Genomic DNA, 576716 nt, shown 5'->3' on the forward strand with positions numbered 1-576716 from the left:
CACACCCCACAAGCCACATGAACAGCTGGAATTTTAATGAAACACCTAAAACATATGAAGTACAGGACTAGGTCCTGGGGAGGAGGCATCGTGGGGGAAGGTATTCAGAAATAAGTAAGTTCCTCTGGGTCCACAATCTAGTGGGCAAGACGGAATACAAACAACTTAATATTTTTAATTCTAACGCAGATAACTGTTTACCATTGCACTCATGCGAGACCTCAGATTTTTGTGCATACCACATTTTTCATCACGAAAATAGACCAGAGAACAGGTGCAGCTTCCAGTTCTACTCATCCAGCTGAGAGCATCTTCAAAAAGGAAAAGCAGGAATTGTGTGTTGAAGAGAGAGAGAAGGAGGACTAGGGGACAATATTTACTCATTATCTGTCAGGCCAAGGGCACAGGCCCCTCATCCTGACGTCTCCATGGAACAGGCTGACCCTGGGGATTGGGGTTTGCCTGAAGCTGTGGGACTGTCGTGCCTGGTATTCCTTGAAGCAAAGAGTATTTTCACCTGGGGCCACAATCCTTTTGTTTTAACTGCCTCTGTCTCTTACAGGTAAAGAGGCTCTTTCAGGGCGTGGTATCTCTGAGTATGCCACTAACAAACCCCAGGCTACCTATCACAGCAGAAGCAAATAGTAAAATGGCAGGACTCTTCTTCCTTCCAAATGGGAGACGTGCAACAACCCAAAAGCCAGTCTCTGACACCCCTAAAAGAAAGCAAAAGAGAGCAAGGTTTATTAAAATTTAAGAAACTAATCCCCAGAGGTCGGGGACCCTCTCTTAGCATAGTGCTTTCACTTGGGCTTTTACGCCAAAGAAGTATCACATCGTGATAGTAGATTTTCAATAAGTACATATGTATTTATTATAATAAAATACATACGTATTTCATTATGGTAAATATACATAACACTATTTTAAACATTTTTTAAGAATATAATTCAGTGGCATTTAGTACATTTGCAGTAATGTGCAACCATCACCGTTATCCATATCCAGAACTTTCTCAGCATCCTAAACAGATACTCTGTATGCATGAAACAACTCCCCATTTTCCCTCCTCCAGGACCTGGTACCCTCTCTTCTATTTTCTGCCTCCATGAATTTGCCGATTCTAGCTTCCTCATGTAAATGGAATCATACAGATTTGGGGTTTTGCGGGTTAAAAAAAAAGTGGGTATCTCTCAGACAGACAGACAGGAAGAAAAGAAATGGAGACAAGCCAAATGCAGCTTCCCTTGGCTCTTCCACTCCCTGGCGCGTGTCCTGGCTTCCCTCCCACACAGGATGGTCCCTCCTTCCCTGCACGTCTGCATGGTGACCATACCATTAGGCGCCTTCTTTTTTTTAAATTTATTTATTTATTTATTTATTTTTGGCTGTGTTGGGTCTTCGTTTCTGTGCGAGGGCTTTCTCTAGTTGTGGCAAGCGGGGGCCACTCTTCATCGCGGTGCGCGGGCCTCTCACTATCGCGGCCTCTCTTGTTGCGGAGCACAGGCTCCAGACGCGCAGGCTCAGTAGTTGTGGCTCACGGGCCCAGCTGCTCCGCGGCATGTGGGATCTTCCCAGACCAGGGCTCGAACCCGTGTCCCCTGCATTGGCAGGCAGATTCTCAACCACTGCGCCACCAGGGAAGCCCTAGGCGCCTTCTTGAAGCTCCTTCTGCCGTTCATCTCAGCTCAGTTCCTTCCTGTTCTGCACAGAAGCTGATTTCCCCTTTGCTGGCTCTGTCAGCTGAGCTCAAAAGCAGGGTCGCATCTCTGCTCCTGGCACAAATAACTTTTTGTGCAGCCTGGCTGGGTTTGGACGGGCAGCTGCCAGGCTTGTAGTCTCCTACAAGGCCGTCCCGGTCACAAAGGAGCTTTGTGTGTGACCAGCGGGTGCTGGGCGGGAGCCCCGCTGGCTGAAGCGCTAAGTTCTTCCTGGTACTTGCTCTCACTGCCCTTGAGACCTGGGGCCTGGAGGGCACTGTGACCTGGCAGATGACCTTCCCCATGAAAAAATAAAACTTGCCTCTGCTTCTCCCGCATGGTTCTTGGTTTGTAATTATCTGTGACTTTTTCAGGACTGACCAATCAATAAGGCAGTCTTGGAAAGCCTATCCCTCAGCATTTAGTGACTGGAAGATTCTACTTCCAGATCCCTGAGGGGTCAGGACAGATTTCCAGTGAGTATTCCTAATTTGAAAAATCTGTCCTCGAATTTTCTTAATTCTAGAGATACTCCTCCAGAATGTGGGCTTCCTTTATCTGTGATTAGATGTGGAATGTGTACATTCAAGTTTATAGGATGCCCCACACGACAGTGCATAGGCCAGGCTATTTACCTCTTTACCTGTTAGTAAAGCTGATTTCAAAGTGGCTTCAGAGGGAACTGACCAAACCTTACCGTCTTGGTCCAAAATCTCCTAGTCTCCCTACAAGAATGCTTTTCTTGCCTGAGACTCTCCAGTCTAGCACCTACTCAGTTTTTGTTGTTGTTGTTGTTTTTTGTTTGTTTGTTTTTGACTAGTAGACTCTCTGATTTACTTTGCATGACATTTGCCTTTGTTTTAAGATTCTTTCTCTCAGCTTCCTCCTGATTCCTCCTTTAAATATTCCTTAAAAAGCCTCTGGGTTGGCCCCTTCTGTGTCATTTCACTCTTCCTCTGTGTCTTGCTAGTGGCACGGTGGCAATTGGACATAGGGTTTTGTGTTAGATACATCTGCTTTCAAAGCCTGACTGTGCTACTCCCTGGCTGTGGACCTTGGGCAAGTAACTTAACCTCTCTAAGCCACAGATCTCTCCTCTGTGAAATGGGAATAAATGGTTTGTTATTCTCGGGGATGTTGATACGACTGCTGAAAATAATCAGGAAAAGTACCTGCCACGTAGCAGAGACTCGGCAAACGTTAGCACACATCCCATGCCCTTTTCTTTCTTGATCTAGTTTAGTGTAAGCCCTTCCCAGTCGGCCTTCAGCAGACTTGAATTCCTGAGACAGAACCCCAAATGTCCAGAGCTCTTTCAGGTCTAAGCCAGTCTGGGCTCCACACCGGCTGTCCTCAGGGAAGCGGGTGATTGACACCTAGCGTTCACCCGGCCTGTGATCCTGGCTCTCACTTAGGTCTCCATCTGAAGAAGCAGCGTCTACGCGCCGCCGCCCCTTAACTAACTCCACGCCAGGCTGCGCCAAGGAGGTATGTTTCAGAGAGACCCCCGGCAAATAAAGCCAAAAATACCTCTGACATGGTTCCACAACCTGGAAGTGACAAAGGACAAAGCCAAGGAACCAAAAGGATTGCGGTGCGGGTTTGGTTTTACCGAGCAGAAAGGCCAGGACTGGCTCTCACCTGCGTGTTGTTACCGGGGCAGGTAACTGGGAGAGTCTTTCCCCTAGAGCCGTTAGTTAGGGCGCTGCTGGAGCGCGCTGAAGCTCCCTAGGGGCCGGGGGACGTCGTGCACTCAGCCGTACTGTCAGGGCTTAGGTTTCTATTTGTGAAAACTTTCCGTATTGGTTGGCTTGGCTGCTTCTCGCCAGCCTCCACCGCGATCTGCGTGCTCTGCGCGGCACAGCTGTGACGGGTTTCCAAACCCTCGCTGCAAGCGGACAAGGACGATTAGGTGGGACGAACGCTGGCGGTGGCGTCCTCGGAGTGGGCTTCCGCGGGGAGCAGCCCGCTGAGGTCAGAAAGACGCGGCTCGCGCTCCGGGTAAGTTGCAGGTCCCCGCTGGGCCCATTGATTGCAGTGCAGACTTGAATCCAAATTACTAAGGAAGATCATCATTTCAGGCAATTGCACTGACGCTAAAGACCAATGCTTTGAGCTTTGGGGTTGGACATTTAAGTCCGCCAGGTGTGTGATTATCTCGTTGCGACCCCGGAAAGCGCGGTTCCATCTGGGCCCCCAGCGAGGGGTAGGGTGGGATTTCCGGAGGGAACCGAGGGAGAAGGGAGCACAGCTGCTCCGGCGGTCCCCAGCCCGCATCACCCAGGGCCCGGTGTCGGGGGGAGCGCAGGGGGCCCGAGTGGCTTCCAGCTCGCCTCTTTGGCGTCTCCCCGCGGGCAGCAGGCCGGGGAGTGGCGCTTCGCTTCCCTGGGGAGCTTCTCGGATCGCTGCCGGAGCCCCGGATTTTTTGGTTGGCGCGGGGAGATGGGGGTGGCGGCGTCAGGGCGCCGCTTCCCCCCTCCTCGCTCCCTCTCTCGGCCGCTGGGGGGCGCAGTGACCGCGCCACGCGGCTCGGAGCCGCGCCAGAGAGGAGACGCCGCGCGGCGCCCACATGGTTTTCCGCCGCTTGGTTGAGCCCGGCGGCGCCGGGGACGCGAGAGCTGCGGGAGGCGGGGGGAGAGGGGGAGGCAGCTGGAGGGGGGCGGGGAGGGACGCCAGATAGGCGAGCGCAGAGCGGAGACTCAGGGGACCCCAAGGTAGGTCAGGGCAGTGCCGAGTCCCGCCCGCCCCCGGGAGAAGGTAGGAGGGGGCATCTGGGTAAGGGTGGCGGATTTTTGTGGAGTTGCCTTGCAGGGGGTGAGGGTGGGGACCACCCTGTGCTCGGCTTGGGGCCGGAGGGGCGCAGGAGCCGGATCACCAGGCACTTTTGCGCAGGGCGACTCTCAGTAAGCGCGAATCCTGCGCCCTGCGTGGTCCCGGACGCTGGGCTCCGGACTCGGTGGCTTCTCCCGGTTCCACAAAAAGCGCCCACCCGGCAGGCGAAGGCCCCCCGCCTAACACGCCCAAACCTGGTGGCAAGCAACTTTTGGCTGCTTTAACTGAACTAGGTTAGAGCGCGAAAGCGCCGCGCAAGGTTTCGTCCGGGCGCCAGGTGTGACATCCACCTGCTGAGATTGCAGCGGGGAAAGCGGATGCTGCGTGTCACCCTCACCCCGCCTGCCCGTGGCCGCGCGGGAGGTTTGCTACCGACCTACTGCGAAATTGATACTGCCGGCTTGGAGGAGGTAGAGGACCTTCAGAAGAGGGGTCCTTTAGCCTTAATGGGCACGAAGACTCAAAGGAAAGGGGATATTCGAGAGCTGCCCTGTGTTATGCCAGTGCAATTTGGAAGGATCTTTAAACTGAAGATGTGCAGGCAAAGTGCAAAGGACTGAGGGTGGGCAGACTTGGGTTTCTTGGACCCTGTCCTGAGGCCGAAAAGCAGTGAGGTCTCAGCAAGTCAGGAAACCTCGATGAACTTCAGTTTGCTTGTGTGAGAAGCGTGGGGATGGTTCCTGCCCCACCTCACCGGGTGGTTTGGAAGAGAATTGGAGGCAGGGTGGTATTTTGAAAAGTATAAAGTGTGGTTTGTACAAATTAAGCATTGCTGCCCACGCCTTTTTCCTGGCCACCAACGGAACCTTGCTCATAGCCGAGTTAAGGCAGGAACTTCGCGGCAGTGCGGGCGTTTTCCTGGTTACCTGTCAGAGGGGCGAGATGTGTGTTTCTCAATCTCTTGTTGCAGTTCCTCTTCACGGCACAGCCATCGTGAAACTGCCCAGCACAGTGTGACATCAGGGGACAGGAACTTTGCCTTGTTCATCAGCTTCTTTAGGGCGGGTACAAAGCGGGGGAGGTGCTCGGAGAGTGCACGAAAGTTGAAAGTCTTTGTTGGAGCGGCTGGGGGGTTAGATTTGATTGGACATGTTCTTCGGGAGGTCAGGTTTAGCTCTGAAAGCATTGCTGGCTTTCTGAAGTTGGAGTTCTTGTTTTCTGACGCGGGGAAAATTCTGTCAGAGCCAAGGATAGACATCCAAGAATAAGCATTTTAATTCGAATGCCTTTAGAGGAAGCTAAGTAAAGAGCTCCGGAAATGTTTCCCACACAAATCATAACACATAATAGCAAGGACAAGTTAGGATAGTTTCTCATTACTAAATTTAGATTCATATATCTAATACTGAAAGGAGAGATTCGCATAGTTGGTTGTGTTACTGTTAAAATTTAAGCAGTCCATTTGAGATAAGCATGTCCAGCCTTCCAGAGGCTATAAACGTGAGCAATACTAGAGCCTGTATGTCATATTGTATCTTTTCATGATACCAAACAAGACCTCTGACTGGCTTTTCCATTTTAACTGAAAGGAGTTGAAAGATGACTCATTTAAGAGATTGGGAAATAAAACTAGATTGTCTAATACAGAACTGTAAATCTTTATCAAATAACACAAAGGGTGATAATAAAGCTAACTTTTATAGACTATTGTGTGCCAGACTCCAATATGCATGTTACAATCCATTTAGTTCTTACAAAAGTCTGTAAAGAAACTGAAGCACAGAGACGTTGAGTGCCTTGCCCAAGGTCACACAGCTAGTAGTGAGGAATTTCTCTCAGATTGGCATAACAACTACATTTGATTGGTACTCTTGTGTTTGTTTCTTAACTTCTGCGCTGGGTTTTCTCCCACACATACAGGCAGTCAGGAGTGAGACTAAGGGCTCTGGAGCAGGGATCCAGGACCCTGAGCTTGCTGCCAAGTTGCTGTGTGGTCTTTACTTCCTTTTTCTGAGCCTCGGTTTTCTCATCCACAAAATAGTGATAATAATCCCAAATTGAGTGAACGCTTTATTTCTCATCTGAACATGGAGTGTGAACTGTGAAAGAAATAATTCTCAGCATGTAAAGGGAAGTTTCAGAGTCAAAGTGTTTTTGTCATCAGTTAACAGTAGGCTGGCAGGTGGCAAATGAGTAAAAGCTGGAGGAGACTACACACAGTGTGATTTACCCAACAATTATGTTTGAAAATTGTTTTAAAGAATTCTTTAGTTCTGTTCTTGGATCCTTAGCATTACATTTATTAAAAGAGATAAATGCAAATTAGACCTCAAAGTTTTTCTGGCAAGTAACATTGAATAACACTCACAGCCAGCGCATGCTTTTCTCTGGTTGAGTTCAGGTGATGAAAATTGGAGGGTGGAGGGTTTTTTTTGTTTGTTTGTTTTTTAATCCTTACATTCTACATCCTTTTATTCCAACAAGCTATAGTGGGTCAGAGAACAACCGAGTCCTGAAAATATATGTAAGTTACTTCCCTATCCTCTCTTTCTTTGTTTGGATATTGTTCTTAGAAGACAGCTTTTGGGACAGCCAGTTTAAATCTGGTAGGTGAGGGAACTTGAACTTCTGTATATGCTTATATTAAGGCTATTTTATACAATACGGTTCAGTTGTCAAATCATTTGAACTGTCCTGTGACCTATGTAAAATCTTTTTTGGGGGGGGGGGTGTTCTCACTCTTAATTTAGACTGTGGTCTTGATGGAGATTTGGGCTGAGGGAGGGAACCGTGTCAGTGTTACTGATGTGGCCAAGGTCACAGCAGCCAGTCCGCGCTTGGTGAATTTTGATGATCTGGAGTGATGTTTGGATCTGTGCTATTTAAAGGTCTTCCCTTCACCCCTGTGCTGTTGTAGGTAAGAATGTGGACTTGGCGCGAGACTGCCTGGGCGGGAAACTGGCTCCACTGACTAACTGTGCCTCAGTTTCTCATCTGTAAAATAAAGACAGTGTTGTCATATCTACCTCATAGGTTGTTAGGAGGATCAGGTGTGTGTGTGTGTGTGTGTGTGTGTGTAGAAAGCTTAGAACAGTGTCAGGCACATAGTAAATGCCATCTAAGTGTTAGTAATGAACCGATGATGATGAATGCTCTCAGAGGATGAGTGCTATGGAAAAAGAAACAGGACAGGTACTTCCCTGGTGGTCCAGTGGTTAAGACTCCACGCTTCCACTGCAGGGAGCACGGGTTCAATCCCTGGTCAGGGAACTAAGATCCCACATGCTGTGCAGTGTGGCAAAAAAAAAAAAGGCAGTAAATGGGGATAGTGTATACTTGTAGGGATGCAGTTTTTAACAGGGTGATAGGGAAATTCTCAACCCAAAGGTAAATTTGAGTAAGACGGGGGTTAGAAGGGTGTAGGGGTGTGGAGGGGTATAGCGGTGTAGGGTTGCAGAGGTATAGAGGTGTAGGGGTACAGAGGTAGATAAGGAGGTCAGAGAGGTAACTTAGGGACACACGGACAGATATAGCACATGTTGAAGGTCTTTCTTTAACTTGGGAATTTTCTTATGGAAAATTTCAACCATTAAGTAGAGAGAACGGTCCATGTGCCCTTCTCCCACCTTCAACAATGATCAACGTGGCCAATTGTGTTTCATCCATATCCCCCCACTGGCACTGTTTTATTTTAAAGCAAATTCAAGAAATTCTATCAATTATTTCTAAATCCTTCTGTATATATGTCTAAAAGATAGGCACTTAACCAAACATGACCATGATACTTAATCTCTTTGACTTTGTTTTCCCATCTCTAAATTGGGACCAGCAGAACCTCCCCTGCAGTGCTTGTGTAAAGATAAGGGTGGACGCTTGGAGCCCTCAGTGTAGACAATCAGTGCCCCATTATTCAGCCATCATGCCGATGGTATTGTCCTTACTCTCCCTTGGTTTTTTTTTTTTTTTTCTACATAGTTCAGTCATGGCATTTTCACTTCTACTTACTCTCTCCCTTCTCCATGCCTACTTTAGGCACATTTATTCCGTACTCCCTGTATCTACTCTCTTTTTCCCCTTTTAGCTTTCAGTGCTTTTGTTCTCAGCCTGACTTACAGCTTGTGCTCCTTTGATCCCTGTGGCCCACGAAATACCAGTGCTCTGTAGTCTTTCCAGACCTTTTTGAAGGGAGATGGGTACTTGGCCCATTTCATTTTTTCAATAGCATTATTGAGATTGAGATAGAATTGACGTAACATAGAATTCACCCAATTAAAGTGTACAATCCAGTGGTTTTAGTGTCTTCACAGGAATGTGCCAGAATTCCCACAGCTGGTTTGAGAACATTTAGAACCTCAAAAAGATACCTTTTACCTGTTACCCCCTATCTTCCCATCCCCCAAAGCAACTGCTAATCTACTTTCTGTCCTATGGATTTGCCTATTCTGGACATTTCATTCATTCATAAATAAACAAATACATAAGAAATATTTTTGTCACTGGCTTCTTTCACTTAGTAGGGTGTTTTCAGGGCTCATTCATGTTGTAGCATGCATTAGTACTTCCCTTCTTATTATGGCTGAATAATATTACATTATATGGCTGTAGTGTACTTTGTTTATCCATTTTTCAATCGATGAACATTTGGGTTGTTTCCACGTTTTAGCTATTATGAATAATACTGCCATTAACATTCATGTAGGTAAAGAAACATCAAATCACTGTTTTGTAACAGGAACTAACATAGTGTTGTAGGTCAATTATACTTCAAAAACAAACAAATTTATAGAGAAAGAGATCAGACTTGTGGTTGTCAGTGATGAGATTGGAGGGGGAGGGGAGGGGGATTGGATGAAGACAGTCAAAAGGTACAAACTTCCAGCTATAACACAAATAAGTGCTAGCAATGTAATGTACAACATGATTAATATAATTAACACTTCTGTATGTTATATATGAAAATTGTAAATTCTAAGAGTTCTCATCAGAAGAAAAAAAGTTTTTTCTATTTCTTTAATTTTGTACCTATGTGAGAGGATGGAAGTTCACTAAACATACTGTGAAAATTGCTTCACAGTGTATGTAAATCAAATCATTATGCTGTAAACCTTAAACTTATACAGGGCTGTATGTCAATTACATCTCAATTTTTAAAATTCATGTATAAGTTTTTGTGGTAACATATACTTTCGTTTCTCTTGGGTATATAGCCAGGAGTGGAATTGCTTGTTCAAATGGTAACTGGATGTTGAACCATCTGAGGAACTGTCAGACCGTTTTCTATCAATAATATGGCTCCCCGTTTTATTTTGCCCAAATATGGGAATCTAGCTATCTTTCAAGTGCAGGTGCCCACCCTTACTTTGGGTAAATTTTGGTATTAATATTTTCTAAGTCTTATTTAGTTATCTAATTATATTCATGTATAAGTCTTTTTTGTTATTGATGTTTTTTGTTGTTTCTTTTTTAAAAATTATATTTTGGCTGCATTGGGTCTTCGCTGCTATGCGCGGGCTTTCTCTAGTTGCGGCGAGAGGGGGCTACTCTTCGTTGCAGTGCGTGGGCTTCTCACTGCGGTGGCTTCTCTTGTTGCAGAGCACGGGCTCTAGGTGCGCAGGCTTCAGTAGTTGTGGCGCGCGGGCTTCAGTAGTTGTGGTGCACGGGCTCAGTAGTTGTGGCTTGTGGGCTCTAGAGCACAGGCTCAGTAGTTGTGGTGCATGGGCTTAGTTGCTCCATGGCACATGAGATCTTCCTGCACCAGGGCTTGTACGTGTGTCCCCTGCATTGGCAGGCGGATTCTTAACCACTGTGCCACCAGCAAAGTCCCTGTTATTGATTTTTGAATTAAGCATTACTTGAGCAGTGATCCCCAAAGTGGAAGTTATGTACCTCTAGGGTACAAGATGATTCATTGGAAAACAAGAACAAAATGCTATGTTCTTGCATCTTTTCAATGATGCTTTATAATTATACAATGCATTAGAATATCTGTGTATATGTAAGGTTTATAAGTAAATAGTCCTATATTGGAGATGTAAATGCAAAGATTTTTTTTTTTTACAAGTAGGAAGTCATATAAAATTCTGGGGACAACTGTTCTAAAGGCATGGGATCAAATATATGTAGCTGTGTGGTTATTAATCTCATGCTTTGTGACAATTCTGATGGGGAAATTCTTAAAATTACTTTGCTAAAGAAATTGAAAATATCCTGCTAATTTCAGCCCAAATGGAACATGTAAATACCAGTGGAAGGAACTTTGGATCAGGTGTTGGACTTTTATTTTTATTCTACTTCTGCTGATTACTAATGGTGAGACTTTGGGCAAGTCCCCTAAAGGTCTGCATTTCAGTTCCCAAATTGGCCTAATAACACCCGAAATATCATAAATTTTCATTGTGCAGAACGAGAGTGGTAAGTGTGACATATGCAGTGAACACAGAAAGTTAGTCATTTGTGCATCTTGTGCAACCCTGCAGTTTTCTTAGGCAAATACCTGGGTTTCCTTGACCTTTTTCCTGGCTAGGTCTTCCCCTTCCCACCCCACCCTGCTTTCTGTCCTTCCTCTGTGTTCTTCTGACAACAGACCTTCAAAATGAAGGGTCATTGCCAAAGGTTGAGTTGGACGGAGAGGAGTCGTGGGGTGCCACCAGCCACCATTGCGGTATGGCACTCTTTCCTTCCTGGTGCTTTTCGTATGAGAACACAGCATTCAGCACATGTGCAGTGAAGGTGCAGCTGTCTCAGAACTGCAGTTTACTCTGATTCCTGGCCACTGTCATAGAAGCTATGGAGTTGCATTATTGGGCATCTTAAAGGTTTCTGTGTGATCTGTGATCGCTTGAGTCTGTAGACATCCTTGGGGGGACATTAGCCTTTGCTTAAAGTCAAAGCATGAAGGGAAGTAGATACAGAAAGATGGGAAGAGGTTCTGGGGTCTGTGTTAACCAAAGAGCTCACATGCTGTGGTTAAAGATCATTTCATTCTCTGCTTGCTTTTGTCTCTTACCTGGCATGCTCAGTAAGACACCATAAAACTGAGAGAAATGAATTTGACCTTTCACCCTCAACTCTTGTTTGTGATTTCTCTTCTCTAACACCCTTTATTCTAAGGAAATGGTTGGTAGATATTTTAGGTCGTGATCTCCAGTTTCTTCTACAGGGTGACATCTGTTCTTGGCTTCCTTTCTTGGGCAACGGAAATAACTAATATAACCATGCTTAGGTACTGTTGGTTAGTTTGTTCATTCTTTTATTCATATACTCAATATATTTATTGAGTACCTATGATATGCCCCTGTTCTAGATACTAGGGACAGATCAGTGAAGAAAATTAAAAGTTTTTAAAATGCCCTTAAAGATTTTACATTCTAGTGGGTGTTAGTCACTGAGGTTAAATGAAATGAGGATTAGTGCTGAGGAGTAAGGAGAGAAAAATCGTTGCGAAGGGGGAGAGGAACTACGGGGGAGGGGCAGTTGCCATTATTTATAGGGTGACCAGGGAGGCCTCACGGAGAAGGTAACATTTAAGATGAGTCTTTGATGCTCCCAGTTATGTATTCAGGTACTAGTGCTGAGGCAGAGGAAATCCTAAATCCTAAACCTGACATGCTTGCTCCTAGCCCTGGAGTATCTTTAAGATTGTTAGGGGTATTAGGAGCTAAAGCCGTCTCGCTACCATCAAAATGCTGGCTGCTTATGGTCTGCAAGACTTTTGTCTTGCAGGTCTCTATAGAGGTTCACGGTGAGTCACCCGCCCCTCTTGCAAAGGTTACATCTTTGCAGCGGACACTGTATCTCAGCAGTGGCCCTAGTAATGCAGTCATTCTCAATGGGACCAATGACTCCAGTGCTCAGGGACCTTCCAGAATGACTTGGGGTGTTGCGGGTCGAGTCCTGGAGTCTTTCCTTTGTCTAGGGCCTTTGCTGCTGCACATGTGTTAACTAGTAATCTGGCCTGTGTTTACCTTCAGTAGGAAAATCTCAATAGAAATGACAGTAAGCTTTGCAACTGGCTTTCTCTTCCTTTAAAGTGTGTTTGGAAATTGATTTTATCTTTGCAACTAAGCATCTCTGATTCAAGGGAGCTCATTTGTGACAGTGGGAAGGACTTTGAGAAGATGCCAGGCATTCCTTAGACCCATGTTACCTGCTGCCAGTCAGTGCCTGAAATTTATGAATGTGTTTAGTCCCTGTCTCCCCTCCACCAGAATGTAAGCTACTGGAGGGCAGGAAACTTACTTTAGTCACCACTGTTACCCCAGTGCTACCAGAACAAAAACACTGCCAGTCATGTAGTAGACGCTCAATAAATATTGGTTTAATTGAATAACAGACTACAAGCAATGTGGCAATAAGCAACACAACCAGCAACCATATCTTGGTATCTCCTGAATTATCTGTTGCCCCAAAGGTCAAGAAATGGAGATGATCTGTCATCACCAGGGTCTGGACTTTATTTCCAATCATTGCTCTCTCCTCTGTGTCAGTCTGCATGTCAGAGAAACTCATGCTCCTTAATGAGTGTCCAACCTGGCTTGTCATCCTTTCTCTGCCACTACCCAGCTGTGACCTTAGATATGGCTTTGAATTTCTGTGGGCCTATTCCAGCTCTAAAATGTTCTTATTCTATAACCTGGCAAAGCCAGCAGCTGCTGGCTATTTGTGTGAAGCAAGAACACCTTTCTAGAAAGAAGTAGAACAAGCACCTGCTTCTGAAAATTACTTTTTATAAGGAAGTCTGTTTTTGCCCAGTGCAGTTGATTCCATATCTGGGAGGCTCATAAATAACGTCACTCTCTTTGAATTATTAACTTTAAACTGTTTATAAAAACACAGGTATCACTACTGCTTACCATTTGTTTGAGGTTATGTGTTTTTCATATGATTTCATATCTGTAATCATCTCTCACACACAAAACCAGATACGATGTGCAGAAAATTGAGAATAAAACATGACTGACATAGCTTCATTCTCTTGGAAATAGTGAGATTATCATGGGCTATGGACTCAGAACTAAAATTGGCACTAGTGAAAGAAAAGATCTAGTAAAAGAAAGTCAATCAAAAGCAACATGAATGAAGATGTTCGTTGCTGTATATTTTATAATTGTGAAAAACTGAAAAGTTTCATCAGTAGGAGTCTGGCTAAGAACTTATGGTACATTTGTACCATAAAAAGTGGTAAAATAGTTAAGGTAAAGAATATACACCCTCAACGGGACTTCCCTGGTGGTGCAGTGGTTAAGAATCCACCTGCCAATGCAGGGGACACGGGTTCGAGTCCTGGTCAGGGAAGATCCCACATGCCACGGAGCAACTAAGCCCATGCGCCACAATTACTGAGCCTGAGCTCTAGAGCCCGTGAGCCACAACTACTGAGCCCGTGTGCTGCAACTACTGAAGCCTGCGTGCCTAGAGCCCATGCTCAGCAACAAGAGGAGCTACCTCCCGCACACCGCAACAAAGAGTAGCCTCCGCTTGCTGCAAATAGAGAAAGCCCTGACGCAGCAACGAAGACCCAACACAGCCATAAATAAATAAATAAATAAATAAGTAAATAAATAAATATTAAAAAAAAAAGAATATTTACCTCAAGACATGTTGCTGAGAGAAAAAGAAGGTATGTTTAGAGTATGTTTACTATGATCTCATGTGTATATAAAAAAGAAAATAAGACATATCTTCTGATCTGACATATGTATGTTAATTCACAGAAAAAGGTCTGGATGGAATAAAATGGTTGACGGTGTTATTTCTGGGAAAGAAGTAGGATTGGTGGGGGCTTGGTGCAGTGACACTGCTTCACTTTTTACTCCAGGCTTCTGTGTTTTTGGCATTTTATAAAACCATAGTCATGAGTGGGTTTTTTGGTAATTATAACACTTGAAATTACTGGAGAGGAAAAGATGTGTGACAAAGAGAAATTGGGGCACAAAGTGAGATTTGAGGTCGGGAGAAGGAAGATGAAACACTTCAGGTAGTGAGTGCTGGCCGTTATCACCAAATCCTGTGATATTTTGTGACTGGTGATTTGGAGCTTGTGCCGTGTTCTCAGGATGATAGATATATATATATATAGATGTCCTACATCACTCCAGAAACTATGATCTACAATGGAGGACCCACAAATCAAGAAAACCCAGTTTCCACATTACCTTCTTTTGGTCTATTTGCAAGCATTGGGTGAGAAAAATTTTGTATCTTTAGGAAACATTGATTCATTTCCATCCCTGGATGAGTAAGTCTGCTACCATAATAGAGCAGTTGTATCGACCACAGAAGTCTTTCCTCTACCCGTGACTTTATTTCCACTTTGTTGGATTTATTCACTCAGTCTGTAACTTTCACTGAGCCCCCATCTGCCACTCTTGGACAAGGGCCCTGCTCTCCTGGAGCTTCTAGTCAGGGGGGTAGACAGAGATGACCGTATCAGGAAGTGAGAACTACTGTGATGAAAATTAAGCGAAGTGATGTGAGAAGGCGTAACCAGGGAACTACGTTAAGAGAGGTAGTTAGGAAAGACTTCTTTGAGGAAGTCATTCATAAACCCAGGCACGCATAACACAGGAAGGAGCCAGATGTGTGATCATTTGAGGGAAGAGTGGTCCAAGCAGAGAGATTACGACGGGGCACAGAGAGGGGGCAAGAGCGTGTGGGACCCAAGAGTTTGCTGCGTGGTTGGGACTTCCGGAGGTTGGACAGGCGAGAGAGGTCTGCAGGACAGGATCATGTCATGCCTGGAGGACAAGGTAAGGATTTTGGATTTTATTCCAGATTTGATGGGAAGCTATGGGGGCGGGGGTCGATTAGGGGAATGATTTAGGTTTATAAAAGATGTCTCTGAATAACTTGATTATAAATAGGTTGAGAGTGGAAGCACGGAGACCATTAGGAAGATGGCAGGAGGTCCAGTGGGAGAAGATGCTGACTTACACTAGGGTGGTAGCTGTAGATATAAGCTTGCTGGTAGGTTAAAGATGGAGAGCCTGGGAAGGTAGGGTCAGTACTGACTCCTACATATGGGGCTTCAGCAACTAGGGGGTTGCTGAGATGGGGAAGACCAGGCAGGAGCAGATTTGGGGGGGAAAAATCAGTGTCTATTTTGGATATATCAGGTTGTGATGCCCTCTGGACAAACGTCAAATAAGCAGTAAGATACGCTAGCCCAGAGTTAGGGGAGGTCAGGAATAGAGATCCATGTGGGAGCCGCCTATATATAATGATGGTGTTTAAAGCCCTGGAACTTTATGAGGACCAAAGTCTCAGGCTCACTGCAGTGTGCCCATGGATTTCACCCTTCCTTTAGGGTCAGTGCCCAAGCAGACACCTCCATCTCTAAACCTTCCCCCTGCCAACCTTGCTTTGGCTGTTGAAGGCTGTTTGGAGCTTTACAACGTGAAGGACAGTGGGAGAACGTTAGGAAGACACATGTGCTGGGCCTGTAATTAGTGATGAGAGCGCGTTCCATTTGTGTGGCTCTCAACATTGTAATCACTACCTAATTTACTACAGCTACAAACGGAGCTGAAAAGTGAGCAGACCATTTTAAAGACAGAGTCTAGGTTTGTAGTGTGGTCTTTAGATATTGTAAGCTAATCATAAATTCGTATTGCTGTTATAATCTGAGTAAGTATTACAAACTCATGTAAAGTTATACAGAAGAAAGTTTTCAGTGCTATTGGTTGTTCTCAGTTTCACATGCCACTTGCCTACTTTGTTGAAATACAAACACAAACTAAATAAAAATAAGAAACTATGAAAATGTGTCTTTACTTCCAGATGGCATTCCCATTTTGAGTTTATTTAATTTTATTGGAATACTGCATGTATGTATTACATTTTTACCTGTTTTTTTATCAGCAGTATCCTTATACGACTTTATCCTGGTATAAAAATAATATTTTTATGCTTTGAAATCCCTTTCCTATCCCAATGTCATATCCCTTACATTTGCTTCTAGTTTTACGGCCGATTCATTTATTAATTTTTTCCTTTTAAATCCAAGCGGAATTTACTGTGTTGTATAGGGCGAAGTACAAACTTTATTTCTTGTTTCTTTGCTTCCTTAAAAGAATTTGGAGTTAAAAATATGATCGAGCCCTTGTTTATCGTGAATGATTCTTGCTCATTGCAGATAAGCTCCCCAGCCCTCTAGCTGACCAGGTGGTGAGTTCAAGGTCCTAATCCAACAGCACAAGGGAATTCACACCAGCCCTGAGCCTCGAAGATGGTGTCACAGTCTGCGGGCCGGCAGGACTCTCCTGTGGACCCCTGGGAAGGAATCAGCAATGACCCTGATGACACTGATGGCTCGCCCGGCCTCCTGGACACGGACCACCCCTCTTGCGCATCAAACATCAGGTTTACGAGGCACAGAGCTGCCTGGATTAACCCCCAGTGTGTGCAGCAACAGGTGCAGGACTCGCCCCCCCAGGTGCCAGCAGTGGGGAGCAGAGAGAGCCATACTGCTCGGGACGCTGCCTCTCCCTTGGGCCCTTCACCGTTACCTCTTGGGGACTCCGTGGCGGAGACGTCATTGTCGAAGGGCACTGTGGACTCCATGGGCACCTCCCCTGCCCGGGGCTCAGCTGAAAAAGGCAGTGCCTCCTCTCTTACCTCAAAGGAAGAACGGGCAGTGCTCCCAGGACGCTGTCCTTGGACGGCTCTGTTCACAAGCTCCAAGATTGATTTGGCTGCTCGCCCGTGTCGTGAGGCTGACAATGCTTTTTTCAAGCCTTCCCAGCTGACAGCTTCCACTGATGCAGGTAACTCTGGTGGGGACTGCCCTCCTTCCTGTCTGTTCTCACACCAGCTCTGCCCGGGGCTGAGGCCAGGTGTTCCTTGCGAGGGAAAAGCTCCTGGGTTTCCACTTTGCCCACGATCCAGGGCAAGGGCTCAGTTCATGCTGTCTTTGGCCCAGCGCAATGGGTCACGATGGGCAGAGTCAAGAATTCCCCTTCTCCTTAGACTGCAGGGAAATGTCATCTTAGCTCAACTTAGTTGATAATCAGTGTCACCTGCCATCTTGGAGCAGGTGTGTGCCCTGCAGGAGAGCACCAGAAGGGCTCTGCATTCAGTGTGGTGATGGAAGGTGTTCCAGACAGAGTGGACTCCAGTTCACACCAGTGCTGAGGTAGGAGAGGAACTCGCCTCCCCTGTTAGATTTACCTGGACAGAGTGTGGCTAGAAAAAAAAGTAAGACTTAAAAACAGTAACCACAATTCCTCCAAACTGGACAAAACCTTTTTCTGTTAAAACCAGGGCTATGAGGTCACACACATATTCCTAAAATACTGAAATTCCTAAAATCAGATAATCTATACCAAACGCCACTCAAGAGTCAATAAATTAGCAATTCTTGTTAGAATTGGTGGCACGCTTAGTTTATTTTTAAATATTCATTATGCTATATTCACACTTTGCATTAACGTGTATTTCTGTTGGAATCCTAGTTCAAATAGTCAATGAAGTTTTTTCTTTCAAAACAGTTTTAAAAGCTGCCTGCCTTTGTGTATATGTGTGTGTGTGTGTGTGTGTGTGTGTGTGTGTGTATTTATTTCTTACTAGCAGGAACCAGTCCTCCCCCTTTCCTAAAATACGGGGTTTATTTGTTCTATTGAAACTTCTGAAAAGTCAAAGATGGTGACAATCTTTAACATATTATTTTTTTTTTTAACATATTATTAATAGTTTAAGAAGAGCAGATTTTGGACAGTGTTTCAGTGGGCTAACTTTGAGTTAAGAACCAAATTTGAGCAAAATGGCACAGTCTGATTATAGGCCTTTTTTCTCTTTTCACTCACCTGGCTGGATAGTTCTCAGGAAAAGAGTGACTTGTAAATTCACGGGATGAAAAGTGAGAAATTAGTTTCCTACTAGGTTGTCTCAGGGGAGAGTGAGGAGAAAACAGAGAAGATTGAAAGCCCTCTCTCCCACAGGCCACCACCACGACAACTTATAGATTGACGGAAGATGACCTGTAGGGCCTGGTGTACCCCTGCCCCAAATCATTTTTCGTATTCCTCTACAGGAAGTGGTTCTGCAATTTCAAAGTATCCTTTCTCCAAGAAAGAAAACAGGCACCCCAGCCGCTTTGTCCAAAAACAGTGACTCCCAGCAATCTCTCTAAGTACCTTTAAAAACCACTCTGTCTTTTGAGAGTATCTCTTAAACTTGGTAAGGGGATTCATTCCATGGGCTTAAGAAAAAGAAGTCCCGAGTGAGATGGTTCTTTCTTTCTTTGATATGGGGGCAGCAGTGGGGCGAGCTGGCATTTGCCACAAGGCCTGGAATTTTCCTGGATCTGCTGCCTCTCAAACGGCAGCAGCAGGGCTTTCCTTTCTTAGATTATTTGGGAGGAAAAGACACCTGAGCCTGTCAGCATTTCCTGGGGCTGTAAGAAACAATTCCTCTTGTCTGCATAGGATCTACACGTTTACAAAGTGGTTTCACGTTCCTTATCTCCTGCAGTTTCCCAATAAGGTAAGCATCCCAATAATGATAATTATCCCAATTCCAGGGATGAGGAAATTTTACTGCAGAGGCACAGCTGGTGAACGGAGGGCTGGAACTGGAATCCACTGTCTGATTTTTCTCTGTGCTTTTTCCTCTATCCTCAGGGTCCCCAAACTATGACCTGTAGCCAAACCCCGCCAGACTCCTGATTTTACAAATACAGTTGTGTTTGTTTTGTCTATAGCTGCTTTCTCAGGACAGTGGCAGAACTGAGCAGTAATTGCAACGGATGCTGTGTGGCCCTCAGATCCTACAATATTTACTACCTAGTCCTTTTCAGAAAAAGTTTGCCCACCCCAGATGGCTTCTGAAGCAAAGAGGTCCAAAGTTTTCCATGCAACGGTGGAGTTCTTGAGGACGAGGCAGAGGGGTTGGAGGGGTCCTGCTTGCCTCTCTGTTTGCCACCCCGAGAGCTTTAAAGCCTTCAAAACATCTGTAGCATTTTGTTCTGATTCACCAGGTTGGGACAACAGCGCTTATGGCTCTCACACAAATGTTTTGCCGTACATGCTGCAATAAGATGTCCCATGACAGGCCTCATTTTTGTCTTGGTCGTGTTCATTGCCAGTAATGGAGTGGCTTAATAAGGTTGCAGAATGGATGAGTCAGCCGAATATATCCTCTGCAGCTTCTTCTTGTTTTTGACTGGAGGAAGAACGTTTTAGAGAAGCAGTGCTGACCTTTTTCAGATAGATTTTGTTTCTGTAAACAGGAAGTTTTAAGTCAAATGCAGTGAGTTGGAGGAATGATCCCACAGTTCTTAAGGCCCTGCTTCTAGACTGTTCCTTCTCACCCTCCATCTCCTGTAGGTAGATTCCATGATCCTCTTCTCTTTCTACCCTCTTTCCTCATTGGTCTCCTCCATTCCCATGGCTCTCTGGGAATCCTTCTCTGAGGATTCCTCCCAAGTTACTCCGGAGGCTTCTTGCAGAAATGATGACCCTCTGCCATCCGCAGGGTCTACCGTCAGAAGGGTCTTTCTTCTTCTGTCGTCCTAATTTATTCTAGAATTGTGCTGATTTTTATTTTTTATATTTATTTATTTTATTTTTTATTTTATTTCTTTATTTGGCTGCGTCGGGTCTTAGTTGCGGCATGCAGGATCTTTCCTTGCGGTGCACAGGCTCTTTGTTGCACCGTGAGGGCTTCTCTCTAGTTGTGGCGTGTGGGTTTTCTCTCTCTAGTTGTGGCACGTGGCGCACGGGCTCCAGAGCGTGTGGGCTCCGTAGTTTGTGGCATACGGGCTCTCTCGTTGAAGCGCGCGAGGTCAGTAGTTGTGGTACTCGGGCTTAGTTGCCCCGCGGCATGTGGGATCTTAGTTCCCTGACCAGGGATCGAACCTGCGTCCCCTGCATTGCAAGGTGGATTCTTTACCACTGGACCACCAGGGAAGACCCTGTGCTGCTTTTTAAAACAGCATTTACAAGCCACTCCCTAGAATTGTTCTTAGATAATCTTTGAACTTCTTTTTCTCTATTTTTAATAACTTGCTGTATTAGCAGGTGCTATTCAAGTCGGCGGAAGAACCGTTTCTTCAAATTCCTTCTCACCAGAGGCATTCGTGCTCCCTGTGGATGTAGAAAAGGTGAACATAGCTTATTTTTTCTTTTTAAAACCACCAAGAGTGTTAATCCCTTAGAATGTGCTGTTCTGATTTCAATCTGGAAACTTCACTGGATGAGGCATGGCAAATAAGTTTCATTTCAGCATTTGATTGGTAGTGTGTGCACTCAGCTGGGAAGTTTTCCATGATTGATGAATGATGTCTCCCACTGAGGCGCCACCAGTCTAGGGTTTCCTATCACAAGAAATTCAACTTGGGTCATCTTTTGGTTGCAGTGGGCTAAATCTTCTGTCTCTGGAAGATGTGGGCTGTACTTGATGTAATGACCTATGATAACGCAGTTAAGTAAACATTTATATGTCTACGCATTAACTCCACTTAAATACAGCTTCTTGATTTTTCAATCTAATACACCCTCAGTGGAAAAAAAAGTTGATTATTCTTGTGAGAATTTTAACTGATCATCTTTTCTTCTGCAGGAAAATGCTCACTTTTACATTGCAGATATGATTATATCAGTCATGGAGAATATGAAGTGTAGTATTCTGAGTCAACAGCACACAGAGACCTGGAGTCCAGGAGAGGCCAGCGGGTTGCTTGGGAACGAGCAGGCAGACTCGGAAGTGACGTTTTATAGCCACATAAAGCAGGAATCTGGCTCTTCCACTTCGTCGGACAGTGGCTCTGAAGGCAAGTGGGGCAAATATGCGAAAGCTTCCGCTGTATTTGCCACGTGCATCCCCTCTGTCAAACCCTCTGTCTAAAGCTTCTGGAGTAACCTGTACAATGCCCACCATTTCTGCCGCTTGGCTTGGAATTGGTCACTGTGCTCCATTCAGTTATGAAATCGATGTGCTTTTTTCTTGGGCGCCATCCTACTTTCTCTCTTCCTCTGTCTTGTCACTCAGCATCCCTCTTCTTACATAGGCTTCCTTCCCCCCTGTAGTCCTCTTTCATTCATTACGATAACAAGGAGCCCATGATGCGCTGGGTGCTGGTGCTTAAGCACAGGTTAAATATACTTAACTTTATCAGTTAAGTATATTTCTGTGCCTGTACTAGGTTGCTATGTAAATTGTATGTTACTGCTGATCGTAATCGAAAGAGTGTGAGAAACACAGAGGTGGGTGACATTGCCCGCATTTAACCCATGAGGAAACCAAGCTGAGAAGTTGATTGTCCCCCAGCTAGAATGGTTTTTCAATGATCACATTTTTCAGTGAGGGTATTTCTTGAGGTAATAGCATGATTTGCAAAATCATTTCCCAATTATTTGGCATTTAGGTAGCTTTCAATATTTTAACACTTTAAAAGGACTGCAGATAGCTCCTTTGTGATCAAAACCTTCCCCTTTCACTTTTTTTTCTCTGTTTAATGACATTCTTAGGATAATTCCCCAAACTGGTATTAGGGATAGAAAAGCATAAACATATTTGTATTAGTTTCCTGGGGCTCCTGTAGCAAAATATGACAAACTGGGTGACGTAAGACAACAGAAATTTATCCTCTCACAGTCGTGGAGGCCAGAGGTCAGCCATGAAGTTGTTGGAAAGGTTGGTTCCTTCCAGAGGCTCTGGTCCACGCCTGTCTCCTGGCTTCTGGCAGTTGCCCGGGATCCTTGATGTTCCTTGATGTGTAGACGCATCCCTCCAGACTCTGCCTCCGTCTTCACAGGATGTTCTTTCTCCGAATATCTGTGTCTGTGTCCAAATCTCCCTCTTTTTATGACACCAGTCGTATTGGATCTAGGGCTCGCCCTGATCCAGTATGACCTCAGCTTAACTTGATTACAATGCAATGACCCTATTTCCAAATCAGGTCACATTCACAGGTTCTGGGTAGACATGATTTTGGGGGACATGTTCAACCCAGTACAATGTTTGTCACCTATACTCTTTGCCTCACTGTGAAAAAGAAAAGTGTTTTTCCCCCTCTTTCATTTTGTAAAACTTTGTATTATGGAAATTTTCAAGCTTACATAAAAGCAGGCAGAATACTCCTATGGACCCCAATAGACTCAGCAGTCTGTTTCACTTAATCATGTGAATATAAGAACAACACAAAAAGAGCTCCCTGTACTTTTTAATTCTTACAGCTGAATTTTAAAATTTTTAAAAAATCAACTAGCCCTTTCATTCCCCAATTTCGATTTAGCTGGGTGTTGCAGGTTGGGCAGTCCTTTTTCTTCTTGTTGGTGAAAACTCCTTCCTTCTTCTTCTAGGTTGTGCTGTGTTACAGGTCAGCCCAGTGGTGGAAACACCTACTCACTGTGATGTGATGAAAGAGGACTGCAGATGTGACTCGGATGAATTTGTTATCGTCGGTAAGATTAGGAAACTCATGATCTGTGACTAGATACCCTCCTCCCCACATACATACTGACACTCATCACACACAGTACCGCATTACGTGGCATTCAGAGAAGCTCCTCCCAAGATCAGACAATGTCCCTGATATAAAAAATAAGATGTCTCGATATTAATCTCTCATCTCATTTGTAGATGTGAATGCAAAAGCAGGTGCTCGTTATGGTCCGATATCTGTTTGGCGCCTCAATTATATTTTGATGAAATTTCACATGGGCATATTTGGAAATCCCATCTTTGGTCATTAGCTGTAGTCTCATAGTAGAAACGCAAAAGAATGTGAAGTATGGAGATGCTGAATAATTGGTCCTTTCTGAGATGCAGGCAGCTATTTCTGTGTTCTCATAAACTTGACTACGATTAAGTGAAACAGATTAAAAGACCTCACTACCCTTTCTTTGATTTTCCCACAGAACTTGGAGATTTCAGCAATGCCACAGAGACCTGTGGATGTTCCTGCAGCTCCTCTAAGAGGTATCATCTGCACACAGGCCCCCGGGCCATCACCTCTGAGGCACTGTGGACCCCAGGCCTCTGACATCTTGGGCCAAATTCAGCCAGTTCCAATAACAAGGATTACTGCTTAGAAATGAAACAATCACTACTAAAGTTCCTACAGCGTTTTTAGAGTGTTTAAAAGACTTTTGTACACATTCTTATTAATCCTCATGGGTGGGATGGGCGGGTTTTCTTATACCCATTTCTTAAACCCATCCATTTTATGGATGCAGAAACTGAGGTTCGGACGAGATGTGCCTCAGGACGCCGTGCTGTTAAATAGCAGAGGTTGGACTTGAACTCAGGTCTTCTGACTCTACATCTGGTGCTCTTTTCACCACCCCTCCCCACCTTGGTACCCTCAACAAATACAAGCTGCCCTGTTGAGCGTGGAGGAATTGAGTCGAGTAAGATAACCGGCGGTGGGCAGTTGACGCACGGTCTGCTGTACGACACCTCCTCTGGTTTTTGGAGAGGGAAGGATAGTTGAAAACCTGAAGCACAAGACCCTTAACACACTTCTCATGAATATAGTGTTCCATTTCTGCATCTCTTACATTTTAGTGTCATTTATGAGCCAAACTTCAATTCGGCTGAGCTAATAGCCAAAGAGTTATACCACCTCTTCAAGAAGTGCTGGATGTCAGAAGTTAATTATCAGCTGGCAGGCTTCCTGAATGCAGCTGGCTCCACAGTAAGTATCAGCAGAAGTTGACCTTGAATCAAAAGTTCCTAAATTCTCATTTTGCCTGCTGTTCACATCAGATGTTTCTGTCTTTCTTTGTTGCTGGGTGCTGATGAATCTGATATTTATTGAGCGCCTGTGATGCACCAGGGCCTGTGCTCAGCAATTCATGTTTTTTTTTTTTTTAAATTAATTAATCAATTAATTATTTATGGCTGTGTTGGGTCTTCGTTTCTGTGCGAGGGCTTTCTCTAGTTGCAGCAAGCGGGGGCCACTCTTCATCACGGTGCACGGGCCTCTCACCGTCGCGGCCTCTCTTGTTGCGGAGCACAGGCTCCAGACGCGCAGGCTCAGTAGTTGTGGCTCACGGGCCTAGTCGCTCCGTGGCATGTGGGATCTTCCCGGACCAGGGCTCGAACCCGTGTCCCCTGCATTGGCAGGCAGATTCTCAACCACTGCGCCACCGGGGAAGCCCAGCAATTCATGTTTTAATCCTCACAAGTCTCCTATTAGGTAGATGCTATTGTTATTTTAATTTTCAAGTGTTAGTTCCAGACCCTCAGTGGGGCTGGTCAGTGGTAGAGCGGCGGGAGTCGAGCCCCAGGCCGCCTCATTTGAAAGCCCAGGCTGGTTCCCTTCCACACTGCCCGCCGAGCAGGCCACCCACCGGGGCAGAGGACTGTGTGGCAGAGGCTAAAGTCGGGGTGGGAGGAAAGCACTCTGGAAGTTCAGGGAAGGCAGTGTTCCGTTTCATCAGGGGAACTTGGGAAGGCTGATAGGCGATCTCAGAAGTCAAGGTAAGCGTCAGGCCCGGCAGGACTGTAGCAGGTAGGGGCACGTGAAGGGCACTCTTGGCAAAGGGCAGCTGGAGCAAAAGTCAGGGAGGTGTGGGGTGTGTTTCCCTTTTTTTTTTTGGCCATGCCACAGGGCATGCGAGATCTTAGTTCCCCGACCAGGGATCAAACCCGTGCCCCCTGCAGTGGAAGCGCAGAGTCTTAACCACTGGACCGACAGGGAAGTCCCTGTGGTGTGTTTCTTTTTTTCTCTTAATATTTTTTAAAATTAATTAATTAATTTATCTTTGGCTGCACTGGGTCTTCGTTTCTTCTGGCGGGCTTTTCTCTAGTTGTGGCGAGCGGGGGCTACTCTTTGTTGCGGTGCATGGGCTTCTCATTGTGGTGGCTTCTCTTGTTGCAGAGCACGGGCTCTAGGCGCGCGGGCTTCAGTAGTTGTGACACGTGGGCTCAGTAGTTGTGGCTCGCGGGCTCTAGAGCGCAGGCTCAGTAGTTGTGGCGCACGGGCTTGGTTGCTCTGCGGCATGTGGGGTCTTCCCAGACCAGGCATTGAACCCGTGTCCCCCTGCATTGGCAGGCGGATTCTTTTTTTTTTTTTTTTTTTTTTTAAATATATTTATTTATTTATTTTTGGTTGTGTTGGGTCTTCGTTTCTGTGCGAGGGCTTTCTCTAGTTGTGGCAAGTGGGGGCCACTCTTCATCGCGGTGCGCGGGCCTGTCACTGTCGCGGCCTCTCTTGTTGTGGAGCACAGGCTCCAGACGCGCAGGCTCAGTAGTTGTGGCTCACGGGCCCAGTTGCTCCGCGGCATGTGGGATCTTCCCAGACCAGGGCTCGAACCCGTGTCCCCTGCATTGGCAGGCAGATTCTCATCCACTGCGCCACCAGGGAAGCCCTGGCAGGCGGATTCTTAACCACTGCACCACCAGGGAAGTCCACATGGCGTGTTTCTTGAGCAGAGTGATTCGGTGTGGTTGGAAAACGTGTGTTTGTGTGTAGCTGGGTGTGTTTTGGGGACAGTTAATCTTAATCTTCCTTGGAAATTAAGCTCAAAAGCGACCAAACTATGGAGGGCATAGATGCTAAGTTCAGGAGTTTGGATTTTAGATGCTAAGAGGAAAGTATAATGGTTGGGAGAGGGGCCTCTGCACCTGTGTAAGCCGGGAAGTGTCTGCAGAGAGCTGCTTCTGGAAAAGTCTGACTGCGACAGGGGATTCTGATCCGCAGCATTTGTCAGCCTATTGACTAAGCAGGGTAAGGTTCTGCTGTGCACGAAAGCATTCCAGGTCACACTGACCTACTTACAGCAATTCGAAGTCTGGAAACAAAAGAACTAACTGAAAATACCAAGCAAAGTGATCTCAGCTGCGTGGTGTCTTAAGCAATTCTCCTGCAGAGGGTTTTAGACCAGGGCTCTCTGCCCAGGTCCTTTAGTTCAGATGAAAGCAGTTTTCATTTCTCAAGGTAAATTTGAATGTTGGGAACACGTTTGAATGTTCTTTTATTTCAGTTCCTGAAATATGCTTGCTGCTCCTAAATCCTCTTCTGGGTTATTTATGCAGGTTGTAAATGAAGAATGTGTCCAGAAAGACTTTGAATCCAGCACGGATGTAGTACAGGAAATTAAATTGAAGTCGAGGATCAGAGAGACTGGAGACTGGGCGCCCCCTAGGTTTCAAATCATATTTAATGTTCATCCACCACTCAAGTAAGTCTGGGTTGCTGCTTGGACCCTCCAGTCACGTTAAAACAAGTGGTGATGGGTCCCACCTGACTCGTTCTGAAAATAGGTGAAGGCAAAAAATAATACACCAAGGGACAAAGAAAAATTTGTTTTAGGAAGAGTAAAGTTGGGCATATTTTTTCTGAGTTAGCTTTCTTGGTACCCTGTTTATCATGGGCTTTTGGGTTCTGTAAGTTTTGACAACTTGAGAATTTAACTATGTGTCCTTAATTATGAACATTACATCACAATTGAAAAGTAAATAGGCTCATATTAAGTGGCTAATAGTGAGCCTTCAGAATTACATACAATAATTTTAAGACTAGACCACTCTATTTTCCAGTGCAATGTGAAGTAAAAATCAATAAATTACTTTTTTTAAAGGAAAATTTAATCTTGAAAAGCGCACCTATAGTTAAACAGAATGCAAATAAAAATATCTTTGTTCTCTATGAAGTAACAAAATCCTAAAAGACAAAAAAACTAAGATGGTGCAAAAAAAAAAGAAAATAAATACATTGTATATAAATATATATAATAATTTAAAGTAGTGTTTATTCTGAGAGTAGATGACATTGTAGACAAAGGGACGTGTAACGAAATACAGTTTTTTTCATTTCTCTTGGTTGGTATTTAATACAGTGTACAAACTGCAGAGTTATGAAGGGACTGGTAAGGGTCATTGCCTTCCCTGTGGAGGTGCCTTATAGACTGTTTATTTTTTTCTTTCGAGAGAATGCCAGGAAGTTCTCTGGGGCTGCTTGGGCAGAAGAGCCCCCTCTCCAAGCCTTGTTGAGGGGTCATTTCCCTTGGTGTGGGATGTCTTTCCTCTGGGATTTCCCTGGGTCCTCTCAAAGGCACATGAGTAGGGCTCCACATATTTTTACCGTGGGCACTTTTGCTGACCCTAAACTGTATTAAAATTTTACAACTTTCTCCGTATTTCCAAATCCCATGTGGAACTGTGACACTAACAGTTCAATAGCAAACACTTCAATAGACTATCTTTCAGCAAAAATGTTTGATAGCATTGTCTTATATTACCTCTTATTCATCTAAATGTCTTTGGATCCATCTGTAAACCGCCCAAGTGCATCATCTCTTGGTGTCTCATCCCCCTGAACTTTCTCCCACGTATTACGTGCCTCTAGTTCTCCGTGGAGAGAGAATTCTGTGTATGCCCAGTGAGAAGTCTCTAAAGACCCCTTGGTGGAATAGTTACTTGTGATACTGACTTCTGCTTTGGTGGCAGCAGGGGCTTTTAAAAGACCTAGAGATTTCAACTAGAAAACTCTATTGCATAATTCTATTTCTTTCCCAAATGAAAAATGATCAAATTAAGCCCCCATGCCAAGAAAAGTATGATGATGTCAATTTCTCTTCCAATCAGTGAAAAATGCCCCCTTGGCCTTTTCTGAAATGTAACTCTTATCGTTTTCTGCCCTCAGGAGGGATCTCATGGTAGCAGCCCAAAATTTTTTCTGTGCTGGCTGTGGAACTCCAATAGAACCTAGTAAGTATGGATAATGGGTTGCCTGCTTATTAGGTGATAACATTTTTTTCTTAAAACGTAAGTATGGGTATATTTTTCTCTCAAATGCATACAAGCAATAATTACACAGCAACAAATCTTTTGTTCAACAATGATTTGATTCATAAGCATGTGAATGAAATTTACATAATTTCATATCCATACCCTTGCATTTTTAAATACCGTAAGTTAAAAAGCACCCCCAAATAACCAATTCTTACATTTCCTGTTTATCCCTCTATACATCCAAAGTTGGGCGGTGCATCGTTTTTGTCAGACATGCCTTTGATGAGAAGTTATAGGCGCTTCACGATGCTGCCCTCTCTTTCGTGAAGGGGCCACCGTGACCTACAAGGCTCTGTGACTGCCCATTACCTCTCCGACTCTTCTCTCCTAGCTTTCTCCCCACTCGGCATTGAGCTCCAGCCACACGGTCTCCCTGTTGGTCCTAGAAGGCGGCAGGCTGTCTCCTGACTCAAGGATTTGCATTTGTGCTTTTCTCTCCCTGGAATGCCCTCCCTACAACGTCCCCCTGACTGGTTCCCTTCCTTCCTTCCCCTCTTCATTCACAGATCTTCCCTGGCTACCCTATCGAAACTGTCCACCTCACCACCCTCCTGGCCACAAACACACACATATACACTTTATATTCCCCTTCCTTTCTATTTTTTATTCAACCACTTATCTCCCTAAAATATTCTTTCCTATTTTACTGATTTTTCTTACTATTGTCTGTCTCCCTCAGAAGACTCTAAGTTCCATGAGGACAGATATGTGGTCTGTTTTATCCATTGCTTTATCTGTTGCTCCTACAAGCGTGCCTGGCACACAGTTGAGACTCAAAAGATATTCGTTGAATGATTGAATGGCTTACACAGGAGCTAGCCAGACTCCTCTGAGAGGGTTTGAGGGAGTGGCCCCAGGGCCTAGAAAATTAGGTTTCACCCCGTCAGAAAGGCGAGTTGCTCACTTGAGACTGGGAATCACTTGTTTTGCTGTGAAGGCATCCATAGGTCTAACCTGAGAAGGCTGGGAAGAGGAGCTTTGTGGGAAAGGGTTCCTTTGATCGGCAGTCTTGGAAGGAAAAAGACTTTGAGCATCTCCACCTCAAGAAATAAAAATAGAAAGCGGAAATCTATCTGAACTTCCTTCTGCCATGTTGAATGATAATGCCTGCCATGCGTCACAGCTGTAACTAATTCTCTTTGAATGACCCTCTTCCCCGCTAGTCTAGTGGGGACCATGTCTTAACCACTGTATCCTGGTGCCTCAGTAAATATTGAATGCGTGACTCAGAAACTGTGAATGCGTGACTATGATTCCACCAACTTTTAAAGTACTTCCCAGAGCTTGTTCACATGTGGAGACGTAGGCCTGCACTACTGATAATAGCATGGTCCTTCCCTCATGGGGCTTGCTGACAGGAAGTCATCAGCCAAGTAAATAACAGGGTGATGCCTGCGACGAAAGAGAAAGGCAAGAGTGCTATGAGATTTACAGCCAGGGAACTTAATCTGGGCTCAGGGGGCTGGGAGTGAAAGGTTTCATAAGGAAGTGATTGTCCCCAAAGGAGAGAGAGAGAGAAAGAGTGTGTGTGTGTGTGTGTGTGTGTGTGTGTGTGTGTGTGTACGGGTTGGGGGGGGGTCACCATATGTAAAGGGCCCAAGGCTACTGCAAAGAAGTCCTGTATGACTGGAGAGTAGGAACAAGAGCAGACAACATGCTGCAGAGGTAGGCAGAGCACAGAGGGCCGGAGCATTAGCAACCGTGGAAATCATTTTGGACTTTTCCCGTGAACTTCCTATAGTTCTTAGGATAATTTTAACTTTTCATTTCGAGATATTTTTAGACCTACAGAGGAGTTGCAAAAGTAGTACAAGCACATCCCATATACCCTTCACCCACCCTTCACCTTGTAATAATCATAGTATAATTATTCAAACTGATACATTAGTATTGATACAATCCTAGTAACTAACCTACAGGGTTTATTTGGGTTTCACTAATGACCGCTATCCGTTCCAGGGTCCAATCCAGAATTCCACATTGAATTTAGTTGTCGTGTCTTCTTACTCTCCTCCAATCTCACACAAACGGAATCATTTGAAACGTAAGCAGCAGAAAGGATGGTATTTTACCCTTTAGCAGGTCCTAAAAACAAGGATGATGAACAGTTATCCCACCAAAGAAAATTCATAACGATTCTCTAATATTGTCTAATACTAGTCCAGATTCATTCGCGGTCCTCAAGCTGACGTTTATAGCTAATTTGTCCACCCAGTTTCCAACCAAGTTTCATACATTGCATTTCGTCATTATTTCTCTTTAGTCAGCTTTATTCTAGAACTGCGCTGTCCAGTGTGGTAGCCACTAGCCCCTGTGGCTACTGAAAATTAAAATTAATTAAAATGAAAAATCCAGTTCCTTAAGCACACGGGTCACATTTCAAGTGCCCAGCAGCTACCTCTGGCCAGTAGTGACTGTATCGGACAGCACAGATCAAGAACCTTTCTGTCCCCACAGAAAGCTCTGTTGGACAGCGCTGTTCTAGAATTTTTCCCTCTTATTTTTTTTCTATGACACTGACTTTTCCTGAGATGAGAATAGCTGTGGTTCAGAGCAGAGTTTCTCAACCTCAGTGCCGTTGACTTTGTTATGTGTGGGGGATGGGGTGGAAGAGACTATGCTGTGCATTGCTGGGAAGGGGCACGGGGGAGACTACCCCGTGAGTTGTAGGAAGTTGGGCGGCATCACTAGATGCCTCTAGCAGCTCCCCAGTTGTGACAACCAAAATTGTCTCTAGACATTTCCAAATGTCCCTTAGGGGGAAAATCACTCCTGGTCGAGAACCACCCAGGTTTAGGGTGCTTTGTTTTGTTCTGTTTTAATTCAAGGACTGAGGAAACCAGAAGAGATGGACGTAATTCATTCTGTATTGACAGTATAATGCTTAGTATCTATTCAATGAAATTTGGTGAATGAGTGGCGGGATGTTGAAACGTTAGGATTTTAGATGTTAGGGAAAGATGCATTCTAACAGGAAAATGCATTGGCCCCTTCTGTCCGCCTCTGTCTTCACATCTTGCTAAGTTTGATCAGAAAAATAGAGTTTAGGGGCCAGGATATCCCTGTGTTTTTCCCGTTTAATAGAAAATGTGTTGAGGCCCTATCATACGCAAAATAATACTCATTATTCTTCATATCAGAGATCTTAATCCAAGGTGGGAAATAGACACAGTACAATAGACTTTTCAAAGTTTCAAATTTGAGAGCTCAGACATAAATCATTAAGCACTTAAGTTCTTCACAAATAATTTGTCAACCCTAGAGAAGTGTCATATGTTAATTTAGAGTTTGACAATAGCGTATGTACCTATGTACTTACTGTTGACCCTCATCATTCATGAATTCCGTATTTGCAAATTTGCCTACTCCCTAAAATTTACTTGTGACTCCAAAATCAGTACTCACGGTGTTTTCACAGGCATTCACAGGTATGTGCAAAGCACCGAAAAATTTATCGCCTGAAATGTGAGTTGCCCGATGCACTTGCTCCCAGCTGAAATTGAACAAGGCAGCTCTGCCTTCGGTTTCAGCTCTCATGCTGTAAACAGGTCCTTTTCACAGTTTATTTAGTGCCATGTGTTTTTACATTTTTGCATTTTGGGGTGGTTTCAGCTGTTTAAAATGGCCCCCAAGCATAGTGCTGAAGTGCTGTCCAGTGTTCCTAAGCACAGGAAGGCTGTGATGTGCCTTAAGGAGAAAATCAGCTTCCTTCATGAATGACAAATGTCAGCCTCGGCTCATCTTAGACCCTAGGTGTGAGGGAGGAGCACACAGGAGGCTGAACTGAACTGCCATTTTCTTTCTTAAGCCGGGTGGTGGGCACCCACGTATTGGTTGCATTAATTTCTGTGCCTTTTGTTTGTCAATATGTTTTATTAACAATATTTCCAAAAGCAATGCATGTTCATTTTAGCAAATTAAAAAGTGCAAAGAGCAAAACTCCTTTCTTTCCCCCACCCTCTAGAAGTATTCAGTGCTGGCTTTCTGGTGGGCACTTTTTTGGACTATGTGTGGTTATTTTTAAAAACAAAATACATATCACATTATACACACCTATACCTGGACGTCCACTGCCCACACTCTTCCCTGTATTTCATAGGCCCTCGGGCACCTCACTGTTGAGTGCGTCATGCTTATTCAACCAGTTGCTTCTTAATGGATATTTAGATCGCCCCCCCCCCCATCTATTATAAATGTGCTGTAATGAATACTTTTCTCTATTGCCACACGTGCAAGTTAGCATTTCTGTCTAATGCTGCAGAATTAAGATTACTGCCTCACATTTAAGAATTGAACTATATCACGGAAATGTCCTACAAGGTAGCCTCTCCTGTCAGCCCTGAGAGTGAGTGCCCACTACTCTACACTTCACCAGCTCTGGATCTTTTAAATGTGTGACAGTCTGAGGCAAAGCCAAGTATTTCACTCATTTTATATGCATGTCTTTGTTACTGAGACTGAGTGTTTTTTACATCTTTACTGGTTGTGTTTCCTCTTCCTATGTATTCCCATCCTTTGTGCATGTTTTTATTTTTTTCCTCGCTGATTTATTCAGGAACTCTTTGGGGTGCTACTTCCTAACAGTCTACATAGAGTGCGTTATCATTTCCAAAGCATCTTTCATATGTGTGATATCACAGAATCCAGTTCTGAGTTGTTTTTGTGGCTTCAGGACAGTTAGCCTGAAGAGATTCGGGTTTGTAAGAGTCTTCCTGCCAGTAAGGCGTTGAGTCCGGACTCCCACCAAATCCCCAGACCCTGAATCACATATTCTTTTGGCCACACGTCAGTTTAAAAGGCCCATCTTCCAAATCCAAGAGTGTTTCGGGAGGGTTCTATTTCCCAACATCTGTTACACGAAAGCAAAGCTCATGAATGGCCATGACTCAAGGCCTCCGGTGTCTGCCAGAGCTTCCCCAGCGCGGCTTCAGCGTCGTGAAAACAGCGATCTGAGTCTTGCCCTTGGGTGGGACTTGGAGGTGGGGGACAGGCAAGGGTGGGTTTCCAGCGTCACGTGATCAGCGCTTATCCTCCTGTGTGTCCCGCAGAGTTTGTGAAGCGGCTCCGGTACTGCGAATACCTGGGCAAGTATTTCTGTGACTGCTGCCACTCGTACGCGGAGTCGTGCATCCCTGCCCGGATCCTCAGGATGTGGGACTTCAGGAGGTACTATGTCAGCAATTTCTCCAAACGGCTGCTGGACAGCATATGGCACCAGCCCATCTTCAATTTGCTGCACGTCGGCCATGGCCTGTATACGAAGGCCAAGGAGCTGGACAGAGTGAGGGTGAGTAGTAGCTGCCTTTCCGGGGAAGGGAGTCCAGCGGCTGAAAGGGTCCTGTGGCCGTAAATGGACATCTCCCCCAGCTCAGGGCATCCAGACAGACCCTCTAAGGGGCGGATTTACCATCCAGCGGATGGAGCTTATGCTTCAGAGACCCTCGTCTGCTTGGGCTCTTTCCATGGTCCCAAACCGAATTTCACATTTCTGCGTAGTTTTCATTTATACCTAGCTTTTGAATTTTATTATCTTTTGAATAAAAATTGTATGTGTTTAAGGTGTACAACACGACGATTTGGTATACGTATACATGGTGAAATGATTGCTAGTCAAGCTAATTAACCTATCCATCCCCCCACACAGTTACCTGTTGGGTGTGTGTGGTAAGAACACCTGAAATTTACTCTCTCAGCAGATTTCCAGTATTTAATATAGTCTTGTGAGCTGTAGTCATCATACTGTACATGAGGTCTCTAGACTTTTCCTACATAATTGCAACTCTGTACCCTGGACCAGCATCTCCCCATTTCCCTCACTTCTTCCCCGCTAGGAACCACCCTTCTAGTCTCTGCTTTTATGTACTTGACTTTTTTAGATTCCACATATAAGTGAGATCATGCAGTCTTCGTCTTTCTGTGTCTGGCTTATCTCACTTAGCATCATGTCCTCCAGGTTCATCCATGGTGTCTCAAATCACAGGACCGCCTCCTTTTGTACATAGTTTGGTGTTTTTCTTAAAGAAGGCCCCCAACATTGTATAAGCTTCAGGTTCCCCAAGACCTGGGTCCCTCCTGGACCCTCTGTAGATCTCTGGACTCAGTAATGAACCCCTGCCATAAAGACTGTGTATTTCAAAGGCTTATTTTCTAGAGTTGTAGCATTTCAAGGTTAGAAATGACATTTAATTTTGACTTATACATTTCCGGCGTTATTTTTTTTTTTAACATCTTTATTGGAGTATCATTGCTTTACAATGGTGTGTTAGTTTCTGCTGTATCACAAAGTGAATCAGCTATACATATACATCTATCCTCCAGTGTTCTTTTATCACATTTACTTTTCCCCCTGTTTGGTTCCTCACATCAGGAAATCCAGGAGCAGCTATTTCATATCGGGAAGCTGTTGAAGACCTGCAGGTTTGCTGAAAGGTGCTACCGCTGGCTGGGACTGGCGGGCGGGCCTGTGAATGGGAGGTCTGATAACCCCACGCACTTGCTGATGCTTTGTGCCTCCAGGCCCAGCTCCTCCAGTACATAGCCGTCACCTTGTGACTCTCCTTGGGGATGCGGACACCCTCTTGAATGTTGCTAAGCCTTCTAACTCACTAGCAGGGAATTTAACATGTTAAGAAGAATGGACCAGTATAAGGATGAAAGAACTCTAGCCAGTGGGCTATTATTATTCTTATCATTATTTTAAATTGTGATAAAATACACATAACATAAAATGTACCATCCTAACCCTTTGTAAGTGTCCAGTTAAGGGGTTAAGCACGTTCACATTGCTGGCCAACCATCACCACCATCCATCCACAGAACTCTTTTCATCTTGTAAAACGGAAACTCTGTACCCATTCAACACCATCTCCCCAGCCTCCATTCCCCCAGCCCGTGGGAACCACCCTTCCCTTTTCTGTCTCTATGATTTTGACTATTCCAAGTACCTCATATGAGTGGAATCAAACAGTATTTGTCATTTTGTGACTGGCTTATTTCATGTAGTATCATGTCTTTAAGCGTCACCCCGCGCTGTGGCCTGTGTCAGGATTTCCTTCCTTTGTAAGGCTGAATGACGTTGCATTGTATGTATATTCCACCTTTTGTGGATCCATCCATCCTTCCTGGGTTGCTTTCTTTTGCTTATTGTGACTAGTGTTGCTATACTGATACAGAGGCATGTCAACTTTTACTGGCTGTGTAACAGTCTGTACTATGATGTGGTATTAAGTATTGTCCTATTACTGAACGCCTCATACATTTTAAATATCTTTTGTTATTAAAAAAAAAGGCACTAAGCTTTAGCTGAATCTCTGTCCACATACCATGAGGTATGGCCTGAGGATGAACTTCTGAAGACCATGGCCATAAAGGCACAGTCATGAATTCATTTAGCAGAGATATTTTTAAGTGGAGGAAGAGTAGGTTACTCAAGGAGTTAAGATTATTTGTTATAATAGTTGGGATCATAGGTTTTAAAAAATTGTTGTTCTGTTTTAAAGCTGCTTTCCGTTTCTGATCTTTATTTGATGACGCTGCATTGCTTTTGAATTACATTTCTCCTGGAGGAACTTGTTTTCTGTAGTGGTTTGTCCTTGAGCTCCACCTCATGGCATTGGGGTGAGAGGTTCATTTCTTCTCAGGACCTCAATTTTCTCTGTAACATGTAACAACATTCACAGTCTTGTCATCTACGAAAATTTCTTGAATATCCACACTGTGCTTCAGATAAACAAGCAACAGTACACATGTTAAGGGAGAGTCTGGGGAGAAAGTCGGCACAGAGACATTTGTGCCAGAATGTGTGTCCGTCACTGTGCACGTGCCCTGAGAGTGCTGGGGGCGGGCAGCATGTAGTTCATCTGGGGCGAGGTGGGGAAGCGAGCAGACAAGGCTTTCTGGAGACAAAGCCTGAGCTTGAAGAGCAATTCAGAGCGAAGATGAGAGGTCAGGGATCCTTTGGCCAACGAAGTAGTGTGAGCGAGGACCCTGGGCTGGTCAGAGAATTAAACATGATCTGGCATCCCTAGAATGTCAAGTCCATTGTAGGCAGTGGCTGGCTTGGGAATGCAGTGCTGCCAACAGTTTTAGGGAATTCCAGAGCAGATCAGGAGGGCTCGGAGAAGATTATGTTCAGTTTTGAATGCCCTTGGGACATCCAAGTGCCTTTGACCAGCCTACAGTTGGATGCCTGAATCTTAATCTCAGCGCTGGACCAGTGGTTTGGGAGTCATAGTAACTCTCCTGAGGCATCACTCAGTGATGCTGATGGACTTGAAATTTAGTGGAAATGAATCAAGTGGTAACTTTTATCTCAGTACACGTTTTCAGGACTGGAGACACAAAATTTCAGTTTTCTTTTGCTCAACGTGCACATGGGCAGGCTGCCAGAGACACTTTTCTTGTTCAGCTTTTTGAAATTCGGCGTTTATGGAATTTTAACTTCCTGGCTTCCGAGCAGATTTGCAAAATGTAAAGCGGGGAGTAAAGTTAACTTGTTCCTGGGGCTATTTTTTAAAAAGTTGCGTTCAAAATATTCAGTGTGAGTGCCAGGAAAAAACACCCCCCTGTTTCTGCCCTGGCCTGTGTCGGGGGTGGGGTTTGATTTTCCCTTGGTTTCCTTTCCGGCAGCACATTAAAGGAGTTTGAACAGGTGCCAGGACACTTGACTGATGAGCTTCACCTGTTCTCCCTGGAGGACCTGGTCCGGGTCAAGAAAGGGCTGCTGGCGCCCTTGCTCAAGGACATTCTGAAAGTTTCCCTCGCGCACGTGGCCAGCTGTGAGGTGAGGTTTGTCTGCCCTGGTGGGTGCATCCCTGAACTGTCCCTTCTGTGGCCAGGCCTGGGCAGGGTGTTCTGCACTTGGCTCGTTTAACCCTCACAAACTCTGAGGAAAGTGCCAGCAACACTATTTGCAGATAAGAAAAATGAGGTTCAGAGCTGTTAAGTACCAGACCAAGAGCATCCTACTGGGATGCAAGCCTGGGCCAAGCGACTGGTAGTCTGGGCGCCCAGCGCTGCGTGGGACCTCCCTCGACTCCCATCTGCCCTGACGTGCCAAGTGCAGCCATGTAGACTCAGGATCCGGTGGATCAGGAGCTCTGTGTCTTCACAGACTGACGAATTACAGGGGAGCTATCAGAAACAAAATGAGATCCTTTAAGAACACATGTTTAAAATCGTGATCATTCTCTGGTGCCTCAAACTGCCCTGATGTGCAATTTCTCCAGACAAAACAAATGCACATTTATTGTTCTGATTCTTCCATTGTGGCAGGATATAGCATCCCGTTCCTTCTAGAGGCTAGAATCATAGACATTTAAAAACTGGTGTTTACAGAACTCTGTCTCATTAGAACTCTTGTATAGTTAAGAGTAATTTACAGTCTTGGCTTATAGAATACCAAACTGAAATCTTTACATCATCTGCCGTAGACAAGCTTTTTAATTGTTACGTATATCCATGACATTCAGTGGCCTTGTGCAAATATGATATGTTGCTTAGGCATATCTTTTGTCCCATGCAGAATGTTTCATTTGACTTCTATGAAAATTGCAATTCACGAATTTATATAAACGTTTTAAATGCAGAAACTTGTTACTTCCACAGTCAACCTGGGGGATGCTAGAATAAAAGATTTCAATACCTGAGGGAAAAACTGGTGTTTATAAAGTTCTGTGAAAGTTGTAACTCAGCTTCTGCGTCAGGAGAAACATTACCAATGAGGACTCTCACTTTTTGACTCCTATTCTTACAGCTGTGTCAAGGAAAGGGCTTCATTTGTGAATTTTGCCGGAGTACAGCTGTCATCTTCCCATTTCAGACCGCAACGTGTAGAAGATGTTCAGGTATCATAATGCGATAATACCTTAAGCTTTATAGTAGCTTAATAACTTAAGCGCAAAGTTAAGTTTGATGACTTAAGCACAAAATTAACTTAAAACATCTTAATAACTAAAGCACTGTGTTATTTCTTTAAAGTATAATAATGCTGGTGTGTGCTTCTATGTTGAATTGGAGCCAATAAAGTTTTGGGTGCATAGGGAGGAGTATTTGAGTGGGGCAGAGGTAACGGATGATGTCTTATGGAACAGGGTTTGGAGAGAGGCGGTGGTCCCTGTTTGGCCTGTCCCCCCAATTCTTCCACATCAGGGCAAGTTACAGCTGCCCCTGTTTTGTAATCGAATCACAGTCAATCCCAAGTTCACCAGGGCACTTCTCAGGTTCAACACCTGCGAGAGTATGAAGGCAGCAGGGTTGGGCAGAGGGAGAAGTTGAACTGCGGTGGGGGTGCCATGAAGACTCAGTGCATCTCAGGGGGAGCTGGGATGGTGTTGCGGCATTTTCCCAAACTGGAGACAGAGAGCCAGCCAGGCCTTTAAACCTCACATTGACCAGTCACTAGATGCGGGCTGGGGCCAGCAAGGGGGCATGACCTTGATCAAGCCAGCTCTCTTTAGTCAGGGCCATTTCCAGAGAAGGGATGCCTCCTCCTGAGCCATCAGCCACTGACACTCTTAGCAGCCTGGGGGGTGGTCTTTGGACGGATCTGGGACACACTGAAGCATCCACTACATCAAGCTCTCTGAGCCTCATGTTCTACTGGCCCTCATGACCTACTGGGGACTTTATTAGTCCCTCTGAGTTTCAACCTGCCTGATTTCTCTTTGGAAGACTCTGGTTTCTGGGTTCAGATCCCCTCTCTCCCCAGGATGGGGATGAGCGTCTGTACATATTTGAGAAAACCAGCTACCTGTTTGCTGACGGTTGTCCTCCTTGCTTGCAGCATGCAGGGCTTGCTTTCACAAGCAGTGCTTCCGGCCCTCCGAGTGCCCCCGGTGTGCGAGGATCACAGCAAGGAGAAGACTTTTGGAAAGTTTGCCCTCTGTGGCGACGTCGTGCCCTTGACTATCGTGAGAAAGACTGTGAAACACTTGTTATGATCACGTCTCCTATTGATAAGACTGTTTTATTATTGACTATTGTCTATAAAGAAAAAAGATGGCCAATATTCTCTTTATTATATATATTTAATATTTTACAAGAATGCAGATTCTTTGTTTTGAAGCGTAGGGTTGTTACTGGTGATTTTGTTTACAAATGTTCAATGTTTTTGCTGCTACTGGTTTTTTAAGGTTTTTTTTCTTTTGATACTTCTTACATTGTATTTGAATAGTTGTATTTAGCTAATGGTGGAGCCTATTTTTTATGAATTGTAACTGACAAGACAAATTACTCAGTTCCTCTTCCCGTAAAGCTTGTTTTGTGAAAGGGATTGGTACTTTCAAGGAACAAAAAGGCAACCAAAAATCTGTTTGCTCAGGCTTTTTTTACCAACTTAAATTCCATTTTGTAATTGTATCAGTCTTACAGATTTACTTATTCCAGGGTTTGTACAGAGGGTACGTATTACTTCTGCAGTTACATCTGTGTCAAGATGGGTTTGAGATGCTTAGCGGGGCATGCAGGTGCCGTTTGAAGTAGTTGCCTCTAGATAGCGCTCTTTCAGGTGGCACAACCTGTACTTGTCACCTCTGTTCCACAAAGTCAAAGGACGCATGGGTGGGTAGAACTTTATCCCTGCCCTTCAGGGTTTTGTCTCATAGATATAAAATTGACCATAAGATATTTGAAGACTTAAATACGCTGTGGGGAAATGCTGTTAATGAACAATGTGATTCTAGTAATAACTTTAAAAACCTTTATGAATTTCTTTTTCCTAATATTTCTTACATTTACATGCTTTTCTTCCACCTCCTATATACTTTCTCCTGCCTGAGAAAGGGCCCTGGGGCTGAGTCCCTTCTCGGCACATCTTTAGTCTGGAATGTGGTGTCATGTCCCCAGGATTCTCACACCCTAAGTAAACCTACTCAGAATGAACTTGTCAAACAGCACAGGCAAGCAATAAAGTGGGACAGGTCGTTCCCTCACCCCATCCAGTCGTGTGTGTGTGTGTGTATGTGTGTGTGTTTCATTCAGTGGGATGATATTGAGTACTTGCAAGAAATGAGTGTCTACTCTAAATCTGGTGTCTTCTCATCCTATCAATTGTTTTCCTGTCCCAGATGCCTCTGCTGGAGCTGTGCCCCCATTCATTATTTAAGCTAGGTCTCTTTTATTTTTTATTTTTTTAAGTTTAAAAAAAAATCTCAGTGTGTTTTAATTAATTAATTAATTAATTTGGCTGTGCTGGGTCTTGCAGCATGCGGGATCTTTGTTGCCACGTGTGGGATCTTTAGTTGTGGCATGCGAACTCTTAGTTGTGGCATGTATGCGGGATCTAGTTCCCTGACCAGGGATCAAACCTGGCCCCCCTTGCATTGGGAGCGGGGAGTCTTAACCACTGGGTACCGGGGAAGTCCACGCTAGGTCTCTTTTAAATAGAAATTCAGGCACATAGGATAAGATAAATGAGATGAAATTTAAGACACTTTCATTTTTACCCATAGCTTATATTCTGTCTTAGGAATCTAGGATCCGAGGGGCATGTTGATATTCCTTATAACAGTCCTGCGAGGTTCATGTCAATATCTCCATTTTACAGGTAAGGGCACTGAGGCTTAGAGAAGAGAAATAACTTACCTAGGTTCCCACAAGTTATGCATGCTGCCTGCCTCCAAAGACCATGTTCCAACCCCCCCCCTTCTTCCGTGGTACCTTTTTTAGATTATACAAAAAAAACACTTTAACTTCTAAGTGCTGGTCAAACCTCAGTTGGTGGCATTGGCTGAGTACTTTCTCACATTCTTCCCTTGCGTTGATTTGAGGGAGTTGCTGTGGCTTATGCATTGCTTGAAGGGCTTTGTGTTCAGGCTGCCAGGTCTGTAAGGCACTGGTGAGTGTGTGTGTGTGTGTGTGTGTGTGTGTGTGCATGTGCGTATGGGTGTGAGACACATTTTTGATGTTGAGGAAGAGTGCACAGGAGCTACCAGGAAGTGATGCTTTTGGGTTTTTATTTTGAGGAAGAATGAGGCCATTTAAATAACCAGTCTACAGCTTTGACTGGGCTGTGGTTCCTCCCTGTCCTGGTAACAGAGGCTCCTTCCCAGTAAGGTACCTGTTGGAACAGAGAAGTGGCCTCAGCCCACCCTGGAGGGACGAAATTAGTTGTCACATATATTGCTCTTTTTTTTTTTTTTAATTTTTAAAAAATTTTTATTTATTTATTTATTTATTTTTGGCTGTGTTGGGTCTTCGTTTCTCTGTGAGGGCTTTCTCTAGTTGTGGCAAGCAGGGGCCACTCTTCATCGCGGTGCGCGGGCCTCTCACTATTGCGGCCTCTCTTGTTGCGGAGCACAGGCTCCAGTCGCGCAGGCTCAGTAGTTGTGGCTCACGGGCCTAGTTGCTCCGTGGCATGTGGGATCTTCCCAGACCAGGGCTCGAACCCGTGTTCCCTGCATTGGCAGGCAGATTCTCAACCACTGCGCCACCAGGGAAGCCCCATATATTGCTCTTTAATGGGATTTACTCCTTGCCTGGTTCTCCCATGGCTGCTGGAAGGTAGATGAAGACCTAATGTTTCTCATCAGACCATCGCCCACCGTGAGGCACCGAGGTTCAGTCCCAGGATCTCAGGGATTGATTTTCTGCCTTTATACTCTTTACTTGGAAAATCGCAATAACATGTCCTTTACGGTTGTGATTCTCAGCTGCAAGTAGGGAGTTATCCCAGGGGACATGGGGCGAGGAGGCTGAGCCATCCCCAAGTCGTTCTGGTGTGATGACTTGGGTAAGAATCTTTGGCCAGAACTATGGACCGAATCCCAGATCTGCCACTTCCTACATGTGTGACTTTGACCACGCTACTTAAATTATCAGCACCTGAGCTTCTGTTTGAAAACTGGGGGATAATAACGAAAGGTAGTGGATATGAGGATTTGACATGAAAATGAAGCACCCAACAGAGGCAGGAGCATGGAGGCAGGCACGCAGCAGGATGAAGGTCAGGAGCAGCCCTGGGAGGAGAGGTGCCTCGAGGTGCAGGCAGGGGCCTGACAAAGTGCAGAGAGAAGCACAGGATTTGCCTCAACTCTGGGGTTAATCCCTCAGATCCTTAGTCCTCTCGGCCAGGAGAGCTGGCCCTATGTGTGTGAGGAAGCGGAGAAGCGTGTTTTCTCGGTTTTAGGCTGAGGTTTTCCAGTTGTGTTTGCAGTCTGCCATCTGTGACATCACTCGTGAAAGCACTATTTTAGTTTCTGGTGAAGTGAAAAAGAGAACTCTGATTCCTCTTTCCAAACCAGTTGGGGAATTATTTAAAGACAGAGATCCTTAAATGTTTGTTTTGGGGAAGCACCTTATAAAGGATGTTGACAATGAGACAGTGAGATTCTCTCCCACATCCCCCTTTGGAAATGACCTTGAGAAGTCCCGTGACGGAGGCTTCCCGTACGTGATATCTGGTTGGCGTGAAACCGCTGAGCCGTGGCGGCAGGGACTGAGGTTCCCAACTCCTCGCTGACGTGTCTACACTGTTCCTTTCGGCGAGAAGAGGAAGGCGGCTGCAGGGAGGCCGCCGGGATGCGTTAGGTCACCAGTCCTGGCGTCCAGAGCCGTGAGCCTGCAAAGCGGCCTTCCACCCACGGAGCCCTCCTGCCACACCCAGGCAGAGGCAGAGAAGCTTCTACTTGCTCATTTGGGAAGTGTCCCCTTCTGCCACCGCCCTATCCCCACTCTGTCGTTCTTGCCCTCGGTCCCATTCACTTTAAACAAGTTGCAACATTAAAAACAAATTAACGAAGCTATTCCATAGGCCATTTGTTGAGGGGGGTGCTTTCGCCAGGCACATAAAGGTGCCCTTGGGAAAGGGTTAGACTCCAGACTCTAGTTACCTGGATCTGAACTCCTTGCCCTGAACTCTTCTCATTATGGACCCCACAAGTGGCAAACAAGAGCACCGTGCCTTCCCACTGAAGGGGGGAGGGCTCTGGGGACAGCTTCTCTATTAACATTGAACAGAAGATGGCTTATCAGTAGCTGGTGGGCAACCTTTATATCAAGTTAATGGACAGTGGTTCCCATGAACCATGAACCTATGAGAAAAACCAGGGAGGGGCTTCCCTGGTGGCGCATTGGTTGAGAATCTGCCTGCTAATGCAGGGGACGCGGGTTCGAGCCCTGGTCTGGGAAGATCCCACATGCCGCGGACCAACTGGGCCCGTGAGCCACAATTGCTGAACCTGCGCGTCTGGAGCCTGTGCTCTGCAACGAGAGAGGCCGCGATAGTGAGAGGCCCGCGCACCGCGATGAAGAGTGGCCCCCGCTCGCCGCAACTGGAGAAAGCTCTCGCACAGAAACGAAGACCCAACACAGCCAAAAATAAATAAATAAATAAATAAATAATTTTAAAAAAACAAAAAACCAGGAAGAAAGATGTGTTTACAGCTTGCAGCACGTCCACCAATATTGCTCCTCTCTTCCTGGGCACGTGGTCCTAGCCCCATGCATCTGGCTCAGCCAATGTAGCAAAAGAGGGACCGGTGAAATTCAAGTGGAGTTGATGCCCATTACTTCCGGTCTGGCCTTGAAATATCCTCTTTCCTTCCACTCTCTCATTTCTCTCTGCCCCAAGACCCCTCTCTGATGTTCAGCCTGAGAGGAGAGACCTAACCTGGAGGTGTTTGTTTTTATAAATGGGGATTGGTGGTAGCAGTGGGGGACCCAGGGTGTGGGTAACTGTAAGGGAGAACAGGCAGGTGTGTAGGGGGAGGATGGCTGTGGACGCCGGCCTTCCCTTAGTTTAGTCCAGTTCCTTTAACGAGGTCCTCTGGTGCTCCAACTAGACCTCCCTGTTCTGAGGACCTCAGCCTCACATTGACACAAGCCAAACTCACCTTATTATGACTATCCCCTCAGCCTTCCCAGCTATACTAACTTAGGCTAACAGGTTATTGTGTTCTCCCAGTTTTGTACCAACTTCAGAGCTGGGGGCAGGTAAGGACTTCAAATGATAATTCTTTCGCCCCCAGCTTTGTCTGTGTTAACAGCACCAGAGCCTGGGATGTCTGGAAAAAGGGAGAAAATGAATACTTACTGTGCATCTATTATGTGGTAGAGACTGAGGTTTTCTATTCTAAAAATAAATGGCCAGAGAAATTCTCTCTGGGGAAATGACGTTGATTCTGAGCCTTAAATAACAAAGAGCAGAAAGACATGCAAAGATCTGTGGCCTGAGCATTCTTTGACAGGAAGAATGGCAAAGGCTAAAGACCCAAAGTACCAAGGAGCCTGCTGTGTCCAAAAACCAGAAGATCAGGGCTAGAGCAACCCAGGCAGCGATCAGAGAGCAGGCAGGAGCTAGATCACGTGAGGCTGCCGAGGCCACGGGAAGGAGTCTGGATTTTGTTCTGTGTGAAGCAGAAGCCCACTGGAGGATTACGTGATTATTATGCTCTGCTCTACATTTAAAAGTGATCATCAATGTTATGTGGCAGCCCGGATGGGAGAGGAGTTTGGGGGAGAATGGGTACATGTACATGTATGGCTGAGTCCCTTTGCTTTGCTCCTGAAACTATCACAACATTGTTAATCGGCTACACTCCAATATAAAATAAAAAGTTAAATAAATAAATAAAGTGATCACCCCGGAGAAGGGCATGTTTAGGGGAAGAGATGGCGGCTGGGTGATCAGCTGGAGGCAACCCAAGTCCAGGCAAGAGCTAATGGTGCCGAAAACTGCAATGGCAGCAGTGGAGTTGAGAGAAGTTGATGGTCTGTTGTCCAGGCATCAATGTTGTGATTAAGACCTCGAAGTATACTTATGCTCAATTGTGAGAAGAAATGCAGTAACAGAATTACATCTTTGGCCATGACCGCAGCTAGGCACCCACTCAGCACTTGGGGAGATTGGTTGAGACTGATAATCTCCTCTCTCCCTCCTTTGTTTCTATGACTGTTAACATTGTTGAGGAAAGAGAAAAAAAGAAAAAAAAAATATCATCCATCTCAACAGCAGGTGGCAGCATTGCTTTGAGTTTGAGCCCAAGCAATGCAGCGTGCACACCAAGGCTACCACAATCAACAGCATTTCAAGCTCACTTTGGTGTCTCCACAGGCAAAGAAGCAGCGAATCAATCATTATCATCATCTAGAAAATCACCCTTTAGGAAGGTGGTCGATCAGTTTGTAATTTAAACATGTCATTTTCCCCTAAGGACAACATATCACCTTTTTATAAGGAAGAGCTGGTTTATCCTATCTTTCCAGCCATTACAAAGCACCACACTGCACCAGGAGTGATTTCCTGGTAAATCTACAGTATCTTTACCTCTTTAAAGGTGGAACTCCCAGGGCTGTTCTTAGACCTGGGGCTGGGGTTGGGGGGGTGGAGCAGGGGTGATGGGCAGAACAAAGCTTAAGAGCCTCAGGATCCAGACCACTTGAGTTTCAAGTGTCTCTTGTACTTACTAGTACTGTCCTAGTCTCTCATACTTACTAGTTCTATGACCTTGTGCAAGTTATGTAATGCTTGTGTCTCAGTTTCCTCACCTGTAAAATGTACATAGCAGCAGCGTCGGCCATGTGGGGTTGTTGTGAAGATTAAATGGGTTGTAAGTGTTAAGCATCAGAGCAGTACTGGCTGCATTGGGAAGCACGATACAAGTGATGGTGGATATTGTCGCTACTGCGTGTGCGCATTTCAAGGGTGAGAACGGCTTTGCAGAGCACCAAGCACTCATCACCCCAAGCCAGGAGCAACTGGCCACAGAATACCTCCTTATTTTCCCAAGGGTAGAATCCAGGTGGTTGAAACCCCAAGTTGGAGTGGACAGAGAGGCATAAGGTGTGGCCCTGCTTCTAGAATGGGCTACACGTCAAGCCCATGGAGAGGCAGATTGGAACCTAAATTTGCACCTGGTCCAACCTCCCGCTCCTGTGGCGTCCTGGCCTCAGAAGGCACGGTGTGTGCTCTCCCAAAGTCAACTGACCCCGTCATTTACACCCTGATCTTAATTCCACATTCAAATCAGCCACAATAAATGGAAATCTGCCCCCATTCCAAAGGTTCTTGAGGGAAAGAAGGTGTGAGATGCCAACTTTGGCCCCAACACTACCACTGTTAGGAAATCCACAAGGAAAAGTGACTACTGGAGAATTCAGTAAGGAAAAGGGACTCTTTCTGAACTTGGCCTTTTTCTTCCTTTTGGTTGAAAAACAGAAATTCATTACAGTAGGACCACAGGGTCAGCCACGAGCTGGTCTGTCCTTCAGTGAGTGTCTAAGTGCCCTGGGTCCATGAGCTGCATCAATAAGAGAGAAAAAAAAAAAAAAAAAAAATGTGTACAGTATTTGAATATCTGTGAAGCAGCACCAGTGACAAAGATAGGGCTTCACAGAGCTGAGTGAGGGCCGTCTCCCGATCCCGCCCCCAGCCCACATTGTCAGTGTCACCTAAGAGAGGCTAGGATGGGCCTGAAGCCCAAAGGGCCAGGGTTGATTTGGAAACATAGGTCTTACATGCATCACTTAAGTTATACGACTGACATAAACAAGTCACCTCACCTCTCTGGGCCTTCATCTCCTTTGCCTTTAAACGGAGCAGAAATGAACTAGATCAGCGTTTCCAGCAGTGAGCTCCCTGGAACATTAGTCCCTTGAGTTGCTCCATGAAGAAAAGAGGTCTGTGGTCTAAAGCAGTCGCTCCAATCTTGCCCCTCAGGGGACATCGGACCACGTGTGGAGACATTTTTTGATGGTCACAGCTTAGGAAAGGGGGGCTGCCCTGGCTTCTAGTGGGTGGAAGCCAGGGGTGCTGCTATCTACCCTACAATGCATAGGACAGCCCCCAAGACAAAGAATGACCCCTCCCAGAGCGTTATAAGGTTGAGGAACTAAGATATAATGAGAAACCCTGGTCTAATGAGCTTGAGATTTACGGAGCGTATCCCATCACTCTCTTTCTCCACACACATTAGCATGATGAAGACAGAAGCATCACCACTCGTGCTCTTTGACCCAGAGTTTCTCAGCCTCGTTTGATCATGGGACACTCTGCCTCCCTGTCCCCACCATCACAGACCCATAACTTTATTTTCCTCGTGCAGAACGACCTCCAGACAGTGGGCCCTTTGGGGAGATGCTGGCAAGATGATCTCCAAAGTGGTTTTTCCATTTTAAAAAACATTTAAAGGCATTTCCCTCTGATGAGGCAGCATAATGTCGAGTTCTGACATATAGCTTGGAATCCTGCTTCTTGAGTGGGATTGCTCTGTGAGCTGTGACTTTGGATGTGGTGGATAGGTCTCTTCAGCCTGGGGTCCCTAAGTTTCATCTAAAGTGGAAGTAGTAGCATCGCCACCAGGCAGGGCTGCCACAGGGTTAACGGAGATAACGGCCAGCAGCCACAGTTACTAAGCCCTCAATTCAACGTTAACCATTATCATCTAAGTGTTTTGTTGGTGCTCTGATTTTGTGATTTCCTCAAGGCTCTGTGGCTGTTCGAGGTGTCAGATGTGCCCACAAGAGGGCGCCAGCCACACAGTTTTGCCTCCAAGCATTTTCAAATCCGGTTGGAAAGCCCTGCAGGCAGTTTTGCCCGCGTCCTGCGTCGGATTTCTCCGGAGCTGCTGAACCACAGACGTGAGAACCGATAGAGACCCTGCAGATGACGGAATCCGACCACCGGATTTTGCAGTTATAGCCACAGGAGGCTAACTGTGGAGCTGGTGAGCATGACCTACAAAACCAACATAGTGGCAGGAAATCTACTCCAGGAACATTCTCTGTGGAGTAGGATGGCAGGACAGAAACAATCTTTCTGGAAGGAAGAACGGCATCAAGTGGGTTAACAGCAGTGCCGAGCTGAGAGGAAGCTGCTGGTGTGTCTGTGTGTGTGCGTGTGTGTGTGTGTGTGTGTGTGTGTGTGTGTGTGTAAGAGAGAGAGAGATGGAAAAAAAAAAAAAAAAAGGGAAACACCGGATTCTGTACTGTTCCCTTCCTCCGGACGAGCTCGGAGGACTGACGTATTCAAGATGGCATTTGACAGGCTGAGCCTGAGAGCATTTTTCACACCCAGGGCCCCTTTAAGGGAACCTGCTCCACCCACAGTCCCTGGGGCTCGTTCACCCATATTTTGTCCTCCTCCCTCCTCTCCAGTCACACCTGAGCCCAGGGTGTCCGGTCCTTCAACTGGCTGGACCTGTGGCTCCTGGCCCGGTGCGGTGGATGAGCTGGGTCCCCTGTTCCCTGAGATCTAAGTTATCAAAAGACAGAGGTGATGAGCCGTGGGAGCTCAGCTGACAAGTCATGAGCAGAAAGGGGCAGGGGTGGCCTGAGTGACCACACCAAGCCGGCAGGGGAGGGGACGGGGCTGAGGTGTCACAGAGGAGTACACGCACCACAAGAGGCGCGAGGGCCGTGGGCGGGACGAGACCGTGTGCCAGGGAAGGGCTAAAGGAGATGGGGGGCTTCTGCAGCAGCCTGTCCCCCACTTTTTTTCAAAGCAATTTGTTTGGGTCTCTAGTTTCCTACAACTAAACTCCTTAATGAAGATAAAGTTTTGAAGGCGGTGTCAGACTACAAACCTCATGGCAAAGGCAGCATTGACGGTGTGTGTTTATGGAGTGGAATCATGTTGCAGGAGAGCCTGTGGGTATGTATGTGCTCAGAGGGAATAATCCTCCTCCCTCTCCTCCTCCCCCTCCACCCTCCCCCTCCCCCCTCCTCCTCCCCCTCCTCCCTCTCCCCCTCCTTCTCCTCCTCCTTCCTCCTCCCCCTCCTCCCTCTCCCAGTCCTTCCTCTTCCCCCACCTTCCTCTCCCCCTCCTTCTCCTCCTCCTTCCTCCTCCCCCTCCTCCCTCTCCCAGTCCTTCCTCTTCCCCCACCTCCCTCTCCCCCTCCTTCTCCTCCTCCTTCCTCCTCCCCTCCTCCTCCTTCACCTTCCTCCTCTTCCCCCTCCTCCTCCTTCCCCTTCCTTCTCCTCCCCTCCTCCTCCTCCCCCTCCTCCTCCTTCCCCTTCCTCCTCCTCCCCTCCTCCTCCTCCCCCTCCTCCTCCTTCCCCTTCCTCCTCTTCCCCTTCCTCTTCCCCTTCCTCCTCCTCCCCCTCCTCCTCCCTCCCCTTCCTCCTCTTCCCCCTCCTCCTCCTCCCCCTCCTCCTCCTTCCCCTTCCTCCTCCTCCCCCTCCTCCTTCTCCCCCTCCTCCTTCTCCTCCAAGGTCTCCTCCTCTTCCTCCTTCACTTTCTCTTTCTCTCCCTACTTCTCTTTCTCTTCCTTAGCTCTAATACCTTAATTTTTTAAACGTTTTTGAGATAGTTTCCAAATTACAAAAAGTTGCATTTTGCTGATCACCTGCCCTGATAGCTACAGGGCTGGTTCCCTTTGGTCATTAAAATTTGAGCTTAAACATCACCACTTTGAGACACCTGTCACTCTTAACTACTTCACCTTATTTTAATTCTTACTATCTGATATTTTCCTTTCTTACTTAAAAAAAAATACGTTTATGGTCTATTTTATTCCTTCCTATACAGGGCTTGTACATAGTAGCTGCTCAATAGAGATTTAATGAATGTTTGTTAAGTGAATGAGTGTGCTGACTTCAATTCTGTTCAGATCAGTATTTGCTGGTTAATGGTTCTAGCTTTCTTCTTGTTTGGTGTGTGTCTTGTCTTTCATATTGCTTTCAGTTTTCTCTTACATATTCTCCACTGTCTTTCTCTCCATTACTGTCCACTTATCTCTTTGTTCTCATTCTTACTAACTTCTTTCTTCTTGATGGGGTCTCTCTCTTGCTTCCATGCTTGTTGCCAGTCTTCAACCTTCAGGAGACCTTACTCATATCTTTCAAAGCCAACTTTTCAATGAATAACCCCTGTACTCAGCCCCCTCCCACCCTGTTTGACATCCCCTTGGGCCATGGTCAGTCAGAAGCAGTGTGGATTCTAGAAGACAAAGAAGAGCAGACAAAATCATCATTCATTCAAGTCATCTGCCAAGAACCCGAAGAAAGAGCCCTGCGGGTCCGTGTCTCTCGTTAGAGGTAATTTAACTCCAGAGACAAAAGGTACCTACTGTCTGGAGCTCATTTAAACTTAGCCCTCCTCACATATCCTGGCAAATTTCACAACACTGATAATGCAATAGCAGCAAAGGGGGGTAAATATACGTGGAAGATAGAGCTGTATATCACCCAACAAAGTTTTAAAGGCAAATGAGGAAAAAATATTACTTCTGTTCTGAAGCTGTGGAAGGAATCTTCATCTTTTTTTGTAATACCTTGTCTGAACTAAACTCCCATGTTACATCTATATTGAAAATGCACTCAGAAAAATTTGGTTTTCATCGTATATTTCAAATATTGTTTTAAAAAAAATGACTGTTGTGTGCTGCATAAGCATGGCAGATTAACTACATGCTCCTTCCCACCCTCCCTCCTAGAATCTTATTAAAGTGACTGTAAAGGTAGTAAAAAAAAAAAATACAAAAATCCAAGAGGACAAAGTGAATTGGATAGGAAACAACATCAGATGAGAGAGATTTCAACACAATTTTGGGTGATGGAGGATTTGCAAAGAAGGGGGCAGTATGGGAAGCCAAGGGTTCCTCTTCGGACCCACAGAAAGGCTTCCCAAGGTATGCAGTCCCACGAGGCAACACGCTGAGAACGGGGATTTTCTGGAAGTCTGTCTATGGAGCAGTTCGCCATCCTTCCCATCCTCGTGAAGTCTGGCAACTGCCCTCCCCACCCCTCAGAGTCTGGAGGCTTATTCTCTACAGAAACTGACCTTAAGAAACTCGGGAGAATCATAGTGAAGTGGGGTGGGGAGAGATGGGATACAAGCTGAAAACAAGGGAATTAAGTGAAAATCTGCCCATTGAATAGTAGGCTCTCATCCTCCACCCTACACTCCGAGGATTCTTCTCTGAAGCCTGTGAATAAACCAAGAAAAAAGATCCCAGGCACCAACACCGGAGGACCTCCCTCCCCCCAAATGAAAACGGGAACTTGCCAATTGATCTGCCTGTGGTTGACGCCCCACAAATACTCACAAATGAACTTGCAATTACTTCGTGTTTAAATGTGAAAGAATAGGCAAGATCACCAGACATTTTGTGGGTAGCTACAAAATGGAAGAGAGAGAGACAGAAAGAGAAAGAAAAAGGAAGGAAGGAAGAAAGGGAGGGAGGGAGGGAGGAAGGAAAGAACAAACATGGAGGAAACAGATCATGCTGAAAACAGAAAAAAATAAATTAACATTCTATGGTGGAGGAGGGAAGGTAAGATTATAAAGGGATAGCACAGGCTGATCTTGGTGGTGATGTATCTTATGTGATAAAATAACAGAATTATACACACACATTGTACCAATGTCAGTTTCCTGGTTTTGATATTGTATTACAAGTACCTAAGATATAACCATTTGGGGAAACTGGGTAAAGGGTACTTGGGACCTCCTGGTGTTACATCTTCATACATCTTTGCAACTTCCCAACCATCTATAATTATTTCAAAATAGAAAGTTAAAAAACGAATATCCTCAGTGTGTTGAGAAGGTAGTGCATCCCAAACAAGAATGAGATACTATAAAAATAATCAAAGGAAGACAAATTTCTTTGAGGTTAAAAATGATACAGTTCCAAAAAATTAAAGGGCTGAAAAATAATACTGAAAAAGTGTCACATAAAACAGAAGTGAAGGTAAAGCAATGAGAAAAGTTAAAGAGAAAAAGAAAAGAAAAGAAAAAAAAAAACTCTTGGCCATAGGACAAGAATAAAGGGACCCACAGAGTATAGATAAGTCGTATTAAAACCAGACCCCAAGAGTGAAGGAATGCCACATCTGCTACTCAGACCCCTAGGGTGCCTGTGGATCCAGAAACCCTCTCCAGATCCAGTCCCTGTAAGAGCACGTGCTTTCAAGTTTGAAAGACAGCCCACCGTCCCTATTACTTTATTCGTATCCTTATATGAAGTCCCTTTACTTGAGTTAGCTTTAAGTCTTGTGTTGCTTGCAACCAAATGAGTCTCACCATAAGAAACATGAAATACGCTGCTGAGACTTCGTCGTTTCGATGTTCACAAAAGAAAGTTTTGTCATGAGTTTCATACAACTGCAAGAGGAGAGTAAACACAAATGCATATGCAATAACTATGCTGGTACAAAGAACGCATTGTACTAAAAGTACTCGCTTTCCCGGACAAGTGATCAGTACACGGTACGTGTTCTCCTTCTGTGTTGCTGATCTCGCGCGAGCTGGAGGGGCTTTGTGCGCAGCCGCCGCCCCGCCTCTGCAAGGCAAGCCGGCAGAGCCATGACAATGCGCATGCGCTGCGCCAGGCTCTGCGCGCCCTCAGTCTCCAGCGAGAAGCGAGGGCTAATGCCTCGTGCAGTTTTAACTCCTGTGGTTTCTCTCTGCCTGGAAACCTACTGGGAAGGAGATACTGGAAGATGCTGTTTAGCTTAGCCAAGTTGACACCTAGAACCACCATAGGTATGCCACTATTATTTTAAGTTTCCCCAGGGATTTTCTAAAGTAGCAAACTAAGATGGCGAATTTTGAGTTTGGAAAATGTTTGGTTTTAACAAAATCTCAGAACTGTGAAGGGAGTGGCTGGAGGATGCCAACGCCAATGATGAAGCTCAGGGGATGAGAAGTTTCCAAACCCCAAGCAGAGTTGAAGCTGGATTTTGCCTAAGACACGGAAAGGGCGGGGTTCGGGGGGGGCATAGTTGGCCGACGGAGTCGGGGGTGATCCAATATGTTACCTGAGTCGTAGGGACCCTCTTCCGGGCCCTAGCCCCACAGAGGCCCTCTGTCTCTGCAGGGGAGGGTTCTTTTTCCACTTGGGTTCAGTAGGTGAATAAGGAAACCGAAACTGAGATAGCAGCACAGCACAAGCTTTATTCAGTGGCCAAAGAACGGAGAAGCGGGAACTAAGTTCACAGATCAGCTTCTCACCTACCTGGGGAGAGTGGTTTAAATTTTTTTTTTTTTTAACATCTTTATTGGAGTATAATTGCTTTACAATGGTGTGTTAGTTTCTGCTTTATAACAAAGTGAATCAGTTATGCATATACACATGTTCCCATATCTCTTCCCTCTTGCATCTCCCTCCCTCCCACCCTCCCTATCCCACCCCTCTAGGTGGTCACAAAGCAATTTTAAACACTAAAGGCAAAGGGAGGAGGAGCGAGGGGAGGCATATGGGGAGGCATGTGCATTAGTCCGCTGGAGAAGGGGCAGCAGGGCTTTTTCTGAGGGAGAGGGGTGCTACCCGCTTTTTATCCTTTTTGGGTCCTTATTCTTAGGTTTTGGTTGCAGGTGGGTGTGTTATTTTATGTGCTAATATAGTAAAATCAGCGTATAATGAGACTCAGGGTCTGTTGGAGGTCAGATTCCTCAGCATCTTGGTCCCAGCTGGTTCCGTCTGGTTTTGTTTGTAGCTTCCTTTCTTAAAGCTGGACCCTTTAACTTAAAGGTTTATGGTATACTCTAATAAAGATGTTAAAAAATACAGAAAGAAAGAAAGAAAGAAAAAAACAAGAAAAAAAGTGTAACTCCCACATCAATGATACATTATTAATAATAATCAATAAAAATTAATAAAATTAAAAAAAAGATTTATGGTAACTACTGCTAAAGCTTAGGGAGTTGGCAGGTTTGGAGCAAGGACACTCCTGCTAAAAGTGGAGGTTGGAGGGTTGTGAGCAAAGCCCTGGAGCAGTTCTGGCAATAAATACAATATTAGAAAAATGTTGGCCACTTGCTTGAGGAAGTAGTGAGAAAATTAATCATATCTCTGGGCACATGGGGGAAAAAGTCACCCATAAAAGATAAAAACTCTGGGCATTCACCACAAACAGGCATGACTTATCAATGTGTCCTGCTTGTATGGATTGTGAAACTCAAGCCAAGAAGTGAACGTGCAAAATGATCCAGAGGCATCGAAAGCTCTAGAGTCATGGCCAAAACAAATGCAAGATTGTCTGAACCCAAGGCTCACTGGGACTCCCAGTGAAAAATTAACTCCTAGTAAAGATGAGTACAATTCAAAAAAAAAAATTCTACTCAAAGAGGAAATCAGCTGTCATGAAAGAGAGTTAGCATATATAATAAACAAGAGATTAACATGCTGAGAATTTTAAATAACAGGATAATCTGAAAGAAACTATAAAATAAACATATTTATAGTGATCAAATTTTTAATAAGCTTAGAAATCATAATAACAGCATAGGCTCTATGAAAGAGGGAGTTAAGAAAGAATCAAATAGAGTTTCTAGAAATAAGTCATTGAAAAGAAAAACTTGTATGAATTAAACAGCATATTAGGAACAGCTGAAATACTGGAAGATAAATTTGAAGAAATCATCTTGAATGCAGTACACCAAAATAAAGAGATGGAAGTATACATGAGAAAAGTTCAAAGACATGGGGAACTAAATAAGAGATTTAAAAAAATTACATCTAGAAGGAAAGCATAGAGGGAAGGAGGGAGAGGCCAATGAAGAGCCAATGGCTAAGAATTTTCTAGAGAGGAACAGTATACAGTCTCAATTTGAAGAAGCATTCTGAATTCCCAAGCATAAAAAATAAAACCAAGTCCACACTAAATATGTTAGGGTCAAACTTCAGAATATCAAAGACAGCAAGGAAATACTAAACACAATGAGAGGATCCATAGGTTACCTACAAAAGAGTAGTAGTCATGCAGAGAACAGACTTGTTATCAACAATAGATGCAAAAGATAAATGTCACAGTGCTGAAGTGAAATAGTCATCAGCCTAGAACTCTGTACTCACCTAAATTATTATATGAGAGTGAAGTGAAATAAAGGCGTTTTGTACATCAGTGCCTACCATGTAACAGAAAGTCTTCCTGTAGAAATTCTTCCTGTATTTAAAATATATATTTGTTTCTAAAAATTAGTGTTTCTCGTAATACACTTTATAAATGGTACTACTGTTGATTCAATTCCCTGGGCGGAACAAAAAAGCAGAGGAAGAAAAGCCAACTTTCCCAAGTTTACCAAACAAGTTAAAGACAAAAATCCTTGATCTTGGACTTGCAGCTCCAGAACTGTGAATAATAAACTTCTGTTGTTTACAAGCTATCCAGTCGGTGTTGTGTTGTTGTAGCAGCCTGAACGGACTACCAGATAGGTAACAAATAGTCTGTGGACTGACAGGGGTCCACAAAACATGCATTATGTAGCACCATCCTGCAACACAGTGGTTTCACCCAGAGGATTCTTCGATTTTAGAATTTTAGAGCTGGAAGGAATGCTAGACCCCATCCAGGTCAAATCCTTGGTTTTACAGTTGAGGATACTGAGAACCTGAAAGTTTTAGTAAATTGCCCAGAGTCACACAGTGGGTGCAATTCAATATGAAGTCAAGGCCAAGTGTCCTAAGTCTTTCTCCTCACCAGCACTCCCTGAAATTCCCAAAGGAAGATGAATTTCCTTGGAGGTTCCTGCTGAATAGTCTTCAGGCTCCATCTGACATGGGATTTAGTAGAAGGGCCAGGGTTGCCTCCTGGATGGGGGCATGATGTGGAGGCTGAGAATGTGCTTTCAAAACAGACAGAAAGGGGTCATGTTCCAGCTGTCTCTTACTAGAAGAATATCTTTGGGAAAATTACTTAAATTCTCAAAACCTCAGTTTCTTATATTGTAAACGTCCCACCTTGACGTTTACTGTGTGGATTAGAGATACGAAACTAAAGTCTCTGGTGTTCCCTCTTGTGGTAGGCAGAATAATGGTCCCCCAAAGATGTCTCGGTCCTAATCCTTGGAACCTGTGACTATGTCATGTCACATGGCAATGGGAGAATTTAGGTTGGCAGATGGAGTTAAGGTGTGCTAATCAGCTGATCTTGAGATGGAGAGATTATCCTGGATCATCTGGGTGGGACCATTGTAAAGAGGCTAAGAATCCTCAAAAGACGGAGAAAGAAGAGGAAAAATTAGAGACGACAGGGAGAGACAGAATCATCGCTGGCTTTGAAGATAGAAGGGTGTCATGAGCCAAGGAATGAAGGCAGTCTCTAGAAGCTGGAAAAGGCAAGAAAATGGATTCTCCCCTAGAGCCTCCAGGAGAAACACAGCCTTGCCGACACCGTGACTTAAACCCTAAACCCAGTGAGACCCATTTCAGACATAAATCCTTCAGAACTGTACAATAATGAAATTGTGTTGTTTTAAGCCACTGATTTGTGGTAATTTGTTACAGTAGCTGTAGGAAACGAATATACCTTTCTTCTGAGCATTATTCCTGCTTTCCTAGAGCAGCCTTTACTTACCTTTTGGAAGACATAGCTGTTTGGAGGACATATCTCATAGTGGTATTTGGGGGCAGAATATGCTCTAACAAAGCCAGCCAGAGCAGAAAGCCAGCTTCTTTTGAGGGTGCAGCTTCTCTCCTGCTGTTTCTCAGTTGCTTTTAGCTATTTGGGTTAGAAACAGTGGTTTCATTTGGGAGTCATCACACTTGGGAATTCAAATGTACTCTAAAATAGCTAATAATCTGATATTGTTTTTCTCTTGCCTGATCGTACATTTTAGTTAGAGCTGCCCTCTTGCTATGTGTCAGGCGCTGTTTGCCAGGAAAGGGTTAAGGGAGCAGCAACAGTGAGGTTCCGTGGTGCCTGGCAGTGGTGGCAGCAGGCGGTTTGTGGTCTCTGCCCCTTGCAACACCCACCATCCTGTTTGATGCAACCCTTTGATGCAGTGTGAAAGGCAGCGACTTGCTCTGTTTGACCCACTTCCTTATACTCGAGCACAGGTATTGGGATTTGCACATTTCGTAACCGGGTATTCATTACATTGCATAAAATTCTCAGCATGTGGAGACACCATAATATGACCATTGCCAGTGATGAGTTTATATAAAAAAAGGAGAAAATGCAGCGTGAGGCTCAACCTAGTTTTGACAGATACTTGGCCGCTTGCTTCCAATCACATGGGTGTGTCGCCTTCAGCTTCTCTGGTGATACTGATGTTGGCGGGGACCCGCGCTGGCTGTTGAGAAGAGGAACAAACTTTTTTGTGGTTCCTCAGAGTAAAGAAGCTGTTTCTGTTTCTGAAACAGGCTGTAGAAGTGTGGGATACTTTTAGCTTCCGCCTTTTCTAATTTTTTTAGAATAAAATAGCTAAGTCTGGCACCAGGTAAAATAGTGAAGCATTCAATCCATTTCCTTAAGATTTATGGCAATCAAATTTATTTAATTTTATTACAAAATGAAACTAGTAGAAAATAGGAAATTTTAAACAGACAATTAAAATAACCACAATAAGATACCAGTTTCCCCTATCAAATGATTAAATATTTTAAATGACAATCCTCAGTGTTTTGGTGAACGTGTGGTGGAAAAGGTGACGTAGATTGCTGGTGTGTATATGAGTGAGCACACAAATTTTCCAGAAAGCAAACTGGCTTTCTGTGTCTCGAGCCTTCAGCATGTTTATATATGTAACCCTGAAATGATACTGTTCAGAATTCATCTTTTTTAAACTCATCCTTTCAGTTTCCTTATCTCTAAAATAGAGATATTAATAGAGACTATTTCATAGGGTGATTTGAGAATTAAATAATGGAAAACTGGCACACAATGTGTGCTAGACAAATGTTAGGCATAATTATTGATGAAAAAAATAAGAATCTTTCCAGATAAAAATTATTACAACATGGTGGCATAGGACTTTCAGATATTGGTACCCTGTGTGCTTGAACAAACCTAAAAAAATATTTTAGGAAGAGAGCTTTGGTCCACCCACTGCTCATTCAGCTCTGGAAACAGAACTCTTAAGATGTCTCAAAGTTACGTAAACTGGAGCTTTCGATTTAATTCAGACATATTGTCATAAAAAGGGTTAAGGACTTCTTTGATGTAAGAAAACTACACATATAATTTCTATGGATTGCTTTTAGGGTAAACTTTGTTTTCTTTTTTTTTTTAAGATTTTTTTGATGTGAACCATTTTTAAAGTCTTTATTGCGTTTGTTACAATATTGCTTCTGTTTTATGTTTTGGTTTCTTCGCCATGAGGCATGTGGGATCTTAGCTTCCCAACCAGGGATCGAACCAACATCCCCTGCATTGGAAGGTGAAGTCCTAACCACTGGACTGCCAGGGAAGTCCCTAAACTTTGTTTTCTAAGGGAACATTCTAGTGAGCACTCAGTGCCTGGAATTGTGTGTTTCATGTGGGCTGATTGAACTTTATCAGCAGCAGGTTTGTAGGATTAGGATCTGGGTCTATTTGAAGGTTTTCAAAGGTCTTTGATGACGAGCCTTCCTGGCCCCTAAGGAACGGGAATTCAGACTGGTTTGGCTGGTAATGATTGGGCTGTAGTTTGGGTGAGCAAATCAAAGTCTGCTGGGAAAGAAAAGAGGAGAATTCGGCTGTTTGGGAAGACAATAAAGGGAGCGTGCAACAGGAACTCACAGAAAATAGAGAAGAGAGCGCTGCAAGTAGTGTTTATGGGCTGGAGAGCTAGTTACCTGGGACTTTAGAGGGGATGGTCAGAATGGGGAGGAGCTGCCCGGGGAGGGAGAGGGGGAATTGGGGAGGGGAGTAGACTGATAGGCCTGTCCTGGGTCCTTCTCATGCAGTTGGAGCCGCCTTGAATGGTGTCTCCATCACTGACCCACAAGCGTTCACACATATAGAGACCTCCGTCCCCTCCGCCACTGAGCTGCATATGGGGTAAACCTGGGCTCCACCTGCCCTGTGCTTTGTCAGCTGAAAGATAGACCCTCAGGCTGGGACAGTGCTTAATGGCATCCCCATTACCATTATAAGGTAATATTGTTTTCCTATTTTTTAAAAACCTGTTTGTCTTTTACACAGGACGTGCTATCTGCTTGTGTCCATTGTGAACTATAAATAGTTGTAATTCCATTTGCTCTGTAAAAAGGGGGTCAAGGAGATAGATCCAGTAGTCATGATAACAAACACCCTCTGTTATCATAATGGAATGAAAACAGCTGCAATCTAAATTCAGGGACGTTTGGGGGTTCTTTGAGAAATCACCAAAAGGAATACTGTACATCATTCTGGGTCTCTTTCTTGGTGTATTGCCAAGTGGACAGGGAAAATGGAATTGGAAAGTTCCAGTTAAGGCAGTTCTTTCTATGACACATGATGTTACAGAAAAGTGCCCTTTCCTGGATGCTGTTTCAAGGACTGTCTACTATCGTGCTTTCTGGGCCAAGAGAATCTTCAGTTAAGGTCAATTGGAAATCTGGTGGCTGAGCAGATTTTTCCCAAACAGATAATGACTTTTTGTAATTGTCTCTGTATCTGTCCTAGGCCCTGTGGAGACTATTGATCTGTGTGCTGAGCCAAGTTTTGCATTACTGTAAATTACTGGGGTAATTCTTACTTTTTAGTGCCTCGCTCCTTAAATTAAAAGTGTATGACCAAAGCAAGAGTGACTCAGGGGTCAAAAAATGCAATTAGTGTGCATCTCTTTTTAGTACAGAAAACACCATTTAAAAGCTATGTGAAATTGAGCTAAAAAAAAGTAAAGGAAGAAAATCAAGCTGACTGTTATTTGTACAGTTTCAAGTAAGCCCATAGTTCTCACTGAACTTTTTAAACTTACGGTAAGTGGCTTAGCTGAGTTGCCAAGGAATATGCCACTTGTCCTCATAAAGTTTCAGCTCTGGCTTCTGCAGAATTTTCTAACATCAAATTTCTGTATTTGAAACCCAGTGGAAATTTCATTGGTTCAGGTTTTCCCAGTGATCAAACATACTCAGCAAATTGCTGTGGAAATGTTGTTAAGGCGGGTCAGACAGCGTTTCAGAACTGACACTTTGAGGAGACTGATACTTATTCTTCTCACGCTCCAGGAAACATCCTTTCCAATTTTCAGAAGCAGCCGGGGTGGAAATTCTCTCAAAAGGGACAGGTGGTCCCAGTGTCCTGCACTCGTGCATTGTCCTTGGGCCACGAGGGCCCGATGGCGAGGGGGCTGCAGCTGCCTTTTTGAGCGAGTGGGGCCCAGTGAGGGCGGAGGCCGTTGTCGGGAAGGGGGCGGCACCGAGTAACTTGACCCTTTCTCTGCACAGCCCTTTATATCCACGTCCAAGGGCTGGTTCTTTCCCTGCCCCTGCATGGAATTTCTGCTGGATCCCAAAGTCCTCCTGCCCTCTGTGTCCTAAGCAGTATCATTTCAGTACCAAAGCAGCCAGTCCAGTAAGGTAATCACACTCTGAACTCTTCAGCAAGTGAGAACATACAGGGTCAGGCCTGGAGCCCATGGAGGGGAGGGGCTGTGACCCACTGCATCTGGCACCCCTCGCCACCCTCCCCCACCTTGCTCTCCGATTGCTTAGCTACAGTTCCTGACCTTTCAGAGAGGTGCCGGGGCGGAGAGGGGATTAGGAGAAAAGGACACAGTCTCGTGTCGCTGCCATGATCTGGCATTGTGCCATGTGGGCTTGATGGATGCTCGAAGCCCGCTCTTTCTGGCAGTTTTGTGGGTTTCTTGGAGAGTCCGCCACGCCCAGGAATCCCCCATTGCGGCTCCCGCTATTCAGGCAATGCTTCCTTCAGTTGCCGCTTCCATCTCCCTCAAGCCGTGCCCCTCCAGCAGTAGATCCCCCTGCAGAATCATTTGGCTCCACACCCCGGTAAAGCTCCCAGAGAGAGAACCCTTTCACAATGACCCCAGGCCTGATGCTCCCCCTGGTCACGTGACTCAAAGGGAAACTCCTGCATCCCTGCCCCTGGGTGTGGTCCTGCCACTCGTGCCCAGGCTGTCCTGTCTCTTTTATCTTTGCTTGGCCACCTCAGGCCTGTAGCCACAGTCTCTTCCCTTTAGAATTCTCTGTGCGTGTCCTTCACCAGTGCCTTGTGTTCGTGAAGTTCCAGTGAACATAAAACTCATCAAGCAGGCCCTAGAAACCTCTCCCAGTTGCCTGCAGGCCAGGGCGACGCTACCTCCACGCTTTCTTTTGGGTAGCTGGAGGATACCTGTCTGTCTGCTTGTCCGTGACTATCACAAATCTAGTTTTGTCCACCTTATTTCCAAGCTCTATATAACGTTTTGACTTGAAATGTTACGTATAACACCTCAATTTGGAAACTTATTTTAAGCATTCGGCCCCCCGCAAAACAGAAACACCAAGAGTCCCACTTTAGCATCCTGTTACAGTTGCTAACCAGTATCAAACCATAGCTTAGAACCCAAGAAGTGATATCAAATGCATTTATAAGGTGCTAACATGTAAGCAAAGAAAAGCTTAGTCTGGCAAGTTATACTGACAAGGATTCAGAGGCAGGTCAGGAGCTAGCAGGTGTGAGTGTTAGGATTGATTAGTAATGTCTGCAGGGAGCTGGGGAATATGATGATGCGGGGCTAGGTGTCTGCCGTCCCAGAAGATGTTGGGGGCTCAGTAACAAAGCAGATCTTACGTGCTGTTCCCAGCCTATCTTGGTTTGCTGTTTAGAAGATTTTTTTTCTTTGAAGAGGTGTACAGAGGTACAAAAAGGAAAGTAATTGGACCAAGAGTGGTTGCTTTCTTCGTTGCCAGTAAGCCAGATAGACCAGTGTCTGGTGAGGTGAAAGACACGGGTCCCCTGCCCTACCCCACAAGTGGGATCACAGCAAATCAGTTTGCTTAACCTTGTTCCCAGCCTAACATATAAACCTAAGTGATATCAGGTTTAAAAGAGCAGCTTCAAGGGAAAAATAAGTGAGCTCAAGACAGATGACTTTAGCAGGGGGAATATTACTCTTTGCTAGTATCGTTGATTGGAGTCACACAACAAGCTATATTTGTTAGGGTTAGGTTTGCCTGGAGATAACAGCAAATGCAAAATATCAGTGGCTAAACCAAGCTAGAAATTAATTTCTCTCTCATATACAAGATATGCAGTACCAGGTCTGATATTGTGGTGTATGGTGTCATCAGATACCTGGGATCCTTCTTTCTATTCTCAAGGTCGATCACCTCATGGCCCAAAATGGCTCCAGTTGTCTCGTTTTCATCCTAGGCTGGAGGAAAGAGGAAAGGGCAGAAAGGGTCTTCTCTTGGATCAATCTGGTCCCTTTAAACACTTCCTGGAGCCCTGTGGAAACTTTCATGTCTCATTGGCCATAATTTCGTCATCAAATCTAGCCTCAAGGGAGCCTGGGAAATTCAGCATCTTATACTGGGAGGCAATGTGCCTAGCTAAAAATCAAGACTCTGGTCCTAATGAGGAAAAGGAGAAAGGAAATGCTGTGGGTTATCAGTCTTCTGTGGTACACAGGTAATACTAGAAAAGCAATGGCTTTAAAATCCCTCCATTATTTTGGTATATGAAAATGCTTTGCAAATTATAAAATATTTAGGCAATGTAATCTGGTTTCTAATGGGTTGTAAGAGTTTGAAGTGATGCAAAGACAGGGCACTATTTGGTGAGAGATTAAATGAGCAAATTAGGAGTATTCAAATCATAGTGTCTTTTTCTCCTGATAAATAACTTAAACATTGTGACCATATATCTGAATTTTTTTTTTTTTAAATGAGAGTGTATAGTCTGGCATCTCATCTGAGTCTGGCAATAGATCAGAATATTGTGAAGTCATTTTGCAATATGTTATTAGACTCACTTTCTGTTCTGTTGAGAAATTATTCAATTGAATTAAAACGTAGAAGGTGCCTGCTATGTGTAAGGCATTGTCGTAGAAAATACCTGAAAAACTAGCAGAAGGGAAAATGGCATACCCTATTTTTAAAAAGGCCAGTCCATTAGAATGTAAATTTCATGAGGACAGGAACTTTTGTCACTTTCATTCACTGCTATAACTGAAGGGTCTAGGACAGTGTCTGGCATACAGTAGGAGCCCAATAAATATTTGTTAATTGAATGAATGACTGAATGCATCCTAGAAAATATTGACCTGTCTCCTACTCTAAAAAAACAAAACATAAATCAACTTGAAAGTATATATATGTATGTTTTTCTTTTTTTTTTTTAGGCCACGTCATGCGGCATGCGGGAACCAGGGATCGAACCCATGCCCTCTGCACTGGGAGCACGAAGTCTTAACCACTGGACTGCCAGGGAAGTCCTTATATATGTATGGTTTTATAAAATACATATGTTTCTGAGGAGTGGTATATTAAATCATACTTAGAGCTAATAATTTAAAGATGCCATATAAAGATTTTCAAAGAATGCTTTTATAAAGAGAATAATCACCCTTATTTTGTTTGTTTGACAAATCTAGATTTTTTTAATATGTGACACTTGCATAAAGTGGCCTCAACTCCACTTCAGTGCCCAGAAGAGAAAAGAATATGACTTAAAACTAACGTAGTTTTAAAGTATCATATCAGTTCTATAAAACTAATTTTTTCCTATGACAAAGTTATAGGCTTGGTGAATTAATGAATGAAATAAAGATTTTTTTCATACTTCTTCCTCCTATGAAGTATAAATCAAGGGAATCATTCTAGAGACTTCCCTCCCTCCATCATGTTCAACATCTACTAATTTTATATTTTTAAAATATTTCTATATATTTTATTTTATTTTATATTTATGTATTTATTTACATTAATATTGATTTATATTTTATTTATATTTTATTTATATTTTATGTTTTTATTTTTTATATTTTGTATTCTAAATATTTCTTGAAAATTCTCCTCTCTGCTATTACTCTTGTGGCTAGGTAGAAACCTTAGCACCTTCTCTGGATTTTTTAATCTATTTCCATATTTGATCATGTTATTCTTCTGTTAAAATCTTTCAGTGACTGTTCAGCAGTCAGCAACCCTCCTTAGCATGGCATGGGAGTCTTATGACCCCACTCTGTTTATTTCTCTAGCCTTATCTCCCATAATGCTCTGCTATACACTTTACAACAGTAACCCCTTTCATTTGGTTCAACTAATGTGTCCTCAGGAAGTCTTCCTTGAATCCCCAGAATTGGCCTTGTGTGACCTCACTGTGCTCCTGTGGCATACGGGACACACCTCTGTCATAGTACATGCCACATTACACTTTATCCAAAGGACATATACTTCATGGTACCCATCATCTAGTAGGTACTCAATAAATCACTGGTGAATTGAACTCAGCTGGAAAAAATTTGATCTCCAGAAAACATTAGTTTGAAAGTTTTATTTAAATAATAGTTAATGTGATTATTATTTATTTTCTTCTCCCATTACAAAACTACTAATCTTCAGGTCTCACCAGAAGTATGCAGCAGGACACTCTGAACCCTTTGGCCTCCCACAAATAATATGTTCCCCAACAACTATTTTCTGGTGAAACATATAACATTTCTTATTGGTGAAAAATAGGACTTCCTAACATGTTAGAGAAAGTGGTTAGATAGTCAAAATGGTTTGGCACTCCTGATTTGTGGAGGTATGGATTTCTGAGATTAATTGCATTGGGAACATTTGTATTGCTGGCCTAGCCAAAGGAATCCTATTCAAAGATTAGAAGTGCTTAACTAAGTGCAACTTGGAGAAAATGGAAAGAAGAATCAATTTTTTGTCATTAATCTCTACATCATCCCCCCCCCCCCAAATGTAATGAAAACAACAAATAAGAATAATCAGAGGGGCTTCCCTGTTGGCGCAGTGGTTAAGAGTCTGCCTGCCAATGCAGTGGACACGAGTTCGAGCCCTGGTCCGGGTGGATCCCACATGCCGCAGAGCAAATAAGCCTGCGCGCCACAACTACTGAGCCTGCACTCTAGAGCCCGTGAGTCACAACTACTGAAGCCCACATGCCGCAACTACTAAAGCCCGCGTGCCTAGAGCCTGTGTTCCGCAACAAGAGAAGCCGCAGCAATAAGAAGCCCGTGCACCACAACGAAGAGTAGCCCCTGCTACTCTTCACTAGTGGCCCCGCTCGCCACAACTAGAGAAAGACTGTGCCTAGCAATGAAGACCCAACACAGCCAAAAATAAAAATAAAAAAAATAATAATAAAAAGAATAATCAGAGATCCTCAATTGACATTCAATCAACTGGAAACGTCATTGTGTCAAGAATTTAAAAAAAGAAGAAATTGGAGAAATGTGTGTTTAAGATCCATTAAAAAAACAAACAAACCATAACGCCCTTGAAGGCAGCCATCATGGTACAGGAGGAGGGAGAACTGGGCTGGGCCTGAGGAGACACATTCTGATGTTAAAAATAAGAGCTACCCTTTTCTGAGCCCCTACTCTGTGCCAGGTCCTGTACTAGGTCCCTTATCAGTACCGTACTGAGCCGAGAAGCCTTGGGCCTCTCAACTTTTCTTGGCCTTATTGGAAGTAAGGACTCTGAATCTGGGCTTTGGGAAGGAATCAACTCCCATCCCCGCACATCCTGCCCACGTGGCAGGGGCTGCTGACGAGAACAACTCCACACACATATGCCACCCTCACTGCAGCCTTCCAACTGGGTGTCAACCCCCACTGCTGGGAAGTGGGAGGAGAGAGAAGTTTGGGAGGGATGGAGTATTAGCTGTGGAGGGTGGTTGGGCTGTAGAAAGCCTATTCGCTACAGGACACTTGTCTGCCCTTCGTGAGCAAGTCAGGAAGGACCTGGCCTCCCGAGCCTGCAGGAAGCAGAGGCCCTGGGTGGTACCACCTGGAACGCTCACCGCAGCTGCATCAACTTGGGCTGGAGGAGGCCCCGGGGAAGCCGTGGTGGAGGACTGGTGCTTCCCCGTGCTTCCCCATGCCTCCCTCTGCGATCTCTGGCAGACAGTGATACCATAGAGTATCTTCAAATTGTCGCTCATGGGGTGTTGTAGGAAAGGCAGTTTATGGGAGTCAGATTATCAAGAGTCCAGACTCAGGATGTATGATGGCAGGTATATGAAACTAAAGCTCTGCCTCCATGTGCAGGTTATGGTTAAAGAGTGACACCAGTGAGTGACCTCTGAGCGTCCGCTGCCCAGGAGATGTTACATGCTTCTACCTCCTTAGATTCTGAGCAGGAAATGACAATGTCCAGTAAAGGGGGCTTAGAAGGCCCTACTTGCCTATCCCCACCCCCTGCCTTTCGCCATAGCTGGCGAAAGCAGACTGATTCCACTTGTGGCTGAGAGAACAAAGCAGAGGGCAAGCAGAGCTGGCATCCAGTTTTTCAGAGCAAGGTATAGTATTCCTTGGAGCTATATTGATCAAAACGCTGAGCTTGAAAATAATATTTTTTGAATAAGTGCATAAGCACTTATATCTATGATTAGCTCCCAAATAAGATGCAGACATTTTATCATAAACAGTATGGGTCACACAGAAACAAATGCCCCAATAACTGAATTATTACGCTTATTATTACATGAATGAAGTCACAGTGTATGTTTCTGAATGGGGGAGACTCTGTATTGTGTGGATATCAGTTTTCTTCAAATTCGAACTGAAATCCAAAATTGTTTCTTTGGTGAGGGGGAGAAGAAATAAAACAAAATAATTTTTAAAATTATAATAATTTTAAAAAATATAATTATACAAAGCAAAATAATTTTAAAAATTATAATACTTTTCAAAAATATAATAGTTATTATACCTTTGTGTAAAAACAAAGGTATAAGAATAACTAAAAAGTATTGAATAAGGATAACGAGTGGGAACTTGATAAATGAAATATTAAGATGTGGTTTCAGTTAAAACAACTAAAGCAGTATGGTGCTGGCATCACAGAAGCAAATGAATGGAACAGAATAGAAGGTACAAAAAAAGTGGGCCTAACTATGTAAGAATTTAATATATCACAAAGACAGCATTTCATATTGATTGGGTAAAGATTCAGTAGGTAATGAAAGAGAACACAACTTTGCAGCATTCTAGAAAGACTTGAATTTTGGAACCATACCCCAGTTAATGATTCTAAAGTAATTTCGAGATGGATCAAAGATTAAAATGTAAAATATGTAAAATATAGATCAATATTTATGTAAATTTGGGAATAAGGAAGGACTTGTTAAGTTTAGCAATAAAAAGTAAAAACATAAAAGAATAGATTGATTTGGACCAACATCTCCCTGTTTTCCCAACCCTTTCCTCCCACACCCCCGCCATCCCTGGTAAATACCATTCTACTCTGCTTCTATGAATTCAGTTTTTTTAGATTCCACATATATGTGAGATCATACAGTGTTTTTCTTTCTGTGACCAGCTCATTTCACTTAACATAATGTCCTCCAGGTTCATCCATGGTTTTACAACCTAAAATATAAAAATCTTCACATCAAAAAAAAAAAAAAAAAAACACTTCATATAAAAATAAAAGGCAGGCAGTAAGCTAAAAAAATATTTTCATCATACAGGACAGAGGGTTAATGTTCTCAATACATATAAACCTTTATAAATCAGTAAACTAGACATACCAATAGAAACATCAGAAAAAGATGTAAATGGAAAGTCAGAAAAGATGATAAAATCATGACTATTTAACATGGACCCAAAATCAACTTTATGAGTAGTAAAAGAAAGTAAACGAATCATGTATACTTTTTGTCTAATTGGCAAATGAATATACTAGTTAATTAATTCACTAAAATCAGTGATGTTGTGGGTTTGAGGAAAAGGGCATTTCATAAACTGGTGAAAAGGTAAACTGGTATGAAGGAGCACACTTTCATTCTAAGAATAAAGACTTAAACTTATGCAGATGTCTGCAGTTTTTAAGTCAGAAAATTATATTAAAACCATATAAAAGCAAGTATAACTTATGGAAAATATTTAGCTTTATAAATGTTTATTGTTGCTTATAATTGATAAAAACTGAAGACTATTTATTTAACAAGAGAATATTAGACAAGTTAGGGCACTTCCATGATTTATCAATATTGGATATACTAACAGAAAAATGTTTATGTATATGTTTATATATATATGATATATATATGATATGTATATATGATTGAGGGGAGAAAGACCCACAAAATGTCACTATTAGTAGATCCCATGAACGGGGCTACTCTTCGTTGCGGTGCACGGGCTTCTCACTGCGGTGGCTTCTCTTGTTTCAGAGCGCTGGCTGTAGGTGCGTGGTCTTCAGTAGTTGTGGCTCGCAAGCTCTAGAGCACAGGCTCAGTAGTTGTGGTGCACGGGCTTAGTTGCTCCGAGGCATGAGGGATATTCCCAGCCCAGGGCTCGAACCCGTGTCCCCTGCAGTGGCAGGCAGATTCTTAACCACTGTGCCACTAGGGAAGCCCCTATACTGATTGATTTTTGAAGATTAAATCAGTCCTGCATTCCTGGGATGATTTTTATAGATGGGATCTCAAGGATGACAGTGTATGGCTGAGATGGAATGAGAAGACAATAAAGTATTCTACACCAAAATCTGCATCTCTTATTTAATCAGCATCTGTCTGTGAGCCTTCTGGCCTCTGGAGACCAGTGATTACCCGCTTCAGTGAGCCTTCGAACAACCTGGAGAGATAGTAGTTATGAAGATTCCTGGATACCATCCCCAGAGATTCTGATCTAGTAGGTTTGGGGTGGATCTGAGAATCTACACTTCCAAGAAGCTTACAAATGATGCTAATATAGAATATAATGCAAAAAAATGTTTTTTAAGCCTACTGGAATAAGGGAGGTTCTCCTATATACAAATGCATGCTTATATGTGCTTATAATTTCTCTGGAGCTGGTAGCATTGTTTGCCTCTGAAAACTGGCTTCTGAAAAAAATTCATATGAGGCACACTTACTTTTCACTCTCACCTAAATCTTTTTTGAACTGGGTATTATATGCTACTATTATTCATTCAAAAGTAAGTAAAACAAATATATATTCCCCCCAATTCCCTACTAAATATAAATGCACATACCTTTTGAACCAGCACTTTCACTTCTAGGGATATATCCCACAGCTATAGCTAAACGTGCAAATGACAAGGTTATTCACTGCAACATTTTTTTTTCATAGCAAGAGTTTACAAAAATTTGAAAGTTCACTGCTAAAGTGAACTGGTAAACTATATACAGTGCTCAGCAGAATAATATGCAATCATTAAAAATAATATAAGCTAATAATATGCTGATGTGAAACTATCTCTGTGACATAATATTAAATGGAAGGGAGCAGAAAGGAGCACGTATTATTTTAATATTTTATAAATAGTAGGAAATATATATATTTATTAGCTTACATGTACATAAAATATCCTGGAAGAATATAAAAGGCTTGATATCGTTGGTTGTCTCTGAGAAGGGAAATGAAGGACAGGGCACTGGGGTTAAAGAATTTTTAAGATATACTCTTTTGTATCTTTTAAGTTTTGAGTTACGTGATTTTAATACCTGGTAAATATTTCTCTAACAATACTTGGTAGATATCTTTCCATGTCAGGCAAAACAAAGCTATCTAATTTTTTAAGTGGCTGAATGATATTACCTTGTTGGATTTACCATATTTAACCAATTCTCCACTGATGAAAACTTAGAATGTTTCTAATTTTTCACTATTGTAAATATCATTGCAGTGAATGTCTTTTGATATATTTTTGTACACATGTACAAGTTTTCTTTTTTTAATTATTTTTTAATTTTTGGCTGTGTTGGGTCTTCGTTGCTGGGCATGGGCTTTCTCTAGTCGCGATGAGCAGGGCCTACTCTTCATTGCGGTGCGCGGGCTTCTCATTGTGGTGGCTTCTCCTGTTGCGGAGCACGGACTCTAGAGCGCAGGCTCAGTAGTTGTGGCACACGCACGGGCTTAGTTGCTCCACGGCATGTGGGATCTTCCCGGACCGGAGCTCGAACCCGTGTCTCCTGCATTGGCAGGTGGATTCTTAACCACTGCGTCACTAGGGGAGTCCTGTGCAAGTATTTTTGAGCAATAACTTCTTACAGTTATTAGGATAAAAAATGCACATATTAAATTTTGATTGTTATAGCTATTTAAATATTTAGTTCATCTTTTTGTTGTTATTTGTAAAAAGTCTCTGATAGCTCTCTAGATTTTAGCTGCCCAAAACATTTTTCCTTTCCCCAATTTTCAGTTCCAGAACTCTTCTTCCTTGTAAAGAATCTATTTCATGTGTTTGGGGAGGGGCTAATTTCCCTTTTCCCAGTTACAAAAATGGGCATGTGACTCAGCCAATCAGAGTATTCCATTCATGCACCTAGAATGATTTGTTCACATATGGACATGTGAGAACCATGTTGAACCAGTGAAAATCATCCCTAATATGTTTTACAGTAACAGTGGAGATAGATAGTACCCTTTTCTCTGAGGTTCCTGACATTCCAGTACACGAACCTGGAATCATCAGTGGTCATCCTTGCTGCCTAGAAATGAGACAGACTTACAGAAAGGTGTTGCTAAGAGGTAGATGATAGATAGATAGATAGATAGATAGATAGATAGATAGATAGATAGAAAAATAGGTAATGCCTTGATGACACAGTTTGAACTGAATTTGCTGTGCCTGAAGACTCATGCACAAATGACTACTAATACATTTCCTTTTGTTGCTTCCACTGGTTCTAGTGGGTTTCTGTCATTTACAATCAAGATTCCTGGGTGAATAGTCTAGTTCTCTGTCGGTCGTATGTATTACAGATGTTTTCTCCAGTATGCTGCCTTGTCTTTTGACTTTATTTGTGGTGGTTTTGGCTATACAGGAATTTTAAAAAATTTTACACAGTGAATCTGTTCATCTTTTCTCTTGGGTTTCATTTCCTACTTAAAAAGATCCTTCTCATTCTGATTTTTTATTAAGACCCTATTTATCTCTTTATATTTTCAATTTTGACCTTTAGGAATCTGGAAATTAATTGTTGTGTGTGGTGTGAGGCAGATACATAATCCCGTTTTTTTAAGTAGAGTAATGCATTATTTCAGTGTGTACATATACACGTAAACCTGTCAAAATGATTATCTCTTTTTCATTGGGTGTTGACATTACAACAGAGATTTTATTTTCCTCTTAGGTTTAGTTTTATTTTCAAATATTTCTATAATGTATGCCTTTTTAAAAAATTTATTTATTTTTGGCTGCATTGGATCTTCGTTGCTGCACGCGAGCTTCCTCTAGTTGCAGCGAGCGGGGGCTACTCTTGTTGCGGAGCACGTGCTCCAGGGCGCACGGGCTTCAGTAGTTCTGGCGCGCGGGCTCAGTAGTTGTGGCTTGCAGGCTCTAGAACGCAGGCTCAGTAGTTGTGGCGCATGGGCTTAGTTGCTCCGCAGCATGTGGGATCTTCCCGGACCAGGGCTCGAACCCATGCCCCCTGCATTGGCAGGTGGATTCTTAACCACTGTGCCACCAGGGAAGCCCCTCTATAATGTATGTCTTACTTTCATATTTAAAAAACACACTGTAAGTTATTTTTTTAAAGATCTATAAGAGATCACTTAGATTCTAGGTTTGTACTAACCATGAAGAAATAGCGAGATTGAGCTCTAAGTATGTTTCATGTTTGTCCAAATGTCTAGGTATATTTGTGTCTCTGCAGTGTCTCTAAGATATTGTAATTTCCCATGAACCCTATTCTTTCCTGTTTATTCTTATTCCAGTATGACACCACCCAACCAAGAAACAACATTTTTTTAAATAAAAAATAAATATACTTTTCCTCCAAGAAATATTTCAGGGACAAGTGTAAACATGAGTAGGCTATATGCCACTAGGATTTAGTGAATTAGGATTTGTTTTTTTAAATCTTGTTTCATAATTATGGGCATATTACATTTTTAATGAATTTATTATCGTGCTATAAATATCCCCTTCTGGATTACATGTGTGATATGATAGTTACTTCTCCTACATTAATAATTTTATTCTTTTGCTGGAGAATACCCTGTATACTTCTCAGGCAAGGTTTTCCTATTTCTGCTTAAAATTGAATTAATTCTCAAGGAGAAGAATACAGGCATCCCAATTTATTGAATTCATTAGTCAGAAAAATTATTTCGCCTGGCTTATTTTTTTTATTTAAATGATATTACTACATGATATGCACAAACTGACATAGAATGTATTTTCTGACATTCTCTAATGATACGATAGCTGTATAAATTTAAGTCGTTTCATTTCATCAGGTTTCATTAGCAACGACATTTTAGATTTAAGTTAACTGCACATAAAAGATATGCCATAAGTGAAACAATTCTATGCCTTTCTAAAATTGTTTGTTATCTCAAAATGCTCTTTTACCTTCCTCTTACCAAATACTAATTCTTAAAGCCTCAAGTTCTACTGTATCCATATGTTGCTTTGCAATGTAATTTTGTACGTTTTACTTTATTTTCTTGCCAAGCTATCACTGAAAGCCTACTGAACGCTGGCACTAGCCTATGGCACTAGCTTTATGAGATGGTGGTGAAGATAACTGAAAGATTGTACCAGTTTTCTTAGAGCCTGGGTAATGAATTCAAAGAACTAAATATAGTACTGGAATTAATCTTTTATTCCCCAAAGCAATCCACAGTTGAGATGGTTGGCACTGGACAAATTTCCACAGAAATGCACAAATATTGAGTACTTGGGTACATGACTTTGAATCCATATGAGGCCCAAACGCCACTGATGACTTTGATTACTATCTTATCCCTGAGAATGGATGCATAAAAAGGCCAAGTGTAAGATAAATACTTTTTGCAAAGGATTCTAACATTTTTCTTTTTATAGTAAACATGCTCTGAAAGAAAATTTCTAGATCTTCTTTGAAATCCCCGAAGACTTTTTACTAATCATTCTTAAGTAAATATTCTGCAAAGATTCCCTAACAATCGCAGACTTTCATTAGGAGCTAGGATTACAAAGAGGATTCACATGAGAAGACGCTTATCTTCCCCACAGAACCTGTGCTCTCAGAGACATGAATGATTATATACGTAAACTTTAATGGCTTTTAAAGTGGGACTCATAAATCACTGTATGATTCATCAACTCGGAATTTAGAGATATTCTTTTACCAGGAACATTATCGAAAACAAAATTGCTTTCCTTTACTTTTCTGTAGCAGGAAAAGGAACAGACATAAAATATAACAGGAAACTGTGTTACTCCAAAAATATTGCAGGATCGGATGATGCGAAAACCTTCACCGAACATTGGACCACGACACCATTCACATTGGGATGTGCTGCAATGAAGGAAACATCAAATCTACTAAAGGAAAGACATTTTGTTTGATGCTATGTAAGACTCAAAGTAGTATAAAATATGGCCTTTCTCATTATCAATCTTACCATCTCATTGAGGAGCTAAGACATACGCAAGTGAAAAACTAAATGCTAAAAAATAAATATATGTGTATAAAATAATCCTAGTTCTCTAAAACAAAAAAAGTATAGATTCATAGTAGGAAAACACCCTAAGGACAAATCCCAAATGGAAGACAGTAATTATCTTTGGACCTATTCTCCTGTGTGATCACAGGGAATTTTAAATTTCTTCATAATGTTTTTCTGTATTTCCCAAATTTTCTATAATAAATACATATTATTTTTATAACTCAAAATAAATATATCATTTTAAAAATAAAGGGACTGTTGTAACCTAGTGTAGGATTAGTGTCCATGTATATTTTTAAATGCTCACAAATCAGTTAAAAAAAGACATCAGCCCATTAGTATATTAAGAGTAGCACATGAGTGGACTATTCACAGAAGAAGAAACTTGAACATCCAGAGAACATTGAAAAGTAAAGCTTCTTAATTTCATTAGTAATCAGGGAATACAAAACAAAATAACAAAAGAATACCATTTCATAAATCATCAGGCAAAATGTAAAAGTCTGATAGTGCAAAGTTTGGTGAGGATACATATAAATTGGTGGAGTATAAATTGGTGTAATCACTTTGGAACAATTTGGCAATTTCTACTTAGGTTGAAGATGAACATACTCATAGAAAGAGTAGAGTGATGGTTGCCAGGGGCTGGGGGAAGAGGGAAATGGAGACGTGTAGGTCAAAGGGTACAAACTTTCAGTTATAAGATGAATACATTCTAAGGATCTAATGTACAACATGGTGACTATAGTTAATGTACTATATACTTGAAATTTGTTAAAAGTAAACCTTGAATATTCTCACCTCATGAAACAAGAGTTAACTATATGAGGCAATGGATGTGTTAATTAACATTATCTTTGTAATCATTTCAGGATGTGTATGTATATCAAATAATCCTATTGTACAATTTAAATATATACAGTTTTGTAAAAAAAAAAAAAAAAAAAAAAGACAAAGACAAGAAACAAGCCTCCTCTGGCTGGGAATTGTAAGGGAGGAAAAATATCTTTTCCTCTACACATCTTAGGTTCATTGGCTGGGGCTCTGGAAATAAAATTTGTCAGTTTAAACTTGTCAAACAGATTAGCAAGAGAAAAAAACAGTTTAATTATGTACACGTACATGGGACTTTCTCACAGAAATGAGACTCAAAGAAGCAGCCGAATGATTGAGGCCTATATACCATCTTAGGCTAAACAAAGGAAAAGGGGATTTGGGCTTCTGGGCTGAGAAGCCTAGTTATGGGAAGGTAAAGGGTGGAAATATATGGTAAATAAGGGTTGTCTTGTTATACAGCTAAGAATCTCTCAGGTGATAAGATTCGTCTCCTGAAGTAGTTCTCTTCCTGGTGTGAAAACATTTTACAAATGGAAATTTCCAAAAGGGGAAATTTATATTCTATTTTAAGGTAGTTACTGGGAGGTAAAGAGCTTTTCCTGCATCTGCTAGATCTCAGTTGCCTTAAGCTCAAAATAATACCTATGTCAAAGAAGCATATTTTGTGCAGGAAAAAAAAAAAAAAAGAAGCATATTTTGGGGTGGCATATTCTGGTAGCCGTAAGAAAGTGGAAGAATTCAGAAGGTCCAATATTTGCTATAGTCCCAGAGAGAGCACAGAAAAATAGAAGATAGAATTTTCAAAGTAATAGTATAAGAAAATTTCTCAGAATTAAAATACATGACTTTCCAGATTGAAAGGATACATCGAGTGCTGAACACATTGAATTAAAAAAAAAAAAATCTCACAAAGGCACATCATCATGAAAATTTTAAACAACTAGCAAAAAAAAGAGAAGATTCAAAAAGCTTCCCCTTCCAAAAAAATGGTATCGGTTATATATAAAAGATAAGGAATAAGAAAGCTGTAGATCTCAAATAAAAAATAGAAAAGTAGAAGATGATGAAGCAATGTCTCCAAAATCCTGAAGAAAATGATTGAACCCAGAGTTTTATACCCAGCCAAATTATCAATCAAGTCTGAGTGCAGAATAAAGGCATACTCAAATATGCATGGTCTTAAATTTTTACTTCCATGCATTCTTTTGCAGGGGGACACTGGAGGGCTGGCTTCACCAAAATGTGGAGGTAAACAAAGAACAAGGTATCCAATGTGACTATAGTAAAGGAAATTCCAAGATAATAGTGAAGGGAAGTCTTGGAATAACAGTTGTGCACCAGATCTAGACAGCAACATTTCTAGATTAGGGCAGAAAGACACAGGGCTCCAGGATGATGTATTAAAAAAAATTAATAGGACTGATAGCCATATCTGATACATTCATACTGATAAAGATTTAAATAACTCTATTAGAATTTTCATGGCAGAATTAATGATAAACACATAAAGCAAAGTAAATGAATAAAAGTCAATTACTCTTTCTAGGAAAAACAAAAAGTTGTACAGTAAAAGAAATATATCCATAGTACACTGTGTAGCCTAACTATGCATTACTTAGATTTTATAATTAAATAATAATTATTGATTTAACTTAAAATCATTATTTTACTCGAGAAGTATTAATCATTTATTATGTCGCCAGAACTATCCTAGGTACTGGAGATAACATTAATGAACAAAACTATCATGTATTCTTCTTTTCATGGAGTTTACATACTAGAGGACCAGCCTGATATTAAATAAAATAATTAGATAAAATATAAAATGAGGTGATGGTAAGTGCTACAGAGAAAAATTAAAGCAAGGAAGGGGGAGGAATAAGGAATGCCAGTAATGTGAGGCATAGGATGCTTGAAATTTTAAACATTTTGTAAATAACTATACTGTGAGGTTGGAGGAAGAAGACAGGTATATATAAGGGCTGATAAGAGTCCTAATACCTATCTTGCTTAGTAGGAAATTTAGAGATAATAGCTAAAATTGAAAACACAAGAAGAATGACTCAAGGATGCTATTTAAAAATATAGAGGCAACTCCAAAATAAATCCTCATATATATGGTCAAATGATTTTCAGTAAGGGTGCCAAGACAATTCAGTGGGGAAAGGACAGTCTTTTCAACAAATGGTCCTGGGAAAACTGAATATCCACACATAAAAAAAATGAAGTTGGACCCTCACACCATATCCAAAAATTTTCTCAAACTGGATCAAAAACCTAACTGTAAGAGCTAAAACTATGAAACTCTTAGAAAACAATATAGGGGAGGGACTTCCAGGTGGGGCAGTGGTTAAGAATCTGCCTGCCAATGCAGGGGACACAGGTTTGAGCCCTGGTCCGGGAGGATCCCACATGCCGTGGAGCAGCTAAGCCCATGCGCCACAACTACTGAGCCTGCACTCTAGAGCCCGCCAGCCACAACTACTGAAGCCCACACGTCTAGAGCCCCGTGCTCTGCAACAAGAGAAGCCACCGTAATGAGAAGCCTGCGCACTGCAGCAAAGAACCAAAGCAGCCAAAAATAAATTAATTTAAAAAAAAAAATATATATATATATGGGGAAAAGCTTCATGACATTAGATTTGGTAATAATTTCTTGTAAATGACACCAAAAGCACAGGAAACAAAAGAAAAAATAGATTAAGTTGTACTTCAGCAAAATTAAAAACTTCTGTTCATTAAAGGACACCATCAACAGTGTGAAAAGGCAACTGACTGAATGGGGGAAAATATTTGTAAATTGTATTTTAAAAGGGGTTAATATCCAAAATATATAAGCAACTACAACTTGACAAGAGAAAACACAAAAAATCCAATTTAAAAATAGGCAAAGGACCTGAATAGACATTTCTTCAAAGAAGATACACAGATGGCCAAAAAGCACATGAAAGGATACTCAACATCACTAATAATTAGAGGAGTGCAATGAGAACCACAGTGAGATACCACCTCTCACCCATTAGGATGGCCAATATAAACAAAAACAGAAGCAAAACAGAACATAAGTGTTGGAGAGGATGTGAAGAAATTGGAACCCTGTGCACTGCTGGTGGGAATGTAGAATGGTGCAGCCTCTATAAAAAGCAGTGTTGCTGTTCTCAGAAAACTAAAAATTCAATTCCCATTTAATGCAGCAATTTCTCTTCTGGAAACAGAAGAAAAATGGAAAGCAGGTATTTGTACAACCATGTTCATAGCAGTATTCACAACAGCCAAAAGGTGGCAGCAATGCAAATGTCCTTCAGCAGATGAATGGATAAACAAAATGTGGTGTATCCATACAATGGAATATTATTCAACTTTTAAAAGGAAGGAAATTCTGACACATGCTACAGCGTGGATGAACCTTGAGGACATCATGTTAAGTGAAATAAGCTCATCACAAAAACAGACTAATATCGCATGATTCCACTTCTATGGGGGGTTTCTGGAGTCGTCAAACTCATAGAGACAGAAAGTAGAAGGCTGTTTTCCACGGGCTAGGGAGAGGGGGAAGTGGGGAGTTGTTCTCTTATGGGTATAAAGACCGATTCCAGTTTTGCAAGTTGAAAAGACTTCTGGAGATTGGATGCGCAGAAATAAAAATGTGCTGATTGCTAAACAGTACACTTTAAAGTGATCAAGATGGTAAATTCTGTGTTATGTGTATTTTACCACAATTGAAAATAAAATTTAAAAAATATGAGAGCAAACACCCAGAGGAGAACTGCAAAAAGAGTTTGGCAATAGGTGACTCTGGAGGTAAAGAGTGAAGGGGGATAGAGATGCGGGCAGGGGTGATTTTCATGATAAGCCCCGTAGTAAACATTTGATCTTTTAAACTAAATACTTGTGTTGATAAAAGATAAAATTATTTTAAAGAGAAGAAAATTTGGTTGAGCAAGTCACCTAAACTCTTGAGGAATGTCATCTTCAGAATAAGGGAGTTTAGTGGCCTGAGTTGTTATTTCCTTATTTCCTCTAACTAAATAGTTCTATTACTGTCCCCAAGTAAGTGATATATACTTGAGAAAATACGCTGGTACTAATAAAATCACATGGAAAATTAAAATTGCAATACTTAATATAATGATTTTATCAAAAAATTCAAAGACTTTTGCACAATAATGAAAAATGGAAGGCTATAAAGATGTTAAAAAAATACTGAGTTATCTCTAGTAAAGATGACTTCCAAGTATTAAGTATGATCAAGGCTTTACAGTTTAGTGGAACTGAATACTACTTCTGAAACTTTAGTCTATATCTCTAAGTAAACATTTCTATCATTCTCGTGCGCAAGGAAGTTAAGGTAAAATCCTATGGAACGTGAGTCTTCTGACCCAACTCTCAACAAAGGCAGATTCTCTGTCTGATTGAGGTGATAGAATGCAGGTAGAGACACAGGGAGGCAAAGTGCAAAGAGAAGTTGTAGGGGTCAAAAAAGAAGCTCACAGCTGCTAATGGGTAGGGCCCAAGTCGCTGGGGTGGCGGCAGAAGCTGGGCTTGGGGCAGCCTAGGTGCAGGCGTTGTACAGAGCCCAGAGCTGAGTCACCATCCAGACTCAGCAAACGCAGTACTTGGGACGGAGGTTGGAAATTAAGAATCAAAGCCAAGAGTAGACATTAGAGGATGAGGGTGGGGTTGGGTGACAAACGCCTCCTTCGTTGTTTCTATCTTTATTAATATCATGACAGTTGTCCTTGATGAGATTGAACCCCTCATCGTTTTTACTCCTCCCTCTCTTACTTGCCTCACATACTCAGGCAGCAGTTGAGTTCATTTTACCTTCATAATTTGTCTTGTGTCATTTCCTACCCACTTACTCCTATGCCTATTACTTTGGTTTAATCGCCCCTTACCAGTTACAAGAGCGCTTTGAGTGAGCTCCACCCAGCCTTCCGCTACTCTAGTCCATCTTTGACACTACTGCCAGGTCTGCTGCTGTCACCTGCAATGGCTCCCATGGCCTAAAGAAGAAACCCCATCAGTGGTCTTCATAAGCTAGCTCCAGCCTTCCTTTTTAAACTGACTTTTTGCTACTCTTCGTAGATGTTTTGTTCTGGCTGGACATTCACTTTTCTCTTTGCCCACGTTCCTATCTTTACTCAACTTTGGTTCATTTCCCCATTCAGTTCCCTCTTCCTGGAATGTCTCTTCAATACAACACATATTTCCAAATATATAAATTTTACCTGTTCTTCGAAGACTCTTTTCAAACACCATTTCATTCCTAAATCTTTTCCCTATTTTCCCAGCTGTAGTTGTAATCTTTCCTTCTGTAGCCCCTTTTGTTTGTAATCCACTTGTCACTTTTTATTTACATGAAAACCCATCCTTGTAAAATTTCCAAAAAATATAGAAGCATACAGGAAAAAAAGCACAGAATTTCCCCTTTATTCCTCCCTTAAATCACTCTAACTCCCCTTTGCAGAATAACTAAAGCTCATGTTTGGTGGTGTTCCCTCTAGCTCCCAGACACATGACTATTTTCTACATAAATGGAATCTCTACTGTGTATGTGTTCCCTCTGTATGTATGTGTCTGTACATACAGCTTGCTTTTCTGATTTAACAAAATGCTTTGGACAGCTTTCTATGTCAATACATTTTGTTTTACTTCATTCTTATTAACAGCACCATAATGTTCCAAAATATGGATACACCATTTTATCTTACCACTTTTTTATTGATGCACACTTAGTCTGCAGTTTTCATCCCTCTGCCTAACTGTGTGTTCACATATAACTATTTCTATAAGACGTATTACTAAAATTTAAATTTCTGCTTTAGGGAATATGTAAGATACTGTCAAATTACCTTCCACAAAACTTTCACCAACTGGACAGTGCCACCAATGGTGCATGCTAATCCTGTTTCTGGGCATGCAAGGGCAACACTTAATATCCATCTTTTTAATTTTGATAAAACAGGTAGGTAAAAAACCCTATTGTTGCTATTTTACATTGCCGTTCCTTGGTTACTAGAGAGATTTAACATTCTTTATGTTTATCATCTATCTATATATCGTCTTCCATGAATTGCATATTCCTATCATTTAACCACTTTCCTATGGGTTATATCTTATTGATATGTGGGAGATATATGTTTAAACAGTTATAAGCATTGCAATATCTTCTTTCAGTTAATAGCTTGCCTCTTAATATTATTGATGGTTATAATATTATGTAGAAACATCTTTTGTCAAATTTATGAAACTTTGCTTTACTGTTTATATTTTTCAGGTTTGTTTAAGGTATCTTTCTCTACCTTGAAGTCATACAGATAGTCTCCTATACTTGCTTGTTAAGGCTTAAAAATTTTGCTTTTCATATTTAAGTCATTAATCCAATTGGAAATGATTTTGTAAATGATGGTAACATATACACAGCAGAAACATAGTTATATACTTCTTACTTATAGATGATCAGATGTTTCAGTGTCATTTATTGAAAAGTCTGTCCTTTCCCTACTGATCCACAGTGCTATTTTTGTCCAACGTCAAGTCTCACATGTACATGAGAACAAAACTGGGCTATGTATTCTTCATTGGTTAGATTGTCTTTCCTTGCGTGTAATATCAACTGTATTTCTCTACTTTTATAAGTCTTTATATCTGATAGGCAAGTCCCTAATATTAGGCTCCTTTTTCAGGCTTGCTTTGGCTATTTTGGAGTCTCTGCTTTTCCATACACATTTTAAAATCAGCTTATCCAGTTTCTCAGAAAATTCTGTTCAGATTTTGACCAGAATTGCATTGAATCTATAGTTCTATTTGGGGAGAACTGATATATTTTTGGTATTAAATCTTATTATACCTGAGTGTGTGTATCCCTCCCATTTAATTCAGCCTTCTTTACCTTTTTGTAAAGTTTTAATCTTTTTCTCCATAAATATCTTGGACATACTTCACTTGATATATTCCTAGGTACATTATGTTTTTTATTGCTATCATAAAGGGTATCTTTTTAAAATCACATTTCTAACTGTTTGATGTCTGATTTTAGTTACATCTTCTTTTTAACACCACACCATAAACTTTGTTGTTACTATTACTTTATAGATCGTAGAGATCAATTTGTTTCCCTCATATTTTCTAATTTCTTTTCCCTCCATCCCTTCTTACATCTCAGGCATACTTCTGGAGTTATCTTCCTTCTTTCTGATGCACATTCTTTGCAAGTTTCATTTCACTAAAGTGAAAATCTGGGGGGAATAAATTCTCTGTTTTATTATCTGAAAATCCATTTTTCTCCCTTGTTCTTGAAAGTTAGTTTTGCTGGGCTAAATAACATTTCTTCAGTTATTGTTCCACTGTTGCTAGCAGTTTATTTGTTGTTCTTTGTAAGTGACTTTTTTTCCAGCTGATTTCCAAGTCTTTGTCTTTGGTGTTCTTCACTTTCACCACAAGGTGTTTTACTTGGCTTGTGTAGAGTGTTCAATATCTGTGAACTCACTCCTTTCATCACTTCTGAGAATATACAGACACTACCTCATTGAACAATGACTCCCAACATTCTCTGGGACTCTAAGGATATGTTAAATTTTCTCCTTTTACTGTCCATGTCTCTTTGCCTCCTGTCCACATATACACAATAATTTCTCCAGATTTCTCTTCATATGTGGATAATTGTCTGTTAAACCCACGCACCAATTTCAACTATTACACTTTTAGTCTCTAGAATTTAATTGCGTTTAAAATTTCTTTCTCATATTTGCCTGGTCATATTTATGGTCTTTTATTCCTTAGCCATTTTAAAAATTATATCTTACTTTAAACTCTTAAAGTAGGTAATTCATATTCTGTCAACAATTCTAATATCTTAGATCCTTGGAGATTCATATCTGTTGATTGTGCTAACTTTTACTCTTGGTGGTTTATTTCCTCATGTATTTGAAAATTTTAATTTTGAGATAATATTCATTTGAAATTAATTTTCTGGAATCTTTAATGTCTAAATTGAGGATGTTTCTCTCAAAAACATTTGTTCTGCTGAAAGAGAAGTATTCAGTGCTCTGGGGCCACCAGCCACTTTGGCGGTACAGATTTCACTCAGGAATACCATGTTCAGCTTCCCTACTTTGTGGCGAATTCAAATCTCTTGGTCCCATATATGTTTACAGTCACTAGTTAGGTTTTCTTTTTAAATGTTTTTGTCCTTGGTGATTTTCTTACTTTCTCATGTGCATTCAAATCTCATGAACATTGACATAATGCATTAAAATCGAAAACTTTGGCACCTGGTTCCTTTTTTTATTGATAGATTTTTAATTACTTTTTCAGTTTCTCCAATGGTTACTAGTCTGTTCAGGTTTTCTGTCTTTTATTCAATCAATATTGGTGATTAATATACTCCTGGAAAACCATTTTACTTAGGCATACAACAAATATTTTTTATATCAGGGAATTCCCTGGTGGTCCAGTGGTTAGGACTCAGCACTCTCACTGCTGTGGCCTGGGTTCAATCCCTGGTCAGGGAACTAAGATCCCACAAGCCATGCAGCACGGCCAAAAAAAAAAAAAAAAAAAAAAGTTATATCAGTAATACAAGCACTGATGATCTGTAGTGCAGTAAAAAATAGTTTTACACCATCTAAAAGGAAATAAGAGGTGAGCCTGAGTGGACTCATAGTGTGTGGGCTTTAAGAATCCTAGTCCTGAGATAGGCAATAATTCCCACACTGGCTGTCGACCCCTGAGGAAGAGAAGTTGCCCTGTGTGTGTCTGCTCTATTCCTGGTCTCTATGAAGTTAGAGTAGAATAAAGCATTTCCCTTCATAGTGTGCCTGGCACTAAAGAATCTTTTTTTGGAAGAATCCCCTTTGTCCTTAGTGGTTCATAGAAAAGACTTATACTACAACCGTATAGATATTGCCAGCTACACCTCAGCAATCTGTACCTCACATTGGATTTAAGTAATAACTTGAGAAGGTGGGCTGAATTCAGACTACAAAATTATGCCTGAAGAGCCAGAAGGAGCAATCTGAAAGATTGCGTATGTTTTGGTGTGTGGTGGGGTGTGTGTGTGTGTGTGTGTGTGTGTGTGTACAGTAAAACTATCATCTGGCCCTGTAATAAAGAATATTTTAAATATTCATTTAAATGCTTAAAAGTGTGTTTTGGTAAAAAGAGCTTCAGTGTTTGCTCACCGTTTTAGTAACTTTTGAATTTCCACTGGGATCACATTATAATATTTATGTAGATTATTCTTTAAAAAGAACAAAGAAGTAAGTTGAGTAAGACGTTGTGGACTATTCATAGAATTCTCTTTCCAAAAACTAGGATGAGTGAAATTATTCTCAAATAGGATTTTTTTCAGATTAAGCTTCAAAATTGCATGTGGAAAACTAGTCAGTTCATTTCCATCAACGATCAGTTTTTCAAGTGATCTGCAAATAAAGGAAACCATATTTTAAAAGATAGAAGAAGAAATCTGTCCCAATGTTCCCAAAAAATGGTATAACACTTAGTAGTAATAAAATATGTGTTAAGTATTTCCTTAAAATCAAGAGAATTAACTAAAAAGCAACCAAACCAATATATTATCATGGAAATAAGTGCATTTGTGTAAATAGTAGAGTTAAAGCACATATTTTGGGTCTTTGCAACAAGTCATCACTATGGAAAAAGAAATAATCACAAACAGAAGAATGAATGTTATACTACATAAAATATAATATAGTATAGTGATATAAAGAAAATTTATTTTCATAGACAAATTAAACATTAACACGTACTTTTTTTCATTCAGGTAAAGGTCTCAACTATTGGTGGAAGGCAGCAGTGGGGAAACAGACCATCATGCTGGGGGAAGCTTTTATCTTGCTTTTATAAAATATTAAAGAAAAATGTGTTTATGAATTTTGGGGAAGGAAAGATAGCCTGTAATAGACTCAGAAAGTTCAATGGAGTTCCAAAATTAACAAGGGAGAAAAAAAAGAGAACAGATAGAATCCTGAAAAAAAATCTCCCCCCCACCAAAAAAGAAATATGAAAAGGAGAAAGTGAATAAATAGTAAATACAAAGTAAAACAGAAGGTAAAAAATTAAATATATCATAACAAATGTGAAAAGGCTGAATTCTATTAAAATACAAAGATTATTACACAGGAAATTAAATAATTGGTATAAATATTAGAAAAGCAGAAACAAAATGATCTCATTTTACTGAAGATAAGATAATGCTCCTAGAAACCAAATAAAATCTAGTAAAACTCAATCAGAACTAAGGTAATTTTTTACATAGTTTGATTTTAAAATGTAAAGAAGTAAATAGTTCTTCTCTATTCTGTTGTACTCTTTATTTCTCTATTCTGACTGGCGATAGTCAACTAGAAATAGGAATTACAGAAAATATTACATTCATAGTAGCAACACAATTGTATGTTTTTGGGGGGAGGAGGGGCTTATAATGATACTAAATGATCTTAAAGATCATACTCTAAAGAGACTAGTTGAGACTATTATTGAAAAACAAATCTCCATACTAGTTATTAAAATTATTCTAAAGTCATAATCAAAATAGTATGGTACTGACCTAGAAGGTCAGAGATCAACTTCAGAGACTTTTTAGACATTAGTACAAGAAAAAAATCAGAGCTTAGTATTAAAGCACTGTGTATTACTAGCATTTTGTGTATATGTATTTCCTTACAAAAAAATCAACTGATAAGAATTACAGGTGCACACACGGATAAATGGACAAAAGCAGCTTGTCATTCTGTTAAGGTGGTCATCAATATTAGCTTTTAAATAATTACTGAAAATGTTATGTCTTAAAAATACTAAACAGTCATTCAATTTACATTATGGTAAACCTTATGCTTCACATATTATGTTTTATGGCTATTGAATAAATGAAAGGACTCAATTTTATCCATCACAATCATCACCTAATATATCCTTAAGGGGCATATGTCTTATGGGTACTTATTACTTCCAAAATACCTGAGTTTCTGGATTTCATTTGGAATAAAAGCAATACTATTGTAGGAAATATCAAGTTCCTCAAGATTAAACAAGCAAAATAACCTTAAATAGAAAGAGAAAATGATTATATGTTTACCATTACTGGGCATTAATAAAGAATTTAATTCTTCAGTAAATAGAAGCATAGAGAAACTGTATTTTTCTAAGATTTTTCAACTTATAGACTTTTTAAAATTATAGAGGGTATAATTACAATGAAATTTCCTAAAAATGATTCATCTATCCCTGAAGACTGGTTTGAAATGTTTAGAGATGGTAAAACCCCATCTAGAAAAAACCACCTCTATTAGTTCCCTAGGGCTGACATAACAATTACCACAAACTGGGTGGCTTAAAGCAACAGAAATTTATTCTCTCACAGTACAGGAGGCCAGAAGTCTGAAACAAAGGGGTCGGCAGAGTTGGTTCCTCTGGAGGCTCTGAGGGAGAGACTGTCCCTTGCCCCTCTCCTAGCTTCTGGTGGTTGCCAGCCATCCTTGGTGTTCCTTGGTTTGTGGCAGCATAACTCCAATCTCTACCTTTGTCTTCACATGGCCTTCTTGTAAGGACACCATTTATTGGTTTTGGAACCCACCCGTATCCCACCCTAATCCAGTATGACCTCATGTTAACTAGTTACAACTGCAAAGATCCTATTTCCAAATAAGGTCACATTCTAAGGTTCTGCATGGACATCAATTTTTGAAGGGCACCATTCAACCCAGTGCAGTTGCATTAAGATTTTCCTGGTGAAATATCTTTGGTCTTTCTTTCCATTAAACAAAGTACTTAAAAGTAAGAACCAAAGAACACAAAGGCTAACGCAGAGAGTCCTGTCTCCTGGGGGGTGGGAGTGGGAGTTGCTTCTTGGAGACTGGAATTGAAATATGACATTTACCAAAATCCCTAGTAAATATTCCCCTCTTTGTGAATGCTCTTCTCAAATACCTTCCTGTTTTCCTTAAAGGATGAAAAATTACTTGCATGATTATTAACTAAAGCATCATGAGCACAATATTTCATTAACTTCCTACTATTTTAGTGTGGATTATAATGGTCCTCATGATCTGTCCCCAGACTACTCATCCAACTCACCTCTCACACTACCCCGCATTCACCTCAGGCCCAGAATTTATTTGCTGAATTTCCCTGAATTAGCCCAGTTCTCACATATCTCCACTTCCCCCAAATTTGACTCTTTGATCAGTGTCTTCCATTTTTTAAGTCTTGGCTTAGATGTCACCTCTTCCAAGGAACTCTTCCTTCATCTTTCAGAATGGCTGAGCTGCCTCTTCTGTACTTCTCTGCTTACCACTATCATAGAATTTATCACACTGTGTAATAAATGTCTGTCTTCTAAACTATGACATTCTGGAGGCCAAGGATTCTATTTTACATTTCTGTATATCCAGTGCTTTGGCCAGTGCCTAGCACATCAAAAGTGCTTACGAAATCACAATTGAATAAAAGGTATGGTGACCCCAGTTAATGTAAAATCATTTGCTCTGAGAAATTAATGAGATTGAATAGAAAAGCAAAAAAAAAAAAAAAAACTTTTCATTTCAGTGTTCATCTCAGACTTTTTTTCCACCTCTGTAAAGAAAATGTTAATACCATCTGTTCCATTTTTTTAATTCAAAATTATGTTATTTCATTTTCTTGCCTCAGGCAGTTTCTAGAGTCATTTTGTCTTCCCTTATTACTTCAGTACAAGCAAACTAGTCTGGTTCTAGGCTTTCACTGTTGATGATAAATTCCTGTTGATTGTGATGTTTAATTGGGCTTGTAGACAGCACTGAGAAAGCTAATTAAGAAATTTCATAGGCTCTAGAGTTGAAATTTATCTCATCTATATATGATTTTAGAGAGCAAATCTGTTTAGACAGCCTCAGTTTGGTTTGATACTCTATACCCCACTAGCAACAAATCTATCACAATTTTCAGGGTGTATAGAATGTTTTACATTTATTTCATTGTTTTATTTATCAGCACATCATTGAGCAATGAGATGCTTAAACTAGAGCCTTGCTGTTGGCTTGGAAGATTGTGCTAGCATTAATATTTGCATGTCATAACATTAATCACCACCACAGCAACATAAATATTATTTATTGAGAGCCTACTATGTGTTTGTGGCAGTTTAGAGTGGTCTTTCACTGGATCACAGCAATATTGTTAATATTATTTACAGATTTAAAAAATGGAAGCTACCTTGATTCCTTGCAATGGTAAATGGGAGTGTTCAAAAAGAATAAAATACCTAGGAATAAACCTACCTAAGGAGGGAAAAGATCTGTATGCAGAAAACTGTAAGACACTGATGAAAGAAATCAAAGATGATACAAACAGATGGAAAGATATATACCATGTCCTTGGATTGGAAGAATCAACACTGTGAAAATGACTATACTACCCAAAGCAATCTACAGATTCAGTGCAATCCCTGTCAAATTGCCAATGGCATTTTTCACAGAACTAGAACAAAGAATTTTACAGTTTGTATGGAAACACAAAAGACCCCAACTAGCCAAAGCAAACTTGAGAAAGAAAAACAGAGCTGGAGGAATCAGGCTCCCCGACTTCAGACTATACTACAAAGCTACAGTAATCAAGACAGTATGGTACTGGCACAAAAACAGAAATATAGATCAATGGAACAGGATAGAAAGCCCAGAGATAAACCCACACACATACAGTCACCTTGTCTTTGACAAAGGAGGCAAGAATATACAATGGGGAAAAGATAGCCTCTTCAATAAGTGGAGCTGGGAAAACTGGACAGCTACATGTAAGAGAATGAAATTAGAACACTTCCTAACACCATACACAAAAATAAACTCAAAATGGATTAAAGACCTAAATATAAGGCCAGACACTATAAAACTCTTAGAGGAAAACATAGGCAGAACACTCTTTGACATAAATCACAGCAAGATCTTTTTTGACCCACCTCCTAGAGTAATGGAAATAAAATAAAAAATAAACAAATGGGACCTAATGAAATTTCAAAGCTTTTGCACAGCAAAGGAACCCATAAACAAGATGAAAATACACCCTCAGAATGGGAGAAAATATTTGCAAATGAAGCAACTGACAAAGGATTAACCTCCAAAATATACAAATAGCACATGCAGCTCAATAACAAAAAAACAAACAACCCAATCCAAAAACGGGTGGAAGACCTAAATAGACATTTCTCCAAAGACATACAGATTGCCAACAAACACATGAGAAGATGCTCAACATCACTAATTATTAGAGAAATGCAAATCAAAACCACAATGAAGTATCACCTCACACCAGTCAGAATGGCCATCATCAAAAAATCTAGAAACAATAAATGCTGGAGAGGATGTGGAGAAAAGGGAACCCTCTTGCACTGTTGGTGGGAATGTAAATTGGTGCAGCCACTATGGAGAACAGTATGGAGGTTCCTTAAAAAACTAAAAATAGAACTACCATATGACCCAGCAGTTCCACTACTGGGCATATACCCTGAGAAAACCATAATTCAAAAAGAGACATGTGCCACAATGTTCATTGCAGCACTATTTACCATAGCCAGGACATGGAAGCAACCTAAGTGTCCATTGACAGATGAATGGATAAAGAAGATGTGGCACACATATTAATGGAATATTACTCAGCCATAAAAAGGAACGAAATTGAGTTATTTGTAGTGAGGTGGATGGACCTAGAGTCTGTCATACAGAGTGAAGTAAGTCAGAAAGAGAGAAACAAATACTGTATGCTAACACACGTGTATGGAATCTAAAAAAACGGTACTGATGAACCTAGTGACAGGGCAGGGATAAAGACACAGTCGTAGAAAATGGGGGGGGGGGGGCGGGGGGAAGGGGAAGCTGGGACAAAGTGAGAGAGTAGCATTGACATATATACACAACCAAATGTAGAATGGACGGCTAGTGGGAAGCTGCTGCATAGCACAGGGAGATCAGCTCCATGCTTTGTGATGACCTAGAGGGGTGGGATAGGGAGGATGGGAGGGAGGCTCAAGAGGGAAGGGCTATGGGAATATATGTATACTTATAGCTGATTCACTTTGTTGTACAACAGAAACTAACACAACATTGTAAAGCAATTATACTCCAATAAAGATATATTTAAAAAAAGAACTGTAAAAAAAAAAGAAAAAATGGAAGCTATAAGAAGTTAAGTGGTTTATCCAAGTCAGTATGAAATCAAATTAGTACTCCCCGTTCTTCAGGTATATGGATACAAAGTAATTGAATCCCTATCTTTAATCAATAGCAATATGGGAAAATAAATTTGTGCATTTCCAGAATCAGCTCTTACTTCAGGGTTCACAAGTATGTTCTTAGGTTCTTTATTCCAAACAGCTTCTCTTTGCCAAAGAACATGCTGGCTAATTAAATCAAACTGAACCAAAACAAGGCAAAACTTTGATTCTGTTAGTTAAAAGTAGTAATTTTCTATGTCATTTTCCTCCTGGTATCCACTGAGAAAAAGATAAGAACTTTTTTTTTTTTAACTTTTGTTACAGTTATGGCTTCATAACTTCAGGGAGTGAGGTGTGTGTACATATATGTATGTGTGTGTGTGTATACACAGAAACAATTATAGATATGTGTGTACACACAGATTAGTATACATACATAAGTTACCTATCTCTGTCCACTGAGAGTGTCTAGAAGCAATATCATCCCAATAGCAGTGGGAATATCCAGCACCCAGATCTTGTTTTTTAAATACCATCCTCCAATAGAAAGGAACTAGGGTTTCCTAAGAGAAATGGCTGATTCTAGTGTCAAGGCAGGGAATCAAGACACTACAGTTTATGTTACTGTGGAAAGATAGATGAGTCAAACAAAAATAAAACTCATAATGCAATATCTTTACTTCCTTAGTATTTATTCTTTCCTTTTAAATACATTTTATGTGTAATGTGTGATGTGTATATAAGCGTTTTTACACAGAAATGATATAATTTTTATATACTTTTTAATTTTTCAAAATGAATAGTTTTACAGTGTATTAATGTAGATCTTGGATTGTTAATTACAAACAATGCTGGATGAACAGTTTTATAAATGAATTTTGATGCACTTTCTTAATTAATATAAGAACCTTCTTTTGCAAAATGTTATTCAACTATTTAAGAGTCCCTGTGCTCTTTTAACTTTTTGCCCTTAACCTACATTGAATTTGTTAAAATCTAACTGGAAGAGATATCTTGTTTTGGCATTTGGTTAAGGTTTTGGTTCAAAACTTTCATTAAGACTTAAATAATTACCAGTCCATATGTGGGGAAAAAAATCTATCTCTTTTATACCTGGGTATCAACATTCCTATTAGAGTTTAAAGGATCTTAGACATCATACAGGTAATTTATTAGTTCATAGATTAGGAAATTGAGGCCTAGAATGGTTGTGTCTTTCTTCAGATCAAATAGATAATTCTCAACTTTGGTGTTAAAAGTCTAGAATTCTTTTTTTTTTCTCGATCTTTTTTTTAAAAATAAATTTATTTATTTATTTATTTATTTATTTATTTTTGGCTGCATTGGGTCTTCACTGCTGCTGCGTGCAGGCTTTCACTAGTTGTGTTAAGCAGGGGCTACTCTTTGTTGTGGTGCGTGGGCTTCTCATTGCAGTGGCTTCTCTTGTTGCGGAGCACGGGCTCTAGGCACACGTGCTTCAGTAGTTGTGGCTCGCGGGCTCTAGAGCGCAGGCTCAGTAGTTGTGGCGCACGGGCTTAGTTGCTCCACGGCATGTGGGATCTTCCCAGACCAGGGCCCAAACCCATGTCCCCTGCATTGGCAGGCGGATTCTTAACCACTGCGCCATCAGGGAAGTCCCAAGGCTAGAATTCTTAATTCCAGGTTCAGAGTTCTTTCGATATCCAAAAAGGCTACCAAGGGATAGGTGTAAGTTTCTCACCTGAGCTTCTTTATATGATTTAATCCATACTCAGATAATGGATGCTAGATATGTATTTACTAGCCCCAGATTAAGTGCCATCTATGTAGCTGGTAGGTTTTCTTTTTTTTTTTTTAACACAATAATTAGAAGCAAATCAGCTAAGTGGAACTGAATAAAAATTATCAAATGGCTAAAAAGTAGCTAGCTGCTTTCAGAAGGGAAATTGATCCTTTTCTAAATTATATGCTCTTTATTTTCTGTGTTTATAATCTCAGACTATCAACCTTACCCAGGTGGAAGCGTAGTAATCAAATTAAAGGCGATGTTGAAAGTTCTAAGGAACTTAAGTTGTCGAATTGTAGAAGGGATTTTTTTGATAGGATTATTTCTCAGATTCAGTATTTGTAAATTTTTAAGACAAAATATCTGAAGAATGGAAAAGAGAAATAAGCATGAGTAGAATACTAAAGTATGCGAATCCTTATTTTTTACATTTTATAAACCCTTTGAACTAATGCAGTCAAATCAGTATGGTAACACTAATTGGCTGTGTCATATATCTCAATAAATACCTTTGGTAAGCCTTGAAAGTAACTAACCAGCATTCATATGTATGATATGGTAAGATAGTGCAACTACTGTACTCATATACCCTTGACTCAAGAATGTTCCTTTTCTAAATGGGAAAATCATCCTGTTTGATCAAGCTCACGGTTTCATAAGAGGCAACCATGTCAAGAATGAGGAATGTAGGAGATACCTGCAGAATCAAGAAAATAAGTGGAATTAACCTTAGCAATCAGTGGGGTGTCTGATATCATAGCCAGCTTGATTCACTCTGATATCACAGAAATTTGTAAATACTGATTTTTCATATGAAATTTAAAAATAGAGTATGCCATTTAAATCCACAATCTTTGCTTGATTTATATATTTCTCGCTCTCTAATGAATCTTAACAAGCTTTTACATTAGCTCTCTTTAACATTAAATTAAAACTTTTTATATCATGAAGATTTAAAATTGGTGGAGTAGAGCATGCTTATTCTTGCCATTAGAAAGGTTAAGTCCTCCAAGTTTGTTTTTTCTTTTCAAGATTGTTTTGGCTATTTGGAATCCCTTGCAATTCCATATGAACTTTAGGATCAGCCTGTCAAATTCTGAAAAAAAGGCAAGTTGTAATTTTCAGAGAGTGCAGTGAATCTGTAGATCAATTTGCAAGTATTGCCATCTTAACAACGTTAAATTTTCAGATCCATGAACATGGGATGTCTTGTCATATAATTATGTCTTCTTTAATTTCTTTTAACAATGCTCTGTAGTTTTCACAGTATAAGTTTTGTGCTTTTGTTAAACTTACTCCTAAGCATTTTCTTCTTTTTTGTGTAAGTAGATTTGCTTTATTAATTTTATTGTCAGAATTGTTTGTTGCTAGTATGTAGAAATACAATAGATTTTTGTATATTGATCTTGTACACTGCACCCTTGATTAACTCACTCATTAGTTCTAATAGTTTTTAGTGAATGCCTTAGGATTTCTATATATAAGACCATATCAGCTACAACAAAAGATAGTTTAAACTCCTTCCTTTTTAATGCGAATGCCTTTTACTTCTTTTTCTTATCTAATTATCTTGGCTAGAAACTCCAGTACAATACACAGTGACAAGAGTAGACATCTTCATCTTGTTCCTGATCTTAGGAAGAAAATTTTCAGTTTTTCACCATTAAGTATGGTATTGGCTGTGGGTTTTTTGTAGACGCCCTTTGTCAAGTTGAGGATGCCCCCCTTCTATTCATAGATGTTGAATTTTTTGTCATGAAAGGATGTTGGATTTTGTAAAATGATTTTTCTGTCTCTGTTGATATAATTGTATAGTTTTTTTAAACCCTTCACTATATTAATGTAGAATCACATTGATTGATTTTTGTATGTTTAACCAACCTTGCATTCCTGGAACAGATCTCACTTGGTTATGGTGGAAAATCCTCTTTGTATGTTGCTGAATTTGGTTTACTAGCATTTTGTTGAGGATTATTGCATCTATATTCATGAGCTATTGTTCTGTAGTTTGCTTTTCTTTCCATATCTTTGTCTAGTTTTGGTATCAGGGTATTACTCGTTTAATAGTTTGAATGAGAACGTTTTCTCCGATTTTTCGTAAGAGTTTGTAAAGGATTGGTGTTAATTCTTTTTAAGACATCTGGCAGAATTCGCCAATGGAGCTATCTGATCCTGGACTTTCCTTTGAGGAAAGTTTTAAAATTACTACTGAAACTCTTTCTTTTTTTATAGAACCATTCAGGTTTTCTATTTATTCTTGACTCCATTCTTGTGTCTTCCTAAATATGTGTCCACTTCATCTACATTATCTAGTTGGCTGGTATACAGTTATTTGTAGTATTCTCTTAAAATCTTTTAAAAAAATTTCTGTAAGGTTGGTATGATATCCCATCCTTCACTCCTAATATTAGTAACTTGAATCTTCATTTTTTCTTGGTCAGTTTATGTCAGGTTAGTCAATTTTGTTGATCCTTTCAAAGTAACAGTTTTAGGTTTTGCTGATTTTTCTTCATTGTTTTTCTATTCCCTGTTTCACTAATTTTTATTATGTCCTTCCTTATTCTTTCTTTAGATTTATATAGCTCTTTTTCTCTTGTGGCTTAAGATGGAATGTTAAGTTTCGATTTTTTCCTTTTTAATATAGTAAATGATAGCTATAAATTTCCCTCTGAATACTGATGTAGATGCATCCCATAAGTTTTGGATTGTTGTGTTTTGCTTTTTATTTATTTCAAAGTAATTTTTAATTTCCCTTTTGATTTCTTCATTGACTCATTGGTTATTTAAGAGTGTGTTGCTTAATTTCCATTTATTTCCAAATTTCTTTCAGCTACTGATTTCTAATTACATTTCATTGTGGCCCAAAAATATACTTTCTGTGACTTTCAATTTTTTAAAATTTATTTATTTTAAATTTTTTGTAGACTAACCTATGGTCTCTTCTGGAAAATGTTCCACATGAATTTGAGAATTATGTATTCTGCTACTTTTGGTTGGAGTGTCCCATAAATGTCTGTTAGGTCTTATTGGTCTGTAATGTTGTTCATGTCTTCCATTTCACTTTTCATTTTCTGTCTAGTTGATCTGTGTGTTATTGAAAGTGGGGTATTGAAGTGTCCAACTATTATTTTTGAATTCTCTATTTCTTCCCTCAGTTCTTTCAGTTTTTGCTTCATGTACTCTGAGGCTCTGTTGTTAAGTACCTCAATGTTTACAGTTGTTACAGCATCCTGAAAGATTGACAAAATGTCCCTCTTTATCTCTAGTGACATTTTTTGTTTTAAAATTTATTTTGTCTGATATTGGTATAGTCACTCCAGCTTTCTTATGATTGCTATTTGCATGATATATCTTTTCCTATACTTTTACTTTTAACCTCTTTGTATCTTTCACTCTTAAGTGTATCTCCTTTAGACAGACTATCACTGAGGCTGACAAACTGTATTTTTTTATTGGATTGTTTCATGTATTAACATTTAATGTTATTATTGACATGGTTGGATTTACATCACAATTTTACTTATAGTTTTCTAAATGTTATGTCATTTTTGTTCCTCCTTTATTGGCTTCTTTTGCATCAACTGGATATTTTCTAGTATAACATTTTAATTACTTTAATGATTTTTTTCCCACTGTATTCTCTTCAGTTATTTTCTTAGTGATTGCTTTAGGGGTTGTAATATACACCTTGACTTACCAGAATCTACTTCAGATTTACACTAACTTAATTCCAGTGAGATATGGAGATGTTGTTCCTAGATAGCTCTATTCCCTCTTCCTTTTTTGTACTATAATTGTTATACATATTACATCTGTATATGTTTCAAACCTAACAATACATTATTATAATTAATTACTATTGTACATGATTTTGTGTCTTTTAAAGAAGCTAAGAGAAGAAAGGAGACCAAGTATATATTTATATGGTTTGTTATATTTACCATTTCTGCTTCTACCTTTTCCTGTCCTAAACTATTTCAGTAGGCTCTGTCTCTGCCAGAGTCTACCATCTTGAATTTTCCATGAAACTTGTCCAATCACCACATGTATGCCAGCCTCTAGTCTTCTATTCATTTCACTTACACTATGCTAATAACTTGGCATCATTTGCCTACCCCTAGTATGGCCCTTCCAAGCCTGGATATTGCCATTTTCATTGGAACATTTTATCTATAGCTGTACAACACTGATCTGCATTTTAATGGCAAGTTCTGCTTATTTCTATCACTTTAAAAATGAGCGCTTTATATTTTACACCTGAAAATCTCCCATATGGTTATACATTCTGCTTGAGTGGTTAGAGTATTCTTTGGCAGATGCACAAGTCTCATGTATGACTGTTTATAAGAAAGGTTAAAATTAATGTGAAGAACTAAGATCCCTATAGTCCTTGGGAATTCTTGTCAATTTGTCTTAGTCAAATTAATAAAACTAGTGTGATATACTAGAAAAGAACAAATAACTCTTCTAGTGAAAATAAAAACACAATATTATAGAAATTATGGAAAATATATGTTTCTAATACTACATGTTTGAAATAGAAAGCAAGTCAATTTGCTAGAAATCAATTCTCTAAAAGTTAATACTCTGGAAATCAATTCACAAAACAACAAAACACCCCGTGACCAATGAAACAATGACTAAAGACACTGAAAACATAATCTGTCCTAATTACTTATAATGACTTGTTTATATAATGACATTGAATCATCTCATCCCATATCTGATTATCCTTGGTATGCTTTATTAAGCTTTATTTATTATCCTTGGTATGCTTTATATCTGATTATCCTTGGTATGCTTTATTAAGCTTTATTTATTATCCTTGGTATGCTTTATTGGTATGCTTTATTAAGCAGCATATATCCTTGGTATGCTTTATTAATATTTATTAATCCTATTTCAGCCTATTGTAATTAAAACTTGTTACAACATCATATTACCTTGTCACTAAACATTGCCTTTAAAGCGTCCAATTAACGTGGATAAAGTATATCTTACGTTTTATTCAGAATCAGAAAAATAAAAAATCTTATATACATTGTACAATTATGAGAACATATTTGAGAGCCTGATCATAACACAGTCTTTGAGGATTGTGTCATGGGACTTGCTAAGAAAAATGTACTATACTTTTGGTACTTCTAAAAATAAGCCTTTTAGGATGCAATCCAAAATATATTTATTTATAGTAACTCCAGGGTATCATAAGTGTCTATTTTTAAATTATAATTATTATTATTAATAATAAGAAATTATGACAATATATACAATAATAAAAATGGACTCACTTCTGTGGGAAAGTAACAGATGTTATTATATGATAAATTAAGATATATCAATTGGAAAGCCAAAGGTGTTAGGTCTGGACAATTCAGGAGAAAAAAGCCCTAAAAGAAAGTGACAAGAGATAAGAATTAATTATTTACCATGCACAAAATATTTTATACAAGTGTTTAAAAAAAGAGCACATAATCTAAATGACAATGTTTGACCTAATAACAAGCCTATAATAATCTTCCATTCATTTATTTTAGTCTTTCATGATAATAATTTCTTAAATATGTAAAGAAACAAAATAGAAAAACTAAGTATTTACATATGTAATAAATATAGTGTTACATGTGTGAAAGGCATTATTTCAGTTAATAACAAGCAAACATTTATTGACTGTCCACTACATGCTGAAATAAGTAATTAAATATATTTTATATTTATACCCCCTCTTTTTTTCATGTCTCTACTTCTATTTCTCTGTTATCTTTCTATTAATCTAACATCTTCTTAAAATTTCTTGCTTAAATATGCCAATTTCTGATTGAGGAAAACATATGCCTTTGTTATGGACTAAATGTTCGTGTTCCTCCAAAATTCATTTGTTGAAGCTCTAATCCCCAACATGATGGCATTTAGAAGTGAAGTCTTTGGGAAGTAATTTGGGTTAGATGAAGTCTTAAGGATGGAGCCCTCATGATGGAATCGGTGTCCTTATAAGAAGAACAGTGGACCAGAGACTCTTTCTCTCCGCATGTGAGGATACAGCAAAAAGTCAGCTGTGAAAAAGCGCTCACCAGGAACCAAATTGGCTGACACCTCAGTCTCAGACTTCCCAGCCACCAGAACTGTGACAAATAAATGTCCGTTGTTTAAGCCACTCTATGGCATTTTGTCATAGCAGCCCAAATTGACCAAGACATGCTTAGTGCCCCCAGTATCTTTAATGCTCCAGGAAAGTTGGTACATTTGTTTCTTAAGGATCATAGAATCAGTAGTGTTCAACTGAATGAACCAAGGAACTCTAATGCTGAAGGATCAAACCTCAGCTTATAGGGAAGGGAGGCATTGCTACCAATGCATTAGGTTATGGCATGCACTGTATGAGAGAGATAAGGTTCATGGCTAAAGAATCTTAGCATTGACAGTACTGGTTTCAAGACTGACCTCTTATTAAAGTATCAATATTTGTAAATGTCTAGATGTTGGTAGACATAAACACCTATAGAAGAGTAGGTGTTCTTTCTTCCTGTCACTAAACATTCATCTCTTCTCGGCATAACTAGTAGTACACTAAATTATGTAGCAGGAAAGTGTCTGTCACAGTCTGTAATCATTCCACTAAGTGTGCTCAGATAACTAGCGCCTTTACATTTTCTTCTGCCTGGAAAGCTCTTCCCCCATCTATTCCCATGAAGTATCTTCTCACTTCACTCACAGCTTGCTTATAGGCAGCTGTCTGCTCATAAGTCATCACATCCTATCACAAATAGCAACCTCTCAAACCAATGCCCCATTGATGGCTCTCTGTCCCCTCCACTTGCTTTATTTTTCTTCATAACTCTTATCACCAGAGGACAGACTATATATAAATGTATGTATGTATGCATGTATGATCTCATCCCACTAAAGTATAAGCTGCATGAAATAGGTTTTTTTTTTCTGTTTTGCACACTGATACATAATGAGATACATAGTTTACCACTGGGTACATAGTGGGTTATTAATAAATATTGGCTGAATGAGTGACTATCCAGGGCCTTCTTATTGCCTCATGGAATCCCAGGGACCTTCACTGTGGATATACTATGAGGTCTTCCCAGCATAGGTACGCTGGATCTCTCTTTTACCATCCCATCATAGAACCTGTTTGCTGCAGTTACCATGATAAGGATGTGAAGAATTAGACAACACCAAGAAAGTGGAGGCTTTCTCAATCTCTTGAATTGCTCTAGCAACCTTTAAGCATTGATGCACTGAGTCTGTATTAAATTAATCAGTATATTTGTTTTGTGTAAATTCTATTCATGTAAAATCTGTTTCCTTAATAAGTCCATGAGATAGATTAGAAATTATGACTTTTAATTCTTTTATATCACCCCCACAGAGCTCAGGATTCTACTCTGGAGTCAAATATTCTTTTAAAATAATATTGATGACTGTGTAAGTAGATGTTTCTCTTGACTAGCTCCATTTAACTCTTTAGAAGATATACTCTTCCTCGATTTAAAGCAGGAATCAGTGAGCTACAGTCTGCCACCTGTTTCTCTAAATAAAGTTTTATTGGAACACAGCCACGCTCTAAGTTTGGGTGTTGTAATATGGCTGTTCTTGTACTACACAACAGAGTTGAGTAGTTGTGACAGAGACCATGTAGACCTCAAAGTCTAAAATTTTACTTATCTGTCCCTTTACAGAAAAACCTTGCCAACCTCTGATTTAAAGTAATTCACTTTGGGACTCAACACTATTTTTCTCCAAAAGTCATTTGCCTAATCCAAAGCTGTGGTGGTGAACCATAGCCAGTCTCACAGGGCTAGGGAGACAAAAATTGGAATTCAGGGCTTCCCAAGGAGAAGGGACTTCAGACTTGATATGAGGTGGCTAAAAGGCTACAGCCTTAGGAAAGAAGTTTAACAGGAAATCTCTACAAAAATTGAAGTCCAGCACTAAACCAGCTGATTTTGATTAGATTAAGATGAACATCCCCTAGCCTCTTTGCCTGTCAGAAGCAACAATAAAACATTTTTGGAAGAAGATAACATTATCTAGGGCCTCAAATTATTTCTACACAACATCTATCATGCAATCAAAAATAAAAAGACATGCAAAAAGATAATACTTGGACAAAAATCAAGACAAATGATAGACAATAGAAATAGGCCCACGGAAGGTCCATATTTTGGATACATCAGATGTGTTTAAAAAAAAAAGTTAACTGTGATTAATAGGCTCGAAAAATCAAATTATAAGATAAAGAATTTAAAGTTCAAAGAAATTAGATTATAAAATAAAACAACCAAAATTAAGGACTTGATAAAGGGTTTAATAGCAGATTTCACAAAGCTGAAAAGAGAATGAATGAACCAGAATTTAGGTAAGAAGAAAATGCTCAGAATAAAGCACAGAGAGTAAAGAGGATACAGGAAGAGAGTAAGGGATATATGGGACAGGATGAAAAGGCCTAAGATACATGCAGCTGGAGACTGATAAGAAGAGGACAAAAGGAATGAGACAGGAGCAATATCTGAAGAGACAGTAGGAGAGTTACACAAGCATCAAAAAATGAGTTAGCAAGTGTTCTTCCTCGTCTGATTTCTGAAGGAGTTAGCCTAAACTGATATTATTTCCTTCTTCATTGTTTGATAGAATCACCAGTGAGGCTGTTTGTGCCTGGAGCTTTCTCTGTGGGAAGGCTCTTAATTAAAATTTCAATTAGGTTTTTACAGGTGCAGGACTATTCTGATGTTCTAGTCCTTGTTGTGCCTGTTTCAGCAAGTTGTGTTTTTCAAAAAATTTTTCCATTTCATCACAGTTGTTGCATTTATTGGGAAAATGTTGTTCTTATTATTTCATTATTTTCTATTTTAATGTCTGTAGGAAATGTGATTTCCCCTTTTTAAATTTTGAATTTGGTATTTAGAGTTTCTTTTTTTCTTAATCATATCATGGATTTAGCAATTTTATTAATTAATTAACAAAGGATATTGATCTGGAGTTTTCTTGTGGTGTCTTTATTTTCCCTTGATATCTGGGTTATACTGATAGCATAAAATGTGTTATATGTTGTTGATATTTTTACTTGTTAAAAAATATATTTGGTCATCTGAATGACCAAAATATATTTCTCATATATAGTTGGACTTTATCCATGGTTCCTCACTACCAGCTCCCAAAACCCTTGGAATTTCCAGAACAATAAGAGCAATGGGAGCATCTTTTGTCATAATACTTATTCTCTTATCTTCAGTTCCTGAAATTGCTTCAGAACCATAAAGGCGAAATGGGTGTCTTGTTATTCATAACAAACCCCTTTCCACCACAACTGGATTTGTGTTGGTGAGGTGACTTTTGAAAAAGCTCCTTAGAATGGGGGCCGGATGTCAGAAGAACCAACCATGTGATTAGAAGGTTGGAACTTTCAATCCCCTCACCTCTGAAGAGGGAAAGGGATTGAAGACTGAGCTCAGTCAGCAGTGGCCAATGATTTAATCAATTATTCTATTAATGAAACCTCCATAAAAACCAGAAGGACAGGATTTGGAGAGCTTCCATGTTGGTGAACACGTGGAGATTTGGGGAGAGTAGCACCTGGAGAGGGTGTGGGATCTCTACACCCTTTCCTCATACCATGTCCTATGTTTTTCTTCATCTAACTGTTGATTCACATCCCTTAATATCCTTTGTAATAAACCAGTAATCAAGTAAGTAAATAGCTTTCCTGAGTGCTGTGAGTCACTCTAGCGAATTAATCAGGAGGGGGTCGTGGGAATTTCTGATTTATAGCCAGTCGATCAGAAGTATAGGTAACAACTTGTGATTGGCATCCTGAGTTGGAGGGGTCCTTGGTACCTCCATTCTGTAGCTGGTTGGTCAGAATCACAGGTAACCACCTGGGCTTGTGATTGGCGTCTGAAGTGTAGAGCAGGCTTATGGGACTGAGCACTTTACCTGTGGAATCTGATGTTATCTCTGGGTAGATAGTGTCAGAATTGAGTTGAATTGTAGAACACCCAGCTGGTGTCCAAGAACTGTTGGGTGATGTGGGATTCCACCCCCCCCCCTCCACCAGCACAACAGTGGAATTGGGTGGTGTTCCTTCCTCTTTTATTTTCTGGAAGATTTAGAGAAGTATATATGTTCCTTTTTCTTTAAACGATTAGCAGAACTCACCCATGAAGCTATCTGGTCCTGCACTGTTCTTTGTTGGGAGGTTTTGATTATTTATTCAATCTCTTTACTTTTTATAGGTCTGCTCAAATTTCTATTTGTTGTTGAGTCAGTTTTGGTAATTTATGTATTTCTAGAAAATGTTTCATTTCATCTAGGATATTTAATTTGCAGGCATGCAATTGTTCATAGTATTCCCTTATAATTCTTTCTGCTTCTGTGAAGCCAGTAGTAATGTTTCCATTTTCATTTCTGATTTTATTTATTTGTATCTTCTCTCTTTTTTTTCTTAGTCTAGCTAAAGGTCAACTTTGTCCATCTTTTCAAAGAACTAACTTTTGGTTTCATTGATTCTCTCTATTGCTTTTCTATCCTCTGTTTCATTTATCTCTGTTCTAATCTTTATTTCCTTCTTTCTGCTAATTTTGGGTGTAGTTTGCTCTTTTATTCAAGTTCCTTAAAGTGCAAAGTTAGGTTACTGATTTGAGACCTTTCTTTTCCACATACCCCTTCCCCACACATACCCTGTACATCTCCCAACATCAACATCTCACACACCAGTATATTTGTCACAATCAATGGACTAACATTAGCACATCATTATCAACATAAATCCGTAATTTATGTTAGAGTTCAGACTTTGTGTTGTATATTCTATGGGTCTTGACAGATGTATAATGAAATGTATCCATTATGACAGTATCATACAGAATAATTTCACTGCCCTAAAAATCCCCTGTGCTCCTCCTATTCATCCTTCCCTCCCTCCCTCCAAAATCCCTTACAACCACTGATATATTTACTGTCATCATAGTTTTGCCTTTTCTGGAATTTTTGTTGTTGTTGTTATTCCTCGTTTACTACATTACTTCCTCCTTGGTGTTTAATTAATTTTTTGTAATCTGTCATGTTGATTCCTTTCTCATTCCCTTTTGTGTACATTTTTAAGATAGTTTCTTAGGAGTGGTTACCATGAAGATTACGATCAGCATCCTAAATTTAAAACATCTAGTTTGGATTGATACCAAGTTAACTTCAATAGCACACAAAAGTTTTGTTACTATACAACTCCATCACTCCCTCAACCACCACCATTTTATGTTGTTCCTTCAATACCATGGAGAATAACCTAAGTTATGAAACCTAAAACAAAAATGACCGATAATACAACAGGAAATTGCCATTGAGAAGATGTAGTATACCTTAAGATTAAGTGCATTTCTTCCATGAATTTGACAGTTTACTATGGCCAGGTTGGTCATGGCTGTGACTGTTTCATAGCATGTTGCCACAACAGTCTTAAAACCTTCACCGTGTACGATATGTGCCACTGAGGTTTCGATTTTTCTAGATTTAGTGCTACCTAAATAAACAAAACAAGACAGGAAACGTAAATGTGTCATCACTTAGAGTGAAAGTTAAAAGGTATTCATGTTATGATAACAGTAAGTCATCATAAATAGGTTACCTGGATGCCTCCTTTGGAAGAGATTCCCCATAACTTTCACCCACCCAACCTCATGTTGGAGATTCCCCATAACCTCCATCCACTCAACCTCAGTTGGTTCTGCTGGCCAAACTTTTTAATATTAGATAGCAGGCTAATATTAGATAGCAAACTTTTCTTTCCAAAAGAAAACCATAAGCTCATAGATTTCTACCTCAATAATTTAGATTCCATCAGTCTGAGTCTTGTTGTAATATATGTAAAAACATTTTATTTTATGATGAATTACATAAACAACTTCTCACTTCACAAAATGAATAAAGGACATCATATAAGCATATCTCAGATAGAGATCACAGCCCAAGGAGCAATCTTGCTTTTTGCCTTAATATCACATTGATGCATGATTCAAATACCCTATGTGACTCAGCTCTTCCCTCAGTTTAAAGACCTCACACGAGAAAGGGGGGGGGGGGGGGGAAGCAGGCAACTTAGGAGTAGCCAAACAGCGACCACCTACATTTACTTTATCACAACCCTTGTGGGTTTCACCTTTTGTCAAAAATGGCCTATTCAAGCACACACCCAGGTGTGGCAGGAAAATATTTTGAAATATATTTTACACTCCCAGCCATTCTTGCTGTATTACTTGCTGCAACATATTTTATCATCTCAGTAATTCTTATACCATTGCTTCAGTGAGAAGAAACGAGGCATCCTAGACCAAAGAAAACAATGTTCAGTTGTTAATTTCTAAAACAGGCCTGTGTGCCCATTTCAGGTCAATCGATGTGAAAGTTACCACAGAATAAAGAAAGATGTATGATGTGATATGGAGATTCCTTGTCTTGTGGGAGGGAATGGAGCAAGAGGAATGGAGAATGAGTTAAGAATTAAGTCTGTGGCCTGCTTCCTGCCCACCCACACTTATGGGCTGAGCTCAAGCAGTTGATTTTTGAGTGAAAAGGAGGGAGATGGAGGTGCAGAGGTGGTTAGAAATTCCCTGACGGATCTCGGGATGCTTAAACTCACCTGGGAACTTTTCAAAGAGGGAAATACCAGAGTGGAATAAACTCCCTAAGTCAGAAATGATAACATGACTTGTTTAGGCCTATGATGTGGAGGAGACCCATGGTTAATTTATGTCACAGACAGGGATTGGGAACTGCTGGAAGGGTAGTGTGCTCAGAAAGTCTTATGGTTGCTGTAGTTGATGATACTACAGTGTATATTTGAAAGTTTCTGAGAGAGTGAAGCTTAAAATTTCTTGTCGCAAGAAAAAGTTGTCAGGTGATGGGTATTAACTGAATTTATTGTGGTAATCATTTCACCATACTGTATATTCATGTATCAAATCATTATGTTGTATACCTTAACTTTATACAGAGTTGCATGTGAATTGTATCTCAACACAACTGGGAAAAAAAGAGAAAGTTTTATGGCTGGAGTGTTCTTCTGTGTATAATCTCCTACTAAACACATCTGTGAATCATTAATTTGTTATATTACTTTTTCTGTTCTAAAATTTTATATGACTCTAATTTTTAAAAACAGAAAGTCCAGTTCTCTGATAAAATTCTCCAACTTTTTATTTTCTTCAACATAGTAATCATAGTTATTTTAAAATCCTTGTTTGAAAAGTCCAATATCTGATCCTATGGTTCTCATTCTTTTGCCTCTTTTTACTGGTTTCCAGACCTTTTATCCTGTTTTTAGGATGCCTTGTGATTTTTAAGTTTAATGCTGGACATTGTGGATGAAAATTTTAAAGGTTCTGGATAATATTATCTGTCTCTAATAAGTGTTAGGTTTCTTCTTCAACTAGGCAGGAAGTACCACTTTGATTTATCAAGGATTGGTTTTGAGTTTTGTAGGGGATAACCTATTTTAGTTTTGTCCTTTCTCCTAGAGCATCATTCTTATTCCCAAGGCATAGGTCTTCTGGGTCTGCAACTGAAAGCCCAGTGTGTTTACCAAGGCCCCTTCATTTCAGCAGAGCTTGAACTCCAATAATTGTCTTCTGTGCAACTGTCAAAATCTAGGCTCACTTCCTTAGCATCTCAGCTGATGTTTTCTGCTGTGTTTCTTAGCGTATTGTCCTGTACCTGCCCAGCTTAGAAATCAGCCAACACTCTTAAGGGAGTTTGTATGCAGATATTTGAATTCAGTTCTCTCCTCTCTGATATATTACCCCTCTATCCCAGCTATCTTGTCAACTCTGAAGTCTGACTGCTATCTCCTCAATCCAGTAAAACTATCACCTTCTTTCTACCTGTGCCCTGTTCTCCAACACCACAAATCCCCTCAGGCAAAAGCCAAGGTAAATGTACAGCTAATTCAGCTTATTTCAAAGATGGTAACCACTCAAGTCATGCTTGCAAGGGTTACTCTCCAGTAACTTCAATGGTTATTTTATATATTTGGGGGCAGCTTTAATAACTGATTTTGGTGGGAGGGTTTGTCCAATGCAAGCTACTCAATCTTGGCTAGAACCAAAGTCATTAGGTTATTTAAAAAAATGAATCTGATCATTCTAATAGCTGGAACTCCTGTGGGTGTGTTTCTACTGCTTACTATTTCTTTTGGTTTTCATTCATTTTGTTTTTCTTTGTGTACCTGATAATTGTAAATTGTTTACTACACACTGTATTTGTGACATTGTTTATAGATATAGTGTGAGATGTAGGATGATGTAATCTTTCTTTAAAGATGATTTTTCATTTGTTTCTGCTAGGTAACTAAGGTCAAAGCACTTAAAACAGTGCTGGCACATGGCAAGCAGTTAACTGTCATGATTGCATGTCTATCTTCCCCATCCAGACTAAGAATACTCCATCTTTTATGTTCCCAACATCAGTACAAAGTTGGGTTTATAGTCAACACTCTAAAAATAGTTGCTGAGTAAATAGCTTAAGGAATGGAAAATGAGGTGGGACATATGTGTGAATCACACACATATACACAAACACACAAAATCACAAATACTTTTATGGAGAGATAATCCTATATACAATTTTTAAAAGAATGATATAAACCTAGCATTTACCTTCACATACGCTCAGCATGCTTTGCTTTGGGACACTTTCTACATGTTCATATTCTGTTACACGACTTTCTAGGAAAAAAATTAAAAATAGGATAATGTTTAAATTCGTGTGGAAATTCATGTTGAGGGTATTATGACTTCATTATAATTGTTCATCTTTTAACGAATTGAGGTTATCCATGGAAAAGTGCCCATGAAGGCATCCATCAGCACTGGCATTCTGCTTCTAGAGTTCATCTAGACCACCTTACGGATGACTGTTCATTCATACTGCTCCTTTATATGAGCTTTTCTGATCCTTTGAACTGCCTTATCTGGTTCCCATCACCACCATCTGGGTGGAGTTCCCAGTTTGCCCTTGGCAGACCTGCAAAGTCAGGATTTCTGCTACTGCATTCTGCCCCATATATTAAATGTACAGGTGAAAAGGGATCCCACCATCCCATTCTGCAGACCCAAGGGGGAACCACCATATGCTTGGATGCCTTCTCTCCCTTTTGCTCTACTTGACCCCATTATTACAGACCATGTTCAGACTGGATTTACCGATCACAGACTGTCTTAGAGGTTTCCTTGGTAAAACTGGCATCGGTATGAAAATGGGACCTGGAAAATCATTAATATTTAGCGTCACCGTACGACGTTGTAAACGGTCAGACTGCTGACTTTCAGCTTTAACAGGTATAGTCCTCGGTACAGGGATTGGCACTGTTGCACTTAAATGTAACAGGGGCTGCTTAAAAGTATAGGTACTGCTCTTTTGTAAAAACTGGTCAGAATGAACTTCCTTGAGTTTGGGAGTGGGCACTGAAGAAGGGACACTTGGAAGTTTGGAGAACTCTGAGGAGAGAATCAGAATCTCTTTTAAAATGTTAGCATAAATATTTGTTATTTTTAATGGCTCTTCTGATTTTCTGGAACTTTCCATCTTGCTTGTTACTTTCCCAAAAACTCGACTTGAAGCTGAACGACACTTGGGAAAAAATATGGAACCAGTAGCAGTCTCTGGAATGTGCCAATAGACATGCTTAGAAGATGTTTTGGTTGTTGAAATAGTAGTCACTCTTTTTTGTACACGATGATCAAGAAAGAGATTTTGAATATTGACAGGGGGTTGTGACTGATCTCTTGGAACATCAGGAAAACTAGTTTTATCTCTTTCAAATGAAGCGGTTTTATCTGGAATGAACCGTACACGTGGTAGCTTAGTTTCACCCGTCTTTCCTAAACCAGAAAAAGAAAAAATAAAGCAGAATTAGATTGTTTATCAAGGTGTCAGGGGCAGAACTATTAATGTCTCAGCATTCATAGCTTTTCTTTTTTCTTTCTTTTTTTTTTTAAAGAAAGTAGAAGCCTAGTGCTTTTTTAAAAATTAATTAATTAATTTATTTATTTATTTATGGCTGTGTTGGGTCTTCGTTTCTGTGAGGGCTTTCTCTAGTTGCGGCAAGCGGGGGCCACTCTTCATCGCAGTGCACGGGCCTCTCACTATCGCGGCCTCTCTTGTTGCGGAGCACAGGCTCCAGATGCGCAGGCTCAGTAGTTGTGGCTGACGGGCCTAGTTGCTCCGCGGCATGTGGGATCTTCCCAGACCAGGGCTCGAACCCGCGTCCCCTGCATTAGCAGGCAGATTCTCAACCACTGCACCACCAGGGAAGACCCCCATAGCTTTTCTTTATCCACTCACCCTCTCTCACCTTATAAAAACGTTTCTGTATACACTCACTCAGCTATCAGGACTTTTGCTTACCTTACTGGGATAAAGTTTGCATGAACAATTGGAGAATCAGGAAGGCTAAATTGTATTAGATTTAGAAAGAGTAGGGAGCTACTCCTGGAAGAACAGAATGGATGAAGAAGAGTAGGACATAAAGGGAGATTTTTGAGCAGTTGCCACTAAAAACTCTGGCAATATGGAGAGGTAAAAATGACTCAGTGAAGTTTGGCTATTTATCATTTATCATTATCGCTTCCTCATTTGAAACTTCTTTGAGCAAAGATTTTACATTTCTTTTCTTTTTTACATTTCCTCTACCTTCTGGCATTTCAGGGGGGTACAGAGACTGATGACTGATTCTCACCTTCACTCTTAACTCCTTAACTCTTTCCCACTCCTAGCCACACCTATGAAGATACCAGAAACTATGAGTTGGGGAAGAGAAGTAAAAGAACAAGGTGGAAGAATCTATCATGCCCCTGTTTCCCTTGGCTTGTCTAAAAAATTAGCAGACCTAGTCTGAGTTGGGAGAAAGGGCAAGGTTTAATTGCATGCTAGATGAAAGTGTTGATTTAGATTGGACTTGTTTAATATCTAAAAATGAGACAAGGCTAATAGATGAAAGTGACTAGAAAAGCCTTGGTAGAGAGATGTGTGCCATGTGAGTTTAAAGGGCAGTAGTAGGAGAAGGATAATGTTTGCTTCCTGCTTATATGGAACTTATCAAAGCTAGCTCATTCCATAAAATGGTTACAGCACCATCTTCAACTTTCCTTTCGCTCTCTCTCATATTAAAACAAAACATGATAACATGAGCAAAATCTAGGTGATGTTAGGTGTGGCAATGACTTTTTTTCTTAATTTTTTTATTGGAGTATAGTTGATTTACAATGGTGTGTTAGTTTCTGCTGTACAGCAAAGTGAGTCAGTTATACATACACATCTATCCACTTTTTTTTTAAGATTATTTTCCCATATAGGTCATTACAGAGCATTGAATAGAGTTCCCTGTGCTATTCAGAATGACTTTTTAGATATGACACCAAAACAACAATCCATGAAAGAATAAATGGTTAAGTTGGACTTCATTAAAATTAAAAACTTCTACTCTGTGAAAGACGTTCTTAAAAGAATAAAAAGACAAGCCATGCACTGAGAGAAAATACTTGCAAAACACACATCTGATAAAGGACTTGCATCCAAAATAAAGAGCTCTTCAACTCAACAATAAGAAAACAAGCCAATGAACATAGCTACTCCAGCTTTTTTTTTTTTTACATCTTTATTGGAGTATACTTGCTTTACAATGTTGTGTTAGTTTCTGCTGTATAACAAAGTAAATCAGCTATACGTATACATATATCGCCATATCCCCTCCCTCTTGCGTCTCCCTCCCACCCTCCCTATCCCACCCATCTAGGTCACAAAGCACCGAGCTGATCTCCCTGTGCTATGCAGCTGCTTCCCACTAGCTAGCTATTTTACAGATTGCCAAGAAAACACATGAGAGGATGCTCAACATCAGTAATCATTAGAGAAATGCAAATCAAAACCACAATGAGGTATCACCTCACACCAGTCAGAATGGCCATCATCAAAAAATCTACAGACAATAAATGCTGGAGAGGGTGTGGAGAAAAAGGAGCCCTCTTGCACTGTTGGTGGGAATGTAAATTGATACAGCCACTATGGAGAACAGTATGGAGGTTCCTTAAAAAACTAAAATAGAACTACCATGTGACCCAGCAATCCCACTACTGGGCATATACCCTGAGAAAACCATAATTCAAAAAGAGTCATGTACCACAATGTTCATTGCAGCAATATTTACAATAGCCAGGACATGGAAGCAACCTAAGTGTCCATTGACAGATGAATGGATAAAGAAGATGTGGCACATATATACAATGGAATATTACTCAGCCATAAAAAGAAACGAAATTGAGTTATTTGTAGTGAGGTGGATGGACCTAGAGTCTGTCATATAGAGTGAAGAAGTCAGAAAGAGATATTACTGTATGTTAACACATGTATATGGAATCTAAAAACAAAAATAGTTCTGATGAACCTAAGGGCAGGACAGGAATAAAGACGCAGATGTAGAGAATGGACTTGAGGACGCGTTGGCGGGGATGGAGGGCGGCGGATGGGAAGCTGGGACGAAGTGAGAGAGTAGCATCGACATATATACACTTCCAGCTTTCTTTTGATTAGTGTTAGTATGATGTATCTTTCTCTATCCCTTTACATTTAATCTATCTGTGTTTTTATATTTAAAGGAAGTTTCTTGCAGACAATACATAATTAGCTCTTGTCTTTTATCTACTCTGACAGTTTCTATCATTTAACTGGCACACTTAGACCATTCACGTTTTAACGAATTACTGACATTGTTGGCTTAACATCTACCACATTTGTAAAGTTTTCTATTCATTGCAGTTGTTTTACTTCTTTGTCTTTTTGAAATCTTCCGTTCTCTTTCTGTCTTTTCTGGTTTTAGGTGAGAATTTTATGAGTCAGTTTCTCTCCTTCAGTTTCATTCCTTTCTTAGCATATCAATTATACTTATAAAAATTTTTTTAAAGTGGTTGCCCTAGAGTTTGCAATATACATTTACAGCGAATCTAAGTCTACTTTCAATAAACACTACACCGCCTAATGGGTATGGCAAGTATCTTTTAACAGAGTAGTCCCAATTCTTCTCTCCATTCCTTATAACACCGCCATCATTCATTCCATTTATCCTTGTGCTATAATCACCCAGTACATCGTTGCTATTCTTGCTTAGAACAGAGACTTACCTATTAGATCAAGTGAGATCACTTATCCTTCTCTGACACTCTTCTTTTTTTAGGTAGACCTGAGTTTCTTTTGTTTCTCACACGGTGTGGAATACTTTCTCTTACTAACCAATTTAAATCATTTTCCTTTTCCAAAGTCTACCTTAAACCTTATACAATCCATCCTTCTTGATTAACACAACCCATACTTACTGTTCTCATTACTTAATTCAACAAACATTTAACACCTCCCATGTGCTAGCTGTACACATAGTGCTGAGGGTACAATCACACAGCACAAACCTTACTACCATCAAAGATCTCATGATTTAATATAGAAACTAGGCAGGTAAACAGTTACACTAGAGAATAAGAGCTCAGTAAGGGGGTAGATAGGGGATACTCTGGGACCATAAAGGGAAGCACTCTGACTGGGTGTAGAGAGAAGAGGTGCTTAGGGAAATCTGCCCAATGAAGATGATATCTGTCTTCTCAATTTAGACTTCCCTATTTTCTGATACATTTCCCCATCCCCATGATTTTTTTTCTTTTTCTTCTAGTATGTTAAAATTCCACCTTTCCAATAGACTCCTCTGCCATCAAAAACTACACGGGTCTCCTCTATAATTAAACATATTTCATTTCACTTTCACTAATTCCTCAAGTCTTAGTTCACACCCCATTCCTGCCCCAGGGTTACTCACATTTATGAAGTACTACTGTCTGTACCATTAATTGGGCATAAATTCTATGCTCTTTGTATTGTTATTTAAGGTTCTTACTGTATGTGTATCTCATCTTTAGAGTTTAACTAAAGTTCTTGAAAGGTCCTGAAAGGCAGGGACCAGATCAATCGTGTCATTCATTCCCTACAGCATTTAGCATTGTATGCAAACTGCAGGTATTTATTTCAGGTTTTTATTTCAGTGTTTGAATATTCATTTTTATAAATTGTATTTTGGTCATTTTAAGTATTCATTCATTTATTCAACGAGTATTTTGAACATCTACTATATGCAAAGCACTCTGCCAAGAACCTTTGGAGACACAGGATTACTAATAGTTAAGGTCATTGAATCTCCAAGTTGCCAAAAGCAGGAAAGCCCCCCACAAAAAAGAATTATCCAGCCCAAAATAGCAAGAGTGAAAAACTTTGTACTAGAGGATAAACTTCAACTAAAAGATAAACGGAAAAATTACAACCAAGGAACTGGTAGTGAGCAGTATATCTACATAACTGTGGGTATTATTATTACAGAAAAGATTGTAAATTCAGAAATGTAGAACATTATAGAAATGTAGAAATGATATAACAAAAGTTGGTAGGGAAAGTGAGAGAGGAAATTGGATGTAACATAGGTATGTTGATTCACACATCTTTAATAGGCATGGATCAAAAGGTAATGATTTAGCATTGTAAATCAGTTACAGACTAGGCACATTTTAACAGTATAAACGTCGACACTAAAATAATTAATATAATCAACTAAAATCAGGGAGTAGAGGAGACTGAAAAGGGGAAAGAAGAGGAGATATGCTAATTTTACCATTGCTTATAAGTAAGGAGTCAATAAATACCATATACAGAAATAGAGGATTAAGGGTATTATATAAAGTTATAATCATAAAAGTGGCTCATCTTTACTTCATAGCACTTAACACAGGGTATTTTTACATTTAGTTGTATGATTATTGGATCCCACCAGAGAGTAACTAAAAAAGAGGATTGGCAGAGTTGGTTTTGCTCACTATTATATCTCCAGTTCTTAGCACTGTACTTATAAATACACTCAATTCTCATGATTTGTGGCAGTTCTGTTCTATAGTCTCAGTGAGCACTGAGTTATCCAACACTGAACCATTACTTCTTGGGAAAATACGGGGTTAGGTTCCTGCAAGCCTCTGGTCTCAACATTATCAGCAGCCAATCAATACATAACCTTGTTTTATATGTGCTTCTATTTAAAGACACTTTATTTGATATAGATTGTTCATTCATTAACATTGAACTCTCAGCCAACAACACTGTAACTCAGGCCTGAAGGAAGCTTCTCTAAGGCATATATTTTCTCCATAAGGCACATAACAGCCTTCTTGTACTATACCTAGGGGCTATTTTAGACTGTTAAATCACCAACAAAAGGTACAGAATTCAGAAAACATGGCACTAACTAGACCAGGAAAAGGGCAGTTATTTATAATACGAGAGCTAAAACAGGAAGGCACAGCCGTATCTTTCTTTGACCTCAGCTGGGAATATGTGTGTTTTCAATGCCCTGCATGTGTCCGAGAATGATCATATATACCCCCCTCCTGCACAGTTTCACTATTATAAAAGGAGTGAGAAAGAGCTCTATATACTGCTCCAAAGTGTTCTTCATGATATATTTTGGGGCTAAAAAGACAAAATATAGTACAGTGTACTGATTGGGGGGTTATAAATAGATTCTAGCAGTTAGGTAAATTCACTCCTACAGAATCCACAAATGATGATCAACTGTACTTGTAGAAATGAATTACATGTTACCATCTTACCACAAACATTTGTAAGTTGCTGGTTATTGGTGAGTGTCTTTAACTATTGTGATTCTGAGCTGTGCAGGTTGAGAAACTTCTGTAAAAAATAAACATCTGAGTAATGCACATACCTGCACGGGCTTTCTTCTGACATAAAGACAGCTTAGGGAGATTTGGAGGTAAGGGTCTTCTAAGAAGTTGTGGGTGGTTTTGCATTTTACTAATAAGCACTGTTTTTCACAGCTGTTGATTGAGAATTGAAAAGTTTTTGAATATGTTTGAATTGTTGCTGAAAAATAATTCATTCGAATCCAGATTACATCCTAATGAAACTTGTTCTGCACTAATACTATACTGGGTCCAAGCAGAATTCCTATAAAAGGAAAAGAGGGTAAGAAAATAATTTCTTAAAACTTCTAGAAAGAATCTAAATAAAATTTAGGCTTATAATTAATACAGAATTTAAAAATACATATACCATTACCAATCAGGATCATTCTAAAATTTCACATGTTAGCAAAAAGTTCAGTCAGTGTTATTTCAGCTAGTAAATACTGATTTTCCAGAACAGTAGAAATGACACTCATTTTTTTTCTACCTCCAAAATATTATCAGTTTATAAATTTGGAAAGAGTTTTTGGTCAAAAAGGTGAGGAAGTCCTTCCATGGCCTCTGAAGACCCACAATACCTAACTCTTCACAAATAAGTTGTTTCCTTTCTGTAATAATGACTTATTTTAAATTTCAACCACTACACTTGGGCCATAACTATTTAACCCAAAAATAAAATGGTCTTCAATATAATGAGATTTTCTAGGATTGCGGTCCCAATTAGTACTGTTTTAGAAATGATGCCAGAAGATAGAACCAAATATATGTGCTTAGTCGGGACAATATCAAAGTGCCTGGGACATCACTATTCCGTTGACAGTCTAGACGGGTACGCTCTGGAGCTGCACAAATGGGCCGCTTTATCCCCCCAGGATGACTTGCACAGAAGCACTCAAGGTACGCTTCCTGGTAGTACGTCCCACTTGATGCCTGTAATTTTCCGTTATTATTGGAAGAGATGCTTGGAAACGTTGGACTCGTACGCTTTCCTTTAGGGCAATCAGCTGCTTCTTAAAACAATCAGCTTTTCCTTTTTTTACCTCCTCTTCCTGGGAATTTAGGCAGGTTAAGGTCAAGTGAGGTCGCAGGTCTTCCCGCGGTATATGCTGTCCGGAAAGAAAGCACCCAGGCCACCCTCACCCACCCGCCAGGTGCGACCCGAGGCCAAGCAGACAGGCCCTAGCAACCGGAAGCCCATAAACCCGTCCCGGCCGCCGGATGCGCAGGCGCAGGGGGGAGGGCGGGGCCGGGCGGGGAGCGCACCCGCCCGCGGAGCACTGCGCAGCCGGTTCCGCCCCACCGGGCGGCGTGCGCCGAGCCCACTCGCCTTGCCCAGCCGCTGTGCCGGGCTGCAGGAGAAGCCCGCTCCACGTGCACCTGCTGTACGGAACCCCGTGGTGACAATCGTTATTACTGTTTTTATTCTTAATGACAATGACCACTATTATGTATTTACTTTCCTCGCTTGCAAGGTGCTTAACTCGGGTGTCTAGGGTCCGGGCTGGCATTCTTTCATGCTGCACTTCTGCGCAGCCGGGTCCCGGGGCTGATTTTACAGGGCCCACGAATAGCGAACATTGTTTTGTTTCTCTTCCTTTAATGCAACCTGTTTTGTCTTTCTGATCCTTTAAAGTTCCTGGATGAATAGGAAATGTGTAGGCATAGGGGCATTAAGGATCCAAGAGAGCTTTAAAAGAAACCCATTTCTCACTGTCCTAGTTATTTGTTCTGACTATCGTGTTGTGACTTGTGTCCTGTGTCATGTTGTTGATGAACCTGTACGTACAGTGATCGATACATCGTGTGTGTTTGCATGTATGCGCATGTGTTTCTCTGGAGATTTGACGGAGGAAGTGCGCGAGAGAAAACTCATTAGGTAGGTGTGTAAATCCCAGCTCAGAAAGTGAAGTAGATGGAGCTATCTTCCAGTCTTGTGTTTTGTTTTGTTTTGCTTTATTTTGTAAGTACAAGTGTAGGACCTTTAGTACAGTTGTTGGAAGATGAGACTTGTTTGTAAATCTTTGTAACTTTGGGAATCTTTCAAGATTTACTCCCTAACCAAATCTTCCTTTTTCTCCTTAGGAACAAGCATATATTTTTAAACAGTCAGTGAAAAAAGTGGAAAAGTAAAAAAGTATTTCATCAGACTCTGGGAAATATTCTGCACCTTGTTTTCCTTTGTATGTGGTTTCTTTTCCTTGTAAGATAACTATGTCCCAATTAAGCTGCTGCCCAACACCATGAATTTATTCCACTTTCAATCCACCGCATAGATTAATTAGCTTCTCAGAAAGCTAAGAAAGTCGACAGTAGGCAGATCTGTTTGCTAGGTTTTGTCTCAAGTAATATTTGTTGTGCATATTTTGTAAGTGTGAAAAATGTTTATATTTTTAACCATAAAAATATTTATGTTCCAATAGATAAATTGAGTCAGGTTCCTATCCTCTTAAAAGTTGTTTGAACCGTGAGAACTGCTGGGATTCAGTTTTACTGACCAATGCTTGGCCTTTAAAATTTATGCTTAGTATTGCATAGTCAAAATCAAAGCGATGCACTTATCAGTAGTTTTTTTTTAAATGCTTTGTCACACATGGAATCAGGCATCAGGCTTCATTCCCTGCAGATTTCTTCTAGCAAATAGCAGGCAGAAACTAGGGCTGTTTAATATGTAACCTCCTTAGGTGTGAATATTTTGTCTTCCACTACTTACTACTTCTGTTACTTAGCACCAAACATTTAGGTAAATGAGATCGTGATTATGAAAATTAAATTCATGGCTTGGTGTGTTTTATATGCGTATATCAGTTTTTCTAACACAGATTACGTGTTTCATCTATGGAAATGATGTACAAGTGCAGGCCAGATTTAGAAAGTACACATCACATTCAATTTGGATTCTTTTATTATTTTTATTTAATTTATTAATTTTTAAATTTTGGGGGGAGATATTGCTACCTCAATCTCCTTTTCTTTTTTAAAAATAATCATGTCTCTTTAAATAATACAACTCCCTCTGATTTTAAGGGTCTCCACCTGATATGCAGTACAGTCAGCCTTTTTGTTTGTCGCATTAGCTGTGTGATGAAGCTTGTCAAAGTGAACCACAGCACTTTTAGCAGACTGTATTAAGGATGCCACAGTAATGGTGAGCGCCAAGGTTGTGTACATTCTGCGGTTTTTTTGTTTTTTTTTTTAATGTTGCTAAAATGAGATAAACGCCTTATGCACAAGCAACCCTACCCACCCTGCAGGTAATGCTATTGATTTTCCTAACGAGTGGGGAGTACTTGGGGAATCTCAGATTTGCTATTGGTGAAAGGACACAGCTCTGTTGGAATGGTGTAGAAACTGTTGCTGGAAATCGTCACTATTTTCTATATACCGCTCTGTTTGTTTTCCTTTTAAACAGGATGGAGGTTTACAAAATAGTTTGGTCAGTGTAGATTTAATTTAGCATTTTACTTTATGGAAATAACTGCAGTGATCTGTATTTTTGTGCTCATATTAGTTTTTAGGAGTTCTTTTAAAAAAATAGTTATTTTTGAGAGCACATTGAATAAACTGTTGAGTCCCCAGGGTAAACCAAGGCACGAAAAGCTTTTGAGAAAGAGGTATTTTCTTGATTTGAGTTTACCTGTTTTCTTATATATATACTGAGAAATGTCTTTACTCTTCACCAGTCACAGCAGCTTAAATGTATACTTTTATTTCATGTGTTTTCATGCTGCTGCATAGAGAACAATTTTATATTTCCTTAAATGTTAATAAAGATATTTTGAAGAAGCTGCTTTTCTTTTTACCTCTCCTATCTCATTGCAAAGACAAAAACTTCGTTTCTGTTCTTAATTATTTTGGGGCCGGTTATTTAGTTTTTTCTTTTTGTCTTTCAGGATGATAGTCCTGGGATTTTTTTCAGAAAAATCATTGTTAATAAGGAAAGGTCATGCAACCTGCATCATAGAATTAAGAAAAATTCCCAAACATAGTGAAAGAACAATGTCTATCTGTTATAAAAGCATATTCATGAATTCAGCCATTCATTCCAGAATGATTTATTGGAACCTGTGTGTAAGACTCTTCGCTAGGTGCTAAACTTTAAACTTTATTAAAACAACATGTAATGATTCATTTGAGGCTTTATAATTTTAGACATTAAAATGAAATTTTAAATCTTTTCAAAGTCTTTATTTATCTATAATTATGGCTACTTGAGGTTTTTAAATTTTTTAACATTTTATTATGTTGCTCGGGTAGAATACTGTTATTTATTCACACTACCCCGAATACTTAGGAACAGTTCTGTATTTCCTTAGTTTCAGTGATTGTTTTAGACTGTCTGCGCCCAGCTGATACTAGATATCTGTGTATATTGTATGATTGTGTCCTTCACCAAAAAAGGGTAAATAATACTTGTTTCCTTAATGTTAGGTTGACTAAGCAACATTGCCTTTCATGCTGTGAGTGATGCAATGTCAATGGTGGTTACTTACCATGTGGAAGGCACTGGTCTAAGTGTTGATTTTATGTTTTATCTCACTCCACAGTTCTCATGTTAACTGAAAATTCTATTACCTGCATCATATGTCAATCAAAGGCAGCATAGCTCAGCTTGGCTGGGTTCAAATCCCTGGCCACTACTTGATAGCTCTGTGCCCTTGGACCAGCTACTCAACCTATTAAAGCCTCTGTGGTTTCTTCACCTGTAAAACTGGGGTAAAATGGTACCTGACTCAGGATGTTGTGAGGATTTAGAGAGAGAATCTAGGTCAAGGACTTAGGTTCATGCTGGGTACAGATGAGTCCTCATTAGATGCTAGCTGTTAAAAACAAATAGCTCCGATTTCCTATCTGCGTTGTCCCTGCTTTATGTGATTACAGTTGATGTTAACCAAGGTATTTGGAGAGTTGAAGGGTGAATCCTGGGCATTTATCCATAAAGTATCACACTTGGTTTGCTAACGTCTCTGGTACGTTGGCGAAAGAGGTCTGCACCTCTCAGATTGTGAACAGATGTCGCGCGTGCTCTAGGGCAGGTCCCTACATTCTGTCACTGGTCCTTATACCCCTCTGGGCCGCAGGGGAGCCATGGGACAGCTCATGCCTGAAAATGTCCAAGTGCAGTGATGTGAGTAAAGAGACCTTGACCTGTGTCATTCACGTGAGTTGAGTCCGTGAGCTGCTGTGAGCGTTGATGGAGCTGGACCGAATCCATGATGAATGTCAACGTGTGTCCCAAGGATGAAAGCTGCCTTGTTCTCGGTGTCCTCCAGGCCAGCTGGTGAGCCAAACAAAAGTGGAAAAGGCCAAAAGGCTGCAGTGTGATCCTCCTCGGAATTGCTAGAGGGAAAGATGTTCTGAAAGCATATCATTTTTCTCAGGTTTTTTCTAAAGTGCTCACTGGACTTTGGGAGAATAATCTAGTGAGTCCTTGGGACCGGCTAGGATTTAGTCCTAAACTTACAAGGAGCATGTGCCATACCCATGAGGTGTAGGGGCTGCATGCCCTCTTTTGTCCAGTCCTCAAAAACGACCTCTAGCATTTAGAACCATAGGTGAGCAGAAATGCTCTGTAATGACTTACTCTTCATTCTAAGGCAAATAGCAATTTATGATCTTAAACAGTAAATATGGTGGATTTGCTTTTCAAACTTATTCTGCTTTATGCTTACAGTCCTAAGTGTAATGAGGCCGAAATGGTGCCTCAGGATGGCAGGTGGGGAAGAGCACAGGTTGCCCACCCATGTCATGGTGCTTTATATTCTCCGTGTTGGTGAAGAACTCACATTGCTTACACCACAACCGGACTAACAGAACCATCACTTTTGTTTCAGTGTCACACAGTGAGTTTAGTATGCTTTTGACAGTTCTTCAAGAGTTACAACAATCTCAATCCCCCCACCCTTATGTTTTGATGTTGGAGATTATATCAGGATTGAACTTAGTCAATCCCAGGACACTGTTTCTTTTCTCACCCTGTTCCTTCATTTCCTCTGCCAGTTATTCCAGGTGAAGTAGTACCCTCCAATGGAAGAGATAATGGTGTCCAGCTCTGTTCAGGAGCCATGGGGAAGACAGATTATGGGGCTTTGCTCTTCCCTCCACCGCAATTCCAAGCAGAGCAACTACCCTTTTATCTGTTTGACATATTAATATGGCTCTGCTTAAGACTTGCTTTAAAGAAGAGGTTCGGTAACTACAAGAGATTTGCATGCAAACCACCAAATAGCATGAGAGTAAGTCTGTGCTCCTGCTTTTCATCAGATGGTACCTCGTCCTGAATCATGGAGACTTTGCATGCCATTGCTGGTGGGGTACCTTCCTTGCACCCACAAACCCCACACTACCCACCCACCCGAATCAGACCCATAAGGAGATACCTCTAGTCACCCCTTCTTTCAGTAGGAGCTAAGGAAACCAGACCATCCCCTTCTTCCCCAACACCCACTTCCCAAACCCAGACTCCTGGCATTGAAAAGGATTTGCATCCAGAGGATTTGTACCTTCTCGTATCACTTTGCCCAGGTGATCCCTTTTGGGAGGAGAAAAAGCATCTCACCCTCACACTCACTCTCTGCTCCTTCTCAGTACATGGTTGTGAGGCACTTGATGTCCCCAGTGAATGGAAAAGGGACTTACAGGGTCAGTGAGCAGCTAAACTGTTAGACCACAGTGACTGAAAGTGGAACCACAAGTATAACAAATCCGGCTTGTCACCATTTGCTTAGTAGGAATTAGTTAGGAACCAGAACGGCCGGTTTTGCTAATCTTGTAGTGTAAGACGAGCTGTAATGAATTAGAGCAGCTGTGATTTTTAGACCCACACCTGAGGACTAGACTTGATCCAGAGTGGGTTTTTTTGTTTGTTTTTTAAAATATCCTCAAGGTTTTTTATTTATTTATTTATTTTTGGCTGCATTGGGTCTTCGTTGCTGCGTGTGGGCTTTCTCTAGTTGCAGCAAGTGGGGTCTGCTCTTCGTTGCGGTGCGCGGGCTTCTTATTGTGGTGGCTTCTCTTGTTGTGAAGCACGGGCTCTAGGCACGTGGGCTTCAGTAGTTGTGGCACATGGGCTCAGTAGTTGTGGCTTGCGGGCTCTAGAGCGCAGGCTCAGTAGTTGTGGCACACGGGCTTAGTTGCTGCGCGGCATGTGGGATCTTCCTGGACCAGGGCTCGAATCCGTGTCCCCTGCATTGGCAGGCGGATTCTTAACCACTGCACCACCAGGGAAGCCCCCCTATTTTTCTTCTAGAAATCCTGATTTAAACACCTATCAGCTGTGTGTAAGAGTGTTTATTTCCCTTCATTCTAACTGATCCTGGGAATTAGTCAATTTTTTAAGCTTTGCTATAAATCTAATAGGTGGAAAATAACATCTTATTTTAATTAGCATTTGATTATTAATGAGCTTAAACATCTTTTCCTCTGTTTATTACTGAATGTTTTCTATTATAAATGACTTATTCTAGTCTCTTGCCTATTTTTACATTTTAGTATTTATTATTCCCCCTGGTGATTTTGAAGGGAATCTTTGTATAGTATAGATACCTAATGTACCCAGTTTGTCTACCTCAGCTATTTAAGATGAGACATAAAGTGGTTACATATTTGGGCCCTAAAACCAAACAGGCATGGTTTGAGTACTGTCTCCACCATTTACTAGTTGTAAGACTTTGGTCAAGTTTCTCAACCCTCTAACTATTAATGTCCACATCTGTAAAATTGGGACAGTAATGGTGCTTATGCTACATAGAATTGTTGTGAAAATTAAATGAGAATGTCCTCAAAGTGCTTTAAGACAGTGCTTGGAGTATTGAAAATGCTCAATAAATGTCAACTATCATTTTTTCCCAATGATAATTCCAGAATCTAATAGTATAAAGAAAAGGCTACACTCCTGACCATTATTATTATAATTACATGTAACAGTGACTTTCTTTGTTGCTAAATTAAACTGAAATGGAACTTGTGCCCTTCCGAAAAATTATATACATATATATATATATATATATATATATATATATATATATATATATATTCATAAAGTTATTTTATGCTTGAGCATGTGTAGTTTGTTTAGTTGGTTAGAAATCGGTGCTAGGACTTTCAGTCTATGTGGCTATTAGTGCTGATGTGGACAGCCTTCTACCCACCTCAAATACATAGAAATGTAAGATAAAATATGTATGAGATGAACAGAAAGGGAGATCCCAGGTGTTGATACAAAAAAATTTAATGGCAGTGAAGTAAGGTCGAGGTGAAGCCATGGTACTCCACGGGGGTATCCGATGTGGAGTTTTAGGGGCCAGGCACTGGGATTGTACCGCTGACACAGGAAGTAAAGATGAGCTCTCTAGTCTGCAGTGGGCAGAGAATTGAATCAGAACACCCTGAATAAAGTTGAGAGCCTCAAAACTGAGACCCATCCTCTGGAGCTAGAAAATCTACACCTTAGCCAATGAAGTGTCAAGGAAGTTGACCATAAGGCTGGGCAAGAAATATACAAATATTGGACAAAGTAGGCTCTCATGGCCTTATTTTTTAAGGATGCAAGGAAATGATTCATCAAGATGACATGCCAACATGAGACTGTCTGCACCTAACAACGTAACTTCTAAATACATGAAACAAAAATGGACAAAATTACAAGGAGATGTTATTGATACCTTCATTTCTAAAATGGGGATTTTTTCAAAACACGTCTCTCAGTAACTAAGAGATCAAGCAAACAAAATATTACTAAGGATATAGAAAAGTTGAATAACCCAATTGATAAGTTTGATCTGATAGACGTATATAGATAACTGTATCCAATAACCAGAGAACACACATTCTCTTCAGTACACAAGAAATATTGACCAAGATTGATGCTTACTTGGCCATAAAGAAAATCTCAGCAAATTCTAAAAGAATATTTTGCAAGTGTCTTTGTCTGTTCTGGCTGCTATAACAAAATTACCATAGACTGGTGCCTAATAAACATTTATTTCTCACAGTTCTGGGAGCTGGGAAGTCTAAGTTCAAGGCACCAGCAGATTCGATGTCTGGTGAGGCCCGTTTCCTGTTCCATAGATGGCTGTCTTCTGCTGTGTCCTTACATGATGGAAGGGGGAAGGGAGCTCTCTGGGATCTCTTTTAAAAGGGCACTAATCCCATTCATGAGAGCTCCACCCAAAGGCCTCACCTCCAGATACCATCACCCTGGGGATTAGGTTTTAACATATGAGTTTTGAAGGGACACAGACAGTCTATGGCAAAAGGTATCTTAGTTCGACTAGAGAGAAGATGGGTAGGTAAGGCTGCAAATGTAAGTCTGGGAGAGACTTAAATGTCAGGATTTTGACAGGCAGAGAGCTACTGAAAGATTTGGAGCTGGGAATCCTCGGGGATCTGCATTAAGAGATGTATCTAGAATTGAGGCCAACTTCCTCCCTTAATTTTCAAGAGCTAATGAAAAAGAACCAGCTCCAAGTAATTCATGAGTTCATGCAAAGTGAAGGCCAAATGATGTCACCGAAGCCTGCAGTTGTTCAAAGAAAGTGAAGTGGGAGAACTGAGCAGAACACAGTAGACAACATGGGCAGTGGACACAGAAGGACTCGCACGACGGGGGATCAGCGCCATGTTCACGAGGTGATTTAATTCCAGAAAATCACCAGTATCCTCATTAAAATAACTTAATTTGGTTTTGTTGTTATTGTTGTTTTGAATTTAACCTGATTTTGGATTTATACTTAGGCTCTGATGGCATTAGCAGTTTATGCCAGTTTTTATGTTTGCTCATGTAATAGACATAAAGACAACTTTGGACGTTTGGGATAATTTTTCCAGATATTTATTCATGTTCGAGAAATTCTGGTCTAGCTGATGCCCCTCATTTTACAGTTATGTAAAACGAAGCACAGAATGGTGACTAATAATAATAGTAACTATAATAAAAATTATTAAATATGACTTACTTTTGGTTCATATCTTGTATATTGGTCATTATGCTAAGTGCTCTCCATGCATAACTTCCTGTGTACCTTGTAACTATGCTAGGCTGTGAGTGCTGTTTACTTTTCCCGTTGTGATGAAAAAACAGGCTTACAGGGATTCAGAAGCTTGTCCAAAGGCACAAAGACAATAAACCTAGGAACCAAGTTAGGATCCCAAACCTTTGTAACTCCAGAGCATGTGCTCTTAATCACCTAGCTATACCGGCTTCATCTGGCCACACAAGTTGAAACAGCCAAATTTCGATCCAGGATCTCTTGACTTGTGGTCTGGTATATTTTCCACCTCACCCCAGGCCTCCATTTCTTTGAGAGTATATAGGTGAAGCCACAGAGTAGTTCAAGATCCTATTGCAAGAAAAATGTTTAATTAGGCATATCTACTGTGTCAGAAGTTTAGAATATTTAATCATATTTTTAATTTCATTTGGGAAAATCTTTGACTTTTCATGGAGCCTCTGGAATGTTTTAATCAGATATTTGACACATCTTTTGTTTTCTCTATCACCTGTAGCACAAACCAAGTATTCAGGTTTTGGACCAGATATTGGTCTAATAAGTATTTGTTGGATGGATGAATGAAAATCTAGAACCTCTTTTCTACTTATGAACAGGTTAGATTTCAGAAGGCTGTTTTCAAGTACACTTGTATATAAGTCTATAATGACAAAAGTGGATTGAAGAAGTATTTCCCAAAAGTCCCCAGAAGTATTTCCAGTAAAGCTGGGTGTAAATCAACCAGTCCTGGAAAACTTTAAAATCAGGTCTATTTATCTCCTTTGATAATCTATCAAATATCTTTTCTATAACTGATTGTCTTGGTCTACTTTGAAAATCTTTTGAGGCAGTTAACCCTTCTCTTTTTTTTAAAATTATTTATTTATTTAATTTATTTTTATGACTGTGTTGGGTCTTCGTTCCTGTGCGAGGGCTTTCTCTAGTTGCGGCAAGCGGGGGCCACTCTTCATCGCGGTGCGCAGGCCTCTCACCATCCCGGCCTCTCTTGTTGCGGAGCACAGGCTCCAGACGCGCAGGCTCAGTAGTTGTGGCTCACGGGCCCAGTTGCTCCACGGCATGTGGGATCTTCCCAGACCAGGGCTCGAACCCGTGTCCCCTGCACTGGCAGGCAGATTCTCAACCACTGCGCCACCAGGGAAGCCCCAACCCTTCTCTTTGATATCTACAACTGTTTTAGTTATACCTTGGTTGAGGTCCTCACTTGATAAACCACAATATTAAATCAACCCTCCACTTACTCAGTACCTGCACCAGTGGAGATGAATGGGGTGGGGGAAAAACCATACGGAATGCTTGTATTTTAAAATCCATGATCACTGTATTATTAATTATAAAGGAAATAGTACCTTTACAGAGGAGGACCCTGGCAGAGATCACGTGCCCCATGATGTGATGCACTAAAAACAACACGTTTGTGATATTCTTGCCAAAAATATGTACCTGATTTAAATTGTGAGGAAACAGACAAGCCCAAACTGAGGGACATTCTATGACTAGCCTTTTCTAAGGTGTCAAGGTAATGAAAGACAGACTGAAGAACTGTCCCAGATTACAGGAGACTAAGAAGACAACACAACTAAATAGAATATGGGATCATGGATTGGATCCTACTCCAGAAAAAGAACATTCATAGGACAGTTGGCTAAATTTGAAAAAGATCTAGTTTAGTGAAGAGTGGTGGATCAGTGATAACTTTCTGATAGGGACAGTTATACTGTGATTATATAAGATGTTAACATTTGGGGAAGTTGAGTGAAGTGCACATGGGAATTCTTTGAACTATTTTTGCATCTTTTTGTAGTTCTGAAATGATTTCAAGATGAAAAGTTAAGAAATGAAAAGAAAAATATTTTTAAACTGTAATCACTAGCCTTGGATGTTGCTCAGCCATCATACCCTCTGCCCCTAAAGCATTCACTCTTCCAACCTCCTCAACAGTTATTTCATACACTCTCCTTTCTCTTTAGCCCTTCCATATCTTCCCCCAAATCCTTCACTGTGAATATAGAGGCAATCAGGAGAATTTCCACAGCCCCACCTCCCAGCACCTGTGACCATTTACTCAGCTCTGTCCTGTCTTTGTGGATGAACCGTCCCTGCTCCTAGCCAAGGCTGAGCCCTCTACTGTTCACTAGAGCTGATCTTCTCTTATCCATACGAGAAAATTGTCCCAGCTAATCTTCCCCCTGTCTCTTGCATTACTTTTATCTTTCTCTCTGCCGGATAATTCCTGGAATCATAGAAACGTACTGTTATTTCTCCTGTCTTAAAAAAAAAAATCTCTTGAGCCCACTTCCCCCTTGAACAAGCTTCCACAACATTTCTCTTCTTCCCTTTATCATAAATCTTTTGAAATTTGTTTATAGTTACTATCTCCAATTTCTTCCCTCCCATTCTTTTAGGGAATCCTTCCAATGGGACTTTTGCCCCACTCCTCCGCCAGACTGCTCTTACATGACTGCTAACGGCCTCCATGTTTCTGTATCCAGTGGTCAGTAGCTGTCCATCCTTAAATGACCACCAGCGGCTTTTCAGAGGTTGAGCCTTCTCCCCAACTTGAGATCTATCTTCCCTAGGCCTCCAGGTCATTACCATCACCTGATTTATCTCCTACCTCACTGAGAGTTCCTTCTTAGTATGCTTTGCTGGTCCCTCTTCATTTTCCTAACCATTTTTATGTTGGAGTGCCCCCAAAGCTCAGAGCTTGGTCCATTTCTCTTCTTTATCTGTATTCACCCTCTAGGTGATCTCATCCAATCTCACAGTTTTAAATACGAAATATATGCTGATGACTTCAAATTTAAACCTACAGTGTGGACCTCCAGACACTATATCCAACTGCCTACTCTGCATCTCCTGATTGGATCCCCAGTAGGCTTAATGGGTCTAAAACTGAACTCTTGCTGTTCTCCACCCCCAAGCCTGCTTTCATCTAGTCTTCTCCACGTCAATTAATGCCAGCTTCATCCTTCCGGTGGCTCAGGCCAAAGGCCTTGGAGTCGTCCTTGCCTCTTCATTTTCTCATATGCCGCAAAGAATGTCAGCAAATCCTTCCAGCGCTACAATAAAAATATACACAGAATCTGATGTCTTCTTGCTGTCTCCACTGCCAAGACCTTAGTCCAAGCCATCATTGTCTCTCACCTAGATTATTGAAACTGACTCCCAACTGGTCTCACTGACCCTGGCTTTGCTCTCTTTTGGTTCAATCATGACAGCAGTCAGAGGATCCTTTTAAAACATAAGTCAAATCCTGTAACTCCTTTGATTAGACCACCTTCCCTGCAATGATTTTCTGTACCACTGATGGTAAAAGCCAGCCCTCTGTGTGATCAGGCCACCCTGACCTCATCTGCTACTGCTCTGCCCCTAGTTCTTGGATTTATCATGTTGCTCTTGAAAGTGACACATGCACCTTTCCCTCGGGACCTTTGCACTTGTTCCTTCTGCCTGGACTTTTCTTACCCCAGATATCTCACGGCTTGCTCCACTTCCACTCCCTCACTGTCAGCCCTCACCTCCCTCATGTGTCTATGCAAATGTTTCTTTCTTAGTAAGGCCTTTCCTGGTCCCCTTATTTAGAATTTCAAATCCTCTTCACCCTTCTCCCTGCAAAAGGATGCGCACATACTACACAAAAACAAACTTCTATTCCCCTTTCCTGATTTAATTTTTCCCCCTAAGACTTATCAGTATGTAATATAGAATATACTTATTTATATTGTATATTGTCTGTCTCTCTTAACTGGAATGTCAACTCCAAAAGGTCAGGAACTTTTGTCTGATTCATGCACTATTGTATCTCCAGCGCCTCTGATGGTACCTGGCACATAGTAAGTGCTCAATAAATATTTGTTGAATGAATGGATGGATGCATGACTCTGTACTGGAACCTCAACACAAGCCTTAGTGAAACAGGCTTTGAACCAATAGACTTATCCACGCCTTGCAACAACTTTGAGCAGTAATTTGCCACAGTATGTTATTACTCAAATTCTTAGCTTTCTTCCTCTAAATTAACATTAGACATCCAACATTTATCACACCAAAGATTTTTCCCTATTTTCTTGCAGATGATGATGTTAATGATGATGATGATGATGATAAGGATTACATAGGTAAAGCCTGTTTCAACATTTTGCATCGATTTGTTATCAACCTTTCAGTATCATCTTTACTGTCAAATCTTCATCCAATATGCACAGTAATGGTCATTATTTTCTCATTATTCTTAAGTTTTAAATTTTTATCTTCTTTCATTTCAATTATAATTGCATGCTTCTTCCTTTAGGTTATTTCAACATTCTTAAGTCTTTTGCACTGATTGCATGTGCTAAGGTTAATCATGTTTTTAAACCTGTGATGAGTTCCATGTTTCTGTGCAAACACAGAAAACTTGCCATAGACCAGAGGTTGTAAATTAATGACCTCTGGATGAATCACTTACAGAGTAACCAATATGACATTTAATATTTTTAAATTCATTGCCAATATTTTAAAAATCAGATGATTTCCAAAAAACATCAGATTTTTGGTTTCTCTTGAACAATCAAATTTGCCTTCCTTCTGCTACTATCTTTAGACAAGACATACATTTTCCAGTGTGTGTCAGTTCCTGCCACCTACACTTGGCCCATTTAGCTCAGTTTAGTTACCTGCCTGGTCCCTGGAGGTATTTGAGATGGAATCAAACCATAGGCAGGGAAATGGCTTAGAGATTAAAACCCTGTGTGCTCACTGTTGCCACCTGCTACAGTAGGCAGAGTTGTATACTTACTCTGAACCTTTGCTTCCTCTCTCTGAACACTTACAAAATGAAAATTTATAAATTCAGTAGCTTCAGTGAATCTACCACTGGAAGTAGTTTTGGAGAAGTTCATGCATTCTGGTACTTGTTTCTTTTTTTATTCTTAATTTTAAAATATATATATTTTTGTTTATCTTTCATTTACCCTTCATTTCTTTTGATTTACACGGGAAGGAGCAATGAAATGAGAAAGGAGATGAGATGGCAAAGGATTCTTCTCTCTCCCATGTTCTCATTCCTCTGACTGGAGTCATAAAGGACTAGGAGGCCTCTGTAAGGCCCACACCTCACTGTGTTGACAACTGACACAGCCCTCTGGAGTGGTAACAGGAACCACAAGTTCCTGTTAAACTACTCAGGTTAAAATGTGTAACCACTGGGGCATATATTTGTCACATTTTCTGGCTACTCTATAATTCATTTAAAAGAAGACTTCTACTTGCTGGTTAACAAACACTCAGCCTTCATCTGTTAAAAGTACGTGGTCAGGGACTTCTCTGGTGGCGCAGTGGTTAAGAATCCGCCTGCCAGTGCAGGGGACACAGGTTCGATCCCTGGTCCGGGCAGATCCCACATGCTGTGGAGCAACTGAGCCCGTGTGCCACAACTACTGGGCCCGCTTGCCACAACTACTGAAGCCCACGCGCCTAGAGCCTGTGCTCCGCAACAAGAGAAGCCACCGCAATGAGAAGCCCGCGCACCACAACAAAGAGTAGCCCCTGCTCACCCCAACTGGAGAAAGCCCGCATGCAGCAACGAAGACCCAATGCAGCCAAAAATAAATAAGTAAAATAAATAAATTTTTAAAAATGAAGAAGTATGTGGCCAAAGGACAATGGGAAAAGTCACTGAAGTTCAATCCTGATTGCTTTGGATTAGAAGCAAAGAGGCAGGATATGAATTGTTGTGGGCTAGACTATGAACTACACAAGAACAGAGAGTGTGTCCGTCTTATCCACCACTGTCCTCTCAGCGTCTGGCTGAGCACCTTGCAGAAAGTAGGATGAATGAGGAAAATAGTGAATGAATTTGGATGTTGGGATCACTGAAGGCAGAAGCTGGGCACTTTCATGGTCTTGCTGATGGAAACAGATCTTACACATTGGTGTAAATGGAAATGGATTCTAAATATTCCTATTTGGTTGAAGGGACTTCATTTTCAACCATGATTTCCTTTCCCTGAATATGATTCTTCTCAAAATGGACAGAACTGAAAGTGTATGTGCCTTCTCTTTTGTTGATACTTAACCTTTACTGGGCACAGAAAAACAGGAGTAAAATATAGTCCTTTATTAGCTCATCTAATTTAAAATAATATGAATGCTAAAATAATATTATCTAAATATATTCCAGTACATGCCAAAAATTGATCAAATTGGCTCTTATTCTTTCTCCCTCTCTTAATGTTAGATGTCAGTCCTTGAACTTCTGCTCACATGCTTCTAAGCGCTTCCCCCTCCTAGAGAGTTGACTCCATCCCATGGCTTTAGTTATCTCCATGGTGATGAGGCTCAAATCTGTATCTTCTGCCTTGATCTAGCCTCACACTCTAGTTACACAGCTTGCATTTTGCACAGGTGAGCTCTCCTGAGCCTTTTCCGTGTGGCCCTAATCTCATTGTGGTCAGGTAGAGTTCATCCTTGTCCTCCCTAAATGCCACATGTCCATCCAGGAGATCACTCTTCCCTCAGCTGACTGACCTCAAAGTCATCCTTGATTCATCTTCTCATTTATTTTCTATAGACAGTTAGCCTCAGAAACATCTCTTAGGTTTGTCTCTTGCCCCGATGCCCACTGCCACCATCTAGACCCGACAGTTATTGCCTCATTCCTTGTCAGTAGCCATGGCTTCCTAACCCTTCTCCCTGTTTCCAATCATTTCCCATCCGTCCCATTTCTCTGCCACCAGACTAATCTAAAATCATCTATTTCATTGTTTTACTTTCTATTGTGTATGTTTCCTAAGATGCTCTTTACCTGGGTCTGTTTTGTGTCTTCCTTGGCACTTCATTGTACACAGTAAATACTTGCTTAATAAGTGAGTGATTGAAATCTGGAAACTGTGTCATATGAATTCACTGAAACTCTGCTGACTATCCTTTGGCCTAATACGCAGAGAATTAACGGGTGATTCATATCTCTATTTAAAGAATGGAGAACTTGACCAGAAATATTTTCATATTGCAGCTGCAGATAAACAGAAAAGACAAAAACTTTTCATCTGGGCCTTCGTTTCTTTACTTTAGAATAGAGTAAATGCCACTTATATCATGGGTTTGTTGGAGGTATTCAGTGTGATGCATTACGGCCCCCAGCTCAGGGCAGTAGTAGATGTAAAATCAATTCCAATTGAATCTTACTAAAAAACAAGATTGATTGATGGAATGAATTTGAATCAATATAATGAAATATTTAGGTATTTTATATAAATCACAATTTACAAATTCAGATTCAACTAAAATTTGGCACTAACTAGGACCACGGTGTTGGGTGTGTTAGCATATATCATCTCGTTTAATTTTCAAAGTAACCCTATGATATAGGTGGTATTTTCTCTAATGTACATGTAAGTTCAGCTAAGGAAAGGGAAAATGCCTCACTCAAGATCTGTTAGCGTATGCTGGAATCAGGATTTGTCTCTAAAATTTTTAATTTCAGGTCTTTTGCTTTTCCTGTGTACCATCCTCAAAGAGTTTTCTTATTAGTTTTTAAATTTTTATTATTTTTAGGTTTGCATTGTTAAAAGGCTCATGACTTTCCATTTTAATATTTGATTCACACTCTTTTTCTTTTATTGTTTTTTATATGCTTATTTAAAAATCCTTGGCCTTGTATTTGTATTCTTGGTGGTCGGGAGTGTCTCAGACATGGTCTCAGCTGCAGCAGCAGCATATCTATTTACAAAAGTTGAGAAAATATTGTATTTCCAGTGTAAGTTGAATGTAAGTAGCGTACATGTGAAGTTGAATGTAAGTAGCGTACATTTCAGCCTGCATCTGTTTTAATGACTCTGTTAGTGCAAATGGGTTATTAAATGTCAGTGAATACCTAGGGAGTTGTTATAAACCAAAGATGTGCAGATGCTCTACTTCCGAAATGGTCATAGACCACATACTGTGCTGGATTCAACTTTTTAATACTTAGAAATATTGCAGAGATAACATTTTTATGTACTTGACATTTTGTGAAAATAAAATTTGCAGCTATGAACAGCCCTCTTCCTTTTATAATCTACCTGGCAATAATAGCTATAATTAGCTTTCATTGCACCATTATCAGAAAGGGAAAGTAAAATTAGCATTAAACATGTGTGAAAGTCGGTCTTTATATGGCAGCTGCATATATAAATTCTCTGGGAGAACTATCATGCTTAGAGAGTGCATTTTAGAGGTATATTTAAAACATCTAATTACTTTTTCTCTTTGATTTAACCTTTAAATGCCATATTGTTCATAGAATCAATTTGCCGTCTCAACTAACCAAATATTTATTGAATTTGTCCTGTGAGCAATGAATTGTGTTAGGTGCTAGGAGAGGGTGCAATTCCTGTCCTCCAGAAGCTGACATTTTAGTTGGGAGATGCCCACACTGTACATATGCTGGTCCCTCTATCTGAAATGCCCTTTATCACTCTCTCTCCCATCCTTTGCCTGACCAGCTTCTAAGCATTTTGGAGATTCAGCTACACATCTTCTAAGACACCTTCCTGCCTGCTTCCCCACTCCCCTGTCATTGGTACCCTGGGCATCTCTCTATCACAGTGTTTGTCACAGGGTATGATAATTGCTAGTGTGTTTGGTAACCTCCCAGATTGTGAACTCCTCGAGTTTATGAGACTGAATCTTTTGGGTTTGTTTTCTGAGGGCTTGGAACATAGTATGTTCCTAATAAGAGCTTGATGAATGAACAAAGATGCCGCAAACACATAGACAGCTAGTCATAGAGATGAATTGACAAAGAAAGGTAGCATGCAGTCAATGTAAAGAAGAGCTTATAAACAAACACTGTAGGTTTTAGGAGAAGAAAGACTAGATTGATGGTCAAGGAAGGATTCTTGACTGGGGGCTCCTCCATGGGCATGTGGCATTTGCCACGCGGGGCCCTGTGCTCAGAAGGGCTCTGCACTTGGCTTAATGTTCTGCTGTCAGGGTCTGAAAATTCTTAATCATTTTTGAACAAAGAATCCCATTTTTTCATTTTGCCAGCAACCACCAGAAGCTGGGAGAAGGGCATGGAACAGATTGTCCCTCACAGCCCTCAGAAGGAACCAACCCTGCTGCCATCTTGATTTCGGACTTCTAGCCTCCAGAACCATGAGACCATACGTTTCTGTTATTTTAAACTACCCAATCTCTGGCACTTTGTTACAGCAGCCCTAGAGCACTAATACAGACCCTAAAAGAGCTCCCCATTGCTTGCTGGGTAAAGCCCAAAGTGCTTAACACAGAGAGAAGACCCACCACCATCTGGTCTCTGCTGCATTCTCCAGCCTTTCCTCTTTCTTTGCATCCTCCCCCACCCCACCCCTACCCCCAGCTGCCTTGCTCTCTTGACTGCAGGAGTGCTCAGCTGTATCAGGTTCTAGATGTTCCTTGCTTTCTGTCACCTACGATCTTCTGCACATGCCAGTCCCTTGTGGTCAGAGTACATTTCTGCCTTTCCATTCCATCTCATCCTTCAAGTCTCAGCTTAGTCCTCTTCATTTATTTATTCAACAAGTCTTTTCGAAATGCCAGGTATAGTATTTAGAAGTTAACAAAACAAACACAGCCCTTGGCCTCATGGGATTCCCAGTCTCTCAGGAGAGACCAGTGTCAAATGAGGCAACCGTGGACGAGCAACGCCTGCAGAATGTTGGAGACCATTGAATAGGTGGACTGTGGAAAGTGCCCAAGCACACACGACAGAGCTGGACCCCAAACCTGTAATGAGGGAAGGCAACACGCAGCAATTCAAAGCCCACCATAGACTCTCAGCAAAGCTCAGACCTCTGAGATACCACGTATCTTTGAAGACAGTGGTGCAGGATAGAGCAATCAAACAGAAGCGTTGGTAGAAAGCTTATATAAGGAGCACAAGACGTTCCTAACCCCATCCTGACCCCTACCTTGCTATAAAAGAGGGAGATTCATAGAAAAAGAAAGAGCTTTGGGTTATTTTAAAAAATGATAAAAGAAATAAAATGTTCAATAGAAGTTTTGAAGAAAAGGTTAAAAATCTTCCTTGACAGTAGGACAGGAAGGTCAAGAGGCAGAAAATTAGAAGATCAATTCGGGAAGCCCAACATCCCAATAAATCTAATCTCAAGGAAAAAGAACATTAAAAAAAATAAGGAAAGGAAATAAGAGAGAAAAACGGAGAGAAAACTTACCAGAACTGAAATATTTGAATTTCCAAATTAAGAGACCACTGAGTCCCTAGCACAGTGGATGGAAACAGGCCCACTTTAAGACATATCATAAAATTTTGGAATGTCAGGCATATAGTAAAAACCCTAAATATTTCCAGAAAGAAAAAGTGACATGCAAGGGACCATAAGTCAGGACCATAGGTCAGCAGATCTCTCAACAACAACACTGGAACAATTTCTTCAGAATTTTGAAAGAAAATGATTGTGTGGACTTCCAAGAATGAAGGTAGACTATGTATGTTTTCAGCTATAAAATGTCTCAAGAAGCTTCTGTCCCATGCAGTCTTTCTCAGGAATCTACTGGAGGATATGCTTGTTAAGACAAGGAAGTAGACCAAGAAAGTGGAAGGTCTGTGGTCCAGAAACAGAAGATCCAACCCACAGGGAGAAGGGGATTCCTAGGATGATGGTGAAGGGAAGCTTCTAGATGGCAGCTGGAAAGCAGGACCAGGCAGCAGGACAGAGGACTCTGGGAAGGACCTCTCCAGGAGGAAAAGAGAGGAATGGATTCATTTCCTGGTTTTTCAAATTGCATTTTAGCTCTGTTGGAGAGTTTGGTACAGAATTAGTAGTATGCACGTAGAAACCTAACAAATGAAGAAAGCAAGATACGAAAAAGGAAGTATAAACATTGTGCTCTGCATAACTCAGCTATGAATATTTACATAGTCATTGTCAAAACTGCACGTTGGTTTAAAGGTATTATATAACCTGTTTTAGAGGATGGTACACACTGGGGAAGGGAGAGGGTCAAATCTTCACCTCCCAAGTAAGAAGTTAAAAAAAAATGGAACCTGAACAATCAAGACATAGTATAAGCATAGCCTCTAGAAATATGAAGTAGCAGAAGAAATAGCTAAACTGTTGAAAATAATTGTTTCTGGGGAATGGGAATCAGAGGTAGAGAAGGAGTGTGTCAGGAGACTGGTGTTTCATTATAAACCCGGAGGTAACGTTTGACTTCTAAAACGATGCACTAAAACGATGCACGTGTATTACTTTATTAAAAAATTCAAATGTGTGTCCACACAAAGTGTGTGCACAAATGTCCATAGCAACATTATTCGTAATATCCAAATGGTGGAAACAACTCAGATGTTTATCAGTTAATGAATGGATAAATAAAATGTGGTGTATCTGTAGAGTGGCTATTATTCTCCCATAGGAAGGAATGAAGTACTCATACATGTTACAACATTAATGAGCCTTAAAAACATTCTGCTAAGTAAAAGAAGCTAGACACTAAAGACCACATATTGTACAGTTCCATTCATATGATATGTCCATAACAAGAAATCTGTAGGGACAAAAAATGCAATAGTGGCTGAGGGTTTGGGAGGTTGGGGGTCAAATGGAGAGTAACTGCTGGTGCTTTCTTTTGGGGGGTGATGAAAATGTTCTGGAATTACATAGTATGATGGTTGCCCAACTCTGTCAGTATACTAAAAGCACTAAATTTCACTTTTAAAAGGTGAATTTTATGGTATGTGAATCATATCTCAATAAAGCCGTTATTAAAAAAATAAAGGGGAAATGGGTTGCCAGAGGATAGAGTTGGAAGATAATATTTTTACGAAATAATTCATTGCATCTTTTGAATTTTGAGCCATGCGCATATATTATTAATCAAGAAATTAATTTTTAAATTTAAATGAGTATTATTTAAAACATGATGAAAGAGAATATCATAATCAACACTCATGTATCCAACACTTATTTTTGCCAAATCTCAACATTTTGCTGTGGACATAGTTGAATTCTTCTGTCTACCTTCCCACTACCTCCCTAACTTGCCAGAGTAACTGTGTTCTTGAATTGGTATTTATCATTTCTCAGACATATTTTTATTATAAACACACACATGTACAGACATATCCATAAACCACACTATAATAGTTCTTTAAAATGTATACAAATATACTAGTATTATTCTGCAACTTTTGCTTTACACCAACTTTATATTTTCAAAGTTTACTCTTACTTAGTCAATCTAGTTCTAGTTCACTCATTTTAACTTCTAGATACTGTACTGAACCACAGTTTATATATTCATTCTCCTGTTATTTTCATATTTTTGCTGTCAAGCAAAATTGCACTAAACATTCATTCACTCATTCATGCCATTCCATAACTGGGCACTGGTACTGCTCCAAGAGCCAGTAAAGACCTGCCCAAAGTTGAGCTTATTTTTGGGAGGAGACAGTAAACTTAATCTTTAACATGTATGTTAGAAGGTGTTAAATCTGTGGAAGAACAGAGTGAGGATGATTGGAAACGACAGGAGTAGGAGTACAGTTTTAAATAGCTGGTCGTGGCAAGGAGTACAGTTTTAAATAGCAAGTCATCTGTTTCTGTGATACGGCTGCCTCGTAAACAACCCTGAATCTCAATTGTTTACAACAACGAACCTAGATTCCTGCGTCAGCTGGGATGGCTCTGCTACAGAACATGGGTGAGCTGGAGTTGGCCTGGACTATGGGTTGGTTTCAGGTTGGCTTCATGCATCTCCTCATTCCTTTTGAACAAAGATGTGATTTTCTCATGGTAAATGTACTCAGAAATCCAGGAGACCAAGTTGAATCATGTAGGCATATTCAAGACCTCTGTTTGTGTCCTGTCTGCTAACATTCCAAAGCTCAAGCAAGTCGCATGAAATAAGCTCAGGTAGGAGGAGAACCACACTCCACCTGCCTGAGTGGGAGGTCCTGAGCCACTTCACAGCAAGGATGTCAGTGTATAATTCTATAGTGGAGAAGTAGTGTAGAATTGGAAACTATAATTTTTAAAAATTGAAGGAAGAAAATAAAAATAATTCATAGGATTATTGTGAAGAATAAATAAAATAATGTATGTGAACAGTCTAGTCCAGAGCCTGGTATAAATATTAAAAGACTAGTTAACACATATAGCATTTACTATGTGCCACACACCCTTCCAAGTTCTCTACATGTATCAGTTGACCTCACCTTCACAACAGCGTAGAAAACAAACACTGTTCTTATCCCCATTTTCTAGATGAAGGAACTTAGGCCAGTGAAATCAAATAATTTGCCCGAGGTCACACAACTAATACAGTAGTAGAGATGAGATTTGATAACCAGACAAATGGCCCAGCATCTTTACTCTTCATCACCCTGCTATGATCCCCCTGCATGCCTCCCAGGCCCCAAGTCTGCGTTAATGCTGTGTGCTCTCACGGGCACCCAGCTTTTCTTTTGTCATGGTTCTGAGTACCACTGTGAGGTCACTTGTCTGCATCCTTGAATACAGTGGACATTCTGCAAAGGCGGAGATTGTGCTCTCCTTAATTACTCTCATTCCCTGCCAATCAAATATCAGGGGGAGGGGATGGGCAGTAGAGTGAGGCAGAGGCATTTTCCCATTTGAACAAAACCCATAGTGCATGAAGGGGAAGTGGGGAGAGTATAAGCCATTAAAGATGCTAGAAAAACATGAGATAATTGATGGAGCAAGGTATCTAAGTAAGTAGAAGATATAAGATTAAGATTAAAATGAGGAACTATTGACCTTGAGAAGATAGAAGAACACCTTCTCTTTTAAGAGTGAAAGGGAAGGAAAAGATGGGTCTTTTAATTTTTTTAATATTCCATAGGAAAACAAGTTGTCCCATTTATTGAAGAACTGGTTCTCATTTATTTTAATGCTTCCTTATGCCAAGTTCACACGTACACAGGGAATTGTTTTTGATCCATTCCCTTAACCAGTACATACTCTTTGTAGTATTTCTACTATAGCTCTGTAATATACTTTAATTCCTAGTACCCTTCTTGATATATTTCAAAACTGTATTTGGGTATTCTCATGTATTTATTCTTCCTTACATGTTTTAGATTTAATATTTCAAGGGCCATAAAATCTGTTGGCATTTTATTTGGAAATGAATTGAATTACTAGACTAAAATGGGGAAACTCAACATTTTCAAGAAAGTGGCCATGTCTATCCATATATTTTTCTATTTTTTGGTCAATTATTTTATGTCCATGTATAGAATTTTATAACTTTTTCCATATAGGTTTTGCCTATATATGTATTACAAATGCTACTACTACTACACAAATTGAGCCAGATATCATTTTAGGTAATTTGCAAGTATTATTTAATTTAATCTGTACATTAACCCTCTGAGAAAAGTGGCAATTATTATTCCCATTGAAAAGATGGGTCTTGTGAGAGTTGAGGAGGCTAGAAAAGGAAGCTCACACCAGATGACTTGGATCATCTCAATAAACAAGGGGCAGGAATATTGGGCCAGGAAAGGACGCAGGCTGGTAGAGAGGGAGACAGAGGCAAGAGGAGAGAGTTTGAAATAAACGTCTAACTTTTGGGTTCTGTGATCTGTTTAATACCATGATAAATAGTATGATGGACCCAGAAAAAAGCACATACACACAAAATCATGCATAAAGTGTTAGGGGTCCATAGACCCCAGGTTGAGAATACCTGTTCTCAGGAATTAATGAAATTGAATAAAAGCATTTCTAAGAAGTAATTTGAAGGCAAACAGTTTGAATTTATAGCATTTCAAGTCTATGCTTCTGGGACTTTCTTCAGCAACATTCAGTAGCCGGGAAGTAGCAGCTGATGCAGTTTTAGGGATTGAGGCTGTGAGCTCCGTAGCCGCCCAGGGTGGGATAAAGTAAGGAGGGCAGTAGGGGTAGAGGGAAGGCAAAGCACAGGCCAGTTAAGAGGCAGAGGTGGCAGTAGAGGCATGTGGATGGTGGGGTAGGAAGTGGGAGAGGTCCTCTCTGGGTGTAGGCCATCAGGGGGGCATGACCTATAGAGGACGTAAGAATAATAAAACCAAAATCAGTCTGCTGTTTGTTATCATGATGCACAAGCAATTCTAAGCACTGACAGTGATAAAGTTTTCCTCTCCAAACAAGCGTTGGTCTAAGACCTAAACAATTGACTGCCGCCGCGGCTGGGTAGCCTTGTGCCACTTGAGGCAGATAGAGAGATTACGATGGTGGGAGTGGTCCAGGATGTGGGTGAGGCAGTGGTGGGTGGCTGAGGTGGGGACCACAGCTGAGCGGGTGCTAGAGAAGAGGGTTCCTTCAGGTGGGTGTTTGCAAGCAGCACAATTCAATGGCTTTCATCTCCTAGAATCTAGATGTTGACTGGAATCCGACGAGCTTTTTTTTTTTTTTTTTTTTGACTTGAATCAGCTGCTAGGCATAACTGCACGTTTCACCCTCTTCAAACATCAGCTCTGTTCACATCTGCATCTGCCTCAATGTTCCACTGCCTTTTTCACCCCTTTTTATAGCAGATGGCATTTATTTACTTACATGCTTTTCTCCTCTACAGACTATGTGCTCCTTAAGAGCAGCGATTGTGTCTTACTCATTTCTGAATCACCAGTGCCTCCAGACAGGCACTCAGACACCTACTGAACCCATGCACAAGTGTATTTTGCTCTTGTTTTAGATTCCTCAGATGTCCAATGACCAGGCACCAGTAGACATCATGCTGCTGCTCTCCTCCCAGGTAAACGAAATGAGTCTCTGTTCTTCTTTATGAAGTGTTTCTGCCACACCTCCATTGCGTCCTGAAACCACAGGGATGCAATTAGGGAGATCCACAGTATCTCGCATATTTTCATCCTTAAGACCATCAAGACAGTATCTGTGCTGCTGCAGAGTCCTGACTGACGATTATTCACCCCAGAGTGAAAACCACCAGCATTTGGCTGCTTTGTAGTGTGATCAGCCCTGTCGCAGTGATGCATAGATGTGTCTCTGGTGTCCTGAAAGGACTTAGGTGCCTCTTGAACCCCACCTCCTGCAATGAATTACTTGGGAGTAATTATGCAATGGAGAAAACGTGGTCCAATTCACCCCCTCTGTCTTCCCTGGGGAGTCACAAGAGAGTTGACAGTTCTCTGTGAGGTGAACCACTTCTAGAACGGACTGAATCTCCACCATCTATTCCTATTCTTCTGCCCACCCTGTCCACCAAGATGGCCCCTGTAGGGTTCTGACCAAGACACTGCCACACCGCTGACTAATGAAGTAGAGAAACCAGAACAGCTTGGTCTGATATTTGAGGTTGGAAGCAGGAACTTTCTAGAGGAGAAATCAAAGAAGCAAAAGGAGTGTAAGAGCAGTCCCCCAACCATAGTACCCACTGGTGGGGTCCCAGGCCCCTCGCAAATAAAGAAGTGTATTGAACAATCAGGCATCTTCAACTCACCATCAGAGCTGGAGCATAGCCTCAGATTCTCATTCCTCAATAGCAGGCTGGCCGCTGGAGCTGCACACAGGCTCTGGGCAACACGGAGACAGACTATGTGTAATGTTTGGTCAACATTACTCAGGATACTATCCAACCTTCACATCCTCTGTTAGGCTGTGAGCGCTTGAGCGCTTCCATTTGAAGATGAGAATTAGCCCTCAGGACGAGCATTCGGGGTTTGGGCATAGAACTGAGATATTTTAATTCTCTTGCTAATTTTATAAAACGCGCATTCAAAAAATAAGTGTGGTCTGTAGGAAGGAATTTAGCAGCATTGGACTCTAGCAGCTGCCTAAGTGATCCGCTGGTGCTCTTTGTAGGAAGCGTCTAAATAATTGAAATCTTTAATTGGGTTAGAGAGATCCCTAGTACATAGGTGCTCTATAAATAAAAGAATGAGTAAATAATATGGTGACCTTCCCTTTCGGGCCCTTCCCCTTAAAGAGATCATTTTGTTTTGTTTGCACCAATAAGATCACTGTTCAGGGACTCTTGAGAGGGGTTTGGTTTCACCTGGGGTGGGGCTTTCCCAAGGAACTCCCTTTTAGCTTGTTTCAGGGACACTGCCACCTCTTCCCTTGGTTCTTTCATTAAAAATGAATAATTTGTTTATCTTTGCTGTAAGTAGCTAGGCACCAGACCACTGCGTTCGCAATTAGGGGCAGAGCAAGAAGTCAAGGTAGCAGGCTGACCTTGCCTCGTTATCTGAAATCAACAGGTTTAAGTAGCCCAGTGCCTACAGGACAGCTAGAGGGGAAAGAAAGGGAAGGAGAGAGAAAAATGCTTATAAAGAGGAAGTGGTAAGAGGCTTCTGAATTTCAGTGTGACCTGTCAGGTGATTTTTGCAGGGGAGGGGACATGAGGAAAAAAAAAAAAAAAAAAAGACACGTTAAGTAAAAATGTCCTTATAAAGACAAAATCTATTTCTTTCCTGGCTGATGATTTGTCATTCTAGTCACTTCCTGCCTTGTGACCACACACCCGGGGTTGACAAAGTTGTTCTGCAGATCAGAAAGAAGGGGGTTTCTGGTCACATACCAGTACCACTGAGAACAGTTTTGCTACCAGGTAAATTTCCTTTGTCTTTTTGTCATTTCTAAATGCTTATGATGTTTTGCTTGTTGGGCGGCTCTGGTTCTGTGGATTGTGGATTTTGCCCGCAGGGGGCTAGAGATCTGAGCACCTGTCGCCCTTGTCCGCTATGAGCCGCGGCACCGTTTAACTGCCCAGCGAAGCTCCAGCCACATCTCGTGGCCGCTCAGGGTGGGACCCTCCCCTCCGCTCTCTGGGGTGGCTTCTTCTCCAGTTATCTGCAGTTATCACCCCCCCCCCCCAAAAAAAACTATGATTTTTGTTTCCTTTTTAAATCAAACTGTGTTCTGATTTATTTCTATTGCTTTATTTCAGGGAGGCTATTTACTGTGATTTGATCTACTTTCAAATGTTCTCAGGAAAGTGGTTATTGATCGTTTAGATGGTGCTGCTTATTGGCCTAATAGGGATAGTTTAACTTTAGCTCCTGTGGTTCTGTTTTTCTAAAAAACTCCTTTACAGTACTTTAGTGGATGTACTAACATCTTGAGTCGTATGTTAATGAGTGTGATACTGGTTATTTGAGTGATTTTGGGTACCGACGGTTTTTAATGGGTGTGCTTAATAACCACATGGAATTTAGAGGCTGCCTCTTCTCCATTTATTCTCTAAAAATAAAAGCAATTTGTGTTGCTTAACTGTACTGTTTTGTAGAATTGTCTGAACTATTTGATATCCTTATGATCATACAAATGACCATTAAGTTATGGAAGAAAGGCTTCAGTCTATAATCGAAATTCTTATAAAGTTGATATGGGATATTTATGCCAGAAACTTTATTGAAACATAGACTTTGAAACTTGTAGCATCAGCCTTTATTAATTACCGTTATTCAACAATATTTAGTACCATTGACAGATGATAAACATAAAAGCCACCCGGACTGGAAATGGATTCATTTATCCGCACACTTATCAAAACCCAATTTTTCTTAATCAAGTATAGCAACTTGTTTTCTAAAATTACCTCCTCAGGACAACTTAAAAAAAAAAAAACTGTCATTAAACAAAGGTGATTTATCCACACGTCTTGATTTTGAATTTACGTAATTTATCATAATTGGTTTCTAGTAAATAAAATGGTTTAAAGAACATCTACACACAGGCAAATTTCAGTGGAATTAACTGCTTACCTATAAATGTGAATTTCTGAATTTGTAAAATGTGATCATCAATATTGTTTGACGCATCTCACCTGAATAGTTTTAAACTAGCAAAAATGTGGAGTTGAGGGAGAAGGACTTGGACCCCTAAAAATAACAGATTAAAAATATGCTATGTCTTATTTTAAGTAAAAATATTGATGAGAATAAAATGAATTAGGATGCAAAGGTATGTCAGTATTTTCCTTACATTGGGAGGAAATAAAAATGGAATCAAGTTTAGATTGTTAAAGCATCAACCTGATGTGTTATAAAATATCCATTTCTCTTCATTCTTGTTCACTCCCAGCAACATCAGGGAAGAATCTTCTGGGTCTTGCCCTTTGAACAAGCACTGCTGAGGTGGGACATTTCATTAGCTATCCCAGGGATGCTTTCTTTTGTCACATTTGAAATTTTGTCTCCTTCATAAATTGTGCCTTGAAACAATCGGTAATTTGGGAAACAATTTCCGTGTTTTAAGGCCATTTCTAATTCTTTTGCTGAACCCTTTGGGGAATGAGAGGCCAACAAGTAACTTTCTCATTCAAATGTATCTATTTAAATTAGGACAGAACAAGTAGTAATAACACTTAATATTGATACGTACTTACTATGTAAGCCACTCTTCATGCATGACCTCATTTAATCCTCCCAACTACCTTTAGAGATGAGGAATGGGCTTAGATGGTTGAAGGACACGGCCCAAGGTCACTGGGTGAGGGGCAAGGGCGGTAGGTAGCCAGGATTTTAGGCTCCATTCTTCCTCTCTGTAAGCGTCCTTCTCTTCCAGAGCCTATCTTCCCCACCAGCATATTTTTCCCAGATGTACATCGTTATAGGCTTTTTGTTCTGAAGCTGACTGAAGAGATCTTAGCATTCATGATTTGAAGAGAGAAAGAGAGAAGACAACAATTTGCAGTAAACCCAGAAACTTTTTTATAAATAAGAGGTATCATTGTGGGTTTCACATAATAATAGAATGAAGTGTTTTCTTTTAAGTAATGCATAATTTTACTCAAGAATTGTGTGCCTTCACAAACCTGCCTCAGCCACTTTCCCAACCTTATTTCTTGTCACTTCCGTCTGCTCTAGCTGCCACCTCCAACCTCTCCCCCTCCCCCCTCCACTTACCCACATGCCAAGTGCACAAGCCCACAAACCACCAGAAAGTTCCATGCTCTTTCACTTCTTTTCGCTCCAACTGTCTTTCCAAGTGTTTTCTTCTTTATCTGTGAAACTTCTGGTCATTTTTTAAGGCTTATTTCAAGAAACCTGTCCTTTTGCAGGTCTTTCCTACTGGTTCTTGCCTCCACTGATTCTTCTGTGTGTGTTTGCTTAATGCTTTGAGTTTAGAGTAAGTAGAGCAGTAATCATATTGTTTTCCTTTCAAGTCCTTAATTTGCTGACAGCCTGAGCTCCTTCTCTGTCTCTCCTGGCATGTAGTAGGTGCTCATGATATTTACTGAATTTTTTCTCAGTTCCTTAGATATGCATAGAAGTCTTTTTTTAATTTCACTTGTTAACCTAATATTTACTGAGTTCCCCCAGTGACTGCTATGAACGGAGATATAACACTAGTACAGTATTTTGCTTTCTAACATGCTTCCTTTTTGTCAAAGCACTATTCTTCATTTTAGTCTCAAAGCACTAAATAGACATTGACTTCAAGGAATTTAAGAAATTGTCCAATGACCATAGCCAGCAGGCAAAATTAATCTTATTATTTTAGTTTAAATAACATTAATTGAGCTAAAACTTAGCTACCCTTACCAAAATTATGTACCTGATAATAAGCATATTGGATGACCAAGAGCCCAGGAACAGATACCGTTAGCTTTTACTTATTCACTTTGCACCCTTCTCAGAAAATTCTCACGTCAACTTCTCCTTGTTACCAAAAAAGTGAAGGCTTCTCTGCATATATGGGAGAGATGGCAAATGAATTCTAAAATCAAGTTAGGTAAAATAAAACTAAGAAAATTTCTCCCAAGATTATATTTATGAAGAGTCAAAACTTTATAAAGTAAAATTATAAAATCTGATGACTTTATGACTAATAGATTTTATAGCAAAGTGACATTATTTAGATTCATCTAATTGTCTTCTTAGGATATTTTTTGTTTGCTAGTTTTACAACTCACAGATATCATCAAATGAAATGATTCTATTCCATCTGCGTATGAACCCTGCAGAAATAAAAATTAGAATTAGAGTCCACCGAAATATAAAACTAATCAAGTGTCAGCAGACTCCAAGAGTTTCAAGTTTCCCTATTTTGCCAGATGGCAATGCACTTGGTAAATCAAAAGAGTTCATGTTTCACATTGTTTTCATTTTGAAGTATAAGAAGTTACCACCCAATCAGATATTCATCTTCTAGAAGCATCTCCCTACAGCTGCTGTGACCACTGGGCTCCCCAGATGGCAATTCCCCGTTGCTTTCCTCGGTTGCCTCCTGATTGAACTTCCTTATGCTATTGACTGTTCCCGTTGTTTTGTTTGTCAATTTCAGCCATTACATCAGTTTTCCCAGCAATTTCATAGTCACTCCATCTTGTAAGATACTGTAAGCGGCAAATGGGGAACAAAGAATTTCAATTCATCATCCTAATAATAACAGCTTAGCCTTCTATACTACTATTTTGAATTGAGTGTTTTTCTAAGTGTTTTGACCATATTAATGCATTGAGTCATCACAACAATCCTGTGAGGTAGGTGTTGGTGTTATCTTCATGTTTGAAGGCAAGTTAATCCATTCAAGTATTTTATTACTTTAATTTTCTACAATTGAATCAATTTTATATTAACTACTGAATTCCAGGGGAAACCTCCTGGAATAAACAGGCAGCAGGCCATGGTGCTTATTTGTACCTAGACCCTTGAAGTTGCACGCAGATAATAATAATTTATCCGAAATAAATGCATCTGTATCGTTAATGGCTTTTATTAAAGACTATTCTTTGTCAACATCATCATCATCAGTATTTACTCAGCCCCTCTGCACTTGACTATTTGCTTTTTACCAACTTATAGACCTGTGCATAGGTCACAAAACATGATATCTACCCTCAAAAGCTTTGAAAAGTTCTCAGTCATAGAAGATTAGAATACTTGAGTCAAGTGGCATTCCCATTTTCTAACTGTTGTGATTGATAGACACGAATAAATTAAACAATTTAGTATTTATACCCAAGCACACATCTCTATAATTACATAGTAATGACCAAATATAGGTGTCCTAAAAACTGTGAAAGAATGAAAGATTGTTTTAATTGTGAGCTGAAGAATAGAGGTAAAAAGTGACCCAGTTACTGAGTTAAAATAAGTTTTGCTCGACTTCAGAGCCATGCCTGCCTCAGCCCCACTTTAAGTTATAAGGAGGCTTGTTTCTCAAATATGGTCAGTTGTTTTTTCTGGCGGAAGGAAAAGCTAAGATATTAAATTGAGGAACTTGCAAAGAAAGCCACAGTTTTGTGGTTGCAGCATTGATTCTTGTTTTAGTTTAGCACCAGTTCCACGGACAGATGGACACACTTGCATGCTCTCTCCATCTCTTTGTCTGTCTGTCTGTGTGTCCCTCTCTCCCCCCCCACCTCTCTACCTCTCTCTTTCACACACACACACACACACACACACACACACACACACACACACACATCCTCTTGACTGGCTGAACTAAAACGGAAAAGAGATTACATTCTCCACAGGCAGAAAAGCCAAGATGCCAAATTTGGCCGGCAAATTAATGTTGCATGTGAATTGCAATCTCGAAGATAATTTCTTTTCCTTTTTTCTCTGGTTGCACTTTCAAGAGGGAAGTGAATGAATGGACTAATTACTTTACAATTAAATAATACCCTGCATTTTGATTCCTCAGTCTGGTAGTTATCTCCAATATTTATCCAAACTGTGTATCTGAATGAATGAAGTAAAGAGAAGCACAAATGCATCTGTATAAAATTTGCATCCTCTTCCTTTTCGCCGTTCCTCAGGCAAACTTTAGAATTAGAACTGCATCTTTGTTAACCTCAGGTGTCACATTTTAAAATGTGGATCCTTTGCACCTCCTTGATGTCATGGGCTCACATTACTTTCACCAGGAGGGCCAGATTAAGAAAGAAGAGTGGAAAATACATTCCTTATGGAGAAAGCTACGTAATAGATGCAAAGGGAAAGTAAGAAAAACTGAGGAACGTGTATGCAGTTTTGCATTATTGAGCCCCGTTTTCTTCATCTCAAAGATGTAAATGAACTTTCCCTTCATTTCCAATGCTTTATAACGTTAAAATTTTTTTTCCCTTTGGAAAGATGGAATATCATGGGCACCTTTGATGACTTTTTTCAGATTTTTTTCCCTTCCCTCATTGTCTTTCAAGTTGAGATTTTTCATCAGAATATCCCTGATGCTCTGTTTCTTTCCTGTGACCACAGAGGAAGACGGTTGGGACTCTTAAGCTGTCTGGTGATTGAATATAATGTATATAATATAAAATGTATTAAATATCATATATAATGTCAGTTTTTAAAGCTTGTGAGTCTGAGTGTCTGCAGTTTCTGTGCATGAGACAAACAGGTATGGTATAAAGAAAAGAGCAAATTTGGAGGCAAATTTGGATTCCTTTTCTAGCCTTTTACTAATCTTGGAGCCCAAGCAAGTCTCTTAAGCCTCCTGACGCTGAGTTAGTTCCCTCATCTCTGAAATAGGGAAAAGTACTATCTATCCGCTGGGTCTGCTCTTGGGTCCATTTCCCCTCCCGTTTCCCGATTTCATCAGTCTGTGTGTGTATCTCACTCTGCTGTACTCACCATCGCTGCTGACTTATTGAGCCCTCACTATTTGCTAGGCATTGTGCTAAGCTCTTGACATGCATTTGCTCTTGTATTTCCACACAAAAGCTGCATGAGGTTGATGTTGTCATCTTCTTAGAACAGGTGATCGAACTGAGGTTCAGGGAGGGTTAAGTCCAAGGTTACAGAGCTAGTCAGAGCCGAGATTCACACCTTACCTCTTTTCCATTTTAATATTCACAGTTTCTTAAACATGTAAACCATGTCTGTTTTCATTGCATTGTATTTTCTCACATGATCCACTGGCTACTTTCTAGTAAGTCTAAATATTCCTTTCTGCGATTGAATATTCAATGATTATTCCTAATTTTCCATCAGGCGGAGATCCCAACTCTGCTTTTGATGGGTCTGCTGCTATACCAAACAAATAAATGCTTGAGGATATTATGGTACAGAGTTCTTAAGGGTTATGAAGCGTTTAGGCTATTTAGTTATTTAAAATTTTGACAAAAGAAATGTCATAGCATATCCCATTAGTAAATTGGTATTGGTAAATATTTGCCAGCCAAACTGTGGCTTCCAAGAAAGTGTAGATAAATCTAGTCCATCAAATGAATACAAATTCCTGCCTCAGTTTATCTGTAACTGCTCATTTTGTTTTTTATGAGAATGAGCTTGTCCTTAGAAATTCTAAAAGAACTACCCCAAGGAGCCCATAGAAAATGAGGTCACATTACTGAGAGTAAATAGAAGCTTCTGTTGTCATTGCTAGTACACAGATGTCAGCTGCATGTTGTCTTAGTGTTTTTCCATCAGCTCAGACCACAGCAGAGAAAATGCCTGGAGAATTCCGGAGTGGGTAAGAGATAGAGGCAGAGAAGAGGCCAGCAGACTCAGTCCCCAAGCATTGGTGTGTCTGAGAACAAGGAGACACATAGCCCAATGGTCTTCATCACAGATACCCAAGATCTTTTTTCATTTCATGTCTCACAATGAATGTGCAGGCTTTTCTTAAGATTGCTGTACATTTTCCCACTCTGGCCACACTTCCTCAACTGTTGGAAGGTACTTTCCACGATAAGTTATTTCAGGCAAGACTAAGCCCAGAGCCCCTTGACCACTCAGCATGAGATCAGCCAATACCGTGCTGTGGGCTTCCAGTTGATATCATCTTCTAATTCCACAGTTGCTTTTGAAACTGACTTCAGGGACTCTGGAGGAGAGATGTGGTACAAGAGCCAGAGCAACCAAGCTAAGATCATTTGAAGATAAAGCATAGGTGTGAAATCTAGATTTACACCCACCCACACATGTAACATACATACAATTAAGTGTGAATTTTAGACAGTGACTCTATATAATATTTCACATAGTTTATAGTGGAAACTGGGTTTGTTCCCCAAGATAATTTTGTAAAAGTTCTGGTTCTTTTTTATTTTCTCCTTCCTTCCTTCTTCCCTCCCTCCCTCCTTTCCTTCCTTCCCTCGCCTAGCACTGTTGTATACAATTTAAACACTTTATCTCATTTCATTCTAACACAACTCTTATGGAGTGAGCACTGTGATTGCATTATTAATATCCCCTTCGTACATATGAGGAAACTGAGGCTCAGAAATTTTAAGTAACGTGTACTCAAGCACACAGCCAGAAGCTGTTGCATCAGAAAATCCAACATCTTTTCACCAAACCATGTTGCTTCCTAGTTCATTCTTTTTTATGTATATAGCAAGCTTAATTTCATAAAGGAAGATAAGATCGTTAACGTACAAATGAGGTTTGTGAGACGCCTATGATGCCTTTTCACGCTTGCTTAGACTGGGAGAAAGTGGGTCGTGTTCTAGCACAGGTGAAGCTGTAAACTAAGCCTGTGCTGTTCTTAAAACGAGTGGAAGAAACTCCTCCCCTTATTCTCTCCATCCACATATTGAAGATGTAAAGTACATTTGATGGACTGTGCATCTCAGGGTTTTTTTTAACCTTTAAGTTGTTTAAATGTTCATTGACTTGTGTTTTTCCCATACTTTGGTTACACCAAACTAAGATTCCAGAAGCTCTACTCCTCTTTTCTGACGAGTCACTGACTCATTTGAGACTTTGGGGAGCAACTTCACTTTTCAGGACTCCCATTTTCCCGTTTTCTCACGTGGCAGGGCCATATTGTCTGAGGCTTCCCCAGTTCAGAGCAATGTAACCCTGGGCCAGTTACTTAAATCTCAGTTCCCTCATCTATAAAGAGGAAATCATCATAATGCTCCATAGAGTTGTGGTGGAATGAAATGTGATAACGCATATAAAACACTTAACATTGGGTAACCACTCAGTAAACATTAGTTCGTCTTCCATTTGTCCTTTAGCTATTGTTTTCTCTGGCTCCAACATAGATAAACTTTCTGTGGAAAGACTATGGGTTCATCATTCTACATGAATAAGGAAAAGACTGACTGATGTTTAAGCTGTCTCCTCCTCATCTGTGGAAACCCAGGTCACATGTCACTTCTCTCCGGGGCACCATGCTTGGCTCCCCAGGGGAGAGCTGTTTTCCCCATTCCTGTGGATCTAAAAAGTCCCCCTGTATTCTAGTGACTGGTGTCTCTCTCCCCTACTAAACAGGCCAGGACCACATCTTATGTCTGCGTCGCCAGCATCTAACCCACGACCTAGCATACAGTAGGTACTTACTTGGCAGATGTTTAGTGAAAGAAGAAATGTACAAATAAATATATGAATCCGCTTAGTGGTGGACACTTAGAATTACCAGAGGATGAATTTCATAATCCAGATAGTGATATGCAAATTACATTCAAATGAACTCTAACACCCATTCCTAATTCTTTCCTGTGCGTTCCTGGTACATTGAGTTTGTGCATCTCAGCTGATTTTACCCTCCTTTCCGTCCTGCTCTGTCTCCACACCACAGCCCCTTTCCTCCCAGCAGGACTCAGCTCCAAGTCAGACACTGTACACTTAGGTAGAGAGACCTGAGCATCAGCCGCGGCCAGCAGGGTTTACAGAAACTGCCCAGCCCCAGGTTTTGTTACCTCAGCCAGAACCCTCTGGTGGCTGGAGGGTGGGGACCAGGGGGCATCCCCAGCCTAGTTCAAAGACTGCCAGGGGACACTTGCAAAGTCATTTTTCCTGCAAAGTGGTTTCATATAAACTTGATGCATCCACTTGCCTTGTTCTGTTGTTTGTATCTTTCAGTGGGAGGGATATGATAAGTATGTACACAAGAATATTATTGTTCAACTCCTCAAAGAAGGTGATAGTAGACTTCTTTTTTTTAATGTTTTTTTTATTGTGGTAAAAGTCATATAATATAAAACATACTATTTTAACCGTATCTAACTCTACAGTGGCACTAAGTACATTCACATTGTTGTGCAACTCTCACCATCATCCATCTCCCGAATTTTTCACCTTCCTAAGCTGAAGCTCTGTCCCCTTTAAACACTAACTCCCCATTCCCCCAACCCCCTGGCCCTTGGCATCTACCAATGTGCTCTCTGACTCTATGAATTTGACTATTCTAGGTACCTCGTATAAGTGGAATCAAACAGTATTTGTCTGCACCTAATGTATATTGGAATGCATTTTTAAGGTTAACTTAAAATATGTCCTGCAAACAGATTGTACCTTCTTTTTTTTTTCCCCTGTGCTATACAGTAGGCCCTCACCAGCCATCTACTTCATACATAGTAGTGTACATACATCAGTCCCAATCTCCCAATCCATCCTACCCGCCCTCCCACCCTGGTGTCCATACGTTCGTTCTCAATAGTAGACTTCTGAAGCCCTGTATACCGTTTGTTTATGGGTTTGTTTGTTCATGGCTACAACTGATTTCCTACGTACTTATACTGCGTGCCAGCCAGGAGGCAGTGCTGTGAGATGATCTCATATAGTTTGTGATCTCATAATCTGCTGGAAGAAATGGAGATGTAGACATGGGGGTCTGAACCAGAGCTCAGAGGAGGAAGGACTCACAGAGCCCCACCCAACCAACAGAGGACAGAATGTCTGAAACCTTGCTGATCTCAGAAGTCTAGGGGTATCATTTTCATATTCATCTATGAATTTGGTGCTTTGTCTTAAGAACATTGTGCCTCAGCGTGAGTTATTTTAATGTGGTTTGCTTTTTGGTTGCTAAGAAATATCAGAGGTCCTTCCTGCAGAGTCAAAAATGAATGTACGGATGAATACAGAGGACATTCACCTTGCCTCGGTCATTGTAACCCTGAAGGTGCCAATAGGATATGTGTGTAGTATTGGGCACGTGTTTTTTGTAGCCCAGACCTGGATGCTGCCTTCTCAATACCTAGATTAAGTTCTCCTTCACGTGTAGGAAACATACATGAAATTATATTCATAAGATATTTGAAATCACGGGGGAATTATACTTTACCATATGTTGAGCAGGTCTTATTTAAAGAACAACATTCCCTCTTAGGTTTGAAAACTTATTATAAAGGAAAGAGGAGAAATAAGGAGCCTTGGACTCCAGTCCCAATGAGCTCGGTGACATTGGTCACATCCTCTAACCTGGGTATTATTTCACTCCTCTGTGACAGGAAGAGAGTGGCCAGATAGAAAATCTGGTGCCTTTACCTCTACATTCTGGGACTCTGTTTTTCTTGTGTTATCATTTAAGGAACTTGACATAGATGCAGAAGATAGCAAAGGAAATTATTAAAGATTTGGAGAAAAAGAGCCTCCCAAAGCAGGTTAAAAGAATTTTTTTGAAGGCCCAGTGGCTATCAACAAGGCATGTGACAGAATTTTTGTGAATTGAGCAGCTTCTGTAGTTCCCTCTGAGAATAGCCCAAGAGAGGGAGCTTTAATCGTATCAGAAAAGATTTAGGTTACAGGGTTGGGATATGAGACACCAGAGAGGTTGTAGGGTTTCCTTATTTGGATATTTTTGAGAAAATAGTAGATGGCTCTCTTTCTGGGGCAGTTTGCATGCAGCCTTGCCTAGAAACTAGGAGTGAACTGGAGCAGCGGGACATAAGATATACGCAGTGACATCCCAGAAAGCAGATCTCACGTGCCGTTCTGGAAACTTCCCTGCTCTGTGATGAGCAGTCAAGCAGCTGAGCAGTGGGCATCTGCCCTGGTCAGTGAGGAGGATGCACGAGGACAGAGCTTTACCTGCTGCTGAGGTAAGAGCAGGAACAAGGTGGGGCTGGGAGATGCTGGGTCCACTTCCGAGGAGGTATCTCCCCAGAAGCTGCTTCAGGCCATGGTCACAGCTCCTGATGGCCCCTGACCCTATTTCCAGGCTCATTTGAAATACACCTTACCCTGGCTCTAACTTGTACATACACTTGTCAGCTAGCGAACAGACTTTTGGAACTTTGAACATGGAAGGGACTTCATCTCTCAATTGACAGATGAGGAAACTGAGGCCCAGAGAGGCTAAGCGGAGTCTGACGTTACATAGGCAGGCAGCATCCTGGGTCTGCCAACCCCAGGCTCTCTCTTCCGCCCCCTGCTCGTTATTTGATTCTGATTTCCTTGGAGATGTCCGTGTGTATAAATGATCTGATTACTTGTATCGCATGGGCTGATTGAGTTGTTTGATATTTTACTTTTTGATAAACTTCTGTGCTAATTTCCTACTCTTATCTAATCTCTTCCCTGCCCCTCCTCCCACCGCTGCCCTGTGTTTAGCCTTTCCACTTGTTCATTTTTGATCTTCAGAACTCTCTTCACTCTATTAACCATTTCGCAGTAAGTGAGCTGTAATCTCTGTGTTGCATTTGAAACTTGACGTTTAACGGTGGGTGTCATGAAGCCCCAGTCTTCGTGGCCCCCTTGCTTGTAGCCCAGCAACTAGGGCAGTGCTTTGCACTTAGACTTCTAGGTGGAGTGAATGAATGAATGACATCTGATATTGAGGTAATGGTGTCACAGTGGATAACCAACTAGCCCATAATAATATTCAGCTTTTTGAAAAGATTATTTTCAAATAATCTTTGGGGTCCCCTGAGCTGTCAGTAGGGGAAGTCTGGATCTTAAGTCCTTGTGGCTGCATGTGAAATGAAGGGTAGCTGTGGATCTTCTAGACATGAACGCCAGGAGTATCACTGGGAAGGAGAGAGAGGCCAAGGCGATGAGGGCCTCCCCAACCCCAGCCTGGAGCAATCCCTTTGCTTGCAAGAGGTTTGCTCTGTGTCCCATCCTTAGTGGGGTTGGACAGCTTGGTAGAAAACAGACGTCAGTGGGGTGCCGGGGGAGGAAGCGGGGAGCTGGACACTCCTTAGTTGGGGACAGAGTAGGGCTCTGTGTGCCATACTAATACAGCTTCAGAAGCCCCTCAACTGAGTGATCAAACCACAGAGACCCCCAGAGAAACATCAGGTTCATCAGGTTTGGAGTAATCAGGGCTGCTGGCTTCCCCGGGGGTTGTTTTCATCCCCTGAGATAGACAGCAAGCCTCTGAGCCTGTGCTGGGTATAGCCTTCCTAGACTGCAGAGAGAAGAATTCTGCCCTCTGCAGCAGCCTTGGGAGAATCAGTGTATCTGCAGGGAGAGAAAAGACGATCTAAAAGAGATTTTGACTTGACAAAAGAATTCATAAGAGCCCCCTTAAGTGGCCATCTGTATTTGAGGACATTTATAATTATTCGGTTCTTGAAAACAAAGGCACTTTTAAAATACGTTTTGAGAATCGTCCCTTGTGTGAAAGTTTGGAATATCTGTATCCACAGAGAAATTGTATCCTCAGCATACATAGTAAGCTATCACCACCACCACCCCGCCCCTGCACAGTGTTCTACTTTGGAAAAGAAAGCGGACAGAATTAAGTGAAAGCAAAACTCCTTCCTTATCTAACTGTAGTATGATAGCTTTTAAAAAAATTTATGGGGATTTTATTTTGCTTCGGAATCCTAAGTATTTTATGTTTCACTTCTTTAATCATCAGAGTCTAACGCTAAAGTTTACGGGATTAATGATGTTCTGGATGACATGTTGTTTTGGGTTACTCACTACTCAGTGAGGTGTTCGGAAGTTGTACAATTTTCCCCTGGATACGTACTGAACTTATGAGGTAAAGGTGGGAATTTGGGTCCTGAGTTCCCAGTTTTACTTTCCCCACTGTGTCAAGTTGCAGGAAAAGTAGGGCACATTCAAAAGAGTCCCTTGGCAATGTGATGCCATGTTACAGATGCCGCTCTGATCCTGGCAGTTATATAAGTGGGTGTCGATCTATTGAATCAAAATACCAACCCACACAGTATTACCTCCTTTCAGAAATGATGCCAGCCCAGGAGCCATTTCACTTTGCCAGGTCACCTTTTATCAACCTTTCTACTTCTTTTCATTATCCGTTAGGAAACTCAGAGAAAATTCAGCTTACATTTTTACATTTATTTTAAAGAACGCATTTCCTTCTGTAAATTCTACAGCACTGTGTTCTGTAGTAAACTCCTACAACTTGTTTCTACATTCAGATTTCAGGGAACTTGAGTCAGGTACTTTTATTATAAGAAGTCATTCTCAGAAATTCTCTTTCACTACCCATCTGGAAAATACCAGCCTGCTTGAAACAGAGACTCAGAACTGGCTGACCTAAAGGAATGAACAGGTTTGGTGGCTTTTGCAGTTTGGGGTGGTGGTTATTTGATTTTCTTATGACTTTAAAAATAATCTTATAAAAAAGAACAACTGGTACTTTTCTTTGGCCAAATGTCCTGGGATTTTATAATCATTGATTTAATAAATGTAAGTGCTTACAGAGAAACTAGCCAGACGTGACTTAGATGAATGATCTGAGATGTGTCTTCTTAGATTTCTGACTTGGGCAGTGATTCAGAAATGGGGTTCCAAAATTCACCACTGATTTGCAAAAAACCTTAAGATGGTTCTTGGCAAGTCATAGTTAGATGATGCAGTCATTGAAAAGGGCCACACTTACTGCAGGAGCAGTAGAGCAGAGCCCAAGAAACTGCTCATTCATGCCCTGAAAGGGACATGCCTTCCTCAGCCACTTCTTTTAATGCTCCAAATGGAAGCATCGAAAAGCCACAGCCCATCCCATTACTGCAGTGACCTCTCTAGAGTCAGCTGCCAATATGGTGCCAGTAATTTGCAAACAAGCCCTTGTCAATTCTCCTTAAGAAGCTTAGTCATATTATAATCCAAACCATCAAACATGCGTGAATTAAGATGGGTGTTTTTTTCAGGTAAACGTATTAATAGACTGTGTAAAGTACCTAATATTTGATTCTAGCCCCAGCCATGTCCTTCTTAGAAATGGTCTGATCTGCATGTTTTTCCATCAGTTACCTCCTCTTCCTGCTTCTCTGCTTTGTGAAAATGCTGTCGTTTGCACATTCAGTTTAATTAAAGAGTCTGTGCTCAGTTCTGGATCTTAATGGCCCTGTTAATGGTCACTCCATCCTTTTCCTGCCCTGCTCTTTCAGCTCTGCATTTACAAACTCTAGCCTGGCAGTGCTTTGAGAACTTGTACATAGACAAAGCATTTCATCTCATTGGACCTTAAATCTCTTTATTTATAAAATGAGGGAGTTGTACTAAATTATTTCTTAGCTTGCTCTGTCTCTAAAAGTTGGGTTGTGTTTCCAGGACTTACAGCTCACTCTGATGGTAAAAGAGATTCTCTCTCCATATCTATTTGTGTTTGGGCGCAACAAACAACAAACGGTATCAGAGTGATTTAGGCTGGTGACGCCTTCTTCTCCAATTCACCTCTTAAATTAATTCAATCTATTCTCTTTTCCTTTAGCTATTAAATCACTGGAGGGTTTTGGATTTTTTTAATTTGAAGGCTGTCTCACGATTTGGCTTCTCCCAGTTGATCCTCCGCATTTATGAAAATCTCTTACAAAAATGTGGTTTACTAGATGCTCAAGGTTTTTCATCTTGTCCTACCTGCCATGGTTTAAAAATCACATGGTTTTAAAATAACCCTATTTTCCCTTCCTAGGTCTTTTATTTGAATGGGCCCTGCAATTTTTATTCTAAAATATTTTCTCTGCTTTTTTACTGTACCATGATCTTGGGATTTTCTTTCTGACCCAACACTGTAATTCTTTCCTTTCTTCCTTGGCCCTGCCCTTGATCCTTAAAATACAGTCTCATTCCCTGCCTTTACATATATTTCTCACCAGTGTCTCACAGTGCTCTCAAATCTAAAACTCTTACGTCAAAGGATAGGCCAAGTTTAGGTTCAGAGATCCCATTCATTCTCTTGACCTTTAACATTGGTTCATATTTTCAGGGTAACTAGGGCAGTGCAGGCACGCCCCACCTGAAATGAAGAACAGTGCCTGGCTTGTAGTAGGCTTTCATAAATATTTGTAAGTGAATCAATTTGTTTCATAATCTCGTGAACATCTGTGAACCCAGAAATAAGACACCTCCAAAATAAGAAAGGCAAGCCTTTACCAAAGGCCTTGCTAAAATGTGATGGGGGAGAGCCTTCTCTTAATGCATCCATGGCGTATTGGTAGAGGGTATAAAGAAGAGTCAAGCCAAATTAGTCACAAGAATTTAGTAAAGTATACAAAGTTATATACTGATTTCTTACAACAGAAGCCTTGATTTCTTTTTTTTATAGATTTATTTATCTTTGGCTGCGTTGGGTCTTCGTTGCTGCGCGTGGGCGTTCTCCAGTTGCAGTGAGCAGGGGCTACTCTTCGTTGTGGTGCGCGGTTTTCTCATTGGGGTGGCTTCTCTTGTTGCGGAGCACAGGCTCTAGGTGCGCCGGCTTCAGTAGTTGTGGCACGTGGGCTCAGTAGTTGTGGCTCGCGGGCTCTAGAGCACAGGCTCAGTAGTTGTGGCGCACGGGCTTAGTTGCTCCGCGGTATGTGGGATCTTCCCGGACCAGGGCTCAAACCCGTGTCCCCTGCATTGGCAGGCGGATTCCTAACCACTGCACCACCAGGGAAGTCCCAAGCCTTGATTTCTTAACACATGAAAGCGAAAGCTTCCTAAGCTAGAACACCTGGATAGACACTTCATATTATAGTTTTTTTAATCTCCCATAGGCTAGGCATGTTATATACTTAATGAATAATTGCTGAATGAATGAATGAATGGGTGGATGGAATGAGTGTCTAACAGAAATGCAAAGCAGCATAAATAGACAACATGGGAGAGGAGAGAAGACTTGAGAACTGGAATCTTGCTGCTCCTCTACCCGGCTGTGTGATCTGAAAGATGAATCTTCTCTGAGCTTCTGGTTCCTGCTCTATAAAGTAGGGCTACATGTACCTATGCCATCAGCCTTCCTTGAGGAACATTATAAGAAACATAAAACTTGTGTTTACTACATCCCACAAATGTCCTCTTCTCCAGTCCTAGGTGAAGATATTGCTCTCAGACCTCAGTTCTCCTGCCCTAAGAAAAGTGGTCTGTCTTATGTAAATAGAGTGAATAATGTAACTGATATGTCCTTTTTTCATTGAGTGTCTAGAGAACTCAGAGCTAGATTTTCAGCGTACTTCTGGCAAAACGTTCAGTCCTAACCGTGTGTTTGAAATATGAAAGCCCTTGCTTGCTGTCGTCTTATTTCGCCTCAGCTAATTACTCCTTCTCCCTGATCTCATGATTTTATTGGTTTACTTCTTAGGTTTGGTTAGATCTTTGTAACTGGGCTCAGATTGTTTTCGGAACAAGGCTTGATTTTTAAAAGAGAAAGAAAGGAAACAAACAAAAAAAAAATGAAGAAAGAAAAGAAGGAAGGAAAGAAGAGAGGAGGGAAGGGGGGAGGGAGAGAGACAGAGAGAGAAACAGACAGACAAAAAAGGAAGGAAAGGAAGTGAAGGCAAGAAAGTCAGAAAGCCAGTAGCTGTCTCTGAGGGTTATTGTGATGCGTGAGACTGCGTCTCCTTACGCAGTTAAGCCCTCGACAGTTTCTACCTTCCATCAGAGAACCCAATGGACCAGTACATTTTTAGATATAAGGCAAATAATAATACAATAAATCTTTATTGATAATAAAAGATATTTTTAAAGGAATTGAAATAATAACAATATATGTAATTCCACGATTTTTAAATCATGCTCCCTGGAGTTCCCACCGTGCATAGATGACAAGGAGGTGGGATAGTGGAGGTAAGGTGATCTTCAGGGTCTTTTTCAACCAAAGGCTTTCAGAGTTGGGTTTTTTTTTAATTGAAGTATAGTTGATTTACAATGTTGTATTAGTTTCAGATGTACAGCAAAGTGATTCAGTTATACATATATAAATATCCATTCTTTTTCAGATTCTTTTCCATTATAGGTTATTACAAGATACTGAATATAGTTCCCTGTGCTATACAGTAGGTCCTTGTTGTTTATCTATTTTATATATAGTAGTGTGTATCTGTTAATCCCAAACTCCTAACTTATCCCTCCCCAGAGTTATTTTTATTTGTTCGCTGTTATTTACATGTAAGGTTTCTATTCACAGAGGGTTGCTTAGGAAACCAAAAGTTTGAAACTATTGATACATGTGATAAATGGTATGTGACAGGATAGTGAGTTGGTGGATAATGGATGAGGATTTGCAAATTTGAGCATAATGCATTTTTGGCCAACAGGTTTAAGTGCTAAAACTGTTCCCTTTCTTGTGTGGTTGTTCGTTGTCACTGAGAACAAGTACAGCACTGTAAAATGATGTGCAAATATAGAAAAGGAAATCCATTTAAAACAACATCCAGTCACAAATTTTAAATATTTTTAAAAATCAGTAATTTCACGAAAATGCCCCGAATATAATTATACATAGAAGTACCCCTTCTCCCACACTCTCACCCCACTTATCCCTTCCCCACCAGGAAATCCCATAAGCTTTAATGGAACTCCTATTTGAAACATGGGCGTGTGAATTAGCTAGAGACGAGAATATAATCCATTTTCTGTTGCATTCTCCTTCTACCCACTAGAGGGCAGCAAAAGGCACAGGGAAAGGGAAAATACTCCAGCATTAGCATTAAGTTTCTCAGCCAACACTCGCCTTTCTGAGAACACCTAAAAAGTCCCTCAAATTCCCATATATGAATTATTAGCATGTCAGATTCCCTTCCTCTTTTCTTAAATATTTATAGAACTTTGATAACTCCTTTTGAAGTTATAAAATTTATCTGTTGGCTTGGCCAAACATATTCATTTGAAGTATGAACGTGAAGATATCTCTTAAAAAGACATTTACATAAAAGTTGTGTTTTAGTTGTATATTTCTGTGTTTCAGACTACTCCAAAATGTGATTTTAAACAACCATCATTTTACCATCTCTCAGTTCTGTTGATATCAGAATTCTGGGCAATTCTGCTTCATGTGATGTTGGCTGAGACTGTGTTCATCCGGGGGCTCAAGTGGGCTGGAATGTCCAAAATGGCCCACTCCACTGGCTGGCAGTTGATGCTGGCTGTTGGCTGGGGGCACAGCAGGGACTGTTAACCAGAGCATCCAGTTTTCATACTTCATGTGGCTTCTTCCTGTGGCTTAGACATCTCACAGCACAGCAGTTATGTTCCAAGAGGGATCACCCCAAGGATGAGCATTCCAAAAGGAGGGAGCATTGCAAAAGGCAGGAAGCAGAAGTGTCCAGCCCCAGACATGGCTTCTCCAGCCTTCTAAATGGTCAAAGCAGTCGCAGGATCAGCCCAGATTAAAGGAGAGGGAAATAAGCTCCATCTCCTGATGCGAGGAGAGAATCAAAGGGAGGAGAGAAATTGGTGCAGACCATCTTTGGAGACCACCACATTGAGGGTTAAGAAAAAGGCTATTTCTTACATTTTGGGAAGATAATTATAAGTCATGATGGATGCAGAGGAATATTTCTTTACTTAATAAATGAGAATTGCTTCTCAGTGTTGTATTTTAAGAAGATACACATCAACCACTCCCTATGTTGTCCCCTCTCTGCAGATCTGTTGCCTAAAGCAATAAAAAATGGCCAGAGGATCAGTATCCGATGAAGAAATGATGGAGCTCAGAGAAGCTTTTGCCAAAGTTGGTAAGTAAACCTGATACCTCAAGTCACACAATTCTCTTCTTTTTTAGTGGCTTTAGGACAGATTCAGTGAATGGTAACATGAGCAAAATAGCAGAAGGGACAGGAATACAATGGTATTGGTTAGAGGAGCTGGGAAACATTTTTGAAAGCTGTTCTTCAAGAAAATTACTTCTTTCTCTATCTAAACATGGAATATGGGCCCTTTGTCACCTGTAGCCTTTCCTGGTAATGGCCAACTAAGTCTCATCTTTCATAGCTTGTCTGCTTTCTTTGGTTTCCTTTGTTTTCCTAGTATTCCATACTTTTTCTTACTCTGTAGCCCCAAACCTGTGATTTATTTTCCCATCTGTTTCTATGAGAGTCTCTTCAGATTCAGCTGTCAGAACCTCTGTTTTGAAATTATGACTCTTGGATGTTGGAAGTGATGCTAATGCCCATATCCAATAGCAACAGGCCTCTTGTGAGATTCTGACTTTGCATGGGGTCAGGCCACAACCCCTGAATGACTGCCTCTCCTGCCCGCTCCCCTCCAATCCAGCCTACTCTCACCTCTCTTCATGCTGTGACCCAAGTCGCCCCAAACCTTCAGCTCCCCGTTTGCCTTACAGATTCTGATGGCAATGGGTACATCAGCTGCAATGAGCTGAATGATTTGTTCAAGGCTGCCTGCTTGCCTCTGCCTGGGTACAGAGTGAGAGAAATTACAGAAAACCTGATGGCTACAGGTGACCTGGACCAGGATGGGAAGATCAGCTTTGATGAGTTTATCAAGGTGAGTATGACGCAGAATCCAAGGAGATGCATTTGAAATGTGGGAGTTCAATTCGGAAAACGTCCAGAAATACATTCCCACCCTCCTTGCTTCAACATTTTCTCAATCACAGATTGGGTTTCTAAAGATAAATTATGTTTTTGCAGGTTTTTCATGGCCTGAAAAGCACAGAGGTTGCCAAGACCTTTAGAAAAGCAATCAATAAGAAGGAAGGGATTTGTGCGATCGGGGGCACTTCAGAGCAATCTAGTGTTGGGACCCAACACTCCTATTCAGGTAGGTGTACCAGTGTGGGGCGGGGAAGCCGAGGTGGAGAGAGTGTTGGGCTGAGCTGAGGGCGGAGGGAGAGAGAACCATGTCAGAAGGATACACGTCTTCTAGGGTTACAGATTCCAAACTCAGTATTCAAACCTAAGGGGTGCAAAGAAAGACAGATGTTAACATGAGTTTATTGACTACTGCCTATTTTCCTACGTATAAGTGGGCCAGCAGTTCTGGCTCCAGGTAGGGTCCGATACCAAATAATCGGATCGCCATTTAAAAAGTACATGAAAGGCTGCCAAAATTCCTTTGCAAATCTTCTGGACAAAAAGAGCTACTCAAGCTTCTACCTCCAAAATTCATGCTCCAAAATGCCTGCTGAGCGGTCCAAAAAAAATTGTGTTTTCATTGATTTGGAGGAAAGTTGTATATTTATTCTGAAAGCTGCCATCCAGCAGCCTTCGTGGAAACTTCTCCAGAACAGTACAGTAATCCAATAATTCCCAAACTGAGGTCTTCAAAACATTAGTTGATCTTAACGATCAGCTCATGGTTAAGTACAATTCTTAATTGCGAAGAAAATTTCACAGCCTTTTACTATGTAAACGTGCATTAGGAATCTTCAAGACAATAATATGCTGTGTGATGTTTCCCAAACTTTTGTGACTTAGGATTCTTCTGAGGGACTCTGTTTTTTTTCAGTGACATGCAATTTGGGAAACACGGTGCTGGGCTGTAAGGCATAACTTGAGGCTTTATTAAAATTTCTAAAATCAACTTCTGGCAGCTTTACTGATAGGAAAGAAATAACATATCACAAATGATTTCATTTCATAGCAATTTCATTATACAGTTTTCCCCTGCTACCTGAAAGTAGAGGGTTCCTATGAAACCTTTCATAAGCTGAAATGGCGTAAAGCAAAGAAGCAGTTACCTTAGGACATATCTTGCTAACAGATGCACAGAATAAGTTGAGATGAGACAGATGCTCACAGACACAGCTGAAAACAATGGCCGCTTGATGCTGAGGTGTGGAGTGTAGTTCCCGGGGAGGAGCTGGGCAGGGCCACTCTCGCTGCTAGGGGCGCCCACCGCCTCTGTAAAACAAACACTGCAAAACAAACACGGAGAGCTATTTTTACTTTTAACCTTTTCTCGTAAAAGCAAAAAATCCTCTTCGGATTTCTTTTGGTTAACGAAAACAGGTACCAGTGTAGGTCTTTTGTAAAAGTGAAGTGGCATACAGCAAGTTTCAAAAAGTGGGGTTACCTGTACTTGTATAAAGAAGCTCAGAGATATTGCAGAGATTGCCTGTGATCATCCCACATTTAAATCAGCAGAGCTAGAGCTAAGCATTAAACCACATTCACATTTAAATTGTATATAAATATAAATAAACATTTAATTATTTATATATATTTACATGTATAAAATACAGATATGTATATATTTACTTCTTTTTTAAAAATATATGTCTTTATTTTTTAAATATTTATTTATTTATTTATTTATTTGGTTGTGCCGGGTCTTAGTTGTGGCAGGTGGGCTCCTTAGTTGCGGCACGTGGGCTCCTTAGTTGTGGCATGCATGTGGGATCTAGTTCCCTGACCAGGTATTGAACCTGGGCCCCCTGCATTGGGAGCATGGAGTCTTAACCACTGTGCCACCAGGGAAGTCCCTATATATTTACTTCTAAATAGAATATATTTGCATATATATAGCTTCTAAATCTGCTTGCTATATATATGTTTTATGATTGGAGTGAACAGAGATTCTGTGCCTATTTCCCAAATCATTTGAGATTTTTAAATGTCAATAAATGTGAGATGATAGGATAATGGACAAGATCAGCCTCACAATGTCTCTCCTGGGCACAAGAATCTAAGATCCATGTGTATAATTTTGTTTGTATCAGATTTTCACTTTGCAAATAAGTCATTTTAATCATTTACTTGCAGAGGAAGAGAAGTATGCCTTTGTCAACTGGATAAACAAAGCCCTGGAAAATGACCCCGATTGTCGGCATGTCATCCCAATGAATCCAAACACCAATGATCTCTTCAGTGCTGTTGGAGATGGCATTGTCCTTTGGTAAATAACACTACCTTCTTGGCTTCCGAAGGTTTCCCTAGAATCTTCTGGAATACCAACAATTCACTGCGTTTATCTTTAGGCTCACTTCCTTTGGTACTCAGCTGGATCTGAAATGCTTTTCCAGACTTTCAGGTGGCAGGTTCAGGAGAGCAAACTGATTTCAAACGCAGCTTAGAATGAGAAATGTAAAACTACCATCACTTGGGCGGAGGAGAGGGATGCACAGTACAGAGACAAACATGAACGTAGAGATATAGTAACACAAGGTCAAAATCAATTATTTTTTGGAATATACGCCATTTTGCTTCATCTGAGCATGGCCCGCTGTGAGAGTACATAGAATTGAACGATAATAGCAGCATGATAATTGAAGCATCCAATGCAAATCCTCAAGCAAAAGAACTATTATGTTGAACTATTATTATGAACTAAATATATGTTGTGTGAAAAAAAAAAAAAAGAACTATTGAGAGGTGCACAAATGCTGCAAGCGCCTGGAAAAGGAGGGATATATTCTATGCACAGGCGCCCTCTCAGCACGGTTGGTCAACTCAGGATGGTGCCTCTGAAAATGCCTCTGTGGCTCTTGCCTCATATTTGGCAGCCTCTCTGTCATTGTAAGATGTGGCGTGAATGAGGAGGCTTGAAAGGCCCAATCTCAGGTGGGCTCGGGAATTGAAGGGAAAGATGTGTGGGCAAGACTTTGAGCTTCCTACCCCTCCCCTGCTCTGACCAGAGCAATTCCACTTTCGGTATTTTGTTTATCAGAGCTCACCAAGAGATTTCATTTTTAAAAAGTTCAACGGCTGAAAAAAGACATCAGAAACCTAGCCTGCATGTTCGGGTCCTGACTCTTTAAGACCACCCCCTGGTCTTCCCTCAAGCTCTTTCTAGTTGTACCTCCCAAGACCCCCATGACTCAGGCACCCAGCCCAGGGTACGAGTGAAGGGTTGTATGACTGACTGGATGCTTGAGCAACCATACTCACTCTTCCCCATACACGCCCTGCTTACAACTTGCAACTCTGGCTTTGCCTTTTATTTTCCTTTTTAAGAATGTCCTTCCCCACCCTCTCCTCCTGCACAAATCCATTTACCGTATAATTTTCTGGTTCTTCCAAGTCCTACTGATCTCTCCCTTCACTGAATTCTTAAAGCACATATTGTTTGTAGGACTTTGGGAGCCATTATCATGTTCTGCTTTGGACTGTTATGTAAATTTTCATATCCATATATTTTGTCTCTGTAATTTGACTCTAAGCTTTTCAAGGGCAGGGATATCGTATACTTTTTTAAGCCACCCCTCTCTCCTACTGTTTGCCAGAGCTTCTAGTTCACTAGAGTGTCATATTTTTCAAATAATGATTTAGGGGTTTGTTTTGCCTAAATTGCAGTAAAGTGCCTTTTATTTAAATATATGTACATGCATACACAGAGAGCAAAGTTGTGGAAATACATCTTTATTTAAGCATCTATATGCTTAAAACTTGTTAGAAAAAAAGTTAATGTTGATTTCTCTTATTAAAAAAAGAAATAGTCACATTCAAGTTTATTATTCTTTGATTTTGTTTTTGTTCCTTTGGATTTTTTCCCAACTTCCTTTCTTTAAATAAGATGGAAGTGACCTAAGGAAATTTATTTTTAACGACCCATTGGAGGTTAAACCAAAGCTAAGTGGGTAAAATAAGTTTTTCATAAATAATAGCTGCTTATTTTGGATGTCTGACCAATGTGTTAGATACTTAAGTGGGAGACATTTCTAAAGTACTGATACGATAATGCTTACAGGAGAATGTAAAACATTTTATTATATGATCAGTTGAAGGTATAGAGTTTGACCAGCTGTCAAATAGAAATGTAGACATTATATAAGCTCAGAAGTGTATAGATAATCTTTTATATAGTGGAGCCATTTTCATGGCTGAGAAAGTGAAGTACTCATAGAGAATTTGCCTTGGCTATCCACCCAGAATTTCCTAATGTGCTAAGGGAACCAGAATAATCTTCCAGCTTTTTAGGTGAGTGAATGAAGTAGGGTTCTTATTTCCTGCCTCAATATATTGTTTGACTTCAAGGAAAATTAACCTTTCCCGCAGATAGTTTGAATCTAGTCGAAACTGCAAAATTGATTTTATATCTGAACACTGGGTAGCACAATGATGTTGCTGTCCTCTTTGCTTATGGCATTGCTAGAATTTAAATTCAGTGTCACTGGGCTCTTTTATTTAGAAGCCTGCTTTCTTTAATTGTTTCTCTTTCAGTAAAATGATCAACCTATCAGTGCCGGACACAATTGATGAAAGAGCAATCAACAAAAAGAAACTCACCCCTTTCACCATTCAGGTGTGTCTTCCCTGTGTTACCTTAACGTAGGATTGTGCTTTGAAGAAATGAGTCGCCGTGACTGCTGAGCCGGCCTTTTTCAGGTGCTCAGACATTATTTCCAAAGCCCAGGCTTTGGGCTGGTGATCTGTCATGACTAGTAGGGAGAGGGGGACACATTTCTATTTTGTCTTGTATTAATATAGTAGGGGGGGCGGTGAGGGAAGTTAGTGAGTATTAGTAGTTGGGGTAGACTTTGTTTGTTTTGGCCACGTATGAATAAAATTCACATTGGCTAAAATTTAACTCAAACTTTCCCTGGCAATTTATCTTGGAGCTGATGCCAACTGCACAATATTTTATCTGAAAAGATCAGCTTTTCTAAGAAGTGAGGGGGTAAAAAACGGGAAGTTCTCTGGCAGCCTGCACGGTGGTATTGGCCACAGACACCAGTGTGATAAATATAACTTGCTTTTATGCCTTCAGTTTGTTGATTGACTGGAACAGTGACCGGTGGTAAGTAAGCGGCATTTCTGTCTTATGTTCCAGCATTTTCACATTATTGTAATCTTCTTGCTCAGAAGCCACATCTCACTTCTTAAATCATGAGCAATATATTATGTCCTGTTTGGATTTAAGCAACCCTGTGTTCTTAAAAAATGGAAGCCGTGATCAAAGCAAGAACTATGATTAAATGTACATGAAGGCACTTAACGTCATATTTAATCTTGATGTTAAGTTTTAGTCTTGGCCGTAAGTGGACATGATATTTTTTACTTGTCATTTTGAGCTCTACATTAGGGTAAAAACCCAGTTTTCTTCTGATAGTCCCCTTCCCAATTCACTGATGGCCTACGTTTTTCTAATTTATCATAAGAACAAGTTCTGTACATCTTTGACTCTGATATCTCCTTCTTTGTGGACTCAAAAATAATAGTACAGTTGACCCTTGAACCATGGGGGGAAGGAGGTGTGTCAGCCCTCCGCTCGGTCCAAAATCCAAATATAATTTACAGTCTGCCCTTCCTGTACTTGGTTCCTCCATAACCACTGTTCTGCGTCCATGGTGTCAACCAACCGTGGATCATGTAGTACTGTAGTATTTACTATCGAAAAAACCCTACATATAAGTGGATCCGGCAGTTCAAACCCCTGTTGTTCAAGGGTCAACTGTAGAAAGACCCTGGACTGAAAATTTCACTGACCCTATTGCAACTGTATATGAGTTACCTTACATACATTGTTGTTAGTTATAAGAACATATAATCTGTATGTATGTGGATATGCGTGTGTGTGTACTCAAGGTCCCTAGATATTATAGATACTCAATAAATTGTCCTAGTAAAAATCCCTCTGTCTTTTCCAGGAATTTCATTTGAATCTTTTTCATTCCTTCAATATCCAATCTGAACGTCAAAAAGATATTTTGTTACTCTCTTTCATGACCTTGATTTACATTAACAATGGGGTTATTGACAATAGCCAGTGACAAGACAGTGACTGCCCTCAAATGTGCCCCTTCCTTGCTGGCTGATGGAGATGCTGAGAGTGGAGGCTCCATCACAGAGCAGTATGGAAAAAGAAGACTCGTTAGTTTCATCCTGACCAGGATGAGCCTTCAACTCAGGGCTCTGGCTTGATGGATTAGGCACTGCCTGGGTTACTGGATTTTACTCCAGTAAAATCCAGGTGTTACTCCCTGCTTTTTTCCAATGTTAAAAATCTAGTGAAGACAATGCCTCTAGACCTAGGAACTTTCTAGAAGCAAAACGTTGCTGCTGCCGATCAAGAATGATCATTTGGCATCTGCAAAGTCAAAAACAAAACTTGCATACTTTTTCTCCTTCAGGAGAATCTGAACCTGGCTCTGAACTCTGCCTCAGCCATCGGCTGCCACGTGGTTAATATCGGGGCTGAGGACTTAAAGGAGGGGAAGCCTTACCTGGTCCTGGGACTGCTGTGGCAGGTCATCAAGATTGGGTTATTTGCCGACATCGAACTCAGCAGAAACGAAGGTACCAGCAAAGCCTCCAACGTTAATAATGGCATGACATTTTGTTAGTGCGTGTGTTGGGGGCTGTGAGAGGAAGATGTCAGGAGTTGTCAAACTCAGAATCCTCAGTTTTTGAAACTACAGTTATATCCAATCCTTTGTATTAATGTAACACGTTCTATCCACACTGTCCAGACTTTTTAAAACGAGAGCAAAAGCTTTTTTAAGACCACAGACTACTCATAATGCTTGTTTAGAACCTATAGCTCAGTCTAGCTGTCTGGGACCCCAACCTCAAGAGCTTTTCTGAGTTCACTTTGCCTTTAGACACTTTGTAACAAATTAGGCTATTTTAAACTTGGATTTTACAAAGTGATTCACATTTATATACTGCAGTGATAGCACCAGAGTAGAAACTCAGTCTCTTTCTTACCAACATTATAGGAAATTACATTTAGAGTTTCAGAGTTCTCAACTAAATATTGTAGCTGTCAGTCTTATTCCATCAGCTGTCAGCGTCCTAAGCATTTAAACAATTCAGCCTGTCCTTTAGACAGTAATAGTAGACCTTGATAAATATCATACAAAACACACGGTTACCTTTCATTTTTCCTGTACAGATCCTACTAATATGAAATCTGTAGCCAAATTCTAACCTTTTTTTAATATATATTTATATTTTATTTACATGTCCAAATCAAAGTAACCAGTGAAGAATCCTGGGGTACCATTTGAAAACCAGTATATTAAACAGAATATAAAGAAGAAAAAAGCAAATAAGGAACTCAGAACACATTAGAAAGAATATTGATTTGCAAATAATGACCTCAGCTAAATTTAAACCTTCTAGCTGAGCAAAAATGACTTAATTCATCTGGGAAACAGAGGAAAGCGTTAATTACACTTTTTGAGATGCTATAATTATGCAGGTAAGCATTTGAAATATAAAACACCTATGGGAATAAGCAAGAGCACATTGTCATTATTACAAAATGATCTCTTAAAAGCAAAAATGTCATATTATATCAAACTCTGCTGACAGACCCAGCAGAGTATTCTGAGTCGATAGTCTTGGTTATTTCCATGGCTCTGCTCCTGTATTCTTAGGCATAGCACTGATATTCATTGGTGCCTTGTCTTCTCCACCCGAAAAATGGGGATAATAAATAGGCTTATAATACCTTACACCTCTTTTTAGGGAATAATAATAAAGTGTTTATTCCATGGGAGAGGCTCTATGTCCCTCTATCCCAGAGAGATAATGTGGTATCTTTGACTTCCCAGCAGGGCTCAGTTTAATTTGTAACTAATCCCCCCAAATATCCCCTGCATTTATTTTTCTTCGTTTTTTGCGCTTCTTCAGCACTGGCCGCTCTTTTGAGAGAAGGGGAGAGTCTGGAGGATTTGATGAAACTCTCCCCTGAGGAGCTCCTGCTGAGATGGGCTAATTACCACCTGGAAAACGCAGGCTGCAACAAAGTCAGCAACTTCAGCAGTGACATCAAGGTAGGAGGAGTGTACTTTGTACACAACTAACCACAGGGGTGAAGGGAATTTGGGCATTAACAGAGAAGAGACAAAGATAAAGACAAAGGGCTTCATCTCTTCGGAAGTTCTGGTGTTAGTTAGAGTGGCCGGCGCTGTTTTGGAGCCCATGCTGTTCTCGAGTCCATGTGCAGCTCCAGCTCAGGGCCACGTACAGACCTGCCCAAGGCCCTAGCAACCCCACCGCATCAAACGAGATGGGTGTCCCCTGGAGTTTCAACATCAGAACGTAGAGGGATGAGGGTGAGACAGAGGAAGAGCAAGAGGTAAGACTGATTTTTAGGCAAAGAGAGTCTGCGTAGGATTCTAATGTCTTTCTGATTTTATCAACGGGAGCATCAGACGGGGATTCCTTTAAAAAAAATTAAACGAGGATTACTCTTCTAATTATCCTAATCATAGCAAACCGTATGTACTGAGTGCCAGGCACTGTTCTAACTGCTTTATGCATGTATTGACTCATTTAATCCTCACAACAAATCTTTGAGATAAGGATTATTACTTGCTCATTTTGCAGATAAGGAACCCGAGGTAAAGAGAATATAAGTAACTTGTTCGAGTTCACATAGCTGGGGGAATGGGGTCAGGACTCACACTGAGCAGTTGACCTCCATGGTACTTGACCACCATACATACTGCTCCTCTAAAACAATTCATAAATTTCTTGAAAGCTTATTATTTGTAGAAACCAGAGTGATGTTTAAAAGATAATGATTCTGGAAACCATCTGCAATGAGAATTAACCCCAGAAAATGTAGAAGACACAGTTAGTCCTGCAACAGCGATCATCCAAAGGGGGAAAGGCTGAGGGAAGCATGCACTGTAGTTTTCAAGGTTGTGAAAAGTTCCATGCCAAGGTGAAAGGAGCAGCTTGTGCACATTGATAACAGATGGACCGACACAGAAAGAGCTTAAGGAGCGGGAAGGAATGTCAGTCCCAGTAGGAAATGGTATGAGATGCTGGAATGCAACATGAGAAAAACATTTCAGTCTCCACTTTCTCAAAAGTTAAAGACATTTTCTCCAAAGAGGAAGAGTCAGAGGAAAGGTCACATGACTCACCAAGTCAACCCAGGCTTGTAATTCTTGAGTGACAACTTCCCCCTGCTGTGGACTTAATGGCTTTTAGAACTCAAGGTCTGCCAGGCACAGTACCAATTAGAGTGAAGCTTCTTGATGGAAAGTCCCCCATTCCTTAGGACATAAGCTAATAATGCCAAATTTATTTTTTCTAACTACACAGCTTTCATTGCTTATTAACATTCTTCTTGCACCACCAGCCAAACTGGGATTAAACAGGAACTGGACAGCATTATCTCCCTTTGTGCTCAACACTTAGGCTCTGCAATTATTTCAGCCAAAATTCTCAAACTTTTCAGATAAAATTAGGATGCTTGGTTGGAGCCATAAATTTACCTGATTTCCTATGACTGAAAGGCAGTGTTCTTTAGAATATGAGATAGGAACTGGCAAGCTGAGCACTTATACAGTGGTTGTGCCTGTTCTCCGGGAGTAGCTGCCTCACCACCAACGTCAGTGCTGTGACATGTAAGGCTGAGCATGTGGCAACTTTGGGAGGTGCCCTTAAATCACACAAAGTCAGCAAAGGAGGGGAGAACCCCCAAAATACAATGAATGAGACAAGTTTCTTAGGGTCTGGTGAAATGAGGTGACTCTTAGCAAAGCTAAACAGATGTGACACATGATGTGCAGATTTTATTCATGCCTAACCCTGCATGGAACTTTCACTGACTTCGAAATACCTACAGCGAAAAGTAAGAGAAAGGAGAAGGTAGAGAGAAGAGGTGAAAATCAGTTTCCCAGGTGCAACATCCATGGCCGGTGCTCTCTCTTCTTATCTTTCTAATGTCACAAGAGGTGAGCATACCTCTGCTATCCCTGGGCTCTACCCAGTTTATAAAAAACAAACAGAGCGACAGCTGATTTTTCAGTCTTTAAGAGAAATTAAGATGTCTTTAAATGATTTAAATAAATTACCTGAAAATCTGTATGCTTTCATTGAATGAGAATAAACTTATAATTTTAAGACTATGATTCAGAAAATTTTTTGTCAATAAGCCTATTTCCAGAATCTAAGAAAACATGAGAATTCAATATCCATATCTACTCTGCAATAGCTAAACTAAACCATTTTTTCTAGCTTCTTGATAAATAGTAAATGCACTTACCTTAATATTGCTCCCTTTACATAAAGACTGCTTGTGAATGCTTCAATATTCTGTCTTCGAAATCTTTTTCTTTTGCTGATTGTCCATTTAAATGTGTTTTTAAACTCTGCCTTAAACTTCTGCTTCCTTTTTCTGTCACTTTTTTTTTTTTAATTAAACCTTAGCTGGCTGACTTCTACAGCAATATAAAGGTATATATATTTTCCTGTATACAATTTAATACACGTAAACGAATTATTTTTCTTCCCTAATATCAATAGAATAGCATTTGCCTTTTATGTATGTCCTGTATTTTTAACTGTTATACTCCTTTTAAAAAGAAAGGCAAATATAATATATAAAGAGACAAATAGAAAATTCAAATCAGTGAATGTTCGCAGCTTTGTTAATTAAGTTGCATTGTTGAATGATAGTTGGATGAGAAATGAAATATGTTTGCTTTCGGGAAATTATTGTCGTGCTAAGTATGTAATTAGCTGTGCCATTTTGAAATTGTAATTTCCTCATTTCTCACAGGACTCAAAAGCTTATTACCACCTGCTTGAACAGGTGGCTCCAAAAGGAGATGAAGAAGGTATTCCTGCTGTTGTTATTGACATGTCAGGACTGAGGGTAAGGCCATGCCCCAAGTCGTGTTAGATGTGATGATTCCTCTGCATTGGCTGTTCCATTGCCCTGTGTGATGCTGGCTCCAGAGTTCCATGAGTGAACATCTCTGCTTAGAGCCATGTTAAATTGTTAAAAACTGTTAACAGTTTTGGGTTGTAACTGTGGAAAATTGAATCTGGAACTAAAATTAAGGAAAGAGAGGAATGATAATGAAATGCCATACACCATCGGAAGCACTTCTGCATGTGTCCCATCATTTAATAGGCCCTCCAACACCAAGAAGGATTATTTTTTCCATTTTTAGCTACCTGAATATTATTTCTAGAAATAGACAGGATATTTACACAAATAAATAAATTCCCACTATCACAATGAAAAACAAAATGAGATTCAGAAGGGTTCATTAATATGTCCAAGATCATATGACAGATTATTGGAAGTCCTGTGATCCAAGGCTGGGGCTCTTTTCCTCTATTAATAATAATAAGAGGAAACCCCACTTGCTAGGTTCTTCCTATGTGCCAGGTATTATGCTGGGCATGTTGCTTACACTGCCCCTAATCCTTGCAAACATCACTAAAGTAAGTGCTAATAACTCTGTTTTATAATTGAGAAAACTGAAGGTCAGAAAAGTTAATAATCACCTCAGGACCACAGAGCCAGTATGTGGCATAGCAAGGATTTAAGCCCAGGATGGCTCCAAAATCCACTCAGCCACAGCCCTGCCTCACTACACCATTGAGGGTAACGGGAGAAAGGGCTGGACAAGATCGTCTAAGTTTTTAGAGGTGTCTGGTATGAGGACTCATTGAAAACAAAGTGGACAACCTGGAAGAAATGGACAAATTCTTAGAAAGGTATAACCTTCCAAGACTGAACCAGGAAGAAACAGAAAATATGAACAGACCAATCACAAGCACTGAAATTGGAACTGTGATTAAAAATCTTCCAACAAACAAAAGTCCAGGACCAGATGGCTTCACAGGTGAATTCTATCAAACATTGAGAAAAGAGCTAACACCCATCCTTCTCAAACTCTTCCAAAAAATTGCAGAGGAAGGAACACTCCCAAACTCATTCTATGAGGCCACCATCACCCTGATACCAAAACCAGACAAAGATCCTACAAAAAAAGACAATTACAGACCAATATCACTGATGAATATAGATGCAAAAATCCTCAACAAAATACTAGCAAACAGAATCCAACAACACATTAAAAGGATCATACACCATGATCAAGTGGGATTTATCCCAGGGATGCAAGGATTCTTCAATATACACAAATCAATCAATGTGATACACCATATTAACAAATTGAAGAATAAAAACCATATGATCATCTCAATAGATGCAGAAAAAGCTTTTGACAAAATTCAACACCCATTTATGACAAAAACTCTCCAGAAAGTGGGCACAGAGGGAACCTATTTCAACATAATAAAGGCCATATATGACAAACCCACAGCAAACATCATTTTCAATGGTGAAAAACTGAAAGCATTTCCTCTAAGATCAGGAACGAGACAAGGATGTCCACTCTCACCACTATTATTCAACATACTTTTGGAAGTCCTAGCCACGGCAATCAGAGAAGAAAGAGAAATAAAAGGAATACAAATTGGAAAAGAAGAAGTAAAATTGTCACTGTTTGCAGATGACATGATACTATACATAGAGAATCCTAAAAATGCCACCAGAAAACTAGAGCTAATCAATGAATTTGGTAAAGTTGCAGGATACAAAATTAATGTACAGAAATCTCTTGCATTCCTATACACTAATGATGAAAAATCTGAAAGAGAAATTATGGAAACACTCCCATTTACGACTGCAACAAAAAGAATAAAATAACCTAGGAACAAACCTACCTAGGGAGACAAAAGACCTGTATGCAGAAAACTATAAGACACTGATGAAAGAAATTAAAGATGATACCAACAGATGGAGAGATATACCATGTTCTTGGATTGGAAGAATCAATATTGTGAAAATGACTATACTACCCAAAGCAATCTACAGATTCAATGCAATCCCTATCAAATTACCAATGGCATTTTTAACGGAACTAGAACAAATCATCTTAAAATTGGTATGGAGACACAAAAGACCCCGAATAGCCAAAGCAGTCTTGAGGGAAAAAAACAGAGCTGCAGGAATTAGACCCCCTGACTTCCGACTATACTACAACGCTACAGTAATCAAGACAATATGGTACTGGCACAAAAACAGAAACATAGATCAATGGAACAAGATAGAAAGCCCAGAGATAAACCCACGCACCTATGGTCAACTAATCTATGACAAAGGAGGCAAAGATATACAATGGAGAAAAGACAGTTTCTTCAATAAGTGGTGCTGGGAAAACTGGACAGCTACATGTAAAAGAATGAAATTAGAACACTCCCTAACACCATACACAAAAATAAACTCAAAATGGATTCAAGACCTAAATGTAAGACCAGACACTATAAAACTCTTAGAGGAAAACATAGGAAGAACACTCTTTGACATAAATCACAGCAAGATCTTTTTTGATCCACCTCCTAGAGTAATGGAAATAAAAACAAAAGTAAACAAATGGTACCTAATGAAACTTCAAAGCTTTTGCACAGCAAAGGGAACCATAAACAAGACAAAAAGACAACCCTCAGAATGGGAGAAAATATTTGCAAATGAATCAACGGACAAAGGATTAATCTCTAAAATACATAAACAGCTCATGCAGCTCAATATTAAAGAAACAAACAACCCAATCCAAAAATGGGCAGAAGACCTAAATAGACATTTCTCCAAAGAAGACATACACATGGCCACGAAGCACATGAAAAGATGCTCAACATCACTAATTATTAGAGAAATGCAAATCAAAACTACAATGAGGTATCACCTCACACCAGTTAGAATGGGCATCATCAGAAAATCTACAAACAACAAATGCTGGAGAGGGTGTGGAGAAAAGGGAACCCTCCTGCACTGTTGTTGGGAATGTAAATTGATACAGCCACTATGGAGAACAGTATGGAGGTTCCTTAAAAAACTAAAAATAGAATTACCATATGATCCAGCAATCTCACTACTGGGCATATACCCAGAGAAAACCATAATTCAAAAAGACACATGCACCCCAATGTTCACTGCAGTGCTATTTACAATAGCCAGGTCATGGAAGCAACCTAAATGCCCATTGACAGACGAATGGATAGAGAAGTTGTGGTACATATGTACAATGAAATATTACTCAGCCATAAAAAGGAATGAAATTGAGTCATTTGTTGAGACGTGGATGGATCTAGAGACTGTCATACAGAGTGACGTAAGTCAGAAAGAGAAAAACAAATATCGTATATTAACACATGTATGTAGAACCTAGAAAAATGGTACAGATGAACCGGTTTGCAGGGCAGAAGTTGAGACACAGATGTAGAGAACAAACGTATGGACACCAAGAGGGGAAAACTGCGGTGGGGTGGGGATGGTGGTGTGCTGAATTGGGTGATTGGGATTGACATGTATACACTGATGTGTATAAAATTAATGACTAATAAGAACCTGCAGTATAAAAAAACAAACAAACAAAGAAAAAAACTAATACTAAACTTTCTTTGGGTTATTTGTATGGAAATATGTTATTATAAATGTTTCAGACATTACATGAAATTTCTAAAAATCTTATATGTTCTGGTGTAATGTTATAAGTCATAATTCTAGTTATTACTTTAAAATGTATATCTCACAAATAACTAAATTTCCTTGTCAATTGCATTATTATAAACTTTCATCAAATCTTTAACCGTGGTCATTTTTAAGTCTTTTGTCATTTACAGACAGTTCTGGGTGTAATCTGATGCTTTTGCAAAAATGTTCCTATAAAAGGGTTTCATCTTCAAGGAATTCATGGAAAAGACTCTGACAAGTACAGGTTTCTGGTAACTGACTATACTGCTGAACTGAATGAATAAGCATTTTCAGAACTCTAATGGAAAACTGATGAATTCATAAAAGTGCTAACAAAAGATCAAGATGAAAAAAAAAAAAATTACATGGACTGAGTAAACTGATGAAGATGGTTATAATTTTTGTGACTTTCTGTTTGAGTAAAAAAAAAAAATCCCACAAGGACTCAGAGGCAAAAAATATACAAATCAATTTTCACTGCAAAGTAAAGGAGCTGTTACAGTGGAGGATTACTGGACTGAATGTCAATATTATGACATAATATGAGTGTGTTTCGTGTTTGGTAATTGCAATCATTGTTGCTTTTGTTGTGGTCATCCAAAAAAAACAAAAAAATTTATTCTTACAGTTGTCTCATCTGTTGTTCGGCCACATTATCTGACACAGGTAGGATTTAGAGAGAATAATCTTAGAAAATCAGTATGGTTGAGATCCTCCAGAAAAAAAATCCTGTGGGTCAATCCAAAAGAAAATCTTGATGGAATGTTTTTATCTTATTTAGAAAAACAACTTTGGAAAGAAAATAAAAGATTTTGACAAAAAATAAATAGAACCATACAGTATAAAAAAAGAAAAAAGAGAAAGAAAACAAAGGGCACAACAAGGGTCCGATTAAAACTTCAGTTTTGCCAACACTTTAGTATTGATGTAGAGAAGTTGCCTTACCCACTCTTGTGCCTCATTTCATATCATTAGAGTTAAAGCCAATGAGTTAATATTAAAGTTAACTCATTCCTGCATGAGAAGTAGAGCTCCTGAAATGTATAGTGTTATCTAGCAAAACATCATATTAAGAGATAATTCTAGTTTTAATAAGTTCCAGTTGTCTGAAAATTTGTGGTTTCATACACTTTGAAGAGCATTAAAGGGCAATGGACCATATTTCAACAAAACTTTAGTCTTCTGATAAGAGTCTGTTTACAAATGACTGGAGATTCTCTAGAACTATTTGAATAGACTTTTAATATATTAAAGGGGTGATCCTCAATCTGAAGTCTGCAGAAGCCAAATAGATATTATATATTTATCAATGACACTGTGTAGCTTAAATTTATTTTGTCTGAGCTGCAAGTACACCAACTCAGTGTGGGAAAGGCGGTTAAACTAAATCAGAAGTTCTTGTTGGCAGATGTAAATATCTTTGATGAACTGAAAATAGGAATATAATTTATTACTTAATAAATGAACATTTTTCATGAGGTCTATGCAAAAAGATAATAAAAAGGAAACCTAATGGTTGAAAATAATTAAGATGAACTTAAATGATAAGACTGTAGAATCTACTGAATCTCTTTAAAAGCAAGACAACCAGCTATTCATCTGAAATGGTTCTGTTCTGTATAAAGATGGAAGGACTTGATGACTTAACTTTTGAGATTCCTTTTACTTGTGACTTTCTGATTTTGGTTCAGGCAAATACAAGTGATAATTTGCTGTTATTAAGTGTCTATCTGAGGTTGAATACTAAGGGTTTCAGTAAGATTTCCATCTCTTTTTCATGTTATCCATGTCTACTTTGTGCCTAGAGAGGCTTTGACCCAGCCTTGAGACGTCCGTCCTTTTTCATTGCAGGAGAAGGATGACATCCAGAGGGCAGAATGCATGTTGCAGCAGGCGGAGAGGCTGGGCTGCCGGCAGTTTGTCACAGCTACAGATGTTGTCCGAGGGAACCCCAAGTTGAACTTGGCTTTTATTGCCAACCTCTTTAACAAATACCCTGCCCTGCACAAACCAGAGAACCAGGACATCGACTGGGGGGCTCTTGAAGGTAACTGGAAATTGGCTGCTTAAATGTTCGGAAAAGCAGTCACAATTCTAATTCAAGGGCAATTCAAAATCACCTCCTAAGCAAACCTAAGCCCCTCACATGGAAGATTTGCAAACAGGTCATCAATCCTCTGGTACATAACAAAGAGAATAAATAGATTAATCAAGTCAATTACAGACAAACAGGAATAATCAAATACCATTATATCACATCCATTATACATAGGCTTCATCCGTTATCAGAATTAAATGTTTTAGGGAAGACAATGCATTTAATTATCAGATGAAATAAATCCTGAGTTCCACAAACCTAATTTATGTACTGAATGGACTGAGTGTTAATTCCTAGGGGCAAGAAGTTGCAGCCACTCATCATTTAAAAATGATATTTAACTTATGTTAAGAGGTGCTTACTGAGATTTTTGTTTTGCTTCTTTGATTTGGATAATGGGGGCCACAAAATAATATTTTGAGGCAGAATCCATGACCGTTATATTTAGGGGGCTAAAGCCCTAAGACTGGACAAAAAATCACACAGCTTTAGTCAAGTTCTAATAGGTGATAGTGCCAGAGATGTTTTTCTTTTTTTCATCATGAATTGTCCCGATATTGAGACAGAACATCAATACAAAAGTAATAATAAATGAATATCACCAAAGAAAGAAAATTCAGATTTAAAGAATTGGTTGATCCTTTTCTGCAATGCTTTACTCTAGCTGGAAGTGCAAAATCAATCTGTGTTCCAACACTGCTGCATTTGTATGATTTGATAAACAGTGGTCAGGGGTCTGTGCATTCTGTTGACTACCAAATATGTATATCAAGCCCTCTAATCACCCATTTCTAGCTGCCTCTAGATGATCCAGATTTGGGTCCATCACTATCGCTTGAAATTCAGCATATACAAGACAGAATTGATCATTTCCCCTTCCCCCATTGCCTCTCTACCCCCTGCCCCCATCCCATCCACTGTCCTTTAGAAATTCTCCATTTCCATTAATCATACCATTTTTTTTCTTCAGTTACCAAAACTCTGGGTTCCACTTTGATATCTTCCTCTCCTTCACCCCCAAATCTCTTGAATCAACAAATACTAATAATTCTTCCCACAGAATGAGCTTTAGATTGTTATTTTTCCTTTAGGCTCTTCCAGACTCATTAAATCATACACCAACTATTTCACTAGGTCTTAGGGGCCTATTCCTCCATCCATCAAGCACTTGAATGTGCCCACGTGCTGGGGTCAAACACTATCCCCTCTGTGTGTTTAATTTAAATGCATATTGCCTTTCAGTAATTCTGCACACTGCTGCCAGGCACATCACAGTGCTGCTTTCATTATATCTCTGCCTTGCTCAAGAATTTATTATGGTAATAAAAAAAAGAACCCATAATGACTGTCATTGTCTAATATATCAACCAAAATCTGCTACCTGGCGTCCAAAGATCCCTGATTCTGGTTCCAGCCACTAAACAGCCTTGTCTCTGTGGACTATACAACACAGATAGCTGAAAAATCAGTTCCGAATGGTTTTAGGACAGACCTTGCCTATCGCTCCCTTTATGTTTATATTTACACAATCTCCTACTTCCACTCCTTACTTATCCCCTCAAATCCTCTCCTCTTTCCTCTTGACTATCCAGATTTTACTAACCCTCTAAGGTAAAGCTCAAATTGCACTCCCTCCAAATTTAGCCCATAAAATTCTCTCCTTTATCTCAACTCAAATATAAATATCTACCTCATATGTTAGCCCTCTAGCTTGCATGATCCCTCTTTGATGCCTAAAATACTTGTTTTTCCAGAAAGAATGTAAGCCTTTGAGGGACAGCCCTGAAGAATTTCCCCACACAGGATCTTGGGCACTACTAATAGATGCTCTAGAGATACTCATTGAATTGAAATGGAAAAAAAAATTAACACAGAATAGCAACCCTCATCCAAATCCATTAGGGTTTTTATTTTTTTCTACTTCCAGTGTTTATTACAGCCTCTTTAGTTAAACTTTGATCATAAAAAAAGGCATATTTTCTAGATATGAAAAATAACTAGTCTTATACATGAAAGATACCTGGTCTTCATTCATTTAGGTGAGACAAGAGAAGAGCGGACATTTAGGAACTGGATGAACTCCTTGGGTGTAAACCCTCGAGTCAATCATTTGTACAGGTAAGAATATTGGGAGACTCTTCCTTAATATGAGGTACCAAGACCTGGAAAGATCCCCAAGATTTCAAATACCACTGTGGTGTGCAATTCTCTTTACAAAGTGTGTGCACCTCGGTGAGAAGGGGGAAATGCCACACTGCGCAGCAGATGTTAAGAAACTCACTTCCATACACCAACCTTGCTGTGTATTTAGTACAAAAATCATAACCCAGCAGCAAAAGGACAAATGGAATCCCTGTTGTAAACGCAAGATCTGCTCAGAAGCAGGCCAAACAGTAAATGTTCACCTAAACATGTTGTATCTCCTATGCCATTTGTTAGAGCCGTATTTCTTTTTCTGGAGGCTGCGTGTTTCTGCTGAAGGGGCAAAGGTGGTCACACCTGGGGGAGACCTCCAGTAAATTCCCTCCCTTTCTCTGAGTCGAGGTTTCTTCACCTCTAAAGATGGAGCTACTGATGCCAGTGTTGCCAAGTTGCTGGGAATGTTCCTTGAGCTAATATATAAGGAATTGCCTGGCCCGCTGCAGGAGCTTCATAAATGCTGAGTATCTGAGAATTCTTTTGTGTTTGTTTTTGTTCAGTGACTTATCAGATGCCCTGGTCATCTTCCAGCTCTATGAAAAGATTAAAGTCCCTGTTGATTGGAACAGAGTAAACAAACCACCATACCCCAAACTGGGGGGCAATATGAAGAAGGTAAACAATGACTCTTTTTTTTTTTTTTTGCTTGTGTTGGGTCTTTGTTGCTGCGCGCAGGCTTTCTCTAGTTGCTTCGAGTAGGGGCTACTCTTCATTGTGTTGCACGGGCTTCTCATTGCAGTGGTTTCTCTTGTTGCGGAGCTCGGACTTTAGGTGCACGGGCTTCAGTAGTTGTGGTACATGGGCTCAGTAGTTGTGGCTCGCAGGCTCTAGAGCGCAGGCTCAGTAGTTGTGGCGCACGGGCTTAGTTGCTCCGCGGCATGTGGCATCTTCCCAGACCAGGGCTCAAACCCGTGTCCCCTGCATTGGCAGGCGGATTCTTAACCACTGCGCCACCAGCAAAGTCCCAAACACTGACTCTTCTGATGTTCTGGTAGGCAGGTGAAGTCATAAGCCTGCAAGAGTACCTTGTGAATACTTTATCAGGAGGCCAAACTTAGATAACTGTTTATCCATGGATTAAATTAGAGTACTGCAATCAGAAACCTGAATGGTTTTATTAAAGTGAGTTCATTATTTCAGTTGATTACTTATTTATAATTCCATGTTGGATGTCTTTAAACTTTATGATGTAAAAATTCTAATTAAGATAATTAGAGCACGCAGAGCTGCAGGGTTGCTTTTCCCCCAGCAAGATCATCATTCTAATTTTCTAAAGAATCGAAGCCTTGTACTAACAGTTTGACTTGTACAAATAGTATGTCTAGTGTCAACGTAATGGGAACAGATTGTTTTGTAAAAGCAGCCACGGGGTTGGCACAAACATTTCCCACCATTTCTCGTGCCTGTGACCCAATGATCCATGAGTCATAGCCACAGGAATACCTGTCCCACATGTCAGTCCACCGTGTGCGTGTAGGATGGAGAATTCAGATGTTCTCTGTCAATCTCTATGAATTCAGCTATTTTAGGAATATTATAGACAGGTTACTTAGTATGGCTCTCTAGTTCTGTAGTGTGATATAGCCATGAAAATGTTCATCATAATAATTCATTTTGGTTTTGCACTTAAAGTACACTATGAATATTTTTTTGGTGGGAGTGAGGGGTTCGATTTAAGAAAAGATAGAAAATTGTTTGACTAACTTAGAATCCTAGAATTGCAGAGCCAGGCGAGACTTGAGAGATCAATCAATCTTACCTTATTATTTCATTTTGTGTCTTTATTATCTTATTTTCTCGGGTATTTATCATCATAGAGATGATGACATTAGATTGTTTCCCTTCCTGCTCATTAACAGCTTGAGAATTGTAATTATGCAGTGGAACTGGGGAAGAATCAAGCGAAATTTTCCCTGGTTGGCATTGGTGGACAAGATCTCAATGAAGGAAACCGCACCCTGACATTGGCCTTGGTCTGGCAGTTAATGAGAAGGTAATGCAACTCAGGGGAATGGCATTTTATTGAATGTATTCTTTATCTAGAAAAATACTTGCAAATTTCAGGGATGTGATTTAATTTAATAAAACTATATTTTAAGCTAAACTTAAAACCAAAGGAATGTTGGCGGGGCAGTCCTGTTTTTTTTTTATTTCCGTTCAGTTCTGACAGTTTTGTTTCAGGTACTTTGAAACTCTGTTATTAGGTTCGTCAGTGTTTTAGATTGTTATGTTCTCTTAATAAATCACCCTTTTTCATTATGGAGTGACCCTGTTTATGCCTGGTAATATTCTTTTCTCTAAAACCTATTTTTCCTGATATTAATACAGCCACTCCTGCTTCTTCTTGATTAGTTTAGCGTGGCACATTTTTTTTTTTCCATCCTTTAACTTTTAACTGATTTGTGTAAATACAGTCACTTATCTTTTAAAGGGACTTTCAGAATAAGGGGGGAAATATGCTATATTTACCTACATATCTGTCATTTCAGGTGCTCTTCTTCCCATGGTGTAGATCCAGATTTCTATCTGATATCATTTGCCTTCTACTTGAAATATTTCTAGCAGTGCGCATCTGTTGGCGAGGAATTATTTCAGCTTCTGTCTGTCTGAGAAAATCTTTATTATATTTTCATTTTTGAAAGGCATTTTATCTGAGTGTAGAATTCTAGGTTGATAGTTTTTTCTTTCAGTATTTTGAAGATGTGTTCACTGTCTTCTAGCTTGCATCATTTCCAATGATAAATCTGTTGTCATTCCTGTCTTTGTTCCTCTGTATGTAATATGTCTTTTTTCCTCTGGCTTCTTTTAAGATTTTCTCTTTATCACTCATTTTAAGTAATTTGGTTATGATGTACTTTGGTGTTTCTTGTGCTTGAGGTTTGTTGAGCTTCTAGAATCTGTGGGCTTACAATTTTCATCAAATTTGGAAAAATCTTGGCCTCTATTTCTTCAAATATGACTCCTGTACCCACTCTCTAGTTTTTGGGGAACTCCAGGTACACATTTATTTGGTCATTTGAAGTTGTCCCAAAATTCACTGATGCTCAAATCATCTCTTTCCTTTACATTTCATTTTTTCTTCTCTCTGTTTCATTTGGGATAATTTCTATTGCCTTGTCTTAAATTCACCACTCTCTTCTTCTACAATGTCTACCATTAATTCCATTTGGTGTATAATTTTTTTATCTCATACATAATAGTTTTCGTGTATAGAAATTTGATTTGGGTCTTTTTGACATCTCCTCTATTTCTTTCCTTAATCTTCTTGAACATATAGAATATAATTATAATAACTGTTATTTCTGGGTCTGTTTCTATTAACTGATTTTTATCTTCATTATGGGTCATATTTTTCTGCTTCTTTGCATGCCTACTGATTTTTCATAATATGTGAGGCACTGTGAATTTTACCTTGCTGTGTGCTAGATATTTCTGTATTCCTTTAAATATTCTTGAATTTTGTCCTGGGATGCAGTTAAGTTACTTAAGCACAATTTGATCCTTTGGGGGCTTACTTAAAATCTTAATTAATCTCGAGCTAATTTTGTCTCTCAATACTGAGATAATCTCTTCTGAGTACTTTACTTGATGCTCCATATATCATGAGATTTTTCCACTCTGATTGGTGGGAACCAAATTTATGCCAGCCCTATGTGAACTCCAAGGATTGTTCTGCGCATTCATTTCTGAAAGTTCTTTTCCCAGCCTCTGGTAATTTCCTCACATGAATGCTCCAAGTAGCACTCAGCTGAACACTTGAGGCAAACCCTCTGAAGATCTCTGGAGCTTTCTTTCTAGATGACTGTCCTCTCCAGGCAGCTCTCTTCTCTCTGCTATTCTGCCCCACACATTCTAGCACCCTGGCTTCCTTGAGTTCTCAACCCTGTCCGCTTGGCTCAGGGTCACTGTCATGCTCTGTTTGAGTTCTCTCTCCCTGCACTGCAGCCTGGAAACTCTCCATGCAATAATCTGGGACAATCTCAGGGTTTACCACATTTGTTTTCCTTCTCTCAGGGACCACTGTTTTGTGCTTCCTGTCGTCCAATGTCTGAACAACATCGTTTCATATTTTTTCATTGTCTTTTATGTGTTTAAGGCAGAAAGGTAAACTGATCCCTGTTATTCCATCATGACCAAAAGCAGAATTTCCTGCTACTTCCTTAACAGAGAACTTTAGATACCTTTTAGAGTCAAACATAAAATTGATTAATGTGAGAGCTATGTGGCCATATTATTTAAGCAATAGTAGAATATAAGATACAAATAGAAAATAAATGGTGTGAAAAGTAAACAATTTTTGGTACAAAAGCATGAGTCTGGGAAGAATTCTAGACAGCAAATCTGTAAGCATGATCTGGTTTACTTTTACATGCTTTGCTCTTTCCCCCTTTACTGATAGCTCTGACCAGGCAGAAGTCTTCCGTTCCTTAATTAGAACCTATGTTAGTATGACTTAATTCATTTTTCTACCTGGAAGGAAGCCCAAGAAACCATATGTCACATTACATTATGTCTAACAAGGTAATGGCAGAGACAAGGGTTTGTCCCTAAGCACTGCCGCTTTATTCCCAGGCCACTGTCTGCAGATCCTAATATATATAATGGTCCTTGGAGTAATCATGTCAGTGTCTCCAGGTGATGTAGGGTGATCAGAAATGATCATAATCAATTTAACTACCTGATTCACATTTGCTTTATCAAGTATGATGCTCCGTTACTCCTTTCTCAACTGGGATCTCTTTAATGATTGAAGGCAGATGTCATAAGGCTTCTCTGGCACAGAAAACTCCAGAGCTAAAGAAACTTTAGCCTCTATTTTACTGCATGTATCTAGAACATCACTGAAAGTTCCTAAGGGCCGTTCTCACTGGTGTATTTTCAGAAACGATTTCTGAACTACTCTCTATTTTCTTTCACCTGTGTTTTTAATTCTTAACAGACTGGCTTTTGGTACTGATTGCTTTAAAAACCAAAGCAAAATTCTTTTTAGTTGCAACTGTTAAATTGACTCATGGGTTTGAAGATGAAATTATCTTTGATATTTTCTATTTTAGTGACTTAAAAAGAAAACTCAGGCCAACTCTATTCTATTTTGAATTTCATAATATCTGAAAATCACCTTGTAATATGATCTTCGTTCTGGAAGTTTTATAAAAATGTGACCCAACATCATAGTTTAAGGCTAGTATACATATGATAAGGGCTAGTTTGCTGCTGTGTCTCTACCTGGTAAATAAGTCATATTTCTTATGAGTCTTTACTATATAAGAATTGTGCCTATAAGAAAATGGACAGAGAAATACATTACTGTGAAAGGCGATGAAATGACTGATAATTATGTAAATGCCACCAGCAGGGTATTTTTTTTTTCTCTGTGTGCCACACATGAACAGATCTAATAAATTTAGAGCCAGTTCTAGCTGGACTTTATTTCATTGGATTTCACAGGTGTGCTAATTTGGTCGTTTATCTGGACAATAAATGGCATGCCATTTTTCCCTCTAAAAACAAATGAAAGCTTAAACCTCCCTTTCCCCTTCAGTAGCCTGGAAATCGTTCTCAGACTGGAAAGCTGGCAAATTGCACGTGTCTAAGTTTGGAGACAAAAGCCTGAGACAAGTAGGCCGCCGGCAGACAGCCACAATAGTGAGACCCCAACAGATGAATCAAGAGTGTGAGGCAGGCAAAGGAGGGAATTCTCCCCAGATCAAACAGGCTGTGGAATTGGGGATAGGTCCTTGCAAAACAAAACACTGAGGTATGTCCCTCTGGGTCACATGTTAAATAAATAACACAAGTGTTTGATGGCAGGAAAGCACACAAGTCATAATCACAGCCCCTCCAGCCCCACACCCCATCCATCGTCTGCGGTTGGATGAGGCCCTGGCTTAAGCTGGAGCTCACGTGGCCATTTCATTTTGACAGAGGGCTTCTCAGCACCGCATGGTGTGCAAACACCAGGGATACTGGGATCTTGTCTGGAGGGTTCCATTTAATAATAGCACAGTTCCCCCAAAACATGTTTCATGATAAGGAGTGATTATCTCACAAGGAAAATCCTAGGAAGACACAAGCCAAATTGATTTTTGTTTTCAATTTTGAATCTACATTCAGTGCTTCATGGACTTTCTAGACTGGAGTCTCCAACCTAAATTTGTGCCTTTCTTCCCTTTGTTTTCCTGATGTCCTTACAAGCAGGTGTCTGATTCCGTTTAAACCTCCACATCTCCCTTGAGGTGGCAGGACAACTGTGTGCTCACTAGCACGGTGTGCCACCACAAGGGTCTCTTCTCAGACCCCTGAATGCAGTCAGCTGCCTCCAGGATATTCTGCGTCTAAGTTTCCCTGTCCCTTTGTGGCCTTTTGTATTTGCATGAATAGACTTTTGTATAAAGGTGAGCTTCTCCTCTGCACCATTTTCTTCCCTCACTCAAGGAGTGGCTTGAAGGCACCGCTCCTGTCCACTGGAGAGAGTCAACAAAGCAGGCTGGGCCTCCTGGCAAAGGGAAGTGAGAGTTCGGTCCTGAGATGAGTGAGGCTGCTGGAAGATTAAACCTAGTCTGTTTCTCAGGTTATTTATGGACGTGACCTGATGAAACAAACACTAACCCACCATCTCTTAATGAGTGGACTAGGCAGAAATTCTTACGTGGTATAGTAAATGCTGGTAACTTCATGCACATGCTGTTAGGAAACAAGCCGGTTATGACATAAATGATATGATCAAACCTCAGGCCTTTTTCCAAACTAGTAATATTTTGAAAATCTAACTGGAACTTATCACATTTGTACTCGTTACTCCTTAGCATTTTGGTCCCATCTCTGGGCCCAGACTAAGCATTTCTCAATTTGACTTTCTCCTTGCTTTTCCTGGGAGAAAGTCATTCTGTTCGTTTCATCTACTACTCTACTCTTTCATTTGCTAGATGCCCAGTATGTACTGGGCACTCTGCTAACCCCTGAAAGCACTGAGATGAATATGGTCTATGGACTCTGTCCAAGGGCACGAGGTAGGCAGAGAGACATGCATATTAACTCCATCCAAAGCTCTGGGAAACAGGTTGGAAGCAAGTGTAGCAATAATGATTAATATACAGCATGGGTCAGAAAAATGATGCTTGAACTGGGACTTGTTCTCAGGATTAGAAATTCACTAGAGAGGAAGGCCATCCAAGGCAGAGCGCGCATCTGAGTCATGGAAGCAGGAGGCAGGAGGACGCATGGTGCGGTCGGCGAGCTGCCGATGGTTCTGTGCAGCGGGAAGAACATGAGTGTGTGTGACCATAAAGCCTTGAAGAAGGAGGGGAAGGAGGAAATGAGAGAGGCGCTGAAAAGGGACACTCAGGTCAAATTGTGAAAGGACTCGTGTGCCATTCTAAGGAATTTGATCTGTGTTCTTTGGGCCTCGGAGAGTCACTTTAAATGACATGACCGGAACAGTAGTTTAGAAAAGGCAGAATGAAGAGGAACCAGCTGATGTGAGGGAGTCTGGGGAGGTGTCATTGAGAGGACTTGGATGCCAGATTGGTCCACGTGATTTTATTGTTTTGATAAAGAAAAGTTGCAGAAACACATTTCCTCCCCATCGCCAATGATAGGAAAGCGCTTTCACCTGAAGGAAGCAGGGCATTGCTCCTGTTTCCGAGATTGCACTTGGAAACCATGTGGGAGATTGTGGAAGAACTGTGTTTAGCACAGAAATAGTAACTGGAGGAAGATACCCGATGTATTATGTAATGAGCAAAACCCTGGGCACCCAAGTGGAGGGTGACCTCATTTAGGGAGGCCCTCCAGACAGGACTCAATGGCAGGATACTTGAGTTTCATTTTGGACAACACACACTGAAATTCTAGTCTTTCGTGGGTAATTTGACTCTCCCCCCCTTACAAGACTGAACCGTGAGGCCAGCAGACCTGCCCACCTGCTCTACTGCTTGGCTCTCTCCCTGCGTTTACCCTTTGAGAGAGATTAGCTTGGGGAGTGGTGAGTCTTCTCTGCTCCATGGAATTTTAAGAGCTTGAAGCATCTTCTTAATGTTTCCCCTGCAAAACCCACTTCTCATAACAGTATGTATCTAAGGCAATTCTTACCCTCAAACTAGAGATTAACTAGAGATTAATGTGTATTCCCCATATTTCTACTTCTGTGATACACAGAGGAAACTCTTTTATATTTTTTCTTTATTATGTTGGCTGCCTGGGCTTTGAACTATAGCTGATTTACAATGTTGTGTTAGTTTCTGCTGTACAGCAAAGTGATTCAGCTACATATATATATATATATATATATATATACATTCTTTTTCATATTCTTTTGCATTATGGTTTATCACAGGATATTGAATATAGTTCCCTGTGCTATACAGTCGGACCTTGTTGTTTATCCATTCTATATATAATAGTTTGCATCTCCTAACCCCAAACTCCCAATCCATCCCTTGGCCACCCTCTTCCCCCTTGGCAACCACAAGTCTGTTCTCTATGTCTGAGAGTCTGTTTCTGTTTCATAGATACGTTCATTTGTGTCATATTTTAGATTCCACACATAAGTGATATCATATGATATTTGTCTTTCTCTGTCTGACTTACTTCACTTAGTATGATAATCTCTAAGTCCATCCATGTTGCTGCAAATGGCATTATTTCATTCTTTTTATGGCTGAGTAATATTCCATTGTATATATGCCATATCTTTATCCATTCATCTGTCGATGGACATTTAGGTTGTTTCCACGTCTTGGCTAATGTGAACAGTGCTGCTATGAACATTGGGGTGCATGTAGCTTTTTGAGTTATAGTTTTTTCCGGATATATGTGCTTGGGCTTTTCTGACATTGAATTGTTCCTTGATTTTCATAGTTCCTTTAAGAAAAGTGTCACTGGTTCAAATCCTTTATTTCATTTTCCTTTCCCTGCTTCTCTTCTGCTTTCTCTCTGTACAATGACCGTGGTATTTGCTCTGCAACTCACTCTAAGTATAAAGTTCTATTTTGTTATTCTAAAAGGAACTAATGTCATTACATATTCTTTTTTCCTCAGATGTAATGGTGTTCAGTCCATCTTCTGTGATAGGAAAAAAAAAAACTTTTCTATGCTGGCGACTCTCTGTGAATAGTGAATTCTTTTTTTAAAAATCTTTATTGGAGTATAGTTGATTTAAAATGTTGTGTTACTTTCTGCTGTACAGCAAAGTGAATCACTTATACACATATATATATCCACTCTTTTTTAGATTATCTTCCCATATAGGTCATTACAGAGTATTGAATACAGTTCCCTGTGCTATACAATAGTGAATTCTTTAGCAACTTTTCTCCAGAAATCATTCTTGATTTTGTTCAGGTACACACTGAATATTCTTGAAGAACTTGGAGGTGGGCAGAAGGTCAACGATGACACTATTGTCAACTGGGTGAATGAAACATTGAAGGAAGCGGAGAAAAGTTCATCCATCTCTAGTTTCAAGGTAACATGCTTGTCTCCTGCTCGTGGCCACCTGACCTTTATGCTTATCTTTATTGCTTCCACTCTGTTTTCAAGAGTGACCTTCAGTGTGAGGTCTTTGAGGCTCCCCCTCCCGTTTTGATTTTGCTTGAATGACCCATTATTGTTTTGGCGTTCATAGGCCATTTCATTGACAAATTTCTTGTCGTTTTCTCCCGTAATAATTAATTTTAAAAAACCAATCGTTTTTTACACGGGATTTTAGACGTTTTTCTTCCAAAGTAACGTAAAATATAATGTTTTTTAAATGTGCATAGCTCCATGGTTCAGATTGTTAACATAATGAGGGTGAAATGTAAAATGCTAAAAGATCTCCCATGGGATGTTTCTTTTTTTTTGAAAAAAAAGCAGTTGTTTACTTGTATCCAAATCCCATTTTTATTAATAACAGCATGATATTTTATTACATTTCTTCATTCATGTTTTATACATTAGCTGGATCCTTCCTCAAGGGCCCTGTGCACTTGATCGACAGTATAATGTCTGCGTCATATCTTAACTACATTTTCCTGGCTTAAAGGTCAAGATGGCGGGGAGGGACCCCTTCAGAGTTATATTAACAGGGCGGGTGAGGCAGTTCGTCATGCTATCAATCCTCTGCTTCAAAATCAAGGAAAAAATGAAAATCTCTCCCCTCCCAGAAGGGGCAGAAGGTATATCTCTAGGCTGGTCTCTACCAGGAGTGCCCAGTCGCTGTGAGCTCAGCACAGGAAACGGCCAGCTCTGTCCCCCCTCTGCTTACCATCCGTTTGGTCTGGAGGTCGAAGTGGAGGCTGGTGACAGACGTGAGCAAGTCCTTCCAGGAGGAGATTTGGGAAGGCGGTGGCGAACAGTACAGTACAGGGGTGCTCGAGGATGGAGCGCGGTCTGAGCACTAGGGGCTCCTTGTTTGTAACAGGGGGCTCGTCATTTCCTCTTCACAGACATCATGAAGACAGCTTTACCATTTTCCCGATTTTTTTCTTTTTTTGGCTGCTTCGGGCAGCATGCGGGATCTTAGTTCCCTGACCTGTGATCCCACCCGCGGCCCCTGCGGTGGAAGCGTGGAGTCTTAACCACTGAAGCACCAGGGAAGTCCCACCATTTTCCTGATTTTATAGTGAGGAAACTGGGGGCTCATTTAACTCCTGAGGTTACAGCTAGTAATTGCAGGTGGTGTCCATCAGGGAGGGGAAAGCACCTTTCACCTGCGAGGTGAGGTTATAGAGCGGAGAGTATCTATAGGTCACTTGATGACCATGGCTATGAAGTGAAGAGCCCTGGGCGTGCGTCTCTCTGTAAAACAGCTGCCACTTTACAGAAATGCATCCCATTTCATTGCCCAGCAGCTTCTGGGGTGATCCTGTGGGGATTCACTCTTGGGAATGTTTGGCAATTTTTTGCTCCTTGTGATGCTCTGGGCTAATTTTCTCCTGTCTTCTCACTGAGTCATTGCAGAATTGATTAGGTCAAAAGGACCACAAAAGGAAAATGTCAAATTAGCCCCACACTGCTTTTAAGTGAAATCCTTCGAAAAATGAGCACAGCGCACCCCGATTAACCATTGCAGAAACAGTCCTGGACCCTCCTCACCTATGAACGCTGCCAGCTGCTGGCCATCTCGCTGCCTGTCAGCCCACCAAGACTGTGGGAAGAAAGTAGGAAAGAAGGTGAAACTCAAATCTCTCCATTTTGCTTCCATTGTGCTTCTTTACCAAAAAATTCTATGGAGATAGAAGCTCAGGCTAATGGTGGAAATTAGATTACGATTATATGTATATTGATCTTAATTTTGTGGTAGTTCTTACATAACCCAGAAGTAAATAAAAATGGACCCATTCTATTTTTTAAAATAGTATTCTACCTCTACAGAGGGCCAGTGCTGGAGACCTAGCATCTTACGGGGGTCCTGTGTCTTGTTTCTTGGTTAGAATTGATTCTGATTTGGACCCGCAAGGTATGAGGTGTTTGGACTTGACTATGCTCAGATGGTGACACACAGTTGCCTCGGCATGTCTGTACTCACAGGTGCAGAGTTTTGTGCATTTACACCTTAAAAGCATTCACAGGGAGTTCCCTGGTGGCGCACTGGTTAAGAATCTGCCTGCCAACACAGGGGACACAGGTTCGATCCCTGGTCTGGGAAGATCCCACATGCCGCGGAGCAACTAAGCCCGTGCACCACAGCTACTGAGCCTGCGCTCTAGAGCCCGTGAGCCACAACTACTGAGCCCGTGAGCCACAACTACTGAGCCTGCGCGCCTAGAGCCTGTGCTCCGCAACAAGAGAAGCCACCACAATGAGAAGCCTGTGCACCACAGCGAAGAGCAGCCCCCGCTTGCCGCAACTAGAGAAAGCCCACGCTCAGCAATGAAGACCCAACGCAGCCAACAAATAAATAAATAATGTTCCTTTTTTAAAAAAAATCAGGTAGAACCTTTAAAAAAAAAAAAGCATTCACAGCTTTGCGTGTGTCCATCAAATTGTTTACAGACGCCAAAGAAAGAGCCCAAGATTTTAAGTCAGAATACCTGGGTTCAGATCCCAGCCCCACCACTTATTAGCAAGCCACTTAACCTCAGAAACTCCCTTTGCTTGTTGTAAATTAAGATTAGATGCCTCCATCCAAGGCTTGTGGCAATAAGTGAGATAACCTATAAAAAGTGCTGAGCAAATTGTGAGACGCCAGTGGATATTAGTTGCAGTCATTGCATTTGATCACATAATTGCTGTCACTGTCTACCTGGACCTGTGGACCCTTTTCTTTCCCTAAGGTCCCCAGGAGAGGAGCATTCACTGAATCCCGTCCAACTGAGCCCGCATCACTCTCCCTGCCTGTCACCTCTGGGATGTCCCCTGAAAATGAGGCGGGGCTCCTCTTAATGTCTTAGTCTCTCTTTTCTGATGGTTTCTTTTTCAAATCATCCCTTCCTCTATTAATAACCAGTACTTGAATGAAACATACTATATATCAACCTCTCTGCTTTTCTCTAGTTGCTCTAACTTCCTTCCATTCACTATTGGGGAATGACTCCCTGCCTGTTGGCAGACAATGGATTTCCTCCACTTAGTGAACCACCAGGAAGCTACTAGTGATGCCCCTACAGAAATGACCACTGGTTTGAAACACCATGTGCGACACTGTGGCATTTCCCACACCGGGATGTATATATTCGTATTGAAGAGGAAAGAACTACTCACTTTCCTTGAGCCAAATAGAAGTAACTTGGGAGCATATTGTTAAAGCCCATGCTTTCTCTCTCTGCAGGACCCAAAGATTAGTACAAGTCTGCCCGTCCTGGATCTCATTGATGCCATTCAACCAGGTTCCATTAACTATGACCTCCTGAAGACAGAAAACCTGAACGATGAAGAGAAACTCAACAATGCAAAGTACGTAAATAAACCTGAGGTCGGGGAGGAAAGGATGAGCCGGCATCTGGGCAGCTGTGAACTCTAGTGCCTGTGCCTTCGTGCAAACGCTTTTAGGTTCACTGTTGATGCTTTTTCTTCTCATGACTTACTGTGTCCCATCTTCATTATTTTCAATACTGGGCAATAGCAGTTTAAGGCTCCAGGTGTTAGAGGGAGCAAGACAAAAACGATTGATAACAATTGAAACAATTGAAATTGAAAACAGTTGACTTCTGATTGATAAGCAAGCCTGTAATTTCATAAAACCAATTTCCTAATCATAATCTGTGGGAGGCTTCCTGAATAGAGTTTGTACACGGTGCGTGCAAATATAAACATTCTATTTGTGAATATCTGTGGATATGCATGGGCAGGGGTGGGGTTCAAGACCAGAGTCTTCACCAGCTTGAGATCAACTGCCATTTGCTTTACTTATAGAATGAGGGTCAGCAGAACCCAAATTTGGTCTGTTGTCAGCTTTTATAAATCAGGTTTTATTTACATAGTTTCTATAGCTCTTTCCCTGATACAATAGCAGAGTTGAATAGTTGTGACAAAGCCCACAGAGTCTGAAATATTTGCTATCTGGTCTTTATGGAAAGCTTGCCTTCCTAGAGGGATGACTTTCTACCCTAGAGAGGTGCCTTTCTCAGAGCAGGCTGTATTAGTTCCTAGGTCTGTCATAACAAAATACCACAAACAAGGTGACTTCAAACAACAGAAATTTCTTCTCTCACTGTTGTGGAGGCTAGAAGTCCAAGATCAAGGTGTCGGCAGGGTTGGTTCCTCCTGAGGGCTTTGATGGAGAATCTGTCCCACACCTCCCTCATCCTTGGGCTTATAGATGCACCACTCCAGTCTCCATCCCTGTCTTCACATGGCCTTCCCTGTGTTTCTGTGACTTCACGTAGCTGTCTTCTCCGTGTGTGTGTATGTCTGTGTCTCTTCTCCCTCTCTTATAAGGACATCAATCATACTGAATTAGGGCTCCAACCTACCCCAGCATGACCTCATCGTAACTAACTATACCTTAAGTAACACTTTTTCCAAATAACATCACCATCTGAGGTACCAGGGGTTAGGGCTTCTGCATACGTTTTTGGGGGGGGGGGGGCAGTATTCAACCCATAACACAAGTCCAGGGTTAACGAATGACTAGTACCCAGCAGCCCTGATGTGTATCCAATCCCAGCAGCGCCCTTCTCTCTGTGCCCAGTTTGGGAAAGTGGGGACACGTGTTCCTGGTATGCTGATGTTTAGCACAATCTAATGGAGAGAAGAGAATTAATTCAACAGCAGTTACAGTAGAGTGTGAGGGATGGTATGGAAGGAGGATCCCAGGGTGCTGTGGAGGGGGCAGGAAGGGAACTGAAGCTCTACCAAATAACATCTAAGCTGGGACGGGTTGAAAGGACAAGTAAGAAGGAGCTGGACGGGTGAAAAAGCTAAGAAGAATATTCCAGCAGAGGGAGGAACATGGATGAAGACCCAGAAATTAAAAAAAAAAAAAAAAAAAAAAAAGGCCTTGAACCTAGAGATGTTCAAGAGGGATGTGATTAAGTTTAAGGAACTCGCCCAGGGTTTTACAATTATCAAGTGGTTCAACTGAAATTCAAAGTCTGACTTCAGAGCCCAGGCTCCTAAGCACTGTCCGGTAAGGGCAAGATACAAAATTACTTAGAAAAATGGGTAAAAAGAATTATATAGAATCCTAAAGGTGGCTATGGTGGCAGGATTGTGCATGGTTGGTTTGGTTTTTGAAGCTCTATATTCTAACTTTTTAATAATTTTTCCTCTATTTTATAATGGAAAAATTAATTTTATTTCATTAATAGTTAATATAGAGGAAGTGATTGAGAGATGGACAAAGAGAAAGAATGGGGATGCTCTGGCCCGATGCTCTTAAATTAGTTTGATCAATAAAGTAAGAGTAAAGTTATTTCAGGAGCGCAAAGGGAGTAATGGGGCTTTGGGTGGAATGGAGAATCTCTGGAGTAGCCACTGCAAGAAGTTACTAGATAATGAATGAGGAGAAGAAAAGAACTGCCAGGTAATAGGGTGGGCTCATTTGAAAATAGACTACAACTAATAAAAATTATCTTCATATAACTATAAACAGAGCAGACATATTCTGCTACAGCTATGGTAATCTTATGTGAAAAACGTGTAATATAAAACTCTGGTTATTCTACTATTATAGTGTCATAAATAAATACACATACATGGAGGCGAGAATTAGAATGGAACAAGGAAGGAAGGACTTGATAGGTAAGGTCGAGGTATTACAGATGCATTTCCCCTTTTTTCTGCCTTATAAAAATGTTTCTGTAGTTGAAATGGTGTCTGCAGACTTTCCCTAGCACACATTCTTGTTCAGTTCTATGACTTTTTCTGCCACTGTACAGCCCAAGCGAATAAGCATGCTGTAGGCACCAAAAGTGGTGCTAGCTAGGAAGCTCTCTAAGGACAAATAATAAATTTGGTAATTATCACGAGGCTGGACAGCAAGTTTGACAGAGTCAGGAGCTTTGTCAGGCCAGCATTTGCCCTCAAATCTCGGGAGGAACCCAGTGATTGGCTCCAGCCATACCAGGAATGAGCTCTGTATAGTAGATAGTTTATAGTGCCGAGTAGAGAGTATATAGTATAGATTATATAGAATAGACCATAACTATAGACCATAACTATGATCCTCAGGGGTCCCCTTCTTACTTGCTTAGGCTCCCCTCATTCTTCCTCTTTTCTCTTTTAGGTATGCCATCTCTATGGCCCGAAAAATTGGAGCAAGAGTATATGCCCTTCCAGAAGACTTGGTTGAAGTGAACCCCAAGATGGTCATGACAGTGTTTGCTTGCCTCATGGGGAAAGGAATGAAGAGGGTGTAAGGCCCAGCGGGCGGGACTGGAGGCGCACACGCGTTTCTGACTGCTCAGCACCGGGTGCTCCCAGGAAACACGGGGACAAGTCAAACCATTCCAACGTTTTCAACTTGGTGACATTCTACTAGGTTCCAGACAAAATGTGTATCTGTTCAGCCAAGTAGCCTTCATGTATTTAACAAAAAGTGCTTTATTCTTTGCAAAAGACCCAGTCTCTTACAAATTTTTTTTTATTATTGAATTGATTGCTTTGAAAATCTAGAGACAAAAAGAACTTATTTTCCAGGCACCCTTTCTGCTTTTGCCACTATAGTCAAGTATAGAAGCTGTAGTGTTGTTAATTTTAACATAATCTTTCAAACCAGCTTAAATCGGCTGCTTTCTTGTTTAGGGTGAGAACCGGGAGGGGAGAATCATCAAATCAGCCCTAAAACCGGCTTCTGGAGGCCAGCGTTTGGTCTGTTACGAGCCTCCTTCGTGTAGCCCTTCTGCACCCTGTCTCCCTGTGACTTTGCTCTCCACTCTCTCAGAACTCTGCCTTCTCTGTGGACGACCTCTGCCGGCCGTCCTCCTCTTGGGGCCATTTGGATCATCTGTCAAATCAGTCAGGCTGTTGGGATCTCCAAGAGTCTCTGGTAACCTGAAGACCTAAGACTCATCATCAGAGCCTTTTCTCAGAACTAGGGTCCCAAATGTCATCAGATTTTATTTTTTCAGCCAATAGGAAGCCCTCTGTTTTTAACCCTACGATTTGGGCTCTGACCAGATCTAACATCTTGAATTCTTACTTAACTCTTGGTGGAAGGTTCTATCCAAGGAGGGTGTCATTGAGCAGCAAGACACTAGGGGGCAGTGCAGAGCCATAACAAAGCATCTGTTCTTGGGTGCTGCCTCCCCGTGTGTTTAGCTCTGTGTGTTAGGTCTAGTTATTGTGGTATGGCTGAATATCTGGTGACTGGGAACCATCTTGCTCTGATTTCATTTGCTCTTAGATCATAGTGCACGTGATTGCTGCCAGGCCATAGCACCGATGTTTACTTTTTTGGTGCCCTCAAGCTCCCAGGGGCCATATGTGCCAATGTCCAGTGACCCCCACCTCACCCCCGTACCCCAACACACACACAGACACTCACACACACACACACACACACTCACATACACACATACCTAGCCAGGTGTCACGCTGGGTAATAACTGGCTGCATTGCTTTGCGAAGAGCTAGTGACTGGATAGTTAAAAGAATTCCAAAATAAAACCAGAGGAACAGTGTGAATTTGAGCAGTTCTAATAGACTATGCAATTTCCTTGCAAACTTACCAAAGGCTAAATAGCAACCGAGCACCGGGCACCAACACTAGACCCCCTCTATCGTGCTGGAAGGGCTCATCAATGAGGTATCTTCTTTAGGGGTGGTATGTAGTGGAACTTAGCCATTTTTCAAAGCAATTGAAATGCATCACCCCAGATCTGCTCCACGGCATTGGGCTCAGGAAGCCGACATGTTGGCTTCTCCCGGCCCATAACCTGTGTTTCTGCTGCATCTGAATGCGAAGTGACTGGCTTTGTCTTAATCTGCACTTCATGTAGCCTCAGACAATTCTCCCCCATCTGCCTCCAGGAAGAATGTTACTGCCTTAAAGGACAATGAAGAGAAAGTAATGCTCAAGTTCTCTCCAAATAAAATGTTCCTTGTATTGGACGTCTTCTGAAGGTTTCGTAAGAGTGTACTCTAACTTATTCATTCATTCAGCCAACACGCACTGAGGGCTGAAATGTGCCAGGCACTGTGCACGGTTTTGGGAAAACACCTGTAAATAAGGCAGGCATTGCGCTCAGCTGATCAGGAAAGACTGATGATAAACAACTCCACTGACAGCTGTGATGAGTGATTGATGCGGGCAGGGTGAGACAGGCTTACAACAGAGAGAGCCATCTAAGGAGAAATATTTTAGCTGAAAGCTGAAGAGTAAGTTGAAGGGAGTTGGACGAAGAAGAGGCTAAAATGAAAGGTTTAAGACACAAATTCTCAAACACACATTGAACCCAGTGATGAACAAAAGCCAGACTTGGGAATTGGTGTGAAACGGCTTCTAGAATGATTCGAGGAGGAATCTTTAGGGCTGGCAGTGCCTGGGGTCTCCTCTCTAGCCTGGCTGGGCCTCACTTTGGCTGGCACAGGGTGGGAGGCGAGGTGTACGCTGAGGAATTCTGCTGCAGCCGGCTCCCGCGGGTGGGCTGCTGGGACAGAAAAGCATCTGTTTGGCAGGGTCACATTCTGCGCTGCACAGGTGTCACTCGCCCACACAGCTGCTGGGAAGCTGGGCTTTTGTGCTTAAGCGGTGTGTCCTGGCTTCACCAGCAGCAGCTCTTTGGAGATGGCTCTTTCCTGGCCTGACATTCCTACAGCTTCTACACTCAGGAGGTAGCGGCCTGCCCTACATATCAAGAGCTTACCAATATTAAGTGTGTTTTTGTGTGTATAAGACTGCACTGATAGGTCCTGACCAGAAAGACTGAACAGGTACAGGAAAGCAGAATACTATCAAGGGAAGAAAACTAAAACTCTTGGAGACGAGAAGGCTAAAGGAGTACAGCCATCTGAACACGATAATTTTTCTAAATTTAAAAGTTTGCTGTTACATTTTAGCCCATCCAAGTATGACATCAGAAAGTAAAATTGTACCAAAGGGTCTACAGTGGAAAGCAGGCCACCTTCCCACCCCCGTGTCTAGTGATGTGCTTTGAAGCCAGCTCATGTTGGTTCCACCTGGCTCCAATGTTAAACCATTGTTATCTTGAAATTGGCCATGGTGGGCATATTTACACCATAGAAATAATCAAACTCTACAAGTAGGGGTTTTTATCCCCAGAGATCTGGTTTACCAACCCACCACTACCTCTGTGCCAAAACCTCAGTTCCCCTCGTCAGTGACCACTGTTACCAATTTCTTTTGTATCTTTCTAGAAATAGTCTACGCACATGTTACACACACACACACCTTTTTATTGCAAATATTAGCATACCATACACTTCATTCTGCATCCCATTTTCTTCACACCAAACCTTGGAGACTGTTCCACGTTGCCGAATATAGACCTGCCTCAATCTTTTCAGCAGGTGCACAGTATTCTGTTGAATGGATGTGCCAACCTGTATTTAACCAGTGGCCTATAAATGGATATTTAGGTTGTTTCAATCCTTTGCTATAGCATATAAAGCCACAATGAATATTATGTCCACTTCTTGTGCTCAGAATGTTCATTTTAATGTAACAGGTACTTAAGTTTCTGCTCTAGCAAAGGTATTAAACACTGTAGAGGCACACATCAGTCCTCCTCTGAAGTTTCCTTGAAGTATTTCACAAAGAGCCCTGAGCTGGGATGGGCCCTTGAGCCCCTCCCATCTTCTCCATTTCATGTCCAAAGTACGTTAATCCAGTGGGGAGATAATGGGCACATGCAAAATGTACTCAAAAGCAGGATGTGATAAATGCTATAACAAATTTGTCCATAAAGTATGGGAGCTCAGGGGAAAGATGAATTCTGAAGGAAGGGTCAGCAACATTTTGCAGAAGATCTGAGCCCCGACTAATGAGAAGTGGGCAGGAATCATGCCTCACCATGTTGATGTCTCCAGCAGTGCCAAGCACTTTCTCGATTTTTAAGGAGAGCTGGGTAACTGAAAAATCGATTTGTGTTAGACATGAACAAATGTTTCCTGACTGTGGGAGATGCCAGAGAGACGTCACTGTGAGAAAAGTTGTGAAATAGACCTACCTGCAGAGTTTTTAGAAAGGGATGGATTCCTGTTTGTTTGGAAATTATGCCATTAGAGCCTGTCTTGAGACAATGCATAGGACTAGATGGGCTTTTCAAGTCTCAGCCAATCTAGTGATTTTATCCACCTAAACGCACACACACAATCTAGTCTGTCCCGTGGAGCACAACGGTGGTCTCGATTATAAAAAGTATGGAAACTCAGTCCACCTTACAGCAGCCCATCTCAGACTGATGCTTAATGCACGAGAGACATTCCCCTGTGCTCCCAGTGTCCCTGGGCGGCTCCTAGGGCCCCCTTCCCTGTAGTTACTGTACCTGTTGTCATTCAGCAGCTGCTGAGATATCATCGACTTTGCTCTCTGTCGCCCCCAACCCCCCAGTGTACCAGTGTGCTTGGATGAAATGCTGGCAGTGCCCTCTTAGTGAGCTTGACATGGCACGTCTCTGCCGGCCTCATGAGCCAGTAACCGGAGCTGAAGCTCAGCACAAGTCAGCAGTGCTGACTGATCCTCTTGTGAAATCTAGTTCCTTTGACAGTTTCCTAATAAAATTCCAGGAATTAAACTCTCAGCTGCCAAGGACTGCTCTTTCCACGGTGTCCTCGCCCCCTATTTTCCAGAAGGCAGAGTTTACCAACGGAGGCTGTGTGTAGGTGACCAAAAAAAAAAAAAAAAAAAGGAAAAGGAAAATTGTGTAAATGTTTTCTCATGTCTAAAGTCTACATATACTTAATAACCCACCTTAGGTCAGACACAAAATCACGGGTAAGCGAGTCAGTACCCACCATCTCACCTTTAACAACTCAGAGAGAGATCGGCGAAATGGCAGGGATTTTTATATTATCTGGCATGTCAAAATTGGGGAGTTCCATTTCAATAAGTATTTTGGTTAATAAAGAGCTACTGTGTATAATTTTTGGAATAGTAATTTTTAGAGGATTAGAATGCATGCAAATATTTAATTCTAAAGCTCTGTGCAATACAACATAAAAGTTAATGATTCCGCAGGCATTTTTGGATTGGGCCAGAGACCACAGACCCACCGTTAAGAGTCAGAATGTTCAAACCTCCTTGCTCTAAGTTTGGGGCTAAGACCAGGGGCACTTGGAAGCTGCTTAGAAATGCAGAATCTCAGCCTCACCCCAGACCTACTGAATCAGAATCTGCAGTTTCATAAGATCACCACTTAATTCATGTGCGCATTAAAGGTTGAGAAACACTGTCCTAAAAGAAGATCTGCAGTTGATAGTCAGTTGCATTTGAACCAACTTTAAATTAGATTACACTTTCCCAGTAACACTGGACTTGAGAGATTGAAAAAACCCTCCACTAGCATTTCCCCATCATCATTGTTCATTTGAGGTAGCCAAAGTGGCTCTGCCCTCCATCACCCAGCCTTGTCCTTTGCTGTCCCTCTCCCCCATGGCCCCTCTCTTCCCTGTGGCACCCGCTACCAGCCACAGGCCCCAAAAGCTTCATGTCCCTGGTCCTGCTGGGTAACTTAAGGTGTCTCTTGGCACTGCCTTCTCTTACCTGCTGCCCAGGGCTGCTGCTTTCACGCATCCGACCCAGTGGGTGCCACAGCACTTAAGTCTTCTCTCTTGTTCCTTCAATACCTCCATCAAACCTACTGACTTTTCTCCCACCGTCTCTGGAGCAACCTCTCTATGACTTCCAGTGACAGCTAGCTGACTTAGTAAACCAAACTGTCCCGGGGGAGGGGATTGTGGCCCCTCAGTGCCTACTCTTTTCTCCTCCAAAACATGCACCTTATAATGACTTTCCAGGGCTATAGCTTCATCAGTGTTATCTTTGCCAATTTCCTAAAGGCAAAGAGAGAGCAAAGTGCCTTCCAGATAAACAGCTATAATATGCAAAGGTCCAGAGGATGGAAGAAGATGGTTATCTTTGAGGAACTGAAAGACTAGTATGGCTGAAGGAAAGGGAAAATTGCCATATCATGAGAAACAGATGGACTAGAGAAAGGTTTAGAGCTGATTCTCAGACTCAAGTGTGCTTGAGAATCACCTGGGGAAGTTGTCAAAACACAGACTTTCCAGATCCCACCTTGAGATTCAGTGCTTAGAGGGCTGGTGGGTCCAGGAGTCTGCATTTTCCACAAATACTCTCAGAGATTCTGAGACTCACTGGCCACCCCTGGAGAAGCACTAGTCCAACCCAGCTGTTCTCAGCCCTGGCTGCACAATGGAATCATCTCAGGAGATTTACAAGAAGCTGGTGTCCATGCCCCGCCCTCTGAGGTTTTGATATAATTGATCTGATGTGTGGCCAGGGCAGCTGGAGATTTAAAAGATGCGCAGGTGACTCTAATTACCAGTCAAGTTTGAGAACCAATGGGATACAGCCTGGGGTGCTCTTCAAAGGGGCGGCCTGGGTGGAGCATCTTAAAAAGCGGATAGACTGGTAAGAGGGAGTAATGGTTAGAAACGGGGAATGAAGGGATGGAAGTGCTTCAAGGACGAACCCTGCTCTCTTCACAATTTAACCATCCAGCCAACAAGCATTTGCCTCTCTGGGTGCCTAGTAACCTTCCTGGTGCCATGACTCCCAGGCTCAGTATTTGTAGCCAAAACGAGGGCATGAGAACCTGGCTTGGAGTTCTCTGCCTTTGAGCCTCAAATCCCCCTCTTCAATGACTCCCAAGATGGCATCATCTTGCCTCCCCCCTCAGAAACACAGGGGGCTGGATACACCAACCCTTTGTGCAAATTCTAAAACTGCTTTGCTCTGCATGAATAAACATGAGAGAGAGTGTGTGGAGGGAAAACACATTTATCAATTATGTGTCCTCCGAACCTCCCAAGATTATGCAGCTTTAATGGCTGAAAGATTTTGAAAGGAAAACTTGTAAATTGAGCTGCACCTAAACTCATGACAAAATGCTATGAAATTGACTGACTCTCTCAGCGCTTACCTAACGGTAAGCCTGAGCTGCATATCCAAGTCCCGGCCAGTCCAGATCACGGTGGCGTTGCCCTTCTCAGCCCGCTCCAATTGAGAGAAGGCAAAGCAGCCACTATTCACAGGGGAGGTTATCTTTTTAGGCACCGTCTTAATAAAGGCAGAGGGTTACGGCTCTTGAAGAAACTCTTGCCATATTATTTTTGCCACCTAATGTTCCAAATTGACTGGAGAGCAAATGTACAAATTAGCTGGTCCCCAGGGGGCATGATTCAGTGAGATCGATCCCCCAGGACCAGATTGGCTTCTGGGGCAGTGACTCATCCGCTAACTCTTTGGGAGCAGCAGAAGGAGAGGACAGCTGTCACCAAGGTCACCTGACTTGGGTAAGCCTCCGGGAAGAGAACACATTGGCCCCTCTCAGCTCCCTTCCTGGTTTATCTTTTTTTTTAATGAATGGGACATACTGAACACCTGTTTAGCCAGTCACTTTCAGCTGCTATCCCATTGAATTCCCACAACAGCCCTCAGAGGTAGGTTATCATTAACCTCATTTTTCTGCAGGGGAAACTGCACCTCCGAGAAGCTAAGAGATTTGCCTGTGAGCCAGGGTGGCGTCCATCTGATCAAGCTGTTGTGTTCTTCTCTCTCTCTCTCTCTTCATGCAATAAATTCAACTTAAGAGTTCAGTTTGAGGAATTTTGCCTGTTCACAGTGTAACTGCCACCACAATCAAAACAGAATTTTCCCACCACTCCAAAAATCTCTCCTGTACCTCTTTGTAGGTTAATCCCTTCCTCCCCAGCCCCAGGCCCTGGCAACAACTAACCTATTTTCTGTATCTGTAATTTTGCCTTTTATTGTGTCATATAGATGTCCAGAGTATATAAATACCTCCTACAAATCAGTAATAAGACAAACCATCTGATTAAAAATCAGGCAAACAATTGGAACATACATACACACACATATACTTATGGCCAATTAGCACAGAAAAGGTTCTCAACATTATTAGCCATCTCAGAAATTTAAATGAAAACCAAATTAGACACCACCATACACTTACTAGAAGGGCTAAAATGAAAAAGACTGCATCAGATAACAAGGATGTGGACCAACTAGAACTCTAATATATTGTTGGTGGGCGTGTAAAATGATACAACCACCTTGAAAGAAAAGGTACAGGAGTTGCTTATAAAACTAAATATCTCCATGACCTAGCAATTCCATTCTTAGATATCTACCCAAGAGAAACAAAAATGTTTGTCCATCAAAAAAGCCTTGTGAAAGTATATTCATAGCAGCTCTATTCATAGTGGTCCCAAACTGAAAACATCCCAGATGTTCATTAATAGGATAATGGATAAAAAAATAGTATTATATTACTCAGCAATAAATAGGAATGAATTGCTGGCATATGCAGCAACATGAAAGAATTTTAAAAACATACTGGGCTTCCCTGGTGGTGCAGTGGTTAAGAATCCGCCTGCCAGTACAGGGGTAACGGGTTCGCCCATGTGCCACAACTACTGAAGCCTGCATGTCTAGAGCCCATGCTCTGCATGAGAAGCCACCGCAATGAGAAGCCCGTGCACGGCAACAAAGAGTAGCCCCCCTCACCGCAACTAGAGAAAGCCTGTGTGCAGCAACAAAGACCCAATGCAGCCAAAAATAAAAATTAAAGAAAATTAAAAAAAAAAAACATGCTGAGTAAAAACTGCCTGACACAAAAGAGTACATGTTATATGCTGTGGACTAAATGTTTGTGTCCTCCACCCCACCTGCCCCTCATTTATTTGTTGGAACCTAATCCCCAATGTGATGATATTTGGAAGTGGGGCCCTTAGGAGGTGATTAAGTCGTGATGGTGGATCCCTCATGAATGGGATTAGTGCCCTTATAAAAGAGACCCCAGAGAGCTCTCCAGCTTTCTTTCTGCCATGTGAGGCTACAGTAAGAAGGGGGCTATCTTTGCACCAGGAAACAGGTCCTCACCAGATATTGAATCTGTGCCTTGATCTTGGACTCCTCACCTTCCAGAACTGTGAGAAATAAGTATTTGTTGTTTAAGCCACCCAGGCTATGGTATTTTTGTTTTAGTAGCCCGAACTGACTAGGATGACATGTGAAGTTCTAGATCAGGCAAAATTAATCTGTGGTAATAAAATCAGAGCAGCTGCTGTTGGAGTTGGGGGGACCTGATTGGAAGGGACATGCAGAAATTTTCTGGAGTGATGAAAATTTTCTATACCTGGATAGAAGCGTGGGATACTCAAGTATACATATTTTTGGAACTCATCTAGCTGTGTACTTAATACCTGTGCATTTCATTGTATGTATCTCAATTTTGAAAAGACACTGCCCACTGCTGCCTAGGACTGGTTTATAATAGCTGCTGGTCTGTAGGAGACAAAGGAGTAACTAAACCAGAAATAACTAAACCAGTAACTAAGTCAAGTCATCTGACTGGTGACTGGATCTTTGGAGGCCACAGTGTTATCATGGCATAGAAACTCTGAAAACCAGAATAAGACAACGTTCTGGACTGGAAGCCCAGGGGCTGCTTGAAGCCTTGTGCAAAATGGAGAGAAGTGAGCGAAGAGGTAGAAAGATAGAAAAGGAAAACAAAAGGCTTCCCAATGAGCTTACAAACCCAGGTTCCAAATCACAGAAGAAATCAAATGCTGAGAAAGGCAGCCAATAAAACCAAAGCTCAGTGCATAAAATAAGCCCAAATACAATTAAACTTCTAGAGCAGCCTGGCACAGACTTTAAAAATAAGTGTTCTGAGGATTCTCGGCAAGAGCTCTGAAGAAACAATACTCATAAAAAATGAAACAATAAAATATTTTAAATAATATTTTAAAATATGGATATGAAAACAACATGGATAAATGTGAAAAAGTGCCAGTTGCAAATGTTGGAAAATCTTTATATAGTTACTGAAACAATAACAAAAATATACTCACCTCAACTGACTATGTAGTCTAAACAAGACACAAAGAATGAATTAGTGTATTTGAAGATAATGCTGAGAAACGCACCCAGAACTCAGCTTACAGAGACAAAGGTTATGGTTTTTAAAAACATGAAAGGACAGTTACAAGACATGGAGGGCAGATCAAGGATCTCCAAAGGGACTAGCAGAGATCCATCCAACAGCTGAGGAAACAATAAAGTGAGTTTCCAAAACTGAAGAAATATCTAAATCCTCAGATCAAAACTACATTCTGTGTACCAAGCAAGATAATTAAAAATAATTCCACATCTATACCAGAGTAATGGATCTGAGGAGCATCAAAAATAAAGATAATCCCTTAAAAGACATTGAATAGAAAGGACAGCTGACCTGCTGGGAAACAACAGTTCCTGGATGGCCAATTTCAACCACACAACAGTAGATGCCAAAACACAACAGAAGACCTGTCACATTAGAATATTACATTCAACTAAACTAGTCTTTGAAAGTGATGGCCGAATAAAGTTATTGTTAGATATACAGAGCATAATAGAATTTACCACCGTTGGATCTTAACTAAAGGAGCCTTTAAAAGATTGCTTCAGCAAGAAGAAATGGTTTTAAATCCAGAGGGAAAACCATAGGATACAAAATAATTAGAGAGCACAAAAGCTGATAAAGTTTGTCAATAAATTTTAACTGTTACTTTAAAATTACTTTTTGTAATTTTAAAGTTATTTTAAAGTTACTTTTTGTGTTAAAAAAGTTCACTTTGGTTAGTTTTTCCCCCTCTCCACTTCAGTGTGGTTATGTTATTTATTTGAAACAAAATTACATTCATTTGGTTTGGTTTGTATTCATTTTATTTACTTGACTGCTTGTTTTGAGTATATGAAAAATTAACATGGTTCTAAAATTCAGAGGTATTCAAAAAGTTTTACTCGAAGAAATGTCCCTCCCCCCATCTCTTCTACCCGGTTCTTATTCCCTCTTCTACCCCCTTCTTATTCCCACTGTTTTTCACTCACCTGCTGGAGGTAACCTGTCTCATTGATTTCTGGTCTATCTTTCCTGTGTTTCTTTCTCCACAAACGAGCAGAAACGCATGTATTTTCTTTGTCTCCTTTCTTATATAAAATGTATTGCGTTGGCCAGAAAGCTCGTTCGGGTTTTTCCATAAGGTGTTATGGAATGGAAAAACATGAACAAGCTTTCTGGCCAACCCAGTAGTTTCAGTGGCGGTCACCTCGATCCATTAAATATGTTTCAATACCTTTGAATCCCAGAGAGAGGTTTGAACTCTCAACCCTTTCCTTCTCAGAAGTCCACTGAAGGGAGGATGATTTATTTTGCACATTTGCCTGCCCTGACCTCAAGGGCATTCAAATGCACTTACCAGTGGGAATGCAGGGAGGGGACCAGGGTCCCTTCACTTACAGAGGTTAGATGTGGCCTCACACCAGACAAAATGTTATATGGTGCTACCTTCAGAATGACGTGTGGTGGGCTTTGATTTAGACTGTTATGGTGTTATGGCTGTTATGGTGACCTTCCCTAAATAAACATGATTCACAATGACCTGATTTTTTTACTTCTCGAAAGAGCTCCCCACACATAGCATTCCTATTCTTTTATGGGTGGACCCATCATTCCACATGGACAAGGAAAACTCTCTTTGAATGGAGATCCTATAATCCTTCACATAAGCTCTCCTTCTCAGCCATAAATTTGAAAAACTCACCTTTTATGTCTTCATCTAAGTTGAAAATGTTGAAAAAGAGAAAAGCAAGGGAAGACCTAATGAGTTAGTACTCCACAGGAGACCTTCCTCAGCATGGGCTGAGATCCATGGGTCAATACACTATGGCTATGGTTCTTCAACAAACAAGACAGGTTTCCACTCTATTACTATCCTTTTATTCTTGGCTTCATCTTCCCTGAAGAGTTAAATATTTTCTAGATAGTCTACAATGAGAATAACAACTCTCATCATACTTTCTTTTTGAGGGTGGGAATGGAAGCGAGTCGATTGAGCACGGAAACGACAGGGAACATGCCATTATATTTTAACCAGTGTGTAAAGAAGGCTCTTAAGTAATCAGCTATCTGGACCCTTCTCTTCAGAGAGTTTTGTTTTATAACAAATCGCTGTGGGGATGAAGCTTTATAGCTTTGGAGTCCTTGTGGCCACCATCCTGTTCTGTGAGCAGCATGCCTTCGCATTTCAGAGGTAACCCGCTAGAATCCTAGATGGTGGTGGGTCTTTTCCCCCACTTGTTTGCCCCTCATGGAATCCAGTCAGTGCATTGGACTGGGGAGCAAAACATTCAAGTCTGAAGGTCAGCTCTTTCTGAAACTTTCCATGTTGCCCTTCCAAATCGTAGATGTCAGTATAATAAGGATCTCACTAGATCTAGGGTCTTTTTTTCTTTTCTGGCTCTAGTTTTATTGCTGAGAAAACTCTGGATGATATGCATATTCAGTAGTTATGAAAATTAAAGAAATAGACTCTTGACTTTTTAAAATATGTAATTATTTACACCTTAACACTTCACGTGATTTATGTTTTTCTTGTCTTCGCATATACTATGCACTGACTATGGATAATTTATTTTTTTCTTGTACATAGAACATGGGAGGGAGAAGAGGATAAAGGTATCAAACAGGAGGTTTGGGTTGTGATGGGTGTTCAGCATGGAATAGGAAAGGAAGAATAGTTGTGTTATAAAGAACACACACATGAACATATCTAGTTCTTATTTTGCTTGGTAGAGTGAATCCCTTAGGATTTTCTACTATAAACCACTTGACAAAACACAAACAAACTCATGCCCTAGCATATATAAAACATGGTGTAAATAGTTTTGAGGCTATATGGATTATTGTAATTGATTAGTCAACTTTTAGGCTTTTCAAAATTGATATTGTTTCCTTTGGAATTACCTTTTTTTCCTGTTGTTTTTTTCTATGATCCTTTTCTCCTCCAGTTGCCTCTGAGATGTATTCCTCTCCTCAGTGAATGGCAAAGAGGGAAGGGACAAACCAGGGGCAGGGAAAATTCTGCCAAAGAAACTGAGTCATAAAGAGCCATAGGACAGCACTTAAGAAAATAGAGTTTGGGAATTTCCTGGCGGTCCAGTGGTTAGGACTCGGCACTTTCACTGCCGAGGGCCCGAGTTCAATCCCCAGTCGGGGAACTAAGATCCCACAAGCTGCACAGCGCGGCCACAAAAAAAGTTTGACTTGTGAGTCGGAAGCTGTGTTTGCCCATCATTACTAAACTAAGTATAGTTGGTTGATTCTTTTTTGTTGAATATAATCGCCAAGTATCAAGTAACAAATTTCATCACCAAATGATTGTTATTGAAATTGACATGGGAGTCAAATTGCTAGGAGAATTGGTGACTTATGTCTCTATGTATTGTCAATAAATCAGATGGCTATAATTTCTAAGGTTCTTGCTAGTTCTAATATCCAATTACTTGGCAGTTGGCTTTAATTAAGGGTAAAGGAGAGGGAAGGAGAAAAACTGCTCTCAACAAGTCCAACCTGGACACTGTAGGCAATGGCAGTGTCATTGCCAGAGAGGGAAAGGGGAGGAAGTGAGTGATTATTTAGCATCTGTGTTGTCCCAGGCACTGGGATAGGCGCTTAGAAATGTTAACCTGTTAAGTGCCCACAATCCTCCATTCTTTTTTACTGACATTTTACAGAGGAGGAAAATAAGCCTCAGGGAAAATAACACTGGCTTCAAATCAAACAGCAAATGTTGAGTTTGTATTCAACCCCATTTTCACCTCATTTCTACTCTTTTCACTGCCTCTAAAAATTATAGAAATTAGGAAGAGAGCCAATTTGAAGGGAGGTCAGATTTAGTCACAGTGAATTGGCAGAGACAGGCAGTCTGGAAGGTAACCTGGAAGAGAGGCCGGGGCTACAAGTCCGGTCTCAAGGTCCTCGCTACGGCAGGTCTAAAGGTGGCCTCAGCGGCAGCCTGGCACAGGCATTGTCACAGCTGGCTGTGGCAGAGGTCAGCAGGCTCACCTACAGACCACCATCTGCATCATATAGTAAACTAAAATCCTTGATAAGACAACCACTAGCAAGATATACCGAAGCTTGACCATGTTGCTGCAAAACGAATAAGCTTATAACAGTTCAGTGGGACTAGACGTTACGCAAATAAAGGAAATACACAGAAAGAAAATAGTAAGAAATGAATGAGAAAAATTCCCTCATGCATGGCTCTTCTTACTATGTTTTGCTTCAGCATATGCTTTGAAGTCTGATCGATACCTATGCTTGAAGAGAGGGGTGAGACTATGACTGTATTTTAATCAAATAATATCATGTTGAAAATATTTAATACTTTGTAGCTATCGTAATGGTCCCCATGTACTGGGGGAGGGGAACTGCAGCTTTGTGGGCAGATGCATATCTGATTCCTGGGTCCCATTCTTCCACTAGAAATAAAATCGCAAACTCTGCTTTTTGTGAGTAAAAATATATATATATATTTTTTACCAAATGTTTCTGAGCATTGTTTTTCCACGAATTGCCTATTACCAAAGCTAAAAGAAAAATCTAATTTTATTCAGGGCGACAGACTTTGATGAATTATTTCTGGGGGTAAAAAATATAACCCGTCCTAAAAAGAGCTAAAGGTCTGGCTTTTTTTTTTTTTTTAATTATTAGCACCTTTAATTGTTATTTATTTATTTGTCTGTGTTGGGTTTTCGTTTCTGTGTGAGGGCTTCCTCTAGTTGCGGCAATCGGGGGCCACTCTTCATCGCGGTGCGCGGGCCTCTCACTATCGCGGCCTCTCTTGTTGCGGAGCACAGGCTCCAGACGCGCAGGCTCAGTATTTGTGGCTCACGGGCCTAGTTGCTCCGCGGCATGTGGGATCTTCCCAGACCAGGGCTCGAACCCGTGTCCCTTGCATTAGCAGGGGGATTCTTAACCATTGCGCCACCAGGGAAGCCCGGGTCTGGCTTTTTTTAAAGCTGCTCTTTGTTATTGTTTTCTTGTCATGATCATTTTCCTAATAGCACTTTGTGTTCAGACAATCAATGGCTGATCTGCAGTTGCATTTTGATAAATCTCATCAGTAAAATGCTCTGGAATGAAAACAAAAAAGTTTTAAAGGCATAAATATCATATGTCAAAGAGAAAGACAGCCCCCCCCCCCCAAAAAGTCTCCATGTTCACTTGATTTTAAAGGCCAGACACTATAAAGGGTAAAAATAAAATACTAGCAAGAATCTTGTAAACAGTCATTAATTGCATTGTGCTCTGATCACCTGTGTGGCCAGTCAGCTGAGGCTATTTATTTGGAAAGAAGATGAAATAGGAAGAAAAGAAGGAAAAGGAGTTGGAGAGTGGAGGAGGCTTGAGGAGAGTGGGGGAGGCCTTTGAATTATTAATAGACCACAGGAAGTCTTCCTTTTGTTGACTTCATATACTGTCTGCCACCTGGAGACCAGCTTGTTCTCTTTCACTTAGCTCCTACTGATATATTATTTTCATCTTACAGAACAGGGCACACTAGTGGCTTTAAAATGCTGTAATGCATGAAACAAAATTGCAGCCTTGGGCTATATTCCATTGTTCAGAGCCATCTCACCAGCTTTTTAAATTCAAAAATAATCTTTCAGAGCTATGGCGAGTGTGAATCATCCCTGTAAACCAAGCAGGGAACAGACCTTGAGGAGCACAATCCTATTCTTAGAGGGGAAGCAGCAGAGGAAATGTTGCCTAGGTATTAAAAGCACAGGAGCTGGAGAGTTGAGTTGAAACCTCAGGTCTGCTACTTACGAGTCATGCAGTCTTGAACAATTTGAGCCCTCCTTGAGCCTCGTTTTACTTTTTGTGTAAAGTGACCTGTTATTTCACTGTGCTTGTATTTTTAACTTTATTTTTGGTGCAAGCCTTTTTTTTTTCCTAAATGGTTATTGGTTACATCTGTAACTGTATCCCTTCAGAGTCATCATCAAAACACATCTTTACAAAACAGAAATAGATACAGATATAGAAAACAAACTTATGGTGGGGGGGGAGGGGGAGGGATAAATTGGGAGATTGGGATTGACATATACACACTACTATATATAAAATAGATAACTAATAAGGACCTACTGTGTAGCACAGGGAAGTCTACTCAATACTCTGTAATGACCTATATAGAAAAAGAATCTAAAAAAGAGTGGATATATGTATATATATAACTGATTCACTTTGCTGTACACCTGAAACTAACACAACATTGTAAATCAACTTTACTCCAATAAAAATTAAAACAAACAAAAAAACCCCATGCCTTTATTTTTCATCTCCCATTGCCCCAATATATTCTATGTGGCAGAGTAATCTTTCCCCGCCCTTGCACGGAAAGTTAGAAAATTCTATAGCTTTTTAGCCCACTCTTAAGTAATTGGTGGTCCTTGGGTCATGTTGAAATGCAAACCTCAATTCAGAAACTAGAATGTCTACTCCAACCAAGGCATTATTCAAATATCTCAGTCTTTGTAGGAAGACAACTCCTCACCCCTCTCCACACACACACACCTGACTCCTTTTCTCATTAGTCCTTTTCGTGGGTGTTAACTTCTTAGAGATTTCTGAGATTCCCTTGCTGGGGAATTCTGCAGACCAGGATAGAGGCAGCTGTTTCTACGTAGCCACTTGTGACTCCCACCTTTCCTTCTAAGAATTTTGCCTTCACCTCCAGGTTCTTGCTGCTGTGAGCTCTCCACCCCTTTAGGTGGCGCTATTGGACGGCATCTGAGCCATAACGAATACATAACATGAAGTGCCTTTTCTTCTGATATTAATGGCTAATCTAGTCAACTGGAGGCCAGCCCATGCAGGTTTAGCTTTCTCAGGAGCAAGTCAGGCACCAGTGCTTGTGTCAGTAAACTTGAGGAAACATGCTTAGACTCACCCGTCCTCCTCCCCACTAGGCTGAGTTGAAGGAAGTAACATCCCCAAACTTCATCCCCTTTGGGAGAGTGGGGATTCACAGAATCGCAACAATTTGATGCAAAGAAATATACTCACAAATTCTCCCCGTCTCCCCTCTGACCACTTTTCACATCCTCTCTCTGACTAAGGGGCACGGAGCCAGGAAACTGATTTGAAAAAATGGTAAGCTCTACATAAGGTGATCTTGTTACCGAATGAGATGTGAGGCGCCCCCCTCTTGGGGCCCCGGCTGAACCGAAGTCCCCCTGGCTGGGTCAGGGAGCTCTTTCCGGCTCAGGTTTGTGCTGCCAATGATGAAACTGTTTGGTGCAAGCAAGACAGGCTTTTAGTCAATGGCCAGAGAATGGAGAAGGGGAGCTCGAGCTCTAAAGGCATCTTCTCCCAGAAGGGAGGGCAGTAAGGGAATTTTAAGGGTTAGGAGGCAGAGAGGTCATCAGGGCTAGAGGAAGGGGGCGGAGACTTCCAGGGGCAGCCAGGCATGCGCAGTCGTCCATGCTCCTTTGCACACGGCACAAATTGTGCCAGCAGAGTACAAATCCCCCCTGAGGGCGGAGATCTAAGCATGGTGATGAAGCAAAGCGCATTCCCTGACACCTCCAGGTTTCATCTACGTAGGTGTGTTCCTGTGGTCAAGTCAGAGCCAGTTCGGGGCGGTTGACCGTTGTATATCTCTCAAAGTACAGCTGCAAAACATCTCTGCCGAACACCAGGTACTTTTGAAACAAACACAGAGATAAATCAAGTTCAGGAAAGCAGTGACCTTTAGCCTATTTTGCCCTCTAGGATCTAGCTGGTTCAGTCTGGTTTTGTTGTGGGCCTTTGCAGCATCCTGTTGATAAAACCCAACTAGCCTGTGTGGTTAAAACCAGTTTCTGTGCCTGGGCTGCATAGCCTCTGACTGACCCCATCTCATTATCTGATTCTGTTGTGTTGGCACTTTTGTCAAACTTGAGATAGGAAGAGTCCAGCTCACCACAATTTGAACTTGGACATATTAATATATTTTATGGTAAATTTATATCCCCATAATTTTACTCCTCCACATTTCCTAATTCATTTTTTATATTTCCTTAATTTTTTTCGCGTTAAGAAAGAGACCCATTTAGATAACACATTTTTTACCTTTACATTTTTTCTCCTTCTGTTGACTAACTTTGTTACTTTCTTGTCTTCTAATACATTTGAAAAGCGCCCAAGCATCTTATCTTCTAGTCAACACAAAATTTCCTTTATGCGGAATTGAAATTCAGCCTCTATTTTTTTTAACTTTTTATTTTATATTGGAGTATAATTGACTAGCAATGCTGTGTTAGTTTCAGGTGTACAGCAAAGTGATTCAGTTATACATATACATGTATCTATTCTTTTTCAAATTCTTTTCCCATTTAGGTTGTTACATAATATTGAGCAGAGTTCCCTGTGCTATACAGCAGGTCCTTGTTGATTATCCATTTTTTAAAAATAGATCTTTATTGGAGTATAATTGCTTCACAATACCGTGTTAGTTTCTATTGCACAACAAAGCGAATCAGCCATATGCATACACAGGTCCCCATATATCCTCCCTCTTGAGCCTCCCTCCCATCCTCCCTATCCCACCCCTCTAGGTCCTCGCAAAGCACCGAGCTGATCTCCCTGTGCTATGCTGCTGCTTCCCACTAGCCAACTATTTTACATTCGATAGTGTATATACGTCAATGCTACTCTCACTTCGCACCAGCTTCACCCTCCCACCCCATGTCGTCAAGTCCATTCTCTATGCCTACCTCTATGCCCTGCCACTAGGTTTATCAGTACCATTTTTTTTTTCTTTTTAGATTCCATATATATGCGTTAGCATATGGTATTTGTTTTTCTCTTTCTGACTTACTTCCCTCTGTATGACAGACTCTAGGTCCATCCACCTCACTACAAATAACTCAATTGTGTTTCTTTTTATGGCTAATATTCCATTGTATATATGTGCCACATCTTCTTTATCCATTCGTCTGTCGATGGACACTTAGATCGGTTCCATGTCCTGGCTATTGTAAATAGTGCTACAATGAACACTGTGGTACATGTCTCTTTTTGAATTATGGTTTTCTCAGGGTATATGCCCAGTAGTGGGATTGCTGGGTCATATGGTAGTTCTATTTTTAGGTTTTTAAGGAACCTCCGTACTGTTTTCCATAGTGGTTGTATCAATTTACATTCCCACCAACAGTGCAGGAGGGTTCCCTTTTCACCACACCCTTTCCAGCATTTATTGTTTCTAGCTTTTTTGATAATGGCTATTCTGACTGGTGTGAGGTGATACCTCATTGTAGTTTTGATTTGCATTTCTATAATAATTAGCGATGTTGAGCATCTTTTCATGTGCCTCTTGGCCATCTGTATGTCTTCCTTGCTGAAATGTCTATTTAGGTCTTCTGCCCATTTTTTAACTGGATTGTTTGTTTTTTTGATATTGAGCTCCATGAGCTGTTTGTATATTTTGGAGATTAATCCTTTGTCTGTTGTTTCATTTGCAAATACTTTCTCCCATTCTGAGGGTTGTCTTTTTGTCTTGTTTATGGTTTCCTTTGCTGTGCAAAAGGTTTTAGGTTTAATTAAGTCCCATTTGTTTATTTTTGCTTTTATTTCTGTTACTCTAGGAGGTGGGTCAAAAAAGATCTTGCTGTGGTTTATGTCAGAGTGTTATTCCTATGTTTTCCTCTAAAAGTTTTATATTGTCTGGTCTTACATTTAAGGCTTTATTTAATCCATTTGGAGTTTACTTTTGTGTATGGTGTTAGGTAGTGTTCTAATTTCATTCTTTTACATGTAGCTGTCCAGTTTTCCCAGCACCACTTATTGAAGAGGCTGTCTTTTCTCCATTGTATGTTCTTGCCTCCTTTGTCATAAATTAGGTGCCCATATGTGCGTGGGTTTATCTCTGGCCATTCTATCCTGTACCATTGATCTGTATTTCTGTTTTTGTGCCAGTACCACACTGTCTTGATTACTGTAACTTTGTGGTATAGTTTGAAGTCAGGGAGCCTGACTCCTCCAACTCCATTTTCTTTCTCAAGATTGCTTTGGCTATTTGGGGTCTTTTGTGTTTCCATATGAACTGTAAGATTTTTTGCTCTAATTCTGTGAAGAAATGCCATTGGTAGTTTGATAGGGATTGCATTGGATCTGTAGATTGCTTTGGGTAGTATAGTCATTTTCACAAAAATGACTCTTCCAGTCCAAGAACATGGTATATTTCTCCATCTGTTTATGTCATCTTTGATTTCTTTCATCAGTGTTTTCTAGTTTTCTGAGTACAAGTCTTTTGCCTCCTTAGGCAGGTTTATTCCTAGGTATTTTATTCTTTTTGTTGCAATGATAAGTGGAGTGTTTCCTTAATTTCTCTTTCTGATTTTTTCTTGTTGGTGTATAGGAATGCCAGAGATTTCTGTGCATTAATTTTGTATCCTGCAACTTTACCAAATTCATTGATTAGCTCTAGTAGTTTTCTGGTGGCATCTTTAGGATTTTCTATGTATAGTATCATGTCATCGGTAAATAGTGACAGCTTTACTTCTTCTTTTCCAATTTGTATTCCTTTTCTTTCTTTTTCTTCTCTGATTGCCATGGCCAGGACTTCCAAAACTCTGTTGAATAAGAGTGGTGAGAGTGGACATCCTTGTCTCGTTCCTGATCCTAGTGGAAATGCTTTCAGTTTTTCACCATTGAGTATGATGCTTGCTGTGGGTTTGTCATATATGGCCTTATTATGTTGAGGTAGGTTCCCTCTGTGCCCATTTTCTGGAGAGTTTTTATCATAAGTGGGTGTTGAATTTTCTCAAAAGCTTTTTCTGCATCTATTGAGATGATCATGTGGTTTTCATATGGGTTTTACTCCTTAATTTGTTAGTGTGCATTGATTGATTTGCGTATATTGAAGAATCCTTGCATCCCTGGGATAAATCCCACTTGATCATGGTGTATGATCCTTTTTATGTGTTGTTGGATTCTGTTTGCTAGTATTTTGTTCAGGATTTTTGCATCTCTGTTCATCAGTGATATTGGTCTATAATTTTCTTTTTTTGTGATATCTTTTTCTGGTTTTGGTATCAGGGTGATGGTGGCTTCATAGAATGAATTTTGGAGTGTTTCTCCCTCAGCAATTTTCTGGAAGAATTTGAGAAAGATCGGTGTTAGCTCTTCTCTAAATGTTTGATAGAATTTGCCTGTGAAGCCATCTGGTCCTGGACTTTTGTTTGTTGGAAAATTTTAAATTACGGTTTCAATTTCGTTACTTGTGTTAGGTCTGTTTATATTTTCTAATTCTTCCTGGTTCAGTCTTGGAAAATAGTACCTTTCCAAGAATTTGTCCATTTCTTCGTGGTTGTCCATTTTATTGGCATATAGTTGTTTGTAGTAGTCTCTTATAATGCCTTATAATCCTTTGTATTTCTGCAGTGTCAGTTGTGATTTCCCATTTTTCATTTCTAATTTTATTGAGTTACGTCCTCTCCCTTTTTTTCTTCATGAGTCTGGCTAAGGGTTTATCAATTTTGTTTATCTTCTCAAAAAACCAGCTTTTAGTTTTATTGATCTTTGCTATTGTTTTCTTTGTTTCTATTTCATTTATTTCTGCTCTGATCTTTATGATTTCTTTCCTTCTACTGACTTTGAGTTTTCTTTGTTCTTCTTTCTCTAGTTGTTTTAAGTGTAGGGTAGATTGTTTATTTGAGATTTTTCTTGTTTCTTGAGGTGAGATTGAATTGCTATAAACTTCTCTCTTAGAACTGCTTTTGCTGTGTCCCATAGGTTTTGGGTCGTCGTGTTTTCATTGTCATTTGTTTCTATGTATTTTTTTATTTCTTCTTTGATTTCTTCAGTGATGTCTTGGTTATTTAGTAGCATACTGTTTAGCCTCCATGTATTTGTGTTTTATACAGTTTTTTCCTGTAATTGATTTCCAACCTCATAGTGTTGTGGTCAGAAAAGATGCTTGATACAATTTCAATTTTCCTGAATTTTCTGAGGCTTGATTTGTGACCCAAGATGTGATCTATCCTGGAGAATATTCCATGTGCACTTGAGAAGAAAGTGTAATCTGCTGTTTTTGGATGGAATGTCCTATAAATATTATTTAAATCTATCTGGTCTATTGTGTCATTTAAAGCTTGTGTTTCCTTATTTATTTTCTGTTTGGATGATCTGTCCACTGGTGTAAGTGGGGTGTTAAAGACCCCTACTATTATTGTGTTACTGTCGATTTCCTCTTTTATAGCTGTTAGCAGTTGCCTTATGTATTGAGGTGCTCCTATGTTGGGTGCATATATATTTATAATTGTTATATCTTCTTCTTGGATTGATCCCTTGATCATTAAGTAGTGTCCTTCCTTGTCTCTTGTAACATTCTTTATTTTAAAGTCTATTTTATCTGATATGATCATTGCTACTCCAGCTTTCTTTTGATTTCCACTTGCATGGAATATCTTTTTCCATCCCTTCACTTTCAGTCTGTATGTGTCCCTAGGTCTGAAGTGGGTCTCTTGTAGACAGCATATAAATGGGTCTTGTTTTTGTATCCATTCAACGAGCCTATGTCTTTTGGTTGGAGCATTTAATCCATTCACGTTTAAGGTAATTGTCAATATGTATGTTCCTATTACCATTTTCTTAATTGTTTTGGGTTTGTTTTTGTAGGTGCTTTTCTTCTCTTGTGTTTCCCACTTAAAGAAGTTCCTTTAGCATTTGCTGTAGAGCTGGTTTGGTGGTGCTGAATTCACTTAGCTTTTGCTTGTCTGTAAAGCTTTTGATTTCTCCATCGAATCTGAATGAGATCCTTGCTGGGTCGAGTAATCTTGGTTGTAGGTTCTTCCCTTTCATCACTTTAAGTATATCATGCCACTCCTTTCTGGCTTGTAGAGTTTCTGCTGAGAAATCAGCTGTTAACGTTAAGGGAGTTCCCTTGTATGTTATTTGTCGTTTTTCCCTTGCTGCTTTCAATAATTTTTCTTTGTCTTTAGTTTTTACCAATTTGATTACTATGTGTCTCGGCATGTTTCTCCTTGGGTTCATCCTGTGTGGGACTGTCTGCGCTTCCTGGACTTGGGTGGTTATTTCCATTCCCATATTAGGGAAGTTTTTGACTATAATCTCTTCAAATGTTTTCTCAGGTCCTTTCTCTCTCTCTTCTCCTTCTGGGACCCCTATAATACGAATATTGTTGCGTTTAATGTTGTCCCAGAGGTCTCTTAGGCTGTCTTCATTTCTTTTCATTCTTTTTTCTTTATTCTGTTCCACAGAAGTGAATTCCACCATTCTGTCCTCCAGGTCACTTAATCCGTTCTTCTGCCTCAGTTATTCTGCTATTGATTCCTTCTAGTGTGTTTTTCATTTGAGTTATTGTATTGTTCATCTCTGTTTGTTCTTTAATTCTTCTAGGTCTTTGTTAAACATTTCTTGCATCTTCTCGATCTTTGCCTCCATTCTTTTTCCGAGGTCCTGGATCATCTTCACTATCATTACTCTGAATTCTTTTTCTGGAAGGTTGCCTATCTCCACTTCATTTAGTTGTTTTTCTGGGGTTTTATCTTGTGCCTTCATCTGGTACATAGCCCTCTGCCTTTTCATCTTGTCTATCTTTCTGTGAATGTGGTTTTTGTTCCACAGGCTGCAGGATTGTAGTTCTTCTTGCGCCTGCTGTCTGCTCTCTCGTGGATGAGGCTGTTTTCTCCTGCTTTTAACACTTATAAGTTTCCTTTTGCTTTCTAACTTATTTTTTTACAAAAATGGGATAATATTTCTTACAATTCTCCACTCACTTCTTGCTCCTCTCTCTTAATGCATCATGTAAATCTCCCCCAAGTTAACTATTTTAACTAACTCTTTCTTTATAATGACTACAAAACATTCTAGAATGTGGAGACATCACCAACATTCAACAATGCTGTTACTGATAAGCGCTCATGTGGTTTCCAGTTATTGTTACTATGAATCATCTTGTGATACATATCCTTGGACATATGTCCTTTATCACTGGTTGAATAGTTTACGCTTAACTGTACCAATGATTGGCACCAAATCTCTGAATCCATTGTTTCTGGGAGCTCCTCTTTCTCTCTTTTGATAATCAAGTCTCCATAGGCTTATTTCCAGAGTTTAGAATCTTTTAATCAGGCTTTCCAAAATAAACCATCCTCCACCCTGGCGTCAAAATTATTCTTATAAATCACAAGTCAAATGATGTCACTTTCTTAACTCCTAATTGCCTACTAGATAAAGGCCAAATTTCTCAGCGTGCATTGGAAAACTTCTCTAGGAGAGAACTAACATAAGTTTCTAAACTCACTTCTGTTTGGCTACCATTCTTCTCTTGCCCTAAACACCTAAATCCTACAGTTGGCAAAAATAAACAGCTTGCCGTTTTCCCAACAATGCCCTTTTGTCTCCTGCCAGTCTGCCGTTACACTGCTTACTTACCCAGTTACCTCTTCCATGAAGCCTTTGCTCATAATGACAAGCAGAAATTATCATAACCTTCTGTGCTTCTGGAGTTCTCAGTACATGTTTTTGTTTTATTTTTTAAATAAAATTTTATTTGAAATATTTTTAGATTTACAGAAAAGTTGCAAAGATATTACAGAGAGTTTCTCTATACCGTGCACCCAGTTTCACCTGTTGTTAGCATTTTATATTATCATGGTATATTTGTTAAAACTAAGAAACCAACATTGGTACACTACTCTTAACAAAACTGCAGGCTTTCTATAGATTACACCAGTTTTTCCACAATTCTGTTCCAAGACCCAATCCAGGATACAGTGTTTCATCATATTGCAGATGTTCAATTTCTTGAGTGACATTCTTTTACATACATTGTCCAGTGTTTTATTTGTTTCAGGCAGGAGGGTAAACTTGGTCCCTGTTTCTCCATCTTGACTGGAAGCAAAATCTAAGGTTATTTTGAAATCTGTGGTGAGGTCCTCTTTTCTTTCAACATTTTGTTTCCTTTTTACAATTTCCTAGAAGCCCCTCCCAATATAATTTATCTTATTTTCACTTTTTATTTAATATCAAAATCCTGTTTTATTTTTTTCCCCCAGTGGCCAGGTTTTATCTGCTCTTCCTAGAACCTCCAGGCAAGTTCAAATTCTGCAGAATACTACTACAACATATGAGGTAACTTCTCCCTCATTTATCTTCTTATTGTTTATATTTTATACAAGTCTGGTGTGCCATGTTCTCTCCTCTATGTCGTCTGACTTATATACAGCTGGTATAAACCCCTCTCCTTGTAGCCTTTTCCTCCTTCCCATAATCACATGATTTTACTGGTTCCCCAAATCAAACTTTCTTCATTTGTGCTATTGGCTTTTCAACCAATTACATGACAGTACCTAGGCATTGAAAGTGTGAACTTACTGGTTCATTCCTGGGTTTCAGCACCAAAAAATAAAAGGGGGGGGGGGTACTTACAAAGATGCTACAGTAACAGAAATCCAGTAGATCTTTGTTTAAAAAGCAATAATACTTAACCAAGGTGTAAGCATAAAAATCACAAAGAAAAATTTATTAAAATTTTCATGCCTGGGACTCAACTCCCCAGAAAATAGAAAACTGATGCATTACAAAATATCCTGATAGAATATTGATGGCTCCATGGTTGTTGGGTTAGGGCTCTCTGAGAAGCAGAGGTCAAAACTATATTAGAGATGTGAGAGACTTGTTAGGGGGGTGCTTGTGAAGGATGAAGAGGAGGGAGCTGGAGGTGGCAGAGAGTACCCACAGACCATCAAGCAGCTCTGACACGTGTGCAGAAAGGAGGGTTGTGCGTGGACAACCTCTAGACCGCAGGGCAGTCCCAATGAAGGTTTGGCTGGACCATGATAAGTCCTTAAGCCAAAGACATCTGTAAGAGGAAACCCTAATCTAGCAGGAACGGGGCTGCAATAATACACCCGCAGTGCTCTGTCATTGGCTGGCTGCAGCCCTGGAGAAGCCGGGGGGGGGGGAATCAAGAGGGACAACAGCGGGGAAGGTTAGTGAACTAAGCCTCTCCCAACAGAAGAGCTGCCCGGCGCGTCCTCACAGCCACCACACCGTGGACAGAGGAAATACTGCCAGAGGAAGCATCCGAGATTCAGGACTTAGATCTTGTTCTGCCACTTCTTGGTGTGTGATTTTAGGCGACTTAGCTTCGAGCCTTAATTTCTTCATCTGAACAATGAAAATAATAACACCTGCTTAGTTTATGGCAAAATGTTGTTATAATGATCAAAGGCAATGAGTGTGAAAGTGCTTTAAAAAAAAGCTCAGTAAAATGGAAAAAAAATGTAAATATTATGTATGGGAAGAAATTTCCCAAAGGCAATTAGATTAAAGAAAAGGGACACTAACATCATAATAGTATCAAGGATATGGAATTTTTATTAAAGAAAAGCAACATTTAATCAATTTTCTTTCTAGACAAACTTTCATTTCTCTTTAAACATTTGACATACACATCCAGTTCTACATTGGGACATAAATATATTCATTCATGAATTCATTAATTAGTTCATTGCCTCGCCAAATATTTATTGAGTACCTAGTAAGTTCCAGGCTCTCTTTAGCCACTGGGGTTACAGAAAAGAATAAAACAAGCCCCCTGTAAAAGAAATGTTTACACTACCACATGTGTAAATGGGGACCAGTGACCAGGAATGTCATTTTTATTTCCCTTATAAAAACCCTTTTATGGCTTTAGCTACAGACGAGAATGATGTGAAAAACTGTCTTTGTTTTTATCAATTTTCCCCCTTGAAACCGCAGATTGTCCTCTGGCAGCCAGTAACAGCTGAATTTATTACGAAGAGAAAAGAAGTCCATTTTTTTGTGAATGCGTCTGATGTAAGCAACGTGAAAGCCCATTTAAATGAGAGCAGAATTCCGTTCAGGTAGGCATGATTCCGTATTTACTGAGCAGCTATTCTAAGCACCTATGATGCATTTTACTAGTGGATGGTGTCATTGCTTCCTGGAAAAATAAATACTTACACTAAACATGGCAACATGGAAATCTCTGGAACGGATTGGTGATGGAGCCCAAGGGGCTAGCTCTGTGACCCTGGACAAGTGGTTTACCTCTCATGACCTTGGTCCCTTCTCTGAAAAGGACTCTTACCATTCCTCCGGGTTCCTTCCTTCTTATAGTTCCTCTACTCTGTGCCTGGACTCGGGGAGCAAAACTGTCACTCACTTTAGTAGGCTTTGTGGTATCTCTTGAAAAAGCAGCTGCTGAAGGAGATTTTGCTTCCTTCACAAGGTCAGTGAACATTCTGGAATGTCTGGCCCTAAACTAAAATTTGCATTAGGTATGATTTCTGTTCAGAGTTTATGCCTTCTTCCTTTTGGAGTCTCCTTTCTGTATCCATTGCCCAAGCTCCAGTGTCCCTCTGCTGCCCTGACACTTCCTGGAAGCCATGCTCTCTTCTGTGTATCAATGGGCGACCTTTGGATAATACACTATGATTATTATTAATAATATGTTATTGGTGTTTTCTGCCTTCCAGGAAAGGTGCTGAGCCTTTCTATACATTGTATCATTTAAACCTTATTTAATCCTGTGAAGTAAATACTATCCTCATTGTGCATATGAAAAACATTTTCAAAGGAATTTCTCAAGGTCAGCCAGCTAGAACGTGGCAGACCTAGGAGTCATACTCAGACCTTTCTGATGTCAAAGCCTTGGCTTTTACCCTCTGACCTAAGTAAAAGTAAAGAAAGCTTTATTAGAATGACAGCTAACTTTCAATTGTTCATCCCAGGTGACAGAATGGCTTCAGTCTGTCTTAATTAAGATGTTTTTGCCTAGTTAACTGTGTGATCCTTTGCAAGAGAAATTAAATGAGATCACTTTCCTGTACCTTCCCTATTCCTATGCTCTTATTTCTCTAGAGATTTGACCAACTTTGGCCATGCAGAACCTATACATGCATCTGGTGTATGTCAGTGACTCACAGGGAAAAATAAAAAGAAAAGGCTTTCTGCTTCTCCTCGGTCCTTAACTGAAAACAGAATAATACAGTGTTCCTCTGGATTGAAAAACATTGTCCATTAACCTGTATGTTCACCTAAAACACACTAATGAGTCACATTCAAGAAATGTTCATAATGTTGGAGAAGGGGTGAGATTTTGGAGGCCCTGAAAACATACCCCATAGGAGCCACTATCCCTCCAATGCCCATGAGGCTCTACCCAGAGGGCTTGTATATTTCAGCTTATCATAATGTTAGCTGGCGGTGTTTTCACCTTGTGCTTGTTAGATTTCTTAGTGACTTTTCCCCCTTGCTCACCTGTTGTGCCTGCAATGGGCCGTGCAGGAAAATCAGAGCCCTCTTTGGAAACCAGCTCATGCCCTGTTTCATAACCCAGGGTCTTGTTGGAAAATGTGGAAGATCTTATCCGGCAGCAGACTTCCAATGACACCATCAGCCCCCGGGCCTCCTCCTCCTACTATGAACAGTATCACTCACTAAGTGAGGTAAGCTGTCACGTTTCTCTTGAAAATTCCTATTTTTGTTTAACGAGCTTTGCCATTTCAGCCATGGGAAATTATTAGAGAATCATAATTGATGGAAGAGGGTGAAAAAAAAATCACAATTAGGTTGATTATACAGAAGTAATTCATCCTTTTGTAGATATCTTCCCTGGGAAGATTGTGTCATATTTTGGAAATTGCCTCTAAGCAGCCTGTTTGTCCATAGCTAAGAGTATCTCTGTTAGGAGTAACACTGCATTCTAAAGAACAACAGGAAATTGAAAATAGGGCCTTTCTATTGAAACTACCACAAAAAAATTAACAGTCCAATTAATCATGTCTCCTTAGACCATTATCCTAATTGTACTCTTACTGAATAATCGCCATATTATCTCACTGAATTAAAGGAATTTATTCACTTATATTTAGTACGCAATAAAGTGTTTAAGTGCATGTTATTCCTCTCAGAAGGAACCTATTTAAGTAATAATAGTAATAATAATAATGTTGATAATGCCTGTGTTTTAATATTTAAGAAATTGGTTTTTTTCCTATTAGTACTTATAGGTTCTGATTTTTCTAGAGGGAACCTAAGCAAGATATCCATGTTCAGTTGGCCTCAGTAAGCTTTCGCATCATACTCTAAGTGCCATTTCCCCATATTTGTTAGTTGAAAGGGTAAACCCCTTGGAGCACTTTCTTTTCAATATAATATACTCCAAGTAGTACAAATCCCTTGATACCTTCTATTCTTTCATGGGAGTCTGCTGCTATATTCCTTAATATAAGTATTTTTATCATCTTTGGCTAGGTGCCCAGAAACTGTTAAGAACCATATCCATATTTTTAAGACATCTAAGGCTTAAGTAATAAGAAAGTTTTCTATTGAATCTTCAAAAGCATCTGTTCTTTTCCAGTTAGTTAAACCAGAACTCAGTGTGCTTCTATAATCGATGTACCTGGCTGGTTGACGGGGATCTTAAAATTGCAACCCTCTCCTTTCTCTCTCCTACCTTGCCTCTGTCTATTCCACCTAGACCACCTCCCTCCAGCCTCCTACATCAGCCCTGCATGAGCAAACTTGAGGTCCAGAGTGGAGAGGCTGGGTAGGCACAATCTGCAAATGGAGAACCTAACTGTGTCAATGCTGTGTTGGGTTTGGTGGGAAGAGTGGAATGCCTTAAACAGAGGTATTTAAAAATATTTTTCTGGGAATTCCCTGGCAGTCCAGTGGTTAAGACTCTGTGCTTTCACTGCTGAGGACCCACATTCAATCCCTGGTTGCGGAACTAAGATCCCACAAGCCACACGGTGTAGCCTAAGTAAATAAATAAAGGATATGAACATTAAAAAAAATTTTTTTTCTGGTATATTTTAAATACTTTGTTCAAAGGGCTTATTTTTTTCTTACCCTTACCCCAGGAAAGAGTTGGAAAGACATGGGAGGAAAAAAGTATTAGTTTGCCCTACGCTGTATTAGTTGGTCATAACAAAGTGACATATATTGAGTGGCTTAAACAACAGAAGTTTACTCTTTCACAGTTCTGGAGGCTGGAAGTCCAAGGTCAAGGTGTCAGCAGGGCTGGTTTCTTCTGAGGCCTCTCTCCTTGACTTGCAGATGGCTACCTTCTTGCTGTGTCCTCACACGGCCATTTCTCTGTGTGTGCACATCCCTGGCGTCTCTCTGTCCGTGCTAATCTCCACTTCTTATAAGAACACCAGTCAGGTTGGATTAGGGTCCACACCAACAGCCTCATTTCAACTTAATTACCTCTTTAAAGGCCCTATCTCCAAATGCAGTCACATTCTAAGGTGCTGGAGGTTAAGGCTTCAACATATGAATTTGAGGGGGGACACAATTCATTTCATCACAATGACGTTCCAGAAAACAGTTTGGACCTCTCCTCGCTCCCGCGCCCAATCCTTTCTAAGAGGTTTGTAGGAACCGTGGCAATCTTGCTCCCCGGAAATCCTGCCAAGTCCTTTCTTCCCCTTCAACACTGATCTCTCCTTCAGTCCTCACCACACGTTCGCTTGAGGGGTAAGAGGGGTTTCTTTTGTCATTGACTCTCACTAGGAAATTTTAAGTGATCCCCTGCAGGGGAGAAAAACAAATGACTGAAAAACATCACTTAAAACAAATGGCAAAAGAAGAGAGTTATTCAAAGGATGTGACCATCATTACCGCAGATTGTGAAATGAATAAAGTTTTCCGTAAAGCTGCCTTTATATAACACAGCCTCCCTGTTGGAGGAATTCGACTGAACCATCAATGCTGTAACACAAAATAGTTTGATGTAGTAGTTCTCTCAGGTGTACACATGCCTTAGAGGAGTAACACGGTAAACAGAGGCCCAGTGAGGAAATCCCTGATGGTTAAATTTCCGGCACCTCAGACACTGACAGCACTGGTACTTGGCAGCAGGTAGGCCTTCCAGGAGCATCTGAACTCTCGGCACGAGACAACCACTCCCACACACCACTCACCCTAGTTATGTTCCTCTAAGAGGATCCAAGGGTAAATGGTGCTCCCGTTCCCATCAGCTAGGATTGCTATTTGAAATTACCTCTAGAAAAGTTCCCAGAGATAAGGCCATGGGTTGGTCATTCCCACTGCAGAAGGTATAAAAGTAAGTGGCCCCTGAGAAGTTGGTCTACATTAAAACATGGCCAGGCTCGATCATTCAATGCCTGCTTCCAGGTGGGCACTAGCCTAAAGTCAGACCCAGAAATTTTTGTTTTTTCTTTCTATTATAATCTTGACAGAATCACAGACCACTAGACTTCCACCCAGGAGAGAGGTCCGGAATCAAACTCCTTCCCTGGGTAGAAGAGAAATTTTTTTTCTCCAGATTGTTTTCGCCTTTGCTTCTCATCATTTCACAGATATTGTTGTGAGTCCACAGGTCTTCAGTAAGAAATAATGGCACCTCAATTTATCCTGTTCAAAGACAGTGCCCAGGATTTCCTTAGGTTACTCTTGAAAAGTGAATATTTTAAAAAAAAATCTCATATAGAAATGAACTCTTGAATGGTAAAGAGGATTTCATACACAGAGGCAGGGATTCAATGTGATGAGCCTTTAAAAATAACTTAAGGAGCGCTGCTTTGAAGATTATCTTTTCCTACTTTGTCGTAAGTTTCTTAGTACTTTTTCCCTAAACCTTGATATTTTTCAAAACTTTAGCTTTATTGATTTTTCTAAACAGCAGAAGAAACACCCTGCCCCAAGTGTTTTAGTTCCTCATTCTCTCCACATACAAGTGTTTTCGAGGGATTGCCCTTCCTCGAAGAAGTGGTCTGTTTCCTTTGTCAGGAAAATGCTTTGAACTTGCTCTGTGACTGCTGGTTTCTGCTCTGATAGATCTATTCTTGGATAGAAGTTATGCCTGAGTGGTATCCTGATATGGTTGAAAAAATCCACATTGGATCCTCATATGAGAAGTACCCACTTTATGTTTTAAAGGTATGTTATGGGAAGAGTCGTTGACCTTTCAACTTTGGGAGATGGGTTAATTCTCCAGCAGTGCTTGTTATTACTTGGATTTTTTTTTTTTTTGAGTTCTGGAAATATGTGTATTATAAGTGTTCCTCAACTTTAATATCCAGCTTTTAGGGATTGGTTATTACCTTTAAATTTTTTTCCTTTACTAATGTAGTATTGGTCTAAGAGTATCAACTCTGTGACATAGATAAGCCATTTAACCTTCCTGGGCTTTAATGCCTACCTTCATAAAATGAGGGGAGTGGTCTAGATTAAATTTCAAATCCTGTTTTATTAACACCACCACCTCTGACTAACTGACTTAGGCAAAAAAAAAAAAAAAAGAGTAGGGGAATCTGTGACTGAACAAATATTGACATTGATACAGTTTTTAGAACCAAAGAAAGAGTTGAACAGCGAAACTTAGGAAAGGATAGGAACCCGGGCAATGCTGGGATTTTGGGCAGCAGGGCTGATATGATAGCTTTTGCTTCAGTCACCACCTGTCTGGTTCTTTATTTTCAGTTGAATAAATTGGCCTTAGTAAAGTCAGTGAATGTGGCCACAGGAAGAATATTGGGAGCCATGAAACCAAACTAATTCCTGCCTGTTAATTTCTAATTCTGCAGTTCTGTTTTTTTAACCACTCTTTCCCCTAAAGAAAAAATAAAATAAAATAAAATAAAATAAAATAAAATAAAATAAATTAAAAAGGAGCTCTGGAAAAAAATTTAATCATTGGAAAAATACATCCGATTTAGGAACATTTAATTTATACATAGTTTCCCAACATTATCTAAATTGTGATAGGTGGGCCTCTTCGATCATCCAAAGATAAGATTTTGACTCAGGATTTCTGGGTTTTCATCTGTTCTGACAAGAACTTGCAGTGCAAACTCAAGGCAGACGTAGGAAAATTGGGTCCTCTTGGCAGCCGAGTTGGTCAACCAGACTGGATCCATGTAATCATGGCCTACCCACCCATGCCATTTACTTTCAGCCGTGTTGTGTGTACTCTTTGGAACTTGTGTTTCCGGGATGTACATGTTGGAAAACCATGCTTTCTGCATGCATTACTCCCAATCGTACTCAACCAAGGATGTGCACATCATGTGAGTCTCTGGGATTCCTCCATCTTCCCAGTGTCAGGACCGACACCAAGAGAATTTGCTCAGCACAGTTAAACAGAAGGTCTAGTAAGGCAACTAGTGCAGACAACTCAGGATTTCCTTTTACACTGAGTAGATTAAGTCAGCTGGGTCGTTCTCCTCTTTGTACAATTTGACCCTTTGTGGCCAAAGCCATTTGACTTTCTCACTTGCCTTCTTATTGGCTATCACTAGCTCCGGGTTAGTTCAGAAGAACCTCCCTGAGTGGCGTAGATGGCAATTTAGAAATCGAACTCTCTCTTTTTCTTGTTTTGGAATTCCAGCCCCACACATTTGTTTGATTTTGCAACACTCTTCTCCCTTCCCTCCATACTCTAAAATGTGTGCCTAACTAATGTTTAAAAGCAAATGAATTACGATTCATTATGTTTGGAGGTGTTTTTGAGAATTCTTCTAAAGACATCAAAGCCTATCATGGAGGAAAGGTTGGGAGTTCTTATTCCAGAAAGCTGGAAGCTCCACTAGTCCCCCAGATGGTAAATCAGCATGAGGCCTCTGTCCCCAGACCTGTTGGTAATAGATTGATGTGAAGCTAGACGTGTGCTTATTTTTGTGTGAAATAGGGAAATAATCTACACATTAAGAGTGTGCACCCGGGGAAAATGGTGAGGGAATCCAAGTTTATCTTGGACCACTGACTTTCCTCTCCCAAGCCTTTCTCTGTCCCACCCCTCCCACAGAAAGCTGCGCACCCAACACATAACCACTTAATTCTAACTAGAGTGTGAAGGTATGGCCTGAAACACTAGCTCTCTGGTGTCTACTTCTACACCCACCTCATGCATCTCTGGTATCGCAAGGGGATTGTGAGGGAATAAAAAGAGCTTTACACAAGACTAAATCAACTATACTTCAATAGAAAATTTTAAACATTAAAAAAAAAAAGTTAAAGAAAAAAGAGTTTTAAATCGAGTCCTGGCTTCAGACCTCAGTCCCAACCCTCACCAACTATGTGACCTGAGCTACTATCCTTTAATCACACCAGCTTTTAATTTCCCTTGAGAAGTCTCAAAGGAATGCAGAGAATAATAGGTATTTCATAGATTTGCTAAAAGGATTAAGTAGAAGCACTATATATATGGAAGTTATTATCCTGAAGCCTCTTATTACTGTTTTTTGATTTTCTCTGTGCAGGTTTCTAGAAAAGAAAAAAAGTCCAAAAATGCCATGTGGATTGACTGTGGAATCCATGCCAGAGAGTGGATCTCTCCTGCTTTCTGCTTGTGGTTCATAGGCTCTGTAAGTGTTCACATTCTCTTAAGCCAGAGTTTCCCGATATGTGGCCTAAGACCACTTGCATCAGAATCAACTGGCCTGTTTATTAGATGCATTTTCCCAGGTCACATCCTAGAATTCGTGACTTAAAATGTCTGGAGGTGAGACTTGGGAATCTACAATCTTCTCAGGTGACTTTTATGCATGTGAAGTTTGAGAACCAAGACTTTAAGCATTTAAATTACCCTAAAGATTGTCTGTCTTATCCTTTCTACATTTCTGGCTGGTGCTAAACACCGGAACATAATTAAGAAATAGTATGCCGTTGTGGTATGTTTCCTAAGTAAAAGAAAGAACTGAAGCAGTTATCGGAATTGAGTACCAATGAATTTTTTTCTTTTGATTTGAATTATGCAGATATCCTTTGCCATATTCTGCCCTTAGAAACTGTACATAAAGCAACATTACAGAGCAGATCGTATTTTCCCATATATCATAATAGGGAATTTTGTCCCCGAAGGCGGCCTTGGCATCAAAAAATCCATATATGAGACAAAGAGTACACCATAAAAGTAAAAACTGTAATGACTGTAAACCTCTATAATAAATGAAAACCGTAAAAATTATGCTTCAGATCCGATAAAATGGGCATATATATCCTCTACACTGATTCATACAAAGAGCTATTGCCACCGGAAAAATAACTTGAAGTATGTGTCCTTCTGATAATGGTTTTTGTTGTCTCTGTAGCCACACAAATGTCTCTGTATCTATCTGGACAAATAAATCTCTACCTACCTTTATTTGCCTTACCATCTTCTCTTCCCACCAATGGAAATGCAGAATCCCCGAGCCTACTGAAAAGTTCCCAACCGCCAGACCCTAAACACAGCCATTTGATGATCTGGAACCTTCCCCAACCTGGATAGTTTTGTTCGTTTTTAGATAACGAAGGGGGCAGCCCTTAGTGGAGAGAGAAACATGCAAAGCGAGAGGGGAAGAATATTTCTTTTTCATTCTGTCACCGAACCTGAAAAGGACTGGGAAGAAACTCCGGTTCGTAGAGACTCTAATGCATGTCGGTAAAGTTGTCCCTAGCTGCCGTCCCTCCTACCCTGACATCTCTTCCCTCCGGTTACATGTTACACTCTCCCTCCACCCATCTGCTGAATCTTTGTAAGATTAAGTTTGTTATTCCACAAATATGATAAATTGCCGATGAGGTTCTTTTTTCTCCTCCAACTCTTGCCACGGTTTTGAATGAATGAAAAGTCCGTGTGTGATGCGGGTCCCTAACAGCCGAGAAGCCTGCAGACGGGGGCAGGAGACCGATGCCTCAGCCGAATGCCCCCCGCCCCGGCCCCAGGCTGAGAGAAGGGGCTTCTGTCTGAGGATGCTGTCCTCCGGAACTGGCACCACCCCACCGAGCAGCCCCCTGCGTCCCCCAGCCCGGTTCCCCTTCGGCCTCCTTCAGCATCCGAGGCGGGCACGCGTGGCTCCGAGGGGACGCCACCCCAGCTGCGGCCAGCGGGGGCTTCCCTACCGAAGGGGCTGCGGCCCGGCCCCAAGGCCATGTCCACGCTGCCCTGGGAGCCCCGGGACTGCCGGGTTAGGACGGTAGCAGCCTTGGATGACTTTCTCAAAGAGGGCAGAGGAATTTTCCTTCCACGGGCCACAAGGGGCAGGGCTGGGAGAAGAAATAGACTCGCACCTTAGCTCATGCAAATAATGATTTTCTAGCTCAAGAAGAGAATATTGGTGGAGTGGAAATGGGAGGTAAGAATGGGGAGGAAATCTGAGTAAGCCAGCTGGCTTCTAAGCCAAAAGGATTCCTCTTTGTTTATCTTTGAGACAGTCCGACCCTGAGAACAGCTTTAAAAGGGAAATTAGTGCTGAGACGGTAATTAGTGCTGAGAGCGTCTTCAGCCAGCAGGCGCTCCGTAGGTACGGAGCACAGGGGGCTTGGGGCAGTTCCTGTCACCCGTTTGTACAAAATAGGGCCGGGAGATTCAAGAGGATGTATGTGTATGGCTTCCTCATCCCACCTGGCTTTTTGTCAGACCCGATTCTTGGCTTAGGTTTCCAGAAGCCATCGGCAAACATACACACGCATGCTGGAGCTGCCACATTTATCCCTTTGCCTGCAGCCTACTTTGGGGAAAAAAGTGCCTTACTGACTGTAGCCATTACAGTAGCCAGTGTATTTTGACAGGTGCCTATCCTTTAAAAAAAAAAAGTTCTCGTGTTTTTGTTTTTTTTGTTTTTTTTTTTTAATTGCTGGCCTACTCTGAAATCCCTGGCAGATCACCAGGACATTGGAGTTTTTCCATTATGTTCATTACCATGTACCTCAGATCTCTCTGTCTCTCTCTGTGTTACAGTTTCTCGTCTTGGACTTTCTTTTACTGTTACTATAATTTTTTTTTTTGCTTTAAAATGAGTGTGATGCCATATCCATTCGACTTTATTCTCTCACCATGTACTCTGTAAGAGGTGTGGGTATTTATTTGGTCGGCATGCGAGCAAGTGCTGAAGTAACATGATCAGTATACACGGAAGGTTTTTAGGAAGTATGGGAAAAAAATGTTGTATTGGCCATGATGGTGACATGGTATAGTCAAGCTGCCTTTTCAGAGGTCCTATCTGTTCAGTGTGAAGTGATTTTTAAAAATAATAACCTGCTTTTCTGACTAGCTTAAAGATGGATTTGAAAATGGTTTTGGACGCAATTAGGTTATGCTGTTTGGACAATAAACTCACCTTGACCTAAAAAAAAAAAAGTTCATATGTGAGATTCATCTAACAAATTATCTTCTCAGCTCCTTGAACTCTTTTGCATGACTAAACCTTACCTTAACTCTGTTTTAGTAAATTTCTCCCATGGCCATTATCTGGAGCTCAGAAAGAATTCTCTCTCTGATCCTAGATCCAGAATATGACCATGTACAGTGACCAGGAAGGCCAGGGAGAGCCTCTGAAGACACTGACACTTCTTAATTTCCTCTCATTCTTCACACTTGCTGTGTATGCTTTTTTTTTTCCCCTTTAGTAAATTTCCAGTCCTTGGATATATCTGCTTCCTTCTAATTCATCAGCTCCTTTCCAGGAATCTCTTCCTTCCCTAACTAGTATGAATCCCGTCACAAACCACCCTTCACCCGTATCCTGAATTTCTTGCTACCTTGATCTGCCCTTTATGAATTCCAACCCCAAACGCCCCACAGAATTAACCAGCCTTCTTCTGGGCCACTGTGCACATCCCAATTTTACTATTATACAACATTGAATTGTTGTTCTTTCCCTTCCAACTTAACACTTTTCTTAGCTTTTTAAGGGCAATGATTATCTCTAAAGTCATTTTTTTTTTGGTTCCCCGTAACTGTGTATTTTTTGGTCCACATAATCAGCGCTCAACATCCACTTCTTGTATTTGAAATTTAAATTAATGCTGCAGGTTCAGGCTGAAATACAACTCTGGGGTCCAGAGAGGACTTAAACAGTGCCTACTACTGGGCTACTTTCTTGCCATTGGGGAAGGTCTAAATTATCCATCCATACTTAGAGATCGGAGAAAACTGGGACTTAGAGCTCTTTGCTGTGTTTCTAATTGTCATGAGAATAACAGTTTATTTCAAAATCTTCCATTCATAGTGTCTTATATGCCTTTATGTACTAATTTATTCTCTGTCGAATGGTTATTGGTTAATTTGTTGGCAGGCATTGTTGCTGTTGTCTAGGATTGTAAGAAAGACAAAGCCTCAGCGTCCCCCAGGCAAAGAGAGCTGAGTAATCATCTGTCACAGGTCCAGCTGATAGGAATTAGTCGAGCCTTTATCTTCTGCCTTCTATGTGCTCACTTGCTCTTGCGCTCTCCTCTGGCACCCTCCGTCCTCATCTTTCTTCTTGCTTTTTGTTTTTGCTTTAAAAAGTAAGACAGTGATTTCAATTATGTTACTTATCTTACTGGTGAGTCATTCCTTCAACAAATATTTATGTATTGTCTTTGTGTGTCAGGCATAATTTCTGTAGCGACCAACCTCATGAAGAGTGATTCATTCACTAGATATAAAACCATAACTGTAAATATATTTATAGAATACTGTGAAAACTCACCAGATAACACATGCTTGGAGAGCCCCATGATACACAGATCAAAAATTAATAGTAAAGAATTAGATCCATGAACATGATCAACTTGGTTGAAAATGTTATTTTAAAAAATCATGTCTTTAAACAGTTGATATACTGTCAGAATTATGAGGCTTAGAGAGTTCTAGAAGTTACATTATTTCAGTGACATGATTAGATATCTAGATGGCCTACTTTTGAAGTATAAATAACTGGATAAATGTCAAATCTGAAAATACTTTTATAAGTAAATTTATTTATTTATTTATTTATTTTTGGCTGTGTTGGTTCTTCGTTTCTGTGCGAGGGCTTTCTCCAGCTGCGGCGAGTGGGGGCCACTCTTCATCGTGGTGCGCGGGCCTCTCACTGTTGCGGCCTCTCGTTGCGGAGCACAGGCTCCAGACGCGCAGGCTCAGTAGTTGTGGCTCACAGGCTCCAGACGCACAGGCTCAGTAGTTGTGGCGCGCAGGTTAGTTGCTCCGCGGCATGTGGGATCCTCCCAGACCTGGGCTCGATCCCGTGTCCCCTGCATTGGCAGGCAGACTCTCAACCACTGTGCCACCAGGGAAGCCCTCATCTTCTTTAATTGTGGACCTAAACAGGCTCACCACCAGTCCAGACGGTGCCTTTGTGCAGAATCAAACAGCCAGTTATCCATATGCAAAAGAATGAATTTAGACTCCTACCTCACACTATATGCAAATATTAACTCAAAAATGGGTCAGACACCTAAATTTAAAAACTAAAATTATAAAATTCTTAGAAGAAAACATAGAAGTAGTAAATCTTTGTGACTTTGGATTAGGCAATGAGTTATTAGATATGACACCAAAAGCACAAGCAACCAAAGAGAAAAAGAGATAAATGGGACTTTACCAAAATTAAAACCTTTGTGCTTTTCCAGGGACACTATCAAGAAAGTTAAAAGGCAAATCACAGAATGGGAGAAAAGTTTTGCAAATCATATATATGATCAGGGACTCATATCCAAAATATATAAATAACTTTTACAAATAAACAGTAAGAAGACAAATAAAAGACAATTTTAAATGGGCAAAATATCTGAAAGGACAATTCTCCAAAGAAGATATACAAATAGCCAATAAGTGTTATGAAAAGATGCTCAACATCATTAGTCATTAGGGAAATATGAATCAAAACCATAATAAGATACCACTTCATACCCACCAGGATGGCTAAAATTTTAAAAAGACAGATAATAGCAAATATTGGTAAGAGTGTGGAAAAATTGGAACTCTCATCCATTGCTGCTGGGATCATAAAATGCTGCAGACACTTTAGAAAACAGTTTGGCAGTTCCTCAAAAGTTTAAGCATAGAGTTACCATTTGACCCTGCAATTCCACTCCTAGGTGTATAGGCAAGAGACTTGAACACATATGTTTACAAATGTTCAAAGTAACATTATTCATAAGTCAAAAAGTGGAAACAATCCAAACGTCCATCAACTTATGAGTGGATAAATAAAATGTTGTATATCCTTACTATGGAATACCATTCAGCAATGAAAAGGAATGACGTACTGATTCATGCTACAACATGGATGAACCTTGAAAACATTATGCTAAGTGATGGAAGCCAGACACAAAAGGCCATATATTTTATTATTCCACTTACATGAAATGTCCAGAATGGGCAGATCCACAGAGACAGAAAGTTGATTAGTGGTTGCCAGGCTGGGGGAAGAGGAGATAGGAGAAGGGGGGTAATTCCTAATGGCTAAGGGGTTTTTGGTTTTTGGTGTTGGTGGGCGGGGTGATAAAAATATTCTACAATCAGATAGTGGTGATGGTTGCATAACTCTGTGATATAAAATCCACTGAATTGTGCACTTAAAAATGGTGAATTTTCTGGCATGTGAATTATATCTCAATAAAGCTGTTAAAAGCTAGGCACCCCTTCCTCTGGGATTTCAGCTGCAACCACACATGAAGGTAGGGCTTGACACACAGAATATAGGCTATATTTCAGCCCTCACTCACCCTTTCTGTTTGGAGCCCTGCTTATGAGACAAGAAATTCTCAGACTAACATTGATCATCTCTCAGAGACTAACTTTTTGCTGAAAGACTCCCATCCAACCATTGCTAAAGTAAGAAAGAAATAAAGAGAGTGAAAAGGACAAAAAAACCAACCATAGCACGTCTATTAAAATTTCAGCAAACATTGTAGAAATAAAAATGATAAATGCTTTATTATTTGAAAGAAAATAAGATCTCCTAATCTTTTTTTTCTGATAATGAATGCCACATTATTACTTAAAAATGACTCTAACATAAATTTGCAAATTTGTAGCATAAAAATGTATTTAACTAGTTGCTCAACTATTTAAAAGATTGCCTCTTTCATTCTATAAAATTACTTCCTTTTCATTAAGCTTTTGTTTCTGACCTATAGTAGATTAAAAAGTAACTTGTACTTTTGCTTTCTTTTCTCCCATATTTAATAAGTGGTTATCTATGGCAAATAATTTAAATTTGACTATTATGGTTGTTCTAGGAAAATATGGATATAATATTTTAAATATTTAAAGAAAAGATGGTAAAGTTTTAGCTATAGCAAAGGTAAGATTTAAAAGATATTTTTCTTAGATATTAACCCCTTATTGGTCATATCATTTGCAAATATTTTCTCACATTGAGTAGGTTGTCTTCTAGTTTTGTCAATGGTTTCCTTTTTTGTGTGTGTGAACCACTATATTGTACACCTATAACTTATATAAAATTGTACAGCAACTATACTTCAATTTTTAAAAAAGACATTTTCTTTTTATCAACAATGAAAAAATATTTAACAAAGTCTTTTGAGTAAAGTTTAAATCAACAACTAATTGTGAACTAATCCACGAATTAAAATGTAACAATGTTGCCACAAATGAAGAATTTATACCAAAGCTTAGTCCTAGATGAAATGATCTAACTGGCTGAAATTTGTCTTTGTGGTTCTGCTACGTCTATATTTGGTCATTTTGGAGTGAACTTCTCAGTCGTTGGAATGTGGATGTCCTTGGATCATGTTAAAATATGTGACCCTAAGCTGGGTATGAGTCTAAAGCACAGGAGAGCAGTGTCAGATGGTATCTGTTACGAAACTCATAGCCAGTACCTAGGAAAAGCTACCACTGGCTTTAAAGCCAAATGATCTGATGCTTGGGAAACAAACTCGATTCTAGCAAAAATTTAGCTCTCAACTTATAAGGACAATGCAGAAAATATTATCGAGACATGTGTGGGAATAAGACAAGGTTAGTCTAAGCTTTGATTGAGAACGGATTATTGTGAAAAGGGTGGAAATATATCTAGGTTTTTGTTTCCTTAAATCTTTGTAGTGGGCTTTAGGCTTTAATAAAGAATTATTTTTGTTTCTTGAAGGAAGTTTTAGAAAATAGATGGTTGTATTTTCTGCCCCCATAAATAAGAAGACCAATTGTCCCACATCCAGGACATTTACCACCACTTAACAACATAGTACCCTAAGTTCAGACTTTATAAGGAATTAATACTCTTCCTGAAAGTTGAATCTGCAAATCTAAACATCTCAAAAATTTTTTTAATAAAAAAATAGACTAAGTTTAGTGAATGTTAACTAGATGGATATTAACTAGACTTATTGTGGCGATCACTTCACTATATAGACAAATTTTGAATCATTATATTATACACCTGAAATTAGTACAGTTGACCCTTGAACGATGCAGGGATGAGGGGTGCCCACCCTGGGGTGCCCACCCTCCCTACACTTGAAAATCCATGCATAACTTTACAGTTGGCCCTCCATATCCACAGTTCTGCATCTGTGGATTCAATGAGCTGCAGATCATGTAGTACTATAGTACTTACTATTGAAAAAAATCTGCATACAAGTGGACCCACACAGTTCAAACCTGTGTTGTTCAAGGATTATATGTCAATTATATCTCAGTTAAAGAAGAAGACACAGACTAAGTTTAGAAGGACATAAAAGATATATCATCAGATATACTTGGTTTAATTTGTAGGTAACTCGTTTCCATGGGCAAGAAAATCTGCCTACCAGTCTTCTGAGGCACATGGATTTCTATGTTATGCCGGTGGTTAACGTGGATGGTTATGACTACACATGGAAAAAGGTAGGTGAAGGTAAAGAAAACAAAACAGGGGATACAGGATACGTAGGCTGAATTATTTATAGAATCCTGGACCCTGGCATAATGGTTTTATTATGTAAAAATTTTTTAATTCATTATGGAAAAGTTCAAACATATATGAGTGGGAATAATTGTATGGTAAACTCCTATGTACCCATCACACAGCCAATCAACTCATAGCCAATCTTTTTTCATCTATATCCCCAAGTCCCTTCTATCTTACCCATGTTATTTTGAAGCAAATCTCAGATACCATATAATTTCATCAATAAATATTTCAGTATGCGTCTCTAAAAGAGGTCTTAAAAAAATAACGGTACAATTATACCTAAAAATGAACAATAATTATTTACTAGCATAAGATTTCCAAGCAGTGTTTAAATTTCCAATTGTATCATAACTTTTTAAAAAGTTTATTTCTTTGGTTCAGGATCCAAATAAGGCTAATATATTGTGATTGGTTTATAGCTTTTATTTTTACTTTAATCTGTAGATTCTCTCTCCATCTCTCTTTTTCTCTATTTCCTTGCAATTTTTTCATTGAAGAAAAGAGCTTCCTGTTGTCTGGATTTGCTAATTGCTTTGCCATGTTCCTTTGTCCTCTGTATTTTCTAAAACTTGATATTTGGATTCTAGAAGCTTTATAAGAGTCAGGTTTGATGTTTTTGGCAAGACTACTTCATTGTAATAGTGTGTTCTCCCAACAGGAGGTGCACAATGTCTGGCTGTATCTCTTTTTGTGATGTTAGCTACCTTGATGCACAGTGCCTACATCCATTCATTCTTACTAGGAATCGTTTGAATGGTATTTTGATTGTAAAAGCATGAATTGCAAGAATTAGAACAGCATTCTAACCAAACGTGCATGGTAGCAGAATTGCATTCTAACCAATATGCGAATTTAATCCTAGTACCCTTTAACTCAATCATGAACATAAGTATGAATATCATGGTCCGTCTCATCTATACTGGAAACCATTACTGTTTCTAATCCATCAACATTCATGTAAAATCACTCAAGCAGAATGAAGTACAGTCCTTTCTAATTTAATGAGGGGCACATAAAAACATAGTTGAACATATATGAAAAACCTACTTGAATAGCACATACAAACACTAAGGGGAATGAGAATAATTGCAGTGATTAGACGCATAAGGAATTATACAGGAATTATTTTATGTAGAGGGTAATTTAAGCAGAAGAGATAGGAACAGTGAAGGAGATTGATGAAAAAGTCATCTCAGGGAAGAGGAATACTGAGAGCAAAAGTTTGTCCGTAGGAGTGAGCAAACCCGGAACTAAGTAAATGAGAAATACCTAGCATAGTACCTAACACAAAATTGGTGTTCAATAAATGGTCACATTTGTAGGTTGCTATTACACTAAATTTATGCCTTCACTGGAATCACAGTGGAATTCAGCCACCTTTTAGATATTCTTACTCCCCAACTGTCCTTTGTATCTTAACTCTGCCAATTAGTCCCTGAAGTATGAGAACTTGATTTCCTCAGAACAACTGTTGCTACCAGAATCACAGGGCTGGGGTTGGAAGCAAACTGGGAGGCTTGGCAGAAGTGTTGGTGGAATAGGGAAAAGTGTGCCATGTCACCCCAACCCAGAACTTAAACAAAGTCTGTGCAACTGTTTACATGATCAAATTCCCAGATTACCCCAAGAACCCAATGGGGTATTTGCTTTACGTTTAAAAACCAGAGTTGAATCGGTACAATCAAAGGAGCCATCAGGCTAGAGGTGTCTTCACAGCTCTGCCTCCTATAGGTTTTAAGTGAGTGTTGAATTCAATCTAAAGAGAGCATTGAAACTCATGACTCAACAATTTTGTATTATAATCATCAAACTTGCTAAAAGACTTGATCTTAATTATTCCCGCCACAAAAAAGAGATGATAATTTATGTGACATGATAGAGGGGCCATCCCAAAAATGGCAATCATATTACAATATGTAAATGTATCAAATCAACATGTTGAACACCTTAAATTTATACAATGTCATATGTCAAATATATTTCAATTAAAAAAAAAACCTCATGACTCATAGTTTTAATTTGAGTTGAAACACCAAGTTATTTTACTTTTCGCAGAAGGAACTTAAAATGACAATGCATAAAATTAAAGGAAACAAGGCCAAATAAGAAGGCCAGTAAGCAGCCTAGCAAAACCAAATGAAATTTTTTTTTTGTATAGGTCAAAGCTCATGAAATATCACCATTTCAGTTGATTCAAGTTTGAGTGAACCCAGCTGAGACCTGGATAGAACAGGGGCTATGCAAGAAGTAGTGTGAAGACAGTGACAGGATAAAGAGATGGGGTTGAAGGAAAGAAACACAGTACTGTCCACTTAGGCTTTAAAAGTCGTGTCTTTCCTGAACTGCAAACATGGCTGCCCTGGTTACCTGTGTTTTGTTTATTTAGAATCGAATGTGGAGAAAGAACCGTTCTTTTCATGAAAACAATTCTTGCATCGGAACAGACCTGAACAGGAACTTTGACTCCAAACACTGGTGTGGTAGGTTGTTTGCTTTATTTCTAGCAAATGTCTCTTCATTTAAAAGGTGGTATTCCTAAAAGCCCATTAATTCAAACTGATTAGAGGGGAGGCCTATCTGAATCAGAAGATAATTTAAATAAGAAACTTTTTGGTTAAACGTAGTGCTATGAAGTTTGACTCAAATCAGCAAAACACCCTTACCCTGTTCCTCCCTGCCACATCCATACCTTTAAAAGAAGGAAGTTGGACTAGTTCTTTAAGGTCCCTTCTAGCTTCAAAATTCTAAAATTCTATTTCTCTAAAATCATAAGGAAGTGACCACTAAATTTCCTACTTTCATAAACAAATAACATTCATTATGAAGATATCAAAGGCTAGGGTTGGGTGGGTACCTCTTATTTTCAATTGCTTTGGAAAATATTGACTTCTATAGTGCTGCAAAACATCTTGTGGGGTTTTTTTCCCCTTTGGCTTGTGGGATCTTAGTTCCCCAACCAGGGATTGAACCCATGCCCCCTGCAGTGGAAGCGTGGAGCCCTAACCACTGGCCCATCCGGGAATTCCCAGAACATTTTGTTTTGTATTCACTATTCACTTTCTTAAGTTCTTTCTTTCATGAATATCGTAAAGAGAAACTTGTGTCCAGCACTGTGGGAGCTCCTTGTTCCTTGATTCCAATGAGTTAAGACCCTGGGTGAACACGGATTTAGGCATTCGGGAATATTGTCTGCTCTCAGGGAGGTAGGTGTTAGTTCACCACCCCCTCACTATGTTTCACAGTTACTGCATTTAAGAAACAACTCCAAAGCCACACTAAACTTAACGACGAGCTGGAATCACCCGTATTTTTGGAGGTGGGAGCATGTGACGACAAGGGAGCACAGCTATTGAAACCACAGATACATCTTCTTCCTCCCATTCCTTTACTCTACACAGTCCTAGGTACATGATCTTCTGTATTTCCTTTTAAAAAACGAAGTGAAAAGTCATGATTTTGAACATTTCATCATTATCCCAGAGTAGCTATGAAAACTTTTCGGTAGAGTACTTACCTTTCTTCTTAATTTCCTCCTTCCTCTAAGTCAGAAACCCCATGAGGGCAGGGACCACTATCCATTACCTAGTGCAGTACCTGACACACCGAGGGGTCTCTGAAAGCTATTCAAATGAACACGTGCATGAAATTAGTTGTTTTAAGAGAGCTACAGATACGGTAAGTAAACCGAGGAGAGAACAGTTGATCCTGCCTCAGGCTCAAGGGAATCACTTAGTGGTTTCTTCCGTTGTTAAGATTGTTCAATAAAAGTGCCCACGGAGGTGTAAAAACTGCCACAGCAGTGATAATTGGGCAGGGAGCCAGAGAAACAGCAGCTGATATAAAAGACCTCTGAATACATAGAGCTGACAGTTGCTAAGTGCTGAGCAGTTTATATATTCCATCCCCTGAGTTTCATTATCTACGCATCATGGATGAAGAAACCCAGACTTTAAAAGGTTAAGTCCCTTGCTCAAGAGCACAGAGCTAGGAAGTGGCAGAGCTGGGCTATAAAGCCAGGCTGACTAACTCCAAATTTGTTGAAATTCTTCTACGTCTGACAATCACTCTTCAGTTATAAGTTCCCTTTTGGAACTTCTTTCATCCGCAAGCTCTTTTGCTGCTCTATTTTACTTAATGTTTTTCGTGGTAAAACTAGCATTACCTAATTTGAATAGCCAAGTACTCAAGATATATTCTGTTATTGCCATTAAGAAATATCTCAGGTCCTGATTAGGCCTTGTTTTGTATTATTACATATCACAAGAGTTAAAAGCAGAAACAGAAGCAGCAAGCATATGGATAAGAGAGAGTTTCACATAAAACAAACAGTAACAGTGAGGAACTCTTTTTCTGCCAAGTGCCCCAGCATCTCTTCAGTAATATGTGAGTAAGACAGTGGGAAAAAAGAATTAAATCTAATCTTTTCCTTGTCCCTACACCTAGAATGTGCCTTTAAGATACTTTGTAAAGGATCTAAAAGAGCACCTCACTTATTAATAGGAAGCGATATATCAAGCCTACTTATTCATTTTATGTTCATTTTACCTTTCCTCTGTATTAAAAGTGTGTGTGTGTGTGTGTGTGTGTGTGTGTGTGTGTGTGCTGGAGGTGGGAATAGGTGTAGGGGTATCTTAGTCTGCTAGGGCTGCCATAAAACAATATCACAAACTGGAAGGCTCAAACAAGAGACATTTATTTCCTGCAGTTCTGGAGGCTGTAAGTCCAAGATCAAGGTTATCAGCAGGGTGGGTTTCTCCTGAGGCCTCTCTCCTTGGCTTGCAGACGGCCGCATTCTTGCTGTATCCTCACATGGCCTTTTCTCTGTGTGCAAGCATCCCTGGTGTCTCTCTCTTCTTATAAGGACAAGAGCCACAGTGGATCATGGCCTTACCTTTATGACTTCATTAAACCTTTATTACCTCCTTAAAGGCCCTATCTCCAAATATAGCACATTGTGGGTTAGGGCTTCAACATATGAATTGGGAGGGAGGGTAGAATTCAGTCCATAACAGGGGGTATTTATGAGGACCTCTGATCTCAAACTTCCTAAAACAGCTCCACTCATTTTCTGAAATAGTAAGTTAAACTACACAGTTTTTGCAACTGGCATGGGGTGGAAAAAGCTTTTATTTCTTTTCCTAGAGACCATACGGTCTTTCAATTTTTTAAAAAATTGTCATAAAACATATATAACATAAAATTGCCACTTTAACCATTTTTAAGTACAGTTCAATGGCATTAAGTACATTCACGATCTTGTGCAACCATCACTACCTACCATCCATTCCCAAAACTTTTCATCATCTCAAACAGAAACTCTGTAACCATTGAGCAGTATCGCCTTATTCACCACCCATAGGAGCCCCTGGTAGTTTCTAATCTACTTTTTGTCTCTATGAGTGTGCCTACTCTAGATATTTTTTTGATCTCATTGCCTATAGATCAAAGAATGGTTGAGTGTGAAGGGACCTGGAAGACCAAGCACCTCTTGGTACAGATGAAGAACTTAGGCTGAGAGAGATGAAGTAGCTTGCCCAGATTAACATGCCTATTTAATGGCAAAACAGAATCTCAATCACAAGTCTCCTGACTCCGCATGGCTCTTCTGACCAAAAGTTTGAAATCTCTAGAGTCACAGTCACAAAATGAGAATCTGAGGCTACACTGTCTAGTACAGTAGCCACTAGCCACATGTGGCCATTGAGCATTTGAAATGTGGCTTGTCCGAACTGAGGTGTGCAATGAGTATAAAATACACACCAGACTTCAAAGACTTAGTATGAAAAAGCAACACAAAATATCTCATGAATAATTTTTTTATTGATTACATTTGAAATGATAAACTCTGTACATATGGGGTTAAATAAATTAAAAGTATTCAAACGTAACTAAACTATCAAAAATGTTTTGTCCAATAACATTATTGATTCAAAATTAACACAAATACTTGGAAAGGCCTTGGGTGTTCAGCACAGCATTTTCTTGGGGGCGGGGGGAATGTTTGACAAACATTAAGGCTGTTTCTGTTGCAGTAAAAGGAAGAAAATAGAGCAAGCTTAAGTAAGAAAGGCAGGCTCTATGTATAAAATAGATAACTTATAAGAACCTGCTGTATAAAAAAAAATTTTTTTTAAATAAGGCAAAAAAATAAATAAATAAATGAATAAATAAAAGTACTGAAGGGAAAAAAAAAAAAAAAGAGGAAGGCAGGCTCTGTAAGGATAATAAGGATCATGGAGTAGCCCATGGAACCCAAGGACTGGGATGCAGGCAGACCTCGGAAACAGACTAGAACTGGGCCTGGAGCGCTATAGGGAGGTCAGTGGCTCCTTTCTCTCCCCATCTCATCTCTGCAATGCACACTGGCCTTCTCTGTGTCCCAATCCATGTGACGATGATGATGATGATAATGCTGATAAACAAGTTACTAAACACTCAGTATATGCCAGCACTGGGAAAAGCATTTTATAATTTATCCATTTAGCAGATAAGGAAATTGAGGTATAGATAGGTTTAAAAAAATCAAGATTGACTTGCCTCCTAGGGCATGCCCAATAATTCTACTCTTCCTCAACCACTCTAGAAGATTGATTGAAATGCAAGTGAGTGATAGACAGCTTAAATGCCAAAACAGAAGACTAGAACTTTTTAAAATTACTGTTGAGTCTTAACAATTAGCAGTGCCTTACTGGCATTTTAAAAAATAAAACAGAAGTATATTTGAACCGAAAATTTCCAACATGTTAAGAGTTGACGGTGTCAGATGCCCATCTTGTGCCACAAGTGTTTTTTTAAAATGTAAAATATCCATTGAGTGAAAAGAATTTGTCTTGCTTGGTTGCTTTGGGAAGCCAGAGAGCATGTGGGTATTCAGATATCCTGCTGGGTCACAAAAGTTCTGTTGATATGACACAGAATGGGGATTCCAAACAGTCTTTATAATGGAAATCTAAAAGTAGTGTCCAATTTAAGGCCTCATCTTTCATTACTGTTACTCATTCCTATAAAGGACTAATTTGGATTACATCAACTTTTGACTCATAGGTTAAAAAAAATTACCCAAGTCATATAGCTATTAAATGGCAAAGACAAGATTGAAATCAAGTGATGGGGTGATTAACAATATGATACATAGCCTCTTACTGTAAAGAATGGTTACCACCAATGGTGCCCAATTTGAGTCTCCTAAAATAAGAGCATTTACTTCATAGGTTTGCTGTAAAGATTAAATGAGATATCGCCTGTAAGTCTTAGCAGAGTTCCTGACAGATAGCTTGTGTTCTTTGGATGTCAGCTGGTGATGTTATTATTGTTATCTTCTTTGTTTTCAAGAGAGCAGCTTGACTGAAACTAGAATCTGCCTCTTGATTTCAAGTTATCAGTGGAGGGATTCCGAATGGCAAAAGACAAGTGAGGGACCCAAATTGGGGCTAATAAACGGTTTCCAGGAGGGGAGAATCTTTCTGGGTCAGAGGTGGCTCCCTGGGGGCTCTAAAGCTGTGAATTAAGTACAGAGGAGAGAAGTGATGGGAGTCAGGCGACCATCCGAAGTGATGTTTTGTATAATTTCTCAAAGGAATGAACACATATTAGTCTAGCACCAAATATCACCATTCCGTTTTACTTACTAAACCACTTTAGCAAGTTAGAAGTAGCACTGAATGCAGACTTACATATTCTGAGTTCTCAAATGAGACTTTTATGGGCTGTATTAATTAGTGATTTTTAAGCTACACATGTCAGGAAAACCAAACTTACAATGATGAAAGAAAAGGGGGTTTATTTTTCTCTTGTAACCACAAGTTTGGAGGCAGAGCTGGCATTTCTTTCTCGAGGCTGCAAGGTGGCTGCCCTCAGGCAGCAACTGTTGGATGGCTTGCTATGAGGGCATGAAAACATATGAATTCAAAATAAACATAAACAACATTTAGGGGACATTAGCAATATGTTCTTTACAGAGCTCGAGTGAATCCATTTATCGAAAAATGTCACACCCTATATATTAGGAGAATACATGGTCAGGGAGAGCACAGATTACAATAGGTTGCGTATCTACTTATGAATCCACTCCATCAATTTCACTACAGGGGAAGGTGCCTCGAGTTTCTCGTGCTCGGAAACCTACTGTGGACCTTACCCTGAGTCGGAACCAGAAGTGAAGGCAGTGGCTGATTTCTTGAGAAGAAATATCAACCACATTAAAGCTTACGTCAGCATGCATTCATACTCCCAGAAGATAGTGTATCCGTATTCCTATAGCAGAAGCAAAAGCAAAGACCACGAGGAACTAGTAAGTGCTGCTTAATTAATTTTCTCATTAGCATTTCAGAAGTAAAATAATACGTAGTTCAAGAATCAAAAACTGTGGGGAAAAATGTTCTGTAGAGGACAAAGGGGGATAGATGCTTTATATCTTGATCTAACATTTCTGAGAGTCACCCTAGGTCAGGGTTCATTGAGAGATTGTAAAGAACTGAGCCTTATTTTGAGGACATGAACTTCCGCCTAGCAGAGGGGCTCTCTAGGAATATGTCAGACAAGCTCTTGGGACGTCAGGAGGGAACCAGTCTACCTTGACCTGATCTACATATGAAGCCGTATGAACAAGGACAAGGACAAAACTTTCTGGAATTATTGGTCTGTTTGTAGGTGCTAGCTTTCTACAACAGCCCACCACAGGTCAAGTCTTAGCACAACACTTATCGATTTGATACTAGCATTGGGAATTGTTTATACACTGACCTTCCTAACTTGCAGGGGTTTGGTCCTATTAAAAGCAACTCCAATTTCAGCATTGAGGCAAGACCTCCCTCCTTTTGTGGAATGCAGTGGATGATACAGTGAGTTCAAAGAGGACTCGTACAGTCTGTTATCCCCTCATCACTTTTTGGTCCCAAATATTCTATGCTTGGGTTAATGGCAAAGGATGCAAGGGTTCTTGATGGACTGTGGCTAGGTCTGGACAAATCCTCATCCCAGATGCTCTCTAGACAATGGAAGTGCTATGGCAACAGTCCACTTCTTGCCCAAGGTCTGATCTTTATGTAGTGGTTTCTTTCTTATTGACTTGTTTTGCTCTGGTTCTCTTAACAGAATAAACTATAGCCACATTAGGGGCTAGCAATTCCTGATGACAAATATAAAGTTATTTGCAGTTGCTAAGAATAACTCCTTTAGAACAGAAACATCCTTGATACTTATGATTCCTTTTTCCTCTCAAGGGAAAACTTTTAAGGAAAGCTCCTTTATTGGTGTTATCTTTGAAGAAGTGAGAGGATATTCATCATGATCTGGAAATAGATGTAGTGTGATTTTGAATTATTTTTGGATCACTATCATCACAAGTGTTTGTTGAGAGTTATTATGTGTAAAATACTGTGTTGATGGACATTGAAAGAAGCATCAGGTAGGACCCTGCCCTTTAAGAGAATATGATATGGTTAGGGAGCTCAGCCATTAGCAATTGTTACAGATAGCTGTACTCTTAAGGTATAGTAACTACTAAGTAAGTGGCACAGATGGTACAACTCACTTCTGACTGGGATAGCTAGGGGTGGCCTCATTAATTCATTCAGAAGGAAACAGATAAGTGAGGGGATAAAGACCCTGTCCCGAGGGCTTATAATCTATTAAGGTGTGACATACTGTAAAGAAAAAGGAATGATAAAGTGCCAGTGAAGTGAAGGAACAGGGACAATTTCAGCCAGATACTGAAAGATAGGATTTCTGTAAGTGGACCCGGAGGGGGAGACCTTTCTAAGCTGAGGCCAAGGTTCTCCCCACAGGAAGTATGTTCAGGGGAATGTAGGGGCAAAAAAAGGAAGTTGATCCCTCAGAAAGTAGATGAGGTCAGCCTGTGAAGAAGAGGTCACCTAGTCTGAGTGTCAGAATAAATTTACATTCTATTCTGTAGATCAGGGGGTTCCATTAAAACTTTTGTTTTGAGCAGAGGAATGGCACAACATCATATCCACTGATATCCCTCAGGTCCTTCAAGGGAGGGATAGTGAATACCATGATGCTAGTGCCAATTTCAGAAAAGATGTGCATAAGCTAGAAACAAAAATAGTGGAACAGGGGACTTAGTTACTACCCTGCAGCACACCAGGGATATAAACTTTTTTATTTGATGAGTCTTTGGGAGGTATTAGACATTTTACATGAAAAGGAAATAGAGTTTGTGAGAAGGATGAGGAGGGAATCATACATTGCTGACATATGTGTATTGTTTAGAGAAGCTGGGTTTAAAGTTTGGTGAAAGTTTTGTCTAGTTGTTTGCCTTTGAAATATAGTTATACTTTGTTTTACAGTATAACTTGGTTACATATACTTTGTTTTACAAAATAAATGAATTCCTAAAAAAGGCATATGAGAATTATTTTTCCTTCAACTTAAATAAAATGTCAATATATTGGAAGAGTCTGTGTCTAAAGCCACCCAACTGTGATTTCCGTAAAGAGGAAAACATTTTTAAAAGTTAATTTATTCTTCTCAATTTATCTCTTGGATACATGCAGATTTTTCATATATACAATTCTCCCCACACCCCGGCTCTGTTGAGATATAATTGACTTATAACATTGTGTAAGTACAAGGTGTACAATGTGACGATTTGATACACATATATATTGTGAAATGATTACCACAATAAAGTTAATTAACACGTTCGTCACCTCACATAACTAGTTTCTTCTTTCGTGGTGAGAACACTGAAGATCTACTCTCTTAGCAACTTTCAAGTATATAATACAGTATTGTTAACTATAGTTGCCAGGCTGTATTTTCGATCCTCAGAACTTATTCATCTTATAACTGGAAGTTTGTATCCTTTGACCAGCATCTCCACATTCTCCTCCCTCCGCCACCCCCAACCCCTGGCAACAACCATTCTGCTCTCTATTTCTTCATATTTACAGTTTGATTGAATAAATATATGATTGGGTTTTTGTTTTTTTTTTAAGAAACTTCTACCTGTCTTGTTTTAAAGCTGTACATTAACTGAAATTCCATATCCTATTGATTTCAGTCTCTAGTGGCCAGTGAAGCAGTCCAAGCTATTGAGAATACTAATAAAAATACGAGATATACACATGGCAGTGGTTCAGAAAGTTTATGTAAGTATTTCTTCTTAAGATCTTAGGGGACTGTGAGGTACTAAAGAAATCTGTGTTTGGTTTTTCTGGGTGGATTTAATTTTTCTAAGTGGAATCTTTAAACATGGTCCCATGTAAAACAATTGGATTATAACAGTTAGAATTGGAAGCATAATAGCTATGACAGTACTGAGCAAGGCTGTATTAATACATAAATTTACTAAAAAGAAACCAAAATGATACTTAAGAAATTATGCTCAGTGCTATAGAGTAGGGATTATAGAATTGGTATCACACTAGTTGAGTGAAGCAGAAAAAGTCATAAAGGGTCAAAAGAATGTTTAAGATGCCCAGGGCCACCATGTAAGGTTGTGCAGGTTGAACACTGTATAAATCTAGGAATACCATTTACATTAGATGCTTTTTAGTGACAACCTGTGTCCAAGAGTATAGCTCATGGCACACTACAGTTGAATGTCCTTTGTTCCCACTGATGGGAACATGTGTGTGGCAAGCTCTTAACAAATATTTTAAATTAATTTCTGCTGGGAGATATTTATTGACGGACTCCTTTGTATCCACAGTGGGATAACAGACAATTTTGCTCTTTTTGAAACTGGAGGGGGGGATGGGAGAAGAGAAACAGGAAATAAGCATGTAACAAGGTGTCAGCAAACTATAACCCATAGGCCAAATCCAGCCCACTGCTTGTTTTTGGATAGCCTGTAAACTAAGAATGGTTTTTCCATTTCTTAAATGGTTGAGGAAAACCAAAAGAAGAATAAGATTTTGTGACACGGGAAAATTACATAAAATTCAAATTTCAGTGTCCACAAATAAAGCTTTATCCAAACACAGCCACACTCATTCATTTGCATATTGTCTATATAGCTTTCAGGACAGTGGAGTTGCGTAGTTCTGACATAGACTATGTGGCCCTCAAAGCCTAAAATATTAATTATCTGGTCCTTTACAGAAAATGTTCACCAATCTCCAATGTAAACAATTAAATAGTAAAATATAGTGTAATCCCATTGATAAGTGAACAACATAAGTGTATAGGTTTGCAAATGACTGCCTGAGAGAGAGGCAACTTAGCTCAGGTGGCCTGGGAAGGTCTTTCTCGGTAGGTGACATGTCTGGGAGACCTACCCAGTAAGTGGCTGCCAAACAAAGGTGTGGGAAAAAACCAGGGAGAGGAAATGGCATGTGAAAAGGCTTTGAGATAATATGTTCCAAGTCCCAGAGTTTCCTTTAACAGGTATGATTTACAGGGGGATAAAAACACATTCATATTAATAATCACATCCATATTATTTTCAATAAATTACTTGAGCACCAAAGGCTCTATTAGTAGAAAGTCCAGAATGTTCCCCTTCCTCCTCAATCATCCCAAGTTATCTCAGGACAAACTGAGGCCACATTGGTCCACATGGTATCTCTGTCTCTTGCTGTCACTGGTCTATCTCTGCCTTTGTCGACCCAGGTCCTTGCTCTGGGTCACAACTTCCTTTCATAATTCAGAGCTTTCTTGATTCCCATCCTCTGTCTCCTATTGTTCCCCAAAGCATGACCACAGTGCCTCAGGGCTGGAGGCGCTTCTAGAGCAACTTCCTGTTTTGACGAAATCATTCCATCTCCAGGCATGCATTCATTCAATACAAATCTCTGTGTGTGTGTGTATGTGTGCGCGCGCATGTACGTAAGTATAAAAAAATATCTGGAAGAATAAATGCCAAATATTAATAATAGCTATCAGAAATATTTGCTGAATGAATAACAACTAATCCACTGTTGATGGATATTTTTCAATACTTCAGTATAAACAGTGCTTCAGTAGACACCTTTGTCATTAATTCAAGTATAGGTATTGGAAGGAGGAAAAATGATCACTTTGCATATTATATGATTGTCTACCTGGAAAACACAAAAGTATTAGTAACAAAGAGTTGAGTAAGGTGGCTGACTATGAACTAAATATATATGAATCTATAACTTACTTATATACCAAAAACAATCAGGAAGAAAGTAAAATGGAAAAAAGATACTACTGCCCCCCCCCCAGTATACATGTATACACATGCAGACGTGTACATATAGATACATACATACATATATAGATTCATTGTTAAATGTATATATGTGTGCACACAAATCCATATGATCTCTATGAAAAACCTAGAAAACTTTACTGGTGTACATAAATGAAGACAAATAAAAGGAGAAACCCACTATGTTTTTGAGTGGAAAAGCAATACCAAAAAAAGTGCCCGTCATTCTAAATTAGTTTGTATATTTAATGCAGTCCCAATGAACACTTAAATGACTTTGAACTTCATTTGAAAGAATACATTTGGTAGAAGAGCTTGTAAAATTCTGAAAAATAAGATTAATAAGAGAGAATTTGCTCCAACCAAGTATTAAAATACATTATAAACCTGTCGTAGTTACAGTTCTTTTTTTTTTTTTAATTATACTAATTATAAAGACACAAAGAAGCAATTATGGATAAACAAGAAGGTTCATTGTAAAGGAACTGAGCCTGGAAGTGACATCAATAGAAGGGAATAGTGAGTACAGAAAGACACTCAAATATATAAGATCTAGTATCTCATAAAGAAGGCATTCCAAACAGTTAAGAATGTTAGATTGTTCAATTAATAGGGTTGGAAAAACTGGTGAGTTAATTAGAAAAAAATTGTAATTAGATTACTAACATGTCTTTCTCCAAAATAAATTCCAGATACATAAAATATTTTAATATAAAAACACTGCCATAAACCAAGTTGAAGGCTAAATTACCAAATAAGAAAAAACAATTCTCCACATATTACACAGGGCTAATAACACTACTGCTGCTTTTATAAGTAATCTATAAAATGACTCAAGAAGAAAAATGAGCAAAGACAATTGATAAAAATATAAAGATGGTCAATAAATATACCAAAAAAATGTTCAACTCACTGATAATCAAACATAAAGACAATTTGATATTATTTTTCACCCACAAAATTGCCAGAAATGTATAATTCACATGGATGGTATGGGAATGGAGCATGGGCATATTCATACCCTGCTAATGTAGGTATAAATTAGTTCAATTCTTTTGAAGGCTATTTGGCAACATGCAGCACAACTGTGAAAAGTACATACCCTTAGACTAGCAAATCTGTTTCTGGGAGAAAACATTCTAAAGAAACAAAGAAGCAATTACGTATACACAAGGATGTTCATTGTAAAGTTGTTTATATTAGAAAAAAGTAAAGCTCTCCAAATAAATAATTATTAAAATTAATTACATCCAGCTTTACAGAGCAATGCTATGAGATCATTAAAAATGATAAGGTAGGGCTTCCCTGGTGGCACAGTGGTCAAGAATCCACCTGCCAATGCAGAGGTCATGGGTTTGAGCCCTGGTCCGGGAAGATCCCACATGCCACGGAGCAACTAAGCCCGTACGCCACAACTACTGAGACCATGTGCCACAACTACTGAAGCCTGCGTGCCTAGAGCCATGCTCCACAGCAAGAGAAGCCACCGCAATGAGAAGCCCGCACACCGCAACTAGAGAAAGCCCACGTGCAGCAACAAAGACCCAATGCAGCCAAAAATTAAAGAAAAAAAAATGATAAGGTAGATTTGAACTCATTAATACATAAAGCTGACCAGGATAGATTATGTTTAGGAATGTTCCTGAATAGCTTGTATAGAATGATCTTATTTATGTAGGAAAAAAATTGTCAAAGTATGCACTGAAAAAGAAAGCACTAGAATATAAATGGTGACCATCACTCCTTGGTAGGGTTATATGGGTAATTTTTATTTTCTTCCTTAACCTGCTTTCCTTCAATCTCTATTTTCTTCCACAAACTTAGATTATTTAATAATCAGAAAAAAAGCAAAGCTATTTTCATTTTTAGGGAAAAAAAATCCCATCTTGTTAGTTAACTTGAAACATCTGTATTTCAAAAAGTAATTTCTTTTTTCTTTTTGTAGATCTAGCTCCTGGAGGTTCAGATGACTGGATCCATGACTTGGGCATCAAATATTCGTTTACAATTGAACTTCGAGATACAGGCAGATACGGATTCTTGCTGCCAGAGAGTTACATCAAACCGACTTGTACAGAAGCTTTCGCTGCTGTCTCTAAAATAGCTTGGCATGTCATCAGGAATGTTTAATGCCCTTGATTTTTTCACTCTGTTCCCCTATTTTAATTTACTGATTCCAACCAAACCAAATCTTTGTACCAGTTTCTTTTTAAGTTTTATCAGTTTTCATAAAAGGTTTTCCCATTCCCTGGTTTTGTCAAAGAACAAAATAAATGCTACCTTAAAATTAAGGCAGACAAGGGTTCACATTTGTTTTTCCTTTTTTTTTTTTTTTTTTGAGAGGCTAGGTACTGATTTTTTTCTTTGATTCGCGACATTTGACTAGACATCTCAAGCAATTGTAATAGCTACTTTCGCGCAGAGCATTGCATCCTGAACAAGAAAAGGAAAGGCTGTCACAAGTACATTAAAGATTTCTGCTCCAAATTTACAGTAAGTTTCTGCTAACGCCTTTAAAAACACACCCGTGCATTCCGTTTGCTCCACTGTAATAGGCGATGGCCGAGAAAGCAGAGGCGTGTGAAAAACAGGACAACTACCGCCTGTCACTCCAGTTCAGCTGCTCAGTAAAAACGTTGAGCGAATGAATGCAGTTATCTTCGACAACAAACGTGGCATTTTTGCATATTCACAACAGCTGTCTATTGTAAGAAATTATGTAATAAAAGGAGAAAACGCTTTCTCTTAAATTCACTGTTAATTGGGAATTTTGTCTCTCCCGGGTTCCCGGTTTCTTCCCCAGGGCTCGCTCGTTAGGCACAGGTTTTTCGATTTCGACCGCACGCCTAGGAGGCGACGTTACGCCCAGGGGCCGTGTCCACAAAGGGGCGGTGCATGCGCGCTGACGACTAATCTGGCAGCCGGAAGCTGCCTCGGTCTAAAGAGGAACAGGGCCAACTCTTGACTTCCGGCGGCATTTTGAGGCGATCCTCCCAGCGGCCTGATAGTGTTTTCCTTGCCTTTTCTTACTCTCCAGTCTCTCTTCGTTCCTTTTTTTCAAACGTCCCAGGCTCGCTTGACCCTGGCGAAGCGGCGGGCGGGTTCCGCTCCCTAGCCATCCCGGAGTCCCCCGGTAGCCGAGGACCAGTTCCCGGGAGCCGCGCGCGCACCTCCTTCTCGCTGTCGTCTTCCCGGGGCCAGGCGCGGGGACTGAGAGTCGCCTCCCCCGCTCCTTGGAGCGGCGGCGGCGGTGCCACCTCCGGACTGCGCTTGCAAAAGGAGCTCGGCGAGGAGGTAAGTTTGAACTCCGTGAATTGGCGTGGGTACCGGGGGAAAGGCGTTGGGTGGGCCCGGGATGGGGAGGCCCCGCTTGTCCTCCATCCCTGCTTGGGTCACGCCGGAATTTTGAGCTCTCCTTGAGCATCCCACCCTTAACTCTGCAATAGATCCCTGTGCTCCTGACTGGTTTCTCGCCCTGTTTCTGATGCTGGCGAGTTTACCTAATGGGGCAAGTGGATTCAGAATGGAGGCTTTGCTGGGTCACTACCATTTGATGTGAGCCGGGGAACTCTTGCGCGGTATTCGCATTGGTATGAGATGGAAGGGTGCCGGAGTATGGTCTTAGATTGAGAAGCTCCCTCTTTACACATTCCAGACCCGTTAGGGAAAGGTATCTTACTTTTGGTTATATTTGGTCTTGGTTATTTCCCGGCAGTGATTACGACGCAGGTCCTCGGAGTTGAGGAGTGCTACTTTATGTTCACAGTCCCTAGGTAGTTACTTTTGGCAGCTGTCAGAAACCCGGAAAGGTGGAATGAAAGGAGAGGCTCTGATGTTTGGCATTGTCTCTTTCTAAATAGCTTAAAATAATTTATGTGGCTGGAAAATTATTCAGAGTCGATATCACGTGAATGATATCGGTAGGATCTTGTTTGTGGAGCGTAGTGTCAAGCCATTCGGTTATATTCCGAGGTTTTCAGATAATTTGAACTACTTTGAAAATTATGGGCGTACGCAACCTCTTCAGGTTTTTGATTTTTTTTGAAGAAATAATTTAAAAGTTTGGAAAAATCTTCACACCTCAAGTTTTCAAAGTTTTGCCAAAAATACTGTTGCAGTAAGTGCAAATGCTTATGCAGTACAATCCATGCGTATGTATGTGGTGCCGGTTATCGGAGTCTGGTTCTGCAGTGTTTGAAATTACTGACTTTAGAACTTAAACGACAATGTTTTGGACAGTTTTGTGGACATATCTCTAGATTTTCGAATAATTTAGAATTTAATGAAATATTTCGATTATAACATGACAATTTCAAAAAGAGACTAAGAATGTAGGCGCAGGTATGTAGCAATTTGTGTCTGTAAAAATAGTTGTATTGTGAAACTAAGACTTTAACTGTGGGGATCTGGGAGGATCTAGTTTTATCAGGTGCATGCCTCTTACGCGCTTCCTAACTATTGGTGATTGGAAATGAACATTGATTGCATGTTTTAAGATATGCAAATTTATCTAATTTTCATATTTGTAAATTAAAACTAAAATCCCACAGGTGGATGCTATTTTACTTTCTGTACAAGTTATCAAACATTTAATAAGTTATCAGTGTTAATTTGTATTGTAATATGCACTGACATTTACATATAGAAAGCAGTTGTTTAACATTTATTTATAGAATTGGTTTTCAGTAAATTTTAGTCTTTCCTACCTCCCCCAAACCCCACTCTGCTTTTCATATAGAGTTGAGTTGGAGCTTTTTCAGCAGATATTTAGAAGCAGTTGAAATGTTAACTGGTGTTGGTATATATAAAGTGTCTTCTATTCTTTTTTGGTCGTTTGTATGTTGCAGTTCTGTTTACTTCGCTTTATAGTAGTTGCCAGCATGGGGTATTCTCCCTGCATAGTCTTTTTAACAAAATGTATTTTCTGCACAATGCTATAATATTGCCTTCCTCATACCTGTGTAGTCAGTTTAGTTCTGACGAATCTGTTCTGAATTCAGTTTGAAATTGTTTTAGTCTATCTACATATGAGCAATCGGCAAGATTGTTCAAGAAAGTTCTTTTTTTTCTTAAAATAAATTGTGTTAAGAAAAAAACCGCTCACACTATGCAACAAATAAACTTAACTGTTTTTCTTTCAAAACGAAGAAATATAAATATGAAGAGGTCTTATTTTTAATATAGCACTTTTAATTTTAGAATGCCAGTGGATATTTATTCTCCTATCAGTTAGTACCAGTAATTATGTAGCTTTAATTGCTTAGTTATTTGACAGTTTCCTAATATGATGGTGCTACTTATCCAGATTAAAGTGTTTTATGCTTTCATTTATGCTACCGGAAAATGAGATCTCAAAAAGATGTAATTGTGGATTGCAGTGAGAATACTAGAACTAATATGTTTTATTGACAAGATTTTAGTAATCAGGATTCAGAAATAATTTAGAAAGAGGCCCCTGTGTTTCTCCCTTCTCAGTCATATTTATAGCATGAAGCTATGAGTACTTTGTGATATTTGTAAGTTTCCGGGGGAAGGAGGACATTTCCCATTTATTAAGACTTTTTGTTGTGTCTTAATAGATTTAAACTTTGTGTCCCATGTTTTTCATTTTCTTTACGCCGCGCGGCTTGTGGGATCTTAGTTCCTCTGACCGAGGATCGAACCTGGGCCCTTGGCAGTGAGAGCTCGGAGTCCTAACTGCTGGACCTCCAGGGAATTCCCTTCATTTTCTTTGTCAGTTGAAAAAGTATTATAACTTATGATATTTATTTACTCTACAAATGGAGAGGAGAAATAGGAGAATAACTCAACAGACTTTTACCACTGTCACTCTGGCTTTGCTAATGCTCGTGTTTGGGAAAGACATGATAATGTGAGTGGGAGTGTGATGGTTACTTAAAACTAAAGAATAAATTGAAAACTGAGGGAAAGCCTTCAAAGTCTCTGAGATAGGGAAGACTTTAATATTTACATTTTTATCTTATTGTTTCTAATTTTTCTCATATATTTTGAAGCATTTACTTCTTATTGAAGCCTGTTCAGATATTAATTGAAAAAGTTTTCCTCCTCTCAGTCAAATCTACATTTTATTCTTTTGTGGTTTATCTTTCTCTTTGGGCCCAGATTTTTAGAGTGAAAATTCTAATCATCATATTAGATGGTAACATAGTTTTAAATTAATATATATGAGCAAATGTTTTTCTGGTGTACTGTAGGTTATGTGTATATATTTAGATAAATGGGATTTAAAATATTATATTTTGTATTTGCAAGTGTAAGGCATTTTATCTGTGCAAAAATCATAAATGTTTCATAATATTTAGATAATTTGTTGACTACTGATAGACGTTCCTAGATAGACGATCAGAAGAATTCCTGTTTCTGTCAATTAGAAAAGTTCAATTTCTACTTTTTCTTTTTTTGCCTCAGGGTTTTTTTTTCTTCTTCTTTTTTTCCTGTCTAGGCCTCCCTGTAACCTAGACCTGGTCCTGAAACTCAGTGTCATTTTAGGCCAAGGTCTGACGCTGTTGGACTCTCTAAGAAAAGAGGAGAATACGTCTTTATTTCATTGCTGTTCTTCCCTAAGTTGGAAGACTCAACAGTAGCAGAAGTAAAACTCCTGGGATAATCACTGTGTAGGTGAATCTTGTAGTTCTTGATGTCACCTGTAAAGGCTACTTTGTCTCTGTTGGAAGGAACTTTTTTAGTGTCAAGAATACAAGTATAGGAATAAGATTGGATCATTAGTCCTCACTTGATTGTCTGTCGCAGTCCAAACCCTTTGAAGTCTTCAAAGCTTATGTTAGGGATCTAGGATGGGAGAGAAGCTGTGAGGCCAAGCTTTCCAGCAGTAGGTCAGAGGAGGAGAGGGGTGCTGATCCAAGCAACAGGTTATAGGTGGGGAAGAGAAACAGTTAATAATACCCGGAGCCCTCAGAAAGACAAGAAAAGAGATAATATATGACCAGTGTTTCAAGTATAATAATAAATAGCTTGTTGCCCCAATTGTGGAAAACACTACGTTGATTTTTTTTGGAGGAGGGAGGGTGTGTTGGGAGTAGGGGCATGTTGGGGATAGAGATTTTGGGGGCACTGATAGTGGAAGGAAAAATGTAAGCTTAGGGTTACTTGTCTTGATGCAGTGTGGTGGGATGGTGTGCCTGTTTCCCAAGTTGTAGATAACTAATAATAACTAATAAGAAACATTTAGAACACATTCATTTTTAAGTTTATTAATAAATGTTTTAAAAATTGAATTAATGAATGAGGATTTCAATGTACACCTGTATGTTTTTATAGTAACAGATAATGAGACTTTAAAAATTTGTTTTTGTTCTAACTTTTTCCATACATTTTGTTACATGTTTACTTCGTATCGAATCTTAGTTGTAAATTATAAAAAAAGTGTTTTTCTCAGTTAATCAAAGCTCTGCGTTTTCTAGATCTTTCTCAGCTCCACTTATCACTAATCTTGGCTTTTATTTATGTTCAGTAAGTCAAATGTACATGTGGAATTTACCAACTTTTCCTTTATAAATTCCCATTTGGGCTGAGAATGAGCTCAAGAAAAGTTAAATCAGAGATTATATTACAATACTCATTCTAGTGTGGAGGGTGGACCTCATAGTTCCTTACTTGATGAACAGTTGATACATAAGTGATTTTATGTTGCACAAATTCTTGTTCACTTATGTGACACTCTATAATTTTTAAAAATTTGTAATTACTTTAAAGTTACTTTTTTTTGAATCACTAAAAATTGATTGTAATCGTAATTAATGATTACATTGTATATTAGAAAATAAGAATATTCATTTTTCCAATTTAAAACTACCATATTTTATCATATCATATTTTCCTTTTGGTTCATTACCTGTTAATTTGTCAAATGTCCATATTCTTTGGACCTTTTCAAAGTGTGACTTGACAAGAAGTATCTAACTGGACCAAACATTGTAATTTTTTTTTTAAAGTTTTGATTCTGTACTACCATGATTTAATTTCCTTTTAAGTGATAGGACCTTACTTTGAAACCCCATTAAAGAGCATTTGTGAACTTTATAGAGACCAGTTCTTTACCAAGTGGAACTTTTACTTCTTTAGTTGACATCATTCATTCTAGTAACTTTTGACTACTAACAAAATTTCAACTAATATTTAGTGTATAAAGTGTGATACGGTTTAGTTCCTTTTTCTTTCTCTTAGGCATTCCTACCCACTTCCCACAGTAGTGTACTCTCTAGATTATTCTAGGTCTAGAATTTAACATTGTTTTCTAACATATATCATAGTGCTGTTATCTGATATTTTCATTTCTAGTTGAATCACCTGATTGTATATTTTAGTTTCTAATGTTTTATTTACTTTTGTAAAATATTTTTATAATTCGTCTTTCTTTTCTTGTTAATAATAATGGTAAATAGCTTGTTTATTTCTTTTAGCACCTTTGACTTTTATGTCAATTCAATGCAGTATAGATTATCAAAACACCTTCACTTTTTCTCCACTGTTCTACAGCCTGTCATATTTTGAAAGGTCATTTATCAACATTGAGGGTTTTGTTTTTTGTTTTTGTTTTTTGTATCATTGCAAAATAAATTTCCTGATTATGCTGTTCTTCTTTGGCTTCTGTAAGACAAAGAAAATATTTAAATAGTATTTTTCTCCCAAGCTGATTTTTGGAACATAGCTGATGTTATCACTTAAACTGTGTAAAACATAATTTCTACTCCGACTAAAATTCTTACCTGATTTTATTTTGGGCAAAGCTTTCTTTAACCGTTAACTAGTTGATGGAGAATGGTAGCACAACTTTCTTTAAAAGACAGTTGTTAAATTTTGAAACAACTTTTATAAGGAACTTAGAAACTAAACGTTTTATAGTGTGTTTTCTGAAATTGAATGTACTATGGAAACTTAACTGTGTGAGTAGAATCTTACTCACTCTGTAGAAGAGGTAAAATTCTAGCCAAAAGATTCAGAATTGTTGAATCACTAATAAGGTATGTCTTAGAAGATAGTTTCTGTTTACCTCTGTTTACTTGTGACCTCTCCTATGGCTTTTTTCTTCTGAGAAAAATCCCCTGTAATTTTGCAGTGTTATCTTATCTACCATTTTATCTACTTGTAAGTTATTGGCTCAGTTATTTAAAACTGAAGAATTTTACAGTTTGCCTCTCTCTTTTTTGGTTAAAGTAGTACAAAATGTCAAAAATTAGAAGGAAGGTCACAGTGGAAAATACCAAGACCATATCTGATAGCACATCCCGAAGACCCAGTGTATTTGAGAGGCTTGGACCCAGCACTGGCAGTACAGCAGAGGTGAGTTGTCACTAGTACAGTCACAGGGGTTCTCTTGAATTCCTGTTCTTCAACTTCTTATTTATATCACAAAAGTGAATAGGTTGTTTTATTGTAGGAATATTGGTTTAGTAAATTTTTTAAAATGTGTTTCATAAAAAAGGAGTGAGATGGGCATTAGGGTTTATGGGCTTTTTTTTTTTTGATGTTTTTATTATTTGGGGAGTAATATATCTCAGGTTAGTTGGAATTTTGATAGCATTTATTTTAATTTTGTCCCACTAGCATCTTTTTTTCCAGAAATAAATATGACTAAATATGAAATTTACATAGTAATATCTGTCTCTTAGACACAGTGCCGTAACTGGCTGAAGACTGGCAACTGCCTCTATGGAAACACATGTAGATTCGTACATGGCCCTTCACCCCGTGGTAAAGGTTATAGCAGCAATTATAGAAGGTAAATTGAGAACTTTGAATTGTTCATATACTATTAGAAGATGGCTTTTGTAATTTATCTAGTATAAAAATCTGAAATACTACCATATATTTGGTCAGATTTTCTATTTTGGTGGTAGTCTTATCAATAGCCAAGATCGACAGGATCTTTTTAGTTGTTAATTGCAAGATTAATAAAGATGTTTGCTTTAAAATTAATTTGCTCAAAAATTTGTTTTTGTAATGTATGGCTTACTTTCGTGCCCTGCCCCCCAATTATATATTAAAGTGCTGTTTAAGACAGCAGAATTTCATGGATTTGCTTTTAGTGAGGAGAGACTACTTTCAACTCTTAAAATAGTAAAATTTAAATAAGTATAATTTTAGCTTTTTAAGATGTTGTAAATTCAAATCTTAATTACAAAAGATAATCTAATGCAAGCTCTGTAGGTTAAAATGCATTTGCCAAATCTCTTATCACAATATATTGAGGTAAAGGAAAGTATGTATTTATATGTGGATAAATGTACTACCTATTTAGAATATCATTTTTCCTTTAACAAAGGCAAGGCTAAATTAGACTTTCCTAATAAAAATCTTTTATTTTTCTTTTGGCTCCCTCATGATGATTTTGTTATGGTGTTTAAAGATGTAACATACATAAAGGTTGTCACAAAAGCAGTTTAAACTTGATGGGTAAACAACTGATTTACCTAGTCCTAAAATTGAATGTGCTGATTGCTTTGGCTTCAGCAACAGTGTAAAAACTGAACATTAGCATTTGGAGATTTCCTTTTTAGTTGGGTGAATTTTTGTGTATGTGTATAGATTTTGAAGTTTAACAGAACTTAAAATTCAAAACCTTAACATTAGCTGACTTTCTGTTCACTTAAATGTTGTACATTGTTAGGTTACTTGTGATGCTGAATACTCTGTTTTATTTGTATTAAGATTGTCATCTGTCCCTCCTGTCAATGTGGGAAAGTTAGTCTTTATAAGTTTAATACCTGTACAAACACACACATACCTGGAGAAACTGTTTCAATAATTTTAATGTTTTGCTTATATTATTACTGTACTTTTAATACATGCTTTACTTCATCTGTGACATTAACATACTCAAAATTTTTATACAAGAGATGGTTGTGAGGAAAATGGGCAGAGAAATTTGTCTAAAATGGAAAAAAGTAGTGTCATTACTAGATTTAGAATAAAGGATTTTTTGTTATAATTTTGCTATTTTGTGCATTTTTTTCCCCCAATAACTTCCTTTGTATTTGTGTATTTTCCCTTTTTTTTGTAAGGAAGAAAAATATAGTTCATAATGTGATTCAGAGATGGAAAGAAAAGTAATATATTTCAGAAATGCTTACTTAGTCACAAATCATTTAAGTCACTGAGCATTCACTGTATGTAGAGCATTCTGTTAGGTACTGTTTAGGATAGAAACAAGTTTATAATAAACTGTCTTATTATATAAAGGAGACTAGGGCACATAAAATTTACATGTGCATCATAATTATAATTTAAAGCATTTAAATGCTGGTTCTTAATAAGAAGTTCCATTTACCAGTTCAGCTTGAACTGTTAAAACATTTAATATAGATCTATAAAATGTGCATGTAAATGTTAATGAGATCCTTTAAAGTGAATTGACTGAAATCATTTTTTCACTAATCATGTGATTTGTGTTAATGATTGATAAAGGACTCGATTTGATTGAACAGCTATTACTTGAAATAGATGTGAATATTTTTGTAATTTGTTTATATCCTTTAAAAACATTATACACACTTTTTTTTGGTGGCTAAAGAGGGACATATCATTCCTTAACAACTATTGCCCTCTTTTAATGGTGCTCTAGGAATAGTCTATAAAAGCAGTGTGTTTTCTACCTCTGCTTTATTTTTCTCACTTAGTGATGGTGTGAAAATAATTGAACAGCCATTTATCAAATTGCTAGTATAAATTATGAAGCTTTACCAGTGTTAAATATAAATATGTATATTTTTCCTTAATTAAAAACAAGAGTATAAAAGCAGAGAATAAACTCATTGTTGAAAATCTTGCTTTGAATTTTTCAACTACTTTCTATTCTGAAATAATTTCAAATTTAAGAAGAGTTGTAAGAATAACATTCAAAATTCCTGTATTTGCTTTCATTCTTGAGATGCGTAAAATATTTTCACAGTTGTTGGTGTCGCATCCAACCATATACATGTATAGATGATAATACTGTTGTTTCTAGATTAATTTTGCAGTGCTGTGGTTTAAAACTTTACCTTCCTACTTTTTGCTTTCAAATATAACTAATATATTTATGTGATTCATAGGAAAACAAATTAAGCTATTAATTACAAATTCCTTTCTCTCAGCTCACCTGTAGTTTCTTATTAATATCACCAGTACCTGCCACCCCATGGAGTTTTAATGTATGCATTTTGATTGGTACTGGGAGAAAACTTGTAAGTGATGCTCATATTTTTTTATATATTAATATATAAGCTGAAATTTAGTAATTGTTTTTCTGACGTTTAGGAGCCATGGATAGTAGAAAACTATATTTAGATTTGTGAGGTTATTTCTGTAAATATATTCTTATAAAATGTTATATAAATATAGATTTTTGTTGTTTTGTTTTGTTTTTTGTTTTGTTTTTGTTTTTTGGTTCAAAGGTCACCAGAAAGACCTACAGGGGATCTTAGAGAAAGAATGAAGAACAAGCGCCAAGATGTGGACACTGAGTCCCAGAAACGAAATACAGAGGAGTCATCCTCACCTGTTAGGGTAGGAATGAATTTCCCAAAACAAAGTTAAATTTCAGTAGTGATTTATTATTTATGTTCTATTTTAAATATTATCTTGTGTGCTAAATATATGGTAAATGTGTAATGTTGCATTACAGTGTTCTATATGGATAATGTAATTTAGAGGGAAAAAGTCCTCTGGAAAAACTCATAATTCTTAACCGTTTTAGTTCTTGGTGGTAGTTAAAATGAAGGGACCTGGTTGGCAGAGCTCCAGCTGAACTTCATAGGGTTTCTGTGCCATGGTGGACATCACGAGTATTTAAATGTATTCTTAAGTTTTCAGAATTCAGCCAGCCATCGTTTCCTGCCCGCTTCCAAGAAGGGTTGAAGTGCCTTGCAGTAGAACACTTTTAAATTAAAACAGTGAAGGCAAGGCATGGTGGTGACAGAAACTGAACTAGAAAGCACATATGATCCCAGAATTTAGTGGTGAAACCAAAAGAGAAGCACAATTTATGATGTAGTTTATTGATTAAAAGAAAACATAGATGTTTGTCAGGAATGGAAATTGCCCAGATCTAATTTTTTTTTTTAAAGAAATTTATCGTGCTCTTGTGTGTGCATTTGCAACGAATTTATTGAGATACAGTTCATCCATTTAAAGTGTACACTTGGGCAGCTTTTCACATATTCAGTCATGCTTCCATCACCACAGTCTATTTTAGAACAATTTCATCACCCCAGAAAGAATACCCATAACCTTTAGCGGTCATTTCCCTAGCCCCTCAGTTGACCACCAGCCCTGGGCAAACACTATTCCAGTTACTGTCACTGTAGATTTGCCTATTCTGGTTATTTATATAAATGGAGTCATACAATATGTGAGTCTTTTTGTCACTAGCTTCTTTCACTTAGCATAGTGTTTTCAAGGTTCGTGAAAGATTAGGGGATGTATCAGTATTTCACTTCTTGTTTTTGCCAAGTAATATTCCATTGTATTGAGATATCACATTCTGTTTATCCATTCATCAGTTGATGAATGTTCGGGTTGTTTCCACGTTTTGGCTCTTATGAATAATGCTGCTATGAACATTTGTATACAAGTTTTTGTGTGGCCATATGTTTTTATTTCTCTTGAGTTTATATCTGGGAGTGGGATTGCTCAGTCATATGGTAACTATGTTTAACCTTTTGAGGAACTGCTAGGATGTTTTCCAAAGCAGCTGCACCATTTTAAATTCTTTACATCAGTGTGTGAGATTTCCAATACGCCACATCTTTGCCAAAATTTGCTGTTATCTAACTTTTTGATTATACCTATCCTATTGGTAATCTCATTGTAGTTTTGACTTGCATTTCCCTGATTGCTAGTGATGTTGAACATCTTCTTGTGTGCTTATTGGCCATTTGTATATGTTCTTTGGAGAAATGTCTATTCAGATCCTTTGTCCATTTTTAGATTGGGTTGTCTTTTTATTGTTGATTTGTAAGAATTCTTTATGTATTTTGGATCCAAGTCCCTTATATATATGATTTGCAAAAATTTTCTCCTATTCTGTGGGTTGTCTTTTCATGTTCTTGATGGTGTCCTTTAAAAAACAAATGTTTTTAATTTGATGAAATCCAATTTATCTATATTTTTGTTGTGCTTTTGGTGTCACATTTAAGAAACTGTTGTCTAATTCAAGGTCAGAAAGATTTATGCCTATGTTTTCTTCAAAGAATCTTAGAGCTTTAGCTCTTGCATTTAAATCTTTGATCCATTTTGAGTTAATTTTTATTTATGGTGTGAGGTAAGGGTCCAACCTCATTCTTTTGCATATGGATATCTAGTTGTCTCATTATAACCTTTTTACGAAAGTTACTGAATTGTATAAGCAGCAACCTCTTTGATAATTTTAGATATATAGAAGCTTTCTTTTGGCTATTTTGATTCTTGAAGAAAAGCTGTGTCACAGTTTTACATTACAGTTTGTAAAGACATCTTTGGGGACTTAAAGTAATGCAGTTTTAAGTATGTAGCTTTCTAATGTCTGATATGATACATAAAACCGTTTTAGAAATCTCATATGGTAGTTCTCAGCTGGCAGTATGTATCAAAATCCTTTTGGAGGAGAAATGGTCTTTTTCAAAATATACACGCAGGTACTTTACCCTTAATCTACTGAATTAGAATTTCTGGGTAGGGGCTGAGCGTGTGTATTGCATTTTGAAATAACTTTTTATTTCAGAATAATGAATGGACTCCATGGTTTGCTGGTATATGTTTAACAACCACTCAGAAAAAAAGAAAGCCATACTTTGTAGGATTTACCAATTTCTTTGGTGTAAATACTCCCATCATGGTCAGTTTCAAGCTTCTAAAATGGTATCACTGAATACAGAGTTGGGAAGTGTGGGAATACACACACACAATAAATGTAATTACCCACAAGAGTAAAGTATACTAAAATATTTGGGAAGTGGGTTTTGAATAATTAGTACTGTTGTTTTTAATATTACTTATTTAATTGTTAGTTTTTATAATTTAATTTTTAGTTACAGTTTGTGCAGTTCCTAAAAATTTAACGGTTAGCTCTTGTGAGTCAGTGTGAACTGGCTCCAGCATACCACTAGGTGGACTGTACTTAATGTAAAGGGCAGACATCTGGAATTCATATTCTGAACACATTACTTTAGGAATTGTTATTTAATGCTACTGTCAGTTTCCTTATCTGTAAAATGGAGGTGATAGCTATATTATCGTGTTGCTGTGAAGAAACTATATGTAAAACAAGTATCATGACTGACTCTTCCAATGTGACAGCTTAATAAATGGTATGTACTGGTATTAGAATAGCTCTTAGCCTTTTTTCTCAAATATAAATTGGTTTTAGGCTCTTAATAGGAGATGAATATCGGCATTGGAGATTGAGGTTTTTAACAGATATCAAAGTGTAAGTAGTTGTTGATTGTAAAGGTTTATATGTTCAGCATATCATGTTAGTAGACAGCAAAGTTGGTATTTTGTTACGACATTTAAAGCCTGATTCTTGCTTTCCATAGATGAGATAGCCCTCAAAGGCACTTAGCTTCATGCACACCTAAGAGATAAAGTCTCAAGATTCAAGAGTAGTCAGGTTTTAGGGAATTCACTATCCAAACTTAGAGAAAACTGTTAATAAGTTAGGATACCAAGTATTAATTATTTTGAGTGCTATATCTGGCACGAAAACAGGTGCTGATCATTTCTATGGTACATTCCCTATTGTAACATGTGTGACTCTTGATCTTCACATAATGAATTTCTATGGGAAAATCAGATGTAGTTTATGTAGGGGGCAAGTATCGCATAGGTAACATAGCATGGCTAAGATAGGATGTGTGTGATTTTCCGCAAACTAATTCCACCGTTTCTCTGCTATTGACCTCAACTCCAATGTGTCTGAGGTTGATAAACCCTGAACTTGTGGAGAGACAAATTCATAAATAGGTAAACTGTAATGCTATAGACTGTGGTAGTATGTCAGAGAGAGATGAGCAAAGCTCACAGTGGAGGGAATAAATAACTGCCTGGGGAACCAGAGGAAAATGACATTTGCACTGGATGTTGAAGGATAGATGGGATGAAGGAGGGAATGGGTGAGAGTCTAGGAAGAGGAAGAAAACCAACACAATAACAATAAGGAGTTTTAAAGGACTAGTGTGTTTGAGAACCTATGAAGCTGTGCGCCTAGAGTGAAAGAATTAATGGCATGTGTATGTGAGATGAGGGCTGAAGAGATCTATCTTGTTTACCAATTCACCTCCAGACCCTGGAACTAGTAAGTTCACTTACTGAATAAATGAGAAGTGATTCTGATGTGCAGCCATTGTTGAGAACTCCTGATGGTCTCAGGTCTGTGCTGTCCAGTGGGGCTGTTGAGCACTTGAAGTGTAGCTAGTCTGAATTGAGACGTGCTGTAAATGTAAAATACATACTGAATTTCAAGGACATAGTATGAAAAAAAGAAAGTCAAATATCTCATTAATAATTTTTTATGTTGGTCATATGTTGCATTGGCAATATTTTGGACATATTGGCTGGTCTAGGTGATCAGAACCATGCTTAACATAATGGAACTGAATTTAACATGGTGAGAGGCTAATTTGAGGTAGTGTCAGTAGGATTTGCTGACCAAAAGAATGAGTGGAGGGGAGGTGTTCAGCCTAACTACAGGCTTTCCATGCTATTAACTAAGATGGAAAGGCCCCTTTTGTACGCTAGACTCATAGCATCACGGACTACTAACTTTTGGCACTGTTTTCTGTATTTGCACAGACACTAATATGCTATTTTAGAACATTTGTGAAATAATAAACATATTTTTATGGTACTGGATACTTTCCAGCAGTCTATAGAACTTTTCAAATGCAGTAATTGAATTGTGTTTTCTTCTTCTATAACAGAGACTTGTTATTTTACATAATTCGAGTACAAAATTAAAATAGCTTTGAAAGCAAAATTAGACCTGTGAATATAGAGTCAGGAGGAACATTCAAGCATTTGTTGATGATTAGGGCATGCATGTGCTATAGGGGATCTCTGTCTCTTAAGAGAAGCTTTGTGGCCACATTCAAGGAAGTATAAAGTAATTCCTCATTGTGGGAGGATATCTAATAGTTGAGGATTTAGAGATGCCCTGTGAGCATCCCTTGCTCACCTGAAATCTTACCTCAGAGCAGATGGGCAATGGTCTGAGTTTATTTGTATGAATTGACCTTTTAAAACATTTTTTTTCTTTTTTAAGTTATAAAATACATTATACATTTACCATTTTAAACATTTTTAAGTGCACAGTTCTGTGGCATTAAGTATATTCACATTGTTATGCAATCTTTACCACCATCCATCTCCAGTATTTTTCATGATCTTTGTTTTTAAAGTCTTAATCTTTTTTGTCAATCTGCTTTCTCATATATGAAATTAAAACCATTGGAATAATGTTTCAACTGATCTGTGTAATATATTTAAAAATATTTTTTCTTAATCTATCATGTTAATGACCTTCTCTGGTTCCAATAATAAGTCATTTTCAGAAGTTTTTCTTTTGAGACTTCAGAATGATGTTCCCTTTTCCTTGTCCAGTATTTTTTCAAAGGTCATTTTTATCATTTCCTACCCCACCTCAACCTGATGACTTATCTTCAGAGAATCTATTTAGACTTGATATTTATCCTCGCCTCCACTCTGGATCTATTTAAGATGACTACTATGCAAATTACTTTTTCAGATCTCAGTCTTTAGCTGAATCTCAAGTTGATTATCCAACTTCCAGCCTCTTTCAGATATTTTATAGGCTACCATTGATTTTGACTTTGCACACTACGATTGATTTTGACCTACCCTTAGTGCTTGGTTCTCTGGTATTCTGAATTGAGAACTAATTTCTAGCATGAAGCTTTCTGTCTCTGGGAACTGTACCTCCCAGAATGTATACATAATTATTAGTTTTGCTTCATAGTCCCCTACCCAGTTCTATTCCTGTCCCTCATTTCCCTCCCCCCACCACCTAAAAAAATTCCCTTGTTCTTTTTCTACATCTTGATATTTCTGGCTAGATGAGGAAAAAGTTTCACTGATAAGGAAGGAGATAGGACTATATGTGTTATAAAAAGCTGCCTCATGCAATGGAGGACTTTAACTTAGAAGGCCTTATTAACAGTTTTATAACTATCCTGAGTAAGTCTCTTGCACCAATATGTCACAAGTTATAGTGAGAACCAAGTGAGGACGTACATGTGAAAATTCTTTGGAAAGAATAAAACACAGTAAATGTAAAACAGCAAGAGTAGAGAGTCACCAAATTAAAAATTTGAGAAGTGAGTATAGGATTAAGTAGAACAGATGAGTGTTGTTTACCCATTTCAAAGGAAAAGGTTTAGAAGAGAAGGGGAAGGGTGTAAGTGGAGATACAATATATACCACCTGGTAGGAATTTGATAATGTATATATAGTACATGATTGATTACGGTGATTTTTAAATGTAGATTAAAATGTTCACTTTATATAAAAAATATGTCTTTAGCCTTGTATGATCTGCAAATGTATAATATTTTTTGATAGTATTAAAAGGAGTTCCAGTTGCCAAACCTTGGCGTAAAACAACCATTTATTTTGTTCATGGATTCTGTCAGGAAATCAGAAAGGGCACAGTAGGCATGGCTTATCTCTTCCTTTATGTCTGGAACCTCAGCTAAAGTACTGGGATGCTGGAGGTGGGAATCATTTGAAGATTTTTTCACTCCCATGTCTGGTTGTTGATGCTGGAAGTCAGCTGGAGGCCTCAGTTTCTCTTTATGTGGACCTCTTTGTTTGGGTAGCATGGGCTTTTTCTCTGATGGCTAGGAGATAGAGAGAGAGAGAGAGAGCGCGCTAAAATCTGGTACTAGGTGTGCTTGTTCCTACTGGGGTGGTGTTTTTTTTAGGCCCTCTCAGCTGACAGAGCAACGAAATATATGTGTGTATACTAATTGGTGTATATGCATATATCTATAAATATTACAAGCAACCGTCTTTATCTGTATTGAGCTAAACATGAGTTCTTATTGATGTCTCTTAACTCTAATTCAGTACCACTATTATTCTTTTGTTCTTTTTTCTTTTTTCTTTTTTTTTTTCCTCAAATGTCCCTTCCTTAGCTTGTGGGAGGTCTTTATATTAGATCCTGAGCTCTGTTTGAAAGTTTACTTTACAAAATGTATTCATTTTAAGTGTACCATTTGAGTCTTGACAAATGTACACACCTGTATAACCACCACCACAATGAAGATACAGAACATTTCCATCAACCCAGAACATATCTTCATGTCTTTTTAGAGTCAGTCCCCTCTCAAGCCAGGCTCCTGACAACCTCTGATCTGTCACTATGATGGAACCAGATATTATATGTTCTTGGGTCTTGGTTCTTTTAGCACAGTAGTTTTGAAATGCTGCCATGTTGTCGTATGTGTCAACAGTTTGTTCCTTTTATTGTGCGTTAGTGTTTTATTATATGGATATGTCAAGATTTGTTATCCATTCCCCAGTTGATGGACATGAGAGTTGTTTTCTGGTTATTATGGCTATTGGCCATATGGTTTTCTGGTTATTTTGGCTATTATGAATAAAGCTGCTGTGAACATTTGTGTACAAGTCTTTGTGTGGACATATGTTTTCTGTGGGTAAATACCTAGAGGTGGAATTACTGAGTCATATGTTATGTGTATGTTATGTGTCTTTTAACTTTATAAGAAACTGCCAAGTAGTTTTCCCTAGTGGTTATTCCATTTTACATCCTCAACCCACAGTGTATGAGAGTTTCAGTTGCTCTACATTCTTGCCAACACTTGGCATTGCTCTACTGGGTATATAGTGGTTTTAATTTGCATTTCCTTTTTTTTAATTAATTAATTTATTTTTGGCTGCGTTGGGTCTTCGTTGCTGCGTGCAGGCTTTCTCTAGTTGCAGCGAGTGGGGGCTACTGTTTGTTGCGGCGTGCGGGCTTCTCATTGCGGTGGCTTCTCTTGTTGCTGAGCACGGGCTCTAGGTGCGAGGGCTTCCATAGTTGTGGCGTGCAGGCTCAGTAGTTGTGGCGCACGGGCTTAGTTGCTCCATGGCATGTGGGATCTTCCTGACAGGGCTCGAACCATGTCCTCTGCATTGGCAGGCAGATTCTTAACCACTGAGCCACCAGGGAGGTCTCTTAATTTTCATTTCTTGATGATTAGTGATGTTGAGCATCTTTTCATGTGTTTATTGGCCTTTTATATATTTTTTGTGAAGTGTCTGTTTATGTCTTTAGCTTATAAGTTGGGCTGTTTGTCTTACTACAGATTTGTGTGTCTTATATGTTCTGAATACCACCAGTCATTTGTAGGATATGTGTATTGCAAATATATTTTCCCAGTATGTGACTTGCCTTTTCATTTTCTTTGTGGTGTCTTTTTTTTTTTTTTTTTTTTTTTGCTGCACCGTGCAGCATGCGGGATCTTAGTTCCCCGACCAGGGATCAAACCCATGCCCCCTGCAGTGGAAGCACGGAGTCTTAACCACTGGACTGCCAGGGAAGTCCCTGTGGTGTCTTTAAAGATATCCTTTAATTTTGATGAAGTCCAATTATATCCTGCCTGTATTGACACAGCTTCAGTAGTCCTTGATAGTTTCTTTGTTTCTGTTAAGATGTTCCCAGCTTATTGTATATATTTTATATCCTCTACTTGGAGTCAGCCATTTTCCCCTACCTGCAGCCCTGGTTCTTTTATTGGGAGATGGTATTTCAGGACCACTACTTGGAAACCACTAGATTAGTCGTTTTTAGGGCTTTTCATTTTATTTCACCTAGGAAATACATATGTATCTTCTCTTTAAAAACATGCAAACAAACATGAGTTCAAGTAGTTCAAATTTAGAATTGCAAGACTTTTACCTAATTCTTTGATTTTATAGTTGTATCACTTTCTCTTATGCTGAAAATTTTAGTCCCTGTTGACATTCATTTGCATTATCTTACATTTAATAGTTCCAGAGTAATAATTAACAATAGTATTAATAATATGATTACTTCGAACAGTTTAAGATGTCTTTGTAGTTCTTAGGCTATATCCCGTGAGGGAAATATCTGTGATATATGTTTCTTAGGAAGAGATAGTCAAATTATTGTATTTTTTAAAAATTAATTTTTATTGGAGTGTAGTTGATTTTCAGTGTTGTTAGTTTCTGCTCTATAGCAAAGTGCAAATTATTGTATTTTAAGTCACTTGAACAGTTGTCTATGTGGTTAAACCACAAAATTGATGAAGTTGGGTTGATTCATTTCATTTTGATTTTAGTTTTAGGGGTTTTTTAAAAATATAATTTTGTTTTCTAAGTATATAAAACATTTTCATGGTTTCAAAGTTATGAGACTGATGCCTGCTGGGCTAATGAGGTACCTTATGGTTTCAAAGTTAAATCTACAGAACAGGTTACATTCAGGAAAGTCTACCTTTTATCTCTTGATCACTCTACTTTTTTTCCTATAAATAACCCAAAAACTAACTTATTGGATTATCCCACTACTTTAAAATATATATACACGACTATTTGCAGGTGACATGATACTATATATAGAAAACCCTAAAGACTCCACCAGAAAAACTTTTAGACTAATAAATGAATTCAGTAAAGTTGCAGGCTGTGAGATTAATATACAGAAATCTGTGGCATTTCTATACACTAATAATGATCTATCAGAAAGAAAAATTAAGAAAAATCTATTTACAGCTGCCTCACAAAGAATAAAATACATAGAAATAAATTTAGCCAGGGAGGTGAAAGACCTATACCCTGAAAACTGTAAGACATTGATGAAAGGGATTGAAGATGACACAAATAAATGGAAAGAAATAACCATACTCATGGATTGGAAGAATTAGGATTGTTAAAATATCCATGCTACCCAAAGCAACCTACAGATTTGTTGATTCCTTCAGAATTTCTACATAGACAATCATATCATCTGTGAACAAAGACACTTATTTCTTCCTTCTCAATCTGTATACTTTTTATGTCCTTTTCTTGTTTTATTGCATTAGCTAGGACTTCCATTATGATGGTGAAAAGGAATGGTGAGAGGGGACATCCTTGTTTTGTTCCTGAGGTTAGCAAGAAAGTTTCTCACCATTATTTATGATATTAACTGTAGGTTTTGTATAGATGTTCTTTATCCAGTTGAGGAAGTTCTCCTCTGTTTCTAGTCTGTTAAGAGTTTTTATCATGAATGAGTGTTGGATTTTGTCAAATACTTTTTCTTTGTCTATTGATATGGTCATGTCATCTTTTTCTTTTTTAGTCTGTTGATGCGATGAATTACCTTAATTGACTTTTGAATGTTGAACCACCCTTGCATAGCTGGTATAAATCCCACTTGGTTGTGGTGTATAATTATTTTTAGATATTGTTGGATTTCATTTGCTTATATTTTGCTAATGTGTTCAGGAGTTTTGCATCAATGCCCATGAGAGATCTTGGTCCTTTTTTTTCTGTTTTTTTTTCTTGTAGTGTCTTCATCTGGTTTTGGTATTAGATATTTAGGTATTAATGCTGGCCTCAGAATAATTCTGTAATTATTCCCTCTGCTTCTGTCTTCTGGAAAAGATTGTAGAGAATTGGTATAAGTTCTTTCTTAAATGTTTGATAGAATTCACACATGAACCCATATGGACCTGGTGCTTTATGTTTTGAAAGGTTATTAATTATTGATTCAGTTTCTTCAGTAGATATAAGTCTGTTCAGATTGTCTATTCTTGATGTGTGAGTTTTGGCAGATTGTGTCTCTCAAGTAATTAGTCCATTTCATCTAGATTATCAAATTTGTGGGCATAACATTATTCATAGTATTCCTTTGTTATTCTTTAAATGTCTTTGGAATCTGTAGTGATGTCTCTTCTTTTGTTTCTGATATTGGTAATTTTTGTTTTCTCTCTTTTTTTCTTAGTTAGCCTGCGTAGAAGCTTGATCTTTTCAAAGAACTGGCTTTTGGTTTTGTTGGTTTTTCTCTGTTGATTTCCTGTTTTCAGTTTCATTGATTTCTGCTCTAATTTCTGTTATTTTTCTTCAGCTTACTTTAGATTTCAGTTGCTCTTCTTTTTCAAGTTTTCTAAGGTGGAAACTTAGATTATTGATTTTAGAGCTTTCTTCATTTCTACTATATGAATTCAGTGCTATAAATTTTTCTCTAAACACTGTTTTCGCTGCATCCCACAAATTTTGATAAATTGTATTTTATTTTCATTTAGTTTGAAATATTTTGAAATTTGAGATTTCTTCTTTGACCCATGTGTTAAGTAGAAGTGTGTCGTTTAATCTCCACATATTTTGGGATTATCCAGCTATCTTTCCGTTATTAATTTCCAGTTTAATTCCATTGTGGTCTGAGATTAGACATTATATGATTTTTGTTCTTTTAAAAGTGTGTTTTATGGTCCAGAATATGGTCCATAAAATGGTCCAGAATGTTCCACGTGAGCTTGAGAAGAATGTGTTTTCTAATGTCATCAGATGAAGTAGTCTGTCGATGTGAGTTATATCCAGTAGATTGAAGGTGCTTTTGATTTCAACTGTTTTCTTGCTAATTTTCTCCCTGCTGGATCTGTACATTTCTGATAGAGGGGTGTTAGAGTCTCCAAATGTATTAGTGGATCATGTATATCTCCTTGCAGTAATATCAGTTTTTACTTCATATATTTTGACACTGTTGTTAGGTGCATATATACTAAGGATTGTTATGTCTTTTGAAGAATTGTCCCCTTTATCATTATGTAATGCCCTTTTGTCCTTGCTGACTTTCCTTATTCTGAAGTCTGCCTGTTTGAAATTAACATATCTACTCCCACTCTAGCATAGTATATCTTTCTCCATCCCCTTCCTCTTAATTTATATGTGTCTTTATTTTTATAGTTGGTTTCTCATAGACAGCATATAGCTAGCTGGGTCTTGTTTTTTGATCCACTCTGACAATCTCTGTGTTTTAATTGGTGTGTTTAGTCTATTGATGTTTAAAGTAATATTGATACAGTTGTATTAATATCTACTGTAATTGTTACTGTTTTCTATTTGTTATACCATTGTTCTTTGTTCCTATTTTTTGTCTTCCACTCTTTTTGTGCCTTTTATGGTTTGAATTGAGCATTTTATACTATTACATGTTCTCTTCTTTCTTAACGTATCAATTATACTTGTTATTTTTACTTTTTTAGTGGTTGCCCTAGAGTTTGCAATTACATTTACGATTAATTCAAGTCTACCTTCAAATAATACTATAGCACTTCACAGGTAGTCCAAGTACCTTATAATAACAAAATATTCCTAATTCTTTGCTCTGCAATATCTTAAGTGGTATCAGGATTTTCTGCTCTTGAAAGGTTTGGTAGAATTCCCATGTGAAACCACCTGAGTCTGATACTATTTTATGAAGAAGTTGTGTAAGTAATTTATTTTTCCAGTGGAAATTAGTAGACTTTTGACTTTAAGTCAGTTTTGTTAATTTTTTTTCTAGAATATTATGTACTTTGTCTAGGTTTTTAAACTAGTTTGCATAGAGTTGTGCAAAGAAATCACATTTTTCAGTTTTCTCTGTTCTAATGGCTATTTTCACATTGTCATACAGGATTTTGAATACTTGGGCTTTTTCCCTTTTTCCTTCATTAGTTTAGTCAGTGGTTTATTTGCATCAGCTTTTGGGTTTATATATTAGTTCTTTCTCTTTTCAACACATTTATTTCTCTTTATTAATTCCTTCCTTGGTTTATTGTATTTCTTTTCTTTTTTGAATTGGTGGAACATTTATTTATTTATTTTCATATACACACATGTATTTAATGCTATAAGCATTTTTCTGATAACTGCTTTAGCTGAATTCCATGGATCTCATATATCATGCTTTCGTTGTCATTATTTTTAGGGAATTCTCATCTTTAGGTTTGTATTTCACCTGTGGTCCAATAATTGCTTAATGGCATGTTTAAAGTTTTTTGGATTGAAGAGCCTTTTGTTTGTTTTATGTGTGTATTCTTTTGATTTTTTAAAAAATAACTTTTATATTATTGCTTTTTGTATTTCTTTTTCTCAGATTTGGTAAGATTTTCTTTGTGGCCTAAGATATGGTCAGTTTTTCTGAATGTTCTGTATATGCTTAAAAAGAAGGTATATCTTCTATTTTTTGGCTTTCAGGTTCTAAAGTATATCTGAAACATCTGTTGTTTTGATCTCCTGTAGTTTTCATATCTTTGTCTACTTGATCTATCTTGGTTTGAGAATGTCTTTTAAAGTATCTTGTTAGTAGTATGCTTCTGTCTAGTTCACTCCCTATCTCCTGTAGCTGTGCTCTTCAGTGCTGTATTAGTCGGTACACAGATATAGAAATATTAATAATTGTTCTCTCTTCATTGTAATTTTTAAAATGTGGTGCTTGGAGATGACCTGATTTTTGTTATCTGTTGACTGTTTTTTGAAGTTTATAATCTTATTTGTTTATTTGTGACTCTGCTTATTCTGAGACGAGCTAGTATAATTTTTGTGACCACTTCATAAAAGAAAATCTCTGATAACCCTATTATGGGATTTTTCTTCAGTATAGTATAAACAAAATAAACTACAGTTTCCTAAGTGTAGATCTAAGTTTCTTTACCATCTGTGTTTCTATAGTGTTGAAAGGATCTAAAATTGCACATCTGTGAATCATTTTAAAATTTCAAAATGTCAGTTATATCTGTCCTAAAAGCTATATACTGAGCTAAGTTGTTGGGCTAATATTCAGGCCAAAAAACCACAATAAGCATTGTTCATTATTTTAAAGTTTTTAGCCTTGATCAGAAGTGTCCAGTTGAAAAGTTTTGAAAACATTAAAGTGAGAACCATAATCTTTTAAAAATTAATAATAGCTTTTTGAATTGTTAATAGCTTTGATATAATATGTGATAGTAAATGACAGAAGAAAACTTTGGATTAACATTAACTTTAACTCGAGCTGCTGAAAGAAGAGTTTTACGTGCTTTCTCAAGAACGTAAACAGCAGCAAAACAAAGACAGAATTGAAACCAAGGATTGAGCAGCAAGTGTGAAAGCCGGTAGTGACTTTAAGACTTTTACAGGTATTAGAGCTGCTCAGACAGTAAGCCTTGGGTCCATCTGTGAAGAGAGAACTGGTGACTTGGAAGATGGAGTTGAAGAGTTTATCCAGAATGCAGCACATAAAAACAAGGTTATAGAAAATATTGAAGAGGTTCACAGATGTGGGGGAAAAACTTAGAAAACCTAGTGTACATCTAATTGGAATCCCAGGAAAAAAATAGAAAATGGGAAAGGCAATATTGAAAGAAATAGTGGCTGAGAATTTTCCATAATTAATGAGATATAAGCCTGCAGAAAGCACAATACATATCAAGTAGATATTATATCATAACTGCAAAACATGAGAGGCATAGAGAGAATATTGGAAACACCCAGAGATAAAAGGCAGATCTTTCTACAAAGGAATGATAGACTGATACCGTCAGTAACAATAATGGAAGCCAAAATACAGTGGAATGATATTTTCAAAGCTGAGGTGAATGTATGAACCCAGTTATGAGCCCAGAAAAACTGCTTTTCAAGAATGAGGATATAATAAAGAAGCTTTCTGGTAAAATTAAGAGTGTTGACTACCAGGAGACCTTCATTACTTAGAGAATGTCTAAAAGGATATACATCAGGAAGATGGAAAATGACCTTAGAAGGAAGGTCCAAAATGCAACAGTAAAGGTGAACAGAGAAAACGTTTACTAGGTCGGAAAGTGTATTTTTTTTTTATGGCCTATGCAGTTGTCGAAAGTGTGGCATTGTACTCTGAGGAGGTGAAGTGTGGTACCAAAGGTATGGTATAAATTACTTTGAACTCCCCAGAATCCATTCAGTTTTTTTCATTTTGAAGCTGCATTTTGGTTTGGGGAATTGACCCCAGATTCACTGCTAGACCCTCATTAGTCTAATCTGGTCATAATAATCCCATTCTCCTTGCTAATTCTGTTGATTCAGGAACCAGGCCTAATTCATTTAGCCTGTGGCTATTATCTTGATATCAGTTATTGATTCAGATGTGGCCATGTGACTGAAGTTGGCCTACTCAGACTGAAAGAAAAAATTATTATTTTGTGATTGGAGAGAGGCACACACTGGGTGAACCTAGATTGCTTGTCATCGTGGTAAAAGAAATATGCCTTAATGTGAAGTCAACAGTAGGAATAGCAGAGCTGTAAGAAAGGAAAAAAACAACAAGAAAATTTGGTCTCCAGTGATTTCAGTGTGTTACTACATCACCCAGCCCTGAAGTTTACCCTATTTCTAGACTTCATTTTATGTGAGATTGTAATTTAAATTTATATAGCTTATAAGATTATAATTTCTTATTTAAACTCTACCCAAAACTCCCCCCCGCAAACAAGTTCATTAATACAAGAATAATTTCAGTTCTATACTAGGAGAGGTAGAAGCTATATGCTCTATGCTGCTCTGGCAGGACTAGGTTAATTTTAGTTATCACATTTTATTGAAGCAACATTGGCAAATTAGTATGCCCAGAGAAGATGACAGAGTAGTGAGGGGTATGAAAATTGTGAAATGTTCATGTATGATCAGTGTGTAGAGTATCTTTGGCCTGATATAAGAAGATATTGAAGAGATTTAGTGACAGTGTTGAAATATTTAAATAGCCATCACGTGGAAGAATTATTAGATTTGTTTTGCACGATTCTAGAGGTCAGAACTAGTTCCAATCAATAGAAATTCTGGAGAGGTATAAAAGAGTTGTGATCAGTATGAGAAATAATTTTCTAATATTTAGAACGTTCTGAAAATGGGGGCAAAGAATGCAACAGTGGAGAGCTATCAGTGGAGACCTTGGGAGTAAATCTTTTTTTCCCTGAAATTATTCTATTAGAGGACTTTTATAACTATACAATAGTTAGGAAAAAAATTTCAGCATGGGGTAGGAAATTGAATTATATTACTTCGAAGACCCCTAACATTTTATTATTATGGTTGCTAATCCAGTTATTATAATATTGGTTTTCAATTCTTTTTGCCTCAACACTTCTTTTTAGATCATATTCTTGGTAATGCCTCCTTACTAGCTAAAAATAAAATTTATAATAAATATAATCTGTCCATACATATAATGTTTAAGAAATAAATATGAATGTAATATAAAGTAGAAATAAAGTGAAAGTAAAGTTCACAATTATTTATTGCACTGCTGAAATGTAAGAGACTTTTAAAACCAAACATTTTCCTAAGTTAGGCATAGACTTATGTGGCAGCAAAACCTGATTTTAATTGATATGAAGCTTATTATACATTCTTTACCCAGTTGGTGAATTCATATGTTTTGCTGCAAAAATATCAGTATATTTGATTATAGGTTGCTGCTCCAGACCCTACTGGCATTGTTACTTAATATATTTTGAAATCCAAATAATTCTGAATTCATAAAATATCTCATCCCATGGGTACTGGCTAAAATATTGTGGTTCTTTCACAAGTATTTCAACATGTACATGTTCCAGAATGATTAATTTAGAATACATAATAATCAAATGGTTGTACCTCTAATTAATATGTTTGCGTATAAGAGCAGTAAGATGATAGTCCATTCTATTCAAGAAATTACAGGAAGGTGAAAGAGCAGACCATGCTGTACTACATGGGACAAGTTATACCAGACCCTTTATATTTGAATATGATCAGAGAAAGAGGGAAATAATTTTATTTTACAAGGAATAACATGCTTAAACAAGTTATACACTGTTGAAGTGGAAAAATGAGGAAATACAACATTTAAAAAAATGACATGAGCCTTAGGTGTTACCAAAATAATTTCCTCTATTATGATTTGAGGTGGGATAGTGACAAAGTATTAGGAAAAAATATATCTCCTAACTTGAAATTCCACTACATATTGAAGCCTGCATTCAATCTCTAGTACTTAATAATAGAAGTTATATGTGATCTCTGGGGGCAGTATTAGAGTCATATTGGAAAACAATAGGTAATAAAAAATTATATAATTTCAATATGTAGGGTAAATATTATGAAATACTTACATAAATTATTAATGAAATTTATTGAGATTATTATATCTGTTTCTAAATCTGTTAAAAATATTCTATTACAAATTTGCAGATTATTTTGTTTTCCAGTACCAGAATTACTGCTCTGAAACCCTTTTCAACTACATTTGTAGTTGGTATTACAACTACATATAGACAAATGTAGTCTGATACCTTATAGACCAAAAAACCCAGAATATATTATTCAGTAATTTGGAGATAACTTTCTATGAAAAATTTTTGATATAGCACATACTAATGTATATTTATAGTGGGTATAATCTACAGAACATTCAAAAGTTACCTAGGATATAGAATAGCTCTTCATTGATATTCCACAAAATGTGTTTTAAGAATAAAAATAGATGTGTTCCTTTTTCTCCTTTGTCTTATGTACAAATAGGAGTGCATTTCTTTTTTCTTTCTCTTTTTTTGACCTTTTACCGTTTTGTCATGGCTGATAACAATTATATAATCTTTTAATGATATTTGTCAGCCTCTGTTGTCGTACCAGCCACTATATATGTCATTTAGCAATAATACTTACAACATGACTTCATACCTAAATAAGTAAAATTTAGGGGCAGTTATATGCTAGAGTTCTTTAAAAAGAAGACAAAGAGAAATTAATTTGTGTTTTAAGCAGCCAAATTTTATGTCTGGTAATGCCCAGAAAGAACTCTCAGCACTTAATGTCCTTGTGTGTTAGTGTCTTTCTTAGTCAGGAGTTAGTGTTAATAAAAATGAGACATGCTGGGGGGAAGATAACAATTCCATGACACTGGTTATTTTCTTACCACTTAGTAAAATGTGGTTTAGAGTCTTCATCTTATGTAACAGGGTATTTAATTAAATTTTACGAGCTGAATTACTATTGTCCTGCTTTGTCTATAGGCTACTGTTATACCTGGAATAAAATGTAAAACTTCTTGGTTTTTAGCTGCAATGTAAAGATAACTTTTCTAACTATTTTAGTTACCATTTTGGTTTCATCAAAATAGGGAAAATCCCCCCTTTTAAAGCATTTATAAAATTATTAGATGAGTTTGGATTTATCTTTAGGTGTGTAGGTGAATGCTTTTACGTTAGTATATGACAAGTCTTAGATCAGCAATCATATTTCAGAATCTACTGTGAACGGTGTAACCTTTTTTAAGTCATTTTAAAATATAGTCACTTACAATTCCTCCAGTTGTACTTTATCCGTTTTAAACTTTACCCCTGTAATTTTCACGTAGAAACTGAGTATGTAGTATACTACCAAATGCTTATTAAAGTACTAGATTTTCATTGTATCTTTTAAAATCTTAGTTGCTTCAAACATTTACCAAGTTGCCGTTCTTTAGTAAAATAGATAATAGTACAGTCTTTTCATCGTGATGCTCTAGAACGTGTTACTTCCTCTACTTAGTGGATGTGTGATTATTTGCAAGAGTGATTCTTTAATGAAACAAAGATGAAGTTAGAAATATTCTGTATTATAGTAACTACCTCATGTAGTTTTTATAAATATAATAACCCATATGTATGTATGTACTTTTTAGAAAGAATCTTCAAGAGGGAGACATAGGGAAAAGGAAGACATAAAAATCACTAAGGAGAGAACTCCAGAAAGTGAAGAAGAAAATGTAGAATGGGAAACTAATAGAGATGGTGAGTTTCAAAAAATCTTTGTTTATATAGTCAATTTATTGATTATTCATTTTGTAGACTTCCTGTGGGCTTCAAAACACTTTCCAGCTATAGTTTCAGAATTGTCTAATTGACTTGTGTCCATCTTATTGAGTTATAAGGCAGAAAATGGCATATAGTAGCAGAACAAAAGCAGAGAAAGCTGTTCTCCCTAGAACTTACTGTACAGCATCACAGTCCTTTGGAATTTTATGACATTTGTAAATCTTTTAAGTTCCTCAGTACCAAGGCTTAAAAGAATCTAAATTTATGTTTATTGTTTTGCATAAAATATTAAAAGTGAGATTCTTAAACCTTAAAGACCTAGGAAAATTATTTCTAAAGAATTGTTGGATTTCATCTTTCAAGAAATTGAAATCAGATGATAATTGAGACCTGGGATTTGTTCATAAGAAATTAGCAAAATTATCTTGAGTCATTGTCTCTAACAAGTAAGCATTTACTTTCCACACCATGAATGTTCTCTCTTCTCTACTTCTGTGATCTTCTGGAATGTGAGCACTGTAGCCTCACACTACCAAATACAGAGAAGGGGAACTCACATTTGTTGAATGTGTTGGGTGTACTGGGCATTTTAATATAACATATAATTACCTCATTAAATCAGTAGCTTTGTTACTCTACTTATAGATGACAAAACTAAAGAGTTTAAGGATGTAAGCAACTTCCTCATCGGATAGCTGAAAACTTAGACCAGGCGCTAGAAAATTATAGCTTGTGGGCCTGCCACCAGTTTTTGCAATAAAGTTTTATTGGAGAACAGCCATGTCTGTTGGTTACATATTTTCTGTGGCTGCTTTTGAGCTACAGTAGATGAGTTGAGTACTATGACAGCCAAGAGCCTGCAAGCCTAAAATGTTTACTACTATATTTAAGAACTACCTCTGAAAACTTACAGACTAGTACTTGAAAAGTACCTTAAATGGCTGTCCAGTAATTTGAACGTCAGTACTTTTTAAGGAAATCCATTCCATCTTTATACAGTATTGTCTGTTAAAACATTGCTTCTAAGAACAAGTAGGAAACTTCTCTATGATTACTTCATGGGACTTCATAAATAAATCTAATACCTCCTATAAAATAGCAGTAAATAAAATATTACAAGCCTTAACTGTTCAAGGATGAATGGCTAACTTTTCCTAAATTCTAAGGGATTAACTCTTAACACACTCAACATTTTTTTTCATTTTATTTTTGTATAAAATACATTCTGAAATATATTGGCTGCTTATTTTTCAAAATAGAAACTTCTATTCCCATTACAATAATGCATGCTAATTGTTGACCATTTTAAAGGTTCAGAAAAGCCTAAGTTAGTTTGCTCCTTTTCTTCATAGTAGCTCTTTCAAACCCTCTCCTTAAATCTCCAACTCCTTAAATCTCAAACCTTCCAGCCCCTTTCTCCTGCTTGCTATTTACAACACAGAGATGATGGAATTCTTTATCCACAAACTCTTTCAACTTCCTGCCACCACACCTATAAACTAGTCTTTCATTCACATCTAAACTTTTTTACTTCCCTCTTTTTCTTTACAAGGGGCCTCCCTCCTGCTGCATAAGGTTCTATTGCCCTGATTTCCTCCCGCCTCTGCAGTCTCATTCATTTATTTTGCATTCTCTTTTACAGCTTTAACATCCATCTTGGCACATTTTCTCTTTTCCCCATATTATTTTGAGCCATCACCCTGCTTATTCCTACTTTACAACCAAATTCTACTTTTTCACCTCATATTTATTCAGTCTTCTCACCCTTGTCTTCACTAAAACTGTTCTTTAAGGTCACAGTAACCTCCTCTTTGCTAAATAAAAGGAGACGTACTTGTCTCCTTCTTCTATAACCTTTCTGCAGCATGTGACACATCCCAGAGCCCCTGTCTTCTTGAAACACTTTCCCCTTGGCTTCCATCTGTCATTTGTCAGGTTTTCTGTTCTCCTGTTGAAGCCCTTTGGTCTTACATAGAGGCTCCTTGTATGCTCTCTATCCCTTAAATGTTGATTCCCAAGGCTTTGCTCAGACTATCATCTTTAAAAAATGAAAGTGATTTTACTACAAGAGGCTTTTTACGTGAAATTCTTTTAAAAGGTGAGTAAATGTCTCTTATAGTAGTTTTACATACAAAATACATTGCTATTTCTTACTCTTTCTCTTGAGGTTCTGATTGTTGTGTATCTCTATGGTTTTCCTGTTTTAAGGAATACTGAAGCATGGAGTTAGACTGAGCTCATTTAATATGTTTACCTTCTGCATTTTCAATCTAAAGTGAATAGCAGTTTTAGCTAGACTCAGAAGAAGTTGATCTGTATGAGTAGTTGTCAAACTTTTCAGTCTCAGGACACTTTTCACTCTTTTTATGGACCCCAAAGAACTTTTGTTTTGTGGATTATCTGTTTCAGTAGTCTCCGTATTAGAAATTGGTTCTGAGAACATTTTGAAATATTTATTAATTTATTTAACAATGACAGCAGTAAACCTAACATATACTTTTATGGAAAATAGCTATGCTTTGCAAAGCAAAAATAGAAATTGGAGGAGGTGGCAATGTTTTACATGTTTTTGCACATTTTTGGGTTTTTTTTTGGCTACACCACTAGGCTTGCGGGATCAGTTCCCCAACCAGGGATTGAACCTGGGCCATGGCAGAGAACGCGCCAAATCCTAACCACAAGACCACCAGGAAACTCCCTGAAAATCTTTTTAACTTCTTAAAGTAAACTCTTAACTGGCTTAACGAAAAACCTCTAGATTTTCATATCTGCTTCTGCATTCAGTCTGTTACTGATATCACATATCATGTGACTTCTGGAAAACTCCACTGTACACTCAAGAGAGAGTGAGTAAACCAGGCAAATAACGTAGTATTATACAAATATTTTTGATCTCCTGGAACTCTAGAAATTGTCTTGGGAATCCTTAGGAGTCCTCAGACTACTCTTTGAGAACCACTTGTCTCTAGAAGCAGCTTCTAAAATTTTTAGTTGTTTCCCCTTTACCAAGACTTCTTTTTTTCTCATTTTCCATTCTTCTGTCCAGATGAAATCATGCTCCCAGGGCATCATTAACATCTGTGTATTAATGACTCCAATATCTGGAGCTCTTAATTGAGGCATCTACCAACTGGATGTCTCCACCTGAGTCCCATATCTTAAGAGCACCACTTTCCTACTGGTTTCCCAAAAGCCTGAGAGTCATTGTTTCATTTTTTGGTTTTTTTTTTAATTAGTTATCTACTTTATACATATTAGTGTATATATATCAATCCCAGTCTCCCAATTCATCCCATCCCTGCTTTCCCCGCTTAGTGTCCATACGTTTGTCTCTACGTCAGTGTCTCTGTTTCTTCCTTGCAAACCGGTTCATCTGTACCATTTTTCTAGATCCCACATATAAGCGTTAATATTTGTTTTTTTTTTAATATTTGTTTTTCTCTTTCTAACTTACTTCACTCTGTATGACAGTCTCTAGGTCCATCCACGTCCCTACAAATGACCCAATTTCATTCCTTTTTATGGCTGAGTAACATTCCATTTTATATATGTTTATCCATTCATCTATTGATGGGCATTTAGGTTGCTTCCATGACCTGGCTATTGTAAATAGTGCTGCAGTGAACACTGGGGTGCATGTGTCTTTTTGAATTATGGTTTATCCATTCTTCTGTCTTGTTTATCCATTCATCTGTCGATGGGCATTTAGGTTGCTTCCATGACCTGGCTATTGTAAATAGAGCTGCAGTGAACACTGGGGTGCATGTGTCTTTTTGAATTATGGTTTTCTCAGGGTATATGCCCAGTAGTGGGATTGCTGGGTCATATGGTAGTTCTGTTTTTAGTTTTTTAAGGAACCTCCATACTGTTCTCCATAGTGGCTGTATCAGTTTACATTCCCAGCAACAGTGCAAGAGAGTTCCCTTTTCTGAGAGTCATTGTTGATACTACATTTTCCCCTCAACCCAGACATTTATGGAATTCTGAACATTTCTATCTACTGAATGTCTTTCAGAACCATCTGTTTCTCTACATTACTACTAATATTCTAGTTCTTAAGATATTTGTTGCCTATAAATATATTTTACTAAATAACCTTCTAACCTCATGCCTTGAGATTAGCCTTGTCTCCTAAATCATTCTTCACTTAAAGGCAGAATACTCTTCACAAAAATTTTTTTTACTGAAGTATAATAATATGTTCAGAAGAGTACATGATTCATGTGTACAGCTTACTGAATTTTCATGAACAGAACAGCCTTGTATAACCAGCACCCATCAATAAATAGAAAATTCTTAGTATCCCATAAGCCCCCTTGTACTCCCTTTCCAGTTACTGCCTCCCAGCCCCCATCTCCCAAAGATAACTGCTGTCCTGATTTTCTGCCACCATGGATTAGTTTTGTCTGTTTTTGAGCCCTATATAAGTAGAACCTATAGCATGTACTCTTTTTGTGCTTAGCTTCTTTTTATTTTTTAATAAATTTATTTATTTATTTAATTTTTGGCTGCGTTGGGTCTTTGTTGCTGCGCGCGGGCTTTCTCTAGTTGTGGTGAGCGGGGACTACTCTTCGTTGTGGTGTGCGGGCTTCTCATCGCGGTGGCTTCTCTTGTTGCGGAGCACAGGCTCCAGGCGCGCGGGCTTCAGCAGTTGTGGCACGCGGGCTTCAGCAGTTGTGGCTCGTGGGCTCTAGAGCGCAGGCTCAGTAGTTGTGGCACATGGGCGTAGTTGCTCTGCAGCATGTGGGATCTTCCCAGACCAGGGCTCGAACCCGTGTTCCCTGCATTGGCAAGTGGATTCTTAACCACTGTGCCACCAGGGAAGTCCCTGCTTAGCTTCTTTTGCTTACAATATGTCTGTGAGATTATTGCGTATAGTTATAGTTCATTAATTCTTACTGGTACATAGTATTTCACTGAATATACCATAATTTATTCATTCTACTGTGGATAAACATTTGAGTAATTTCTAGTTTGGGGCTGTTATGAATAAGTTGCTGTTACTATTCCTAATCATATCTTTGGTAAACATGTACCCATTTCCCTTGAGTTTATGCTTGGGAGTAGGGCTGGGCCATGGAGTTTTCATATGTTCATCTTTAGTAGATAATGTCAAGTCAAAAATGATTCTCCTTTCTCTGTTGTTTTTTGCCTTTTTCATCTTAGCCATTCTGGAGGTGTGTGGTAGTATCTTTTTGTGGTTTTAGTGTGCATTTCCCTAATGAGTAATGAAATTGAGAACTTTTTCACATTTATTGGCCATTGTACAACCTGTTTTATAAACTCTATTCTCGCCTTTTGCCTACTGTTTTATTGTGTTACTGTTTTTTTTAATTGTTGAGTATTCTTTATATATTCTGAATATGAGATCTTCATCAGATATATGTATTGCAAATCTCTCTCTCATTCTCTGAGTTAGAGTGAGCTTTTAAAAGAATAAATTGGTTCATTTCATTCCCCTATTTAAAATTCTCTGATTTCCCATTGCCTTGAGGATCAAGTACAAATTCTTTTGTACCTACAAAACTTTTCATTATCCAATTGCTTTCTGTGTTTCCAGCTCCCCACTCCCAAGTCTTTGTTTTTATTTGGTTCCCTAAACTTATCATATTTGTTTACCATAAGGACCAGTGTAGTAATATAAAAAGCAAAAGTATCATTTCAGTAGAGGAGAAAATGTATGAACATATTTTGGCAATCTTGGTGGTACGTACATCCTCCTAAAATAAAGCATAAAATCCAGAAGCTATAAAAGATTTGATTATATAAGGATTTAATTTTTTTGTGTAACTAAACATGGAAGGGATCTATTAAAAATAGATCACTATAAGAAAGTATTTGACATGTGTAATGTGTAACCATATAATAAAAGTACTGTATAAACTTATAATGAAGTTCCACAAATATATAAGAAAAAGATAGTCCAGTTGGAAAATGGGGGAAAAAAACAAAAATTGGTTATGAAATTCATAGAGGAAATAGAAATGCTCAGCCTTACTACAGGGAAATGCCAGTGAAAATAGAGATAGCATTCTTCACCCATCAGATTGGCAGAAATGAAAAATACTAGTATTATCAAGTGGAAGTTTACATTGGTAAAGCTGTTTTGGAGTATAATTTGGCAATATTAAAAATAAAAATCATACTTATCTTTTGTCCAGCAAATCTAGTTTGTTCTAAAAAAATACTTGCTCCTGTGAACTAAGGTAGGTATCAAAATGTTCATTGAAGTCTTGTTTATAATAGCAAACTATTGAAAACAAAGTAAATGTCAGAAGGAAAACGGTTAAACTATGATATGTTCATATCATGAAATGCTTTGCAGATGTTAAAATGAAGGTGTTTTACCTTTGTGTATGACATGGAAAAATCTATGGGACAATGTGTGTAGAAGAGTATAAATATAAAGGCTTATTTTTATATCTATTGAATATGATTACTTGCATACAGTAGATTGTTGGAAGTAAAATTGTCCTATTAAAGGGTATGAATGTTCTTAAAGCTTTTACCCATACTGCCAAATTATTTTCCAGGCTAGAAATATTAGTTTACATTGCTACCTCCAAAGAATGAACATGCCTGTTATCTGTACCTTTGCCAGTACCAAATATTATAATTAGGAAAAAAAATGGCTCTTTAATACATGAAAAAGGCTTATTTATATATCACTTGCATTTCTTTTTGTGTTTATATCTGTTCATGTCCTTTGCCTGTTCTTTTAATTAGTAAGAGTTCTTTATATATAAAGAATGTCAACCTTATGTACTGCATGTATTTTTGTTATATAGTCTTAAAAAATCTCTGCCTGTTAAATGTGCCATTCTAATTATATTTAATATTTTCCTGATGACTTACAACAGCTGATTCTTATAGATGATTCCTAGGTAATTGTAATGATAACCTTAAGCTGTAAGATATGAGAGACATTTTCTAAACTTATTAAATGGTTTCAGACTCCTTTTTTTTTAAAATTTTTATTGGAGTATAGTTGATTTACAATGTTGTGTTAGTTTCAGGTGTACAGCAAAGTGATTCAGTTATACATATACCTATATCCACTCTTTTTTTTTTTTTTTTAGTATTCTTTTCCCATGTAAGCCATTACAGAGTATTGAGTAGAGTTCTCTGTGCTATACAGCAGATTATTAGTTATCTATTTTATATATAATAGTGTGTATATGTCAGTCCCAATCTCCCAATTTATCCCTCCCCTCCTCAGACTCTATTTTTGAGTCCTATCCTAATGTTTTGTGCTTTGTGATTTTTCTTCTTTTGTCATACTATCAGTTGCATTATGCCTACTTCATAGCCCATCTCTTATAGATTGGGAAAACATCTTACGTTTGATTATAACAGATATGCATAAAGTTAGAATAAGTAGTTTCTGAGTAAAGACTTGAGAGCTTTCCCTCTAAGCAAAATATATTAGCTATAGTACCTTGACTTCGACATATATTTTAACTGCTCAGGTCTATCCGTACCCCCACTTCCCCCTTGGTTGAGTGGTTAGGGATTAAAGACCGAAAGCCAATTTGTCATTTTTTTACATGTGTTCTGTATGGGTGATATTCAGATAGCAGTTTTTAGATGAGCAGAACATTATTGATAATACCTTCAGAAACACTGTAAATCATTCTTCTCAATTAATTACCCTTTCCTTTGTTTTACCCTTAGTATTTAGTAATGAAATTTTATCTGTTAATAATTTAAGAACACAACAACCAGATCATCGAACCCTACTATTCACTGATGTAAAGTGTCTCAACGGAGTGTAAAATCGTAACTAGAGATAACCACTATTCATTTAATTAAATTCAGTATCTTTAATTATTTTATCTAGTAAAAACTACATGCCCATAAATATTTAGTAATTGCTTGCTGACTGAAAAGCATGATTTAGTCAATGTTATGTATTTACTGAGAAATTATCATCATACACCAATATAAGATGAGTAATCAAGTTTTGTGACACAGATAATAAGATATATAATTACCCTCTTAGTCCCCAAGCATGAATGGATAGTTTTCGTTCTAATGTATTTACCTGTACATGACAATGATATCCGTTTTTTTTGTTCTGTAAGCAATCAAGTAGGACTCCTTATCTTTATTGTTTTTTAGTTCTTCATTTTATTTCTCTACCCCAGGTTAAGAAGTGATGATCTTAAGTGCTAAAAGTATGGCTTGAGAAGGCACCTCACTTTATAATCAGTCAAGCCCAGTGTGTTCATGTGTTAGAATAGAAGTCAGTGACATTTCCTCCTCCAGGCTTGTGGCATTACTAGCAAATAGGTAGCAGTGCCAGGAGCCTCTGAAAACTACATGTTGTAATGAAATAGTTCTGCACACCACTCTTCCCCCGCCCAAACCAACCCTCGGATTCTTTTCATTGGAAAGGATGAACAGAAATTAGATACATGCTATCAGATCCATTGAAGAGATGGACAGTTCTAGTCTAAGAAACTAGTACAAATCACTTATAATGAAAATGTTATAGATCCTTCAGAAATTAGCTCATGTACACATTAGTATTAAAATTATTTAACTTTATTTTTAGATGCAAATCAGTTAGGATATTAATTTTTAAAAAGCAACAAAACTGTGGAAACAGTATTGCACTCCTAATGTGACCTTAATTTAATACTAACAAGTCTTTAAGAAAATGAAGAAGATAATGAATCATACCATATGCAGCATGAAATATTGAAGGCTTTGGTGTCTTTAATGCTTAGAATTTATAGCTGAGTGTTCGAATTGTATCTTTTAAAAATTCCATCTCCTAACCAAAAACCCAAACAGCCCAAAATCACTTCCAGAAAACCCAGGAACCTTAGAAATGTTTGTTTTCATAAAGAAATTAGCCATATTGATTTTAATTCTTTATAGAAACAGTATATATTTCTTTTATCTTTTTGAAGTATGTTGTTCTTGTTAAAGAATCTACCATTTTAATTTGTATAAAAAATAGTTGAAAACTTTTCTCTGTTTTTTGGTATAGATAATTTTAATAGTTTCTGACAAGTAATAGAATTTTTATTTTAAAGATTCTGACAATGGAGATATTAATTATGATTATGTTCATGAGTTGTCATTGGAAATGAAGCGTCAAAAGATACAGAGGGAATTAATGAAGCTGGAACAAGAAAACATGGAGAAAAGAGAAGAAATTATTATTAAAAAGGAGGTATGCTATTTATTGAAATATGTTAGTAATTAACATCAAAATGAGTATTGATCAGAGAACTCATTAGCTGCTTGCTACATCTTAAGTTGTATTAGGATATCAATACTTCACATATGTTAATTAATCTTCACATTTCTCTATTAGATAAATAGGACATATATTTGTTATTGAATAGATAAACAAAACTGAGTGTCTATTGCCTGGACTCACCAGCTAATGTAAAATGGGACTTGAATCTATATACATCTGGTTTTTAGGCCCATGCTATTTCTAGAATACTTGTTTCTTTTTTAAAGAGTAGAAAGATACAATATATTTGAATATAATTTGTGTTTTTTCTGAGGAGATTTTGAAATTTCATAGTTTTAGTTTGCTTTATTGATATTAGTGTTATGTTGAGGCAGTTAGTATTGGTTAACAGCATAGGTTCAGGAGCCAGACTAATATTAATATGTGGTGGCTATCATAACACTTAATACTTCATCTGAAGTTTGGTATAATTTAAAAACACGTGCTTTGTTGTCTGATTATAACAACCATGATTGGAAGAGTTTCTGAATTGAGTTACTGAATTCTTTTGGAAGGTTTCACCAGAAGTGGTTAGATCGAAGTTATCTCCATCACCTTCTCTAAGGAAGTCTAGCAAATCTCCAAAGCGAAAATCAAGCCCTAAGTCGTCATCTTCAACTAGCAAGAAAGACAGGAAGACAACTGCAGTATCTTCCCCCTTGCTGGACCAGCAGAGGTCAGTAGGGTGATAAATAGTGCCAGAATGAAATAGCTTTTTCTGAAGTGATATTCAAAAGAATTACTTGGTAATTACATAAAGATACTTTTAATACATTCAGTATTTAATGTAAACTTTTTTTTTCTAAGAGAAAAGTGTGAAAAGTTTCCATTTAAAAGAAAATTATAGAGAACAATAAAGCAAAGGTCTGTGTCACATCTATATATGCTTCAGAGCTTTTTATTTTTTAAGAAATAAACAGCTATATTTCTGGTCCTTCCCTCTTGAATTTGTTGTTTATGATACCTATGCATGTGTGTTTATACTTCCATAATATGTATTATCTTACAATATATAGTATTACTTTCATCTATTTAATCTTAATATAGATCTGACTTTTCTTCTGCAACTTACTTTTTCACTTAGCATTTTTTTACATTTATCTATATTGATATATGTAGCTGTAGTTCTTTCATATTAGTATTTATGTATTTATCTACTTTTCTTTTGTTGAACATTTAAGTTGATTCCAGGTTTTAGCTATTACAAATTATGCACAATGAACATTCTTCTTGTCTCCTTGTGTACATGATCAAGAGATTAAATTCTTTATAGTATGTATGAAGCAGGAATATATTATTTAGAATTATTGTAGTAGTCAATTGAAAGAATAAAGATAGAAATAAATTACACTGAGGGGTTGAGAATAAGGCAGGAGATACCTTTTCATTTAATGTCACTATGGACTATTTAAATTTTATTAAAGGACATACATTAATTTATTATTTAAGAAAAAGGCTGAACTAAAAACCTCTTCCCAATATTTGATCAGTTGGCAACTGTCTATTTGAACCCATAATGAAACTCATAGTTGTCTCCTTCTAGATTCCATTTACTTTTTACCTAGTTTATTATATCATCCTACTAACTCTATTTACTTTATCTAGTGTCCATTCTGCCACACATATAAACATTTTCATTCAGCTGCCCTAACCCTTCACTTTACAGATGTTGTGAGAGAAATCTTAAAATAACAATTCCAATTAATTTATTATGCCATTGAAAAACTCAGTAGTTTTCCATTCTGTTGACTGAAATTCAGATTTTTTAGAATAGCATTCATACTTTGATCTTTCCACTCTTGTCCATATTTTCATCCAGCCTTCTTCCTACACTCATCACCTTCAGTCCTTCAGTGTCTAGCTCAAATTCTGTCTTTCCATTAAGTTTTCCCATTTCTCCTTACTGAACATAATTTCTGTTCCCTTTATATATCAGATTTTATTTATACCTCTCACTTGATACTAATTGCTGTTTGCATTATATTTTAGCTGTGGCACGCATGTTTTACAACCTCTATTAAATTTAAGCTCCTTGAAGATTGCAATCTTGATGGTTCACTGTTCTATCTCCCCACAGCACCTACTCTGCAAAGAGCTTTGTATTGTAATAAGGCACTCTGTAAAGTTGACTTGATTCTCTCCTTTGCTCCTAAGATTGAATAAAGGGATATGAAAGAAGTTGAACTATAGAGTGATATGATTTACCCCACTTGCTCTTTATTCTTTTGACTAACCAATTATATAACTTTCCCTCAATTCCATTCATTTCTCAAAAAACCGCCGGCATACCAGAAATACTCCTTTTCATTTTCTAATCCTTTCTAAATATTTATAAAATCTTCAAAACTTAATCTCTTCAAAGAAAGTTTCTATGACTGTTTAGATGAAGGGTTAGTTTCATCCTGTTCGTTTTCATGGAGTCTTCTCTTACTGCTTCGTTAGTAACTCACTTATCCTTTGATGAATATTGAGCATGAATAATTACACTGATTTAAGTACTATATTTCTGTGTTATAAGATATTGACTTTAAGATGCACCATTAATTTAATAATAGAAGCAGAAGGATCTGGAGAACAGTACATTAAAGGTACAAAGAAATCATTGAATTGGGTATAGCATTTCTGTAGTCGTGCAGTTTACATTGCCTAGAGTGGGTCAGATCATCAACTTTTAGTTACATTGTGGATCATACTATAAACTGTTTGAATACATTCAACAAGTTAAGGATTGAAATTTCAGTTAAAATTCAGTGGAATGTTGCAGCCAATGCCAGTAAATCAACTGAGGTGACAGTCAGGTAAACAAACTCTTTGGTTTTACGTGGTTATCATATTGAGTAGGCAGAGATAATCACAGACAAATTAAGACTCAGACTTCTCCGTGAAAATTGGCAGTTTTCTTAGACATTTATTGTGAGAGAGAGCCTGATGGACAGCTTTAAGCTGAGATATGTGAAGTATGTCAAAAGCTATTCAAAAGAAATAAGTTTTGGGGGGAGAGAGAGAAAGGCTTTAAACGTGATAGAAGTAGATAATTGAGTTGTGTGCCATAGATAGGAAGTGGGCTCTTTGCCACTAAAGGATAATCATTTGACTTAAAAAAATATGTTGAAAGATCTTGTTGACTTCCGCATGCACAAAATCAATTTTGGCCCATTCTGTTGGAAGTTACTTGCAAACTCTGTATCTGTAACACAACTGTGTTTTACAACTACATATATTTTTTAAGGTATTTGAAGAAATTCTGCACTTTAGTGAGTGTACTGGCATAATCCTGGTTGTTACAGTAGCTTAATCCCAGAATGTGAATTTAACACAACAGAAGTTTATTTCTCACTCAAGTAAGAAGTGGGTGTTTCTGATTAATAGGTGACTCTTATATACATGCAGCTTCAGTACCTAGGCTTCCTTCTGACCATGGCTTCACTTTCTTATGTTTTTGAGGACACCAAAAAATGCAATATGTGAAGAAAAAAATTAGAGTATTGCACTTATTTAGTTATATAGTTTACAGTTACCTGGAGTATGAGAGTCTTATTAGTTAGGCCTGGAAGTGGTGTACATCACTTCCACTCACATTCTTTTGGCCAGAGCTCGGTCATTCGGCCACATCTAACTTCAAAAAAGTCTAGACAGTATGGTTCAACAGTGTGGCCAGGACAAAAGTGTAGTAAACGCCTAGCTAGTTTCTGTCACAGGCACTAATGTGAAAATACAGTTTGTGTCAAGAACTTCTCTATCATTTTATCTTGAAAATGGTTTTTTAAGTAATTTTTGATACTATCTGTACCAACTGTTGATTAGTGTGTGTCTTTTAAGTGGAAAAATATTTAGAAATGTAGACATTTATCACTTATCCGTTAAATACATTAAAAATTGGAGTCACTTCATAAATATGCAGTGAGATATGTAACTAATAATCGTTTTGGCAGAAGACAAAGATGAAAAGTAGATTTGGTCATATTTTAATAATTTCTGACTTGCTAGATGGTTGACCCTATCTATGACAATAAAAAGTAGGGATAAGGACTAAGGTAAATTTTCTGAATGCCCGCTATGAGTCAGTTGCTTTTATCTGTTTTTAATCTTACCAGCAATTTTGAGGAAGATACTATCCATTACCTTTTTTACAGCTAAGGCATCTTGGGATTAGAGAACTCTAGGTCACAGGAAGTAAGTTCTAGGATTTTGGCTTAAGTTGTCATTTATAAATATCAATAGCTAGTGAAATAAGTAGCTGGTGAAAACTTACCAGATGTGTGAAGAGAAAGGGCTACTTAAAAACTCAGTACCAGACTGAACATTCAATATTGCAGAAAACAGGAACAAATTTAAATAAGAAATTAATTCAAAATTTTAATATGATTTGAGAGGATATTGATTGATCTGTTGATAGCAGTTGATCGTGAAAATAAAAGCAATCTGTGAACAAAGATATTTTGGATGAAAAATGATTTTTAAAACTGGAAATAGCAGAATAAAGAGATTGCCAAATTTAATATTAGTAGAATGAGTGCAACTTAAAGAAAATTTACTGAATTTGAAAACACATTTCAGATATTTCCAATATTTTAAGATATTTGAAAGCAAAAGGAGAGATGGAATAATGTAAAATAATGGAGGAGTGATCTAGGAGATGCAGTAACTATAATAAAGCAAACCAGAGAGACTTGGGTCATATGGAGAATTGATGAAATAAAAATAGAAAAAAAAATGAGTAAAAGACTAAGGTTTCAGATTGAAGCAGCACACTGAGTGATGGAAAAGGTTAAAAAAAAGAGAACCTTCGCTTATCTTGACGAAATTTTTAGCTTGCAAGGAATAATATAATAATGCATACAGGCAGAAAAGCTGGGTAACCTGCATAGGAAAAGAAATTGACTCTCTTTGGACTTTTCATCCAAAACACTAAATGCCACAAAGTATTGTAACAATATTTATAGAGCTCTGTGGGGAAAGGATATGACACCAAAATGCTCAAACTGTTGTCAGGGTATGAAGTAAAGACAGACAATTTGTAATGTGTAAGGGCTCAAAGTTACAGCATTTAGATAAAATGTTTTTAAATGCCAAATTAAAGAGGATAGTCTAGACGCAAAAAAACAATCCCAGGTAGATTAACTGTGAAAGACAAAATTCTAAAATTTAAAGGATCATCTCTGTAATCTAAGAGTTGGAAAAGATTTAAATGAATGTTTAAGATTTAAAACAAAGATTTAAAAGAATATTTACTAACAGTGCTTAAGGTTTCATTTATAGTTGATGTAATTGTTCTTTATAATGCTGAAAACATGGAAGCCACCTGAAAAACTTACCAATGTGAAGTTGTTTAAAGAAGTTATGGAGCATGTCTATTAAAGGAAATTCTGTACAGTCCATAAGAATAATTATCAAAATCCACTTTTTTGTTATAGAAAGATACCCATGCTATATTTAGTACAAAAAATTTTACAAAATATTGTATTATGACTGTGCGTATGGGGTGGCAGGGAGGGAAGAAGGGAAAGAGACATGGAAAAAGTGTGGACATATATCCAAGGTGTTAACATTGGCTATCCTTGAGTAATGGAATTATAGGTGATTTTTACTTTTTCATCTACTTTTCTATAAGCTTTAAAAAAAAAAAAAAATTCAGTTCATGCAGTTGTTTTATTTTATGATATTTTCCTTCCTGAAAGAATCTCTTCCTACTTCACCTCTTATCTTTTCTCAGAAATATACCCTTTAAAATTATATAATAAGCAGTGTTAATGAAGTAGGTAGCAAGTAAATCTTTGCTCATTTCTGTGTTATTTTTTTTTGATATTGATTACTAGTATATAAAATAGTAAATGGCAAGTTATTGAAAGGAATGCTACCATTTTTTAAAAGTGCTTTGTTAAAATGAAAATAATATTTATTTGACCTTCTAAAAGTCTTTAGACTTCTGATAGCTTTGTGTTACCTTCAGGAATTCAAAAAGCAACCAAAGTAAGAAGAAAGGACCTCGTACTCCTAGCCCACCCCCTCCTATACAGGACGATATTGCTCTGGGGAAAAAATATAAAGAAAAATATAAAGTAAAAGACAGGATAGAAGAAAAACCAAGAGATGGAAAGGACAGAGGACGAGATTTTGAAAGACAAAGAGAAAAAAGAGACAAGCCAAGGTAAGTAGGATTGTATATTTTTAATAATCTTACTTTCTTAGAATCTAAAATACTATTCAGAAGCTTTTAGGCGTTACTACAATGGATTATTTAGTGTTTTTAAACTATAAGTATTTAATATTTACCATATTGAAATATGAATACTTCAATCAATGTTAATATGTTTATAAAACATAATATAAATCATTATGATTTAAAAAACAAAATTTTAACCATTTTTAAATGTCAATTTGGTAGTGTTTTTTATATATATATACTATATATATGCATATACAGTATATTTACAGTGACATGACATAGATCTCCAGAACCTTTTCATCTTACAAATCTGAAACTCTGTAACCCTTAAACAGCTCCTTTTCACTCCCCCACCTATCCCCCGGCTCCCCAGTCCATAGTAACCATCATTCTACTTTCTGTTTCTTTGATTTTGACTCCTTTAGATACCTCATATAAATGAAATCATTTTGTCTTTTTGTGACTGGCTTATTTTACTTAGCATAAGGTCTTCAAGGTTCATCCATGTGTGGCATGTAACAGGATTACTTTCCTTTTTAACGCTGAATAATATTCCATTGTCTATATACCACGTTTTGTTTATCCATTCATTTGCTGATGAACGTATGGGTTGCTTCCACCTCTTGGCTGTTGTAAATAGTGATGTTATGAACATGGGTGTGCAGATCTCTTCAAGACCCTTCTTTCAGTTTGTTTGGCAATGTACTCAGAAGTGGGATTGCTGGATCATATGGTAGTTTAAGTTTTAATTCTTTGAGGAACTTTAATACAGTTTTCCATACCAGCTGCTGTACACCATTAACAGTTTACAAGAGTTCCAGTTTCTTCACATCCTCACCAACACTTATTTTCTGTGTTTTGGATAGTAGCCATCCTAACTGGTATGAGTTGATAACTGTGGTTTTGATTTGCGTTTCGCTGGTGACTGATGATGTTGAACATCTTTTCATTGCTTTTTGGCCACTTGTATATCATCTTTGGAGTGATGTCTATTTAAATCCTTTATACATTTTTTAATTGAGTCCATTTGCTTTTTGTTGTTGAATTGTAGGAATCCATTATAATTATGGATGTTAACCCCTTATCAGATATATGATTTGCAAATATTTTCTCCCTTTTCATAGGTGGCCTTTTCATTCTCTTGATAGTGTTTTTTGATGCACAGAAGTTTTTAAAGTATGAGGTAGTCCCATTTGTCAATTTTATGTTTGTTGCCTGCGCTTTTGGTGTCATATCCAAGAATCATTGCCAACTCCAATGTCATGAAGATTTTTCCCTATGTTTTTTTGTAGGAGTTTTAAAGTCTTAGATCTTATATTTCAGTCTTTAATGCCTTTTGTGTTAATTTTTTGTATGTGGTGTAAGGTAAAGGTCCAACTTCATTTTTTGCATGTAGAAAACCACTTTTCCCAGCACCGTTTCTTGAAGGAACTCTCCTTTCCCCATTGAATGTTCTTGGCACTCTTGAAGATCATTTGACCATATATGCAAGGACTTATTTCTGGGCTCTGTTTTACTCCTTTGGTCTGCTTGTCTGTCTTTCTGCTAGTACCACAGTGTTTTGATTACTGCGGCGTTACAATACATTTTGAAATCAGGAAGCATGAATCCTCTTTGCTATTACTTTTTGAAATTATTTTGGCTATTTGAGGTCCCTTGAAATTCCATATAAATTTGGGATAAATTTTTATATTTCTGCAAAAACTATCTTTGGGGTTTTGATAGGGATTGCATTGAATCTGTAGGTCTCTTTGGATGATAATGGACATCTTAACCGTATTAAATCTTCCGGTCCTTGAGCATGGAATGTCTTTCTGTTTATTTGTGTCTTAATTTCTTTCAGCAGTTTTTTGTGGTTTTCAGTGTACAAGTCTTTGACCTCCTTGGTTAGGTTTATTCCTAAGTATTTTTTACATTAAGTAATTTTTATGCTTTATTTTGTTCTTTTTTATGCTATTGTAGATGGAATTGTTTTTTAAAATTTCCTTTTCAGATTGTTCATTGTTGTATAGAAACACAACTGATTTTGTGTGCTGATTTTGCATCCTGCAACTTTGCTGAATTCATTTATCAGTTCTAACAGTTTGTTTTGCGTTGTGGAATGTATAGGATTTTCTACATATAAGATCATGCCATCTGTAAGTAGAGATAATTACTTTTTTCTTTCCAACTTGGATGCCTTTTTTAAATTTTTTTTGACTAATTGCCCTGGCGAGAACTTCCAATACTGTGTTGAATAGAAGTGGTGAGAGTGGGCATCCTTGCCTTGTCCCTTAGAGGAAAAGCTTTCAGTCTTTCACCATTGAGAATGATGTTTGCTATGGACTTTTCTTAATTGCCTTTTTTATGTTGCGATCATTCAGGATACATTATCCATCCAGTAAGTAGCTGATAATAGTTTTATGATACATAAGTTCAACAAAACCCAGTCTTTTCCCCCAAAAAGATTTTGGTGATAAGCTTAGCCCTTTCTTTGTCTTGGTAAGACATCATCTTGTCTAACTTATTTAGATGAATCAGTTTTTTTTTCTCTCCTCCCTGTGGTGACTTAGAAGAACCAGAATGATTCTGTCAGCTGTTGCTAGGACCTAGCAACATTATTATGTCTTATTGGAGCAATAAAAAATGGTTAACTGGAGCATCCATAATTCTTGAACATATTTTCCTAAAATACACTCTTTATCTTATTCAATCTGGTAGGTTTGTTTTTGAAAATGACATGTAAATCAGATATAAATTATGTTAAATGTTCTTGCTGATTTACATTTTAAGAAGTCTTTATTCTTCTCTAATGGTTCTTGGTGCTCTTGTTGTGTTATTTTGACCCAGAAATCTTTGAGAGGTGATTCTTAACTTATATCCCTGGGTAGTTCACCAGTGAAATGGTAACACATTTTGTATTATGAGGAATTGAATATTACAGAGGTTGATTCTTCATTTTCCATTTTTTTCTCCCTGGCTATCTCTACCAGGAGCAGTAAGGTATGCCTAGGATTCACTTGTTGCTCAGTGTACAGAAAAATCTGAACTTGGTTTATTTCTTCTGTCTAAGGAAACTAAGCAGCAGATTACTGAAGGACTGCATGGGTACCTGATTGTCACTGGAGTTCTAAAGCCATATTTGACAAGGTTGCATTTTGATTTAGGAGGAGTTGATTTGATTTCCAGGTGTTTTTTTTTTTAAAGGCAGATTCATTAATTTAATTTATCTCCATTACTGTGAATAAAGAATAATTCTAAAGCCAAACAGTATATTTAAGAATCTTTGTCACTGCTTTCAGATTCTGGGGTATGTAATTAAAGGTGAGTATCTAAATCCCTTTTGGAGAAAATTGCCGTTTAACATGAATTTAGATGTTATAATGGGTATATTGGGAGTATTTTGGTTATCAGGATGTGCTGTGCTTAAGTGAAAGTATGCTAATATATTTATTATTTATTAGGTTACTGAATACCTAGCGTGTGGTGGACACTGCTTTAAACATTGGTGATGCAGCAGTGAACAAAAATCTTGTCAGAAACTTTGTTACTACAGGTGGAAGTAATACAGTAATCATGTGTGTATAAAATAATATTTTTCCAAATGTGAATTGTTTTTCTCCCTTCAAGTAAAGTAAGGCTTACTAGGCCTATTGGATATAGGGGATTGCTTACATTTCTTAAAGGGTGGTTCCCAAATGCATATGCATACATGTGAGACAAATGATGTAACAAAGCCGCATGATCCTATGACTTTAAGTCCTTTTCCCTGTCTTCTGTGTCTCAGTTCTTCAACTTTCTATACCAGGAGCTACTGGATTTTAGAGGTCTGATTTGTGAGTTAAAATTTGCCCGTGTATGTTTTCGTGAGGGGGGAGAGTGTCCATATCCTCTCAGAAAAATTCATGATTTCCCCATTCTCCAAAAATTCTTAAGAGTTATTAATTATTCTTTAGGCCTTTGCCACTAATCTGGCATCGAGGATTTCAATACTCTCATCCCAAACCTTTATTGGCCATGTCAACCTAGTTAAGAATATACTCTCTTCCCAGAATATTTGTTAATTTGAATAACACTAAATTCTGTTATGTAGTTGCTTTTGAAGCGAATAGTTTCCAGGCCATAGTTCTTAAAGGAATTCTGTATCAGTGTCTTCCGATTTTACTGGTAGACTTTACTCAGCAATGATTTATTTATGCAAAATTGATCAAAACCTGCATACCACTTGTTTATCAAAAAAAAAAAAAGTGCCTTATGGATTTATTTTATTACTCTGCTTTTAGAGAATGTAGCAATTTCCCGTAATATTTTTAAAAATAAACTTTCTATGACCTGTTCGGTACAGAAAACAGCAAAATCTTGATTACTTGGAACTCAACTAAACCATTTATATTCTGTAATTTGTTTTAGAAGAGATGAGCTCACAGGAAAATTAAGTTTGAGTTAGGTATTTAGTCAGAAAATCTCTTGTGAAGGGAATATTTTGTATCAGTATTCCTAACCTACTGTATCTAGATAATCCTAAACTGGATATTTCAGCAGTGTTTCAGTGGACCTCTAATATCATCTTTATCAATGAAAATCTATATTCTATATTCTTTGCTGAATTGGGAACGACCAGTATATTAGTGTAGTTTAAGAACAAGGGCCTAAGGAAACACAGAAACTTTTTGGATAGTAGTTAACCAGAGGCGTTAGCTAACAAGTGCATATAGTTCATTCTGCTGGTTAAATATGGTTTTATGATAGGTAGTATGTTTTAATGAAAATACTAATCAAAATGCAGAATTTTGTGGTTTAATAAGATAGTATTAAGAGCATAGTAAGTTATTGTATTTTTTTCTAAATCACTTTATTATAATTACCTGAATACGTCTTGATAGGAGTATAAATGCCTGCATGAGTCTTCCTCAGATTTTAAAGACAGATGTGATCATTCAAAACTTACTGACGTTGACATCAGCTTAGTAGAATAAGCAAATTACCACCAAATTGACAGTCTTATTTTCTTTCAGTGATGGCACACATCTGAATAATTAAAATCAGAATGTTTCAGATGTTTGACAAAGGCTATTACCTATTGGATTAATTCTTTAATTTATTCATTATCTACCATTCATGTTCAAATACCATGGTCTGGACCGGTGAATCTTATGCTGTGGCTATGAAGGACAGGACAGGGAGGAATCCACGTGTGCACTAAGCATTTCTATAGACTGAATTGATAGTTTCTTTCTTTCTTTCTTTATTTTTGGCTGTGTTGGGTCTTCGTTTCTGTGCGAGGGCTTTCTCTAGTTGCGGCAAGCGGGGGGCACTCTTCATCACGATGCGCGGGCCTCTCACTGTTGCGGCCTCTCTTGTTGTGGAGCACAGGCTCCAGGCGCGCAGGCTCAGTAGTTGTGGCTCACGGGCTTAGTTGCTCCACGGCATGTGGGATCTTCCCAGACCAGGGCTCGAACCCGTGACCCCTGCATTGGCAGGCAGATTCTTAACCAGTGCGCCACCAGGGAAGCCCGATAGTTTCTTGAGTAAATGTGTACCAGTGTTACTCAGTTATATATAGAGGATGGAAGAATTACATGTTAATGTTACATTAACATTATTATTATGGAGCATTTCACAACATAAAAATAGAATAGTATAATGACCCTCATATCCATCGTTTCATCTGTACCCCTATCCACCTCTCCCATCCAGTGTTATTTTGAAGCAAACCCCAGACTTCTTATTTCATTTCATCTGTATATATCTCTAAAAGAGAAGGACACTTAAAAATATACAATCACTATCTATACCTATATCTATCTATATATATATACACAATATATATATATAACTGAATCACTTTGCTGTACACCAGAAACTCACACAATGTTGTAAATCAACCATATTTAAAAAAAAAAAAATACAGTCACTATACCAGTATCCCATCTAAAAGGAAAAAAGGAGAATAATGTAATTTTAAAATTCAGACTTTAAAAGCATTGATGAATTTGTAATATCTTTTATAATATTTTCCCAATTAGTGGACATTAGCACAAATAATATCATGAAGGATATGCAAATCTTTTAATATTAATGTGGAACCTTTGTATTCAGATTGGGAATTGCTTGTCTGAGGCATTGTCTTTTTTCTGCATTTAATTGAGCCCTGTCTATAGACCTAAAAACTATTTTTCCATGAATACTAATTTAGGCTAGGGATATAAAATTAAGACACTTAAAGAAATATGTAATATAGCTGAACATAATTATATAATATACTGAATTCATGGTAGACGTGTTAAAAATGAAATCATTTTATAAATATCAAAATAACTGCATTGGGGGGCAAAAAAGCCATTTACATTTAGTCCAATTGATCAAGGCTTGGACTCCCTTTTATAGGTGTGATATTGGGAAAATCTGTTGAACTCAGAAAAGCTCCTGTTTTGCAGCCAAAATCTAGAGTGGTATTTATGTTCCTAAAAATTGTGCTCTTAACCCTTTGTCTATCATGCTTGATGGAATTAGAGACTTGAGAGGAAAATTGTTCTTCTGGGAGGTTTTCAGTAGCAGGAGGTGGTTGGGAAGTTTAGCCCTGTTTAATAATTGGTCCAATCAGAAATGCATAACACGGCATACAAAGGCCAAAAATTTAATCTGGTAAAAATGTGGGACGGTGTGGTATGTAGTGAGACTAATGAAATAACAGATGCCCAGCCACACTATCAAAATCCGTCTCTGTCTGGCTGTGGTTTGGTGTTATCTGGTGGTAATTTTCTACTGACAGTTAAATGACCTGTGACTGGATCGAACTTCCAGGACAGTGGCAGCGATTTCAAGAATCTCCCTTCTTTGACATGCATTTTCTTGGCCTGAGCTGAGGAGATTTTGGGTCTGAGAAGTCGGACTAGGACTTGAGAACCGTTCTTTACCTCCCTCTTTCCCAAGACTGGATTGCTTGCTGTTTCTTGGCAGGGGCTGGGCCTCTCCATCTCCTCATCACCCCATCCTGTCCCAGGAGAAAGTGATAAGCTTAACTTGTCCCGCCAGTTAGAAGATAGGAGCCGGCTGTCTTCGTATTTGTTACGCTGGTGTATATTGTTTCTGGGCTTTATTGCATTTGGAATACCAACTCTCTTAGAGCTTAAAAACAATCTCCCCATGTGCCAGGGATACTGGATATTTGTCTCTTCTGACTCTTGGTCACAACGATAGGTGCAGTTTTTAGCTCACTCAAGTCATGGGATTGAACAAGTTCATGTAAGGCTCTTGAACCAGATTCTGAAAAATTATTATATTTAAATGGCACATAATTCTGGACTTGAATATCGTTGAAGAATGTGCTAATAATGCTTATCTTAACATTATTCTCCATTCTTAGACTGAGGTTTTTGAAATTAATTCATTTCTACATAAATGCAAAAATGAAATTGAACCAAAATTATTAGTACTTGGCTTAGATTTACTTGTATTATGTACTTCTTACTAGTTTGCTTGAATCAAATCTGTTTTTCAAGTACCATTTATTTATGGAGGAGACATCTTTCAAAAGATTCCCACAACAAAAGTATTCTTCTAGTTTCTGTAGATCATTCGGTTAGAAATGATTCCCCTTCTGAGGAGTATTAATCACCTGCTGCAAAGGGAGAGCAAGCTACTAGGTCTAAAACAAATCATCACACAGAAGCATTTTCTTTCTGTCTTTCATAGTTATTTAGGCAAGTTGCTCAATTTCTGAATGACACTTCCCTGCCCAAAACTCTCCAGTGATTTCTTTTATACTTAGAATAAAGTCTGAACTTTTATCATGACCTAGAAGACTCCATATCCTCTGTCCCCTGCCTGCTTTCTGACCCTCTCTCATGAACTTTTCATTCTCCCATGAATCGTAGTTACACTTGTCTTCTTTCTGTTCTTTTTATATATCACCATCCCTCCTGCCTCCTTTGTGGTTGCTGAGTCCTCAGCGTGAAAAGCTCTTTCCCTTAAATTTTCAGCTCTTGGCTCAAAAGCCGTCTTCTTAGTAAAGGCCCTTTCTTTACCAAGCACCTAATGTAGTCCCCCGATGTACTTTTTTTGGACCTAACAGTTTACACTTCATTACTCTGTTGTATAGACTTGTATGTTGCATTAACTAGCTGAAATTGGCTTTCTTTGTTGTTGGTGGGCTACTCCTGGACTCTGCAACTAAGATAGACTGTTTTGCAGTCCTCTCTGTTTCAGTTACCTCATAGGGTTGTCGTCATGAAGACCAAATGAGTTAATATACGTAAAGCACTTAAAACAATGCTGTGGACATAGTAGCAGCATATGTTACCTGCTATTGTTAATATTATTATAATCATCATTATTATTTTGTTAGTGATTTTGTCTGTCTTCTTCATTTCTGTATCCTCAGTGTCAAAAATAATGCTTAGCATAAAAGGTACTCACTTAACATTTGTCCAGTGAATCAAAATGACTCTTTTCCTTCCTTCCTCCCTCCCTTCCTCCCTTCTTTCCGGCATCCCGTTGGAGGTTAGGGCCTCAACATATAAATTTGGGGTGGAGGGTGGACACAAACATTCATTTGATAATGGATGATTAAATCAACAAACTTTTTTTTTCCCTGAAGGATAAGTAGGAAGAAAAATATGGTTAAAATGCTGAAGCCGTAACGTGACAACACATTGGTGCTCTGTCCTTACTATGATAGCTTGATTATGTAAGCTTGAACCGAAATTTTTTCTTCCATGTTATAGACACCAAATTGGAATAGACATGTGATTAGACTGTAATGTGTTTTTAAAAGATAGTTTTATGAACTATTTTATTTAAGTTTTGTGAACAAATCGCCAAAGGGTATTGTAGACATTCCTGGAACAATTTTGAGTATACCTCAGAAATAAACTCAGAACTAACCAAACTGTCATGTCAGTTCAGTGGAGAGCCACAGTCTTTATTTTTTTCAGTTTAGGTATTTCCAAACTGACTAGAACCTAATGAAATTGAAATTGGAAAGCACCAAACGATAGTCAAATTAGAATTTCTCAGTCTTGCAGTGATTTTTCTGTTCAGTATTTGAATAGCCATTGGTCATAAATGGTTTTCCAAATTTGGGCAAGACCCATTGAGCATTTGTACTCATATCTGTTAGTAAATAAATTTCAGTTTAGACTCAATTAAGTTATGGTGGTTTATGTCTTATTTTTTTTATGTGAGAAAGGAGTAACAATTTTTATTAAAAGCATGAAAGTACTGCAGAATCATAAATAACTATAATGTTTAGGATAATGTGGTGTTGTAGTTAGCTAACTTTTATTTTTTAAGTCAACTATTATCCAAAAGGTGATTTTGTTTATTTGCTTAATTTCTTGTTTTGCAAAATTCTTTCCTATATATCTGACCACTTTCCTGACTCAGTAACATGTATTTTATAGATTTAAACCTTTTATTGATAAAAGTTCTACTAAGGCATCATTTATAAACAGCATAGTTTAGAGCAGCGATTCTCAACCAGGGTTGATTTTATCTCTCTGGGGACATTTGGAGATACCTGGAGTAGTTTTTTTATCAGCATGAATGGGGGTGGGAGGGAGATGGTACTGGCTTCTAGTGGATAGGGGCCAGGGATGCTGCTCGACATCCTACAATGTACAGGACAGCCTGCCACCACAAAGAATTACTGAATACAGAATGTCAGTAGTGTCAAGATTGAGGAATCCTGGTTTAGGATTAATAATGATTTTGCCAACATTGCGGAAGTTAAAAAAATATTTATCATAGGCAGTGAAGGTAATTCTAAAATATTTTGACAGGAACTCATAATTTTTTTGAACAAACATCTGTCCTCAAAATGATTACTTTGAGAAATATGATACTTATCTGAGCATGTGATATCTGAAGTGTTATTTTTTAAACATTAGTCCTGTTTCTTTTTAGTTATTGCCCAAATGTGTGTATTCTAGCTCTCCGTCACACACACCTTTTGCATATTCATTGTAGACACAGCCCAAGACATAACAGATTATAGGAGTGATTCAGATGTGCTGCATGAGTTTATAAGTTATTTCTCTGGCAGCAGTCAAAGAAGATGATTTGAAGGCAGCGGAGGAAGCCTCAGTTAAACCAAAGCTTATGAACTAAATTTCAGTTTGTGCTGCCCAAGAGTGAAGGCAGGTTATTTAAGATAAAGACAGTATAGACAGTATGTCCTTTCCTTAACTCCAGCTTTCTTTCTCTATCCTAAATGTCAACCCAGGCAGTGCAAACTTTTGTTTGGCGTAGCTGGTGATAGCTTTTCCCTTCTCCCACAGCCCTGAATAATAGGCGTTCTTACACCCACTTTCTATCTAGATCTTATTAGTGTGTTTTCTCTTTAGCTCTTTGTGGGTTCCCTCCTCCAATACCTATTTACACTGTCAGAGATTATCTCTGGTAAGAGTGAGTTCCATACTTTACGTGAGAGTAAGAACCATCTATGCTCAGGGAGAATGTTACCTGGAAAGGGGAGTGTGCCTTGGAGCCAAAACTCAGGAGAAGGGCAGTGTATGTCTCATCTCGAACGGTTGTCTCAAGCTGACTTCAAAATCAGTCAGATCTTTAAAAATCAACTTGTTAATGATTTTACATCATTGTGAATTAAAATTTATCTTGGAATTATTACTCACACTTTTAGCTTTAACTTTTACATTCAGGTTTTTTTGTTTGTTTCTTTGTTTTTAAAGAAGATTTTCCTTTGGCTAGAAATGAAAGCTCTTGAACACATTTTTTTATTGTTGTTGCTTTCTTTGTAGGTCCACTTCCCCAGCAGGACAGCATCATTCTCCTATATCTTCTAGACATCACTCATCTTCCTCACAATCAGGATCATCTATTCAAAGACATTCTCCTTCTCCTCGCCGAAAAAGAACTCCTTCACCATCTTATCAGAGGACAGTAACTCCACCTTTACGCCGCTCTGCTTCTCCCTATCCTTCACACTCCCTGTCTTCTCCTCAGAGAAAGCAAAGTCCCCCAAGACATCGGTCTCCAATGAGAGAAAAAGGGAGGCATGATCATGAACGAACTTCACAGTCTCATGATCGGCGTCATGAAAGGAGGGAAGGTAAATACTCTATTGTGGTTTTTTTTTTTTAGAGTTCTTTAAGTGAATATTTTCTTTATTAAAAACAATGGACATTCAGATTTATTGTTAAAATAAGGGACAGAAGAGAACTGTGTTATACTACATCTCTGTAACACATGGATGATAGCTCTTGAGGGCAATAGGAGGTGCTGAAGGACATGGAAATGTAAGCTACTAAATAGATGTAAGTGGGCATTTATATGTATGCTAAGTTGGTCCTTTCTTTAGTTATGATGTTTTACTTGAGTACTTTCAAGTTCTAGAAATTTGGAATGGTATGATTCTTAGAGCATCAGTCTAATTGCTTAGCTAATTCTTTACAAACAACAGAGGTGAAGGAAAGAAAAGCAAACCAGGGAGCAGAGTTTGAACATATCAGAAATATTTTGACAAAGAGGTGAGGGCTGGGGGAATGTTCAGAAAGTCAGTGTGAACCAAGTGATCAGTATTCCAGGTCTAACTCAACAAAGAAGTCAAGCAAAGCAGTTTTCCTTTCTAGATCCCTGAGAATTATGTTAACTTTGAATTTGCTATTTTCTGTTGACGCTGAGATGTTGTTATCATCAAAACTTGGCAATACAATCTATTAGCTCTCATCTCTTTCTGTATTTCTTATCTAAGCTCCTTGTCCTTGTTTCTTTAACTTAACAAGTGTTTTTCCTAACATCTCCTGAGTTAGTTTTTTAACATAATGAGTACTCAGGAAATACAATACTTGCTGACTTGCAACAACATTTCTGTTTAATATGCATTTTTAAAGCATCGTACAGCATGCTTCTGCACCCCACACAAGACTGACAAAAAGTCACAATTTGAGTATCGTATAGCAGTCACCTATGAAACGTGTCGAAGTTAGTTTTTCTCTTCCAATCAACAGTGCAAGTTATTTTATTCAAGAAATGATGGATGCATAGGTAGGGACTGGAGAGAACACCTATTTTAAAGAATTATTCCTTGTGTACATGATTTTGGAATCAGATCAGCATAGCAGTATTTATGGAACATTGGTAAGATGGGAAAATTCTCTTATACCTATCTATGAACAACTAGAGTTGACTGGGAATATAGTATATATTTCGTGACTACTTACTGAATGAAAACTATTATTTCAAAACATAATTTATTAAACACACTAATGAAGGGGAAATTTAGTATGCAGTTGAGTCTCATAGGAATGCTTTTTGTAGTAAGAGGGGTTTATGTTATAGGAGGAATCCTTTTAATAATAAACCACACATTTTTAGGTTCTTTGTAAGGAGGATGCTTCTTTAACCTTCCATACAAGAAATGTAGTAGGTGTATATTCCTCTCTATTTAGAGATCATTTTTTGAAATAAGAATAATTTTAGTGAAAGGATGGGGAGGTAGGTAAAGAACAAAATATAGTAACTAGATGTATTCGTAAAGACAGCTGGGGGTATCATAAAAAGAGAATCTAATACTAAGTGTACAAATTTCTAGGCACAGTTGGTACTAGAGGAGGACTGGAAGGGATAGATGTGCACAAGAAGAGATGGGGATGTTGTCAGATTCTTGCCTAGCGCTTCTGTCCTTATATGGCATTCATGGATGTAGGCATATGGGCAGTTATGTTGCAGGGGAGATAAGTTATTGAGTTATTGATGAGAATCTAGGGGGTCTTGTGGATACTGGGCAGAGAAAGTCTGTGGACCTAGCCATAGGTAAATTTATAATGTCCTCGACCAAGAGCTGCTACAGTTGCTAAAATAGCCTCAGATCTTGGGGCTGTTCCAGAGTGTAAGAGCAATTTATGAAGGAATCTGAATAAAAAGTACAGGGTTTGTTCTTTGAGGGTCTCTTGTTAATTCTTTCAGTTCATATCAGATTTATGCTGTAATCAATTTATACTTTTCTAGGCATCTCTAAAGAATAGTTTCTAATCTTTGCAAATTCCTATGATGTACGGGGCTGACTAAACCATTTAAGCTCTGGGCCTCTGTTCCTTCATTTATACAATGACAAGTTTAGATTAAATAACTATTGAGGTTCATTCCAGCTTTTTTAAAACTGAAATTATTTTTTTAAATTTTTCTATGAAATGTTAGAAAATGCCTTAAGTAGAAAACTCTTTAGAGACAGGAGTGTGATTTCATTAAATAGCTCAAAAAAATAAATAAATAAGAGAGAGAGAGAAGGGGTGAATAACCGTATGTGTTTACCAGCCAGCATACTAATTGTAGGCTAGTCTCAAGTACTTAAGTACATTGGAGGTAGTCATGTGTGCTCTAGTCTGGCCTAATACTTGGTAGAGATGATTAAAGTCACTTGTGCCTCTGGATCTAAAAGTGATTTCTAAAAAGTAGGCCATCATTGATAGATCAACTTACTTGTTTCAGTTGTTTAAGATTTGTAAGTATGGGTACGTTGATGTGAGAAGATCGAGAAGATCGTGTTCAAAGTTTATCCAATCAAGACAAATAATCCAGGTGTTAATAAAATTACCTTTGGAATTTTAGCTTACAGATAGTTTTATTTTTCTCATTTGCCCATGTTTTCTCCTTTTATTTTTTGTAGAGTATGAATTACCATTGTATTAAAAAATTTAAAGCTCTGTATTAAATACATCGTCTGGTTTCCTAAAATTTTGTGAATTACAGTGTATTTCCAAAATTGCATTACAGAGACTAGAGGAAAGAGGGATAGAGAAAAGGACACAAGAGAAGAACGAGAGTATGAACAGGATCAGAGCTCTTCTAGAGACCACAGAGATGACAGAGAACCTCGAGATGGTCGGGATCGGAGAGATGCCAGAGATACTAGAGACCGAAGGGAACTAAGAGACTCCAGAGACATTCGGGACTCCAGGGAGATGCGAGATTACAGCAGAGATAACAAAGAGAGCCGCGATCCCAGAGATTCTCGGTCTACTCGTGATGCCCACGACTACAGGGACCGTGAAAGTCGAGATGCTCATCGAAAGGAGGACGCATATCAGGAAGAATCCCGAAGTTACGGCAGAAACCATTTGAGAGAAGAAAGTTCTCGCACTGAAATAAGAAATGAGTCCAGAACTGAGTCTCGAAGTGAAATTAGGAATGATCGGATGGGCAGAAGTAGGGGAAGAGGTCCAGAGTTACCTGAAAAGGGTAAGGTTTTTGACTTGTCAGTGAACTGTGTGTTGTATGTTCATAGAGAAATTATTAACCTCCTAAGATTTGTTTTCTAAAGATATTATTTCTGACGTTCATTATCACTTTGTCAAAGTAATTTTCAATTAATTGAATTTGTGATTTTCCCTATAAGCGCCGAATAGGAATTATTAGCTACAGTAGCAGAAGATAGATGGGGCCTGACTTAGACCTCCTGGTTGAACTATGTCCAGTCATGCCTACCATCTTGTTTAATGTGGAACACTAAGAAAATTGCTATCAGGCAAAAAGTAGCATCAAAAAGAAATAATTTCTAATAAACAGGTATATAGATAAAATGATCATTAAAATGGGATTAAATCGTGGGCTTTCAAAATTGATGGTGTCAGAAGTGACTGACTTGTGTATTCATTAGTACTTGTGCTTGCTTCAGAACCACCTCAAAACATCATTTATCCGGATCTTGAGCCATTTTTCTTATCTTCCTCTAAAAAGCATTTGCCATCACCATTATCATCAATAACTACCTACCTATATGGTCTTGACTGTCTCCAAACTGCCTTAACTGAGTTAGCTTTGACCTCTCTCTTCCTCCACCCACTTCACTCCCCTTCCCCAAAACACTGCTGCAGAATTGTGACCACTCTTACTCTTTCCAGAGGCCTGTTGGTTTATCCTGGTCAGTATTACAGTTTCATGTTAAGATGAAGGCCCCTCACCTTCTCGTTCGTAGTTGTCTTGGCTTTTCTTGGCCCTTTGCTTTTTCATATACATTTAAAAAATGAGTTGTCTTTTTTTTTTTTAATTTCATGAAAAACTGTTGGATTTTTATTTCACATACATTAAATTTATTGATTTGTAACTTTTTCTGTTAAGGTCTTGTACATGTTTTGTTCCTGGGTACCCTCTATTTTTCTTGCCATTGTAAATGGTACTTAAAAAAAAAATTCTCTCTTTTTAATAATGCATTCACATGGTTCAGAATTTCAAGGCTGCAAAAGGATGTATAGTGAAAGCCTCCCTTCTATCCCTGACCTGGTTCCTTCTTTCACCAATTTTGTATGTATCCGTCTGAAGAATATTCTACACAAGCAGATGTATATGTCTATTCATTTTCTCCTCTGGTTTTACAAATATAGTTTAAAAAAATATTTTTATTTTAAAAAAACACACAACTATATACTCTATACCCTGCTGTTTTCACTTAAAAAATATCTTGGGGACTTCCCTCGTGGCGCAGTGGTTAAGAATCTGCCTGCCAGTGCAGAGGACACAGGTTTGAGCCCTGGTCCAGGAAGATCCCACATGCCATGGAGCAACTAAGCCCATGCGCCACAACTACTGAGCCTGCACTCTGGAACCTGCGAGCCACAGCTACTGAGCCCATGTGCCACAACTACTGAAGCCCGCACACCTAGAGCCCGTGCTCTGCAACAAGAGAAGCCACCTCAATGAGAAGCCCACGCACCACAACAGAGTGTAGCCCCCGCTCGCTGCAACTAGAGAAAGCCTGTGCGCAGCAACAGAGACCCAACGCAGCCAAAAATAAATAAATAAATAAATAAATTTATTTAAAAAAAAAAATCTTGGAGATGGTTCCATATCAGTCAACTTGGTAAATAGCCACCTCCTTTTGAAAGGGTGCATAGTGTATGTTGTAGGATATACCATAAAGTTAATAAATCCTATATATTTAGGTGTTCTAATCTTTTTTTTGTTTTTGAATACTGCTTAAGTGAATAACTGTGTACAGGTGCACCAAATAATATATTTTAAAACATTTTTTCTGATGCTTATTGCTGGTGTATGGAAATGGTAATTAATATTTTTATACTAATCTTACATTGTGATATTGCTGTATTTTCTTAGTAGATTTAATTAGATTCTCTTAAACATTTATGTATGGGAACAGGTTTGGCTCTTCCTTTCTGAGTATTATTTATTTACTGTCAAGTAACCTGCTGAGCAGCTGTTTCAATGAACTGTTTACTACAAGTGATATAATGGGCGTCTTTGCTTTGTTTCAGATTTTAAAGGATTATTGCTGGCATTTCACCATTAAGCATGGTGTTTGTAAATTTTTAGCAGATGCTTTTTATTGTGTTAAGGATGTCTCCTAATTTTCCAAACTTAGCTGACAGCTTCTATCATGACTGCTTTTCTGTGTCTTGAGATCATATAGTCAGTCTCTTTTACCTTGTTACTTATGTTAATGTATTTTTTAAAATTTAGAACTATTCTTGCATTTCTAAGATAAATACACATTTCATTTTTTTAAAAAGTTCTAAAATAGGTGTGTTAAAATTTAATTTTGAATTAAGCATCTTTGTTTTTAATTGAGATTGGCATATAATCAATGGTATGATGGTAAATATTTAACAACTTACTCTTCAGGATAAAAGCCCTGGCTTGTAGCTAATGCCAATTTCCATGGTATAAATTACTCCTGCCATAGCAGATTTTGAGCTACTAATGTCACTCAGTGTGGACATGGGAAGAGGTGCACACAGTTGGCTCTCCGGTTCCACCGTACCACTGCATAGCTTTTGTTTTTTATATTGTCTTTGTTTGGTTTGGAGATCAGAGTTATAGTAGCCATATAAAATGTGTTGGAAAGTGTTGCTTCTTTTTTTCTCTTATTTGGAACAATTTATGTATAAATGATGTTATCTTTTTATATATATATATAAATTTATTTATTTTTATTTTTGGCTGCATCGTTGCTGCACACGGGCTTTCTCTAGTTGCAGCTAGCAGGGGCTACTCTGTTGCGGTACACAGGCTTCTCGTTGCGGTGGCTTCTCTTGTTGCGGAGCACAGGCTCTAGGCGCGCGGGCTTCAGTAGTTGTGGCTCACGGGCTTTAGAGCACAGGCTCACTAGTTATGGCGCACGGGCTTAGTTGCTCCGCGGCATGTGGGATCTTCCCAGACCAGGGCTTGAACCCGTGTCCTATGCCTTGGCAGGCAGATTCTCAACCACTGTGCCACCAGTGAAGCCCTGGTTATCTGTTTCTTGACAGTTTGATAATATTTATCTGTTCTAAACACTTTCTGAATTTTAGTATGATTTCTTCTTTGACTCATGAGTTGTATAGAAATAGGATTTTAAATTTCCAGTCATGCTTTTAAAAATAAATCCCCTACCCCAATTTTAATTGTCATCGGAGAAGATTGAAGTCAGTCTTTTGGCATTTGTTTTTGTTGAGACTTATTTTGTGGCTCATCAGTCAGTTGTCATGTATTCTGCATATGCTTTTAATGGTTGCACCATATGAAGGGTGTATCTCTAAGATCAAGTTTGTTAACCATGCTTTCAAATCTACATTTAATTTTTTTTCTAGTCTGCTTTTTCTATCATTACAGAGATGTGAGTTAAATCTTCCACTGTCATTTTGAATTTGTTGATTTTGTGTAATTTGATCAATTTTTGCTTTGAATATTTTGAGGCGTTGCTAGTAGGTACACATAAGGCAAATTATTCCTTTTATCATTACAGAATGATCCTCTTTATCCCAAATGGTGTTTTTTTTTGTCTAAAAATATTATCCCACTCACAGATTTCTTTTGGTTAGTATTTGTATGATATAGCTTATTCTATCCTTTCAACCTTTCTATTTAAATAGCATATAGTTAGACATATGTTAGACATATGTTGAATCTTCTCACTGTGTCTTCCTTGATTCTTAACTTTCAGATTTTCCATCTCTGTATCTTTCTTTCTTTCGTTTTCTGAGTTGTATCCTCAGACATAACTTTTTTACTAATTTTCTCTTAGCAGCATCTGTTCTGACAATTTAACCTTTTCATTCCTCGATGTTATATGTAGACCATTTGTAGTCTTTTTTAAAAATGTTTTAAATTTCTTCTTTCTGGTCTTTTAATTACTAAAATATTCTTTACAGATATTTTGATTATTAAAATACCCCCATTAAAATATTTAGAATTATGCTATAATTCTTTCAGTGCTCAAAGCCTGTTGTATGTAAGGTGTGTGTGTAGCTCTATGCAGTTTTTTAAACCACTTTATTGAGGTGTGTTGACATACAGAAAGCTGTACACCATTAATATGTACAACTTGCTGAGCTGGGAGACACGTAGACACCCTTGAAACCACCGCCACAGTCTGTGCCATTAACATGTAAATGTTTCTTCTCACACTCTTTATTACTTGTGTGTGTGTGTGTGTGTGTGTGTGTGATGAGAATGCTATTAACATACAATCTACCCTCTTACCAAATTTTTGAGTTTCCAGTACAGTATTATTAACTATAGACACTGTGCTGTACAGTAGATCTCTAGGACTTACTCATTTTGTACAACTGAAACTTTGTACCCTTTGACTAATACCTCCCTGTTGCCCCTCCCTGGAGCCCCTTGGCAACACCATTCTACTCTTTGCTTCTATAAGTTTGACTGTGTTAGATTCCACATATAAGTGATACGATGTAGCATTTGTCCTTCTGTGTCTGACTTATCTCACTCAGCATAATATCCTCCAGGTTCCTCAGTGTTGTTGCAACTGGCAGGATTTCCTTCTTTATAAAGGCTGAATCCATTATATGTATATACCACTTTTTTTTAACCACATTTTTTTCCCCATTCATCTGTCATTGGGCATTTAGGTTGCTTCCATGTCTTGGCTATTGTAAATAATGCTGCAGTGAACATGGGAGTAAAGATATCTCTTTCAGATCCTGATTTCAGTTCCTCTGGCTCTATACCCAGAAGTGGAATTGCTGGATCATATAGTAGTTCTGTAATTTTTTGAGGAACCTCCACACTGTTTTCCACAGTGTCTGTGTAGCCTTGTATTACCATCACCACAATCAAGATACTCAGCTGTATCATCACAAGACTCCCTGTGTTACCTCTTTATAGCCACACTCAAATTCCCTCCCCTATCCTTGACCCCTGGCAACCACTAATATGTCCATCATTTTATAATTGTTATTTCACAAATGTTACATAAATGGAATCCTGCTGTACGTATGCTGTTGAGATTGGCTTTTTCGCTCAGCACAATTTCCTTGAGGTTCATCCAAGTTGTTGTGTGTATCAGCAGTTTGCTCCTTGTTGTAATATTCCATGGTCTGGATGTACCACAGTTTGTTTAGCCTTCACCCATTGAAAGACATTTGGGTACTTTCCAGTTTGGGGCTATAACTACTGTGAACATTCTAAAATGTTACTACTGTGAACATTCATTTCCCAATTTTTTAATGAAAAATTTCAGGTACCACCTACTGTCAACAAAGTACCTTGGTTCTGTATTGGAATGTTTTCACTATAAACTGTAGTCAATGCAATATATCCATATCCTTAATTATTTCTATGATATTTCTGTGATTTAGATATGAATTAATAGTTTTTATTTTTTGTTTCATTGTTTTTTGGCTTAATTGAAATGAGTCTCTTTGCTTTATGATTCCATTACATGTCCTTTCTTATAGATAGGGAAAACTGGGACTTAGCTTACCCAAGTCAGTCATTAGACACCTTGGGTGTTCTGATCCAACATTTAATATCCTTTTTGACAATGAATACCACACTTTGAAATACAAAGAAAACCACCAAAACCAAAAAAACCCCACGTATCTTTATATGTTTTTGGGAGGAAAGATTGTGACTGACAACTTGTTGAATAAAGTGTACGTGTTAAATATTTGTGTGAATATCCTTTGTTTAGGAAGTCGAGGCACAAGAGGTTCTCAAATTGATAGTCACAGTAGTACTAGCAACTATCATGACAGCTGGGAAACTCGAAGTAGCTATCCTGAAAGAGACAGATATCCTGAAAGAGACAACAGAGATCAAGCAAGAGATTCTTCCTTTGAGAGAAGACATGGAGAGAGAGACCGTCGTGACAACAGAGAGAGAGGTTTGTTGAATGAAATATTATTAAATAGTGACCAACATCGATTGGGAGAATTGTTTTTTTTTTTCAACCATTATCAATTTACTTTTTAACAAAGTATCTTTTAAAACTTTTGCTTGTTGACACATTTTAATTTATTATACTTATTCGTATAATCTTCCTTTTTTACTTAGTTTAGGAGAGATTATGTAAATAGCTAGCTACCAGTACCTACTTGGTAACAGAGCAGATACTGAATTAGTAGGTACTTGCATACTGCAAGAGTTAAGGTGCCTTGCTGTATGTCTCTTACCTTAACCAAACAGCTCACAACGTTTTAAAGAATATAGATGCTTGGGTGACATTTCAGGTATTTATGATTCAGGAGGTAAAGTTTCTCATCTGAGTATCCTGGCCACTCACTCACTAGCTGTGATACACAGTCTTGTAAGGACTGCCAGGGAGAAACAAGAAAAAACTGATGAAGATAGGGCTGGGGGTTGTTTAGAGAAATGTTTTATTCGTGTTCCTTTCTGAGAGTATGTAATACTTGGTTTAGCTCATTTTAAATTCTTGTATATTTTAAGCTAAAAATGTTCTGTTACTCTACTAGATGATCTCTTAAATCAGTTTTTAAAAAAAATAATAAATTTATTTATTTATTTATTTTTGGCTGCATTGGGTCTTCGTTGCTACGTGCGGGCTCTCTCTAGTTGTGGCGAGCGGGGACTACTCTTCGTTGCAGTACGGGGGCTTCTCATTGCGGTGGCTTCTCTTGTTGCGGAGCACGGGCTCTAGGCGCATGGGCTTCAGTAGTTGTGGCACGTGGGCTCAGTAGTTGTGGCTCATGGGCTCCAGAGCGCAGGCTCAGTAGTTGTGGTGCACGGGCTTAGTTGTTCCGTGGCATGTGGGATCTTCCCAGACCAGGGGTTGAACCCATGTCCCCCTGCATTGGCAGGCAGATTCTTAACCACTGCGCCACCAGGGAAGTCCCTTAAATCAGTTTTGAAGCAAGATACTAGAAGGCATTTAAGAAGGGTTATAAGTACTTTCTTTAACAAGTTTTTATTCTGTACAGATTAGGGCCTTTAAACATTTATGACCTTATGAAGGTCTTACTAACCTTGCCTGGTTACTAAAGTAAGGTTTGCTGTAATGCTGAGATTAATATAGTACAAGACTTGATGGAGTAGGGAATTGAGCATTGATGCTTCACAGTGGGCTCAAATTAAATCAAATATTCTTTATAATATTAAGTCAGAGAATGTATATTTTAAATCCTTTTATCTTTCAATATCCGTGAGTTTAGGTATGATAAGAGAATCTATGTTTCATATTTTAGGAGATTTGGGCTAAGAGAAGGGTAGTGATTTTTCCAGTGTTAGAGAAGTAAGTTCTAAAGCTAAAAGTCAAACTCAGGTCTTCTGACTATAAGTCTTATTCCCTTTTTATTTTATTTTACTGTAACTACTTCAATAAATATCAGTTGTATGATTGAAAGAGAAATATATTTTTGATAATGATATATTCTATAAATGTTTATTGAGTACCCATGCACTTTGCTAGGTTTTTGGAGTACAACACTTGTGCTTGTAGAACTTTATAAAGGGGACGATATCCCTCCTGAAAAAAGAAAAGTGATTGTTGGGTGCTGTCAAGGAAACATACAAGGGATCCAGATAGAAATAAAGGATGAGAGGGACCTACTTTATTCAGATAGTGTGCTTATGAAAAATTTGCGATGACATTTATGCAGAGGCATAAATGCAAGGGAAGAAGCTAGCATTGCAAGTATTGGAGGGTAAAAACATTCCATGCAGAGGAAAGAACGTGTGCCGATTCCCTGAGATAGGAAATAGCTTAGTATGTCCTAGAGTTTGAAATAAGATCATTGTGACTAGAGTGTGGTGAGCAAAGGGAGATAGATAAAGGTTGAAGGTAGAGATGTGTTCAGGACCTTGTTCTGTGCTCAGGAATTTAAATCTTCCCGTTAGTTCTTCACAGCCTAATTAGGGTACAAATAGACAGTTAAATATGATAAATACTACTACTATATAAAGTTCTGTGAGAGGACAAAGATGCAGACAGAATACTGAGGCAATCTATAAAAGCTTCCTAAAGAAGAGACATCTGAATTAGGGCCTGAAAGATAAATTGGAGTTGGCTAGAAGGAACCATGGAAGAAACACTGCAGGGAGAGGGTGCAGCATGTGCAGACACACAGGACTAAAAGAAACATGTGCTTTGGAGTAGTAAAGAATTATGAGGTTGGAGTAGAGGTGTGCTATAATTGGTAGGGAAGGAAAGAAGCTAGGAAGAAGGATGGGTGAGAGACTATAGACCACGTTGTAAATGGCCTAGAAAGTCAGGCTAAAAATTTTGGATTTATTTGCCTTTTTCATTGCCTAGGAGATAAGTGCTTTTAAGCGTTTTTTTTTGTTTGTTTGTTTGTTTGTTTAGCACCTGGAAAAAAATACAGAGTTTTCCTCAAAAAAAGAAAAAGAAAAAAGGTATTGAGTCTGGCAAAAGACTGAAGACAAGGATACCCACCAGTTAGACCATTGATAACATGGGCATCTAAGAAGAGCTGATCAAAGTCTAAGTTAACAATATTAATTTTAGGGATTGAGAGAGGAAATAGAATAAAGAAATATTTTGAGAGTGAAATTGATGGTACTTGAATATGACGGGACTTGGAAAACTCAGAGGTTTCCAGCTGTCGTGAATGGGTATACCATTCATTAAAATAAGGAAATACATGAAGAGAAGCACGCTTTTGAAGAACACATTTTTGGGGAAAGATAGGGAAGATAGTTGAGATGTGTTAAAGTGGTGTTCCTTTCCATTTTCTCTGAAGTAAGTAACCTTGTCATTGTGGTTGGGAAAATAGAGTTTTTATTTGTCAAAAAAAGCTTGCCTGAGTAAAGGAGTCTGTTCCCTAACACTGCTATAATCAGGAATTTCAAGTATGAATTGCTATAAGTTGCAGTATTGAATTTGTTTCAGGTTGTTTTGTAATCATTGTGACATTAGTATGATCCCCAAACCAAGAATTCAGACAGTCTAAGACATGAGTGTACAGCCTTCCAGAAATCTAGAGTGCAGTACGATAGAACCATTTTAAATTTAAACTGGTTTCAGCAAAAGTAAAAAAGGATTTAAGAAAATTGACTTCTAGTCCTGATATCCCAAGTATCTACCATCTCTGTGACTTTGACAAATCAACTTCTGACCATAAATTCTAAGAAGAAAACGGGTAAAGGGGCTGGACAAGGTTGAGCTTTGTTTTGTTTTAGCTTTAAAATTCTGTGAATTTTCATATCTTGATCTAATAAATATGGATAATTCTTATCTTTTTCATCTGTGATAAGAAAGGAAATTCAAATTATTAGATTGAACCCTTCACTAAAAATATCCTAAAATTATTCTGCTTAATAAGTTGATGTCAGAGTTTTCACTTACAAACCTGTTGGCCATATTGTAGTATGCCTTTTATGACTAACTAGTAAACAATACTGTGTAGTGTGAAAATAGAGACATCGCAGTAGCCTAGATCATAGCACAGTGACCTACTTTCAAAAATGGCTATCTCTGGAAAAGTTCATGCCATTTTCTTAGACATCTTTTGATCCCAGACTAATTTCTCAACTGGGCATACTAGGTAGCATGCATTCAGTTTGTGTTTATATGAGTCATGTATTTAAAAAAAAAAAAAAAAATATATATATATATATATATATATATAAATGTGATGATTTATCATTTAACATTTTAAGAAAACAGCGCTTCATCTGAGTAATCAGTTATATGATTAAATAAAATTTTAGTCGATTAGTAGTTAGTTATTAATTATAAATATATATCACTAATATGAAACACTTTTTACATTTGATTATTTCCAGATTGCTAAGCATCAGTACCCTTAATATTCTAGTTTATGATAAATTGATGTTGCAGCAACAAGTATTGACAGATGTTTTGTTCTACTATATTCTCCTCACATAATAGCTGCACTTTGATGTGTATATATTTCGGCCTGAAATTAGAGGTGTGACTTACGAGGGAAATTTTTTTTTTCCTTCAGCTCCTATCTTCTACACCTCCTGCTGCCCCTATCCTTTGCCACCAGTGTTCTCAGGTCCTGCTGGGGGGACAGAGAAGATCAGAGGTGAAGGGTAGAGATGGCAGAAAGTGGGGTTGGAGCAGTGGGCTGGAGGCAGGGTAGGGAGCATGCAGAGAAAGATCAAAGGTGGATCAGTGGGAGGCGGGAGGGGGGTTGATGGGGAGCAGAAAACATGGTAGTTAGAGGGCAAATAAAAATTACCTTTAAGAAAAAGAAATATTCTTAAACATCTAGTGGTGATTATTTGGATGATTAAATTAAAAGTAAATACAGTACCTGATTTATATTTGTTGCCAGTGTGACCCTATACACAGATAAAATGTAAGATTTGCCATACTGTCTTACCAATAGGTTATCTGTGAAATTAATCACTGACAAAACTTGGTTTTCATTGTAGATCAAAGACCAAGCTCACCAATTCGACATCAGGGAAGGAATGACGAGCTTGAGCGTGATGAAAGAAGAGAGGAACGAAGAGTAGACAGAACGGATGATAGAAGAGACGACAGGACTAGGGAAAGAGATCGGGAAAGAGAGCGGGAGCGGGAGAGAGAGAGGGAACGGGAGAGGGATCGGGAGAGAGAGAAAGAAAGAGAACTAGAAAGAGAGCGTGCTAGGGAACGGGAGAGGGAGAGAGAGAGAGAGAAAGAGAGAGACCGGGAAAGAGAGAGAGATCGGGACCATGATCGAGAGAGGGAAAGGGAGAGGGAGCGAGACAGGGAAAAAGAGCGGGAGCGGGAGAGAGAAGAAAGGGAGAGGGAGAGAGAGCGGGAGAGAGAGAGAGAGCGAGAGCGAGAACAACGAGAAAGAGCGAGAGAGAGGGAGAAAGAACGAGAACGCCAGAGGGAGTGGGAAGACAAAGACAAAGGACGAGAGGACCGCAGAGAAAAGCGGGAAGATATCCGAGAAGACAGGAATCCAAGAGATGGACACGAGGAGAGAAAATCAAAGTAAGTGATTGTGAGCCAGTTTTTTACATGTCAGTGAGGAGTTCAGAAAGTTCCATTTAATGCTTCTCAGGGGCCCCTGATATCCTCTTAATTCTTTTTCCTCTCTACATTTTCCTTTATTTTAGTTTTATTTTATGTATTTGGTGTTCAACATCTTTTGAATTGTCTAGAAAAAAATAAGTTTTCTCATTCTACTATTTCTGTATCCAAGGGATATAGTTAATAATTCTTGTTTACTGTTTGATTACAGCCATTTTTTAAAAAATTAATTAAGTTATTTATTTTTGGCTGGCTTGGGTCTTTGTTGCTCTGCGCGGGCTTTCTCTAGTTGCAGTGTGCGGGGGCTACTCTTAGTTGCGGTGCGCAGGCTTCTCATTGCGGTGGCTTCTCTTGTTGCGGCTCACGGGCTCTAGGTGCGTGGGCTTCAGTAGTTGTGGCGCATGGGCTTAGTTGCTCTGCAGCATGTGGGATCTTCCCGGACCAGGGCTCGAACCCATGACCCCTGCATTGGCAGGCAGATTCTTAACCACTGTGCCACCAGAGAAGCCCAATTACAGCCATTTTTGATGGTACATTGGTTTATTTGACTGCTACAGACTTGTTTTTAACAGGAATCCAACCTAAAAGTGGTAGAATCAGTGGGTTTATGTCCCATCATATCCACTTTATAACTAGTTAATGGAGTTGGTTGTCACCAAGACATAATGCTTGTGCTATTCCTGATAATCCTTTATGAGTTTTGTGTACGTATAAGTCTAGAGTCACTACCCCCAGGCTGCAGAAGCATTCACAGTGTCTGAGAACTGAGGAAATTCTGGAACCACTGCATGGCTAGAAGAGAGAGAGAGAGGTATCCTCTCTTGGGTTGTGGAGTTATAGTAGGTTATTGGAATAAAAAGATGTGTCCTTATTATCTTATATATCTGAGAGCATCTTCTCTTTTCTCCTTTCTTTTCTCTCTCTCTCTCTCTTTTTTTTTTTTTTTTTTTTTTTTAATACCAATAAGAATTTATTTGCTCTGGTATCTGGGAAGTCCAGGGTTAGTTTTTATTTGTTTTGATGTGACTATATCCAGATTCTCAAACAAAGCATAGAGTGGTGTATCTCCACTGTTTTTTTTCTGTATTAGTTTTAGACTCAGAAGGCTTTTACCCAAATGATGGCTAGGATGACCCCAGGGTTATACCTATCAGCTCAGTAGCCCTCTCTGTGCTGGGGCTCTCATCAGTAGAGGAGTTAGATAAGAGAGCTAAGCCAATCACTATAGCCATGAGAAATCTGGACTCTGGTCAATTTTGAGGTTTTATAGACATAAAACCAAACATACCAAAATTAAGTGCTTTTTTTTTTTTTAAATACCAACTAGAATAGAGGGTATATTTAAGTTTGTTAAGACAAACTGGAAATAATTTATATATCTTCAATTTCTTTGCCTCTACCTCTACCTCATTTGCCTCATGGTGAATACACTCTCTGCTTTAGGCTTTTTTCATCATTGCTATTATGGATTTTGGTTATAAACCAACAACGTAGCACAGAAATGGAGGCTTCTTCCATTAGGTCTTGCCTTCCCTTCAGTCTGCAGCCAAGGTTTTCTGTAGTTCACTCTCTCGCTTCCCTCTCCCCACGTTAAAAAAAAAAAAAAAAATCTCACATTAACATAAAATTGGTAATACCTTTAATACATGCAGGCACACAGTACATATTATTTCTCTTCTCTCCTCTGACCTCTTTAACTCTCTGTCTCCTAAGATTAAAATTCTGAAATCTTTGTTATTTATTTATTATTATTTAATCCTATGCTTTGATTATATTTTACATGCTTCTGATCTCAGCTTACAGTAGCCAAAATTTCTTCTAGTTTTTCGTGGCTAGACATTCCAAGCATTGACAAGGGCCCCAGAAATTTAGGAGTTAACAGCTCTATAAAATAACTAGTTATATGAGGTTAACATCTTGATGTTTTCATCAATTATATTGTCATCTCAGTAGTTGAATTTATCCAGCACTTTTGTTTTTAACCATGGTTATGAGGAAGGTTTGTTGGATTGCCGTAGTATTTATTTTACTCTAATTTTGTTTCTGTAGATACTTCCCTTGAAATTAAATTTCGTTTTTTTTGCATGTTTTATATTTTCTTATGTTATCAATTATCTCTTGCTGTGTATCAAACCACATGAGAAGTTAGAAGTTTAAAACAACCACCATTTATTTGGTCATGATTCTGTGGGTTAGCAATTTTGTTTCGGCTCAGCAGAGTGGCTCTTCTCCTGGTCTCACTTGGGATCACTCATGTTTCTCCAGTCAGTCTGCCAGTTCAGCTGGGTCTGAACGACCCAAAATGGGCTCACTCACATGTCTGGCAATTGGTGCTGGCTGTTGCTTAGGGCATCTTCTTTTCTCTTCCATATGACCTCTCATCCTCCAGTAGTCTAAACTTTGCTTTTGCATATGATAGTAGAAACATACCAATAAGGCAAAAGCAGAAGCTGCAAGGCCTCTTGAGTCCTAAATGTCCAAACTTAAACTGTCATTTTCACCACATCTTCCTGTCATAGTAAGTCACTGGGCCAGCCCAGATTCAAAGAATGGGGACAGAGACTGCCTAATGATGGCAGGAGCTTTTGATAAGGAATTGCACAAGCTTGGGCCTGTGAGTTGTCATACTACATCTGGGGTCTCCTTTTCCACCTGGTTGCTCATCTATATCAATGAGCTGTCAAGGAGATAATGTGCTCATGTACTGCAGTGTTTCTCAACTTTTGGCCATAGTATTTACAAACATTGTTAGCTTAAAAAAAAAAAAAGTGGTCAAAATTTAACAAAAATATAGGAAAACACTAGAATAACTTAAGTATCCAGAGATATAAATCACTAGTCATTTAAAGTTTAACCGAAGACCAAGAAATATAGTTAACATATGAATTATTTTATTAATTTGTCATCAAGCAGAAGATTTAGTTCTAAGAGATGAGAAGAAATCGATTTTTACAGTGTACCCACAGCATGACTGGCACTGGGTTTATGACATAACTAACTTATTCCTCATTGCAATTTTATGAGATGGACCCCCATTTTTTCGGCTGTTTTCAGATGAGAATGCTAAGAATGACTTCAAGGAATTTACCTAAGGTTGCATAATAAGTAACATGACTAGAAGTTGAACTCAAGTCTTCTTTGACTCCAAAGCCAATACTAGATTTTCTCATTTGGCTTCCCAACATAAGGTATTTCTATACCATAAAAAGGTAAAACTAATGAATAAGTTTCAGTAGAGGGTACATTGATTCCTCTGCTGTATGTTACCACTTTGCAGTAGTTAAATCTGGTGAATTTCAGTGAGTGATTCTACATCTACATGAAAAAAAAAAGAGGTGGTGCCATGTATTTTAAGTCCACAGTTGTAAGTCTTAACAAATGAAGAATTTTATTAAAGATGCTGAATACCCTTCGTATGATATAGAGAGCTCTGAGAGTATTGGTTGTTTTTTGGTTTTTTTTTTGGTTTTAATTGTGTTCTCTTTATTTTTTGCCAGTGCTACCTTTATTTATTTATTTTTAATTTTTATTAGAGTATAGTTGATTTACAATGTTGTGTTTCAGGTGTACAGCAAAGTGAGTCAGTTATACATATACATATATCCACTCTTTTTTTTTTTAAGATTCTTTTCCCATATAGGTCATTACAGAGTACTGAGTAGAGTTCCCTGTGCTATACAGCAGGCTCTTATTAGTTGTCTATTTTATATATAGTAGTGTGTATATCTCAATCCCAATCTCCCAATTTATCCCTCCCCACCCTTGTCCCCTGGTAACCATAAGTTTGTTTTCTACAAACTCTACTTCCATTTTGTAAATAAGTCCATTTGAGTGTTATCTTTACTTAGATCTCTAATTGTGATGGGACATTTAAAGTTCTGGATGAAGCAGGAATACACACTTTATTTATTTTTTGAGACCTAAAATTCATAATTTATTGATTACTGGATATTCATTCATTTATATAATAGAAAATTACCATAGAATTTCCATCACTACCATTTTCTCATTCTATTTTTTTTCTGTTTCTTTCTTGCCATACTCCATCACCCTTTTTTTTTTCTTTTAACATCTTTATTGGAGTATAATTGCTTTACAATGGTGTGTTAGTTTCTGCTGTATAACAGAGTGAATCAGCTATACGTATACATATATCCCCATATCCCCTCCCTCTTGTGTGTCCCTCCCACCCTCCCTATCCCACCCCTCTAGGTGGTCACAAAACACCGAGCTGATCTCCCTGTGCTATGCAGCTGCTTCCCACTAGCTTCTGATAGTATTATAATCCTACAATTATACATTCTAGTTACAGCAAAAAATAATAGTAAAAATGGTGGTAAAGAAATCTTTTTTATCCCCTGGAATTTTATAAATTACATTTGTCCAATTTAGGAAGCGCTATAGAAATGAAGGGAGTCCTAGCCCTCGTCAGTCACCTAAGCGCCGGCGAGAACATTCTCCTGACAGTGACGCCTACAACAGTGGAGATGATAAAAGTAAGCAGGATCTGTTTTCCACGTCTCTATAGTCATATTCATTTGTAACCACGAGACCATTCTTTCACATCAATAGGAAATGATGAATTAAGATTTAAAATGTTTTCTTCCTCTACTGCCTCTGAATATCTCCCATTGTGACTAAAGTATGTGTTAGAAATACAGTCATTGTACCATAATGGCACTGTTATTTCCTACTAGTTGTAGTAAAGCCATATTTTTATTTTTACTGAAGTTGTTATTTTTAAACTTTTAAAAGGAAAAGGGAGAGATTGGTTTATTATTTATAGGTAGCATGCAATATTGTTAACATGGTGAAAGTGTGATTACTTTTATCTTTTTGTATAGATGAAAAACACAGACTCTTGAGCCAGGTTGTTCGACCTCAAGAATCTCGTTCTCTTAGTCCATCCCACCTTACAGAAGACAGACAGGGTAGGTGGAAAGAGGAAGATCGTAAACCAGAAAGAAAAGAAAGTTCAAGGCGCTATGAAGAGCAGGAGTTCAAAGAGAAAGTTTCTTCTGTAGATAAGCAGAGAGAACAGACTGAAATCATGGAGAGCTCAAGAACTCGTTCACAAGACATGATAGGACACCACCCATCTGAAGATCGAGACACATCTGATCGAGCTCATGATGAAAACAGGAAAAAAGCAAAAATTCAAAAGAAACCTATTAAGAAAAAGAAAGAAGATGATGTTGGAATGGACAGGGGTAACACAGAGACAATGTCTGAAGATGGTCAAGTATTTTCACCAAAAAAAGGACAGAAGAAGAAAAGCGTTGAAAAAAAGCGTAAAAGGTCCAAAGGTGATTCTGACATTTCTGATGAAGAAGCAGTCCAGCAGAGTAAGAAGAAGAGAGGCCCACGGACTCCCCCTATCACAACCAAGGAGGAATTGGTTGAAATGCCCAATGATAAGGATGGCACTATGGAGGATCCTCAGAAGAAAGAAGATACAGCGTTCAGTGACTGGTCTGATGAGGACGTGCCTGACCGCGCAGAGGTGACAGAACCAGAGCACGCTGCCACAGCTGCTACTCCTGGAAGGACTCCTTCCCCGTCTTCTCTTCCTCCTCCTCCTCCTCCTCTTGCCACGACGACGACTCCTGCTGCCACCAGCTTCAACACACTGACCACCACCATTTCCACCTCTTCCACCCCAGCCAACACCACCAACACTTTTACCAATGAAGACTCACATAGAAAATGCCACAGAACACGAGTGGAAAAGGTAGAGGCGCCTCATGTTACTATAGAGGATGCACCACATCGCAAGCCAGTGGATCAAAAGAGGAGTAGCAGCCTTGGCAGCAATCGGAGTAATCGTAGTCATACATCTGGCCGTCTCCGCTCCCCGTCCAATGATTCTGCACATCGAAGTGGGGATGACCAAAGTGGTCGAAAGAGAGTACTGCATAGTGGCTCAAGAGACAGAGAAAAAACAAAAAGTCTAGAAATCACAGGAGAGAGAAAATCTAGGATTGATCAGCTAAAGCGTGGAGAACCCAGTCGAAGTACTTCTTCAGGTAATAAAAATGAATTATAATCTAACCACTGTTTCCTATGTTAGTATATTTGTATATTTTGTACAGTTTTATGTTTTGTGCAAATCATAATTTTAAAGTAAATGCTAAATTGGTTACTTTATATGCTGCCTTAAATTTCAAGGAACCTAAAAGCTTAACCATCCCACCAAAATGTTACCTGTTATCACATTACTAGCAGCATTATAGTAGAGGTACATTCAATGAAGTCAGTTTAATATCAGGATTTTAGTAGTATATCTTGGTGGAAGCGCTTACGTATTCAAGTCCTCTCTTGATGCCTAAAATTTTAACCTGCTGGCTCTTCTTCCTGCAACCAGTACTTTCTCTTTTGACCACAGAAAATAAGGTAGGGGGATAGGAAGAGGTCAGATAATGAAATGATCATTTCTGTTACTGCTTAAACACTTTATGTATTTATTTCTTTGAAGATATTTTGTGGTTATAGTGGAAATAAACAAGGAAACATGCTTTTTACATATTTTAATTAACACTTTGAGTGGTGGAATTTTTCATTAAGATGGGTCCTTTGGATAATTTAAAATAAATATAGAAAAAGATAAATTGTCAGTTTTAAAGGACCTTAAAAATGAAGCCTTTTATTTCCATTTTATCACGTGTTAACTCTTTGTATATGGTGTATTTATTTTAGATCGCCAGGATTCAAGAAGCCATAGTTCAAGAAGAAGTTCTCCTGAGTCAGATCGACAGGTCCATTCAAGATCAGGGTCGTTTGATAGCAGAGATAGGCTTCAAGAGCGTGATCGTTATGATCATGAGAGAGAGCGGGAGAGAGAGAGGAGAGATGCACGGCAGAGAGAATGGGAGCGAGATGCCGATAAAGATTGGCCCCGGAACAGGGACCGAGATCGACTACGGGAACGGGAGAGAGAACGAGACAAAAGGAGAGACTTGGACAGGGAAAGGGAGAGGTTAATCTCTGATTCCATGGAAAGGGACAGGGACAGGGACAGAGACAGAAGTTTTGAGAGTCCTCAAATAGAGTCTGTAAAACGCAGTGAAGCAAAACTGGAGAGTGAACATGAAAGAGACCTAGAAGGCACTTCCCGGGACTCTTTAGCTTTGGATAAAGAAAGAATGGATAAAGATCTAGGATCTCTGCAGGGATTTGAAGATACAAATAAAGCTGAGAGAACAGAGAGTATGGAAGGTGAGTGTCACGCCTTTTTGTCTGTTTCAGTGCTCCATTCCTTTTCAGATTTCATAGCAAACAAATACTTCCTTTTGAAAGGTCATCTGATATGCATATTGACTCCATTGTTTTAGGGAAAATAGAGTTTATAAGGAAAAGCCCTATGATACTTAAAAAATGTGTTCCAGTCATTAGTACTATCAAGGTAGACTTGGTTCAAATAAGCCTAAATGAAATAAATGATTACAGTCGTCCCTCAGTCCCTCAGTATCTGCAGGAATGGGTTCCAGAGCCCTCCACGGATAGTAAAATCTGGGGATGCTCAGATCCCTTATTAAAATGACTTCCCGCTCCTAGAATGAGGGACCCCGAGAAGGCCACATCCACCCTTTTGCCCACTCAGAGCCAACCTCAGCTGTATGGACATCCACTCTCTAATCCTTCACCCCTGATAATGCTATACAAGCTGACTTATGCCTCTGCACTCTGAATGGGCTTCCTTCTCTAGCCTTCTCTGTACTTGCTCTTCCCATTGCCTGATAGACCTTTTCCCTTTTATCTTCTCTTACTCAAACTGCAAGTCCCAGTTTATGCATTACTTCCTCTACGAAGCCTTCTCTGCTAAAGGTGCTTACTCTTTCAAATCGCCATAGCACCTTGTTTATACATCTTTAATAGCATCCCTGTGCCATATTATAATTATTTTTCCATAGTTTTCTCACCACTATACTGTACTCCTTTGTTAGGCACCATAGCTTTTCATTTCTTTATCATCAAGACTCTAACAAGGATGCAATAAATGGCTGATGAATGAAAATATGTTCTGCCTGTGCATACATGTTCTGCGTCTTATTCTTTGGTGAATTATAGCCCAGGTTAATAATAGTGATGGGCCCCCTGAAAATTCTCCTGGAAATTCTGCCTCCATGAACTGTCCAATTCTAATACTGGTGCTTACACCATTGTTCTGACATAACCTCTCTACTTCAAGCCCCCAAGAAACTTCTGGGATACTTAGTACATAAGCAGTAATAGTTCATATTCTTATTTGCTGTGTTGTAGCACTAGTCCCAGAATAAAATTCACATTCTTTTAAAACTATAAACATCCTTACATCTTTTGGTTATTTGGTTAGATATATTCCAATACGCCAACTGTTACATATTTTTTCTACTTGACAAAAACATTTCTGCCTCAGTGGTCTTCACATTTTTATCTCAAATTTGAATTTAAATGGCATCAATTTGTGAGCCATAGTACTCTTGGAGGTACAACCTTGGGGTATAATTGAATATAATTGTAACCAGTCATTGTAATCTCTCTCTTGTGATTGGAGTTCGTGCCCTTCATCCCTAAAATATACCATTCATTGGTTGTGATCACAGATAACACAGCATAGAAATTTAGAGGTGAATTACCTATTGTGAAATGGAAAATTTTATCCACTTAAAGTAGGACAATGAGTTTGATAAAGCTTGAAAAGTTAAAAATCCTATTATTTGCATTTATGTTTAGATGTATATCTGTGTAATGAAGTTATTAAAATTGTTTACTTTAGAAGTGAATGGCGGGGGTATGAGGAGATTACTACAGAATTTAATAGAGTAGAAAATTATTAGAATGACTAGAAACATCTCATAGTATATTATATTTTATTTGCTGTAAGTTTTATAAAACATGCTGTTACATTTTGAAAACTAGTGTTGTAAACTCAGTAAAGTGTATGGATAACACCTGATTAGAAATATTAAGTGTACTGTGTAGTTTTATGATAATTCAAGTTCACAGCTAAGTCACCAGGAGACAAAGCTTTAGCCTAGGTAGTTGAGAAAAGTTGGTAAATAAAGAAATGGAAGGTACGCTAGTGGTTAAAAGTTTCAAATAAATTTTACTAATTAGTTTGCAAGTTCTTTAAAATTAATGAGTTTATTTTGATAAAGAAATTAATGCATCCTTTTGAAATTAGACTTCTCTGGACTTAAAGTTTTATTATAAAAAATTAACAATATAATATCAACATTAACATGTTAGTGGTAGATTTTATTTCTCATATTTTAATTGTAATTTTATAACCTATTTTGATATTGCTGTCCATATTGTGTTCTTGCCATTAAAACTAAATTTAATTTTTAAGTTTTCTTTTGGAGTTATCAAGTGTTTTGAATAATTAAGAAATATAGTTTTCAAATAAAAAATGCTTTTCAACTTTTTTTAGTGTGCACAGCTTCTCCTCTTTGGTTTCACTTAGATATCCCTTTCCCTTAACACTCTCTTTGGCATGAAATTAATTTTTCTGTTTAGCAGGAGATGACGAATCCAAGTTAGATGATGTGCATTCGTTAGGATCTGGTGCTGGAGAAGGATATGAGCCAATTAGTGATGATGAACTAGATGAAATTCTGGCAGGTGATGCTGAAAAGAGGGAGGACCAACAGGATGAGGAGAAGATGCCAGGTAATCATTTGCAGAGGTGGTTGAATGTAAGAAATGTTTAATTATGGTATTGTGATAGTCTTTGTTCCCTTTCATGCTGTAAGGATTGATAAAATGCAGTTAGAATTTTCCCATTTCTGTTTTAACTAACATTGAAGGGCCAATAAAATGAAAATTATAGTTAATATGCTCTGCTCATTTTTAAGTAGACATTGCCTATAAATTGGAAAGGGCATTATTTAAAATAGCACAATTGTAAGATTTCCTATCAAACAGTGATTGTCTAGCAGTGTTCTAGATGGTAGGTGTATGGTACAGAGCGTCACAACTGTGCTGCCACAAACCAACTTTTGAAATGACCATTCAGAAATTTACAAAGGTTGAGGTTATATTTGAACACTGTGTATATACTTCTCTCTCAATTTTCTAAATTCAGTAATTATTTCCATTTATAGTACTTTATTCATTGCCAGAGCTTACTCCAGTGACTGTACCATGAAGCAGCCCCCTTCAGTGTTCTTGTTGAATCATCCCAATTAGTTTAATTGTTACTAACAATTTTTTTTAATCATTGTGAGGGTCTTTGCTTTGTTTGGGTATACAGAATATTAAATTCTTATTTTGACTTAATTTGCTCTTATATTTTACAGTTTTTTCTACTCATGTATAATGTATATATGAGTGTTATCTTTATTATTATCAGCTATTAGGTATTTCTGAATAGAACATTATTTTGTTAATTTCCTAAACTGTGACTTATCAGTGGATAGATTATTCTCAATTTTAATCATAGCCACTGCCTGATCCTTAAAGTTATTTCATAATGAATCATTTGTTTTTAAAAGGTAAACTGTGTCTGTGTATGCATGCACACATGCAAACTAAATACACTCCTAGATTTAATTAACCCTTGAAATGATTCTGGTACCAAGCTTCAAAATGTCAGACCTAATCTTAGTGAAATAATGGAGTTCTTTCATTGAGGATCTCTCAAGCAATTTAAATGCATTATTTGTAGGAATGGGTTTGCTTAGGTGTTTGTTTGCTTGCCTTTTTTTTTGGTTTTGGGGTTTTTTATTGAAGTATAATTGACATAACATTAGTTTCAGGTACACAACCTAATGATTTGACATTTGTATACATTGCAACATGATCACCACATTAAGTCCAGTTACCATCTGTCACCATGCAAAGTTACAAAATTTTTCTTCTTGTGATGAGAACTTTTCAGATATACTTTCTAGCAACTTTTAATGTTGAAATACAATATTATTGACTATAGTTACCATGCTATACATTACATTCCCATGATTTATTTATAATTGCAAGTTTGTACCTCTTGATACCCTTCACACGTTTTGTCTAAACTTCACATTCCTTCCCTCTGGAAGCCACCAATCTCTGTATCTATGAGTTTGGTTTTCTTTTTGTTTGATTCTTTTCGTTTTAGATTCCACATATAAATGAAATGGGGGCGGAGGCACTCGCCTGTGACCTCTTTGCCTCTTTTCTTTTGGTGAGAAAGTTATTTGTTGAGGTCCTTAAGATTTTAAATATTAGTTTTTATAGAAAATCTTTTGTTTTAAGAATATGCCTTTTTTGATTTATATTACTTGTTATTTAATGCTTTCTGTGGCTTGGAATCTGTATTTCTCTACAGATAACAAGAATGTATTTCTTAGTGTAATAAAATTCTGTTCTTTAACTTTTTGTAGATCCATTAGATGTGATAGATGTGGACTGGTCTGGTCTTATGCCAAAGCATCCAAAAGAACCACGAGAGCCTGGGGCTGCACTCTTAAAATTCACGCCTGGAGCCGTCATGCTGAGAATTGGGATCTCTAAAAAGTTGGCTGGTTCTGAACTCTTCACTAAAGTCAGAGAAACATGTCAGAGACTTTTAGAAAAACCCAAAGGTAATTTCGTCCCACTTTGACTATATAATGTTTAATATAAACATTAAGGTGCCTTTGAAAAGGATTCTGTTCTGTTCTCATGTAGCAGTTACAGTATAAGAACTTTTTTTTTTTTTTTTTGAGGACTCACTTATTTTCAGTATTTAATCCTCATGGTCAAAGTTCGTTTTTATTTTGAGAAAAATTTAAGCCTACAGAAAAGTTGTGAACATAGCACAATGATCCTACTGTATCAAAGTTACTTTTTAACAGGTAAGTTCTAATGTCAAAGTGCTCAGTGGTTTACCCAGGGCTAAATGAAGTAGAGCCTGGGGAAGTGAACTAGATATTGTTCATATCTAAGCAAATTGGTTATCTTGGCAACCCTTTCCCCTGGGAAATGGGGAATTCTACTCAAATGCAGATGTTTAGGTTGAGCCTTTAACAAAGTGGTTAAGAGCTTAGTCTCTGGGCCAGATGGCGTGGATTCCAACAGGCACACCACTTACTAGCTGTTATTTAATTTATGTGTTACTGTTACCATCTACAAGCTGAGGATAATTACACCACCAAGTCATATGATTGTTAGGAGGAGCAAATGAGTTATTACAAGTAAAACACTTAGAATAGTTTCTGACATACAGTGATGTTCAGTAAATATGAACTGCTATTTAGTTTAAAATATTTTATCACATTGATATTAGACCTTACTGCTACAGCTTTTCATTCATTATTCCAGAACACTTTTAGTTTATAGGGTCCTTTTTTTTCTGTTTCTCTGGTACCTAGCTTATTATGTTTTGGCAGCTTATTAATACTTTATTAATGGGGAGGAGGAGTGTAAAAAAGGAGGAAAAGAGGTAAAAGGTGACAGCACTAAGATTATTTAATGTTATGTCACGTTCATTAGAGTAAAAGAGTTTAGGAAAAAGAATTGAGCTTCTGCTAATATAAAATTGAAAAAAAATTGTTTTACATGTTTCATGATCCATGTTCTTTCTTCAACTGTTAGCATAAGCAGTAAGACTCTTGATTTTAATATGGCTCAGTATACATAGAATGTATGTGTAAGAAACATAAATTATAATGGTGAATATGTGTTAACCTGACAGATGACCAATGTCTTGAGTTCTTGCCCCACTCTTCCTACTTTGATTGGTTCTGTGATCTTAAGCAAGTAACTCTTGTGGGCATAAAATGATGTAATGAAATCCCTAAGGTCTTATCCACATCTACAGCTATTTGCCCCTGTGACTCTTTTTTTTTAATTTTTTTATTTTTTATTTTAAGGAATTTATAAAATTAACCACACATCAAAATGTATCAGGAAAGAAAAGTTGTCAGAGAAGGGTTTGTTCTGAAATAAAATCTCTTGCATTCAGAAGTCAGCAGATTAGAAAAGCAGTATTGAGTTCAATAGTCTTCATTATTTTTCTAGATCTTTTTTTTTCGCCAAACTATACAGTCAAAAATTTGGAAAAAATATCAATATGATTTTTCTTCTGCAGTACATCTTTCCTATAGCCTACTTCACAACATTCCCTTGGATGTATAAGCAGTCCCCATAGAAAATAAAGATCCAGCTATGCTCTGTCCTTTTCAATTTTATAAGGCAACTGTTTCAATCCACATACAATAAGAGAAAATAGGAAGAAAAATATTTCCCCCTTAGTTTAAACCTTGCTTGGAAAATGGGCAAGGGTACCAATCATAAATTATGAATAAACTTTAAAATGCAGATGGTAATTCTGTCAAGGTCTATCCAAATCTTCCTAAAGTTTCTCTCTCTCAAACTAGGGGCTAACCTTTTACCATATTCACTTTTTGAATGGGAAAAGCAAGAATTACTCATAGTGTGATGGAAAATCTTTGAGAAGTGCCTTATACTTTAATTTTCAATTCATCCTTTTTTGGTTTTTTTTTTTTTTAACATCTTTATTGGAGTATAATTGCTTTACAATGGTGTGTTAGTTTCTGCTTTATAACAAAGTGTATCAGTTATACATATACATATGTTCCCATATCTCTTCCGTCTTGCGTCTCCCTCCCTCCCACCCTCCCTATCCCACCCCTCTAGGTGGTCACAAAGCACCAAGCTGATCTCCCTGTGCTATGTGGCTGCTTCCCACTAGCTATCTGTTTTACGTTTGGTAGTGTATATATGTCCATGCCACTCTCTCACTTCGTCCCAGCTTACCCTTCCCCCTCCCCATATCCTCAAGTCCATTCTCTAGTAGGTCTGTGTCTTTATTCCCGTCTTGCCCCTAGGTTCTTCATTGCCCCTGTGACTCTTGCTAATGGCATTTCAAGTTAAAATCTATTGCGTAGTTAGCAAAATCAGATTATAGTTTGTCCCTGACTAATGATCACTTACTTTAAACAATGAAAACATACACTGTAAAGAAGGATTTGATTGTTCCTTACCAAGTGGTCCTGTTTTTTGGTGGTATGATAGCTTTGTTAGAGAACTAATATATGATACAGAATATAAGTTCCCTAAGGAATAGGACTTTGTTTTGTTTACTGCTGTATTGTCTAACAATCTATTCTTACTAATTATGCCATTGCCTTGAAAAGTACCTGACACATAGTAGGTATTCAATAAATATTTGTGAAATAACTGATAGTGATTTTTTTCTAATCCATTTGGTCTGTTTCTGTGCCCTAGTGCTGAAGAAAGTGTATCTGCACTCCCTATGTAATTTTTAAATTCTAAGGCTTAAAACAGAAAACTTGAATGTGTACTGAAATTTAAATTGCTTTTGTCCAGGTTTTCTGATTATAGTATGATTAAGTTCTTTGAAGCTAAACTTTCCCAGTTATTTTAGTTTCTTTGGTTTACTTGTACTTATATACATGTTTAATCTGTCTCGAGTTATTTGGTGCCGGTCAATTCAAAACCAGGAAGAGACTAAGTTTAGCCATGTTATACGTTCTAGGGAGGTTTGCAAGTGTGTTTTATAGTCTACTGTTGTGAAAGCAGAAAAGATTTAAATAAAAAGTAATTTGTCCTAATGAGCAATTGTCAAGGAAGTGCATGGACTCAATGGAGATTTATTTATTTGTATCTATAGTAGAATGGTGGTGAATGTTTGGTGCTTTTTTTTTTAGTAGTGTGCATTATATGACTGTGTCATTGGTTGGCTCAAACATTGGTATGGCTGAATTACCTGAGGAACTGCCTTTTCCCCCAACTAAGGTATCCTAGTTCCAACTGTGGAGAGTCTGTAGGTCTGGTGGTAGAGCCCTGGCACTGTATTTTTAAAAACTCCTCAGATGATTCTGATAGACATCAAAGTTTGTGAACTATTTTTGAGTTTTTATTTACATTTATTTTTGCTTTTGTTATCAACCTATTCACTAGGTGTATAATGTACCGACTAGGTATATTACATGAGACAGGTTTCTTAATTATCTAATCTCACTATTTATGCTCTGCAGTTCAGGAAATGAAATATGTAATGCAATTCCATTAATTCTCAAATGTCTGTTTTGTTTTTACCTAGGTGTTATTTACTGTTTCCCTTTGTGGGCTCTAGCAATAACCTGTTTGATCATGTTGCTATAGAAACACTACCTGATACCATTCATACTCTTGGCCAACTCCTGGAACGTTAACTTTGAAGTTACTACTCTTTCTGTTATTTATTTAGATTAATGACTGACCCTATTCTGTAAATTTTGATTTCTTGTCTGTTTTTAACTCAATCTCTATTTTTCTTAAATGTTTTCTCCCTACTTTTTGCATGTTATGACTTAAAACTAAGTGATTTTGATACATTGTCCCAGGTTTTTACAGTGACCAAATATTGGATAAAATTTGCAGTTTATCTAACAAACATCTAATCACTTTCCTAAGTTTTTTAGGGTTCACAGAATGTAGTCACATTACTACATTTGAATCTTGCCATAATAAAGTCCTGAATCTAGAACTTTTAGTAGTTGATGGTACGCAATATATTGAATTTGACTTTACTGATTCTTAACTTGAACTTTTTTCCCATAGTTAGTAATCTGTGTCTAAATTCTGTCTCCCAATTCTGCTTTTCTTATATCTTAAAGTGGCTATCAGAGTATTTATTTTTGTTTGAGCCTAGCACCAAAACTACATTTTGGAGTTCTCTCACAGAGAATCTATTGCCTTTACTATGAAATAGTTTTCACCACTGTTGGTAACTTTGATAAAGTATAGATAAACAGTATAGATAGACTTTGTGGAATATTCATCTAAGCAGTTGATAACACTTCTATTTTCAGAAACCTTAATGTGTGTTTATTTTTTATTGAAAGATGCAGAAAATCTTTTTGAACATGAATTGGGGGCTCTCAACATGGCTGCATTACTACGAAAAGAGGAAAGAGCAAGTCTTCTTAGTAATCTTGGACCATGCTGTAAAGCATTATGCTTCAGGCGGGATTCTGCAATCCGAAAGCAGCTTGTTAAAAATGAGAAGGTACTGTTGTTTCCTTAGAAAAATTGGAACATGTTTGTTGAGTAGTATGGATGACATATTCTTCATTTGATTGCTTTAAGGTGAAATTAAGGTCTCATTATCTGCTTTTATTAGTTTGGTTTCCCAGGCTCTTACACATATAAAAGAATTTTATTAGAATTTATAGTACTTTTTATTTTACTTTAATAGTTTTGAATAACATTTGTTTTGAATAACAAATTGTTATTGGTACTGGAAAAAAATTTTAAATAGTCTAGTCCTGTGAAATATTTTTCATTTGCATAGTTTCTGTAGATAATGAAATATACTAGAAACTTATTTAAATTGAAGGTCAAGGGAAAAAATTTCCCAGATACAGAGTGGTGAGGAGATTATATAGTGTTTATGAGAATATACCAAATTGAAGAGAGGAAATAAACACAAGTGATTATATGTAAACATTTACTTGAAGAATAAAGGAAATTGAAACTCAGCTTATTTTCTGTTTGGTTCAGGTAAGGAACCCCAGTTGAGAAAGACAACAGAGGAATTTTTTTGAATGATGAAACTTCTGATTGCGGTCATGGTTACTTGAATATATACATGAGTGAAAACTCACAGAACTACACATAAAAAGCTAGTTTTACTGTATCACAACTTATATTTTTTATAATGCAAATGTGGTCAAGGCATCACTCTTCCTTTAAAGATCCTAGAAGAGAAATAGCAGAATGCTGGAGATATTCAAATCTTTATTTCATTATACACATGGTTGGAGAACATTAGCAAAATTTTATGACAATAACTTTCAAAACTGCGAATGTAGCTTTAAGTTCCAATAATAATAGAGATCTACATCTTAGAACAAAGGAGGTAGTAGTTTCTCAGTAGACTGCACTGATCAGCTGTCTTCTGGAGAATTTGTTCAGTTCTGGAGCCTACATCTTATGGCATATCACCAGACCAGTAAGGAGTATGGAATGTTCGGTGCTTCTCTTCAGAGAATTGATTGTCATGTGAAAGTAAGACTGAATTAGTGTGTAGCTCCATAGAAGAGATTTTATTTCAAAACGTGGAAGAAATAGTACTGTTCAACAATAGAATGTGCAGTGTGTTTTTCGTTGTTTTTTGTTTTGTCATTGGAAATGATGAAGTAAAAACTACTTGATTACCTGTCAGGGATTGTTGAGAAGATTCCTACTTTAAGCAACAAGTTAGACTAGGCGCCCTCTAAAGATTGCTTTCTTTTCTAAGATTCCTTGAGTCTGCAATCATTTCTTAATTTTGCTTTTAAATATCCAATACAGCTAATTTAATATTCATTGCAAACTAATTTTTCTTATAACTGATATTTTTGTTAGCAGTTAACCTGTCTTTTCTACTGTCAGTCAGTCAACTAATAATGTACATGTTTAATTTGTTTTTGTTTTCTCCAAATAGGGCACCGTAAAACAAGCTTATACAAATGCTCCAATGGTAGACAATGAACTCTTACGACTGAGTCTTCGATTATTTAAGCGGAAGACTACTTGCCATGCCTCAGGACCTGAAAAGACTGAAGATAATAAACTCTCACAGTCCAGTATCCAACAGGAACTGTGTGTGTCTTAAGACTGAAGTCCAGGCACATTTTCGGTACTATTTCCCTTCATCAGTGCATATTCTTTTTCAGAGTTCTTTGGTTTGACAAGTGTTATTAGTGACAAAGTCAGAAAAGACATCAGCCATGCTAAAAGAGTGACAAACTTTAAGTAAGTTAAAGACACTAGTTTGGCTAACAAGATTTTACAAAAATTTTTACACAGTACTTGATTGATGATTGATTGATACTCATGCAAAATAATGTGAACGCATCTAGATTTAGTAGTTTATTCTGTACCTTTTGTTAAAACAGAAGACTTTGAAAACGGTCGTCCCTGCTCTTCCAGGCTACACAGATTTTTTTTATGAAATGGAGCCACTGATTTATGTACTGGATCATCCTTATAGAAACTGCGATTTTCTCCAGAAACAGTGTGTTCACCAAACGAACACACACGCCATGCACTGCTGTGCTGCACAGGACACAGAAAGGGGGGCTGGGCCTGCATGCTGTGTGTAGGCAGGAGCAAGCCACAATCCTGTTCTCCTTTCTAAAATTGTAACAAAACTACTTAATGGCTCTTTGGTTTTTTTAATATATGTGCATTGTTACAATGTATATTGGATATATTTCGAGTCTGAATGGTTTTGTTTGTTATCAGAGACTGTTGACTTTTTATTTTTAATAAATGTACCTTCCCTTTTCTTGTTGTAGATTTACTGTGCTCTTCATTAATCTTACTCCTGCTGTTCTAAAACATTTGTCATCAACATTACATGTTTCATACTTCAGATAGATATTTTACTGCTGAAGTTATTATTGGACAGCTGTGAATAATGCAATAATATTTGAGGATGTGCTTCACGTATAGCTCAGTAATACTTGAAACAAACCAAGAGTTAACCAGCTTATGTAATCTGAGCTTTAAAATCCTACCATCATACTTTTCAGAGCTATAACCTTTGATTACATTAACCTGCCTCCAGATACAGAGTGGTGAGATTATATAATGTTTATGAGAATATACCAGACTGAAGAGAGGAAATAAATACAAGTGATTTTACATAAGCATTTACTTGAAGAATAAAGGAAATTGAAACAGATTATTTCCTGTTTGGTTCAGGTAAGGAGCCCCAGTTGAGAAAGACAACAGAGGAATTTTTTTTGAATGATGACACTTCTGATTGTGGTCATGGTTACTTGAATATATACATGAGTGAAAACTCACAGAACTATACATAAAAAGCCAGTTTTACTGTATCACAACTTATAAGATATTTTTTATAATGCAGATGTGGTCAAGGCATCTTCCTTTAAAGATCCTAGAAGAAAAATAATATATAAAAAAATTTACTTTTTATAAATTATAATATATCTGCTTTATTTTGTATGTACATATTTATCTCATGAAGTGGACTCTTAGAAGGATTTGAAATGGACTCCAAACTGCAGAATTTGTGGGCAGACAGTAATAATAATAATGAAGGAAACCAATGAAAATTGTAATTTGATGATTGCCTTTCACAGGTTTGTGTTAAAACTGTAATCCTGTTACCTGTCTCAGTAGTTGTGTATCCTTTTCCTACAGGTAACCTAATGTTACTGGTTGAAAGGTTATATTCATTTCAAGAAACATTCACTGTGAACTTAATTTTTACAAAATACTTACCCAGCAAAGGAAACAGTCTTATTTCCAAATGACCTGGAAAGCATGTATAAGAAAATTACCTTCTTGGTTTTTGTTTTGCTACTTGTAAACAAAAAGATTCAGGTGTGTTTCCTCTTCCAATTGGTAAATGTTTTGAATAAAGAAAAAAAAGATAAAATTCTTTAATGACCTGGAGAATGAATAACCTTTAGAAAACTACTTCCTGTTTTAGTGGATAATATCATTCTCTGTAGCATAAAGATTTAAAGTCATAGAACCTCTAATATTAGTTCCAAGAATTGTGGAGTATAACAGAAATAATGGTTTTCCTGTTTTGTGCACTGACTTTAGGAATATTTCACAAGTTATTTCTTAACAGAAATGAAAACTCTGTAGGTAAGTTTGCCATATAGTCAGATCTGTTGCCATTTTAGTTTTGAATATCTTTTTGTTAGGTTGTAAAAGAAAATGTTAAAACTGTTTGCTTAGTCACAGTATTCAGAGCTTTATGCTCCCAGTGGGAATGTCCTGTTAAGTCTCATAATTTTTAAAAATTCAAACATTCTGTGTATTGCTAATCATATACCCATAAAGTTCTTCTAAAGCAAATCTTTTTGTTGAATTTTCCATAAAAGCTCTTGGACCATAAAGTCTCAAACCAGTATTCCTGGAAACATCTTCCGATCTATAAATTGTTAGTACAGCTAATGGTCTTCTGTCTCATAACTGATGATGAAGTTTGTCCATTTGCCATAACTGCACAAGTGGACTCCAGCTGCTAGTGATAAGGAGTTGTCTGTCTATAGAAAAGGCAGAGTTATGTCTGCCATCCAAAGTAAATAAAATGGGAGTTAACAGATACTTATATTTTGTTGAGTCAGTTGTTTGATTTTTTGTTTTGTTTTTGGCAGATGTCCTCACTATTTAGTAAAGTCTTATACTAAACTTATAATAGTTGGTAACTTCTTCACAAAAATTTGTAACTATACTCAAGTAGTACCTTAATATGTTAAAATCTGACCCATCACTTCTCTTTATTCTGATCAGTAACTGCAGGTTACTGTCCCCATCCTTCCCCATGACCACTTATGAGACTTTTCCTTATTAATTTGAAAATCTGTGGCATCAGCAGAACATCCCACATTATTCCTTACTGTAAGGTTAAGGTAAATAGTATCTATATTGTCAATGATGCTTTTAAATCTCAGAAAGAAAAGCCAGCATCTGAACCTCAATTTGTTATTTTAAAAGGTGTATGGGTTCCAGCACAAGATAGCTACATAGGAGGATCCTAAACTCACCACCTCCCATGGCCACACTGAATCTACAGCTACATATGGAACAATTTCCTCTGGACAAAACCCAAAACTAGCTGAGAGACTCCTACAAGGAAGAACCCACATCTAAGCTAGTAGGAGAGGCTGAGACAAAATCTCACCATAAACCCCACTCTCAGTATGGAGACCCCCAATCAAGAGGGAACTTGCAACCCTGAGGTTCTCCCTGAGGAGTGAAGGGTTTGAACCCCACATTTTGCACCCCAACTTTTAAAACTTGCCACTGAGAGACAAGCCCCGCAAACAACAACATAAAGAGACCCACACTGAGACATGTTGTAAAGTTCAAGTTAAAGGCAAGGAGAGTATCTTAAAAGCAGCAAGAAAAAAAACAACTTGATACCTATAAAGGAACTCCTGTATGATTATCAGCAGATTTTATCAACAGAAACTTCACAGACGAGAAGGGAGTGGCATGATATAGTCAAACTGCTGAAAGGAAAAAACTGCCAATCAAGAATTCTCTACCTGACCAAGTTGTCCCTCATAATTAAAGGAGAGAGAGAGAGTTTCCTAGACAAGAAAAGCTAATGTTGTTAATCACCACTGGACTGGCCTTACAAGAAATGTTAAAGGGACTTCTTTAATCTGAAATGAAGGGGTGCTAATTACTAACAGGAAAACATATGAGAGTACAAATCTCACTGGTAAAGGTAAATGTATGGTAAAATTCAGAAAAAATCTAATATAACAGTGATGGGTTAATTACTTACAAGGCCAGTATGAAGGTTAAAAGACAAAATTACTAAAAATAACTATAGCCATAATGATTTGTTAATGGATATACAAGATCAAAAAACAAATTTTAACACTAAAATAAAATGGTGGGGATTAAATGTAGAGCTTTAGGTTGAGTTGATACTTATGTTTTTATCCACTTAAAATGGACTATGATAAATAAGTGTTGTAAGCCTCATGGTAACCACAAAGCAAAACCCTATAATAGATTCACAGAAGATAAACCTGAGCATACCACCACAGAAAATCATCAAATTACAAAGAGAGAAGAGGAAAAAAAGGAATTACAAGACAGCCAGAAAGCAATTTAACAAAATGGCAATAAGTACATACCTATCAATAATTAGATTATACATAAATAGACTAAATTCTCAAATCAAAAGACACTGAGTGGCTGAAAGGATAATAAAAACCAAGACTCATCTAATATGCTGCCTACAAGAGATTCACTTCAGATGTGTGGACACACACAGACTGAAAGTGAAGGAATAGCAAAAGATATTCCATGCAAAAGGAAACCAAAACAAAGTTAAAGTAGCTATACTTATATCAAACAAAATAGACTTTAAGACAAAAACTGTAGTAAGAAGCAAAGATGGTCACTGTATAATGATAAAGGGGTCAATCCAACAAGAGGATATAATATTTTACAATACTTATGTACCTGACAGAGAACCTAAATAAAGCAAATATTAACAAACCTACAGAGAGAAATTGACAGTAATACAATAATAGTAGGGGACTTTAATATCCCATTTCCATCAGTGGATAGATCATACAGATAAAAATTAATGAAACATTGACCTTAAAAGAACATATTATACCAGATGGACTTAGAAACATATACAGAACATTCCATCCAAAAGTAACATTCTTCTGAAGTACACTTGGAATATTTCCAGGATAGATCATATGTTAGGCCACAAAAAATCTTAATAAATTTAAAAAAAATCAAAATCATATCAATCATCTTTTCTGACTTACAATGGTATGACGAGAAATCAGTTGTAAGAAAACTGGAAAATTCACAAGTATGTGTAGGGAGGCTACTGGATGACCAATGTGTCAGAGAAGAAATCAAAAGAGAAAATTTAAAAACCTTGAGACAAATGAAAATGGAAATACAACATACCAAAAGTTATGGGATATAGCTAAGCAGTTCTAAGAAGGACATTCATGGCAATAAATCCCTACATTAAGAAACAAGAAAGACCTCAAATATACAACATAAATTTACACCTCAAAGAACTAGAAAGAGGACAACAAACAAACCCCAGAATTAGTAGAAGGAAGGAAATAACAAAGATCAGAGCAGAAATAAATGAAATATAAATTTAAAAGCCAATAGAAAAGATCAATGAAACTAAGAGCTGGAGGGTTTTTTTTGAAAAAAAATAAAATTGACAAACCTTTGGCAAGACTCACCAAGAAAAAAGAGAAGATTCAAATAAAGTTAGAAATGAAAAAGATGTTACAACTGATACCACAGGAGTACAAAGGATCATAAGAAACTACTACAATTATTCAGCAGCAAATTGGACAACCTATAGGAAATGGACAAATTCCTAAAAACATACAATTTTCCAAGACTGAGTCATGAAGAAACAGAAAATCTGAACAGACTCATACTAGTAAAGACATTGAATCATTAAGTAAAACCCTCCCAATGAAGTCCAAAAGTCCATGACCAGAAGTTTTCACTGATGAATTCTACCAAACATTTAAAGAATTACTACAAATCCTTCTCAAACTCTTCTAAAAAAATACAAGAAGCAACACTTCCAAATGCATTTTATGAGGCCAGCATTACCCTGATACCAAAACCAAAATAGGACACCACAAGAAAATTACAAATCAATATCCCTGATGAACATAGTTGTAAAAATCCTCAGCAAAATATCAGAAAACCAAATTTAACAATATATAAAAGGATCATACACCTTGACCAAATCATTTATTCTAGGGATGCAAGGATGGTTCAACATCAGAAAATCAATCATTGTGATGCACCCCATTAACAACATGAAGGATAAAAAAGTATATGATAATCTTAATAGATGCAGAAAAAGCATTTGACAAAATTCAACATCCATTCATGATAAAAACTCTCAACAAAGTTGGTATAGAGAGAATATACCCTAACATACTAAAGGCCATATATGATGTGCCCACAGCTATCATACTCAATGGTGAAAAACTGAAAGCGTTTCCTCTAAGATCAGGAACAAGACAAGAATGCCCACTCTCACCACTTTTATTCAACATAGTATTGGAAGTCCCAACCAGAACAGTTAGTCAAGAAAAAGAAAGAAAAGTTATCCAAATCAGAAAGAAGTAAAACTCACTATTTGCAGATGACATGATACTACATAGAGAAAACCCTGAACTCCATCAAAAAACTATTAGAATAAATGAATTCAGTAGAGTTGCAAGATACAAAATCAGTGTGCAATAATCTGTTGTGTTTCTATACACTAACAACAAACTAACAGAAAAAGAAACTAAGGAAAGCAATCCCATTTATAATTGCATCAAAAAGAATAAAATACTTAGGAATAAATTTAAGCAAGGAGGTGAAAGACCTGTACACTGAAAACTATAAGATAATGATGAAAGAGATTGAAGATACAAATAAATGGGAAGATAATCCACATTCATGAGTTAGAAGAATTAGTGTAAAAATGTCTATACTACCCAAAGGAATCTACAGATTCAGTGCAATCCCTATCAAAATTCCGATGGCACTTTTCACAGAAATAGAACAAACAATCCTAAAATGTGCATGGAACCACAAATGACCCCAAATACCAAAGCAAATCTTGGAAAAAAAATAGTAAAGCTGTAGGCATCATACTCCCTGGTTTCTAACAATATTATTGTACAAATCTATGGAAATTAAAACAGCATGGTATTGGTATAAAAACAGACTTGTAGATCAATGGAACAGAATAGAGAGACCATAAATAAACCCATGCATATATGGTCAGTTAATATATGACAAAGGAATCAAGTATATACAATGCAGAAAGGACAGTCTCCTCAATAAATGAGGCTGGGAAAACCAGACAGCCACATGCAAAAGAATGAAACTGGACCATTATCTTACACCATAAAAAAATTTAACTCAAAATGGATTAAAGACTTGAATGTGAAACCAGAAACCATAAAACACATAGAGGAAAAAATAGGCAGTAAGGTCCTTGACATCAGTTGGCAGTAATTTTTTGGAACGACAAAGCAAAGATAAAAAAAGCAAAAAAAAAAAAAAAAAAGAAGAATAAACAAGTGGGACTATATCAGACCAAAAGCTTCTGCACAGCAAAGGAAACCAACAACATGAAAAGGAAACCTACCAAATGGAGAAAATATTTGCAGATCATATATCTGGTAAGAGGTTAACAACCAAAACATATAAAGAACTCACAGGACTCAAACCAAAAATCTCACACAGAAAAAAAACCCCAAACAATCCCATTATAAAATGGGCAGAGGATCTGAACAGATATTTTTCCAAAGACGACACACAGATGGCCAACAGGTACATGAAAAGGTGTTCAACATCACTAATCATCAGGGGAATGCAAGTCAAAACCACATGATATTACCTCACACCTGTTAGAATGGCTGTTCTCAAAAAGACAAGAAACAACAATTGTTGGTGAAGATGTGGAGAAAAGGAAGCCATTTTGCACTGTTGGTGGGACTGTAAATTGGTGCAGCCACTATGGAAAACAGTATGAAGGTTCCTCAAAAAACTAAAAATAAAATTACCATATGATCCAGCAATTACACTTCTAATTATTTATCCAAAAAAAATAAAAACACACACAACTAACTGTTGAACAATCATCAACAGGAAGACACTGGAACTCACCAAAAAAGATACCCCACATCCAAAGACAAAGGAGAAGCCACAGTGAGATGGTAGGAGGAGAGCAATCACAATAAAATCAAATCCCATAACTGCTGGGTGGGTGACTCACAGACTGGAGAACACTTATACCACAGAAGTCCACCCACTGGAGTGAAAGTTCTGAGCCCCACGTCAGGCTTCCCAACCTGAGGGTCCGGCAACGGGAGGAGGAATTCCTAGAGAATCAGACTATGAAGCCTAGTGGGATTTGATTGCAGGACTTCGACAGGACTGGGGAAAACAGAGACCCCACTCTTGGAGGCCACACACAAAGTAGTGTGCGCATCGGGACCCAGGGGAAGGAGCAGTGACCCCATGGGAGACAACCAGACCTACCTGCTAGTGTTGGAGGGTCTCCTGCAGAGGCGGGGGGTGGCTCTGTCTCACCGTGAGGACAAGGACACTGGCAGCAGAAGTTCTGGGAAGTACTCCTTGGCATAAGCCCTCCCAGAGTCCACCATTAGTGCCACCAAAGAGCCCAGGTAGGCTCCAGTGTTGGGTCGCCTCAGGCCAAACAACCAACAGGGAGGGAACCCAGCCCCACCTGTCAGCAGACAAGTGGATTAAAGTTTTACTGAGCTCTGCCCACCAGAGTAACAGCCAGCTCTACCCAGCACCAGTCCCTCCCATCAGGAAACTTGCTCAAGCCTCTTAGATAGCCTCATCCACCAGAGGGCAGACAGCAGAAGCAAGAAGAACTACAATCCTGTAGCCTGTGGAACAAAAACCACATTCACAGAAAGATAGACAAGATGAAAAGGCAGAGGGCTATGTCCCAGATGAAGGAACAAGATAAAACCCCAGAAAAACAACTAAATGAAGTGGAGATAGGCAACCTTCCAGAAAAAGAATTCAGAATAATGATAGTGAAGATGATCCAGGACCTCGGAAAAAGAATGGAGGCAAAGATCGAGGAGATGCAAGAAATGTTTAACAAAGACCTAGAAGAAATAAAGAACAAACAAACATAGATGAATAATACAATAACTAAAATGAAAACTACACTAGAAGGAATCAAAATCAGAATAACTGAGGCAGAAGAATAGATAAGTGACCTGGAAGACAGAATGGTGGAATTCACTGCTGTGGAACAGAATAAAGAAAAAATGAATGAAAAGAAATGAAGATAGCCTAAGAGACCTCTGGGACAACATTAAACGCAACAACATTTGCATTATAGGGGTCCCAGAAGGAGAAGAGAGAGAGAAAGGACCAGAGAAAATATCTGAAGAGATTAGAGTTGAAAACTTCCCTAACCTGGGAAAGGAAGTAGCCACCCAAGTCCAGGAAGAACAGCAAGTACCATACAGGATAAACCCAAGGAGAAACACGCCAAGACACATAGTAATCAAATTGGCAAAAATTAAAGACAGAGAAAAATTATTGAAAGCAGCAAGGGAAAAATGACAAATAACATACAAAGGAACTCCTATAAGGTTAACAACAGATTTCTCAGCAGAAACTCTACAAGCCAGAAGGGATTGACATGACATATTTAAAGTGATGAAAGGGAAGAACCTACAACCAAGATTACTTGACCCGGCAAGGATCTCATTCAGATTCGATGGAGAAATCAAAAGCTTTACAGACAAGCAAAAGCTAAGCGAATTCAGCACCACCAAACTAGCTCTACAACAAATGCTAAAGGAACTTCTCTAAGTGGGAAACACAAGAGAAGAAAAGGACCTACAAAAACAAACCCAAAACAATTAAGAAAATGGTCATAGGAACATACATATCGATAATTACCTTAAACGTGAATGGATTACATGCTCCAACCAAAAGACACAGGCTCATTGAATGGATACAAAAACAAGACCCATCTATATGCTGTCTACAAGAGACCCACTTCAGACCTAGGGACACATACAGACTGAAAGTAAGGGGATGGAAGAAGATATTCCATGGAAATCAATACTCAAACGGAAATCAAAAGAAAGCGGGAGTAGCAATACTCATATCAGATAAAATAGACTTTAAAATAAAGAATGTTACAAAAGACAAGGAAGGACACTACATAATGATCAAGGGATCAATCCAAGAAGATATAACAATTATAAATATATATGTACCCAACATAGGAGCACCTCAATACATAAGACAACTGCTAACAGCTATAAAAGAGGAAATTGACAGTAACACAGTAATAGTGGGGGACTTTACCACCTCACTTACACCAATGGGCAGATCATCCAAACAGAAAATTACTAAGGAAACACAAGCTTTAAATGACACAATAGACCAGATAGATTTAACTGGTATTTATAGGACATTCCATCCAAAAACAGCAGATTACACTTTCTTCTCAAGTGCACACAGAACATTCTCCAGGAGAGATCACATCTTGGGTCACAAATCAAGCCTCAGTAAATTTAAGAAAATTGAAATCATATCAAGCATCTTTTCTGACCACAATGCTATGAGATGAGAAATCAGTTATAGGGGGAAAAAACGTAAAAAACACAAACACATGGAGGCTAAACAATACATTACTAAATAACCAAGAGATCACTGAAGAAGTCAAAGAGGAAATCAGAAAATACCTAGAGACAAATGACAATGAAAACGCGATGATCCAAGACCTATGGGATGCAGCAAAAGCAGTTCTAATAGGGAAGTTTATAGCAATACAAGCCTACCTCAAGAAACAACAAACATTTCAAATAAACAATCTAATCTTACACCTTAAGGAACTAGAGAAAGAAGAACAAACGAAACCCAAAGTTAGTAGAAGGAAAGAAATCATAAAGATCAGAGCAGAAATAAATGAAATAGAAACAAAGAAAACAATAGCAAAGATCAACAAAACTAAAAGCTGGTTCTTTGAGAAGATAAACAAAATTGAAAAACTCTTAGCCAGACTCATCAAGAAAAAGAGGGAGAGGACTCAAATCAATAAAATTAGAAATGAAAAAGGAGAAGTTACAACAGACACCTCAGAAATACAAAGCATCCTAAACAGACTACTACAAGCAACTCTATGCCAATAAAATGGACAACCTGGAAGAAATGGACAAATTCTTAGAAAGGTATAACCTTCCAAGACTGAACCAGGAAAAAATAGAAAATATGAACAGACCAATCACAAGTAATGAAATTGAAACTGTGATAAAAAAATCTTCCAACAAACAAAAGTCCAGGACTAGAGAGCTTCACAGGGAAATTCTATCAAACATTTAGAGAAAAGCTAACACCCATCCTTCTCAAATTCTTCCAAAAAATTGCAGAGGAAGGAACACTCCCAAACTCATTCTATGAGGCCACCATCACCCTGATACCAAAACCAGACAAAGATACTGCAAAAAAAAGAAAATTACAGACCAATATCACTGATGAATATAGATGCAAAAATCCTCAACAAAATACTACCAAACAGAATCCAACAACACATTAAAAGGATCATACACCATGATCAAGTGGGATTTATCGCAGGGATGCAAAGATTCTTCAATATACGCAAATCAATCAATGTGAGACAACATATTAACAAATTGAAGAATAAAAACCATATGATCAGGGGGAGCTTCAAGATGGTGGAGGAATAAGACGTGGAGATCACCTTCCTCCCCACAAATACATCAGAAATACATCTACATGTGGAACATCTCCTACAGAACACCTACTAAACGCTGGCAGAAGACCTCAGACCTCCCAAAAGGCAAGAAACTCCCCACGTACCTGGGTAGGGCAAAAGCAAAAAGAAAAAACAGAGACAAAAGAATAGGGATGGGACCTGCACCAGTGGGAGGGAGCTGTGAAGGAGGAAAGGTTTCCACACACTAGGACGCCCCTTCGTGGGCGGAGACTGCGGGTGGCGGAGGGGGGAAGCTTCGGAGCCACAGAGGAGAGCGCAGCAACGGGGGTGCGGAGGGCAATGCAGAGAGGTTCCCGCACAGAGGATCGGTGCTGACCAGCACTCACCAGCCCAAGAGGCTTGTCTGCTCACCCGCCAGGGTGGGCGGGGGCTGGGAGCTGAGGCTCGGGCTGCAGTCGGATCGCAGGGAGAGGACTGAGGTTGGCTGCGTGAACACAGCCTGAAGGGGTTAGCGCACCACAGCTAGCCGGGAGGGAGTCCGGGAAAAGTCTGGAGCTGCCGAAGAGGCAAGAGACTTTTTCTTGCCTCTTTGTTTCGCAATGCGCAAGGAGAGGGGATTCAGAGCGCCGCCTAAACGAGCTCGAGCCGCGGTTATCAGCACGGACCCCAGAGACGGGCATGAGACGCTAAGGCTGCTGCTGTCGCCACCAAGAAGCCTGTGTGCGAGTGCAGGTCACTATCCACACCTCCCCTCCCGGGAGCCTGTGCAGCCCGCCACTGCCAGGGTCCCGTGATCCAGGGACAACTTCCCCGGGAGAACGCACGGCGCGCCTCAGGCTGCTGCAACGTCACGCTGGCCTCTGCCGCCGCAGGCTCGCCCTGCATCCGTACCCCTCCCTCCCCCCGGCCTGAGTGACCAGAGCCCCCAAAGCAGCTGCTCCTTTAACCCCGTCCTGTCTGAGGGAAGAACAGATAACCTCAGGTGACCTACACGCAGAGGCGGGGCCAAATCCAAAGCTGAACCCCGGGAGCTGTGTGAACAAAGAAGAGAAAAGGAAATTTCTCCCAGCAGCCTCAGGAGCAGCAGATTAAATCTCCACGATCAACTTGATGTACCCTGCATCTGTGGAATACCTGAATAGACAACAAATCATCCCAAATTGAGGAGGTGGACTATGGGAGCAAAGATATATATTTTTTTCCCCCTTTTTCTCTTTTTGTGAGTGTGTATGTGTATGCTTCTGTGTGTGATTTTGTCTGTATAGCTTTGCTTTTACCATTTGTCCTAGGGTTCTGTCTGTCCGGTTTTTTGTTTGTTTGTTTTACTTTTCTTCTTTTATCTTCTTTCTTTTCTTTCTTTCTTTCTTTTTCTTCCTTTCTTTTTCTTTCTTTCTTCCTTCCTTCCTTCCTTTCCTCCTTCCTTCCTTCCTTCCTTTCTTTCTTCCTATTTTTTCTCCCTTTTATTCTGAGCCGTGTGGATGAAAGGCTCTTGGTGCTCCAGCCAGGAGTCAGTGCTGTGCCTCTGAGGTGAGAGAGCCAAGTTCAGGACACTGGTCCACCAGAGACCTCCCAGCTCCACGTAATATCAAACGGTGAAAATCTCCCAGAGATCTCCATCTCAACACCAAGACCCAGCTTCACTCAACGACCAGCAAGCTACAGTGCTGGACACCCTATGCCAAACAACTAGCAAGACAGGAACACAACCCCATCCATTAGCACAGAGGCTGCCTAAAATCATACTAAGGCCACAGACACCCCAAAACACACCACCAGACATGGACCTGCCCACCAGATAGACAAGATCCAGCCTCATCCACCAGAACACAGGCACTAGTCCCCTCCACCAGGAAGCCTACACAGCCCACTGAGCCAACCTTAGCCACTGGGGACAGACACACACACACAAAAAACGGGAATTACGAACCTGCAGCCTGCGAAAAGGAGACTCAAAACACAGTAAGTCAAGAAAAATGAGAAGACAGAAAAACACACAGCAGACGGAGCAAGGCAAAAAAGCACCAGAACTAACAAATGAAGAGGAAATAGGCAGTCTACCTGAAAAAGAATTCAGAATAATGATAGTAAAGATGATCCAAAATCTTGGAAGTAGAATAGAGAAAATACAAGAAACGTTTAACAAGGACCTAGGAGAACTAAAGAACAAACAAACAGTGATGAACAACACAATAAATGAAACTAAAAATTCTCTAGAAGGGATCAATAGCAGAATAACTGAGGCAGAAGAACGATAAGTGACCTGGAAGATAAAAGACTGGAAATAACTCTGCAGAGCAGAATAAAGAAAAAAGAATGAAAAGAATGGAGAACAGTCTCAGAGACCTCTGGGACAACATTAAATGCACCAACATTCGAATTATAGGGGCCCCAGAAGAAGAATAGAAAAAGAAAGGGACTGAGAAAATATTTGAAGAGATTATAGTTGAAAACTTCCCTAATATGGGAAAGGAAATAGTTAATCAAGTCCAGGAAGCACAGAGAGTCCCATACAGGATAAATCCAAGGAGAAACATGCCAAGACACATATTAATCAAACTATCAAAAATTAAATACAAAGAAAAAATATTAAAAGCAGCAAGGGAAAAACAACAAATAACACACAAGGGAATCCCCATAAGGTTAACAGCTGATCTTTCAGCAGAAAATCTGCAAGCCAGAAGGGAGTGGCAGGACATATTTAAAGTGATGAAGGAGAAAAACCTACAACCAAGATTACACTACCCAGCAAGTATCTCATTCAGATTTGATGGGGAAATTAAAACCTTTACAGACAAGCAAAAGCTAAGAGAATTCAGCACCACCAAACCAGCTTTACAACAAATGCTAAAGGAACTTCTCTAGGCAGGAAACACAGACAAGGAAAAGACCTACAAAAAGAAACCCAAAATAATTAAGAAAATTGTAATAGGAACATACATATCGATAATTACCTTAAATGTAAATGGATTAAATGCTCCAACCAAAAGACATAGACTGGCTGAATGGATACAAAAACAAGACCTGTATATATGCTGTCTACAAGAGACCCACTTCAGACCTAGGGACACATACAGACTGAAAGTGAGGGGATGGAAAAAGATATTCCATGCAAATGGAAATCAAAAGAAACCTGGAGTAGCAATTCTCATATCAGATAGAATAGACTTTAAAATAAAGACTATTATAATAGACAAAGAAGGACACTACATAATGATCAAGGGATCGATCCAAGAAGAAGATATAACAGTTGTAAATATTTATGCACCCAACATAGGAGCACCTCAATACATAAGGCAAATACTAACAGCCATAAAAGGGGAAATCGACAGTAACACAATCATACTAGGGGACTTTAACACCCCATTTTCACCAATGGACAGATCATCCAAAATGAAAATAAATAAGGAAACACAAGCTTTAAATGATACATTAAACAAGATGGACTTAATTGATATTTATAGGACAGTCCATCCAAAAACAACAGAATAAACATTCTTCTCAAGTTCTCGTGGAACATTCTCCAGGATAGATCATATCTTGGGTCACAAATCAAGCCCTGGTAAATTTAAGAAAATTGAAATCATATCAAGTATCTTTTCCGACCACAGCGCTATGAGACTAGATATCAATTACAGGAAAAAATCTGTAAAAGATACAAACACATGGAGACTAAACAATACACTACTTAATAACCAAGAGATCACTGAAGAAATCAAAGAGGAAATCAAAAAATACCTAGAAACAAATGACAATGAAAACACGATGACCCAAAATCTATGGGATGCAGCAAAAGCAGTTCTAAGAGGGAACTTTATAGCAATACAATCCAGCTTAAGAAACAAGAAACATCTCAAATAAACAACCTAACCTTACACCTAAAGCAATTAGAGAAAGAAGAACAAAAAAACCCCAAAGTTAGCAAAAGGAAAGAAATCATAAATGTCAGATCAGAAATAAATGAAAAAGAAATGAAGGAAACGATAGCAAAGATCAATAAAACTAAAAGCTGGTTCTTTGAGAAAATAAACAAAATTGATAAACCATTAGCCAGACTCATCAAGAAAAACAGGGAGAAGACTCAAATCAATAGAGTTAGAAATGAAAAAGGAGAAGTAACAACTGACACTGCAGAAATACAAAGGATCATGAGAGATAACTATAAGCAACTCTATGCCAATAAAATGGACAACCTGGAAGAAATGGACAAATTCTTAGACATGCACAACCTTCCGAGACTGAACCAGGAAGAAATAGAAAATATGAAAAGACCAATCACAAGTAATGAAATTGAAACTGTGATTAAAAATCTTCCAACAAACAAAAGCCCAGGACCAGACGGCTTCACAGCCGAATTCTATCAAACACTTAGAAAAGAGCTAACACCTATCCTTCTCAAACTCTTCCAAAATATAGCAGAGGGAGAAACACGCTGAAACTCATACTACGAGGCCACCATCGCCCTGACAACAAAACCAGACAAAGATGTGACAAAGAAAGAAAACTACAGGCCAATATCACTGATGAACATAGATGCAAAAATCCTCAACAAAATACTAGCAAACAGAATCCAACAGCACATTAAAAGGATTATACACCATGATCAAGTGGAGTTTATCCCAGGAATGCAAGGATTCTTCAATATATGCAAATCATTCAATGTGAAACACCATATTAACAAATTGAAGGAGAAAAACCATATGATCAGTTCAATAGATGCAGAGAAAGCTTTCGACAAAATTCAACACCCATTTATGGTAAAAACCCTCCAGAAAGTAGGCATAGGGGGAACCTACCTCAACATAATTAAGGCCATATATGACAAACCCACAGCAAACATCATTCTCAATGGTGAAAAACTGAAAGCATTTCCTCTAAGATCAGGAACGAGACAAGAATGTCCACTCTCACCACTATTATTCAACATAGTTTTGGAAGTCCTAGCCAAGGCAATCAGAGAAGAAAAAGAAATAAAAGGAATACAAATCGGAAAAGAAGAAGTAAAGCTGTCCCTGTTTTCAGATGACATGATATTATACATAGAGAATCCTAAAGATGCAACCAGAAAACTACTAGAACTAATCAATGAATTTGGTAAAGTAGCAGGATACAAAATTAATGCACAGAAATCTCTTGCATTCCTATACACTAATGATGAAAAATCTGAAAGAGAAATTATGGAAACACTCCCATTTACCATTGCAACAAAAAGAATAAAATATCTAGGAATAAACCTACCTGGGAGACAAAAGACCTGTATGCAGCAAATTATAAGACACAGTAATGAAAGAAATTAAAGATGATACAAATAGATGGAGAGCTATACCATGTTCTTGGATTGGAAGAATCAACATTGTGCAAATGACTCTACTACCCAAAGCAATCTACAGATTCAATGCAATCCCTGTCAAACTACCACTGGCATTTTTCACAGAACTAGAAAAAAATTTTTCACAATTTGTATGGAAACACAAAAGACCCCAAATAGCCAAAGCAATCTTAAGGAAAAAAACGGAGCGGGAAGAATCAGGCTCCCTCTCTTCAGACTGTACTATAAAGCTACAGTAATCAAGACAGTATGGTACTGGCACAAAAACAGAAATATAGATCAATGGAACAGGATAGAAAGCCCAGAGATAAACCCGCACACATATGGTCACCTTATCTTTGATAAAGGAGCAAGAATATACAGTGGAGAAGAGACAGTCTCTTCAATAAGTGGTGCTGGGAAAACTGGACAGCTACATGTAAAAGAATAAAATTACAACACTCCCTAACACCAGACACAAAAATAAACTCAAAATGGATTAGAGACCTAAATGTAAGACCAGACACTATAAAACTCTTAGAGGAAAACATAGGCAGAACACTCTATGACATAAATTACAGCAAGATCCTTTTTGACCCACCACCTAGAGAAATGGAAATATAAACAAATGAGACCTCATGAAACTTAAAAGCTTTTGCACAGCAAAGGAAACCATAAACAAGACAAAAAGACAACCCTCAGAATGGAAGAAAATATTTGCAAATGAAGCAACTGACAAAGGATTAATGTCCAAAATTTACAAGCAGCTCATGCAGCTCAATATCAAAAAAAACCAAACAACCCAATCCAAAAATGGGCAGAAGACCTAAACAGACATTTCTCCAAACAAGATATACAGATTGCCAACAAACACATGAAAGGATGCTCAACATCACTAGTCATTAGAGAAATGCAAATGAAAACTACCTGAGGTATCACCTCATACTGGTCAGAATGGCCATCATCAAAAAATGTACAAACGATAAATGCTGGAGAGGGTGTGGAGAAAAGGGAACCCTCTTGCACTATTGGTGGGAATGTAAATTGATACAGCCACTATGGTGAACAGTGTGAAGGTTCCTTAAAAAACTAAAAATAGAACTACCATACGACCCAGCAATCCCACTACTGGGCATATATCCTGAGAAACCCATAATTCAAATAGAGCCATGTACCAAAAAGTTCATTGCAGCTCTATTTACAATAGCCAGGACATGGAAGCAACCTAAGTGTCCATCATCGGATGAATGGATAAAGAAGATGTGGCACATATATACAATGGAATATTACTCAGCCATAAGAAGAAACGAAATTGAGTTATTTGTAGTGAGGTGGATGGACCTAGAGTCTGTCATACAGAGTGAAGTAAGTCAGAAAGAGAAAAACAAATACTGTATGCTAACACATACATATGGAATCTAAGGAGAAAAAAAAATGGTCATGAAGAACCTAGGGGCAAGACGAGAATAAAGACACAGATCTACTAGAGAATGGACTTGAGGAAATGGGGAGGGGGAAGGGTAAGCTGTGATAAAGTGAGAGAGTGGCATGGACATATATACACTACCAAACGTAAAATAGATAGCTAGTGGGAAGCAGCCGCATAGCATAGGGAGATCAGCTCGGTGCTTTGTGACCACCTAGAGGGGTGGGATAGGGAGGATGGGAGGGAGGGAGACGCAAGAGGGAAGAGATATGGGAACATATGTATATGTATAACTGATTCACTTTGTTATAAAGCAGAAACTAACACACCATTGTAAAGCAATTATACTCCAATAAAGATGTTTAAAAAAAAAAAACCATATGATCATCTCCATAGATGCAGAAAAAGTTTTTGACAAAATTCCGCACGATTTATGATAAAAACTCTCCAGAAAGTGGGCATAGAGGGAACCTACCTCAACATAATAAAGGCCATATACGACAAACCCACAGCAAACATCATTCTCAATGGTGAAAAACTGAAAGCATTTACTCTAAGATCAGGAACAAGACAAGAATGTCCACTCTCACCACTATTATTCAACATAGTTTTGGAAGTCCTAGCCACGGCAATCAGAGAAGAAAAAGAAATACAAATTGGAAAAGAAGAAATAAAACTGTCACTGTTGGCAGATGACATGATACTATACATAGAGAATCCTAAAAATGCCACCAGAAAACTACTAGAGCTAACCAATGAATTTGGTAAAGTTGCAGGATACAAAATTAATGCACAGAAATCTCTTGCATTCCTATACACTAATGATGAAAAATCTGAAAGAGAAATTATGGAAACACTCCCATTTACCATTGCAACAAAAAGAATAAAATACCTAGGAATAAACCTACCTAGGGAGACAAAAGACCTTTATGCAGAAAACTATAGGACAGTAATGAAAGAAATTAAAGACATACCAACAGATGGAGAGATATACCATGTTCTTGGATTGGAAGAATCAATATTGTGAAAATGACTACACTACCCAAAGCAATCTACAGATTCAATGCAATCCCTATCAAATTACCAATGGCATTTTTTACGGAACTAGAACAAATCATCTTAAAATTTGTATGGAGACACAAAAGGCCCCGAATAGCCAAAGCAGTGCAAAAGCTTTTAAGTTTCATTAGGTCCCATTTGTTTTTGTTTTTATTTCCATTTCTCTAGGAGCTGGGTCAAAAAGGATCTTGCTGTGATTTATGTCATAGAGTGTTCTGCCTATGTGTTCCTTTAAGAGTTTGATAGTGTCTGGCCTTACATTTAGGTCTTTAATCCGTTTTGAGTTTCTTGCCTTATTATCAGTTCTCTTTAAAAATTTCTAAACTATATAATAAACTGCATTTATTCATTAGTTTTTTAAATCTATTTGAGTATTTTGAAAGCAATGGCATACTCTAGGGGAAACCTGTACTTGGAGATGTGAAATAAGATTTTTAAAAATAACCTACGTGGATCTATAGATATAACTTCCCAACTTTATTGAACTGTTTCTTCTTTCATATTTCCTATCATATTGTCTTGATATGCATTTTTGTGGACTTAGTCATTTTGAAAACTCAGACACATTCTTTTCCGAACTAACGCTCTTTTGGTTGTGTTAGAAATATAAGTGGAGTAGCTTTGGCAAAGATGAGGAAGTAAAGAGACATATGAATAAAATAATTGTAAACTGCAATAATTGCAATGAAAGGAAAAACTATAGTTCCAGTCAGCTGGAAAATAATGGAGTGAAGGTTGGGGTAGGGTATTAGTTTAGATTGATGGTCGGAGAAGGTTTTATGTATATAATGAGACCTAAACCTAAAAAGCAGCTAGCAGGACAAGGAATGGGAAGAGAATTTCAGGCAGAGGGATTGCAATGTGCAAAGCCCTGAACTAGGAGAAGAGCTTTGGTCCATTACAAGAACTGAAATCCTACTGTAGCTCATCTTTGGATGGAGTGGGGGGAATTGGGTGGGGGAAATGCTAGAGGGAGGGTCTAGGACAGTGCTATTCAACAGAATTTTCTACAGCAATGGAAATGCTCTGTATATGCACTGCCCAATATAATAGCTTTATGTGGCTACTGAGTATTTGAAATGTAGCCAGTGTGTGTTTTTAAACTTTTATGCAACATTAACTAAATTTAAACAAGTATGTGTGACTAGTGGCTACCATTATGGACAGTATTAAAGTGTTTCCCAAAGCGGTACACAAGAACTTTTTGTTGCAACTTTTATATTTAATGTTTATTTATTATTTCTATTTTGGGCAAGTGGTATAGATTTTTTTTAATTAACTGTAGCAATATGACATTTCCTTTTAGGATAAATGGCTGAACAAATTAAGTAGAACAGGTGGTATGGAGATAGGACTAAAATTATTGGTGCTCAAATAACTGAAGTTTAGAAAGTTCAGGCTACATACGAAATTAGAATTTTATCTCAAGGCGAACATTGAGAGGGATAATGGAATTGTATAGGGCTCTACCTCCTCTTTCTCTGAACCAGACCATGTCCAGGAGGACTTCCACAGCCAGTCTTGCTCTTCTGCATCTCCTAAATGGTTGTTACAAATAACGGACACAGCTTTTGCTTTTCAGAGGGGAACGTGTCATGTCCAGAAAGAGTAGTTTTTGCTGAGATCTGGTGCTGTCAGGTCCCTGTTGACTCACTGCACTGCCTCCTTTCACTTTCTCCCCACACTTCTGCTCAATCTCAGCCCTTTTGGAAGCCCTTACGTCTGCTTTGGCATTTGAAGATCATATCGGTCTCCTAATTTGATGGGAAATAGAATTTGAGGAGTATTTTTACAATCACTTTGTTGCTTCAGTACAACTTATAGGAGGAAAATCGGGATCAATATTGATTTATGCCACCATGTTCCTACTGAAGTCCTCTCCAAACCAAAACTGAATCCAATGGGCACTTTAATTCTCAGCTCATACAGTTCCATCAGGATGCATTCTGTCTTAGATGAACACCAATAATAAATACTTGGAATTATTATATCAATATAGACCAAATAAATGAAGGTTAGTTCATTTTATTGATGTCATTCTGATAGGTGGGAATTATATTTCCTCTCTTTGTCCACATTTCCTTTATCATAATTAACACATGGCCAACTCTAGAAGCAAAAGAGGCTGGGAAATCGAGTATTTCAATTTTCTAGCCCTTATATTAGAAACGACCAGAGGAGATGAGGGTTGGATATAGATGTTAGGTTTGCCAAAAATGGTGTCTTCCACAATTTCAGTAGTAAGGAGGAACATGGACACAGGTTCAGTCCTGTTGATACCAACCTCTTAAAACTTAACAATAGTCCAGAGACCTGGGTTCTAAGCCTACTTCTGCCACAAACTGGCAATGGGATCTCGAGCTAGCCATTGTCCCTTGGCTTTCCCATCTATCAAGTAAGCAGGTGCTAGAGAATCATAAGATTTAGACAGAAAGCTGACATACAATGGCTCAGAGACAGGCCAAAGATGTGTCAGTTGGCTTGTCAGGAACTAAGAGCACAGGATAGGAAAAGGTCTCAATGGTTAGCAATGAAAGTGAGGAATAGGACAGGATTTTGACTATGAATATCCTCCAATCCTTCTCAATCTTCCTACATCACAAACTTTAATTCAGGTTATGGTTTCTGAAAAAAAAAAAAGTTATGGCTTCTGGGTCAGATTTTCCTCCTGACATTAATATAGATTAAATATATCTTAGCTAGCTAGCTCGACAGACAGACAGACAGATGCTCTATCTACCTATCTACTTCTCCAAGTAATAATTTAGGGAACAGAATGGGAGAAAAATATTTGCAAACGATGCGACTACAAGGGGTTTAATTTCCAAAATATACAAACAGCTCATACAACTCAACAACAAAAAAAAACAGACAACCCAATCCAAAAATGGGCTGAAGACCTACATAGACATTTCTCCAAAGAAGAAATACAGATGGCCAATAGGCACATGAAAAGATGCTCAATGTCGCTAATTATTAGAGAAATGCAAATCAAAACTACAACGAGGTACCACATTACACCAGTCAGAATGGCCATTATTAAAAAGTCTACAAATAATAAATCCTGGAGAGCGTGTGGAAAAAAGGGAACCCTCCTACACTCTTGGTGGGAATGTAAATTGGTACCGCCACTATGAAAACCAATATGGAGGTTCCTCAAAAAACTAAAAATAGAATTACCATATGGTCCAGCAGTCCCACTCCTGGGCATACATCCAGAAAAAACTAATTTGAAAAGATACATGCACCCCATTGTTCATAGCAGCACTATTCACAATAGCCAAGACATGGAAACAACCTAAATATCCACTGACAGATGAATGGATAAAGAAGATATGGTACATATATACAGTGGAATACTACTCAGCCATAAAAAAAGAATGAAATAAGGCCATTTGCAGCAACATGGGTGGACCTGGAGATTATCATATTAAGTGAAGTAAGTCAGAAAGAGAAAGACAAATACCATATGATAACACTTATATGTGGGATCTAAAATATGAAATAAATTAACCCATCTATGAAACAGAAATAGAATCATGGACATAAAGAACAGACTTGTGGTTGCTGAGGGGGTGGGGCCTGGAGGAGGGATGGAGTGGGAGGTTGGTGTTAGCAGATATAAGCTTTTATATATAGAATGGATAAACAACAACATCCTACTGTAGAGCACAGAGAACTATACTCAATATCCTATGATAAACCATAATGGAGAAGAATATTTTAAAAAGAATGTACATATGTGTATAACTGAATCACTTTGCTGTACAGCAGTAATTAACTCAACATTGTAAATCAACTATACTTCAATAAAAAAATAAAAAATAAATAATTAAGGGAACTCTTCTTGAACATGGGCTGGACTTGATGACTCATTTCTAACAAATGGAGGAGCATGGATGGTGAAGGTGAGTGACTCCAAGCCTAGGTCATAAAAGGCATTTTGGCTTCTTATTTGCTCTCTTGGATCACTTGCCCTGGGGAAGCCAGCTGCCATGTTCACAAGAACATTTCCAACCACTCTTTGGAGAGGTCCATGTGGTGAGAAACAAAGGAAGGTTTTCTGTCAATAGCCATTTGAGTGTTCCATCTTGGAAACAGATCCCCCAGCCCCAGTCAAGCCTTCAAGCCTTCCTTCTAATTCTTTAGCTTAGTTCAGTGTTGTTAAACTGGATTTGTTCCTTCATCGGAAGAGGTAAAAGATATGTCATTTAAATCACACCTTTTACATTTGTCTGTTTACATATTATCTGCAAAATAAGCTGTATCTAGAGATAGCTGGGATTTGAAGATTACTGGAATATAATTTGCAGATCTTTCAACCTGCATCCTTTAATCATTCCACATAAACTCTAATTATCAGCAGAATTCTTCTGTAGGTGCAGCTATATCCAAGAAAACATTGGACCAAATAACAAAAGTCTATTCAAATTAAATGAGATAAGCATTTAAAATTGCTGTGTAAACTGTAATTTACTATACAAATGCAAGATACCTGCAGCTATCATTTTCATCTAACCAATTCTTTATAGAATAATGTTATGGGCTGAATTGCGTCCCCCTCACCAAATTCATATTTTGAAATCCCAATACCTCAGAAGGTAACATATTTGGAGATGAGGTCTTCAAAGAGGTGATTAAGTTATAATGAAACAGGATGGGACCCTAATCCAATATGACGGATGTCCTTATGAGGAAGAGACACCAGGGGTGTGTATACACCGAGGAGCAACCACGTGAAGAGGCAGCAAGAGAGACAACCATCTGCACACCAAGGCGAGAGGAAGTCAACCCGGCCAGCACCTTATCTTGGATTTCCAGTGTCCAGAACTGTGAAAAAATAAATTTCTGTTTTTAACCCACTCTCTGGTGCCATGTTATGGCAGCCCTAGCAAATGGATACAGCTGGTCCCTTCTCCATCCTGTACATCCCTATAGCCACAGTTCAAGTATAGGAGGTTCACGTCATTATCTTTAAAATACTCAAAGAATAAAGTTTTTTATTAAACATTGCAAATTGCATCCAATAACAACCATTAAGTACACCATACAACAATCTATCTACAATTAATTGAGCCCAACAGTAGTTCATTCTTGCATAGCCAACAAATTAGGGCAAAACACCCTGCCATTTATACAGGATTCCTAGCACTTGCAGGCAGGCAACGGGGAATTCCACTTTATTTAACATGTGATAAGAAGCATCGGGAGAACTATATGAAAATGAATATGAAGGATGATTCTGATTTAAAAGCACATTAAGTTTGGAAACTAAACAAAAACATCAAAACGACACAAAAACATCCGTTAATACTAAATCCTCGATCTCATTTCTTGATTTGGACCATGCTGCTTATTATTGAGACACCCCCATTCAGATCCATTCTCCCCACTGCCACCAGAATAATCTTTCTAAGTTACCCTAAAATACAGATGTGATCGACCTGTTTTCTAGCTGGGGTCTTGGCACTGTCAAATAATAACCTTAAGCAAGTCAGTTAGTCTCCCTGAGTGTCACTTTCTCAAGCTATAAAGTAAGGGAGTTGAGTTGTAGGCTGTTTTAAGTTTCCAGGAATTTCTCTGTCACTCCTCCGCTTAAAAACCTGTGAATGCTTCCTGTTTTCCATGGAACAAAATCCAAACACGTGCTTGGTCTGTAAAGGCCCTTCACAGTCTCACCCCAATCTACCTTCTAGCTGCATCTCCCTCCCATCACGACCTCCAATGGCTCCGTGTGCTTGTTCATCCTCTGTGAGACTCTGAGCATCTTGGATATTGTGTCTTAATCCACCTTTGTGTGTCCGATGTAGGACACTGACAGGGTTCAGAACAAGCTACCCCAGGGCTTACCTGGTGGTCCACAGGTAAGGGAAGATCCCCCATGCTATGCAGCAACTAAGTCCACGTGCCACAACTACTGAGCCGGTGTGCTGCAACTACTGAAGCCCGCGCTCTGCAACAAGAGAAGCCACTGCAATGAGAAGCCCGCGCACCCCAACGAAGAGTAGCCCCCGCTCGCCGCAACTAGAGAAAGCCCACACGCAGCTTTCAAGGACCCAGCACAGCCAAAGAACAAGCTACCCCAAAATATGGCACCTTGGTGTGCTATTTTAAGCTGAAGGAATTTGAGAAAAACAGCAGCAGAAAGATCTCTGACCATCCCCCACCCTTTTCCCTTGAAACAGGTCACAAGAGCCTCATGTGAGAGGTGCCCTCCCTTATCTCCAAGATGGTGGGATACTGAGAAGCATCCAAGCAAGCAGGTCTTGCAGAGTTTCCCCCAGTTTATTACATTTAGCTGCTACCCCCTTTGTCCCATCATATTTCTCCACAACCTCCTACTCTTCATCAAACCTAGCAGAAAAACACTCAAGTTTAACTGCTGCTTCGAGTCTTCATTTTCTTATGAAAGCTCCTGTGTCATATAAATTTATATCAAATAAATCTGAATGCTCTTCTCCTGTTAATCTATCAGTTTAATTTTCAGACCTAGCCAGGGGTCCTAAGAGGGTTGAGGAAAACTTTTTCCCTCCCTTACATCCCAGTGCCAGACATAGAAATACTTTCTTAATAAATGTTGGATGTTGCTTCTGCCCTGAATACCACCTGCCTACTTATCACTCCAGGGCCTCCTTTATTATTTATCAAATTTGTATTTATCCTTTAGATACAGTTCAAATGCCACTTCGGTGAATTTTTTCTTTTCCTGTTCCAAATTAAACACTCTCTCCTCTCTGCACTTTTTTTTTTTTGTCTATCATAGCACATCTCCACTGTACATTATTAGAGTCCCTATTATGTCACTTCTGCAGTTATATTCTAGTTGGTTGGATACGTGCCCAGATTGTTTTCCAGATTAGAAACAACTAATCTCTGAATAGAGGCCATTTTTTGTTTTTGATTTTTTTTTTTTTTTTTGGCCACACCGCTCGGCATGTGGGATCTTAGCTCCCTGATCAGGGATCGAACCGGTGCCCCCTGAAGTGGAAGCATGGAGTCCTAACCACTGGACCGCCAGGGAATTCCCCCCAGAGACCATTTTAAACTGAACATTTTAGTCCCCATTCCCATGTCGTTCCAGTGTTTTTTCACTTGAACATAGTGTTAAATTAATTTAACAAGGAGGCCATTAGACTGAGGCGGCTTTAACGCCTTAGCAGCCTATGCAGGCAAACCAAAGCATAAGCCTGAAATGCTTCAAGGTTAAGAAATCAAAACCTAAGGACATATCATATGATACCACTTATATGTGGCATCTAAAATATGACACAAATGAACTTATCTACGAAACAGAAATAGATTCACAGAGAACAGACTGATAGGTGCCAAAGGGGAGAGGAGATGGGGGAGGGATGGATTAGGAGTTTGGGGTTAGCAGGTGCAAACTATTATTTATAGAATGGATAAACAACAGGGTCCTACTGTATAGCACAGGAAACTATATTCAATACCCTGTGATAAACCATAATGGAAAAGAATATATGTAACAATCACTTTGCTGTACAGCAGAAATTAACACAACATTGTAAATCAACTATACTTCAATAAAATAAATTTTAAAAAAAAGAACAGCAAAAACAAAAACAAACAAACCTAAGGACAACCAATCACAAACAGCCAATGAAGCTTTCCTAGATGAGGCAACCGCTTAAGCTACAGCCAATCAAATAAGTTCCTTGCTTTGCTTCTACCTCTTCTCTATAAAAGTCATGTTGCAGCTCCCCTTGCAGAAGGGGCTCCTAACCACTTCCGGTTTGGTGCTGCCCAATTTGAAACTCTTAAGATTCTTTTTTTTTAATTTATTTTTTTAATTGAAGTACAGTTGAATTACAATGCTGTGTTAATTACTACTGTACAAAAAAGTGACTCAGTTATACATATATATTCTTTTTCATATTCTTTTCCATTGTGGTTTATCACAGGATATTGAATATCATTCCCTGTGCTATACAGTAGGACCTTGTTGTTTATCCATTCTATATATAATAGTTTGCATCTGCCAACCCCAAACTCCCAATTCATCCCTCTCCCACCCCGCTCTCCCTTGGCAACCACCAGTCTATTCTCAATGTTCCTGATTCTGTTTCTGAAACTCTTAAGATTCTTAACATGCTTCAGTTTATCTTTTAACAATAGTGAACACAGATGTTTACTGAATCCAGTTGTGGTAGGTTAAAATTTTCTCCCCTGTCATACAATTTTTTTCCTTTGGATTTATTCCTTTAAGTAAGAACAGGAGTTTTGTGATAGAACCATTATACTTGGTCAGGTTCTAGTTAATTCCACTTAAAATTTTCATCCTTTTAGTGTAGGTTTTTTTTTTTTTTTTCATATTAACATGTAAATATAGGTCATGGAGATTTCTTAGGCCTCATTAATTTTTACTCTCTAGTTCCCAGACTTTAGTTCTCTGCACTATTTTTCCATGTCATTTTCATCTGTAAGTGATGGGGAAAAAGGACAAAATGATTAAAAATAATAATTATTTTAAAATGAAAACTAGGATACAGTTTTTACATTTGTGGCAGCAATCCCATTTCAATTATTATCTTCATTCTTGCTCTGTCTCAGGCCCCCCCTGTGGATAAATGCCAATTTTTTCCATCTGCACTGCTGTCTCATGTGTAATATTTACAAATTCATTACAACTGTTCCAAACCATCAAGGGCAATTGAAGGCAGCAATAAACTTTGTCAAAACTGTTACTATGGTTAACCAGCTGCCTAGGACATTCACCATCATGGATTTAGCTTCAGGAAGTTAACTAGCAAACCTGGTTACAACCACTAGTGAGCAGCCTTGAAGAGATTATTGCTTAATTAATCTTTGTATTGTGCTAATGAAAATGTTAAATAGGTTCATTCTTGAATTGAATGGTTCAGACAGAATGTGAATTCCCTAAAGGGCAAATGTGGACAGATTTCCTATTAAAGTCAGCTGTCCAACCAAGAAGCTCTTTTAGTCATTTTGAAGTTAAAAGGGCTAGTAGATAATTTCATAATAAGTCGATGACATTTCTAGTGGCTACATGTGAGATATTACTACCACCTCTCCTGAAGATCTTTGCCCGTTCCTTTGGAAAAGAATCTCATTATTACAATTCTTAAATAGATACTGGCTTTTATTTTCCATCGGACTCCACAGGAAAAGGCATAAATTAAACTTGGAGCACTTATCTTTAACAAGCAGACTTCGGGGGGGGGGGGGGGGGATGGGAAAATAGCACGTGCCGGTGGTGTCATTGTTCAATCAGGAATCCATTAGGTTAGAAAAATTCTATCCAAAACTTTATATAATTAAACCAGAGGAAGGTCCTGTTGGATAGGGTTTTTGTTTTGTTTTTTTAATGAGGGGAGTCCTGTTTACTTTGCACTGGCCTGTGACGTGGGGTTCACGTGTGGACAGGAGCAGCCCCGTCGGTCACGGCTTATAGGTGCGCTCCATGGACACCGGTAACTAGTTAATCCCTAGTGTGTGTCCCGGGACTGTTGTGCTGGCTTTCTTTCCCCTGCGAAATGTGAATGAAATAAACATTCATTCGTGGAAACATGAAAGGACCCTGCCTCTAGGGTCGGGTGTGTGCAGGGAAGGAGACTATAAGCACAGGTTAAGGTTTGGATGCCTATTTTTCAAGGGGCTGGTAATTGCTGGCCATTAATACCATTCTCCCGTTTCTCCCACCCACACTCCAAAAACCATCTGTGTGGGCACTTCTTTCCTCTTTGTCCGTGTGGGAAGAGAAAATTCCTCTGTGTATGATACAGCGGATGGGTAGGAGGAGGCACTTCCTTGATCTTGAACGTGTTTTGTATTCATAAATTGAGAGTTACTTCAATTATGAAAATGTGTTTTTTTCCTGCTGTTGGTACATAATGTAGAGTAAAGCCTTTTTGGTATTTTAACTGCGAGAAGAGCTTAAATACTGGGAATTGAACTAAACCTGCTGAGCGTAAGTAATAGCAGGCTTTAATGACTAACAATGAGTTTATAAAATATAAGTTTAAATAATGAACTCTCTGAAATCTAAGTGCATACATACTTTAAGCTGTAAGTAACTTAGGCTGGTTAAAGACTTATTCAGTTGCAAACAGTTTTTAAACATTGAAAATCGAGAACTAAAAACATCTGCATTGAATCAAAAAGATTTCAACCTAATCTTAAGCACAAGCGGGCTGAAATTATATTTTTATTTGAATGAAAATCCCAAATGCCAGAGGCTTTATGGATAACATTGAAATGTAATATTATTGTTTCATAACTCAGATATTATGGTCCTAATCATGATGCACTTTGTCTTAGATGCACACCGTATCTAGTACTTAGCGTTATGGTGTATTAAAATAGATCAGAGGGGCTTCCCTGGTGGTGCAGTGGTTGAGAATCTGCCTGCCAACGCAGGGGACACGGGTTCGAGCCCTGGTCTGGGAAGATCCCACATGCCGCGGAGCAGCTGGGCCCGTGAGCCACAATTACTGAGCCTGCGCGTCTGGAGCCTGTGCTCCGCAACAAGAGAGGCCGTGATAGTGAAGAGGCCCGCGCACCGCGATGAAGAGTGGCCCCCGCCTGCTACAACTAGAGAAAGCCCTCGCACAGAAACGAAGACCCAACACAGCCATAAATAAAATAAATAAATTTTAAAAAAAAATAGATCAGAGAAGTGAAAGTTAACTACTGGTGCCAACTGTTATTCTTCCCCACATTCCTATTATTATAGGCATTTTACATAATTCTTGGTATTCAGTTGACAGTGTTGAACTGAGCCTTGCCCTGTGTGTCCCAGAAATGGCTTACTGCAAAGAACCACCCTTCCCCACAGACTTAGAAAGGACTCATGGATGACCCCTTTGTTTATCTATGACAAGGCTAAAGTGACTAGCCTTGTCATGGGTTGAGTGACTGCTATGTGCCAGGCCCTTTCCCATTCTGTTCATTGAATTCTTATAAACCCCTAAGAAAGATGTCATCAACCTCAGTTTTCTCATGAAGAAAGGAGGGTTCAGAACAACTACGTGATTGCCCAAGGTCAAAGAGCGACAATATCAGACTTCAAAGTATATTTTCAACCACTATGCCATGCAGACTTCATGCATGAAATATGCCACCATCAAAGCAAAACCAGTGTTGAAAAGAGGAATCCACATGTTAAAAGGATTCATTTTTGTGAAATTGCCATTCAAATTCTGAAGCTAGTCTCTTCTTTCCTCTCTTGCCCCTCCCCAAACCTCCCTTTTTCCTCACTCACCCTCTACAGTTCTTCTCTTTACTCCAAACTTCCAGCTGCCTCCCTTTTTCCACGCTTGCAGAATTATACCCTCAACTGTTTATCAACTAATCCTCCATAAGGTATTAGCTGATAGATTGATCCTTTGGGAGTCATGAAGTCATTGACCCAAATATTTACTTAGTGCCCATTAAGTACCAAGCAGTATTCAGTGTGCTGAGAATAAAATGTTGAAGGAGAAAGACAAATTCCCTGTCCATGAAAGCTTATAATCTAGTAGTGTCAACTGACAATGAACAAGTCAATCAAATCATCATAAAATACATTTTTACCATAATAAGTACTATGATGAAAAGTGAAGCTGGGTAAAGAGCAGGGGTGCCGTTTTATAGTAGTAACCTCTCTGATGAATAGAGGCTTGAATACGAGATAAGGTTATTTTGGCAAAAACATTTCATGGGTGGTGGTGTGTACTTCCAAGAGGAAGCATGTACTATCTGCTTTTCTCTTTTTGTGATGGTACCATCTATTGACTATTATTGTCTACATCCATTACTTCATTATATGTTGCAAATATAATGATTTAATTACATTCTATCATTCTTTATCCATTTATAAACTGGAAGCCTTTTATAAGGAGAAACTTTCCTCATCAATTATTTGGTTACAATAAGGTACAATTCATACAGGAGAAAACAAGATAAGCACTTATTCTTTCCCTCTATTCACCAGTCACCCCTTTCCCCCAAAGGTAACTGAGGGGTTTTTTTTAATTAAAGTACAGATAAGTGATTCAGTTATATATATATATATATATATATATATATATATATATATATATATATATATACACACACACACACACACACACACACACATTCTTTTTTATATATATATTCTTTTCCACTATGGTTTATCATAGAATATTGAATATAGTTCTCTGTGCTATACAGTAGGACCTTGTTGTTTATCCATTCTATATATAATAGCTTACTTCTGAGGGTTTTAAAAATATAATCAAATACTCATGCATTTCCAATGCAGTTATTGATAGTGTTCCTATTAATGCCACAGTTATACCATCTCTGGCCAAAGGGAATCTTTTTCAAATGGGCTCCTAAACTTTTTTTGACACAACTCGGTTCTTTTTTTTTTTTAAGTTTCCCTATTTTCTGGTATAAGATGTTTCCCCAATTATTTTGTACATTTCTTGCGAAGATCTGGAATCAGCCATTTCTCCAAAGATCCCTGTTTCTTTTACTGGGGATAGGGGGTGGGCGTATTTAAGGCCAAGATCTTGCCTCTGGGCCTTTTCAGTGGAGAGATACAGGAAATACGTATATTTCTTTGTTAAGATAAAACACATTACGAGTTCATGGTGGTACAACTGATGTTTACAATTCAGTTCAGAGCTACGAAGTCTTCACTTAATCTTTTCTATCTTACATCCGTATATTTTTTCTTTCACATTAAAAATTCTGCTTTCTCCCACTCTAGCCACTTTTATTCAATATATTATTGAAAGTCCTAGCAAGAGCAATTAGGAAAGAAAAAGAAATAAAAAGCATCCAAATTGGAATGGAAAAAGTAAAACTGTCTCTATTTGCAGATGACATGATAGTATATATAGAGAACCCTAAAGATGCCACCAAAAAACTGTTAGAACTAATAAATGCATTCAGTAAAGTTGCAGGATACAAAATCAATGCACAAAAGTCAGTTGCATTTATATATAATAATATATATAATAACAAACTATCAGAAATAGATTTTTAAAAAATCCCATTTATAAATGCATCAAAAAGAATAAAATAGGGAATTCCCTGGCAGTCCAGTGGTTAGGACTCCACACTTCCACTGCAAGGGGCACAGGTTCAATCCTTGGTTGGGGAACTAAGATCCTGCAAGCTGCATGGTGTGGCCAAATAAATAAATTAAATACCTACAAATAAATTTAACTGAGGAAGTGAAAGACCTATGATATGCACTGAAAACTATAAGATATTGATGAAAGAAACTGAAGGCACAAATGGAAAGATATTCCATGCTCAAGGATTAGAAAAATTAATATTGCTAAAATGTCCATACTACCTTAAGTGATCTATAGAGTCAATGCAATTCCTCTTAAAATACCAATTGTATTTTTCACAGAAATAGAACTCCTAAAATTTGTATGGAATCACAAAAGACCATGAATAATCAAAGCAATCTTGAGAAAGAAGAACAAAGCTATAGACATCACACTCCCTGATTTCAAACTATATTATAAAGCTATAGTAATCAAAATAGTATGGTACTGGCATAAAAACAGACACACAGATCTATGAAACAGAATAGAGAGCTCAAAAATAAACCCATGCATATATATTCAATTAATTTACAAAAAATGAGCCAGTGGGGAAAGGATAATGGATTAAAAGACTTGAATGTGAAACCTGAAACCATAAAACTCATAGAAAAAAACCCAGGGGGTAAGCTTCTTGACATGAGTCTTGGCAACGACCTTTTGGATTTAACATCAAAAGCAAAGGCAACAAAAGCAAAAATAAACAAGTGGGTCTACATCAAACTAAAAAGCTCTGCACAGCAAAGGAAACCATCAACAAAATGAAAATGCAACCCATCAAATGCGAGAAAATATTTGTAAATCATATAGCTGATAAGGGGTTCAAATCCAAAAAATATAAAGAAATCATATAAATCAATAGCAAAAAACCTAAATAATCAGATTTAAAAATGGGCAGAGGATCTGAATAGACATTTTTTCCAAAGAAGGTATGCAAATGGCCAACAGATATGTGAAAAGATGCTCAACATTAATCACCAAGAAAATGCAAATCGAAATTATAATGAGATATCATGTCACACCTATTAGAATGGCTATTATCAGAAAAACCAGAAATAAGTGTTGGCTAGGATTTAGAGAAAAGGAAACCCTTTTGCACTGCTGGTGGGAATGTAAGTTGGTACAGCCGCAAAATATTAAAAGTATAAATACCGTATGACCCAGCCATTCCACTTCTGGGTATTTATCTGGAGGAAATGAAATCACAATCTTGAAAAGATATCGGCACCCCCATGTTCACTGCAGCATTATTTATAAGAGCCAAGACATGGAAACAACCAAAGTGTCCGTCAGTGGATATATGGCCAAAGAAACTGATATATGTAACACAACTGAGTAGTAGTCTATCATAAAAGAAGGAAGCCTCATCATTTGCAAAAACATGGATGAACACTGAGGGCATTATGCTAAGTGAATGAGGTCAGACAGAGACAAATACTCTATAATCTCACTTATATGTGGAATCTTTAAAAAAAAAAAAAAAAAACAACTCATTAAAACAAAGAAAAAACTCATAGATACAGAGAACAGATTGCTGGTTGCCGGAGGCAGGGAGTAGGTAGGGGTGGGCAAAATGGGTGAAAGTGGTTGAAAGGCACAAACTTTCAGTTATAAGATAAATATAAGTCCCAAGGATCTAACGTACAGCACAGTGACCACAGTTAACGATACTGTAGTGTATATTTGAAAGTTGCTAAAAGAGTAGATCTTAAAAGTTTTCGGGCTTCCCTGGTGGTGCAGTGGTTAAGAATCCACTTGCCAATGCAGGGGACACGGGTTCGAGCCCTGGTCCGGGATGATCCCACGTGCCGCGGAGCAACTAAGCCCTTGCGCCACAACTACTGAGCCTGTGCTCTAGAGCCCACGAGCCACAACTACTGAGCCCATGTGCCACAACTACTGAAGCCCACACGCCTAGAGCCTGTGCTCCGCAATGAGAGAAGCCACCGCAATGAGAAGCCCGCACACCGCAACGAAGAGTAGCCCCCGCTCACCGCAACTAGAGAAGGTCACACACAGCAACGAAGCCCCAAAGCAGCCAAAAGTAAATAAATAAAATAAATTTGTTTTAAAAAAAAGTTCTCATCACACACACAAAATTGTAACTATGTGTGGTGATGAATGCTAACTTATTGTAGTAGTAATTTCACAATATAGATTATATAGCAAATCATTATGTTGTACACCTGAAACTGATACAATGTTATATGCCCATTATATCTCAATAAAAAATTCTGCTTCCCAACATCAGCATAACTACTCACATCAACATAACTAGTCATTTACTACCCACCCCCAGTAGCTCATGTAATAACCTCAGAATACTGATACAAACACTACTACCAATAACATGATTACTAAAATAGGTTTGCAATTTTTTTCAGTTTTCACCCTTTTATTTTTAACCTATCTGAATCTTTGTTTTAAATGAAATTCTTTAATACAGCATAATTTTTTATTTTGCTTTGTTAGTCAATCTGAAGGTCTTTTTATTTTTATTTATTTTTAAAATATTTATTTATTTATTTTGGCTGTGCTGGGTCTTAGTTGTGGCATGTGGGACCTTCCTTGTGGCATGTTTAGCTGCAGCATGCGGACTTCTTAGTTGCAGCATGCATGTGGGATCTAGTTTCTCGACCAGGGATCGAACCTGGGCCCCCTGCATTGGGAGCATGGAGTCTCACCCACTGGACCACCAGGGAAGTCCAGGTCTTTTTATTTTTATAGGTAAATTAAGCTCATTTACTTTTATTGGTATGATTGATATATTTTGCCTCATATTCTTTGGTTATGTGACCCCCTGTCTTATTCTCTCTGATGTATCTTTGTGTTTAGGAAGGTTTGTATTTTTTGTCCTTTAAACGAACGCTTCCTTTTAATACCCTTATTCCACTTTTTTGGATACCATCTATTTTTTACTTTGCCCAATCTTGACAGTAGCAAAGTAACCTCTTCGTTCTCCTCCTTTCCCTATCATACAGCATTTAATTTGAATATTATTTTTACTCACGGTAAATATTATAGAGCTGTCAATTAGCTTTTCTAGCTTCCATATACTCTCCATCTTCTCTCTTTATATTTTGATGGTTGGGCTACACACACATTGTCAAATCATAGTTCTTACTACACTATCTCCCATATTTCTATCGTTCAAAATTAGTTCTATACATAAATATATATTTAATATTCACCATCAGTCCTTATGCCTATGTCTCACCCATCCTCTTGGTTGGTTCAAGCTTATTCTCAAAAAGGTTCCTCATGGGAATGATAGTCCCAAAATTCTAATATGTTCATAACAATGTGTCTGTGGATGTTATACTTGAAGGCTAGTTTGTCTCAATATACAGTCCTTGGCTTACATTTTCTTTCCTTGGGTGTTTTAAATTTCCTACCCCTTACCTTCCGGTATAAAACATTGTAGTTCAAAACTCTGATATTAGTGTTATGTTTTGTCCTTTAAAAGTGACTTGATTGCCAGTCTCTGGTCAGTGTATAATTCTGAAAATACCACTCTGTCTTGGCAAGCTTGAGAGACGGGTTACATCCCCCTTCCTCTGAATTACAGCTGTGCGACCTCAGCTAAGTTATTGAAACTTTATATGCCTCAGCTGCAAAGTGGGGATAGAAATGGCAGTAAGATTAGTCTGAGGACTGGATTAGGTCATGTTTGCAAAGGACCCCAGTGTTTCCAGGAAGCCAGCTGTACCAACAGGTTCCTTTTGAATAGCACTTCTTTTTCGGTAGAGTTTAAAAACTCAAGACTGAAGTTTTTGGAGCCACCGACAAACGACAGTCAATAGCGACTCACATTTCAGTAACTTTGTAAAATGCTTTTATGACCGGAAGCAGCTTAAAGAGCAATTAGTTTAGTATTGAAGAAAAATGGCATTATCTTCCTGTGTGTTATACTCCTTGCTTTTTAATAGGATTTTTTTTGTTTTTTGTTTGTTTTTGGCCTTGCTGCTTTCAACTCTTGCCTTTCTCCAGGGTCAGAAAAGCCATCTCAATTAGTGCAGTCCCTTGAGTTCTTTAAATAAGACTGATCAGATGATCGATATTTAACCAGCTTTATCAGTTCTTTGGACAGACCCATTAACTAATGAAAACATCTGTTAGCATGCAGGGTGGTCCAACAGTCAGAAGAAATTTGTTTGCTAGATTCTCTCTCTCTCCCAGGATTTCTTACCAGTTATCTAAATTTCCAATCAAAAAAGCACTCTGCTGGATGTTCCCTAAGGATGCATTTCTATTATTCAGAACAAGAATAATCTCAAAATGTGTTTCTGGTGAGCAGGGTTTATTTTGCCTGGGCTGACACACAATGACAAGCATCTGGGAACTGATAGTGTCACTGATGCCTTGACGTAGCTTCAGGGCTTCTACATCTAACAGTCTGACGAACAGTTTTGGCCTTTGAGGCCAAAGCTGGAAAAGAGGAAAGGAAAGTCCCTAATCCTGGATGGATGCAACAGCTCCTCCCTGACTTTTTTTTTCTTGCTCTAGACGACCTTTTTAAAAGTTCTCACTGGAGCTATATAATCTTTCGAACAAGCGGGGCACTGATTGGGCACAGGGGTTGCAGATATACTCTGCCAACTGCCTTTTTCATGCAGGAATAAACCCACACCTGCCCTGTCCATTTGTGAGCCCAGCATACACGCGGACGGACTTGGTTTTGCTGAACGCAACCTTTGCCTCCCCTTTAATTATCCAAGGAGTACCATTGGGTTTACTGCTCCTTCAAACACCCTTGCCCTGTGTTTTCTATGCACACCTGAGGGTTACAGAGGTGTTCTGTGTGTGGTTCCTTTGCTTGTCAAATGAAGCTTCTGCCATTCAGCGACCCCAGCAAAGGATCTCTTTGTCTTGAGTGGGATGAATCCTGAGGACACGACTGCCAGAATAATTCTTTTCACACAGTTCTGAAGTCATTTTCTGCCTGAAACTCTCCACGGTTCTACACAGCTGTCAGGACAAACTCACTTTTTGATGTAATGTCCTAGGCCCTCACGCTCTGCCCCCACCCCCGCCACCCCCCAGTGTCCTCCACACGCCTTTCCCTCTGGTCATCCTTCAAATGCTACCCGTGGCCCCTTTCATAGCCCTGCGGTGGTTTCCCACATGCCACCCTTCTGCCTGACGTCACTTCCCCGATACTTTAAATAATGCTTATTTTTCAAAATGCACCACATCCAAGAAGTCTCCCGGGATCACTACCTCAGACCAAATTTTTAGATGGCAATTTTCTGTGCTGTTGGAGCATCTGTGACATGTTGGACATGTTTGGCTCAAATGCGTGAGGATGAGCAATGAAGCCTCCTGGAGGACCCATGAGTTGGGTAAAGATACACATTTTTGATCAGCTAGAAGAGGGATCTTGGTAGTGTGTAAGCAGCTCACAACAGCTGCTGCACCAACCCCGGGCGAGTGCAGAGAGGAAGGGGAGAAGAACGGTGTGCCTGGGGAGCTTGAGGGGAATGGACACTGCATTCCAGGCTCACTTAGGCTTTGGAAGATTCCAGGCAAGTTAGGCCAGGCTGCAAGGGATCCATGTGCTGGACTAAAAGCAGGAATTGCTCCAGGTGGATTTGCCAGGGGAAGAGGCAGGCAGCTCTGTGCACTCAACAAGGAAGGTTCAGGCACAGCTGGATCCAGGAACTCAAGCAACGACATCAGGGTTTTCTCTTCTCTTCCATTCTCTCTCCAGCTCCCCCGTCCCTACACCTGCCACTGAGGCCTTGCTTGTCTCTGCTAGTCTTTGCTCTGCCTGCAGGCTCTCTGCAGTTGCAGGAGAGATGTTTTCAGAAGCCCCAGGCTCATTCTTAACTTAGCCGTCATGCCTCTCCTCTGAGGTCCACAAATCAAACGCAAGGAAAATTTTCCTTGGCTGGCCAAAAGGAGGAGGAAACTGTCTGACTTCAGGGATCTACCCAGCACCCTTGGTTCTTATCTGATTCTATTTAGGACTCATTCATTCAAAAACCCATTTCTTGAACACGTACTCTGTGCCAGGCACGGGATACAGTGGTAAGTAGGGAGAGCAAAGGGAAGAAGTTGAGTGATTTCAGGATGGAGTGGGGAGGGAGCAATTCACTGTTCCTATTTTGGTGATACTCACAGGCTGATGGTCTGAATGATGCTGGTTCTAAGTGGCCGTGACAAAGTATGCTGGGGAGCGTGTGACCCACCGACATCTCCTTGTCAAGTCCCACTGCACCCCTACAGAAAAAGACCAGAAACAAAATTTTTTTTAATTGACATTTTCCCCAATAGCTAAAGAAACAGAGAATAGACCTGAGAACCAAAGGCACCGTGAGTATGAACCACTATCTCGTGCCCAGTGAGGAAAGTGCTCCTCAGCCAACATCCCAAAGAGAGGCCAGATATGCTGCTCCCCCGAGGAATCGTTCCCTGGCTGGGTGGGGGCCGGCCTCCAGGGCTTTTTTCCCCTGAGGACTTGAGGGACCTTCTGGGGAAGACCTTCGATTTAGAAATAATTTAAGGTTCAAAAGAAGTTGCAAAAAAAAAAAAAAAAAAGCATCGAGAGCTCCTGTGTACCCTTCCCCCAGCTTTTCCCCAATGATAACATCTTACGCAACCATAGTACATTTCCACAACTAGGAAATTGCCATTGGTACAATACTATTAATTAAACTGTAGGTCTCAGATGGCTAACGGGCACATGAAAAGATACTCAACATCGCTAATTATTAGAGAAATTCAAATCAAAACTACAATGAGGTACCACCTCACATCGGTCAGAACGGCCATCATTAAAAAGTCTACAAATAATAAACACTGGAGAGGGGTGGAGGAAAGGGAACCCTCCTACACTCTTGGTGGGAATGTAAATTGGCGCAGCCACTATGGAAAACAGTATGGAGTTTCCTCAGTAAACTAAATATAGACTTGCCATATGGTTTAGCAATTCCACTCCTGGGCACATACCCAGACAAAACTCTCATTCAAAAAGATACATGCACCCCTATGTTCATAGCAGCACTATTTACAATAGCCAAGACATGAAAGCAACCTAAATGTCCATCGACAGATGAATGGATAAAGAAGATGTGGGGTATATATATATATATATATATATATATAATGGAATACTACTCAGCCATAAAAAAGAATGAAATAATGCCATTTGCAGCAACATGGACTTAGAGATTATCATACTAAGCGAAGTCAGACAGAGAAAGACAAATATCATATGATATCACTTATATTTGGAAATATAAAACATGACACAAATGAACTTATCTGTGAAACAGAAACAGACTCACAGACATAGAAATCAAACTTGTGGTTTCCAAGGGGGAGGGGTGTGGGGAAGGGATGGATTGGGAGTTTGGGGTTAGCAGATGCAAACTATTATATACAGGATGGATAAACAGCAAGGTCCTACTGTATAGCACAGGGAAATATATTCAATATCCTGTGAGAAACCGTAATGGAAAAGAATATGAAAAAATGTATATATACGTATAACTGAATCACTTTGCGGTACAGCAGAAATTAACACCACATTGTAAATCGACTATACTTCAATAAATTTTAAAAAAGATAAACTGTAGGTCTCATTCAGCTTTCGCCACTTTTAATATGCACACGTGTGTGTGTGCACAAGCACGTGGTACTATGGAATGTTAGCACACATGTAGATCTGTATGACCAGCACCCCAGCGGGACATGGAACTGTGATGAGATACTTCTGCATGTCAATGTCTTGAATGTCAATCCTGAAACAGATCCTGGCAAACAGGAAAGACTGGGTCCCCAGCTCCTCTGCTGTACCTCCCTCCTAGCCAGCAAGGAACTTGAGACAATGTCTGGTGGTAGAGGAGGAAGGATCATTTCCAGCAAACACTGGGAGGCACTGGTCTCCCTGACCCTGTCTGGGCTCAAGGTGGCTGTAAAACAGGGGCGCAAACGTCAAAGGCAAGGCCACAAATCTGGGGAGCCAGGTAACTGCTGCCCCCATTCAACAGAGGAAAGTGGTCTCATCAGCACCGGTGAGGGCAGGAAAGGTGACCCAAGGCCCATCCGGTGAGGTCACCGCACCAGCAAGCTCTGCAGCTGGAGGTCAACCCCCCACCCAAGCTCAGGAGGCGCTCTTGGGGTGCATTACCAGAGTCTGTGCCCTTTCCCGCCATCGCCCCCAGGGAGCGGGCAAAATTACAAGGGTAAAAAAACGACAATGTGAAAGTGAAAGTGGAGGTGGAGCTTTGCTTGACACCCTGTAGGCTGCTGAGAGCTTTTTCCCTCCTCTCTTAAAGAAGGGAAGTTAAAAGCCCTAGGGGGTCTTACTTTTGTGAAGGAAATACTATTTTCTCCAAAGTACTGATAAAGTGTAATCGTTTTCCTTCACAAAAAAATTGGCTGAAAACTCAAGGCCAAACTAGGGCACTGCAGAGAAAAGTCTAAAGAAAAGAAAGCCCAGGAGGCCTCAGATGAGAAGTGATTTCACGGTGGGAGGGGGGAGCTCCTGACCGAGGATCTTGGAGGATCTTGGTGGTCAAGGTCATGGCTCCTCCCAGGGCCCATCCCAAGGCGAGGCTGTGTGTGATCCTGAACAGGCTCGTCAGGCAGGTGCAATGGGGTGGCCCAGAGCAGCCCCATGTGGTCTCCTCTCCTTGTTGGCAATGATGGAGATGCTCTCTCTGTTCTCGATGGATTGTCCTCCCCTCACTCTCTGTGGAAGTGCGGGGTCTGCATCAGGTCAGCCAAGAGCTCAGGGGCTTATCATCGGGACACACTAGGTACCAGTCTGGTGTCAGCTACAGCGCTTTTCTAGGGCCTCTGGTCTAAGGCGGGAACTGCCTTGATTTTTCTCCCAGAGATTTTGGGCTCAAAACACCTCCATTTCCCAGAGCACAGTACTGGGAGATGCCTTAGATGGTTAAAACTTCAGCTCTCTGAAGGCATCACGTGTCACTGTAAAGGCCATCAGTGCCATCAACCAAGGCTCTGAGGACGGGAGATAAAGAGGGGAAGGAACAGACATTTAAGACCTCACTGTGTGCCAGGCACAGTGCCCGGTGCAGTATCTGTTATAGCACGAAATGCTCATAAAGCTGTGTTGATGAAAAATTAATCAGTCAACCTAGGAAAGAAATGGAAAATTCTATCTGAGCCAAACTGAGGATTATAACTCGAGAACAGCCTCTCAGAAAGCTCCGAGAACAGTTCTACCCGTTAGAGGTCAAAGCATAGTTATAAGTTGTGGTGACAGGACTGTACATTAAGTGACGTGTTACTGATAGTTTATACAATCTAGCGAGTAGTAGGTCATCATGGCTTCTTACAAGATTAAGAAGGAATGTTCTCTTTTAAGGAGCTGTCTTGTTGGTGCTGGGAGAGTGGTGTTCTTTATGGTTGAGCAGGTATTTCCACCGATGGGGAGGTCTGCTTGATGCACGATGCAGATGCACAGTGGGGGAGAGATGATGCCAAAGGGCAGAGAAAAAATTTTATGTTTAAATTTTTCTTGTCTTGCCATAAAACATGAATTTTATTTCACAGCTGCAATGTGGGCTTTTACCTCCATTTTCTACCAAGCAAATGGGGGTGAAGGTACATGCCCAAGATCTTCCAGCTAGAAAGCAAAGGCAACAGAATTGAACCTGGGTCAGCCTGACTGCAGGTCTGCCTGCCGTCCACAGCTCCCGGGAAGCCACTTCAGCTGATCAGATGGGAAAGGCAGCTGTCAGCCACAAGGAGGGAGCAAGTGTCCCCCAGATCGCTGCTTTCAATTTTCCCGACACTCATGTATGTCTCCTCCCCGGAGGCCTTATTGGCGTGCGCCCAGGCCGAGGGCAGGAAGGTGAGCGTTCAGGTCTTCTGCTCAGGCCTCGATTCTGGCCAGAGAAGCCTCCTCTCAACCTCGCTCTGTGCCCCCAGAGCCCCCTCCCTTCTCTCCCAGTCCTCTCCTCCAAGTGCCCCGATTTCCAGCGACCTTCAGATTTGATATATTGAACGTCTCCAAAGGATATTCCCATTGACATTGAGCATGCCGCTGTGTGGAGCTCAGCAATAAAAGGGGGAAATTAACAGGCATTTACATTCTGAAATGAGTGATGAGAGGTCAGAGATTTCCGAACATCTGTTTCCAGCATTTTCAAGGGGGCCTTCAATTTGCAGGCAGCACTGAGCCACGCGGTTATGAGCAGTTACTTGTGACTTCACACAGTGCCGCGTCCAGGAGCTGGGAGTGGATGGTGGGACCCAGCCACTGCACTCACGTGCTCTGTGGCTCGATCCAAGCAGTGTGTCCACCGAGGTTCAGGGTCCCGGCTCTGCTTGTAGGATTCTATACACCCGTCTGAAAACCCTGAGTCTGGATTTCCCCAAGTGTCAGAGTTCTGGAAACGGAGGATTCAAAAAAGAAGTCCTTGTGCCAAGGAATGGGACATAACGCTTTCTAGGGCTGCACCATCCAATAGGACAGCCAGTAGCCATACGAGGCTGTTAAGTATCTATGACACGGCCAGTCTGAACTGAGATGCACTCTGAGTGTAAAATATATACTGGATTTCAAAGACTTAGTATAAAAAAAGTAATTATCTTTTATGTTATGTTGGTGAAATGATAATATTTTGGCTAAATTGGGTTAAAGAAAATATATTATTAAGTCAATTTCATGCAAACTATTATATATAGAATGGATAAACAACAAGGTCCTACTGTATAGCACAGGGAACTACAGTCAATATCCTGTGATAAACCACAATGGAAAAGAATATGAAAAAGAATGTATACATATGCATATATAATTGAATCACTTTGCTGTACAGCAGAAATTAACACAACATTGTAAATCAACTACACTTGAATAAAATAAATTTGGAAAAAAGTCAACTACTTTGTTTCATTCTACTCTTTTCAACAGAGCTACGACAATTGAAAACTACATTATGTGGCTCACACACTTCTATAAGTCACTATTGCTCTAGAGTTTCTGTAGCTTGGTGTTTCTTGGGCGGTGGGGAGCTGCTGTCACCCCTAGAGGGCCTTTTAGAAACTCTGGAGGATCTTTGGTGTCACACTGCCTGGGGGAGGTGCTCCTGACATATAGTGTGCTGGGCATGAGGAATGGGTGAGTCCCGTAATTACCAGAGCAGTCTGATGCAACAGAAGAGTTATTCATGACTCCACATCATTCTGAATGTCCCACCAGACATGAGATAGATGAAAACTTGGTTAAAATGATCTGAGTCTAACCCAAATTCCATTTTACATATAAACACAGGTATTTGGTTTTTGCACAAACTAAGATTTCCAAGGACACAGCTACTGTGTAAATCAAACAAAGATTGCACTTTGTTTCAGCTGGAACATTACCAAACGCCGTTCCTCATGTGTTAGAAATTCCCAGCACTGTTGGCAATACCGCTCACCGTGCTGGAGTTGCCGACATAACACGATCGTCTTGGCCATTCACTGTCATTCCACGGAGAGGTGTAATTTTCTGCCTGCTTCACTCTATCTCCTAGTGCTTGAGCACTTGTAAACAGAAATGCATTCCATTTTATTTAGACTACTTTCCCTTTGTTTCTTCTATATTATAATTAGGACTTTATATTGGTTTAAAAAAATTATGCGTGTAGGTAAATTACAACTGAAAGGGGTCTTGCACACAATCTTTTTTTAAACAGAAAATGGCATACTGCATCTGATAGAATTACAAACCATCACTCAAACCTAGTCATGCCCCTCTTGACTCAAAAGAGTTGAGTCTTTGCCTCTTAAACACCTTCTCATTCTTTCTTTCTTTCTTTTTGGCTGTATTGGGTCTTCATTGGTGCATGCGGGCTTTCTCCAGTTGCGGTGAGCAGGGGCTACTCTTCGTTGCAGTGTGCAGGCTTCGCATTGCAGTGGCTTCTCTTGTTGCGGAGCATGGGCTCCAGGCGCACGGGATCCAGTAGCTGTGGCACATGGGCTCAGTAGTTGTGGCTCGCGGGCTCTAGAGCGCAGGCTCAGTAGTTGTGGTGCACGGGCTTAGTTGCTCCGCAGCATGTGGGATCTTCCCGGACCAGAGCTCCAACCCATGTCCCCTGCATTGGCAGGCGGATTCTTAACCACTGAGCCACCAGGGAAGTCCCAAACAACTTCTCATTCTTCAGGTTTCAGATGCAGTGGCCTTTCCTCCAAATAGCTAAGATGTCACCTGCTCTGTGCTTCCCTGTGTTCTGCTTCCCATCACCCCATCCTTCATCACACAGATGGTACTGCCTGTGCAATTATCTTCCTCCCTGGACTGTGGGCTCCAAGAGGGTAGGTTATGTACGTTTGGTTTATTGCTCTACACCCAGTGCCTAGCTCATGGCTGAGCACACTAGTACATACTCGATACTTAGTGAGTAAATGAATTAATAAAGATCAGGGTGAGTTGGTATCTAGAGATCTATAAGGGTGAATGGGAACGAGGGCCAGCAGCAGGGTAGAAATAGATGATAACAGCAAGGGAGCCCAGTGCCTTGGATGCTGGTAAAATGGAGAGCCTACAGTGCGTAGAGTAATGCACTTCGAAATCAGGTAGATTTCACTTCGAGTCCCAGTTCTGCCTTGTACTACACCTTGGTCATCTTAGGAAAGTCCGTTGACTTCTCTGAAGGAGTGATAAGGGTACTTCCCTCATTTGTTGGGGGACTTAACTGAGAACTGCTTGGAAAGCACTTACTGCCGTGTCTGGCAAATAGTAAGAGCTCAGTACATGTTCTTGTTATTAAAACTCTTTCATAGAGGCTGGGTGTGCCTCTAACAGAGGCCCTGGTTGCCCCAGTGTCAGTGCCCATCACCAGTAGGGAACTTCTACAATTCAAAATAAAAAAAAAACAAAAACAAGGACAAATGACCTGATTCTTAAATGGGCAAGGGAACTGAATAGATACTTCTCCAAAGAAGACATGCAGATGACAAACAGGTACATGGAAAAGGTGCTCAATATCAGTAATCATTAGGGAAATGTAAATCAAAATCACAATGAGATTTCACCTCAACAAGTTAGGATGGACACACACACACACATATACATCTAACCATCATCTGAGCCTTCAGTGAGTCAATCTTTTTGCAATAGGTACAAAGATCACTGATCATAGATCACCATAACAAATATAATGTATTTGGAAATTTTGAAGTTTGAAATATTGCTAGAATTACCAAATGGGACACAGAGAGAGGAAGTAAGCAAATGTTGTTGGAAAAATGGTGTTGATAGATTTGCTCAACACAGGGTTGTCATAATCCTTCAATTTGTAAAAAAGCAAAAAACAAAACCCCACAATATCTGCAAAGTGAGATAAAGCAAAGCACAATAAAAACAAGGTCTGTCTGTAGAACTACCACATGACCCAGCAAGCCCATTTCTGGGTATATACCCAAAGGAATTGAAACCAGGATCTTAAAGAGATATCTACACTCCCATAGTCACTGCAGCAGTAGTCACAATAGCCAAGACATGGAAGCAACCTCAGTGTCCACTGATGGATGAATGGATAAAGAAAATGTGGCATATACATATGACGGAATATTATTCAGCCATAAAAAAGAAAATCCTGCCATTTGCAACAACATGGATGAACCTGGAGGATAATATGCTAAGTGACATAAATCAAACACGAAAAGGACAAATACTATTATACATGACACCACTTGTATGAGAAGTCTAAAATAGTCAAACTCAGAGAAACAGAGAAGAATGGTGGTTGCCAACGGCTGGGGGGAGGGGGAAACAGAGAAGTATTCAAGGGTACAAAGTTTCAGTTATGCAAGATGAATGAGTCTTAGAGATCCACTCCACCAAAAGTGCCTATAGCTAACAATCCTGTAGTATATACTCAAAAGTGTGGTAAGAGGGTAGAACTTATGTTAAGTGTTCTGATCACACACAATAATAATGATGGGGTGGGAGGAAAAGTTTGGGCATGATAGATACAGTTATGGCATAGATTGTGTGATGGTTCCATGGGTATACACTTATCTCCAAACTCATCAGGTTGTACACATTAAATTTGTGCAGCTTTTTGAATATCAACAATACCTCAATAAAATGGTTTTAGGAAAAAAATAACAAAGATCAGTTGACGAAAAAGATGTTAACTTCATCCAAAAACACCCTCACAGAAACACCCAGAATAACATTTGACAAATATCTGGGCACCCTGAGGCCCAGTCAAGTTGACACATAGAACCAACCATCATGGTTTACCTAAACGTGTCCCCACTAAACTGAGTTGAGAACTGGTACTAGTGTCTTTAATCGGAGTCTCAAGGTGGAGCACAGACAATATCATTTACTGACCACCGACAGTGGTTCTAGCCCTGATTAAGAGGACTCATATTTCTAGGTAAGAAAATGCTACCTCCTCACAGATACCCAATTTTACAAGTCTTCCTTCATCCAAAAGTCATTAATTCTTAGGTCTAACAGGAAGCCTTGAACTGTTCATGCTGAAATGTAAGCCCATTAAATTTTGTATAACCTTCAGTGGAGGGGAGAGAACAGCCCATCATGGCCCCCAGTATTATAACAGCATCACCTCGAGCAAAGTAGGACAAGCTTCCCTGTTCAGCCTTCCTGTTCATCCAAGATCACTGCGCCTCCCTCACGGTGGAAAGTCATCCAATGGACACATTTATACAAAGAAAGGAGCTAAGATTTCTTGAAGGATAACTATGTGCTACATACTATAGGTATATTATCTAATTTAATCATAACAGCCGTAAGTAGTATTCTTGACTCTGACAAATGAAGAATTTCAGGGAAGTTACTTAATTTACAGTTAAGTGGCACCAAATATTGACCCTCTATTATATGGTGGGAATGGGCCTTGGTGGGAATCCAGTTTTAGCTGGTTCTGTAGCTCCTGGTCTCTCCAGGACTCCATGCTGCCCCCTTAAATTGTGGCACAATTGTCCTTGCCATCTCTGGAAACAAACAGGATTGCCTGGAAAGAGCCTTAGGACTCTCCCCGGGGGGTCTGCAATGAGCCAGCAGATACCAGAGGCTTCTCTTTCCCCAAAAGATGGACTGAGCCAAGCTCCCCCAAGGTCTCCAGGTGTGGGTAGGTGACTTTCCCAAGCATGGCTGTAAATAGCTGGTACCCAAGCTCAGATCATTTGCTGCCCAAACATAGACTGGACTTGAAGCTCAGGGCAAAACCGTTCTCAGGCTTATTCCAATGAAAAGGGAGTGCGTTAGTGGGAGGAGTATCTTCCGCTGACCACCTCACCTGTGCACCTGGGTCCCAGTGTACCTCCCCCCAGGCTGCCAAGGGGCAGGGATGCACGACGGTTGGCCTTTCCACTGATCATTCCAGTCTGTACCAGTGAGGCCTCCTGGCGTACACCTGACCCTGCTGTGTGCAGTCTCTTCACCTCGCCATCCCTTACTTTTTGATGGCACTTTACAGTTTATTTTCACATCCATTTCTTGCTTCATCTGCTAAATCAGGAGTTGGCAAGCTACCGCCAGTGGGCAGAATCCTGCTGCCTATTTTTGCTACTGGAATACACCCAACCCCATTCTCTCATGTTTTGTCTATGGCTGCTTTCCCCAAAATGGCACAGCTGAGCAGTTGCTGCAGAGACCATTATGGTCTGCAAAGCTTATTAGACTATTTACTATGAGGCCTTTTACAGAAAAGGTTTTGCCAGCCCTACTTTAAACAATCCCAGGAGGCAAATAGCAATTACCATCATTATTTCCAAGTGACAGGTGGAAAAAAAACCCTGGGATGAAACCAAGTGGCTCAGAAATGTTTTCTTAAGGACACAGAACTGGTTGGCAGAGCCAAACCGAAAGCCAAATGCCTTTCCTCCATGTAAGGTTTCACTTTGAAGCCAGTCGGACGCGGGCAAGGCTCGGCACCAGAGGGCGGTTCTTTGAGAAGGCCTTTCCAGCCAAGTGACATTGATTTGGAGAAAAAAGAGAGGCAAGTTTGTTCTCTAAAACATGTTGGACAATCAACACTTAGCCTGTGGATGTTGAGAACCAGCCCTGAGCTAGAGGCTGCAGGGACTGAAATACCAGCCAAAAGGGTCTGGAATATTCAGGGTTGATATATTTTTTTTTTTAATTTTTTTTTTTTTGGCTGCGCCACACGGCTGGCAGGACCTTAGTTCCCTGACCAGGGATTGAACCCTAGCCCCTGGCAGTGAAAGCACAGAGTCCTAACCACTGGACCACCGGGGAATTCCCCAAAGTTGATATTTCATTAACTTTTTATCTTCCAATTAAAAAAGCAAACAAAACCCTTACAAACCATAGGTATGTGAGAAATAAACGTGAAAAAGATACACGTGAGGAAGGAAGCCATAAGCTCTTCTGGTGTCATCAGGGAAGCAAACTTCCAGGGAGTGGTTTTTCTTATGTAAGATTCTCTCCTCCCTCTCACTCTGCCCCTCACCACACACGGCATTTGAGTGACAGTCAGGGTCAGAGTCATCACGTCCCCACGCTGTCCAGGACCAGAGATGCTTCTCCTGGGCTCTCCTCATGTTTATAACAGAGACTTGGAGGCTTTTGCTTCTGGTAAGAACCCATCATTTCCTAACGGTATTTAGTAGCAGCCGGATGCCATCTTCTTGTGGCTTTAACCCAGGACAGTGTCACTCTCCCCCATCACCCTGGGGTGTTTAGAATGGTCTGGGAATGATGGTGAAGGGTGAGAGGGCCCACAGGAGACTTTGTGCTCAGTCCTGGAAACCAAGGGTCTGTGGAGCTCTGAGCAGACAAACCCAACACCTTGTAGAGAAAAGGGCTTCTGAAGAGGAGGCAGCCCTCACTCCTGAGGCAAACGTTTACAGAATGCCTTGGAAGAGAGAAAAAAAAGGAAGGCAAGGCCTAGGCTAGAGGGCGAGGCCAACCAGGGAGAGAGAAGGGAGGAGGTGGCTGACAGGAGTCAACCCTCCTGGGCCAGGTGAGTGGTTGCATCTGTAAATGGCACCTCCTGGATTGTGCAGTGCACAGCCTGTGCAACCATACACGGCAGCTCTGAGAAGCACCAACTTGGCTCAAAAACTTCCAGAAATAGATTTTGGAAATATAAGGCTGAGTCAAGCTTGGGCGGGTGGGGTGTGGCAGTGCGGAGAGAGAGAGAGAATACACACATGCCTGTATACACATATACATGGATCTTTTGTTAAATAAGTATGAAAGAAACAATAAAAATAAAATAAAATGAGCACCTCCAGGCTCTTTGTGCTGAGCTGCGTGATTAATCATGAAGGCCTTGCCTGGGAGACAGCAAAATAAGACATTTTAAGAAGTCATTTTGCATGAGCAGGTCAAAGGTGAGGAGCCAGAAGAAGGCCAATTTGAGAGTCAGGTTTCTCCCTGGCACCGGTGGTTCCTCTTCTCTCAACCAGAACCTGGAGACAGACCTGTGTTTCCCCAGCCAGCCCCAGCTGTAGCCGAGTTCATGCAGACGTTAGAGAAATGAAACACTGGCTTGCTGGAAGATATGAGGGTAGTGGTTCTCGAACTTTCATGTGCTCAGAATGCCCTGGAAAGCCTGGGAACACACCAATGATGGGCCCCAACCTCCGAGTTTCAGACTCAGTAGTTCTGGTGGGGTTGGTGGGGTGGGGGGGGGGGGGAAGAATTTGCATTTCTACTCTATTCCCAGGTCAGGCTGATGCTCCAGGGACCACACTTCGGGAACCACTGGATGATAGACTAGTCAGTTTAATAGCATAGACCTGGGAGCCAGACTGCTTGTGTGCGAGTCCTGGTCTGTGACCACCACCTCTGTGACCTGGAGCAAGGTCCTCAAACTCTCTGCCTCTATTTCATCAGCTAAAAAAACGGTGTTTTGACAGGGATTAAATGAGTTAATAATACACACAGGTCCCAACCCACAGAATACAGTAAGCGAGCCATTGTCTCTCTCTGCCTCATTTAAAAAGGGAGAAGGAAGAAAACGAGGCGGTACGTTAGGGAGGGGGCAGGAGGGCAGACAGGCAGGGCCAGGGGGTGGCCAGGGACCCTTAGCTTTGTCTGCATGGTGGCTTGGGCTGTCCCAGCCATCCTCCACTTCCTGCTTGCAAACTGCCCACCGACAGCTATGTTGCTACCTTCTCATCGCCAGGGGAACAGGAAGAAGGGGGGAGCGGCCCGCATCATGATACATCATCCGCAAGGCACTGCCACACCTGCCGTGTCACGTGGTCTTCTCCACCCCAGGCCTTCTCAGATGCAGAAACCTGAGGCTCAGAAAGGTCAGGTGACGCCCCAGCGTCAGGAAGCCAAGGCACCCGCTGGCTGCAAAGCAGCGGCCCCATCAGGGGACCTTACAGCACGACCGGCCAACACTTCAGCTAGATCTCCCCTTCCCTTTCTCTCTTCTTCCAGAGCCAAGAGTCAGGGTCAGTGTTCAAGGGCTCTTCCTGGGAACGGGGCCTGGCAGAAGGATGGCTGAGGGTGACCCTCCATGGGGGAAGGTGTTGGGACTTCCCAAGATAGCGCTTCATCAACCCCCAAAGAGGCAAAGGGGACAAGTACACGGACAAGTACACGGCCACGGCAGGCCACGTTCACAAAGCGGTCACAGGACAGGGGGGCAGGGCTGGCCTGAGGGCACCCACTGGGCCCCAGGCAGCCATACAGAGGTTTGTCCCTGGCGTTTGGAGAGAGAGGGGTAGGGCGGTAGCTGTGACGCCAGGGAGGCCCGAGTGTTTCAGGCTCGGAGTTCCACTGCCCTGGACCACGCTCAGGCTGGGGAGGCCCGCCCCATTCCATCAGGCGGTGGGTGTGTGTGTGATGGGCAGGGAGGTGGCAGCGGAACCCAGAACCTTCTTGCTCAGGTCTACCTACTCTGTCAAGGACTCTCCCTGCCCCTCCTGCTTTGCCCCAGGCTTCAGCCCTCACCTCCGTCTGTCTCCTCTCTTCCTGTCTCGCCATTGCTTGGGCCCATGACCAACTGGCAACTGACCTCCCCTCCCATGAACTGGCCCAAGGGCAGCCCCGGCACACAGCGGGCTGGAGGTCAGGCAGGTTGGCGTCCTCTGCTCCAAGGCTCACTCTTTCCATCTTTGCTTGGTGCACCCAGAACGAGGAGACAACTGGAACATTGGGGAGATCCTGAGAAATTTCCCAAGTCCAAGGCTACATCTTGCCCATATCTCCTGACCCACTGCCTTTCTGTTTAGAGACAGGTGTCATTTTCTTTCCAATCTGATTTCAAACCAAGTAACAATATCATCAGAGGGACTTGAAATGCCCAAAGCCACATAGGCTGTCATTATGAATCTCTCTCTGTCCCAGTCAACCCACAGTATGATTCCAAGGAACACTGTAAATTGCAGCTAGGTGATAGCTAAATACAACACAAACATGTCACACATCTCATAAGCGCAGTGAGAATGACAGAAACAGGCTGAAAAATTAATCTGTCACACACACATCTCTGACTTGTCTGTTTTTTCTGATTTAACCACACTTATGCTTTTATCAGCATTAGATAATCTTCAGCCACTAAATTGTCCTTATGGGATTGTAAATGTCTTTGAAGTGAACATTTCCACACAGAACTCCCCTGATGTATCAGAAGAGTTTGAAGGAGCTTCATGATGTGATTTGAAAAGTGCTAAAAGGCACCCCCTATTCCAGACCTTCTTCATTGCCACAGTGACTGAAATTCCCACAGTTAAAGGGATATGACATCGAGTTCAGAAGGCATCTGCTAAAAGTCAATTCCATTAACAAAACAGACCAAAAGGGCTCTTAACTGAGGTCCCAGGCCTGCCCTTCAGTGGTTTCCTGACAAGGTCTGTCACTTCAGTGCACGTGTTACGTGCACATAGCCCTCTAGAGAGAGGTCTCTAACTCCCATTGTATTTTCAAGGAGGTCCACGACTCCCCAAAGGGTAAGACTCATTAAATTTGTTGTATTTGACATTTTAAAAGGTTAGCCCCAGGACCCTAAAAAAGAGAGAAAACCACCAGGTGACCTGGAAAGAAGGGGCTGCCAGGAAGGGCAAACCAGCTGGAGGACCACACAGCAGACCCCGGGGAAAGGGGTCAAGGTCACATTTGAACTTCTTCGTGATTACGCCTAAAGAGGACCTCTTACATCCCCGTCTCTCCTCCTTACCCTCCCGCCAACAACTACATGTACACTCTGCAGAATAACACTATATAACTTTTTATGTGCATACAGCATGACAGGTATTATGCTTAGCACTACTTCTGTTATCTTATTTAATCCACAAGACAAACTTTTGAGATCCGTGCTATCACTCCCCCATTTTACAGACGGTGAAACTGAGGCTTAGAGTATCAAGTACCTTGGTGAGGTCACCCAGATAATAAACAGCCAAACTGGGCTCAGGTAGCCTTAATCCAGAATCCATGCTTTTAACCACCATGTGTGTGGTTCTCAAACATGACTGGGTATCAAAACCACCTGGAGGGCTTGGGAAGCACTCAGATATCTGGGCCCTACTCTAGAATTTCTGATTAAGTAGCTTTGGACCCAAGAACTGGCATTTCTAACAAATTCCCAGATTTTGCTAATGCTGCTGGTCTGGGGACCCTTTGCCACATGGTGAAGCTCCCTCCCTCACACAGGTTCCTAAAACTGTGTTCATAAGATCACATATTTTTGTAAAATTTAAGAATACAAGACATTTGTGTATTATCTTCTTAAAGCAGATCCTTAAAATTGTATAAGCTTTGGGCCCCCCCCAAAACCTGGGTTTTCCCTAGACCCTGGAGCCTTCCTTCGATCACGTTGCTCCTGATTTTATCTCAGACCTGCCTCATGTTACCGTCCACACCCAGGAGCATTAGCTGCCCCCAGTCCAGCAGGCTAGGATCTCACCAAGTTCTTCGGTCTGTCAGTCTTATCTGTGAACACGATCTGTCTGCAGGTTTCAGATAAAGACAGGACGAAAGTAGCTTTATGTATTAAAGTGACCGCCTCAGCCATCAAGACACCCTGGGGGGAGTCGGCGTTGGGATATTAAGGATGTCACACATGTCCCTGCAGGAAGGGAAGGGAGATGGGGAGGCCCCTTCTGGCGCCTGGACTAGGGAGGGTAGTGAGAGAAGCCCTTCTTTAGTTCCGGATGGTGATGGAGGGAGTGGGTGTTCACACTGATTGCTTTAAATCTCCCCCTGGCAAGAGCTCAACACCACCCCACAAGTCAGTGGGCATGGTGTTTGGGAAGCAGGAAAAAGAGGAAGGGGAGAAATGAAAGCCGGACTGGACCTTTCTATGGCGACTCAGGCCTGGGAGATCCCACAGGAGCTTGGTTGCCCCCATCCCGTCCCCACCACTCAGCACCGGCCAACGGAAACACAACTGGAGCCACAGATGTAATTTTACATTTTCTAGTAGCCCCATTAAAAAGGCCAGGAACAGGCAAAAATCAATTTGGAATATATTTAAACTAACATATTCGAATTCCGGTCACATCAACATCATCAATATAAAAATCAGTAATGATACCTTTTCCGCTCTTTTTCATGGTAAATGTCGGGAATCTGGGTCTTTACACTCACAGCACATCTGCTCAGACGCAAGATTTTCAACAGATAAAGTGAAACGTGTTTCTAACAAAATAACGTTGTGTTTGGTGTTTAATGGAAAAATATTTTATGTTGCTCCAGTTTTTGAATTTATATCTAAATAAGTTAAAACTTCGCATCCTCAGTTGAACCAGCTGTATTTCAAGTGTTCAATAAACACATGTGGCTAGTATTGGAACAAACTGACTTCCTGGGCCTCCTGGAAGTTTATACAGAGTAGAGGAGAAGTTCTATGTCCCTGAAATAGTGGTAGTAATGGTACTAGTTGTCTGGACACGTCACAGGGAAGAGGGAGGGAGGGAGGGATTTTGGAATTTGGAGAAAATCAAAAGGAGAAAATCCAAGATGGTTAGGATTCCTGTCATTGAATCTCCTGTCTCTGAAATAACTCCTTGTAGCAGTAATTACCACATTTATACGTTTTGGGATGCGTTGTTTAGAATCTGACTCCTCCACCAAGCCGTTAGCTCCACGAGGGCAGGAAGTGTATCTTACTCACTACTGTTTCTAGTTATCATAGCTCTCAGTTGAAAGAAGACATGAATCACACTAAATCTTTGAAGGACAGCTGGCGGGGGCGGGGTGGGGGGGAGGTTGGTGATTCTGCCCATGCATAAGCAAATCAGCCCAAACAGTTAGTAGGTGATGGGAAGTTAAGTCCTGCATCTCCACAGAACCTGATGCGCTCCCATCACACATGGCCTGAAGCCACTCTCCTTCCCATTCAGATCCTATTTTTTGGCTCCTTCTTTTATTTCCTGCAGTTCCAGGGAAATCGGAGCCAAGCAGTTCAGACTCTTACTGAGCGATGGGGAAGGGCCACTTGCAAGTGGGGAGTTGTCTTAGTTCGTGACTTTTAGGGCAAATGACAGAAATTGAACTCTGACTTCCTTAGGCGTAAAGGAGAACTCATTGCAAAAGTACCGCAGGGGACCCTGCAGGAGACCCTGGACAAGAATGGAACTAGGGTCAGGCACAGCCAGAACCAGGCCGGCCACACTGTCTCTTCCCCCTCTCCGCCTCTCTCTCCCTGTGTCCCCTCTGTCCTGTCCCCTCCACCATCTCCTTCTCCCCCACCCCTTCCAGGCCAGCTTCTTCTCCGTTCTGAGCCACGTGTCAGTAAACACTCAGCCATCCGTAACCAAGCTTTAGAGCTTCCATTTCAACCACCAGAGGGAGGCTGGCACAACTCTTGAATCCAAATTCTAGATGCCCACTTGGGGGCCTCTTTGGCCCTGCTCGCCCAGGTGCCCTGCCCCGGATAAATCATCGTGGCCGGGCCTGGGAAGTCACAGTACATACTCCAATGTCAAAGGGTGTTGAGAAGAATTTTCCTGTTGCCTAGATTTGGTGATTCAACTCCAGTTTTTTTGTTTGTTTATTTGTTTGGGTTTTTTGTTTTTGTTTTGTTTCTAAAGGAGGCATTAGTACTCGCACTTTGTGAAGAGCATCACCTCCAAGGCATATCCAAGAGATTGCCAAGCTGACCCAACCATCATGCTAGATGGGCCCTCCTAACCCCTGTAAGATGACTGGAGAGAGACAGAGGGGCTTTAGACCTTGTATGGAGTGAGATGATTCAAGGATAGTGGTGCTTTCCTGCCCTCAAGCCAAGGGAGAAGGGAGGCTCTGAGAGAATCATGCTGGAGAGGTGGGCCAACGAGGATGGGAGCCTGGCACTCAAGGCCAGCTTCGTGGGTGTGAGAGCTGTGCAGTCACACAGGGCCAGCACCCAGGAGGGTCCCACACTTGGTTTAATGCTCTGCTGTCACCATCTTGGAATTCTTAATAGTTCAACAGTTCTGCACTGGGTCCCGCAAATTAAGGGGCCCATCCTGAGGGCAATCCACTCTCTATGGGGACATTGCCCAGGCAGTGAATTCCTGGTCTATCCTTGTGCCTCCATGAACAGGAGAGAGATGTCAGGACCAAAAGGGTGGCACTAGGGCACCCAGTACCTTCCCTCCACTTGAGGTGGCAAGGATATATGGGTTTCCATTGGTCAAGGGGACACAGTGATAGAGAGCTAAGAGTAACCCATCTTGCTGATACCCTAACAGAAATCCATCCCCATGCAAAGGGACCCTGGCAGCAAGAAAACTGGGGCCTCCTGATGGTGGAGGCTGAAGTGGACTAGGGAACGATGTAGGGCTTAGCAGGCCCCCCTACACCAGGGAACTGAGCCATGCGGAGGCCCTACAGGATCAAGGGACTCAAAGTCTTCATGTGCCTTGTGAGAGGGCCACTGATGGGACGTCTGCCTCACCGAGGGCATCAACAGAAGTAGTGCTGGACCCCGATGAGAAGGGAACTGCAACTGAATCCCAGTGCAGAGCAGTCTGCCTCCCCCTCTACGCCATCCATCTTCCCTTCACTCCCCCAATTCCTGAGAAGAGAGGTGGAGGAGGCAACTCAAGGGCAGATCATGCTGCCTTTCCTACTTTCCCACCGCAGGTCCTGGCACTCCGGGGAGAGGATAAGGTGAGCTAGGAAATGCCCGTGAGACCGGAAGTTTCAAACTGGGTTGTAATCAACATCTACTGTCACCTGAAAGTTACGGCGGGATCTGGCCTGGACGCTCTGAAGGAATCCTCTACCCAACAGGGGTACGGTGAGGGTCCACATGGCACGGCTGGGGCAGCAAGTGGAGGAAAGACACATCTGCTTTATGTATACAGGCGGCTGAGCTGAGATCATTACGCTGACACGGCAGCACAGCACCCTTGATGAAGGGGCCCTGGCAGACCTTGCCAGATGTGCCCACACCAGGAGAGGGTGTGACGCAGGCCCATGTCACCTACTTGGGCTGACAGCCACTCACGCCTTCTGATGCCCTTGGGGTCCTAGCATCACATAGGAATGGTGCTCCCCGAGATGGCCTGCTTTGTGTCCCCTACTGCACAGCCTGGGGCTCTGCATTCAGGAGGTGCTCACTAAGTGCACTGAGTTACTGCCCAGAAGAGCATCCAGCTCTTTCTGTAACAGTTGAGAACAGTGGTTCTCCAACATCAGAATCTCCCACAGGATGACTTGTTAAAACACACACTGCTGGGCCCCATATCTGGTGCTTTGGATCAACAGGTCCAGTGTGGAGCCTAAGAATCTGCATTTATAGAATTCCCAGGGGACCACCCTTTGAGACCCACTGGGTTCAGTACTGACTTCCTCTACCTGAAAGCCACACCAGCCACCAGAAGGGGTTGGAGGTGCTGACAGAGGTGGCAGGTGGGCGAGTGGTTCTCTTCCTGGTCTGCAGGGCTGGCACACTGGTGGGTAGGGGACTCAGCCTGAGGTTTATCTCCCGCCCCAAGCCCCTTTTCTACTCTGATGGGGGCTGCAAGGTCTGTCCTGCAGATGCCAGGGGCGTGGGATAGGAGGCACCCTGAGAGTTGCCTGCAGAGACCCAGTGTGATTCCCCTCAGCCTCCACACCCCTCCGGACTATTTGAAATAACATCTAAGAGCAAGGTTGCCACTGCCTGACCAGCCTCTTCTCAGTCTCCCATGGGCTTTTTTTTTTTTTAATGTGGTAAAATATACATAACACACACTTACCATTTCGATTGATTTTAAAGTGTGTACAACTCAATGGCGGTAAGTACATTCACATGGTTGTGCAACCATCACCACTACCAATTTCCAGAACTCTATCTTCCCAAACAGAAATACTGTACTTAAACAGTAACTCCTCATTCCACTCCCCTCCATTCTACTTTTTATCTCTATGAATTTGCCTATTTTAGGTACCTCATATAAATGAGATCATACTGTATTTGTTCTTTTGTGTTTATTTCACTTAGCGTAATGTTCTCAAGGTCCATCCGCGTTACAGCATGTATCGGAACTTTATTCTTTAAAGCTGAATAATATTCCGTTGGATGTATGTACTACATTTTGTGTATCCATTCATCTGTTGTCGGGCATTTGGGTTGTTTCCACCTTTTGGTTACCGTGAATGCTGCTGCTATGAACAGCGTTGTGCCAATACATGTTTGCGCCGTACTTTCAATTCCTTGCGCTATATACCCAGAGGTGGAATTGTCGGAGCATATGGTAATTCAATGTTAATTTTCTGAGGAACCACCATACTGTTTTCCAGACTTTAATCTACCTAAGATCTGTTCACCAGGAACAGGGATCTGAGAACCTCACCAGTATCCTGCACAGAGGATGTGAGGCCGGCCTCTGGCAAGGGGCTTATTGCCCTGAACTGCTATTGGAAGTGGCGTAACCAACCTCCTTATTTAACACGGCCCTGTCACCCCAGCACCCTCACTCTATGAGATGAGCAGGCTGTAGCCGAGAGAGGTGAGGCTGATCTACAGCTTTGCTGGCTCTTCACTCCCCAGGGTTTAGCCCAACACCACCTCCGCAGAGACCCTGGCCACCCCTCCCCCAATCATTTTCTAGCCTTGTTTTACTTTCTGCACATTATAAGCTAAAATTACCTTATGTATTTGTCTCCTTGTTTATTCTCCTTCTCTTCCAAGTAGACTTAAGTGAGGGCAGGAACCTCGTCTGTCTTAATCACAGCCCAGCCCTAGCATCTAGAACTATGCCTGGCACATTGTAGGCACTTAGTTGTAGGCACTCAGACGATTTGACTGATTGAATAAAATATAAATACCTTATAAGGATGTATATATAACTCTGATATTTGTAAGAAATCTTCTGTGACCTTCACAATTCTCCTAAGCATATTATCTTCCCCATAAAACCAGTTTTGTTTTTTTTTAAAGACAAAGTCACACTGAGATGCTCGCTAAGTGACTGACTCCGGCTCACCAGTTCTTGCAGAGAGTCTAAGACTCAGATGTTAACTCTGCAAATGCCAGGTTCTCCACCCTTTCCACAGTCCTGGGATGGTCAGGGAAGGGTTACTATTCCATTAACCAAGGTCTCTGGTTGTGATCACACTGGTAATTTTCTTTCCATTAAGATGTTAAAGCCCTATGATTTTCTAAGTAATGGTTTCTCCTGGTGTAAAAAAAAATGCTCTAGGTAGTGAGAAGAAAGGAAAAAGAGAGGAGCTTGACTACATAGATGGGGTGAGAGGCCAATCAGCGTTGCTGTCCTTGGTCCTGATGTTTTCATAGGAACACACCACAAATTGGGGCAGAATTTATAGGAATGCTACATATGGTTTTACTATTTTCATGTCTACTGGTTGAAAACTGAACAGAGAAAGGTGAGACCTTGTCCTGAGCCTGAAGTAGAGCTAACTGGCGGGGTGGGGGTGGAGGGGGGACAGGAAAGCACGGCCATGAGCCATATGACACAGACCCTCAGGTTCATGGTGCTTGACCGAGGAACTAGGAATTTCCACTTGTGGCTTGGAGCTCCCCTCGGGTTCCCAAAGCCTACACATGACACACAAACTATGTCCTGGTCTCTGAGTTTCCTGTGCTCTACTGTGGCTGAGTTGCTTGTGCTTTGCCAGCCTCAGCTGTTCACCTTCCCCGCAGTAGCAGTGGGATTAGACAGGAAGAAGGGGCAAGAGATCCAGCCCAGAGGAGGTCAGTCAACAAGACCAGGGTGTGGCCTTGCAGAGGTTCCACCTGGTGCCACTAGGACGGTACTTGCCAATCACACCTCCTTTCTCAGTGTGGTCTGTCCTCCCCCCTCCTCTTCACTAAGCCATATGCTCCCTCCAAAGTAGCCTCCTTCTAATGAATCTACCTGACTTAGATTACCACACTCCCTCTGTGATTTTATTTTTCAGGTTTTTAAGATCCCATATGTTTATTTAAGATGGGCCTGACTTCTTTGAGGACAGTATCTGCCTCTTCCACTTCCTCATAAGCCCTTCCTGTATTCAATAAAGTACCAGAGGGGTCATGGGGAATTGGAGCAGTAGAGAGTGAAAGATGCTGAGGAAGAAGAGGGCTTCAAGGGGAGATGAGGCAATCAAACACAGCAGACACACACAGAGAGAGAGAACACAGAGAAAGGCACAAAAAAGAGGATTTTGGATTCAAGAATTAGAAACTCACCTGAGAACTTGAAGAGCAATTTTGGCATAGTTTCAAGAAAATCTAGATTAAAAGGCATTAGGAAGTGAACGAAGGATGGTATCCAGTGCTCGTAAGATTTCAAACACAGCTCACCAAGTATAAATTTAAGTAACCATGTCTTGAGAGCTTTAAAAATATTCACACCCTTTGGCTCAGAATTTCATTTCTAAGCATGGCTATAGACAAAGATGCAGGCATAAGAATGTCTATCACAACAGTACTTACAACCATGAGAAAATGAAAACTACCTAAATGTCCAAAATTGGATATCAAAGATGAAATATTAGTTGTTACCACTATTATGCGTACAAAGGACATTTAATCACCTAGGATTACAACATCATGTTTAATCAAAGCTCAGAATATAAAACATATTTAGTATGAGTCAAATTTTGTAAAATAAAAAATTTTGGTATCTATTGATCAATTTACATACCTACCACTTAGGCACCTAGTCTCATAGATAAAAAGACTAAAAAGGAAACTTGCTAGAACATTAGTAGTCATGGTTATATCTACATTGTGGGCATATAAGTGATTTTCATTTTCTTTTTTTAAGGTTTCTGTATTTTCCAGATTTCTATACTAATTATGAGTCATGCTTATACTCAGGGATACTGTAAAAAGTTTGCTGTAAAAATAGAATGAGACTGTGGTGAGGAAGTAGAAGGAAGGAATGAAGATTATCTTTTAAAAAGTTCAGAAGAGACAAGAGGGTTTTGACTCGATGTCAACATAGGAGGCTCCTGAATTAACTTCCTTTCAAGGAACACCACATCTACAGCTACATATGGAACAATTTCCTCTGAAATAAATCTGGAAACTAGCTTAGTGGCTCTTACACATATGGCAAATGAGGAAAAACCCACAGTAGGGTTTAGGTAGGAGAGGCTGAGAAACAGTCTCACCATAAACTCCACCCCAAATGCAGTGACCCATAGCTAAGAGGGAACTCACAGCTTCTCCCTAAAGAGTGAAGGGTATGGACCCCACATCTGGTGCCCAAACTTTTAAGACTGCCACCTGAGAGATGGGTTTCTAAAACATCTAGCTTTGAAAGCCAGTGGGGCTTGCACCCATAAAACACAAAGCCATGGGGAACTAAGACACAGTTCTTAAAGGGTTCCTGTGAACACACTGTGGCTAACCCCCCAGGACCCAGGGCAGAGGCAGCAGACTGAAATGAGCCAGTCTTTCTGTGAAAGAGACCTGCTTGCTCATCTTAAAAGCTTAAGCCTGACAGCTACATGTAAAAGAATGAAATTAGAACACTCCCTAAAACCATACACAAAAATAAAGTCAAAATGGATTAAAGACCTAAACATAAGGCCAGACACTATAAAACTCTAAGAGGAAAACATAGGCAGAATACTCTTTGACGTAAATTGCAGCAAGATCTTTTTTGACCCACCTCCTAGAGTAATGAAAATAAAAACAAAAGTAAACAAATGGGACCTAATTTAACTTAAAAGCTTTTGCACAGCAAACGAAACCATAAACAAAACAAAAAGACAACCCTCAGAATGGGAGAAAATATTTGCAAACGAAGCAACAGACAAGGGATTAATCTCCAAAATATACAAACAGCTCATGCAGCTCAGTAGCAAAAAAACAAACAACCCAATGAAAAAATGGGCAGAAGACCTAAATAGACATTTCTCCAAGGAAGACATACAGATGGCCAATGAACACATGAAAGAATGCTCAACATCACTAATTATTATAGAGATGCAAATCAAAACTACAATGAGGTATCACCTCACACTGGTCAGAATGGCCATCATCAAAAATTCTACAAACAATAAATACTGGAGAGGATGTGGAGAAAAGGGAACCCTCCTACACTGTTGGTGGGAATGTAAATTGGTACAGCCACTATGGAGAACAGTATGGAGGTTCCTCAAAAAATAAAAATAGAACTACCATATGACCCAGCAATCCCACTCCTGGGCATATACCCAGAGAAAACCATAATTCAAAAAGATACATGCACCCCAATGCTCATTGCAGCACTATTTACAATAGCCAGGACATGGAAACAAGCTAAATGTCCATCAACAGAGGAATGGATAAAGATGTGGTACCTATATACAATGGAATATTAATCAGCCATAAAAAGAAACAAAATAGTGCCATTTGCAGAGACATGGATAGACTTAGAGACTGTCATACAGAGTGAAGTCAGAAAGAGAAAAGCAAATATTTTATAGTATCACTTATGTGTGGAATCTAGAAAAATGGTACAGATGAACTTATCTGCAAAGCAGAAATAGAGACACAGATGTAGAGAACAAACTTTTGGATACCAAGGGGAGAAGGAGGGCTGGGATGAGTTGGGAGATTGGGATTGACATACATAACTACTATGTATAAAATAGATAACTAATGAGAACCTACTGTATAGCACAGGGAACTCTACTTAATGCTCTGTGGTGACCTAAGTGGGAAGGAAATCTAAAAAAGAAGGGATATATGTATATGTATAACTGATTCACTTTCAGGCGCTGTCCCCCTGAAGCTAACACAACATTGTAAATCAACTATACTTCAATAAAAATTAATTTTAAAAAAAAGCTTAAGCATGAGGGGAAGGCTTCTAACTTAGCACACATTTAGGGGACACCACAACACTCTCCAGAGACTGGGGAGGCCATCTTTGTGCTCCCCCTCTGCCTTGCTCCAGGTCATCAGTATCTCCTGGAAAGAAGCCTGTGCACATGTCTGGTACCTTAGTTTTTGCTGCTGCTTCTTGAGGGATACCCCTTGATTGCCTGGCTCTGGTGGCCAACAGGGCTTACATTCTCAGGTCTCACTGGACTATAACAAGCAGAGAAATGGTACTTAACTGGCCATCCCCTCACCCCCAGGGCACAGCAGAGACAGCAAACAGAAACATCCATCCCCAGTCTTCTCCTGACAGAAGTATATTAGCATACTTTAAAAGCTGCCACCTAAGTGTCCAGCTTCCAATCAGCCTGCATCTAGGTGGTGACTGAGCTCCTCCCCTTTAGTACACTGACAGATCTTGGCATACCCTCAACTACTGGAGCCATTAAGAACAGAGAAGGCTTCTCAGACCATCACAAAGGTTTGAGAGACAATCAAGATCTAGGGCAAGGTTGAATAAGTTTTTTTTTTTTATTGAAGTATAGTTGATTTACAGTGCTGTGCCAATCTCTGCTGTACAGCAAAGTAACTCAGTTATACACATATATATATAATCTTTTTAAAAATATGATGTTTGTTTTTATATCCTCTTAGAAAACTAAGAATAACTTGGAGGGCTCACATCTCAACAGATTCAACATCTTTTTTTTTTTTTTTTCAGCATGCTTCATGGCTTGCAGGATCTTAGTTCCCCAACCAGGGATTGAACCCATGCCCCCTGCAGTGGTAGCGTGGAGTCCTCGTCACTGGACTGCCAAGGAATTCCCTATACAGTCTTTTTTAAAAAAATATTCTTTTCCATTATGGTTTATCCCAGGAGATTGGATATAGTTCCCTGTGCTATACAGTAGGATCTTGTTGTTTATCCATGAACGATAAGTTTTATCTCCTAAATGAGAGCACTCCATCAGGACTGGGAGAGGTGGCTGTTTTATCTAATGCATGGAAACCAACACAGAGAGTGAAGGAACATGAACAGAGGAATATGTTTCAAATGAAGGAAACAGATAAAACTTCAGAAAAAGACCTTAATGAAATGGAGGTAAGTGATTTACCTGATAAAGAGTTAAAAATATAAAGATGCTCCCCAAGGTCAAGAGAACAATCCAGGAACAAAGTGAGAATTTCATCAAGAGACAAAGAATATTAAAAAGTACAATGTAAAAGCACAGAGCTGAGGAATATGATAACAACTGAAATATTTTAAAGAGGAGTTTAACAGCAGACTATGTGAAGTGGAAGAAAGGATCAGTGAACTCAAAGACAGAGCAGTTGAATTCATCCAATCAGAGCAGCAAAAAGAAGAATGAAAAAGAGTGAAGATATCTTAAGGGACTTATGAGACAATATCAAGTGGACCAATATTTGCTTTATAGGGGTCTCAGAAAAAGAAGAGAGAAAGGGGCAGAAAGCTTATTTGAAGAAATAACAGCTGAAGAACTTCCTTAATCTAGGGAAGAAAAGATATACAGATCCAGGAAGCCCAGAGAGTTCCCCAAAAGATAAATCCAGTAGATCCACACCAACACAAATTATAATTAAACTGTCAAATTTAAAGACAAGGAAGAATCTTAAAAGCACCAAGAGAAAAACTACTTGTTACATGCAAGGGAGCCCCATAAGACAATTTGCAGATTTTTCATCAGAAACTGCAGATGACAGAGAAGTGGCATGATATATTCAAACTGCTGAAACAAAAGAACTGCCAACTAACAATACTCTACTTGGCAAAGTTGTCCTTCAGAATTGAAGGAGAGATAGAGTTTTCCAGACAAGTAAAAGCTGAAGGAGTTCATCATTAGACAGCCTTACATGAAATGTTAAAGGGACTTATTTAGGCTAAAATGAAAATGTGCTAATTAGTAACAGGAAAACATATAAAAGTATAAATCTCACTAGTAAAGGTAAATATATCATTAAATTCAGAATAATCTAATGTAATGATGGTGAATAAAATCACTTATAAATCTAGTATCAAGGTTAAAAGACAAAAATAGTAAAAACTAACTATACAATAAATTTCATAAATATACAAGATAAAAGATGTAAATTGTGACATCAAAAATAAATGCGGGTAGAAGGGGAAATAAAAATGCAGAGCATTTGGACTTAAGTTATTATCAGCTTAAACGGACTGTTATAACTCTAAGATATTTTATGTAAACTTTATGGTAAACCACAAAGCACAAACCTGTAGTAGATACACAAAAAATAAAGAGAAAGGAATCTAAGTGTTCCCCTATAGAAATCAAATCACAAAGCGAAAAAAAGAACAAAGGAATGACGAAACAGCCAGAAAACAATTAACAAAATGGCAATAGTAAGTCCATACCTATCAATAATTACTTTAACTGTAAATGGACTAAATTCTCCAACCAAAAGACATCGAGTGGCTGAATGGATAAGAAAATAAGACCTAACCATATGCTGGCTACAAGAGACTCGCTTCAACTTTATGGACACACACAGATGGAGAGTGAATGGATCAAAAAAGAGATTCCAAGCAAATGAAAACCAAAAGAAAGTTGGGGTAACTATGCTTATGTCAGACAATAGACTTTAAGATAAAGACTGTAATAATAGATGATAAAGGTCATTATATAGTGATGAAGGGGTCAACCCAACAAGAGGATATAACATTTGTAAATATTTATGTACCCAACATAGAAGCACCTAAATATATAAAACAAATATTAACAATCCTAAAGGAATAAAGAGACAGCAATATAATAGTATGGGGGTTCAGTTCCCCAGTTTCATCAATGGATAGATCATTTATACAGAATATCAATGAGGAAACTTTGGACTTAAACTACATGTTAGACCAGATGGACCTAGCAAACATATACAGAATATTTCATCCCAAAGCAGCAGAAGGCACATTCTTCTCAAGCACACATGGAACATTCTCCAGAATAGGGGATATGTTAGGCCACAAAACAAGTATTTATATTTTATTTTTTAAAAACTTTTATTGAAATATAGTTTATTTACAGTATTGTGTTAGTTTCAGGTATACAGCAAAGTGACTCATATATATATATATATATATATATATATATATATATATATATATTCTTTTTTAGATTCTTTTCCATTATAGGTTATTACAAGATATTGAGTATAGTTCCTGTGCTATACTTGTTGGTCCTTGTTGGTTATCTGTGCTATACAGTAGGTTCTTGTTGGTTATCTAAGTGTTTATAAATTCAAGAAGACTTAAATCTTGTCAAGCATTTTTCCTGATCACAATGGTATGACTAGAAATCAATTACAAGAAGAAAACTGTTGAAATTCACAAATATGTGGAGATTGAACAACATGCTATTCAAAAACCAATGGGCCAAAGAAGAAATAAACCAAAAAATATCTTGAGACAAATGAAAATGGATTTACAATATATCAAAACCTCTGGGGGGCTTCCCTGGTGGTGCAGTGGTTGAGAATCGGCCTGCTAATGCAGGGGACACGGGTTCGAGCCCTGGTCTGGGAAGATCCCACATGCTGCGGAGCAACTAGGCCCGTGAGCCACAACTACTGAGCCTGCGCGTCTGGAGCCTGTGCTCCACAACAAGAGAGGCCACGATAGTGAGAGGCCCGCGCACCACGATGAAGAGTGGCCCCTGCTTGCCTCAACTGGGGAAAGCCCTGGCACAGAAACGAAGACCCAACATAGCAATCAATCAATCAATTAATCAATCAATAAATAAATCTTTAAAAAAAAAAAAAAAACCTCTGGGATGCAGCAAAAGGAGTTCTAAGAGGAAAGTTCACAGCAATAAATGCCTACATTAAGATACAAGGAAGATCTCAAATAAAAGAGCCTAACTTACACTTTAAGGAATTAGCAAATGAAGAACAAATGAACCCCAAAGTTAGTAGAAAGAAGGAAATAACAAGGATCAGAGCAGAAATAAATGAAATACAAACTAAAGAGCCAATAGAAAATATCAATGAAACTAAGGGCTGGTTTAGTGAAAAAAACAAAATTGACAAACTTTCAGCCCAATTCACACACAAAAAGAGGTGATATTACAACTGATACCACAGAAATACAAAGAATCAGAGACTACTATAAACACTTATATACCAGCAAATTAGAGAACCTAAAAGAAATAGATAATTTTCTAGAAACATACAACCTACCAAGACTGAATCATGGAGAAATAGAAAATCTAAACAGACTGATTACTAATAAGGAGAATGAATCATCAACTAAGAATCTCTCCCCAAAAAAGTCCAGGATCAGATGGCTTCACTTCTAGCAAACATTTCAAGAAGAAGTAATACCAATCCTTTTCAAACTCTTCCAAAAAAAATAAAAGAGGAGGAAACATTTCCAAAACTTATTTTATGAGGCCAGCTTTACCATGACTCCAAAACCAGACCAGGACACTACAAGAAAAGGAAATTATAGGCCATTATCCCTGATGCACATAGATTCAAGAGTCTTCAAAATACTAGCAAACCGAATTCAACAATACATAAAAGGATCATACATCATGATAAAGTGGAATTTATTTCAGGGTGCAATGATGGTTCAATATCTGTAAATCAATCAGCATGATATACCATATTAACAAAATGAAGGCTAAAAATCATATCATCTCAATAGATGCAGAAAAAGCATTAGACTAAATTCAACACCCATTCATGATAAAAACCCTCAACAAACTGGGTATAAAGGTAAAGTACCTTAACATAATAAAAGCCATCTATGACAAGCCAACAGCTAACATCATATTCAATGGTGAAAAACTGGAAGCTTTTCCTCTAAGATGAGGAAACAGACAAGAAAGCCCACTCATGAATTCCACAGCCCTACCTATGTTCTCTGTTGCCTAATGCTTGTAGGACAAGGAGATGCACACACATAATCACCAACATAAAAATTTAAAATGACTCAACTAGTCAACCAATATGGCAGCTCATTGGTGGTGAGAAAAGCTATCTGAACCAGAAATTTTCAGCTCTTTTGAACACCTTCTGGTTTAGTTCAATTAAATGGAAGAAAATTGCTTTCCTAAATGTAGAATTTCTTAATACTTGGGAGATCACTGGTGTACCTAAGAGGTCACCAAACCAAGATTGGAAGTCATAGTGGTTATATCAGGACTTGGCTGGAGTAGGTGGCTTTAGTCCAACAGTTCATACCTGAGGAGGATCATGTGGAATGTACTGAAGTGGTCAATTGTTCCTAATAGGGAGAGATGGTTTTTGTGCCCCTATATATTTCTTAAAAGCCTATAGATACTAAAGATTATGGTGAAATGTAGTTCTCAGGGGGTCCCACAACAAGTATAGGTTCTTATAAAGAATCTGAAGGGACCCATACACCATGCCGTTTACACAAGATTGTTTAAAGTTGTCTGAGGTAGTCCTGCAATTCCAGAGAGGCCAAATCAGAGCCCCTGACCAGTCAAGATCAGCCTTCATTTCAAGAGGAAGCCAAGAGACTGTGCAAAAGAATGGTCTCAGTTCCGGGCAGACCCAGCAAGCGTCACTCTGACCTTTCCCTTTACTTTTCTTTCTACTCTCCCTCCCCACCCCACATCCAGGCTCCTGCTCTGGTGGGTTTATGTTATAAAGTGGAAAAATTAAAAAGGTCATACAGAGACCCTGTTCCCAGTGCCACTGTCAGCGGCACCTACCCATCACTGGCTCACAGTTTGCTTGCTGGCAGTTTGTGTTCCGTGGCTACTGAGCTCTCCAACCACCTCCTGAGAATCACTGCAGCATGACCCTCTAGGTGAGGAACCCGACACCGCTATTGTTCCTGTGATTGTTTTCCAAAAATAAATAACTGTTGAGTTCCATGTAAAAAATAAATGGCAGTTACTCTTGTTGTATAGAAAAAAAAAAGCCTGAAGGAAATATACTAAACTGTTTTTGATGACTTCTTTTCTTCTTTGTGCTTTCTTACATGTTTTATATTTTTTTTTTGTTTTAAACAATAACCATGTCCTTTTCTCAGAGAAAAGAAATAAATATTGCCACAAAACATTCAACCCTAACAAAAAAGGAAATAGTATTTAAAAGCTTCCTGGTCAAATTTCTATTAAAAGCATGGCTGTGCATTAGGTACTGAGGTGAGTCATTTCCTGCTTTGGTCGTGCTATTTTTTTCTACTAACTCTGGAGCGTTAATCCAAACAAAAACAGCTTTTTTTTTGCCTCACTTCAACTTCTCCTAGCTTCAGTTTTCCGTGAAGGAGTTAGATTAGCTGTTTCTAAGGTCCATGCCAACAATAAATTCTGTTTCAAGAAATGAATTTCTAACCAGCAGAAAGTTGACAATACCTACAAGAGGATTTTGCCAGTAGAAAAATTGTTTGACTTATTTTTTTTGCTGACATAATACTTCAATTTAGTATCAATTTAGGGTCTACTTTTAATTTGAACAATTTTTTTTAAACCCCAACATTTGGCATTTTGTAATAAACCTGCCAGTTATTTTATACTGGTCGTTCATTGTGAATATAGAATAGAAGTAATGGTCAAACTGTCAAAAAAAAAAAAAAAAAAAAAAAAAAAAAAGGAAAGAAAGCCCACTCATGCTGCCTGTATTCAACATAGTCCTGAAAGTTCTAGCCAGGGTAATTAGGTAAAAAAAGAAATAAAAGCATCCAAATCAGAACAGAAGAAGTAGAACTGTCTCTATTTGCAGATGACATATTATACATAGAGAATCATAAAGACTTCCCTCAGAAATTATTAGGACTAATCAATAAATTCAATAAAGTTGCAGGATACAAACTCAATATACAAAAATTTGTCATTTCTATACACTAATAACAATCCCATTTACAATTGCACCAAAAAGAATAAAATACCTAGGAATAAATTTAACCAAGGAGGTGAAACTATAAGACATTAATGAAAGAAACTGAAGATACAAATTAATGGGAAGAATATTGTAAAAATGTCCATACTACAAAGCAATGTACAGATTCAATGCAACCCCTATCATAATTCCAATGGCACTTTTTTTTTTTTTTTTTAACAGAAATAGAACAAACAATCCTAATCCTACATGGAACCGCAAAAGACTCAGAATACCGAAAGCAATCTGGAGAAAGAAGAACAAAGCTGGAGGTATCACACTCCCTGATTTCAAACTGTATTACAAAGCTATAGCAATCAAAACAGTATGAAATTGGCATAAAACAGACACACAGATCAATGGAACAGAGAAAAGAACCCAGAACTAAACCCATGAATATATGGTCAATTAATTTATGACAAAGGAGCCAAGACAATACAATAGGGAAAGGACAGTTTCTTTAATGGTGTGGGAAAAAATTTACAGCCACATGGAAAACAATGAAACCAGACCACTATCTCACACAACAAAAATCAACTCAAAATGGATGAAAGACTTGAATGTAAAACCTGAATCCATAAAACTCCTAGAGGGAAACATAGGCAGTAAGCTTCTTGACATTGGTTGGCGATGATTTTTTGGATTTGATGCCAAAAGCAAAGGCAAAAAAAAAAAGCAGAAAATAAACAAGTGGGACTATATCAAACTAAAAAGCTTCTGCGCAGCTAAGGAAACCATCAACAACATGAAAAGCAAGTCTACTGAATGGGAAAAATATTTGCAAGTCATTTATCTGATAAGGGGTTAACATCCAAAAAATATAAAAAACTCACACAACTCATTAGCAAAAAAACAAACAATCCCATTAAAAAATGGGCAGAGGATCTGAACATTTTTCCAAAGATGACACACAGATGGCCAACATGTACATGAAAAGATGCTCAACATAATTAGTCATCAAGCAAATGCAAATCAAATCCACAATGAGCTATCATCTCACACCTGTTAGAAAGGTTATTATCAAAAAGACAAGAAGTAATAAATGTTTGTGAGGATGTACAGAAAAGAGAACACTTGTGCATTGTCAGTGAGAATGTAAATTGTGCAGCCACTACTGAAAATAGTATGGAGGTTCCTAAAAAAATTAAACGTACAACTACCATATGATCCAGTAATTTCACTTCTGAGTATTTATCCGAAGGAAATGAAATCACTGTCATGATAAGATATTCGCACCCCCATGTTCACTGCAGCATTATTTACAATAGCTAAGACATGGAAACAACCTAAGTGTCCACTAACAGTGAATAGATAAAGAAAATGTGGCATATTTATATAATGATTATTGAGTCATAAAAATGAAGGACTCCAGCCATTTTCAGCAATGTGGATGTAAATTAAGGGCATTAAGCTAAGTGAAATAAGTCAGACAGAAAAAGACAAATATTGTATGCTATCACTAATATGTGGAATCTTAAAAACAAACAAACAAACAAACAAACCTGTACTCAGACCCAGAGAACAGATTGGTTGGCAGACACAGGGGGTTGGAGTGGGTGGCTGAAACGGGCAAAGGTGGTCAAAAGGTTCAAACTTCCAGTTATAAGATGAGTGAGCCCTAGTGGTATAATATACAGCATGGTGACTATGTTTTTTTAATTAAAAAAAAAAAAAAGTTCAGTTGAAGGGATGGGGGGAAGAAAGAAAACTAATTCAAGGGGTAGCAATGTTTGGCAAGGCTTGATTTGGGGTTATTTTTAAAGATGGTACAATAAACCATCATTTCAGACAGAGAAGAATAAAACAGGGAGGGTGAAACTGAAGACCCAAAGGAGAGAGTAATTCATAAGAATGACTAGAGCCACAGGGACAGGTCAGTAGCACGGGGAGAGGTGGTCTTAGAGGGAAGAGGGCCCTTTCTTTCCTGAGATGATCCAAGGTAGAGAGGAGGAAGGGAGGAAGAGCCTGGAGCGACCTCAAAAATGACCTTGTTCTGCTCTGGTGCAGAGCATAGAGCCCAGGGGTCGGGGTGAGCTTGGGCTTTAGAGGGAGGTAGGCACCTCGCTTTGTCTGCATATCCACACCTGGGACCAGAATCCTTCCCATCTTCCTATTAAAACAGGTCCCAGGTATCCACAGCTCTGTGCTCCCACTTTTCTCCCTTCTAGAAAAGTATACTGCACTGGGCGGGTGGCTCCTGGGGGGAGTCTGGGGGAACACAGTCTTCTCCTGGGGGCCACTGCGAACTCAGCGGGTCTGAAGCTGAGGCCACTGCCGCCTGCCCAGGCCAGCTCCCCTCGCAGGTCGCTATTCCTGTTAGAGGCAGTGATGTCTGGACAGCGCTGAAGACCAGAGCTTCCCCCCTCAAGGATCCTTTCACCTCTTCCTTGGGGTGTCTCCTGTGCCCACCTGGGGAATATCCTCACTGTTGGCCTCCCGTCCTAATCACCTCTCAGAAGGATGACAGAAGCACCTACCAGCTGGTCTCCCTGCCTCCAGCCTGCCCCCTGCAAACCCCGTAGTGCCTTGCTCTCCTCAGCTTAGGGGCCTTTGGCTATGCTGTTCCCTCTTGGTGCCCTTCCTGCCTTCTCTTGGCCAACGCTGGTCATCCTCCAGACTCAGCTCTGACCCTCCCACTCAGGTTCAGCCCCTCCCTGGCACCGAGCCGACTGCACTGTGCAGTCTGGAGGGGTGTGTGAGGGCAGGAACACAGTTCTAGTTAAGCCACAGTCATGTGATCCCAGCATCTAACCTGGTGTCGGGCCCTTAGTGAGTGCTCGGTAAGTGATGAAGGAGCTGAAGCGAAGGGTGACGCTCACAGCTTATTCTACTCCAGCTGGATGACTAGGGAACGAACACCTGTGTTATGTCTACTCCAGGAATCTCACCTAGCTATCCTAAGTGCTTTGAATACGCTATTTCAGTAAGTCTCAGGTCAACACAGAGGCAGAGGCTAGTATTACTCTTTTGCAGATGAGGAAATGGGCTTAGAGAGGGAAAGAGTTTACTCAAAGTCACCCTGTTAGCGCCCACCACTGTCTAACTCCGAAGTCCCTATAATCACACTCGATGTATTATCATATTGTATCTCATTCCCCAGCTAAACTCCCTGGTGACTGCAAACCTTAGGGAACTAGGCAATTACTCCTTTGCATAGAAGTTTAGGGCTTCTAACAAATAATTTTATGCCATCTATACATCTTTCAATGTCTATTTCTTATCTTTACGTCAGGCTGAGAGGTCCCCGCAGACCAGAACTATGTCTCATTCATCTTTGTACAACCTACAGTTCTCAGCAAGTTCTAGGTATTTTGTAAATATGTACTGACTTGATAATCAAATTGTTTGTTGATTTATTAAATGAAGTTATGATGGTGAATTTTCTGGAGTCGGGGCAGGAAGTTTTTTTTGAACACATGGCTCATTCCGGCACCCAAATGATACTACATCGGTCATTTTCTAAGTACAGGGCCAGCCCTTGGGGCTGTAGATAGAACAAATTTAAATTCATGATGAATTCATTAAAAAAAAGTCCAGGGCTTCCCTGGTGGCGCAGTGGTTGAGAATCTGCCTGCCAATGCAGGAGACACGGGTTCGAGCCCTGGCCTGGGAAGATCCCACATGCCGCGGAGCGACTAGGCCCGTGAGCCACAACTACTGAGCCTGCGCGTCTGGAGCCTGTGCTCTGCAACAAGAGAGGCCGCGATAGTGAGAGGCCCGCGCACCGCAATGAAGAGTGGCCCCCGTTCGCCGCAACTGGAGAAAGCCCTCGCACAGAAACGAAGACCCAACACAGCCATAAATAAATAAATAAACCCAAAAGTTAAAAAAAAAAAAAAAAAAGTCCAGGGCAAGAAATCTTTCAGGAGCACTAATGACATCCCCATTTAAAACTGAATTAATTCTGTATGGTTTAAATGTTGTTATAGTGAAGCGCAAACGAACACAGGTGTGATGAGGCATTGCTTTGGGAAAAAGAATCTGTGAAGTGAGTCAATCATCATAGCTTAGCTGTTCATTAATACTGCTTGACGTTTTCTACCCTACATCTCTTTCTTCAGTTCATTTACTCCTCTCGTATTTACGGAGCGCCTGTTTAAACAATGCAGGGGGCCGGGTGCTTGGGAACCGGCACAGAAATGTAAGTCTGCTCTGTAGGTCTTCGCTGCCCCAAGAGGAGCAGAGATCCAGCAAGTGGAGAGCTCAGCTAAACTGCTCCGTGATTTTGCTGCCTTGGCCTCCATCTTGTGTGGCCAAGTGGTCCGCGGGGGCCTTAAATTGACATCAGCCTCTCATGCAAGTGCATGCCCTGGATTACAGCCCGTAGATTCACAAGTAAATTTAAGTTCCCCGTGACTTCTCTGATGACCCTTGTGATAAACAGTGTCTCTGCCTCTCAGGGCCTTCCCCTTGTGTGCCCCTTAGGTAAGACCCCCAAGAAGCTTACCAAATCCCTGCTCTTTTGGTTTAAACTCACCAATCTGGCCTTAGCCACAGAACCCCAAAGCACTCCCCCCACCCACTCTAAAAAGGCGTGTGGCCCAGGTCCTGCCACTCTGCCCACACCCTGCCTTGACTTCCCTGCCTGGCCCGGCAAGTCATGCTGGGTACCTCCTCCAGGACCTGTGGGTAGTAAACCTCTCTGTTTCAACTTCCCCTGTGGTCTTTTGTTGAACCTCACCATCGACACCCTGTGGCTCTACACTTAACAAACGTTGATCTGACAGACACAATGCAGCAGCAGCAGCAGCAGCAGCTGGGAGCTTGTTAGAAAGGCAGGATCTTAGACGCCATCCCAGACCTACTGAATCAGAATCTCCAGTTTAACAAGATCCCCAGGTGATAGGAATGGCCATTAGTTTGAGAAGCACCATAAAACTCACCAACATCCCATCGGCCACATAGGACAGTCAAATGAGATGATTTCTAAATGACTTAAAACCTTTTGAATCAGGTCTACTCTATACATGTATCAAGTCATTTTGTTGTACACTTTAAACTTACACAGTATTATGTGTCAATTATATCTCAGTACAGCTGCGGGAGAGGGGAAAGGCCTACCCTGACCACCCTATTTAGTCCTACCACCTGAATCCCTCACGCCACCACCCTCACAGTCTCCTTGCCCGGCTCTATTTTTTTTTTTTTTTTTTGCATGATATTTATCACCTAACATGTAATGCAAGTTTATTTTGTATATAGTTCACTGTGTCTCCTACTGGAATTTAAGTCCACAAGGGCAGGGGTGCTTCTGATGGTCCTCTAGCCCCCAGCTCAGCCTGAGGCTAAGCTGAAAACAAATGTTTACTAATCAGATGAAGAATAGATGGCTGCTTCCAGGGCCCAGAGACCCTTCCTAGTGCATGACGTCTAGTCTGTCTACCGGTTCTGAGTCAGTGAAGAGCAGCCTGGAGTCCTCGTGCCTCGTGGGTAGCATGGACGTGGCATTTAAACTGGGATGCTTTTGAGATGAGGAGAGGAGGCACTATTAATAACTCTGCAGATACAACAGGTACATAACTGTGACCTCACTTACGGGGCCCACTCTGCTGCAGTTACCATCCAGTTCTAGGGAAGGGATCATGTCGTGTATTTTCGTCTTAGTCTGGAATCATCGAGTTGCAAGAAACAGGATCCAACTCAAACTAGGTCAGGTTGAAAAGTGCCTTACTGAAGGTTACAGGAACATCTGGCGGAACCAAGTACAGGAGTTGCAGGCAGGCCTGAGCGCAATGGGAAAGGGGGAAGCACTCCCTTGCTACTTCGCGAGCCCACGGTCCCCTCATCATTGTGCCTCTGTCTCCCTTCTTTGCAGCTGCTTCCTCTCCACGCCTGTATCCCTGACTCCTAACCAATTCTTTTTTATACTTTGTGGTTGTCCTATGGGCACACCCCTGGCAGCTTGGATGGGACAATTTTTTTCAGTGTATTTTTATTTGTAATATTTTTTGATTTAATTTGCTTGCTTTATTGTGGTAAGCACACAACATGAAATCTACCCTCTTAACAAATATCTAAGTGTACATTACTGTGTGGTTTACTATAGGCACGATGGTGTACAGCACATCAAGAACTTATGTCTTGCATAGCTGCAACTTATTAAACAGAAACTCCCTGTTTTCCCTTCCCAGTGATTTAGGTGTTTACTTCAGATCTTCTTGACTTGCTGATTCTCCACCAGGTGCTGAATTATTTGCTCACAACCTCACAGTCATTCACAGAACGGATACTTCTTGATGTAAGGCTGGGTAATAATATGGTTCAAGTGTGGAGCTACCTACAGAGACCTGGTTTTGGCTTCTGACCATCCTGGGTTCAAATCAGAGTTTCTCTGCCTGTGAGGTGTTTGGCTTTGGGCAGGTCAACTAGTCTGAGTTTCAGCTTCATCTATTACAAAATGGGGAATAAATATTTACCTGGCAGGGCTATTGTGAGGATTGAATGTTACAACATTTGTAGAGTACCCAAAAGTTTCTGGCAAACAGTAGGTGCTCAATGAAAGGTCATTTCTTCCCATTTCCCTTTCTCTACCTGGAAGCCTGTTCTAGCTCAGGTGTGAAAAGAGAAGCAGAAGAGCATTCCCTGGGATATTTCTGGCTTACAGCAATTTGGGAAAGCTAAGTAATCTATGGGACTAAGGGACAGAGGAGAGGATGCTAGGATATTTTTGGCATGTGTTCATGGTTTGGCATGGCCTAAAACTTGGGTCAATTAATATTCCTTTAATATGGAATGTTTTTTCTTCCCTGTCCCTTTAAACAGTCCATGTCTTCCACCAAGCCTTTTCTTATAGCACTTTTGGGGTGGGACAATTCTTTACTGAGCCTGATGTCTGGTGCAGAGTTGCTGGTTATTTAGCATCTCCTGCCTCTGCCCAGTAAATGCCAGTAGCACCTCCTTACCTATTCATTGTTACAACCTAAAATACCTCCGTGCATTTCCAAACACCCCCAACTACGTGATAATATAGGTGTAGCATACACTTCCAACAGAGTGTCAGGGTCTCAGTTCAGATTCCCAGGAGGGAAACTGACCACTCTGCAGCCACTGAACTGGACCCTGGTCCATCCAGCCATGACTGAAGTGTGAACGGTCAATCACAACCACAGGATACGCGCAAGGCTGCCAAGACCTGCCCCCTCCGTGGAAGCTGAGGGCAGGGATAATTCCCAGAGAGGGGACTGTGCCTCATCAGCCTGTTAGATCAGCTAAGGATGGGGCCAGTGGAAGGAGTTCTCAGAGGCAATTACACTCGCTCAGGAGGCCCCAGTGAGAGTGCTCAGTATCTCACCATGCTTTTCAAATCAAAGCCTACAGGTCACCTATTTTCCCTTCCCTTCTCCTTCGAACGCAACCTCACCCCCACTTTTTATTTTCTCCATTTCCACTTTCTCTCATCTTGTACTTGTCTATGCCTCCTCCAACCTTTACGTCCATAAACACGTGATCTCAGCGGTTCTGGCTCCTCTTGCATACCAGATAACATTAGTTTACTGAAACTTGAGCGAGCTATTTCATAGTGATAAGAACGCAGGAAAATGCCCTAATTTACCCCCAATTCATACACTTTTGGTGTACATGTTTGCCTTGCACAGCTGTTCACTATTTGAAGAGGCCATCACAATGCCCAGAAGATAATCAAAGAAGCTACTTAAGAATAACATGCTGTCTTTAAAAAAAAAAAAAAAACCAATGCCCATGCTGAACTCGGAATGGTAATGAGCTCAGACAGGAACCCAGCTGAGATTTCCATGGCCAACCCCCCCCCACCAGCTGAGATATTTGCATTTTATACGAACCTTTTTACGATACTATAAATTTCACATTTTTACAGTTACAGGTCTTCATCATCATGAAAACCATTTCTGCACGTATCTTTGGTAAACGGAATTCAAATTTCCACATGATCTGGAAATACTAAATTGTTAATAGCTTCTCTAGGCTCTTGTGGCTTGTTCCGACCTCTTTGATGATTTCACCATTGTTTATGCATATAAAAATCACAATTAGGCTCACATGCCTAATGTTAAGTCTCCCAAGCATTTTTCAGCCCATTTTTGCTTTTTGATACCATTCAAAATACAGGACCAGGGGTTTGAAAAGCAATGAGTGTATTGGTTGAGGCTTCTAAATCCTTCTCACAACAAGTTTTTTCAATAAGCAACACAAAATAGTACAAAATCATGGAGATATAATATACGCTGGGCTTACAAATTGTAAATACCACTGTATCTATTGTTATACTCTAAAGCATTCATTTGTAATATGCAATCACAAGGTCTGACCTGTAATCTTTAGTTGTTTCTCTCAGTATTTGGCTCTTATATCTGCTTTTCCATTTAGAATCTTTCTTAAACATTGCTTTAACCTCATTCATTTGAGGTTTTGAAGCTGCTCTTTCTACATTTGCTTACTTTTTAGGTCACAAAGCTTTTTGGAGCAGACTCAAATTTCTTGGATCTAAGCAAGCATTTGATTTAAAAGTTATCTTTGAGCCGTTTAGCAGCGACTTACGGACATTGTATGCTACTCTATGGGAATTCTTCTGAATGTTTCATTCATTTGTATTTTATCAGTTCCATACGTTTGGGGGTAAAGAACATAAAGTAGGGGATGTGGTCATAAGACAGCAAATTTAGCTAGCTGTTTTTTGATTTAACCATAAAACGAAAGTTTGTGCTGCCTTGAGAACATCCTTCACATAAAATGAAGGCCTTTATTCCATCGCTGTTACCTGCCAGAGTTGATCAACAAATCCGTGGTAAACGTTGTCCAGACTGGCTCTATGGCCACGGCTCCACCCACGCTGCCATCTTGGGCCCGGCTTTGAGAAGCAAGGAAGGCATTGGTTGAGGCTTATAAACCCCTATCTCACACCAGGTGTGTGGGGTTAATGGTGCAATGGGGCAATAGAAAAAAAAGCACTAAGTTTCCATGGGAACAAATAGAAACTGAAGAATTTAGACACACCTGTAAAGGATCTGATGGGTCCTGCCTGAGTGTCTGACAAAGCCCTCTTGTCCTGACAGCATTGGGCCGTAAGAGATGCCGGGTCTGTCTTTTGAATTAATGTGAGAACTTCCTAGCGGATCTTGCCTGCTTCAGCCTCAACAACGCGGCCCCTGGTTTATCCTTCTCAAATGTAAATGTGATTCTATCGTGTCTTCTTTGAAACTCTTCAAAGTTTTCCTATGGCTTGCAGGGAAAACATACAAATGAGTTGGCAAGACCTCTAAAGCTAGCATCCTTTGGCCCCAGCCATCCCTCTGGCCCTGCATCAAAGCACTTCCTATTAGTCTAGCCCATTCCAGCCCTGTGGAGCTGCGTGGAGCCATTTTCCTTTCACGTGTACATATCTGTCTAAAGGGACTCTCCCACCCCATCCCGCTTTTACCTGCCCTGGTAACCCCCTAGCAAACTCCTATTTATCCTTCAAGACCCAGTTCAAGCATTACTTCTATGAAGTTTTCCCTGACCACCAACCCCCTTCCAACAACTGAATTAGTAGCTCCCTCCTTGCTGACACAGCTCTGTGTTCATACATCACATAGTGTTGTAATTATTTTTTCTCCAATGGGCCAGTGGTTGTCTCCTTGATTATATAACAAAGTCGCTTGAGAAGATTTTTTTTTCATAATACCTATGAAAAAGGTATTTTAGGCTGCACCTTTGAAGATTCCTGGGGTGGGACTCAGGAATTTTTTTTTTTAAGTGCTCCAGGTGATTCTTTTTTTTTTTTTAACACTTTAAAAAAAATTATTTATTTATTTGGCTACGTCGGGCCTTAGTTGTGGTGCGAGGGATCTTTTGTTGTGGAGTGCGGGCTTCTCTCTAGTTGTGGCGTGTGGGCTTAGTTGCCCTGAGGCATGTGGGATCTTAGTTCCCCGACCAGGGATAAAACCAGCGTCTCCTGCACTGGAAGGCAGATTCTTAACCACTGGACCACCAGGGAAGGCCCAAGTGTTCCAGGTGATTCTGATGTGCACAATGAAACTCACTGTCGAGACTGTTGAGAATTATCACACTGAATTGTGAGCTCTGGGCAGGCCAGAACTGGGCTGTGTTCATTTTTTACTACACATCTCGCCGCCCCCCCATCTATGGCAGAATGGCACTTAGTAGACTCTCAGTTGGTACTGGGTGTGGGTGGAGGGAGAAGGAGAGGGAGGGAAGGAGAGGGGAAGAGAGGAAGGAAGGAAAAGAAAAAGAAAAAAGAAGGGAGAAGGTAGAAAGAAAGGAAGAGAGAGAGGGAAGAAAGAAGGAAAGGGGGAAGGGAGAAAGGAAAGAAAGAAGAGAGGAAGGACGGGGAGAGAAATAGAGAGGGAAGGGAGAGAGGAAGGAGGGAGAGAGGGAGAGAGAAAGGAAAAAGCAAGGGAGTTCTAGGCTTATTGGAAGCATCTTACCTCTGGGGGAAAGTACTGCAAATTAATACAGGTTGTTTTTATAAAAAGAAACCTCCTGGTTTGGCCAGAAGCACCAGATCTATCTCTCAAGAAGATACAAGCCAGAAGATATACACTTAGAAAGGTGAACTGTGGGCGCAGTTAACCATGGGAGCTATTAATGGGTTGGCCAAAAAGTTCATTCAGGTTTTCCTGTAAGATGTTATGGAAAAACCCAAACGAACTTTTTGGCCAACCCAACATAAGCCCCTTATAAGCACCACTCTGGATCACCCATAGAAAACACATCAATCAGCCCCTTGAATTTGGCCAGCTGTACATCACTCCTCTGATAGCCTGACATCTGGCTTAAAAACATCTCCCCCTTCTGTGAGTCACAAATTATTCCCAAGACCAGCCAAGTGTTTCCATTCTCAAACCAGTTTTTTGACAATCAGGTGGTCCTCATACCAGAAGGCAGGATAAGCCTCCTGGTTCCACTGGTCAGCCCCGCCCCTGCCCAGAGCCATGGCCAGGCTGCTTTGCTCTGGCGGCAGAGATCTGCACTCAGCAGGCATCTTGTACAAGAGCACTGGAGAGACAAGAGAAGAGTCCAGAGCGGGATTGGAAAGAAATCTTCCCCAGCTCCTGAGGGGTTTTCCAGCAGCAGGATTAGCGCATCATTTCCCTCTGCACTGAATACCAGGATTGGGGCTAAGCATCGTGCAAAATCAGCCCCCCAGGGCTGCCAGACTGGTACAAAGGCCGATCTTTCCCAGCTTCTGGGATAACTCTTTCACACTCCTGGTTTTTGTAATTAGTGCAAAACAGACCTCAGGACTTTAGCAACCAGTCAGAGCTGACGAATCGCTAATGACTGCGGGTTTTTGTCTTTAAATATATGCCCTGGTTAGGGAAGGAAAACTCATTGTGCAAGGCGCAGCATTTCAAGCACAAACGTGATCTGGGGAAGAGTTATGATTGCAGCAACCACTGCACGACTCCCCTTTGGGGCTCTGCCAGAGCTCCCATAAAACCCTCCTTTTTCTGGCGTCTACGCCATGAGCTCTCATGTAATCAATTTAAGAGGCTTTTATGAGATGCCAGAGCATGTTACTTAAAGCATTCCCATTTATTTTGCCTTACTTTATGTTTTTATTACATAGAATTTGAATTAAATCCATTTGGCAATGTTTTACAGTGGAGGGAGGCGGGGGTCCGTCAGGAAGAGAAAAGGAATTTGTCATGAGGGGAAAGTTCTAGCTGTCAGGCTGCTCAGACTTCTTGGAGGAAGCAGAAGTAAAGGTGTCTCAGGTGGGAAGCACACCCTCCCCACAACGTGGTGAGAATGGACAGCTCCTTAAGCATCACTAGGCTTCCCTCTCTCCTACAATCAGCGGTAATTTTTCCAAAGGCTCTCTCTGCCCACCGTTCTGTTCAGAACCCTCCAGTGACATCACGTTGCCTTCGAAATAAAGCCCAGATGCCACAGTGTGAGGTTTTTCATCATCTGTGATCGGCCCTCAATCTGCCTCTCCAATGTGACTTACGTTCTTCCCTTTTCTTGCTTCTCGCTCTCCGGCTAAACATGCACTCCCACTCACTCCCACTCACCAGCCTTCGAATCCTACCCTATGGTCAAGGCCCAGACACAACGTCATCCCAGCCTCAACATTTCACAGAATACTTCTGGAAGGAAGTAGTTGCTTCCTGTTCTGAATACCTGCGGAATTTTATTTTTACATCTTTATGACAATTATCACTTTTTATCTTGACTTGTGCATGCATCCTTTTCAAAAAATTGTAAGTCCAGGGCAACAGTTGCCCACATGTTTTATCTTTGAATTACGCTCAGCACCTAGTGCCCTAACTTGAACGTCAGAGGGACCCAATAAATACTCCTTGAATGGCTATGTCTATGCTGGCCCCCCAGTAAGCAATTTCAGAATTAAGAAGCACTTGCCACTCAAGTGTAAATGGGCCTAAGTGCTTGATTTAGAGGCTGCTCCCAGAGTCACAGCTGCTCACACTGCCACCCAAAAGCAGTCCTGGCAATCACACAGATCAGCCTCACGGCACCATTGGTTCAGCTCCGCCCCAGCCCAGAGCCAAGGCCAGGCTGATTTGCTCTGACGTCAGAGATCTGCACTCGGATGGCATCCTGCCGAACAGTACTGAGTTACTGAGGACCAGGGTTGTTTCACCCGGCTGCAGTAAAGAGCATTCTACTTAGGTATTACATAAAATCAAGCTCATCTTGAGGATCCAGACGGAGCTGTAATCAGGCCAAGCCCCCCATGGACACACCCGGGGTCTGGATCTAGGGCCCTTCATTCTGGTGCCCCTCCTCGGTCAGACACCACCTCACCTTGGGTTCTACCTGCTGGGTCACCCGCAGGCCCTCCATCTAGGCGAGGTCTCCTCATGCCCGACTCCACTGCATGGCCTTTGAGCTGGAGCTCTTGCAACCAGCCGGTGAATGCACCGTCTCTCTTGTTTTTAGTTTCGAGTTCTGAGTAAAGGCATTGGATTGGTCTAGTGCATCTCCGTAAGCCAGATGACCGTGGCCCTTAGGTCAGGTGCCTTCCGTGGAGTCCAGGGACTCGCGTGCATCCCTGGGTGTGGGCAGTGGAAGCTATTGGTCAGGCAGGCACTGCCACGTACCTGTGGAGGGTCGTGCCCAGTCTCCACCGTGACCTTGCGCCTCGGTGAGCGTGGGAAGGACGGCCTCTGCTCCCTGTCTGAGCAGCAAAAGAAACACAGTGATCAGATGTGACCCCCTAATTTACCCAGATGTCCAGGCTTTGATGAGGTGAAGTGAGAATTGGGGGCAGTGGTGTGGGGAGAATGAAATCACCACAAGTGACCCCAGGCTTGTTAGGAAATAAAACCTAAAAACATACACAAGGGAGAAAGAGAAGAAATGAAGTCAACACCATAATTAGCAGCTGAAGCCCGAGGACAGTCTTCTGTACTGAGTGATAAACCCAATGCCTTATTTAGAACCTTAAATAGAGCTCATTTGGTCCTCCTGTATTTTAGACTCATATTCTATTCCAGGTCTTCATCTTTAAGACATTTGAGGTTTGCTGTTGGATATTTAAAAAGAAAAAAAAATCATAAGCCATTGCCTGATTAATGCCTAAGACACAGCCGTTTCTGATGTTCATTGTGAGTTGTGCCTCTAGAAGTGGCTGATGCTTGTTCAGTTTTTACCTAACAAGCTCTCCATTCTCAAGTCTCTGGTACTTTATAATCACAGATGGAGAGCCACGATTAGCTGTGCAATCTGGTGACCACAAGCACTAGTTATTTTAGCACACTCAGGCCGTGATGTATCTCTGAAAAGAGTCTAAGATCTGATCACAGGGCACTAATGGTCTCGGAGGCCCTATTGCTCTCCCCCTCCCCACTCCCATGCTTCCTTCAGGAATCCTTTGGCTCAGAGGATGAATCCAATACCGATCTTAAGAGCCAACATCTATTGAATGCCTAATCTACACCAGGCACCCTTGTAAGCACGTCCCATAATTACCTCACTGAATCCTCAGGACAGCCCCATGGGGTGGGTACCATCCATACCTTTAATTTACAGAGATATTTTCAATGCTCTCCTTCCAATCTGGGCCGGGGATGAAGTGGGGGTGAGGAGGAAGGAGGGTACATGAGCGAGAAAGGCAGGGCACATGCTGCAGAAAGCCGACTTGATAAAACTTACTGGGTTGTGAAGTAAAGCGAGTGACTCAACGTCTCCATGCCTCAGTTTCCTCACGTGCAAAAGGAGAATAACAGCACAGACCTACCTCACAAAGAGGTTGGGAGGATTAACTCATGCCTGGAACAGACAGAGAGCTCTGTTATTGGCAGTGGTTACAAGTATCCTATCAACTCATCATGCTCAACCCCAATGCCAACTGTGGCCCCTCCCAGTAGGGCCTTGCTTCCCAGAGTTCTAGGAAGCAATCTGAATGGTTGATTTCCAAAGAGATGCGCTAAGGGGAAGCTTCCTGAGGATGGAATTCCTGGACCTACAACGAGGTGATTAAAATAGGTCGTGGCACATAATATTAGTTTATTTAATTTGCACAACAACTTCTGAGATAACAGATGATTTTATCCTCATTTTACAAGCGAGGCACAGTGAAATGAATCCCTTTGCCCAACATCAAAGTTGGGCGAGCAGAAGAGCCATCCTTCCAGCCTGGGCACTGCACCAGTGGCCACCCCATCTCACCACGCTGAGTTGCAATGAAAGGAAGAGGGAGTGATGGGAACACATCCTAATGGGACCTGCGTTTAATCAGTGGGCCCCCTGCGGTTTTGTTTTTTTAATCAGGCAGACCTGCCACCTCCTGCTCCCAACCCTGGCACATCTGCGGCAGCGGGAAGCCCAGCCCTCCCTGCCCACGGGCACCCTCCTGTGTGCCTGCAGCTCCTTTTCTCATCCCCCATCATCACCCCAACGCCACACGCAGAAAAAAAGACAGGGGAAAGACAGATATCTTCTGTATGGCCTGGAAGACTTAAATTAAGGAGTTAATTCTGCTTGAGTATTAAGACAACAGAAATATGGAATGATTACGGGGTACTTTCTTTCTTGCCAATTGATTGTTAATTTCACGTTACTTTTTACTTACTTTCTTGGGGAAAATTCTACATTCTCCCCCTCCACCCTGTAGATGGATGTCTTGAGATCTCTCTCATGTCCCTCATTATTTTCACATTTATGCTTTTTTTAAAAACTATTTTTTCACTTTGTCACTCCCTGGGGCTGCCATTAAGTCCTACAGCCTCATTTATCACTTCAGCAGCGTTAAAATGTAAACCTGAGTTCCACCCCTCACCTGACCTCTGCCATGGGGTTTCTCAGCTCCTTCCAATGAGGGCTAGAAATTCTCCCCAGCTCTGCTGACAGGAAGACAGAAGCGGGGAGCCGGAGCCCCTGAAGTCCAGCCACAGTCCGTGTGCAGAGCGCAGCTTGGCTGAGGTGAGTTTTTAGATAGCTGAGCACTCTTTAAACAAAAAGCTGGACAGTTATTTCCATCCCTACAAAAGAATTAAACTTTAACAAATTCCCAGTGTTTTTAGCTCCCAGTAGAAAGATCCTTAGGGATTTTGCCCTGGGCATTTCAGACTGAGGCTAGTTCCGTTTCAGACATAATCTCCTCAAAAATAGGAGACCCTCAGCCAATCAAATTTGAGGGCTTCACCTGACCACCCCCCCACCCAAAGCACATTTACTAAGTGGTCCATGACAGTGGGTGCGCTTTGCATTTTTCCTATATTAAGGGAGGAAAAGCAGCGGCTTCCCATCCCAGAATCTTTGACTAATTCATTTTGCAACAAATAGTGAGCAGCTACTAGGTACCAGGCAGTGACTGTGCTAGGGTAGAAAAGAGACCCTACGATGGTTCTAGGAAGGAAAGAAATCATACACCAGTTTCCATCCTCTGAACTCAGATCCAATGAAGAGATACATTCAAGAACCTGACAGGAGGAGATTAAAATATCAGCTTTATTATTAGTAAAAGCTGGATTGGAGGATGTGGCTTAGCTATGCAGCCTCTTACTATTTCCCACTCCTGCCCAACCCACACCTGGAGAGCCAGCCTCCCGCAAGGGGCAGAGCATGTATGCCCAGGGAGCTGGCCCCGAGCTGAGAGCTGACAGGCAAACCTCCACGGGGGCCAGATCTGCAAGAGAAAGGACCGGACCAGTATCAGGCCCTTTTCCAAGCTCACAGGTTCCATACACCCGTTACTCCTCTGCAAAGAAGGAACAGTGAGGGCGGGAGGAGGGCCAGGAATGTTGTTCTGGCTGAAGCCCCTGCACCAGGAACTAGAGACGCCCCCTCACAAACACGCTCCCTCCCTCACATGGAGAGGACAGCCCAGCGGGGAAAAGGAAAAGGAAGTATACAACGATGGAGGCAAGATCATTGCTTTACAGAGTAAGGGGGTCTCTGGGCTAAGGCCAGAAGGATGAGCGGGGCCCCTGCCAGCTGGGCAGGTTGCGGAGGGCTCAGATGCACGAAGGCTCAGAGCCTGATATAAAGCGGGTGAGTGCAAGATGAGGGCGGACGTGGGGAAGCGACCAAGGTGGACTTCCCCCTCCTGGCTCTCTAAGGACCAGCTTCCTTCACCTCCATGACTTTTGCACTCAAGGAATAAGGAAATGAGCACAGGACCCAGGAGGTAGATGCTCCAAGGGCAAAGGCCGGCTTGCTCACGTGCCTGCGGCGGCCTCGTACAGGTAGGTGCTCTGCAAGTATTTGTTCTTTGAACTCACATCACATCCCTCCAGCAGCTCTCTGCCCCGCCTGCAGCAGGCCACTTTTCCTTTGAGCCTGTTTCTTTTAGCTGCAGGGACCCCAATCCGAGTCACCTTCCCACTTCCTCAGCCTCTGCTGTGAACATTCCAGAACTGATGTTTGCATAAGCCTGATGCTCTCAGAAGCACGGCCCTCTGTAAATACAGTTTTATTATTATTAGAAGACGATGAATTTTTAAAATGCCAATTCCAGCCTTTTCATTGTGACAGAGTGTAACTCAAGTCTGCATATATTCTGTTCTTTCTTCATCAGAAACCTTGCAGGTCTCAGCTCTGGGCTGAGGACACGACTCTGGGCAGCAGTCAAGGCCACAAGTGCCCAGGGGAGACGGGGTGGTCCTGTGAGTGATGGAGCTTGCCCAGTCGGAGCACGGCCGCCCAGCTCCTAGGAATGTTCAGGAATATAGGTCCAGCCACAGCTTGTCAACATTTTCAGCCTTATACTAATTTTTCCGTTCATGATTCCAATTGGAGGACTTGTCCTAATTAAGTTTTATGCCTTATAGCACTGCTTCTTAGCCAAATAGGGTTGGGGGCACACAGGGCAGAGCCTGTGGCGTCACACCAGTCTTGGTTCAAATCCTGATTCCATCGCTTATTGGCTGTGTGATTTTGGCAAATCATTTAATCTTTCTGGACCTCATCTGCAAAAGAGGAATGTTCATAATCCCTATTTCAAAGGATGACTGTGAGAGACCACAGGTAAAGCACGTAGCACCCTCTTCTGGCAGAGCAAAACCCCAGATAGAGGTTTCCCTGCCCCCCAACGCCTCCTGCTCCCAGCAGAGAACCCAGGGGAAATGGAAAGCCAAGTGGGCATCTCTTGGGGAGAGAAAAATAAGAGCAGAATCAGCCAGCATCTGGGGCACTTCCTTAATTCTCAGCGGGTTGCTGATCTAACTGGGAAACAATTTGCCACACACCTAACTGGCCTCCCTTACTGATGGGATCAAATAAGCTTGCAGGGCAAAGTCTGAGGCATGGAGGCCTCTTAAGCCCTTGGCATTGACCCTCGGGCCCTGCAGGGGTATAAAGCGGTTCCTTCTCTTGGATGAAGACTATTTCCCTGCCTCCTCCTGGGCCTGACCGGAGAGCTTGATGTGATTCACTTTCATGGCATTTATTATTCTACCCCGTTTCTCACTGTCTGCGGGCAGGTCTCTTCCCCATTAGAAGGCAAGCCAGTGGGAGGTAGGTTGGACGGCGGGCAGAATCTTTGTCTCCTTCTTCCTTGTATCTCCTCTTCCTCCACCAACTTGCCCAGTGGCTGCCAAGTAGTGCTAAAAAAACCCAAAACCCGAACCAAACAACTCTCCTAATGAAGGACTGAGCCAAGACCACCACAGTGCCACAGTGCCTAAATTCTCTGCTAATCCCATGCTAGCTTTTATCCATTGATAGTTTTCACGTCCTTTTCCACTTTAAAGCTCTCAGTGATATCAATTATTGCCTCCACCATAAGACTGTTGTCTGTCTCCTCCTTTACCTTACAGATTCTTTGGGGGCCTGTACAACTTTGAACATGAAACTTTGGAAATAATGGACTGTGGAGAATAGGAACTAGGTCTTTAAAAAAATTTTTTTTGAGGGAAAATTCACATAATATAATTAGCTATCTTAAAGTGTACAATTCAGCAACATTTAGTACATTCACATGGTTGTGCAACCACCACCTATATCTAGTTCCAAAAGATTTTCATCATCCAAAAGGAAATCCCTGGGACTTCCCTGGTGGTGCAGTGGTTAAGAATCCACCTGCCAATGCAGGGGACACGGGTTCCATCCCTGGTCTGGGAAGATCCCACGTGCCGCAGAGCAACTAAGCCCGTGAGCCTCAACTACTGAAGCCCACATGCTGCCAACTACTGAAGCCCACGCACCTAGAGCCCGTGCTCTGCAACAAGAGAAGCCACCACAATGAGAAGTCCGGCACCACAACGATGAGTAGCCCCCGCTCACTGCAACTAGAGAAAGTCCGCGTGCAGCAATGAAGACCCAACGCAGCCAAAAATAAATTAATTAAATTTTTAAAAAGAGAGACAGCTTTGTTTTAAAAAACAAAAACAAAAAAAACCAGAAGGAAATCCTGTACCCATCAAACAGTCACTCCCTGTACCTCCTCCCCACCAGCCCCCGGCATCAATCAATCTGCATTTTGTCTCTATAGTAGATTTACCTATGCTGGATATTTCATTTAAAGGCAATCACATAACATGTGGCCCTTTGTGTCTGGCTTCTTCCATGTTTTCAAGGTTCATCCACGTCGTAGTAGGCATCAGCACTTTACTCCTTTGTATAGCTGAGTAATATTCTATTGTGTATACATTTGTTTATCCATTCATTCGTTGAAGGATATTTTAGTTGTTTCGACCTTTTGGCTATGACGACTAACACTGCTACGAATATTTGTGGGGAACTGGGTTTTTTAAACCATTGTATTCTCGGCACAGTGGCCCTGCCATAAATATTTATTAAATAGTTGGATGGATTTCAAAATTGGTTGTGAAAAAACAGGCCAATGTAATAGAATTTAAGGTGGAAGCTTAAAGGGTCCTGTTACCTCGTCTCCAGCTCCAAGGAAAACAGCTCACGCTGTTCAGTGCTTGGCAAATGTAATGGGTGCTGACAGCGATGACGAGACGGGCGGTAGCAATGAAGAGGAAACTCCGGATGATCGTTATAGACCTGGTCCTGGCGGTAGCGCCGGGTTTCAATGGGCTCATAGATGAATTCATTATGGCCACACTGGATAACTTAAAGATCGGTGGCCGGTGTCTTAGATGTTCCTCAGCTCCTGCAGAAATCCAGAGAAAGAAATCAAAAGTTCTGAGATTGGACAAGAACTTGGTATTTGCCCCACCTCTGCACCAAGGAGCGGCGGAAGCACCGTCCCGAGAGTGGAGCCGTGACATGCCGGGACGCCAGAGTGACACAGGGACAGGCCTGCTGTGGGATGGTGGGCCGGGGCTGGCTCCTTTGAGGGAGGAGAGCAAACTGACCTGGAGCCCAAGAGAAAAGGCTGTGCCAGGCCCGGGGAGAAGAGCGATATGGTTGTACATCAAAGAGCAATCACATCGTGGAAAGAAAAATGGCTCCTACAGCGGCCTTGTCGGTGGCACCTGAACAAATTGTCAGTAAGTATTTTCAAGGTGTCGGTGTGAATATAAAGTATGTCCTGGATTATGGCACATTTGGAAGAATCATGAATGGTACAGTTTTGTTGTTAGGGTGCCACTTCCCAGTTGTGTGGTGAAGAGCTTGAAATAGCCAATGATCCCACATTCATTCATTCATTCATTCGTGCATTCAGCAAACATCTATGGCATAACGTCCACACGCAGGGCACTGTGCTGGGTACTCCAGGACGGCTGTCAGGAGCTCATTCATCAGTGAGCGGAGGCAATTTGGTCTTAAAGGCTGAAGAGAAATTTACCAGGATGGGCACGGGCTGGGGAGGGGAAGGCATAGGCCTGAAAATCTAACTTTGAGGAAGATGGAAAAAATACGTCCCAGAGACAAAGTTTTTTCAAATTCAGATAATGCAATTATCACTTTGAAAATCTTTGGGATGATCTATCATCGGGCAATATCTGAAGAAAGTGATTTTGGAGTAAAATATCTTTCTTACTCATAATTTAGTAGACAGTGGTTACCTGCCAACGTTCAAAAGGAACTGAAGTGATTTACAATAAAAACTCCTTATTCTCAGTGTGAGAGAAAGCCCCGCTATCTGCGGTTTTAGCAGACGCTGTGGCCCTCGGGGTTCCTGCAGGCAACCACCTCTACCTGCCCCGGCACCGGCTCTGCCCGAGGGCTTTCCCAGGAAATGGAAATGCTAGGAGGCAATGGCCCAGCAGCCCCAGGCCAATGACAGAAGAGGGTTGAAGGATAAATACTCCAACCTCCTCAGGTAGGACATTCTCCATGGTCTTCGGAGGCCCCCTTTCCCTGGCAGGACTGAATCCCAACCTCATGCCCTCTGTATTGCCTTCCTTCCCTCCCCTTCCTCATTTCTCCGCCTACTCACAGCGCTTCCTGGGATCACCTCCCGAATTTGCATTCAAAACTTTGTCTCAGGGTCTGTTTCAGGAGGAACCCAGCTGTTGCAGGTTGAACTGTGTTTCCCAAAAAGACGTGCGGAAGCTTTAACCTTCCCTCCCCGACCTGTGCACGTGACCTCATTTGGAAATAGGATCTTTCTAATTGAAATCAAGTTAGGACGAGGTCTTCCTGGATTAGAGTGGGCCCTAATCCATTATGACTGGCGTCCCTATAAGAAGATTCATAGACAGGCGCAGGGAGAAGGCCACGTGAAGGTGGAGGCAGGGATTGGAGGGATGTGTCTACAAGCCAAGGAACATCAGGGATCGCCAGCAACGTCCAGAAGCCAGGAGAGGGGCATGGAAAGGATTCTCTCCCTCAGGACCTCCAAAAGGAACCAGTCCTGCCGATACCTGGATTTTGGACTTCTGGCCTCAAGAACTGTGAGTGAATAAATTCCTGTTCCTGTAAGCCACCCAGTTTGTGGTCCTTTGTTATGGGAACAAAGGAAACAAATACACCAACCTATGACAAAAGTGAATGTTTCATTCTTTTGAATTTTCCAAGAGTCTGGGGTTCTTTGACCATGTGCTTCTGAGACCCTTACTGCCGGGGTCCACACTGTCCCTGCTCTGGGGTCAGACTGTGTTGACAGGAGGGAACAGGCAGAAAGGACGGGAGGAGGAGGCTAGTGGACTCTGCTGTAGTCTCCTGGGTGGTCACAGCCAGTGAACATAACAGTGTGACCAGGTTTAACAAACAGGAGGGATTGGAAAAGCCTGATGCCTCTGTAACAGTTACAGATATTTTCTATACTCCCCCATAAAACCCTACACTCACATGTAACTGAGCCTGTACAGCTGTTAAATGCTACAGTATGCTGTTTGCCATCATTAGATGGATCACAGCACTAATTAAATACTGGCAGGGGAGTTCATATAACTGTAAAACTTGTTTATGTCAAACTATACATTCCAAATCTCTTGACTGTTTACATTTCTATTCCATTTCCAAGAAAGGAAGGAAGGAAGGGAGGGAGGGAGGGAGGGAGGGAGGGAGGGAGGGAGGAAGGAAGGAAAGAAAGAAAGAAAAAGAAAATCATTGACCTCTTTTGGAAATTATCTTAATCCTTTATCAAAACCCAATTCCAGTTTTCAAACCTTCAACTGTTTCTTCTTTTATCTACCTTTATTGAGCCAGCTGCCTCTTCCTTAACTTGCATTCAGTCCTTTTCTGTAAGAAATAAATCTGCTTTTAAGTGTTTGCCCTTGAGCCCTGAAGACAGAGGAAGGACAGAGGAAAATCAGCACAGCCTGATAAAGACGCTGCAAGCCCTCTCCTGAGGCTGGGGAGACGCTTCATGCGTGTCTTTGGAACCTTGGAGTTTTCCTCCTGGTCTTTTATCCCCTAGGCCAGAGACATCAGGTACCCAAAGCAAAACCCAGTGCGGGCCTGTGGCTGGAAGTGGCCGTAGCAATTTGGAATCTCTTTTAAGGATTCCCTCCTGCTATTCAGCAGACAAGCGTTGCCATGGTAACTCTCCGGGGGCATTTTCAACCAGACAGAGACATTCCAACATGTGAAGATGGTTGGTTAGGAAAATCTATCTTGACAAATAGATGGCGTTTTAATTTGAGGCAGAGTCAGAAGAAACTCTGCCTAGGGCTCCGAGTGACCCTTTGAGCAGGAGAATGCAAGTGATCAAAGTAATCTGAAATGTCTGTAATCAGACTACCAACTGGGGAGAGCAGGGCCCGGAAGCCCTTTTGGGGAGGTCTCTCCATAAGAAAGAGGCCCGGCTAGTGAGATAGCCTGTGAGTGCTGATAAGAGCAGAAGTCAATGGTGTTGATTCCTCCTGGAAAGGGAGACGAGCGCTCTTTTCTTTTACACTCTTACTCACTTATTCACTCTCCCCATCTCCCCCCTAGAATCTTCCTGCCTTTCCGGGTTCCATTTCTCTTAGGTCACATCCCATATTGGATTTTGAATTCATTTGAACCTGGAGTTCAATCCCAGCTGTGTGACCTTGTTCCTTAACCTCTCTGGGCCGCAGTTTCCTCATTTGTTAAATGGAGCTAGTATGGTGGAGGATACTTGTAAACAGTGAATGAGATGACATCTGTACCTGGGTTAGCACAAAAGCAGCACAGAGCTACCCAATAAACATTGGTTCCTTCCCCTCTTATAACTTTTTTTTTTCTTTGTATTCTTTGTGTAAAGAAGAGTGACCACCAATTAGAGAGAGAGAGATGCCATCCTTCAGTTCAGTGGGTGTTTGGCTAAAGCAAAAGCATCTGATGGTAGCTACTGTTCAAATGGAGAGACCCTCACAGGATAAAGGCACGATATCCCAAGAGAGCTGGAACAGGACCAGCGGAAGTATCAATTAATCAACAAAATCTTGCCATGCCACTTCTAGTAAGTCCAGACTGCTGGGGGTAGGGGTAGGAGGAGATGCAAAAGTGTGTCCAATAGCACACTATGAATGTAGTTAATGCCACTGAACTGTACACTTAAAAAATAGTTACGATGGTAAATTTCACGTTATGTGTCTTATCACAATTTTTTTTAAAAAGTGTCACTAGTGATTTCCTGAGGATTTTATTCCAAATTGGAAAAAAATAATAATGCAATTAATGCATTAAACGAAGAAATAAATCCATTTAGGATTTATTCATTAATAACAACCAAGGCATCCTTAACCGGGGTGAACTCTGCAAAGAGAAAAACACTCTAAATTTTGAAAGGCCAGTGAGAGAATGAAGAGTCGTTAAATCCCAAAGATTGCAAACCACCTTTCAGATCCCCTTGAATTAGGATCTAAGGCACACTCAACACTGGCAAGTCTTTAGGCTGCCTTTAAACACATTTGCTTTTCTCACTAAACATCTCCATATTCTACCCCTGAAGGTAAATGGATCTCCGTGGAATGGCAAAGTTGTTAAACAACTGAGTCTGAGATGTAGTTGGTTTTTGTCGGGGCCAGAAAACCTTTGAGGGCATCTCCTGCTCTCTAGGCCCCCAGTTCAGGGAACACATCCTCCTCCCCCAAGAAGGTTGCTTCTTACCTACTGGGTGGGCTCTAGGAGGGTCTCGGAAAAGTTCTGTTGTAAAGGTGGCTTGAAGGGTTGCATTAAATTACCACTTAGAATGGCAAGTGCAGTCAATTATTTAATGAATCTTCCACTGCAGGGTTTTGGGCTTTTGTTTTCTTCAAATTAAAAGTAAAGCGGGGGCTTCCTTGGTGGCGCAGTGGTTGAGAATTTGCCTGCTAATGCAGGGAACACGGGTTCGAGCCCTGGTCTGGGAAGATCCCACATGCCACGGAGCAACTAGGCCCGTGAGCCACAACTACTGAGCCTGCGCGTCTGGAGCCTGTGCTCCGCAACAACAGAGGCCACGATGGTGAGAGGCCTGCGCACCGCGATGAAGAGTGGCCCCCGCTTGCCACAACTAGAGAAAGCCCTTGCACTGAAACGAAGACCCAACACAGCCAAAAAATTTTTTTAAAAATAATTAATTAATTCATTAATTTAAAAAAAAAAAGTGAAGCGGGGGGCTTCCCTGGTGGCTCAGTGGTTAAGAATCCGCCTGCCAAGGCAGAGGACACGGGTTCGAGCCCTCGTCCCGGAAGATCCCACATGCCATGGAGCAACTAAGCCCATGAGGCACAGCTACTGAGCCTGTGCTCTAGAGCCCACGAGCCACAACTACTGAGCCCGTGTGCCACAACTACTGAAGCCTGTGCTCTAGAGCCCGTGCTCCGCAACAAGAGAAGCCACCGCAATGAGAAGCCTGCGCACCGCAATGAAGAGTGGCCCCCGCTCGCGGCAACTAGAGAAAGCCTGCACCCAGCAACAAAGAGCCAATGCAGCCAAAAATAAATAAATAATATAAATAAGTTAACTTTAAAAAATGAAGGGAAAAAAAGCAATTTCAGTGAGACTCTGCTTGACAGTTTTTCAAGCCTGTGGAGTTTCATTTCCAGCTCTACCCCCAGAAGAAAAGCATGTCAATCATGGACAGGTGTCTGCAGTCAGGAGGGGGTTTCTGCTGTTCTGGGAGTGAATGGGACCAGAGGTGTGAGGCCACTCACGGGCTGCAGAAAGGGACAGTAAACACTGAACTTGTGGGGCAAGGTTGAGCCTGCTCTGGCCTCTGGCTCACGGGCTCCCCTTTCTCTTTAACTTTTTATTTTATATTGGAGTATAGTTGATTAACAATATTGTGTTAGTTTCACGTGTACAGCAGAGTGATTCAGTTATACGTGTATCTATTCTTTTTGAAATTCTTTTCCCATTTAGCTTGTTACATAACATTGAGCAGAGTTTCCTGTGCTATATAGTAGGTCCTCATTCGTTATCCATTTTAACTATAGCAGTGCGTACATGTCAATCCCAAACTCTCCAACTATCCCTCCCCACCAACCCTTCCCTCCTGGTAACCATAAGCTGGTTCTCTAGGTCTGTGAACCTGTTTCTGTTTTGTAAATAAGTTCATTTGTATCATTTTTTTTAGATTCCGCATATAAGCGTTATTATATGCTACTTATCTTTCTCTGACTTATTTCACTCACTATGACAATCTCTAGGTCCATCCATGTTGCTGCAAATGGCATTATTTCATTCTTTTTTTTATGACTGAGTAGTATTCCACTGTCTATATGTACCACATCTTCTTTATCCATTCATCTGTCAATGGACATTTAGGTTGCTTCCATGTCTTGGTTATTGTAACCAGCACTGCAATGAACATTGGGGTGCAAGTATCCTTTCGGACCATGTTTTTCTCTGGATATGTGCCCAGCAGCGGGATTGCTGGGTCATAAGGTAGTTCTATTGTTAGTTTTTTAAGGAACCTCCATACTGTTCTCCATAGTGGCTGCACCAATTTACATTCCCAGCAACAGTGTAAGAGGGTTCCCTTCTCTCCACACACATGGGCTCGCTTGACGGGGGGGAAGGAAATAGCATTTCTCAAAGTCCTTACAAATGACAAGTGCTTTACATGCCTTATCTTTCTGAGTCCCCACATCAACCCTGCATAGTAGGTACAACGCTGTGCATCTCATACAAGTGGAAAATGACTCAGATCAAGTAAATAACTTACACAAGTTAAACCAGATGGTAAACTTGTGTAAGTAGGACTCCAGAGACCTCCCCACTTCCATCAAACCACAAGTTCCATTCAGCACCCTCGGAGGAGGAACCACAGCAGCTCGGGAGAGAGGAGGTTTGCAGCTGGGGTGGAGCAAAGAGGGGCTGGAAAGAAGCAATGAAATGCAGTGCTGCTAAAAAAAACAAAAACAAAAAAACAGCGGCAAAAACCCAGTCATGGCCAAGTCCTGGGGGACTTTGAGTGCTGGAGGGAGGCTCACTGCCCATGTTGAGTCATTAATGGGGAGCCATTGAGGACCATGAGGAAGGGAGTGCCAATACCAGATCTTTAGGAAGGTTCCTCCAGCCTCGATCTGGGGGACACACCCAAATGGAAGGACCCCCTACATACGAACGAGTTCTGTTCTGAGAGCACGTTCATAAGTCCAATTTGTTTGTAAGTCCAACAAAGTTAGCCTAGGTACCCAACTAACACAATCGGCTATATAGTACTGTACTGTAATAGGTTTATAATACTTTTCACACAAATAATACATAAAAAACAAACACAAAAAATAAAGTTTTAATCTTACAGTACAGTACCTTGAAAAGTACAGTAGTACCAGCTACATCACTGCTGTTTTTTTAAAAATAAATTTATTTCTTTTATTTATTTATTTTTGGCTGCATTGGGCCTTCATTGCGGTATGCAGGCTTCTTATTGCAGTGGCTTCTCTTGTTGCAGAGCACGGGCTCTAGGCGTGCGGGCTACAGTAGTTGTGGCACGCGGGCTCAGTAGTTGTGGCTCACAGGCTCTAGAGCAGAGTCTCAGTAGTTGTGGCGCATGGGCTTCGTTGCTCCGCAGCATGTGGGATCTTCCCGGACCAGGGCTCGAACCCGTGTCCCCTGCATCGGCTGGTGGATTCTTAACCACTGCGCCACCAGGGAAGTCCCTCACTGCTGTTTTTAAGCTTCCTTCTGGACATCCTGGGCTTGAAATAAAGATACTGTACTACTGTACTCTATACAGTACTGTAGAGTACACAAAAGCACAACCACTTGTAGAGGATGCACATACGTGACAACGTACACCAGACACGTGAACTAACTTACGTGACTGGACATGCAAACGCATGTTTGCATCTTTGAAAGTTCACAACTCGGAGGTTCATACGTAGGGGACTTACTGTATCTGATGGTGATGTCGGCCTCAGGGTTAGACTCTCCCTGTTCTCTGAGCGGGTACACTTTCTCCCTTCCTGTGCACATCTCCTCGTGGAGGAGGCGGCAGAGCGAGGTGGTCGAGAGCTCTGCTAAGCTCTGCCTCTTTGCAGCTGTGTGTCTGGGGCAAATTACTTTCCCTCTCCGAGCTGAGTTTCCTCTTCCGTAAAATAAGCATAATACTATGCACCTCAGAGGGTTGCTGTGAAAGACACAGGAGAAAAAGGTTATGCATCACATGGCAGAGTGTTACACGTCTGTGAATGACACTCATTATTATCACTATTAGGACACATCAAAGTGCCCTGCTTCTTCAGTGCAAGCAGGTCTGACCAGAATCAAAACTGTGAAGAAAGGGCAATAAGCCTTTGGTCTCCTTTTATCTGTACCCACAATTCCCAAGCTGCAAAAACTCACTTGGTGGCAAAACCTGCCCTGAAGTCAAGGGAACCTAGTGACAGACTGTATCTCACTTAGTGTGGGACATACCATTTTACTGCTGAAGTGCCTGTGTGCTTGACGATGCGAGGCTTGGCTACGGTGCCCACCTGTTTGGTCATACAATAGTCTAGCAGTTGCTGTGAAGATATTTTAAAGATGCAATTAACACCTGCTATTAACTGACTTTCAATCAAGAAGATTAGCCTCAAATGTAGGTGGGCCTCTGTATTAGTTTGCTTGGGCTACTGTAACAAAATACCATAGACTGGGGGGCTTAAACAACAGACATTTATTTCTCACAGTTCTGGAGGCTGGAAGTCCAAGATCAAGGTGTTATCAGGTTTGTTTTTTTCTGAGGTCTCTCTCCTGGGCTTGAAAACCTTCTCTCTGTGTCCTCACAAGGCTTTTTCTCTGCGTGCCCCTCCCTGGTGTCACTTCCTCTTCTTATAAGGACCAGTCATGTTGGATTAGGACCCCACTCTATGACTTCATTTAACCTTAATTAACTCTTTAGAGACCCTATCTCCAGATATAATCACATCGGAGGTTAGGATTCTAACATGTGTATTCTGGGAGGACAAAATTCAGTCTGTAACAGTCTCATTCAATGAGCTGAAGGTCTTAAGAGCAAAAACTGGGATTTCCTGGAGAAGAAATTTTGCTTCCAGACTGTAACACAGAAATCCTGCCTGAGTTCCCAGCCTTCTGTCCTGCCCTACAGGTTTTGGACTTGCGAGCTCCCACAATCACCAATTCCTTGTATCAAATCTCTTTATACACAGCATATATATGTGGTATATAATATATGATCCAGAATGGCTAAAGAACATGTGATATACACACACACACACACATATACACAATGGAATACTACTCAGCCATAAAAAAGAATGAAATAATGCCATTTGCAGCAACATGGATGGACCCAGAGGTTATCATACTGGGTGAAGTAAATCAGAGAAAGGTAAATTTCATATGATATCACTTGTATGTGGAATCTAAAATATGATACAAATGGACTTATTTACAAAACAGAAACACATTCACAGACATAGAAAACAAATGTATGCTTACCAAAGGGGAAAGGGAGGGAGTGATAAATGAGGAGTCCGGGATTAGCAGATACAAACCACTATATATAAAATAGATAAACAACAAGGTCCTACGATACAGCACAGGGAACTAGATTCAATATCTTGTAATAACCTATCATGGAAAAGAATATGAAAAAGAATAGATATACATGTATAACTGACTTTGCTGTACACCTGAAACTAACACAACACTGTAAATCAACTATACTTTGGTTTAAAAAACTATGATCTATAATAGGATACATATATCACATGTGGTATATAAAGGATGAGTGCTGTGCGCACCTGACTTCTGGCTTCTCCGTCAGGGCTCTCCGTGCCACGCCGTCCGGCAGCTGAAGGTCCAGGACCCGAGGGCTCAGGGCACACACTCCTGGAGTGGAGTAGGATTGAAGAGAAGATGGGGGTAATATAGGCTCTCCAGAGTAGCTCGCTGAATGTAAGTCCTTATTCCGTAGGCACTGGCCCTTTGAACGTGAGCCCCATTCGACGACGTGGAAACTCTTTCCTTTCATTTCCCTCGATAACATGTTTTCTCAGTCTTTAGTGATCAGTCCTTCCTGCCACCTCGTCTTGTCCATTTTCCTTATAAATGATCTCACTCGTGACCCTGAGCTACTAATTAAGTCAGTTAAACACTGTGAGTTTTCTACCTCCAGCGATGCTATAGAAATCGGGGGTTTTGCCGGTAAGTGACGAATCTGTCTGAATATATTAATTACTGCACGACCTGTTAGAGCTTTGAGAACATCCTAAGAGCACTCTAAGAATACCTTGATAATAAAACACCTCCCTGCCGCCCCCTCCGTGATTCACCTCTTCGTGGTCGGGAGAATATCTCACACCAAAAGAAAGCCTCCATCTGTGTAAGGCACTCCAATAGGCACTCAAAACAAGCACTCAGAAACGGAGACCATGTGAATGTGCTTGCATATTTGTATCTGTGAGGACTGGCCAGGTTATATTGCAGTAAAACAGCCCCCCAAACCCAGCAGCTTAAAAAACAAGTTTCTCTCTTGTTCATGCTACTTATCCCTAGGGGCTCTGTTCTGGGTCATGCTCACATTGGGAGGAATTCGCTGGAATGAATTAGGCCTCCTTCACGGTGACATCAGGGCAGCTGTGGGTCAAAGTCACGTGCCAATGAGGCAGAGGAGCGCAGCCTGGAGGTGCTAGGGCACCAGAAAGAGCACCTTTGGGGACAGACAGGCTTGGGTTCAAGTTCCAGCTCCAGCACGTCCCTTGCGTGCGACCTTGGACATGTTCTTTTTTTTTTTTTTTTTAATGTTTTAAAAAACAGATTTATTGAGGTATAATTTACATGCCTTAAAAGTCACCTAATGTAAGTGTACTGTATAGGTTAATGATTGTAGTACATTTACAGTTGTATGATCATCGCCACAATCTAGTTTTAAAACATTTCCACCACCCCCAAAAGTCTACTCGTGCCCTTTTGCAGTTAATCCCAGTTCCTACCACCAGCTCTTGGCAACCACCAATTTATCTTGTCTCTATAAATTTGCCTTTTTGAGACATTTCCTATAAATATACTTATACAGTATATAAACTATTGCATCTGGCTTCTTTCGCTTAGCATACAGTTCAGGGGGTTCATCCGTACCGTGACATGTATTGGTGCCTCTCCTCTTTTTGTTGCTGCGTTGCTTCATTTCATGGATGCATATATTTTGTTTATCCATGCACCAGCTGATGGACATTTGGATAATTTCCACTTTGGGGATGTTATGAATAATGCTTCTATGAACATTAGTACACATGTCTTTTTGTGAATGTATGTTTTCATTTCTCTTGGAGAGAGTCTTAGGATTGGGATTGCTGGGTCAGAGGGTAATTTATGTTAACTTTATGAGAAACCGCCAAAATGTTTCACAAAGTGGCTATGCCATTTCAGTTCCTATCAATAACGCAAGAGGGTTCCAGTTCTCCACATCTTTGCCAACACATGTTATTGTTTGTCTTTTTAATTATAGCCATGCTAATAGATGAGAATTTATTAGTGATTTTTGTATATTTCATTGTGACTTCATTTTCTATTTTCCTAATGAGACTGAATATCTTCCATCTTCTTATGTAGTTACTAGCCATTCATATATCTCATTTTTCTTTTCTTCTTTCTTTCTTTCTTTCGTCTATTCAAATCTTTTTTTTAACATCTTTATTGGCGTATAATTGCTTTATAATGGTGTGTTAGTTTCTGCTTTATAACAAAGTGAACCAGCTATACATATACATATATCCCCATATCTCCCCCATCTTGCGTCTCCCTCCCACCCTCCCTATCCCACCCCTCTAGGTGGTCACAAAGCACCAAGCTGATCTCCCTGTGCTATGCAGCTGCTTCCCACTAGCTATCTATTTTACATTTGGTAGTGTATATATGTCCGTGCCACTCTCTCACTTCGTCCCAGCTTCCCCTTCCCCCTCCCCGTGTCCTCAAGTCCGTTCTCTACGTCTGCATCTTTATTCCTGTCCTGCCCCTAGGTTCTTCAAAACCATTTTTTTTTTTAGATTCCATATATATGTGTTAGCATATGGTATTAGTTTTTCTCTTTCTGACTTACTTCACTCTGTATGACAGACTCTAGGTCCATCCACCTCACTACAAGTAACTCAATTTCATTTCTTTTTATGGCTGAGTAATATTCCATTGTATATATGTGCCACATATTCTTTATCCATTCATCTGTTGATGGACACTTAGGTTGCTTCCATGTCCTGGCTATTGTAAATAGAGCTGCAATGAACATTGGGGTACATGACTCTTTTTGAATTATGGTTTTCTCAGGGTATATGCCCAGTAGTGGGATTGCTGGGTCGTATGGTAGTTCTATTTTTAGTTTTTTAAGGAACCTCCATACTGTTCTCCATAGTGGCTGTATCAATTTACATTCCCACCAACAGTGCAAGAGGGTTCCCTTTTCTCCACACCCTCTCCAGCATTTATGGTTTGTAGATTTTTTGATGATGGCCATTCTGACTAGTGTGAGATGATACCTCATTGTAGTCTTGATTTGCATTTCTCTAATGATTAGTGATGTTGAGCATTCTTTCATGTGTTTGTTGGCCATCTGTATATCTTCTTTGGAGAAATGGACATGTTCTTTATTTTCTCTGAACCTCAGTTCTTCTGTCCAGTGGGATTAACCACATCTCCTAAGGCTGATGTGAAGATTTAGGAGGTGATACTTGGAAAGCGGGAAAGCACTGAGCTCCATGCTTGGCAGGGAACAAGTGCTCAGTCAATGTGAGCATGCTTTTATCCTTTCTGCAGCTCCGATTTCCTCTGAGGCCACCTCCACACGCACAGAGACACACCACCACCACCCCCGGGCAATGAGAAAATCCCGAGTTTTATAAAAATACCATTCTTACCTTAGGAGCCTTTAGACTGGTGTTTTCCAACTTTTTTGATCACAGCCCCCAGTCAGAAAAACATCTGAATAAAACAATGTGTGGGCTGGTGGGGGGAAAATGGGTACAAGCATTGAACTGCACCTCACCAGGGAGAACGTGCAGGAATCACAAACCCAACACCCCTCTCCTGTGTATCCAGAGAAACTCCTTTGCAGGTGTGCCAAGGAAATGAAGGAGAAGGTTCGTAGCAGCACTGTTTGCAAACATCCCATCTGGAACCACCCCCATGTCTACCAGCCCTGGGGCAGAACATGGATCTTGATGCACTCATAGGAGGAAAAGTATGCAGCGCTGAAAATGAATGAATTCCACCAATGGGAATAATCCAGCAAATATTGAGTGGAAGAAGCAGATCCCAGAAGAACTGTGACGAAGAACTCAGAGACAGGCCAAACTAAACTCTATCTTTCCTGATGTATACATGGGTGGAAAAATTATAAAGAAAGCAAGGGGGTGATTATCATAAAAGTCAGGATAGGATAGCGGCTGCCTCTGTGGGGGAGGAGGGGGAATGAGGGGAGGAGGGTCATTCAGATGGTTTCTAGAAGGCACGGCTCTGTCCTAGTTCTTAACCGTAGTGATAGGAATTCAGGATTTTGCTTTACTAGTCTTTAAAATATATAAATTGTATACATGCTGCTGGGAGTTTAATATATTTCCCAATAAAAATAAAGATTAAAAAGAAACCAAAAATACTTTTTTAGGTCCTACCCCAGTACACACATTTATAGACCTGTGTGTGTGTGTATATACTAGGACAAAAATTTTCCAAAGAAATCTACCTTTATTACGTGAGGTGTATTCATGTGTTTATTTTATTCAATTTGGTTCTTTTTTTTTTTTCTTTTTTGGCCGCTCCACCCGGCTTGAGGGATTTTTAGTTCCCATAACAGGGATCAAACCCATGCCCCCTGTGGTGGAAGGGTGGAGTCCTAACCACTGGACCGCCAGTGAATTCCCTCAATTCTATTTTTTAATGCTAGTTGTAAACTACTCAACTGATTTTAGACACCCCTAGTGGATCATGACCTATAGTTTAAGAACACTGCCTTAGACTAATGATAAATACCAACATCCCACCTTGCTTAGATCAGAAAGGTTATTTGAAATATTTGGCAAAGCGCAATGTGGCAAAGCCAGACCTTGTTCTTGGAAGAGGTTTATTGCTTTTGATCAGCCATTTGCAATTCAATGGCAAAGCTTTTCGTCTGGGGAGCTGGTACAATAAGTGATTGCGGGTTATTGTGCTGCAGCATCAGGCACCCTCATCCCCTGATTCAAACAGCCGAGAAAAAAAAAAAAAAGGCTGGACGCAACAGTTTGGGGGCTGTGTTTCTGGCGTGGAATAACAATGTTTCTGAGAGACAAACTAAAGTGTATCATCAGGAAATGGGCAGTGGAAACTATTTACAGATGTAGCAGGGAGTGAGAATTGCTGTAGGCATCTCTAAAGGAAGAAGGATGCTGAGATGAAAATGGCATTGTAACACAGCCTCCCACGGAAGAGTGCTTTGTTCAGGTGCTGTCCTGCTGTGGTCGGCAAATTATGTGGAGGGAGTGACTTGGGGGTGAAGGTGGTGCTGGCCCGCCCGATAACAGAGCAGCAGATAACAGAGCAGTGTTTGCTGGACAACCAGCAAACACTCCTTTAGTGTTTTAATTACTCCAAATGTTCCTTTCCAGTGCTTCAGAGCCACCATTGCTTTCACCGGTTGAGTGGGACCCTGGGCAGAACAAGCCAAATCCCCCAACTCAGATCCATGTGAATTGCACATATGCTCTAAGGAGACCAGACGCCTCTGGCCTCATGCCTTTCGGGATCCCTGGAGTGAAGGCCTTGTTGCCCTCTGACTTTCCTGTACCTCCCAAGTTCAGAAACGGTGACTCCCTCACAGGCCAGAGTGGAAGCCTATGAAATGCTGTCTCCAGGGAGACAAAACCCCATCTAGCAAAAGCCCATATGGACTATTTCAAATGGCCTCTGCCTTGGGTTGGTCCCAGGTCCTTCTCTGGAGAGTGACCAGAGGACGTTAGGCTCTGGCTGCTTGTAAGTACTTTGGGACACATTCCCTTCAAGCCTTGAAAAGATAAGTGGATAAAGCATCCAGGTGTTATTGCCAGGAGAGGTCAGAGCTACATGCTGCCCTGTTCCTGCAGGGAACTACAAGAAGGCAGAGCACAGATTCTGGTAGATACCCGGCGGGTAGGTAGGGTCAGGACCTGTGACATGAGCTGCCAGGAGGCAAGGACATCACTTGGGCTCCAGATGGTTCTGCAGTGATGCCAGGGCACCCAGTCATAGGGGTGTCCATCTAACCACTGGGCTGGGTTGCACTAAGACAACGGCAGGAATGAGAGAAAGTGAGAAAGGAGAAATGACGGAACTCTCACATTCCCCTGCGTTCTTGACAATCACTGAATATTTATAGCCAGCATAATAAAACTTGGGGTCCCCTGTCCCTTTCATTCCAGCATTCCTCTTCTGAAGCAGGAAGGAGAAATGGTCTGCATTCTTGGCGCTTTACAAATCCATTATCATCTTAAACGCAGAGAAGCAGACCAGCCCCAGGTACAGTCAGCCCATATATTCTCGGCCTTCCTTCTGCATCAGGGTTGACAGCAAGGCAGAAAATTAGGAACCTCTCCCCTTTGAAAGAACCCACAAGGGAGGTTGGCTATGATGACATGAAATGTGTCCCCTTTGTCCCCAGAAAACTGTTAATACTTCTTTGTGTTGTGGATAAGAGCCTGCGATATTGCAGCTCTGTGTGTGTGTGTGTGTGTGTGTGTGTTTGCATGCACATGTGTTTGCTCACACAACACAGAGAAGAGAGAGAAAAAGCTTCTGAGAAAGACCAGAAAGGGATGGAAACACAGTCCATGAAGCAAATGTTGACATGATCAAGACCAGGTATCACCTTCAGGGAGCAGCTTTTATTTCATGGGGTCCTCTTCCCAGTAACCGTGGCTCTTGGCTCTTAGCCCAGCCTGTTGATCAGTAGTGCCTGCTTCTAACCTACTTTGTAGAGAAGATGCATATATACATTTTAGGTAGCCCCTAAAAGGAAAATCAAGGTTTGAGAGGCTGAATATGCCATAAAAGCTTTGTGAAACAAAGACTATGTTTCACAGTAAGTACACACTTCGTGGTAACAACAGAAATTAAGCTGCGGTGGGTTTTTCCTATCCTACTTGTAAATGCGCCCAGAGGGTAATAAGCCATGAACACATCCAATAACTCTAATAATTGAATAATAAATAAGCATTGAGTCAAGACAGACGGTATGAGGGCGCGACGCCAACAGGCAGAAGCAGCACCTCCCCAAGTGGCACAAAGGCAGGTTGCGACAGATCAAAGAAGAAGTATTAGGACAACCCTCTGTATGTAGATTTCCTGTCCTTGGCATTTGTCCAAGACACGTGGTGCAAACGACCTCCTAAATGCACACCTAGCACACACCTCCGACCTCCTTGCAGCTCTAAATGAGCCTGCTGAAACCGTGGTTGTTCTGGTGCGGGCTTAAGATAGCCACTGGCAGCTGCAGGGCGATTGCCTGGAGTACTTAGACCATCACAAAATTGCATGGATTCTGACTTCAGCATCAATCAGCTTCTTCCCTGAGGGGGAAAAAAAAATGTGTGCAGTGGGGGGCAGGGAATTAGGTTATTGAGTTGGAAGAATTAACATAATGGAAGGAAATGAGGAGCTACAGAAAGTGCACGAATTCACTGCCATATATAACTCACTCCTGGAAACATTTTTTTTTTTTTTCTTTATGATCCCTGGAGGATTTGACCCAGTGATTTGGGGGCACTTGGGAGGCGCCATTTAAATCTCAGGTAAGGGAAGAGTGGCGCTCCTTCACTGAAGAAAGACCTACAGGTACCAGAGGAGTAAGGAAGGAAGGGCTGGTGCGTGTAATGAAATTCGTAGCTCACGCTTCTTGGGGGAGCTCAAGTTGGGGCCACTGCCGAATTACAGGGGCAGTCTCCCTCTCCCAGGAGCTCTCATCGGGGAAGCCATGGCCACCTTTAACAGAAACACCCAGAGCTTGCCTCTGGCCATGCTCCTTTGGACCCTGGGAGATGGGGAGGGGCATGGGGCCAGCAAATCGCTGTACATTCTATTCACGTTATTAGCACGTCCTTCAAAGAAGTGACAAAGTGCTAGGATATCATTAGAAATGGAAGATATGGTCTCTTTCAGCCCACGATGTAAAACTACACCATGAAAAACAGTTCTATGAGCACGCATATATTGATCCAACAGTTCTCTGTATTCATTTTACGCATTTAGCATAGTACTCTGTGCACAGGTCCTCTGCTGAAGGTTGTGTGATGATTGGAGGACAGAGGAGGAAGGGGAGAGGGAGAGGAGGAGGAGGAGTTGCTGCTGAGGATGGCTTGGAATCGTCTGGTGCAATCTTTTCTGTAACGAGGATGGATTAAGTGACCTAGACTACTCCTTGTAATCTATGAGAAACCACTTTGCTTTCCTATTCAGTCCAAAAATTCTATAAATGTGAGTATTGTACCTTTCAGGATTGCGCATATAACAGTCGAATAATAAATACCTATGGACTGATTTTACGAATCCATTTCATAGACTTAAGTGGAAGGACCTGTTCCACCATCAGACAGCTTGTCAACAGTGGCGTGCAAACAGACATGGACCAGGCTGGGTCCCAGATACAGAACAGGCCCTTGAATAATGAGCCCTTTGGATTGCATTGCTAAATTCACCTTTTCTGCTGAGAGGGGAAGCGTAAGGAAGCATCACAGTGGTGATGTTAGGGATATCAGAGCCATCTCCTCTCTTGAAAAGGAAGAATCACACACAACCACTGAACCATTAGGAGACTGAAAAATGAGCTTTTGTTTTTCCTAAAGAGCTTCAACTTCTTGTTCTCTCTGTCAGTGGAAGTGAGGAAATTTTGAGTGCTACTATCTATTATTCATTCATTCATTCAATGATTTTTTTTTTTTTTTTTTTTTTACTGAATATCTGCTAGGTACTGTACGTCATCAATGCCAAGCCAATGTAGAAACTGTCAGTGTCCTCAGGGAGCTTGCAATCTAGTAAGAGCCTAAGAAGTCTTCATATTTTACTACAATGCAAGGCAGAATAAGTTAAATGCCCTGAGAGAAATGCAAATAAAGGCTAGTAGGAGTTCTGAGGTGGTAGAGACATGGCGAGAGAAGAATCTATCATCTCCATGATTAATGAGAATGGGGAGAGGCAAGTGGCCCAACAAAACGCTGACTGCCTGGCCTCCTGAAGCCCATCTGAGATTGCAGATACAGGGGTGTGTGTCAGCCTTCCTGCCTGCAATCCCTTTCTCCCTCCATCTTGACGCATTATTTGCTGCCTCTTTAAGAAATAGAGTGATTTTGGCCGTCCGCTTGGTGTTTCAGGATCTAGAAGCCTGAAACTACTTCAAGTGGCCCTAACATATGTGCAGTCAGGAGACTAAACCTCTGATTACAGGTCAACGGTGCAAAAGGAGAACAGGGTAACATGATTATACGCTGGCATTTCTGCAGTGTCCAATCTGAAAAGTGCTGGCTGTTTTCTAGGTTATCTACACTATGAGCACTCAGGGTGAAATGTCCCAGTATTATCAAGAAATAGCATCATTTCAAGCCCTGCTATTACATACACTAAAAATATCAGGTCTCATGGTTGGCCGAGAGGAAGAAAAATTATCAACTCTGCTTACAAAAACACACACACACACACACACACCTATCAAGGTTTCTCAGTGCCACCTTTGTTTATATTCCTGACTTCTGGTTTTTGCCATTAACCCCAGAAACTTCTTGATGAATTTTTGTTAACAAACCTCAAAGATTGCAGTCTTTATGACAATATGGGTGCTAGGACCTCTTATGGGATTAAATGGCTGCTTTACCTTGCAATGGTTCATGATCTACACTTGTTAGAAAGAGCTCTCTGGTGTTGGTGTCTGCTAGGATTTCCTTTTTTACAAGAGAGAGAAAATCAATCTGAGAGGTTACTGTCAACACTGACGTTAAAACGCCAGTGGAGGGTGAAAAGTAACAAATAATGCTGAGTACAATTTTCCTCCTCAGATGTCCTGATGGGCCTCAAGAATACACAGCACTCACCCTTCTAATCAAGGATGAGCAGATCGTAGGGCAGTAAATAATATCCAGGAAAGGCATTTTCCTCCTTGATTTTCTTAGTTATACTGATACAAATAATCATACACTCAATGTAGAAAAATAGAAAATACAGATATTAAAAAGAGTTAACCAACCAACACTCTATCACCCAGAGAAGATAACTGTAAATATTTTGGTGTATATCCATTGCTATAGATTGAATGTTTATGTCTCAAATATAAATTCCTCTGTTGAAATCCTAACCTCCAATGTCATGGTATTTGGAGGCAGGGCCTTTGGTAGGTGATTAGGTCACGAGGGCAAAGCCCTCATGAATGAAATTAGTGCCCTTACAAAAGAAGCCTCAGAGAGCTCCCTCTTCCCTTCCGCATGTAAGGAGACAGTATGTAAAAGACCGCCATCTATGAATCAGGAAGTGGGTCCTTAGCAGACACCAAATGTGCCCATGCCTTGATCTTGGACTTCCCAGCCTCCAGAACTATGAGAAAAAAAATTATGTTGTTTATAAGCCACCTTATCTGTGGTATTCTATTATAGCAGCACAAACGAACTAAGACATCATCAAAACTTTTTCACATATCTGTGTGTGGTTATTTTTAATGGAATTAAATCTAAATTTAATATTTTGTGACCTACTTTTTCCCCTTAATGTATCATGAATATCTTTACACACACACACACACATGTGCACACATCATCAGCTTATTATTTTTAATGGTTAAATAATATTCTACTCTCAAGATGGACTGTAATTCATCTATTCAATCCTGGATATCATTGGACATTTAGGCTGCTTGCAGTTTTTCACTTTTAAAAGAAGACCCTAATGAATATCCCTGTACATATATTTGCATACTTGTCTGTTACTTTCTTAAGGATAAAGTCCTTAGAATGGAATTACTAGGTATCTTTCTCTTTTTTAAGCATTTGCTAAATATTTCCAAACTGTACGCCAGGATGTGTACCGACTTACACATTTAGCAACAGTGTCTAAGTGAGTCTTTTTCCCTAGGTGCACGAGAGGCACCTTTTAAAATCCTGTGTATCATCTTTGCCCTTGAACTCCCAACCAGGACACACTCCTTTCCTGACTGCAGCTTACAGAAAGAGCTCTGTACCACTCGTGTGCACCAGACAAAGAAAGATGGGCAGGCAGCCATAAACTGGAGGAACAGCTGAGATGGGCTGTCAGGACATAGCGAAATTTTGCTCAAGAGAAAGAAAGAAAAGAGTGAGGTGTCAGCCTCAGAGATATGTGGCTTGGTTCCCTCTTCCCTTCCTTTTGGTGTTAAAAGCAGCAATACTTTCTGTTTACACAGCAAGGTTTCAGCTTTCAACCCTTTTCCAGATTCAAGTATAATTGATATCTGTGCGCTTTGACACAGATGATCGTGGCAAGTCCTCCCCGCTACCTGATTTGGTGCAGGTGTGATTATCCGCCTCACTATCGATCAGGACACTTGCCTAAGTGGCAGGGTAGAGTGTTGAACCTCGGTCCCCAGTCTAGAGCTCCCTTTAAATATTTCCCTCTTTTGCTTAATATTTAAGAGATTGGAATAAATACATTATTAACCCCAGGACCTGTGGTAGAAATTGCCTTTTTGACATAATTCCTGCTATCAACTTTTGCTATGCTTTGACTTTCTCCTAAAGAAGGGTGCAGCACAAATAAAGAAAAACTGAAATCTGGTCCCAGCTATTTTGCAGATGCCACGAAATGAGCTGCATTAATGAAACTTACTTATTGTGTGAGTGACTCTCTGGGGTCATGGTGACTGACTCGTAAGGAGGTACCAATGTTTGGACAGTGCTCTACGGGGCCCCGTCATGGTCAATTTTATCTGTCAACTTGGCTAGGTCATGGTACTCAGATATTTGGTCGAACATAACTCTACATAATTCTGTGAAAGTATTTTTTGATGAGCTTAACATTTAAATCAGCAGACTTTGAGTAAAGCAAATTACCCTCCATAATGTGGGCAGGCTTCATCCAATTAGTTGAAGGCCTTAATAGAAAAAACTGATTTCCCCTTAAGAAGAGGAAGTTCTGCCTCCAGCCTGCCTGTGGACTTGAACTGCAGCGTTGGCTCTTCCCTGGGCCTCTAGGCTGCTGGCCTGCCCTGCAGATTTTGAACTTGCCAGCATCCATGATGTGGGCACCAATTCCTTAAAATAAATTCCAACCCCCCAGCCCCTGCTCTCTCTCTCTCTAATACATAGAGATTATATATATTATATATAATTATATATAATATATATAATTATAGCTATATGTAATAGAGAGAGATAATATATAACATATTATATATGTATATAATATGTATACATATTATATATGTAATATTACATTATATATATATATATAAATATATATATATATATATATATATATATATATATATATATATATATATATAAATAAAATCTCCTGCTGGTTCTGTTTCTCTAGAGAACCCTAATACAGGTCCATTGCCAACTTGTGACATAACTTTCTGGTCAGGGTTTCTACCTACTCTAGTGTCACTTTCAAATCCAAGAAGCAAGCACAGGTGAACTCCATTCCTTCCCACTTTTCAAAGACATGTTCAAAGACGAATGAGGACGATAATAATAATAGCATCACAGAAGCTGTGCCGAGTTCATAACCCAACACTAGGAGGCTGGCCCTGGCGTCCCCACTGACAGAGAGGAACCTAAGGCCTGGCGAAGCTGGGCCACCTACTTCCATCCTTGTAAGTGTGACTCCAGTGAAATAATAGATAACGAGTAATGAATAAGCAGCTGGGGCGGCAGGCCTGGGGGTCAGATCCAGGCTCCCCTGACTTGCCTGACCCTCAAGTTCAGACTTTTGATCTCTAGGCCATTTTGCTGTGTTAAAAGTGGTTTGGCATTTGAAAAAATATTCAGCCTCAACTGGGCACGAGCAAGGCTCTAAATTCTCTTCCCTTCTGAGCAAGTGAAAACTGCCCAGAGACTGTTTCAGGTTCTGAACACACAAAATGAGGTTCAGGCAGGAAAGAGAGTCTTTTCCCTGAGCCAGGGCGTCAGAGCTGTGAGTTTCTCCAGTTCGAGAATGATTTTGATGCCCAACATCTGCCAACAATCGTCTCCGTAGCTCTGTCTTCATCTCCAGCTCTGATCTCTCTCTGAGGCCATCGCGTGCAGATCTGGGCTCCAGCCCTGCTTAACTCGCCCCGACTCAACTCTTCCCAGGCTCCCAGTGTCCCCATGCGGGCTGCCTTGTGGCCAGGGAGCCCTTGGCTGAAAATATCTCCAGCACACTCCCCAGACCTGCTGCTCTCTTTCCCTCCTCACTGCCACATTCTCCTTGCTTCATCCTCTTCCTTTGCAGGTAGAAAGATCTGGAGGCAGGAGCCAAGGGGAGGAGAAGAGGAGGAAGAGGACCAAGGCTATTCCTTTCCTCTCTTCGTCCCTTGCAAATCCAGACACAGTCAAAACATAATAAGCATCTTTCAGCCACGTGAATAGATGCTGCAGTAACTGTCACAAGAAAACATCAAGGTGTTTTAACACTCAAGGGGATAGAGCTGTAAGAAAGCCCCATCCACCGCTGTTTGGAGTCACAGACGGGAAAATGACAACATGACAAGAGGGACCGCGTTCCTATTTAGTTCGAGGCAGATTACAATGTGAAAAACACCATTTGCCTTTCACTGATGACACTTTAAGCGTTATGGAAGCATGTTCACCCAGAAAATAGTCAATATTTTACAGTATTCTTTCCTATTTTCCTAGGAAAGACATACAGAATCATTCTGCCTCTTTATTTCTCCTGTTTTCTCCCTCCCCTCACCCTCCGCAATGCCAGAAGCAGCTGCTGTTGCCTTGGCAACATTACAGAATAAACTTGTTGCTTTTGGACCATCTGTACCCAACCTGGGCTATGTCGAGGTGGTCTGTTTCCTTTTCCTGTTCATCACCTACCAAAAGCCAGACTTCATAATTCAGATGCTGACCTTCCTCAACAGTTATGTGAGGGCTAACTTCTCACGCCCATCTCAGAGTTAGAAGGGCTGGTTTATTCCTTTGAATTCAGGTCTTTCCCAAAGGACCCTTAATAAAATATATGCTTGTTACGAGGGAGATGGGACCCATCAACACACTACAATGTCATTAGTCAGTGTTCTTGCAGAAAACAGAATCTCAATGGACAGCACAGGGCCACCACATGTAAAACAAGTGTTAAAGTAAGATGCTTTTTTTCCCCTCACTATAGACATATTTTTAGTAATTTATCTATTTGTCCTTATTCCAAGAGAGACAGTGATTATAAAAATATTTGCATCTTAAAACAGATTTGAAAAATACAATATTCCAAAATTACCAATAATCCTGCTACCCACACACATTGTTACTATTTTTGAACATTTTTTTCTCTTGTGCTATATGTTTCTTCAAAAAATAAGATGGATTTGTTTTATAAATACAATTTTATATTCTGATTTTCCTAACTTAATATACATTGGGCATTTTTGCACATTGTAAAAACTGTTTGAAACATGATGTCTTTCTCTCTCCTTTTCCCCATCCCTCTCTCTCTAAGCACTGTTTTATTTATTTATTAAAGAACCTGGTCATTTTTCCTGTAGAGTTTCCTACGCCCTGGATTTTGCTAATTTGATCTCCATGTTGTCATTTATCATGTTCCTCTGTCCCCTGTATTTCCTGAAAATCAGTAGCTACATCTCAAAGATTGATCAGATTCATGTTGTTACTTTGGTAAGAATGCTTTGTTGTGACTTCCCAGGAGGTACGCAATACCTCGTTGTCTTTCTGTGATGTCAGCAGCCAATGATGATCACCGCCCAGATCCATTGCTTCATTAGGAATTTCAAAAAGGTGAATATTCTCATTTTACCATTATTTCTTCATACGTTAACTGCTATAAAGAGATACTTCTCCTCATTGACTATTTAATTACACTGAGGTACAGTTCATCGAAGAAAGGCAGGATAAATACCTTATTTATTCCCTTTATTTGCCAGTTATCAAAATAATGAATTAAGTGCCAGGCACCATGCAAAGGGAACTAATTAGTTTTTCTGGTATCATTATGAACGTGTGGATTTAAACATATTTGATGTGTTTCAGTCCATTGCAGTTATTATTCTTAATCATGCTCCAACTGTCCCATCTTCAGGCAGTGGGAGCCTCTTCACGTTGCTTTCTGAATCCTGAAAAAGATCCTCGCATTTTTTTTTCTAGTACTTTTTAAAAAATTGCATCCTTACTTTCTGTTGTTATGGGATGTTCCAGGCTCATCTTAAGCATTTTCTGCTCCAGATCTAGAACTAGCCATTTCTTTAAAGAGATCTAGTTTGTTTGCTTTTAAGTGGGAAATTTTATATAGAATCTGGGTTTTAAGGTATTCATTTTCGAGGTCTTTTCTGTGGACAGAATTAAGAAACTTTGCTTTTGCTTTCCCCTGTCCCTCCTCGTCCTCCTCCTCTCCTTCTTCTCCTCTGCCTGCTCCTTAACATAAAATATACCGTTGCAATGATTGCCATTTGAACTCAAGATTACAGTATTTTTTCTAACCTCATCAATCTTACACCTGTGGCTCCTTTCCCTTACATCAATGACGCCAACATAATTACTCATTTGCTTCATTAACAATACACACACATCAAATTACCGCAAAACTAATGGTTCAAAGCAACAATAAACACTAATTATGTCACAGTTTCTATGGATCAGCAAATCAGAAGCAGTTTAGCTGCACGGTCTGGGTCTGAGTCTCTCAAGAGATTGCAGACAAGATGTTAGCCAGGGCCACAGTCATATGAAGGTACGAATGGGGCTGGGAGATCTGCTTCCAAGGGGACCTACTGACATGGCTACCAAATTGATGCTGGGTGTTGAAAGAAGACTTCAGTGGGTCTCAGAGGGCTGCTGGAGGGTCCAGATGGCATGATTTCTGGCTTCCCCCAAAGTGAGCTATTCAAGAATGCAAGGTGTAAATGGCAATGCCTTTGGTAATCTAGCCTCAAAAATCACACAGTGTCATGTCTACCACATTCTATTGTTATAAGTGAATCATTGTATATGGCTCATATTCAAAGGGAGAAGAATTAGTCTCTACCCACTGAAAGGGGAATGTCAAAGAATTTGCAGGCATATTTCTTTTCACTCTCTGGCTGCAACTTAATTTACATTATAAATGTAAAATACACTCACCCCTACCAAAGACTCCCCCAAAGTCTTATTCTCTTACAGCATCAGCTTGAAGTCCATGATCTTGGTACTAAATCAGGTACAAGTGCAGAGAAGACTCCTCAGGTGTCCTAGAGAACAGCTTCTCGAGTACAGTTCCTCACAATCTGAAGGCCTATGATCTAAAAAGAAAAGTTAATTGCCACCTACACACACACACACACACACACACACACACACACACACACAACATCCAATGGTAGGGTAAGCACAGGATAACTACCATGGACCATCACCCCACCACCACTACCATCATTCAAAATAAAGGAAAATAGGAGACACACAGAAGCAAAAGATAGGAAAATCCATCAGGGCAAATGTTGAAAGTTCCTTGTTTAGGACTCCAGGTCTGAAAATGAGTCTCCATAGCTCTAAGCTCCAGCCTCTGAGCTCTTGTTTCCACCCTGTAGATCATCCTCTCTTTTTCATAAAAGGTAGCCCATGTTTTCTACTGAAGAGTATTCTCAGCTTGCTTCCTACCAGTAGAAGCTTCAGGGTCCAAAGGCCTCTTATCATTTTATACTAATTCTGCCCCTTTCAATCCAATCCATGTGGTACTTCTGCCAGTTTACTTCTCTTAAAAACTATATGGATCTCCTATGATTCTGGTTGTAGCCCACTCAGACAATACCAAATTCACAAACTCTTCCAAAATAGGCCCTTCTTGATCTTGGGCTTCTATTCACAGTCTTTTTGAGGCCCTTTAGGCTTTCATTAATACTCTCAGCTTCTGTCCACTGCCCAATTCCAAAGCCGCTCATAAATTTTAGGGTTTTGTCATGGCAGCACCCCAGTCCTGGTATAAATTCTGTATTCGCTATCTATTTCTACATGACAAATTATCCCAAAACTTAGTGGCTTAAAGTAACACTAAACAACTATTATGTCACAGTTTCTGTGAGTTAGGAATTTGAGAGCAGCTCAGTTAGGTAGTTCTGGTGGGAAGTTTCTTATAGGTTGCAGTAAAGAATTTGACCAGAGTTGCAGTTATCTGAAGGCTTGACCAAGGGTGAAGGATCTGCTTCCAAAGTATCTCATCTGCACGGTTGGCAAGTTGGTACTGGCTGTTAGCATGAGACATTAGTTCCTTTCCATATGGGCCTCTCCAGAGGGCTAGTTGAATGTCTTCATGGCATGAAGTCCAGCCCCAGAGCAAGTGATCCAAGAGAACAATGGGGAAACTGGAATTCCTTTGATGATCTAGCTTCAAAAATCACACATCATCATTTCCACACTTCATCAGAAGTAAGTCATCAAGTCTGGTTCACATTCAAGGGGAGAGAGATTAGGCTCCACTTTCTGAAGGTGGTGATATATTTTTAAACCACTACAGACACTACCACCAGCAATACATTTGTTAAATTTTTTGAACTTCTTCTTGTCTTTGGTGTACATTTTACTATGGATTTATAGTCATCTTACTGTGTTCCAAAGTAACTTAAAATTGTCTTTTCTGTGTGCATATGCCACCAACTTGTAAAATAGTTGATTTGTTTTATTTTGGTTTTGACTTTTGAGGATTTCTTTTTTATTTTTGTTTTATAATTTTATAAAATAATTTCAAAGTTTTGAAGTCCAACTAAAGAACAAGATATATTCAGATAAGTCTAGCTTTATTTTTGCCTCCTCTATCCTCTTCCCTTCTCGCCCCATAAGTAACTTTGTTAGTTTTTAATTCATTCTTCCATTTTTAAAACATAAATAACAAATAAATAGATATTCCCCATTCTAAGATAAATATTTTCATGTTATGCACAAAATTCTTCACATTACTTTTTTTTTTTAAATACATTTATTTATTTATTTGTTGTGTTTTTTTGGGGGGGCTGTGTTGGGTCTTTGTTCTGTGCGCGGGCTTTCTCTAGTTGCAGCGAGTGATGTGCGGGCTTCTCATTGCGGTGGCTTCTCTTGTTGCAGAGCACGGGCTCTAGACCGCAGGCTCAGTAGTCGTGGCACACGGGCTTAGTTGCTCCGCGGCATGTGGGAATCTTCCCGGGCCAGGGATCGAACCCATGTCCCCTGTATTGGCAGGCAGATTCCCACCCACTGCGCCACCAGGGAAGCCCCTCACATTACTTTTTTTTTAATCTACCAAGATAACATGAATTCGTTGCTTAGCAGTATTTGAAGATAACTGTCATTTCTTTTTATGGTTAATTGTCACCATTTTATAAATGTATATAGTTTATTCAACCAGTCCCCTATGGAGGGATAATGTGGAGGTTTCTAGTCTTGTACTATTACAAATAGTGCCACAGTGAATAGCTTTATGCATACGTCTTTCTATATTTTTTCCAGAAACCTATTTTTACAGCTATAATTTATTCCATGCTGTGGCTAGATGTACCTTAAATTACTTAAGTCTACTTAAATAATTTTGGACACATAGGTTCTTTCTATTATTTCCAGTAGTATAAGTGATACAACAATGAACATCCTCATACTTAAATATTTGTTGACATTTCTGTTTATATCATAAGAACAGATTTCTAGATATTTAGTTAGTAGGTCAAAGTTTATGAACGTTCTTAGGCAGTTAATGCATATTGTCAAATTGTTTTCAAGAAAAGGGTACAACAAGTATACACTCTCAGAGGCAGTAAATCTCAGTATCTGGCACTGCAGAAATCTGGGGTCAAATCCTACCTTTACCGTTTACTAGTTAAGTAACCGTGGACAAGTTAATATTCCTGAGCCACAGCTTTCTTGTCTGGAAATGAGAAGAATATCTGATGGGGTTATTGTGAAAAGGAAAATAAGATATTTGACTGTAGATATACTTGACTACAAAGGCCAACTATTTAGCATAGTGCCTGATATCTACCAAGCATTTAAATGTTTATTATTATTATTCACATCACCAGCAGAGGACAATGTCCTTCTCAATGAAGATTCATCAGCCCTGGTTATTATTGTTTAAAAATAAAAAGTGCCAATTTGACACATAAAAGATGCCATCTTGTTTTAATGCATTTCTTTGATTTCTAGTTCTATTGAACATCTATCATTTATTTATGAATTTTTAAATTTCTTCTTCTGTGTACTCTGTTTATATCCTCTGTCTATCTTGTTTTATATAATTTTAGTTCTTTAAAATGATATACAAGAGTTCTTTATTAGGAATACAAATCTTTTGTTGTCATAATTGCTGCAAATATACCCCTCAATATTTTGGGTGCTTTCAATGTCAGTTGTCAGACATTATTTTGACATAGAGTTTAACATTTTATGTAACCAAGTATTTTCCTTTGTGATTACTTCAATACACTTTTAAAATCTTTATGAATACTTCACTACTTCAAAGTTCAATTATATGCTCATCCACATGTTATTTCAGTATAATTGGGGCATATACCTTACATACAGAAAAGTGCATTGATCATAAGTTCACAGCCTAAAGAATTTCCACCCAACAGATATATCCATTGTATTGTTTTCTAGGGCTGCCATAACAAAGTACCACAAACTGGGTGGCTTAAACAGCATAAATCTATTGTCTTGACAGTGCTGGAGACATCTTAGAAGTCTGATGTCAAAGTGTCAGCAGGGTTGGTTCCTCCTGGAGGCTATGAGGGAGAATCTGTTCCATGCCTCTCCCTTGGCTTCTGGTGGTTTGCTGGTCATCTCTGGTGTTCCTGAGCTTATAGATGTACTGCCCCAATCTCTGCCTTCACGTTCACGTGGCGTCCTCCCTGTGTGTATATCTCTATATCAAAATTCTCCCTTTTTATATGAGCACTAGTCATATTGGATTAAAGCCCACACGAATGACCTCATGTTAAATTGATGACCTCTGTAATGACCCTATTTCCAAATAAGGTCACATTCTGAGGCACTGGGGATTAGGGCTTCAGCATATCTGTTTTTAGGAAAACAATTCAATCCACAATATTCATGAAACTAGAACACAGATCAAGAAACAGAATCTACTTAGCTTTCTAAAACCTACCTCATGTCCCCTTCAGTTGTAACCCCTTGCCAAGGTTACCACTCTCCCTCTCTCCTGCACTGTGGATAACCTATTCTATGTTCTTGAACTTCATATAAATGGAATCACACAACATGTATTCTTTTGCATCTGGCTTCTCTACCTCAAAACTGTATCTGTGAGATCCATCCATGTTATTGCATTGTTGCATGTAGCAATAGTTTATTCTATTTTTTTAATGTAGTATTTAACAAAAGAAGGAAAAAAATAATGTAATTTATCCATTTTATTTTTGATAGATACTTAGGTTGTTTCCAGTTTTTACCCATTGTGACTACAGTTGCTATGAAACTATATTATGAATACATTGCAATGAAAATCCTAGTACCAGTCTTTTGCTAAGCACACGCTCACACCTCTGTTGGGAATATGGAGTGGGCTTTCTGGGTCATCGGGTACCCATATGTTTGGCTTTACTAGATGCTTCCAAGCAGCTTTCCAAAGTGGTTTCCAGCAGTGCATGAGAATTTTGGTTGTTCCATATGCTCACCAGAACTTTGGGTTGACTTGGACAAAAATTTTTTTGATGAGATGATGACAATGATAATGACAATAGCTTCTCATTAAAGTTATTATGAAAACCAGTCACTGGGCTGGTTGTTTTACTTATATTATCTCACTTCATCTTTAAACTACTTTACAAGGGAGTCATTGGCTTCATTTTTACAGACAAACAAAACTAAGCATCAGTAAGATTACATAATTTACCCAAAGTAACAGTAAGTAGCAACGTAGGCTTTCAATCCAAATTTGTCTAATTACCAATCTCTGAGACTTTCTGGTCCAGATAAAATGTAAATCTGGTTGCTATGGAGGTGAAGGGGAAGCCTTGGGCACCGTAGTGCAGCATGAGAGGATTGGTGTGGCTACCACAGAGGGGCCAACTTAGTGGCAAGAGGCGAACACAGCTCTAAATCTCTACACGAAGGCTAGTCTGTGCCACCCTGTTTTGCAGACATTAACCATGAGCATTTGTTATCAGGGTTATAGCTTCAGACATTTCCCGATGGATGATTATTTTGAGGACTGATTCCGAGAACAGATGGGTGTGCTTAATATTCGAAAGTAGAGTGATGTAAACCAGTTTGGGGGTAGAGAGTAGGACAAAAGGTCAGGTCTGGGATTAAGGAAAAGCATCCGTAACAGCAGGTCTGTGGCACTGTTCTCACCACTGATGTCAATACGCACTCCTTAGCCCTTCAGCCCGCACTCCCAGACCCAGTGTCCAGGTAATACCAGGAACACCCACCCTTAAGAACATAGCAAGAGTCAAGTCTGCTCTTATCACGTCCTCTGCTTTTGTGACCCTGGATGATAGGGTGAATATTCATGGGGAAAAATATTTCGCGGAACAGGAAGGAAAAACATTCTGAAGATAATCACTCTTCCACCAAAGACACTCAGTAGACTCAAGTATTGAAAGGCTGCTTTGAATCAGGCACTATGCTGGGTTCTTCCAGATACATCATCTTAGTCTTCACAATAACCTTGAGAGGGAAATAATTTGCTATTATCCCCATGTTACAGGTGTGGGAACTGAGCCTAAGTGAGGTTTTAAGAAACCTGTCTGAGGTTCCCCAGAGGTAGAAACAAACAGCATAATAGTTCCATTCTAACAAAGGATGTAGAAAGAAAAAGTTCGGACCTTCTGAATTATGAACTAGGGGAGTATGGTCACTTTTATTTATTTCTTTTAAGGAAGGCAATAAAAGAATACTGAATGTTTTCTTGCTGAACTGCTGAAAGCTTGTTCTGGAAAATGAAAACTTTAGAAAGAGAATTCTGGTATTGTAGGTCAGCAACTCTTATTTATGAACCATATTATGAATGGGTCCAGGGACTCATATCCTATACAAGCATCACATAGATGAGGTTCTAATCAGTTCAAATGTTGTCATCTTCTAACTTTGTGCCAGTGCAATTATTCTAGAAAGTACAAAGTTTCCATTTTAATTGGTGCTTGGCTTATTTGTTTCTGAACACATTGGTTTGGTTTTAAACTCAAGTGAAAACGAACACACCTGGGCTTTGTCCTGGTTTCAGGAAAACTGTGCATTTTTTCCCCCTATACTTTAATCAGTAGTTGGTTTAATTGCCTGACCAGGTCACAGATGTAGGTGTCCCAGGTGTGCGTATGCTTTGCCTACATTACAACCCAAGTACTGTAGCCAGAGTGGAGCGAGAGCCAATCAGGAAGAAGCAATGGGCTCACACTCTGCGTGTAATTCACACCCAAGACTGATGCTCACCCAGGCTCACCGCGTCTGGGCTGGCTTCCCAGCGGAGAAACAACCAAAGAGAATGAGAAACACAGCACATGCAATTCTCCTGCTTTAGTCCCAAAGACTGACTAAGCCATCAGAGCTTGTTCCCCCCAAACCCTAAGACTCCTCATGTACTGCTCAAGAGCCTTTCCTCCAGAACCAGTGGGTGGGCTTAGCGCCTCTACCAGCCCAGTTCTGGAGAGAGAGGGAGTGCGGGCTGAGGGCTGGAATGCCCTCTGCCTGCTCCAGCACAGAAATGTGCTGCTGGCATTCGCAGAGACAAGCAAATGATGTTGTATGTGTGCTCTCAATCTCTATTTTAACGTCTCCAACAATCTAGTGGTTAATTAGCAATTTGCTGCCCACCAATATGCAAATGAATGACAAGCAAAAGCCCTCCGCAGCTGTAATTATTTTGCTGATTTACAAGCCACTCTCCTCTCTGTGTAGGTTTTTCTGTGTGTGTGCATTCATGCATCAGGGATTTCATTATTTTTAGAAGCATACTCTGTACACTTTTATGCTTTAATATTTTCAGGCCTCAGTAATTACAGTATTATAGATATACATACATTTTTCCCCCCTCAACTCTAAACGCATTTATTTGTCAGGAATGCTTTTTCTCTGATAAAGAGTGGAGAGTAAGATTTATCAAGGGGCTGAAATCCAAACTGCAGAGAGAGTCAGAGCACAAGATTGAAAGATGCACGTTTCTGCTGTTGCCAAACCCTTATCTGGAATCGGAGGAGTCTTGTAATATTTGATTTTCTCCCAAGCAGCTCTGGTGAATCAAGCCGCGATCTGCGTCATCCATCTGCTTACTTTGGAGCAGGGTGTTTTGGCGGTTTAAATGCTTTACGTTTTTGCCAGTGCATTAAGAAAGCCTCTCGTGTTAAATTAAGTCAATTAATAAATGGAGACACATTAGGCAATCAATTTTGTCAGCCTATCTCCCCAGCATTATGTATGGTTGGCTGTAATCACAAGATAAATGCAATGTGCTGATCTATGGTAATGTTCAATAATACATTCTCCGCCAGGCTCAATTCATCAGGGAGTTTCGGTAGGGGAGGCATTTGTTATTGGCTGTCTCTGCACCTCAAGGATAACATTTCTGTCCTTTTGATTGGCCGCCTCACTGCTGCAAGATTCTAACCGTCTTATTTTGATGATGAATATGAAGGCACACTAAGCCGGGCTGGAGCGTAGTGTCTCAGAGGCTGCGCTCCTTCCAGAGCCCAAGGACTTACAGCTTCCTCCGCTGCCTTCCTGTGCCAACAACCCCCCACCCCCCAAAAAAAGTTGTGATGCTTTTCTTCACCCAGTGCTTTGGGGCTGTGTTAGATCTCATTCACCTCCGCTTTCAGCATTACAAGGCTAAACGGGTGTTCTCTGCCGCTGGGCAACTTGTCTGCGTTGTAAACCCCACGCACAACCTAAAGGTGAGTGGCTCTCTCTCTCGTTTGATGTTCCCGCGGCTTGGGTTCAAGTCCATCCTCCGGGGGCGACTGTGACCCTCCCGCGAGCGCGGGGAACTCGCGGCAAAGGCTGGTCCGCTGGCGCCAGGACGGTGTTGGGTACCCGGAGCCGGTGCCTCGGCGCATTCTCCCTCTCTTGGTGGTTGGATGCTCTCGGCGACAGTGTGTTGTTTCCCCGACTGGCAAGAGAAACTGGAGTGAGAGTCTTTTTTTTTTTTTTTTTTTTTTTGTCCACGCTGTCAGCCGAGGAGGGGGTTGGAGGTCAGAAGTGAGGGCGGTGGAGGAAGCAGGGGGCTTGCCCCTCTCTCTCCCAAATATTTGTGGGCAAGTGTTTAGGAGACAGGATTTGAAAAGTTACCCAAATCGCAGTCTGTCCCACGTGCTGGAAAGGCAGGCAAGCACACGGATTTAAGAAGCCCCTCTGGCTGCCGCTGAAGTAACTGGGGTCGGGGTCGGGGGGCAGGAACCCCGAGGCAGGGATCTGGGAGTTGGGGACAGGGCTCCTTCTTCAAAGTGTTTTCCCCCTGTGCTCAGACTCGGCGTGAGTGGGGATCGGGGGGCGGGGATGTCGGGAGGAGTTCGTCTTCTTTCCTTCCTTCGAGCTAGATGCGCCCGGTGCGCTGAGGACAGGAGGGGCAGATTTGCTCCAAGAGCATCGAAATGAAACCGGCTCAGAGCTGCCACTGCCCGAATCACCGCAGGCGCTGCGGGTGCCTCTTTGCTGTGGCCGCCGCCGGGCTGCGCTTCTGACGCCGCTGACGCTGCGTCTGTGCCTTTAGGCCAATGCCCTTTAAGAGAACAGCCAAAATGTGGGCTGGAGGGACCGCTTCACATCACCGCCAAGACTGGGGGAAATGAATGCAGAGTCCCTGGCTAGGGGAGGCAGGGAAGACGGGAAGGTAGGGCGGGAGGGGCGGTGCGCGGGCGCAGCTGAACTCCCCCCCCCCCCCCCCCCAGTGTGAAGGTCTGAGCCCAATGGGCTCTGTCCCCAAATAAACGATGGACTCGTTTGGGAGTTGCTTTCCTGTCCTCATTATACCCAAGGCGGAGTGACGGGGGAAGGGCACGTCTGCAGCTGAGCCACGGAAGAGTCTCTGCCAGAATAGATCTGTCATTCTGACCACTGCTGTTGGGCAGGAGGTATTGCCTGTTGCTCATCGCTGTATAAACTCCTGCAGCCAAACTCTCTTCAGCTGGCGCCCTGCAGGCCAGTGCTGAAGGAGGCCTCCCTGCAACGCCCCCCTCCCCGCACCTTCCCCACAATTCCTGGAAGTCCTCAGGAGGGACAGCTGCCTGGAGCCCCTGGGGCCATATGCCAAGGCCACTCCTGGATGGAGGGGTGATGCACTACTCTGGGACAGCTATGGTTCTCCTGACCTAGCAACCGGCTTCCTGCGGTACCCAAGCTGTGACTAATGCCATCTCCCTCAACCGCTCAGCCTCCCCAATCTCAGTCCCTCCTTCTCTCTCTCTCTCTCTCTCTCCCTTTCTCCCTCTTCCCCTCCCCTCCTCTCTCTTCCCCTCATTCTCCTATTTTCTTTTTCCCTTCATGGCTTACTTTTATAAATGAGAATTCACCCCCAGTCATCCTTGGTAAAGCGAGTGTATGATGTACATATTAAAATACGATTCTGAATTCCACTTTATGGCCACTTTTGAGACCGCATTCAAACTTCCATTATTTTGTCACTTGACATTAGTTAGTTCCCTGTGGCAAGAAATTTTGTTTATCCCTGTTTTGCATTTTAAAACCTTTACAAATTTTTTATGAGACTTAGCATTTCCAAAGTTTGAATTTAGATGGTTCGTTGGCTGCAGCAGGTGATGGAGGGGAAGAAGGGCGCTAAGATCTTGGTGTGGGGTGGAGTGAAATGCATCTGTGTGTATGTTTCTGTGATGTCAGCCTGGATATTGACAGGTAGTCCTGCTGCCCGGACTCAGGAGTCCAGACTCAGTGTCGGAGTCCTTGGGTCAGTGCTGACTAGCTGTGTGACCTTGAATGACCGCGATGTCTCTGAGCCTTCCCTTCCTCACCTTCAAAATGAACCTATGAATCTTTAGCCTGCCTCCTCCACGACTCTGTGAGGCTGAAAAAGAGATGATACTCGAGGTAGATGTGCTTTATAATGGTCTCCTCCAAAAAAAGATTACATTATCGTACATAATTTGTAGGGTTCCATTAGGAACTTCAAAAGTTATCACTTAAAGCCTTCAGCCAACTTAGTAACATAAAAATAGGTGACATATGCTTTGAGAGGCTATTCCCCATGGCTCACTTTTTCACGTACATTCTCATTTGGCTTTTCATTTCCTATAAAAAGCCACTTAGAGATTTTGCTCAGATGAGTGTCACTGCAGATAAACAAATCAAATCGACGGCCGCTAATGTTACCAGGGGTTGCAGCAGGACACACAGGATTTACAGAGGCTGTACCAGGTGGAGACAGACCTCTGCATCGCAGGTTGCCCCTGGGGAGGTCTCATCCAGCCTCCAGGTGGCCCATCAGGTAAGTTTTACCTGCTTCTCAAACCTGAGGGCTAACAACCCTTTGGAGCTTATAAAGGAACAGTTCTCTAGGAGCATTGCTGCCCCACCACTGATATTAAAAAATGCATAAAACCTCGAAAGAAAGCGCTCCTTCTCAGCATTCCTTTCCAGAGACAGACCACAGAAATATGCCTTAGACGTAATAAGCTGTGATCCACATAGGAAGAAAAATTCTTTTTTTAAAGAAAAAAAAAAAAAAAAAAAAGCTGTGGCAACGTGAACCCAGAATAGCTATTGATCTGCGGTGCTTCCCCGCATTCTGTATGACAGGCTGGTACGTGAAATGGTGACCAAGGACAGAGAGACTGCAACCTTGCTTTCAATTTTCTAGGTTGCATATTGATACAAAGAGGGCTGGGAAGCCTGTGTTTTTCTTTGTGGAAGCATTTCTTGCACTTTGTCCTTTCCTGGGCTTTCCTGAGAATGCTAGCAGTACTTTAGGACCTGAGGCAAGTGCTGAGTTATAATCAAAATTCACTTACTGAGCAGAGAAAATTGTGTATTTACCATGCTTCTGTGGGTCACCTTCATTCTCAATTTTATTATGGCGATTACTCGGTAACCTGGGATTCCTTCAAGCAAGCTGATGCCTGTCCGTCTAAGTGGAAGGCAGAAGCCTTCCCGGGGAATGCAGCCAACCCAGTTAAAGCCATTACACTCCTTAAGTCCACCCTACTTTAAAGGGGTGTTTAGAGTCGCTGGCCTGGAATAGGAGGATCTTCTGCTTCAAGAAGAATCCATAACAGAGCTGGCTCTTGTGGACGGCAAACGGCACTCTGTGTTGCCCTGTGTCTGTCTGTCTGTCTCTGCCTACAGGGATGGCTCCTTAAAGGGATCAGGCCCCCCACTTCTCCTTCCCACCCCATGAAAAGGGACCACCAAGGAGCCGGTGATCTTGGCTGGCTGCCATCTGCTTTCTCATTCATGGAGGTCACTGAAATGTGGCCCACGGGCTGCAGGCTGGCACCGGGGAGGATGTGGGCTCCTGGTCCTGATTCAGCACTGCTTTCTCCCTCGTGTCCTTTGCGTGTTTCCAAACCAAGAAAGCCTTTCTCTCCTGGCCCCTCTCCCATCGACACTCGCTGCTTGTACAGTGCCCTGCCCCGGGCAGCCCTCCCTGCTTCTGTCCCATCCCCAGAGGTGCCCTTTGAGGGGTGACCTGGCCAGTCTCTGCACCCAGACCTCTCCAGGGAAGGGTCTGTAGTGACAGCCAGACCCCTCTGGGGCCAGCGCTCAGCGCTTCCCAAGCGGACAGGCGCTGAGCAGAGGCTGGCTGGGCGACTTCCTCCCTGTAGACACAGTGCTGGATAAACCAGGTTCTGAAGGAAGTCTAGCAAAACACTTTCTGGCAGACTTCCAAAAGGCCCTCACCAGGGCCAGTGTCATTGCCGAGACCCCCAGCGCATTCCCCGGCATCCAGACCCGAGGGCGGAACCTCCCCACCTCTCCTGGGAGGCTATTCATACCTCCATCCAGCCGGGCCAGTCCCTGGAGCTCTTTTCGGTTATTACCCGTTAACCTTGAGTTGACAGACAGACAGACACACACACACACACACACACTCTCACAGTCATTCACGCACACACACAGTGGGAAGGGCATACGGGACAATGATGGCTTTAATTTGTGCCTGACAGATACTAAATCTAAAATTAGGGCATTTTAGTACCATCACTTGAAGCATCCACGTGCCTTTCATTCTGAGACCAACCCGTATGGATGAATGTGTTATGAGTGATGGTGGGGCTGGGAGGTGGGGATCATCCAAGGAGGGAGCCGAGGAGAGGCGGGGGGCAAAGGCAACCCTCACCTCTACCGTTCATGGGCTGATCTTTGGAGATCCCGCGTCTGCCCTGGGGCTTTCACAAACTCTGCTTGACACAGCATGGCAGGCAGCTGAAGGAACGCTAAAGACACGAACATCGGTTTTTAGAGATTTAGAGGTGGCCCTGGAGTATTCAGCCTGAGTAACTAGTTTAAGGCAGTTAAAGGCTTCCGATAAGATTGTTTCACAGCCAGGGTGTGGGTTACTCAGCTCTTCCCGACACAGCCACGTCTGAGGGTCGCATCCCCAGTCCTCTGGACATTTCACCATCTTCCTTTGCTGCCCAGGCTGGAGGCTCTTCACAGCTCAAACAGCACCTTAGACGGGGGTGGGGAGAAAGGATGAGGAAGGAGCCGAGCTGGCTGTCCTCACTCTGTGAGCTTTATTTTAAAGCCTTTCCCTTGCCGCCGCCTCCAGCCCTTTGGTTTCTGTGAATATTATAAGACGCTCGACACTGTAGGCACAGAGCAGTCACGCGGCTTTTCTGGTTCATGGTGATTGCAAATGAGGCTCCTGAGTCACGTAACTGGAGGCGCGAGCCCCGAGCAGCTACTTGGTGAGCAGCACGCTGGTGACGGGGATGCAGAGGAGGCCGAAGCTGGCGCAGAGGTGATGTGAGCCCCTTGCCTCCGTTCTGCATTTATCCGGCAGCCCCGGAGCAAATTTTGTGGCTCTCCCTTCACCACGGTCCCTCAAGCTGCAGGGACTGTTTGGAAGACATGAGAAAACAGAGACTGAAAGCTTTCTTTGAAATCCACAGAGAGGTCAGTGTTATTTGGATGGCTTCCCTGGGGCAGGGCAGAACGTTTCTCTAGCAATTGACAATAAGAAAAAAAAAAAAAAAAATTAACTGTCTGGGATGGTATTTTACTCTTAGCAAAGTCATCTGGACTCAACCAACTCCGTCCCCCAGAGGGGAAAGGGGGCCTGTTTAGACACAAAGTGCCACACGGAAGGGGTGACCTGGAGAATGGAGCTCCATTCGCTATGGCTCAGAGAGTGATGGGGAGAATGTCAGAACTGGGAGCCTGAACCGTCTTAGTTTACAGTTGAGGAAACGGAGGCCAGAGAGGGCAATGACTCGTATTCGGTTCCTACGGCTGCTGTAACAAATTACCACAAATGGGGCAGCTGAAAATCAGAGTGATCTATTTCTCAGAGAAATCAGGAGGCTGGAAGTCCAGAATCAAGGTGTCAGCAGGGCCAGGCTCTCTGCAAAGCTCCAAGGAAGAGTCTGTCCCTTGCCTCATCTGGCTTCTGAGAACTCCACGTGTTCTTCGGCTTGTGGCCACATCCCTCCAATCGCTGCCTCTGGGGTCACATGGCCTCCTTCTCTCCTGTGTGTGTACATCTTATAAGGATACAGGTTATTGCATTTAGGGCCTACTTGGATAATCCAGGATAAGCTTCTCATTGCAAGATCCTTAATTTAATCACACCTTCGGTCATATAATATTCACTCTTTTGCTAGTTAAGGTAATATTCACAGGTTCCAGGCATTAGGATGTGAGTATATCTTTTCAACCCACTGCTTGACTTTTGCAGAGTCAACCTACTTAGTGACAGAATTTAGGAACCAGAAGTCAGCTCTCCTGATGTCAGACCTAGATCCCCTACACTGCCCCGGGCTGCCTTCCGATTAGCCCTAACTAAATATCCCTTGCTTGGGTCCATGCTGTGGAAGCAGAAAATTGCAGGGACCCCCCTTCCTGCACCCCATCAGGCCCAGGCCAGCAGTGTGACCCCATGGGCTGCACCACACACCCACCATCTCCCCTTTGTCAGATCCACGTTTCCTTAGCAAACTGGAGCCTCTTCACCATCTTCCTCCCTTATTCCCCTACCCCCTCCATAAATCTTCTTTCCTTTTCTTTTTTGAATTCTTTTAAAAACAATATAATTAACATGGATGCATGCACATCATATTTAAAAATCAAATGTAAAGAGATACACTGTCAAAAGCATAGAGCATAGGGAATTCCCTGGCGGTCTAGTGGTTAGGACTCCACGCTTTTCCCGCTGAGGGCCTGGGTTCAATCCCTGGTCGGGGAACTAAGATCCTGCAAGCCACGAGGCCAAAAAAAAAAAAAAAAAAAAAAAGCATAGAGCATTATATTTTGCCCTTAGTACATATTTTATAAATCCACTAGATCAATATGGGGAGAAGCAGTGGGTGTAGGAAAAAAACATGGGCTTTGGGGCAGACAGGTCTGAATTCAAATCCAGACTGTGCCATTGGCCGATGTGTGACTTTGAACAAATGACTTTGCCTCTCAGAGGCTCCATTTCCTCCTCTTTAAAAAGGAGAAAAGAACGCCCACCTTGTGACCACCTAGAGGGGTGGGATAGGGAGGGTGGGAGGGACACACAAGAGGGAGGGGATATGGGGATATATGTGTATATATAGCTGATTCACTTTGTTATACAGCAGCAACTAACACACCATTGTAAAGCAATTATACTCCAATAAAGATGTTAAAAAAAGAACGCCCACCTTCTATGGCCGCTGCAGGCGTAAATGAGTTCACAGAAGGAAAATGTCTGCCACAGAGGAGAGAGTCCGTAAATAGCAGCAGTTATTGTCAACACGGGTCATTACGATAAAAACTAAAAGCCACTCCTGGGAAGCTAGAGTCAACTCCCCAAAACCCCACCTTCTGTCTTTCTCCGCCTCCCCTCCCTCCCTGCAGGCCTCGGTGCTTGCTGTTCCTTGGTATTTGTGAATTGCCCTTGGCCTTGAAGAGATTTTGAACAGGACAATTTCTTGCCTTACGTAAAAGTCAGATTTGTCCTTACTACCTAACTTCAAAGAAAGCCCTGAACCCTGCTTGGGTTCTGAGCCCAGAAGTGCAACGGGAGAGAGGCTGGGGCTGGGAGGACACGTGTGCCTGCGGTGGAACAGGGGCCGATGAGCTGGTGCCCGTCATGGGAGCCAGGAGACGTGAGGCCCCTTTTCCTCCCACCCCGGGACAGGCCCTCATGACTTATGCATGCCTTCTTTTCATTAGAGGCAGCTGACTAAGCACAGGGGCAAGCGGCCCTGTGAGGGGCGCCTGATCCGGAGGGCGTGGGTCTGAGGCTGAGTGACACCACTGAGAGATGCAGCGGGGTGGGGAGAGGTAGGTGGGCAAAAACTGCAAGCCCCCTGGGAGACTGGACATTTTCTCTCCGCCCTTCAGTTCATTCTGCCTTGAGGAGGTAGCTTCCCTCTGAGCCTGGCGGGATGAAGGGGGTTGATGCTTAATGGAGGATGCAGCCCCTGGCATCAAGGGCAGGCGAGAGATGCTCTGACCTTCCTAAGCCAAGAAAGAATTCCTGGATCCCACTGTCATCAGACACTTGTTAAAAAGCACAGAGGTAGGCCACAGGGCTGAGTTCCCTCACTCCAACCTGAGTTTCTACACACGCACGCGCGCGCACGCACACACACACACACACACACACACACACAGAGTCAATGGAGGTTCTGAGATGCCAACCTGTTTGTACCCTGAGTGGTCTCTGAATAGCGCAAGATCACAGGGTACAGGGCTTCCCTGGTGGCGCAGTGGTTAAGAGTCCATCTGCCAATGCAGGGGACACGGGTTCGAGCCCTGGACCAGGAAGATCCCACATGCCGCAGAGCAACTAAGCCCCTGTGCCATAACTACTGAGCCCGCGTGCCACACTGCTAAAGCCCACGCACCTAGAGTCCATGCTCCACAACAGGAGAAGCCACCGCAATGAGAAGCCCGCACACAGCAATGAAGAGTAGCCCCCACTCGCCCCAACTAGAGAAAGCCCGTGTGCAGCAACAAAGACCCAATGCAGCCAAAAAAAAAAATATATATATATATATGTGTGTGTGTGTGTGTGTGTGTGTATATATATATATATAAAGATCACAGGGTACGAAGCCCAGTGGATGCGGAAACCTGGTTCCCAGCACTGTGGAGCAAAGGATGGAGGTGAACAAGATAGATCCCTCTCCCCGACCCAACCTGTAACTGACCACTCCAGCCTCAGGAAAGAGGTAAAAGGGAGAAGACAGTGATGGGCGAGAAAAGAGTAACATTCTAGTTGAGGTCCTGGAGTATGGGCTTTGGAGTCAGTCTGATCTGGGTTTGAATCCAATGCTGTCACTTCCCTTGAGTAATCTCTTTGACCTCCCTAAGCCCGCATTTCCCCAACTATAAAATGATTGTCCTGAAGGTGAAATATCATGATACACATAAAGCGCTTAGCATAGCACCCAGCACCTAACACATACTCCATAAATGGTAACTATCACTGCTGATAAGTGGAGTCCCTTAGAGATGTTACCTGATACACAAGATGTGACCAAGATTCTTTTGCCCAACTTGTATGAGTGATCAAACTTCTACTCAAACTGGATGTTGGGGGAAAGAGAGGGATGGGTCAGCAGTAAAAGGACCTGTCTGTTGAGTGACCAAGATTTTGAGCATGGCAGGTCCAAGCTCAGAGAACCAGAGCCATGCTCCAGTTCCAGGTCCTGGTCTAACAGATGAGGCCCAAAGGGGTGATGCCCAAGGTCACAGCTGATGAGAGGCAGGGTCCACCGCTCTATCTGTGCCACCACACTGCTGGGGGGTAGGGGCGTTGGATAAGGATGCTTCCTGTCTACTATGACCCACACACACTGGGCATCTTCCCATGGGGCCCTTGTCCTCAGGACCTTGCCAAGGTATAAAGCAGCCGGGTAAGAGTGGGGCGTTACAAAGGCAATGTTCCTCATGTCTCTAGTGCTGGCACAAATACACAGCGAGTGGCTGGGATGAGGCTCTAAGTGAAGTCACCCAAGCCAGGGAGCCATAACCCCAGGCTTTCCAATAGCAGGGTGGATCAAGTTCTACTACAAAAGGCTGCATTTTCACCTTGACCTTGGGCCCAGGATGAAAGCACCATCAGAAGCCAATCTGAAACCAGCCTAATGTTTTTAGCAGAAGAACAAGGTCCTTGTGGATAATTTAGAATTGTGGTGTAACAGGAAATATCAGTTTTACTTGCAAGATGCTGTATCTCAATAATTCCTTGGTCCTTTAATGTATGTTTAATCACGAACCGGTGATTAGGAGGGAGCTGTGAGCCGCTGAGCTATCTCCAGGCGGCACCGGGAACTCCAGCCAGGAGACACTGGCCTGTGGAAGGGACAGGGCCCCGCAGGACGAAACTGGAGAGTGTCCTCTATGGAAGGGAAAGGCCATCGCAGACCACGTTTGGGGAGGGAAGACGGGGTTAGCATGGCGTTAGGAAGGCTCCACAGAGACAGAACCAAATCAGATCGATACCAGACTTTACAAAAGACCGGCCAGCCCATCTAGCGATCTGCCCAGCTTTGTAGCCAATGCCATGGTCCCTCAGATCTCATTCCCACGACTTCACCAAGGATGTGCTGGGAAGTCCCAGGCAAGTAGCCACTCAGAACCTCGCGTTCCCTTTCTATAAATTAGAGGTATATTGTGACTTAGGCTAAGCCAGCTACATATCCTGAAACCCACAGACTGTAGTTTTCTGCTGTCACAGTTATGCACACAATAATAACAATAATGATCAGAAAAACCACAAAATAGCTACCATTTATTGAAGGCGTGCTATGTCCAGGAACTGTGTTAAATGCTATGCATTTAATTCTCCCTAGGAAATAGTATATTATCATTCTATCAAAGCAAAGGAAAGGTAAAGAGCTTACTCAATCTTACACAACTGTTTGTGGCGGAGCCGTTTAAAATTAAAATCCTGCGCTTTTAAGCACTTCTTGGTATGTCATCCCTCAGTGTTCTCTTTTCACAACAAACAGCTGGCCATAGGACTAATATTGAGTATATTATATTTCATTTAAAAATACTGAGCTAAGATCCTGTCTCATTCACCCTGTGTCTGCATACATCAAACACACACAGATGCCCCAGCTCTTGGGGGCCGATCCTGGGAGCCACGCTCTAGGCTTCCCTGGGCTGCCTGGCGGAATGGAGCCCTGTGGCCAATGGCAGTGACTTTGTCCCTTCCTCCTGCTTCCTGGAATCACTTCCCAAATAAACCACTGCATCCAAGTTTTTATCTCAGGCTCTACTTTGGGGGAACCCAAGTTAAAACTACACATGTGTATATGTTTTTGAATTAGCTCACGTTTATTGAGCACTCGCTAAGTGCTAAGTGTGATGCTAAGTGATTTACCTGAATTGCCTTTTTAAAAATCCTCAGAACAATGCCGACAATCTATCCCCAAATTACACACGAGGAAGCTGAAGCACAGAGAGATTAAGTAACTTGTCCAAGGATGCATCCAATCAGTGGTAGAGTTTAGCTGGTGCTTTTAATCTTTGTTAAGCTGTCTCTCCCTCTCGGTCACAGAACTGCTTACCTGGAAGCTTCTACAAAGAGCCTAGCCTTCCAATTCAGGCTCGATAAAAATTATGATTTGCATAAAATACTTGAAGGAAATCTTGGCAACAACCTTATTTAAGTGCATGACTCAAAATTATCCTGCAGAAAAGGAAGTTTGTGCTCCATGATCATTTTTTTAAATGGGTTACATGGTTGGACAGCAGGACAGAGCATCTGAAACTAGCACTGACCCCCAAATCTGGGACATGTGGTCGTCCTGTCAATTCCTCACTTGCTTCTCAACGACAATGGGAACTAGTTGACCACGTCAGAAATGAAAACGTTCTCTAAGCACTGGGATAGCGTTAAACAGGCCACTTTTTCTCTGAGAAAAGAAGAAAGAAATCTTTTTATACAAAAGCAAAAATGTCCTGCAAGAGAACGTGGCTCTTACCCTGTCACACCTGTTCTCTGAGAGATCCACAGGCCTTTGAAATTTCCTTTCCCATTAGCAGCCATACTTTATTACTAAATTTATTTTTTTAAACTAAAATCGAAGAGGAGCGAAATTCTAATGACCATTTTCTACCTCACTTAACTGAGCCTCTACCTTGATTAGGGGAAGGGTCGACCCTTCCCCTAATGCTCTTCAAACATTTCTTTTTTCCAGAACTGCCGTGGGAAGAACTGAGTTGAGGGAGGTGTCTGGGGGACAGGTGAGCTTCTGGGAGGAGGGCGGAACGACGTTTGTGAGCTTTGTTCCCAGGGTACAAGCTGGAGCCGCGAGGGGCAGCGTCTATACTGACTTCCGGGGGCGCGAGGAAAACGCTCGGCCAGGCGCTGTGGAGGGGAGGCCGCCAAGGTACTCCCCCAGGGTCACCTCATCCAGCAGCTCTGACATCTGGGGAAAGTCGCAGAGGCTGCAGAGGGCTCACGGGGGACACTGACACCAAGGAACTAAAGGAATTCTGTGAGGAAAGTGCCTCAGACTTGAGCGATGTGCCATCACCACCGTTCCCAGCCCCGCATGACGCCCCTCAGGGTGACGGCCTGAAGGACCACAGCGGGGGCAGGGGGCTGGCACTGCGGGCACCTCTGCCGACCCCAGACCTGCCCGACCTCCCCGCAAGCAGGAGGGCACACTATACACACAAATAAACTCAAAGGGGCTTAAAGACTTAAATATAAGACGCAACACCATAAAACTCCTAGAAGAGAACACAGACCAAAAAAACTTTCTCTGACATAAACCGTAGCAATATTTTCTTACATGAGTCTCCCAAGGCAAAAGAAAGAAAAACAAAAAAATAAACAAATGGGACCTAATCAAACTTACAAGCCTTTGCACAGCAAAGGAAACCATCAACAAAACGAAAAGACAACCTACAGATTGGGAGAAAATATTTGCAAACAATGCCACCAACGAGGGCTTAGTTTCCAAAATATACAAACAGCTCATAGAACTTGATATCAAAAAAACAAACAACCCAATCAAAAAATAGTCAGAAGACCTAAATAGAAATTTCTCCAATGAAGACATACAGATGGCCAACAGGCACATGAAAAGATGGTCCACATCGCTAGTTATTAGAGAAATGCAAATCAAAACGACAATGAGGTATCACCTTACATGGGTCAGAATGGCCATCATCAAAAAGTCTACAAATAATAAATGCTGGAGAGGGTGTGGAGAAAAGGGAACCCTCCTACACTGCTGGTGGGAATGTAAATTGGTGCAGCCACTATGGAAAACAGTATGGAGGTTCCTTAAAAAACTAAAATATAGAACTACCATATGATCCAGCAATCCCACTCCTGGGTATATATCTGAAAAAGACAAAACCTCTAATTCAAAAAGATACATGCACCCTAATGTTCATAGCAGCTCTATTTACAATAGCCAAGGCATGGAAGCAACCCAAGTGTCCATCAACAGCTGAACAGATAAAGAAGATGTGGTACATATACACAATGGAATATTACTCAGCCATAAAAAAGAATGAAATATTGCCATTTACGGCAACATGGATGGACCTAGAGATTATCATACTGAATGAAGTCAGACAGAGAAAGACAAATGTTATATGATATTCCTTATATGTGGAATCTAAAAAATAATACAAATGAACTTATTTACAAAACAGAAACAGACTCACAGACAGAGAAAACTATCTTATGGTTACCAAAGGGGGAAGGGAGGGATAAATTAGGAGTATGGAATTAACAGATACACACTACTATATATAAAATAGATAAACAACAAGGTCCTACTGTATAGCACAGGGAACTATATTCAATATCTTGTAATAAGCTGTAATGGAAAAGAATCTGAAAAAGAATGGATATATATATATAAGTGTGTGTGTAACTGAATCATTTCGTCTACACCTGAAGCTAACACAATATTGTAAATCAACTACAGTTCAATTAAAACAAATCAATAACGAAAGACAAAAAAAACAGAAGCTGCCTCATGAAGCCCAAGCGATACATCTGTTTACGGTTATTAAATAAATGCCAGTTGGACCCTTCTCAGCGTGCTGGCTGAAGTCGGTGCCAGACACCTGAGGCTCTCCAAGAACCCAAGAGAAATGAGAGCGGAAAGGCGAGCTCCCAGGCACTCACCACGGCTCCACGAAAACGCTCCGCCAAGGCTTCCTCAGAACCGGGAGGCTGGAGCCCTCATCTGCGGTCTGGCTCCGTTCCCATGGGGTCCTGGGCGAGTCATTTAACCTTGGCTTTCTCCATCTGCCAGGTGAGAGGTGACACTTGCTCTGTGCCTCCCTCCTGGGTGACCTGGGTGTGCGGAGGACCGCTCTTCACTGCTCACCTCATCCACACGCGGTCTCTTTTCAAAGGGGTTTGAGACAATTGAAGCCAAATGGTAGCGTGAACAGGTGAATAAGATGGAAGAAAAATGGAGGACGCGAGCAGTTAATGGTAAAGCTTAACCCATTTATCGTGACAGAAATTTAGTAGAAACGTGAAATTCTACAGATGTATTTTAAGCACCTCTCCGTGTACTGGAAAGATCATGGCCTTTGGATTCAGACGTGGTTTCAAATTTAGTTCCAATATTCATAGCTGTGTGACCCTTGGCAAGTGAGAACCCCTCTGAGCTTCAGTTTTCTTGTCTATAATAAGACAAACGCTGCGAAGCTGGTGGAGGATTAAATGTGACCAATACATGCAAAAGCACCTAGATCAGTGCCCAGCACGCAGTAGTGCCCTCGTGGACGTTGATTTCTTTTTGCCTGCCTTCCCTCCTTCCTCTTTTCATTTTTTTTTTTCCCATGGTAAATAAGGAAGTCTCCAGGAAACACTTCTGGCATTATTTGAATAGTGGGTTAGAGGAAACTCTCTGAGAATGAGAAAGTTTGAAATTACGAAAGCAAGAGAGCCTTGTCATGCAGGGAAGGGAGAAATCTTCAAGATGGGAAATGACTCAGTTAACTTATCCAAAGTCACCAGATGAGTCTTTTACATTCTCTACATCGTATCTTCGTTATCTGGGTGTAGGATTAATACAATAGGTTCTCTCTACACCTGAGATCTCTCAAGGGTATGTGGGAGTAGAACAGGGAACACCTGGGAGGATGTTTTTTCCACGTGAAGCTGGGAAGACCAGGGGCAGGGTCACTGTTAGGGAGCGCAAGGGGCGCAACTCCAGACAGACGTGAAACTTTGCAACATCAGGACTCCTGGGTGGTCTAGGGGGCGCTAGAACCCGCCAGTCCTCTGTTCCTGGAGCTGGCATTGGACGGCAGACGTCTGCACATTTTCTACTAACCAATTAGAAAGTAAAGATGATAAATGCAGCTCCTTCTTGCACTCTGAGATCACGTGGGTGTGTCCAGGCCGGCAAAGAGACAACCAGCAAAATTCCGGGCAACTGGCTGGTATCAGGGGTGCGCAGCTGCAGGAAGCAGCCCGTGCCGCCTCCTCTGTGAAGCCTGTCCTGATAGCCCCTCTCCCCAGGGAGAATCAAACCTGCCTTGTCTGCCTCAATGATCCCTGAATTGACGTTCATCACAGCCCTCAGACTCTTCCACTCCATGCAACCATTTGCACATCTGTGTCCCTGTCACACACGGTGAGACCCCCCCCCCAAGGCTCTTGTATCCCCAGGCCTAGCGTAAATGACCATCGCACACTAGGTGCTTGGTGAATGTGGGTCTAATTAATAAATGGAAGGCTCAGGACTGTAAGAACGTGGTAAGGAAGCGGGAGAACTGAGCGGGTTAGCAAGACAGAGGCTCAAGAGCAGGGAAAGAGACAGAGCCTGTCTCCTGAAACCTACGCTAAGCTGGAAACTTAGGAGGAGGACAGTCGGGTTACAAGGCCAGAGCTAGACGAGCAGTGAAATTTGGCCCAAGCCCCGCAGGTCCCTCCTGCTTGAGGACAGTGTTGGGTTTCTGAGCCTGGACTGGGTCTGGGCTCACAGTTGGGGTCAGTGATACAATCAAGGGTAGTGTGATGCTGAGGGACGGACTCTGGAGCCACACTGCCTGGGTTCAACCACTGCCTCCGCAGCTATAAGCTGTGCAACGTTGGACTTGCAATCTAGCTTTTTTCTGCCTCAGTTTTCCCATCTGTAAAATGGGAATCGTAACAGTAGTACTTGCATCCTAGGATTGTTGTAAGGGCTGTTGTTGTCATTACCAGATGCAAGGGGGGCACACTTAGTCCACAGGTCCTGACAGTGATGCAGTGTAAGAGGAAAGAGGAATCTAGTGGGTTCTGACTTCTATCCACTCTATTACAGCTGCTCTAACTTAAACTGGGTAGTTGATCATCTGCAGGTCAGTTCTCTCTCTACATGCTGCTGAGAAATGTTTTAAGGTCCACTTGGGGAGAGTCTGGGAGTCACTACCGTGATGGTGCCATGGGTACTTCTAAAAGAACATGGGTTTGGGCTTGGTTTGCTGGTGTATTCAAATGAACCAGTGGGCTTTGTGGTTTAGGCTTTCTGTCTTTATATTCTACCTAAAAGGGACAAAAGAACATTAAAAAGCTCCTTTAGATGTTAAAGTTCCTTTTTGTTTTTAAAGGCACATTTACTATGACCCAGGCACGCTGTTCTAATTACAAATATTAACTCACTTAATCCTCAAAATAACCCTGTGAAATAGGGCAATAACTATCACTAGTATACAGATGAAGAAAGAGGCAGAGAGAGGGTAAGCACTGTGTCCGCAGCCACACAGCAGTGAGGGGTGGAGCCAGGAGCATGAACTTAGGAGCCTGGCCCCAGAGCTGCTCCAGTGTCTCCTGTTACGCCTGTTATGCCAGAAGATCTAAGTCTGGGTAAATTCACAGGAAGGCAAGCGGGCCTCTCCCAGCCCAGGGTGGGTTGAGCTGCCTGATGGTCCTAGGGTAGCTCTGTCTTTCCTGCTGGAAGGAAAGGAGAATCCCACAGACCACATCAGACTCCCTGGGTTGACTCCCAGTGGCCCAGCTTTGGAAGGGAAGTTCTGTGGCCCCCCAGAAAAGGAGCTGAGAACCCAAGCAGACAACCCCCATGAGGTCAAGGGCACTGCCTACCAGCTATGGGGCCTGAGCTCCCAGGGAGCACAGCCCTGTAACCTGAGACCTTAGAGGTAGATGGCTTCTTCCCCTTGGTTTACTATTACCTCTCAGATGGTCCATGACTCAGACAGAGGACTGGGGGCCTGGGGGACTTCCTCCTTCTTCTCAGCAAGTGCAGGGAGCCCCACGGATGCTGGTAAACAGGTGTATGTGATTGCCAGGCCTTCACAATTGGACAGCCTTTCCTTTCCCCTGATAGAGATAAATGTTGATAGCTCAGTGATGATGATAAAAATTGTAAAGTGCCAAGCACAGCATGTTTAGTTACAAAAGCCAGGAAATAATTGCTGCAGCCTTGCTGCTAAGAAAACCAGTTGTTGAGTCCAGGATAATTCTAGTAAGAAATTGGCATCCAGGGATTAATTGTTAGAATGTAATGACCGCTACAACCCAAATTAATGAGAACAGAAGGCAGTTTCCAATTTGAATCTCAGGAATGAAACAGACCTTGCCAGGCTGGCTGCTACAGAAAAAGAGAATGGAGGACTTTTTTTTTTTCACCTCACTACTGATTGGGCGAAAAATCAGAAAGCATTTTGCAAGAACAGCTTCTGAGAAGACTAGCCAAAAGTCTGTGAGGACGCCTCAGGAAAACTCTTGAATGATTAGTAAAAGCCTGGCTGAGGTCGTCCTAGAATCCCTGAGCAGGTTTGGGGGCAGCAAGGCAGGGCTGAATCATCACCGCGCTGGGGGAGAGGGAACGGGTGCCAGGCGTGGAGACAGACCCGCCCCTGACACTTCAGCTTGACCTTCAGCAGATCACCTCTCCTTTCTCAATCTGCCCCTTCCTACAAATCTGGGATGGATTGCAGCACTTACCCTGCCAACCTCAATGGCTTATTGTGAGGATCAAACAAGGAAATACCTGGCAAAGTGCTTTGTGATCTTTCAATCACAATGTGGGTGAAGAGTATTATTTGGATAAATTACCCCCTTCCACATCCTTTTGTTTGCTTAGCCCTTGTTGTTCTAAAAAGGACTCAAGGCAACCTGCCTATTTTTTCCTCATTTCTTGCAGAGTTATAAGCACTCTGTAGAATAACTGTCATGGCGGGCAGTGTTCAGCACCAGAAAAGACCCAGGATGGTTTGCTGGGTCCACTGGACAGGAGTCTGAGGGTCCCGGTGGGAGAAGAACCCTTAGCAGGTCTTCAGAGCATTGAACATGATGGGGAAACGAAGATAGGGTAGCCCATTTGTTCATGTGTCTACTTACTGAGCTCCTGCTATGAGCATGTATTTATTGAGGACCTGCTATGAGGATTGGCTCTATCATGGAGAGAGAAAAAGGACCCTCAAAAGATACCTACTTAACAAATACCCATGGGAGAGGTCCCCAATTCTTCACCAGTTTCGCAGTTCTTATCCATTTCCCTCGCATCTCCATCCCTCTTCCTAGCTGACATAGAGATGCTGAGCAGGGTTCCCCCGAGTTCTTTCAACTAACTGGAAGGCATGCTCATCACAAATGAGGAATCCCAGGACTGCCTGCCAGACTTGAGTGGTCAGAGTAGGTACTGAGAGAGGATGCAGACTTGGTGCTCCTAGTCAACGGAAAATCACAAGCATTGTCAGAGGGTGTGGTGAAATTGGAAACCTTGTGCACTGCTGGTGAGCCTATGAAACAGAGCAGCTGCTGTAAGTAACAGTATGCAGTTCCTCAAAAACTTTAGCACAGAATTACCATCCGACCCGGCAATTCCACTCCTGGGTATATACCACAAAAACTGGAAATGGGCTCAAACAGGTATTTGTACACCCATGTTCACAGATGCATTAGTCACAATGGCTAAAGGGTGGAAACAACCTGTGTCCATCAACAGATGAATGGATAAGCAAAATCCATATGGTGTGTCCATATAATGGAATACTGTTCAGCCATAAAGAGAAATGAAATTCTGACATACGCTACAACATGGATGAACCTTGAATCCACAATGCTAAGTGCAATAAGCCAGTCACAAAAACACAAAAACTGTATGACTGCACTCATATGAAGTATTTCAAATAGGCAAGTTCATAGAGACAAAAGGTAGATTCGAGGGTACCAGGGGCTGAGGGAAAGTGGAACTAGGGAGTTTTTGCTTAATGGTCATAGTTTCTGTTTGGGGGTGATTTTTTAAAGTTCTGGAAAGAGATAATGGTGGTGGGCTGTACAACATTGTGAATGTAACTCATGTCACTGAATTGCACACTTAAAACTACTAAAAATGGCGAATTTTGTGTTATATATTTTTTACCATACCAAAAGTATACTTTGTTCAGAAAAAGGAAAAAAAAAAGGTCAAGTCCTTGAACTTGCTGGTCATAGCAGGGCCCTGGCTTACCATGGGTAGCTTCACGCCGCGCCTCTCTCCCCCTCACTCTCCGGCCTCTTGGGCCTGGTTCAGCCTTCCTGTTCATCTTGCTCTCTCGCATCACTGGGCCTTTGGAATGCTCCTCTACCCGCCCAAAGCAAGCCTTTTCAGACCACCCAGGCTAGGTCAGTTTCCTTGGTTATATGCTCTCAAAGCCCATACTCTTTCTCTTCAAAGTACAGCCTCCAGTGATGGGATATTCCAATGCTGCTTGACTCCCCCAGGCTCTCCCAGGGACAGTGTCTGTTTACATCTCTCCATTTTAGTGCCATTGCCCATAGCAGGCCCTCAGTAAATAAATATATGCTGGATGAAGAAACACATGAAAGACTGAGCTAGTGCATCTTCTTCTTCCCACCTCCTCCATCATCTCTGTCCCATGATTCATTATCCACAGGGCTTAGGTCTGTCTGAAATAATCTGAAGTATTTATTTCTTTATGTGTCTGTGGTGTCCCTGCCTTCTCACTAGAATGTGAACCCCTTCAGGGTAGGGCCCTTTTCTGCCTTGTCCACTGCACTACCCCCAATATAGAACAGTGCCTGCCATATTGTAGGGCTCAATAGATATCCATTCGATCAATGAATAAGCAGACCTTCATTAGCTCCTGCCTGGATTATCTTCTTCTCGATTTCATGGTCTCCATATCAACGCCAGAGTCATATGGCTACAGATGTTGATTTGCCTGTGTCCCACTTCCGCTTTAAGCCTTTAGTGCTCCCCCAGGGTCTGGAGGTATGGTCCCTGTTCCTGTTAGAGCATACACTGGCCTCTCCTGACACACCCCATGTCACGGCTCAAACCTTCCCAGGCTGGAGGGCCTTAAGCTCACTACACAGACCATTCTTAACTCACGCTGTTCTCTCTCCCCAGAATACCCTTCCCTGCTTCTTCGTCTGGTTAGTACTTTCCCACCCACCAAGACTGCTCAGATGCCATCTCCTTGCAGGATCCCTTCCCCAAACCTCTATCATGATACGGAATTGTTAACCGCTGGGCTCTCCCACGAGACTTGAGGCAGGAGAGCTGGGAGCAAGTTCCGTTCATGTCGGGACAGGGCTCACTGCTCGGCATATGGCAAGCCCTCAGTGAGGACGGGCTTCACCAAACCCAACTGTTCAGAGTGAACTTGACAAGGACAAGAATGAGCTCTTGATTGAGACCAATGATCGCAATTCTGTAGAACCACCCTTGGACCAGACAAAAGGGCATTTTAAGCCCCAAGCTCTGCAGGTCCCACCTGGCCCTCCTCATGCTGTGCCCCAAGCCTGTGGGGTGAGGAATCTGCAGCCGCAAGTGAATGTTCCTACCTGGGGCTCGCACCTTCCCTTCCAGGCCTCTCTCTGGGTATCCAGAGCTTATCTTTTGCAGACCTGTCCTTCCGACCGTGCCCCAGGCCACCAGTGTGCTGGGCGGCTGATTAAGGAACGTTAAGGCTTCCTTTTTGTGGAGACCGTGGATAGAACCACAGCTGACTCTCTACCACCATGTTTCAGAATTCTGAGGAGTCTGAGCTCTCTAAATTCAAGCTTGGTCTTCTAACGTGTTATGAAGATGTTTACTTATCAAGACGGAAAAAAAAAAAAAGTACCTTATCAACCTATTGGCTTAGCTGTAACTCTGAAACATCTCGACAAGTGGTCTGTGGGCCTCTATGTTACCCTTGCCTGGGGTCTCCCTAATGTTAAGGGCAGACCTGACCTCACCACCAGGAGAGGGGCATCATGGAGTGTGGGGCTCGTGTCTCGAACGCAGAAGCCTCTAGAAATACAAGGTATTTTTTTACTCTAAACAGAGATTTTACATATAACTGAACACATGATATAGATAGGATTTATTAGCAGGGCTGAGAGACAGAAGCACCTCTCGGTCTTCCCTGAGGAAAAAAATGCAGGAAGGGAAACAAGCAAGATTGTTTTGTCTCAAACTAATTGATGTCAGAAAAGGAATTACTGGAGGGTCGGGGGGAGACGGAGAGAAGCTTCCAGAATGCTGGAAGTGTTCCACATCTCGATCAGAGTGGCGGTTACTGGGTCATGCACGTGTTAAAATTCACCAAGCTGCACACTTGAGATTAATGCACTTTACACACAAGCAGTTTTGGGAGTCAGTCAGCTGGGGCTGGCCAGCTCCATGCCCTCAAGCAAGTCACTTATCCGCTTAAACCTCAATTTACTCACTGCGTAGTGGGTAAGGTCAACTCCCTACCTCAGGGTACTGCAGGAGGGGGAGGACATGCAAGTGCTTCATCACTGGTGGTTATTATATTATATCAGCGACATTAACTACTTGTGCATTAGCTATGTAAGCTGGTGCTTAAAATGCTTGAAACTTTGAAAGGTACGGATTTGTTTAAGGTAGAGTTTTTCTAAATGCAACAAAATGAGTTAGTTCTGTCCAAAACTCTCCTCTGCCTGACAAGACTGTCAATACCACTTATTTTCACTGACTGATTTCTTGGAAACCACACTTGGGTCTAGGTGTCAACTTTTCTGCGCGGTAAGCAGGTTTCCCCTTGGCCATCAGGCATTATGATGTGACTGGAATTCAATCCTAAGGGAAACTAGAGCCCACTGTGGAAACTGGCTTATTGAAAAAGACTTTTATTACTGTTGCAGTGGACTTCACCTTGGGCCCCCAAAAGAGGCCTGGTCCTGGTTGCATTGATTCCTTATGGTAATGTCTCAGCTCTAATCTAATTCCATATGTAAGCTCAGAGGATGTGGAGAGATTTTTCTGACTGTTTTATATTAGGTAAGCCAAACCAGGATAGCAAGTTTTGAGTCTCAGAAAATATTGACTATGCCTTCTTTGTTATACTGCTGTTAAATTATGCTGTTCTCTAAATCCAACTTCCAAAGGAGAAGTGGGCTTCTCCTAGAGTCCTAGAAGCTTCGAGAGCAGCATCTGTACATCATCAAACCTTTACCTGGTGCCTGCCAAGGACAAAGGACCATCACAGGTACCATGGGAGGAAATAAAGAGGATCTCGGTTCTCAAAGAACTTAACTGGCAATCAACCCCCTCAATGACGTATCAGGAATGTGAACTTCAACCATGGAGATGGGCGTGGGTGCAACTAACTGCAGTATGAGTCAGGCCAGGACCAATACTCAAGAGAAGGGTGGGAGAAGGAACCAGAACAGGACACTCACGTAGGCAAGGCACAGTGCGGCTGCTTTGCTTATGTCTCATTTAATCTCCCCAACAACCAGGCAAAGCCGCTAGGATTATTCTCATTTCACAGATGAGGAAACTGAGGCTCAGAGAAGCTAAGACACAGCCCAAAGTCAAAGTCTCTAACAGAGGCAGGACTGGCTACATTTGTGAGGCACAGAGCAAAGTGAAAATCTAGGACCGTATGTTAAAAAATTAAGAGTTTCACAGCAGTGGCTGTAGTGCATTAAAATCAAGCATGGGACCATTCCAAGTGCAGGGCCCTGTGTACCTGCACAGTTTTGATGCCCATGAAGCCAGCCTTGAATGGAGGAGCTACAAAGAATTGTGGAAGGAAAGAGGGATTAATCTTGGTCGGAAAGATTGATACAATGAAAAGCTTTATTGATAGGGGTGGCAATGAGCTGGAAGGGGAATGTCACTTTGGTTTCATATAGTCACACCCAAGACCACCCTGGTGGTGCTTTTTAACCTGAGCAAGATGTAGCCAGGAGCTCAGGTATCTCCTGAAGCTTATGAGACTAAAGAGTCTGTCCCAGGAGGAAGCTGCCAGTGCTTGGTTTAGTTCTTTGCTGTCTGCAACTTTCCCAATCCCTCTGAGAACTCTGTGACCTTCTGGACCGGCTCCAGGCCTAGACTGGACATGTCTGCCTAGTTCCCTATCAGTTAAGAATAAGTCGAAAATAACAGAATAATTAAGCATCAGTGGCTTGAACGAATATAGGCCTATTTTTCTCACAAAGCAAAGTCTAAGAGTAGATAGTTTCTAGCGTTAGTTCAGATTCTCAAAATGTCAGTATTGGCCTCTCTGTGATTCTCCTGCCCTTTTTGTCAGGGTATCACCTCATGGTTGCAATATGCTTACTGTAGCTCCAGCCATCTTGACTGCATTCAAGATAAATAGAAGAGGAAAGGGTGACACTACACACAATAGGGAAAGCAAAAGCTTTCTCAGGATCCCCACCTCCCAATGGTGGCCCTTGAAGCTGCCATGAAGTACTATTAGCCATGAAATAAAGAGAACTGGCGTTGAGTAGGTCTTCAGCCCGTTGGTTACTCTATGGACAAATCTAGTGCCCGGTGTTCATCCCAGACAACCTGTATGTCTCCCAGAAACAGTCCTAGGGAATCTTCGGGTCACGGTTGGCCTGGGTATCAATCTGGGGGTGCCTGTTATCCCAGGACTGTGGGCAGCTAGGCAGTCTTCAAAGCGATGACCTGCTGTCCCATGGCACCTCACCTCTTCCCTTTAGGGCACTTACAACTCACACAGAGGATTTAGGTCTTTCCAAGGATGCCCTTTCTCTCCTGTGGGACTATAAACTCCTAGAGGGAAAATCCATGTTCAATTTGAAGAAATGTATTTAAGGATGTCAGTTGTTAGGAACTGAGATTTTGCTGCAATCCATTAATGCATAATAAAGGCTGCAGCACAAGCCACGAGGACAGTGGTAAGAGAAAGCATAGAGTTCCTGTAATAACACAACTTGGAGAGCGAAGGAGGGCTTGCAGAGAAGGCTGTTGACTGATCCATCCATCCGTCCATTTAAATGTTTATTTAACATTAGGTGCCAAGCACTGTCCTAGGCTCTGGGGATATATTAATGAATAAGATAAACGGTCCCTAATCTCACGGGGCTGATCTCAATCTAGTCCAGGGAGGAAGAAAAATAAAGCTCAAGTAAATAAACAAAGATATAAGGTAACATTACATGCTTTACAGAGAATTACAAGCTTCTATGAATTGGGTCATCCAGGAAAGCCTTCTCTAAACAAACTGCAGGTGACTTCAAATCTGAATGAAGAGAACGTTTCCAGAACCAGCCCTGCAAGGCTTGGGGGAAAACACCTTTCGGGCAGAGGCTGAGGAGAAAACAAGAAACAAAACTCCAGGGCTTGGATGTTGGGAGCCGGAGGGAGGCAGGCAGGGTCCTCTGAGTGCTGAGGGTCCTGGGCTTTGTTGGCGAGTGGGGGGAGCCTCCGGATGACAGCTGGGTCTTAGAGGATGAGTCCAGGTAGTGAGGAGGGAGCAAGGGGGAGGGGTCATCCTATGGACAAAGCAGGATAATGACAAAGCCCAGAGGCTGTGCGTGGCTGGGTAAGTGTGACGTGGGGGAAAGGGAACGTCCTCCGAGACACAAGGGGCCACTGACAAGTGTCCCTGTCCTAGACCCTTGGAAACTGCCTGGGGGAGAGTGAGTGCGGAGAGGTGTCTTAAACTCAGGGCAGAGAATGCCAGTGGGAGACCCTCTAGAGGCGTCGAAATATCCAGAAAAGAAATGACGAGGACACACACCTTGGAGGGGGCTGGGTGGTGGGAAACACAGTCGATCTGGGAGATGAGTAGCAAGTAGAAAACATGGCCGGGCTTTCATCTTTGGACGCTCCGCAGGGCCCACCTGGTACTTTACCTGTTACAAGCGTGCTCTGACGGCAGTGGAATGAATGAACAGATGACGCGAGGCTCAGAAGCTCCAGAGAGGAGCGAGAGGGAAATTAGTTGCAGCAACAGAAAGGGCTGCCTCCTAAGTCACTTTCTGTTTACCAAGATGTTTCATAAAAGACACTGACTTTTTTATTTTCCCCTACTGTTACCTTCGGCAGGAAAGTGAGCTGGGAGAAGTGGTCATCTGGAGCACTAATTTACAAAGGTGTGAAAAGGTCAATTCAGATTTAACGCTGAGCACATCACCCCGACTTGGCTGGGAGCAGGGCTCCCAGCTTTGGTGAAATCGGTTTCCCCTCCTGTGTTTTATGGTGAGCAGCGTGGTGGGAAGCTCTGGCGTGGAGGCTGTAATCCCTTCCCTGCATTTTCTCCATCATCTTCCTTCCCATTTATTAATGTGATGTTCCCAGGGTCGAGATAATGATTTAAAAGCTCTAATTTTGTTACATTCTGAAGCCTGTCTGCCATCAAGGCTGATTGTAATGAGATTTGGGAAGGAGATGGGCTCTTAGCTGGGGTCAACTCATCTCTGGGAGAAAGTGCTACCATCAAAACGCCCAGGAATTATTAGCACTTAGAGGACAGCTGAAGAGACCTATTAATGAGAGCTGCCTGGGGAGTCCTGAAGTGTGAGGTGCAATTATATTTCTTATTTATTTCCTCCGGCTTCATATTTAAGGGTGAAGAAAAGATGCGTAGATAAGATCTCGTGAAAATCACTAAATATTTAGTGATGCTGTCCCAGCGCCTTGCCCAGGTACCACGTTCTGGCACTCCTAGACGTGAGCACATCAGCACACGCTAGGTCTCGCATCCACTTCTCAGCCCAGCCCTGCAGACAGGAGAGGATGGCCTGTTTTCCATTTTCGTTTTTTCAAAATGAGGAATCTGAGGCTCAGAAAGAATAAGTCCCTTTCTCTGATAAGTGGTAGAGCAGGATTTAAAGCTGGATTTTCCATTCCCGGTGCACGGTTTTTATAAATCCATCACACCCCTTTCTTTACATGCCAGGCTCTGTGTGATGCAGTCTGGGGGGTCCAGAGAGATTTTAGCAAGTGGTTTCCAACCCTGCCTGCATGCTAGACTCAGCTAGGAAGCTTTAAAAGAAGAAAAAAATGTCAAAACCTGGTCCCCACCCCCAGAGATTCTGCTTTAATTAGATGAGGTCAGGCCCAGACCCTTTGAGCTTACAGAGATGGGAGAGAAGGAAGAATGTGGGAAAGACACTGAATCTTAGGGGGGCCGTGGTTACTCTGTTACTATTTTTATTACTATCAATGCTTTAGTGACTGCAAGAAAGGCCAGGTCCCCTGCCTGCTTCTGGGCCTTATCACACTCAATCCCACTAACAACCCTCCAAGGCGGAGAACATAATTGACATTTTCAGGGAACTTAATATGGCACAGTGAGACGAATTAAGGGCTTGGAACTAATAGGAACTGACTTCAAAACCAAGTTCTGCCGGTTTCTATTTGTGTGATTTTGAACAGGTCACTTAAACCTCTTTAAGTCAAATTTGCCTGGTTTGTAAAATGGGATGTAAAAATTGCTTAAGTTACAGTGTGTGGAGATCAAATGGAAGAAAGCGTGTCTTGAAACTTTGTAGAGTCTACTATGTAGGCCATCAAAACAACGTCCTGATGATACTACAGAGGAAAAAAACTGAGGCTCAGAGCAGGAAGCAATTTGCCCAAGGTCACAGGCGGGTCGGACACACTCCTGATACAAATCCGTATCACCTCCTCTACTGTGGACCTATAGGATTAAACCACCAGATGCACATTTTCATGGTACCTGGTTGCCCTGAAGACATCTGCATCTTTAGACCTCAGACTTAAAGGAAGGGCAGGATAATGTGGGCGGAGAGGAGTAGGAAAAGCTTCCTAGAGTCTTTGGGTGGCTAAGTCTGAGACCAAAATGTTGCCAGTGCTTGGGGGTTCATGGAATAGACCAAACTCTCTGGGGCCAAGAGTTTACATTCAGATAATTGGAAAATTTTAAAGCTGGAAGGCATATCAACTGTAGGTTTCACGAAAGAAAAGGAAATGGGAAAAACTCCAGAGGTAGAAGGAGACTTAAGGTTTCTAAAGTAGTAGCTATAAAAAGACTTGCCTTGGAAACTGGGGCAGACTTGCCTTGCCTGTAGCGGGTCTGAAGATCAGCTGAAATAGCAGACTAGCGCGTCTCAGCACCGGCTGCATATCGGAATCACCTGGGGAGCTTTCACAAGACTCCAGAAGCAGATTAAGTCAGCAGGCTGGGGGTGGGCCGGGCAGTAAAAGCTCCCCAGGCAAATCAGTTGTGCAGTTAGACCTGAGAAACCACCACTCTGAAGCATCATGCAAATCTGAGCTGTGATTATGTTATTATGCAAGTACCCCCAAGACCATGATGGAATACAGTGCCCACCTTCTACTGAGGTTCAAATAAGAGCTAACAGCGTTATCTACAGCAGAAGGGACCAGTTAAACCAAAGCAGGAGCTGTCTGGCCTGAGGGGGGATGAAAAGGATCCCTTGTGGTTGCCTCTCTCTAGGGCAACCCAAGCATAGACTTCCACGACCATGTGACCTCCAGCCTTCATTTGCTCTTTAATAAAGGAAATAAGTAGAACCCCACGGAGCTAATATTTAAGGCTGGGCTGGAGGCCATGGGGGCAGGAGGTGGAGTTGGAGAGCACTTCAGCTTTCAGACCAGTTCCTCCTGTTTCAGAATGAGGATGAATTTCTATCTCCCAGGTCTGCGTACAACCAGCTCTCACACAATAGGTATTTGTCAACTGTACTTAGGATATTGACTTTTTAAAAAATAACGTTTTTCTGATTGTATGAAAAATACACGTTCATTTTCAAAATTTGGCAATAAAAATATTAAAAACTTAAATTGCCCATAATCTCACAGCCCAGAGGCAATCCTTATTAATATTAATTAACATTATTTATGCCTTTTTTTCCCCATTCTCTCTCTCTCTCTCTCTCCCTCTATATACTCACTTGATAATGAAAACTTTAGCTCACTTTTTCATGGTATTAATCACTCTTGAGTAATAATCAGAGCTGAAGCTTAAATCAGAAAAGATTCAAATTCAAATGCAGTTTATTATGTTACAAGAAAAACCCCTTTAGCTCAGTGTGTTTTCACATGATCCAATATGCTGCTTACTAAACAGGCATACCTCGTTTTATCGTGCTGCACAGATATTGCCTTGTTTACAAATTGAAGGTTTGCGGCCACCCTGCATTGCCAGATGATGGTTAGCATTTTTTTAGCAATAAGTTATTTTTAAATTAAGGTATGTACATTGTTTTTTTAGACATAATGCTATTGCACACTTAACAGGCTACAGTATAGTGTAAATGTAACTTTTATATGCACTGGGAAATTTAAAAATGTGTGTGACTTGCTTTATTGCAATATTCTCTTTATTGCGGTGGTCTGGAACCGAACCTGCAAGATCTCTGAGGTCTGCCTGGACTTTGAAAAAGTAATGAGTGTTTACTGGGGAAATACAGTCACCTCTAAGAAATTCACATTAGAGTTGAAGAACAAGTTCCCAAATCACATTCCAGAAAGACTGCAATTTTTCTGCTCATTGTTCCCCAGTTATGGGAGCAGGATATCAGACGTGTGTGGGTTGAGACCTCAGTGTCTTCAGAAGGTGCCCTGTGAGTAGCGAGCAGGTGTCAGGACTAACTCCGGGGAGCCTGGGCTGGTAGCTCCAGGAGCCAGACTTCTCTGAGATGCCCTGGGTCCCACATGTCCCCCGCAGCGGGGCACACATTCCCCAGGAGCGAAAGCATGTAATCCCAGTTAGGAACACACAGGTATGATGCATTCCCTGACGATGGCCCTCATAAATCCCTCCTGCCTCTTCCCCAGGCCCTCAGCCCTGCTTCCTGGAGGGTGGTGCTGAAAGATAGAACCAGAAATCAATTTGGCACGTGAAGAAGCCCCTCCAGGTATCTTGCAAGGCACACTTGTTCTGTTCTCTCTTCCTACGCAGCTTGCTGAGCTGCAAATCGCCCCCTTCACTGCCTTTCTGCCCCACTTCATTGATTATCAACCCAATAATCCAGAACAGGTATTTCCTGGGGGCACCATCTAGGTGATGATATAATTAAGAGGGCTACAGAGCTGTTTAAGTAACACGTGCTTGTAATTTGTATCTTTGTATAGTTAATTAGGACAACAGTTAAAATTCTCTCTAGCAGTTTTCCACCTCAACGTCTAATTATTCTTATGGCACTGACATTTTCTGATGGCCTACTATGTGTCAGGCACTGTACTAGATCCTGGGGCAATACAGTCCAGGCCTTCAAGGAGCTGAAGGCTTATAGCTGTGGAGACAAGAAATCAAATAAATGTTAACAGGCTGTGACTGGGCTATCAGTATCTGTGTTAGTTTCCTAAGGCTGCTATAACAAAGTACCACAGCTTAGGGGGCTTGAGCCTAAGAGATTAATTGTCTCATGGTTCTGGAAGTCCAAAATCAAGGCACAGGCAGGGTTGACGCTGGGCGGGAGAATCTGTCCCACATCTCATTCCGGCGGCCTCAGGAGTTCCTTGGCTTGTAGATGGCGCTCTCCCTATGTCTCCACATCCTCTTTCCTCTGTATGTGTCTGTCTTTGGGTCCAAAATTATCTTTTGATAAGGGCACCAGTCATATTGCATCAGGGCCCACCCTAACAGCCTCATTTTAATTTGATCATCTGCAAAGACCCTATTTCCAAATAAGGCCACATTCACAGGTACTGGGGGTTAGGACCTCAGCATCTTTTTTGGGGACACAACTCACCCATAATGGTACCTGTATCTATGTACAAAGCACAGAGGGGAACACAGAAGAGGAGCAACAGAGCCTGCTGGGAGAGTTTGGGAAGGAGAGGACTTTGCAGGAAGACACCAGCAGCAGCACGTCAGAGAGATGCCCCACAGCTGGCTGTTCCCCGGTGAGGCCGCTCCAAGGACCCCAGAATCTGGGGCAGGAGGAGAAAGAGAAGCCCTTGGGAACCCAGAGACTCTCACAGAAGCGGCCCTGGGGGAGACTCTTTCTCCCCAGGTTATTCAGGATGTGAAGAAGGAAGGGAAGGTGGTGGGAAGAGGGGCAGCGGCTGTTCAGAAGGACTCTGGAATCGCCAGGCACCATCACCCTGAGCAGACCCGCCCCTACTACTTGTGAGGCCTGGGGCAAGTGGGAGCCCCCATCTCATACGTCAACACTTTGCAAAGAGCGGCCCCACGAGCCTTCAGCATCTCGATGAGGGGAAGCAGGCGAAGGTGAATGGTGCGCTCCGTTACCCGTTCCAAGCAAGCGTAATCAGAGGGTGCGCCCCGGAGGGCTGCCGTCCTGGGGCTTCTGTTGATGTTTCCATCCGGATGAATGCCATTCCTAAAGGGTTTTATAACTCAACTGGTCTAATTTATAACAACACTTTAAAAAACAGATACATGCACATAATTTTCCACTCCACTTGTTAGTGGGAATAAGTGGCTGTAAACACCTCTCTTCTTTTGCTGGGATATGAACACCGGATAAGCCTCACCTCGTTGTCTTTATTCCAGTCTGGTCACCAGGATCCTAAGGTGAAGAGGCTGGCAGAACCAGGGCCAGCAGGTTGCCAGCCCGCAGGGCACCATTCCTGTGGCCTCTCGCCTGGAGCGGAGCAATGGAGCGGTGCAAAACAGACACAAACTAGAGGGGGCTTCAGCCTCGCTCCTCTCTCAGTACAGGCCTAGCAGGGCGGCTGCTGGGGCTTCACTCCTGCCTCCAATCCACCTGTGTGAATCTGGGTGATGCAGCTAAGTTTCTCTGTGCCTCAGTTTCCTCATCTCTGGCACGGGGTTGAGGAGGATTCCTAACTGGTGGCTTTGCTGTGAGAATGAAATGAGATCGTGCATGTAATGTGCTTCCCTTGAGGGCTGGCTCCTGGGAAAATGTTATATAAGCAGTACCTGTTGTCATTTTTATTATGAGGCTCCCCATGCTGCCATGTCACCTTAACTGCCGCTGTCAGTTGTGTGACAGATGAAGAAACCAACTCCCAGGAAGTTAATTGACCTGTCTAGGCTCTAGAGACCCGGGGCAGGCATGGAATTCGGGGCTGTTTTTTTCCTACCGAGTCCTTTGCGATCATAGTGTGAACACCTGTGATCAGCAGAAAAAGCCAGAAAGCATGGTCTTTCCTGGTGGATAAAATGTAACACTTTCAAATGAATCAAGGCAACCTAAAGGTGCCAGGGCTTATCCAGTGTAATAGTCAAGGTTCTCCAGAAAACAGAACCAATAGGATCTGTATCTATCTATCTATCTATCTATCGATCGATCAATCAATGTATCAAAAGAGAGAGATTTATTTTAAGCAATTGGCTCACATGATTCTGGAGGCTGGCAAGAACAAAATCTGCAGGGCAGGTGGCAGGCTAGAGACCCAGGGAAGGGTTGATGTTGCAACTAGAGTCTGAAGCAGACTGCAGGCAGAATTCCCTCTTCCTCAGGGTATGTCGTTCTGTTTTCTCTTAAGGCCTTCAACTGATTGGATGAGGCCCACCCACGTTGTGGAGGGTAATCTGCTCTACTCAGAGTCTACTGATTTAAATGTTAATCTCGTCCCCAAAATATTTACCTTCATAGCAACATGTGCACTGGTCTTTGATCACGTATCTGGGTACCATGGCCTAGCCAAATTGACCCATAAAATTAACCATCACATCCAAAAAATGCAGCAGTGCAGGCCCTACCTAACAAGCACCCACAGTGATTTTTTATTTCTGCTAGGTCTCTGCAGGAAAATAAACTCATGACTTCCCCCAGCAGCCCAGAAAGATCTGAGCAGCATGGGACTGCGGGGAGGAGCTGAGATGAGGATGAAGCCTACACACCGCGGCATTACCTCTGCAGGTGCTGCAGACTGCTCCCCTGTTTCTCTTCGCTTGCCCAGTTCTTGTTCATTCCCTGAGAGGTCACTTCTTCTGGGAAGCCTCCCCCGACACTCTGAAATGGTGCTCGTTTTCCTCTTAAATATTCCCTGGCACCCAGTGACCACACCGTGCCAGGGCACTTCTCCCATGTAACGTCACTGCTGGTTACTTGTCAGTTGCTCACACTGGACTGTCAGGGCTTCCGGGACTATGCTCCACAAACACTTGTTGAATGGATGGATGAGTGTTACGGACTTCATGTTTGTGTCCCCCCCCAAAATTCATACACTGAAACCTTAGCCTCCAAGGGGATGATATTAGGAGGTGGAGCCTCTGGGGGGTAATTAGGTTTAGACGAGGTTATGAGGCTGGAGCCCCCATGATGGGATTCGTGTCCTCCTTCTAAGAAAAGACTAGCGCTCCCTCCACCATGTGAGGACACAGCAAGAAGACAGCCATCTGCAAACCAGGAAGAAGGCTCTCACCAGACACTGGAGCTACCCACACTCGACCTTGGACTTCGCAGCCTCCAGAACTGGGAGAAATAAATAGTTGTTTAAGCCACCCAGTCTATATTTTTCTGCTACAGCAGCCTGAACTAAGACAGATGAGTGAATGAAAGAATGAATGACTCTGGGGAGTTCCCTGGTGGCCTAGTGGTTAGGATTCTGGGCTTTCACTGCTGTGGCCTGGCTTCAATCCCTGGTAGGGGAACTGAGATTCTGCATGCGGTGCAGCCAAAAAAAAAGAAAAAGAAAAAAAAAAAAGAATGAATGATTCTATAAGGCTAGGAAGAAGGGCTTGTCAGCATAAAGCTGACCAAAGGGGCCTCAGACGCAGGACCCCGGGAAAAACAACCTGCAGTGTCTTAGTCCGTTTGGGCTGCTAAAACAAAGTACCACAGACTGATCATCTTATAGACCATAGAGATGTATTGCTCACAGCTGTGAAGGCTGGAAGCCTGAGATCAGGGCGCCAGCATGACCAGGTGGGGGTCTCTTCAGAGTCATATGTCCTCACACGGCAGAAAGGGCAGGGAGAGCTCTGGAGCCTCTTTTACAAGAGCTCTAATCCCATTCATGTCCGTTCCATCCTCATGACGTAAGCATGTCCCAAAGGCCCCACCTACTGTACTAATACCATCACGTAGGGCATTAAGATTTCAACATATGAATTGGTGGGGGACACAAACGTTCAGACCAGAGCATCCGGGTTCCCCAGCACCAAGGGCAGGGATTTTCCTCTTGCTCCTTACGCCGTGGAAGCCAAACAGCCTCCTTCCCACCTGGCCCTCTCCCCTTCTCAGCTGCACGAGAGCATCACAGAGCAAAGAGCTGAGGCCAGCAGTGAACCAGGACCCGGTCCTGGGGCAGACTCACCACCCTGCCGCTGGTCTGGCCAACCTGCTTCTGAGTGCGGACTGTGCCGACAGCAAGGGCTGGGTACCCTGTCACTTCCAAGCAGCCCCCTGGGAGCCCAGAAGGCCTGGGCGGGCCTCCGTACGCTGGCTTCCTTCCACTCCTGAGAATAGGCTGTGGCCTCACATTTCCAGCCAGGAGGGGCTCGGCACCTTTATTTGCTGCCTGCACTTGAGCCCGTGAAGACGCCCCCAAATTTCTCTAATTGTGTTAACTCCCTGTGCCTGTCATCCTCACAGGCTTTTGTGCCCCTAGATCATCAGAAAAACACACAGAATTCCTGCTCACAAGTGCTGGGACCTTAGGCCTTGTTCTCAGCACTAGCGCAAGCTGTCTCACCTGGATGCCCTGGGGATGGGGAGGTCGGTCTGTCTCTCTCTCTCTCTCTCTTTCTCTCTCTCTCTACCTATCTATCTATATCTAGATATACAGATATACACACGCGCGCGCCCATATGGGTCACAGAAAAGCGCGGCAGTAAGGAAGCAGTTCCCCAGGCTCCCAGTGATTCTATGTCATGATAACGATCATTATAATCATTATAATATTAGCCACCCGCTGCTCCAGAATGACTGTGAGGATTAATGGGATGCTGTTAACAAAGTCCTTGGGGAAAGCTCTTTAGCAGGCACTGTTTTTAACCTCTTTCAGGTGGGGGGGGGAAGAAAGGATAAACTAGGAATGGGACCACATCCTGGCCATCGCCCTGCCATGTCCTAGCTGCAAGGCCTTAGGCCAGTTGTGTCACCTCTTTGACTCTGTTTCCTCATCCATAAAGTGGGCTCACAGGGCTTGTCCGTCCTCTCTCCTGGGATTTGGGTGAGGACAAAAGGAGATCCTGTAAGTGAGTGCCCTGTGAAAACTAGCAAGCTTGGGACACATTCCCAAGCCTGACCCTGCATTATCAACCTCAGGTCATGTTTCTGCATCAAACAGCTTGGGAGTCCCCTGGCAGCTCCTGCTCAGAAGTCCCTGGTCTGCTCGACATGACTCGCTTGTTTCTTCTCTGCCTCCCCGGGTGCTGGGAGCTGTCCTTTGGATGAGTGGCTCTAGGCTAAAAGGAGCACATGGGGAGAGTTAGCTCCTGTTCTCTGAATATGTCCCTCGGCATCTATCCCTGCCAGTCGACAGCTGAGGGATCTCTGAAAGTTCAGATGGAGGCTTTCCACAGGGTTCCAGAGCAGAGCTCAGGCCCTGAGCCCTTCTCACAACAAGACCAGGTTAAAAGCTCTCTGGTTCCCCAGAGACAGAATCACCTTCCCTTTGGAAGACTGTTTCCCTAAAATGACCTCTGAGCCCTAGGTCAGTAGAGGTTGATGTACATAAGGAGCGGAAGTTAAACCAAGAGCAGCAAACTCCAGGATAGGATGGCCCTGGGAACCCTGGAAGGAGAAACTGGAGCAGGTGACAACACAAGTAGTTATTTCCTGTCTGCAAGAAACTTCAGGACGGGAAGTGTACCAGGACCACAGTTTCATAGCCTAAGACCCTGAAGCGGTTTCCTGAAATTAAAAAAAAAAAAAAAAAGTCACCCATAAGAGGTGTCATTTTAGAGGGCACTAAAAATGCTTTTCCAGAACATCTGTTTGTCCTATCAACAAAGCCTAATTACAGAGTTTTCAAAATCTAGTTAGGCTGCAAACATTTTTTTTTTGGCCACACTGCACGGCTTGCGGGATCTTAGTTCCTCGACCAGGGATAGAACTCGTGCCGTCGGCAGTGAAAGCACAGAGTCCTAACCACTGGAGCACCAGGGAATTCCCTGAAAACATTCATTTCTCTAAGGAAATGTTCATTGTCTCCCTCATGGGCAGAGTACCAACTACCACCACTCTTCACCCCCTCCAACTAGTCCTGCCTCGCTAAGTTCCAGAAACGATCACCACCACCACCATCATCATCATCACTACCACTACCAACACTGATTAGCAACTCCTCTGTCCCAGACAATGTGCTAAGGTACATGACTCTCCCTTTTAATTCTTAAAATCACCCTATGACAGAACTTCTCTCATTGTCCTAATTTTACATAGGAAGCTCAGAGAGGTTAAGTAACTTTCCCCAGGTTGCACAGCAAATGAACAGCTGAACCAGAACTCCAAAATTCATGCTCTTAACTTCTCTATTTTACTGCTCTTGGGCATAACAGAATAGCTCCTCAACCATATTCCTGTGGAAACCAACCAGAGAGATACGGGCATGCAAGCTGTGCATTTTCTTTCTTTCTGACTCTGGGCCTGGTTTCTGTCTGTCCCAGGCCCTTGCAGATGCTGTACATGCAGACCCTCACTCTAACTAAAGAAAATGAACCAGAGGGCCCAGGGGAACTTTGTAAAGTTTGTTGCTTCGTATCTCCAGAACTGCCTGTAACTGAATCGGTAGTGACAATTCACAGTCAAATTTTCACAGTAGAATCTGTTCAGAGTAATCATTTTGGGAGAGTATCAATTCTAGATTCCCATCAGTCACACAAGTAGAGCAGCACATTGTTTCTCTAAGGGTTTGTCTCTGACTCCAAGCCTAGAAGTGGAGAAATTGACTAGCTCCACGCAAACACTGGGCTAAAATTCCAGTCTTACATCACTCCCTGTTGCAGCATTTTTCTATTTCCTGAGTGTGATTTGCTCTGATTCCAGGACACATCAATACCCCATGTCTAAGCCACCAAATCAGCCACTGGTAGCAGAGTCTGAAAAATGCCTCCTGGATTTTAAGTATCCAGGGTGGCTTGCAGCAGCACTACATCAGCCCGACAACACGAGCCAAGATATATGTGTGCTCCTGGTACAAACCATCCTTCACCCAGGCTCTGTGTGGAAGCCGACTCCCATGCGAAGCAGAAGTGCATCCATCCCTTCAGCCAGCTAGCCGTTGCGGAGCGTCCCCGATGCACACGGGATAGGGCTGGACCTGCTTGTCTCTCACCTTCACGGAAAGGTGGAGGTTGCGTTGAGCAACCGGAGGGCCCTGGCATCTCCTGGGGGAGGACGCAGAGCTCGGTTTCCTGGGAGGGTCCAGAATGTTGGCTGTGGGCCACTGTGATCTAAGCCGACAGCTCCTCAGCTGCCTTTGCTGAATTGTGCCTTCAGCTTGTTGCCCCAGGACTTTGCACTGGTTTAGGAACTTTGGGTGCTGTGGGTCGGAACTGGCTCAAATAGGGGGCCTGCTGATAGGAGGAGTTCTGAATGGAAGTGGTTTTTTTCTTCTGTTTTTGCTTTGTTTCATTCCTGTCCCTTTCTTTCTCTCTCTTTCTCCCTCTCTCCCTGCTACACACATTATTTTTTAAATAACATTTACTTTTTTAGTGACAAAATCAGCACATGCTCTGTAAGGATGCTTATAAAATACAGAAAACCACTAAGAAAAAAACTGCCTATAATCAATCCCACCCAGAGATAACCACAATTCTGGTGATTGTGCTTCCAGTAAATTTTTAACACAATACGTTTGATTGTATTTTTATAAGAGGAGCATTAAATAGCATTATGCATATACAGTCTTATCTTTCTTTTTTAAAAATTAATATATTGTAAACATTTTACAAGGTCAGTATGAAGGTAGGACCTTTTTGGGTAAGCACCTTGGGCACTTTTCAGCCCAGTGTTCCCTGACTTGAGTCTCAGCCAGGCTAGAGGAAGATGGTCCAAATTACTGATGCCCTTGGCTGAAACTTTCCTTGCAGTCTTGAAGCAGCTGATCTGCCCATGATCAGGAGTCATGCTTGGCAAAATCCCCATGAGACACAGCTCTCCGTCTCTAGTGGGCACATCTGATTTATTTAGGGCATTTGTTACAACATCCAGAGATTTCTCATTCCACAGATCTGCAGGCACGAAAAACATGTCTAGTACTTGTAATGATTTCCAAACCATAGTCTATAAATTTCCAGGGTAGCCTTAAATGTGGAATGGAAATTATGGAGTCCATTTAAAGGTCTCGGTTCTATAGAGCCCCCAACATCCCCAACTCCCTCCACCCTAACTCCCAACAACTCAGCCAATAACCTTAAGGCGGCAGCCACTGAAAGGTCAAAGGTTATGCAGGGCAGCCTCAGGATTTATGTCCGCTTCAGGACTCATTGACCCTCATCGACTTCTCTTATGTGTCAGGACTGAGAAGGGACCATCAATATTGTTACAACAGAGTTGGAAGCCCACTCATTCCCCGTGAGGGATGTGCTGCGGAAGGCATAAAACGAGGGCACTCTGGTCTCAGAAGCTTCTTATTCAACTAAGCCCTTTCAGATGAGAAATAGGTACAAATCTTAAACATATTCATAATTTGAGAAGTGCAATAAATGCAAGATTCTTTTCTCTATAACTGAATTTAATATATATCTTGGGTTCCCATTCCATCAAGAGTGGAAACAATCTTAGCCAAGTTGAAGATTCCCCACTTTTGCCCAGAGTTGTGTCCACGTTTTGAGGGGCCTATGAAGTGATCTTCTTTTTTTTTTTTTTTTTTTTTTTGGCCTCACTGCACGGCTTGCGGGATCTTAGCTCCCCGACCAGGGATGGAACCCAGGCCCCACTGCAGTGGAAGCTCGGAGTCCTAACCACTGGACCACCAGCGAAGTCCCTAGAGTGATGTACTGATCTATGTTTAACAATCAGCTCTCTGGGGGAAAAGTACGTGTATACATATGTACGTAAGTTTATTATAAACTTATACAAAGGATGTGTGACAATTCTAAAAAATAATAAAATATACAATATTCTTAATTTTAATGCAATTCAGCCATCCTTTGACAAGGTCAGATTACTAGGAGAAGTCACCACAGCACTGATGAATGTGTATGATTTCCCTGTGAATGTTGGTTGATAGTTTCTTTTATGTTAACAAGATAAAAGTAAACCAGCAAAGGTAAATATCAGAATATCACTCACTCCTCAATGATTTGAATGACTTCTTGGCTGAATCAGGTAATAATTTTAGAATACTACAAGAATATTTCCTCAATTTTTTGCGCTATTTAACACACCAAAAAAACAGCTATATACACAACACACTTTTAAATGTAATTTGCCTTATTAACATTTTCTCCATTACTTTATTCAATCTACTCTAGACAATCAAAAAAACAGGAAATCAAGCCCTGGTTTCCAGCATTTGCCAATTTCCTAAATACTTTCATCGTGGCTAATTTCAAGCTACTGACCTGACACTATACCTGAAGTTGGGAAGAGATGTTTACCATTCTTTAGCATTTCCATCATACAGATAAAGATACAAAGGTTTACAGATATGTAAATAACCTCAAGAACACATATAATAGTAAAATGATTAGGAAGTGATAGCTTCTGAGTATTTATTACCTTTCTTTTTTTAACGTAATTTACCTGTCAGTTTACATAATTTAATTTTAGTAATGGCTGGGTTTAACAATCAGCACATAAAATTCCTGAAACTTTAACAATTAGCTCTTGTGAGCTGAAAGACACTGGCCTATGGGCTGTCAATGATTGGGTTTGGTGGGCATTCTTTCTAGCCACTGTCATCTATCCATACTGACACCCACTAAGAGTTCTTGCTGACCTCTGGTCTCTGGTCATGGGTCCGAACAGGTCACCGCTGTGTCCTGATTTCTCTACACACACTGTCTTCTCCAGGTCCATAAGCTCTCAGCTTACTCCTGTCCCTCTATGGACGAACTGGGGATGCAGATTCTAAAACACATTAGAAGACTTGGTAGTATATACTAGTCCATGCCACTCTCACTTCGTACCAGCTTACCCTTCCCCCTCCCCGTGTCCTCAAGTCCATTCTCTACATCTGCGTCTCTATTCCTGTCCTGCCCCTAAGTTCTTCAGACCTTTCTTTTTTTTTTTTTTTTTTTTTTAGATTCCATATATACGTGTTAGCATATGGTATTTCTTTTTCTCTTTCTGACTTACTTCACTCTGTATGACAGACTCTAGGTCCATCCACCTCACTACAAATAACTCAATTTCGTTTCTTTTTACAGCTGAGTCATATTCCATTGTATATATGTGCCACATCTTCTTTATCCATTCATCTGTCAATGGACACTTAGGTTGCTTCCATGTCCTGGCTATTGTAAATAGTGCTGCTATGAACATTGTGGTACATGACTCTTTTTGAATTATGGTTTTCTCAGGGTATATGCCCAGTAGTGGGACTGCTGGGTCATACGGTAGTTCTTTTTTAGTTTGTTAAGGAAACTCCATACTGTTCTCCATCGTGACTGTATCAATTTACATTCCCACCAACAGTGCAAGAGGGTTCCCTTTTCTCCACACCCTCTCCAGCATTTATTGTTTGTAGATTTTTTGATGATGGCCATTCTGACTGGTGTGAAGTGATACCTCATTGTAGTTTTCATTTGCATTTCTCTAATGATTAATGATGTTGAGCATTCTTTCATGTGTTTGTTGGCAATCTGTATATCTTCTTTGGAGAAATGTCTATTTAGATTTTCTGCCATTTTTGGATTGGGTTGTTTGTTTTTGTGATATTGAGCTGCATGAGCTGCTTGTATATTTTGGAGATTAATCCTTTGTCTGTTGCTTCGTTTACAAATATTTTCTCCCATTCTGAGGGTTGTCTTTTCATCTTGTTTATGGTTTCCTTTGCTATGCAAAAACTTTTAAGTTTCATTAGGTCCCATTTGTTTATTTTTGTTTTTATTTCCGTTTCTCTAGGAGATGGGTCAAAGAGGATCTTGCTGTGATTTATGTCATAGAGTGTTCTGCTTATGTTTTCCTCTAAGGGTTTTATAGTGTCTGGTCTTACATTTAGGTCTTTAATCCATTTTGAGTTTATTTCTGTGTATGGTGTTAGGGAGTGTTCTAATTTCATTCTTTTACATGTAGCTGTCCAGTTTTCCCAGCACTGCTTATTGAAGAGGCTGTCTTTTCTCCATTGTATATTCTTGCCTCCTTTATCAAAGATAAGGTGACCATATGTGTGTGGGTTTATCTCTGGGCTTTCTATCCTGTTCCATTGATCTATATTTCTGTTTTTGTGCCAGTACCATACTGTCTTGATTACTGTAGCTTTGTAGTATAGTCTGAAGTCAGGGAGCCTGATTCCTCCAGTTCTGTTTTTCTTTCTCAAGATTGCTTTGGCTATTCGGGGTCTTTTGTGTTTCCATACAAATTGTGAAATTTTTTGTTCTAGTTCTGTGAAAAATGCCAGTGGTAGTTTGATAGGGATTGCATTATATCTGTAGATTGCTTTGGGTAGTAGAGTCATTTTCACAATGTTGATTCTTCCAATCCAAGAACATGGTATATCTCTACATCTGTTTGTATAATCTTTAATTTATTTCATCAGTGTCTTATAGTTTTCTGCATGCAGGTCTTTTGTCTCCTTAGGTAGGTTTATTCCTGGGTGTTTTATTCTTTTTGTTGCAATGGTAAATGGGAGTGTTTCCTTAGTTTCTCTTTCAGATTTTCCATCACTAGTGTATAGAAATGCGAGAGATTTCTGTGCATTAATTTTGTATCCTGCTACTTTACCAAATTCATTGTTTAGTCCTAGTAGTTTTCTGGTAGCATCTTTAGGATTCTCTATGTATAGTATCATGTCATCTGCAAACAATGACAGTTTTACTTCTTCTTTTCCGATTTGGATTCCTTTTACTTCTTTTTCTAATCTGATTGCTGTGGCTAAAACTTCCAAAACTAAGTTGAATAACAGTGGTGAGAGTGGGCAACCTTGTCTTGTTCCTGATCTTAGTGGAAATGGTTTCAGTTTTTCACCATTGAGAACAATGTTGGCTGTGGGTTTGTCATATATGGCCTTTATTATGTTGAGGTAAGTTCCCTCTATGCCTACTTTCTGGAGGGTTTTTATCATAAATTCGTGTTGAATTTTGTCAAAAGCTTTTTTGCATCTATTGAGATGATCATATGGTTTTTACCCTTTAATTTGTTAATGTGGTTTATCACACTGACTGATCTGCATATATTGAAGAATCCTTGCATTCCTTGGATAAACCACACTTGATCATGGTGTATGATCCTTTTAATGTGCTGTTGGATTCTGTTTGCTAGTATTTTGTTGAGCATTTGTGCATCTATGTTCATCAGTGATATTGGCCTGTAGTTTTCTTTCTTTGTGACATCTTTGTCTGGTTTTGTATCCGGGTGATGGTGGCCTCGTAGAATGAGTTTGGGAGTATTCCTCCCTCTGCTACATTTTGGAAGAGTTTGAAAAGGATAGGTGTTAGCTCTTCTCTAAATGTTTGATAGAATTCGCCTGTGAAGCCATCTGGTCCTGGGCTTTTGTTTGTTGGAAGATTTTTAATCAATTTCAATTTCAGTGCTTGTGATTGGTCTGCTTATACTTTCTATTTCTTCCAGGTTCAGTCTCGGAAGGTTGTGCTTTTCTAAGAATTTGTCCATTTCTTCCAGGTTGACCCTTTTTTGGCATATGGTTGCTTGTAGTAATCTCTCATGATCCTTTGTATTTCTGTAGTGTCAGTTGTTACTTCTCCTTTTTCATTTCTAATTCTATTGATTTGAGTCTTCTCCCCTTTTTTCTTGATGAGTCTGGCTAATGGTTTATCAATTTTGTTTATCTTCTCAAAGAACTAGCTTTTAGTTTTATTGATCTTTGCTATCGTTTTCTTCATTTCTTTTTCATTTATTTCTGATCTGATCTTTATGATTTCTTTCCTTCTGCTAACTTTGGGTTTTTTTTCTTCTTCTCTCTCTCTAATTGCTTTCGGTGTAAGGTTAGGTTGTTTATTTGAGATGTTTCATGTTTCTTGTTTCTTGAGGTACGATTGTATTGCTATAAACTTCCCTCTTAGAACTGCTTTTGCTGCATCCCATAGGTTTTGGATCGTTGTGTTTTCATTGTCATTTGTTTCTAGGTATTTTTTGATTTCCTCCTTGATTTCTTCAGTGATCTCTTGGCTATTTAGTAGTGTATTGTTTAGCCTCCATGTGTTTGTTTTTTTTCCAGTTTTTTTCCTGTAATTGATATCTAGCCTTACAGCGCTGTGGTTGGAAAAGGTACTTGATATGATTTCAATTTTCTTAAATTTACCAAGGCTTGATTTGTGACCCAAGGTATGATCTATCCTGGAGAATACTCCATGAGCACTTGAGAAGAAAGTGTATTCTGTTGTTTTTGGATGGAATGTCCTATAAATATCAATTAAGTCCATCTTGTTTAATGTATCATTTAAAGCTTGTGTTTCCTCATTTATTTTCATTTTGGATGATCTGTCCATTGGTGAAAGTGGGGTGTTAAAGTCCCCTACTATGATTGTGTTACTGTTGATTTCCCCTTTTATGGCTGTTAGCATTTGCCTTGTGTATTGAGGTGCTCCTATGTTGGGTGCATAAATATTAACAATTGTTATATCTTCTTGGATTGATCCCTTGATCATTATATAGTGTCCTTCTTTGTCTCTTGTAATAGTCTTTATTTTAAAGTATATTTTGTCTGATATGCAAATTGCTACTCCAGCTTTCTTTTGATTTCCATTTGCATAGAATATCTTTTTCCATCCCCTCACTTTCAGTCTATATGTGTCCCTAGGTCTGAAGTGGGTCTCTTGTAGACAGCATATATACGGGTCTTGTTTTTGTATCTATTCAGCCAGTCTATGTCTTTTGGTTGGAGCATTTAATCTATTTACATTTAAGGTAATTATCGATATGTATGTTCCTATTACCATTTTCTTAGTTGTTTTGGGTTTGTTTTTGTAGGTCTTTCCCTTCTCTTGTGTTTCCTGCCTAGAGAAGTTCCTTTAGCATTTGTTGTAAAGCTGGTTTGGTGGTGCTGAATTCTCTTAGCTTTTGCTTGTCTGTAAAGGTTTTAATTTCTCTGTCGAAACTGAATGAGATCCTTGCTGGGTAGAGTAGTCTTGGTTGTAGGTTTTTCCCTTTCATCTCTTTAAATATGTCCTGCCACACCCTTCTGGCTTGCAGAGTTTCTGCTGAAAGATCAGCTGTTAACCTTATGGGGATTCCCTTGTATGTTATTTGTTGCTTTTCCCTTGCTGCTTTTTAATATTTTTTCTTTGTATTTAATTTTTGATAGTTTGATTAATATGTGTCTTGGCGTGTTTCTCCTTGAATTTATCCAGTATGGGACTCTCTGCCCTTCGTGGACTTGATTGACTATCTCCTTTCCCATATTAGAGAAGTTTTCAACTATAATCTCTTCAAATATTTTCTCAGACTCTTTCTTTTTCTCTTCTTCTTCTGGGACCCCTATAATTCGAATGTTGGTGTGTTTAATGTTGTCCCAGATGTCTCAGATTGTCCTCAATTCTTTTCATCCTTTTTTCTTTATTCTGCTCTGTGGTAGTTATTTTCACTATTTTATCTTCCAGGTCACTTATCCGTTCCTCTGCCTCAGTTATTCTGCTATTGATTCCCTCTAGAGAATTTTTAATTTCATTTATTGTGTTGTTCATCATTGTCTGTTTGCTCTTTAGTTCTTCTAGGTCCTTGTTAAACGTTTCTTGTATTTTCTCCATTCTATTTCCAAGATTTTGGATCATCTTTACTATCATTACTCTTAATTATTTTTCAGGTAGACTGCATATTTCCTCTTCATTTGTTTGGTCTGGTGAGTTTTTACCTTGCTCTTTCATCTGCTGTGTGTTCCTCTGTCTTCTCATTTTGCTTAACTTACTGTGTTTGGGGTCTCCTTTTCGCAGGCTGCAGGTTCGTAGTTCCCGTTGTTTTTGGTGTCTTCCCCCAATGGGTAAGGTTGGTTCAGTGGGTTGTGTAAGCTTCCTGGTAGAGGGGACTGGTGCCTGTGTTCTGATGGATGAGGCTGGATCTTGTCCTCCTCGGGGGCAGGACCAAATCCGGTGGTGTGTTTTGGGGTGTCTGCGAACTTTTTATGATTTTAGGCAGCCTCTCTGCTAATGGGTGGGGTTGTGTTCCTGTCTTGCTAGTTGTTTGGCATGGGGTGTCCAGCACTGGAGCTTGCTGGTCGTTGAGTGGCGCTGGGTCTTAGTGTTGAGACGGAGATCTCTGGGAGAGCTCTCACCGACTGATATTACGTGGGGCCAGGAGGTCTCTTGTGGACCAATGTCCTTAACTCGGCTCTTCCACCTCAGACGCTCAGGCCTGACACCCGGCTGGAGCACCAAGACCCTTTTGGGAAGTCTGAGGTCTTCTGCCAGCATTCAGTAGGTATTCTGTAGGAGTTGTTCCACATGTAGATGTATTTTTGATGTATTTGTGGGGAGGAAGGTGATCTCCACGTCTTACTCCTCCGCCTTCTTGAAGGTCCCCCCCATCCCTTTTTGTTGCCAAATTATATGCCATTGGATGGATATACTACATTTTCTTTATCCATTTATCAGTTGATGGGCATTTGGTTTTTTTCCAGTCTTTGGCTATTGTGAATAATACTTCTGTGAACATCTGTGTGAAACTTTTTGTGTGGACTTAAGTTTTCATTACTCTTAGGTATGTACCTAGGAGTGGGTCATGTGGTAATTCTATGTTTAATGTTCTGAGGAGTGGTCAGAATGTCTTCCAAAGCAGCTGTACCATTTTACATTTCCACACACAGTGTATGAGTGTTCCAATTTCTCCACCTCCTCACCAACACTTGTTATCTATCTTTTTTATTTTAGCCATCCTAGTGGGTGTGAATTGGCATCTCATTGTGGTTTTGAGTTGAATTTCTCTGAAAGCTGATGACATTGAACTCTTTTTATGTGCTTATTGGCTATATATCTTCTGTTGAGAAATGCATATTCAAATCCTTAACCCATTTCTTAATTGGGTTATTTGTCTTTTTGTTGTTGAGTTGTAAGAGTTCTTTATATATTCTGGATATGAGCCCCTTATTGAATATATGATTTGCAGATAGTTTCTCTCATTTTTTGCTTTATCAAATATCTTTTCAACATCAAGGAAGATAATTATATAATTCTTTTTTATCTATTTATATGGTAAATCATATTAACAGCTTTCTAATATTGAATCATTCTTGCATTCCTGATATGAATCCTTCTTAGCCAAGGGGTATTATTCTTTCAACATGCTGCTACCATACTCTATTTGTACTATTTTATTTAGAAATTTACACCAATATTCATAAGTGAGATTAGTCTAAGCTCTCTTTTTGTGCTATCTTCATTAAATTTCATTATTAATATTTTGATGGGTTTCTAAAAATCAGATTTCCTTTTAGTCTGCTTAACAATTTAAATATGATAAGGATCATCTGTTTGGTAAAGATTTGGTGGAATTCCTCTGTGGAGCCACCTGGGCCTGGTGGTTGCATCTTGGGAGGGTGTGAGAGGAATGACAGCTTCCTCTATTGCTTCTTAGATTTTCCATCTCTTCTGAGATTACTTTTGTGAACTCATCTCTTCTAGGGAAAATGTACATACATTTGCATAGGCTGAAGTAAAACAGTGTTTTATAATTTTTACAAATTTCCTCTCTGCTTATTCTCATTTCATATTTGTACACTGTCCTTTAGTAATGACTCAAGGTGTTCTCTGGGGGACAGGAGACCCCTCTGTGTGTCCCACCTTTGCCCAGTAACACCAGTGGATCAATTTAAATGTGAGACAAGAAGTTAGATCCTGTTTGATCAACCCAGGCGCTCCATGCAGGACACTTGGTACATGTTCCACCAAGTCAAGAGCCATTTTCCTCTCCTTCTCATGAATGTTCTTCTCATTTCCCCTTATTCCCTTTGAGTGATTCCCTGAACAAACGTATGCTAATCAAGACTTAGGAAGTAGCTTATTGCTAAATTTGAATAAGGTCTGTAATTTGTTAAGAGCATTGCACCAATTTTATTTTCCTGATTTTGACAATTGCAAGATGGTTATACAAATTGTTAGCATTAGGTGAACCTGGATTCACGGTACATAGGAAATCTCTGAAATCTTTTTGCAACTTTTCTCTAAGTCTAAAATGAGTTCAAAATAAAAATATAATTAAAGAAAATACCTGATAGTGTACACAAAACTTGAATGTATGACTTTACAGCCTAAGATGGAGTATGTGCAATATAAAAAAAGTCTTTGCTTTTTACAAATAGATTTGTTTTAATTCATAAGTATTTATAGAATATTAATATATTAATAGTAGGAATGGTAATAATGAACTTACCTAAATCACATATAAAGTGATTTTATTTTTTAAAATGTAATATGTAAAACCATTCTATTTGTAAAAGTTCCAACCACAATTTGCTTTCTAGGAATCGATCTGTTTTCAGTGTACAACTATATGCATCTCTAAAAAGGGGGTGTATATAATTAGATAAAAATATACATTTTAACTGCTACTAACCTTATATCCCTCTTTACATCCCACCCCATCTATGTGTCAAATTTTTAGTAAGAAATTTGCTTATGTCAGCCTCTTCCCCTTCCCCCTTAAAATCCTTTAGTGGACCCACCAAAGCCTTCATGACAAGACCTGAACTCCTTAGCAGGGCATCCACAGCTCCATGGCCTCTTCTGTGTCATTTCTCATCATTCCCACCCACCTTGACCTTGACCACCTCAACTTCCCAGGCTGGCTGAATTATTTGTAGCCTTCAACTCTGTTGACATGTCCTTGCTTTTTGTCTACCTGACTGTCCTTTCCTTCTCCCCACAACCTGCCCTTTGTCAAGGTAGTCCCCACTTGTCCTTCAAGGCTGGGCTCAGCTATCAACTCCTCCATGAAACTTGCCCTGGCTGGACTTCTCTCCTTGTCTCGCCTCTGCTCCCACCACTTCCTGGCCATATTTCTACCATAGCACTGACCACACATGTATTGTAGTTGTCTATTTTCTAGCCTGTCCATCCATCAGACTGTCCTCTCTTTAGAGGGCAGACACTAGGCCTTATTTATCATTTTATCATCAGGATGTATCACAGTTCCTGGCACATGGAAGATGGTTGATAAAGTGTGCTGAGTGAATGAATGAATGAATAAAATGAAATCCATACACTCCAGCTTTAGGCAAATCAACAGACACTCTTGATCACCTCTACATACCCACCAGTGACCTGAGCAAGTCAGAGTTGTATAAAGTGCAGCCCCCATTTCAAACTACTTCAAAGAGTAAGTTGCTCCTGCCCAGACGCTACTGAAGAGGCTCTGTGATCCAAGGCTGCTCAACCCAGAACTCCTGGTTCTGCCTTCTTTCGCTTGCCTAGTGCATATTAATTGGGGACGGCAATGTGCTGAATGCAGAACTGGAGCTAGCAGGGCACTTTCATGAAGCTCTCCAAGGTCTCTGCTCTCTGTTTTAAAATAGTGCATCATCCCAGAGAACCCCACCCCCTATCCCAAAACATGAACCGTGGCTCCTAGTGACAGCCAATGTGACTCCCCAGTCTAGTGTTTGAATACCTTGGCTGAGAATCATACTAATAATCCAGAAGCTTTTCCCACTCTCCTTTCTGCTCAGGGACCATACTCCAAGAAGCAAAAGAAAGATTAACTCAATAGTTCCTTCCCTGGCTCACCCCACTTTGCTCTGTAACCTCACCACCCTCATCATCAGGTCAGGGCCTAGTGGCTGGGAAAAAACTAGACTCCTGTCATTCTGCCACTTTAATGAACCTTAAACTCTTTTTTTTTTTTTTTTTAATCAATTTTCTGGCTGATTCTTGATACTGGGACATTCTGATAATGTCCCAATCTCCATGAAGAGCGTTTTCCCCTCCTGCTACCTGCATCTTGCAGAGTCATTATGGACCAGCAGAATCTGCTCCAAAACTCTCAGCCTCTCTGCCACTGTGACACTAGGCCAGTGTCTTGCTGCTGGCCTAGACCAATGCCTAGAATGTAGGGAATATCAGCAAATGTCATCAACTGGGTGACAAGTGCACTTGACTTTCCCTATATTCAGGATTACATGAGACACTAGGCATGAAAACACTTTCAAATGCTAAAGGGATGGTTTAAGGCAATAGTTCTTGACTGAAGAGAAGGCAAAACAATGAATAATGTAACATGTTATTAAGTATCTGTTGAGCTCCTGCTGTGTGAAAAGCTCTACGCACACTATTTCCATTATAATTTTCAGTCACTAATATTAGAAAGCATGGCATATTCAATACACCCTGTGTATCATGATCATGTATCCAGGATATGAAACCAATCCAAAGTGAATCCCCATGCTACCCCCGACCCCATCTTGCTCTCAAAGCTCTCGGTAATGTGGTCACACCTTTCTAATTCAGCCTTATTTCTCATTATTCTGCTAAGGCCTCACCAGTCCATGAAAAGACCAGCTCCTCACCAAGCTCACGCTGTTCCCTGGCCTCCACGAGCACTCTCTTCCCAACCCTCCACCATCCAGCTCTCATCCATCATTTCTGGTCCATTTCAAGGGCCAACCCCTGCACAAGCCTTTCCCTATAACTCAAGCCATTTGATACTGGAGGGAACGCAGCCTGCATCACTCCACGCTCTCTTATATCACAGAAACATATGGCTTCACATATGGCTTGTGCTGGCAAGCCCCCTGATGGCCAAAACAGCGACGTCTCTGGTGTGTCCCCGTCAACACATCACATGGTGTCCAGCATACTCTAGTTGCTTCACAGGCGCAAGCTGGTTGATAAGGACCCTGGGAGAAAATGGCCCTGAGCCTACAATCAAAAGTGGACACAGGGGCTTCCCTGGTGGCGCAGTGCTTGAGAATCTGCCTGCCAATGCAGGGAACACGGGTTCGAGCCCTGGTCTGGGAAGATCCCACATGCCGCGGAGCAACTAGGCCCGTGAGCCACAACTACTGAGCCTGCGCGTCTGGAGCCTGTGCTCTGCAACAAGAGAGGCCGCGACAGTGAGAGGCCCGTGCACCGCGATGAAGAGTGGCCCCCGCTTGCTGCAATTAGAGAAAGCCCTCGCATGAAGACCCAACACAGCCAAAAATAAATAAATAAATAGATAAAATTAAAAAGAGTGATGTTGCCTATTAGTGAACTAAGGGTACACTTTAAGAGTTATCACCCTTTAAAAAAAAAAAAAAAAAAGTGGACACAGGCAGAATTGGCCCTTCTCGTGGGAGGGTCGCGGAAGCGAGGCCCCATCCCCCCTCCCCACTGTGAACATGGCACCGGGAGAGGTCACCCACAAAGACAGTGTTCTACCTCATTACCAATTCAGTCCCCGTGGAAACCTTTGCCAGGGCCCTTAATTTCTTGTGTTAAAACAACACACGAGGTGACCCCAGCACAATCTCTAATAGGTAGCATGGGTCAACAATTATTCATTTGTACTACAGCTTTTCGCATGACGGGCTGAGATGAAAACTTGTCCTCTTCCTGGCAAGAGCTATAAATTAGTTTTATGCTACTGTTAAACCCAGAGGCAAAAAGGGGAAGGGATTGGAAGGGGTGGGGAGGGTCAGTGAATAAGGCCTGGCTGCTTCCAGGGACAAAGCTACTTCTTGGACCCTGTGGACAAGGGCAGAGGGGACAACAGAGGACAGTGAGATTGGGCCACAAAAGAAATTGATGCAGAGACTCTGAGACAAGACAGTGAACTCTTTGAAGATCTGAACTGAATCTTAGTTTCCTTTTTATGCCCAATATCTGGCAGGTCTGCTGAATGAATGAATAAATGATTGGATGCATGCAACTGTATCTCTCAACCAGATGTTCACAAAACCAATTATGCCACCCTCCATATGAGTCTTCCATGAGTTCTCTGAGGCCAATGGAGCCAATAAAAATGCTGGTGATAATCAACATTGTTTGACATGTACTGTATTGTTCCATAAGCTCTCAAATGGAAAAAACAGTGTACAAGACCATACATATAATATTTAGGTATTTATGTTTAAAAGGCATTGAAAAAAATACCCACCAAAACATTAACAGTGGTACCAACAGGATAGCACCCTTCTGAGTTTTCTATTTTCTTCTTTATACTATGCAGAATTTTCTGAAATTTCTTTGACCAGAATACATTCCCTTCTGATCAGAGAAAAAAAAAAAGTAAAACAAACAAAAAAAATCCACCATCAAGCCATAGTTAACTGGGCTAGAAAAAGAGAACAGTGGTGTAGATCATCTAGAAGATGGGGAAAATCATCCACGCTTGACTTTGGAATATGTTACATGCATTTTTCCCCCAGAAGATTTATCTTCCTAATTATGCTTTGCTCTTTACTTAATATCAGGATTAGTTCTAAGTCCCTGAGCTCCCTTGCCAACTAATGAGCTGAACTGGATGGCAAGAAAAAGTCAGCTTGGAGTCAAATGAAATACGAGCTGCAGATAATCCACAGGCAGATACTTGAGCTTCGGCTGCACACAGAGAGGGGGTAGGAAGCCCTGGGGGGCTCTGTTCCCCTGCTCAGAAGCCAGGTTCCCAAGGATCAAAACCCAGCTTCACTACTGCTAACCTCAAAGTTATAGGGAGAGACCCTATCCTTTTTTTTTTTTAACATCTTTATTGGAGTAAAATTGCTTTACAATGGTGTGTTAGTTTCTGCTGTATAACAAAGTGAGTCAGCTGTATGTATACGTATATCCCCATATCTCCTCCCTCCTGCATCTCCCTCCCACCCTCCCTATCCCACCCCTCTAGGTGGTCACAAAGCACCAAGCTGATCTCCCTGTGCTATGCGGCTGCTTCCCACTAGCTATCTATTTTACGTTTGGTAGTGTATATATGTCCATGCCACTCTCTCACTTCGTCCCAGCTTACCCTTCCCCCTCCCTGTGTCCTCAAGTCCATTCTCTACGTCTGTGCCTTGATTCCTGTCCTACCCCTGCGTTCATCAGAACCATTTTTTTTTTTAGATTCCATATATATGTGTTAGCATACGGTATTTGTTTTTCTCTTTCTGACTTACTTCACTCTGTATGACAGACTCTAGGTCCATCCACCTCACTACAAATACCTCAATTTCGTTTCTTTTTATGGCTGAGTCATATTCTATTGTATATATGTGCCACATCTTCTTTATCCATTCATCTGTCGATGGACACCTAGGTTGCTTCCATGTCCTGGCTATTGTAAACAGAGCTGCAGTGAACATTGTGGTGCGTGACTCTCTTTGAATTATGGTTTTATCAGGGTAGATGCCCAGGAGTGGGATTGCTGGGGAGAGACTCATCCTTTCTGTGCTCTAGTTTCCCGGGATGCAGATTGCTGGTGATAATGGTCCCCGCCTCCTGGAGCCAGAGGAGGATTAAAGGAGATGATGTGGGTAATGCACTTAGCCCAGGCCCTCAGCACGTGTCAGCCAGGACAATTATGTTGGGGCACGATTTGCATCCATATAATACTTTCTTCCAAATGGATTTCACCATTTAAAACACATTTTAACATCTCCTTTCTATCCTCTAGTTGGAGGGCAGGTGCCAACATTCTCATTTTACAGTTATGGAAATGAAGACCTGGAAAAGTAAAAAGAGTTGCTTTGGGTTTTGGAAGGAGTGGAAGAATTGGGACCACGTCTCATTTCTTTAGGAGCCTTTATGGCCAGGTGCCCCTGTCCCCACCCCATCACACATGGTCGGGTGTTCAACTCTACGCCTCAGTTCCTTTCTTAGCCAACACAAGGAAATTTAAGTTTCCTCCCAAGGCTTGTCCACTAAGACTTGGGAAGATTAGCCAAGAAATTACTGTTAAGTGCTCGGCCAAGATCAAATGCTGTGGAAATGCCGAGTTCCAGTAATGGGGAGAAACTGAAGAGACTTCCATTCACTCTGACTCTTTGTCAGGAGGCTGGCACGTTAGCAGGGCTAGAATTGAGGACTCGTCATTTCTGTGTTTTATGGAGGAAGGCCTTTGTGCCATTATCAATTTATCTCCTTTCCGAAATATTCTCCAGTGTTAGATTCATGGAAGAATTTTTTGGCCACGGTGGAATGGGGGAAGGTACAGGGAGGAAGCTAAAGTCCTTCCAAACCCCCCTGCTTTTGCAAGTAATTTATACAGAGACCAGACCCTTAGATTCTAGAGCGGATTCTAGCTCCTTTCTCACCTCCCACCCAAGGCACCTTCTTTTCCCTCTTACCTTCCCTCCCCTCCCCGTGGGTTTGACATTAAGAAAGGAGAAAGCAGAAAAGACAGGGCAGTTTGCACTCAGCTTCTCTCTGCAAGACACCGCACAGGGTACTGCCCTGATCATTCTCCTACAAATCCCTGCCTGACCCCTGTGAGCACGTGCTCTCCCTGCTAGGAAAGTCTGCTCTGTGAAGATTGGGACCACATTGTCTTGTGCACATCCCATGGCACACAGTAACAGCTCAATATAGATTTGTTGAATGAATGAGTGAGTGAATGAATGAATGAATTCACTCCGTGACAGCAGAACGGCATGGCTATCAACGGACACTGCCAAAGAGGGTGATGCTTGTTTGTTTATGTATTACTACTTAAAACTCGGAGGAGGAAGCTGCTTCTAAATTCCAAACATGAAAACCCAGTTAAACTAAATAGTAGGAAAATTACAGGCAGCCATAAAAAATGAAGAATTTATTAATTAAAGCTAAACTCACTCCTAAAAAATGAATTGAAATACTGTGAAAAGAAAGAAGATAAACCAACTTCCCATTCTGTGCTTAAAAATTCCCTCAGAGCATGACATAAATCACAGCAAGATCCTTTTTGACCCACCTCCTAGAGAAATGGAAATAAAAACAAAAATAAACAAATGGGACCTAATGAAACTTAAAAGCTTTTGCATAGCAAAGGAAACCATAAACAAGATGAAAAGACAACCCTCAGAATGGGAGAAAATATTTGCAAATGAAGCAACAGACAAAGGATTAATCTCCAAAATATACAAGCAGCTCGTGCAGCTCAGTATCAAAAAAACAAACAACCCAATCCAATAATGGGCAGAAGACCTAAACAGACATTCTCCAAAGAAGATATACAGATTGCCAACAAACATATGAAAGGATGCTCAACATCACTAATCATTAGAGAAATGAAAATGAAAACTACAATGAGGTATCACCTCACACTGGTCAGAATGGCCATCATCAAATAATCTACAAACAATAAATGCTGGAGAGGGTGTGGAGAAAAGGGAACCCTCTTGCACTGTTGGTGGGAATGGAAATTGATACAGCCACTATGGAGAACAGTGTGGAGGTTCCTTAAAAAACTAAAAATAGAACTACCATATGACCCAGCAGTCCCACTACTGGGCATATACCCTGAGAAAACCATAATTCAAAAAGGGTCATGTACCACAATGTTCATTGCAGTACTATTTACAATAGCCAGGATATGGAAGCAACCTAAGTGTCCATCAACAGATGAATGGATAAAGAAGATGTGGCACATATATACAATGGAATATGACTCAGCCATAAAAAGAAACGAAATTGAGTTATTTGTAGTGAGGTGGATGGTCCTAGAGATTATCATACTAAGTGAAATTAAGTCAGACAGAGGAAGACAAATATGATATCACTCATACATGGAATCTAATTTTTTTTAAATGATATAAATAAACTTATTTAACAGAACAGAAACAGACTCACAGATTTCGAAAACAAATTTATGGTTACCAAAGGGGAAACGTCGGTGGGGGGAGGGATAAATTAGGAGCTTGGGATTAACATACAGACACTACTATATATGAAATAGATAACCAACGAGGACCTACTGTAGAGCACAGGGAACTCTAGTCAATACCCTGTAATGACCTTTATGGGAAAAGAATCTGAAAAAGAATGAATACTTGTATATGTATAACTGAATCCCTATGCTGTACGCCTGAAATTAATGCAACATTGTAAATCAACTATACTCCAATAAAATTTAAAAAAATAATAACACACACACACACAAAATTCCCTCAGAGCTATGCCTCCCCCCTGCCCCTCCTGTGAAGTGGGCCCGTGTTACCAGGCTCTGTCTGGGTACTGGGGACCCCATACGACTGACAAATCAAGCCGTTATCCTGAAGAATAGGGGAGCCAGATCACCTCTATTACGAAGATGCCCTCAAAGTTTGTTAAAGAATCAGAGACTTAAGAGGAATGTCTGAGGTCCTTAAGGACCATCTATTTGATTCCAAAAGAGATGCCCAGTAGGATCTAAGCGGGCGGGGAAGAGCGGGCCTAGCCCCTTGCTCCTCAAAGTGTGGTCTGTGACCCAGCAACTTTGGCATCCAGTTAGGAGTGCAGAATCTCAGCCCCGGCGCACACCTGCTGAATCGCAGTCTGCGCTTTCACAGGACGCCCAGGTAATTCGCATGCACGCTGCAGTGTTTGAGGACGACGGGTCTAGCCCACTCTCAGCGGAACAGTGAAAGGAGAGTTTTGCGCCTTATGAAACTGCAAGGGATGATATAGGACAGCGGTCCCCAGCTCCTGGGCCGCGGACCGGTACCGGTCAGCAGGAGGTGAGCGCGGGCCAGCGAGCGAAGCTTCACCTGCCGCTCCCCATGGCTCGCGTTACGGCCTGAACTACCCCGCACACCCACCGTCGGTGGAAAAATCGTCTTCCACGAAACCGTTCCCTGGTGCCAAAAAGGTTGGGGACCGCTGCTATAGGAGATTTATACAAGTGCAGGGCACGTGCCTTCCCTTCTACAACATCCCCTGAGAGCATTGGGAATGGCAGAGAAATAGGAAGCCATCCCAACCTCCTGGGGTGACCCTAGAGGGGACCCGAGCTGCAGGCGCTGTTCAGACTGTTGCCATCCTAGCCTGCAGAGGGCCGAGCCAGAGCCTGGGGACCATCTCCTTCCCCTTGGGCCAGCTGGAGAGTTTGGGACCCTTGTAGAAAGTGACCACCCTCCAATGGGGGAAACGGGACCAAAACAGGACTGATGTTGAAATGCAGCCACGGTGAAGTCTGGAAAGAAATACACCTCTGGGGACAATTCCAATTGCCTTGAAGTACATTGGGCTAATTATCTTTGCGGACACGAATAAACATGTTCCTTAGAGATGCACGGTGACTGTCATAACTCAAAGATGAATATTGGATGAATGAGTTATTAGGGACCGGCCAGACTGCGAACCTCCCAGGCCCAGGGGGCAGCAATTCTCCTTTCTGCCTTCCCATGTCTGCCCCCTTAAGCCTAACTAAGATTTGTGTTAAATATGTACGCAGCTACTGGGAGAGCTTTAGAGTCAATAAGACACCGGCCCCCACCTCGCTTAAGGGGATTGACTTGGAGCCATCAGCAGGGGTGGGGAGAGCCTCGCTGCAGAGACAGGAGGAGACATTTACTCAGCCAGGCCTCAGCCCGCAGCCAGGGGTTAGTCTCCTCTAATCCTTGGTCCTGCTGTCGTATTAGTTTCAGCCCTTAGCCCCCAGTCTAGTCTCAGGGAACGGCCTTCTGCCCCGAGGACCAAAGGGCTAGGCTTGCCAAACTCCAGGCACGGCTGTGAACACCTTCAATCCTTTCCTCTGGTTTCCAGTCTCCCTGGGAGTGTCAGCCAGACCCCACCTTTTAAGAGCAAGGATCTCTAACTCTCCCTGGATACTCAGAGCCTGTCCCAGCCCCATCCTCTGATCGCCCTCGTTATTAGCATCTGAGGCAACCAGATCACTAGAGGATCAAATGAACACATGGGAACACGAAAGCAAAGGTTTTCTGGGTTCTGCCTTAAGCCCCGTGCAATCCGCCCATTTAACAGTGACCTGGAGACAAGAGCCATTCACACCCACTCTCCCACTCTCTCTCTTTTTTGTTTGTTGTTTGGCTTTTGTTTTTTCACGTATAGCGTGCAGTGAAGTACACAATCTCTAGTATATATCCCGACAGATTTTTACATATATATGCATGCAACTAACCACCACCTGGATCAAAAGTTAAAATATTTCCATCTCCCCCCCTCAGAGGTTCCCTCATGTCCCTTCCTAGTCAATATTCTCCCACACAAAGGTCCCACTGTTTAAACCTGTCACCACAGGTCAGTTATGCATGTTTTTGAACTTCATACACATAGAATCATTAAGTATGTGCTCTTCTGTGTCTAGCTTTTCTTAATCAACATGTTTTTGAAATATATCCGTATGTGTAGCAGTCTTTCATTGTCTTGTGATAGCTAGGTAGCATTCCATTGTGGGAATATACTACAGTGTATCCACCGAAAGGACATTTAGGTGGTTTTTAGACTTCTGGCTACTATGAATTAATCCTTCTATAAATATCCATGTGTATGTTTTTTGATCACACAATGCTCACTTCTGTCAGGGGCTGAATGTAACCAAGATGGGTCTGAGATTTTACTCAATTTACAGGCTCACAAAGTAGCCTGCCCATTTCATGGATGCTGGCAGAAGACACAACACTCCTGGGTTAGAGATGAAGGGCCGTTTCTCACCCACAACAAGAGCAGCGGCTAGAGTATTTGCATTTTTGCACCAGTTCTTTGAGACCCAATCCCTAAAGGGTAATTAATGCAGAGAGGGCCAAATGATGCCCACACACACAGTAGGGTGTATTACAAATGCTTGGGGAACCCAAATTTTTTTATAATGGCCAGTAAGCATGCCTGCCTTTAGTTCTGGAGGGAGATACAATATCTGTGTCCCAAGACTGTAAGCAAATCTGCCTTTTGCTAGGAAGACACTATCTCTGTATCTCAAGGCTGTTCAGTATACAAACATCCTTGAAAACATAAGTCTGGAACAAAGGACATTCAATGCCTTGCTTACAAGGTGTATGAGATGAAAAGATTTAGTAAAAGGCTTTCTGCTAGTGAAAACACTGGTCTTGGAGGAGAGCTGTCAGGGAGGTTTAAGAGAGATTTGGAAGGGCTTTGGTGTTTTTATGATTCCATCCAATTCAGTTACGTGTCTAGAAATTATGTAGGGTGAATTTCCTTAGCTTACATCTCGATTAGCTAGCTATTCAATAACAATAATAACAGTAGTGATGATGGTGATAATGATAATAGTAATAACATCTTCTTACTCTGGGCTAGGCATGATACCATGTACTTTGTATTTCATTCAGTCCTTACTTCAACCCTATGAGATATTACAATTCCCATTTTACAGAGGAAGAAACAAGTATGGAGAGGTTAATTAATGAGTCCATGGTCTCACAGCTTTTAGTAGCAAAGCCAGGATTCATACCCCAGTGGGTCTGACTTCAAAAATGTTTTCTTTCTACTTTGCAGCACTGTCTTTCCATCTATCCTTGGTCAAACGACACGCTTCTTATTTTAGGGACAGGCTTATAGGAAGGCCTAATTTGCTAAGGATGATTATTGGGAATTAAGCCTGCCGTTGGAAGATGGATTTGTGTGTGTGTGAAATGACCTGGTTCTCTGCTCTAGATTTGTGCAGCTCTGGTTTTAGTGCATGGATACTAAGTTGACAATCATCCTGGGAAGGACTGCTACATCCACGCCTGGGGGTAGACACGGCATTTCCTGACAGTGAGGCCATTCCCAGTCCCAATCATCCTCAGGCAAGTCCTCAGGGAGGAAACCAGAATTCTGAGCAGAGGTCCTAAGCAGACAGAGAGGGACCCTCTGCTTCTTTCACAGCCTTGTCGTCTTGGGCCTAGAAGATTTAAAGGAATACAGGTGTGTAGGCATGAGTTTGTCAGCGCTGGGAGATTTGGAGACAGACTGGGAACCAGGATGGGACAGTCTTGAAAGTCCTAGAGGCCAGGCCTCATGTTTACACAGTAAGCTAGGCCTGATCGCAAGCACTGGTCCAGGGTCAAAGTCCGGTCAGAGTGAGCTCAGCTTTGTTCTTGCTGCATTTTACTTTGAATCTGCAAATCAGCAGGTCAAAGATACACCCAGGGTCAAGGACACACGTGAGTGAACACTGCTCTCCAGTGCCGCCCTAGTTCCCTACAGACAGCAGAAGTTCATGGTCTCAGCAGCCACAGGCTATGAGAAATTTGCCAGGTCAGCGTTGGACAAAACTCTGATGGGGAGACCTGGGGGCAGGGGATGGAGGGAGGGAGGGGGGAATGGGGAGAGTCCCTGTCATATCAACATCCCAGTGACACGTGCACTTTACCCAGGTTCTCTAAGATGGAAAAGTTTAAGACCCAAAGGAATTTATCCATTCATTCAAAAACAAAAAAACCTACTGAGCTCTTTTAGGTATCAGATAATGTTCTAGAGATACAACGGTGAACACAACCAAATTCCTAGTCCCAAGAAATATACATTGCAGTAGGGAAGACAGACGGTACACAAATAAATATATGACCTATACTATAATATAATGTTATAATTGTATAGAACTGATAAATACTAGGAAGTGAAATAAAGCAGAGTAAGGGGTTTGAGAGGGTTTCTTTAATAGATAAGTGAAGGACAGCCTCAGAGTAGAGGTAGTTGTGGAGCAGAGACGTGAATGAAGTGCGAGAGTGAGCCATGTGGGTATCTGGTATTGTTCCAAGTAAAGGGAATAGACAGTGCAAAGGCCCTGTGGCAAGTGTGTAGACAGTGTGTTCAAAGAACAGCAAGACGCCAATGTGCTTAGAGCAGAGTAGCAAAGGGATGCAGGGGAAAAAAGATGAGGCAGAGAGTTAGCTGGGGGTCAGAGGATGTTGGTTCTTTTTTTTTTTTTTTTAATTGAAGTATAGTTGACTTACAATGTTGTGTTTGTTTCAGGTGTATATCAAAGTGATTCAGCAAAGTGATTCAGTTATACATATAAGAATATATATATATATATTTGTTTTCAGATTCTTTTACATTATAGGTTATTACAAGTATTGACTATAGTCCCCTGTGCTATACAGCAGGTCCTTACTGTTTATCTGTTTTATATATAGTAGTGTGTATCTGTTAATCCCAAACTCTTAATTTATCCCTCCTCTTCTCTTTCCCCTTTGGTAACAATAAGTTTGTTTTCTATGTCTGTGAGTCTATTTCTCTTTTGAAAATAAGTTCATTTATATCACTTTTTTGGATTCCACATATATGTGATATGATATTTTTCTCTGACTTACTTCACTTAGTATGATAATCTCTAGGTCCATCTATGTTGCTGCAAATGGTATTATTTCATTCTTTTTTTATGACTAATATTCCATTGGGTATATATACCAAATCTTCTTTATCCATTCATCTGTTGATAGACATGTAGGTTGCTTCCTTGTCTTGGCTATTATAGACAATGATGCCATGAACATTGGGGTGCATATATCTTTTTGAATTAGAGTTTTTGTCTTTTCTGGGTATATGCCCAGGAGTGGGATTGCTGGATCATATGGTAGTTCTATTTTTAGTTTTTTAAGGAACCTCCATACTGTTTTCCACAGTGGCTGCACCAATTTACATTCCCACCAACAGTGTAGGAGGCTTCCCTTTTCTTCACACCCTCTCCAGCATTTATTATTTGTAGACTTTTTGAGGATGGCCATTCTGACCGGTGTGAGGTGATACTTCATTGTAGTTCTGATGTGCATTTCTCCAATAATTAGTGATGTTGTGCATCTTTTCATGTGCCTATTGGCCATCTGTATGTCTTCTAGAGTATGTTGGTTCTTGATGGCATGGATAGGGAGTTTGTGTTTCATTCTGATACTGATGGAAAACTATTAAAAGATTTTGTGAGAAAAGTTACAGTCTGTACGAGGCCAAGAATGGATGCAGGAAGACTTGTGTATTCATTTCTCAGGGTTGCCAAACAAAACCACAAACTTGGTGGCTCAAAATAACAGAAATTTATTTTCACACAGTTTTAGAGGCCAAGATGGTAAACATCAAGTTGTCGGCAGGGCCGTGCTCCCTCTGAAGGCTCGAGGAGAGAACCCGTCCCTGCTTCTGGTTCTGGCAGCGCCAGGCATTCCCTGGCTGTGGCAGCTTCGTTCCAACCTCCACCTCCATCTTCACATGGTCTTCTCGTCTGTGTCTGTGTCTTCTCTTCTTCTGTCTCTTCTAAGAACACTTGTCATTGGATTTGGGGCCTACCTGGATAATCCAGGGTGATCTCATCTTGAAATCCTTAATTTATCTAGATCTACAGAGACCGTTTTCTCAAATGAAGTCACATTCTCAGTTCCAGGGGTTACAATGTGGACACACCTTTTGGAGGCCACCTTTCAACCCACTACATCTAGTCAGGAGGCCATCACAGTAGCCCAGAAAGGCGGTAAGGGTGACTTGCCTTAGAGTGGTGGCAGCCAGACGGTGAGAAGTGGTTGGATTGTATTAGGGTGACAGCTCAATGGAGAGGATTTACTCGTTCATCATCTCCACAAATATTTCTCGGGTTCCTACCATGTTCCAAGCACTGCCGGCACTGAGGATACAGCACGGAAGAAACAGATGCAACACTCAACCACCTGAGCTCACGTCACGATCCAGCAGCAAAACACATAAGTGTGCTATGTGTCACAAAGGAACACGCAACAGACAGAGCTGCCCTAGTCAGTACAGAACACTGGAGGAATACAACTTAACCAGGCCAAATGGTACCCCGGGGGCGGGAGATGGGGAGGGTTGAGAGCCCTGGTGGAGAGAGCTGAATTTGTGGAGTTCCTGGTCACAATGTCTTTAAAGAACCAGACAAACAAGGGTGGCATGTGGCCTTGGGGCAGCTGGCCATCAGAATGTCTCAGACCACCCAGGACATACCGCTGTCCACTCATAGCCTGCGAACACAGCTGCTTCTGAAGTTTGCATTTGCATGTGTAACCATTTTAGCAACCCACCCCCTCCCTAACTTTATGGCCCCGGATCCTACCACAGCAACACCAGATACATGAGCAAAATTGTTGCCCACAACCCGAGGTTACCCAGATCAGGTGAGACTGCTCCCAGCATGCGACATACGCCACCCTTGAGTCACCCCCAGGGTCCTAAAGTAATCCTACCCAGATCCCTGCAGTTAATGGGTCTTCAGGTAATTAAATCCTAACCTTTAAATTGCTCATACAGGCCCTGGGTTTCACTTGCCAGTTGCAGATACAAAAGTCTGACTACTCAAAAAGTTGCTTTTAAGGAAAGGTCTTTCATCTGCAAGATTCATAAAACTCATTAGCATGCTCAAAACCTCGCAGATAAAAGGCAGAGTCAAAATATAAATGGAAATGGAGCAGGATTCCTCTGCTGTGTGGTCTGACTGCAGGCCCGCCCCTAACGTTTGCGGGGCTCAAGGCAAAAGTGAAGGTGGAGGCCCACACGCTGCATGTCTAGACACTTAAAAGATCAAGGTAAGAGACTCTTAAAATGTGGCGTAGCCTCCTCCTTTAACAATTACCCCTTCATAACGATCTGAATGGCCACAGCCCCCAGTCCGCAACCTGTCTCACTTTCTTCCTAATGAGGCTTCATCCTGCACTGAAATGAGTCCCAGGCAAAGGCAAGTGGACACCCTAGCCCACACATCCAAGCCCCAAATAGTCCCCCATGGGCCACACCTCATGTCTAATGGTCCGCCTTCTGGATGATGGATGCCAGAAATAGCACAGACTCCCGGAAGCTGACTCAGAGCCATTGGGTAGGGAATTCCAGGATCCCAGTTATCTGGAGTATGGTCTGGAAGGGTCAGTTCAGGGCACCGGGTGGGCGCAACCCATTAGTCTCCCCATCTTATGGGGAAGGGGAAAACTGGGGGAGGGCCCATAATCTTTGGTTGGATTGAAGTTACTTCCTGCTGATTGTTAACAGAAACTGGAAGTATGGGGGCATCCAACCTTTAGTTAGGTCACTGGTCCTGCTGAAGTGCCAGAGGGGAAAGCGGGTCTCGATCAATCTAAGAGGGTTAGATTAAGACAATCTAAGACAGTCTGCTGGATCCAGGGTTGATCCAGCAGACTGTCCTTCCCAAACAAATTGTAAGAAACAATCTGCTATTGATATAAAGGGAATGCCTAAGACTCCGAATAATCTCTATACAAAGTAAAAGCGAAGAAAGTACCTCACTGGCATGAGAAGTTCCTTCTTCGAGGCTGTTATTTTACTTCCCATGATGGCAGCTGGGTACATATCAGTGTCCTGCTCCTGGTCAGGTCCCATTGTCCCATCACTGTCGAGTTCTGGGTGAGGAGTCACCAGGAGACCTACTTGATAAGCCAACAGCTATGGACACACGTGCACGTGCACACACATACACATACACACACCACACCACACATATTTCTACAGGAAGGAAGGGTAGAGAACAGAGCCTCTGACTGAAGACAAGCAGCCTTTCCATGTATATAGTGCAGCACACGGTTCCATTTATGAATCGTTCGTTCATTCATTCAAGCAACAAATACTCAGGGAGAGTCTAGTAGATGCCAGACACTGCACGGTGCTGGCATTGCCCATCACGGGGCTAGGCACTGGGAAATCTAAACCCTGTCTCTGCCCTCTGACTTCCAACCTAGCTAAGAAGAGAAAGCCACGCACTAGTGATTTTCAAAACGAGTTGAAATAAGAAATGAATTGTACAGACAGATCTTGACCACTGCTTGACTTCGCAGGTCAGGGAGGGAGGCAGAATCCCCGTCTTACAGGGGCTGATGGTCTCTGTAAGGTGACAATGCCATTTGGGACCATGATGGAGACACGCTGGGCGGCCATGGGCCAGGATCTAGGAACTAAAGAAAGGCCTGGGGTGCTTGAGGACTGAGTCATATTTTTTGTTTTCACAATGTTGTCCACACATTTCTTCCCAGCCTCTCACACAGCCAGGGTCTGAATTTATAAGACGACCAGCTCAGTCACGAGCCTTTTGAGACCATAGGACCAGTGCCTGTGTAGACATCTGTATGAATCCCTTTCATTGTTTTTCACCCATGGACCTTGGTTTCTCAAAATTTGATCCAGGCAAATTTTTATCTTCCTCTTTTCACAGTAATAACTCACTTTCCTCTTTTTTATTTATGGCATATATAGCTCAGGACTCAAGGCTTCTGTGTGTTTGCTAACAAGTGTCTCCTTGCTCAGTTTACATAATTTTGATTGCCAGTGAGGAAAGTTTGTATGCAGTGATCTACCAGGAGCAAGATTCTGATACTCTTAGAGATGGTACCAGGCCATGGTGAGTCCTTGACTCAGTGGCCAGAGTCAGGAATAGTCAGGGAACAAGCTCCCGGGCTCGTCCCTAAAGTGCGGAATTCCTCCAAAGTGTTTTAAACAATCTTCGTAGCTTGAAAACCAGGAATTTCATCAAGGAGAGTTCATTTCTACCATCTACTATGCTGATTAACAAACTACTACTTTCACCAATGGAAACCTCTGCGGAAATGTTAATTAGCAGCATCTGGTGTGGATCAGAAATATGGATACTAATTGAAGCAATTGTAGTCGTTATCTCTGGAGTGTGGCCTTTCGGATAAAATGTTAGGTGATCACCTTGAAGTGAGAATTCCTGATTAGGGAATTGACAGCCCCTGGAGTGTAGGTTAAAAATGTACACATTCCTATCACATTCTCTCTATGAAAGCGTTTTAAAGAAAATTACAGACATTATCATGCTGCCCACACGAAGCTCTCATTCATTCTGTGTTCTAAGTATAACCGTCCGGGGGGAAAGGAGCAGGAGACACATTTTCTAAGGAAGACAGTCTATCCCGGGCAATAAAAGCCCCGTTGTTGTTTTCTATCTCCGTGTAACTTATTTCTCAACTGTTTGCTGGAAGCTTTCCAGAGTCCTCCTGGGTTTCGTGTGCACATGCACCGTGATGCTAGGTTTTGCGGAAGAGGGGTGGAGAGGTGGGCGTCCCAGGAACACTAAACTTTCAGCCTTGACCGTCCTTCCGAGAAACGGAGGGGATTTTTAAAGACTACAGAGTGGGACCTGGAGCAGGTACAGATACTCTCCCTTCTCTGCAGACCTGATTCCCAACTAGGTTCCAGCCTCCCTTTTTTTTTTTTTTTTTTTTTTAACATCTTTATTGGAGTATAATTGCTTTACAATGGTGTGTTCGTTTGTGCTTTTTAACAAAGTGAATCAGCTCTACATATACATATATCCCTATATCTCCTCCCTCTTGCGTCTCCCTTCCACTCTCCCTATCCCACCCCTCTAGGTGGTCACAAAGCACCGAGCTGATCTCCCTGTGCTATGCGGCTGCTTCCCACTAGCTATCTATTTTACATTTGGTAGTGTATATATGTCCATGCCACTCTCTCACTTTGTCCCAGCTTACCCTTCCCACTCCCCATGGCCTCAAGTCCATTCTCTACCTCTGTGTCTTTATTCCTGTCCTGCCCCTAGGTTCTTCAAAACTTTTTTTTTTAGATTCCATATATATGTGTTAGCATATGGTATTTGTTTTTCTCTTTCTGACTTACTTCACTCTATATGACAGTCTCTAGGTCCGTCCACCTCACTACAAATAACTCAGTTTCGTTTCTTTTTATGGCTGAGTCATATTCCATTGTATATGTGTGCCACATCTTCTTTATCCATTCACCTGTCGATGGGCACCTAGGTTGCTTCCATGTCCTGGGTATTGTAAATAGAGCTGCAATGAATATTGTGGTACATGACTCTTTTTGAATTATGGTTTTCTCAGGGTATATGCCCAGTAGTGGGATTGCTGGGTCGTATCAGCCTCCCTTCTTTGCAGACCTGATTCCCAACTAGGTTCCAGCCTTGACTTTATCCCAGTGTTCTGATACCTGCCCTGAAACGTTACTCCTCCCCGCTCTCCTCTCCTGTGTGTGAGATACATCGATAGCACGCTGCCTTTCCCCTTCCCCCCGTACTGAAAGCTTCACTTCATTAACTCTCACAAATAAGGGCATGAGCAAACTCAAAGCACTATGCCTGTCGTCTTTTTTTTTAAGCTTTTTTTTTTAACGTGGACCATTTTTAAAGTCTTTATTGAACTTGTTACAATACTGCTTCTGTTTTATGTTTTGGTTTTTTGGCCGCAAGGTATGTGGGATCTTAGTTCCCCGACCAGGGATCGAACCCACACCCCCTGCATTGGAAGGAGAAGTCTTAACCACTGGACCACCAGGGAAGTCCCACACATACCTGTCATTTGAAATTGGGTGCAAAAAATCTGCCGTCAGCTGAAATGCATTAATTAGCATGGCACGGCTCCTGGAATCAAGGGGAAGGAGAGAGCAGTCCTCCAAGTGAGCTCGCTGACCAGAGGGAGCAGATGCTGGAGAAAGGGTCACGTGATTTTCCAGGGGCAGGTTTCCTCTTTGGATGCCAGGATTTGGAGGGATAACCATTACCAACCATGGGAGTGTGGCTGATGAAATTAAGGCAGGCATTTTTAAATTCAATTACACCCTCAGTGGAAATGGTCTCACTAATGCTTGGGGAGAGAATTATACCCAGTCCATAAAGCCTAACATTTCTAAACCCAATTTTGCGAATTATTCTAAAGGTTAATTCAAGATCTCTCTTCCAAATGGGAAGTTAAATATGGCCAATGGAAGGAAGACATCCGCAGACTGGCTGAGGGGTTTATCAGCCTGTAAGAGTTTTAATTAATGTAATCACTAATGTTGCATTAACAGTTTAGGGAAGGAAAGTAATTACTCACACATCCACTGTATCAGATGGGAAGATTAGAATTCATTTTCCAAAACGATTAGCATTTTGCCCATTAAAAGAATCCCTTCTCCCTGCCAACAGCCCTGTGACCTCGCTCACCCGAAGATCATTTAAATGAAACATATTTTGCATCAGAAGATAGAGCAGGAAGAAATGGAGAATTAAGGCTGTGTTTATTCTTAGCGCCTTCTCAGGGCACAGCAAGCGCAGGGGTCTCCGCGAGTTTATAATGTCTCGCTTTATTTGCATACTCATTCACTTCAGTCACTTTGGATTATACCACTGGCTGCTCTGTTACTCTGCGGCAATTAAACAACGGAAAGGCCAGTGGAAGACGAGGCCAAAAGGAAGCAAGGGGAGAGTCTGGGTGGAATGACCAAGCCTAGGGTCCAGGGGTTGGACAAGTGCCAGGACTCACTGTTGCCCCATCCTGAGTGACAGCTGGAACCCGCTATGCCGGTGGGCTTGGGCCATCATGCTGCCCGCAGGGGCTCCCTGAAGTGTGAAGCTGTGTCCCTTGGGCCCTCCTACGGACGGTCCCTGAGTGCTGGGTGTCATCTCCGTGCCAAGACTTTGGCAATATGGTCCCACTGCTCTCCAGCCCTGCTCCTCACCACCTCTGCCAGATCCTCTAGTGACAGCCACTTGGAACTTTTCATTTCTTAAAAATCCCATGGTCTTTCAGACCCAGCTCCTTGGAACCTGTTATTCACCCCATCAGCAAACCTTTTGCCTACTTTGTTAGGCATCACCCTTCCTGCTTCGCCCAGGGTAACTGGCACTTGGCACTGACCAGAATAGCTACGGCCCCCACTCTGCACACTCAGAGCCCCTCCGGTCCTGCATTTTTGCAGTGTGTTGTATTAGCCTAATCACAGTGAGCTACTGAGACAGGACCTGGGACCGTACTCTGCTCAGTATTCTCAGCCTGTGCTGAGGCGGTGCACATGTCAGCTGGTGTATCCATTCTTGTCGAATGGCTTAATGATTGTGGGCATATATTAGCCCTCCCTGCCTCCCCCCAATCAGCCTCATCAAAGCTCAGCCTAGGAGGCCCAGACTGGTCGGATCAGCTAACATCACAAAGGAAGGAATTGAGACATTTGCATGCAGGTGGACATTCCCTCTTCACATGTGCTCCTCACTGGTGAAGCACCATTTCCAAAGGGGGCTGACCCTCACTGAGTGCACCTCCTGGGCTTCCTGCTGGTATGTCTCTGATTGCGTTCAGCCAGTGGGGGGCACTGGCAGAAGATTGGAGTCGGGGAAGAAAGGGAGGTCGAGGTGTTTCTTCCTCATGCCTTCCTTACTCTGATTTCACATCTCTGATACTAGCTGCACAGAACAGGACGGAGAAGATGGAAGATGGATCTGGAGAAGGGCAGAGAATAACTAGCCCAGAGGCCATTTCTGAGATGGGAATTTCAGGACATTCCGTCATCATGCATCGGCATTGGACAGGAGGCCCCAGCCAAGTGCTATGCTGGGGTCTCCAGACCCTTCTGGTGGCCTGTGTTCAGCCCAGAGTGCTGCCCAGGTGTGAGGGTCAGCTGACCAGGACCAAGGCAGGCAGCCATGGACTGAGGGGGATGGCCACCGAAACGCTTCATCCCAAACCGTATCCAAATGGAAATGCCATACTGATGTAATACTTGATGTGGTTATTGAAGCTGTTTGACAGGCACTGTTTCATTTGATCCCTTAACAACTCTATGAAATAAATATTTTGCCGATGGGGCAACTGACTTAATCAAGGCTGCTGGACAAGTAAACAGTGGAACAGACCAAAGTTGGCCAACATCCAGCTGGTGATCTTCCCAGGCTATGATCTATATCGCCTTTAACTGATCTGGGCTCCATTCCCACCTGCACCCCTTATAAGCTGTGTGGCCCTGGGCAAGTGACTCAACCTCTCTGTGTCCGTTTCTTCATCTAGAAGACACACGTAGCATGTTTCTCTCGTGACTGCTGTGACCTAAATGAGGGTGGGGGGCTTCTCAGAGGCTGGGAGAGGGGACAGCGTTTGGGGCTTTCCATGAGAAGCCAACAACAGGTCCTCTTGAGCGAAACAGAAGAGGCTGATCTTCTGCCGGGCCTGTTGGGAGGACCTGGGAGGGGTCCTTGCACCTGGCTGGTGGAGTGTATGAGCCTGGGCTACTTGTACAATCCCAGGGGATCCTAGGAATTGGCCCCCCTCCTTCACCCATTGACTAAATGATATCAGCCACCAGCAAGCAGGTAGGAACTAAGCCAGATTTAACTTTTTTTAAAAAGTAAGAAAATTGATCTTTTCCATGAGAAATTAAATGAAATCATGACACAAAAAATATCTACTTTCCACAGCGCCTAACACTTAGTAGATGCTACATACTAGTTAATTCCCTTCCCCATATTTAACACTAAAGGCTGAGTCAGACTCACCACTAGCAGGATTCTGGAACACAGCCTTTCCATCAAGGGGAAGACACTGTCCCCCTTGGGACAGGTGGCTTGGCGGGTGTGCAGGATGGGTGACGACAGGCTGCCCAGTAGCTGCCACGCAGGAGCTACTGGAAGGGCCCTGTAGCTCACCCTCCAGGTCGGCTGGGCTCCCGGAGCGGGGGAGAGCGGGAGCGAACAACTCCAGAACAGAGCTACTCGGGCCCCCAGTGCGTGTGTATGTGTCCCTGGGTGCTCTACAGAAAGGGAAGCTCGCCAGGCCTCCACTCTCAGCCACTCTCTGAGCCCGGGGAGACAGAGACTGGCCGCAACAGTGGTGAGTATGAAAGACAGACCATCACCCATCACCCTGGTCCTCTACATGCTGGGAAGGAACCGAAGCGAGGAGGCAAGTGCCCAAAGGCACCCGAAGTCCAGAGGGGCTTGGAGAGCGAACCTGAGGGCAGCCCAGAGAAGGCTGCCACGTGAACGCCTCATGCCTGGAGCATCCTGAAGACCGGCCACCTCCCCTGCACAGCCCAGATCCCACAGACTAATTAAAGAAAAACACCTCAAAGAATGGGGGAGGGAGCTGGAGGTGGGATTATTGAGGGGAGGGCAGTTGCTGTGTTCAGAGTCATGAGGTGTGAAAATGAATCCCGTCTTTCACTTCCCAGCTTTGTAACCTTGGGCATGTTACTACTGAGGACTGTTTCTTCAACGGAAAAACAGGAATCGCAGTCCTCGTGCCAGGGAGGAGCCTTTTCAAAACCATAATTAATTAGATACGTACTAATGTCTGTACCACCTACACCAAGAAACGCAGTGTTTATTTTGCTCACAGCTGTATCTCTAGGGTCTGGTCATGGCAGGCGCTCAGTAAATGCTTACTGATACCTGATCAGAAAGTGTTGTCACAGGTCCTGATGTTTTGAGGGCATTGGTGGGCACGCTGTCGTGAAGAACAAAAGGTCAAGAGAGTCTCAGGGTGGAAGCTGGCTAGTGGTGAGCCCCTGGCAAGCTGTTCTGGAACAGTGAGCCTAAAGCAGGACAGAAGTGTGCCTGGTGGGGCAAAGTCCCAGGAGTCATAGCTCAGGCTCCCTCCCTGGGGACTGTGGTCCAGCTGCACACAATCAGCTCGGGGTCCCATGGTTGCCTTACTACCCAGAAGGGCACCGCAGATAGCACAACCCCTGGCAGTACTGGAAGGACAAATAGGTATTTACCAAAATGTTGTTCTAAAAATAATAGTAATGATAAAATAGAGGGGAAAAAATCCATTGAGTTCCAGTGCCCGCACAAAAATATCAACAGTATCCAAAAAGCACAAAAAAATTAATTTCTTTGTTCTTTATGACTAATGACCATCCATGCAAGTTATTTGAAGGGGAAAATTGCCTATTTGAGTATCTAATTAAAGAATCAGAAAGGCATAAATATTGCATTTTCTTGGACTGAGTTTTCAGAATCTCAACCACCCAAGGCAACCACCATGTCGCTCATTGTTTTAAAGTTTTGGGTTTTTTCTTTAAATATACTAATACATTTGGAAAATCTCTTCTTGCAGGAGGAATCTCTTGAAGGAGCTTCTATTTCTGATTGGGTAAATTTACATTCTATACTGAAATGAAATGACTTGGAGAAGACTTCAGCATCTAAATCTGGCAAAACATTCAAAACAATGAATTTTGTCTCATTAAAATATTTGTCAAAACAGATAATAACAAGTGTTGGCAAGGACGTGGAGAAACTGGAACTCTCTTAAATGGCTGATGGGGATGTAGAATGGTGCTGCCGTTTTGGAAAACAGTCTGGCAGGTCTCATTTTTTTAAGAAATAGAGCTTTCTCTACCGGTCCGGGAGAGTCTGCTTTCCACGTTCTGAACACCAGGGGGGAGTCTCAGCCAGGCTGAGAGACTGATCTCACCGCCACTAATGCTCTTCTCTTTCGCCTACAGTATGTGTCCGGCCGACGCGCCGTCACCCAGAGCGCCCCGGAGCCCGGCAGCTTCCCCCCTCACCTCCTCCCCCCGCTCCTCCGCCACCACGCCCGCCAGCCCCACCTCCGCCACCACGCCCGCCCTCACCACCCCCCACACCAGGAGGCGGGGCTACACGCTGCCCAGGTGACGCGTTGCACGTGCCCCTTGTTCTCCTGCCAGTGGGAAGGCCACCTGGAGGTGCTGGTGCCCCACCTGCGGCAGATGCACCGAGTGGACATCCTGCAGGGCGCCGAGATCGTCTTCCTGGCCACGGACATGCACCTGCCGGCACCGGCCGACTGGATCATCATGCAGTCCTGCCTCGGCCACCACTTTCTGCTGGTGCTTAGGAAACGGGAGAGGCACGCAGGGCACCCCCAGTTCTTCGCCACCATAATGCTCATCGGGACCCCCACCCAGGCCGACTGCTTCACCTATCGCCTGGAGCTCAACAGAAACCACCGGCGTCTCAAGTGGGAGGCCGCCCCCCGGTCTGTCCTGGAGTGCGTGGACTCGGTGATCACTGACGGGGACTGCCTCGTCCTCAACACCTCGCTGGCCCAGCTCTTCTCCGACAACGGCAGCCTCGCCATCGGGATTGCCATCACCGCGGCGACGGAGGTCTGCTCCTCGGAAGCTGAGATGTGACGCAGAGGCCCCGGACGGTCACGTGCAGCCGCCCCTTCCCTGAGGAACTCTGCCTGGGCCCTTGGATCTCCGTAAGGCCAGGACTCCAGGCTCCTTTCTATTCTTCTCCCTCCTTCTCTCCTTCCTTCCTTTCTTTTTTTGTCTCAGGTACTTTGTGGTATTTGGTATTTGTCTGCCATGGGCATTATATTACGTAAACATCTTGTGATTCAAGATCTTGGTGTGAGGTTTGGCCTGATTTGTTGGTATAGTTTTATAGAACACTTTTAATCGGATTCAGTCAGAATGGTGATTTCTCGCCACCTTCTCCTGGCAATTCCCTTCTCCGCTGCTTCTAAATTGAGCAAAAGTCACCAAGGTCACAAAGCAGACTCTTGGGGTTGAAAGGAGACTTAGTGTCCAAATCATTTCTTCCTTCTCTTTTTAATCTATTTCAGAGTGAGCTAACTCTGAAATGCGTGCCGACAGCAGATTAGGGAACGGGACCTGGCCAGCTCAGAGGTATGTATTTCAGACCAACTAGACACAAGTCTGCCACCTTCCCAGGAACCTCAGGGGCCACGCTGCCTGGACACAAGGAGATGGCGTCTCCTTCGAAGGCCAGGGCGCTGGGCTGGAGGCACCATCACGCCATGTGTCCTCTGGATTGACCCGGGGCTCGGGGGAGCGGGCAGCGGTCGAACCCTCTTTTGGCAGGCTGTTATGAGCTTGCTTTCAGCCCGGGCCATCTTTTCCTGCTCCGAAATCAAAGGCCTCAAGGGTTTGGTGCTTTCTTGAAAATCTCTTTGCCCTCTGTTGAGCAAGTCATGGAAAAGGATGGGCAAGATGCAGGCGAAGAGAAGCAGCCGAAAAAGCGAAGGATAAAATTAATCTCCCACCTCTGGGAGGGCGTTCTCTCCTGAGAGAGCTTTATTATCAAGTTATAAAATCCATCAGTCCTTTCCCTGGCGTGGAGCACTTATGTATCAGGCAAAGAGCCCTCTGTGCTCTTGACGGTTCATAGCCAGAACCACGATTCGGCATCAAACACGAGGAACTTGAAGGGTGCAACCAGGTCCCTCTGACCTGAAGGGCTGTCCCCGTCACTCAGACACCTGAGAGGGTCCTCTTTCCTTCCCTTACTTCTAAACCGCTCCGAGGGCCCCGTTCAGCACACACACGCTGTCACTGGTCAGCATGCATCCGGCGCCCCGTTGCAGTATGAATGAAGAGGCCACGAAAATTCATACTGCCTCCAGGTAGATGGCCTTCTCTTATTCGGCTCTCAGAACAATCTGCCAACCTCTTCTTGTGGAAGTCTCTCGTGTTTTTGAAGAAAGTAAGCATGTTTAGTCGACTTTGTCTCTTCTGATGGAAGCTGAATACCTGTAAGCCTTCCCAGTAGGCCCTCTTCCCCCTCCTTTCTGTCATTTTTGTTCTCCCCTCGGCCAATCCCTGGTTGCAGCAGCTGAATGGGGGCCCCAAACCCCACACGACGCTCATCAGTGGACCTTTCGCCAAGCAGACGTTGCTCTCGGTCCCGTTCCCTCACCTGGCCATCTCGGCTGGGTCCTGGCAGGCCTCCCAGTGAGGATTTAGTTTCGGGCAGCTTTTGCCCTGACTGGCCATCAGCAATCTTTTCTCTGCCAAAAATAATTGATCCAGAAACACAACACCCTTCCCCCAACAACTGGGTAATCCTGCAGCCACCTGAGCTGCCAACCCGCAGCTCCAGCTCTGCAAGGGCAGGGTCAGTCGATAGAGGAGCTCCGAATGCAGCCCCCTCTAGTTACACAGTAACCGCTGGGGCCTGGGATCTGAGGTTGTGTTCTCTAAGAGCCCTAAGGAGACCAGTAAACATCGTGTCACTGATTGAGGCAAACGCCAGGTGCGCAGTCCCAAGGAAAGAGTTGTAAGTTCCTTTCTCTTAGTGCTCTCAGAACATCCCACAGGGCACCAGCGTCCCCCGCCTAGAACCGCACCGCCAGCCTGGGAACAAGCTGAGGCTGGTTGGTCCATGTGAGGAGAGACTGGCTCCTTACTTTACCCCCAGGCCCTTCCCCAGAGCCTAAGACCCCCTTGGCTGTAAGTCTGATGCCTCCAGAAGCTGCATTCCTTCCATGGTTCCTGATTCTCCACCACTTAGAAAACATTTGTGTAGCGTCACAGGTGCCCCAGATAAACAAACAAACCAAACCTCATTAAGAGTATAATTACCATCCACAGGGCCTTAGGGCTCGTGCAGACACCACCTCTGCCTTCCTGTGGTGCCAAGTTAGGAGAGCCCAACTGAGAATAACTTCAGGCTATTAGTAGTGCACACAGGACTGTATTATGAATAAGTGATCCCAGGTAGGAACGGATATTTTTGGTTCCTAGAGACCTTTAGATTAAAGGGTAGAGGTGTGTTATTTTCATCCATCTATGGTGCTCCCAAGAAACCCTTCCTCTCTATAGCCATGTGTGAAGAATTGAAGGAAGAGGAGCAAACTAGAAACAATGGACAGGGACTAGAAAATGGTACCAACAAAGTGTGCTGTGTTGAGCTTTAGAGTCACAAAGGGCTCCCTCATCTGAGTCTCTGGCGAATCCTTATCAGCATCCTCAATATACTAAAAAACCAGAAGTTCAGAGACATGAAATGACCTTCCCAAAGTCACACACCAAGTGGCTGGGACCACAGCTTGAACCTGGCCCACCGACTGCAAACTTGGTGTTCTTGCCAGAGGAAGACGAACACAGAGCAGTCAGCATGTTCCCACCTCATCAGTGGACTGGGGTCCCAAGGGTCCACTGGGTCTTGCTTCGGGGAGCAGGGAGAGTCTGAAGTAGCTTTGCTTTTAGAGGCATCTCAGCTAGAAGAACTGGTCAACCTGGAAGCAGGGGGAGGGGTGGGAGGGACTCAGGCCCCTTCCTATATCACATCGCCCACTGCAGGTTCCTCATTTTTAGATTCCCAGGAGTCCGCTCAACGCAGAGCCCTGGGATCTGACTGCCTCATGCACACCCAGGTGCTGACTTGATACCCACCCTCTAAGGAGTACAGTCAGCCCTCTATATCTGCAGGGGACTGGGTCCTCGATACACCCCACCCCTGGATACCAAAATCCATGGATGCTCGAGTTCCTTATACAAAATGCCATAGTACAATGGGAACCCACAGATGCAGAGGGCCAACTGTATTTGCATTTAAAAAGTAGGCCTAGGGATATATGTGAAAAGAATCTTAAAAAAGAGTGGATCTATGTATATATATAACAGATTCACTCTGCTGAACACCTACACAACATTTTAAATCAACTATACCCCAATACAAATTACAATTAAAAAATAAAAGTAGGCCTAGGGAGACAGCAGCCCTTAACAGCAAGAAATGAGTTACCAGCATTTGAATTTGAGGCAGGAGGTGTGAAGAGAAGGTCATTCCTGCCCTTGAGGCTGAGCCTGCATAAATGGTCAGTGCAGAATGGAAGTCAGGCCATGCAAAGAAGATTGCCTTTAATTATCCTTCTCTCCATGTACTTGCAGCTGGGCTAGACCCCATCACTACCTGTGGCTATTGTGGACCTTTAAGAAACGGATCAGGTTAATAATAATAATAGTACTCATGGCTACCACTTATTGAGGGTTTACTATGTACCCTAGTGAGCTAAGTACTTTGAGCATATTATCTCATTTAATCCCCATAACAACCTTATGAAGCAGGTACTATTATTTCACCCATGAAGAAACTTAAGCTAAGAGGGATTAGACACTTTTAAGGTCACACAGTAAATGGTACAGCTGCGTCTGGAATTCAGCATGTCTTGCTCCAAAGTCCAGGCTTCAGACCAATACCAACTATGTCATTTCTAGAAATTCATGGACCCAAGGCTCAGAAGGACGAGTCATAAATTCTGAATGGCATACAGGCCTTTTAGTAGAGTTGTATTAAATGTGCCCTTTCATTTCTTCCCTTTCTCCCTCTTTTCCCAGACCAAGACAGAACGGTGTGCTAGAGCTGGCTTGTGTAACAGTTGTTAAATTTTTTAGGAATTTTACAAACTGTTAAGCACAGCCACTATTAAAAATTAAATTATATAAATTTACAATTAAATAAGTTCTATTAAAAAGAAGGTAATAAATACTCAGAACTCATCACTTCCTAATTATTTCACTACTCTTTTATTTTCTATGCTCTCAAGATTATTTACCCTGACCATATGTGTGTGGTGAACATACTATATAATGATGTGCTACCAACCCCATGTTTGGTGACATCATGGTAACAGCTTGAAACTGGCCATGGTGGCAGTGTTTACCCCATGGAAATTGTCAATGCTATAAACCAGGGTGTTTCCCACTTGGAGAACTAGCTGTGAAAACATTTACCAGCATACCACTGCCTGGACAGTTCTGATGTACATGGCAGGGTGGGGAGAGGGGACTTTGGAAGGAGAGACAAGATCCTGGTGGCCACACTGACAGGGATAGAGATAACAGCCAAGCTAGCCAAATAGCAAATTTTCGGGAAAACACAAATTGTTCCGGAGAAGGGAGTCTGAGGCCTCTAAGCAACTTCAAGGGCATTCCCTGCCCTATTCCAGATCCTTCCCTATTGCTGTTAGTGTGGGAAGTTCTATCTGATGACTTTCACAGAAAAATTATGGTTCCACAAAACCAACCTATTGCAATCCCATTCCCAAAAGTAAGACCAAACGCTACAAAATTAGAATCTCCCATTGCTTGTTCTTATAGGTCATTTTTCTTACCTCTGTGCATAGACCAAAACCTAAAGAAAGATTTTGCTTTGCAATTAGAGATTGGAAATATCCAACATCTGAGAATGACACAGTGGGCAGTAGTTGCAAACATCACATGAAATGTATGACCACAGAAATAGAACCCTCACATCCTCAAAGCTGAAGGAGAAAAAAGGGAACAGATCAGGGGATGCTACATGAAGAACAGAGCCTAGCGCTAATCTGGCTACTTCACTGTAACCCAACAAGTAGCCTGTTCACAATCCATAGCCTACCTAGACCAACACTCTTTCCAAATTAAGGGTATGGTTCCCACTAGGATAAAAGTCACAAGGAACTCCAGGCTGAGTGCCCTGTAGCAGGCAGAATCTCCAAGGTCAATAGTGAATCAGTTCCTCTGATCCCAGTGGCTTCAACGTAAGTGAAAGAAGTGAGGCTTGTTGAAGCCTCCACTTGGATGCAATTTCTGGTGGAAGGGGAAGGGATTGTGGACTGGACATCAAAGAATTATGCTTCGATTAAAGTTCAGCTACAAATAGCATCAAGAGTAGAGTCTCCTAGTAGATTGTTAGACCTTCAGATTATTTGTTCTGAAGATTTCCTTTAAGAATTGGTGAGCTCTCTAGTGTGTTAACCTGGAGAATGGCCAGCCAAGAAAAACTTCACTTGAAAAGAGATCCAAGAATCTGTCGTAGATAAGCGTTGACTTGTTTCCCCAAAATCAGATTATCACATGGGTTACCTACATGGATTAGGGATTGTGTTTTCCAATATTGTATGAAAATATTTTACCTTGAGTACTGTACTATAAACATTCCCATCCCCTTTTTAACCTTTTTTTAGGGTATTGAGATGAGACAGAGAAAGGAAATCGAGAATCACTTTACTTGATCTGAATTGATGTATATATAATTTTCTAGGCTTTCTTATGATGTTAAAGACAAGAAGCAGCAGCAGATTTAGAATTCTACTTTATCTCTCTTCTGTCTCCCATGAAAAATGTCATTAAATTGCATTTGATATTGTTTCCTTGAACCTTTGGAGTTGTTTGTTGTTGTTGGGATTTTCTTCTCTCCATAGGCTACTGTGCGACGTGAGGGAATAGAAATGAAACAGTGCAATTATCAGAAATTCACCAGCTGCCACGTTTGACTTATGTTTCATTATCTTCCTCCCCTTTTCATTTTTGCCTCCATTTTAAAGTCATAATTGGATGTAAGGGAGAAAGTACGGCTGAAGGTGAATAAACGCTGTGGCAGCTAATTTGCCCTCAGTACTATTTCAGCATCTGGTGCTACCCTGAGAAGAGAGACCAAAGCCTCCCTCGCTGGCCTTCACTGCCCACCCCCTTCCTCCCAGTGCCCCTTATCTCAGCTCTCCCCTGCCTCTGCCTGACAACAGTGTCCCTGAAATTTACTTCTGGGCCTATCAGATCAGTTGTCAAGGGAGCCTTCATGGTTTAATTCTTTAGTTTCAGGCCACTGTTAGTTACTCGCAAGATCAAGATTGAGCAAGAGTTTTAATCCTATTGCCTGTCAAGTCGTCTTAACCTCTATCTTCTTCCCTACGTTCTTAGTCCCAGAACCTGTTTTCTGCTCTCACAAAGGGTTTATAGAAAGCGCCTTGAATTGATCTGAGTGATCAAAACTGACCACAGGGTCAGCATGAATATTCATGAGCCGGGTTACTTTTCAGGCCACGGCCTTTCTTGGGACAGTTCTGCACACCATGGTGTCCCAAACACTTGCCCTTGCCCTAAAAATACACTCAAAGATGCACAGTAAGGTTGCTGAGTGCCAGAGAGACACTCCACTGAAAGAAGGGGGAAAAGTCACCCATCGGAAAGTCAGCCGGGGAGGGAGGCCCAGCCCAAACCCACTCTGGGATGCGAGGTTAGTTCTCAGACTTGAGTGTGCTTAAGAATGATCAACAGAACTTGATTTCTGGGCCCTAGAAACCAGAGATTCTCCTTCAGGAGGTCCAGAGTGGAACCCAGGGTTCTGATTTAACATTCTCCCCCAGAGGACTCTGCTGTAGGTACGTGGCTGAGGATTAGATTCTCAAATCCAGAACCGAGCACACTGGTGCTAACAGGGGCCACAGGAGACAATAAAGGAGCAGATAAAGCCACCTGAAGAAGACAGCCGGTCTTTCTGCGGGAGGACGGAAAGCAGGAAAGGAGGTGACGGGAAGCGATCACAGTTACCTTCAGATGGAGAAGCAGGAAACACTTAAATGGAGTCCAAAAAGGAGAGCAGAGGGGAATTAGGTAGGGGTTCCCTGTAACCGAGTGGCAGAGGGAACTCTATTCTCCTGTCATTTGGGGGCAGAGACGGTAGGTTCAGAGGAGTGAGAGAAGCCTGCGCAGGCAGGATGCCGGAGCCGTGACCAGGGCTGGCAGACGGAAGCCAGCGTGGAAGGGTCCTCAGTGCTGAGTGTCACGCAGTGACAATCCCGGCGGCCTGGTGCTGACGAAGGGACTGTGTAAATCTTCCCCAGGAGCACAGAAGGGGCTTATCTTGTAAATCCCTGCCAGGTTGGGATGGTAATTCATATTTAAATCTCTGCCCCCAGCCCTGACAGGGAGATACCTCGCAAATCCCCAGGGAGGCATTTACTTATCCTGCAAATGTCCCCAGGATGCCTGAACAGGGGTCACCGTTTCAGGAACCTCTGTGGGGAATGTGAATTATCAGGCCACTTTTGGCAGCCGCTCAGAGCTAAGCCCCATGTAAGCCTTGCCTACGGGGCGAGAGAAAAGGAAATCACTGAACTAGTTTCTTACTAGCCTAGAGGTAGACAAGATAAACTCTGTACACCCTCTGTAAGGGGGCCATTGGGAAAAGCATCTATTAAGGATAAAGTTGGGGGCATGCATTACCACCCATCCATGAGGTAGTTCAATCTTCCCTTCTCTCTGCCTCTTCCTAGGTTCCAAATCAACTTTTGTTAATACACAGAGATAGACATTTCTTGATTTTTACATCTGACTTGACACATAATTCTGGCAATTACAGAGTTAAAAAACAAAACACAATCAAACAGGAAATCAAGCACCCCAATACATCGAAATGTTAGGGAATCGTTGACGGAAACCGCTCGCCTTGGCCAGGCATGGTGATAACCGCTTGAAAGACCTCATCAGGAGGTCGCGATGAAGAATGCAGTGTTGCTGAGGAAAGCTAACGAGGAGAATTCGGGAGGGGCCGAAAGGAGGAGGGAGAAGACAACATGCCTTGCCAACCTCCAGAAACCATCACGCTCGATCCATCTTGGCTGAGAGATGCACGCGCCACCGGGAAGGACCCTGAATCAGACCAGCTACGGGCCAAGCAAGATGATTGGCCAGAGACAACCCAGAAACTAACCCCATTACCATAAAACCCGAGACTGGGAGCCGCGTGGAGAGCAGTTCTCCTGGGTTCCCTTACCCTGCTGCTCTCCGCTCGGGTACCCCTTCCCAATAAAATCTTTTGCTTTATCAGTACATGTGCCTCCTCGGACAATCCATTTCCAAGTGTTTGACAAGAGTCCACTCTCAGGCCCGGGAAGGGGTCGCCCTTCCTGCAACAGATACGCTTCCAGATCATTCAGAAGGTGAGCCCACCACCTACCTTGTGGTCCTGCTTCCTGCAAACAATGACAGAAGGTCGAGGTCAGTCAGCAAAACTCAAGGAAGGTCTCCTGAAACTCTGGGTCCATCCCCTAAACATTCAGATCTGCATCTTCACCAACCCGGGAAAGGTGCTCTGTAAAAAAAGAGAATCAGGAAAACCACTGTCACTGGGGCTGGTTTAGTGATGCGGCCACATTCCGAGGGCGAGGCTCAGTTGGGGAATGGGCTCTAGAGGGGAGAGGGCAGAGGATAAGCCTGCATAGTAAATAAAATAAAAAGTATTCTTATTTGCTAAATCTGGCAAACCTAGGAGGAAAGAGTCCATAAAGTGCATTTGTTTTATTGTGGGTGCAGGTTACTATCCACAGCAGGCCCTCACGGGCAGTGTCCCCATCTTGCTAATTCTGCCCCTAATCTGGGGAGCCAAGTGTATGGCCGATTCTCTCCGGCCACAGGGCTGGTGGAGCTGTATTCCCTAGGCCCCGCTGCCGCATCCACGGTGGGCTGTTCTCTGGGTGGGCTCTGGTGGGCTGGAACTTGGCCTCTGCTTCTTAACAAGCCCAGGATGGCTTGAGATCCCAGAGTCTCAGGGGCACTTGGGCACAGGGAAGCCATGGCAATTTAGAAACAGTCGCAATGTGCCATTAAGAAGAGTGCTTCAGCGGGCTTCCCTGGTGGCGCAGTGGTTGAGAATCTGCCTGCCAATGCAGGGGACACGGGTTCGAGCCCTGGTCCGGGAAGATCCCACATACCGCAGAGCAACTGGGCCCGTGAGCCACAACTACTGAGCCTGCGCGTCTGGAGCCTGTGCTCCGCAACAAGAGAGGCCGCGATAGTGAGAGGCCCGCGCACCGCGATGAAGAGTGGCCCCCGCTCGCCGCAACTAGAGAAAGCCCTCGCACAGAAACGAAGACCCAACACAGCCAAAAATAAATAAATAAATAAATAAATTTATTTAAAAAAAAAAAAGAAGAAGAGTGCTTCAGGACAGGAGGTAGGAGTGCCTTCAGCCTAAGCAACAAAATATTACTGAATGCCTATGTTATGTTGGGCTTGCTGGAGGATACAAAGGGAAAAGAAGGTCTGGTCCCTGCCCTCAGGAACGTCTTAGTGGACTCAAGGAGCCAAAATAAATGCATTTAAATGTGCATCAAGCAACTGTCAAATGGTCCAGCAGCTCCTAAGCAGCAGCCCAGCAGCACTGGTTGGGTTGGAGTACATGCAGCCACAGATTCGGCCAGAAGGAGACAACGAGCCCAGATGGGTTTAGACGATGTACTGTTCACAGTGAGAAGAACACTTTAGTCCCGGTTCCCTGAGCCCCAACTCCAAAAGAACAATGAACAGGTGTTGACTGTGCACAGAGTGGGGATGCATTCGGGGGAGGAACCCTGAGATCAGGAGACTCTGATCTTATACGGGGTTGCTAGCAAACCTGCCCATCCTCCTTTCTGGAGAGAGAGATTATTTTTATTACTCTGGAATATAAGCAAATCTCTCTGAGGAGGGAATACCTCTATTTTTTACTACCCAGGAATGTAAATAAATTTGTTCTAGAAGGAGTCACTGCCTCCAGGCTTACACTGATATTCCTAAAAAGATAGTTCTAGAGCAAACAGCATCTTCATGCCTACACGAGTAGAAACACACAGCCTTAGATAATAAAGAGCTAATGAAGTGATTAAGACTTTAACTGGGGCTTCCCTGGTGGCACAGTGGTTGAGAATCCGCCTGCCAATGCAGGGGACACGGGTTCGAGCCCCGGTCCGGGAAGATCCCACATGCCACAGAGCAACTAAGCCGTGCGCCACAGCTACTGAGCCTGCGTTCTAGAGCCCGCGAGCCACAACTACTGAGCCCGCGTGCCACAACTACTGAAGCCCGCGCGCCTAGAGCCCGTGCTCCGCAACAAGAGAAGCCACCGCAGTGAGTAGCCCCCGCTCACCACAACTAGAGAAAGTCCGCGTGCAGCAACGAAGACTCAATGCAGCCAAAAATAAAATAAAATAATAAATAAATAAACTTAAAAAAAAAAAAGACTTTAACTGACATGGTTTGAGGAGGAATTTGATAGAAGCTTATATGATTTAAAAAAATGCTTCATGGAGGAAGAAGAACTTGATGTTGTCCCTGAAGAACTTGTAAATAATGTCCAGGACTCCAGCCCATTCTATCTGCTAGGACAGGGGCTGGCCAGATAATAAATATTTCACGTTTTGCAGACTGTATGCCCTCTATGGCAACTATTTAATTCTGCCATTGTGGTGTGGAAGCAGCCTCAGACAATACATGAATGAATGAGTGTGCTGTGCTCCAATAAAACATTATTTACAAAAGCAGGCAGCAGACTGGATTTGTCTGATGGGCTACAGTTTGTCAACTCCTGCACTGGAATACACAACAATGAACTTTAACACAGATACAAGGGGATGATCAAATGTTGGAAATGGCAGAAAGGATTCATGCAATGGGAAAAGAGTTGGATGAAGAAGCACTGAATAATGAAGACAGTAATAGAGGAAATATCTAGATAAGGTAATTCCTAGGGTCCTTTAACATTCTGAGATTCCATAATTGTTTAGGGGCTTGGTAGAGCAACTATAAACTCTACAGGCATTTTGAGTTTTCTTCCAGATATAAGAATGAAGTTAGAGTCCTATTAGAATCTTAATCTATATATTCATCTCCAAAATTCTAGAAGAGCTAGAGATTCTAGAAGGCCACAGAGAGCCTTCCTCATGATAGCGCCTAGGTTCTCTGAAATAAATGATAAAGGGGACTTTGAGTCTGATGGTCAGTGACCTGTCCAAAACACCAGGATTACTGCTTCATTATAACAATGAGGGGCTATGCATTGATGGGGAGTCCTTCAAGTAACTTCCCGGAAGCAGAGGACAATCAAAATACAAGGGCGCTGTCTTGGGAAATCCAGGTTGTCATGAGACATAAAGACTTTGGAATATAATACTATCTAGTGCCACTCAAATACTTTCTTTCCCAGTGTTTTAAGATGCCCAGGATTTGTTTTAATCAGATATGATAAGATGGTAGACACAGAGACAACTACCTTTGAAAGAAAAGCTTATTACTTATAATTCCCAAGAAGAGGGGGGACCCACCATGCCACACAGAGCCACACAAGGAAGCACCAGGGTTGATCAGGAGGCAGGAGTGAGGGGAAAGCATCATGGGCAAAAGCCATTATTGGTACTTTTTTTGAGAAGGAATGGGTGAGGCAGAGGAAACACTGAGCAGGTTTAGAATTAGGTATTTGAATCTCAGTGGCCTCTGGGCTACAAGGATGGTCTCTCATTTGTTGGACACTTGGCCCCTGGGGTGATTTAGGTGGGGGGGGCCTGATAAAAGGAGGAGGGTAGGGGTGTGGATTCAGGATTGGTTGGTTTGCATATCAAGGGCCTGCTCTCAGGCAAGTTGTTCGCCCTCTCTAGGAATTATCTATCTAACCTTAGGAGGGGCTGTCCCTCTTCTGGGTCCTCAAGGCCCCAAGATGTCAAAACATCATAAAAAATAAAAAATAAAATACATGATTAATACAATTTTCCAGGCCCTGGAAAATTTTGTTCTAAATGTCTGGACAGAAGAAACTATAGACTAAAAGAGTTTTAATTCCTTGGAGAAGGTCATGTGGGCTGAAAGAATTGTCATCTTTGTAGAAAATTCTCCTTTCACACTTGGGTGGCTACAGTACCAGCTGTGGAGTGAGGCCCAAACTAAGGCAGTGGGAGCAGCAGAGCTTAGAGACTGACAACAGTCTTGCAGGAGAACAGCAGTTCATAAGGAAAAGGTGTTCAGCCTAGGTGAACGGTGCCCTCTGGAGTTGTGCAGTGCACCACCTGCACAGCTGTACACCAGAGGCCTGAGTGTGAACCACCCAGGACACACAGGAATGGGAGAGTATATCAGTCAAGATTTTTAGTTGTGGACAATAAAATCTACTGCAGCTAGTTTAAGCAGAAAATACATGAGGTAGTTCACAGGCAGGCCAGAGAGTCACAAAGTCAGGGACAGAGCAGCCAGAGAAAACACCCAGCCACTGCACAGAATTCTTCCAGCAGAAATACCACTGTGTTGACTTCTGCTTCTCGATACCTTGATGCGAGGAGGCTGGATGCTAGGGTCAGAAACTCTGCCACAGCTGCTTCAGAAGAGTGAAGGCACCCCAAAGCAGAATACGGCACCCCAAAATGTGACTATAGGAGTTCAGGACATGCCACCCCAAAATATGCCACTTTGGTATATTGATTATTTTGAGCCCTAGGCACTCAGAAAATCCCAAACATTGTACAAGGAAAGGCTTTCTCTGAACTCCCCTTATCTGTCTAAAGAAGATCTGCCAGAAGGAACTCAACTGTCATAAATCCCCTCCCCGGAACTTTCATCAACCAGGGAAGATGGACTCATCAGAGGAGAGAGAATTAGAAGTCGGCACCACACTCAGACAAACTTCGTCACAAACTACCACACCTCCCATCTGTTCTTCTAAGCGTCCATTCAGCGTTCCTGAAAGTCAATTTCTCCCCCTCCCGCCGCAAAGTTCTACACCCCCCTCTCCCAGTCCCTATTAAGATGGTTTTTAAGCCTGAATTCTAAGCCACCTCTCTGAGTTACTCATCTTTCCTGGCTGTCTCCCATGTATACATGAGGTATACATGTTAATAAACCGCTGTTTGTTTTTCTCTTGTCCATCTGTGTTTTATTACAGGGGTCTCAGCTAAGAACTCAGAAGGGTAGAGGGAAAGTATTTTTCCTCCCCTACAAGGGCCAGATATCCCTGCCTAATATCCATTAGGAGATCAAATCCCTAAATCATATGAGGAGTTCTAAATGCCAGGGAAACTAGGCAGAATTGGTCTTAGCTTTCAGGCTCTCTAAGCTCCAGAAATCAAACTGAAAGGGACCGGAATCTGTACTACACAAGTCAACTTACACTACCTGTCACAGTAAAGAATGAGAGGCTTCGAGTTCCAGGAACACAACTGGGGATTCAAAGCAGCTACCACTGGGCTGATCGCCTGAGTTCTGGCTTGTCCCAGTGCCGGTGTGGGCTGGGAAACAAGGGGTGAATAATCTGAAGTAAGAAGCACCAAAATCCTTGAAGTAGACTGCATTTTGCCAATAGACCTATTCCCGAAACAATGAACTAAATCACATACTAAGTGCCACATATAATATTTACTACTTAAAGAACCCCATTGTGCATCCTCTGCAAAGCGAATAACTGTACTTCTATATTTCTCTCACGCGAAGCTGGATTTAATATATTGAGCTTTCTTATATCAAGGTATACTATCCCCTTGGAGCCTTTAAAAGAACGGAACGTCACAAATCTCATGAAAGGAGGCCGTAAAGAGTCACAGTTTTGACATAACAGGCATGACATAACTGCAAGATGGAAACTGGCAGTTGGCAGTGCTGCCGTTAAGCTCCCTGCCTTCCAAATTAGGAGCTGGAACTCATCAGCTTGGACACGGAGGGAACGATCTGTGTGATCCTAATACCTGGCTGTGCCCACTTAGTAGCTGAAGTCTTCAGAGTATCAACTCGAACGCAGATCCTGGGTCCCACGTTCACATGGGTGCTATAAATACTCAGGTGCTGGATGGGAGGCATAGGTACTTAACGCTCTCATAAAAAGCAGCACGCAGGTGGTAATTAATGCCTCACACTGTCCCCAACAAGCAAAGCAGATGTGCTACAGTGGCAGCAACTCTGATTTCTTTTTTTTTTTTTTTAATTTTTGCCCAGACAGCCGGAGGCCAAAAGCTGTACATTATGAAAGCTTTCTCTGCCAGTTCCCTCAAATCTCAGCGCATAATGGAGATTGGTTCTCCTTAATAGATTCATGTACTCCTTCCCCAGTGCCTTGTCAAATAATAGCACAGTCCAAGCAATAAGAGAGGAGTCCACACTCACAGCCGGCTCATAAGTGCAACAGTGGGGAGGGGGCTTGTTTATTACCCTGTCTGGAGCAGAATCAAATTATTTATGGACCATTTAGATGCAAATGTATCATTCATTTAGCAAACACGCTGCATATGCAGACCGTTTAGCCAAACAATGGATCTATAAGGACATCCCCCACTAATCTTCGAATATCAACTGTGCCTTTTCAAAGGGGATTTGGATTTTCTCTGAATTGATCAAACTTGACAAGTAATTTCTACCTAATGATCTGGCTAGGCTCTTCTCTCTTCACCGTCTGTAGGTGAGAAATCCTATTGTTTGCTAGTGACGAGGTAATGCAAAAGGCTACAGACGCAAAGTTAAGGAAGAGGAAGAGGTGTTTGTGCCCAGGACTAGGTCATCGCAGAAAATAAAACCTTTCTGCAGGATCTGTTTTGTTTGGTTGCCTTGAAATGACAAAACCTTTCCATTCGATACATGCCCCATCCCCCAATCAATTTACGCTTCCTGAGCTGTTTCAGGAGAGGAAGCTGTGAAGAAACCTAAGCCATCTTTGTACAAAGGGAGACAGTATTCTCGCACACCGGCTCACAAGACCGCCTCAGTCCCTGCCTGGGAATTGTAAACCAGCCACTGCTGTTCCAACAACTCTCGGAATCAATGAAAACCACATTAGGGAAAAAGACACCAAATTTGAAAACTCTCCTCGTCCTGGAGTTTATTATCGAAACACCAGCTTGATTCAGTTGTAGTAAACAATTGGGTGAATAGGAGAAGACCAAGGTAATAAGCCCAGCAGGTCAGAGATGTAAAATGGGATTAGAAGAATTTTTCTACCGAGGGCTCGAAGGGAGGGGCTAGGGGGCTGTGTTGCCTTTGAATGAGCTCAAAGGTCAGCCTCTACGTATTCTAATCTCATGACTAAAACCTACGTGAGTTTCTGTCCTGGTACCAGGCAGGTGACCTTTAAAAAAAAAAAAAATCACGTTTTTCTTTGTCCATGTCCAAATGGAAAAATACTTGTGATCTGCCCACTGTCTCTTCAAGGAGCCTTAGCCCCACAGAATCTCCTACCAATCCCAGGAGATCCTTTGGCTTGGTCATTAGAAAACAATAATTAAATTGCCAACACATCCTTTAACTACCCTCCGTTTTACTGGAAGGCCAGTCAACGCCTAGATTCAACTGACAATGATAAAGTGGTAATGATGTGTACCAGGAACATGGGGCCAGATGCCTTTGAAATTTTTTTAAGGAAAAAAAAAAAAAGCCTTGATATTGTTTTTTGTTTTTTTTTTTTTTTAAAGGAAAACATGTAACTGACAAGTGTATTCAACAGTTCCAGGTCCACTGCAGATACTGAATGAACTTTTTTTTTTTAATTAATTAATTTATTTATTTCTTTTGGCTGTGTTGGGTCTTCGTTTCTGTGCGAGGGCTTTCTCTAGTTGCGGCAAGCGGGGGCCACTCTTCATCGCGGTGCGCGGGCCTCTCACTATCACGGCCTCTCTTGTTGCGGAGCACAGGCTCCAGACACGCAGGCTCAGTAGTTGTGGCTCACGGGCCTAGTTGCTCCGCGGCATGTGGGATCTTCCCAGACCAGGGCTCGAACCCGTGTCCCCTGCATTGGCAGGCAGATTCTCAACCACTGCGCCACCAGGGAAGCCCGATATTGTTTTTTATTAATTCAACAAATTTTATAAAATGCTGCCTAGGGTATAATTCTCCAAATGCTAAATAGAACACATGCCAAATGAATAGTAAGTCCCCTTATCTATCCCACCCACCCCTAACACTAGACACACACACACACACACACACACACACACAAACACACACACTCTCTGTATCCAAACTAGTTTCCCACTCACCACTCCTTGCAACAATTCTTAAAACCTGCTGCTTTACTTCCTTAACCGCTAATGTCATCCGTTATCTGTGTTCTAGCTTCATCCCTCACTGCTGTAACTACCTCGGCTCTCTCACATCACAAGCTACTGCTTTATTGCCAAATCCAGTGACCTCTTGTTTTAGAGGGAGCGCTCATGGATTTCCGGGGAATTCCTGAGCCCTACCCAGAGAGGTCCACTGCGCGTCTCACACCCAGCCTTTCCCCAAAGTCAATGCTGACCTGCTTCCTCTACCTGCAAGGGGGCCACCCCACCAAACCTTCCATTCTTGAGTTCCCTCCTCCCGGTCACCTAGACTAGAAAGCCAGAGGCATCGTAACACCTTCCCTTATCCCTCCCCTGGCTTTTCCAGTCTACCTTGGTATCCACTGATTCTTCCCCTACATCACTGGCTCTCCAAGAATTGTCCTGCACTTCAGAAAACCCCTCCAGGTATTCAAATTGCATGTAAAGAGCTCCACTTCACATCATGTTGTGTTTGTGGTTGTCACCTCCACAGTGATTTTAGTGTGGGTGAGAATATCCGACTACTTCATACTGAAATGCATGTTATCTGGTTATAAATGACTTTCTTGGCGTCTCTCCTTTATACTACACTTAGTGTATTACAATTTCTGAAATTATGAGAGTAGGTTGGTTAGATTATTTGTGAGCTTCATTTCAGGTGAGGTTGGTAAACACCTCTCTCTTGTAGAGCTAGTATTTAATCTTTCCTTTCCAGGCCCACTGGTCCTTTCCAATGGCTTAGCCAGATACTAAAATTTTCATCCGTCCCCTACCCCATCGTACGTCCAACTTCTTGCCTCTCCAATCCTCCCTCTGATCAGAAAGGTGATCATTACATAGCACACGTCAGACTGTGTCACTACCCTCCTTCAATGCCTCCCCACTGTCTCGAGAGGCAATTCTAACTCTTGAGCACAGAGTGTAAAGCTATCACGAGGGGGTCACTGCCACATCTCATGCTGTGTCCCTCCACACGTTCTATGCTTCCGACACTGGGGTGTGTTGACTCCTCTGGTCCTTCACTTATGCTGTTCTCTCCGCTTCAACTGCCTATCCCTCCTCCAAGCATCAGTACAAGAGTCACCCCTCAGCAAAACCTTCCCTGCCCCCAGGTCCCCCACTCCTCTAAGCACGTTACTTAAACCCATTAGAGCACGCAGTTCCTCCCTACACCATGGTTCTGGTGATTACATACCTCTCCCCTAAGGTGTGGTCCCCCGAGCCAGGACTGTCTCATTTACCTCTGTAGCCCTTCTGATATAGTGTATGCTCGAGAAATACTTCTTGAGTTCAGTTGAAATAGCAAGCCCTGCCAGAGCTAGAAGCATTTTTGGACAAAGATCATCAGTTGGGCAAGACCCAGGGGAGGAAAGCGTACATAGCCCTATTAACAAGGCTAAATGCAGGGCTTAGAGCCCCCCAGGAAAAGCCTCAGATATTTCCTTCCTGTTATTTTAATTGAAATTAAAGGCACATGTCAATAAATTAATAAGGAATAAATGCAGCATTTTCTTGGGACTTCCCTGGTGGTCCACTGGGTAGGACTCCGAGCTCCCAATGCAGGGGGCCTGGGTTCGATCCCTGGTCGGGGAACTAGATCCCACACGCATGCTGCAACTAAGAGTCCACATGCCGCAACTAAGAAGCCCGCATGCCACAACTAAAAAGTCCGCATGCTGAAACCAAAGAACCTGCATGCCGCAACTAAAGATCCCACATGCCGCAATGAAGATCCTGCCTGCTGCAACTAAGACCTGGCACAGCCAAAATAAATAATAAATTAAATAAATATATATATATATATATATATATATATATATATATATATATATATATATATATATATATATATTTTTAAATGCAGCATTTTCTTAAAAGCCCATACTATCAGGACTTCCCTGGTGGCACAGCGGTTAAGAATCCGCCGCCAATGCAGGGGACACGGGTTCGAGCCCTGGTCTGGGAAGATCCCACATGCCGCGGAGCAACTAAGCCCGTGCACCACAACTACTGAGCCTGTGCTCTAGAGCCCAAGAGCCACAACTACTGAGCCTGCATGCCACAACTACTGAAGCCATCACACTTAGAGCCCGTGCTCCGCATCAAGAGAAGCCACTGCAATGAGAAGCCCGCGCACCGCAATGAAGACCCAATGCAGCCAAAAATTAATTAATTAATTAATTTTTTAAAAATTAAAAAAAAAAAAAAGCCCATACTGTCAGGCCAGCTCGACTTCCAGAGCTCTGCTCCATAGCAACCCCCCACCATCACCGTTTCTGCCCCAGAAGCCCCTCCCGGTGGTGCTGTTGGAGCTGGGGTGACTCTCCCGCCTCTGCTCTTCCAGCCAAGCATGGAATCCACGCTCCGCACTCAGCGGTGGGCTTTGGGCCGATGGGGGAAACACCCCGTGCAGTCAGGTCTAAGCTACACTGAGGCACACGCATCTGCAGGGCCCAGCACGCAGCTCTGCCGTGTGCCCCCGCGTGGACCTCCACGGCCACCCAACCCTGGTCTGGATCCTTCCCCCCGCCTGCTATCCCTTCTGTCTCTGTCGTCTCTGTCCACCTGGCCCCCTCTGCCTTCTCCTCACGTCACCGGTCTTCCCCTCACTCCATCCTCCTACAGCTCTGACCATCTTTCGGGCTCTGGGACCTGCATGGTGCCCCCTCTCTCTTCAAAGTCTTCATGCTGTTGCTTCTACCTGGAACACTCTCCCTCCTGCCCACTCACCTCCAGTTATCTGGGTAATTCTCACTCTGCCTCGAGCCTCAGGGAGGGCTTTCCTGGCACCTCTGATTTAACGAAAGGCTCGCAGGGCTTTCCTGGCACTTGTAGTGCTTTGCATTTGCCTTCTTGTGTGTGTCTGTTCGCCACAGTATCCCCAGGGCCCAACACAGGGTCTGGCACACAGCAGCAAATCAGTAACTATTTGCTGAATTGAAATGAGCTGCATGACTGCGTGGGTCTTCAGGTTTCAGGGGAATATCTACCACGGGCCAGACATTGTTCCCAAAGTGTTGGAGAACAGCTCTGAGCAAGGCGGGCAGAATCTCTGTTGTCAAGGGTCTTACACTGCAATGGGAGGAGACAGATTTTAAAAAGACATAAACAGATGAAAAAGGAACATGATTACTTCCAACAGTGATGTTTTTGAAAAAGTAAAATCCTCCCTTTCTCTATTAACTTGTTCAAGTTGCCAAGGTTGCATACATTCCAACTCCCTTGAAGGCCATGATCACCCAATACCTGCACAATATTAGGGTGATGTCAGTAGGGAAGAAGCAAGACCGACGGCCTAGGGGTTGACAGCCAGGGGGCGGGCCACCTTCCCCCATGCCAGCCTCATCTCTCCTGTCCTCTCTGTGTCCAGCTCCAGCTCAGGTCCTCTTTGATTCCAGGGATTCACAATCGTCTCTGTCTCCATTTGTGAACAGGAAGACAGGAACCATCACTTCCTCAACCCTGCACACTGCCCAGCCTACAGTAGGAGCTCAATTAACATTTGCTATCTTTGAAAAAGCTGAATTTGAAGGCTAGTGTGCAAAAGTTTAAGTATGGAGCAAGTTGACTTTTGCAAACTCTGAAAAAATAATTCCACACCTCTTGGCCTTTCTGACAGGATCTACTGGGTCCCTGTCTGCAGATTTGAGGATTGGCTGCTGTGACATCAGTGCAGTTCTGTTGTCGCTCAGCTATCCCAGCTCTTTGGTCCACTGTGCTCCCTTCTCCAGGCCTATCCCCAGGCCCAGCGCCTATGTTGACAATATGTCCTCTAGGGCCCACCAGGGACATGTTCTCTACTCATGCAGGTTTGAGGATGAGAAACTGGTGACTCTGCTTCCACATAAGCAACCACCATTCCTCTATAAGTCAGAGCCAAGCTGGGTGGTATGGGGACATCCAGAATGTGAGGCAAGGCAGGAGCACCTTGAGAGCCTAGATAAGCAGGCAAGCAACTTCTCCAGAACATGGCATCAAGTTGTCCTATTTCTCTGCCCCATATGGGAGGAGGGCCACCAGAGGGAAAGGAGAGGGAGACCTCAACCTTAGAGCTATTATTTTCATCAGCTACATCTACAAGGGATGGGACACATTTACAGTTGCAAAAAGAGGACCAGAGAGACATGGCTGACTGCTCGGCCAATGGTCAGCTCAGGCAGGACAACACGGTCAAGGCCCTGCATTGAAAGTGACAGTAGGTTGGAGAAGACCTTGAAAGCTGGCACAGGGCAGGAATAGGGTGAGGAGAGTGAGGCATTCACTTCGGGAGCAAAATTTAAGGGAGTGCCAAAAATTAGTAATTGAGATAAATAATATTTTAATGCAATATTATTTTAAAAATCAAAATTGATGCCCAAAACTTCCATGCAGAAAAAAATTATCAGTATTATAAATAAAGACCAGATGTGACCCTGAACTTTGTACAACCCTGAGAGTGAGTTCCTCACCTGGTCCAGCCTTGATTAGCTGGGCAAGAGACCTAGTGCCCCACATGCGGTGTAGGGACAAAAGGAGGAGGTGTGGTTCCCACCCTTCATAAACTTACAGGTTTATCCTGGTGAAACTAGGGTGCACTCATAACAGTACAACTGCTTGCTGGGCCAAAGGAAGTTGGAGCAATATTTAGGGAGGATAAAATGTCAGTATCGCTCAAAGCCCTTCAAAATTCACATGCACTTTAACAAGCAATTCTGCTTCTAAGACGTTATCTTAAGGAAATAATAACAGATATGTGCAAAGACATTCATCACAGCATAGTTTATATCAGAGAACTCTTAGAAGCCTCTTAAATGGCCCAAAATAAGGAATTGATTTTAAAACAATAACGAGATATCCATATAATAAAATATTGGGTTGGCCAAAAAGTTCGTTCAGGTTTTTCCATAACATCTTATGGAAAAATCCGAATGAATTTTTTGGCCAACCCAATACCATTCTGCCCTTTAAAACAATGCTGTAGAAAAACTGTTGATGACATGAGGAAAAGCTCATGGCACACTGTCAAGTGTGGAAAGTAACTGAATATGTATATATGAAAACCCTTGTTAAAGAGCTAAAAATGATTACCTTTGGGGGCAGTGGGATATATGGTGGTTTATATTATATTCTGTATTATCAACATTTTCTGAAATGAATTGTTCTTATAATCGGATCTCAGCATACTCTATTTTTTAAGAAGCAAGGATCTATTTACAGATTAGTAGAGGCCTGAGAGGAAGGAGACGCATCATTCCTTGGACGGCGATGGGCACAGGCAGTGGGGTTGGCCAGGCTGGCTGGAGCCGGGGACGTGCCCAGCTAAGTATGGTGTCCTCGGAGACACCCATGGAGGAACAGGGGGGCACAGAGCCTGGAGTGGAATAAAGGTTCGCCAGACTCAGAGCAGGAAACAGCTGCCCACGTGGCTGCCAATTCCAGAAAGCCCTGATAATCCTAGATCCTGTACACAAAGGATCCAGTCAACCTGTTCCATCAGAGAGGGAAGGAGCCACGGGCATAATTCAGAGCCGTGATGAAAGTTCCAGCAGCTCCTCTGATTAAAACTGCAAATCCACAATTCTCCACCTAATCCCTTGGTGAAAGGGAAGATTAGCACAAGTCCGCAGCCCCGATAACTCCTACTACCCCTTTAAGTCCCATGTAAAATTTCAGGCGTCTCCCTGGAGACCCCAAGCTGGGCTATTGCCATTGCTTTCCCACTAATTGGAAAACTATAATAAGAAAGGAAACATTGCCGATTCCATAATAACCTCAATAACAGAGCAGCTTGCCTTGTGCTCCCTGATTACTCTATCCGTTTACTAAATGCACTTGCAGGGCTTGAAAGGATGAATGATGGAGGTTATTGTGAGCCCCTGATGTCACTGCATTTTTCATTATATTAAAACAATAACATTTGTACTGGGGGAGATCATTCGGTCCAGAAAACCTTCGGACTCCTGCGCGCTGGGATGGAGGCTTTGCAAATCTGAACGACTCCCCTTGGGGACATAAAGACATGCAGCTTTCTGTGCCCACAACGGAATCTTTAAACCACAGCGGGAGGAGGGGGCGGCATGAGCACAGCGGCCTCAGTGAAGCTGTCGCTTCTTCCTCCCTTTTTGTTCCAAACCACTTCGCATCCGGCATCTGCAGTGTCTTAAGAGGCTATGGCTGTGAGCAGAGCAGGCGAGGGGGAGTCCACGGGGCAGGGAGAGGTCGGAGCGGCTCCACGGGGGTGTGGACGATGCGTCCCCACCCCGCCGGCTCCCAAGCCCGTCACAAGGTCCAGAGAGCTGTGCAGTGGCTGTAGCCCACCTGCTGCTCCTGGGGAAGACCCAGCTACCGCCATGCCCTCAAAGAAACTGCATTCCCAGCCCTGGGTGGCCCTTATCAGTCAAATGACAACACAGGGGCCCAAGGACCCCTAATGCAGAATCCACTGATTTCCTAACTATTTTCCCAACACTGTCTCTAAGGCTGTCCTGCTTTCATTGCTGAGTTCTATGGAGTTAGTGAAGCGAGAGAATGGGACACGGCGGTGCAGAATACTACAAAATACGAGGATGCTTACTCTTCTTCAGTCATTCGACATTGCTGCTTCTTGCATTCACTGCACAAAGGTATTAAAACATTCCAGGGCTTGGTGGCACAGTGGTTAAGAATCCACCTGCCAAGGCAGGGGACAAGGGTTCGATCCCTGGTCCGAGAAGATCCCACATGCCACGGAGCAACTGAGCCCGTGAGCCACAACTACTGAGCCCGCGTGCCACAACTATGGAAGCCCGCGCGCCCAGAGCCCGTGCTCCACAACAAGAGAAGCCACCGCAATGAGAAGCCCGCGCACCGCAACAAAGAGTAGCCCCCGCTCACCACAACTAAAAGAAAGCCCACGTACAGCACTGAAGACCCAACACAGCCAAGAATAAATAAATTAAAAAAACAAACAAACAAACAAAAAACATTCCAGGGCTACTGAAATAGTGGACAATATTACTGGAAATACAATAGAGTGATATGCTTTCAAAAGTATCTGATTCAACACACTAAGGAAAGGCATTAATGAAGTTTTAATGAGACGTCATCTTGCAGTAATTTTACAAGTAATGATTATCTTCATTCCAAAAAACCATGTGAATAACTGTCTTCACAAGCGATGCAGGTAGTTAGGGAGGTATGTATTACTAAAAGAACCAGTCCACTACTGTATAGCAGAGGGAACTCTACTCAATAATCTGTAATGACCTTATGGGAAAAGAATCTAAGAACGAGTGGATATATGTATATGTATAACTGATTCACACTGCTGTACAGCTAACACTAACACAACATTGTAAATCAACTGTACTCTAATAAAAATTTAAAAAGAACCAGTCCACAAATAGGCCACGATCGTTATTTTTGCACAAGAGTGGCAGAGGTGTTAACTGTGGGGCTGTCTCAGGCTTTACACAAAGGAATACACTTGTAAATGGGCAGCTGGTTTGAGAAAAAATTACAGGTGCACTTACAGTGGTAACAAAGGAGGGTGCCTCTGACAATGTAAAGTAAATTTGCATGGCACGGGATATGGCAGATGATACCACTTCCCTTCATCTGGAACAAGCACTGGACAATGGCCACACTTGTACCGCAGAGAGGAATCAGGCCCAGAAATAAACCAGGAGCCACGTGGGCAAGGCGTGCATTAGCCTGAAATGGAGAAGAGAGGCAAGGCTGAAGGATGGAGTATAGCGGGGCCAGGGGAGAAGATTCTGCTGGACAAGTGTGTGGCGGCCCTTGGCACTGTCCTTCGTTTGGCCTAATCCCCAAAGCCACCTCACTCTGTAAAACCCTGCATGTTGGGGCAACACACAATTTTTAGGAAGGGGTCTTCCCCATGCATGACAATTCTTTTCCACACCATAATAAGAGCTAAGGCTTACCAAGGCAGTCTTTCTCAAGTTTTTATAGGCACATGAATCACCTGGAGATTTTGTTAAAATGCAGATTAGGATTTGCTTGGTCTGTGTTGAGGTCTGAGATTCCTGCATTTCTAACAAATTCATAGATGTTGTGGATTCACCTGGTCCACGGACCACACTTTGAGGAGCAACGTTACGTTGTTACCGTGAGCCAGGCAGGCACTGTTACAGGTGCTTCATGCATAGTGTGTACTCATCACAACCAACCTCTTAGGTAGGTACCATTTTGTAGATGGAGAGATGTAAGCATAGGGAGGTTTTGCAACTTGGCTAAGGTCACACAGCCAATAAGGAACAGAGCCAGGATTTGATCCCTGGCAATCAAGTGCTAGAGTCTGACTTTTAAAAATCAGTGTTCATTCTTAGAGATATAATTCCTCATACACCCCTATCCCACAGTGAAGTCATATACACAGGTTCTGCTTTCTGCCTGTGGACATTTCTTCAACACAGTTATTTGGCGACATTTACAGAGCGAGTGTTTTGAGCCAGGCCCTGGGCTAAGCTCAAGTTTGTAGAGAGCCGGCCCTGCCTAGAGGAATGGGGGGAGGCAGGCGGGGCAGTGGGACAAGTGATCTGACAGCTCTAATGCAGAGTGACCCACCCTGGGATCACAAAATGCATTGGATAAACTCGCATGGGTTACACTGTTTTCTTCTCCCCAGGGTGGAAGGGAAGGGAAGGGAAAAAGAGGGAAACTAAGATTTTATTTTTCAAAAGCCTAATACATGATAAGCCTTGTACATGTATTACCTCATTTAATCCACACGTCAGCCTAAAATATAGGTGATATTCTCCCCTTTAAAGCTGTATCAGACCCTGTCCAAGGTCACAGAGCTAGCTGAGTAGGAGCTGGCATTTGAACTTGTCTATAACTGACTCCAAACCTGGTATTTTTCCTGTATGCCGTTTTTCCTGTTATGTACGTATTGCTGTGAAACTACCCCAAAACTTAGTGGCATGAAACAACATCCACGTGATAATGCTCAAGGATTCTGTAGGACAGGAATTCAGAAAGGGCACAGCGGGGAAGGTTCTCTGCTCCACAACGTCTGGAGGACTCACTTCTAGGGGGCTTCTTGGCTCACAGGTCTGGTGACCGAGTCAGGAAGGATGAGCTTGTCCAGCTGGGACCGTCATTTGGAGTGCCTTCCATGGGGCCACTCATAGCAATCTCAGGATAGTCAGACTCTACACAGTGGCCCGGGGCTCCAAGAGTAAGTGCTTCCACCAGCAAGGTGGAAGCTGCATGACATGTAATGACCTAACCCTGGAAGGGATAGGCATCGCTTCACCTTTCTCTGTTGGTACACCATGGTCACGGAGCGCCCCCGGATTCAAGGGAGGGGACATAGACCCCACCTCTTGATGGGGAGTGTGTCAAAGCACTTGTGACCGTGTCGTAAAACCACTACAATCACTTTCACCCAGAGGAACCACCCTCACAGGTGGCCCTTGCCTTTTGGAACCACACTGAAGACTTTTAATAACTCAGCCCATGAGGAAGTCAACTAGCACAACATGGGTCTACTTGGACCCCACCCAAAAGAGTGAGTTACTGATGGCTGGAAGACATCAATGGGATGAGCTCACCTGTAATGCACCCTAGAGGATAGCTTTAAGGACTGCATTCACAGCGAATCATGGGCCTGGCAATGACCACAGACCCTCCCCCATTAATGCCCAGCACTGCTGTTGAATGCTAGTGCAGAGGACATGGCTGATGAGCAGCAACGGTTTCCCACCCACCCACATCCTTCCTGGACCCACCTCCTCACCACAGGCAGCAGTGGCTCCTAGGTCAGCTGTGATGGTTTAAAGGCTTCCACATCGGCTTGGCATCATCCAGTACCCCCAAGAAGGCCTCGGCTTCCAGGGGACACTTACCGTGGGGACCCTTGCCACCAATAAGGAGATTCTCTCAACCTCTACAGGATATGTTCGCCTTCCACCCTCCCTGGAACTTTACGTCACAAAACCCGTGGCTCTGAAAGGCCAACAAGGAGCCACAGGGAGCCGTGCACCATCCAATATGGCGGACAGGCGCGAACACAGCAAGTAACTGATGGGGAGCTGATTAGACAGGAAGCCATTTAATCGACCTGAGCAGGCACTGCAGACCACTCACACAGAGCTCAATCAGAAACAGTCGGCGTGCGAGAAATACCTCCTTCGCTAATCATCTGGTGCTCTTCCCCCGCACAACATGGACTTGTATTGATTTCGGCTTAACAACCTCGATCTAATATTTAGGGCTTCTAACAAAATGGAGTCTGTCCTCCTTCCTTCCTCCCTTCCCTCCTTCCTCCCTTCCCTCCTTCCTTCCTCCCTTCCCTCCTTCCCTCCTTCATTCCTCCCTTCCCTCCTTCCTTCCTCCCTTCCCTCCTTCCTTCCTTCCCTCCTTCCTTCCTCCCTTCCCTCCTTCCTTCCTTCCCTCCTTCCTTCCTCCCTTCCCTCCTTCCTTCCTTCCCTCCTTCCCTCCTTCATTCCTTCCCTCCTTCCTTCCCTCCTTCCTTCCTTCCTTCCCTCCTTCCTTCCTCCCTTCCCTCCTTCCTTCCTCCCTTTCCTCCTTCCTTCCTCCCTTCCCTCCTTCCTTCCTCCCTTTCCTCCTTCCTTCCTCCCTTCCCTCCTTCCTTCCTTAACAATTTACTAGATAATCTAGGCACTAGGAAAAGATCAGTGACCAAAACAGACAAAAATCCCTGCCCAGCCCTCATTCTGGTTGGGAAAAGATAAGACCAATGAGTACACTAAACGGTTTATACATTATGCTAAAATGTGGTAAACGCTATGGGAAAATTAAGAAGACTGCAAACAAGTGTTGGTGGGATGGTAAAGTGTTAAACTGAGTGGTAAGGGAGGGAATCACTGTGAAGATGGTATCAGAGCAGGAATGTGAAGGAAGCAAGGAGGTATCCACGGGGCACAAAAGCATTCTAGGCAGAGACAAAAGCCACCTCTGGCGGGGGTGGGTGTGGGGGGTCCTGGCATGATTGTGGGACAGATTGAGCAACAAGTCATTGAAAATGAGGTCACAGAGGTATAGAAGGGCCCAATTATGGATTTTGGCTTTTATTCTGGGGGAAGTAGGAAAATAAGGAATTGTAGGGTTTTCGCAGCAGAGTCACATAATGTAACTTTTCAGAGGTTTACCTCGGCTGCTGTATTGAGAATGGGCTAGAGGGGGTGAGGGTGGAATCAAGGAGACCACTTATGAGGGCACTGCAGAAATGCACGCAAGACACGACGGTGGCCAAGACCAGAGCGGTATCCGTGCAGCTGCAGAGATGTGGTCAGATTCTGCATGCATTTGTTGAGTGAACAGAATTGACTGCAGATGGAGATGGGATACGAGAAGAAGAGTGGCACAGAAGAGGACTCCGAAGTTTTGGACCAGAACATCTGGAAGCATGGGGTTTTCATTACCCAAGAGGGGAAGCATGGGAATGGAGCAGAATGGAGAGAAGATGAGGAGCCCTGTTTGGGGCACGTTCAGTTAGAGACGCCCACGGGACATCCAAGAGGAGATGTCAGGTAGGCAGTCAGATGGTGTTAACACTAACTTTTGGAGGAACCACCCAGGAAGCAGCCATTTCTAAAGGAATGCCTGAATGTTCACAGGTGGTTGCCAGCAGGAGCAGCCTTTCCTAAAGATATGAAGGTAATGATCAAGATAAGACAGCAAGTCAAGGTCAATCAGTCAATCAGCATGCATATCCTGGCCACCTGCCCTGTGGCAGCACTGTTCCAGGCACAGGAGGGACAGAGCAGGAGACTCAGACATGGATATTTCCTTCAGGGTATCTTTAACCCCTTAGCTGAACTGACACTTGAGTTGCACCCAAGTCGACGACGAATTCATAGATCTCCATAGAGCACAGATTATGTGATGGGCACTGGAGGAAACACAGAGAAGTAGCAAGACACAGCCAAGAGAGTCATCCATAGTTAGAGGGGAAAGACATAAGCCTATGAAAATTTAAGGAGAGATCTAGGAAAAGTCACAAAAAAGTCAATGAACTAATGTAAAATAAAGGTAGAAAATCCCTAGCAAATGACTTCTTATTCTGGATGCTTATTGGAGTTCTGAGTATAAATTTGGAGGAAGTGGGTACCTGCTTGAATTTCAGGAAGCTCTCTGCCCATGGTCAAGCTGTAGAACACTCCACCTCTGGTTTGCACAAGCCTTCAAAGGTGTGATGTTTCTCTTTGCCGATAATGGAGTTTAGGAACGATTTCATATGTGGAACCACGTCATTTCATATTGAAAACCACGTCAATGGTTTTCAAACATCAGTGTCTTGGGAACTTAAAAAAATTCAGTCCTGGACCACACCTCCAGGGATTTTGATTCATTAAGTTATCTTTAGTCCGGTAGTCCCAGGCTCTAACAACTCACCACTGCAGCCATAGATGGGAATGAGCAGGAAAGCTACCAGGTCCCCCACGATTAGACTTGGGGAGGAAGCAGTCAATAGAATCTAAGGGAAAGCCTTTGCTTTGATATTCATCTATGATACTAGTGATTCACTGATTTACTCAGAACTCATGAGTTCTATTTCAACCACATATTGTTATACTTTGCACTCTAATGAAACAGAAAACAACAAATATGGTTTAAATCCATTTTCTGCAAAATGCAATGGAGTATATTCACCCAGCACTGCATCAATAACGAAGGAATAAAAGCAACCACTTTGGTTGGACTCTTCCTACTCTTGATGCATTCGGGTGTTGTAATTTTTAAAATCAGGCTGCTTACACTCAGTAACTCGACAACATCCTACCCCAGCCCAGACTATTTTCATGTATCTCTCCTTGAAAGGTTTTTTCAGTAGTGAGCTCTATTTTTTGACCCCCTAAATACAAACCACACATTGAAATATTTTAACTATGGTCCTTTGAAGGGGTGGGGGGGTGACAAGTTCATGTAAACCTATGTCTCCTGGGCTCCACATATTGCACCGAAGCAGAGCCCTGTGGGTTCACTGCTGTAATAACCCTACAGTTTCTAAGATGTCAGAATCAAAGACAAGGTCATGGCAGCCTACTGCCTTCCTTATTTTATGTCTGTTTAAAGAGATCAGTTGACACTGAGTTATTTAAGGATGAAGATCTGCCCAAGATCACGCACTAAAAAGTGGCACCGCTAAAATTTGAATCCAGGTCTGTACGACTCCAAAATCAATTCCCTTTCCCTTTTTCCCTTGTGGAGGACACACCCAGATCAACCACGTTTGCGACCAGCCTTTTCCCACAATCAGTCAAACTGAGAAGCAGTGACAGTTCTCTCACCTCCTCTGCTTAGGCCAATCCAGAATCAAATTTGATGGCAAGTTTCTGTGTGCTGAAGAGCTCTTATCTTACACACACCAAAAATAGTGCAGACGAAATTAAAGGACTCTACCGCATGAGGGGGAGGGAAGGAGTCCCACAGAGCCCCCTCTGGTGAACACTTCATCAGCGGATAGTACATAAAATGTTTACAAATACATTCTTATTCTTCACCCTTTGCAATCATGGTTTCATGCAACCCTCTAAATCACTATCAATAAAATCAGCTGAACAGCATCACTAGTACAATTTTGGAACCTGGCAGGTGGATGGGGGAGGAGGGGAGGAGGGAAGCAGAGAATAATGGATGGAGCAGTCACTGAAGTCAAGAAAACAACAGGCTAAATTGAGTGCTTTCTAATCTAATGTATTTAAGTCAGACTCAATAAAGCTTGGCACTGATCCCTGCTCACTGTGCTACCGCGATCTCAGCAGATTCTGATTAGTGTATTGGGCGCTTTCTGAAATCCTCTTTCTCATGGTGGTTCAGACTGAGCTTCATGCAGGTTGTTAATGCCGCTTGCCAATGATTGCTTGTTCTCCCCCCTTTCAGCACGTATAGGAATTGCTCTTCCTGGTCTCCTGTGGTTGGGTGAGGCCATGAGACCAGTTTGGGCCCATGAATTGTGTTTCTTCCAGGCAGAAACTTTAACTGCAGGTGCAAGAACTCCCCAGGCATTCTTTTCCTCTGGCGTGGCAACTGCCAACTTCCAGAAGGTGGCTGCTCTGTCATCCTGGGTTCTTGAATAATCGCTAGGAGCAGAGACCCCTCGGCAACCTGGGTTAGGCACGTAACATTCGAGTATCTTCCTACATGTCCATGACCTATGGCATGTATCATGCATGAAAAATAAACCTTTATTGGGTACACATGAACTTATCTGCAAAACAGAAACAGACTCACAGACTGAGAGAACGAACTTATGGTTACCAGCGGGGAAGGGTTGGGGGGAGGGATAGTTAGGGAGTTTGGGATTGACGTGTACACACTGCTATATTTAAAGTGGATAACCAACAAGGACCTACTGTACAGCACAGGGAACTTTGCTCAATATTATGTAACAACCTAAAGGGAAAAAGAATTTGAAAAAGAATAGATACATGTATATGTATAACTGAATCACTCTGCTGTACACCTGAAACTAACACAACATTGTTCATTGACTATACTCCAATATAAAATAAAAAGTTTCAATAAATAAATAAACCTTTATTGTTTTAAGTCACTGAGATTTGGGAGTTTTGTTACTACAGCATGCTCTAGCTTATCTTGATTAATTCAGCAACCAAGCTTTTGAACCAGGAACAAGCAAGGAAACTGGGAGCTTTGAGATTGTAGGAAGGCTTTGCTGGCACCACCTTTGAGGAATTATGTTTCCCTAAAATTTTTGGTGTTCCAAGAAAACCTCTATTTCTGGGGTGCTGCAATATGATGATCTTAAAGCCCTGTTGAAGCCTATTTGAGTTTATAAACCCTCTCATGATTCTAGAGGGTATGACTTTCAATACGTGATATATACCCCGACTCCCTGTAGAGATACTCAATAGACATCATACAGACTGAAAAGCTGGGGCAAAGATGGGTCCAGCCCTTGCATCTGTGCCCCCCACTTTAACACAGTGTCGGGATTGCAAAAATGCACTCAGGCTGAACTGCTTTGAACTGGATAGTTTAAATCCCAACCCCATCATTTACTAGCTGTGGGCAAATTGCTTAATCTCAGTTGTTTTCATCTGCAAAGAGAAAAATTATACTACTGTCTACTCATAGCGCTGTTGTAAGGAATTCATGAATCGGTATCAGTTAAGGGCTTGGAAGAATGCCTGGTACACAGTAAGCACTATATATATATATATGTATATATATATAATTAATATTATCAATTACAATTGTATATCAATATACAATTAATATTATCAATTTAATGTTAATATTATCATTAGTCCATTTTTTCCACCATCTGTGAATTTTTTTTTTATTAGACAGGTAAATCTGAGGAAGCATATAAAGCTTTTTCCTGGCTGTAAAAAATATTTTTTAAGTGAAAATACAGATTTTAAGCATATTTTTTTCAGTCCCTAAGAATTTGCTAGCCATTCCGCTGCAATCATTCAGATGGTAATGCCTTGGCAGGCATCACTGTAAACACCGTGCAGCCATCAACAGTACACATGCACCGGCCCGGGGGTTTCTATGATTCACAAGGCCAATGTTCGTTATTGGGCTATTGGCCATAAGTGGCTATTATTTTTGGCTCCAGACACCATCATTTTAAGAGTTCTCCTTGCTGCATAGTATTCACAGGTCCCCATGAATATTGGGACATACTGAAACGTTCAGACCTTTCGAGATGGAGGCTTAATTTTTAACTTCTGATTGAACTCAGTGCTCCATTTTGTTGAATGATCATGGGCTTAAGAGTCGTAGGGAAGGAAGCTCAAGGGACAACCAAATGGTGCATCGACATTTTTCAGGGAACGTTCGGTCCCACTTGACTTTCTGAGTAGCTATCGCCAAAGCACCTAATACACTTGGAGGAACTCCCAGAGCTCAGCGTGCTCACAAACACAAGCGCTTACAGAACATCAAGCTTCCCTTGCTGGCCCTCCAGGTGCTCTCCGAGGTGCTAAGGACCCATCGCACGGCACTCAGAATGTGAAGCCCGTGGCAGCCCCATCCGTGCAAGGAAGTTTGGGCAGATAATCATGCCTGAGCCCTCAGTCCCACTCAACTCCTCCAGTTTTGGTCTCTTGCCCAAATGTGAGTCTGTTCTATGGGTTACACTGAAAAAGGAAGAAAATAAATTAACCCTTATTTTGTCCCTGGAAGGTTTGGAGAGCTCTGCTTACTCATTTTTTTTTTAAGTCAGATGGATTGAGGTAAAATGTATATCCAATAACATTTACCCTTTTTAGGGGTACACAGCTCTGTTGCTTTTAATCCAAAGATCCACAAACTTCTTCTCTAGGGTCCTCCTGGGGGTGTCAGGGAATCCACTTCAGTAGCTCAGATGCACAAATACAGCTCTGGTCTCTCACTTCTGGTCTTGCATTCTCACCCTTCAATCCCCCAGGCAAGTGATAAAAACCACTTCTGAAAACTTACAAGTAAAGGGCATATAAGCTCTAGTTTTCTATTAGGCCCCAAGAGACTGAAATGGCACCTTCCAACTCAGCAGAGTCATTTATATACGTATTAATCATGCCTTTTTATTTTCTGTATTTCTGATGCTTTGACATCTGGGGTCTTGCTGACTCTAGAGGGACTGACCCTCCCAGGGCTAGCCAGTTCCTAGAGATAGTAAAACACTTGCCTGCAAGTGTGCCTTTTATATGCAAACTAACCAATCCAGAGCCCACAGCCCACACCCCCATCATCTCCTTTATTGGGCTGTCACACACTGAGACTAACCCCCCAGGACCAGGTACCAGACAAATAAAGACAGCACTTGCACCCCGGAACCCTAGTCAACCCTAACCTGCTTAACCTGCCTTGCATTTCCTGTGAAAACCCAAGTAAAGGCTCTTGTCCAGATTTTCCCCTCACCCCCTCTGCTCCTGACCTACCCTGGTGCTTTCCCACGTGGCCCTGAATGGCATGCCCCACTCCTCCTGGGAACTGTGAGTAAAAAGCTATCTTTTCCATTGTAACTGTCCCCGAGCTTCTGGCCTCACCATACCTGAACAGTAATAAAATCTACATTTAAAACAATAGACATCTGCATATTATAGACATTTCACAAAGTACATGTCCAACTGACTGTGTGAAAGGCTCTCACTGAGAGGCATGCCAATGACTACCTGGATGATCTTCAACACCACCTGCACAGCTGACACATGGGCCAATTCTGACTCCCAGTCACGGTGCCATTAAAAATATAAACAGCTCAGGAAATGGTTTGGTAAAAGTTAACATAAAATTCATTCATTCAAATATGTATTGAGCATCTATAATGTATCAGGTAGTACTAGAGGTTCAACCATAAGTTGTGGTCCAGACCTCCAAGAGCTTCTAATATAAAAAAAATGGTACCCATACATCACCTCATATTCTATAGAATATAGTAGATCGTCAACGTGCTCCTGGCCTCCTAGTTGTGGTGTCATGAGTGGTAGGGGAGGGAAGCTCGGGGGCACCAGCAACAACGCTGCCAGAAAGGAAGCTAAAGTATTGGCAGATGTAAAAGATGAATAAGACCCTCCTGCTCCATGAATACCTTCCCTTGATTCCTGAAACTCTGGCCTTTGGCCTGCCCAGTTACCTCAGTTTTTAGTATTTACCTCAAACTTCCAGGAATTTCTTATTCAAAAAAAAAAAAAAAAAAATGTGACCCTAGTGATCTCTTCTGGGTCATAGCCTACAAGATTTGGCATATCTGCCTTCCATTCTTTGGCCAAGCAAGAAATGAAGTCAAGCCAAAACAGACTGCTGGCCCAGAAGACATTCATACCAGAGCAGGTACCACCCGGTGGGATGTCCTAGCGAAGGGCAGTGGTGGCAGAGGAGGGCTTGCTGGTCATAACTGCTGTATATCAAATGTTCCCATTTCTCTGTGTTAAGGCGTAGGGAAGGCTTGTCCTTGCTGGCTCCCTGTGGTCGGGTGGAGCCATGTGACAAGTTTTACCCAATGAATGGTAAGCAGAAGAATGTGTGTTAGTCACTTCTAGACCAAGCGTGTAATCGTTGAAGAGAAACCCTGGAGCTGCACTGCCCACTGTGGTAGCCACCAGCCACGTGTGGTTACTGAGCACTTGAAATGTGGCTGGTCCAAACTGAGATGTGCTATAAGCATAAAATACTCTTGTGGAAATTATAACACTGGGCTAGATAAAATACATCATCAAAATTAATTTCACCTTAATCACTTTCATTTTGCCTTTTTAATGTGGCTACTAGAAAATCTGAACTTATATATGCAGCTCGTGTTACATTCCTATTGGACAGCGTTGCCCTAGAGCTTTTCTCTCCTCTTCTGCATGACTGGGAATGTGCCAGATAAGATTACTCCTGATGACCAGGGTCCTGAGGTGGGAATGACAATGATGTGGAGAGCGCCCTCCAGCTACCCTCAAAGGACATACAGCATAAGCAAGAAATAAACCTTTTATTAATCTAAGCAACTAAGATGGTGTTGGTTCATTACCACAGCAGTCTATTCTAACTGATACAAGAACGATGAAGACACTTGGAGCCAGTCTGGGTAGAGGTGGGGTAAGACATACAGTGAGAAAGGGACACAGAGGAGATGTTTCTCATGTCGTGTCTTGCCTATAATCATCCCTGCACGTGTGCAAACACACACACACACACACACACACACACACACACACACACCTGTTTATGTCCTATGGAAGAGGAGCCAGGACATGAAACACTCTTTTTGTCCAGTGACATTTCAAATCCACCAGTAGCAGACAACGCTGCATGGGTCTTATAAAAAACTTGTCTTGTAAGAATGGTTGACGCTGGGGTTTTGGGCTTGGCTGTGTAGCACCCGCCTGTTTTTACCTCATTCCTGTCCATGGAACCACCTCTGATATTTTACTTCTAGGGCTGACAATCATCATAATGCCTCATTCAACCTGCATCCTTGATTCAGTCGGGACCCATGGTGATAGTGTAGGGAAGAATAATCCTGGGATGAACAACTGAAGGGAATTCTGAAAAGGGTGCTATACCAAAGGTGGACTTAGACATTTGGTCTTCAATGAACACTGAGGAAGGGGGATCATAAAGTCCTGTCGTAAAGGAGGTGTGAATGGTGTTTCCAAAAATGGGCTTGCCAAGAATCAGAAATCTAGATTCCCCTACCATTCACCTATCCGCTACCGCCCTCATTCCCTGCTTCCATTACAGGTGTTTATGGCTGTAACGGAATATTTAATTAACAGTGGTTCAAAAGAGGAAATTTCTTTTTCACATAACAAGAAGTTCAGGGATAGTCAGTCCAGGGCAAGTGTGGCAATTCAACAATGGCATTAAGGACCCAGACTCCACCCATCTTTCCTTTCACTTTCCTAAGCAGGTTGCTACATTGCCTCATGGTTGTAAGATGGCTGCTTTAGCTCCAGCATCACGTCTACCTTCATGATGGGAAGAAGAAAAGGGGAGGAACTAGCTTCAGTCCCAACCCTGTGGTACAAAAGGTAGGGCAGATGCCCAGGCCTCACACTTGGGGAAGAAGGGGCATACTTTAGAGAGGTGGGTATGGGGGAGATATACCTTTTTCTCCTAAATCCACAGGCCTTGACTCAGGGTTTCATCAGCTGGTCACCTTTTTGAATTTTTTTTGCTCAGAGGGGTCTCCTTTTTGTAATATGCACAAAAGCACTATTTATGCTGGTAGACTTGGACCTAGTACCCTCAGTTGAAGGGCCTCTGCTTCTCACCCTCCAAGGATGCCCCTAGCCGGCTGTAATGCTCACTTTTCCTATAAAAGTGACCAACAGTTTGGAAAACAGTACCTTGGGGTTAGAGTGTGTAGCCCACGAAGGGCCATCCCTGCAATATCTCCAGCCCCATGTTAATCTTAATCCCCACCTCTTTCCCACACCATCACCACCACCACCAGCAGCATCCAGAAACACAACAGGTTCTTACCTCTCCTTATGGCAGCTGATTGGCAATTCATTCCCACCAAAATCTTAGCAGATAATGACCAAGCATTATGCCCCTGGGAGCCCCTGATACTAAGAGGCTACCATGGAAGTAGCAAAGCTTTTCCTAGAGCTCGAGGGCCAAGGGTAGTTATGGGGCTGAGAGAAGAGGTCAGCTCTCTGGAGGCAGGCTGTCTGACTCCTGCAATCCCACTTCCGGTTCCGGTTCCGGTTCCGGTTCCAGAGGCCAGATGGGACTTTCTGCCACCCCCCACTCGGAGAGGGAAGCTGCGCCCATTCCGTAAAGACAACTCTCACAAATGGCATTTCTGGCTGGGAAAATTGCCCTGCAGCAGAAAGAGCTGGGGCTAATTTAGTGTTCGCTTCTCATCAGCTGAAATGTTTTTATTTTTGGAGAGAATTGGCGAGCCATAATTATTATTGATCTCTGTGACAGCAATCAGAGAAAGCTTTCGTGTACCCTCAAAAGAGCAGGACCAGAAATAGATGCCAACCTCTCAGCCAATCAGAGCTTCTTCTTGCTCTAAATTGATTTTAGAGATGACTTGCCATTTAAAGAAAAATAATAATAATAAAGTTCTACATAGTGAATCTCGATGTGGCAATCACTCCCCTGTCAGTATTCATGGAGCATTCACTGAGGTCCTAGCCATGTAGTCTTAGAGAATGTCTTACCCGACTTTCAACAGATGGATATTAATGGGATATTTATTTACAGACTAAAATTAAATCGGAGCTGCATCTTAATGTGCAATTTACATAATCAGCTTTGTTCTGAACTGACGAGTTGTTTTCAATAGCTCTTGGGAGCCTTCAGTCACAGCTGCCTCAAAGCCACAGCCACTGAGAATGGAGATTAAACAGTTTCCTAAAGCCAGAAGTCTTGATGAGGATCTATTATCCCATCCTGGAGACCTCGTAATTTCTCTAGACACTGGCAAAGGATCAAAGATCCATGTTCGCTTCTTGCCGTCATTCGGGATCAAAAGAAAGACGTTCAATTTGCATTTGGAAACCATTACAGTCATGGATAATCTCACCCTCACTTCTATAAAGTTTATGGCATTTCAATTTCTTAATGCCTCACATTCCAAACAACACACATAATTACCAATGTACCACACCATGTGCTTGGGGAGCCTGGAGGAAGTCTTTCTAATGATGAATTTCATTGTAATACCTGTGCACATAAAGCTGGTTTCCAGGGAGAGCTGATCACAGGCAAGGCACGTTCAGAGCCTGGAGGGGTACAGGGAGTAAATGCTCAAGGGGAGAGCCCAGTTGGCAGAACTGGACCCTCAATAAGGAACTGTTATCTCCTTATCCCGACCCCTGCCCAGAGGGCAGTGCGTTGACCAAATACTTCCTGTCCTTCCAACACATCTGATCTTAACCAGCTCCCTGGTGAACAGCATTGCTCCTGCAAGAAGTCACAGCAGATGAACACTTCCTGAAAACTCAAGCTCTTTAAGTTTGCTTTGTTCATTCCTTCAGACAGCCTTAAGAGACAGCAGTTATTACTGGCCCACCACCCTTTACAGATGAGAAAACTGAGTCCTAGAGAAGTTAAGTAATTAGCCCTCAACCCCCTAGTGCATTAAATCGAGTAACCAGAATTTGAACCCAGTCTGTCTGGCTCCAGAATACAAAGTGCTTACCCACCCTGCTCTACACAGTCTCCTGGAGCAAACAACACGGAGAGTTCTACTAGTAAACCTGAGGGTCCCAAATATTAATAGAAATAAGAAGAGGCTTAAAATGAGACTTCCATAACCCAGGGCTGTATTTGCTAACCTTGATTCTTACATTGGGCAAACAAAAAAATCCTTAAAGGAAAGGTTGATGTAAATTATTTATTCATCCATTCACTCATTTATTCATTACAATAGGGCTTGTAAGCTATAGTTAAGATAAAACAGAGAGGTCAAAATCATACCCCACGGGGAGCAAGCAACATACACCACTGGAATCTCTACAAATTGGGGGTTTTGTGATGTCAACTGGTTATCTAAATAAACTTCAATTCTAACAGAAGGGTTCGTATATGTGAAACATATTCCTAAAATTCACTGAGCTCATTAGAGACAACAAATGCGGTAGGAGAAACATACACCTGGAGGAGGGTCTATTGATTCCTCCACCTGCTAAACACGCAACCCTCAGCTCGTGGACCTATGTTCCATGATGGGATAAATGGCTACTGACATCCTGTTCACTCCTAAAAGCCTAACTCAGGGAACTTCCCTGGTGGCACAGTGGTTGGGAATCCGCCTGCCAATGCAGGGGACACAGGTTCAAGCCCCGGTCTGGGAAGATCCTACATGCCGCAGAGCAACTAAGCCCATGTGCCACAACTACTGAAGCCCGTGTGCCTAGAGCCCGTGCTCCGCAACAAGAGAAGCCACCGCAATGAGAAGCCCACGCACCACAACAAAGAGTAGCCCCCGCTCACCGCAACTTAGAGGAAGCCAGTGTGCAGCAACAAAGACCCAACGCAGCCAAAAATAAATTAAATAAATAAATAAAAATAAAAATTAAAAAAAGCCTAACTCAGTTCCACTGCAGACTCCACGCTTGCTCTGTAATGATCCAGGAATAAATAGATGAGAGCAAGAGAGTGGTCTATTTCCCCATGGCATCCAGGAAGGTGAGCTCCGCATACATAAGATGCAAAATTAGGAAAGGTCAAACTCTGACTTCTCACTCGGGGTGCCCTTTCATGGTTTCAGTCTGCAGGGGACCCAAGGTCTTCAGCTAAACATAATCCAGTCCTTTATCCTGTAATGCTCCATGTACCAGACCATTCTTGCCTCTTATTGCTTTACTAAAATTGGCCTCACCTGTCCCCTTCCCCTAGGATCCTGCTCTCTACCCTGTGCTAATGGGCACTAAAAAGTTCAGGTGACCTTTTGCAGAGATATTTTACTTTTAAATAAGAGCTCTCTAGAGGTACAGCGCTTAAATTTCAGTTGTGTTTCTAAACGGTGGCAATTTCAGGCCAAGGCAACAAGTTGAGAGAGAAAGGGGTGGGGGGAGAGATGACCCCTCTAGTGGGTTGGATGGTGGCCCCCCAAAATATATGTCCATATTCTAACCCCCGGAAATTGTGAAGATGACCTTATTTGGAAAAGGAGTCTTTATAAATATACTTAAGTTAGGATCTCAGGATGAAATCATCCTGGATTACCCAGATGGGCCCTACATCCAATAACATGTCCTTATAAGAAACAGGAGAGGAGACATAGACACAGAAGAGAGCACCATGTAAAGATGGAGGCAGAGATTGGAGTGATGCAGCCACAAGCCAAGAAGCACCTGGAGCTACCAGAAGCTGGAAAAGGCAAGGAAGGATTCTCCCCCTTGAGCTTTCAGACTTCAGACACGCTCTTGGAGAGCTGTCTCCCAGGTTGCAGCCCAGTGTTCTTCGTGGCATTCTTCCCTACCAACCCACATGCTTACACTGGGAAAAAGGTGGGGAGCAAATGCCAACATTCTTGAGACCCCAGATCGGGAGGGTGGATCATGAGGAATAAAATCTATACCATCAGGACATGCTTAAGAGAGAAAGTCACAATTTCCTAAGATATTGAAGAAAGGTTTAATATAACAAAGGGAACTGATGGGATAAAGAAATAATGGAATTAAAATGAGAAAAGAAATACTTGGACAAGTTCACAAGTTCACTTCCCTGGTGGCGCAGTGGTTAAGAATCCGCCTGCCAATGCAGGGGACACAGGTTCGAGCCCTGGCCCGGAAGACCCCACATGCCACGGAGCAACTAAGCCCGTGCACCACAACTACTGATCCTGCGCTCTAGAGCCTGCGAGCCACAACTACTGAGCCTGCGTGCCACAACTACTGAAGCCGTCACTCCTAGAGCCCGTGCTCCACAACAAGAGAAGCCACCACAATGAGAAGCCTGTGCACCGCAACAAAGAGTAGCCCCTGCTCGCCGCAACTAGAGAAAGCCCATGTGCAGCAACAAAGACCCAACGCAGCCAAAAATAAGGGAGGGAGGGAGGAAGGGAGGGAGAGAGAGAGAGAGAAAGAGAGAGAGAAAGAAAGAAAGAAAAGAAAGAAAACAGGAGGAAAACCAGGTTAGAGCAAGGACTACTGTTCTTCTCTATTAAAAAAAAAAAAGAACTAAAATTAGAGTGCAAAACGATTTCTATAGGTAGATGATGGAAGACTTGTCACTCAGAACATTTAAAGCTAAATCAGTCTGCAGAATACACATAGGAGAAGCGAGATGCATCACCCAGGCCATTATTCAAATGATTCAGGAAGAAAAAGAAAAATGCTCTTTGGGATTAAAAGAGTTCTCTTGTCTGAAAAATCTGCATTTGATCTTCATGGGGATTGAATTTACCTGGCAATTGCTTGTCTACTTCTCTGTATACACCCAGATTTTTAAATGCATTTAACTTTCTTAGGAGTACCTAGTTGAGGTTAGGAAAACATCCTCTGCCAGCAAGACAATCAAATTACCGTAAAGATGATTTTAACAGATTCCAAGAGTTCTGGAAACCAAAGGTCTCCACCTAGGTGCGCTGAGAGGTGAAATGCAGGGGGAGTTTGTGAGCAGGGCCTGTGACTCCTGCAGCCCCACCATCTTTCTCCATCCCCCTCATCCACACAACAGGGCAGATTATTCTGAGGTCCATGGTGTCATTGCTTGAAGGACCCCCTCCCTGTGGGGTCACCTAACCAACCTCGTCTGTAGAAGAAGGAGGCAGGAGGGGGCGCTCTCCGTCCTCCCAGAACTCAGTCCCAGTCACCCTCCCCCATGAGGCTCAGCCAGGAATGTACTCTGCCTTCCTCGAAAATCAGATTTGACCCACGCTTTGCACAAGCTCCTTTACTGCAATGAGCGATTCCCATCAGCACTGTGTCCTCTTCCATTCTGCTTGTTTGGGTCACGTGTTAGCGTTCCAAGAGATGCATGCAAAAAGGAAGTGAGGTGGGCAATACCTACTGTAAATTTTCTATCTCTATAGTATGTGTAGAAGTAATCAGGAGCGTGCCATTTAATCTTTTTTACTTATATCGCCAAGATAAATGTTTCCATTTAAAAGGTAAAACCTGGGACTTCCCTGGTGGTCCAGGGCTAAAGGCTCCACGCTCCCAGTGCAGGGGGCCCGGGTTCCATCCCTGGTCAGGGAACTAGATCCCGCGTGCCGCAACTAAAGTTCCCACACGCCGCAAGGAACCTCCCACGTGCCACAACTAAGACCCGGCACAGCCAAATAAATAAATAAATATTTTTTTTAAAGTAAAAATAAAAATAAAATGCAAGACCTTCCAGTCTCCCCATGTGGCCCCGCAGATGCCCCGTGATCCAGCCCTTGCCTCCATCCTGAACCTGCCTCCTCTCACCTTCTGCCTTTTTTTTTTAAAAACAAGTGAACAGTTTATTAAGAATTAAATGAGGGTATGGAATGTGATACAGACACTCAAGATGGATATAATATTACTACTCACACAAAAAGTTAAATCTCTTTTTTAAAAAAAAAATCACAAGACAAAAGAAAAAGCAATTCCATCATCATAAAGTAAGGTATTGCATGCAAAAACTTCAAAGAAATCCCCAGTCCCCCCACAAACCCCCCCAAGCTCCTAACAAAAAGCTATCTGAAATATTGCCATGCTAACATATTAACCACAATATAATCATTCATAGAAAAGCAACACGCTAATGAAGCAATGGATTAGATGAAACAACACAGGCTGCAATATCGTAAACTCATAGACCACGATGATTTTACATGATAAGCAATTCCAGAGTCACTCATAGTCACCTTCTGCCTTGATGCTCATTCAGCCACACTGGCCTCCACACCAGGCTGCTGCTGCCTCAGGACCTTTGAACATGCCACTCACCTGCCTGGAAAAGTGCCCCCACCCATTCCTCCCTCCACAGCTCCTCCTCTTCATTACAATCTCAGCTCAAGACATCTCAAAGGGGCCTTTCACTCTGGTTTCCAGTCAGCATGCGAGGATCCTGGAAGTTATCATTCCCATCCATCCTAACAAGAAAAACTTTTTACAACCTGAAAATCAACACCTCTTCTTAGACCTGTCAGAGAATTGAGGTTGCAGGGAAAATCACTGCCCCCAAAATTGGAGAGACAGGAAGAGGGTAACAGAATCACAACTTACTGGAGCAGAAACTTGCGTGAGAACGAGTGTTGAGGTAGGAAACTCTGAACTGTAACTGATGAATTGCTGGAGGCTCCGAGTGTACAACTCTGAAAGGGACCCAGCCATGGGGGAACCGTCACACTTTTGAGAGTTTTAGGAGCTCCATCAGATTCTCATGGTGGAGATCAGAGAAAAATCCCCTCGCACTTTCGGCAGGGGGAGGAGAAAGGTAGCCATTTTGAAATACACCAGAACGCTCTGTTCTTCTTAACGAGGCCTGCCCTGAGAAGACACTGTTTCACCAGCACCTAACCTGCTGGGGTTTTATCAGAGCCCAGCCTACCTTGGGGAAGGGAAATACCCAACTCCAGCCCCCTCTAGCCATCCTGTCCCACCTAAAGAGGGGGAAAACTGAGAAGAACTTGTGAAGGTCACAGCCCAGAATCACCAAAAGGTTGACACCATAGGACAACAGACCGCTTCCCCTCCCCCACACCTTTGCAACACATCAGTATACATGACATCACATCACATCTTCCCACATCACATCATATCACATATCACATCACATATCACATCACGTATCACATCACATATGACATCACATCACATCTTATCACATTATATCATGTATCACATCACATGACATCACATCACATCACATCACACATCACATCTTTCCACATCACATCATATCATGTATCACATCACATATGACATCATATCACATATCACATCACACATCACATCATGTATCACATCACATATGACATCACATCACATCTTCCCACATCACATCATATCACATATCATATCACATCACATCTGACATCATATCACATCACATCACATCACACCTTCCCAACACATCAGTACACATCCTGTATAAAAACAGGGGAATGCAGTAAAGAACTTCACATCTCACACCTTATTTAAGCAGTCTCAAAGAGGCCTTTCCTGACAACGCTGTCTCAAACCGTACACACCTTCCAGTCCAGCAGCCCATTTCCTATGTCTTTCTTCATAGCATTTAGCATTACCTAAGATCATCTTGCTTACATGATTACTTGTTTATTGTTTGTTTCTCCTACTGGAATATAAACTCCATGTTTGCCCTGCTCCTCAGTGAAACTCCAGTACCTGTAACAAAGCTGGAACAAAGTGAGGTGTTTAGAAAATATTTGGTAAATTACTGAATAACTGAATAAACACAAGCCCGTTGGTCTGTGCATCAGTAGCATGACTTTCACACTCAGAACATATATTTTGATCAGTTCCTCTTCTTTGTCTTAGATATTCTTAAGATGCTTTACATTTTTCTTGAAAAAAAATATATACACATATATAAAATGTGTGTATATATGCATATATTTTATGCATACACTCTACTCCAGCTCTTTATGATGAATGATAACTTAATATAGCTATGCATACACATATCATCAAAAGTGTTTCCATATTGAAAGATGTCAGCCACAGCCATTGGGCAGTCGCTGTCTGTTTCACAGACATGGAGAAAGCGGAATGTTAGTAGCTGGGAGTAAGACTTAGGGTTAGAATAAGACTTCAGTTCATTTCCCCCCTCATATCCATAATAATATTTTTTGTCATAGTGCCACTTGCTCTATTTCAGACAGATTATTTTTTCACTACATTGTAGTATATCAGTTCTTGGATATTAAAATTTGTTAACGTTGGAGAATGCCTAGCTCTTTTGAACATTAGCAAACCCCTGGAGCCCACAAGATCAGGAAGATGAGTTAGGCTGTGATGATCAAACGTTCCCTTGCTGACACTGTTAAGGATCCGCTGAACCTAGCAGACGGTGTACAGACATGCTCTCTGATTATACCTTCCCACGGTTTGTAACACTCACCCAGGGAAAGCTAACTCCTCCCTACCAAGAGGGCCCCTTTATCAAAAATCACTGCTGTACTCTGTCCTCTTTCTTACTCAAATATCCAGACGCATCACTGCCTTCCTCCCTGACCTTTGCTCCACTAAGAAAGATCAGGAAAGAAAAGAGGCCATTGTAACTTAACCATGGTGTCCTATTAAGGACACCAATGGAGAACATCTCCATCTTGAAGACCTCGGGACACAGAGCCCTAGGTGAACACTTCTATAGCTGTTGGGCTCCGCAAATCATATTTCTACAGAGAGCACGTCCTCCAAACTCAAGTGTGTGTGTGTGTGTGTGTGTGTGTGTGTGTATTTTCAAGATCAAGATGTGAGATTTCTACAAACTTTTGGTCTCTCTAACTGGCAGCATCATTCTCTAGTTCTGACCCTGTACCGGTCTCTTTACACATATCTAATTTAGGAAGTGGTTATTTTCTACCAACCCTAACAACTAAAATAACACTAAACTCTCAGGGCTGCAGAAATGGCGACATAAGACCACAGTGCGCCTCAGCATCCAGAGGTTTCCTTTCTAATGTAACAATTCTCACTTCTCTGTCCGTCCCACCCCACCCCCCCACTCCCCCACCCCCCTCACCCCCCTACCCCCCCCACCCCCGGCTTGCATGACTGAGATTAGAGAAGAGTGTTCAACTGTATCTGCTTTTGATGACACTGACTTCAGCATTCTGATATTTTGGACTTAACACCTCATAATCCAGTGCTGGTGGACAATTTCGATCAGACCCCATTAGCAAAGGGCAGGAAAGCATTGGGGTTTTTACCTAACCTGTGAGCAGATGAATGAGCATTGTAGCTCTCCTCCACATTCTCTCTTGAGTTTCTTATTTACTGAGCACCTACTGTGTGCCAGGCACTGCACCAGGCAGTAGGAATTCCTAGACAATTAATGTTGTCTTGAAGGAACTCGCAGGCTGGGAGAGGGGACACATACAAAACCAAACTACTTCTTGGTAGTATGGTGAGTGATCTGGTAAAAGAATACTCATGGCCAGAGGTTTGGCGGGGGAGACACAAAAGATGGCCCATTGGCCTAAACTTGAATTTCCAAGAAGGCTTCCTAAAACAGATGATTCTTGAATGGAGTCTTGGAGGATAAATAAGAATTGCAAGATACACAAGTGTTCAAAGAATGTTTCAGATACCGAGAACTGTGTGGGCAAAGAATGATACCAAGAGGGCTGAAGACAAGAGCTTGGATTTTATTCCGTAAGCCTTTGTGCATCGTGGTACACATGGTAAATGACACCTGTGTGGGATATGGAGGTAGATAAACGAGGCTGCTCACACCCGGGCCACCCCTGGAGCCAAAGGGATCAATGTTTCCATACACACGTAATCCAACCCAGCGTCCTGGTGGGGAAGGCCCACTGAAAGAAATAAGGAGCCACTGAAAGCGCTGAAGGAGGGTTCGTACACAGTCAGAACTGTGGTTTAAATGGCTCACGCTGGCTGCGGTGCAGGAATTGGATTTACTTAGGATTTGACCACAACACATGAGGCAAAGGCTGATGAGGATGGCAGCGGGGTCAGTGGTCATATGGATAAAGAGAAAGGGACAAGTTCAAGAAACATTAAGGAAGAAAAACTGGCCTAATTCGGTGATTTTCTACATGGAGGAAATGAGGGAGAAAACATGGTCTAGAGCAGCTTTCTGGTTTCTAGCCTGGCTATTGAATGAATGTGTAAATACATAAATCTACTTTGTCCAAAAGATTAAGATCTTTCCCCGTTAACCACATCACACGTAGAGAACTAGAGGGCCTGCTTGCTTGTTTTTTAAGACTTCCTATTTCAGACAAGCAAAGAAAATACTGAGGGCTTTTGGCATCCTCTCTTCCTTCCCCAAGTCCTATCTGACTACCAGAGCCAATACCCTTAAAGAAGGTGGGACGAATTGAGAGAGTAGCATTGACATATATACACTACCATGTGTAAAATAGATAGCTAGTGGGAAGCAGCCGCATAGCACAGGGAGCTCAGCTCGGTGCTTTGTGACCACCTAGAGGGGTGGGATAGGGAAGGTGGGAGGGAGACGCAAGAGGGAGAGGATATGGGGACATATGTATAC

General features: G+C 41.0%; 6 protein-coding genes and 1 non-coding gene across 16 annotated transcripts; 6 read left to right on the plus strand and 1 right to left on the minus strand.

The window, feature by feature from the left end:
- Window positions 1–3602: 3602 nt before the first annotated feature.
- RUBCNL (rubicon like autophagy enhancer) lies at window positions 3603–39181 on the plus strand. The gene is made up of 14 exons (XM_059902725.1): window positions 3603–3701; window positions 16606–17236; window positions 20489–20571; window positions 21030–21240; window positions 22772–22873; window positions 23330–23390; window positions 23979–24108; window positions 26454–26599; window positions 28063–28127; window positions 33260–33498; window positions 34579–34640; window positions 36840–36993; window positions 37966–38056; window positions 38995–39181. Exons 2-14 carry the CDS (start codon window positions 16699–16701, stop codon window positions 39114–39116), a joined length of 2004 nt encoding a protein of 667 aa, XP_059758708.1. The 5' UTR covers window positions 3603–3701; window positions 16606–16698; the 3' UTR covers window positions 39117–39181.
- Window positions 39182–72952: 33771 nt separating this feature from the next.
- Window positions 72953–113041, minus strand: LRRC63 (leucine rich repeat containing 63). Its single transcript, XM_059903423.1, has 9 exons — window positions 112957–113041; window positions 106358–107035; window positions 105812–105880; window positions 102521–102681; window positions 96446–96544; window positions 91381–91517; window positions 85168–85251; window positions 83370–83609; window positions 72953–73196 (listed from the first exon to the last, which is right to left on the minus strand). The coding sequence occupies exons 1-9, from the start codon at window positions 113039–113041 to the stop codon at window positions 72953–72955; spliced, it is 1797 nt and encodes a 598-aa protein (XP_059759406.1).
- Window positions 82629–82700, plus strand: TRNAE-CUC (transfer RNA glutamic acid (anticodon CUC)). Its single transcript has one exon. It is a non-coding gene; the product is annotated as a tRNA-Glu (tRNA).
- A 1175-nt stretch (window positions 113042–114216) lies between the features above and the next one.
- On the plus strand, window positions 114217–195227 carry LCP1 (lymphocyte cytosolic protein 1). Of its 3 annotated transcripts, XM_059902467.1 has the most exons (17): window positions 114217–114318; window positions 138610–138669; window positions 159324–159411; window positions 160020–160183; window positions 160330–160459; window positions 162403–162535; window positions 164800–164881; window positions 166710–166875; window positions 168217–168359; window positions 171104–171199; window positions 176726–176921; window positions 179012–179090; window positions 179672–179786; window positions 181031–181164; window positions 188514–188637; window positions 191923–192047; window positions 194821–195227. In XM_059902467.1, the coding sequence occupies exons 3-17, from the start codon at window positions 159348–159350 to the stop codon at window positions 194951–194953; spliced, it is 1884 nt and encodes a 627-aa protein (XP_059758450.1). In that variant the 5' UTR covers window positions 114217–114318; window positions 138610–138669; window positions 159324–159347; the 3' UTR covers window positions 194954–195227. The 3 variants fall into 3 exon arrangements, with proteins under 3 accessions (XP_059758450.1, XP_059758452.1, XP_059758451.1); XM_059902469.1 differs by lacking the exons at window positions 114217–114318; window positions 138610–138669 and adding an exon at window positions 114366–114408; XM_059902468.1 differs by lacking the exons at window positions 114217–114318; window positions 138610–138669 and adding an exon at window positions 140411–140484.
- A 16839-nt stretch (window positions 195228–212066) lies between these two features.
- CPB2 (carboxypeptidase B2) lies at window positions 212067–252603 on the plus strand. The gene is made up of 12 exons (XM_059903424.1): window positions 212067–212117; window positions 212204–212298; window positions 219661–219736; window positions 221369–221493; window positions 222972–223080; window positions 226442–226543; window positions 228865–228969; window positions 237090–237200; window positions 239654–239747; window positions 245355–245557; window positions 248294–248381; window positions 252357–252603. Exons 1-12 carry the CDS (start codon window positions 212067–212069, stop codon window positions 252539–252541), a joined length of 1344 nt encoding a protein of 447 aa, XP_059759407.1. The 3' UTR covers window positions 252542–252603.
- A 750-nt stretch (window positions 252604–253353) lies between these two features.
- On the plus strand, window positions 253354–340006 carry ZC3H13 (zinc finger CCCH-type containing 13). Of its 8 annotated transcripts, none has more exons than XM_059902853.1 (20): window positions 253354–253705; window positions 259607–259732; window positions 260062–260171; window positions 262825–262936; window positions 281064–281172; window positions 290241–290380; window positions 290965–291125; window positions 296400–296597; window positions 307355–307665; window positions 310329–310793; window positions 316483–316674; window positions 320735–320818; window positions 321171–321723; window positions 326155–326258; window positions 326607–327788; window positions 328459–328977; window positions 331261–331413; window positions 333108–333308; window positions 337578–337741; window positions 339161–340006. In XM_059902853.1, exons 2-20 carry the CDS (start codon window positions 259616–259618, stop codon window positions 339329–339331), a joined length of 5046 nt encoding a protein of 1681 aa, XP_059758836.1. In that variant the 5' UTR covers window positions 253354–253705; window positions 259607–259615; the 3' UTR covers window positions 339332–340006. The 8 variants fall into 8 exon arrangements, with proteins under 8 accessions (XP_059758836.1, XP_059758841.1, XP_059758838.1 ...); XM_059902858.1 differs by having other exon boundaries at window positions 331264–331413; XM_059902855.1 differs by having other exon boundaries at window positions 259610–259732.
- Window positions 340007–460273: 120267 nt separating this feature from the next.
- SIAH3 (siah E3 ubiquitin protein ligase family member 3) lies at window positions 460274–530508 on the plus strand. Its single transcript, XM_059903247.1, has 2 exons — window positions 460274–460490; window positions 529837–530508. The coding sequence occupies exons 1-2, from the start codon at window positions 460356–460358 to the stop codon at window positions 530506–530508; spliced, it is 807 nt and encodes a 268-aa protein (XP_059759230.1). The 5' UTR covers window positions 460274–460355.
- The last annotated feature ends 46208 nt before the right edge of the window (window positions 530509–576716 follow it).

The sequence above is a fragment of the Balaenoptera ricei genome, chromosome 18, assembly GCF_028023285.1.
Source record: "Balaenoptera ricei isolate mBalRic1 chromosome 18, mBalRic1.hap2, whole genome shotgun sequence".
Lineage (NCBI taxonomy): Eukaryota > Metazoa > Chordata > Mammalia > Artiodactyla > Balaenopteridae > Balaenoptera > Balaenoptera ricei.

Coding starts and splice junctions, on each gene's coding strand:
- SIAH3 (XM_059903247.1), top strand. CDS start 460,356: ATGCTTTTCTTCACCCAGTGCTTTGGGGCTGTGTTAGATCTCATTCAC. Junction 460,491..529,836: donor ACCCCACGCACAACCTAAAG/GTGAGTGGCTCT, acceptor TTTCGCCTACAG/TATGTGTCCGGCCGACGCGC.
- LCP1 (XM_059902467.1), top strand. CDS start 159,348: ATGGCCAGAGGATCAGTATCCGATGAAGAAATGATGGAGCTCAGAGAA. Junction 160,184..160,329: donor GCTTTGATGAGTTTATCAAG/GTGAGTATGACG, acceptor ATGTTTTTGCAG/GTTTTTCATGGCCTGAAAAG. Junction 179,091..179,671: donor CGAGTCAATCATTTGTACAG/GTAAGAATATTG, acceptor GTTTTTGTTCAG/TGACTTATCAGATGCCCTGG.
- LRRC63 (XM_059903423.1), bottom strand. CDS start 113,041: ATGCAAAACCACCCACAACTTCTTAGAAGACCCTTACCTCCAAATCTC. Junction 105,881..106,357: donor TCTAAGACAGTCTGTGATCG/GTAAATCCAGTC, acceptor TTTTTTTCCTAG/AAAGTCGTGTAACAGAATAT. Junction 91,518..96,445: donor TCTGTTACTTTCCCACAGAA/GTGAGTCCATTT, acceptor TCCATTCTTCAG/ATATTTTGTCTTAAAAATTT.
- ZC3H13 (XM_059902853.1), top strand. CDS start 259,616: ATGTCAAAAATTAGAAGGAAGGTCACAGTGGAAAATACCAAGACCATA. Junction 326,259..326,606: donor CAACAGTGGAGATGATAAAA/GTAAGCAGGATC, acceptor CTTTTTGTATAG/ATGAAAAACACAGACTCTTG. Junction 333,309..337,577: donor ACTTTTAGAAAAACCCAAAG/GTAATTTCGTCC, acceptor TTTTATTGAAAG/ATGCAGAAAATCTTTTTGAA.
- RUBCNL (XM_059902725.1), top strand. CDS start 16,699: ATGGTGTCACAGTCTGCGGGCCGGCAGGACTCTCCTGTGGACCCCTGG. Junction 22,874..23,329: donor GGATGAATTTGTTATCGTCG/GTAAGATTAGGA, acceptor ATTTTCCCACAG/AACTTGGAGATTTCAGCAAT. Junction 23,391..23,978: donor TCCTGCAGCTCCTCTAAGAG/GTATCATCTGCA, acceptor CTTACATTTTAG/TGTCATTTATGAGCCAAACT.
- CPB2 (XM_059903424.1), top strand. CDS start 212,067: ATGCGCAGTCGTCCATGCTCCTTTGCACACGGCACAAATTGTGCCAGC. Junction 219,737..221,368: donor ATACTACTACAACATATGAG/GTAACTTCTCCC, acceptor TTGAAACCGCAG/ATTGTCCTCTGGCAGCCAGT. Junction 245,558..248,293: donor GCAAAGACCACGAGGAACTA/GTAAGTGCTGCT, acceptor TATTGATTTCAG/TCTCTAGTGGCCAGTGAAGC.